Source organism: Rattus norvegicus, chromosome 4, assembly GCF_036323735.1.
Source record: "Rattus norvegicus strain BN/NHsdMcwi chromosome 4, GRCr8, whole genome shotgun sequence".
Classification (NCBI taxonomy): domain Eukaryota; kingdom Metazoa; phylum Chordata; class Mammalia; order Rodentia; family Muridae; genus Rattus; species Rattus norvegicus.
Genome location: NC_086022.1, coordinates 62,225,587 through 62,663,201, shown reverse-complemented (window position 1 = coordinate 62,663,201; position 437,615 = coordinate 62,225,587). Strand labels below are relative to the sequence as shown.

The 437,615-nt window shown below is 42.7% G+C and overlaps 1 protein-coding gene and 1 pseudogene across 4 annotated transcripts; one reads left to right on the top strand and one right to left on the bottom strand.

The window, feature by feature from the left end:
• Positions 1-79,116: 79,116 nt before the first annotated feature.
• Positions 79,117-335,628, top strand: Chchd3 (coiled-coil-helix-coiled-coil-helix domain containing 3). 4 transcript variants are annotated; one of them, XM_017592525.3, is made up of 9 exons: positions 79,117-79,408; positions 89,647-89,734; positions 130,432-130,513; positions 174,385-174,502; positions 235,433-235,447; positions 236,440-236,523; positions 283,193-283,263; positions 325,496-325,631; positions 334,942-335,628. In XM_017592525.3, exons 1-9 carry the CDS (start codon positions 79,328-79,330, stop codon positions 334,963-334,965), a joined length of 699 nt encoding a protein of 232 aa, XP_017448014.1. In that variant the 5' UTR covers positions 79,117-79,327; the 3' UTR covers positions 334,966-335,628. The 4 variants fall into 4 exon arrangements, with proteins under 4 accessions (XP_017448014.1, XP_017448015.1, NP_001100058.1 ...); NM_001106588.1 differs by lacking the exon at positions 235,433-235,447 and having other exon boundaries at positions 79,169-79,408; positions 334,942-335,626; XM_017592526.3 differs by lacking the exons at positions 235,433-235,447; positions 236,440-236,523.
• A 25,822-nt stretch (positions 335,629-361,450) lies between these two features.
• Positions 361,451-361,790, bottom strand: Elob-ps10 (elongin B, pseduogene 10; annotated as a pseudogene).
• Positions 361,791-437,615: the final 75,825 nt, after the last annotated feature.

Sequence of the window (437,615 nt, the reverse complement as noted above, 5' to 3'; positions counted from 1 at the left end):
CCCACGTTCAGATCCTGGGAGTCTTTGCTTCCCCGGGAGCTGTTTTTAAGCCCAGTGCTGAAATTTTGTTACTCTCAGTCAGAAGTTTTCAAAGTAATTTAACAAGCCAATGGCTGGAGGGGAAAAAAAACTATGGGGCTGGAGGGCTCTCTTAGATGTTATAGCTTCTCTGCAGTACTAAAATGTTGGAAAGAATTAGACCAAATATCCATGTAATCTCCTCCCATTTTAGAATGTAAAGCAAAGGCATTTGCATTTAAAATCTTCATTCTGTATGGAGGTCTGTTTCTTCTTTGTACTCAGAGATAGGAGTGGTTATCTTCTGTTCTTGAACAAAGCCTGAAAACCCCTCACAATTTCGAAAGTCTTTATGAATGTAACACACAGGCTTTAGCCCACACCAAATCGACCTCTCTCTTTGGTGCTATTTTTTTTTTCAACTCAAATCACCCTTCCTTGCTAGTTTCCAGAACATTGCTAATTTATCCATGCCCATCTGAGAGGAGTTATGGTGGACAAAGCAAGGTCCTAAGCAGTTTTACAGAGTTCCATGCAACTAAAATGGTATCACGGCCATCTCATTCCAACTGGCCTGCTGGTTTCCTTCTAACCTGAGGCCCAACACCTGCTTCCTTCTTGCCTTCACCAGTAATCATACCCCTCTATTAAGTCTCCCTTGGCATTCAGCTGCTACAAATAATCATCTATAGGAATTGTTATTGCAAATATTTGTTTCAATTAATTAGCAACAGCCTTCCGATGAAGCCCGGCTGCATCTCTCTATTGTAACCATGTGGTAGCACCAGCCCTGGGGTGATGCACAGCCCAGCAACATTCCTTAATGATCCTCTTAATTACACAGTTGGGGTAACCATTCTGTCTAAAAAATCTGCTTCGTAATTACAAAATCACCAGCCCAGCCAGCCGTGTTGACCCATCAATCGCTTCCATTCCACTGTGTCCTGAAAATGTGTTCTGTCTTCTCTCCAAATGACAGGCAAGCTTTGGAAGCTGGTGAGTGTAGGAGGCAGCTGCTCTGGTTATGACAAGGTCTCGGCCTCTCTCTGCCTAGGGCTGCTCAACTTCTGGCCTTCTTCCTCTGCCTCTCACCATCTTTTCCTCCACAGTAGCCTCAGAAGCGCAAGGGACTTCACTCTCTCAAATCCATCAACATAAAACTTGTTTGTAGTAATTTAGCAAAGCCTGAAAAAGTAATGATGGTCCCTCAGGTTGACTGGCCTGGTTCCTTGGATGCAGTGTCTACTATTGGAATTGTCACTCATATATTTCCCCCCTTTTGCTAGCCAGATTGGGCCCTCAGCTCCAAAGACAATATGTGTATTTTTGTTAATGCATGTATAACTTCGGGAGTGGTGATTTATGGGTAAAAAGGCCTCCATTATCATACATGGAGCCTTAGGGTGCTAGCGTCCACTCCAGTGTTAGCAAATGATGAGGCTGCTAAGTCCCCCATTTCTCTGCTACGTCACCCGCACATACCTGGAGACTGGTTAACTGTTGTGACTGTGTGTCCCCACAAAGATCTTGGGGTTCATGTTACGTATGTTCGGTTTAAGTGTTGATTAATGAAGATCCTCTTCTATTCCACATAACTCTTGTTTCTGAATGAGAATTCCAAGTATCTTGGGTGTTCTTTTTTGTACACATTCTTCCTATACTGTGAAAAAAATTGCAGTCCCTGGTGTTTATTGCGAACTGGTGTCCCTTAAGCCTTGGATATAGTGGATCCTGAGAGCCTGTGCCATGGCTACTACCTTTTATTATGGAAAAAAATTTGCCTTAGTCACAAAAGAAATAAGTTGGGAGTCTTTCTTTGCGTGTGTTGCTAAGGGGTAAGAATTAAAAAGGAAGCCTCGGAGTAATAAGAACCTCATTCATTGCTTGTGGGAATGCAAACTGTTTAATCACTTTGGAATACAGTTCGTCAGTCTCTTACAAAGTCTAAACAGATTTTTATGCAACCTAGGAATCATGCTGGCATTCATCCTGTTGCTTTGAAACTTATGTTCACACAGAAACCTGCATATAGTGTCAGTGGCAGCTTTATGCACAGTTGTCAAAACCTGAGTCAGCCAAGATGTCCTTCAATAGGTGGATGGGTAAGCGAGCTAGGGTACATGCATAGTCTGGAGTATAGTTCAGTGATAAAAATATTAGTTATCAAACCACAAAATATATGAAGGAGATTTAAAGTTCCAGTGTGGAAAAAGCCAGTTGCAGTGATTAATCATGATTATTAATTTGATGGCATCTAGGATCACTATGCAATCAGATTTCTGGGTATGTCTGTGAGTGAGTTTCTAGAATAGGTACTTTGAAGCAGGAAGACCCTCTGTACATGTGGGTAGCACCGTTCCAGGGGCTGAGATCTGGGGTTGAATCAAAAGGAGAAAGCGAGCTGAACACCAGCATGGATCTCACTCTGCTCCCTGACTGCAGATCCAGTGTGACCACTGCTTCACATTCCCAACCTACCAGGTTGGACTGGACCTTGGAACTGTAAGCCAAAATAAATCTTTCCTTTCTCTTGCTGTTTTTGGCAAGGAGAATAGAAACTAACACGCAGCTTTAAAGTTCAATATTTTGTGATTCCAATTATTCAACCTTCTAGAAAAAGCAAAACAATACAGCCAGTAAGAAATTGGCCAGTGGAGATAAATGGACTGGCTGTGCTGGAACAGCTTCAGGAGCCCCAGGCTGAGCTGCAGGCTCAGTGCAGCTGGTTTTTAAGGGGCAATGAAAACCTTCTGTGCTGTCCTTTGGGTGTTTGGGAGTGTCTCTTGAAGCCAAGGCTGACAATTTGGAGCCAGTAGAGCATGATGATAATGAGTTCCCTGAGTCTGAGGATGGCGGGGAAGGTTCTGTTACAGACTCAGTGCTGATGAGTAAGCTCGCAGTAAGTTCCCATCATTGAGGCTGAGAACATTGTGGAGTTGGAAAGGCCAGGTAAAGGCCAAGGAGGAGATTTTGAAGCCGGAGATACTCAGGAGGGAGAGACTGAGAGGGAGCCATGTGATGATGATAAAGAATTTGAAGGTTATGAAACAAACTTGATACTTCATATTCTACCAAAAATAAAGACCCAATAGCGATTGTTGGTATTCCTACACACCTGTAGAACAGTCAAAGGAGTTATTATCTAGAAATCTTGATGGTTAATTAGGGTTGATGCATAACAATAAAGCACGTTCCAATCTTAAGTCTAGGAGGCTTAGCTGCAGTCTCTAACCTGCCTGTCTGAGTTCCTCTGAAGCCAGAAACTGTTTAGCACCTCATCATAAAACAGCAGGAGATAAGTGAGAAGATTTATTGCTGGTACTCCTTTCTCTAGTGACTCAGTCAGAAGTCTCTCTGGCTAAGTGGGTTAACTCTTTGTGAACCAGAGAGGAAGAAAAGGAAAAAAAATTAAGGCACTGTGTACAGGCAAATATGCACAGACACATATACTTTTAAACATTTATACATTCACACTCTGGCCAGGCCCAACCTTCTGTCACAATCAACTCCACAAGTATTCATGTATGTGTACACATATGTGCATATACCCTACACACAAACATGTAGACAAACAGACATACACATTCAGTTAGATGGATGGATAGATGGATGAATGCATAGATGGATGGATGGGTGGATTGATGGATGGATAGATGGATGAGGCAAAGCTCCCCAAGCCAAATCATTCAACCAACAGCCAACAATTTTATTTCCTTTTTCTAGTCTTTTATATCTTCTTAGATAAAAATTCTTTAAAAAATTACCTCAGAGATGAAATGCTACATAAAATGCGAGTTGCAGAAGGATATTGATATTAAGTTCAAAGCAGTGTTTCATTATAATATACTCATTAAAAGTTGAAAGAGACATTTCTTACATGGCCTTGCTTTATCACAGTGCACACCTGTGACTTTATCCTTGGTCTAAATGTTTTTCCTTCAACACAAATTTGTCCCAAGTCTATTTCTCTTTTTAGTGTAATTATGACAGCTCATTGTACTTTTTATTATGTAGCCTTTACTTGCTATTCTGAGGAGTGGGCACATTCTATTTTTGATTCTAACTTTATCACATCTTTCTAGTAACTAAGACCATATCTAAAAACTTTCTTCCTAAAATTATTTGAATCAAATCAGGAATCCTATAGAATTATTATCTATTTGTCTATATAGCATCACTACAAGTACATCTTCATTGGTCTGCAGAGATCTGCTCAAAAGGGTGAGCTAATGCCTAGTGATTGTTATATATGTTTAATAATAACAGGAAATGCATATTAATAGCAGGGATTGCCCCTAAAATGGATTTCTCTTGGGCCTTGCCTATCATAGCCAGACTCATCTCAGGAAGATCACCTGCTAGTTCTTAGCTTCTCCTCTGATGATTCTGGACACATAAATATCCATTGGAATTGCACAATAAAAAATTCTTGATAGTTGCTTTTTCATTTGTGTCCACACACACACACAAACACACAAACTTGTGCAAAGGGTGTAATCTAGAACACTGTGCATAATGACCTGCAGAGACTTAGAACATGGGATGGGGTAGATTTTGTACATGGGAGGTGCTGGTGACAGTGTTATAGGAGGAAATTTGTAGTTGTTGGGATGCTCCGTGTTCATGGGAGATTCTAAAATCAGTACTGAACCCTCTAAATTAAGAATAAAAACTATTATAGTGGAGAATGTTGGCAAATAACTTGATCCTTCTTTATAGCAGTAGTAGAAAACCAGAGGGTAGGAAGGAGAAACAGTTTGGGGATCTGTTCTCCAATGCCTGTATTGCTTGGCTATGACCCCGTGATGATTGTTGCTATCTAAGCCCAGCATATTCCCTCTTGGAGGCTTTCTTGTGCTCTCTCTCTCTCTCTCTCTCTCTCTCTCTCTCTCTCTCACACACACACACACACACACACACACACACACACACAAACACACACACACACATTTTCTCTCTCACACACACATACACATACACACTCTCTCTCTCACATACTCTCTCTCTCTCTCTCTCTCTCACACACACACACACACACACACACACACACACACACACACACATTCTCTGGCTCTTATTCCCTCTCCCTCCCTCCTTCCTTCTCTCTCATTCCCTTGCTTGCTCTCTCTCTCCCCCTCTCTCTCATCCTCTCTCCCTCACTTATCTCTCCCTCCCTCTCCTTCCCTTGTTCTCTCTCTCCCTCAGGCTTTCTATAACTGTTCTCTGCTCTTGCTACTCAGGGCCAAGGCTGGTAACTGTTGCCATCATAGGTATTTGGCCATCCCACCGTCCCTTGCTGGTTTATTTTAACACTCCCCATACTTTTGTGAGCAGAACTTTCATTAAAGTTATCCCATGTTCCCCACTTGCTCATGCCTTCTGTGTCAGCTCTGGTCCACTTCAGGACCACAGAGCCTTTGGGATGGTTAATAATCTTTGTTACTGGATTTGAAATCACCATTGAAACAACTTCTGGCTGTGTCTGGGAGAGTGACTCCGGAAGATTTAATTGAAGAAAGAAGGCTTATCCCGAATATGAGTGGTAACATCAATGGACTGGGGTCCCAAACAAGATAAAAAGGGAAAAATGAAGCTAAACACCAGTGTTTAGCTCTCTGTCTCCTGACTACAGATGCAACCCGACAGCTTTCTCACAATCCTGCCACCACACCTTGCCCGAAGTGATGGGCTGTACTTCCAAACCGTTCAAGGGTTTTGTCCCAGTAAGAAAAGTAACCAAAACAACCCTTAATAAGTGGCAGCCAGCACTCACTTCCACCTTTGATTTGCCCCACAGCTCTGCGTGCTCCCTAACCTACAGGCTACCGTGCTTGTGTAAGAGAGTTAGGAGAAACTCGCCTCTCAGGGACATGCTTGGAGCCCACACTAACTGCCCTAGTGTCTGTTGACTTGGCAGAAGCAGATGGAGGGAGGGTTACCGATCTTTCTGTCTAGGCTAATGACGGCTAACATTTTCACTATTCACCAGGAGTCCTGACACAGACCTACCCCACTTCTCTCTGAAAGAATTTTTGCTGGTAATAGCAAAAATAAAGTAAAGCTAAATATGCAATAACACCATTTTTATAATCTCTTCTCCTCGTTATAGCAGTAATTCAATATCCACAGTGTTCCATGCTTCAGAGTAAGTCCTTATTCCGTGTGTTGCTTTTGTAATTAAAAGGCTATAAAAGACAACATTTTAGTGTTATATATGCTTATTATAGAAAAATCTGAAAAGAATATTTTAAAAATTAAAGGAGAAAACCAAAAGGACCCCCAATCCCAGAACGGCAAGATGGCTGTGGTAGGGACCTGAGCGTCCTCACTTTAAATAGCAGCTCTGTCACTCTGAGCTCTAACCTTGCTCCAGTCACTTAGCTCCTCCCAGCCTCATTTGTCACAGCTAGAAAAAAAAGGGGGGGCACCAATGACTCTTGCTGTACGTGGCAAGACTTAGAGATAAAATAAGCAAACCCTTTAGCGTGATGCCTTGTACAGGGAAAGTATGACTGAGACAGGTCTGGATTTGAATCTCTGCTTTGTCAGTTTCAAACTGCTTGCATGTTGGAAAAGACAGAAAAGTCTCTCCCTAATAAAACCGGGGCAGAAAGACAGTCAACTCTTTTCTAGGATGAGGCTGCCTCGTTGCTGACAAATTAGCTCTTTAGAAAAATGAGCAGCACACAACAGGCACACACTGCTTCGAGGCTGTGGCCTCCATCTTTCTTATTGTTTTATATCTGGGTCATCAACAGTGGTCATTTGAGGAAGGGAGTCAACACCAGTGTGACCCGATCTTCTGTGGGAGGTGTTTATGTGTTCAGTGAGACTGGAGGAGCCAACTTGTTCTCATTTAGAGTCCCCTGGTGATGCCTTTAGAGAGGTGTTTGTATAGCTGAAATCTGTTAAAATGTAGCAGCAGTGGTTCAGGGACTCCCAAAGGGCACAGGGCTGCGGCCCTTCTCAACCCTAGCATTCCAGGACTGAGAAGTCTTGCTGCCAATAAACAGTAGTTGTGACATTAAACTGAAAAAAAAAAGCAATTTGAAGGAATTGAGAGAGTAGAGGGAAAACGGACGTGGCAAAGAAGGGATGCTCTCCCCGTTCTTCTTGCCACGTGCCAAGGCTCGCCAGCTTTCCATTTGTTTTATTTGTGTCTGCTTGATTAAGAAAATGACAAAAAAAAAAAACCCATATCTTGTTCTTGAATACGCTCCTACGTACTTTACAAATACCGTATTTGTTAAAACAAGTATGCTTGCAAGTACAGTCATCGGGGTATGCTTGTGCCAACGTGCATCAGACCCTCTGCATGCAAAACATTTATCTGAGCTTCTTAGTCCCTCCCTGGGTGTTCTACGGCAGTGTTTCTGTAACTAAAAGTGTGGCCCTTACTCATTGGCTATTTTAAGAAAACTGAATCATGACATGTATACATCCTGGCCTGCCGGGGCTGGCATTCTGACAGGAAGTGTCCAACAGTGAGTACTAACATCGAGATTATTGTAGGCTGCAGCATTCTGCATGAGTATTTCATCTGTTGTTTTTTTTCTGGAAAACGTTTCAATGGTGGGAGGGTGGCAAAGGTCCAGTGTCTTGGTTCTGGGGCACCAGCTTTCCCATGGACGTGACAGAAGAAGACTTAGACAGAGAGCAGGTGCCTAGAAGGCTCCTTTCTGTTCATAGTCCCTCCCTGAAGTGGCCACTGATGTGTGTGGGTCACATTTCCCAAGTCATCATGTTTCCGTGGGTGCGTCCATGGGGGGACACACATGAGCCCACACAGTCACAAAGCTCAATCCATGGATCAGAGCACCGCTGAGCCCAAAGGCCATGCTGCTACGGGGCTTTCTTATCCCCTCATCTCCTGCAGAGGCTGTTTCAGCTTGCCAAGGGGTATCCAGGGATGATAAATTTTCTTAGGAAAATCATATTAAAGTTCAATTTGTTAAATCAGTCTCTTGATCTTATCAGTGGTGGGCAGTTGTTCTAGCACCAGAACCAGGAAGTGATAAATCCTTTAGGCTGAGTCTGCAGATGGTTATCCTTTCAGTGTGGATGAAATCAATGGGGAAGTCATCCAAGGGACTGTCCTCGGAGCTTATAGAACAGCAGCTAGTGATATTGCTTGATCAGATTATAATCATGCATTATTTTCCCCTGGCGGGAGAGACAGAGAGAGAGAGAGAGAGAGAGAGAGAGAGAGAGAGAGAGAGGTTTCAATAACAAAGTTTTCAAGTTTCACCCAGTTGGAACATTCCTCTTTTGGCAGAATCAGCAGAAACACCTGTTACCCATAATCCTGTTCTCCACGTACAAATTCAGATGGCTAAGCATGGCCAAATATTTCTGAACGATTCTAGAAACAAGGCTGGAAGAAGGCAGTTTTATGCTACTGGCCATGAACTCAGACCCATAAAGCAAGTGCTTATCAGGGAGCCTGGGGCCCAGGGAGATACTCCAGCAGACAGAAGGACACTACGACCCAGGAAGCACCTGCCTTCATGACACTTTGTGGAGAGATGATCGTGAGGCCCAGCAGGAAGCATGTAAGGGAGTGCCCTTTGCTCCTGTTGGTTAGCCACCTAGTCAGTGCTAAGAATGTACCATGTGCTGGGCACCATGCCCAGCAATGAGAATAAGGTGCTAGGAAAAAGCATTCTTCGTTTTGCAGAGCTCAGGATTTAGGTCAGTGCACAGCAATCTGCCCCTGATTATTTCTTTACGTCCCAAACAATTATTTAATCATTGAATTGGTGCAAAAGAGTATTTCGTAGCCCATGAAAATGGTACAAATTTCGGAGTCCAGTACATTGTTCCTTTTTTTTTTTCTTTTTGGAGCTGGGGACCGAACCCAGGACCTTGCGCTTGCTAGGCAAGCGCTCTACCACTGAGCTAAATCCCCAGCCCCCAGTACATTGTTAAAGCTTTGGTGGAACTCAACCTTGATCGAACATTTCTATACCACCCATGGTTACTGGTTTACTACGATATACCAAAGATGAGTCATGGCCGCAAAGCCTGGCTAGCCACTGTGTAGCCCTTAAAAGAGCAAGTTGGCCAATGATGGTCTAGGGATACGGGCAGGGGGTTCTATTTAAAAATGCTGGACAATAATAAGTACAGTTCGTAGTATCCTCAATGTAGAGACGCAGACAGCAGAGACATTAGACAGACATTAGCAAATACTTCTCCTGTTACAAGGAGAGTTGAATGAGCCATAGGGTAGGGGTGGGGATCCCTTGAAAGGAAGAGAAGATGGGGCTCATAGCGGCTAGTATTATTTGTGACCCAGGAGACCCATTAGATGAGTGAGAGATGAGAAGTGAAAGAGAGGAGACTGAGTAAGGTTCCTATTTCATTGAAAACAAAGCTGGAGATAAACTTGAGTCTAGGGAGATTTTTTTGGGGGGCAGGTATCTGAGAAATCAGGAGTGGAAGATAAAGGAGGAAAACCAATAAAGAGCTAAGGTATGTGTTAGCAGTGACTGGTGACTGCTATGGGTGGCTGGTGCTCACTCCCTCCTTGAGCTTCTCTGAAAAGGAGTGAAGCAAGCCTTGGGAGTGGCTGAGGCCTTGACTTGTTTAAGAATGGATGAGCTCTTATTACGGCCTCTGTACTTCCAGGTCTTGCCTGCAGGCGGCTTCCGAGTCCCTTCTGAGGGATGGTGAATAGAAGCAGGAGGGAGCATGTAGGGAACTGTCCAGCGCTGCTGTGCTGAAACCCAGGGCCTAGAGGGTAGCACAGTTCCTCCTATCATCAGCTAAAGAACTGTCCAAGCAGCTGGGGTAGCACAGAGTTAAGCTTTGGCCCCAGGCTGTGGTTCATTCTGCTGTTCTGACACCTCCTGCTGCTGGCTACTCAGATTCCTGCCGGCTGAACTTCCCCTGGGAGATCTCTATGCTTCGTGCACTGGATGGAGCTCAAACCTGTATTCGGAAGGCCTTGATACAAACTGGACTTAGCCTGCCTTGTCCTGGTTGACCTAGTAAGTCATGGATATATTTTCAGACTAGAAAATGCTGCCCCTTTTTAGCTCATACATTTGCGATTAAAATTACCTTGCTTCAAGCTTTTAAGAAAACATTGTATAGATATGATGGAGTTACTATTCTTCCTGTCATATCTTCTCTCTAATGCAAAGGGTTTCTGAATGTAAATCAATGCATGACATTGCTTGCTACGCACTCCCCCCTCTCTGCCCCCCCGAGGCTTTGACTTGCTTACAAATGGCCAGCCTACACAGTGCTTCTTGGCAGTGAGAAATTGTCTCTCTGGGCTTCCTTGGCTCCAGATTCTATGGTACCATCCCACATCTTTGCTGGTCAGTCCATGACCAGGAATTATTACTTGAAAATTAAATTAAATGAGGAAATGGGCATGAAGAGAAGAAGATGTGGTGGGCAGGAAAAGAGGAGAGGGATGGATACAGAAGAGATGGAGAGAGGAAGAGAGGAGGACAAGAGGAGGGGTAAGGAGGGAGGAGAGGAAGAGGACAAGAACAGAAAGATATGAGAAACAAAGAAAAGGTGGAGAGGGACGAGAAGACAGGAGGAGGATAATGGCAGTGTGGGACATGTCTGAGCCAGCCACATTGTGCCATGAAAGACAAAGAAACTAATATGCGTGTGTAGCAGATGGTAAGCATCTTCGTGTTATAAACACGTCTCTTTCCTGGGACCCTTAGAAAGGCCCTTATCATAGTTCCAAGTAGACAACCTTGATTGTATTTGGTACTTATGCAACATCTGGAGAGAAAATAAGATTCTTCTGCTTTTAAATATATGCCAGACATCCCACCCTGAGAGAAAGCAGTTTTCATTGCAGGGAGAAATAAACAGGGAAAGGAGGAAGAGAGAGGGGAGGAGAGAGCGGAGCAGCGAGCCACCTCAGGATGCTGTCCATACCCTGGGCTGTCAAGGATAAAGCAAGTGCGGAGAGAAGCAAGAGCATCAGGGGACCGACATCTGGAATTCACTACCCATCGCTCTCTTTGCTTAGGCTAGGTGAAAATGTCATGGAAAGATTATTTTGCTCAAATCCATCCTCACAACAGCAGGGCAAGGAGTCGGATATCAGCAATTCCGCTTCTGAGGGATCAGGAGTGAGGCCTTTGTGCACGCTGATCTGAGTAGTGTGGTTTCTTCCCTCCTTTGCCACTTCATCCCTCTACCGCCATCACTTCTTTTTTATGGAAATTGTGGGTATTTGTGTCAATTTTCTGCCTTTCGGAGAAAAGGTTTTTTTTTTTTTTTTTTTTTTTTTTGAACTACTGAAACCCTCCAATTTTGTAACAAGTCCCTTCACTTTCCCGTTTGTACTAGACATTGAAGAGCAGACAAATTTCCTTTTCTTAGAGAAAAGCATAGATCCAAGGCAGCGGTTAAACCTGCAGTTGCATTTCTGACACTTGAAAGACTTCCCTGCCCTTGTTGTGTTTGGAATCTGCAGTGAGCAGCGTGTCCCATGCCAAGTGCTACTTGGCACGTCTTTCTTAGATGATCTCCAGTTCTGAAAATCTAACAATCAAAAAAAACGTGCTCTCCCTCCCCATCACACAAGCCAGTTTGATATCCCTATTTCTCCCCAACAGATAAAAAGGCTGTAAAACAGACAGATGCCAAGGGGCTTTCCTTGCATTCTTGTCAAAGTCAATAGAAGAATCAGTATTTGGGTGGGGGGTGACTGTGGGCTTCTTCCTTACTTGTGAATTAACTAAACTACACTTTCCTACGCACATGGAATTTAAAAATATTTTTAAAACACCATTAATTTCAACTTCTCTTTCCCTTTAGAGAGGAAGCCTGACTGTGATTTGGACTATAATTTGGGGGAGGGGCAGTTAATACAAAGTACCACTCAACCCCATCCTGCCTGAGAAATTTTGAATATATCAGGAAACTGGAGGGTCCCAAGCTGTAACATCTGACAGACCTGGCGGTGTCCTCCGCCTTCACCCTTCCTCCAGGTGCTTGAGGTCTGTGCTGCATCAGCTACAGGGAGAGGACTGACTGCCAAAATGACCTGACTTAGACACAAAACGAACCTACATTTTCAAATCTCAGTGAAGACTCATGCTGTATGTAAATAAACTCGAAGGCAACAGAAAGGGTGGAAGGAGCTTGAATTCACTGGAGCACTCTTACCAGAAAGAATCATGGCCTTCATTTCCCTTGCTCAGGTTGTCCAGCCCCTTCCAGAAGACTCTTAGATGACTATGAAATTGGGACAGAGCTCAATTTAACTGGATCAAGAAGAACAGAAAATGAACACTTGGATTGGGAAGTGTTCAATTCAATCCAAGTTCAAGATGTATTTGATGGTGGAGTTTGATTGGATTAGAAAGTGTCTAAGGTATTAATGAAACACGCCTTTGGGTGAATCTAATTATTTCTAGTTAGACGGGATAAACTGAGGAGGGAGGGCCCACCCTGAATGTTGGCGGCCTCAGTTCTTTGGACTGAATAAAAAAGGAGGAAGGTGAAAGTTAGATCCTTTTCTTTCTTAGTAGGCCATGGATCAAGCTGTAAGCTGCTCCCACTGCTGTATCTTCTCCATCATAGTGGACTGTATTGCTCTGGACTGTGAGACAATCAACCCTTACTTTTTCTGGTTGCCTTTTGTCAACCATTTGGCCACAGTGATGATCAGGCACCAATACAGAATGTGGGGTTATATCTTCTGCCCAACGCACTTTGGCATCTACCCTGATGGTGGACAATCAGCCGCTTAGCCATGAAAGTCAGTTCTGTCTTCTCTGCCTCCCAATACCGCACTTGCCAGCCTAAACCCTGGAGTTGGAGACTGTAGCAGGTTAGACTCCTGAGGAAGTCAGAGCTTTTACTGAGGTTCTCTTAGGATAGATAAGAGCAGTGGAAGGAGTTTATGAAGGTAGAATTTGGCAACATTTGGTCTGTGATTCAGATCAATGGCATCTTAGCTAATCCTATAGGGAGCTGTGAAGAACTGTCCCAATTGGGGTAAGAGTTGTAGCATCTAAACTTCCCATTAATCAATTGTTGGAGGCAGACCAATTTTGGAAGGGAGTATGACCTTGGGCAGTATGGCAGTCTTTAGCAATTTCCCAAAGGGAGCTGGCAAGCTGCCCACAGCTCCCAGCATCAGGGCAGAAATTCCTTCACTCTAGGTGACACATCACAGCATCCATCATCAGGACACAAAGATAGATAGAGATAATTCCAACAAAGAGGAACAAACAGAAGTCAGACAAAGCCTGCCTAGTGCCTCCAGCCCCTCAAAACCATCTTTTGCCAGTACACCTGCTATAAATAGCCAATAAGCTGTGGTAGATGCAAAAACATAAGCTAAGGTGTTGATATGCCAATATTGTTTCTGATGGCTGCACACTCCTGACTCTTCTACAGAGGGCCTGCTCACTCTCAACAGGGAGCCAGACAGATCGTCAAGGGCTGATTTGACAAGGAAGGGACCTGACCCACAGTAACTGTCCTTGTTGTTGCTAAGAAACCCGTGTTTGCAGAGCTCAGACTGGTTTAACTCAAACTGCTCTGGAATGCAGTAAGCAACTGAGGGCAGATGTCCCAAGATTCCAACCATGTAACGAGAGCTGAGCCATGCTGGGGTATTGGTCCCCATGTCATTCTTATAAAGATGAGGGTTACTGAAGGGGTTTGAATAAGCATCTCTGAAAGCCTTCTCCTCACAGTGATTGGAACCCTAGTACCATGGTTACCCATGAACAAGGACTGATCCTAGAAATGGAAAACAGACCACAGAAAGAAATCCCTACTACACTTGGATTTACTTGAGGATTTGAAATGTCTGGTCTACATGAAGAGACTTCTCATAAAGTGTTGGTTATAGGTCCAAATGTGGAGGACCAACTGGTCATTTTCAGCAATGATCTTCTGAGTCATGAAGAACTGGAACTAGGTCTACCATAGCAGCCAACCCTGACAACATCCTTTATAGATTGGGATTATCTTTATCTTAGAATGTCATTTCCTAAACCAGGTCCACAATTATTCCCTCCCAACTAATTCTCTCAATGGACACGTTTGTGGATCTAAGCATTGCATTAGAAGATGCATCTAAATGCGGGAACCTTTCCCTTGAGAAGTCTCAGCAGACTTTATGGTGGTGAGTCCTAGAATCACCATGTCAAACTGCATGATACAGAAGACAATTGCTGAAGATGGCCAGCCAGCTCTCCATCTTTGGACTTCATCGTCAGCTGAAAGTTTGGAATGCCTTGAGGACATGCCCTAGTTGTGATGACATTGTCTGGATTAAGCCTTTGTCTCAGAAAACATCACCTTTAATACCACAGACACCGTTTCCCCTTCACTACCATAGATACCTATGTGTGCAACAAGTGAAGACATGGGATGGAACAATGATTTCAAATTCAAGTATAAAATCAATTTGTCCCTGTGATGATCAGCCCAAACAGCCTCTTTTGAGCATGTCCAGATAGCCATTAAGATCAGCTTCAATAAAAGAATTGTTAACGGCAGTAGGATGCCAAACCTGAGTTCTAATATCACCTTTGGCTTTTTTCTATGACTTTGGGGTGTTGTTTAGCTTGGAGTGCCTCAGGTTTTTGTTTGTTTGTTTTTTTCCTATAAAATAGTAAGCCCATGCTCCCTCCCCCAACTCAATGGATTGAAAAAGTTTTTAAATGAAATGCTATATTAAAAACATAGGGGGCTGGGGATTTAGCTCAGTGGTAGAGTGCTTACCTAGGAAGCGCAAGGCCCTGGGTTCAGTCCCCAGCTCCGAAAAAAAGAACCAAAAAAAAAAAAAAAAAACCAAAAACAAAAAACAAAAAAACAAAAAAAAAAACCATAGGCTTAGGGTTCATATAGCTCATGATAAGTATAATAAATTACAATAATTTAAAGCACATATTATGAGATCTTAAAAGAGACCTAATCCTGGATATTCAGTGTTGGAACTGGGACAGGATTTAGGAAGCCTGGAGAAAAAGCACAGGAAGCGAGGGGTACCATAGAAGAGCAGCTTGGGGGATGGGATGTTGAGATAGTTCAGAACCTAATATGAGCAAAATACTTTTCCCTGTTTTCTTTCATGGTATTCTTTTCTAGGGTTTCCTTCCACTTTATTTCCATTGTGAATACTTCAGAGAAGTGCTGAGGGAACACATTTACTAATCAGCCTCTCATATCCTAGTCTCCCAGGGTCTGCAATGGTCCTTATTTTGCTAGCCATGTGTGACTAGCTTTGGTGCCTGAAATGGTTAATATTGCCAGCCTGACAGTATCTGGCATCACCTAGGAGACAAGCCTCTGCCTACATCTGGGAGGGAGTTTCTAGATTGGGATAATTGAGGTGGGAGGATCCATCCTGCATAGGGGTGGGGTTATTCCACGGGCTGGGGTCCCAGACTGAGTGAAAAGAGGTGAGATGGGCATCAGCCTCTGTCCCGCTCTGCTTCCTGAACGTGGATGTAATGAGGCAGCTGCCAGCGCTTCCCCCAGCCACGATGGCTGTCTTCTCGCTGTGAGGCAGAATAGGCCCTCCTTCCTTAGGCTACTTTTCTTCAGCTATTTTGTCACAGCGGGAGGAAAGTAACTAACACAGTGTCTTAACTTTCCACTGCCTGGGAAGGAGTCACTGGAGCTTACTCTTTTGGCTGTGGGAGTGAGTGTAATATTAGTGCCGACCCCGTAGAGCTATTACACCAGACACCTTTGTGAACCTTGAAGAACACCCATTATCTCATTGTTTCAAGTTTAAGAGATCTTTGACAATATTAAAATACGCCAATCTGGCAGCCTTCCTCCCGACGCTGGCCCACAAACCCGACATAACCGTTTCTTCTTCCTCTAACTGTACTTCTTCCTCTAACTCCTGTCACATTATGCCATTCGAGACAGCTCAAAATTAAAATGGCAAATTAACTGTTAACCACTAAATATTTAATGTAAAAAAAAAAAGCTGTTTAAAACCCATGAAAATCCAGGCAATAAATCTAAATACTAGATTGGGAAGTGTTATATTACTTATGATTGGGGGGGGGGGCGGATCTTAGTCTTATTTTTATAGCAAGTTTCCCAATTGGAAAACATACAGCAAATTTCGTGCAGTAATTTATGAGCATGTTCCTATATCCCCATCCATGTTCCTATATCCCCATCCATTCTGCCTCCATTTGTTTTCTCTTGGTGTTTGTAACAACTTCAGTTTGTCATTGTGCATAGATAAGTGATTTTTAATTTTTTTTCTTCTAGTGTTGGCCCTTGTTTAGTGGAGTATACTTGTGTCCAAATCACATTTCTTCCATTATCCTTAATAAAAAGCCCTCTGATTCGGTTTTTAAAACTTAAGTGATTGACTCCTAGACCAGGCTGGAGACTAGTTTGAACTGGGGATAGAGAACCTTCATTTCCCTCCTATACCAATAATCCACTCTCCAAATCTAAGCTTCTTTTATTTCTACTGAGACGGCTGAAAGAGTCATAACACAAAATTTTCCATAAGCCAGTCCTCTAGAGATATAGAAAGAACTGATGGAATAATGAGGCAAAAATATCCATGAGTTACAAGCGTGGGCCAGGTGAGCACGGCTGCAGGATCGTAGCTCACGTTAGCGTCATTTCCTGTACTGTTCAACCCATTTCCTCCTTGCCTGTGGCCACACAGTTTCAACCTAACAGGTATTATGGTCTGGATGAGAAATATCCCCTATAGACTCAGGCATTCAGATACTTGCTCCATAACCAGTGACACAGTTTGAGTAGAATCTTTGGGAGGTGAAGCCTCAGGAACATGGATCAGATCTTAAGGATTATAACCTGGGCCCACTTCCTGTATGGTCTCTGCTTCCTGTTCCTTGAGGTACGAACAGAAAAGGCATTTCATCCAGCCACATGATGTGGGGCACCAAAGAGTTGCCTTTTCTTCCCTACCGTGATGCATTGTAAGCCCTCAAATTGTCTGCCAACATACACCCTTCCTTCGTATTAGATCACAGGGACACGACAAAGCAACAAAAATAACTATACAACACATTCTGTACTGCACAACATAGAGCGCTCATGGACCACAACGTGATTGGCTATCAAACCTTAGCACGCCCACGGACCACAACGTGATTGGCTATCAGACCCTAGCACTCCACTTCTGAAGGCCTTTCCTGGGCCTCTCAGTCCTCAGAGCTTTTGACCCTTCTTCTAAAAGGACCATATTTTTGCCCTCAAAGGGATTCTCATTAGAGAACCTTGAATGAGCTGCCAAGAGAAAACCAAGAGGCAGGCCTTAAGCACATGGGCAAACCTGAGTCTTCTCAGTGATGCCAAGTTACTCTCAGGAAAACTCCACTACTCTGGTCCAAAAAACCCTCAACAGTGCCACAGCGAAACAAAAATGGATGCTCAAGATCGACTAGCCCCATTGTAGAAGAGATCATCTAGGGGTTTAGCTTGAGGCTCTCCAGGGGCAGATACTAGAATCCACTACCCAAAATATGGAGCCAGGGTCAACAAGATTGCTCTGCTGAAAAGAGTGTTTGCCATTAAGCCTCATGACCTAATGTAATCTCTGTTACCCACATGGTAGGAAATGAGAGCAGATCAGAGGAGTCCTACAAGCTATGCTCTCACCTCTGCATGGTCACGTGAATACACAGAAAGAGAGAAGGAGGGAGGGAGGAAGGGGGAGAGGAGGGGAAGAGGGAGAGGGCGAGATCCTAAAATAAGATAAATGTTGGAGCCAAAGCCACAGATATTTATTTCCAACTTCAGACATTTCTGAGATCTATAAGGATCTAGATTTAGTTAAGCTGAACCTAAACTTCGCCTGGCTTCAGACAAGAGCCTGGAACTGCACACAGTTAATGAGATCCATGCCCAGCTTTAGCCTCGGTGGAGCATGACCCGCCTCTTTGGCCGTCCTCCAGGATATCCTTACTGGTCCACCTCCCTATTACAGCTTCAGCCCCACATCCAGATCCATTAGGCAAAGCAGGGCAAAGTAACTGTCCTATGTCACCTGTGATATATCCTACATACAGTACCCGCCTGCTGACATTTCAGTCTGAAGGACAAGGAATGGGGTGTGTTGATTTTTCTATCCTCCAAAGTCATCACAATGATAAATGCAGTGGAATTCAAAAGGCATGTGTTAATCGCATCATTCATATAAAATGAATGGTTTGAAATTTACCCAGTTCATGAAAGAAGCATGGCTTTCCCCTTACTGTGTGTCTGCATGTCTCTGCCTAGTAACCCAAACCTATTTCCACGACAAACGTGACAGAACTGTGGATTATGAGTCCCTAATTTTTTCTTCCCTTTGGAAAAGCTATGTGCTCAACAGGGCTGCAAGTTTGTATCTGTAAATTACTTCTAAACATTATCTCAAGGCTACCTTAGCACCGTTTGATACAATGGGCTTCTTCCACGGTACAATAGCCTGCTGTGTGGAAAAAAAATTATGGAAAATGAGGGCAGAGCATTGTAAAGGTCCTTTATGTAGGATTATCTCAGGTCAGGATGTCTGTGGTTTCATTTGAACCCCTCAACCCCATTCTAGAGATAAGAAGTTAAGGCTCTGAGGGGCAATGGACGGTCTAAGACAGGGCAGGACCTTAGGAATAGAATTTGATTCCAGCCCAGCCACATATTGACTTCAGAGTTCACATCTTTTTCAATTCATATCCCTAAGAAGAAGTCTGCCTTATGAGATAACTCGGGGGAGCTGACTGGCAAGGAGGTAGAGAGGCAAAGATACCCTACACTGTAGGAGACACACACACCATGGCTTGGTGATGAGGAGACGTAACAGAGAGCTTTGTGTCTGGCTTTGATTTTCTCCAGTGGACGGCAGATCCATATCTGTCCCATTTATGGCTGTCTTCCCCTTGCTTGGCACATGATGTCTAGCTCCATGTTTGAGCCTCTCTTTGCAAAAATGTTACTCCTAGCCTATGTTGTGGAACTTGGTTATTTCTTGTTTGCTTTTCGTTTTTGTTTTTTTGTTTTTTTGTTTTTTTGTTTTTTTTTTTTACAGTTGGGTATCAGTAATAAAGACCAAATGTACTTTCATCGATTCTTTTGTTTTTTAGCTATCCTGTCTGCTGAAAACTTTATAAATATGTAATCAGCATATCTTGTCCAGGAGGCAATTGATCGGTGGCTTGGAACTACACTGTCCAATAGGATGGCCACTGGCCATGTGTGACTATGTAAATGTTGATTAAATAAAATGAAAATTTCAGTTCCTTCGCTATACTCCTCCCACATTTGCAGGTTTCAACAGTCACATATGGCCGGCAGCCTCCTTGCTAGACAAGAGTCTCTACACAGAGACTCTGTCCACCATCACAGGACATTTTATGAGGCAGCATTAACTTAGAGCATGCGCTTTGGTATTAGACAGACTGGAGCAATGAGGAATGTAGCCATGGGGAAGTAGCTAATTACCATCTGTAGAGTAGAAATAACAGTTCTTCCTGTCTTGGCTTCAGTTTCCCAGGAAGCAGAACTGGAGTCAGAGGCTGTTTATTGAGGCGAACCATTGAGAAGAACAGCAGTTAGGATGGGGCGTGTGAAGTAGGAGGAGGGAGAGCCCACGTGTGAGTACACTTTAGAGCTGCCTGATCCTGCAAAACTGTCAGAAAAGCTGTATTGATGCATCCCAGAATCTGTGGTCTGGGAGTAGAGGGGAAGAGAAACATTCATTCCTTAGTGTCTACTTCGCTTCCCTTGCTTTTCTGGTGGGGAGTGACTCAGAGACCTCCTTTCTAAAGGTCTCAGCTTTAAGTGTCTTGCCTGGCTGGGGCCACTCCACAAGCAATGCTCCCAATGGATCTCATAGGGTGCACGTGCATTTGCCTCCCTACTCACCGTGTGTGCATGCTCCTTCCTACCTCACTGTAGTCAGAGCTCTTTGTGGCATGCAGGGTCAATTCCTCTCGGTAGTATGACTCACCTGAGTCCCTTGTCCTTTAGCAGGAGGATTCTAAAGTGATCAAATGGTAGAGAGGGCCTCACGCCTTCAATGGCTGAAGTTTTTGCTGTTCATCTAACTACCCACAACCACCGTGAGTGCTAGTGGTGGGGAAGGAGCCTGCACACCTTGTTGGATTCTATGGATAGGCTACATTTTTGGGCTAAATGTTACAACCCATTCTACGCCTGAGATGGACATTTACTGAGGATAGTACTTCCCCAAAGACAAGCTAATCTGAGCAATGGCACGCATGGTTAAACTGAAGTAAATTGTGGTCATGTGTTCATTGTTAAATCTCTCAGTCATTACAGTGGACCTGTCTTTGATGGTGGTGTTGTACTGTGTACCATGCTAAGCAACCAGCATCCGGCAGCCCGAAGATGATGGCTGTCAGAGGCACTGTGTGATAGGAAGACAAACTAATATCTGGGGTAAATACAAATTTTGTTAAGGGCAAAGTTCTGCTTCCTCGAGGGCAGTGGTTCTCAACCTGTGAGTTGGGGCCCCTTTGGAGGGGTGGTCCCATATCAGATATCCTGTATACCAGATACTTATATTGTGATTTGCGACAGTAGCAAAATGAAATCATTCTATGGCTGGGGATCACAACAATGGAGGAACTTACTATATTAAAGGGCCACAGCATTAGGACGGTTGAGAACCATTGCACTAAAAGGATTTGACATAACTAGCCTGCCTTTGAGTGTCTGTGTTGGGTACATATCAAGGATTCAAGGTCAGTCCTAGACACTGGTAAGTTAGGTGTTGACCAATGCCATTCACCTTTGATGAGAAGACCCACAACTAGTCTCTTCTTCTCTACTGTGTCAACTGTTTACAAATTTATTGTGCCACTCCTGAAGAAGCTTAGGAAAGAAGCAGCCTGACATCTATCCTGAGTCACCCGGTCCATCTATCTCAGATGGGCATAGATCTGAGAGCCAAGGATAGGCAAGCTTATTCTCACTCTAGGCTTCAGTCCCCACCCCCTTTCACCAGAAGCCATTTTCCCATACCTTACAGTCAAGCTGCTCATGGACACACAAGGCATTTCGTATAGCTCAGGACTCTGCTAACTAGTAGCTTACAACACCTTTCCTTCCACGAGAAACAGGATGATTAAGTGGATTGTGGGGATTTTCTTTCTTTTCAATATTGCCCTCTATAAAAATCTAGTTTTTGACAAACACCAACATTAAATGCACTTTGTCTATGAAGATGCTGTTTCTTCTAGCTGGGGGTAAGACCCTCACCCCATAAAGACACTGCTGTGATTAGAGGCGAGATGATGACACAGCTGGTGTAGGTGACTCCCAGGCGGGGTCAACAGATCACACATGTTGTTTGTGCACAGTACACCTGCTCTCACATGACCCCATGCTCTATGCAACACTTAGGGACTGATGCTGTGTGAAATGACATCACGGTCTAAAGGTTCTGTTGCAGTGAGTTCAGAATGGTCATTTGGGGTCTCATAGTCACTTTGTGCCCAGGTGTTATAACTGTGCTAGGCGTGTTTATAGAAAAGACAGTAATCCTGTGCTTTAGAGGTCATGCTCTTGCTCCAGAAATCAACAATAATCCTCATGTCAGGGCTTGTCAGAAACTGCATTCTTATCTACCAGGAATCCCCTTAGGAAGATTGGGCCTGACAGGTCATGTGGCCCAAGTACAAAGTGGTTTGTCCTACAACCTAGGCTCGTTACTGACTTCCTTTTCTGTTTAGATCTGAATCAGTCAGCTTTCTGTCCCTATTAAAAAAAAAAAAAAATCAGGAGGGCCCAGGAGCGGCAGGACCCCTGCCACAGACACCGCCGGACCCTGAAGGAAACAGACCGGATAAACAGTTCTCTGCACCCAAATCCCGTGGGAGGGAGAGCTAAACCTTCAGAGAGGCAGACAGGCCTGGGAAACCAGAAGAGACTGCTCCCTGCACACACATCTCGGACGCCAGAGGAAAAAGCCAAAGACCATCTGGAACCCTGGTGCACTGAAGCTCCCGGAAGGGGCGGCACAGGTCTTCCTGGTTGCTGCCGCTGCAGAGAGCCCCTGGGCAGCACCCCACGAGCGAACTTGAGCCTCGGGACCACAGGTAAGACCAAATTTTCTGCTGCAAGAAAGCTGCCTGGTGAGCTTGGGACACACGGAAGCAGAATTTCTCTAGGACCGGGCACGTTCTGTGTTTACCGGAAGTCCCACACCCGCGGATCCCGGCCCGCAGCAGCTCTCTGCTCCCAGACCCGGTGAGAGAGAGACCCAACCGCCTGGTCAGGTGGGCACTCCTGAGGCTGCAGAGCGGAAGAGACCACCAACACTGCTCACCCCTGCCCACATCCCTGGCCCAAGAGGAAACTGTATAAGGCCTCTGGGCTCCCGTGGGGGAGGGCCCAGGAGCGGCAGGACCCCTGCCGGAGACACCGCCGGACCCTGAAGGAAACAGACCGGATAAACAGTTCTCTGCACCCAAATCCCGTGGGAGGGAGAGCTAAACCTTCAGAGAGGCAGACAGGCCTGGGAAACCAGAAGAGACTGCTCCCTGCACACACATCTCGGACGCCAGAGGAAAAAGCCAAAGACCATCTGGAACCCTGGTGCACTGAAGCTCCCGGAAGGGGCGGCACAGGTCTTCCTGGTTGCTGCCGCTGCAGAGAGCCCCTGGACAGCACCCCACGAGCAAACCTGAGCCTCGGGACCACAGGTAAGACCAAATTTTCTGCTGCAAGAAAGCTGCCTGGTGAACTCAAGACACAGGCCCACAGGAACAGCTGAAGACCTGTAGAGAGGAAAAACTACACGCCCGAAAGCAGAACACTCTGTCCCCATAACTGACTGAAAGAGAGGAAAACAGGTCTACAGCACTCCTGACACACAGGCTTATAGGACAGTCTAGCCACTGTCAGAAATAGCAGAACAAAGTAACACTAGAGATAATCTGATGGCGAGAGGCAAGCGCAGGAACCCAAGCAACAGAAACCAAGACTACATGCCATCATCGGAGCCCAATTCTCCCACCAAAACAAACATGGAATATCCAAACACACCAGAAAAGCAAGATCTAGTTTCAAAATCATATTTGATCATGATGCTGGAGGACTTCAGGAAAGACCTGAACACACTTAGGGAAGCACAGGAAAACATTAATAAACAAGTAAAAGCCTACAGAGAGGAATCGCAAAAATCCCTGAAAGAATTCCAGGAAAACACAATCAAACAGTTGAAGGAATTAAAAATGGAAATAGAAGCAATCAAGAAAGAACACATGGAAACAACCCTGGATATAGAAAACCAAAAGAAGAGACAAGGAGCTGTAGATACAAGCTTCACCAACAGAATACAAGAGATGGAAGAGAGAATCTCAGGAGCAGAAGATTCCATAGAAATCATTGACTCAACTGTCAAAGATAATGTAAAGCGGAAAAAGCTACTGGTCCAAAACATACAGGAAATCCAGGACTCAATGAGAAGATCAAACCTAAGGATAATAGGTATAGAAGAGAGTGAAGACTCCCAGCTCAAAGGACCAGTAAATATCTTCAACAAAATCATAGAAGAAAACTTCCCTAACCTAAAAAAAGAGATACCCATAGACATACAGGAAGCCTACAGAACTCCAAATAGATTGGACCAGAAAAGAAACACCTCCCGTCACATAATTGTCAAAACACCAAACGCACAAAATAAAGAAAGAATATTAAAAGCAGTAAGGGAAAAAGGTCAAGTAACATATAAAGGGAGACCTATCAGAATCACACCAGACTTCTCGCCAGAAACTATGAAGGCCAGAAGATCCTGGACTGATGTTATACAGACCCTAAGAGAACACAAATGCCAGCCCAGATTACTGTATCCAGCAAAACTCTCAATTAACATTGATGGAGAAACCAAGATATTCCATGACAAAACCAAATTTACACAATATCTTTCTACAAATCCAGCACTACAAAGGATAATAAATGGTAAAGCCCAACATAAGGAGGCAAGCTATACCCTAGAAGAAGCAAGAAACTAATCGTCTTGGCAACAAAACAAAGAGAATGAAAGCACACAAACATAACCTCACATCAAATATGAATATAACGGGAAGCAATAATCACTATTCCTTAATATCTCTCAATATCAATGGCCTCAACTCCCCAATAAAAAGACATAGATTAACAAACTGGATACGCAACGAGGACCCTGCATTCTGCTGCCTACAGGAAACACACCTCAGAGACAAAGACAGACACTACCTCAGAGTGAAAGGCTGGAAAACAACTTTCCAAGCAAATGGTCAGAAGAAGCAAGCTGGAGTAGCCATTCTAATATCAAATAAAATCAATTTCCAACTAAAAGTCATCAAAAAAGATAAGGAAGGACACTTCATATTCATCAAAGGAAAAATCAACCAAGATGAACTCTCAATCCTAAATATCTATGCCCCAAATACAAGGGCACCTACATATGTAAAAGAAACCTTACTAAAGCTCAAAACACACATTGCACCTCACACAATAATAGTGGGAGATTTCAACACCCCACTCTCATCAATGGACAGATCATGGAAACAGAAATTAAACAGTGATGTCGACAGACTAAGAGAAGTCATGAGCCAAATGGACTTAACGGATATTTATAGAACATTCTATCCTAAAGCAAAAGGATATACCTTCTTCTCAGCTCCTCATGGTACTTTCTCCAAAATTGACCATATAATTGGTCAAAAAACGGGCCTCAACAGGTACAGAAAGATAGAAATAATCCCATGCGTGCTATCGGACCACCACGGCCTAAAACTGGTCTTCAATAACAATAAGGGAAGAATGCCCACATATACGTGGAAATTGAACAATGCTCTACTCAATGATAACCTGGTCAAGGAAGAAATAAAGAAAGAAATTAAAAACTTTTTAGAATTTAATGAAAATGAAGATACAACATACTCAAACTTATGGGACACAATGAAAGCTGTGCTAAGAGGAAAACTCATAGCGCTGAGTGCCTGCAGAAAGAAACAGGAAAGAGCATATGTCAGCAGCTTGACAGCACACCTAAAAGCTCTAGAACAAAAAGAAGCAAATACACCCAGGAGGAGTAGAAGGCAGGAAATAATCAAACTCAGAGCTGAAATCAACCAAGTAGAAACAAAAAGGACCATAGAAAGAATCAACAGAACCAAAAGTTGGTTCTTTGAGAAAATCAACAAGATAGATAAACCCTTAGCCAGACTAACGAGAGGACACAGAGAGTGTGTCCAAATTAACAAAATCAGAAATGAAAAGGGAGACATAACTACAGATTCGGAGGAAATTCAAAAAATCATCAGATCTTACTATAAAAACCTATATTCAACAAAATTTGAAAATCTTCAGGAAATGGACAATTTCCTAGACAGATACCAGGTATCGAAGTTAAATCAGGAACAGATAAACCAGTTAAACAACCCCATAACTCCTAAGGAAATAGAAGCAGTCATTAAAGGTCTCCCAACCAAAAAGAGCCCAGGTCCAGACGGGTTTAGTGCAGAATTCTATCAAACCTTCATAGAAGACCTCATACCAATATTATCCAAACTATTCCACAAAATTGAAACAGATGGAGCCCTACCGAATTCCTTCTATGAAGCCACAATTACTCTTATACCTAAACCACACAAAGACACAACAAAGAAAGAGAACTTCAGACCAATTTCCCTTATGAATATCGACGCAAAAATACTCAATAAAATTCTGGCAAACCGAATTCAAGAGCACATCAAAACAATCATCCACCATGATCAAGTAGGCTTCATCCCAGGCATGCAGGGATGGTTTAATATACGGAAAACCATCAACGTGATCCATTATATAAACAAACTGAAAGAACAGAACCACATGATCATTTCATTAGATGCTGAGAAAGCATTTGACAAAATTCAACACCCCTTCATGATAAAAGTCCTGGAAAGAATAGGAATTCAAGGCCCATACCTGAACATAGTAAAAGCCATATACAGCAAACCAGTTGCTAACATTAAACTAAATGGAGAGAAACTTGAAGCAATCCCACTAAAATCAGGGACTAGACAAGGCTGCCCACTCTCTCCCTACTTATTCAATATAGTTCTTGAAGTTCTAGCCAGAGCAATCAGACAACAAAAGGAGATCAAAGGGATACAGATCGGAAAAGAAGAGGTCAAAATATCACTATTTGCAGATGACACGATAGTATATTTAAGTGATCCCAAAAGTTCCACCAGAGAACTACTAAAGCTGATAAACAACTTCAGCAAAGTGGCTGGGTATAAAATTAACTCAAATAAATCAGTTGCCTTCCTCTATACAAAAGAGAAACAAGCCGAGAAAGAAATTAGGGAAACGACACCCTTCATAATAGACCCAAATAATATAAAGTACCTCGGTGTGACTTTAACCAAGCAAGTAAAAGATCTGTACAATAAGAACTTCAAGACACTGAGGAAAGAAATTGAAGAAGACCTCAGAAGATGGAAAGATCTCCCATGCTCATGGATTGGCAGGATTAATATGGTAAAAATGGCCATTTTACCAAAAGCAATCTACAGATTCAATGCAATCCCCATCAAAATACCAATCCAATTCTTCAAAGAGTTAGACAGAACAATTTGCAAATTCATCTGGAATAACAAAAAACCCAGGATAGCTAAAGCTATCCTCAACAATAAAAGGACTTCAGGGGGAATCACTATCCCTGAACTCAAGCAGTATTACAGAGCAATAGTGATAAAAACTGCATGGTATTGGTACAGAGACAGACAGATAGACCAATGGAATAGAATTGAAGACCCAGAAATGAACCCACACACCTATGGTCACTTGATTTTTGACAAAGGAGCCAAAACCATCCAATGGAAAAAAGATAGTATTTTCAGCAAATGGTGCTGGTTCAACTGGAGGGCAACATGTAGAAGAATGCAGATCGATCCATCCTTATCACCCTGTACAAAGCTTAAGTCCAAGTGGATCAAGGACCTCCACATCAAACCAGACACACTCAAACTAATAGAAGAAAAACTAGGGAAGCATCTGGAACACATGGGCACTGGAAAAAATTTCCTGAACAAAACACCAATGGCTTATGCTCTAAGATCAAGAATCGACAAATGGGATCTCATAAAACTGCAAAGCTTCTGTAAGGCAAAGGACACTGTGGTTAGGACAAAACGGCAACCAACAGATTGGGAAAAGATCTTTACCAATCCTACAACAGATAGAGGCCTTATTTCCAAAATATACAAAGAACTCAAGAAGTTAGACCGCAGGGAAACAAATAACCCTATTAAAAAATGGGGTTCAGAGCTAAACAAAGAATTCACAGCTGAGGAATGCCGAATGGCTGAGAAACACCTAAAGAAATGTTCAACATCTTTAGTCATAAGGGAAATGCAAATCAAAACAACCCTGAGATTTCACCTCACACCAGTGCGATTGGCTAAGATCAAAAACTCAGGTGACAGCAGATGCTGGCGAGGATGTGGAGAAAGAGGAACACTCCTCCATTGTTGGTGGGATTGCAGACTGGTAAAACCATTCTGGAAATCAGTCTGGAGGTTCCTCAGAAAATTGGACATTGAACTGCCTGATGATCCAGCTATACCTCTCTTGGGCATATACCCAAAAGATGCCTCAACATATAAAAGAGACACGTGCTCCACTATGTTCATCGCAGCCTTATTTATAATAGCCAGAAGCTGGAAAGAACCCAGATGCCCTTCAACAGAGGAATGGATACAGAAAATGTGGTACATCTACACAATGGAATATTACTCAGCTATCAAAAACAACGAGTTTATGAAATTCGTAGGCAAATGGTTGGAACTGGAAAATATCATCCTGAGTGAGCTAACCCAATCACAGAAAGACATACATGGTATGCACTCATTGATAAGTGGCTATTAGCCCAAATGCTTGAATTACCCTAGATCCCTAGAACAAACGAAACTCAAGACGGATGATCAAAATGTGAATGCTTCACTCCTTCTTTAAATGAGGAAAAAGAATACCCTTGGCAGGGAAGGGAGAGGCAAAGATTAAAACAGAGACTGAAGGAACACCCATTCAGAGCCTGCCCCACATGTGGCCCATACATATACAGCCACCCAATTAGACAAGATGGATGAAGCAAAGAAGTGCAGACCGACAGGAGCCGGATGTAGATCGCTCCTGAGAGACACAGCCAGAATACAGCAAATATAGAGGCGAATGCCAGCAGCAAACCACTGAACTGAGAATAGGTCCCCTATTGAAGGAATCAGAGAAAGAACTGGAAGAGCTTGAAGGGGCTCGAGACCCCAAAAGTACAACAATGCCAAGCAACCAGAGCTTCCAGGGACTAAGCCACTACCTAAAGACTATACATGGACTGACCCTGGACTCTGACCCCATAGGTAGCAATGAATATCCTAGTAAGAGCACCAGTGGAAGGGGAAGCCCTGGGTCCTGCTAAGACTGAACCCACAGTGAACTAGTCTATGGGGGGAGTGCGGCAATGGGGGGAGGGTTGGGAGGGGAACACCCATAAGGAAGGGGAGGGGGGAGCGGGATGTTTGCCCGGAAACCGGGAAAGGGAATAACACTCGAAATGTATATAAGAAATACTCAAGTTAATAAAAAAAAAAATCAAAGTAATTAAGTTATAAAGAGAAGAGTTGTATTCTACCTCAAAGTTTGGAGTCTTTGGCCTGATTAGCCCTGTCGTTCTGGGTATGTAGCAAGGCAGAAAGTATATTAAAGGGGAAAGTATATTAAAGTCTGCTGAAGCAAATTCCTCACCTCATGTCCAAGAAGTGAAAGAGAAATAGAAAAAATCTTGGGTCCCATACTCCTCTCCAAGATGGTCTCCTGGTGGCCCAGGGACTTCCTGTAAGATTCTACTTCCTCAGCTCCAACACCTCCCAAGAGTGCCGTACTTAATACTAAGCTTTGAATACATGGGACCTTAGAAAACATTCAAGGTCCAAAATGTGTATCAGGATTCCACCTGAAACTGGAGACCTTTCTGGGCACACACTACACTGAGTCAAGTGCGTAATGTGTTCCTTTCAACCAAAGATTCAGCAAACACTGTGCCTTCTTTATTACAGATGCTCCGAGAGGTTAAAAATTATATAGGTATGCTCCAAGACAGTCCAGACATTACATCTTCTAAAAATTTTTATCACCAACTGCATACCTACAGGAAACAAAGAGGAGCACAGAGATCTGTATGGGAAATGACCCAGTTCCTGTCACAAATTTCAAGAATAAAGGAAAATTTCAAAGAGACGGAAGAATTTGTGGTTGAGAGGAGAAAATTGTATTGTGTATGTATATATACATGAATGCATGTGTGCATATGTGCGTGTGTGTGCATGTGTGTATATGTGGACATATGTGAGAGAGAGAGAGAGAGAGAGAGAGAGAGAGAGAGAGAGAGAGAAGGAGGCAGGCAGGGAGAGAGAGAGAGAGAGAGAGAGAGAGAGAGAGAGAGAGAGAGAATATGTTTGAATGAGACGCATCACACATGTGGAAACTAGAGAACCACTTATAGGAACTTATAGGAATCGACTCTCTCCTTCCACTATGTGAGTTCCAGGGATCAAACTCAGCTCACCAGGCTCGTTATCCAGCATCTTTACCAGCTGAGCTATCTTGATGTCACAAGGGCTTTAAAAACAGATTACAATGCATAATTTTAAGTCATATGTTCCAATGGCCTCCTTTAAACTATAAATTTGAAAGACTGACTATGCGGTATATTAAGGAATTTTATATTTCGTATTTTTAGATGTGATAATAGTGATAAGACATGCCTCAACAGGTTTTATCTTTTAGAGATTGGAGTGGTCTGAGTGAGAGTGGCCCCACAGGCTCTTATATTTGAATGTTTGGTTCCCAGTTGGTGGAACCATTGGGAAGGATTAGGAGGTGTGGCCTTGCTGGAGGAGGTGTGTCACTGGGGGCAGGCTTTGGGGTAACAAATGATCATGCCACTTGCAGTATATGTGTGTTATCTGCCACCAACCTGAGGGTCGAGTTGTAAGCTCTCAGTCGTTCCTGCTGCCATGCATTTACTCTGCAGCCATGGACACATGACTCCCTGAGGCCATAAGTCCTAAATTAAACATTCCCTTTTATCAACTGCGTTGATCATGGTGTTTTATCACAGCAATAGACAAGTGAGGAAGAAAATGATACATATATAATTTTTATTAATAAAAACACACAGTGTCTTGGAATTGTTTCAAAATGATATGGAAGGGGGGAAAAAGTGAAATTCTGCCTGAAAACCATTGGCTGTGAGGTGGTCATTGTTGAGACTAGGTAAAAGACACATGGCCCAATTATTTTTATTACTTTGCCTGCTCTGTGTGTGTGTGTGTGTGTGTGTGTGTGTGTGTGTGTGTAAGCTTTTTTTTTACAATAAACAATTTTAGTTTATTAATTAAAAACTTTGTTAGTGCTTGCACCCTGAGCCACTGTTAGGGTATCTCTCTGGAGACCGCCTCACTTGCAAGAACCATGTACAATAACACCGAGTACCCTGCTTTAGTTTCTGCTGCTGTGATGAAGACCATAATCAAAAGCAACTTGAGGAGGAAAGGAGTTGCTTCAGCTTACAACTGATGTCTACCATGGAAGGAAGCCAGGGCAGGAACTCAGTGCGGGAACCTGGAGACAGTAAATGAATAAAGCAGAAGCTGTGGAGGAATGCTGCTTACTGCCTTGTTCCTCGTGGCTTGTTCAGTCTGCTGTCTTACATAGCTCAGGACTGCCTGCCCAGGTTGGCACTATTACAGTAGTCCAGGCCCTTACCTCAGTCTTTAATCAAGAAAATGCCCCCAAAGACTTGCCTGTATGTCAGTCCTTCCAGACGATACCAGCTTGTTGAATTGAAACAACAACAACAACAATAACAACAACATCCAAAAAAATGAAAGCCAGCCAGGACATTGGAAGTCCCATTGTCACCCAATCCCATAGAATGGCATCTTTAACATTATGCTGGAACACCCCCACGACCATGCTTTGAGTCAGAGGATGGGGAGGTTATTACACCCCTAGGGCAAGATAATGAAGACATGTCTGTCTGTCTCATGTCAAATCAGTCTGATTCTGATCAACCCCACACTGATCTGGAAGGAGAAGAAGACATTTGCCAGATCAATAGCCACGTACCAAGAGCTAGCGACTGTTATGATCGACTTCCATCAAGACAGGACAGCTGGCAAGGCAGCTGCTCTCGGGGCCGCCACCTGAGTGGATTTATGACAGCCACGCACTGTGCTCTCTCTTGTTACAGTTGTTATTGTTTAGAGCAGCCAGACTGATGAACGGAATGGAGTCATTATGGAGACCACAAACCCAGCATCATTTAAGCCTGTAATGGTAGCATCCATCTCCGCAGTTCCTTCTAATGCACAATTACACTACGATCTCGATCAGAAATATGAGGCAAGGGTGATGAAAAGAGCTTGTACCTCATCCTTCCATCACCGAATCTCTCTGCAGGTCAGAGAACCTGTGTGTGATGATTCTCCCAAGCCTTCAATATACCCACCCAAATGAAGTATGTTGGAGATTTCTAGAACCGTCCTCTTTCTATGGCTTCAACACAGATCAAAAGCGCCAAATAAGAAGCAGGGACTAAAGGCAGGCCTTGCTGGCGAGCATCTGTATGAATCTGGATGGGGTCAACAGGCCTGGACACTTCAGTACCTGCTAGATTAGCAAAGAGCTGAAACTGGGTGGATAGGAAGTAGTGTTCAGCGGCATACGCCATGTCCAAATACTGTTTGGGGGTAAAATGTGAAAACCTTGTAAAAGCACACTGGACATTATTATGTATTAAAAAAAGTTAACTACTGTGTTGCTATTATTATTACCCCAAGGACTATATATATATATATATATATATATATATATATATATATACATATATATATATATATATACACATATATTTTATATAGGGGAAGATCAAGGTTCAGATAGCTTTAATTATTACACACCACCTCCCATCATCCCTGGAATCTTATTGCTTACTGGCCCCATAAGGCATGTAGGAATAATTAAAACAACAGAAGTAATTGCAACTTCACCTCTCTACCAGAATCTTGGATGATCATGAGAAGTCTAATTTTTTTAAGCTCACCCCCACCCCCATCGCTAATTAAAATTTCCCTGGTTGTCATGTTGGATCCCTCTTATTTCTGAATTTCTCTTTTTAGCAGCCCATTGTGATCACATATGGCACCTAATTCTAAACTATTCCTAATTCTGAATCTTAATGTATTACCAGAAATGGTGTCTAATCAAGTTCATGAGAAGTAAGAAAAAAAATAAAAAGTGGTCAACTGAAAAGAAGCAAATATGGAAAGAGAAAAAAATAGACACAGGAGGCTAGGAATTTAGTTCAGAGGGAGAGCGCTTGCTTAGAACGTACAGGGCCCTGGGTTCAAGATCAGTTCTGCAAAATAAATAAAATAAAGTTGGCACATTAGATAAAATCTAAATAATTGCCTAGTAAAAATGGACTGATTCTTTACACTAAAACATAAGGACTTTGAAACTAGATCTAAACGATTATTCACAAATGATGGTGTGGACTTACTGCTCTAGAGGCAGTGGGGCCTGCAAGTACGGAGCCTAAAGATGAGGCAGATTAAAGTCTCATGCAGTAGCCAACGTTATTTAGAGCATCAGAGATTCGATCCCTAGAACCCATGTTAAAATGGCAGGCATGGTGGCTTGCCCTTGTAAAGTTTAGAACAGAAGCAGAAGGTACACCCATTCAGAGCCTGCCCCAAATGTGGCCCATATATATACAGCCACCAAACTAGATAAGATGGATGAAGCAAAGAAGTGCAGGCTGACAGGAGACGGATGTAGGTCTCTCCTGAGAGACACAGCCAGAATACAGCAAATACATAGGCAAATGCCAGCAGCGAACCACTGAACTGAGAACAGGACCCCTGTTGAAGGAATTAGAGAAAGGAGTGGAAGAGCTCAAAGGGGCTTGAGACCCCATATGAACAAGAATGCCAACCAACCAGAGCTTCCAGGACTAAGCCACTACCCAAAGACTATACATGGACTGACCCTGGGCTCCAACCTCATAGGTAGCAATGAATAGCCTAGTAAGGGCACCAGTGGAAGGGGAAGCCCTTGGTTCTGCCAAGTCTGAACCCCCAGTGAACGTGATTGTTGGGGGGAGGGCGGTAATGAGGGGAGGATGGGAAGGGGAACACCCATAAAGAAGGGGAGGGGGAGGAGTTAGGGGGATGTTGGCCCAGAAACCAGGAAAGGGAATAACAATCGAAATGTAAATAAGAAATACCCAAGTTAATAAAGATGAAAAAAAAAAAAAAGGCTAGCACTGGGAAGAAAGGAGGGAAAAAGCAGGAGAATCTTTGGGGTCAGTGGCCAGCTAGCTATCTAGCCCAGCCTAAAGGCTAAATTTCAGGCCAATGATGGACCCTGCCTCAGGGGAGATAGATGCTGCTCCTGAGGACAGCACCTGCAGTTGTCTCCCGGCCTCCACACATATTCAAACATATGCACGTGTGCATGCACATGCATGCATGTGCACCCACACACATCTGTACCCCCACAGAAACACACACGAGCCATTTGCATGCTTTTAAAATTTTTATTGATTCTTTGTGAATTTAACATCCCAGCCATCTCCCCATTCCTTCATATCTGCCCTCTGACCTTGCAACCTCCCCTCCCAGATAAAATAAAATAAACAAAATCTTGTTGTGGAAGTTGTAGTTGTAGTGTGTCACAGAGTCTCACACGGTATACTCTTTGTTCACACCTCTTTACTTGCAAATGTTTATTGCAATGAATCATTGGCTTGTTTCCAGGCTTCCGCCCTATCTATACTGGAGTCTCACGAGATCTCCTCTTAGATCGTTTATTGTTGTTCTGTGTCACAGAGATCCTGCACCTTTGGATCTGCAGGCAATGAGGGATGTAGGTAGGGGGTGGATTTGGAGAGCTCTCTTTTACCCAAGTCACCCCACAGCAGGCAAGGAGTGAGGTCAGTTCTCCCTCAAGGGCTGGCTAACTCTTTTCCCTGCTGTCAGGGTCAGCTCTACTGTGCTGCCCAGGTGAGGGGTGAGGCCAGCTTTCCTGGCCCTCAGATATCCACTTGGCAGTCCTGGATTCTATAAAAGAAAAGCAGTAGGATGAGCAAGCCATGAGGGATGAGCCAGTAAGGCGTGTTCTTCCGTGGCCTCTGCAGCAGCTCCTGCTTCCAGACTCCTGCCGTGTTTGAGTTCTTGCCCTGATTTCCTTCAGTGATGAGCTGTGCCATGGAAGTGAAATCCAAGTAATTCCTTTTCCAGCTTGCTCTGGTCATGGGGTTTCATCACAGCAATAGGAACCCTGACTGAGACAACGTTCTGCCTTCCCAAGTCATAGTGGGTCTTTCAAAGATCCTCTGGAAAGGGCCCATTCTTCTAAGTGCACACATGTGAGACAATGCTCTGGAGCCTTAGTTCTTGGTACAGCAAGAATGCTCCATTTGCAATTTTGAGATGTTTAAATATACTGAGGTTTTCAGGAGACAGACCTCCCATAACACAGCTGAGGTTCTCTTGGTGACCTCTTCTCTAATACCTTCTCCGGACTGCTCAGGATCCCCATGACGGACCTCACAGCTCTTGGTTGATTAAGGCAGTCTGCCATCCCAGGGTTATAAGATACTTTGTTTTTCTTTTACATTTTAACTGCAGCTCAATCATGAAAGCTGGAGCCAGGGCTTTACAATAGTTTGCCAGGCTAGGCAAAGGGCAACAGAGCTCTTTGGTTGTCCTTCAGGACCCCTTTCTCCCAGCTCTACTGTTCATGTCTATCCTTTTCTTAACGTGTTCATACAGTACGGCCCAAAACTAGAGCCAACCCATCAGAAGGTAAATAATAGATGGGCTATTCAGACACAATGAAGAAAGAAATGGTGGCATGTGCCAAACGGGTGAACTTTGAAAACATTATGCTAAGTCAGGCACAAAAGGCCACATATCACATGAATCGATCTATATGAAATGTCTACAGCAGGCAACTTCATAGAGGTAGCAACCAAATTAATGACTGCCATAGTCTGCGGGCAGGAGGAGAATGGGAATGACTGCTAATGGGTGGATGCTTCCCTTTAGAGACTGATGAAAATGTCCTGAAATTATCTAGTGATGATGGATGAACAACCTTATGAATATACTGAAAACAGCTAAATTGTACACTTCAAAAGGGTGAATTTTTTGCTATGTAAATTAGACTTCAATTTTTAAAAGTGGGGGAAAAAGATGGCAATTAATAAGATAGTATTTCGGAAAAATCTAACTGGAAAAAAAAAGGCTTTTAAAAAATCGAGATGGTCCTAGAAGCTTTAAAGAAATGGAATCAGTGATCAAAAGCTCTCTTATGAAATATGGAGAGGGAGGTCATAGGGTGCAAAGTTGCAGTGATGTTGGTTAGGTTAGGCAAGAGGTCTAATGAGCAGCTGACCTAGCTCTATGTTAGTTAACCAATATCATTAACATTGTATTGCATATTGGGGGTGTGCTCAGGGTGGACTTCATATGTGGTGATTGGCTTGTCATTAATTAGTTTACTGTGACTATCAAACTATCGTACTGTGTACTGTATTTTTATTTATATTTTATTCTGAGACAGTATCTTTCTATATCTCCTAGGCTGACTTCAAACATGTGATCCTCCTGCCTCAGCCTCCTGGGATTACAGGTGTGTACTACCATGCCCAAACTTTATTGTATACTTTGAATATACAACAACCTCTGTGGAAATGTCCCTCTTTGAAAATTCCAGGTAGAAGAAATGTCTCTGACAGACTTTCAGAGGTTAGAAAAAGACACGCCAACCTCTTAACTAGAGAGACTAGCTTAGCCCAACCTGGGAACTATAATGGAGGAAAGGAAATTTACGGGATAAGATCAGTCATGTACATTAGCACAAAAATTGTAGACAAGACCTAGGTCAAGCCAACTCAATTATACAAAGAATAGACAATACACCATAACCAAGTTGGATGGTGCCCTGATCTTTACCACCAGGAAGATCTCTCCAATGAAGTTACCTTTAGATGATTTTTTTATAGGCACTATTTCCTGCACACCTTGAATTCCGTGAGCTAGAGAAAGTTCTTGCCTTATGGCTCCATTTGCTTTCCACAGACAATGACCTAAACACAAGCAGTTAGTCTGGTCAGGGATCACAGGTACGTTGATAGGGGAGAGAGACCACGAAACAAGAGCAGGAAGGGATGCCTTAGGCGTAAAGTGCATTATTATGAAGGTAGCCAAGTATCGCAGTGCATGTGGGAAGCTGAAGCAGGACCACTGCTGTAGATCAAGGCTAATTTGGGTGATAGCAAGACCCTATTGCAGACAAACAAACGAACAAATAACAAACAAAATGTTATTTAAAAACATATTAGGAAGCCTAGATTGCTATCCTGTCAGGAAACCCTTTGGGATAAAAACACATGACTCAAATTGTTGAACACAAAGGGCAGGTACCAACTCCTACGCAATACTGATTGGGGACTGTTCCTCTGGTTTCAGGATGAGGAGGTATTTATTTCTTGTACTTTCTATCTGGAGCCTGGGAACCAGAGAGTGCTTGAAGACAATGGAAGGCAGAGAGGAAGTTGGAAGATGGATGTGTGGGTACTGATCGGGGAGAGCTCAACAGTGAGGAGAGAGCCATAGTATGGGGACCATAGGTGAGGAAGTGTGACAACGAAAAATACTACGGTCCTTTTAAAAGGAATCCCTGCTCTTCCTTCTATGCCCCCTTTGTCTATCAGCAGGAGATGGATCAATAGTGGTCACAATATTCCCTCTGCTTGACCTGTATGTATACACGGCCTAGCAGTGCAATTAGAATCTACAAGTATTTCGCACTCAGGAGTTGGGAAACCTGAGACAGGCAGAGTAACAGTCTTACATTCTATTAGAAATGTCACCTTTTTTTCATCTTTCCCTGTTTTCATCTTAGAAAACAAGTGTGCACTGTGATACCAGGCAAATCTCTAGGCTTCGAAAGCAGAATCTAGTAAATATGTATATATGTGTGTGTTTATTACCTAGATATACTGGTAAATGAGGTGTTAATTATAGACTTGAGAGCAATAGAGGTTTAAATATCTTTGGAAACTACCAGAGAATTAGTGATATTTGAGGCATATGGCACAAGCTCTTGGTTATTTCTCAAAGGGTGGAACAGTTTTAGTGAGAAAGGAAATCTTCTGGATGCTGAAGTTGATTACGATCGTGCTCTGCCCACTTCCCATCTGTGCAGGAGTCTCTGCCCCCGGCAGCCGTGGTCCTACTCGCAGTCCTCCCACCTACCCGAATAAGAACTTTGGAAAAACTCTCCGAGTCCAAACCCAGAAAGAGGGAGAGATCGTGTTCACAATCTGTTCAACAGACGAGAACAGCTCAATCCTCCAGGAGTACGGGACAAAACCAAGGCTGCCATCTCCAACCAGGGGCTCACGCAGTCCGTACACACATCTTAGTTCTTAGGGCTCAGCCGTGGATTTTTTTTTCCATTGCAGTGTTTCTCGGATACAACCTTTCATTCTTCGTTCTTCCCTTTAGACAATATCCTGCGTCGACCTTGGAAATTCTGAGATGATAGGCCTGTTCCAACATGACCAGGTTTGTGTAGTATTTGGGATGGAAATAGAGCATCTGTGAATGGGAAACAGATACTCACCCACTGAACTACATCCCTAGCCTCCCTTCCTGCTTTCTTAGATAAAAGTTTCCCAGAGCCTGTGTAAGTTGGAGATGTTCTGGAGAACTTCTCAGGTAGTTCCATTGTTAGGTGGACAACGTCAAACGTCGCTGTGCAGTCCTAGATGGCAGAGGCCATTCACTCGGTCTGCTCTCAATGCAATGAAGGGATGCAGAAAATGGAAGGTGAATAAGTCGGAGTATGGGAATGTCACAAACCAGTGATGTGGTCATTTAGTAGCATGTCACGCATTATGAATAGAACTATCTATACTATTCTTCGGTGTGAATGGCCGTGTAGTAGGGTCACTTGGATCAGCCTCACCATACACACATGAGCAATGAGTGCACTGTGCTACAATGTTGCAGGGCCCTTAGTTTATAGGGATTTTTTTTCAGCCCTGCTAGGGTCTTACGGGAATGCTGTGGGACACACATCTTTTTGTTGCTTGCAATATTATATAGCACATGTCGGTTTGGCCTTCTGGAAGTTTCTTCTGTCTTGTGAATGTCTATCTATCCTGTGTTCTGTATACAATCAGAAGACAAAATATCACTCTATTATTTTCTTCTCTTTTTATCATTGCTGTGATTCTTAATTTTGATACAAAGCCCCATGCTGGTGTTTAAAAGTCTAGCCCTTCTGTTTCTGTCTAGAACACTCTGTCCCTAAATTCAACATGCATCTTGTGCCTTCCCCTAGCTGGCTTACTTTGTGATGCCCAAAATCACATTGCTTGTTTTGTTGTTGAAAGTGTTATCACACCGCACATGCTCTGACTGCTCCCTTTGCACCCACCACAACCTATTCAAGTATTAATGAGATTAAATGTATAGAAAAGTATAGTCTCTTTCTGATACAGTCAGTCATCCTCACATATTAATACACCCCAAACCTCACTGGTTGTAACCTAGGGTTCCCTATTCCTGAGTCCTCATTGTTAGAGAGGCAGAAAGGAAACCTGATCTCAAATTTTAATCCACAAGTTTCTTAAACCAGTCACTCAGACCCCTCTTATCTGATATTCTGAAATTCCATTTTAATTTTTCTTAAAATGTTCATCATATATAACACTATCTTATTTGCACACTACAACTGTCCATCCATCCCCACTTCACTGCTAAGTTGTACTGGGTCTTACCTAATACCGTACCCCTCAGCATCTTGCTGGTCTATGGCATTAATCAGAAAAGTGTAGTTGAAGAATGAACAAATCTGGTTCACAGAGCCTCCTTGCACAGGGTTAACCCATGTGGATATTTCACTCTCCTGGCCAACAGCTCTCTAACACAAATGTGACTTCAAGTGATAATTATTTACTATACCAATGCTATCAAACTGTCCCCACTCACACAAGCATCTTATTTCTGCACCTACACACAGGTCTAGTGGTGAAAGTCAAATTTTAAATATGGAGATCTCTGGTTTTAGACTATGACAGAACTAGATTCAGCCTCCACTTGGAAGCCAGGTGAATTTTAGCAAGTTGTTCTTTCTGAACTCCAAGAGAAAAGGAAAAGAAACATCTTTTCCTTTGAGACTTGCTGGGAAGATTTAATGAGATATTTGTGTTAAATGTCTTGGACGTAATAAATCATTAAGCTAAGATACTTTTAATTTCAAAAATGCCCTTAGTAAGCATGGAGCATATTATATATAATATACACATTTTAAAGATGTATTTTATTTTAAATTATGCTTATGTGCATATTATATATTGTGCATGGAGAGAGGTATATGGACATGAACACAAGTACCCACAGAGGCCAGAAAAGGATATCAGATCCTCGAGAGGAGGTTGTGAGCCATCCAGTGTAGACTAGAACTAAGAGTAGAACTCAAGTCCTCTTCAAAAGCAGTATATAGGCTTAACCTCTGAGCAACCTTTCTGACCTATGTATATATTACTTAAATATATTGTAATGTATATTGCAAATTATGTTATTAAACTATAATGCACTTAACATGTTTATTACATTTATTGTGTGGGTGTGTGCATGCATATGCGCACACATGTCATATCATGTGTGTGGGCTCAGAGAACAACCTGCTGGAATTGATCTCTCCTTCCACCCTGGGATGGGGGGCAGTCCAGAGGATCAAACTGAAGTCATCAGATTTGGCAGCCAGTGTCTTACTCACTGAGCCGTTTCACTGACCTTATTACTATAGCTTAAAAAGCAATATGGCAGCCATATGTCCCCCATTTAGAATTAACACCTCTTAACATCTTATCATTTCCTCATCTCTTTTCCACTCAAGGACATAAAGCAATGCCACATGGACACGGTCTGGGTGCTCAACATGTGACTGTCTATATCCACACAGAAATCCTGCTGGAGAATTACAGCGTGTGTAATTTTACCCATCTCACTCACTTCCACTCTAGTCCTACTTGGAGGGATAGGTGTTTTAGGAATATTTGCTGCATTTAGCTGAAATGATAGGTTATTCTCACTGCAGACATCCGACCGAAAGCTCATAAGATCCTGCCTGAGGACCAAAGCTGGGGGAAGACCAGTGTTCCCAGATCACCCAGAAAAGATGTTTATCAAGTTTTTCAATGCAGTGACAAGACTAGAGATAAATTCTTTTCCCAGAAGATCCTGGAGAGATGGCATTAACTCTGAAAAACATCAAACGCGACCAACTGTTGACTCTAGTCCATGTAGGTGGTGTCCAGCCAGCCAAGGTTTCCAGGCTGACAAGGCATGGTGCGAAGGGCACTGATATCCGTACATTGTAAACCAAGTCAGACCAGAGGAGCCTGACACGCAGGCATCGGAATCTGGGAAACTGGCTTTGGTAGCTCTGAACATATCCAGCACAAAACAGGAGTCAGAAAGCCAGGGCCCACACATGGTGGCTATCAAGCAGCTGTATAATATGTCACAAGGCCTCCTTTGGACTCAGATTTCTCACTGTCAAATGGCCGGACTGGAACATTGATCTCCCAAAGTCCAGTGTTTCTTCACTGAGGTCCTGTACCTGCACGGTTTAAAATTCTTCCTACCTTCATGCATAAACACAGTGTCTAGTAGCTTAGAGAATGTTTCTCTTGCCTCACAGTTTCTAAAGATGAACCCAGGTCAGCCTGGGCTGAGTGCCCTGGCTTGGATCTCACGTGCTCTGGTCAAGGTGAGGTGATTGTCATCTCAAGGTTAACTGAGGCATAACCGCATCCAAGCTTAGTCCAGTAGCTACGGCAGCCTCAGGTCCTTGCTGGTCATTGTCTGAGGGTAGCAGGTTCTCTTGTTTCTATTTTTAAGTTAGCATGGGAAACAATAGGTCTCACTACATTTCACACATATATGTCATTATTTTCCTTATGCTCACACCCCACAAGGTCTCTTTTATTCACTCTTCCCCACTACACACACACACACACACACACACACACATTCAGACTCTAGATATGAAAAAAACATAATATTTGTCTCTCCCAGTTCCCCCATTATTCTTGGGTCCCTGTTCCTTTGAACCTCTTCTTTCCTCATACATCCCCCTCTACTTTTCTAGAGACATCAGTTCCTTGCCACGTGGACTTCTCCATAGAGATGATCCCAATAGGAAAACTGGCTGACTTCAGACAAGAGAAGACCAAGAGCAGATGGGAAAATCAGGGGGGCAGACAAAGAGAATAGTAGGGAGGGAAAGAGAGGGGAAGGGAAGGGAGGAGAGGGCAGGGAGGGGAGAAGGGAGGAAGGGAGGCAAGGGGAAGAGAGGAGAGGGCAGAGAGGGGAGGAAATAGGAGGGAAGGGAAGGGAAGAAGAACCCAGGGTAGAAGTCACAGCCTTTTCTCTAAGATAATTTTAGAGACATTCCTTCACATCAGCTTTATTTTTAGAAATGAGTGGATTGAGCTCTCACTCTGGTAGAAGATATTACACTAGATTTCAAATTTCAAAATCCCTACCATGAAAGCAGAAATGGAGGCAAAGCCAGATAGAGAAATAAGACAGGAAGGGATTGCATGGCCTACCCAGGATGGAGACACAACTATGGTGGTCAACTCTTTCTAGTTTGCCAGAGACTCTTGTTTTTCGACCGAAAATCCTACTTGCCAAGAAGCGCCCATCTCTGGCACACTGGGATGATTGATTACCATCTGGGTGTTCTGGCTGCAGCCAGGTCTCTCCAGTGAGAGCTCCGTCCATGCTGTGGGGGGCCCTGTTGAGGAAGGATTGTTTCCATCAGCAGAGACCCAAACGAGCAACTCATGCCACCCAAGGATGAGGTCTGTGCTGAGCTGGGTCACACATGACTTGCTGACGAGCAGTGTTCTTCACTTGGCAGCCTCTGCCCTCCCTGGGAAGACCATTGTACAGCATGAGTACACAGTTTATTATGTCACGCAGGGCATTGTTGCTAATGTCATCTTGGCTGGGACGGTAGATATTGGCATGTTGTCCTGCAGAGAGGGCACCATGCCATGGTGACAGATGGATTCGTGTGTTGGCATGTTGTGGAATCAACAGGTCTAGCAAATATGAGAGCAACAGCCTAGAGGGGGATTTCGAAACCCAGTCTGAATCCTAGGACATTTGGGAATCTTGTGCAGACAGTGCTGAGTGCTTAAAGTTGTGAGGTGAATTTTTTGAAGGTGAGACCAAGTATCAACTTCTTTCTGAAAGGCCACGCAAAAGAGTTTGGCATCAAAGAAAGTTCTACCCGCCATTATTTATTTTTGTTTTTCTCTCTTTATCTTAGTGGCAGCAAATGCCCAGACATAAGTCCATCGCCCTGCAGTGAGCGCAATGTATCCCTGTCGTTATGAAAGAGGCAAGAACAACTCCTCCAGATCCAGTTCTCCCTGTTTTGTCTTCTTATGCATGTCTGTGACTAAATCTGGTACCAAGCTAATAGAAAACTCTTTGGGTAAAATCTCCTTTAAAAAAACATTTTTTTATTTTAGAAAAAAGATACATTACTACTTTTTTTCTTTCACCTACGAGTCAGCCTAGTTCCGCTGGAATGTAATTCAATTTGCTATTGTGACTCTGATTCCCTATGCCTTCTGAGAAAACTTGAGGGGGAAAAATACTCTCAGTGAAGAAAATTTATACCGGGAATAGTAAAGGGATGCTTTCTTAGAAAGAAGACAGGCATGGGGGGAGGGGAAACTGGGCAAGCAGCTGGTGGGCTGAGATGATGTGCTTGTAGTCCCGGATGTGTTCCTACTCCCAGAGACTTCCTGTTTGGAGGTTGATTTAGCTTGAGTTACTATGCAGGGTGGGGTGGAGACAGACAGTGATTCCAAATAGAAACCACTGTAGGACTGGGAAGAGTATCCCACCTCAAAACGAAACAATGTGATTTCTTTGGGAGCAACAAGTTTCTTCTCTAAGGAAACAATGTGATTCCTTGGGAGTTACAATTATCCTCTACTGCTTTCTCACCAATAATTCCACCCTGCAGAGGAGGGACATTACTCTACATAGATCAGGGAGGGATCTATGGTAGTTGGAATAGGAATGGCGCCATAGACTCAGTTGTTTGAATGCTTGACCCATAGGCAGTGTCACTATTAGGAGGTCTTACTGGAGGAAGTGTGTCACTGCGAGAATAGACTTGGAGTCACAGAATCTCAACCAAGTTCTCTCCCTGCTGCCTGTGGATCAAGATAGAACTCTCAGCTCCTTCTCCATCACCATGCCTGACTGTGTGCTGCTATGCTTCCTGCTATATGACAATAACGTACTAAAGCCCTGAGCTGTAAGCCAGCTCCAAGTGACCAATTAAATGTTTTTCTTTCTAAGAGTTGCTGTGGTCCTGGTGTCTCTGCACAGCAGTAGGAACTCTAGCTAAGACAGATGTTGAACACATAGTCAGAGGTTCTTTTTCTTTTTTCTCTTTGTTTCTTTCTTTGTTTCTTTCTTTGTTTCTTTCTTTGTTTCTTTCTTTGTTTCTTTCTTTGTTTCTTTCTTTGTTTCTTTCTTTCTTTCTTTCTTTCTTTCTTTCTTTCTTTCTTGTTTAGGGTTTTTTTGGTGAAGCAAAGGGGCCTGTTTTCAAGATAGGGTTTTTCTGTGTAGCCCTGGCTGTTCTGGAACTCTCTCTACAGATCAGACTGGTCTTGAATTCACAGAGATGTGCCTGATTTGCCTCTTGAGTACAGGGATTAAAGGCGTACACCACCACTGCCTAGAAATTATTTGTTTTGTTTTAAGATGAAGTCTCACTGCATAGACGAGGCTGGTATAGATCTCACAACAGCCTCAGGTGTCCTTAAACATAGATGGTTCCTGCTTTATTCACCTCTAAAGCACTGAAATTACAGTTATGTACCCCCATGTCCAATGTTAGCCAGTATCTTAGCCCTTGACCCAGGAGGCAGGAATAAAGCCTCAGTGGTACTCAGTGCTTTAGCACCTCCACCCACACACTTAACAGTCACTTACACAATACCTTTCATTTCATGTGACAGTGGGGGATTTGCCATATTTTTAGTATTTTTCTCTCCTAAGGAAGATGGATGTCCAGGGAAGTTCTTTGTGATGATATAAATTGAAGAAGCTTGGAAAAGGACAAGGTGAACAGCCCTAAAGTGCATTCAGCATGTCAGACAGGTCACTGGTTACTAAGAAATTCCAGGGGCTGTTTACAAAATTTTGGTGACTTAACTGTTAGGTTAGTGTTCTTCTCTGTCTCTCTGTCGAAACTGGTAACATAGAAGCAACCAAAGGGTTATTTAAAAAGATTGTTTTTAAAGGGTTACTTTATTTCTGGTATTTAAATTGCATGTGTGTGTGTGTGTGCGCGCGCGCGTGCGCGCGTGCATGCACACGAGTGTGTGCTATATGTGAATGGGTATGCACTTCACAGTACATATAAGAGTGTCAAAGAACAACTCTGAGGAGTTGGTTCTCTCTGCACCTTTATGGGGATCCTGAGGATCAAAATGAGGCTGCAAAGCTTACACAACAAATGTCTTTACCCTTGGTGCTAAGCCACATCACCAGTCCACTGGAGTTTGGGTCATTTTTGATAGCTTGTTGTGTTATTTGTGATGAGGGATGTAATAAATCACTAATGTGATCTCAAAACTGCCACCAGGAGCAAGCACAGGGGCTCCCATACAGAGGCAACTAACCTCTTCGCCAGGTAGGAAAGTCAAGTGCACCATGGCTGAAACATGAGACATAGACATTGAAATATGAAACACAGAATGGACATGACAGCCACAGGGCACTCCAGAAATGGGGACTGTCTTAGTTAGGGTTTCCATCGCTGCGAAGAGACACCATGACCAGGGCAACCCTTACAAAAGGCAAACATTTCATTGGGGCTAGCTTACAGGTTCAGAGGTTTAGTCCATTATTGTTATGAAGGGAAGCATGGCAGTGTGTAGGCAGACACAGTGCTTGCGTAGTACAGGAATTCTATGACTTGATCAAATGGCAGGCAGGGAGAGATTAGATCCACACTGGGCAGAGCTTGAGTATAGGAGACCTCAAAGCTCACTTCCTCCAACAAGGCCACACCTATTCCAACAAGGCCACACTTCCTAACAGTGCCACTCTCATGAGCCAAGCATTCAAACACATGAGTCTAAGGGGCCACACTTAATTAAACCGCCACAGGGACATTCCTTTATTTATGGTGGGGAACCATTTAGAATGGAGACAACCCTTGGATGCTCCAACTCAAGAGTACATCTGTATTAGTTACTTTTTCTTTCTGTAATAAGATACCTGAAAACATCAACTTAAAGGGGAAAGTGCCTAGCTTACAGTTTGAGGGGATACAGTTCATCATGGAAAAACAGTCTTGACACTGTACAGGATCAGGAGGTGGCTGCTTACATTGCATTTGTAGTCAGGAAGCAGAGAGAGGTGATGCTGGTACTCAGCTCACTTTCTTCTCTTTATGCATCCCAAGACTCTATACATACACACCTGGGGTGGATGTTTCTACTTTAATTAACATCTTATAAATAATCCTTCAACGGTATGCCCAGGAATGTATGTCTTAGGAGATTTTAAGCAGTAGTTCTCAACCTTCCTATTGGTGCAACCCTTTAGTACAGTCCCTCGAGTTATTTAATACAGTTCCTCGACTATAAAATTACCTCATTGCTACTTTGCAACTGTAATTTTGATACGGTTATGAATCATAATGGAAATATCTGATATGCAGAAAATCTGATGCGTGACCCCTGTGAAAGGGTTGTTCAAACCCCAAAGCGGTCGAGACCCACATGTTGAGACCTGCTGTTCTAGATCCTGTCAGATTGGCAATTAGCACCTAGATAGAACAGCATTGTGAAAGTTTGTCTTTGTATAGCATCCCTTGGGGGAAGCTATACAAAAAAAAAAAAAAAAGAGTAGGAAGCCTAGCAGAGGCCTTTCCAGCATGAACAGTGGCATCAGTGTCCCCAGATGGCGACTTAGGTGGCCTCTCCACCCTTTCCCCCATGTTCTCTGTTCCTTTTCCTAGAGGCATGCTGATCGTAGATCAGAAATATTGATACTCTCCTTCACCTTATCCAGCGAGTTGCTAGGTCTTTATTGGCCCTGACATATTACTTCTTGACCAGTATATGGTATGAAAACTTCAAGCTCAGTAGTATTAACCCGTACTTCCAAATCAGTCAACTTTGACACACTCGAGGCAGAAACCTGATAGGGGCCTTCACAAACCATGTGTGGTGGTACATACTTGTTATCTCAGCCTCTGGGATCCAGACATAGAAGGATCAGGAGTTCAAGGTCATCCTTAGCCACATAGTAATTTCAGTACCAGGCAGGACTGAGTGAGATTCTGTGTTCCACAAAGTCTTTGTAACAGTGTCTTATGGAGAAATAACCTACTTCATTGCTGGCAACTGACCAGTGTGCTATTCTGTGGGAGGATGCAGAGAGAGCTGGCAGCAAGGGATACACATTCAGAGTCAACGATCCGTTCTGTACCAGTTCCCCACTGCTGATAGCTTGGCCCTGAAGGGATGATGCCCAGAAAAGAGAAGGCAGGCTCAGCATTGGCTTGCTGCTGCTGTCTGTCCCCCATGGCCCGAGGCCAGCTCTGAGTACCAGGGAGAAATCGGACTCCCAAATGCCAGCGCAGCATCTGTGCCGACTGCAGCCAAGCCCTGCACTTTTTTCCCCCTTCTTTTTTGACTCATTGCAGGAATCTCATTAGGAACTCATTTCATCTCTCCAGGGAGTGAGCTGATGAAAGACACTGTTAAAATTGTGTTTCAGTGTCTTGAACCTATTTAAAGCACACTGCTGGGAGGTTATTATCATTTCTGTCATTAAAAGTGGAAACAATGCTAACAACAATCTTTTTTTTTTATTGAGCACTCAAACCACAGACATCTCTTGAATAAGTGTGATGGATACCACGCATTGGCTGGGCAGTATGGGACCTTCAGAGCTGCTCATTGCTTTGTCCTTGTCTCAAGGAATGTACAGCACACTTGGAAACCAGGGCGGGTTTTTTTTTTTTAACTAACTAGCAGGGCTGCAAAGTTCCAAGGAGAGATACTAGGGACACAAAAGATCTAGAGTCTATGAGCTTCCCACCTACTTGTTCTGTGTACTTGCCCCAGGATGTGTAACCTTAGTGTCTTCTCACTGGCAGAATGGAAGCTTGGTCTTCTGTTATCTATTCCACAAACATTGAGCAGATGTGTGTCAGGTTGGGATCGGGGTTATAGGAATAAAGCCATATACATTGTAGCAGAGCAGCAGTAAGTTAATAAATAGTAGCAGTCACATGCAGGTTAATAAATATGGAAGAAATTTATTTGTCCAGTGTTTTCATGCATTCTCTACACACCAACTATGGGCCACATAGTCTTAGTGAACAAAATAGATGAAAACTGTCTACTTTAATGAAAGAAAATGACAGAAATAAATGTTAAAAACAAATGGGGAGGGGACCAGGGAGAGGGCTTGGTGGGTGGAGTACTTGCCACTTAAGTAAGCGTGGGGACCTGTGTGGGTCTCTAGGACTCACTTAAAGCTCGATGTGACAGCATAAGTCTGCTATCCCAGCACTTCTACAGTGGGGCAGAAGGTGGAAACAGAATTCCAGCAAGACAGTGGGCCAAGCAGCCTGGTCCATTTACCAGAGATCAACAAGAAATACTGTCTCAAGCCAGGGAGAAGGTGGTGATTGAAGCCAAGATTGTGCTTTGACTTCCATATGTGTGCAGTGGCATGGGTAGTCTTGCCCACAGAGTGTGTGAACATATGCCCCTCATGTACACATCATATACACAGAAAACGATTTGGTGTTATTGTTGTTGTTGTTGTTTTGGTATTGCTACGGGGTCTTTATGTAGCTCTGGCTGTCCTGGAACTCATTATGTAGACTAAGCTGGCCTTGAACTCACAGAGATCTGCCTGCATGTACCACCATACCTGGCTACAAAGTGATGTTTTAATTAATTAATTAATTAATTAGTAAATTAATAAGGAACTAGAGAACTGACTCAGTTTGTGAAGTGCTTGCCATGCAACCATGAACACCCGAGCCTGATGCCCAGCACCCACTTAAGAAGCCATCATGGTGGCACATGCGTATAATCCCTGATGCTAGAGGTGAAGGCAGGCAAATTCCTTAGCTTGCTGGACAGCCAGCCTATACTATTTCCAGGTTCAGGCCAGTGAGAGACCCTGTATGAAAGAATAGAGCTTGTCGGCCATGTACAAGGTCTGGGGTGAATCCCTGGCATAATACATGAACAAATAAATACTATGTGCATTTGAGAAGGGCTCTGCGCACAAGGCAACATGACATCGGGGTGGAGCGAATAAGGAAGCAAGGAGAGAAGTGAGGTGAAGACTGGAAGGAAACTGAGGAGCTGGTTGCTGTAAGAATTTGGGTTTCTTAAAAAAAAACCCAGTAATGTTACAGGAATGTTTTCATTTTGTTTTTTAATTTTTTAAGATTGATTATATATGTATGTATTTATATATATATATATGTATGTATGTATGTATCACTGTATACATACAGACACACCAGAAGAGGGCATCAGATCCCATTACAGATGGGTGTGAGACACCATGTGGTTGCTGGGAATTGAACTCAGGCCCTCTGGAAGAGCAGTCAGTGCTCTTAACCGCTGAGCCATCTCTCCAGCCCCCTATATGTTTTGTTTTAATCCCAGGTGTGGGATCTGTGGCTGCTGACTATGACTTGTCTCGTGCTCTGGCAGGGGCATGGTTCTGCAGCGTTCCCCAATGGTTCGGTTCCAGCCTCCAGGTTTCAGCTCTGACTTCAGTAAAGATAAGTAACTGCTAAATTAAAATAACCCTTTCCCTCCCCAGATTGCTTTTGTCCATGGTGTTCATCACAGCAAGAGAAAAACCTAACTAAGCCAGGTGGGCAGAGCATTCCCCAGCAGAGTCCAGCAAGGCTCTGTGATGGTGGGACTTGAAGGGCTAGAGGAATGTGGAGAAGGCCAGCATGGCTGGAGCCGAGTGGACAAAGACAGAGAGTGAGTGGGGGCAGTGGAGGATATGTGTGGGGAATGCTTGGCAGATTGTGTTCTACTCTGTACGATGCCGAAAGGATACTGTCTCTTCACTCTGTGTGACTTGGGAGCCATGAAGAGTGCAAAGCGAGAGGGTGTGCTGGTTTGAATAGCTTTGTCCCCCATTGATTCGTGTGTTTGAATGCTTGGCCTTAGAGAATGGCACAATTAGGACATATGGCATTATTGGAGAAGGTGCAGCCATGTTGGAGGAAGTGTGTCATTGTGTGGGTGGGCTTTGCAGTCTTCTATGCTCAGGCTCCACCCAGAGTAGAATTTCAGTCTCTTTGCTGCCTGCAGAAGACAGCCTCCTTCTGCAGACGTTGGCTCAAGATGTGGAACTCTTGGCTCCTCCAGCACCATGCCTGCCTGCACACTGCCATGCTTCTGGCATGATGATAATAGACTGAAACTCTGAAACCGTAAGCCAGCCCCGATTAAATGTTTTCCTTTATAAGAGTTGTCTTAGTCATGGTGTCCCTTCATAGCACAACAATGAAACCCTAACCGAGACAGAAGGTATTCTATAAGTCTACAGCCCCAGGAGACCATGAACTGAAGGCGGTGGAGTGTTTCAAACACTATGGTCATGTTGCTGCTTTTCAAATTTAAGAATGTTCCCTCTTGCAGTAGGGTAGAGAATGGACAGGTGTTTGAAGACTAGGAAGATGAGAATTCTCTCTGATGGCCTCGTGAAAAGTGAAACAGGAAAAAAATGATAATAGTATTAAAGGAAGGAAAGAAAGACAAATTGAAGTCAATTACAGTCACAAAATCAAAACGATTGTAATAGGGAGAAGCAGAAGGGCTGCTGGTTTGGATTTAAGCACCTAGAAGAGGACGCTGATCTCTGGGAGAAATGCTGGCATTGATCACAGTCCAAGAGTCTACAGCTCAGTATGGGGCAGGGGCTGTGGGATAAGAGGTAACCCACTGGGTTGCAGGCAGAGGACAGTGGGCTGCTGGAACTGAGTGTTTCTTTGCATTTGTGACAGACATTAGAAATGTTTGTCGATATCTACAGAGGTCACTCTCCTTCTGGGCTTAGGCATGACACTTCACAGCAGCCCCATTCTTGGGCCATATGAATGACTTGTAGAGATGACTAGTGTTGGAAATGCAAAGGACACATGGCACTTCTGGGTAAAGCATTTTGGCACATTGAACATTTCCTGGTGTATTATTCTTTGCCTCGGCTCACATCAGCTAAGAAAGGAGACAGGTTCCAAATGATGACCAGAGGCGATGTTGGAGATTCTGCCCATCTAGGACCCTATTCTGGGATCAATGGTGCCCTTCCTACACCCACATTCATATTTTAAAGTTCTGACTCCAGTAACACAGGGTTCACTGTGGAACAAGAGCCTTTGAAGAGGTGACTGATATCCTTATAAGAAGGAAATGTGCACATGGACACACTAAGAACACTGTGAGGACACAGGGAGAACACCCCATCAGCAAGCCAAGAAAGAGGCCTTTGTGCAGCTACCCATGCTGAATGGTCTTGGGTTTCTATGCCTCAAGAACTGTGAGAAAGTAAATTGCTGTTTAAACTTCCAAGCCTGTGGTCCTTTATTGTACCAAGCTGAGAGACAGGATAAAATAGGAGAAGCCCACCAGTCTTAGGGTTTTACTGCTATGAACAGACGCCATGACCAAGGCAACTCTTATAAGGACAGCATTTAATTGGGGCTGGCTTACAGGTTCAGAGGTTCAGTCCATTATCATGAAGGCAGGAGCATGGCAGCCTCTAGGCAGGAGTGGAGCTGGAGGAGCTGAGAGTTCTAAATCTTTATTAGAAGGCTGCTGGGAGAAGACTGGCTTCTAGGCAGCTAGGATGAGGGTCTTTAAGCTCACAGCCACAGTGACAAACTTCCTTCAACAAGGCCACAGCCACTCCAACAAGGCCACATCTGATAGTACCACTCCCTGGGCCAAGCATATTCAAACCACCCCATCACCCCTATCACTTTCTGATGTTTCTTATCGTATTTTAATATGGGAGAAGGTTAATTAATTAAAAATAATAATCATTGCACTTCTTTGTTAGGTGTATAAATTATCCTACTGTTGATATAGAACCTATGGGTGTGCTCTGGTTGCCATGGTTAGGGAAGCATTGTGAGGTCTGCATCATTTTATTACAGCTCCACTCTGAACATGTTGTTACAAATAATTCCCTCTGAGTAGATGAATCTTAATCTTTTAAAATGTTTTTTGAAGGGCAATCTGAAAAAAAAAACTATCTAAATAGACTACTTGAAAAAATTTCTAGACAGAGATAAGTGCAAATATTAAGCTGTTAGGTTATTTGCTATAGTTCTTTTTATAACAAGGAAAATTTAAAAATAATCTCTATGTCAAAAAAATGAAGGAATCATTTCTAAAAATTACAGTCCGGCCACATAGAAGAGCAGTGTGTGGCCACTAAGGATACTGTTTAGGGTGTTTTTCTCCCCACTACTGGAGGAGAAATTCATATAATACAAATTAACAAGTGCGTCACCTGATAGCATTAAAGCATAAAGTTTATAATTTGTGCAGGCAATGCCTCAATCTCTTCTAGACACAGTTTCATCACTTTAAAAGGAAACCCAATCCATTAGACAGGTACTACCTGTTTGTCCCTTTCTTCAGGTCCTATTTGTCACCTGTTTGCTCTCTAGCTCAGCAAGATTACTGCTCTAGATGGTTCATAGAAACTGTGCAGCAAGCCAGCTCCTTCACTCACCTTAGTGATTTTTGGGTATTTCATAGTGTGGCTTGTATCAGTCCATCTTTCCTTTGTATTGATAAGTAATATTCTAGTGTCTGAACACTACAATGTGTTTCTCCATTCACATTTTGATAGACATTTGTGTTATCGGCCTCATTTGATTAAACATTTTGGATATAAACGTGCATAAACTTATACCTGGGGGCCTGTTTTCAACCTGTGTATATGTATGTATGTATGTATGTATGTATGTATGTATGTATGCATGCATGTATGTATGTATGCATGCATGCATGTATGTATGTATGTATGTGGTATATCCGTACACAAGTACATTTGGTTCCATCGTGCTGAGATTGCAGGTGTTGGCCACCAAGCCACCATGTACAGTTTACGGGTACTGGAGTGTGAACCCAGGACCTTTGCGTGCTGGAAGAGTAGTCTACCAACTGAGTTAAATCCCCAGCCCACTACTTGCATTTCAGACAAAGCTAATATGTTTGACCTCCTCGTGCTTTTCCTTGGCTCTTCCTCCTGTCCCAAGCACATCTGTCTCCCTTTTTACAGATTATTGTGTAGAATTGTCTCCTCTCCCTCAGCATCCAGCAGCAGTTTCCAATTCCTCTTTCTCAATGAACTTCTCAACAGAGCACCTGCTGTCACCGCTCCCCAAACCCTTACCCACGTTCTAGAAATGAAGCTTGCGGCACGTAACAATAGCAACACTCGTGTGTGTGTGTGTGTGTGTGTGTGTGTGTGTGTGTGCGCGCGCCCGCATCAGCGTAGGTATGTGTGTGTGCATGTAACATTCGGAAAAAGAATTTTGGAAAAATATGGCCCCTATTAGTAGTAATTGTCTCTCAGCAGTGCTATTAGAGGTCATTTTAATTTTCCTACTTTTGCTTATTTGTGCTTTATTCAATAAACACGTATTGATTTTGAAATGAGGAAATGTTATTTAAAAATAGATCACCATGTTGAAATATTGACTGGAAATGATCTCTTTCTTAAAAACCTACTAAAGTGCTCATTTCAGCAGTACACAGTCCCAAATCAGAGTGATACAAAGATTCGCCTGGCCCTTGTGCGAAGAAGAAATGCAAATTTGCGGATTATTCCATATTTTCAAATATACTAAAATTATACAGAGTAAATTAATTTAAAGATAAAAATTTTGAAGATTCAGGGCTGAAGAGACGGCTCAATGATTAAGAGCAGGTACTGTTCTCTTCCAGGTTCAGTCCCCAGCATCTGCATTGGAATAGCTCAGCGCCCTCTCTGACCACTATGAGCACTGTATTCATGTGTATACACTGTACCCCCTCACACACACTCGTACACACAATTAAAAGTAAATGTTATAAAGGGGAACTTAGAAGACCAAAATAATAGAAAACTAAGCAAGAGTAAATGGGTTTTAAGACGTGTTTAGTAAATGGCAGGAAGACAGAGGACATGTGATAATACAGTTAGCAGAGAAGACTGCCCCAGTTTCCCCCAGGAGTGGAAGAGCTGTTCTACCCCATGGAGCCTGGAAAGCCCTGAATGAAAAATGATATTAACACTAGGAGTCTTTATCTCACTTAAATTATGAATCACAATAGGGGAAAGCTATTTTCAGACGTGCAGCCACTCTGGGAGCAGACAGAGCTAGTGCAGAAAGACAGTAGAGGACATGTACCCCAAGAATAGGGCACTAACTGAAAGGAAGAAGAGAGGGGTCATGGGAAAAGTCAGCCTCACTCAAGGGAGCAATGAAGGGAATTCCCGGTGGAGGGAATGATGGGAGAGTTTGTGCAGGACAGGGATCTGGGGCGCAAAGCTCTAAGAGAAACTGGGGCTGAACTGTTAGAGATATGAGGGCGTAATGAACGCTCTTCAACATTTGAAAGCTAGAGAGGAGTCCACTCACAGGACGTCATGTGTGGAGCTGGGCTAGTGAACTAGCCCCCAAGGGAGTAACCTAAAATGTAAAATCAAGTCATCCTTGCTAAAATCCCATGTCATCAAAAGGAAACTCAGCTGTTCCTCGAAGTTTCAAGAAATGAGCAGAAATATAACAGTTCCATTTCCCATGCAACAGGACAGTTTGAGTTGGCATGGTGCCAACTTGAAATATGTGCTTAATCCTTACCTCTTAATCCTTACCTAGACCTGGAGCAGCTCACCGTTAACCAATCAGTCGTGTTTCTATTTTTTCTCCCCCATTGAGGAAATTAAGTTTGAGGTGATGGGCCACCTTTCAGCTCTGCATTTTGGCTTTCTTCAGTCAACCATCTTCTAGAACACTTAGTCTACTCTACGGAGTGAATAGCTAATTGGAGATGAAAAGAAGGTCACTTAAGATCGCTAAGCTAAATTGTTGTTTGTATGTCCTTTAACACTACTAATGAGAAGTTTCTAGAAAATGAGAGAAATTGGCTTCACAGGCAGCAAGTACATCATAGTGACCTGTGAATTGTTTAGTTCAATGAGAATTTGAATTTGAATATTCATTCCCTACCTCTCCATTAAGCGCTTGCATGTGCTTGCTATTGTACTTGCAGTGGTGGGAAGGGCAGATTAGACCCTTTCTTCGATGGGTTTGACATTCCAGTTGTGTACAGGAGGTGGAATGATCAGATTGGAGGGTTTTTTTAAAATGTTTTTATTTTATAAGCTGAAACCATCCAACTTTATGGATATCATGCTTTTTTTGTAGTACTATATAAAATATCATTTATTCTTACTATTTTGATATTTTGTGTGTATGAGTACTTGGCATACATGTGCACATGTTCATCCAGTGCTGTGGGAGCCAGAAGAGGATATCTGATCCCCTGGAACTGGAGTCACATATGTGAGCTGCCACATGGATCCTGGGAACCAAAACTGGGTTTTCTGGAAGAGAGACCAGTGCTTTTAACCACTAAGCTATATCCCTGTCCCCATAATTCTTATGCTTGGTGTCTTGCTCTAGGTGGCAATCTGCAACTTGATGAACTATAGGTATTTGTAAATCGTAATAGTCACAGTAATATAAAACTATCACGTGTTGAACCTGAAGTCCTGGTACAGTGTAATGGTGGGAGTCAGGGTGAATAACAGCAAAGAATGAATAGACAGGTCCTCTGCTATGGTTAGGTGCTAAAAGATAGTACAAAAAAATCTGAACACCAGTATTTGCTCCTCAAGTCAATAAGATACATACATACAAGGGGATTACAAGAGGGTATGGAGAAGGCTTTGGCAGGGACGTGGTGCTCATTAGTTAAAAACCTTCCCTACCTTCTTGGTTCTTTAGTACAAAAGAAAAGACGGCTTACCTTGAGTTGTGTTTCCCAAAATCAAAGGCCAAGGCAGAGCTATGGGTGATGGGCTTTCTCAAAGGAAGACTCATCAGGAAAAAATCTCAATAGGAGCAAGAAGAATAGGATGAGGAGAGAGAGTTGAGCAGAACTGTGGCCTCAGGCAAAGGCTGACGTGTCCTATTCACAGGGCACTTCCAGGCCATGACTTACTCTGCAGTTGTTCCATTTTAGACTGAACTGTGCGCGTCTACCTGACTCCTGGCAGGATCTGACTTCCCAGGTGTTGGAGGGTGAAAGTGCTTTCTCAGCCAAAGGCTAGTCTCCATAAAAATCATTCACCACTTGCAGCACTGGGGAAATAACTGGGGACCTGACATCAAGAGGCGCTAATCACCATTCTGTAACTCTTTATGGCCCACGTGGTATTGGTCAGGGCTCTGCAGGTTGCAAGCCAACAGCCACCCTGATTCACTGAAGGGCAAAAACAAGGCTAGGGAAGGGTTCCAGTGTCTCACATCATTAAAGATCACACTTGGTTGCATTCTGGGGTCAGTACATGTTACATGGAATTCATCTATCTTTTGTTCTTTGATAAACTGATTTATTGTGTCAGTAATGATGACATCTCATTACCAACCTGTTGTAATGGCTGAAGTCATGGCATTGATTTAGAAACTCCCATAGAAAGAGTAGGCTTCCTATGGCACAGACAGAAAGTCTCAGAGAAGTTGTAGGAACATCTACATAGCCTGCCTTTCCTTGATCCAACCCTTCCAGGCCTGGGAGACAACAGGAAGTTCACCAGAGCTTCTGTCTGTGGTGTTAGGCATGGATAACTACCCCAACTTAGCATAAAGGGCTTCTTGTAGCAAAGAGGGATTCAACTAACCCAGAGAAAAGGGAAATTACATGAGCAAAATTCCCAGTGAACATCCCCCAGCATCCGTTTTCCTAATTCTCCTTATTCTCCCTGTGGCCAGACCTTTAATTATTAGAGGGGAGGGAACCTGACATCTTTATCCACTCCAGAAGGAATGATATCAACTATCTTAACCTTGGCTGCCATTTTTATGAAGCCTAAGGAACTGATAGGAAGAGAGATTTGTGGTTCACTTAGTCGGCTCCATTCTGTTTTATGAAGAAGGAGTCTAAGGAGAGGAAAGGGCTAGTTGAAGGGCAACATGGAAGTAAAATTCCTTTTGACCCAATGATAAGACAATAAATTCCTTAGCTGTGAAGTCCTAAATGGAGACGTGATGGGACTTTCCTGTATTCTACTGCTCCGATTATTAATATTCTCTGAGGGAGGCTGGGTGCTGTGGGGGCTGTGCTGGGAGCTAGCTGAGGGGGACTGGGGGCTGGCTGAGGGGGACTGGGGGACTGGCTGATGGGGACTGGGGGGCTGGCTGAGGGGGACTGGGGGGCTGGCTGAGGGGGACTGGGGGGCTGGCTGAGGGGGACTGGGGGACTGGCTGAGGGGGACTGGGGGACTGGCTGAGGGGAACTGGGGACAGGCTGATGGGGACTGGGGGGCTGGCTGAGGGGGACTGGGGGACTGGCTGAGGGGGACTGGGGGGCTGGCTGAGGGAGACTGGGGGGCTGGCTGAGGGGGACTGGGGGACTGGCTGAGGGGGACTGGGGGACTGGCTGAGGGGAACTGGGGACAGGCTGATGGGGACTGGGGGGCTGGCTGAGGGGGACTGGGGGACTGGCTGAGGGGGACTGGGGGGCTGGCTGAGGGGGACTGGGGGGCTGGCTGAGGGGGACTGGGGGCTGGCTGAGGGGGACTGGAGGCTGGCTGATGGGGACTGGGGGCTGGCTGAGGGAGACTGGGGGCTGGCTGAGGGGGACTGGGGACAGGCTGATGGGGACTGGAGGCTGGCTGAGAGGTACTGGGGGACTGGCTGAGGGGGACTAGGGACTAGCTGAGGGGGACTGGGGGGCTGGCTGAGGGGGACTGGGGGACTGGCTGAGGGGGACTGGGGGGCTGGCTGAGGGGGACTGGGGGCTGGCTGAGGGGGACTGGAGGCTGGCTGATGGGGACTGGGGGCTGGCTGAGGGAGACTGGGGGCTGGCTGAGGGGGACTGGGGACAGGCTGATGGGGACTGGAGGCTGGCTGAGAGGTACTGGGGGACTGGCTGAGGGGGACTAGGGACTAGCTGAGGGGGACTGGGGGGCTGGCTGAGGGAGACTAGGGGCTGACTGAGGGAGACTAGGGGCTGACTGAGGGAGACTAGGGGCTGACTGAGGGAGACTAGGGGCTGGCTGAGGGGGACTGGGGGCTGGCTAGATGAAATGCAGCACATGCTGCTCTCAAGAGCTGCATGTTAGTGAAACAGTCTTGTGCCTTTAAAAAAATTTAGCTTTAAACTATGCTCTCATCAGTTAGAGGATGGCATTTCAGAAGTGAACACGTAAGTCACTTCTTTTACAATGGACTTAATTTTTTCAATTCGGGTTAATATTTCTTTGTTCAGAATCCTCAAGCTGCCTTTAGGGAATGACCATTGTATCTTTGCCATAGAGTTAGACCATGACTTAGAATTTGCACACCATCTTGTTCTGACCTAGCTTCCTCATCTCAGGCCTGGGTGTGAGCTGCTCATACGGAAGGAAACAAAAGTCTTTACAAAGTGCCCTGGGGAAACAGTTAACTCAGGGACAAACGACAGGTGCGTTTCAAATGCTGGGGGCTAGGGAGTGCAGCTTCTAACCTAAGAAGGCAGCCATGGAGGACCTAGGAACCATCCACCAGAGCCTCAGTGTGGAATCTCTTGGGATTTTACTTTGAGAGGTAGATGATGCCAGGCTGTGGGCAGGGCCTTATTAATTACAGCTCTGAGGGTGGAGCCAAGAATACCTGACAGAGAAGTATCCCTGGTGAGTGTGATGGCCACACCTATTACAGAAAACCACTAGACCAAGAGCTATCTTCAGTCTGTACCCACATTTGTGACTTAAGTTTCAGGCTGCTTTAGTAAAGCTCCTCTTCTCAAAGGACAGATGAAGAAATTAGTAGCCAGCTGTAATTTTAATTCTTCATTACATGAGGACATCATACAGAGAGGACCAGGAACCCTCAGTCTGAGACTGGAGGTGTTTTTAACAAGAGAATGTATTATTTGATCAGAAAAAAAAGAAAAAAAAACAAGACCCACGAGGTTGAATTTTGATAAAAGAAGTGATATAATTGAGGAGAGCTTTTTTTTTTTAAGTATGTTTCTACAAACACTGAGTATATTTAAAGTATATTTAAATTCTCTGCTGGCCCACACCCCAAGAATGTCTGCGTAATTGTGTTACAGATTTAGCTCCTTCCCCCCTTTCCCAAGCTGAGCCACATCAAAGAAACATTCAAAGAACTGGCTGCTGTGATGTTAATCTTTGTCACCTTGACTGGCTTTAGAATCCCTTAGTAGACACACCTTTGATTGTGTCTGTGAGACCAACCCCCGAGTATGATGACATCATCCCATGGTAGGGGGCTGGGCTGAATAAAACAGGAAGTGAGCTGAGCCCCAGCAGCCTTCTCTCTGCGATGCTGCTCTTGGCTGATGGTAGCCTGGAGCCTCATGGTCTTCTCAAACTGTGAATCCCAAACTCTCTCTCCCTCGCTTCGATGTTTCTAAAGGCCCTCTGATCACAGCAATGAGAAAAGTAACCAATACATCCGTGCACAGGCGTTGCACAGGAAGACTCCCAACTATCTCACGAGTGGGCACTGCGTTTTTGGAAAGTGTGTTTTATTCGCATTTATGATGTTATATCATTTTAAGCTTTGGGTCGGTATCTTTTTAAGGCTTGAACTCTTTTTAGGGAAATCTCACTTGGGGGGATTATGAATTTTACCACTTCTGCCCCAGTAACTCTTGTAAATGTGAGACCCACCCCCTCCGTCACCATGATTAGAGTTACCTAAGAGAAGGCAATACACATTCAAAGCAAAAGGCAACATTCTTGGATTTATAAGCCAGTCAGATCCATCTTGTCTTCTGTTTATTTTACATTCTGCAATAGGACACAGCTTGAACGAGTGTTACTAACGTGAGTAAGGGTGGATTCTGCAGTCTAGCTGTATTTCAGCTGAACACTCAGTCAGGTTTAATGATGCAGCTCATTCGAGCACTACGCTTTATCTGTGTGTCTAGCAGGACCCCTTACACATGCCCAACAGCTGTGACTAGAGTACAAGTTCATCCTTCGTTCTCTTCTCAGATCCCAAGCTGCTCATCACCTTAGCTAGTGGCCTGCGGAAAAAGAGCCCGTGGCTGTCGACAAGCCTGGGGAATGTGTGTCATGCATTCTGTGCAAATGTATTCATACTTTCTCAACAAGCTATTCAGGATTCATTAGCTACTGGTGATATAGTTCTTATTTTTATTAAGATTTCTTTCTTTTCTTTTCTTTTTCTTTTTCTTTTTCCTTTTTTGTTTTCCAGGCAGTGGTGGCTCACACCTTTAATCCAGCACTCGGGAGGCAGAGGCAGGTGGATCTCTGTGAGTTTGAGGCTAGCCTGGTTTACAGAGCCAATTCCAGGACAGCCAAGGCTAAACAGAAAGACCTTGTCTCAAAAACAAAAAAACAACAAAAAAAAACAAACAAAAAAAAAAACAGAATGAACAAAGAGATTTATTTGTAATTTAGTTTACTGTGTGAGTGTTTTGCCTAAATGTGTCATATCTACTATGTCATGCCTACAGTGTTCTTGAGATTCCCTGAAACTGAGATTATGAAGGATTGTGAGTAGCCGTGTGGGTACTGGAAGCTGAACCCCGGTCCCTTGCAAGAGCCGTGAGTACTCTTAACTGCTGGGCCATTGCTGCAGCCCCTGGATGATATAGTTAAAAAAAAAAAAAGCAAAAAGTTTGTCCTACTCAAATGAAAACTTATCACTTGGGTATTTTATTTTCTTAGAAATTACAGAGGGTGCTGTCTGATGCCGCTTAGATTTGATATGTTGTCCATAATTCTAAGACCTTGTGGGCCACAAATTACCTGGTACTGGGCATAAAAAAAAGAAAGAAAAAGTCTAAGTGGAGTTTCCCCACACTGTCCCTTCCTCTAGCACCCAGGTAAGGACCACGAAAGGAACTCGGGAGCATGGTAGAGCATGGCCTCTGTGTCTTTCATGGTCTACTAATTTACTGAGTGCTTTGTTAAATTTAGACCTTTAAACTGGGTAGAGTGGCTCACCTCTGTAATCCCAGCACATGAGAGATTGAAGCCGGAGGACTTAGTACATTTTGAGTGAAACCCAGTGGAGAGAGAAAGAGTGAGGGAGGAAGAGTGTGAGAGCAGCAGAGCGAGTAAGCAAGTGGAGGGGCTATTCCTGGTTCTCAGCTTGACTGTATCCGGAATGAACTACAATCTAGAATTGGAAGGCTCATCTTTGATCCTGATCTTGAGGCTGGGAGATACAAGTTTCTGACATGGATCTTGGCATGGAGATCTTGAGGCACAGTGGCTATGAATCCCAAGAGACTAAGACAAAGAGATCTCTGAGTCCATGGTCATCTGGGACAAAGCAAGTCCCAGATCCAGGCATGGTGGTACACACCTTTAATCTGGGACACACCTTCTGCTGGAGACCTACATAAGGACATTGGAAGAAGGAAGATGTTCGTTCTCTCCCTCCCTCTCTCTCTGTCTCTCTCTCTGTCTCTCTCTCTGTCTCTCTCTGTCTCTGTCTCTGTCTCTCTGTCTCTCTGTCTCTCTGTCTCTCTGTCTCTCTCTCTCTCTCTCTCTCTCTCTCTCTCTCTCTCTCTCTCTCTCTTTGCCTGTCTGCCTTGTGGGACTGAGCCACTGCTTAATCCTTGGACTTCTATTCACAGCTGCTGCTAACCATTGTTGGGGGGTTGGACTACAGTCTGTAAGTCATTAACATATTCCCTTACTATACAGAGACTACCCTTAAGTTCTGTGACTCTAGAGAACACTGGCTAATACAGCAAGCAAGACAGAAAGAGAGTGAGACAGAGACAGAAAAGAGAAGAGGGAAGAAAGAGAGAAAGGAAGAAAGGAAAGAAGTGAGGGAGGAAGGAAGGAAAGAAGGAAGGAAGGAAGGAAGGAGGGAGGGAGGGAGGAGGGAGGGAGGAAGGGGGAGGGAGGAAGAGAAGAAAGAAAGGAAGGAAGGAAGGAAGGAAGGAAGGAGGGAAAGAGTAGCTGGGAATTTCATTCAGTAATAGAATGCTTGAATAACAGACTTTAGGTCCTGGGTTTGAGCCTAAGTGTGTGAGCTAGCTTTAACACACACACACACACACACACACACACACACACACACTTGTAAGAGGTAACACAGCTCTGACTGACTGTCTTTCTCAAGATGTCAACTTTTGGAATGAGGCCACCATGATGTGAGAAAGCCCAGGCACAGGTCCAGCTTTACTATCTCCCAGTAGACAGGAAAGGAAGAGAGAGACTTCAGCTGCCTCTCTGTCCTTGAGAGAATCCTTGGTGTGCTGAGTGGATCCAAGAAGAGCCATCATGGATATGCTCACCCAAATGGCTGATTAGGAGCTGAGTGGGTGCTACATTGTTTGAAGCTATGGAATTATAATTGTGCTGTGTATATATTCAGTAAGAAAGTATGCCCAGCCCCAAACCAAAATCCCCACTGTATTACTTCATAGGTCACTGTCTCTTCAAAATTAACCAACTCAAGAAATTTATTGTTCCAGACATGTTTTGGTATCTACACTATATGGGTCAAGCCAGGGCTTCTTATGAAACTATTGACTTGAGCAATGCACTGGTATTTCCTGTTTCCAATTCCGAGTGAGGAGTGCGATGTTTTTTCCAGGCCACTGGGTGCCCTGTCTGGGAGAATGGTCATCCCAGGCACTAAGAAACCTCTGCAACGGGGTTGGGGATTTAGCTCAGTGGTAGAGCGCTTGCTTAGCAAGCGCAAGGCCCTGGGTTCAGTCCCCAGCTCCGAAAAAAAAAAAGAAAAGAAAAGAAAAAAAAAGAAAAAAGAAAAGAAAGAAACCTCTGCAACAAAGTTGCTCTGTGACTTCCTGGCTTTAATACAGTATTCATTCTACTCTGATACTGTAGGGTGCAGCCATGGTGGCTCTCTTGGCTCCACTAGAGATAAGCTCCTTTCCCTAAAGGCAGAGTCATCCGAGGTCTCACTCATTTCCTGGGGGAGAGGCAATACTAGCTGGGCATTTTACTGGCGGCAGATCCGTCTTTGTGAGCACACTAAGTGATATCAAGGAGACAGCACCAGTGGTGAGAGTGGTAAGGGTCATCACCACCTGAGATTAACTGTAAATTTCTAACATGTGCAGCTAAGGCATGCCTCCCAGGCCAGAAGCAGGTAGCGGGGTGATCCATGGTGGAGGAAACAGGAGCTGCCATGGAGTGAAATGAGCTTGTGCCTGTCCCTTTCTGAGCCTTGTGTTTTTGTGGCTCCCCGTCCTTGCTTCCAGCTCGCTGCCTAAAGTTTACTATGGTTTCCTTCAGGGATCATTAAAAGTGATTTGTGAGCCGGTAAGGCTTCTATTTGCCATGCTCTGGTTTTGTTTCAGCATGGAACTTGGGAAGGGGTGTGTGTGGCGTACGGCTTCTCAACCAGGAAACCTTCTATCGTCTGGGAAGCAGGAGAGGCTGCCACGGTCAGTCGGTGATGGATGGTGCAGGGCTTGAGTGGGAAGATACAGCTCCCTAGGAATCTCATAAGGTGGAAGTCGTGGTCCCCCCGGCAGATTCTTCCCTCCTCCTGTCAGGCTGCTCCAATACAGAGGGCAGCGAGAGCATAAATCTTTGAGCAGCCTGCATTGGGAGCCAATGTTGTTTGTCAGCAGGGTTACCTTGGATGACCGAGTAGTGCGTGAAACCTTTAGCCCAGTTTCTTTCTCGTTTTTATCCCCCTCCATTGCTGAAATAAGCTTGCCTTGGTGTCCTTGCAACTTTCCCTCTCCCCCTTGGGAGGTGTTTCATTTAAAAATAGAGAATCTGGACCTTGTATACGTATGGGCTAAGTTTCTATGCATGAAAACATACGCCAGGCTCCAAACCTCTGTCTTTCTATTCACCAGCCTCTCTTTGGACCAGCTCTCCATTTCTGGATGTACACATCGAGCTTACCAAGAAAAGCTGTGTTCCTCTGATCCTCAACAGGAGGAATCCGAGTGTCCACCGCCCAATTGCTTTCCCTCCCCCACCCCCACAGCTGTCACAGTAAAATAATGGTTGTTCAGCACCTCCTTAATCCTTGGAGCGGTCCTGGTCCTCATGTGTGTTGGGGGAGGACCTTATGTTATTCAACATGAACAAGCTCTGATGCTCTGTGTCGTGTAGTCGGGTCACCAAACTGCTGTCTCACTCATAAGAATATTCCAGTCCCAGTCATGTGAAGCAGGTGCCAGCTAGTCAAGCCTGGTGACCAACTTCACTGGGTGACACTATCTCTAGTTACTCAAACGTTCACCAAGGTATTATGCTGGAGGCATCATATAGGTGTGACTCATGTTTATAGGGAGTCCCCTTTAAGGAAAATAAATGAAATCCCACGATGTGGAAGGCACGCCACTGACAGGCCTTAAAGGAATAGCCAAGGACTTCTTATGAAACAAAGACTTTTGCTTTAAGAAGTCAACATCTGTGTGTCTTGTTGGTGCGGGTCTATAATCCCAGTCATGGTCAAGATAAGGCTAGTCTGCAGAGTGAGCTCAAGGTCAGCTTGGGTAACTTAGTGAGATCCTGTCTCAAATACTGAAAGCAGGAAAAAGGCCTGGAATTTGGTTTGGCGGTAGAGCATTTACCTAGCTTGAGGCCCTGTGTTTGATCCTTAGTCCGGAACCGAAACTCACCAGCAGCTCCCGTGGCAGAGGTCAATGCTTTGGTTTCTGATTTGCCATCTCCCACAGTTACACAAGCCAATTCCTGGAGATAAACATTTGTATCTATCCATGGGAGCAGACACATAACGATGCACGTGAGTCTTATGTATGTGCAGATCTGTGCCTCATCTCTATCTCTATCTATACATTTATTTCTACATCTATCACCCGTGTCTCTCTGTCTGCCACCCTGTGTTCCAGAAGAACCCCAGTGATGCCACCAGTGCCTACTAAAAGAGAGTGAATTGAAGTCACTGTAACCCATGGCCTCTGCTTCCACTGAGCAGTGTCATCAGCCTGGGTATGGTAATGGAGAGATGGGCAGAGCTTGCTGTGGAGTGCCCAGGCCTGTGGGTGAGCTGAGAAGTGAAGGGACTCACCATTTCATGTCCTATTGAACTTCCACACTTCTTTTAACAGCCCCAAAATACTCTTCTGACAACTTTGTAATGTCAACAGGCTATCCTAGTTTATAGTTTCAAAGTAGACTGACTAGGTCTTATCTAAAGATGAGGAGATCTACGATTAAAACCAATGACCAAGGTCTCAGTTTAGGCTCCACTTTACTGATCACAAAACTGAGATTATAAATTGATGTCCGGCTCCATCATTCTGCTGGTTCTTCATAACAAAGAGCATACTTCAGTCACATTAGCCTTTCTTTTGCTGTTATTTTTTTAGACAGGTTCCCATGTAGCCCAGATTAGCCTTGAACTTACTCTACAGTTCATGAACTTCTGATCCTCCTGAAGATACCTCCTACACTCTGCCATTAAAGATGTGTGTCACCATGCCTGAGATAAAGGGTACTTCATTGACCAAGGGTAGGGACCCAGTACGGGCTGAGTATAAAGTTGAATGAGACACAGTCCCTGACTCCAAGAAGCTCATAGTGTATGGGGTTGAGGGAGAGAAGCGGGGAGGTAGTCACTGAATATGACCCTCTACTTTCTTGTCACTCCAGGGAGGTGGGCATTTTACTCAGGGCATTCTATAGATGTTACTTCTGCCTACCTTGGCCTTCTTTCTCACAGGTCATTGTTGAGTAGAATCAGCTTGCTCCAAATGCATAGCTCTGTGTGTCAGGGAATCCTTGTCATCTCAGGGCTGTCAGTGAACAGGGTGAGTGTAATGGGCAAGTTACAGCTTTCTTTGTATACATAGGCAGTCCATTACCCCCAAGGAAGGGCTGGCTCCCTTGCCTTGAGGGGAAAGACATCTGGTAGAAATTTAACCTCAGGAGAAAAAAGGTACTTCAAATTCCTTCAGGGTCAAAGTCTCACCCATCCTTGCCATATTTCCCTCCCTACTTTGTCTTTCTCTGATTTCGTATTCATTAAAGGAGGGATTTTTCAACAAATACAAGGAGGGGAAAAGATGGATTATATAAGGTAATAAAATGATTGAAGCAAGTATTTAGAAAGACTTAAATTAGATAACAGCTACAACAATTAAGAACAAATTTGAAGAATTGCCAAAGTTGATATAAAAGTTTGAAAGAAAAAGCCATTAAAATAAACCAAATTACAATCGATTATAAAATCAATTACATTAAGTATACATTTTGAAGATTAATCAGTTAAAAAGTAGAGGTTAAATAATACTGAGTTTAAAAGAGATAATTAGGGCTGGAGAGATGGCTCAGTGGTTAAGAGCACTGACTGCTCTTCCGAAGGTCCTGAGTTCAAATCCCAGCAACCACATGGTGGCTTATAACCATCTGTAATAAGATCTGATGCCCTCTTCTGGTGTGTCTGAACAGCTACAATGTAAAATAAATATAATAAATAAATCTTTAAAAAAAAGTGATAATTAAAGTGTATTTTTGCAACAAGGAAGAGCATGAATTTACATATGAAGAAGTTCAAGTAAAAATGTATGTGGAAAAAATGTTCAGTCTGATTAACAATGAGATGAATGCAAATTGATGAACTATTGATTTTTACTTATCAATCTGTAACACTTAGAAAATGATAGTATCAAGCGGCAATCACCTCATGTCCCACATGTGGAATGTAGATTGTTTCAGGAAATAGGCAACACCCAAGAGTCTTCACTGAATATAATCTTTTCCCCTAAAATTTCATTGCTGGAGACTAAGAGATAGCTACGGATATGCACAGTGAGGTGTATGCAGAATTTTCATCAAGCCAGTGAGGTGACTCAGTAGGTAAGGGCTCCTGCTGCCAAGCCTGAAGACCTGCATTCTATCCCCAGAACTTAGTGGGTGGAAGGAAGGAACAGACTCCCACAAGTTGTGCCCTAACCTCACAAGAACACTGTGACATATGTGCCACACCTCTCAAGTAAGTGAATACATGTATTAAATAAAAAGTTTAATCGGACCATTATTAATAACCTGTTTTTACAAATTAGGGTTTACATTTCTAAAATCCAGTAAGTAGGACATTTGATAGACGAATGAAAATATTATACAAAAGGATATCATGTAATTACATAGTTGAAAACTATTGTAAAACAATATATTTGATGACACAGAAATGTGGTTTACAGAGAGCAAGATATTTGAAGATAAAAAAGAATGTATTTTTATATTTCAAGTATATTAGCAATAGATAAATAAGGATAGTCAGTATTATATATAGTTCTTATTGTTCATGTTTTATTTATCTACATTTACTGTGACAAACATGTTATTTTAATAAACAGAAGCTACTTACGAAAGACTAAGGAAAATAGGGTAACAGTTTACAAATAACTCCAAATTAAGGAGTTAAAAATAGAATTGATGTAGGTAATATAAATATCTGAAACATATACAAACAAAATAAAATATGATATTGGAAATACAGTGGTGTATTTGAAATCAAGAAGGAAAAAACCTGGCCAGGGAAACATAAGGTCAGTGCCTCACTTTTTAGTAAATGTTAGATGTTATCTATTCAGTTAAGTGCTTTAACTAAAATACTTAACATCCCTGAAGTAAAGTATTCCCTCACTTGAAAGTTTCAATGAATAATAGTAGGGAAAGGGAGGGAGCTGAACCAAGGTTATCTTTTTTTTTTTTTTTTAGCAGCCTACACATTTAGAATCCATTCCTCTTTGAGAAGCCTCTTTCTCACAGCCATGTCTTGAGAAAAAATGATATGTTCTGCCATTTACCAGATGTCAGGATGTAACACTGACAAATAGTTTCTCTGATTCCAACTCATTCTATATAGTTCCTGTCTATTTTCAGGGTCCTAAAGTACCCCCTCCCTTATCCTCTGACATTCAGTTTCCACCTCCTACCCTGGCCAGGGCAGGGCCAGGTAAATAGAGGGACCCTGGCCTTGTGTGATGAATGACTACCCTATGGTAAATATCAGTAACTTGGCAAGCAGAAGGTAAAGTGGTTTATCATACTTTGTTTTGTGTGGCAACTTGCAGCAGAGAAGATACAGGCCTAGAGCCAAGCTGTCTGTCTCCAGTTCACTGCTGTATTCTTTCTTTTTAGCTCTTTTTTCATGCAGGGTTCTTAGGTGATCAAAAAAGAATGTCTGAGGATATATATTCCTACCTGTGCAATGGGTATCGATTCCAGAAGCTTCCCCAGAAAGGCACACTGCACTCCTAGGAGAACCAGGAGAGGCATGCTGATAGGTTTATGTCTTGAGCCTTACTCCCACCCTTGGTTTGAGTTGAGGACGGGACAATCTCATTAAAATATGTATGTATAAAATTTTAAAAGTATATTGCCAAGGACCAGTCTTGGTTTGAAGAGGGGTTCTGAGGAAGGTGTGTTTGGGAGCAGTAGAAACAACTACTTGAAATGAATCATGGGTAGAAGCTGACAGCTCTGTGTCTACTTTGAACTGGCTCTCCAGACAGCTGTGTAGAGCTCGGCTCTTACATATCAAAGCCCAATCTTTAATTTACATATCAATTCAATTATTTACCCAAGTTCCCTTTTGATTATTCTATAAATCAGCATTTTATGACTATAGCTTCTTGATTTCTTGAAAGAGACTACAAGTACATTTTTTTAACATAGCAAATTAATTCAGAGATCTGTCTGCCATTGTAAGCACAAACAATAAGCTAGATGGGTGGGATCCCATTCCAAGTTCATCGTTCCCATTATTGGTGGTCCTAAATTCTCTCTATACCTGGCTGAACTTGAACTCAGGAATCTACCTGCCTATGTATCTTTCTGAGAAGCTGGCTTGTTAATTCATCTGTCTTTGTTTTTTAGGTCTATGAAGCCCCTTATACAATTCATATTTCATTCTCATATTTTGCATATTTTAAAAATGATATATTTTGAATGCTTGTTTTCAGAGTTTTTTCCCACAGCCTTAAAGGCTATCTTTAAGGTCATAGCATTTTCCATTTTGTTGAGGACATTAGACACACCCTTGTCTCCTACACACATTCTGTTTCTAATTGTCATGGAGTCATTAACCTTGGCAGGGAGAATATTTTCCAAAGGAGAAACAAAAGTAAATTACATACATTACTATACAAACAAGCCTTACACCTAGCAACCATCAGAGGAGACCCATGCCTTGCTGGCTATGCTCCAGGGATGGGAACTAAGTCATTCTGTCCCTTCTGCAGCAGCCATGCAACTCAGCAGTGTGTATGTGTGTGTGTGTGTGTGTGTGTGTGTGTGTGTGTGTGTGTGTGTATAGTGGGTGGGGTGGTGAGGTGCATACCCATGTATGTGAGTGCAGGTGCTCAGAGAAGCCAGCAGAGGACTATGGATCCCTTGAGGTGGAGTTACAGACTGTTGTGACCTGCTCATTCTGGTACTAAAAACTAAGCTTGGGTCCCTTAGAAGAGCCATAAACGCTATTAAACATTTGGTCTTCTCTTACCCTTTCCAACATATGTTCGATAACTGCTTCTTTGGATCCACAAACGTGAAACTTGAAAACATAAAGGTCAACTCTATTTATGCTTGGATACCTATGTGATCCTGGCACCACCACATGGTGGTAGATTACCAACTGTTAATTAACTAGGCCCGAGAGAAAATGCAAGTTCAATTTTATAATGTTTGCCTTTCATGTGACTGAGCTGTTCACATGCTCTTTGATTTCAAATCGTCAGGATGCTGTATCCGAATCATCTAAATCAGCAAGTATCACTGGGTGTGGGAGCTGACTGACTCCAGCATGCCTCTTTTTCAAGTTTCTCTGTGACATTTCCTCCAATTTCAGATGATTTAGGACATGTCTATCCCATGGATCATCTTCTGATTCTCTCTTTTCACAGGTGAATGACTATAATAGACCTAGAATGTTCTTGTTAATTATAAAGAACCACAAATCTCAATTTTGTAGTAAAGGATTCAATCAACCCCTAAGACATGTTCACTCAAACAGATCTCTCTGTCTTGCTTTCCCTCTACCTCCAAATTAAAAAAAAAACCAAAAACAGGGGTTGGGGATTTAGCTCAGTGGTAGAGCGCTTGCCTAGCAAGCGCAAGGCCCTGGGTTCGGTCCCCAGCTCTGAAAAAAAGAAAAAAAAAACCAAAAACAAACAAAGAAACAAAACATTAATTGGAGTCTTGCTTAATTTCTCATGAACAAGTGAATGAATCTTAAATATAGAGCTTAATAAAATTTTACAGATAGGTACATGACACAGGAGACACATAGATATTGACTAGAATCTCTGTGACATAGCAGACGTTTTTCTGGTGCTCCTCTTAGGTTAGGTGAGTTCCACTTACAAAGGTAAATATTTTCTTTTACTGTCAGTTGTGTGTGTGTGTGTGTGTGTGTGTGTGTGTGTGTGTGTGCATGCACTTGTACTTGTACAATACATATATAGAGGTCAGAGGACAACTTGAGTGAATCAGTTTCTCTTATCACCATGTATGTGGGTTGGTGAATCAAACTCAGGCTGTCAGTTCTGATACAAGTACTTTTATGAGCTGAGGCAGCTCACTGCTCTAATAAGATATGTTTTCAATGTTCTTTTCCTCTCCCCATGTGGTTGTGATTGATCCCACAGCTTTGGGCCCATGGGCTCGACCTGTAGGCTTTGCTCTGTTCTTAACAGGATGTGAATGGCCTTATGCAGCATATATTCATTTGTATTTTCCTTCATTAGCTCAGCAGCATTCCTATGATATTCAGCTATGTTAAATTTAATAGTAGTTATCAGTTTTGTTTTCACCGTGGTAAAGCCTTTCCTTATACAAATATACCACCATTGTGACACTCTTAAATCAGTGAGCCCTTGCATTGTTTCCTGCCTTGCAGTTTGAGTGAATGAAGATCTATGATGGATTGTCCTCTATGTCAGTATTTCTCAACCTGTGGTTATTGAACCCCTTTTGGGGGAGTCAAATGACTCTTTTACAGGGGTTACCTAAGACCATCCTGCATACCAGATATTTATATTATAATTCATAACAGTAGCAAAATTACAGTTATGAATTAGTCATGAAAATAATTTTGTGGCTGGGGGTCACTACAACAGAGGAACTGTATTAAAGAGCATTATGAAGGTTTGGAACCATCCCTCTACATGTTTTTGGCAGACTTGAGTTCTTGTATCTGTTATATATATTCCCTGAAATGGGACTGCATGATCAGTTGATGAATCGTGTGTAGCCTGTGGAATCCCCACAGGGAAGGAACCTGCCTTTATTTTGGACCTGTTACCCCTGTAGCTAAGGTCTATATCAGCACCTCAAAACTATATACCATTGCCATCTCTGATATGCTTAGATTTTTAAAAACCTACTTTTAATAAGGATTCTCAAATGCTTTACCTCCCCCTTCTAGCCCACCATCCTAGGGTAGGGGAGAAAAGACGGTAAAGAGGGCAAGGGAATGTGGACCTGTTTAAAGGTAGTACTTTGGGGCAATTTCAATTTCCATTTGTCAGGATACTAGCAGACCAGTTCAGTAGTGTCAGAATACCAAACACAAATCAGCAGCAGTGGCATGATCCAGCAGAAACAGCTAGGCCTCTGCCAAATCAGCACAAGTCAGCAGGAGTGACCAGAGCCAGCCATGATGCCAGCAGAAGTTCTCTTCTGTGCCTGTCTCAACAATGTGGAGATAAGGGAAGACACAGAACAAAGAAGTATTGCAAGGCTAGCCTATGCAAGTGCCCGATCACTGTCCACTGAGTTCTGTTTATGTACACACTCTCCAAACATCTCGTGTCTTCCCATGGGTCTTGCTTCATCAAAACATCACATGAGTCTGCATCACGTGACATATCCAGAAAGTTCCACTTCAATCTACATTTAATAATCCCATCTGCATTGGTTCCAATGACTGCTGCAATGCCCTTTATCAGGTCTCAGAATCCTGGCAGGAGAGGCTCCTGAGGGCAGTTTCCATCACAGAGGAATTGTAGGTGGTGGCAAAGTAGTAGACTGAATGGTTCTGATGTCACTGGGCATCACAGACTCACTGAGCAACTCAGTGATTTTTCTCTGGGTGTGAGCTCTATCATTTGCAAAATAAAATGAAGGCTAGGGACTGGGGAGATATCATTCAGCAGTTATGAGTGTGTATATACTGTTCTCAAAGAACCAAGTTCAGTTCCCAGCTGTCCATGCTAGGCTGCTTACAACTGCCTGAAATTCCAGCATTAGGGGGGATCCAACTCCTTCTTCTGGCCTCTGTGGGCACTTGAATTCATGTGCACCCCTTATGTATATATGATTAAAAGTAAAATTTTTAAAAAATGAAAAAATTGGAAAAGGTGATCAGATGGTCATAAAGGTTATTTCCACTTCAAATCCCATGAGAATACACTGTCCAATCTCCTATTCTGGGCTAAGGGTTAAGATTCTTTTCTTCACTCCATTTGCTTGTCAAATTATAGCAACTAGAGTGTTGAGGGTTGGGGTAAAGAGTTTGCTTTGGAATATAGAAGCAAACCTGAGTTTTACTGGCATTGGGAGATCAGTAACATGCTTACCATGGATGGTCCTGAGGTGGGACAGAATTGAAACAAACATCCTGGGCTGGGTACCAGCGTCTTAGTGTGCACAGCTGCTCTTTCTACAGGATTAGCATCAGTAAACATGCATTTCTCTGCCTGTCCAACCTCTCAGCGGAAGCGCTCCTATAACCTTGATGCATTTCAAGCATTTGTTATTTGGAAGCAAAGAGGCTAACAGGCTGCATTTCAGAAATCTCTCAAGTTCCATGACAGGTAGATATTGTTAAAGGGTTAGGAGAAGGTCCCTGTGCTCTCAAGTAAAAATGGCTTGAAAATTCATCAAGGCCAGAGGAGCCATTCAGGAGAGATGACAGATGGAATGTTTGTGCTTGTTTAAGGGATCGGGATGAGAGATGAGTCTCTTCTGACTTATGCTCCGCTCGTCAGAGATGATCACTCTAATCCTGTGCAAAGAAAATCAGAGGGCCTTGGGACCTTGGCAGGGCTCGAATTTGAAAGAGATGGGAGCTAGGCAGGGTTTGTTTCTTCTTGTCTGTGCTCACTTCTCCCCATCAACCCCTCCCTCCACATCCTTACCCCAACATTCAATATTCCGGCCACTATAATTTGATGAGCACACAGAGAAGAGAAAAGAAATGAGATGTCAGAGAAAAACTATAAAAATGAAGAAGGCCAGGTAGAGTTTCCAGGCAGTGACAGAGAGTGTCCACTTAGAAACCGGCTATAAATGGTGTGAGGCTTTGCTCTAGAATAAACTTTATGCCAGGCATACCAGGAAATTGTGGAGCATTGTCAAGAGTATGGCCCATGTGCAGAATTTATTTTAGCTATGTAGTGTTAATTGGTATCTATCTGTTAAGTAGAATGGTCATCAGGGCTCACCCTATCGGAAGGTAAATAAATATATATATTTACTATGAGCCAGACATTAACAGTGAGGGTTCTGTCTGCTGGAAGCTGGAGATGGACAGAGAAGTTCTTGAGAAGTGAGGGGCCGCGCTCTCATGATTTTACCCATTACATGGGTAGCTCAGTGAAGATGGTGGTTCGTGCTGTTACTGGTACGTTTTATGCCAAAAGCCGCATCTTTATCCCACGCTCGTTAATGCTGCTTACTTACTGCGACTTGTTTTATGCTATTTTGAGTTTGTAATCTCCTTAAATGTACTACTTAAAATTCTTATATTCCAAATATGTCACGGGAGCACATGTGCATTCACATACACACACACACACACACACACACACACACACACACACAGACACACACACACACACACACACACACACACACACAAATGCCCACATGCAGGGAGAACGACTGTTTAGCATTTCTCTGTTTTCATATGGCTTCCTGTATAATAGATGGGAGGAGTTTGAAAGCTGGGACTCTGTGACAGCCTGTCAAACCATGTCCTAGTCCATACTTTCAGAATGTGCTCATCTCGTTTGAGTCCGCCCGCAGTAGCTCTTTCCAGTGATTTTAATTGGCTAGCTATAACTATGGCAACTATATGGCCTAGATTTTCCAGCATTATCCTGGTTTCAAGGACTGTGTTTAATTGTCTCTCTAAGTACACGACTAATGTCAGGGCAACCGCTTCAATTTGTAGCTCAGGAAGAAAGACTGGTATATCTACATTCGATTTCGGGCCGGGCCATCAATTCCAAGTGCTCTGCTGTGTAGCGGCAGTGCTCCTGAAGAGCTGTGAGAGGGCCCTCGTCATGTGATGAAGAACACACTCATTAGCTCTGCTGGCCAGGGACCAGGACCTGGGCCGTCTGCCTCCTCAGGCATTGTCGTTTCACCTCTGCCTCCGCATGGCCCAGTGATTAGGGACAGCCAAGGGACTTGTAAGGGAGCAGCTGAAGAGAAGATTTTGCTTTTAGCAATTTATGCTTGAAAGTTGGGGATGGAAAATCAGAGTGTATACTACATGCCTTCTTCCCACCAGAAAGGTCTTGCATCCCAGATGAATAGTTTAAAAGTCTAGGTGGCTATTTTCCACCCCCACCTCCCAACCCCCCAATGGGAAGGATGACTGGAAACCATTTCTTTCCCGCTCTCTCTCCATCCTTCCTCATTTCTCTCCCCTGCTTCCCTTTCCCCTACCATTTTTTCCTTCTCCTTACTTTTCTCCCTCCCACCATTCTCTCTTCCCTACCTCCTCTGTTCTCTTCCTTTCTGTACCTCCTTCCCTCCTTCCCTCCCTCCTCCTTCTTTCCCTTCCTCTCTCCTCCTTCCTATCTACCTTGCCTTCTCTCTTCTTCCCCCTCCTCTCTGAGCCTCCCTTCCTCCTCTCTCTTTCTCCCCAGGGTTTGATGTGGCACAAAAGTAAGAAATGACACAGAACGAGGAGTTGGAGGGCAATACTTTTTTAGTGGCTGTATTAGTTAGGATTCTTTAGAACAGTGGTTCTCAATCACCCTAATGCTGCGACCCTTTAATACAGTTCATGTGGTGATGGCCCACAACTATAAAATTATTGTTATTGCTACTTTATAACTGTAATTTTGCTGCTGTTATGAATTGCAACGTAAATATATGATATGCAGGATATCCGATATGGAACACCAAGGGGGTCGTGACCCACGGGTTGATAAATGCTTCTCTAGAGGAACATAACCTTTGACAAACCTACAAAAAAGGCCGTTTAATATATTGGCTTGCACAGTGTGGTCTGGGTAGTCCAACTACAACTGTCTGTATACAGGCGAAACAAAGAACTATGTAGCTGCTCAGTCACGAGGCTGACAGTCTCAGCCATCCTGGCCTGACACTGTTACTGGTCTTCAGTCCACACTGGAGGGAAGACACTAGGCTCAAGTGTCAGCAAATATGGCCACAGCAGTGCCAGCAACAGAATGGAAGCCCGCAACAGCAAGGAGGAAAGATGATCAGGGAGAAATCACTAGCTGTTCCCTCTGACCTCCTTATATCTGGGCATCTGCTGGAAGATGCCCCTCCCCCCACACACGAGAGGAGTGCTCTCACCCTTATTTCCCCCAGAAATATTCTCACTGACCCACCCAGAATGTGTCTCTTACTTGATTACAGATCCAATCAAGTTGACTGTCAAGCTTAGCTATCACAGTAGCTAAGGTTTGTGAAGAACTAGGCCCTGAGTCCCTGAGTCCCATCTATGCTACAGAGGACAGTGTTGTTCTCTGCCACTCTTCCTTAGGACTCCAGTTTCTGGGGTGGAGACTGAGGGGGGGGGGTTCTGGGATGCTCTGCTGATGTTTGGTAGGTTCATGCCACGAGGAAGAGTCTTTGGTAAGGCTATTGTTATGCCAGGAGCAGGTAGAGGGGAGCTGGAGGGCAAGCAGGAGCCTCGTTAAGACCAGCCATTTTAAAGACTTCAGCTGAAAACTTTCTCAGAGTTCAGAAATTTATGGAGGCGTGAGTTTCTTGAGTTGTGGGACTAAGCTGTAAGTTACTTCATGCTGGTCTCCCTGTAGACTGTTATTTCACTAACCAAAGATCCTCATTTATTAAAAACTATTTTATAATTTTTTTTACATCTATGCAATGTATTCTGATCATGTTTATTTCCCACTCTCCACCATTAGCCACACCCTTCAGATCCTCCCACAGGATTTCTTCACATTTCGTGTCCTCTTTTTAAAAATAATTACTTTTTTAAAAAAAAAATGTATAACCCACTGTCATTATGCACACAGCTGTGAGGCTATCTAGTGGATGGTAGGCGGCATACCTGGGGCCATTCAACTGAGGAGAAAGGACTCTCCCTTCCCTAGAAGCAATCACTTGCCTATGACTCCTTATCTAGGTCTTCATGAGCCCTTCAGCACCAATGCTGGAATTTTGATTGATTTGATATTGTACAGATAACCACAGCTGTAGCAGCAGCAGCAGCAGCAGGGGAGGAAGAGAGAGGGGGTGAGGGGGGAACCTGTATGTGTACATATGGAGGCCGGCATTTGATATCACGTTGTCTTCCTTAGTACCTTCTCTATCTCAGATTTTGAGACAAGGTCTCATCACTGAATCTGCAACTTAGCCTTTCACTGAACTGGCCAACTAAGAAGCCCTAGGAACCCAATCACTGTGCTTTACCTCTCTCCTAGCTTCTTACGTGGGTGCTGGGGATTTGAACTTGGGTCCTTATGGTTACAGCCATCTCCTTACCCAGCACGCACTTTTTGATGTTGAGACAAGAGCTTTGCCCATGCTAGCCAAAGGCTCTGCCACTGATTTCTGCCTCAAACCCCACCTTTTTATTAAAAACCTTTCACATTTGACTTTATTGAATGCTAAATAAATTTTCTGTCCTTCTTTATTAACTTCCATGTCAAAAAAGATTATTTTAAGTGCACAAAACAGTCAGTTTGGTAGAGCTGTAGAGCCGTTGCCATGAACTAATTTTAACCTATTTCTATCAACAGCTCTGCCCTGAAACATTGTACCAATGAAAACTCCATCTTCCTCTCACCCTCCCAGGCCCCAAACACAACCTACTTTTGCTTTCCAAAGACTGGCTTATTCTGCACACTTCACTTAAATGGGATCACATAACATATAGTCTTTCTGTGTCTAGGTTTTTTTTTCTTGGGAAGAGTTAAAAATACATTTATTTATATCATGTATCTCTTATGTCTATCTATCTGTCTGGGTTCCAAGTACATGCCTGGTGCTTGCGGAGCTCAGAGGAGGGGTCTTGTCCTTCAGAACTGGAGTTACTAGCAGCTATGATCTGCCACAGGGATTCTGGGAACTGCACCTGAGCCTCAAGGGCTCAAGCATTGAGCCTTCTCCCTAGCCCCTGGCGTAGTGTTTCACGGTATGACATAACATTGCGGTTCTTCCGTATTGTAGCGTATCCCAGCACTTTGCGCCTTTTTATTATTCAACGCTCTTCCGTTATCTGGAGGTGCTGAGTCATGTGTATCCATTTATCAATAAGCGGGCATCTGAGCTGTTTTCGATGCTGTTCTTGATGGACTTGATACCTTTATCTCATTTCTGGTTTGCTAGTTGCAGTGCACGGAGATGCACAGGAACGTTTCTGAACTTACATTCTGCAACCCTGCTGAACTTTAAGAAATTACTTTTCTCGGTGGATTCTTGGAGATATATATATTTTTTTTTTCTATTTATAAGATCGTGCCGTGTGTGACAGAGGCAGTTTGACTTCTGCCTTTCCATCTGGATGTTTTCATTTTGCTCACGGTTCCTGTGTCACCTCTCTCTAGTCTGCCGTGATGTTTCCCAGCTCAGACTCATTACCCAAGCTGCTCTGCTTCTCCTCTTGTACGCTGTGAACTTCACACTGAAACTCGAGAAAGCCGTGAGGAAAGGGAGGGAGTTGTCATTGTGGGCATCCCCTAACACCCTCATAAGATGTATAAAAGTTTTTAAACGAAGATTTCTTTATTGTTGCTTGAAATGAACTAGAGGTTTGAAAGCATTCTGGATCCTTTGCCGAAGAGACCACCTGATGCTTTTTGTGCTCTAACGGAAGGCATCCACTGCTGTCTCAGGCTTGGCCTTCACCCTTGTTAACAAGTGGTACTTTTATCTTCCCACTCTCTGTATGGAAGCCTCTAATTTCGTAAGTTTATTGAGTAACTGCTGTATGTAGCATCCTCCAATACGTGACATATATGGGGTAGGAAGGGAGGTGGCTGTGCTTGTGGATGGGGAGGACCCAATGTAAGGAACGGCAATCCCTGTGTATTTGGGTTCTCCACAGAAGCGAGCTCAACTGTGATGTGAGGTGAGGACAAGGAAAGGAGCAGACAGTCTTGAGACTGCAGGGGAGTGTCACGTGACTTAGAGTGGGTATGATGAAAAGAACAACCTGATGAGACGAAGGGACGCTGCTCCTGAGCAGGGATACAGCAATGGGAGAGACATAGTGTCTGCTGTACGGAGTCTGACATACTGACAAATGACCGAAGCTCAAAACTGTTTCTTTAATGCTGTGGATCCCTTTGGCCTAGGAGGATGCCGTGGTGTACTGTGCTCTGTGTCTTTTAATGTTGAAGAGGACAAGTTGAAAAAAACGTATTTTTGTTCAGCTAGTTTTGTTCCCTCCCCGTCTCCTCCACTCTTCTTCACTCTCATTTTTTTTTCTCTACCCCGACACGGCTAGAGCCTGGGGCATTGCACATGCCACTGGGCTACATCTGCAGCCCCGTCCATCTAATTTCTAAACTAGAGGGTATTTCTCTGGTTCCATAAGTCTAAGATCATATTGTACTTTTAGCAACAGTGTTTAGCATCAAACAAACAAACAACCCCAAAACAAAACAAAAAACAAAACCAAACAACAAAACCAAAACTGTCTTTAGCTCTACCTCTGTATCTCCTAACGTTTTTAGACTTCTTGAAGGTACCAAACTACAAACTTTCCAAAGCACATCATCTCGACTTTGTCTAACGCTGCTTTAAGTCCTCCATAAATCGAATACTTTCCTTTACCTAATCTTCCTGTGATCTAACTTATGTAAGCGAATAGGAGACACAGACGTGGGAAGCAGTGTTCTGTATCTTCGTGTAAATAATTTTTTCCTGTGTATTTTCGCACGTAGAAAAGTTCTACCTTAAAAGTTTCACGTCGGGGCTGGGGATTTAGCTCAGTGGTAGAGCGCTTACCTAGGAAGCGCAAGGCCCTGGGTTCGGTCCCCAGCTCCGAAAAAAAAGAACCAAAAAAAAAAAAAGTTTCACGTCACACAGACTGACAAATACCTAAGTCATAAGATAGGAACGTAAGCAAATGTAGTCCCAGCCCCTTTAAGTTTAGTCTAAATGGCACAGTAAGTTTAGTGAATTTGAGTATATTAGGGGAGTGCATCTTCCATATCTTGCTTTGAGTTATTTGGAGAGTCTGTGTCTACTTAACTTATCTAAGATTCTTTAGTAAACTGCAAAGCAAAGTGGTTGGGTGAACAAACTTCCTTGAGAGACCAGTAAGAGGCCTACAGGGCCGTCAAGACTACAACTCCCAGAATGCTCCGCTCACTTTACCGTTTAGGGCCTGAGACCTGTCACAGCAACTATTGAGACCGATCGAGACTACAATTCCCATAATTCTCAGGGGCCCCGGAAGTCCTGTTAAGTACCACCTGTTGCCATAGCATCCGGGTCCGGTCCAGCCAATCCTAGTGCACCTTCTGATAAGAGGCGGGCAGTTTACTACTTTGGCTAACCCGAGGTGCCTTGCTTCTCGCACGTGACCGGAGGAGGCGGGCTTTTGGGACCGGCGCCTTCTCCTTGCTCTTTGGGGTCGTGGCCTTGCTCCTACCCGGCAAGGGAAGCGTCCTGGGCTTTCACGCGCAAGTGTGCGCGTGGGTCCTGACGTGCTCGTAGGTCCACGCTCAGGTCCACGCTCAGACTCTGCGGGGACAGAAGCTGGAGCCATGGGCGGGACCGCTAGCACCCGCCGGGTCACCTTCGAGGCGGACGAGAACGAGAACATCACGGTGGTGAAGGGCATCCGGGTGAGTGCCGTGGGCGGGCGGAGGGCAGTCCTTGAACTCGGATCCCAACGTGGAGATGTGTCTGGGACAGCTGCACCTGCTTTCTCCGCTCTCGGCCTGCCCTGCTGTCCCGCTAGAAATCTGGGTCTCTGGGAAGAAGCTCGTAGTTTCAAGACTCGGAACCTCCATTCAGAGAAAGTTCTTGGTTGTGTGCTAGGAGCCATGCACTGTGCTGGGCTGGTGGTGCCAGGTCACCACAGTCGTCCTTGCTCACTAGTTGCAGGACTTTATTGAAACTCTTGCCTTACTATGGCGGCCTGTGTGTCTTCTGTACACGACCCGAGCCCCTCTTTTCCACGCACGTTTCAATCTCAGAATGCATCGCTGTTTTAAGGATTATTCTTATTTGCCTCTGCTAATCTATGCCCCTCTTCTGGTATCACCCCTTCCCCCAACACATACGTACACCCATGCATTCAAGTCATTCCTGACCCAGCTGGCTAATCTGGCCCTGGCGCTTTCCCTTCCACCTGATAATGTCGTTTTCCCAGGCACTTCTCCTGTGGTTTGTTAGCCCAAGTTTTGAACCTGGCCCAGTTACTGCAGGCCTACAACTGCCAGCCTGGTCCTTCAAGGTTGTAGAGCTAAGACAGTAAGTTCGGAAGGATTCCTTGTAGAGACTTCTTAAATGCCCTCTGCGTGTACTTGATACATGAACTGAAAACTTGAATTTCCTCTAGAGTGTTAGTATACACACTAACAACTTTAATATTCTCCTTTGCCCCTGACTTTGGAGCTTCGTGGTTTGGGAAGTACACTTACTGGTACCTAGTAAATAAAGCATTATGGCTCCAGAAGGTTTTAGAAATACTTCATATTTTTTGTCTACTGTTTTTACACAACTACTCCTAATTAACTATGTAAGGAAATAAAGCTTTAAAAACGTTTCAACTGTTTGAAAAGTTTTTCCTTTGAAATTTGTTAACCTTGGAAAGAACTTTATTAAAGTTTTCTTGATTAGAAACTCCCGACTGTTGAACTGAGTTTTTGGGTCTGTGACCAGCAATTCTCACTATTCTGGTGATAGAACTCTTTGCCTGCTGTGGTTTAGTTGTTACTTTTTGTAGTAAGATAAGAATTACTGGAGAGTTGAGTTTTATTCAGAGATGGAGAAAAAACAAAAGAAAGTTGATTAAAGACTTTGATGTTCCACACTAGAGAGTGAAAACTTAGGAAAAAAAAAAGCAGAAGAAGAAAGTAAATTTCAGGTGAGAAGATTTTGTTTAGAAAAATGCATTAAGTCCATGTCCTCATGTTTCAATACAGACAGGCCAGTAACAAATTGAAAGAGTTTGGGCACAGCATAGAGATTTAGGTAGGAGATGACGACGTAGGGTATCGTGAAGGGCATGGCAGTAGGAATATGCATTTCACTCAAGTGGTGAGATTGTTTTAAAGAACTTTTGTAAACTTAAAAAAAAAAAACTATGGCCTTCAGCCACACAACTTGACATAAGCTTCCTTTTTCAGATACATTTTATTTCTATTGTAACAGTCCAGGCACAGGCAGGCTCATTTTGGTTTGTATATTGCTCTTCTGCAAATGCCCTTGGCAAGGTTCTCCTTTGCTTCTGGTCTTTTCAAGGATTGCCTGTAACCTCCTTGAGCATCATTTAGTTTTCTTGTTCTTCAGGCTGGTGGAGCTGGGTACATCTCTCAGATCTTTTTTTTTTTTTTTTTTTTTCTAGCTCTTTTTTTCCTAGAAGTCGCATGGGCTTCTTGACACTGTCAGTTTTTTTTTTTTTTGAGAACAAAATATAACCTGTAGCAGCTTTTCTTAAAACTGGTGTGCTGTTGAATTGGGAGGACTTGGGACCATTTTGGGTTCCTTGAGATCATGGACAGGAGAAAGCCAACTTGGAATTAGGCTGACATTTTTAATGGCCTGTGACTCTGGCCAGGTCACTTCTCTGAATACACATTCTTATTCATAAAGTGGAATGTTATCACTTCCTTTGGTTAGGGTAAGATGATAAGGTTTGTAAAACACCTGTTGAATCGCAGGCTTTTAGTTGATTATTATTATTAATTATTATTTGAGGTGCTGGGACTTGAACTTAGGTCCTAGACAAGCACTGTACCATTGATCTGTATATTTCCAAGCTGCTTTGTAGATTTATAAGTAAGCAGTCATTATGATAGGGTTCCTTTCACATTTAAAATTACAAAGTTCTTTGGAAGTGCATTGGAATCCAACAATCCTGGGTTCAGATCTTTGTAGGATTTAGTGTAGCTTATGATGGACAAGTCACCTTTGATTCCATTTCCCTCTCTGGTGTCTGACTGTAACTGCATGTTAATGAGAATGTGGTTATGCGTGTGTACCTAGTCCTGTGCTTGGAATTCCTCAGAGCTGAAGCTCAAACCCAAAATAACTAAAGAGGAGAGCACGTTATGTTTCAATGAGAGACCCTTACGGGGTAGACTGAGGCTCCTGAGATCATCCGTTCCCTATGTGAGTCTTGTCAGTTTCTTTTGACTGCTCTGGGTGCTTTCCAGGCACAAGAGCAGTATTCTTAGTGTGAAAGCAAGGCTTTGTCTTTTGTCAGTTGCTAAAACATGGGCAGATGAGGCCCAAACTTCAGTTTTGCATTTTTATGGGTTAATGCAACTTGACTGAATAGGCTTTTTTACCCCCAATTTTGATCAATTTTATAATGTTTAGGATCTACGAGTCTACCAATAATTCAGTACCCACTACTGGAAAACCAGTTTGTATTCTGTTCCATTGATGAGGATAGCAATTTCGTCTTCAGTTATCCTAATATGAAAGAATAGCATTTAGTGAGCAACAGAAAACTTACTAAGTAGGCTGAGTTTATTGATAGATCCTGAGTATCCATGTTTTTCTTGCTGAGGTGCTTATGGCCTGTAACTACAACTTGAAACAGTGTCAAGTTTCAAGTTTCTTGTTGGCAGGCACTACTTTTTATGGTATTATATATGCTCTCCCTCTTTCCCATATTTTGAGTGGTTGCTAGTATTGTTTGTCCTCTGTAAAACAGCCTGTATTCTTTCCTGGTTTCAGTTTTGCATATGGAACTACTACTCATGTAGACTGAGTGAACTCTCTCTGAGTCTCAGATACATTTTCTAGTGATAGAAAAACATGCACTTTTATTACTCACATTACATGTGCTTAATAGGATTTTTGTGTCCACCTGCTGTGCCTGCTTAGAAAGTATACTCAGAACCCAGTCTTTCACAACTTTTTCTAAAACATCAGAGCTGTGAGTGAACTCTTCAGAGCAAATGTCAACTTCAAAGAGTATCATTTTCAAAGTTATACTTATCACTGTTTCTGGCATAACGAGTCTCTAGCTGGCCTTGAAGGTACAAGTTGACATTCACAGGAGTCTCTCAGAGTACTATGCACACCTCTGTGAAATACACCCTGTGCTCTGGCAGATGTTGGTAAACAACAGCCCCCAACTGAAGAGGTTTCTTAATGTGGGGTGCTGTCTAGGGTTCTTCAGAGCTAGTGAGGGTTATACATTTATTTCGTTAGCCATGGGGACTGTGAGTGATTTAGTTAGCTGATAGAGAATTGGTCCCTTTCAACTTTAGGCTCTGTGAATATATTGGGACATCTTAAGCTTTCTCGGATTCAGAACACAGTAGCAAGCTATATGTGAACTGAAAAGAAAATGTTTTACAGAAGTGAATCTGTGTGTTTTCCCTGCCATCCCATTTCGTCTCTCATGTTTATGGGAGTCATGCCTTAAAAAGGTAGCAGAAACTAGTGTTTACAGAAAATGACCTATTCCTTTGTGGAGGGAAAAATCGAGAGAAAATTGCATTGGTGTTCTTTAAATCAATTTGATAAGAAACATCTAAAGACATCTAAAAACTGTTAGGGGCTGAAGTTGTGAACTGTTCTGTGTCATGTGATTCCCACATTTACCACCTCAAAGATAACTTGAGCTTTCCTCTCTGAGGGCAGAAGGCTTTATCTTTGTTCCTCTTACTCAGCCTCCTGTGTCTGAAAAAATGTTGAGTTCTGGATTGGTGAGTGGTATGTTTATGTAAATTTCAGATAAGACCAAGCATAATGGGTGGGAAGAGTTAAGTGGATTGACTAGTTTTGTGTGTGTGTGTGTGTGTGTGTGTGTGTGTGTGTGTGTGTGTGTGTGTATTATATATTTGTGGAGGCCACCATGTGAGTCAACCGGTGGCCAAGTTCTGCCTGCTTAAGTGTCTTTGAATAGGGTACGTAGACAAAGCCAGCTAATTCTGTCAATAGGTCTGCTGTCTGATCACCCCTTATTGTAGTTGTGGTTCTTTGGATACATAGATCACTGAATTTATAAGGTGTGGACTCTGCCTTCAACAATACAGTGAGCACACAGTATTGTGTACGTCAAATTAATCCATGGACTCCAGAGTCCAGAGGCCTCTGAGAATAGCTTGTAGCATCAGTAAGTGTAGAGGGTGTTACTTCTCATTTAGTATTTGGATAGAGATTCCAGAGGCACCTGGAAGGTCAGTGTAGTAGATGGGTCAGCAAATGGGAAAAGGCTCTTCTAATGGTAGTGCCCTCTTTAAGGACAGATATGTTTCCTGGAGAGTTTCCTCTTACTGAGGCTGCTTGTCCTGCTCTTACTGAAGCTTAGGTTGTACTTTTGATTCCCACCTCTACCAGCTTTGGGTTGGTTTTCATCACAGAAGAGCTCAGCTGTTCTACAGCTGTAGGTGTGTGTGTCACCTTGGTCAGCACCTTTCTATCTTTGCTGCTTCACAAGTGAGTTCCTCTTTTCCCAGTGGTGATCAGGTGAGATCTGGCATTACAGTTGAGACTGTAGAGCATGGCTGCTGTGCTTTTATAGCCTGGGACAGCTAATAGTGCTTGAGTTCAGGAGAATTGTAGCCTCAGGCTACCAGTGCACCTCCAAGGCCCGAGAATTCAGCTGTAGTTGAATAAATGAATGGTGACCCTGAGTCAGTCAACCCTGCAATATGCAGGGTTATCAGCTCTACTACGCTTATCATGGATTATTTGGATGACATGTACACATGCTTGACTATATGTGACCATAACGTACACTGAGAAATGTGTGGTTCGTGTTAGAACAGCATTTTTTTTTTTTTTTTTTTTTGGTTCTTTTTTTCGGAGCTGGGGACCGAACCCAGGGCCTTGCGCTTCCTAGGTAAGCGCTCTACCACTGAGCTAAATCCCCAGCCCCTAGAACAGCATTTTAAGGAGCAAATATGGAGGCATCACAGAAACCACAAAACCCGCAAAAGGGTAACAAATACTGCTGGGTTGAGAGACATATTCTACTTCTGTGTCTCAAAAAGCATAGGGAGAGAAAACCTAATACTTCACACTAGTGTCTCTCAACCTATGGGTTGAGTGACCCTTTCACAGAGGTCATCTAAGACCATCAGAAAACATAGCTCTTTACATTATGATTCATAATAATATCAAAGTACAATTATGAAGTTGCAACGAAAGTAAATTTATGGTTGGGGGTCACCAACATGAGGAACTGTATTAAAGGGTAGCAGTATCAGGAAGGTTGAGAGCTATTGTCTTACACACACTTAACCAGGCCCCATACAGATGCTGGTCAGAACTTCAGACCTCATCCTCAGCCCCATGTGGAGAAGGAGCTCCATGTTAAGTTTAGGCCCAGGTGGTAAGAGTGAAGGAGAAGAAACAAAAGTCTGTTGCTGGAGTTACATGAATAACTGCCAGGTAGTTTGTGTTGTGTGTACTGTAGTCCCTATGTACCCCGATGGCCAAAACTTTGACTTCCCAGGGAGGGAATTGAGGTGGCTGTAATCTTTTCTGAGCCAGCTGGTTCTATTTGAAGGGCAATGCTTTGAGGCTGCTTTAGGGATTGAAAGGACTTTTTGTTGCTATAGAAAATAGTATACAGGTTGGGGATTTAGCTCAGTGGTAGAGCGCTTGCCTAGGAAGCGCAAGGCCCTGGGTTCAGTCCCCAGCTCTGGGAAAAAAAAATAGTATACAGTTTGAAGGGAAAGTAGATGGTGCATTTAAATATACAGAGCAGTTTATGGCTAACACTTGAGTTTTGACTAATGTTGTTGAACAGCTAGTAGTTATGTGCAATTTTAATTTTGCAGTTCTTTGATTTGTGGTTGAAATTTAGAAGTGTCAATTAAATGTAAAAGTTACTGCATGTATAGAGTATATAAACTGATGAACTTTATAATAATGGCTTATGGTAATGATAGTACATAATATTACCATTTTCTTAGTTGGTGAGAATCAAACCCAGGGCCTTATGTCTGCTAGGCAACTGTTCTACCATTGAGCTCTGATCCCAACAGTACAGAGTTATGTAGAATATATATTGTAACATTAATACATTGTTATGAAATATATGGTATATATGAATTAAATGTATTGTGTGTCACTTTATGTAACTCCAACTCCATCATTTAAAATAGCCCTAAGCTTCAGAAATGAAGGCCCATTTCCTCCTATGAGAGGGATGGTGGGCTTTTATTGTATATGGGAAGATTGAAGGTTATGCTTCAAGAGCATGTGACTAGAGGCTGGGGCAGCCAGTGCTGGGCTCAGTGCTCCCTGTAGCTGGATGTTACTCAGAGTCACCTGGGGGTGGGGAGGATTGGAGTCAACGTTAACAAAGCGTTTTCCAGCTTTGTAAATGAATTTCAAAAGTATATCTACCAGCTGCTGTCAGAAAACATGAAACTAGACTTGGGGCACATGCCTCTCTTCCCAGTACATGAAGGCTGAAGGGTCAGGAGTTCAGGAACATTCTCAACTACATAGTGAGTTGAGGCTTACCTGCACTATGTTAAACAGTTCACACAAGTATCCCAGGGTCTTGAGTTAGTACTTGGTGTATGGAATATTCGTTGAATGAATTACTCAGTGATCCACGGAGCTCAGTGTCATGGGAAGGCAGACACATGGGGGTGGGGTGGGGTGGGGTACTCTATCAGTGGGGTATTTGTGTTAGGTATAGTGAGTGATTGCTTTTGGATGTTCAAACCAGATCTTGAAATCCCATTGTAAGGGGTCGGGAGGGAAGGCAGTGGTAGCAGAAGTAATAACATAGCTACCTGTGAGTGTGCTGAGTAAAGGCAGAAACTAGAAGTTAAGCTTGGGGAATTAGCAAATGAGACATGAGACAAGGGAAGAAGTGTTAACAATTCATTTGATAGTTTGGGCTTGAGGAAGTTATGGCTAAGAGAATAAGAAGTTTAAAGACAGGCTCTTTCTGATTTGAAATCCCAGATGGAGGTGGTGGCATTAACTAGGTAAAAGGAAAGTGGAGGAAGACAGTTTGACAAGCACAAGTTCTGTCTTGTACATACTGGGTATGAAGTGTTTCTCTCTGCCCCAGGGAAGGTGTCTAGTGAGTAGTTAAACATGCTTATTTCTGGCTTTCAGGATGCTGGCTTTTAGAATTTAGGGGCTTGCCTGGATGTGGTAGCAAATGCCTGTTATCCTGCACTAGGGAAACCGAGGCAGGAAATGAACTGCAGAATGAATTTGGTGAGTGATTGGTTTTGGATGTTTAAATCGGAAGACATTTGCTAGGAATACCAAGAGAAAATGGATGATAAGAGAGTAAGGGCAAAGAACTGAGTCCGAGTCCTGAAGCCCCAAGGCCAGGCAGCAGAGACAAAAGGAAGCCCTGGAAATAAGGCTTGGCAAGAGATCTCTGAAATGTGTGCAGTGAGCAGGCAGAAAGGCACTGGATTCCTGAGGAGGGCAGTAATGAGGGGGTGGGGTTAAGTGCGAGAGGGAAGCCTTATAGATAAGGTGCTTTGTAAGTATATATTAGTTTTTATTAATACGAGTGTAAAGGATTGCCACTAGTGCCTTCTAACACAGTGCTTCTGTAGTTATACTGAGAGTAAAGGCCAGGTGGTGATAGCTGGGAAGTTAGAAGAACCTCAGTATGGTGGAGCATTACCCTGTTACTTTAGCCCAAAGCCCCAGGGTCCTCGGTAACCTGCGCTTTGCTTCCTTGTCTTATCAGATATTGAGTGTAAGGCTGAAGGGGGATATTTGATATAGACCTTGAAACTTGTACTTGTAGCTTCGCTGCTGTGAGCCTGTCATCTGGGGCCTGGTGTTTGTCTGGCAGTACTTTTCTCCCCCTTATGTAATAGAGATAATGTAGATATTTACTACACAGGCTTGCTGAGGTCTGGGTGAGTGAAGCACTGGCCTACTGATGGCATGTAATAAGCACAAAGCACATATTAGCAGTTGTGAATCCTAAATACCTCATAGACATCTATTATTTTCTCGACAAAACTCTTTCTATACAGCCCAGACTGGCCTTGAACTCTTGTTCCTCTGTTATCTTCCTCCATGGTGCTGGATTTCAGGCATGTGCTGTTGAGCAAGGCCATGAAGTTTCTTTTAATGTGTTACCTATTTATTGTATTACCAAAATAATACCCCCCCAGCTTCATTATAGAATAATTTACATGTCTGGAAAGTAGACTGTTCAATAGTTCTTAAAATAACGACCATGTTATATTGTAACCTTTTTCAGGCATTTTCCTAATCTGAGTGAGATCTTGAGTTCTTTTACAGTTTATCCTTACTTCCACCCCTGCTCTATGTAACTTTGTTTACCAATGCTTTATTTATAGAATTGCCTTTTCTGAGGGTTTCATGCAAATAGACTAAACACAGTCAAATGTGGTAATCTATAGCTGTAATCCCAGCACTTGGGAGGTGGGTGAGGAGGCTTGAGTCTAACCTGGGGTACATAGTGAGAACACATTTCAAAAAGAAGTAATTTTGTGATATGTGGTCTTGGCGTTTGGTCATTTCTATTTTGTTTTATAATTTTTGTGTTCATACATATATTGTAGCTCTTACTAGAACTTCATTCCTCTTTATTACTGAATTGTATTCTATTCTGTGAATACATAATGCTTTGTTTATCCATTCACCAGTAAATAGTCATTTGTTTGTTTCCACTCCTGCTATTGTGAATAATGTCTCTATGCGCATTTTGTGCAAGGCTTTGTGTGGACATATGTTTAATAGCTTCTTAATTGGTCCTTTAGTCTCCTCCAGGGGTCCTTCTTCTGTTCTTATCCTGCTTCAATCTGTTGTCTACACTGTAGCCAGAGTGATCTCTGGAATAGAAATCTGATTATGTTATTACCTTGCTGAAAATCCTCAGTTCCCCTAAAACTTAGTTTTTACTAAGCTCAAACTTAGTTTCCTAAGAGTTTTAAAATCGAAAATATCCACCTTTTCTATATTTTCTCTCTCACTATGCTTGATCACTCATTCACTCATTCATTCTTGTATAGTGGTCATTAGTTGTGTAACCATTGTATTTTTCATGCTTATTTAGTCTGGGGATATAGTGATAGGACATCAAAACCTTTGCTCTTTTCTCAAGAACATACAAAAGGATGATGAGTAGTAATAATGGGATAGTTACTCATATCTGCAGGCTGGAGTGTTTCTCAGAGCCTCTGGCCTGTTGCCAGCTGTCTACTTGACTTTTCCACTTGATGACAACCCCTTTTCTATACCGAATGTAGTTCTTTGCCCCATTGCTTTCTTTTCCTGAGTTCTGTTCCCCCTTCCCCTGTGACTGAGCCTGGCTGGATGCCCCACCCTTTTTGTGTCTACAGACTTCCATTATAGGCTGGCATACTTAAATGCCTTGGCTCTTTATTCCTCAAGTCTAGCCTAATCTTGGCACAGAGTTAGTGCCTAATAAAATCTATTGAAAGCAATTTTGTGTTCTTATCCTTGAACAGGAGGGAGGGAGGTAGGCAGGAAAGGAAGAAGCAAAGGAGGTGAGGTGGGGGGGAGAAGGAAGGGCTGAGGTCTGTTAACACATACATACATAATACATACATACATACATACATACATACATACATACATACATACATATGTACATGCATATGTATTTACTAAATATTTACTGAGTGAATACTGAAGGAGTTCTGGCGCTTGATTTTTCTCTGAGATTATAATTTAGTGCATAGCACAAACCAAGAAACATTTGCAATAAGCACTTAGTGGTACAGTAGATGAAATGAAGGAGTAGTGCTGTGGGCATGGCCTGGAATGTGCTATTTTTTGCTTGTGTGAGTCTAGTTGAGTAGGCCATTCGTTCTGCAGATTGGTGCAGATGGGGATTGCTTGGATGGCAGTGCACTGTCTTCTGTTTCTGTCTTATCACTTTCATTTTCATGTCCCTTTTCAGCTGTCAGAGAATGTGATCGACCGGATGAAGGAGTCCTCTCCATCTGGCTCTAAGTCTCAGCGATATTCCAGTGTTTATGGTGCTTCAGGTATGGTGGCGTTCTTATTTTAGGGGTTTTCGTTAAAAAAAAAACAAAAAAACCAAAAACCTAAGCAGGCAAGTTGACTCAGTAGTCAAGCTCAGCTGCCCTTTGTCTTTGGTATTTAGATGGTCAGCTTTTAGGATGAACGTTAGAAATCAGCATTAGGGTTTCCTTTAAAGTGCTTAGCTCTGCTTTCAAGCTTGGGAACTTTTGTTTTTCTTATCCAGCTCCTAACCCCTTTGCTGACCTGTGTGCTTATCCAACAAGTATTTACTGGGCACCTGGCTGTGTGTCCAGCACCTCTCTTTTCTCATCTGTAGATAGACCCAGCCTGTGTTTGCTAAGCAAGTGCCCTGCTGCTGGGCTACATCCCTAGTGCTCTCCACTGTTCTTGATCCTGCCCAGGTAAGGAGTGGGCATGCTGCCGGCTTTGAGATGACAAGAACACTGTGGGAGGGATTACTTTTGGATGAAGAGTTCTTGGAGTTTATTTGAAAGGTGCTCATTTGGCTGCAGGTTTTAAAAGTGAGAAAGATGAGCTGTTGTGCACATGCCCCTGGGGGGTGTGTGGGGGAGGAGGGAGTTGTGACCCTCAAAGTGACCGTTAAGTTGGCAACATAATTGAGCTTCTGATAGCAAGCATAGTCAGGAACAGCTTAGTAGGGGAGCTGAGCCATCTTCATGCTTAGTTAACAAGATGAAAGGCAAGCACATATCCAACTTAAGCACACACCCATAGGCCCATTTAGTCTTCTGCAGACCTGCTGCTTCACCCCATCCTGTCCAGGAAAGAGCAGATAATCAACCCCCTAAATGGGGCTACATTTTTCTTTCTCTTTTTTCCTTATTCTTTGCATTCAGTATCTGATCTTGTCAGTGGTGTGTCTAAAATGCATTTGAATGTCTCTTTTCCGGCCCACCTCTACTGCTGCAGTCCAGAGAACCTTAGTCTTTCCGTCTCTGCACATGTCCCATGCTGTGCTGTTTACATAGCGGCTTTCATGGTCTCAGGAAAAATGTGAATCAGTTCCTGCCGTGACTCAGGTGCTTCTCTGTGGGATGTGATGTGGTGTGACCTGAGGAGCACCAGACCGGTTCGGTCTTCCTTTTCAGTATTATGGCCTCACTCACCTCTCACCTCGCTTGCTCTGCTTACTCACACTGGAGACTCAGGGCCTCTGCCCTTATCTGTTCATGGGCAAGTTCCAAGCTCCTCGGGTAATACCTGCTTCTCAGTGCATGCTGTTGAGGTCAATTAGGGAAACGTCTATCACATATTTTGAAAGTAACTACTTTTGATCATTTTAGGTTCTGTTTTATAAATCCAGGTAGCATTTATCAAATGCCTGCATTATAAATAATGAAGTGTTTTGAGTCGTTTCATAGAGCTTAGCCTTTGTGCAGAGATAACTAAATGCCTAGTAAAACTGTGAGGAAGGTAAAGCCTCAAGGAAACAACAGACTCTAGAAGATGTTGACATCAATGTTAAATACTTTGGTTTAGGAATATATTTTGTTTTATGCTCATTTCTGAATTTGGAACTTGTTTAAGATTGGATTGGTTCTGCTTTGTTAAGGCAGATACTGATGAAATGAGTAAGTAATGATACTTAAAGTAGTGGTGCCAAATCCTTTATCTCTCACCTGATCTCATTCCTAAAAGCCTCCAAGAAAGCAACTGTTTCTAATGCACTTATGCAGAGGGAAGCCGAGGCACAATGTGATTAATCATTTTGCCCATAGTCACACAGCCCTCAGGTGAGCCGCAGAGCCGAGAGTTGAACTCATCGTGTGACTCCAGAGTACATGCCACTCTATTTTATGACAGTTTGCATGACCTCTGGCTTCCTTTGTAGAAGAGGGAAACTTGTAGGAAGTCAGGAACTGCCTTAGATGTTCTGCTGGGCTTAGGAGAGAACCTTCTGTTTCTGAGTGTTTCTTCAAGCTCTTGTACCGAGTCTCATTCTGTAATGAGCTGAAGCAATAAAATGTTTTTATTAGGAATTGGCTTTAAAAAAAATAGAAATTGATTAATGTGTGTGTGTGTGTGTGTGTGTGTGTGTGTGTGTGTGTACACTGTGTGTCATAGTGTAGATATGAAGGTCAGTGGATAACATTGGGTTTGATTCTTTCCTTCTTCCTTTACTTGATTCTGGGGATTGAACTCAGGTTGCCCGGGTTGCAGGGCAAGTACTTTTACCTGCTAAGCTATCTGTTCCCTGAGGGTGGTTCCTTAAACTGATACATTGAGACAGTTAAAGCTGGCCTGCTAACTTCTGTGTGCCCATGGCATCTATGAGTCAGGAGCCAGGCATGATGGTGTGATAAGCTTGGCTTTCTTGAGGAATTTGTCTGTTCCCATTCCAGGTTTGACCTTACAGCAGACTGTGGCCCATGCTCAGCTGTCATCCTGGACACTAAGGTTATTAGAATATTACCTCATTGTGATTAGACTAGACTGGTTTTCACCACAGAGTAACCACTAGTTACCTTTGACCATTAAAAATTACCTAAAAACTAATGAGAAGGAAATAGAATGAGAATACGTTTCTCAGGCACACTCATCGACAGCTTCTGGCCTGCAGGCAGCTCTGTCGTGTGGTTCAAGTGCTGTAATGACATGACTGAGGCTGTGTGGCCAGATGGTTCTGTATGTTGGCAGCTTGTAACTCTGTTCCTTCTACATCACTCAACCTAGGACTATCAGTAATAGAAATTCTAAGGACATTCTGTGGAGGTGCAGTATCTTTTCACCAGTCTTGGACACAGCTTCCTAACAGGTGTGCTAAAAGGAAGCTGGAGCTGGTGGCTTCTCATGCTTGGTGCAGCTGGATCACTTATCTGGGAGCATGATAACGAAAAAGATCTAGAAAGGCTATGGTGTGGTTTTCCTCACCATAACCTAAGCCAAGAGCAGACATTGGCATGGTATTTCAAAGTGATCTTGCCTTTAGGTCAAGAAAACAATTATACTGTGATTGTGTAAATTAACAAACATTCATTCTTACAATTAAAAAAAAATAGGTTGATTATTTATGTTCTTTTCTAAGTTTCTCTCATCGGGGTTTTAGTCAGTGCTCAGTAATAGAGTCCTTACGATTCATAATTCAGATGTGTTATGAAATAATTTTTCAAGTCTACAAAAGTATATTGATGAAAATGTCACTAGCTTTTTCTACATTTTTCAGTGTCAAGTAAATTATATATTAAATGTGACCTGAAAATTTTTAATATTTATTAAAATGCTTTCTTCTAGGATATTTTCATACTAGCCCTAGGCTATTCATATGTGTGAATATAGGGCAGTGTATTTGATGGACTGAGAGCTGTAGGATGTGTGAGTATAAAAGCTAAGATTTGTCAAATACACATATGTAAATATAAATATATGTATATATATATCTATGTTGTTGGAGAATATAATTTATGCTCTATAAAAGTAAATTTTTTTAAAGGCTGAAACTCCCTCCCCCTCCTTAAAAACCTTGAACCAGATCAATGACTCATTGCAATAAGTATTTGCATGTAAAGCTCTTTGGGCAAAATAATATACTGTGTGACACACGGCAGATTGCAACGCCACTGTAATAAATGAATGTGTTCTAAAGAACTTAACTGTGTCCTTGCTGCCTGGAGTTCTGTGCTGCAAATCACAACCATGTTGACTTGCTTTTGTACCGGCTAATTCTTTTCTTAGCCCAATGCCATCGTGTGTAGTTACATATTTACCTTTTTAGTAACATCTTCCGTCTTTTGATTTTAAAAATCATTGTTCATTATTGGCTTTTCTTCCCTTCATCTTGATTTAGTTTTGGTGGCTTGTGGTGAGGTCAGACCTCTCACGTTTGATCCTATCCACCCCTAAGAAACTGTTTCCAGATCAATATGAGAAAACTCAGACAGGAAATGGTATTAGGAGGCTGTTTATTGGTTTCCTAAGTCACTGGCAACCTGATGAAAATGATAAATCCAGGAAAAAAAAAAGACAAATGAGCTCATTCCTATTATTATCTTCACTGTGCAAGTTTCTCTGTAAATTTCTTGTCATTGTGAAAAATAGGAAAGATTTCCCGATTTGCGTTAGGCGTGTTGCTGAGACCGTAAGTATTTGGCAGCCTTAACAAACTGCAGGAAATAGCACAGCCCGGACTAAGCAGCCAGTTTAGGGAAACAGATTCATCTGTGTGTCGTGTGCGCTCTTCTCCCAGAATATGGCCCTTCTAGTTATTTTAAACAGCTCTTAAGGCTCATTTAGACACAACACTGTAGGGAAAGTTCAAAGTCAACCAGCTCTGCTTACAGCTTTGACTGGAGTTTTCACATCTGAATGAAGGTACAGTGTCTTAGGTCTCCATCATTCATGTGTGAAACTTTGTGCATGCCAGTACCCTAGTCTGTAGTTTTTGCATTACTGTAATGGATAATTTGCCTGGAGGCTCCGAAGCATTAAGTCTAATCTCCTGCTCGTAAAAGATCTGTAGGCAGTCTGTATTTAATGAGTGATGAGGAAAACTTAGAACTCGTTCCTTCTGTGAACAGGTATTGGTCTGGCAGGGATCTTGGGCTTCAAAGACCAGTTTGCTCAAATCATAGTTAACATGATGGTGCTGTGCAGCGTTTCTGAAGAAGTAAGCCAATATGCAAATGAGATGAGAGTGCGCACCCAAGTGTGTAAAGCACGTAGGAAAGAGGAGCGGGGCAGAAGTGTGACTTGCCATGAAGGCATGTGGACTTGAGGCAGACCTCCAGGAAGAAGGGATCGAGTGGCAAGGATATGTATATTCTACATTGTTTAAAATAAAAGCATTTTCCTGTTAAGTGAAAAGAAATAATAGGCAGTTTTTTTCTTTATGCGGCATTGTAAGGAACAACAAATAGAATAAAAATGTTGTCCTCAGCTGTGGAAAGCCATGAAGGCTTTAACCGGGTGGCACGGTAGTTGTTAATAGGTGAGTTTTGAGCAGGTGAAGTGAGATGAGTTGATGATGGAGTGATTGGAATGAAAGTGATTGGAAAGATAGGCTCATGTGTTTGAATACTTAGTCCTTAGCTGTGGAACGGTCTAGAAAGATTAGGAGGTGTGTCTGTGTAGGAGGAGGTATGCCACTGGGGATGGGCATTGAGGTTTGGAAAGACCAAGCCAGGCCAAGTCTCACTTGTTATCACTGCCTGCAGTAGGTCAGAAGTGAGCTCTCAGCTACTGCTCCAGCTCCATGCTTGTTTGCTTGCTGCCGTGCTCCTGGCAATAAATGGTTGTGTACTAACCCTGTGAAACTGTAAACAGTCCCCCACTTAAATGTTACCTCAGTTGTACTGTTTCTTCACAGCAGTAGAACAGTAACTGAGACAAGTGGTTTCTTGGCAGGATAAGGAAGGGGTGAGTTGAAAACCAGATGGGGAAGGAAAGCTATTTTATGGTTTTTGTAGAAGTACGAAGCCTGGGGACTTGGGCAACCTGGTGACTTGATAATAAAGCTGTATGGCTGGGTAGTGATGATCCTTGCTTCAGTCCTTATCTCCTCATCTGGCCCATGTGCCTTGGTATCCTCTGATTCATTTCTCTTGGCTTCTTATTTTCTTTTAAGAAACTAGCAAAAGCTTAAAATCAATTTATCTGAACATTACAAGCAAGACTTAATACACAGCAGCCAGTCCCTGGCTAGGCTGTTTATCTGTTCAGGGCAGTCTGCAGACAGTCCAAGAGGGTTCCCATAGCACAGCCACAATGCCATAGAGAAGGAATTATAGAGCAAAGCTTAGTACTTTCTAGAATGTTCCTGAGTCACACCTTGGAGTAGTCCCCTGCCTACTGATTTCATGTCAGGGGACGAACTCCTGGCTCTGCTGCTGCTTAGTAAATTTTCAGTGGTCTCGACCTAGAGACCACGTCTGTAATTTACCACACATAAATGCCGTAGGTGGTATGGAGACCAGGGGCTCAGAAGTCCCTGTTTGTGGCTGACTTGCTGAGAAGCAGTAGCAGCATGGGGCGCCTGCATGTGAGTACTGAGCTGGAGTCCTGGCAGGAGTCACAGTTCCCCTGATCTACACATTCAAGGACTGTAGGAAAGAGAAGCTATTTTAAGAGAGTACCCTATTTTTGCCACAGTAGATTTTGAATACTAAGTCTACAGTGATTTTAAGAATGGATTGTGTTTTCTCAGAACTGTTTGTGGGTAAATCATGGAAATTATTAGAGGCAAAAACTGTAAAGTAGGAATTTGTAATACTGTGTAAAGATTTATAAAATGTAAGACACTGTCTATACAAAAACTACTCTTTTGAAGTACGGAGAACAAAGACATATCAATATATAGAAATACTATTTTTGGCAAATTTTATATGCCAGTTATAAAATAAATGCCTAATTAACAATCTTATGGCATTTCTTGGAATTTGACTGATTTTATAGGGCATCATTGGGATGGCCCAGGTCTCTTAAAGTAAATGCCCAAGGGAGTTTCAAATGTACATTTTTCTCTTGCATGTGGAAATATTCAGAATCAATCCATTGACTTTCCAGCTGTCAGCCAAATAATAGGTTATTGTTGTTGATGATGTTTTTCTTTTAAAAAACATTTTAAAAATAAGATGATGTCAGACACAGTGTCTTATTTCTTCCTGTTCTCTTTCCTGTCTCCCTGTCCATTTGGCTACTCCTGAAATGCTCTTTCTTAGGTCATGTCTCCACTACTTGGGAGCAGTAACTGTTTTTAACTTTTCTTTTAAACCTGTTCTAGCCCTAGGGCTACTTGGCACTTTGTTGACAGCTGTCATAGAACTGGAGGATCTTGCAAGGCCTTGGGAGCATACTTGAGACAATTTCCTGGTTCTCTTGAATGAGTGGATAGTTGGAATATGTGCTCTAATTAGTTGGCAGCCAATGATTGATAACACTTTGGTTACTATAAAAATGGAAGGTGAAGGAGCATCTTTGTGTGTGTGTGTGTGTGTGTGTGTGTCTGTCTGTCTGTCTGTCTGTCTGTCTGTGAAGTACATGGTCTCTTGAAGCCAGACTGCACTCAGGATAGTGGTGGCGCTTTCCAGCTTTGTCACACTGGGAGTAGTCCTGCTCTTGCTCAAGGCTTACTTGACTGTCATTGCTATCTTGGGGATACCTTGACTTTCTCTTGAGTTTCGTTAGAAGCTCCATAGCTTTCTTCTAGATTGTCTGCTTTCTAATGTAGCTTCTGTAGTTTATTGCATCATGGCCTTGCTGTCTTAGTCTGGCTAGTCATTTCCCCCAGCTTTGCTCAAACCATCTTGTGCTATGGTCCCTGCCTTCAGCCTTGCATTTTTCAGTTTGTTCTCACTGCAGCCCTAGTAATCTTTCATTATGATGAAACCAATTATACCACATCTTGTAGATGTGGGAGGCTCCGCCTTCCTTTTAGGAGGAAGTCTAAATTTCCTACAACCATCATGATCCTGTGACACTCCATGGCCTGGGTTAGTTTTCTCTGTCATCTCCCAGACCCTCCTCAGTCATGTCTGACTTCTTTTCGTGTAGCCAGAATTGACTTGTTTGTCCCTTTGAGGGCATGGACTCGGTTCTGTTCTGTTTCAGTACTCCCCCAACTGTGTAGCCCACCCAACCCTGCTTTACTTTTTATTCAAGTTTATCAGGAGGACTCCTACAGAAACCACCCTGTGAGTGATCCCAGGCTGGTAGCTTGGGTCCTGTGTGGACCTACAGCTCCTATTGTACTTCTGTGTGTAGCATCTCACATGCAGTCTCCTAATTGTACTTTAATTAGTCTCTTCCAGAGAGTAATTGTTTTCTCCTCTGTTCTCTCAGGACCTCCTTGAGAGCACTTGCTCCTGGGCTTCCCTGGCTTCATTGTTGACAGTCTGTTTGCTGAGTGGGTAGCAGTTGCAGAACTGTGTTTGCTGTAGGTAAACACTGACCTATTGATCCTGCATTTAGGCTAAAAGGATTAGAAGAAAGTCTCTGAGGGTCCACAGGTTCCTCAGAAGCTACCGATTCATCTTTCTAGACTAGGCTGCCCAAAGTGATGAGTTTTAAAATACCTCCTTTTGGTTCACAACTTTTACTTATCCTTGTCAGATGTACTTTGCTGTATTACAGGTACACACATGCTTGTCTCTTTTACCTACCATGTGGTTAAAAGCCTTTGAGAGCAGGGACTGTTTGCTGCTCATCTTCTGTTCTCTCAGCTACAGGACTGCAGTGCTGGCTGTTCAGTAGCAGTTTGTAGAGTGAATGGGCTGAAATAAACCAGAAAGTGAAGCCTGATGTGTAAGTATATGTGTTAGCTAGAGTCAAGGAGGAGAAGGGGGCCTTTCCTTTGGATTGGTTCTGGTGGGAATGGATGTGAGGATCTTGCCCATGCTTGGGGTGACACCCACATTCTTCCAGTTTTAGGTCTCAGCTGTGCAGATCCAAGGACTCCCTGTTGAAAGAGGTGCTTGGAATACTATCTTAAGAAAGTATGGCTCGAGGCAGTGGCAACAGTGGCACCTGATGTGGAGAGTCGGGTCTCCTAGGTACTGATTTGGCTTAGAAAGGAAATGAGAACAAGCCCGACTTGCCAGAGTGCTGGTTTTGGCCTGTGCTCTCAGCTCCTCCCGTACTCTACTTTTCTTCTTCATAGCTCTATGCTGCTGGGATTTTGGCTTTGGCTAGTGTCTTAGTCAGGGTTTGCATTGCTGTGAAGAGACACCATGTCCATGGCAACTCTTATAGTTTACATTTAATTGGGGCTGGCTTACAGCGGCAGTCCATTATGATGATGGTGAAAATGTGGAGCTGTGCAGGCAGGCACACATGGTGACGGAGAAGGAGCTAAAAGTTCTACATCTTGATCCTAAGGTTGCAGGAGACCATGAGCCTTACTGGATTCAGGCTGATCATAGGAGCCCTCAAAGCTCGCCCCCACAGTGACACACTTCCTCCAACAAGGCTGAACCTCCTAATAGTGCCACTCCCTATGGGCCAAGCATTCAACTACATGTGTCTATGGAACTGTAAGTGTTCAAACCATCATAGTTAGCTTAGTGTGTCTGGGCCTAGAGTTCAGTAGCCTTGGCTGTTTTCTCTCTTAGGATTAGGTCCTCATGTTTTCTTGGGACTTTGGAACCCTTAGAAATTAAGTTTCCATATACTAGACCTTCTTGTAGGACTTTACCTCAGGTTCTGGAGAAGTGTTTATAATTCTTTTCCTGGAAAGATAGATTATCTGCCCCCTCTCTCGAAACCCCTAGGCTAGCTCTCTGAGGCCTTGGGCTTCTGAATGTCCTGACATATAGTTGGAAGGAAGGTCTACCGCTTTTTGCCAGCTTAGGCCAATGTGTAGGAGCTAGGGAGACTGACCTCACTGTGTATTCGAACAGGTAAATATCTAAATAACCCAAGGGCTGGAGAGATGACTCAGCAGTTAGGAACACTGACTGCTCTTCCTGAGGTCCTGTGTTCAATTCCCAGCAACCACAGGGTGCTCATAACCATCTGTAATGAGATCTGATGCCCTCTTCTGGAGTGTCAGCGACAGCATACTTATATGCATTGAACAAACGAACAAACAAACAAAAGTGTTTAAAGAAAATAAAAACAAAAAAGAATTGAGAAAAAAACATTGAAAATATTAAAAGAAAGAAAAAAAGCAAAACCCAAAACTCTAAGGGTTGCTTTCTTTCCATCTTGTCTCCTTGCCACATGCTGTACTGCTCCAGATTGGTTTTGCTCAGCATTTTCTTTTAGTAGGTACATTTAATTTATCAGATGTAATTAGTCTTGCTGTTGACATAATGGCTAGTAATGACTTTAAAAAAATAAGATAAAATATTGATTGCTGTAGGCTGTTGTTTTTCAGGATAGACCCGAGGAATGATACAGAAATCAATTACTGTGTTCAGGATCATTTTGATTTAAATCAAAAGTATTAAAGCAGCATTTGATTTCAGCAACTCCTAAACCATTTTCATTGTTTTGTCATATCAGCTAGATTATAGATGCTGAATCTTGTCTGATTTACATATCTTTACTTTTTTTTTCTGAGATAGGTTACTATGTAGCCCTTGCTAGCTTCAAACTTGTTATATATAGCTGGTTCTGAACTCATAATCCTTCTGCCTCAATCTCCCAAGTATTGGGATTATAGACATACATAGCCATAGCTTTAAGCAAATTATTTAACAAAATAGCACTGTTTTAGTGGACTGATCTCACCAGCACTCAGCATTTTCCCTGTGGGGCCTGAGTAGGCTCTGTGCATACACTTGTAGCCATTGTGATGTAGTCCCTCCATGGAAGCAAAGCGAAGCTGGCCCAGGCTTCATGTAATTATGTGGGACCAGATAGACATACCAAGTACACTTTGTTTTATGGAGCATGCTGACTTCTCTGGAAATCCCATGGGATTGAAGCCATGAGCTGCATTTGTGATATCTTTTAAAGACCTTGCTGGAAATGTTACTTTAATATTCCATTTCGGAGACTTTTTAGCATGATTATTATAAGAGTATGGGAAGTCCTCTTTCCATGATTATTCTTTGACCTTTGGCATACTTTATTAGTTTTTTAATAAAAAAAGAAAAACAGTATATAATTAAAAATACTTTTATGAAGCCTGATAAGCATATACATAATAAATTACTTTCTCTAATTATTTTTTCCTGTGCTATTAAACTTGATATCTCTACTGACACAGCCTTTGTTTAATAACTATATTTATCTTTTTGCAAAAATGGCAAAGAAAAACTTTTAAAAATGAATTTTTAAAAACCGTTCAGTTTAATTGCTCATTAATGTTTACAGGACTTTGAGCTGAAATTCTTTTGAGGACATATTATGTTTTGGTTGAAAACGATCCTGTTCTTTGCAGTCAGGTGACATGAGCTGTCAGGGACCTCCCGAGCACTCAGACCTGGAGCATCTTTTCTGATGTACTTCCCAGGTGACCAGTCCCAGGTGCAAGGCCATGGAGGGAATCGTCATCTTGGTTGCTGCTTGTCATGAAATGTTTTTGCGTCTCAAAAATAGGACCATTGAGGAAAGGAGCGCGGACCTTCCGGTGGGAAACAAAAGGCAGTAGTTGAGTCACCTCTGAGGAGAGGATGTGGTGTGTGCTGAGTGTTCACCGAGCCTCTGCCACTGACTAGTCTTAATAGTTGTGTGATCTTGGGCAGGTTGTCTCATTCTCCTCTAGTGTAAAATGGAGAGGCTAATGCCATTTTCACATGGTTGTCATAGAGACTAAATGGGATAATGTGCAGTTGTTGAGATGTAGCAGGAGATCAATAGAAGGCTCTTTCCCCCTTTGTTACATAGCAGCCAAGGCTGCAACTTCACTGCCACCCCTTAGCAGCTCTAGGTTGACCTTTGTCAAAGTGAATGGCTTCTCCTGCCTACCCCGGTACCTTTCACTGGGTTTTCTTACTGTGTTCCAGCACACAATTTTAGTACTGGCAGTGTCAGATACTGTGGTAAATGCTGGCCTTTAGAGATGAGCAGAGCAGAGCACTGCAGTTTGAGTCTGACAGGAAAACAGGGAGTTAGTTCAGTCAAGAACATTTCCTGGAGAAGGCAGAATATAAACTTTTTCAGAGGTGGTGATGTTGACTTTGAATAGCTAAGGATGACTAGGAGTTTGCAGTCAAACATGTTGATTTTAGTCATAGAGGATGGAGGTGAGCCAAAGGGATATTTCCTGGGTGCAGAAATAGTAGGAACTGTGTGGTTGGAATTATTAAGGGGTTGGTGATTTCTCAGATTTGTAACTAGTTATGTTGTTTTGTTTTGAAATGCAGATCTTAACGGGAGAAGAAGGTACAAGTAGTGCCTTTAGTATGCAGTAAAGCTAAGGAGTATGGATTTACTCCTGTAGGAAATGCTACCATCCTCACATCTTTAGATCTGGGAAGAGGGGTGGGGGGAGACATACACACACACACACACACAGAGAGAGAGAGAGAGAGAGAGAGAGAGAGACAGAGAGAGAGAGAGAGAGAGAGAGAGACAGAGACAGAGACAGAGACAGAGACAGAGACAAAGAGAACGGAGAACATGACCACACTTTGGAGGTTGCTTTATTGGCAGTCTCTTGATTCTATTTACTTTTTAGATTTATGGTGTCTTAGGTCATTGCTGGGAATTCTATGGCTATGATAGAGCAGCATGACCAAAAGCAACTTGGGGAGGGAAGGATTTATTCCATTTCACAGTGTGTTGTCCGTCACCCAGGAAGGTCTGGGTGGGAACTCAAGGCAGGAGCTGATGCAGAGAACTTTGAGGATGCAGCTTACTGACTTTTGCTCCTTGGCTGGCTCAGCCTGCTTTCTAATACCCCCAATGACACCCATTTAGGGGTAACACATTAGTAACAGAATGTGTCCTCCCATATCAACCAATAATCAAAATATCCTACAGGCCAGTCTGGTGGGGACTTTTTCTTAGTTGAGGTTTGTTTCTTTCTCACAAGTGATTTTTGCTTGTTTTAAGCTGATATAAAAACTAGCAACACATAACAAGGACACATGCTCCACTATGTTCATAGCAGCCTTATTTATAATAGCCAGAAGCTGGAAAGAACCCAGATGCCCTTCAACAGAGGAATGGATACAGAAAATGTGGTACATCTACACAATGGCGTACTACTCAGCTATCAAAAACAATGGCTTCATGAAATTCATAGGCAAATGGAATGAACTAGAAAATATCATCCTGAGTGAGGTAACCCAATCACAGAAAAACACACATGGTATGTACTCACTGATAAGTGGATATTAGCCAAAAAGCTCAAATTATCCAAGATACAATCCAGAGACTACATGAAGCTCAAGAATGGTGACCACAGTGCAGATGCTTCAGTCCTTCTTAAAAGGGGGAATAAAAATACTCATAGGAAGAGATACGGAGACAAAGTTTGGAGGAATGACCATTCAGAGCCTGCCCGACCTGCGTATACAGCCCATATATATATAGCCACCAAACTTAGGCAATATTGATGAAGCCAAGAAGTGCATGCTAACAGGAGCTTGATAAAGCTTTTTCCTGAGAGGCTCAGCCAGAACATGACAAATACAGAGGCGAATGCTAGCAGCAAACCATTGAACTGAGAACAGGGTCCCCACTGAAGGAATTAGAGAAAGGATTGAAGGAACTGGAAGGACTTTCAACCCCATAAGAACAACAATATCAACCAACCAGAGCTCCTAGGGACTAAACCACTACCCAAAGAGTGCACATGGACTGACCCATGGCTCCAGCTTCATATATAGTAGAGGATGGCCTTGTTGGGCACCAGTGGGAGGAGAAGTCCTTGATCCTGCCAAGGCTGGACCCGCCAGTGTAGGGGAATGTCGGGGCAGGTAGGTGGGAAGAGGTGGATGGTTGGGGAGGGGGAACACCCTCATAGAAGCAGGGGGACGGGGGATGGGATAGGGAGCTTATAGATGGGAAACCAGGAAAGTGAATAACATTTGAAATGTAAATAAAAATTATCCAATTAAAAAAAAAACTAGCAACACAAGTATTTTGCATGATCTTTTGTTTGGGAAGTCAATCTTTTCTATTAATATATGGCTATGCTAGTCTTTTCACTGGAGAAGGTACATACTTGACCTCTTGGTTTGCTGTGATGACTTGTATATCATCTGCCTCACTTGTAGATGGTGTTCAAAACCATGTCAGTGGGAAGAGTGACTCCAGTTCTTCAGACTGGACATGGATTGTTATTATTGGGATGCTATTTTACAGGGTTGGAGGCTGAAAAACGAGCAAAGATCATAGCCTAAAGATACTCGTCTTGCAGTCTGTCCACAAGATCTTATGCATGCTAGACAAGAAATCTAAGTCATATTTATTACTATTAAAAAGAACTAGACTAGGTCTCACAGAGTGAACTTTGGTGTATTGCCAGTACTCCTGAGATCCTGAATGTCTGTTGGGTCCTTGCAGTGACTTATTCTGTCATGGTGACCACTCTGTCACAGGTGGGCTGTAGTATTTTTTAGTACTAGTAGTGTGGCATTGTTGGCTATATTTGGTCAGTGTATTTTTGTTTTTCGAGTGGATAATGCATGTGTTTCTTACAGAGAGACACTGCTGGCAGTATAAGTCTCGTTTTTGTCACCTTCAGAGTAAGGCAGCAGGTGTCCTTTTTTTAGGTAGTCGATTGAGTCTTCTCATTAACAGGTGCTTTACTTTTAAAGTATTTCATTCTGCAGCATTTATGAAGCCATGATTAATAAAACATGTGTCCTCAGGTAAACTATTTAATGTAGTTTTCCTTTTTCTTCTCCATTGTAGGGACTAGTAGTTTCTGTTTTGATGGAACAGCAGGAGCACCTGTGTTGGTTTGCTCACTCTTGCAAAATTTAGCCTTCTTGAAAAATGAACAAAGATCATAGCCTAAAGAGCTTCATCTTGCAATCTATCCACAAGAAACTCTGACTGAATTCACCATCAAATACCTTAAGTAAAGCAGTTATTTCCTGTTACTCATCAGAAGAGCGATCCTTCAGGACATTTGCCATTATTATGTGTACATTTTTCTTTCTCATATGATTGCCAACTCTTGAAAAATAGGAGGCTTTAGATTAATGTCTTGGGCGGCTAATGTCTGTTTGACCCTGATTTAGCAGTAGTGAAGTGGGTGTTTCTCACTGTAGATCTGATTGTCTGTTTCTGCAGAGACTGTAATGGCCAGTCTATTATTTTTGGATTCTCCTAGCTTACCCTGCAAGTAGATGAGTTCTGCTGAGTGTTGATGAGCCTGGCTTGAATCAGTGACTCCATGACATGTGAGAGAATTACTGGGTAAATAGAAGCATAGGCTATGGTATTTGGTGGAACATTCTCTCAGTTATCTCAGGCCCCTGACCCTCCTGTGTGTGACCCTCATTCCTAAGGTTTCTCAGAGGTACCTTTTCTCAGAGGTACCTGTTAAGGCGTTAATCACCTAACACTTTGCTTGGGAGGAAGGAGCATGAAGAGGTATAGATAATGAGGACCTGAGGTGTCTGAGCCTGGATCTTTAGTTCTGCTTCTCATTATTGTGTCATGTCTGAAAGAGACAGGTCACTGCTCTTTCTAGCCTATTCATCATTGGATAGAGGGACTCAGGATGCATTTTCCCAAAGAACCAAAGTTGAAATAATGTTAGAATAATTCCCTAGTGCATTTGCAGGGTAACTTGACAACTCAAATACCATTTCCTTTTTAAATAATGAATGTAACAAATGGCATCCTAAGGTGCAGTGCTTAAGTCTTAAGCTTCAGTTAGGTACCTCACATTTTCCTTATGCCTTGGGAAAATACTTGAAATGCCTATCTTGGATTCCAGCATTTGGGTCCAGACGTGTGTACATGCACACAAATGTACATGTGTATTTGTTACCAAAGAAATGAACTGCTGATCACAGAGGACTTGAAATCAGTATCTTAACAATTGATCACTTACTGAGGCACAAAGACACTTTGTTCTGGGCTGGTATATATGAACTGGGAAGTGAGCAGTTGAACTGACTCAATCTTATTAACGTAGACATTTTCTTTTTCTTTTGTTATTTATGTTTTCCTTTTTTCTATTTACTTCTAGAGTATTATCACAGTACCTTTCACCTCATTGAACAGGTAGGAGGGTGTACTTTGTACATATGCAAGGACTGTTTTTATAGCATCAGGCCACTTTCCAAGGAGAGGCCAGAGCCTGTGCATTGAGTAGCTAGCAGATGTTAGGCCGTGTGTGGCTGTGGGGAGCTTGGACATTGTGTTCAGTCTTGAGTCACTGTGGGTTTTGTTTCTGTAAAGTAGAGCAGTGGCACCTAAGCCCTCTAATGCCTGGAGTGCTATTTTCTTGCTGAAGGGCATGTTGCTCCCCCACCTTCTGACTGGTGAGCTGTTTTCCCTTGAGTGAGTTTGCTTCTCCAGATCAAGTGACAGGGTGACAGCGATTTCTTGCATCTTGAGCTGTCTAGGTAAGAATGTTTCTTCACTGAGTCCTGATAGCACAGCTGTGTTTTTAAATGAATGATTGAGTTTTCAACTATGTATATTTATTATTAATCATCTAGAATTATAATAAATCTTTTAAATATATGTCTATGTATTTTATTAAATGAGGACTTTTAAAAATTTTCCCTCAGTCTGAAATACATTTTTATCTCTGAGTATTCATTTATGTTTTATATATTTATAGATTCTATATATAAATGTACTATGTATGCCTGATTTTATAAATAAAAACTTAAATAGTTAAAGTGATCAAAGTACACACATACCTTTTATAAGATCAGTTATTTGAAAACCTGTTTTTCCTCCAAGTTTGAATGTTGTACTTTGAATAACCTGGTCTGTAGAAAAATGGTTCCGGCAGCTTATAGGCATAAAAAAGTCACTCCAGTCATGCCAGTGCAGGATGTGGTAGTACACGTCTTTAGGATCTATGAGTTCAAGGCCAGCTGGTCTAAAGTGAGTTCCAGCCAAGCCAAGGCTACATAGAATAATGGTCTTAAAAAACTTAAAAAAAAGTCACTCCAGAATAAAGACACATTTATTTTAACCTTGATTCCTGGGTCAAGAAATAACATGTTAGACCATGGCATCTCATGTGTGTATATGTTCATGCCACCTACTAGACCTGGCACATGTTATATACTTTATAAAAACCAGATCAAGTGAAATCGAAAACTAAGTGCTAAGCATGTCGTGTCTCATTAGAAAAAGAATAGTTAAGGCATACCTATGCTGTTTGATTCTTGAGGGTAAACATTAAAATTCACTTTGATTTAAAATTGCTAACCCTACACTTTTCAATTATTTGTGTTTCTTAAGACTCTAGTCAGTTCCCAGCCTTGCTCTCCCCTAAAGGTAAAATGGTGATATTGGGGCTTGGTGCTTTTTTCATTAGAAAGCCTCTATCTTCAGTACTCCAGCTCCTCTCAGGCAGCTTTTTAATAAGGGTGGCTGGCTGTCATGGGAATTTCCCTTCTCTATCCCTGATGACTGGTAGATAAGGCTGAGACGGACCCTGAAGTGGAATGCCAAGGAGGGCTACCATGGCCTGCTTGCTGTATAACACGTAAACGGAGAAGGTTTGTTTATTGGTGTCACGTCATTGTGTTGTGTGCCTCACCTGCACCTTGTCAGTTGTCGGGTCCAACAGCATAAGTAAATTGTGCTTGCTTCTGCTTGTACCTAAAATCCACCTCAGGAAACACTGGAAAGCATTTTCTTCCCTTAGTTTGGGAATAGTTGAGTTATTTCTTATATTCTGTTCAGTCTGCCTGTCCGCCCCACCTGTAGCTCCAGATACTAAGTAGCTCAGGCAGGGCTGACAGGAGGCCTGCTCATTCACCCTCGCACTACTTCACAGGGCTGCTACACTCCCCATGCCCTGTAGCTCCCAGGAAGTGTGTGGCCTTGCATTGTTCAGGTGCTTATGGGTTTACAGCTGAAGACTTGGAGGAATTGTGTTGCTGTGACTTTTCCTATTCAGGGAGGAGGGCGAAGGCTGTGTGTGTTTCCTTTAATTCATCTTCCTGGATTCCCCCGACAGTGCCCTGTAAAACCTTCTGGTGGGCGTCTTTCCCTCTACTCTAACGTCATCCTTGTTCTCTTTATCATTACCAACATGCAACCATCTTGTGCCTACTGCAGACAGCTTGCAGACTCAGTTTTTCTTGTACTGTTTTGCTTCCTATACAGTGGACAAAGATGAGCTTCTAGCGTCTGAGACCAGTGTAGTCTGTAAGTTAGATAGTATTTGCCATTTGTAAGTTGCCATGATTTAGATGGGATTGTGAGTGTGTCACCAGGGGATTAATGTGTTGGATGGAAAATTTGTCTCTATTTTGGTGATGTGGGAGGGAGACTAGAATCTTTAAGGGTTAGAGCCTGATGGGAAGTAGTTATGTCATTGAGGATGTGGCCATGGAAGGAATTGAAGGAATTCTCAGGGGTCTCTGCCTGTTCTGTTCTTGGATCAGTGATGGTGAGCATGTTTCCATACAGTAACTCTGAAGTGGCAGCTCTTTCTCCTGACACACATTCTGACAGACAACTAACTACATTTCTCAACACTTCTAGAACTGTTTGCTTTCTCATAATAATACAATCTTCACAAACTTTTAAGTAATTTTTATACCATCTGCAATTTATGTCACATTATTATTGATTTTAAGCTTAAAACAAATCTGATTTTGGCTGGGCATTATGCACATACCCCCCCCCCAATATTTCTCAGTTTATTTTATTATTTATTTTTTCCGTTTTTATTAAATTGGGTATTTCTTATCTACATTTCAAATGCTATTCCCTTTCCTGGTTTCCCATCAATCAGCCCCCTAACCCCTCCCCCTTTCCTTCTATATGGCTGTTCCCTTCTCCATCCACCTCCTATTACCTCCCCCCTCCCCCAAACAATCCCCTATACTGGAGGTCCAACCTTGGCAGGACCAAGGGCTTCCCCCTTCCACTGGTACCTCAACAAGGCTATTCACTGCTACTTATACAGTTGGAGCCCAGGGTCAGTCCATGTATAGTCTTTTGGTAGTGGTTTAGTCCCTGGAAGCTCTGGTTGGCATTGTTGTTCTTATGGGGTTGCAAGCCCCTTCAGCTCTTTCAGTCCTTTCTCTAATTCCTCTAACGGAGGTCCTGTTCTCAGTTCAGTGGTTTGCTCCTAGCATTTGCCTCTGTTTTTGACATGTTCTGGTTGTGTCTCTCAGGAGAGATCTACATCCGGTTCCTGTCAGCATGCACTTCTTAGCTTCATCAATCTTACCTAGTTTTGATGGCTGTATATATATGGGCCACATGTGGGGCAGGTTCTGAATGGCCATTCCTTTGGTCTCTGCTCTAAACTTTGCCTCACTATCCCCTCCTATGGATATTTTTGTTCCCCTTTTAAAGAAGAGGTGAAGCATCCGCATTTTGGTCATCCTTCTTGAGTTTCATATGGTCTATGTGTTGCGTCTTGGGTAATTCAAGCATTTGGGTTAATATCCACTTATCAATGAGTGCACACCATGTGTGTTTTTCTGTGATTAGGTTACCTCACTCAGGATGATATTTTCTAGTTCATTCCATTTGCCTATGAATTTCATGAAGTCATTGCTTTTGATAGCTGAGTAGTACGCCATTGTGTAGATGTACCACATTTTCTGTATCCATTCCTCTGTTGAAGGGCATCTGGGTTCTTTCCAGCTTCTGGCTATTATAAATAAGGCTGCTATGAACATAGTGGAGCACGTGTCTTTGTTGTATGTTGAAGCATCTTTTGGGTATATGCCCAGGAGAGGTATAGCTGGGTCCTCAGGTAGTGGAATATCCAATATTCTGAGGAACCTCCAGACTGATTTCCAGAGAGATTGTACCAGTTTGCAATCCCACCAGCATCTGCTGTCACCTGAGTTTTTGATCTTAGCCATTCCGACTGGTGTGAGGTGGAATCTCGGGGTTGTTTTGATTTGCATTTCCCTGATAACTAAGGATGTTGAACATTTCTTTAGGTGCTTCTCAGGCATTCGATATTCCTCAGCTGTGAATTCTTTGTTTAGCTCTGTACCCTATTTTTTAATAGGGTTATTTGTCTCCCTACAGTCTAACTTCATGAGTTCTTTGTATATTTTGGATGTTAGCCCTCTATCAGATGTAGAATTGGTAAAGATCTTTTCCCAGATCTTTACCCAAAATGGTCTGTTGGTTACCATTTTGTCCTAATGACAGTGTCCTTGTGCACAAACCTTTAATCCCAGCACTCAGGAGATAGAGACAGGTTTATCTCTGAGGTCAAGACCCAACTAGTCTACATAGCAAGTTCTAGGGCAGATAAGGCTATAGTGAGATGATACCCTGTCTTTAAGAAAATAAAATAAGAACTGATTTTAAATTAATGATACTAAGAGTGTGATCTATTTACCATGTGCCAGTGTGTATTTATTATGAGGAACAATGAAAAGTGACTATGTTTGCCTAGAGTCTTTTCTTTGGACTTTAGAGGTTCGGCTCCAGGATCCCATGGTTGTGTAAGTTCATTTGCATACCACACACCTGTCCTCCTATATACACACCTGTCCTCCTATATACACACCTGTCCTCCTATATACACACCTGTCCTCCTGTATACACACCTGTCCTCCTATATACACACCTGTCCTCCTGTATACACACCTGTCCTGTATACACACCTGTCCTCCTGTATACACACCTGTCCTCCTGTATACACACCTGTCCTCCTGTATACACACCTGTCCTCCTGTATACACATAAGTCATCTCTCTGTCATTCTGCCAATTTAGGTGTCACAATGTGATTGGAGGGCACAGTATAAATAGTGTCATACTGTACTACTGACAGAAAGGACAAGCTCATGTGTAGTCAGCACATGTACAGATTTTTTTCCCCAATATTTTCAATATAGAGGGCTAACTGTATTATTTTAAAACATGGATGAACTTGACTTAACTGCTTTGTCATTAAAAAGTTGACAAAATTCTCATGATCAAATTTTTAGAATTCTTGGATTTTGCACTTAAGGAAATTGACCAGTTTAATTTTAGTCCTTGCTATCAGGGAAGTGTTGGATACTGCAAATATTCTTCAGTGTAGAGAACTCTTACTCCCAGTCAGCACCCCGAATGCAAAGCCGAACATCACATTCACCGCCCCGGTTACACTTATCATTGGGCATTAGGACAGGAAGTGTACCCCAGGTGCTGAGAAGTTTTAGCAGATGATCCTGTCCAGTTGAGTGAGCAGCATCCTGATGATAGTTTCAGAGCCATCACCCTTTATAATGCTCATTAGTCTGCTTTGCGGCACCAGTGCCCCATATGCGTCCAGACTGTAATCAGTAATCTATTATGAGCATAAATTAAACTATATGACTACAAATAAAAAAATGTTTCATATAACTGCCCATCACCATGGCAGGAAACAGCATGTGCAACAAGCAATAGAGGGGCTGAAGCCACTATCTGATCTCCACCAGCAATCATAGAGCTCAACAGACACACAAAGAAAATGCTTCAATAACTGCTCTGCTAGGTGTTTTGCTAGTAGAGATTAAAATGCCGTCCATTAGTGATTTTAACAGCATGTGTTCTCTAAATCAGTGTCATTTAACCTGTTGGGAATAACAGCCCCAAATAGACCAGTATTCTTTCAAACATTCCCTACAGCATACATGTTCAGTTTTCAGATTTCATAAGTTCCCTGATAAGAGTACAGGGCAAAAAGGTGAACAGATGGAAAAAGTAATCATCAAAAATGAAGTCAACATAAAAGAAGTACTAGAAGAAAAAAGAGTACTATATATATATTTTTGTGACTACAGTAGAATACGTGTAAGTACTTCACAAGAAAGAACTGTTTAGCACACAGGTCTGGAGGTTGAAGGGCACAGTACTGTCCATCAACTCAGCTCAGGCTAGGACCTCATGGTAGAAACACATATAAGACAAACAGATCCTATGACATCAGGAAGCCACTGCCAGCTTGGGAAGGGTCAGGCTTGCTCCTCTGTAACAATGGATGATTGCTCCCATGCTATTTCAGAGTTATTTGTAATGATGAGTACTACCTGACAGGGATGCTATGCTGCCGACCTTGCTGAGGTGAGGATGATTTGAGTGGTTGACTAGAAGCAGCTGTGCTAGGAGTCACCTGGAAAGGATGCTGTCCTGGCTTTAAGCCTATTGAAGTCTGTTCGATGTAGCAGAGATGCACAGCAGTGGTGTTTGTGGTTCATATAGAGGAACCCAGGACAGGATTATAGATACAATTTGATTCACCCTCAAAGGATTTTTTTATTGGGATTTTGGTCTCTATAGTATGCTGGTATTCAGGGGTGGTGGGACCTTTAATAGGTGGAGTCAGAGGTCCTTAGGCTATTGAGAAACTGCCCTGGGAAGAGATTAAATACGTGTTATGGGATCTCAGAGTTTCTCTGTTTCCAGTTGTGAGGTGTGACCTCTTCCCAGTTATTAGCCTGCCATTGTGATACCTTCTACTTCTTAGGCCCCTTTAAGGGCCCCTTTGGGCCACGCAGTTTTGGATTTTTCAGCTTCCAAAACTGAACTAACCAAACCTCTTTTCTTTGCAAAGTTTGACTGTCTGAGGTGTTTCATTATAGCAATGAAAAATGGACTAATATAGATAGTTTGAGAGAACCTTGAAAATAATATGACGGTGATTAAGAGAAACATTTTTAAGATTATAAAAATATAACTATTGCTCATTTAAAATATGTATTCCAACTAAGCTTGCTATTAAGAGAAATGTTTAAGTGGGTTATAGCTCTCCATTTACATCTTTTATAAAATTGGACATGCTATATTGGAAAAAAAGGGCCCCTGGATATAATTTGCATTTCTTAAGAATGTGGTAAATCTGTCATTGCATGCATGCTTTGAATAATTATTTTCTTACAGAACTTTATGTTAAACTCTGAAAACATTACCACCCTGTCCCCTCTAGTGCACTCATATTTTACCTGACGTTATTCCGAGCAGACTGCCGTAGACCCAAGCCGATGTTTATTTTTCAGTTGATAGTTGGGATTCCCTTGGGGACTGTTACCATATCAGTGGAAGCATTGAGTTAGTGCAGGGGTTTCTTTTGCGCTTTGGTGATCCTCAGAGTTTAGCAGCAGAACCTAGACATCAGAAGTGAGGTATTGATGGGCACAGCCAGCATAAGATGGTCCCAAGTTACACTCAGATTTTGTGTGTGTGGTTGTTGTGTTGGGTGGAGAAGTGCGTTGCAGATCTAAGACTTCAAATTCTGCTGAATGAAATTACAATAAAGGAAAACTTGTGATAAAGAACATTTTCACTGGCTTCTTGCTGCTGTATGAGAAGAGAGGAGAAAAGAAATCAGAGTACTGATTCAGCTACTCAAGTTGGCAGCAACGTTTCTGGTAACTGAGACACTTTCTTAGAGGCAAGCTATCGCCTCCAAACCATGGCGAGTTAATGAATTAATAGTCTGCGAGAACACTTAACAGAAAATACATGATGGTGTGACCTTGAAGAATCACTGGAGTAGGAAAGGTCATGGAGTCAGAGTGATATGTAATATGTAAATTCCTGAATGAACTTTTAGAGTTATTTGTATAGGATCTTGGATAGTTGGTGGTTAGTATTGATTGTCACCTCTGACAGAGATTGACCTCTGGGCATGCCTGTGAGGGATGATCTTGATTAGGTTAATTGATATAGGTAGACCCATCCTAAGTGTGGGTGAGCCCCTTCCCTGAGCAGGAGTCCTGGACAGTGTAAAAGGACAAAGTGCTGACTCCCACTAGCACTGATTCCTGACTGGCTGTGATGAGGGCAGCTCCCTCAAGCTCCTGCTGCTGTGACATCACCGCTGTGAAAGTTGTAACCTCAGACTCTGAGCCAGAGTGAGCCCTCTCTCCCTTCAGTTGGTTTTGTCGGGGTATTTTATACAGGATCAGGAAAAGAAACAAAGATCGATAATGTATATTTATGGGAGTTAAAATGTAATGTGATCAGTGTTGGTATCAATCAGGGGATACATTTCTCAGCAATCCTACTGCATGGTGGCTATACTTGTTTCCATGGCAGGAAACAGTCACAGACAGGCTGGTATGGCCTATGTTGGGGGTCTGATCCTAGAGCCTATGCTCTGTGGGAGTGACATGGGCAAAGCTCTGTGGTTTCAGAATTAAATTAGTTGGATGGGGCAGACTGACTCCTGACCTTCATTTTAGAAATAATAAAATGGTTTTCACATGTATTGAATAACAGTGTGCCTTACTGATTTTCCAGTTTTCTCTTATACATTTTGGGTAGAGCTAGTAATAAAGGAGAGGAATTGCTAAGCCAGAATAGGCTTCTGCTCTTGAGTCTCTTCTAGCTGAAGTGCACTGGGTATGCCTAAAAATTCATTTAGCTGTTTCTCTTCCCTAGTCACATATTTGTGAGACTCTTTCCAGTCTAGAACAAAAAAGGGAGTAGAACTTGGAATTTTTCCTATTGTAGCAGGATGTATGAGGAGTGACAGTGGCAGCACCAGATTAGGTACTTTGTTTCACACCCACACTTTGTGTACTTGATTCCATACTGCAGCTTAGTTTCCATGTGTCTTACTGCTCTGCATGTCTCAGGTATGTGTCCCTCACAGCACGGCCCAGAGTCGAGGCTAGCCAGTGCCAGGCCTGGGTTTTCTTGGAGCTGTGGGATTGTATCCATTTTCATTCTGTCACCAAGTGCAGGCTGTCACCAAGTGCAGGTGAAGCTGAGAGAACGCAGTCTGTTTTGAGTAGCATGTGCCCAACCAAAAGTAAGGCCTAGAGGACAAGAGTTCCTCACACTGTATTTGACATTCATAATTATCTTTGGGGTTTCAGGTCAATAGTTTATGTGTTGGAAATGTTGACAACACTGAGAAACCCTCATTTCAATGTAGAGTCAGGTGGAGTATTTTGCTTATAGAGACGTCATTTTTCCTGTTTAAATTTCTGTTTGGATTTTCTTTTCTCCTGCTGTATCACCATGGCATTTACAGTTTATATCCAAAGTCGTATAAACAGTATCTGGTGGAGGAGCCTCTGCTGCTGTAAGCAATGGATAGTTTAGTTTGATTTTCCTTTAAACTCAAGTAAATCATATGAAGATTAAAACCAAGATAAAGCTATTATCTCTTATTGTGTCTTGTCATTTGTCATTGCTGTCCTGTCTCAAAAATGTTGTGGAAAGCGATGATTTGTTTTTGAGATCTCATTCCTACAAATAGGTATTCAGAATCTTTTCATTTTAGCCCGCTGATTGCAGTGTGTGCGTGGACCACATGAAGTTTGGTAAATAGTAGCTTTCACTAGAGACACTGTGGCTGTGAACCCGCGAGCAGTTGTCAGGTTCCATTTTCAGGAAGTAAAGCGGAATTTTGATGCTACCAAGTGTAAATTTAATCAGCACGTAAATGTTTTATTTTGCTAGTGGCCACAAAAACTGTAAGGATGAATATAATGTAGTTTAAATTTGTAGTAAAGTTTTATTAATATATTCGTTTTAAGCATAGAATAAAGAACAAATCTGTAGTCTGTTATGTTTGTTTCACAGCCAAAGTGGAATTTTTTTTTTTTTTTTTTTTTTGGGCGATCAGAACTCAGTATATATCTCTGACTTGCAGTATAGGTCAGGCTGGCCTGGAAATCACAGAGCTCTGCCTGCCTCTGCCTCCTAAATACTCCAGTTAAAGAAAGGTGTGTGCCATCACACCTGGTCAAATAGACCCCCATGTGAGGACTTCTGTGTTAGCACTCTTTTGTGTACAAAAAGATCTCCATAGAACTGTTAAATTCTGGGATATTTGTTGTAAGATTCTGGAGATACTGTCTGGTTTTCTCTTTTCCCTTTATCTGACTGGCTTAATCTCAGCTGATTGCTTAAGTCAGTGGCTGAGAATTTTCACCAGCTCTCCTTGGTAACATGCATCATTCATCATACAGTGAAGATTGGCATTATCAATCGAAATATCTAAATAGAAGACAAAAATAAAATGCTACTTGAAAATCTAGACTGAAAAGAGACCATCTTTTGCTTTTCGAGAGCCCTCCATTTTCTGCCTATATTTAATATAGCCATTGAATGTCCCTTTTCAGTGCTTGACTGTCATCATTTCAATTATAGAGGAACTCTTCAGCAAACAGCCATTCATGTGTGCTTCTAGATAGTAGTTGCAAGAGACTGTATGTTTTGTGCTGTTGACTTGTGCTCCCCAGAAATCATATGAAGAAAAACCAAACCAACAAAGCCAAATCATACCAAACTAAGCCAAATGAAGCTAAACCAAACCAGACCAAGCCAAGCGTTTGTTTTCTCGGATTCTACGATAGTCACTTTTAGGGACTTCAGCCTATACCAGCTATCTTTGTGGGTACAAATATGGTTTGAATTATCTCTCAGTTAAACTAACGGAATTTGTGTATTTGATGTTCATGATTGAATTAAGATTTCTTAAAGTTCATCTTCACTTTAAATTTTTCAATGTTTTAAATTTTATAAATGTAATCTAAAATTTGTGGATAAATAAGAATGTTACACATGTAAACTTTTTTAAGACATAAGATCTTATTGATAAATTGTTTCGGCTGCGCTCCAGTTTTAGCTCAAGTGATCTTCCTGTTTCAGCCTTTGGCATAAACCTGATAAGGTGTTTTTATAATTATGCCTATTTATTTTAAGAATATTTGTTATTTATGGGTATGTGAGTGAACCTGTAAGTCTATGTGTACTATGTTCATGTTGGAGCTCTTGGATAGAGGCCAAAAACAGGTGTCAGCTCCCTCGGAGCTAGAGTTGCAGGTGTTTATGACTGCCGCCTGAGTGCTAGGAGCCACGCCCGACTCCTGCAGGAACAGTGAATACCCTTCACTGCCAGCCATCTCTCCCTCATCTGCCAGTTTATTAATGCCGCTGTTTGAATACAACTTGAACTGTCATGAAAGTACAAATGTGTGTTTGGATCAAGTGTACAGGGAGGAAGGAAGATGATTCTTTTTTCCTCAATACATGGATAATCCCTAGCATATGTATGTTTTCGCGATGGTTTCTTTGTACATTTATAAATGGTAGACACATGCAAAAAACTAACGAAGACTAAACAGTGTGCTCAACCTACTGTCTTGACCACCTCAATGAACTGCGAATACTGTTTTCTGTATGTACAACATCTTTATTAATATTCGTGTAGTGTTTTTTATGTAGTTGTGCTGTTTTAGCTGACCGTGTCTCTGTGTGGTGGTGCTCAATTTGCTCAGAGATTTTTATTTTCATTGCTTTGTGTCTAAAGTATACATAGCTTTACTGTGTTGTGTAGATCCCGGTCTTTGCCATCAGCCTTCATGTTCCCTAGAGAGATACCTAATAGGCACTTAGGTTAGCTATGAAAATGAAATTTTAGAATATGGTTGATCAACATCAATTTTACTTTACCCTTTCTTCTCCTTATCTTTCATCATTGTCTATGACTTTAGCATTGTTCAAAGGAATTAAAGAGATTGACATTAATTCTTATTACTGTCAAGTCAAACTCATTTACAGTAAATAAGTGACCATTGCCCATTAGAAGCTAAAATACTAATATAATTGGACCTAGTGCCTGAATCCGCAAGACACATCACAGATTCTTTTTAAATAATCTTTTCTATGGGTTTAAAAAAATTGCCGTTCATAGCATGTTGGCATTCTGAAAAATGTTTAAAACAACCTCCTGTGAAAAATATAGTACTGGCTTAATGTAATAGCATACAAGGCCAGTCAGGACTTTTAAAGTCAAATGCCAGAGGTTCTCTGGTCGAAGAGTTTCATTGTTAGTGTGATGATATTTATTGTTGATCTTTGAATACATCCAGGATTCCTCTTCCAGAGAAATCTTATTGGTAATTTATAGATAAATTAAGTCCCAAAGGATAACACGAGGAGAAACTATTGTTCTGTAAGACTGTTTCTTCCATTAGAATTAATCTAGTGTACTTCTTATAAAGTTTATGTTTTTCTACCCATTTAAGTCAAAGCTGATGTGAATCTGTATTTCAGTTCATACAGCCCCAGCATCCTCAACACTGGCATGACTGGAGAGTATTTTACTTGTAGCAGTTTACACTCTTATAATTTCACAGCCACATTTCAGCTGCACCTGAGTGTAAGTCTGAGTATTATATCTATCTTTTACAAACTTTTATGTTTTATAGATAGTGAATTATTAGATTAACTTTCTCCTGTGAATTTCTTCTATTAGTTATGAAATCATATAACATGTTAAAACCACGGAGAAGTGTTAAAACCTGTAGTTTACAATTTGTCACAAAATGGGAGAAAATTTGTTTGCTTATTCTAAAAGGATGGGGGATGGGATATGGAATGAGAGCTGGGGAAAACTTTGTAAGAAACCCCCTTCAGTGGAAATCTCAAATGATTTAGTAAATTATTTTATGAAATTATCATGTATGTTGGAAATTATTATTTGTAGAGAATCAGTTAATATTCTAATTATTAGTGCAGTTCCCATAGGGACTTGACCTGATAACACTCTCAAAGACTGGATCTGATTGCTGAAGTTATTTGAAAAGAACTCTAAATGCTTTCTTTTCAGATTTCCTATATGTTTGAATGATACTGATTCTTGTTGTCTTTATCTGCTATCGGTAGTTTTATATTGTGTGCTACCAGGAAAACTGTAGGCATTTAGAGAAGATTTTAGGCATTTAGAGAAACAAGTTCAAAAGGGAATCTCTGAATTATTAGTGGTTATTTTAGGTGAGTAATGATAATTTCCTCTCTCCTTTTCCTAGAATATCAAATACTGTGGCTCCATTGAAGGGTTTGGCGTGAATTCTGATACTATCGTCCATGATGCATTTAGTTTTAGTTGGCCAACATTTATTTGATATGGATAATTTTGATGGAAGGTATGTCGATGGAAAGACATAAATCTGTGAATGTTCCAGAAGGCAGTATCTGAGAGTGCCAGTGGCTGGGACTGAAACTACTGCAGCAGTCCTGCTGTCTCTGGCTTCTTGTACTCTTGATACCTCTGCGGCCCCCAGGGCTGCAGTTTGTCTCTGTCTTTTCCACTGGGTTACTAATGGCACCATTGTCATTTTAGGGTACAGCTTGTGGTATCAGGAAAGAAACAGATGACAAGTGACTAGTTAGAAGTAGTTAAACTGTAAGAGAATTCACTGTAATCAGTGAGTGGAATTGGGCAAACTTGGTTTTGTTTTGTAAGTATGGAGATTGAGGAAGCTGAAGAGGAGATAAAGAAAAAGCTTATTTGGGGTGGACATCTCACTGTCCCATTTTATTATTTCCGTATTTTGAAATTTTATTTTATGTGTATGTTTTTTACCTTTATATATTTGTCCGTATACCATGTACATACTTGATGCCCTTGGAGGCCAACAAGGTATGGAAGCTGCAGAAATTGGAGTTAAAGGTGGTTGTGAACTATTCTGGGTACTGGGCTCAAACTTGTTTTCTCTGCAAGAGCAAAAATGCTCCTCTTATCCACTGAGCTGGCTTTCCACCCTCACCTCTGTTTTTTATCAGAATATTTGTTGGCTGCTAGTGGGTCACGCCAACCATAAGAATCAAGGGTTCCTGTGTTTTATTTTTGATCAGGGTGGGTGTTTTAGTTGAGAGCAGTGGTTCTTGGAGGCAGGGCACTGCGGTACTTAAGGTGTGAGTTGTGATACTGGGGGTGGTGCTCGGTGGCTGTACTTGAAGAAGTGTGTTGTGTCCTCAGCCTCTGACTGTCCCATCAGAAGTTCATGCCATTCAAAACCCCTTTACCCAGGCTAGAGCCCAGTTGTTTAATATGTAAACAACGTATTTTGATACAGTTTTAAAGTATCTTGCATTTTCTAGAAATACAACTTTCATGTACCTCCAGTTATTGCTTTTGTCATTGTGCTGATTTAACATCAGCTCAAAATTCAGATCATTTCCTTACATCTGCTGGAGTATCTGTAGCTCAGTGTTTACATAGTGAGATCTCATTGTTTTCTTATAAGTTTGTTCTTTTTTTTTTTAATTACACTTTGGGCATTATATTGCTTAAAATTTTGTGTTGGATTCTTACCTATTTTTCTTCAGGATCATAGTCATAATACAAACTGTTTTGGCCTAGGAAGCGGAATAGGAGGTTGAGTTGAGGGTAGTGGCAGAGCACTTTGAATTCGTAAAGCTCTGGTTCAATCCCAGCTAAAACAGAAGACAAGAGTGGTCTGAGCAGAGATGACATTTTTCATTATTTTATAGCATTCCCTTTTACTTTTCTACTTTTCTTTTTTGAGGCAGTGTTTCATGGAGCTTAGACTGACTTCAAACTTGCTCTATAACTAAGGATGATCTTGAATTTAGGATCTCCCAAATCCCACTGAGTGCTAGGATTTAATGTGTCATCTTAAATTTGATTTTATGTGGTGCTAGGGTTTGGAACCCAAGACTTCGTGTGTGCTAGGAAACTGTCGCACCACATCCTTCGTCTTTCCTTGTGTGTTTCATATTGTCCTTGCAGTTCTATAGGACTGACACTCCTAAACCTTAGGCAGCACATGAAGTCGCACAAATTAGATGTCTGTTAACAGTGAGACGAAATCTCACATCTTTCTCCATCTAACATCCATATTAAGGAGACTCGTGGGACTTTATGACTCTCATAAATAAATGATTTTTCTTATATTGTAATCATCTTTTCAGCCCACTTTTACTGTGAATGGTTTATTTTACTTTTAGGAAAAGGCCAACCATGCTTTGGTCTTGAAATCCCTCTGTAGTCTCGTGTTTTAAAGACAGATCAGCCACAATTTGCTGAGCCACTGAGCTTCCACAATGCTTCACAGAGAGATATTTTTGTTTTATTAAAGATTATAACTGCTTATGAATTCATTGCAAGAGTGTTTTCTGAATGTTAAGTGGAGATTTGTTACTTTAGAGGAAGGAAAAAACAACAGAGCTGTAGTTATAATCTGACCTTGAGAGGCTGATCTAATGGTCAGAATCTGAATTAAATAGGAAATAGAGATGGAGATATTGTACGATGGCTTAATGAAACATACACTAATATGGTGCCTTGACATTTTAATATAGGTGAACTATCACAAATAAAGCAAGAACTAAGTGGGAATGTAAAATGTAAATTTCTTTGAAAAACGAAAACTTTTCAGGAGACACTGTTATGCTGTTTTTGCTGTCTTGTAGTGGTTCAGCACCTAGGACCAGGACTCTTGTCTTCTTTCTTAACAGGGGTATGCTGGTTAAGTCATGGATTAAGATGAGATTAGTTGACTTTCTTCATGGTATCAAATGTTGGAAGACAAATTTCATTTATAGACTTTTGGGTCTTTTGCTTCCCTTGAATTTTGATTGCCTATAAACATGTAAATGGTCCCTTAGAAAATAGTGTTGGACAGAACTTAGAGAGTTAAGTAGAGTTTAGTGGAATTGTGGAATCTAACAACTGTGTAGTAGAGAATGAGGATTAAGTACACACATTACTGGCAGACATAGTAGGTAATGATGGTAGGATGAGGGTTCATTTACGATGGTAAATACTGGATGGGGCTTGACGTTCTATTTACCAAAGCAATTTATTCAAGTAAGGGCATTGTCTTGGTTAAATTTTTGTTTTAGCATGTGATGATGGGCTTGTCCATTCTGTTTCACTGCTATCAAATAGTCTGTAGGAAATGGTGCTATGAAGCCTGCATAAGTATATATTACTCCTCTAAATTTATTTTGAGAAATAATACCTAGCATTCAACAGTATCTTATAGCTGAGTAATATATTATTAATTATGTCTGCCTTTCAAAGATGCATGGATTTCCACCACTTGAAAAATGATCTGTTATTTATATTTTCCCATCCTTTCTTGCTTCCTTTCTAAAGTTGTTGCCCAGAGGCCTATAATAGCTGCCTCTATTACTCTCCCCACACTGGTTCCTAATGCACACATGACCCGATTTGCACACGTTCCTCTGAATGAGAGGTGATTTGCAAGCCACATTGCTAGTTCTTCCTCGAATGCCCAAGGTAGACATTAATTCACTGAACCTGGACTTGGCCTCACAGTCTTCCTTTGCATGTCACTCCAGGTAGCTGCTGCCAGTCGATGGGCATTGCATGGGGTGCAGTCTGTTTATTGTTTCAACATCTGCTGTCTTGGTTTTTATCCTTTTGTCCAATTCTTTGTCTGTAACGATGCCTTTCAGTCCGCCTTCAGTGAATTTTTAAGTCTGCTCTGTAGTCTTTTACCCTTCTCTTCTGACAGGTTTGCCCCATCCTGGGAGAATTCTCTGAGCTCAGATCTGTGATAACATTCTCAGACCTGCATTTTCACCCAAGTCTCACATAAGATCTGAGTTTCAGGCCCAGATACCTAATTGCCGACAGCCCTGTGTAGTGCTTGCTCCATTACTTGCGGTTGAATGTGTCTGAAACAGAGCTCATTATCTTTTTTTCTCCATGGATCTCTCCTCTTTACGTAATTGACCATCATGGGTATTAATTCCTGGTCTGTCTGTGCCTCTGCCATCTTTCTCTTTCATCTCACCGTCTCAGGCGATGTTTTTCATGGAGAAAGTCTTGAATCTTAGGCCCACCCCACCCTCACTGCTGGTCTCCACTGCCAGTGGCTGTCCACCTTCATTCGCACCCCAGGACTCGTGGGCTCTTGGTAGTGCATAGTTGGGTCCCATCCCATGAGGCTTTGCTTCTGTGGGTTTCTAATAGTCCCCTGTGGTGCTGCTGTGTGGGGCCTCACAGTGAGAACCACACAGTGTCTTACCTTCCTCTTCCTTGTCAGATAAAAATTCCTGCTAGACATTTGTTCCTTCTGTCATTCCGAGGTTGTATAGTCTGAAACCTGGCCTCTGAGCACTTCTTTCACAGGTTTCTGGCCTGGTGTCTGAAGCTTCCACAGTTCAGCATACCCTTCCATTTTCACTTATTCCAAACAGGTTTTGTTTTCCTTCTCCATTTTATATTAATTTAGGGCTTGCTCAGGTCCCACCTCCTCAGTGATAGTGTTTCTTGGGATGTTTCCTTTCCAGTAAAGCCCAGCAACACAGCCTTGCCCTGTTAATCATCATCTCCTTTATGGTAAGGGGCTAGTTTATGTCTCAGCTCTTATACCTGAGCGCCATAGTAAGCTGAAATAGTTGTACTGTGTAGGGAATTTATTTCCCTAGTTTAGATATACCTAGTGGCCCTTGATTTGAGGGAGGGGCATGAGGTCAGCTAATGTTAATTCCATCATTGAACAGAAAACAGGGTACAAACATTGAAGCAAAGATTTTAGCAGGTACAGTAAAACTTACTGAATACCTGTCCTTCTTTGTGAATAGCAAAGTGTTGATGGTTTTGGACAGTTCTCCATTTTCCATAAGGGAGAGTCCAGGAGCAGAAACTTGGTATGGATAGTTTATTTGGAAGTATTTTGAGAGAGAGCCATAGTTCTCTCCATACAACACCTGCGTGCCTTGCTTCTCATTGAGATGGATGTCCAATTCCGCAAACCAGTGTGGAGTTGTGTGCCTGCAATTTTGTTTCTTGTTCTCTTTTTCCCCCCATCTTAAATCCTATATATATTTTGCTGGTTTGGGACCTGGGAGATAATTTCTGTGACTGAATGACATGTCACTTTAAGTAGAACAACTGGCAGCATGTTGTTGCCTGTGATAGACCACTTTGTTTCTTTATGTTCATTTCAGCAAGCTTTCTAGAGCACAAACTGGAATTCAGTCCATCTGTCTTCTGCTTAACATGGTTACAGAGGAAGGAAAGATATTGGAAACTTGATGGTTTGGGTCCTTATTTTACAGATGCCACAGCTGTGGCCTGAAGCAATGTAAGGCTCCGAGCAAAGTCAAAGCTAGGGGAAGCTGTGGCCAGACTTTGATTTCTAGCTTGCTCTTGTTTTGAAGAACTAAACTGGAGACTATTTGGATTAAATGCGAACAGGGTTTGTGTGGTTTTTACACTTCATTTGGGATTGGGGAGTTAATGCTGTTTAATTTATATTTGTATCCCCAGTGAACAAAATATATCCATTTTTGAAACAAGCAAAAATTAAGCTATGCATCAAAAAACAATATCCAGGGGTAATTATTATTTTTTAGTTTAAATTATAGATCTTATTTTCCTAGAGGCTTTGTGACTTGCAAATATTACTCAGGATATTAAGACATGAAATACTAGATGTATCTGCTTCTCAATACTGGTTTTACACATTGTCTGCTTACGAATGTGAAAACTGTAGGCTATGAATTACAGACTTATCTATTGCTATTCAGTTTCTGCAGCCCAGTACTGATGTGTGTTTTCACAAAGAAGGGGATGTGGGTCTGGCTTGTGAGTGCTTATCATGAAGCAAACAATGAAATGGGGTTATTTGCATATTATGCCATTCAAGCTAGAAGTTTACAAAGGTGTATAAATCCTGTTGAAGGAAAGACACTACAAAATAGACTATTAGCTTGGTGCCAAATGTTTAGGTTGCCAAACTCTTTGTAACACTGTGTCTTCTGATACAATATTTTTGATTATGAATGTGCAGTTAGGAACTTTCATTCTCTTGTCACTAACTTTAATGTGTTAGTAGGCACAGTTGCCCTGTAGGGCATGTAGACAGGTTGTAGATTTTTGAGGCAATTTTAAGATATGTTTCCTATAACATTACATTGTGATGTTAATTGTTGCCAGAACTTACTATTTTTGGATATGTATTTTTGTGTGTTTAAATAAGTTTGTCTTCCAGGTAGAATGTGTGACAAATGACAAACTGTTACATATTTATTTACCCCTGAGATCTATCCTAGTTATCAAAGCCTGCACCTATTAGGAGATGTGGCAAAGGACAAGATTTATGCTGCAGCACATGCCAGGGCTGTTTAGCTGTAATATTCTGTGTTGTATTTCATTGATTGCATGGATGCTTCCATTAGTGCTTTTAAAAATAAGTTCTCTTCATATTAATGAATCTATTGCCATATTACGATTAATAAGTGTTTCTGTGGAGTTGGAAGTGTTATTTGAGTGTATCTTTTGCTGCAGGCTGTAGCTCAAGTGTCTAAATCTGGAGAAGGTAGAATCCTCTAAAATCTGCTTGTGTTAAACAGTGACACACTTTCTCCACATGGTGCGACTAAACAGTTTCTCTCAGTGTTTAGCACAGAAAATAGCAGATTTTTCATGACCGTACATGATGTCTATCTTTAACTAAAGCCCCAAAGGGAGATTAAGTGAAGGGGTGATCTTAAAGGAACCAGTGTTTTCTAAGTAGCAAGTTTTAGTTTTTATTAAGTAATTTATTAGCCATTAAGAATTATTGTTTCTCTCTTATTCAGCACCTCCACCCCCCACCTCTAGTCAAGCCAGGCAATGGTGTCACATTCCTTTAATCCCAGTACCCTGGAGAGACAGGCAGATCTCTATGAGTTTGAGGCCAATCTGGTCTACAAAGCAAGTTTCAGGACAGCCAGAGGTACACAGAGAAACCTTGTCTCATCCTCCAAAAGAAATACTATAACCGATGTGCAAGGATTAGGCAAAGAAACCATAAAAGTGGGAAAAGTTGCATAGGAAGGTGGTTTGTCCCATGAGATCTGAGACGTTTCTGTCAATCTGGAATTGTGTTTTCCCGTAGATGATTGTATAAGGCCTTCCATGTTTCTGTTCACAGCTCAGGGATTTGTCACTGCTCCCTGGTGTCATCGGTGCCTCTGTAATAGATTCAGCTACAAGCCAATGAGAGGTCCTAAAACCTTGGGAATAAAAATTTCAGTTCTCCAGGCTGCATACCGGGCTCCTCAGAAGGAGCCAGTGACAATGGTCCTTTAGTCAGTGATGGCCCTGACTTGGGGGGATAAGTCTGCAGCTGAGTCAGTTCCTGGGACACCTGGCTGGAGGACTGAACAAGGCCAGTACTGAGCTGGTTTCCAAAACTCTTCAAGGTCTCACCAAATATAATGAAACCAACATAGCAACCAATCAAAATTGTACTAATGTTACTGCTTTGCCCCTATCAATCATGTTGAGGTTACCTAAGCCTTCTAGAAAATTTCCCTAGTTCGGCATAAAAGAGTGTCTCTGAGCCCCTCGAGATGTTGCCATTTTGATGAATGGTTTAGCTCTCATGCTGGTAATTGCAGCAGAATAAATAAACGCTCTTTGCCTTTGCATCTTGTTTGAGTCTGGGGTCCTCCTTCAGCCATTCTTGGACCCTAACATCAGATGGTATAGAAGAGCTGAAGGGAGTGGTGCTCTACTTCTCTGCGGAGCGTGATCATGGTTCTCACAGTTCCAAAGACTATTCAGAATAAGGTTAGCCGTCTTGGAGGTTCTTACCTGGTCTTAAACACACATTTATAGTTTAGAAATTAGTTGAGAAGAGAATTACAGGATTTCCAGAAAACTATTTGAACTATCCAAAACTTCTTTTTAGTTAAAACAAGTGAGCAAATAAAAATTTGCTAGGAATCATGAGCTGGTTTTAATCAAGAATTGTTTTCAGGTAAGAGGTTTAAGGTCACACTTGATATAATCAAGCAGCAGCAGCAGCAGTTCTTAGGGTTTTTTTTTTTTTTGTTACATTTGCATGCTAGTGTTCATTAAAATGTATTCAGTATCGAGAACTTCTAGTGAGTTTTGAGACTTTTACAAGGTATGGGGTACATGCATTTGAAGAAAACATCTTTAAGCCATAACATTGCAGAGGGAACATGTGTATGCAGGCGGAAGCCACAGGGCCAGCGATACTCACTGGCCTTGAAACAGCATGTGCAGATTTCTGTAGCCAGTCACCGTTAGCTGGCCCGAGCAGTTCTCACACTTGTCACCTCTCAAACCTTCCCAGTTCCTAAAGGTCTGCTTGGGGACTCAGCACTAATGGGCGAAGTCGCCTTTCCTCAGCTTTTCAGAACAGTGAGCCCTGAAATCCTGACCTTTTAGTCTAGTAACAGCTGTAGTTGAGAAAATGTTCAGATCTGGAGAGTTGGAGAAGTTTCCAGAAAAGGCGTTTTAAATAGCAGGCTCTGAGTGCTGTATCCTTTTCTCCTGGGCACTTGGATCTGACCTATCAGAAGAAATACATTCTGTATTTCTGTATTCTATTGATTCTGTATTCTATTGATTTAAAAACAAATAACATGAAGCTTAGGTTTGCTCAGGAGCCATTAGCACACTGCTCATTTTCTGCCTGTGCTTTGATCTGCTACTGTAGATTCCAAATTCTTTATGCTAGGTCGTGAGTTATCTTTTGTCATTTTAAAATCCGGATACATGCTAGGTAATTACTTTTCCTGTTGTGACCTTGAGACCAAAAGTTATAATTTTTCTCTCTCATTGCTTAGAAATAGCTAGGGCATTATATATCCATGTTTTGTTCTCTCTACCTCCCAGAAGGGCTGTTCCCCAGCCATCACTCGGGCATGTCTTCTAGAGCTTTCTTGCCTTCTTCTCTTCTTTTCTCTTCTTTCCTGCAGGTACTTCCGTGTTTGCGTCTTCCCTTCCCCTTGTGGCCTTCCTATTTTACGCTATTCCATTGCTCTTGCTTCTAGCCTCACCACAGGCCTTGGGGGTGATTGGACAGGCAGAGAGTATTGGGAAAGAAATCGCAACCCCAGTCTGTATCCCTTCCCCTCTGCACAGCACTGTGCCTGCAGTCTCACCTGCATGGCCTTGTAATCCACCTACCTGGTCACCGTTTGGCAGTGCCATTTTCTCTTTGTCCCAGGTGATCACATCACTGCTCACTTGGGCCTTCCCCTGGTAGGAAGCTCCAGTGCCACGGACAGGAAATGAGCTACCAGGATCTGTCATTGCACTAAGTGAAAGGAATCAGATGCAGAGAGATGTGCTGTGTGCTCGGAGACTCCCGGTGGAGCCTGAAAACTTGGGCCCACCGATGTGGCATGGAGACTAGGGAGATAGATGTTGGATGTAGGTTGCTGACTTTCAGCTCTGGGAGAGGAAGCTCTGGACAGAAAGAATATGCAGCATGGTGACTTTATTTTATATATTTTATTTTGCATTTGAAATTTGATAAGACCTAACAATACATCCATGATAAACTGTGGTGGCTAATACATTAATTTGATTGTAGTCGTCGCATATTTTGTATGATCTTAAAAAATCACAATGAGCATATACTTTTTATTTTTTTTGCCTATTAGACCCCAATAATTTGGAGAAATGACCTAATAAACCAAAAAGACATGAGATTTTTCTCAGTTTACATGGAAGATTGATCTCAGTGACTCATTTAGGTTTAATCTACTGAGGTCTTCCAGAGGCCTAGTTTTATTTGAGTGTTGATAGAGAATCCTAGTGAATCTTACCCAAGAAAAAGTGTTCTGTGATTTGAACTCAAGTGCGGCTGCGTCTCTAGATTGACAGTGTGCTACTCACCCTGGTCTGCCAGACTCCAGGCTATGTTTTGACCAGGTAGTACTAATTATGTGTGTTTCTGGTGGAGCTGTGTCCAACCTGAGAGGATTGTCTCACATTGAGAGCTTTTCTGAGAAGTTGGCCATGTTGATATCCCTGTATGGTGCATAGTTTAGAGCTGTAGGTCTGGCAGGTTCATTCACAAGACTTGTAATCGGCTGAGGAAGTCAAAAGTGAGAGATTAATTATTTGCTTACCCAAAGTCTAGGTTTTAGGAAAACAGAGGCTCCCTTTTGAGCTATTGCTGCTTGCAGTTTCTCTGTTGTTTCTTTTATTATTTAAAAACCTTAGGAAAACCACAACCTTAACATTTACCTGAATGCAAGAGTAATTCTCTGTTGTAACACAGTTTTCTGGTTTGTGTGTGACCTTTGACCTTTTCAAAATGAAGGCTGTCTTTTTCACAGCATCACTCCAAACGAGGGAGAAACAGAACAGAAACAGCCTCCAGTTAGGAAAGACCCTTAGAGAGCAACCTCACAAGAAAACTGCTGCCTGGGCACCTTGCTTTTCCAGCTTGTAGGGTTAGCCAGGACGATGCTGTTCCCTGTTTTATATTACTCCTTACTGGGCTGTATTTATCATATAAAGTGAGCAGTTCAGTTGCTTTTAGCTTAAGTAGTGTAATTTAGAACAGTTTCAATCAAAGTAAGGCAGCAGAATTGTGAGTTTGAGGCCAGCTTGGCCAACATAGTAATGATCTGTTTTTAAAAAACTTCAAAGGAACTAGTATACACCACCCCACCACAAACACATCAACCAACCAAACCAATCAACCAACCAACCAGATGGACAAAAGACAGGAAAAGTGCATATGCACACATTCGTCCACACGGATCACCATCCCCAAGAGTGGAAGGGACCCTGTGTCTTTCTTGTTCCCCACCTTCTCCATCCAGGCAGCCACCCCTCACCTCAGCGTACTAGCTTGCCTGGGCATACTAAGTGCGAAGCACACATTCTAACAATTTATAACCTTTTGTGTCTGAGTCCTTTCCCTTACGTCTTTGTTGTAGCATGTACCAGGACTTCATTCCTTTTTATATAATTATATATGAATGGATGTGCCATAGTTTGGTTACCTGTTTATTAGCTGAATGTATTTAGATCGTCTCCCCCTTGGGCTATTATAAATAATTATGTTACACATTTTTATAAACAAGTTTTTGTATGAGTAAATACTTTCAGTTCTCTTGAGCATATGCAGTACCTGAAAGCTCAACTCTTGGATCACATTTAGGATTTTGGGAAACTGCCAACTTGTTTATCCTGACAGTGGTGTCATTTACTCTCCCTAGTGATGCCATTTATGTCCCCACCAGTAATGTATGAGGGTTGGGTTTCTCTCTTCACCACTTCTCACTCTGCCTTTCTGATTGCAGCGTCTGTGTATCATTATGTATCAAGTGGCGTTTCATTGTGGCGTTGGCTTGCATATTCCCAAAGACTAATGTAGAACCGTTTTCTGTATCCTTTTGCCTTTTGCTTATCTTCTTTTAAACAATGCCTATTTATATTCTTTATTGGGTTTTATTGGTGTTATATTTTCTCATTTGGCTATGAGCTGTTTATTACAGTCTCTAGCTACAAGTCTCCTGTAAGCTCTGGTTGGCTGACCTCCCCCCACCCCACATTCTGTGACTCCTCTTTTCATTCCTTGATGATGTTCTTTGATGCTGTCACTGCTTCCATACAGTCTATAGCCGAGGGGAAACAGCCTTCCAACCTTTTATGTATCATTGCGGATTAGAGTCAGTGCTGAGTTAGTACCATATTTTAAAAAAGGGTTTGTATCATACTGTAAGTAAGTTTTTGTATATGTCTGAGACAAGATGCATATCTCTTATGTCTGAGTCACCAAATAATGTATACAGATTGTCTGGTCTTCCGTCTAAGAAGTGGAACTATTAGGAATAACATTAGGTCCTCTGTTTTCTTAAATCCTCCCAATGGTTCTGATGTTTTCTGCTAAAACTAAATAATTTTAGTTTCTTTCTAATGAGGAAGAGATAGTTTTTGCTTATTTCTTATGGAAAGCTCTTAAGTAGTCTGTAAAACGTGTCCATTATTTACTGTTATAGCTGTAAGAATCTTTACAAGACATATCGTATACAATCTTTTAATTGGAAAGGCCAGATGTTGCCAATGAAGTCTCCAGGTATTTAGGAAGCTCCAGCTGTGTGCTCAGTACTGTTTATTCTGTGTTTTTCTCTAGTTCTTGGCTCTAGACTCTTTTGCTTTGAATTTGAATGACACATATCTCAGAAAATATGGTTTCCAAATACCCATTAATCATAAATACTATTTTCATAAATTATGGAAAAATAAATATAAATACAAATATTTCATAGTCTGTAATAAATATTTATGTTAATTATTTAATTATTGAATTGAAAAGCTCCTAGTGTCACTTTTGTCCCTAAAGTACTTAACAGTCTGACCTCCTTTTATAGATATTGTCGGACTTTAATGTTAGGACATCATTTTAAAGACCTTCACTTAATGGCTTAGTCCCCACTTGGACAGCAAGCAGTTCCTTGAGTTTATTATACATTTTGGCAGGTGTGGAAATTTCTAAGTTACCAGGGGACTCTTGATTCAATTACTCTTGAAGTGCACTAATTGGCCTTTTCTACAGTGCAGGGAATTCCAAGGAGACACTGACCACCTGGCACACTTTTGCCCATTCAGATGCAGCTTAACCGTCTCTTCTTGTTTTTGTTTTAGTGAGCCACTTGCTTTATCTCCTGCTTTCTGTTAATTGTAGTTTCTGATGAAGAATTGAAAAGAAGAGTAGCCGAGGAGCTGGCATTGGAACAAGCCAAAATGGAGTCGGAAAACCAGAGACGGTGAGTCCCATGGAACCTCAGATGGTTCCACTGGACTTGTAATATGTAGCAATGCTTAAGGAAGATCTATTTATCTGATTTTATGTGTACGAGTGCCTTGCTAGCATGTAGGTCTGTGTACTCCCTATGTTCCTGGTGCCTGTAGAGGTCATGACAGAGCATTGGATCCTTTGGAACTGAAAGTAGAGACAGTTGTGAGTCACCATGTGGGTCCTCTGCAAGTATAGCAAGTGCTCTTAACTGTCGATTTAAAACAAAACAAAACAACAAAAACAATAATGACAAAACTTGTTTTTTTGGTGTGCAGAACTCTAAAATATGCTGAATACAGATACTTGACTCTTTTGCTTTGGGATTGTGGTTGGTAGAGCCCCAAATTGTTCATGTTTTTAAAGAATTGTGTACAGGTTTTAGTTTTTCAACATATGGAAATTAATTTCTGAGGATTAAATCTCTAAATTAATATGTTTAAGATTGAAAATTCAATTGCCTATTACTCTATATTAAAATGGATACTATCGTAGGTAATGATGAATATCATATGTCACACATAGGGCTCAAATTAACAAATAGCACTAATTAGTAATATACCAACTTAAAATATTGAGATGTCATAGAAATTTGCATAGTTAAAAATGAAAGTCCTCTATAATTCTGTCTTGCAGAAATAACCACCTTTTCATATTTTGTTCTAGACTTTTTCATATGTAGATGCTCCCATCTTCTTGTTGCCATTATTAACACTATAAAAAATAATAAAGGAATGCCCAATGAAGTAACAGTTAAAACCTGGGAGCAGTCATTGTCATCCTGGGGGAAGCAAAGCATGAATCGTGTACAAGGCTTCAGTGGAACGGTAGACTCTCATGTAGATCCATGTGTGCTTTTTCAAATAATTTGCAAGAGTCAGACTGGTGAGAGCTGGGGAGAGAAAGCAATATGTAGAAAACCACAGATAATGCATATACATTTAGTTTGAGAAGGCATTACATTTTAAATCTAAAGTGTGCATATAGAAATGTGCAAGTGCATTTTAACCCAAGATAAGAGTCAAGCAATTCGCTTCCTACTTTTGCAGGCTCTGAAAGCTGCAGAGAGCGTAGAGCACTGTTGTCATGTGCTCATGTGTTGTCTCCCGCTGTGAGCAGTAGGTGCATGCCTAGATGGAGCAGGAGCTTAGAATCTATTCCTGAGTCATTTGACAAGGTCGTGGAGGGAAGCTTTGGATTGAATTGGAGTCCTCATTGGCCATAGACCTTCAACGATTTAAATTGTTTTGTCCTTTATCCCCTAGCTGATGAGTTTGAATTCACAGTGTATCCATAAAATATACAGAAAAAGAGTATAAGCTGTTAATTACGTCCATCATTTTTAAGGGAAGTAGATAAAGCCTTATCACTTAAAAAAATGAGATATAATTAACACTTCCGGAAGACTGTATGTTTTTATAGTGATTTCCTATGAAGCACTTTATAATTATTTAATTACTTTAGGTTGATGGAGTATATATAATTAGTGAAGTTTAAATATTAAAAAAAATCCACATCATTTTCATTAAGAAGTAAAAGCAGCATGTTGTGATAGCATTCTTTTATATCTTGAAATTATATTTTCTTTAATTAAATTTTATTTTCATAAGGATTTAGGAGGGCTCAAATTCATGTTTATTTTGCTAACTATATTTCAGGAGTTCTTTTGTCTTCCTTTATTACCACATGGTGCAGGCTTCTTCAAGTAGTTTACTGTGGTAGTATGCGTGTCTTTTCCCTTCATGATTTGACTGCTCTGCTCTGGCCATATAAAGGAAAGGGCCGATAAGATGAATGAACGGGAGCCTGAGGGCCTCTCCATGCCTCATGTGGAATGGGGTTGGTACCTAGCTGTATCCTGGAAAAGTGACTGCTGATAAAGGGTTTATTTTCTGTCACCTTTTCAGAGAGCTGAGGGTAGAACAGCTGTTATATTAGTATTATTTTCTTTAAAAATGTGTTTTGTTTGAAGCTTTCTCCATAATAACCCCACAGCCATCAAATCTTGGCAAAAAGTGTGTGTTCTATATGACACTTGGACAAATCAATAGCTTTCCCCACCTTCTTCCTTTTTTTTCTTTACCAGAGAAGAAACTTTAGTACAAGCATTAGGAAAGTTTTCAGTTCCGTCTTGTAAAAGCGTCTTGGAGTGACGGTGCATTTATGCATTGGCGTGCCTGTTGTCTTAAGTCTGAATAAAGGCTTGTCGGAAGCATTTCTTCAGAATGGTTCTTCACGTTCTTACATGGTCACTTGCACAAGTCCTGCTGGCCAAGTTTTTTCTCTTCCCTCAAATGCACCCAGAACTGTCTACCAGTTCTCCAGCATATGACATCTAAACAAAGATACACAGAAAAGTGAATTTCAAATACATATGTTTGAGGACATTGAAGTTATTTTCCACAGTGAAATTTTTCTTTATGGTATTATTATAACTCCACATACTAGGGCTTAATTTGATGCAGAGTATTGAATATTCTAATGACATGTGCACTGTGTAATGTTCAACCATAGTGTGCCCTGCTCTCTTCTCAAGCATTCCCTATTTCTGTGAGGTGAAAATAGTCAACTGTTTTGTAAGTGCAGCCTTTTCCTTGAGCACATTTTAAAACTCTTTCAAAACCAGAGGAATTCCACAAACACAGGAATATCCACTGGTGTCTGTGCTCTGTCAGGTGCTGGGTGTCGAGGAGAAGCAGGGAAGATTTAACAGGCTGCTGAACTTGCAGCAGAGCGGTCTTCTGTCAGGATAGCTTAGCTCAGGACCTTATTGCAGGGAGATTTCTTTGGACCCAAAGATCAAATCTGAACTGTGGATAACTTAGGAAGCCTGATAGTTCAAAAAGGAAGGCAGAACCACTAGCTAGGGGAAAATTGGAACGGCCTAAGACTGTAGGAGAAAGGAAGCCATTTCTCAGCAGGAAATACAGACGAGGGCTCCCTAAAGGGAGGTGGGGAGGGGATGGTAGAAAATCCATGAATTGAAGATGCCATTAATTTCAAGATGTGAAACTGAGGAAAGAAAATGGCTGGAAATTATGACACAGTGTTTCATCACTTAGAGTTTCTTATTAAAATAATTCATTAAGACTAATTTTGAAAAAAAAATTGCTGCCTCTATATTCATAAGCAAAATAAACTGGTTAAGGTGGTGGTTCTCAACTGGGGGAATTTTGGTCTCCAGAGGACATTTGACAATGTTTAGAGACAGTTATGGCTGTCAAACTTGTCAAATCTTATCTAGTAGATGGTACCCAAGATGCTGCCAAAGACCATGTAATTCATAAGACAGACTCTTTGCTACCTTCTGTGCCCAGCGGTGAGGTCCCAGGGTCCAAGCCTCTTTAGGTCTTTACACACTGGGCTTCACTCATTTGATTCATTTTTGGGAGCTCAATCGTGATGTCTCAGTTTTCCCACATAGTATCATATTTGGCATCCTCAAAACCTTGGCGATATTGCATTCCTTAAAGGATTGCTCCCCTGCCACTTCTGGAAGTTTTCCAAGTTGCTGACACCACTTCTGTAAATTTTGATGCTCCGTGCAAGCGATGACACCCGAGGCAGGACTGCCTCTCTGCAGTCAGGAGGTACTTAAGGCACGTGAAAGTGTGGAAAATATGTGTTGGTAAAATCAGACCATCTGTGCATCAGACCATGAGATCTATCAGATTGTATGGCACCTTGGCAGTCTTGCCCTGCCTTCCTCCCAGAGCAGATGCCCTTTCTCTGCTGTTCTGACTAGTCATGGCACACACATTTAGATAAAGTCATGTAAGCCGAAGAGATGTTTTTCTAGCTACTTCTTTTAGGTTCTGTTCCTTTCTGTTGGCTTTAAACTGGCTTTCCCCATGAGATATTTCTTGTTAGTGCCATTGTGACAGCGGAGCTGAGTACAAGTTTTGCAGCAAGCTATGTTATATTTTAATTAAAAACCAAACAACCACATCTGTACATGGGCTTCCCACTCACTGTTCTGTGGGTCTGTGGGGCATTGGGATAGTTTTCTGATCATGCTCCCAAATTAGGGTTATGAGCCTCCATGCTTAAATTCTTTTGTCTGATTTGGAATCATGCATTTGCTCATTAAAACATCTAATAGCTGGAACAGTCAGCTGTTGAGGGTCCAGAGGAGCCAGCCTGTATTTGCTGTGACAGTCTGTGGTGCATATAGGCCGAAGTTAACCATACAGCTTGGGCACCTACAGCAGGCCGATGCTACAAGGATACAATACATTATGCTATAGTTTGGACACATCTTTTAAAAATGTGATTTACTTCTTCCCTTGTCCTGCCTCCAAAAGCCAATCTCTGACAGCAAGAAAAATGTGACTACTTTTCACCTTTGACCCTTGGCATTCGAATTTCACCTCTTCACCTATAAAGGCAAGTGAGAATGTTTTAGTTTTAATAACCTTTCTTCAAGAAATCAAGAAAGAAAAAGGAGTAGTTACCTAGTTGTGTAGCTAGCTGTCTTGTCAGCTGAGAAAGTTCCTGCTTGCTATTTTTAAATGGATATCATTTGAGATTTTCCCTCAGTTTTAGTAGTTTGGAAAATATATTAGATCCATTGAGTCTTAACTTAGTTAATTAGTCATAAATTTTATCAGCTGTCTTTTTTAAAGCGTAGCATGGTTCACTTATTTTTCCCATTGATAGTGGTATGGATGCCAGAAATAGGATGTAAAACATTCTTATATCTTTTAGTTCATTGTGATAGTGAAACTCATGATAATGCTACCTTCTGCTTAAATCCATTCTGTTTTTTACTTTATTATTAGAGACAGCTTTTGGAGAAAAACAAATCTAAAATATGGGGAGGGAAGAGTTGACTAGACAAACAGTTTTGTGAGTTATGGCCAATTTTAAGCTAGGTAAGTAGTCATGTACAGAAGTACTGTATCTCTAACCTAGAAAATGCTCACAGATAGTTCCCAATTGAATGAATCCCCAGGCCTGGAAAATACTGACTACAACTGTCTTTCTGGAAGAGACAGTGCCAGGACTTGAGTATGGTTTGTCCCCCAAGTGTTCCTGTGTTGGATACTTGGCTTCTGATGTTGTAAGGTGGGAGTGATAGAAGCTTTGGGAGAGACCTAGAAAAATATTTGTGCATAGCTGGGGACAGCAGGGAGGTACTGCCCCTCACACCCTTCGAATGACTAAGGTCACTCCATGGGACCCAGGTTGCTTGCAGGAGTGAGCTGCTGTGACAGCAAGCCAGGCCAGGCTGCTCTCTGCTTCATTTATGTTCTTTCTGAGATGCCGGCAGCAGTAGCTTTAGCAGAGTGAGGTTAAGTTGGGTGCTGTGGCTTTGCATCTCCAAAACTATGAGCTAACATAGCATCTTTGCTTCATATATTTTTTATAATAGTGAAAAGTTACTAATATTAGTGGTTGAGTATTGCATGTTTATGTCTTATATTAAAATAAACCAAAAAATTAAATTTTATCCTTTTAATTTGAAATTACCCAATGACTACAAATTTTTATTTTAATTTAGTGTAATATTCATACTCTTTCTGTCATACCTAAGATTATAAAAACTACAACTTTCAAAGCCGTTTATAGATATGTAGTAAGTTAAAGACACTGAGAAGCTCTGAGTGCTCTGAGTGCTGCTGAGAACTGACCAAGGCCGTCATAAAGAGTTTGGCTGTGACCTTCAACAGTCGCTTTGGAGCAGTTAGTTTTCATGTCATTCCCAACTGGCATGGACGGATGAATTTCCAGTTTATAGGTATTGAAGAAACAGTTGTTTCTCTTCAGTAGATGGTCCTGTCCTAGTGTCAGGGAGTCTGCTAGGACTCCCACAGACTGGTCATGTTCTAGCTGTCAGGATCTGGGCCAGTCGCCTGCCATCTTTTCTCTTCAGCGACACTCTTGTTCTTAACAGACAGCTGCTTTCCCTCAGTTAGTGATGGCTAGGTAGTCCACTCTTGAGCCTTTTGCATATCTCTGCATTCTGTCCAGACTCAGTTTCTCTTCTGTTGCTGCTCTGTTGCCATGGGATCCTGCTCTGAGTCCCATTTCAGAAGCTGTTTTCACATGGCAAGAATCTTGTAGCTGGAAAACTGAAGCCAGCCAAGCATGCCATTGTAATCTGTAACTTTTTTACTTGTAATTGCAGCTGTGATGTTCAACCACGCATCATTCAGATGTTTTCTTGACAGTAATGACAGCATTTTCTCTCATGTAGCGTACTGCTTGAAGTAATTTTGCTGAAACTGGTTCTCTGTGGAAGTGTCTGGGAAATCATTTCTCTGTGTTCTGTTGTCATTCATGTTGAAGCTTCTCCATTACCTGGAACAGTGCAGGTTTGCCTTTTTTGGGTGGGAGAAGGGGTAGTAAGGTATTGCATTTCTTTACTCGTTTCTTACTCTGTTAATGCTTATCCAAAGCATTGTTGATTTTATCAAAGTAGGTGGCTGAGGTGGTGTAGCAGAGCCAGTGAGAGCTAGAGTCATACAGCTTACTCAGTCCATTGCGGAAGTGATGGTAGTCCATTCTTTCTTGTCATTAAAAAACATATTCAGAGGAAATCCAGTGTTCAGGCTGATGTAGGCTGATGCAGGCTGATGCAGGCTGATGCAGGCTGATGCAGGCTGATGCAGGCTGATGCAGGCTGATGCAGGCTGATGCAGGCTGATGCAGGCTGGCTGTAGCTAGTGAAGAGAGCTCTGTCTACTCTTTTCCCTCAGTTCTTCTTTCTACAGAATGGGGCTTTTTCATCTTTGCAGGCCTTATGCTGCTCTGGTGCTTTGTTCAGGAAACACATTTGCAGTATGAGGAATATGAATATATATATATATATATATATATATATATATATATTCCTATCCAAAGAACATTTGCTGGTAAACTCGTTCCTGTTTCTTTAAGTCTAGAAGTTGGTCTTTGCAGGCAGTAGTTTACATAAGCTGGGCCTAGCCCTGCTGACTGATCTCAACTCTGGGCTGTCTTCTGGGCCTGCTGGTGATACCTGGTCAGAAGTGTCAGAAAGTCTGGCTCTTTACTCTGGGGAGAGAGAGACGTTCAGTTCAGAGCAGGGCAACACTTCCACCTTTCCTCTCCCTTTTTTTTTTTTTTTTTTTTTTGGTGAACTGAGTCCTGTATGGAAAAGGAGTTCAGGTGACATAGATGTAAATCGCATGCCAACTTCATTTTACCTTAGGCTTACATTTCTAAACACCGGCTTTTTTTTTTTTTTTTTTTCCTGTTTAAGTATAGTGACTGCTTTCCTCATCTCATCCCTGTCTAGACTGTAAGTCACTATTCAATGCTGTTTTGTGTCGATTCCTTTAGTAAGGGTGGCAATTTGAATTTCTCCTTAGTTCTTTAACTTTACATTGTGATTGTTTTCTCAGTAGCACGGTGGGGAATATGCTGAAGGAGCCAGGCCCCTGCTTTATGAGCTTGGGGGATGAGGATGTACTTCTGGTCAGTGAGGTGCTCACTTACACCCAGCAGTGTGCTGAATGTGGAGCAGCCCTTCCCCATAAAGACCCAGAAACATAGAGAATTAAGGAAAAGGCCAGTGGCTTGCTGTTTCGTGTTGGGCGAAGCTTGCTGTGTTGGACTGGGCTTATGGTGCTCATCTGTACTGTGTGCTTGTCCTTCATGTCAAAGCTGTCACAGCGGGCCCACAAACTTAGTTTTAATCACTTAGAAAGTTAGCTGCTGGGGCAATTTGCTTTTGAAATGAGAATATTGAATTCCTTCATCGAAGTAAGTGTAGCTTCCACGAGAGCGATTTATTAGTTCTACACTATTTACAGTGGCTTCCTTCTACATAAACTATCTAGAGCCTCCAGGCGTCAGCTATTTCATTTGGAGAGTTTTTCAATTTGCCTCATTAAAATGGTTTTAGTGTGATTTTAGTGTCAAGTATAAAGTAGAAAAATGAAAGTTAGCCATGTAAATATTTCAACTAACAAGTTAAAATCAGGTTCCAACATGAATTCTCAAACATATTGTTTAGAGCTCCCGTTTCCTAGCTCCCATTTTGTGAACTCTGATTCTATCAAAACAAAAGTCTCTTAAAAACCAAGAATTTACATTTCATTTTGTCTCCTTGGTGTGGTTGATGGATTAAAACCAAACCACATCAAAACAGTACCAAAAAAAAAAAAAAAGTCACTGAAACTACCAATTTAATGTGAGAAATGTCTATTAATTAAAAAACCATTATCTAACCGAGTTTCTGTGACTCTTCTATTATTTCTACAGAACCAAATTGCTTTGACTAAGAAAGGTCATTTCTCAAAGTACTGAAAACATAGATAATATTGGTTTGTAGAAAAATGTACCAAAGAAATATGCCTCATCTTCACTGCCTTGTTCTTTTCCCATAAAACCACTCAAGTCTTATCCCAGGGGTGATGTAGTCTTGTGTTTAAGGGAAACATGCGTGACATTATATAACTGGATAGTCTTCCTACTCAGTCTGTAGAGCTCTCAAGTAGACTTTAATTTGGATAATAAACACTGTTTATAGATTTGCAGATAGGCAGGACAGTTTATACCTGCCTATAATCTTAGTACTGGAGGCACAAGGACTACCATTCAAGGCTAGGTAGTACACAGTGAAACTGCATTTCTGAACAAACAGGCAAGCAAGACACTCACTAGCCATGTGGATTAGTACTCACAGTGGAGACACTGCTTATCCAAACACTTTGTATACCTGTTGACTGATTTGTCCCTGTATTCCTGGAGGCCCATTCTGACTTGCTGGTCTCCTCACTTTGTGGATGAAATGACTAAAGCATAGAGTTCCCTTGCTCAATAGTCACGCCACCAGAAAGGGTAAGAGTTGGGCTGTAACCCATCCTTACTCCACTGGGCTGTATTGTAGATGCTGGGTTGCTTTCTGGCCCCACAAGACTTCTGCTGTTTCTGTTTGCATGTTCCTCCTTCGGGCATCCTTTGAGATGGTTTTATACTGTGCAGGGTTTAGCATGGTCAGCCCTGCTGATTATGGAACTCAAGAGTTTTAGTTCTAAAAGATTTGTAAAGAGGAGGACTTTTTCTGTGTTTTTGTTTTTTTAATTCACATGACTTTATTTTGAAATGACACTGTCAAAATACTGTCATAGTGGGTAAAGATTAATATTTCTGTAGATATTGTTGGAAATTGTTCATTTCTTTATAAATATATCTGTCAATTATAATTCTGTTTTTATAGAATTAAGGAAGCTCTTATCCAAGTGAGTCTTTGTAACTTTAGGTTTGTCTTAGAAAGCTTTCTTCCAGCTGATGAAAATATTAATAATGTTAGTTTAACAAAAAGCATTTTGATTACTAATTATTCTTGATTCTTCTTTTCTGCTTTATGTCCTGTGTCTTCTTTCTGATTAACTGAGCCTGGAACTGTGTGTCTTCCAGTACACTACAGTCTACCTCTCACCATTTTCACCCTGCCTGGTTCTCACTGGGCAGGGATTTTATTCTCTTTCCTCATGGGACTTTGAAGTTGCCACAGCAGATAGGGTCCTGGCATTGGGCGGAAGAGGCTAGCCATGTTGCTTTTATACACACAGCTACTTTCCATAAAGAACTGTCCTCATGAGGGCAGCGTTAGTGCTCAGCGGAGAAGTGCTGCTCTGAGGCATCATCATGGCCACTTTAGGGAGCCAGTTTGCCCTGCCTCTCCTCTTCCCTCCCTTCCTCATCCCTCTCCTTCCACCCCTTCCCTTTCTTCTTCCTCTTTCTCTGCAAAGTAGTTTTTAAAATACAGTTTTAATCTTGTTCGTGTCTTTGATTAAAACATTTCTAATGGCTTTTTAATTAGCATCAACCTCAAGTCCATGCCCTTTCCTTTGGTGTTTTGGCTCAGCCTGCTTTTATCCAGTGGCTTCTTGAGCACTCCAGCCAGGTCTGATGCTGGTCTTCTGTGTGCCCACAGCTCATTGCTCAGTATCCTTGGATTCCATGTTTTGCATGGTGGGTTCCCTCTTATTATTCTCAAGTGCACAGAGAGGCTTGAGCCATCACTGTCTGAAGTAATTTGTCTCAGCAGCTTGTCTTGCTGCCCTCCTTAGGTGCCCCCATTTTTTGCTTTATGTTTCTTTGCAGCACTGTGTCTGTTTATTGTGTATGTGGGCAAAACTCATTAGCTGTCATTTAGTATATGTCAAAAAATATTTTCTAAATTGCAATGATACTTTGCTATGGCTAAATTTGCTGGTTCTTCTAAGCTGGCTGGCCAGCAAGCTGAGCTCTGGGCTTACAGACCTGTGTCACTGTGCATGGCTCTTCTATGGGTACTAGGGATCTGAATTCTGGCCTTCATACTTTACAATAGCAAACACTTCATGCACAAGCCATTTTCCAGCCTATTTTGTTTTGTTCTTTCAGTAAACACTTTTTAAAAGTGAAAACCTAACAGAATGAGACTATCTTCTCCCTTGCCCCTTTTTGACTTAAATTTTGGCTCCAAGCCTTTCCAAACTCTGTAACTCTGTGTAAAACATACAGCAGATTATGTGCAAGACTGTATCAAAGCATGTATTCTGCAAGATTTTGAACCATCACAAGTTGGGACAGTGTCAGAACTGTCTTTTAGGTGGGCACATAGTTCTGATTTCTCCCTGTGGGCCAGTTCTCCTTTCCGCATTGTGGTTTTTCAGGTCGAGAGGAACTTGGGTTTGTATTGCAGATCTCGACGATTTTCACTGCTTTGCTGAAAGTTTTTGCTGCAACTTGGAAGATGGTGTCTTTCTTCATCATCCTGCTCTCCTTAGCCTCTCTCTCTGGCTTCTGGAGTGTGTCTCTCCAAGGCTCCAGGGAGGCACTGTGTCACTTGATGGCTGTGCTATATATGCTCCATACCCTCTTGTATCTGTCCCCAGATCTCTCCCATTAAAGTCCCTTGGTTATGTCTGTGGGAGGGAGTTGATTTTGTTTTCTTTTTCTTTTCCTTTCCCAGCAGCTTGTCACAGGAGTGACTCACACCCAGCAAGCTCAGCCTTAGCTAGCTTTCTGCAGACAGGAACAACAAATTCACCAGTCAGGGAACAAAGTGAAAGAAAAATGAAGAACAATATTAGAAAAGAACCCTTTGGGAAGCTGAACAAAAAATGTTATATTAAAATCAATACTGGGGCCTGACCTTTTCTGGTACTGTATATTTTAAAGCCTCCTATTGATTCTCTTTTAATAACATGTTTATTCTACTTTACTGACACAAGCCTAGGGAGACTGTAAACAGGGAAGATCATATTCTTTATTATGGTGGTCATTTAAATTTCTCTCTGGCATTTTTTGATGGTTCCATGGAGTTATCTGCATATATTTAACGTATTCTGATTTTTGAAAGACTCAGAGACTGTGAAGCATTTTTCCTTTTGTTAAGTACCCTCAGTATTGCAGTGACAGATGTGTATATAACCTTCACTACCAACTAGGAATCTTTTTTTTAGCTTTTGTGTGTGTTTACAAGTCTGGAATAGCTCATTTTGCTTGAATTGAACCCCTACCTCCCAAATCCATTGATAGTCTAATTTTCTCAGGCCTGGTACATTTGGTGACAGTTGTATGCATAGAGACAGCTGTCATTTTGCTTTGTTTTGTTTGTTTGTGTGTTTTTTTCTCTATGTAGCCCTGGGTTGTGCCACTACTACCTGGCAAGACAGTTGCCATTTACTGTATGGCTAGTGGCAAAATGTCAAAGGATGTGAACTCTTAGTTGGCCTTTTGATCATTGAAACATTGTTTTCATGGTGTGGAGTGATGCATGATCTGCCCAGGAGGGTGGCCTCTCAGGAGGTCATCCAGTCTTCCTTAGGTGGCAGTACGTGCTCTTCCTCCTATTTTTTTTTTTTCTATTAGGAAAACAAACAACCTGAACATTGGGAATTAGTTTTCTTCCCTCATTGGAATGATTGCTCCCACATACAGATACTGAGTGCGTGCCACCCAGCACAGGAGCAAGGACTCACACCTGGAGAGATTCTCTAGAAAATGGCAAATTAAAGGGGACTGACTTAGCCTGTGGAACATCATGTTAATAGGCTTAGAGAGAAAGAGGATGCTTGGATCTGACTCCTAGATTTAATGCGACAGCCCTGTTTATGGCATGTCTGATACAGGCCAAGAAACCAGATAGCAGTTCCAGGAAGGCAGTAATGGAGCAGAGGCCATTTGGAAAGTACAAGTAAATGAATCAAGAAGCTAAAGCTAACTCAGAAGGGTAGAACTCATGAATTATGACATGGGGTCCTGAAGAGGGTAGAACTCATGAATTATAACATGGGGTCCTGAAGAGGTTCAGCCCTGAGCCCCCCAGGAGATCCAGAGAGCAGCAGATCTCTCTGTGCCCTCCAGCTGCTTTCATAGAAGACCCTAGCATCAATAGCAGCCATTGTGTTCCTGTAGCCTTTCTTCCCTCTGCCTTAGGCATTGCTTCCTTAGTCCAGCTCTGCTTGCTAGGGTAACAAGAAGTAAGTATCCTAAAGGCTAAAACCCAAATAAAACCAAGAGTGATAACTGTTGACCGTCCAGCCTAGAGGTCAGATTATCTGACCCCTGGGTTGTGATGTGAGTTTAGGTGGACACCAAGAACAAGAAGACAGTATCTAAAGATTCTGGAGGAGTTGATGGGCTCTTCTGTCATCTGCTTTTACATTGCTCCCTTGTCTAGACCTGTCATGAAGTCTTGATTGTGGCTCTGTCTGCTTAGTTGTTCTATCACCCTAGTACCCAAACATGTCTATACATCATACTAAAAGTTATAGGGCACGTTATGGGGATGATTTCTTTTATCTAATTGCAAAAATAGTGCACACCGTATAAAATATTTGAGAAGCCCAGCTAAAGAAAATAGAAATTTCTTATCACTGTTAACACAAAACTTCTATAAACATTTGGCATATAGGCCTCTGAACAGTATGAAGTTGTCAGTACACAATTTGGTGACTGTTCACTTTTAGATGTTTTAGACTATTTGTGCTCTCAGAAAACACTTCCCAGAAGATTTCACCTCAATAATTCTGGTCTCTTCTTAACCACTAATTTTTTAGCTCCAGCTGACTAGCATCAATAGTCCCAGTAACACAAAGGCTGTGCTTTAGTAGATCCTGGTATCTTGTTGATCACAGCTGATTCTTCAGCCCCAGCTAACTAAAACCACAGAATCTTCACAATCAAAACAGCAAGAGCTCTGAAAAGAGTCTTTAATCTTCCCTCTGAAATTTCACAAGCCAGGCCTTCGTCTTCTGCACTGTTCTCAACATTATCTTCCAAACTCCCACAGATCATCCCACAGAGCTCTTAACATCCCAGTGGCTCTTTTAGCTCAAAGTTCCAAAGTCCTTCCATAGTCCTCCCCAAACATGGTCAGGTTGTCACAGGAATACCCCACTCTTGGTACCAATTTGTCTTAGTTAGAGTTTCTATTCCTGCACAAACATCATGACCAAGAACCAAGTTGGGGAGGAAAGGGTTTATTTAGCTTACACATTCACGTTGCTGTTCATCGCCAAATGAAGTCAGGACTGGAACTCACACAGGGTAGGAAGCGGAGCTGATGCAGAGTCCATGGAGGGTTGTTACTTACTGGCTTGCTTCCCCTGACTTGCTCAGTTTGCTCTCTTATAGAACCCAAGATTACCAGCCTAGGGATGGCACCATCCACAATGGGCTGGGTCCTCCCACCATAATCACTAATAATCAGAAGAGTCTTGGGTTCTAGGCCTGTCTTTTCTGCTTAATAACTGAGCATTGATGGACCAGTGATTTAACTTAATAGTCTCATATTTAAAAATGGAATCAGGTATTCAGATACTACTTTCTTATATAGAATTGTATTCTGTATTTCATCAGACATATAGATTTAAGTAAACCATTTTTAGTAGCAGGATGATGATTACTTCACCATAACTAGTTATACCAAAACTGTTACATACTCTCATTATTACATGCGACAGGGAAAGTTTGATATGCATGCTAATATTCCATTATGAAGAACAGAGTTCATGTTATACTTAGCCAAGATAAACAGCTTTTATTTCAAAGTTTTCTTCCTTGCAGTGTTAGGTCCATCCTTCCTCCCTCTCACCAGCAAGTCCTGCTCAGTGCACAGGAAACCACAGCTAACTTGTTTTATTATCTGAACTCAACTCCTGTCTTCATACTTGTGCAGCAAGGGCACTTCCACTGGGGCATCTCTTCAGCCCCAGGTCACATTGTCTTGAGTTTTCTTTGTCCCTCCCCCTCTTGGCCCAGGTTTAGAATCACATTATTCTTTCTGGACACCTGTCCTTTTCAAATGCCACTGTTTTATGTCATGGTCCTCACTTACTTAAAAGTACTTATTTTTTTAAATTATAATTAAATCATTTACCCCTTCTCTTTTCTCCCTCTAAACATTCTCATTTAGCCTGCCTTGCTCTCCATTCATAGCTTCTGTTTTCATTAATTGTAGTTATATGCATACATGTGCATGCTTAAGGTATCTTTCAGAATTCTTAGAATGGACCTTCTAATAGTGCCCATGATGACTTTTATAAAAGGTTCAGGTTAAATCGACTTATAAAATTCATGCCATATGTTCCTAGTCAGTCTAGGGTAACCCTGTTCAGCCTGTGTTTATCTCAGCGGGTATGTTTGTAGTAGTAAAATAGGTGAGCCAGAGAGCTGTCAGTCAAAGGCGTCCGATGACTTCAAGAGCATGAGCCAAAGCATTAGACCTCAGCAGGGTGAGGACACAAGACTATGTAAATTTGAACCTGGCAACTATAAATTAGGGTTCAGGAAACAATAAAACCTATCTTTAGAGACTTACAGTGCCTTTTCACTGTCAAACACAAGGGGCAGTGGCAGGATTATCCTCACTTTTTACATTTTGAATTTTACATGTCTCATAGGGAAAGCCTCAGTTGCTGTACTTGCTATTCCTAACTGCTTTTAAAATCCAGGCATTTGTCTTATGTTCTCATGGGGATGACCCAAACTCATAGAGGTTAATTTGCTATGGGAAGACCATTTTTAAAGCAAACAGGTCTCAAGCTATGTTTGCCAAATGTGTATGAGTATGTTTGCCAACTGTGCACTTTGTTAGCCCAGTGAGCATGCGTCGTAAGGAATATTTTAAGGATAGTGGGAACCCATTTGGTACTGGATAGCCAGTTGGCGTGCTTTTCCCTGGAAGAGCACTCTCACTCTCAGCATTCCTGAGTTGCTTGTGGTTCTTTGAGAGGGTTGAGGTCTCAGCATGTGTATTGCTGTCCTTACTTGTCTTATGTTTGGACAGTCATGCTGGGGAGACTTTATGAGCATAGCTTTTGACATTCATAGATTAATGAAAAAACAAAGAGAGGCCTTGGGTTTGAAAGAGTAGAAGGAGGTGTATGTATGGGAGCATTTGGAGGAAAGAAAAGGAAGAATGAAATGATGTAATTACATTATAATCCCAAAAAGCAAAATAAATAATTCAAAAAGATTAGTGAGAGTATTTTTTAAAATTAACTTATTCCTTTATTTACATCCTGATTGCAGTTTCCCTTCCCTCCTTTCCTCCCAGTCCTTCCCCTAATGGGAAGTCTTTTGCAAATGGGCTGCACAGTGTCAGAAGCATTTAGCTTACTCTAGGTAAATCATCATGATGAATTTAGCTTATATATGTACCTGTATATCTGCCTAAGTTTGATTTTGCATTTTGTTTTGTGTGAGCTTTTCAGGTTCACCTCATTGGTCTTGCACATCTTTTTCTCCCCCATTTCCTTGCCAAAATCCTGCACATCCTGGCAGCTCAAGCGCATGCTTCCTTCTCAGTAGCATGGGCGCTGCATATCCTCCTGGAGACTGGTGACTGAGCAACCTTACCCATGCTCACCTTTACTCTTTCGTTGCTGCTAGTTACAGAGTGAAGAGTTAATGTCACTGCAGCACGGACTGCTGATGGGAGTGTACACCAGGCTCCAGGAGGCGACCATTGCTATGTGACTGTAAGGGTTCTGTGGCTTGAAAAGAAAAAGAATTGGTAAATGTATCTATTTAAATTATTCACCCATTCTGAGTTAATTCTATTAAGTCAAGTAGAAATGAATTAGAAATTGAGCAAAGTTGAAGCCTGTCATGATGTTTTTAAGTGAGTGGGTTTTGGTGGTGCCTAGCTTTCTTTCTTCCATTTGTCTGTGGAGAACACTCTTTGCTCATTGTATGCTCTACAAATGAAATTAGTTTTAGCACTAGGAAAGCCAAATTATCATGGATTTCTACAATTACAGTCTTATCAGACTCACCAAACACGAGGGAAGGAAACACGGAGCCAAAGTCAGTGTCTTAGTGTTGGAGAGATCTGCTTTGTGTGCTAGCTCTGAGTGTTAGTCGAACGAATCCTGAGTGGGCGACTCATTGCTGGCTTGGTTTCCTCAGGGGAAGAGCTTGTTTTCAAATGTAGGTTAACTGAGATGAGGTGATGTGCATAGTGTCCGCCTCACTCTGGGCCATGCAGAGTGCTGATCATTATGAGTCTTTCCTCTCTGATCTGAAGAACAGTTAGATGTGATGGGCGAGAGTTACTGGGGATGGGGTTCCAGCTTTTTATGGCTTACTAATTCTGAGATCACCTTGCCATGTGAGGGAGGAAGCAGGATAGTAACACCTGTCTTGAGGTTCTGTTCAAGGTCTGTTCTGGTCCGCTGTCCCAGCTTTCCCTGATCCAGTCATTTGGAGAATGGTCTCACACTTGTACAGCTTATGTATTTACTCTCTGCTTCTGCCCTTTCTGTTCCTAGGGCTGTGGAGGTCTCTGTGGATGGAATGCCTATTCTGCAAGCTCAGTGAGGCTAGTTGATGTTCTTTGTCCTTAGCTGGACCTAGTTCTAAAAGTACCAAGTAGGAGAAATAAGATGTGACTATTTTTTTCCTTAAGCATCATTTATAACTCACTAAAACCCAACTTAGCCTTTCGTTGGACAGTTATTCCTCTTTATCCATAAAAACTTAAGATTAGGTATTGGTGTAAATGTCTGAGTGATGTGCATTTCCATTCTTGGCTTTGCTTGCTCAGGAAATGACTTTCATCAGGATGTATAGCCTCTGAGACTCTCAGGGTCTTTGCTGCATGGAGAGGCGCTGCCCTTGTGTTTGGCTGTTTATAACAGGGCACACTGAGGGAGATCCAGGTGGGTAGCAGAACTTGCCTGCTCTGCTGGTGTAGGTAGTGCTGAGATGAGGACAGTGCTGCATAGCACACAGATAATGAAGCTGGAGGATGAAATCCCAGCACATAAGAGGTAGAGGCAGGAGGATTAGTAGTAGTTCAAGGTTTTCCTCAACTGCGTAGTGAGTTGGTGGCTAGTTTGAGCTTCACGAGTACCTGTCTGCATCATCACTACCATACTTAGTAAGTAGAATGCAGGGTTGAGGCCATCAAAGAGCAAGTCAAACAGGGCGCTCCATAGAGGTTTCTGGTGAACAAAATGCTGTCTGAAGCTATATGTTTTCTATATTTTTGTTTTTATTGTTTTGAGAATTTCATATTTGAGTACTGTATTTACATTATTTCTCCCCTTTAATATTTCCTGTGTCTTCTTGTTTCTTCTCAAATTTCATGGCCTATTTCCTTTAATTCTCTCTCTCTCTCTCTCTCTCTCTCTCTCTCTCTCTCCCTGACACACTCATTCTCTCTCACTTTCTCTCTCCCCCCTCCCTGACACACACTCTCTCACTCTCTCTCTTTCCCTGACACACACACTTTCTCTCACTTTCTCCCCTCCGACTCTCTCTCTCTCCCCCTCCCTGACTCTCTCTCTCCCTTTCCCTGACACACTCACACTCCCCCCTCTCGCTTTCTCTCTTGCTTTCGCTTTATCTCTCTTGATTTCTCTCACTTTCACTTTCTCTCTCTTGCTGCTGCTTCTTCTTAATTCTTCTAATTCTTCTTCTTCTAATTCTCCTTCTTCTAATTCTTCTTCTTCTAATTCTTCTTCTTCTAATTCTTCTTCTAATTCTTCTTCTAATTCTTCTTCTAATTCTTCTTCTAATTCTTCTTCTAATTCTTCTTCTAATTCTTCTTCTTCTTCTTCTTCTTCTTCTTCTTCTTCTTCTTCTTCTTCTTCTTCTTCTTCTTCTTCTTCTCCTCCTCCTCCTCCTCCTCCTCCTCCTCCTCCTCCTCCTCCTCCTCCTCCTCCTCCTCTTCCTACTCCTTCTCCTCCTCCTCTTCTTCCTCCTTCTCCTCCTCCTCTTCCTCCTCCTTCTCCTCCTCCTCCTTCTCCTTCTTCTCCTTCTTCTTCTCTCCCCCCCCCCGTGTGTGTGTGTGTGTGTGTGTGTGTGTGTGTGTGTGTGTACTTGTGTAACTACAACCCTCCAAGTCCATTTACTGTTGCTCCTATGTGTATGTTTGTAGTGCTGACACTTGGTATTGGATAAGTAAGTAGGGGCTCATCCCTGGGAAGATGACTTTCCTTCTCTCAGCAGTCACTGACTGTAGGTGACTCTGGGGATGGAGTCTTGTGAGGTTTTCTGCCTCATATTGTCCTGTCAACTGGGGGGCTCATTGTTCAGGTTTTGTTTAGTCAGCCATATTGTTGGGGTTTCATAGTGGCAGTTTCCTTTTCTTATGTAGAAGGTACAGTCTTGCCGCAGATGCCCTGGTCTTATGGTTTTAAAAATCTTTCCTTCTCCCTTTTCTCCTGAGCCTTAGCTGCAGGTGTTGTTTTGTGGATGTACCAGTTGGGACTGAACTTCCCATGATCTGTTTTCTCTACATTTTGACCAATGGTGGCTTTCTTTAATGGTCTGTGTCTGCTGCAAAAAGAAGCTTCTCGTATAAGGAGTGGAGCTACACTGGCCTGTGGGTATGCATATTTAGAGTACTGCAGTTGGACTCTAGGCTGGCTTGGTAATGTGGCAGTGGTCCATTCTCCTCAGGTTCTATGACTTTACTAACTGTGGGTGGTTGGGAGCTTTTCCCTTGGTAGCTTCCAGTATTATAAAAGTTAGTCCTCAGGGAGAAGGCCTCCAGGTCATGTCCATCTCTATTCCTCCATGTCCTGTGCTTGGACTGTATGGTGTCTTCAGTAGTTGGGATTCACCTTTAAATTCTGGGCAACCACCAAGGGCAGCAGCAATAGCCTGTCTTGTTTTGGGAGTCTCTTGACTATTCTGATCAACACCTTGAACAGAGATTCTCATGCCTGTTACTGGGGTTTATTGCATAGTCTATTGCATTTCAGAGTCATTGCCATCTCAAGTGGCATAACTCTTCTAAATTTCTCTCTTTCTCGCTCTACCTCCTTCCTTCCCTCCCTCCTTCCCTCCTTCCTCCTCACAACGCCCCTTCCTCCCATGTAATTTTTGTTAGACACAGAACACCCTGACTCCTTGTGGCTTTCTCAAACACCGCAGTGTCGTCTGTCTTTCCTCCTTTTCTTTCCCTCAGTATTGTCTTCTCTCCCCTCCTCAGTTAAAGCCCTCTGCAATTTTCCATTCTCCCTTGTTTGCAATTGTGTCTGGCCATTTTCCTCCTAAGAGACACTTTAACCCCTTTTGGGGGTCCCATTTTCCTTTCTTAGTTTCCGTGGTGATTCCTAGGTATAGACTCACTTCTGAAGAGTCCAAGCTAGGAACGTGGCATTTGTCTTTCTGGGTCTGTGTTACCTCACTCAGTACAGTATTTTCTAGTTCCATCCATGTACCTATAGTTACATGATTTCATTTTTCTGAACTTTTAATAAAGATCTTATAATGAGCAGCTGTAATGAATAAAGTAAGAGCTGGTGAGTATTTCTTGAAGTTTAGGAAGAAAAATTTCTAACATATACCTAGGTATATGATTGGCTTTCAGTCTCAAGCCATGTGCTGTCGGGGCTTCAAGATTTTACTAAGAGTTGCTTGAAGAGCAGTATTCTGATTAAGGTGTCTGTAAGTATAACTCAATGGATTTCAGGGTTATGGCATAAAAATATTTTAAAATGTGTATTAGTTTATTATATTGATCATAGCTAAATTAGGTTAAATAATACATTAGAAGTTGATTCGAAAAGATTCTTTTTATTTTTCTAATCTACTTTTAGAAAATGGAAAATTGCATATGTAGTTTGCATTTTATTCCTATTAGTACTACTCTAATATGTTGAACTTAAAATGCAAGTTAATTTCATAAAAATATCGCAGAAACAAAGTAGCTTTGTGCAGTGCCTCTTTCTATTTCCTAGAGATAGCTATAGTTAATTTTCTGTGTCTTCTAGCCATTTTCCAAGCATTTTGTTCTTCTGTAGTATATGGTAGAGAATCATCATGAAGGGTGCTGAGAGAGATTTCAGGGGCTGGGGATTGCTTAGTGGATAAAGCATTAATTATGTAGGTGTGGGGACTAGAGCTTGAGACCCAGCCTGGGGCCTGTTGGCCCTTCTGTAACCCTAGCCCTCAGGAGGATATGATGGGGTAGGGAGTGGGGATTGGGGGCTTAAAGGGGGAAGTACCGGCCATATAGACTAGCCACAAAGGTGAGACCTGTTTGCAGGAAATAAAGTGGGGAGGGATCAAGGAAGCCACTCTACATGAACCTTGGAGCGCCACATGCTTGCATCTCTCTGTGCACCAGACACACGTGCACACACATACACAGAGAAAAGAAGATTTTGGCTTGAGGGGGATAAAGTGTATATACATAGTGATGCCTGCTTTGTCTGCTGTTCGTACTAGAACAGTCCATTTACTAAATCTGTGTATTTACAGAGGCACCACCCACCCATCGTGAACATCTAGCCTGGTGCTTGGGAGGCATCGATTAGTACTACTGGGCTTGTACACCAATTCCTTCAGTCTTTTAGCAGTGACTTACACTGAATGTGGTGCTAATTAACATTTCATCCATGATCAAGACTTTTGTCAAAACATTTTTTTAAGTGTTTACAACATAAAATTTGAAGTATTTTTTGTATGTATTTTGATCAATTATTGATATAATTGCAGACCTGGTTAAAGTGAAATAGACTGTATTTAACTAATAGTGCTGTTACTGTCATGATATAAAGGTAGGAATGATGGTGTAATTGTGGGAGAGTCAGCTTGTTTTAGTAGAACGGTCTGCGCTCTATCCTAGATGTGGTAAACTAAGTAGCAGAGCAGCATCTCCCACAGATTGTCCTTTTCTGATTCCACAGTTATTTTGTAAGCTATAGAGAGAGTATGTAACGTGTACATTTGTCCTCATTTTCTCCATTATCATAAGATGAAGTGACACAATGTAGGTGTTGTCTTTGCCCACACTCTGGGTGGTGCCTCATGGCTGTCGATGTTCTGGTGAGGTGAAGGCTTTCTGCAGCACCCTCCTGGAAGCTTGTATGCCCAGTGAGTGGTATATTGGCTCTTCTTCTTTTCTGTTATGTTGGGGCTGGTATAAACTGTCACTGTTTTCACCTTCAAGTGTGAAAGCTACTGGCTTTGCTAAATCCATATTGGTTATGTTGTGATTATTGACATGGCCATTGTGAAGCAGAAATAGAGGTGAGTATTGGACTTATCTTCCAGGTCCCATTAACTCACACTAACCTCTGTAGTCCATTCAGGAATATTTAAAAAGTCCCCTCACAGCTCTGTGGTTTTAGGTATTACTGCGCTGACTGCAGTAAACCCCGTTCTTCTTACTTTTAAATATACTGTTCGCAGATGAGCCAAGGTCACTAGTGAGTGGAGACCACCCGTTCCTTGGTTTAGATTGACATATTGAACCAGTTTTGTAGAGTGGTACTTTAGATTAAGTGCTTTTCTTCATAGAAGATGTGGAGACAACTCATTTGATCTGAACTTGGTACTTTACTACACTTTCACACATTTTTTTTTTTAAAAAAAAGAGGAATAATCAAATTGACATGTTGCACAACAGAAAGATTTTTTTCCAGAGTGTTTTACTGTAGCCTATCCAGTACTGTTTCTGCACTAATCCCCTGGCCCCCACCTCTTAGCACAGATATGTGAGTCCCTCGTAATTTAAAAATTCTGATAAATGACACTTGATAAATGGCATGATCCTGTGAATATTGATAAGTACTAGAAATTCAGTTGGTAAATCTTCAATTCCACTCCTGAGACCCCATTTCTGAGTTTAGGTTAAAGGTTTGCCTGACTTCTATGGTCTTTTTCTCATGTCTCCTGATAACTACGGTGATTTCAAACCACATTTTTCTTCTGCATCAAATCCAGGCAGCACTCTACATCATTAAATATTAAACCTTATATTCAAGAACATTATTCACTCATTAATATTGCATTGCAGCCTAAACTGCATTGTTCAAAACATTTTAGGATGTTGTGCAAGTCTGTCAAAATATATTAACAAACTTAGTCATGTTGAGCTGAACAAAATATGACAAAGTGTTTGCATCACAGGCATGTCGTGGGTTTTATACAACCCAAGCGTTTTGTGTTGAGTTTCTTGGAAATTGCTGTAAAGATAAAGTGTATTGCACTGGAAGCCAGATGGAATGAATATTCATCTTTCCTGTAACATCTGCTATACATCTTAATGAAATGTATACTCATTCCTAATTTTTCTTCCTTGATAATTATTTATTTAGCAGATTATTTTAATTGGGACATACATATGTGTTGGTACCATTTTAGCTGGGTGTAAGGTGAGAGTGTCACGCTCAGGGACCACTTTTGAAATCTGCAGGGTGGTCATCGTCTGCTTGGAATCGGAGCAGGGTAGGCCTCCTTTGAACTGTGGAATAGCCAGGGACCTTCTGATATTTGGCAGAGCAAGGAAGTGGCTAAGTTTAAACCTTAGCCTTTGTGACACAATTTGTTCTGGATTACTGTGATCACATCTGGTTTCTTGCTTTTCTTTATACTGTTAGTCATGGTGAGAAGCCATAATATCCTTCTGAAGGAAGTGATGGGAACATTTTTGTATCTAAAATAACTCCCTCTCTCATTGTTAGTAAAGGGAAGGAGGGCTTTTCCCATCTCTTTAAAGAAAATTCCAGTGCTGAAAAGTGAGAACATTGACGAGGGGAATGTGCTGTTTTCATGGGTGTGCTCTGGCGGTACTAAGTTTATGAGTTTTATCTGAAATGTGATTATATTGATTACTTTATTTTTTTTAGCAATTATTAATATTTAATGGGGGAGGTCATTATGAGAATAGGGGTTGCTTGTGAAGTATACAAAATTTTTTGATGGAATGTCGGTTATGTGATGTGGATCAAAATCAAAGCAGGCAGCCAGTGGGCTCATCTTGAACACCTACAGCTGTTATTTCAAAAAGGGTAGAAATGGATATTGTGAAGTAAATAATGAAGGTGGCATAGTGGATTCCTGCTGGGCCAGCACTAAATTATTCATTTTGTTAGTTTAGCTAACATGGTTCGTGCTGCGTGGGATTTGAGTACTATGTCAATGACTAATATTGCATAATTAAAAAGGCTCGGTTCCTCAGGCCTGGAATGTAGTGGAAATTTAGAAATGATTGTTAACATCATGGAAACACACTTTTATTTGTGTAAGTAGATGGTGTTTACTTAGTCATTCTGAAGGTTTTCAGATGTTGAGTGTGTGTGACACATAGGCAGTGTGCCCCAAGATATTGTTAGTGCAGCTGATCTCCAGCCCCGTCCTGTGGTTGGCTGCACTCCACTGTGTTTTCTTCCTGAAAGGCTGTGGCATAGCAAATGGTCCATTTTAGAGGCCTGGTGAGCACAGTCTTTCTCATGACAACATTACTGTTCTTTTCTTCCTTAGGAGTTGTGTCGCGGGGTTGGGGATTTAGCTCAGCGGTAGAGCGCTTGCCTAGGAAGCGCAAGGCCCTGGGTTCGGTCCCCAGCTCCGGAAAAAAAAGAAAAAAAAAAAAAGAGTTGTGTCGCTGATTAGTGAGGGCATTTGAAAGAGTCTTTAATTACTCAGTTTGGGGGACCACATAGGCACTCATCTTTTCAAAGACAACCTCAGCATTAATTTATTACATTCTCAATTTTAGTCGTCGTTGGGCGGTAATACGGATGTAACTGCTTTTAGTTTTGGTGTAATGGTGCGCACTGTATCTTACAGACACCGTAATTGCCTATACTTTTTGTTTTATGGTGTTTTTTCTTAGCGGGATTTTTGCATATAGGGTTGTATTGTGGATGGTTCTTTTTAGCAGCAATCTTGGCCTTAGGCATCTGTGAACGAAAAACGGGGGGAGATACATTATTGTCACCTGTCACCGTGTGATGTCAATCACTGTGCTTGCCTCTGCAGGTGCATGAGGGCAGAGTGAAAGTCCAGACTGTAGACCTGGGAAAATGCGTGCAGATAGAAGGCTTTAGTTAGGGCCAAGACCAGCTAACTGAAGCCGGTCTTGGAATCAGAACTGAACACCCTTGGAGTGTCCTTCTTGAAGCATTGGGTTTCATACAGACAAGATCTGACACAGTGACCTTCTTGTCTTTTCTTTTGAGTCATAAATCTTCAGTATGAGTTCTCCCACATATTTACCTATGTAATTTTGAGCCATTTGTTTAACTTTCCAGCTTTGTTTTCTTTGGGTCTGAAGTGGGAGTGCAGCTCCCCTGGGGGATTTTTATGAGAAATGAATGAAATTGTGTATGTAAACCTGTGAAAATGTCTGGCATCAGGAGGTTCTTCATAGTTAGCAGCTATGTTAGTAGACAGTGTTATACATGTAAAGTATGTATGACTTATAACTTAAAAATTGTGCATGCTACAGAGCACACAGTGAACAGAGTAGGAGTGAAAAGACCACACAGGTCTGGCATATTTTATTAGAACACATTTAAATCATGTTTTGTGAGAAGCTCAGAGCAAACCCTGGGTGTTAAGCCCTATCTCCTGCAGGTTGACTCATGTCTGCATGCTATAATCTATACTTAAAACAAAAACAAAAAACAAAACTTGGTGTGTACTATAATTCAGGCAACTTTTTTTTTAAAATAAAGTCTTTGATGTTGAATTGTATACAATAATTTTTAATTCTTGAAATACATTTGTAATTGAACTTTTGAGTCAGAGATAGAAATGCCAAGTGAGGATATAGTGTAATTCCTGTGTCTGACAATACTGTGTTGTAAACTAAGATTCGTTAAGAGGTTAAACTGTATGTTAATTGCACACGCAACCACATTGGTATTAATCATAATGGAGTAGTCAGAGAGATGCCTCGGTGGTCGTGAAGGCGTACTGCTCTTGCAGGAGACCCACATATGGTTTCCCAGCACTCAGGTCAGGATCACAGATGCCTGTAACTGAAGGGAACTGACACGTCTGCAGGCGCCTGCCCTCAGATGCACATACCCTCAGAGAGACGCAAGCACACGTTAAAACCAAATCTAAGATAATCAGGAGTGGAATGCTTTGGAAGATGACAGTTATGCTAACGGCCATGATGGTAGTGTGGCTTCATGGGTGTTTACTTATTTCCAAACGCATAGAAATGTGCAGCTTTTTATGTCAGTCGTACATTAAGTGGCATGGAGAAAGAGAAACCCTGGTGAGGGAATGAACTGGAGTGATCCTAAAGAGGTAGTAGGAACAGTTGTAAGGAATTCCACTTCTTTCTTTTTATCTGCATACCTCTACCATCTCATTTCATGTTTAAGGTGAAATCAAAATGAAATCCAGAACATGGTTTGGTGCTGCATTCAGATCAATGCATTTTTATTAGATTTTTTTTTTTTTTTTTTGATGTGGATTCAGAGGGACTACTAGAAATACAGCATCTGCCAAGGAATGACTGGTTAGCTGATGGGCAGTGTCAGGGAAGCCTGAAAATTGACTGCTATGGCGCAGTACTAGGTACCTGCGTTGTCACTGTGCTTCCTCTGTGTGCCAAAGTGACTTCTACTAGACAGGGCAGTTGGCTTAGGGCTGGATAGACCTGGTCAGCACTTCTCATTTTTCCAGAGGGTACAAAGTTAAACATTTGAGGCCATCTTTCTTCAGAAGAGACTGATGTGGATTAGAGGTTCGTGTTTAACTAGTGAATCCTAGTGATTGCATTGTGCCTGATGATTTAAAATTTGATTCGTAAGAGGCTGCTTATCCTTTGTTGAAGGGGATTCAGAATTAGTTTTGCAGTGTATGTTTCTTGGGAGAAGGTTTGTCTTGTTTTCTTACACAGCTTCATTAGGTATTTGACTTTTAGCTGATACCTTCCTTTCTTCACTTGGTTGTCCTGTGCCCTTATAATGTACCACGCTGCTGCCCCGTCCCGTGGAACATTGCCTTTGTATACACAATGACTCCACAGTGCACTGGGGCCTGTGCTAGACCACAAGTTTCTTTTTAGAAAAGTATAGGTAATAAAAAAAAAGATGATATACAAAAATTATTTTCATAAGCATTAGTTTTCAGTGTAGGCCACTCCCATAGCCAGATCAACTCATCCAATCTTTATTCTTGTTTTATTTTGTTTGATTGAGGGGCTCATTCTGTCATGCAGGCTACACTCAAGTAGTTCTTCTGCCTCTGCCTCTGCCTCTGTCTCTGCCTCTGCCTCCCACTTTTGGAATTATGGGCTTGGGCCACCACATCTGCCATGCACACTCTAGCGTTTAATTTATTAACTTTATTCTAAAGTTTTTATTTTTTAAGGCACTCTTAAAATGTAACACTATGAGTCAAACCTTTAAAAGAGGAAAGGCCATCGTGTGTTGGGGGCTTGTCACCTCTTGTTGTTGCTTATTGTTGATCTGTTTTCTTTTTCCCCCTTTCAGTTCCTATCTAATTTCCAATTACTTCTTCTCCAAAGAGCCTGAGAGTGGGTGTGAGCCGTGGATTGGTTTTGGTGTAGCATAAGAATACACAGAGGTGGACCCAGTTTTAAGGATGCTCATAAGAGTGTGTTTGGGGTCCATCTCTGTCAACTAGTTTAGGTGGGTGTGGCATGGGGAGATGGAATGTGGAGACGTTCTCAGCTGCAGGCCTGTTGGCTGGTCACACACACGGACTGCTGGCTACCCAAGCACATGCTTCGTGGCTCTTCAGGTATCTCCAGAGAAGGTGGTACAGAGCTGGGTCTCAGCCCAGAAGTAGTAGCAGGTGGACAGGAGAAACCTACTCATCACAGTCGCCAGACAGAAGGGGGCAGTGGAAGAAGGCACTACTCAGGAAAGGCAGCTTCTTGTGGGAGGGCTTCACAGCAGCTCTCAGGCCACTGTTTGTACATTAGACTTGTTGCTGCTTGATTGTGAGGTGCCACCAGCTTTACGATGTATCCTGATTTCGTACATGCATATCATGTGTGATAGGATAGCCTGAATTCTAGAATAAGACAGGAAGAGTTGGAGTAGAGGCGATAACTAAATGACCACCTTCCCTGAAGCCGAAGGCAGACCAGAGCCTATAAATTGAAAGGCCACTTGTTATTCTAGGCTGGGTTGATGAGAAAAGATGCACACCTAGTCACAGATTGTAACAATGTTTAAAATAGAGAAGAAGTTCTGAGGATAAGAAGAGAATTGTAGAAGTTTCAAGATGGAAGGAACAGATACTTTATAAAGGAAATAGGATCTGGGCACTGGGCTTTACCTCTGCAGACCAGAAGCTGGATGATGCCCCAGCAAAAGGACTGAAATCCTGGAGTTCTGAGCGCTTCCCACCCTGTGAGGAATTAGGAAATGTCTTAATATAAGCAGCGGGTAGGTAGAATCTGTGAAGGAGACAAAGCATACTGATTATTTTTACAGAGAAACTTGATGTAATGATTGTTCAAGGGGCATTTACTAGTCAAAACAAAAGAAACAAAATTTACCAATCCTAAAGCAGTCTGTTTACCAGAGATACAAAGTGAGCCACCTATGTAGTTAACTTCCTAGTAACTGTCTAAATTGTAAAGAAATCTAAATGATTCTAGCTTTTTAAAAAAAGAATTCTTTATTTTATGTATATGAGTACATTGTAGCCGTCTTCAGACACACTAGAAGAGGGCATCAGATTCAGTTACAGATGGTTGTGAGCCACCACATGGTTGCTGGGAATTGAACTCAGGACCTCTTAAAGAGCAGTCAGTTGGTGCTCTTAACCACTGAGCCATCTCTCCAGCCTGATCCTAGCTTTTTTAAATGCTCAAATATATAATCAATGTAACATTCACGAAAGAGGCATGTTATATCCTATTGTTTCATGTCAAGTCTTTGGAGTCTGGAGTATGATGTATATTCACTACATCCTAATTTGAACTATTCTAGACTCACTGGCCTTGCCAGAGGACTGTATGCAAGGCACCTGAGAGTAGACCTGGCATGAAGAAGTCCCCACATCAGCCTTGGGAGCAATGGAAGGAGGTGGAGCCTCTGAAGTGGGGGCACCTTTTGGTTGGTGGTAGTGTCTGAGGTGGTAAAAGGTCTGTGATTTGAGGAGGGTGCCAGTGGGTGAGACTAATGACTCTAGAGTGGCACTCAAGGAGCTTGGTTCTGCAAGGTTGAATAAACTATCCTCTGCATCCAGCTGTGTGGGTGGATAGGAGCAAAGCCACCAGGTAGGCCTTCCTTTAGCCTTCCAGCTACCCTCTGACGCTCCCTAATGGAAAGTCTACCAGCACCCACCAGCGATGTAGTAATGGTTCAGAAAGTCCCAGCATGAAGCAGAGTGTAGAAGAGGGCTGTTGAGCTGAGAGTCACAGCTAAGCACCCAACACAGTAGTTCATCTTGGAAGAATAGTAAGAAAAGGAGGAAAGCAGAGACCCTCTACTGAGAGGAAGAGAAGCACCTGTGAACTTCAGGCAGTGGCTTGTGTATTTCAGTGTTCAAGATTCTTTTTTTTTTTTTCCTCTTAATTTTTTTTTTTACATTCTTTTTTTTTTTTTTTTATTAACTTGAGTATTTCTTATATACATTTCGAGTGTTATTCCCTTTCCCGGTTTCCTGGCAAACATCCCCCTCCCCCCTCCCCTTCCTTATGGGTGTTCCCCTCCCAACCCTCCCCCCATTGCTGCCCTCCCCCCATAGACTAGTTCACTGGGGGTTCAGTCTTAGCAGGACCCAGGGCTTCCCCTTCCACTGGTGCTCTTACTAGGATATTCATTGCTACCTATGGGGTCAGAGTCCAGGGTCAGTCCATGTATAGTCTTTAGGTAGTGGCTTAGTCCCTGGAAGCTCTGGTTGCTTGGTATTGTTGTACTTTTGGGGTCTCGAGCCCCTTCAAGCTCTTCCAGTTCTTTCTCTGATTCCTTCAAGAGGGGACCTATTCTCAGTTCAGTGGTTTGCTGCTGGCATTCGCCTCTATATTTGCTGTATTCTGGCTGTGTCTCTCAGGAGCGATCTACATCCGGCTCCTGTCGGTCTGCACTTCTTTGCTTCATCCATCTTGTCTAATTGGGTGGCTGTATATGTATGGGCCACATGTGGGGCAGGCTCTGAATGGGTGTTCCTTCAGTCTCTGTTTTAATCTTTGCCTCTCCCTTCCCTGCCAAGGGTATTCTTTTTCCTCATTTAAAGAAGGAGTGAAGCATTCACATTTTGATCATCCGTCTTGAGTTTCGTTTGTTCTAGGGATCTAGGGTAATTCAAGCATTTGGGCTAATAGCCACTTATCAATGAGTGCATACCATGTATGTCTTTCTGTGATTGGGTTAGCTCACTCAGGATGATATTTTCCAGTTCCAACCATTTGCCTACGAATTTCATAAACTCGTTGTTTTTGATAGCTGAGTAATATTCCATTGTGTAGATGTACCACATTTTCTGTATCCATTCCTCTGTTGAAGGGCATCTGGGTTCTTTCCAGCTTCTGGCTATTATAAATAAGGCTGCGATGAACATAGTGGAGCACGTGTCTCTTTTATATGTTGAGGCATCTTTTGGGTATATGCCCAAGAGAGGTATAGCTGGATCCTCAGGCAGTTCAATGTCCAATTTTCTGAGGAACCTCCAGACTGATTTCCAGAATGGTTTTACCAGTCTGCAATCCCACCAACAATGGAGGAGTGTTCCTCTTTCTCCACATCCTCGCCAGCATCTGCTGTCACCTGAGTTTTTGATCTTAGCCAATCGCACTGGTGTGAGGTGAAATCTCAGGGTTGTTTTGATTTGCATTTCCCTTATGACTAAAGATGTTGAACATTTCTTTAGGTGTTTCTCAGCCATTTGGCATTCCTCAGCTGTGAATTCTTTGTTTAGCTCTGAACCCCATTTTTTAATAGGGTTATTTGTTTCCCTGCGGTCTAACTTCTTGAGTTCTTTGTATATTTTGGATATAAGGCCTCTATCTGTTGTAGGATTGGTAAAGATCTTTTCCCAATCTGTTGGTTGCCGTTTTGTCCTAACCACAGTGTCCTTTGCCTTACAGAAGCTTTGCAGTTTTATGAGATCCCATTTGTCGATTCTTGATCTTAGAGCATAAGCCATTGGTGTTTTGTTCAGGAAATTTTTTCCAGTGCCTATGTGTTCCAGATGCTTCCCTAGTTTTTCTTCTATTAGTTTGAGTGTGTCTGGTTTGATGTGGAGGTCCTTGATCCACTTGGACTTAAGCTTTGTACAGGGTGATAGGCATGGATCGATCTGCATTCTTCTACATGTTGCCCTCCAGTTGAACCAGCACCATTTGCTGAAAATGCTATCTTTTTTCCATTGGATGGTTTTGGCTCCTTTGTCAAAAATCAAGTGACCATAGGTGTGTGGGTTCATTTCTGGGTCTTCAATTCTATTCCATTGGTCTATCTGTCTGTCTCTGTACCAATACCATGCAGTTTTTATCACTATTGCTCTGTAATACTGCTTGAGTTCAGGGATAGTGATTCCCCCTGAAGTCCTTTTATTGTTGAGGATAGCTTTAGCTATCCTGGGTTTTTTGTTATTCCAGATGAATTTGCAAATTGTTCTGTCTAACTCTTTGAAGAATTGGATTGGTATTTTGATGGGGATTGCATTGAATCTGTAGATTGCTTTTGGTAAAATGGCCATTTTTACTATATTAATCCTGCCAATCCATGAGCATGGGAGATCTTTCCATCTTCTGAGGTCTTCTTCAATTTCTTTCTTCAGTGTCTTGAAGGGGTCCTGCCGCTCCTGGGCCCTCCCCCATGGGAGCCCAGAGGCCTTATACAGTTTCCTCTTGGGCCAGGGATGTGGGCAGGGGTGAGCAGTGTTGGTGGTCTCTTCCGCTCTGCAGCCTCAGGAGTGCCCACCTGACCAGGCGGTTGGGTCTCTCTCTCACCGGGTCTGGGAGCAGAGAGCTGCTGCGGGCCGGGATCCGCGGGTGTGGGACTTCGGGTAAACACAGAACGTGCCTGGTCCTAGAGAAATTCTGCTTCCGTGTGTCCCAAGCTCACCAGGCAGCTTTCTTGCAGCAGAAAATTTGGTCTTACCTGTGGTCCCGAGGCTCAGGTTCGCTCGTGGGGTGCTGCCCAGGGGCTCTCTGCAGCGGCAGCAACCAGGAAGACCTGTGCCGCCCCTTCCGGGAGCTTCAGTGCACCAGGGTTCCAGATGGTCTTTGGCTTTTTCCTCTGGCGTCCGAGATGTGTGTGCAGGGAGCAGTCTCTTCTGGTTTCCCAGGCTTGTCTGCCTCTCTGAAGGTTTAGCTCTCCCTCCCACGGGATTTGGGTGCAGAGAACTGTTTATCCGGTCTGTTTCCTTCAGGGTCTGGTGGTGTCTCTGGCAGGGGTCCTGCCGCTCCTGGGCCCTCCCCCACGGGAGCCCAGAGGCCTTATACAGTTTCCTCTTGGGCCAGGGATGTGGGCACGGGTGAGCAGTGTTGGTGGTCTCTTCCGCTCTGCAGCCTCAGGAGTGCCCACCTGACCAGGCGGTTGGGTCTCTCTCTCACTGGGTCTGGGAGCAGAGAGCTGCTGCGGGCCGGGATCCGCGGGTCAGTGTTCAAGATTCTTGACATTCCTGAAGACAAACCCAGGAGGACCTGTAGTGGCAGAACACTTAGAGACTGCATTTGAAAGTAGTCTTAACAGAAGGACAGGTAGGAAAGGAAATTATCCAGTTTGCTGTCACCTGCTTTGCCAGGCCCGGCTAAGCTAGCATAGTGCCTGCATTGGTAAACTATAGTGAAAATGCTTCTAGTGTTGAGAGGGGAGGTGGGTGAGGGCCAGAGCAGAACAGCAGAGGGGCTTGTTGTTGTCCAGTAGATGGCGGCCTGACAGAACTAGGAATCCAGGGAGAAAAGGAGATAGCAAACAATATAAAGTACAAGAAAACAGGCTAGTTCAGTTATCCTGATGGTGGCTGAGCATTTCTCACGGAGAGACCCCTGTGTGTGCGCCATGCACACACAGACAGAAGCACGTGTGCTCACAAACACACACCAGCTATGTATTATTTATACCGAATGCAGTTAAGACACAGTGAATTTGTTCTAATCTTTTTTTTCTCCATCTTTATTAAATTGGGTATTTCTTATTTACATTTCAAATGTTATTCCTTTCCCGGTTTCCAGGCCAACATCCCCCTAACCCTTCCCTCTCCCCTTCTATGTGGGTGTTCCCCTCCCCAACCTCCCCTCATTACTGCCCTCCCCCCAACAATCCCATTCACTGGGGGTCCAGCCTTGGCAGGGCCAAGGGCTTCCCCTTCCACTGGTGCTCCTACTAGGCTATTCATTGCTACCTATGAATTTGGAGCTCAGGGTTAGTCCATGGGTAATGGCTTAGTCCCTGGAAGCTCTGTTGCTTGGCATTGTTGTTCATATGGGGTCTCAAGCCCCTTCAGCTCTTTCAGTCCTTTCTCTGATTCCTTCAACCAGGGTCCCGTTCTCAGTTCAGTGGTTTGCTGCTGGCATTCTCCTATGTATTTGCCGTATTCTGGTTATGTTTCTCAGGAGAGATCTACATCTGGTTCCTGTCAGCCTGCACTTCTTAGCTTCATCCATCTTATCTAGTTTGGTGGGTATATGTATGGGTCACATGTGGGGCAGGCTCTGAATGGGTGTTCCTTCAGCCTCTGTTCTAAACTTTACCTCCTTATCCCCTCCCAAGGGTATTTTTGTTCCCCTTTTAAAGAAGGAGTGAAGCATTCGCATTTTGGTCATCCTTCTTGAGTTTCATGTGTTCTGTGCATCTAGGGTAATTCGAGCATTTGGACTAATATCCACTTATCAATGAGTGCATACCATGTGTGTTTTTCTGTGATTGGGTTACCTCACTCAGGATGATATTTTCAAGTTTCATCCATTTTCCTATGAATTTCATAAAGTCATTGTTTTTGATAGCTGAGTAATATTCCATTGTGTAGATGTACCACCTTTTCTGTATCCATTCCTCTGTTGAAGGGCATCTGGGTTCTTTCCAGCTTCTGGCTATTATAAATAAGGCTGCTATGAACATAGTGGAGCATGTGTCTTTGTTGTATGTTGGGGCATCTTTTGAGTATATGCCCAAGAGAGATATAACTGGGTCCTCAGTTCAATGTCCAATTTTCCGAGGAACCTCCAGACTGATTTCCAGAATGGTTGTACCAGTCTGAAATCCCACCAACAATGGAGGAGTGTTCCTCTTTCTCCACATCCTCGCCAGCATTTGCTGTCCCCTGAGTTTTTGATCTTAGCCCTTCTGACTGGTGTGAGGTGAAATCTCAGGGTTGTTTTGATTTGCATTTCTCTTATGACTAAAGATGTTGAACATTTGTTTAGGTGCTTCTCAGCCATTCGGCATTCCTCAGCTGTGAATTCTTTGTTTAGCTCTGAACCCCATTTTTTAATAGGGTTATTTGTCTCCCTGCGGTCTAACTTCTTGAGTTCTTTGTATATTTTGGATATTAGCCCTTATCTGTTGTAGGATTGGTAAAGATCTTTTCCCAATCTGTTGGTTACCGTTTTGTCCTAACCACAGTGTCCTTGCCTTACAGAAGCTTTGTAGTTTTATGAGATCCCATTTGTTGATTCTTGATCTTAGAGCATAAGCCATTGGTGTTTTGTTCAGGAAATTTTCTCCAGTGCCCATGTGTTCCAGATGCTTCCCCACTTTTTCTTCTATTAGTTTGTGTGTATATGGTTTGATGTGGAGGGATTTGTTCCAATCTTAATAAAGGTTAAAAATTACTGGGTTAGCAAAGCTATCAAACAAGGAAATAGGAGAAAAGGTAAAAATCAAAGGTTCTTAGAGCAAAACAAAAGAAGCAGTGCAGTGACCTCAGCAGCATGGTTTTTTATAAACAACAGTCATTAGCCTTTTTGTGTTCGTCATGTTAACTCAGTCTGCGAATCACAAGGTTAGGAATCCAAAGAGTGATTGACTGCAAAGGGAGGGAAAGAGGTTTGTGCAGCTGTTCTTTCCCTACAGATGCTTGCTCTGAGCTGGCTGGAGGAGTGTGCGATGCTTTGATCTTGAGCATTTCCCACAGAGAAGGATGGCCTCAGACTATTTGAGTTTGAGGTCCACCCATTCCACCTGCCAGCTCTGTATCAGAGAGGCTACTGGTGCTGGAGGGTGAGAGGTTGCGCTTTAGTTCAAGCTGGAGGTCTTTCAAATAGAAATGAAGGGAGTATAGATTGTGGTCCCAGACTTAGTCGTGGCATGCTTTCACATCGTACTTGCCCTGGCAAATGTGTTTTGTATAAAATGAAAGGGAAGTATGAACGATGAAAAAGGCAGAATGTGTGTTTCATACACATAATGTAGTTAGCGTCTCGGAAAGCTTAGTATGCTCTTCATCAGAAAGCCACCAGTGCTGTTCAGGATGCTGCCATTTCATTCTTGTCTCCCACTGTTCACACTGCCTTCTGTGTTGCTGCCATACTGGAAGGCTTGATATCTAGTTTGTCTAGTGAGGACAGTGGTAGGAAAGTGATACCCCAGAGATGATTGCATTTGCCTTGGCTCCCTTTCTCCAGCATCAGCACCCACCCAGTAAGGAAGCTGCAGTAGGCAAGATGCAAGGGGAGGGGCATCCATGCAGCAGGCAAGCTGCTTAATAGGAGCAAGTTGTATGCTCTTCTCGCGTCTTCCACAGCACAGGACTTTGGAAGTCTTGATTCTGGGCAGTTTGATGCCGTCTTTATCTGCTCTTCAATTATCCACCTGCATTTTGGCTATTATGACAATCACTGTACACTTTAAGATAAAATCATGATCATGGCTTAAGATGCCTGTAAATATTCACTTCAAGCTAGAAAAAGAACTGACTCTGGGTCACCTAGGACAGCAGTTCCCAGCCTTCCTAATGCTGTGACCCTTTAATACATTTCTTCATGTTGTGATGACTCCCCAACTATAAAATTATTTTGTTCCTACTTCTTACTTATAATTTTCTACTCTTTTGAATTGTAATGTGAATATCTGATATGCAGGATATCTGATATGTGAACCCCAAAGGCGTCACGACCCACATGTTGAGAACCACTGCTCTAGTAGAAGTCAAAAGGGTTTTGGGTTGCAATGGACCTTTGTCTTGTATAGGAGCTTGGTTGTGAATGGTGAGGGAGATGAATACAGGAGCTGGGTGCTGTGTTTGGTGACAATACCTTGTGTCCTAAGAGCTGAATATTTTGTAAATATAAATGCAAATATTGTGCTTCTCAGCACAGTAGGTATTTGAGTTTAAAAAGCTCCCAGGAGCTGCTGAGCAGGTGGCTCTTTCTTCCCAAATGAAAACAGACAGAAACCTCAGGTAGCATTGCATCCTGTGTTATGAGGTAGTTTTCTGGAAGGGAGGCATGGAGAGTCCTTAGAGGGTGGCCACAGAGGACTGCAGTTACAGGTGTCAGCAGCTAGTTTGGGGCAGAGTTTCCTGTTCTTGTTTTTGTTTTGTTTTGTTTGTTGTTGTTGTTGTTGTTTCATCATTTCAGAGCTATGTCCAACTTTGACAATACAAGTTGAAGTGCAACTTAAAAAAAAGTGCACTTAAAAAAAAAAAGAGCATTCTTGTGAAAAGTAAGGTATTCTAGTCAGCCTTCTAGGTGTCTGAAGTCCTGGCTAGTAAGACTCATAGCTTTGGAGGTGCTAACTCATGGTTGCTTAGCTTTGTTGCTTTGGGGAGACAGCGCAGCAGGGTGGGATTGTGGCTGATAAGAGCTATTCACTAGTCATGAACCCGGAAGGCAAAGAGAGGGAAGAAGCAGCATGTCCTACTCCCCATCTGAAGACATGTTCCACAGCGATCTAAAGGACTGTTCCTAGGGTCTGCCTCTTGGAGCTTCTGCCAGCTAGGAACAGACTGTGGAGACTTAAGCTTTTACTCCAAGGGCCTTTGGAAGACATGTAAGATCCAACTTCAACAGAAAGAAACTTGGATTGTTCACGTCAAAGTGCTGTTTGAAGTAATACATCAAGACAGAGGGACAGATAGATGTCTTCTTGGTTCCTCTAGAACCAGGTCTCAGTGGTGCTAGATTTATCAGTTAGTTTTTAAGACTGTCTCTGACTCTTTCTCGGTCTCTCTCTCTCTGTCTCTCTCTCACTGTAACTTTTGTTTCGATACAGTTTTTTCTTTTATTGAAAGCATAACAGTCTGCTCCGGGTTGTTATGGAAACTGAAAGGCTCACACCTACAAGTGCTAAGATCTGTACCTGACACAGCTAAGCAGGGTAAAAATGCCACTTCTGTCTGTCATACATACAGATATTGTGTATGAATTTAGAGCTATATTAATGTGCATTCATCTACATGTATGTGTTTTGGGATACTAATTCATATACATTTCTTTCCAGGATTTGAAATGATTTGATTTCAATGCTAAGCTTGCTGTATAATTTTTTATTTGTAAAGTCTTTTAAATGGAAAATTGTATGCTTGTTCTGTCATTATTTTTAATAGTCTAATAATTAGTTCACTGATCTACCTAGCTCAGCTTTTCTAAAAGTGGATGGTAAACAAAATTTTCACTGCTAGTTCAGCATGTTTTAACAAAATATGATACATTAAAATGAAATTTATCATTACTATTAAAAGTGACCTGTGGGGTTGCCATCCTGCATTTCTCTCTGTGTTTCAGTCTTTTGGGGGTGAGCCACATTGCAGTGTTTTGTAGATCTTGTCTGTGTGTAATGGTCGGAGTTCAATTTTAGATAAGTCATTCAGTCATTTTATCTCTAACAATTGCATTTTTCCACTTATTCTCACCCATTATCTGAGATTCTTATCTACTTTCTCCAGCAGTAGAGTGGCTTTATATATTAAATTATAAAGTAATTTGCTAAGCCAGAGTTGTATAGAATTACTTAGTGTCTACCTGTATAAAACAAGTTTGACTATTTGGGAATGACCAAATGAGCAGGATTGAGCAGTATTAAGAGTCAGACCACATTGGGCAACCAGTGACACATATATGATATTGGGAAAACACATAAAAGAGTGTGTCTTCAAGTAACTGAACAGTAAAGGACTTACTGCTTTTTCTTAGTTAACCATGGGGGAGGTGCTACAATACAAACTAATTTCTGTTGGCAGCTTGTATGCACCTCCTCTCCCCCTAACCTAGGATCTGAGCTTGATAGGCAAACATCCTTCATTCAGCTGAGGTCTGTTCCAATCCTGTCTACTTCTCATTTTGAGCAAGGTCTGTCTAAATTCAAAGCCTGGCTTTGAACTTTTATTCTGTGATCCAGGCAAGGCCTTGAGCTTTACTCCTGAGCTTCTACAGCTCAGTGGCTAAGGTTACAGGTACACACCCAGGCTCCGGGAGGGAGATAGCTTTTCTAGGGGTTTAAGAAACATGGCTTTGTGAATTGGGCCATTGTGTTTCTTTCCTCTGATGTATTCCTTGAGTTTTTCTTTTGTTCAGAGTAGAGGGAGTAATGCCTCTCTCATGGAACCTAATGGAATTTGATATATAAAAAATGCCTAACTAAAGTTATTTTTAAAATTTCCTTTCCACTTCCTTAAACCCTTTAACTTCTTCAGAAGGCAATAAAGCTGGGTGTTTTTACCCTAGGACCATGTTATAGGAAGCTAGATTTTATACCAGATGTGCTAGTTGAATGTAATGAGTAATTTTGTTGGTCTTACTTAAAACGGACATTCAATAATATTCATTATAAGAGATTTGGCTGGTGTTTAGAAACTCATTTTGCAGGTATATCTTAAGTCTCTCACCTGATTGAGAATATGCAAAGAAAAGAGCTAGGTTCTGGGGCTTGAGGTGTAGGGCAGCACCAACTGGTATTTGTTTCATTAAGCTCAGGCAAGCTATCCAATTACTTAATGCAAATAAGAAAAGTTTACACTAAACTCCTACTTCTTTGCTGAAAACTCTAGAGAATTCAAATGAGGAGAGATATGTATTTAAAAGAAGGAAATTTAAATGAAACTTAAATCAGGGGCTTAATGTAGAATAATATTAGACTAGGAGATCTGAAGTAATAAGTGAGAAATGCCAGTAAATAAAAGGGGGCTGTGTTTGCTCAGATGCTTGTTCTGTTTAGTTTTGTTTTGAGATAATTCTTAAATCATCAGAGACCTAAGTTATAAAGAAAAGCCCCATTTTATCCCACAAACAGGGGCAGTAATGCGCTGCTTTGCCTTGCCAACGTGGACTTGACTCTTCTGAGAGTTTGTGGTACAATATTGCTTCTGACCTTACAGTTCCACCTGTGGCCTTGGTTTCCCAGATGTCCAGTTGGGTTGTCTCCCTGGGGAGGGGGTGGGCAGAGAAAAGGCTATGGGACAACCATCTTTCTAGTCATGTGTGTGTGTGTGTGTGTGTGTGTGTGTGTGTGTGTGTGTGTTGGGGGGTAGTGTGGAGCGATAGAAGACAGGGAGACTAGAGAAGATGTCCCACAAAGAAGTGGGCCCTTCTGAACATGTTAGTAGCTTTTCTTTGTAAAGTGGTTGTACTTTGTGACATGATTTAAATGAGTGAGTGAAAGAGGACATTTATCTGAGGAAAGAAAGGATGTCAATGAAAGTTTTTGGTGGAAGGTTTGAGAAAGGGCTCAGGGAAATTAAAATCTCCCAATATGGTGCCATTCCTTCTAAAGGTATACCATTTATCTGAAATTTTGCCTTTTAAAATAATTTGAAATAAAATAGTCTTTGCAGAGGTGATCTTAAACTTGTGGCATTCCAAAGGCTGTCACAGGACTGCAACTGAAGGAAATGCTTTCTTTTCTCAGCCCTCGATGTTTTCTGTGCCCCAGCCACTTGCTTTCCTTTCCTCCATCCATGTGGTACTATAGCAACCTCTTTAAAAATTATCATTCATAATTATGCTTCACAGAGGCAGACTGTGGTTCCTGTTTCATTCTCAGGGTTTGGAGCACTGCCCCTCACCCAGTGATTATTGAATGAATTGGTGAATATAACATTTAGTTTTTACCTCATGTTACATAGTAGAATTCTCAGAATCCTAGAAGTTATTTACTGAATGAACTGTAATTTCATGACATTTATTCCCTTTAAGATAAATGGAGAATAATATATTAAGACACGCAATGGAGTATAATGTATTAAGACATGATGTTTGCAAGCATTTACCTGTGTGGGATCCCCTTGACTTTAAAGCCGAGAAAGTTGATCTTTGTTAGATGACACCACCCAAATTCCTGTAGACCATGAGACGCCACTGGGTCCCACTGCCAGCTGCCCCAGGTGCACAAAGTTGGCTTTCCTAAGCACTTGTTACTCAGAACAGGCATTCCCTATGCTGTTCTCGTTGTGAAGGGAAGCAGGCATAAGAAATCGACTAGGAAAGAAAAGTGATTTTTCTTGTAGTTACTTTGTACTAGTCTGTCTTCAGTCTCTAAGAGTCAAAGAATTAGATGTTGATGTTCCCAGATGTTGGCCCCCTCCTCTCATAGGCCATTTAGTGTAGTCTGGATGTGCCATGTATGTGCTGAGTGCAATGTGTTGGGGGGACCTCTTAGGGTGCAGCTTGCTTTCTCAGCTGTTTCTTTTTTTTTTTTTTTTTTTGGAGCTGGGGACTGAACCCAAGGCCTTGCGCTTCCTAGGCAAGCACTCTACCACTGAGCTAAATCCCCAACCCCTCAGCTGTTTCTTTTATCCCCAAGTCTTTTGCTTTCTGTAGCTTTTGATTGATTTTTGTCTGTGGTGGGATGTGCCAGCCATTCATTCCTTACACATACATTTAACAAATGTTTGAGCATCTACTGTGGGTCAGGCAGCTGTAAGTACTGAGGTTATAGCAGTCACAGAAGTAGATAGACCACGCCCTTCCCAGTTTTGAGCTCACAGGAAAGTCAGAATGAAGCCTGTGAAAAAGCTGGACTCCCCAGCCACAACCCTTTGATCTATAATCTATCCTGCCTGAAAGATGGGCTGGGGCAATGGAGGTACAGACGTCGTGGGAGTGGCCAACCAGTGAATGGCTGGTCTAAGTTGAAATACGTTCCATGAAAGGGAAGCCAGTGCCCAATACTCTCTTTACGACCAGGAAAAGAAGTCTGGCTGCATAGCTCAGAGACCTAAGTTAGAAAAAAGAAATCAAGGCTGGAGAGATGGCTCAGTGGTTAAGAGCACTGACTGCTCTCCCAGAGGTCCTGAGTTCAATTCCCAGCAACCATGTGGTGGTTCACAACCATCTGTAAAGAGATCCGATGCCCTCTTCTGGTGTGTCTGAAGACAGCTACAGTGTACTTATATAATAAATGAATAAATCTTAAAGAGAAAAAAAGAAAAAAAGAAATCAATTCAATGATTCCTAGTCATATTCTGCTATACTCATATACTCAAATTTGGTGAGAGACCAAATTGGAGATCTCTATTGGGTCCCTCCTCTTGGAGCTTGGGGAACCCCGAGGAAGACAGGGAGAAGAATTGTAGAGGTCAGAAGGGTCAAGGACCCCAGGAGAACACAGCCCACAGAATCAACTAAGCAGGGCTCATAGGGGCTCACAGAGACTGAAGTGGCAATCACAGAGCCTGCATGGGTCTGTGATAACTTAGCAAGTTATCTGCAAATATGCTATGATTGTGCGACTCCTAATAATGGGGTCCGAGGTGTCCCTGACTCTTTTGCCTTCTCTTGGGAACCTTTTCCATTGCTGGGTTTCCTTGCCTGGACCTGATATGAGGGTTTGTGCATAGTCTTACTTGTGCTGTGTTTGGTTGATATCCCTAGGAAGCCTACTCTTTTCTTAAGGAAAACAGAAGTGAACCTGGGGGTTTGGGGGAAGAGGCAGTAACTAGGAGAAGTATAGGGAGGGGAACTGTGGTTAGAATTATTGTATGAGAGAATAAAAACAACAAGAACAGCAAACAAAGAAAAAAGAAAAAGCAGGAGACCATAGTCAGAATGTGGGTAAGTTTTTGATTCTAGAAGTTGTTGAAGAAAATTTAAAGAATCAAGCAACAGGAAAGCAAGTAAGAAGGAAAAAAAGGGTTGGGTAACAACACCAGAGGCCAAATCTGCCGTGTGCACGTAGGGTTTCTTCATATCAGAACATTCTACTTCCATGCCCTCCCGTCCCCATAGTGAGGGCTATTACTTTTATTACTTTGAGTTACTGAAATTTGTCGTGCTGTGCCAAATGCTTTATTTATGTTCAAGGTAGGTGTTAACATAACCTAGCAGAGCTCAGGGCAGTGAGCTGCTGTTGCACTGGACAGTAAGTGTAGTGCCTTGGCTTGGACCCCAAAACCTCACCCAGTGCTGTCTTCATACGCAGCAAGGTGGTAGGCCTTGTTTTCTTAAATGTTGAAGACCTTCATATGCTAATAGATTTGCTTCTTTCCTTTCATTTCCAGTACTTTTTGATCCTCTGGGTTAAGCAGTTATATCATCATTAGTAATTAAACTTGTTCTGTATATTAGTGAATCCAACTAGAAAAAATTCTTTATTAAAACTAGCTATACCAAACAGAATGATAAAATGTAGTTCTGTAGATTCGTAGTCCATGTTCACAAATAAATGTCATTTTTGAACATAAAGCACATGGATGTATGTGTGCACATGTGAAATGCCTAGCCCACTTCTTGGCATGTAGCGGGTGATCCCTAAGTGCTGTTATTTTATTTTAGTTGTTACCTAACATGTTAAACAGGCAACTTTTAAAACCGTGGTGTAGCAGTATTCTCATTAAAGTGCTTCAAATGCATAGTTTTATAATCTGGCTTGACAACCTTAGCAGTTATCAGTGGACTCGTGTGGACCACTCCATTTTGGTGATTTAGCTCCGGGATGTATTTGTGTGTCGACCTGTGTCTTTCCAGCTGCAGAATGCCAATGCGTCAGAGTCACTGGGCAGGGCTGCACTAAAAGACATTTTGTTAGACACCTACCCCATGGTTCCCGATGCCTCGATGGGAGGCGCTGCCTGCGATTTACAGTCCAGGAACTCCTTAGCTGCTTCTGCTGCTGTGTGTCCTCACTCTGAGCACCTGATCTGGGAAGGCAGTAGGATCTGAAATTATAATCCTCTGTGCGAGAGTCAGCAGCTGATGCCATGCTGTTGGGTTTATTAAATATTTTAGAGAATTTTGAGTAAGCTTATATTTATTTCTATTGGGTTTTGTTGTTGTTGTTTATTTGATTCAAGAAACAACTTAAAATGTTTACCATCTAGGGAAAGGGCATAATTCTGGAATATATTTTACAAGATAATTTTATCTGTTACAACAGTTCTAAGAATGCCAGGGTGTTAAAATGATGTGATGGTTTAAAATAGTAACAAGAGTTCTCTACTTCCTTTCAAGGGTCACTTTGATAGACTAGCACCAAGTAAAATTTAGCACTCATCATTCACACTCAGAAAATTTCACTCAGAATGACACCAACATAACAATTTCACCCCCTTTTAAAGCATAGCTTACATCTTTGGAGTATAGAAGTATTATTCTTTCAAAAGAGAAAAGGCAATCAGAAAATCTTTGTCCACGAGATTAGACTGAAATGATCTTTCATTCAGTGCTTCTGAGTGCCTTTCTGTGCAAGACATTATGGCAAAGTCTAGTGCCAAAGTCATTTGTCATTACCATATCCAGTGAGGGTATTTCAGTAGATTGTCACTTAATGTGGGTCTAATTGTGTGATGAGACTATGGATCACCTTAATGCAACTGTAGGCTTCAGTAATGGAATTAGCAGTGTGCAGGTCCTGACCCTGCCACTGCTGCATTCTTGTTTCCCTAGACCATGTCTTGAGTGTAAGGTGCCCATTGGAGGTACGGTAGGTGGGAGCAGTCATTTCAGCAGCCTGGAGCCTGCTATTCAAGGCCTATTCCGCATATGGCGATTATTGGAAGATGGAGTGATGTACTGGTTGGAGAGACCATCTGAGTGTTACTGGCTAACCCCTGCTTTTAATGTAGGATTATGAAACCTGAGATCTCAACACCTTGTTCACTACTATGTCATCTATACCTGACTTACTTTTGAGAGGAAGATGTGATAAGCCTTCATGTTTCTCACTCAAAAGGGTGGCTTGATGAGCTCTGTGCATGTGTGCATGTGTGTGGAGAGGCCAGGAATTTAGCTCAGCAGTAGCTCTCAGGAGGGCTTTCTACCTTGGGTTTTGAGATGGTGCCTGGGACCTCCGACTTGCTAGTGAGCTAGGCCAACCAGCCAGCCAGCAGGCCAGGGATCTTCCTGTGTGTTTACAAACACATGCTGCCACTCCATCTTTATGTGGGTGCTGGACACATACTCAGGTCCTCATGCTCGTGGGGCAAGCTCGCTACTTACTGAGATCTCCCAGTGATGGGATGTGTAGGTGAGACGTTTTCAGTTTTACCTGAGAACTTTGTTAAAGGCACTTTGTCAGCTGGATCAATACCTTCTCCTCTTAGAATTCTGATGTTGTAAATGTGTGGGTGGAGGCTGCAGGGATTTCTGTAATATAAAGATTTGATAGATTATGGGCCAATGTGATTTCAAATTTTGAATTTATGGCTGTATGTTTCTGCCTTTTTATTCAGTTTTTTTTTTTTAAATTTTTAACACAAAGTGATGTCAACCAGCAAAGTAATTTTTTCTATCTAGGTTATTAAATCATCTAAAAATAATTTCAGTCATTAAAATAATTAAAAAGAAAGTATTATTACCTTTTTTTGTCTTTTCAGCCTTAAGCACGCCAGGGACCTAGAAAGAGAGAAAGCTGTGGCCAATGAGCAGCTGACCAGAGCTATCCTTCAGGAAAGAATATCCAGTGAGGAGAACCGCACAAAGGTGAAGCATCTGGTGAGTCTCATCCTGGTAACAAAAGATGCCTTGTCATCCTGGGCACCCATCCCTGAGGTTGGGAAGCTAAGCTCTCCACTCTAGCTTTTAGTGTGGAGAACAGTAATGTTCCCATGACCAGGTTTTCTTGAGTTTTATATATTACAAGTAGCTGATAAAGGATGACCATCCAGGTCATTAAGGCAGGTTACTTTAGAAGTATTGAAGGCACAGGTGGTGCTTGGGGAGATTTGTTTGTTTTTCCTTCCTTGACGTTTTTGTCTCTTCTGTACTGGGCATGGGCCTGGCCTTCTTTCTCTTCCTGCTGACCATTTCCAGACGCTTCCGTGGCAAAACTCCAGGAAGGTGAGCTGAGCTTTTGTCAGCCACTCTCTAGGCCTTACAAAGAGAAACTGTCTGGCTTGGAAAAGCCTTTTAAAAGACAACCAGAATTTTTTTCAGTAAAATAGTTTTTAATTTTAAGTCTATATAAATACTTTAAAATAACCAAAAATTTAACCAATTTAAGAGTCACTCACCCATACATCTTTTCCTGACATGGTCATAGTTTACACTGGAGTGCATTTCTCTGTAATTTTTTAAAGGTTTCTTTTATATAACTTTGAATTTGAATAAATGCTGTATGTGTGCAAATATATTGGTAGATTACAGAACAGTTTTCTGAAATGTAGTTTCTATGATGATTAGTATCATCACCACTTATTAAACACGGTTTCCATTGGCAGCTAAAACTCCATCTCTTCTGGTTTAAGCCTCTAGCCTGGACTTCTCAGTCCCTACTTTTCTTCCTAGAAATATAGGCGAAGCTGTTCGGGACCTTTATTCCTTGTTAGAACACACAAGGGAACCAGTGAAATGGAACACAAGGCCTCACGTGGAGGGCTTTGAATCCAAAAATTCTTGCTCAGTAAGTAACTGAGAACTGCTGAAACTAGGTGAGAAAGAGGCTCATTTCTCTCTCCTCTGTCTGTCTCTGTCTGTCTCAGCTTAGCAGTTTCCCCACACATTACTATTAGGATAATTGAGTTTGTTCCTTTACTCTCTTTTTTAATGACTGACTTTACTACTTATTCATTATGATGGAGTACAGTGTGGTAAGTATCCCCATGTATACAGTGTGTCTGATCAAATTAGCAAAGTGGTATTTCCTCCTGACTCATTTTGGATGTGTGTGTGTGTGTGTGTGTGTGTGTGTGTGTGTGTGTGTGTATGTACTGAGAAAGCTTAGAATTCTTTTTGTGAACTATATAATAAATTGCTAACAATATTTCCTTTTTTTTCTTTTTTGTTTTTAAAACCTTTTATTCCTTTATTTGAAAAGTGAGCCGTGTGCAGAAAGAGGAATGAAAAGCAAAGTCAGTTTGTAAAGCTCGTTCTCAGTGACTGTTCTGAGGCCCCAGGCTTTATGGGGATGGACGTGTTGCCAGAGAAGGGGAGATAGACCAGGAGGGAAATGCCAGTGGGCTGACCTTGGTCAGTACCTCAAGCATGTATTGAGTGACACTAAGGAGGGAGGGTCAGAAGGGACACCAGCAAGTTTAAAGGAGAAACAAAGTACTGAGCAACTGAGATCTGATTCTGTCTGCTGTCTCTTTGACCTGAAGCATGTTTTGAGGAGAAAGTGGAGAAAGTATCAGGCTAGTTGTCTGAGAGCTCATTTCATTTACAGTAAACCCTCACAATCTGAAGGCTAAAGACTAGACGAGAGCAGGGTAATGGTGCTCATGTACCTTTCAGGAAGGTCCTGGGGGTATTTCTGGTGAGCTTTTTTTTCTGTGCCCCTTCTTGGTCCTCTGTACATCATACCTGGAATACTCTTCTCTCAATGGCTCTTTCTCTGAATGTGGCTGTATGGTCTTGTTTACTTCTCTTTACGCACATGGTGAAGCATTAGAAGAGGAACGGTTTCACGGAAAATGTGAAAGCTTGATCCTGTAGAAGCCAGAGGCAGCTCCCATTGTGACGCGGTTTGGATGGGATGGTATGTTCAGCCTTGTTTGTCTTCACAGCCTGTGTATTGCCTGTTTTCACTTTACTTAACGACTCATGTAGAAGACACTGAAGTGTACTGTTTGTAGCTCTTCCTTACCAGTCATGGAATTGTGTGGTATAGATGGCCAGTTTCAGCACTCACGGTTGCTCTGTCTCACCACTCATCACAATGCTGGCTAAATCGAGTCCTCAGAACCCTTAGGGGAGTGGGTAGGATTGATATAGTGGTGACTCAGGCGGTCTCCACCTGTTCACATACTTGAGTGTTGTGGCTACAGAGGCATAACCACTACTGGCTAATTCTTGATGTGTTTACTGTTTTATTGCTGTTATTGTAGAAGACATATATTCACTGGGTAAAGATCAGAAAATAAGTCCAGTAATACATTAACATTAACATAAAGTCATTATCCACAGATAACTATTAATGTTTTATTGTGTATATCTGCACGTGAATATATGTATGCTCATATATTTTTCCACATTTATGTATAAGTGCAGATGCTTATGTTGTGCATATCCTTATATGTTTTGGGGTGAGGTTGTGTGTGAAGTTGGAGCTCAGCAGGGTCTCTCACTGGCCTGGGACTGTCCAATTAAGCTGGGCTAACTGGCCAGCAGCCCCAGGGATCTACCTGTCAGTACCCCTCCAGAGCTGGGGTTATTAGTGTGAACTACCAGCCTGGCTTTTTTCTTGTGGATTCTAGGAATTGAACTCAGCTCTTCTGTGCTTGTGCAGCAAGCACTTAACTGACAAGGTAGTTCCCAACCTAAAATCTGTTTTTGTAAACAATCATTTTTGTTCAGATCCTTATGGTTCATGGCAAGCACCTTACCAACCAGACGCTCTCCTGACCCCAGTGTTCTGCCTTAGGTTTGAAAACGTTCTTTTTGCTTTCTATTGAGTTTGTCTATAACATTAATAGATTGTGTTTGTCCAATACATTTATGTATGAATATTTTTCCCAATAAATGACTTTTTGTAGTCTTATATTAATTTATACATTAAAAAATACTTAGACTGCATGGCAAAGTTTTAATAACAATACATACGTTTTTGTATGTTCACTACTTAATGGCTGAGTATATTTCAACGAGTTCCCCCTAATTATCAGAATAAGGTGTGAAAAAAATATAAAAAATTAGAAGAGTATAGTATTAGCTAAGAGGGCTAGCTGAAAGCAGGAAGACTGAGTTCAGAGCCAACCTGGGTCACATGAGAAAGTTCTGTGCCAACCTGGGCTACATAGTAACATTGACATCAGGAATAAAAGAATACCCTAAACTGCTGTTGGAAAGCTGTCACCTTGTGTTCGTCAAGGTGTGGCATTCTCCTTCCTCTCCCATACCTGTGTTCTACATAGACCTTCAGGTTTCAGACTTGCATCTGCCACCTTTAGAAACAGAGTCCTGGTGTGGATCCTGTGCCTTCTGTTATATGTAGTCCCTTGACCCCTTCTCTTGAGTATGGCATCTTTAGACCCTGTGGTGTTGAGTCAGCTTAAGAACTGCAGCATTATTCTACTGTGAGTGCTGGGTGCCTGTCACTGCGTGCCTTTAGTCTGTGAGCCCTTGGAGGATGGCCAGTATTGGCTTGTTTTGCGGTCTCTGGAACTCAAGTGTTACAGCCTATGGGAAAGTAAACTTTTGAGTTTTATGTATTTGGATTAATTAGAAAGTTCTTATTCGGGGTTGGGGATTTGGCTCAGTGGTAGAGCGCTTGCTAGCCAAGCCCTGGGTTTGGTTCCCAGCTCCAAAAAAAAAGAAGGTTTTTATTCAATCAAACTGATATGAAAATGTGTATCTTTTCTTAAATATTTGAGGACACAGCTGTTTTATATATTGGGTTTTAAAGGGTATATATCTATATAGAGACAGATATATGCATAAAGTGAAAAGTCTTTCTGATGAGATTTTATGCTAAACATGACATTCATGTTTCAGATATGATGTATTCATGAGGACTAGAGTTAGTTTTCTCATGCTTTTAGTGTATCTGTTTTGATTGCCATCTGTCACATAGGTCAGAGGTGGAATTTATCACTAGTGGGCTTACTTATCATACTGTACCCCATTATCATGTCAGCGTATATCAAGAAGTCTTGGGATCTAGACTTACATTTTTATGTCTGTCTACCTGCATGTATATATATTTTGTTGCTGGGAACTGAACCCATGGTGCTGCTGAGCCACACCCCAAGCCTAGCCTTACATTTGGAGCACTTTAAATCCAGATCTCACATTTATTTTCAGATATGCTCACCCTGTATGTGAAGTAAACCTACTCATGTCTCTCTACTTTTCCCCACTGATCGGTGTTTAGCATGACTTCTTGTAAGTTCCAGGCTTCCCGCTCAGTTGTTTCAACAGAGTCATGATGGTCTTGTTGCTAAAATCTAGAAACAGGTTCCAGTCAGAAATTTCCTGTTTGGAAGTCTTGTTTTTGCTGGAGAAACTTAAACCTGCTCTAGAAATGCTATACCATTTCCTCTCTGTCCTGTGTAACTGCTTCCAGATTTTAATCAGATTTTATCCAGGGGCTTGGGAGAGGCCACTCACTGGTGACTGTGCCTGTCTGATATGTTCACACTGGTGGCAAACCCTTCCTGGGCGCAGTGAAGAAAGGATTAGTGACAGGGGAGCACGGAGCCACATCCGAGGGCAGTGCAGCTGGACATTCTGTTTTCTTTACGGTCTGTGTTCCTAGTCTCATATTTGCTGTATCGTTAGAATTCCTTTTGAAATTAAAGAATACTAGGCTGACTTTTTACTTTACAATTATATTTGTTTTCTTTCTAAAAATGCCAGTTAAAATTAGTGATTCAATCTTTTTTCTTGCTTATTAAATTATGTTGGTATAATGTTAGTCATTTTTTATTCACTATTGAGATGTTTAGTATTTTCTCTCTTAAAAAAAGATCTGAACTTTAAAGCAAGCCTTAATTTACTTGTATAATAGCATTTATTAAGTGTCTTGCATCCTCTGCCCCTAAGTGTGACACAGCTTCCTTCACCCTCAGAACAGTTGTCTTTATTTCCTGTCTCCTGTATGGATGTTAGCAGTGCTGAAGGTGTGGAGAGAACAGCCTGTCTTTCAGGAAGCCATCAAGGCAGAGGGAGGCAAGTGTTCTGCCTCCGTTCACCACATTCTCCTTGAGGGAAGGTTCTGTGTGTTTCTGCAGGGTTTGCAGTCCTGGCGTAAGACCCTGGGTCTGACTGACATCTTCTTACATACTTCTCACTGTACTTAGCTCATCTTTTTCTCCCCATGACCCCTGTCTTTTTCTCTCCTGCTTGCTGGTTGGCTTCTTCACATCAGACAGTACCCTGTCTGCTGTTTTCACTGTGTGTGTGTGTGTGTGTGTGTGTGTGTGTGTGTGTGTGTGTGTGTGTGTCTAGTAGTTTCCACATATGAGAAAGAACATATGAACATATATTTTGAGGAGACAGATATCATTCTTAAAATCAATCTTTTAAAGTTTATATATCTTACCAATTTATACTACTTACAGTGCTGTGAGAATTCCTACTTTTGAGGCTGTAGGGGTCTTGCCTTCTTTTTACGTCATTGCTGTATCTGCATCCATTTAATAGCTGCTTAGGTGCCCGTATACGCCAGGGTCCAACAGACAGTAAGAAGCTGATATTGTTGACTGAATAACTGAATATGCTAAAATCCAAGAAATAAAAGAGAAAGAAGTGATTTTCTAGGGAATGGGATCTTGTTCTGAAATTGCCCTGAAGGTTGAGGAGCAGGGACTGTGTAGTGTCTTATGTTGTAGACATAAGCATGCATACATGGACATGGGGGATACACAGGTGTTGCTGAGGGGAAGCAGAGCAAGAAGTGTGATGGGGTGTGGCAGCAATAGTCACCAGAGCTTAGGTTGTGGAAGGCACAGCCCCTAAGGAACCCTGGACTAAACACATAGGTGGGCATAAAAGATTTGAAGCAGGACAATGGAGTGATTTGAAACTTGTCTTCAGAGTTTAGTGATGTGTGAGGGCAGGAGAGGACAAGAACACGGGGGATGCTTAGAGTCCGAGAGGAGGCCTCACATTTACTTAGCAGAGAGCAGGTGAGACCTGAATTAGAGCATTGCCTACACGGAAGCAGAGTAAGGAGATAGAAGTAATACTTGAGAAATGTTTTAGTGACTTCAGGTTTGAAGTGAAAGAAGAATCAAGACTGACTTGAGGGCTGTGAGTCTGTGACAGTGAATAAGAATGCTTGCAGCATGCCGGACGGACAGCCCAAGTTTGATCCCTGAAACCTACATGATGGAAGAAAAAAGTGTCTCCCACAAGTCATCTTCTGACCGCTACATGTGGGCTATGGGGTACACAAATGCTTATTCATTTCCTCTCCCCCCTCTTCCCCCTCCTCTCCCTTCCCCCTCCTCCCTCTCCTTCCTCCTCCCTCTTCCTTCCCACCCTCTCTCCCCCACAATAAATAAGCACAGTTCAATAAAAGACTGTCGAGCCTTTGTGTCAGCAACTCTGTATCACTAGAAATTAAAAGGAAAAAAGAATAGCACTTAACCTTAAGAACTGTCCAGGGCCACTTGTGTGCTGTGCAGGACTTCACTCAAGAACTGGGGCGGGTACCAGCATTGGCTATTGTGTTGTCTGTTTTCTGAGAGTACTTTGCTCTTTCTTGACATTTATCTCCATTGCCCATTTATTCAACTTGTCCTGTGTATAAGGTTCTATTAATTGCAGATGTGAAGGCAAATTAGGTCTAGTTATCCTTCTTCAGAAGCTTCATTGTAGGGAGGTCAAAGGTCATTCTTATCTTCTTTTCTTTTCTTTTAACCTTATAATTTTTGAATGTTTAAAAACCTCACACTGTTTAGAAAAATAACACAAAAAGTGTAGTGTATGAATGTACAAATTTTATTTTTGCAAATTTATGTGACTTCCACTAAAATGTCGGTTTTTACCCCCAGTTTCCTTTTTGTCTGAAACACCCCAGTGAAGCAATCAAGAAGAATTGATTAATTTTGTGCTGCATGCTTTTCAACTCTGCATTTTCTTTGTGCTTCAAACTGTGACAGTTGAAATTTTATGGTAAAAGAGGAAAAGGTTTTGAATTTGGGGTATGGAGGAAAATGACTAAATTAAAGGAAGCGGTTAGGAGCGCTGGACTCTTGCTGGAAAGTTCTATGTCTTAGTAGCAGTCACTTGATTAGCCAGCTACATGAAGTTTCAGCGTGACATGCTGGTTGTTATCCTGAGTTCTCTTATTGAGCACTTAAAGATAATTAAGAAATTCTTCCCTTTTGTGTGTGTGTGTGTGTGTGTGTGTGTGTGTGTGTGTGTGTGTGTAATCTAGGTGTTTGATTATCTCCCTAGTTGTTCTCCCCATGGCTGTCCTCTCAGCCTAGTTATTTAGATATACAGTGTGCTAGTTTGCCAGAAGAAAGATAATGGTTTTGAGCTATTGAGGCCTGTTTAAATATACAGCTCCCATCTTGTGTTTGATGGTTTTGAGGCTGAAGTTACAGATATTTCCCCCAGGGTTACTGTAAGTATAGGATCTGGAATCCACCTACAAGCCCCCATCTTCATAGGCCTTGCTCAGTTAATAGCTGACTGTGAACTTCAAAGGGCAGCCTCCTTGAAGAAGGTGAGTGCAGAAGCATGCTGTGTCCTTTTGCCTCCTGTGCATTTGGATTCACAGGCTAGCACAGTCTCCAAGACAAAGCACTCACACTCTGTTGTCTCCTTTTATGTTCTTTGTTAGCACATGTGGCCCAGCTTCCAGCGTGTTATGGTAGCATTATAATTGTCAGCCTGCATGCACACAGCCCTATGAAGAGATGGTGGATCAAATGTTCTCTGGAGTGGCAGGCAGCTCCAGATCTCTTGCTATTACTATGAGAGACGAGAAGATGTGTTTCAGCCTGCCAGCATACCCTTTATGTGAATGAAGAGCCCTGAAGTGGGTAAGACTACAGTTACAGGTGCCTGACATGCTTAAACCTTATGCAGATGAATATATCTCTTAAATGCACATTGTTGAATCCCCTGCTTCTCCAGGTTGGCAAAAACAAAACAAAACAAAACAAATCAAAATAAAAAACTCCGAAACAACAACAACAAAAACAAACAAACAAACAAAGAAAAAAAACCCAAAAACATAAAACCCATGATCTTATTACCAAATATCCTTGTGGAAGTGTTATTGTGTTGCTTGCATATTGAGGTTCTAAAGGTGGAGCATGGCAAATGTCCTTTTGGCAGAGGAGGTTTGTCCCTGTCAGGAATGAGGAACTTTCCAGTGAACTCTATGTTCATTCAGACTACCATGATCTTGTCGACAAAGTAAGTAGAGACAGCAGCAAGGGTGCACATAATGGGGCTAAAGTTGCTAGGGCTACTTCTTAGAATACTGTCATATTTTCATTTTAAATGCCCTTTTGAAAATTCATCAGGTAGCTTGAAAAACATTGGCTGAGGGCATCTCAGAGCGAGTGATATCTTAAATGTTAGCCCTGCCACAAATAGCTTATTGACATTCTATCACTTGGGTCGTTATGGGTGTCCAGGTGAGATATGGAGAGCACTGAGTAAAAATCCATAGGTAACTGTGGGGCAAAGGGCTGCTTATACTGCCATCTCTCCAGAATGACTTGGCATTTATTGTTAATATATTTGCTTCATAGCCCGGTTGGAAATGAACTGTCATTAGTGCCTTAGAATTTTATTGAACTGACACTATAATCTTATTTCCTCTTCAAGAGGCCAAGAAATATTGCCCTCAGTGTTTGCCTTAGCCAGTAACAAATCAGAAGTTTAACATAAGCATAATCAAGTCTGTCAAATCCCTGCAGATCCCAAGTAAGGGTTTTGCACAGTGGGTTGAGCACCTCTGTGGTCAGCAGCAGCCTTTGCAGTTTTCTTTCCCAGCAAGTCTCACAACTTTCTGTGGATTGCATTCACCCTCATGTGGGAGGATCTATATCGTTGGCTGTGATAGTCCATGTGCAGGAAAAGAGAGCCACTTGTGGAAGGGATGCTTGCAGACATTCCTGCTCTGTCTTTTCTGCATCGTAAGTGGAACTGAGTTAGGCTTCCTTTGTTCTCAATGATCTGAGCTGTGCTCTGCTGATGTGTGTAAGAATGGTTATTTTGTGGTTATGGAGAGAACAAAGTTGCAGTATTTCCTTGTAATCGTAAAGACAAGCTTTGTTTTCCTCCATCATCATTCTTTTTCTTTTGCTAACTAGAAGGATGACTTTTGAAAATACTGAGGGGCAGAATTACCAAATGAAGTAAGGCCTTCGTTCTCTGGAGAGCAGGAATCTGTTTATAGTCCTGCAGTATTTATTACATACCTCATTTAGCCCATTTATCATTTTAATAGAAAAATGAGTCATTTTAGATGATTCTGAAATAATTCGAGGTAAGCTACATAGCCCTAGGCAGAATATGATTTACGGAGACAGACCATGCTATTTTCAAAAACAATAATGGAATGGCCAGCACCGATAACTTATGATTACTTATGCTAGACTTATGAGATGTCTTCATTGTCAGAGAGATTTGTTGATTAAACATTTAGAGTTTTTAGGTAGTTTACCCATTCTTTTATGACAGTGGTTCTACCAGGTCCCCTACCCTGCGCAAACAGAGATCCTCTGTTCCACATACCAACTTTGCAATTACTGTTTGGTATTGTCCTGATGACAAAGATCATAGACCATGTCATGGGCTCTTTTATTAGAGGAGGTTAAAAGACTTAGACACTTTGCGCTTAGAAATTAAACATCTCTGTTTAGAATTTCTTTGTTCCACCATGTGCACCTAGTTTAGGTGCCATTGGATTTAAGCTTAAAATACCTTTCCTTTGAATGCATACTTGATTCACTGGGGCATAGCTAGCTGATCTGCCATCCTATCTGTAAATCTAGTTAGTACTGTAACATAAGTTTTATTCATGGCCAAAATCATAGCCCAAACAATCTGAGTTTGTTTGAGTTACTTATCATTTAACAGAAACTTTGAAATCCCTTGTCTCACTTGGTGTATTCTGTGGGAGATTATGTATCGTACCTGTTGATGATGAAGTAAATATTACAAGCAACAGTGAACCAAAACGTTGCACAAAAGCAGACTCTGGCTTACAATGCAGATCTCCTGAGCTTCCAGGCTTTTATTTTGGGCTCAGTTTCAATAATCGGTTAATTTTAGTTAATTATTATTTTAACTTCTAGTGGAATTGATTCTTTATATTAGAAAGGAGTAGAATAATTCAGGAACAGGTAAATGGTCAAAGCAGGAATTACTTCAGGCATAAATAAAATTTGTAAGTAAAAGCAGTGTGTTGTTATACATGCAGAGGAAGTACTAAGGTATAGCACTGTGGCCACTTGGACTAGAGGGCAGATGCTTTAATCACTGGGCCAGCCTGAGTCTTGTCTAGTTTTGGAGGACTATATTCAGAACCCCTGTACTAACTGGGTTTTAGGATAATCTTTGTAACATAGAGGCATTGAGCTGTATACTATAAAACTATAAAGTCTGAACAAGCCATTTTAGTATTAAAATAGTTACCTTACGTGAATCTTTACAGGAAGTCTTTAAATGCTCTGTTTATTCTTATAGCCATTTAAGAATTTTCTTAACTATAAATCTCTTGGTGTGATGTGCTGTGCTTCAGGAGAGATTGATACGTATGCAAGGGACCTGGTTTTTCCAGTTCCCATTTTCCAACTTCAGAATAAATATATAAAAAGACAAACGGTTGCTATTGTTGTTCTCTGTGGTGTAAAATCCTTGAAGGAGAAGAGATGAGACTTTTGTGTGTGTGACAGTATGTCAATTTAGGAGAATAAAGTACTGTTACTGTAGTAGGTTATTTTTAAAAGTAATATGTTAGCATTCATTACTCATAGAATGGATTTTATTAATTTTCTGTTTTTTTTTAAAAATTAAAATTTTTGAAAAATTTTAGAAAAAAATATAAGAGCTTTATCTTATAAGCTGAAGCTCTGAATAGTTTGAAAAATGTTCCCGTTGACTATTTTGGCAGTGAGTTTACTTGAAAGAAGATGAAAGAAACAAAGTAGGAATGTCATTACAGAACCATCATTGTGTTTTCCAATTGCCCTTTCTCTTCCCACGAAGTCTTAGTTCAGAAATTAAAAGCTAAGGATGTAAATTGCTAGATAAGGTGTGCATGGCTGTAAGTAATGTGTAATGACTATTTCTTAATGTGGTAAAACTAAATGCATTGTAAGAAATACGTAGGAGGCCGGGAGATAGCTGTGCACACCCAAGGATTTGAGTTCAATCCTCACCATCCATGTAAAAAGACAGACCTAATTGTTGACCCCTAGATTCCCAGGAAAGATAGCGTCTCAGTCAACAAGATGGATGACGCTTGAAGATTAACATCTGAGGTTGACCTGGTCTCAATCAATATCAGTGCACGTGTGGGTGTGCGTGCGTGCATGCATGCATGTGTGTGTACATTGTGCATCTCACTGTAGGATGATGTCATACAGGTGAAGGCAGGTACAAGATAGAACAAGGCCTGTCATTGGACGAGAAGGAAGGATGGGTGGGAGAAAAGTTTTAGAGGAGGAGACTGGAGCAAGGGAAGGAAGCAGAGAGAACATGGAAGCCGATGTTAAGATTCCTCTCTGCACATTTACAGGTTGTTATGAATATACTTAGGGGATGGATGTATACAGGGCTTTGTATGTCTAGGTGGGCATATCTTAACAATTGGATCAGAGGTTATTGTGTTGTGTGTTCTTTCATGTGGCAATTTAAGTTTAAGAGAGTATGTGGTGGCTAGATACAGTAGCCTGCCATGGAATTGGGAGGTATATTTCTGGCATGATGGCTGTCTGCCTTGGGATCTGGATGGGTAGAGAGATTGTTGCCAGGCTCAGAGAGAAGCCTTCCACAGTGTGATATGGGATAGAGCAGAGCGGGCAAGAGGCTTTGCTGACTGAGAGAAGAAGTCTACCAAATATCTTGGGGCACTGTGGTGCTGGACCTAGTGTGAGGTAAAAGAAAGTCTTTTTAAAAATAACTTTACAGCAACCTCTGACTAAACCATTTAGAGTTTTAAAATAATTGGTACTTCTAGTATATACATAAATGCATGTGGAATGACACACTTAAAATTAATTTTTAACCTTTTCCGTGAGATAATTTCTTACACTAAAACTGTGACAATACTATAGCAAACTCAGCTTAGATTCAGCTGTGTTTAGTCCTTTCTGATTCTTTCTTTGTACCTAAGTATGCATATTAGACTCACACAAATCTGTACTTACATACTGTGTAATAGCTGTGACATCTTATGTTGTGCATAAACATGTACATAGAATCACTTTGCATGAGTTTCAGAGTCATATTTTAATTGTTCTGTTTTTACAAATTTGATGACCAAGTATTATTGTGGAAACTAAAGAAATTGATCAGTTTTAACCCTCAGTCTGGATTCTGGTTTTCTCAGTTCTTTCACCCTCATGGAGGCTGGTGTGTATATATATATATCCAGTTCCCAGACCGCATGTGCCCAGTGTATCCCCAGATCCCACTTTAAACGTAGTTTGCCAAGAGGAGGACTACTAGGAAGGTCCTCAGTTTCAGCTCATGAGCTGCTGCTGCTGCTGCCATTGGGAGATTCTTTATACTGAGTGCAAGTTGTGGCAAAATAAACGCTTTGGGAATTTTGTTTTTATAAACCAAAAATGCTATTGCAGGCATCCAAGTTATATCATTAAACGCCATTAGAAAGCGAGCTCCATTCTTACGTTTCTGCAGAGGTTTTGAGTAGTAATTTCATCCGAAATAGCCTCCTCTCTGGCCCTCCCTTCCAGGTTCTGCTCCATGTAATTTTAGGCAAATTGCTTCCTTTCCTTTATGCCCTTTGTTTCCATCTGCTTAAAATGAAGACAGAGTCTTTAATGTCCTTCTTTCAAGTCTGTTACCTTGATGAATAAATACATAAATACAGAGGTTCTTTGAGAATGTGGAGTTCTACGTATTTATAAATTGGCTTTTCCTAAAGTAATTTCATTTCATGAATAGGCTACCAGTTCCAGGAGTCACGTCTGTTTTAATTTTCTTTAGTTATTAAAAAAGCCCATTTCAAAATAAGAAAAATAGTTAAAGTTGAAAGCTTTTATTTTCTTGGGTAATTGGATTTTTTGTCATTGAAGACTTACTCTGATTGGTCGAAAGGCTCTGGTCCTAGGCACAAGTATGGGCGCTCTTAGCCACTGTGCAGGTGGGGTCAGACTCAGGGTTTCCTTGTAGAAAAGAAGAGGAAAAGGTCTTTGGCTAATGCTTGTTTGCTTTGAATGAGGTCTCAATACTTTGTTAGCAAAATAATGGGAATTTTAAGGAAAAAAATAGCTATTTTAAGGTGTGAACAGAAATTGGTCTACTTATACCTCAAAATGACTGCCACATGCCCTGAGTTTGTAGCAGTACGGGGACCTGAAATGAAAGTGTTGCCAGCCACAATATGGGGAGCCTGAAAGGCATTATTCCAAATGATGTAAGCCTGGCACAGAAAGATGGTGACTGGTTTTATAGGTTAGTTCCCAGCATTGACTGCAGAAGTAGCAGTAGCCATTTCCAGAGTCTTTCTGGGGAAGATGAGGTGATAGTGCTCACTGCAGCTATTCCGTGAATTGGTTCTGTATCTACTGTATAGCATAGGCCATACTTACTGCAATAACACACCGCACACTGGATCTATCAGGAGGCAACTGTAATGTGACAGACCTACAAATGAGTGTGATTATAGTGATCAGCTTACAATCCATACATATGTCAAACCATTGCTTGTTCACCTGAAGTCTATGTAAATTTTATTTGTCAATTATACCCTGAGAAAGGCAGTTGGAAAATAAAGACCATGGAGGAGAAAAAGAAATTGTGACTTGAGTTTCTGTTATATGGTAGATTAACTCTTTCGCTACTTATAAGCACTACAGTTCATCTTTTCAAAATTTTATTTTCTTTTTCATATATTCAGCTCATAAAAATTATTTGTTAAGCTTTAATTGACCATTGTATTGTCTGTCTTTCCCATTTCTGACATTTCTTTTCTTTTCTAGGTCTCCCTTGCCCATTTTAAATTTGCAACATATGGACAGTGGCATCTTTAGAATGTTTCTTGTCATTTCCTGTCATGCATGGGTGACAGAATATATGGGTTTTTCAAACTTATAATTTTTTTTAACCTCCTTATGGAACTCAGTTTATTATAAAGAGACTGGCTCAGTTCCAACCTTAAAGGCATCAAAAAGAACAAGTTCTAAATACCATCATTTAGAATGCTGTATATTTAGCTAGTCTCCATCTTGTATGTCTCCATTTCCAAGACACAGCCATAGTAGTACATATGCTTGGCGTGTATGCTATACTATTGCTTCCCCCACCTCTCTCGTCTCTTGGTGAGGGTGGGGGGTGGGGGTGGGGCATATATAGTGAGCCTTGGGAACAATAGCCCAGAGAACAGCATAACTTGTGAAGTAGTCAGGTTCTGTCCTTGTAAATGATATGATACAAATGCATGTGATGGATTAAAATATATTCACTCTGACAGAAATCTTTTATTTGAATGGAAAAAACTCCCAATTCCAATCTCAACAAAGGTGGTTGCTGTAAGGGCGGGTGATTGCCAGGATGGCACATTTCTCAGGCTTGGTTCTTGATTCTGAGCTCTGTGTTGCTTATAATCTTGTCTTGGCATGCTGTGTTTCCAGAATATATCAGTTTTCATGTTTCTTTGGCTTTTTCTCAAGATTTATGAACAAGGGGGTTAGCTTTTTTTTTCTGGCAAGTAGCAAAGCCTATTTGAGACTCTGATCAATAATTGTAAAATAACTAGAAATTGATCCACGGCAGTTGTAAATCCATTCATGCATTTCTATTAAAATCTGTCACCAGAAGCTGTACAAAAGACCTCATTGTTGAAGCTAGGACAGAAGCAAGTACTGGCCATGGCGTATTAATGGAATGCTCTTACAGGGTTCACAGCAGACTGAGATCGCTTAGAGCATGCTGGTATAGCCTTATTGGGGACCTAGAGCTTATTTTGCTTACAGGTGGAGACGTGATGTGATTTGACACCCTTTACATCTCCTCCAAAGATTTTCACTGAGCATGACTTTGCCCTCTCCCCCATTTAGGTCTGTTTCTTCTGGGTAGAATAAATTCAGGGAATGCACAGGTATTATGTTTTTTGTTTTTGTTTTTTTATGAATTTATGTTCATGACTGTGAGTGAGTGCCGTGTGTGTGGGTGCTGGCTGGCAGAGGCTCAAAGAGAGCATCAGTTCTTCTAAAGGTTGAGTTGCAGGTGATTGATATTCCTTTGTGTGTCTTTTAGAGCGGGGAATATCCCCACTTCCTTTGGTTGAAGTCTGTACTTTTTTCGTTTTGTTAGAATTGTAGGTTAGTCGAGTTTTTCCCTGTGGGGGAGACAAGTCCCTACCATCACGGCTCACCTTGAGTAAACTCTGCCCAACTCTTTTTATTATGTCTTGTGGTGTATTGTTTACTTTTCTCATTGGTATGAATACCTTGACAAGAGCAATTTAAGGGGAGGTTGTTTGAGGTTTCAGCCTGTTATAGCTGGAAAGTCACAGAAGCAGGAATGTGAGGTGGCTGGTCACCTCATATTCATTGGCAGGAAGCAGAGAGCAACACCTGTACAGCTAGCTGCTACTCCTCCCCGTGCTCCTCCTCTTCCTTCTCCTCCTCCTCCTCCTCTTCTTCCTTCTCCTCTTCTTCCTCCTCTTCTTTCTTTTTTTACACAGCCCAGGATTCCAGCTTAGCGACTAGCCCTTCTTTAGGGCTATTAATATATTATTATAATACAACATAGTATACATTAATATATTAATATACAATATGTAATGTTAACCTAATCCTAGTAATCCCTTACAGATGTGCTTGGAGGCTTGTCTCCTAGGTTATTCAGATACTATCAAATTGACAACCAGTATTAACCCTCCCACTTGGAATAGTATAGTCACATGCTCAATATGGAAGAGGTGTTTTATTCAAAGTGTACTGAGTTTAATGTTTCATCTTAGAAAACAAAAACAAAATATCCCAACTTGACAGCTTTAGCTATGATTGGTATTTGAACAAACATCTGGACGATATAGTCTTAACTGAATCAACACATTTAATGGATTTTAACAGTCTGTACTTTGTATATGAAAAACTAGGACATACTTTTGCCCTGCATTGTGAATGATGTAGAAAGCTGGACTGTGACAGCAGAGACAGGAAAGCATAACAGTGACAGCCAACTGTGGGGTGAGGTCTTGGTCCACAGCTGTGTAATTGTCTGTTTGGGAAAGTGAGGAGAATAAATTGAAGAACGGGCACCCCTTTTCCTATAGCCCTGGCTGATCTGGAACTCACTATGCTGTCCCTGAACTTACAGAGTTCCTCCTTCCTCTGCTGCAATTATAGATGTACACTGCCACTGCCACTGCCCTCTCAGGGAAAGTTTCTTTCACAATTTAAACTTGTGATGTACCCGGGCAGTGATAACATTTGGGAACGTTTGACTCTGTTCGGCTCTGCCCATTGGCCCTTGTAGAACGGGGCTTTTGCTGGCTCTTGGGTTGTTGTATTTGCACTTTGTATGATTTCTCCATGCCTTCCAGTCTAGAGACAAAGGCACGCTTGTGGTGCACTTTACACCTCCATCCCAGAGGAAATTGTGGACACCCTAGGGCAAGCAGCAGTGTTTGTCCTATACATGATCTATGATAATAGTCAGGCCAAAGTGGGCTTCACTCTGCTGGAAAGCACAGGTCAATGGAGAGGGAAGCCTGATACTGCTCACAATGGAAGTTTCTGCTTTACTCCTGCCCTCAGTGGCGAGACTGCTGCTACCCTGTTGGCTTCCGTGGGTGGGATATTGTAGACTGTTGTGGGGACGGTGCCTTGAACAGTTAGGCTTATTCTAGAGGGCAGCACAGGAGGGGACTATGGCGACATTGTATTGACATTGCCACTTCCTTTACTGTATCACCCCTTCTCACTGTGCTTGGATGACCCCTAGCCTGTCTCTGAAGGGTTTGGATCTACCACTGACAGTTTCATAAAATTGTAGGGCCAACAAAATAGAGCTTAGTCCTCTTCAAACAACAGAATTGTGCCATAGGACATGGGTGACACAGTGTTGCTTTGTCCAGTTCATTTCAATCAGGTTGCACTCTGTGCTTGTTAACCCATTGGCTTTATGCTTCTTCTGCCAGATGCTGTGTCACAGACAGAAGAAGAGCATAGTTCTTCTGAGGTTTTCAGTGTTTATGCTGCATATTGTCATATACCAAATATGACTGTCATTAATCTTTCCTGAACATGATGTGGGTGTCATTTTAACTTCATCTTCTAGGTTGAAGCATAGAATTGACACTTCCCTAAAGCTTCCTGTCTTCCTAATTCAGGTCATAGACTTCATTGTATTCCCAGAAACCACTGATCGTAATTTTCTCATGGCTAAGTTGATAATAATCCAGAGTGGGAGGGTAACAGGAGGCTCTTAATCATTATGAGGATACACATAGAAACAGGGATATCCCAGGCAAGCCAGAAAATACAGTTGCCTTACCTATGTCCTCTCCTTCTGTTTGTTTGATTAAGTATATGTTGTTTCTCATTTTGACAAGTGAGTTTGTTGCTGGGGTGGGATAAACAGAAAAGGCAAATGTTGTTTATACTTGTATTTCAGTACTCAATTTACACTCTGTAGGTACTCTTTATTGTTTACTGGATAGAAATTTTGTTGTTCCCATAAGGGCCAGAACTTGAGGATAGGTCTTTCCTGTAACCCCTGAAATAGCTAGCAGAATAGAAATGGTTAGTAAGAGCCGGGGAAATTCAACTGAGAAGTTCTTTGGTTGGTCCCTAGACCAAATCTTTGGCTAATGGTGATTTGTACCCATTCTGCACAGCTCTGGGTAAGCAGATGTCAAGTCTGTTCTGTGCAATAGAACATGAGATCTGGAGCCCTTATGGACGGTGTGGAAAGTGGTAGAACTGTGTTTCTAGGTGCAGGAACCTCGCTGGGCAAGTGACACAGCTCCTTAGAAGTAGACAAGTGACAGGCCCAGAATCTGTATGCTGTGGTTAGTATCTTCAGAGTCTTCATTAAATCTGCCTCTTGGCAATCTATTAAATGTGTAACATTTGAGAAGGTTATAATCACTTAGGAAGGCTGTTAGAAATTATGTAGTATGTACTCCCTACAGCTCGTTTTATGAAGTGTCACCAAGGGATTCCTGTGATGAAGAGCCCAGATGACATTAGTTCTTGGGCTTCTATATGTAAACGAAGGACCTGCCATTTAAATAGTCTGTTCACTGGCCAGAGTAGGCAGCGAATGGGAAAATGAAGTGCATATAATACTGAGTTTATTTCCACATGCTTGTAACGGCTACTTTCTAGACAGCTGTAAGAGACCTCTTTGGAGTACCTCAAAGGTCTTTTTAAAGATGCAGTATTTCATTGTTATCTCCTAGTCCCATTTTTTTCTTTATTGCCAAGGGGCCAACAGCTATTGAGAAGGTGGACATTTGAAATTGTGAGTAATAAGCACTTGGTTTACTGTAGTTTGTTTGTAACTTGACTCCTTTGGCAAATTGTTAGTGCAGATTTTGAGCCTTGGGTATTGTAATACTTTTTATCAGGCACCCATGATCAGCAAGCCTCATACTGCCTGAAGTAGAAGTGAACGAGTCACTTATCCACCCATTCATGGCCAACATGAATACTTTCACCCTTACACGTAAGTGCTCCATTCCTGGGTGGCTTGTTGATTGTTAAATTCTTCACTGTGCTTCCCTTCCTTCTGGATTCTACTAAGATCTGTGGCCAACTTCTAAAGCTATGAGCTTGTCCTTGCCTTTTGCTCTTCTTTCAGCTGTGGATGCAGACACCAAAGAGAGAGCTGTATGATTGGGGGTGACGTGTTCAAGTTTTATCTAGTCATTTGAGTCCCTTGGCAGCAATCGGGATTGTAGCTCGATTCTAGAATATTTGCCCTGCATAAAAGAGGCCCCTGGGTTTAATACATACTGACAGAAAGAACAAGACTAGACTAGACAAAAACAAGACAGAATATTATCTGTTGCAGGCTAAAGTTGTAGGTCAGGGGTAGAGTGTGTACCCAGTATGCCCAGGGCTCAGTATGCAGCAGTGGGGTGAGGGAGAGTGCGAAGTCAAAAACAAAATCCCTTTATGAGCTGTTAGAAAGTACATATGCACTAGTATAGACTGTAGGGTGAAGCAGGACATGTAGGGCTTTCATGTTCCTCCTTAAACAGCTGATTGAGGAGGACATGAGAGAAAAGGCTACCCATCCACCTTTCCTGTGGTACACCTTGATGCAGCCTGGTATTTAGGGCAGTCTCAGTGTTAGGATAGCAAGAACTTTTGTTTGGACTAAGGCCTGGGTGCTTATAAATGGTTTTGAGTATCCTCCATGTAAAATGTGTGGTAAGCATGTTATATAGCAGTCATTACTCATCATATCCTCACTCCCTTTCCTTGTTGCTTTCTTGTAGGGACACATAATTCTTATTTGATCTTTACGTTAAAGACTGGACATAGGCGTCATACCTGACTATGGCTTCTTCAGTTCAGGAGCCTCTAATATTTAGATTGGCATTGTACTTACCTTTAAAACACACACACACACACACACACACACACACACACACACACACACACACAGAGAGAGAGAGAGAGAGAGAGAGAGAGAGAGAGAGAGAGAGAGAGAGTGCATCAAGCATTTTGGGGCTTTCGCTTTAGTCTTTAGAGTGGTTTGATTCTCATCACGTTAAAATAATATTTCACTACTTCTGATTTTCCTAATTATCATGCAGATAAACAGTGGGGATCATGACATTAGAATAAGTGAGCAGCTTATGATTTTTGCCTGAGAAAAAGAAACTCTTGCTGTTTTCCTGCCCCCTTGAGCACCACAGCAGTAAGGAAATGAGCAAGTCCAGAGTACTTTATGATAGATAGTTAATGGTGCTGCGCCTCCGCCATCAGGCTCGTTCCCACAGCATCTGTCACAATTCAGAGTCATTAGCATACCTTTAATGGTTTCTTTTCAAAATAATTTCTACTAGGGCATTTAGAATGCATGAAGGAAAATATTGAGTTGTAGAGATGAGGAATTTTAAATGTAGACAAATGGATTTCATTCCCCCAATGTAATTTTGATAAAACCCAAATGGCATAGCAACACACCACAAAGTATAATGCATTTCACAACATTTAATGTGCTACCTGGGAATTACTTTTTCAAGCATTCTGAATAGTTAATTAAAAAACTTTTTAAAATAAAAAGTTTAATTTAAAAATTAAAAAACAAATTGCCGTGCTTTTTATTAAGGGATTAATCCCATGATAAGCCTTATTCTGGCCAGTGTTTTTAGACTGCCTCTCACACTCTGTGTTGTGGCCAGCCAGGAAAAGATGGCATTCTCGTAAGGTAAAATGTGGTTTACACACACACACACACACACACACACACACACACACACACACACACACATATACTTCCCACGACTAAGTGGATGTATATCAGTAGTATGCAAAAAAAGTATATCACTTTTGCATACTATTGGTAAATATCCAGTTAGTTGTGTTCTATATAGATAAAAATATCTATAGTGAGCAAATTAAGCTATATCTTTTTTTAAATGTCCAGAGACATTTAAAGGGAGTGTTTGTTTTCTTTTTAAAAATTGAAAATAATATTTACAGTGATTTTTCTTAATTAGTTATTTTAAAGAACATTTAAATACAGAAACTGCCATGTACTTCTAGAATGCATTCATGGCTGTTTTAATATAGTATTGTGTGTTTGTATGTGTGTGTGTGTGTGTCTGTGTCTGTGTGTGTGTCTGTGTGCATGCGTGCACACTTGTATATGTTTGTGTTCATACTTAAAGTTTACATCAGGATTTTGAGTTGAGCAGAACACATAGTAGTCCTTTTCCAAGACAAATTATGTCTCCAAGAAAAGAATATTTTTCCTTTTACTTAGCTGGCAATGGGAGGGCTAGGGCTGTTGTTTGGTATTTGTTTTTTAATTCTTTCCCTGTAATGTCTCTTCAGCTGTTCAATGCTACCCTTGTATGATTTTTATAGCGGCCCTGATAGGATATTTTTCATCCAATGCTCCTTTGACCCCTATAGAGAAGTTTTATTCTTCAATATTTTTATTCATGGTTGGGAAGCGCATAATATGATTTTTTTAACTTCTCATTTAATTAGAGCTAAGGCATGAATATTGGTTTTCTTGAAATGTTGACATTGCATGAAGTCATTTGTTTATCTTGTATATGTTATTTTTTAAAAGACTGCTAAAAATTGATAGGAGTTCGAAATCCTTTCCAGATTTTATGCATTTTTGCCTTCTGGAATTGTCATTGTTCTGTTAGTTTGGCAAAGGAGGGTAGGATCATAGGAAGAACTGTGACTAAAACATGTATAGTGTCCAATCTGTTTAGAGTCCAGGGAAAACATAGTGTCTTGTTCTCATTTCAGGTGACAGGAGGGACCAGGACAAGGGTAGAGCTTGGCATGGCCCTGCTTCAGAGGTCGATCATCACTCTGTGTCCCATTCTATGCACACCCAGCATCAAGGGAACTCAGAATGGCCCTTTCTCTGGGAATATAATGAGCACCGCTAGAAACCAGAGACCTGGTTATTGATAAAAGTGGGATCAGTGTTATAGAGTTCCCATACACCTACATTCCAAATAGTCTTCAAACCATTACTGGAGCATTCTGATGAGAAGCCAGTTATAAGAAGTATTCAGATATTTAATATTTCTTGACAACTCCTTTGCGGTTATAAATCATATTGTCTTTGATTACGTATATTTATGTGGAAACATCAAGAACTATTATTTTCCTTGATGTTGGTGCTAAAAAGTTGTCAGTACAATCTAGAATTCTTAAATAAATTTAGAAAAGGGTGACAGACCAAACGAAATTCCAATTACAGTACTTGCTATCAGTATTTCCCTTCCATTTGAGTCTTTAAGGGAGACGTGAAAGGCAACATTATCCTTGAGAAATTCTCAGCCTCTAAGCAGCCTTCTTTAATTACAGAAAATGCCTTCAAAATATGATTTGCCATTCTAAAGTTTCAGCTGTGAGAAAGTTGATTGTCAGTGGCATAATGAGAGAAGAACTTTTTTTTTTTTTTTTTTTTTTTTTTGGTTCTTTTTTTTTTTTCGGAGCTGGGGACCGAACCCAGGGCCTTGCGCTTCCTAGGCAAGGGCTCTACCACTGAGCTAAATCCCCAACCCCGAGAAGAACTTTTAAAACTAAAAAAGAAACAAAACAAAACAAACTTACTATTTCTATATTATGTTGAAAGACTTGACCATTACTGACCATTACTTGACTGACACTGGCCAATTTTCCATATTAATACTGGCCTCTGGATTTGGGTGTTAGTGGTCACATAAACACAGGACACCTGGATCATGCTTGAAAGACTATGACCGCAGTTGAGTGAGAGCTCCTTTAGAATGCACCCAGGTTTCACAGTGTGCTTCTTTCTGTAAAGTCACCTCTTTAGGAAGTGACTATTTTTTTATTTCTAAGACCTGCTTTTTCCTCAAAGCTTAAGCTCCTCCGTTGTCTTTTCTGCCCCTCCCTCCTTTTTAAAGGATTGCCTTAAGAAAGACTTGCTTAGAATGTCTTCCAAGGTCATAAATTTTCATCAGCTGAGTCTAGATTTGATTTTTTTGGAACAGCCAGAAATCATCTGGAGTTGAGACTGTGGGTGATAAAACTGTAATAACATTTTCTGTAAGACAGAAGGCAAGAGTAGAGAGCAATGAGATCAGTTTTCGGGAGACTTTTGGATGGATGACTGAGAGGAAAGTTCCTGAATAGGAAACCTCAGTTTGATATATGTGTTTACTTCAAAACATTCCTACCATTTGATAATGGCATCTGGGCTTTGTATATCGTTTTATGTTTGTGCTGTTTCTTTGTCTTAGCTGTGCCTTGTGATTGTCTGTGAGATTGTTACATTTCCTTTAGTTCGTGATGATAGTCTTTTTGGAGGTTCTAGTGATATCTGTGTATCACATTTTAATTGTAGCAATTAAAGTGACACAACACAGGAGAAAATGAAGTCTCACTTAATGTTCAATTATATAAATTGGTTACCCCATGAGTTTTTCTCTTTTGTAGTTTAGCAGATTCTAATACTTATTTTAAATATACTTATACAGTTCTGTATTATCAAATAGCATCTTCAATATTTCATGCAATTATCAACCTGGATATTACTTCAAAAGTATAACCTTTCAAAAGTAAACTCTGATAGTTTGCAGTTAGTTAAAACACTGAAATCTTCCAATATTGTTCATATGAGACTTGCTGTTTAATTAGAGACCATTTTAAACTTAAAGATATCCTGAGATACTACCATATGTATTTCTCTTAGCTGTGTGCACCTTAATGGGTTTGTTTTGTTTTCTTTCATTTGTTTGTTTTCTCTTTTTTATTTTTTTTTTTTAGGGTAAAATTTAGAAACTTCTATTTTACATGCCTTTTGGTTATCACAATTTATTTTATTCTGTGACTTCGTGTGTAACATATTAACAGAAAGTGATGATGTCATAGAGTTTATTCTGGAGGAAGGGAAGAAGGAGAATAGAATGGAGGGAACAAACAAAAAGTAGCACAGAAGCCAGGGCACGTGGATCTGGCTACTCAGAGATGTACCACTGTTTCTGGTGTTTGTGCTTCCCGGTTCGTTTCATTGTTTTAAAAATTAACAAATTAATAAAATCATACTTTCAATATCACATCTAATAAATTCAAAGCATAGCTAGTAATAATTAGCCATGTCTTTGGTGGGCTGTTTTATTAGAATATTCAGTTGTCTGCTTGTTTCTTGAAAAGCATATCTACACTAAAAACAACAGCCATCGGAAGTAGTGCTTCAGCAGATGAACTTGTGCTGTGGGACATGAAGCACATGTCTTGGGCATGAGGAATGTTCATCCCTACATAGGAATAAAAGAATTCCCATTCACATACATCTTTCTGGTAGAAGAGACAACTGATAAAGCTCTTTATCTCATTGTTTCTGGATAGAATAAAAGTCAACAAAAAAGAAAAATCTAAAGAAAAAACATTGAGTAGTTATTAAATCTACATATATTTTCTATAAAATCTAAATGTTTCTTCTCATTAGAACTCCTACCTAAGCACATCATATGTTATTCATTTCTTCACCTATCCAGTTGTCTTAGTGAAGGTGAAGAGGCACCATGACCAAGTCAACTCTTGTAAAGACAACATTTAATTGTGGCTGACTTACAGGTTCAGAGGTTCTCCATTATTATCAAGGCTGCATCCAGGCAGGCATGGTGCAGGAGAAGCTGAGAGTTCTACATCTTCATCTGAAGGCTGCTAGTAAAATACTGACTTCCAGGCAGCTAGGGTGAGGGTCGTAAGCCCACTTCCACAGTGACACACCTACTCCACCAAGGCTGCACCTAATAGAACCACTCCCTGGGCCAGTCATTGGGATAAAATACTGTGTCTAGAGTGTTTATTCAAGAATAGAGTCAGGTTTGCATATCAAGAGTCCTGTCATCATCAAACTCAGTTTGATACTTTGCCTTTGCATTTAATAAAATAGACATATAAGAGTAATCATTTGGATAGAAATTTTCTCACATTAACATTCAGTGTTTGCTATTTCTAGTTAAATGCAGTCCCATATGAGAAGAAGCCACTTCCAACCTTATTAACATTTTATTCAGAGGTCACAAGACCAGCCTGAGGGGGGTTCTAGCCTGACTAATCAAAAACCAGTCCATCTTATTTAATTAGCACTTGTTGAGAGCCTCTTATGTGTCAGCGTGTTGGTACATATTTTCCTCAATTCGGGAGTGTTACAACGGTGTTGAAATAACCATAAATTTCTCTATTGCTTTTGAGAAATATAATGGCTAGCTAAAGATTTTTGATATATTGAATTATTCCCTAATGGTTAACTGAGTGTATCTTATCAAGGCTAAGTATAGTAATCATCACATACTTTTGTCGTATTTGATGTAATAATAATGTGTCTACTCTTTATCCAGCTTGTAATTATTAAATGGATGTTTGGACAGTATGTGCATACAGATGGTTCTGTTTATCATTTTTAGTAAAAATGTTTGTTTGACCTATGTAAATCTGCCCTCTGAAGATTGTCCTTTGTAGAATATTTAGTGTTCATAGCATAATTGCTAACTGGTATTTATGTAGATCATTTGAATAATCTCATGGGAAGTGGAGAAAAAGCACATTATACCAGTTTTGTGGGTTTTCTCCCCTCTCCAAAGTTGATTTAGAAAGTATTATGTGCACTTTGTATGTCTGGCTCTAAGAGCCTGTCTTGTAGCTGAGTTTGAATATTTATCTGAGTAATGTTTCTTTCTTTTCTAAGATAAATTCGGTTTTGCTTGCTGCCCCCCTCTCAGGCCCTAAGTGAGTGCTTACAGTGACCCCCAGTCCTCAGAGCGCTGCTGGCTTGCTCTTGAGTTTTCCTTGGGTTCTCCCTTTTGTTCTCTCCCATTGTTCTATTTCCTGTTGATCCTACTTAAAAAAGTTGGAGTCATTTGATTTTAATGAAATTATTTAAATTTTTAGCAGGTAGCAAGAGTTCATTTTGGGTAGTTGGGGTGTGTGTGTGTGTGTGTGTGTGTGTGTGTGTGTGTGTGTGTGTGTGTATGGGGGGGTGGGGAGAGTGAGAGAGAGAGGGAGAGGCAGAGGAGAGAGAAAATTTAGTCAGTTGGGTTGAACCACTTATCACACCTCCAATTTTCATAATATACCTTTTGAAGAGTATTATTAAAGAGTATTTTGCATTTACATAGTCGTTTTAGTGTTAGGCAGGGTGAGCTTAAATGAGCTTTTTGAGACAGTTGGAAAAGTTGACAAGTCAAGAGGCTGTGATGATCTGTACCTCAGAGCCGTGCACTTCAGTGTTTGCTGTAGAGATGCTAACAGGTCTGAAGACAGGAGCTGGGAGGAATCCTCACAGGGGAAGCTTGGCAAGGACAGGGTGGCAAAGCAGGAGCAAGGGGAGCAGCTGGCAGAACTCCAAAGCAAGAGAATTCTGCTGCAGTTCCTGCCTTTAAAATCAGTGTGGGTCTTAAAATGTGGTTACAAGGAGTGGGAGCAAAGGAACTTTATAGTAAAAAATTCTAGAACAACATTCTGCAAGAAAAATCATGAAAATAATTGACATTTACATTTAATACAATTAAAATGAATGTTTACTATAGAATATTTAACAATGGATTTGAAAAAAATCACATGTATAAATCCTATAACTTGTAAGTGGTTTATATTTTCTATGTGTGATTTGTTTTCAATGTGTATATGCTCATGTAATGTATGTATATGTATATGCACATGTGTTTTATATATGTGTACTTTTAGGAATTAGATGGATAGGATGGAAGAGGTAGAAATAATTTGGGCTCATATTCTAATCCCAACGTATTTAAGGTCTTATTGTAGTAGTACATTGTGAATATATTTCCATATTATTTTTCTTTTATGACATGTTTAATGTGTGTATGTTGGATGCTTGACTACTTCTTTCTCTTTTGGGATGTTTTGATAGTTTTTATTTTTTAAATTTAATAAAAGGCCAAAGAAAATCATGCCTTTGAACTAGGAAAATTATTAGGTTAGCAGTGTGGGAGTAGGCCCAATTCCTTACCCTCCTTTCAGGATTGGGTAGTATAACTCTGTTTCTTTATGGTTGTTAGGAGAGACAAGCACCACATATTGATAATTTGAATTGCTTATTCTTAATTTTTCTCTTTATTCAGCCGTCTCCCCCTCTGTCACTTCTCACATATTTATTGGTAGGTTATCGGTTGCTTTTTATGAGACATGGTTTCTCCGTGTAACATTTCTGACTGTCCTGCAACTTGCTTTGTAGCTAGGCTGGCCTTGAACTTATAGAGATCTGCCTGCCTCTGCCTCCCAAGTGCTGGCATTAAAGGTGTGCATGACCACACCACGCCCCACTTTACTTTTTTGAAAATTTTTTTATTAGCTGTCTACTCTTCACATTTGTGAATTTGACTTGATAGATGTCAAATGGGCTACATTTTTGCCTTTAATGTTTTTATATGTTTGGAAGGGTCTGTTTATAGTTAAGGTTTATTCTCAGATTAAAATTTAGTTATTATTTTACTTCATGTGTATGGATAGTTTGTCTGCATGTGTATTGCACACATTTGTAGAGTGGCCATGGAAGTGAGAAGAAGGTTTTGGATCTCCCGGACTGGAGCTGTAGATGATTGTGAACCCCGTGTGAGTGCTGGAAATGGAACCTGGGTCCTTGAAGAGTGGCCAGAGCTATTCACTACCTCAGAGCCCTCTCTATTTCCTTATCTTCAGATTTTTAACAGTTTAATTTTTACTCTTTCCTGTGTTTATTTTAGCATATGATGTCTTACCAAGTATTGTACATTGTTTTGCCAGGATCAGTTTTTTTAACTAAATAATTTATCCATTTTTCTTATATTTGTCTTGATCATTTTACTTAATATTGACTTAATGTAGAATTAAAGTAGTTTCTGATTTTAAGGTTTTGACTTGTCACAGTTTCCAGCTCTTTGACCACTATTCCTCTGTATTTATTGTAGACTCACAGGTTTAAAAAATATTTGTCAAGGCAATTCTCCAGATAGAATTGCTTTGGGAGTATGATTTATCTATTAAAAATGAACACTGTTCCCTCTTCGTTGATCATGTTAATATTCGAGCCACTTGGGTTTCTTAGATTTAGAGAACCTTTTGACAGTGTCTGGAGTATATACACAAGTTGAAGTTTTTGATCTCCTAGTATTTAGATATATTGGTAGGTATTCTTCATAGAATCTGTTCATACTTACCCCTCTTCCTTTTTTCTGTGGTTGGGCATTGTTTGATGGAGTCCCTTTCTCTTGGCCTGTAGTTCACTCCTTTATTATTGTGAGTGGTTGGGTGTCTTGTAACCAGCGGAGTACTTCGGCTGATTAGATGTCTCTGTGTGGACCATACATAGCATGGAGCTGTGGTTTGTGTACCTGCAAAGTTAATTTAGCCAGCTCTTCCTGCTCCTGTGGTTTACTGTCGAGAGGACAAGTGAGGTAGCAGTGTCTCTCCCTGAATGACACTCGTTACTCTGCAGCTCCTCCTTGCCTCTACTGGTCTAGGTCTCACTGTACCATTTGCAGTTCTTTAGTGCTTTGCGTGGTGATACCTCATTTTAATATAGAAAGAGGTGAAACTGTCTGAAAATTCTTCCACTGAGGAAAGCCACAGGATTCAATAATGTAAAATTGCAGTGGTTTCTTTAAAGTCTCCAGAGAATTGCAATTATTAACACCGTGAGTAATTTTCTTTCTTCCCTAACTTACAGTTGTTAGAGAACAATTTAGAAAATTGATGCTTCTGTCAAAAGTCAGGATGGGTAGGATACATGCTCCATCTGGATATGACAACATTAAGAATCCCACAACTTTTACTAACTGTGAAAAAAGGAATCTATTTTATACTCCATTAGACTGTTACACATCATAAATAATTTATAGCAGCCCTGGTTCCTGTCTGTATCAGTGTATCAAGGATGATGAACTAGTTGTTGTAGACTTAAAAAAAAAAAAATATGTGCAGTAGCATCCCTCTTTCTGTTCCCTGCATTTCTTTCTTCTCCTTCTACATTAGAGAACTATATTAGGCCTGGAGATTTCTAGTCAGTGACTAGGAGTGGCGTCCTCCTAGGAACCTACAGAAGGCCATCCAAGAACCACAGGACCAGAATGTCTTGTTCCTTAATCTGACTACTAACTAGATTCCTGGGAGGACAGTTTCACCTTTGTGTGCTTACTTTCCTTTTCTTTCAAATAATCTTAGATGATTCAAGGAGTTGCTCTGAGAATTCACAAGAGATCTGTCGATATCCTGTTCCCTCCTCCCCTGGTGGTGGTGGTGGTGGTGGTGGTGTAGGTCAAACTGCATTAAATTATTACTGCTGTGAGGTCCCTCACCTCCACCGCAGTAGTGCAAAGACTGAGTAGACTTCAGAGGTCTTGTTCACAATCACTTGCCCTGTACATGGTGTACCCTGACTAGGCTCCTACCCTTGTAGATCATCTACCCACCTTAGTCTTCCTTAGAGAACAGTTGGAAAAGCAGCGGGGCAGGTAGAATGTGAGCAGTTCTGTGCCTCTAGTTCTTGGTGTCTCTAGCAGTGTAAGGAACCCGCTATTACCAAGAAGTGGGTGGGCTCATTGCTGTGGTTGGTTCGGAGGCAGTTTGCCAAGGAGAGAGTAAAGCTGTTAAGGTTTGTGGTGAGAGAGCCGGTCGGCTCTCAGGTTACGGGTGTGCAGCACTGCAGGTGCTTGCAGGCCTGAGCCTGGTGCAGGCCTGAGCCTGGTGCAGGCCTGAGCCTGGTGCAGGCCTGAGCCTGGTGCAGGCCTGAGCCTGGTGCAGGCCTGAGCCTGGTGCAGGCCTGAGCCTGGTGCAGGCCTGAGCCTGGTGCAGGCCTGAGCCTGGTGCAGGCCTGAGCCTGGTGCAGGCCTGAGCCTGGTGCAGGCCTGAGCCTGGTGCAGGCCTGAGCCTGGTGCAGGCCTGAGCCTGGAGTGACTGTTTCTCAGTGGTTGATAGTGTTAGTGGGGATATTTTGAAGAGGTCAGGAAAGCCTGGTTGTGAACTGAAGTGTGGTTTGGCTGATCAGCTGGGAGCCTCCATCAGCTTGAAAATGGCTTGGAAATCCAGCACAGCTGAGAAACAAGGTCTTTGTTCTACATGTAGTCTTCAAGGATGACATAGTTCTAAGAAATTTTTGTAGCTAAGATAAAGTAGCATGTTAAAGGACAGCACTCAAGGAGCTCTGACCACTATAGCCTCTTTGTTACATTGAACACACAGAACCTAACACTTAAGAGGTAGAACTGTAGCAATGTATAAAAACATATATGTGCATGCCCAGAGCAGGGCCCAGCAGCGCCTGCTGTGAAGTGTTTTGGCAGGGCACGGGCTATAGTAGAATTGGAATCTTGAATGCAGGGTCCTGTCTGGGTCTAAGACTTCCCTTGCTTTCAATTCTTTTGAAAATATAAACTGACAGGGTGATTGGTACAATATTTCTTCTGGTCTGCTTCTAAATAAAAACGAAATGTGTTCAAAAGTACTTACTTTTCACCTTATGCCCTCATGCTAAGTCTTGTTGATACCTGTAGATTATATATATGTAAATATTTATATATGCAGTGTTTATGTATATGCATGCATACATACATGTACATAACAAGGTTCCTTATTTTCCCATGCACCAAACTTCTATCCTGGAGTGAATAGTGCAGTCTGAGGAGTCACACGGAGAAAATGGCAGCTAACGTCTGACCTAGAAGGGAGAGGCAAATGAAAAACACAGAAAGTGCTACAGGCTTCACTGACAGCTCTTGTGTGATGGCCTTGGTTCCTCTGAAAAACAAAGCCCAAGCATTCAGCACTCCAGCACTCAGCTTGTTCTCTGAGGAAGGACTTCCCTTACAGATGGCTACAGATTTAATCAGGGATTTGGGGTGTATGAAGAGAGGGCCTCAGTTCCATAGAAAATGTGCTTAAATGGAGCACTCCCTTTCCAAGGAATGCCAGATAATTGAGTTATACCTAAATCTTGAACTGTTTAACACACGTGCACACACGTCTCATTTCTGTGTGCTGAGAGGTGTTAAATGGCTTGAAAACTGTAATTAAATAGCTGGGATCGTGCTGAAGAACCCCTGAACATTAAAATTTAACCTGAGTAGCTGTGACTAATCTAGTCTTGTAGCACATGTGCGTTAAGAGGTGTGTGCTCCTGTTCATGTACTTTTCTCATTAGCACTAATATTGCTAACGGGAGGGGCAGGTGTGTTTTGGTTTTGCTTTCTACCACTCAGCCTTTTCGAGTACTAGCTCCTTAGAGGAGGTAATTTTCTCTCTGGTACTTTTATAGACCTTATTGTTTAATAGTTTTACTCAAAAGAGAGTATGTCTGTGGGGACTGTCTAGTTGGTGGGTTCTTGGAAACAGAAGTTTGGATTAATCATTTGAATCATAAAGAAATGACGGTGGTGATCCATGTGAGTAGGAGACCCGTATATTTATGTGCTCCTCTGCGTCTCAGGTACTCTCCCTGTTTGTCATGAGTTGGGAAGAGCCAGTTCCAAGTTCCTGACTTTGCTTTCTTGTGCTCTGGCTTTCCCTTCAGGTTTGTTCTGCAGTGATAGTGTTATGGAGAATAGTTCCTGTACTTAGGACCGCTGAGGGAGGTTCAGCTTTGTAGTCAGGCAAATTAGAACATGCCACATTGGCTTGGGACTGCACCATTATTTCTGAATAATTTCAAAAATGGCCAAGCTGTGAACTGTCTCTTCGCTTTTTAAGAAATGGTCTCATGTGACCTTGAATCTCTACTCCTTTACTTCTGGTTTGCTGGGACACTGGCTTGTACCACAATAGCCAGTTTATGCAATGTTGATGATTGAATCCAGGGCTTCATGTATGCTGTGCAAGTATTCTACCAGCTGAGCTGTACCCGCAGCCTAGCTTCTGTCTGCCTTGCATTACTCTAACCTTCTCCAACTGTGAACGTAGGCATGTTAGGTCTTATATATAATACAGGAGAAAAAGGATTTGGAAATCTAGAAACTGGGGTGTGGGTCTTGGTCTTAGTAGTTTGAAGTCCTAGAGCAACTCAGGAGTCTTCCTGGAGCCTGAGGCTGTCCAGCTGACAAGTGGAGAGGGATTAGCATCTAGCACATGTAGCATACAGGAGACATGATGTAGATGATGTTATATACATGGGAAAGGTTATGATGCAGGTGCACATGTATGCGCCACATACAGGAAGAGGAAGGGACTCATGTTAAAGATACAATTATTTGATAATAACAACTGGCAAGATAAAACAATAGTTGTGCTTGACCATTCTCTGAAATACACATTTTTCTTAACTTGTTAGAGTTTTCTGGAATTTTTTTTATTCCTTATAATTTATAGAACCATTAATATGTTTTTATATAATCCAGACGTTAGTGAATTAATTTTTTGAATGGCAGTATTCTTCTGCATGAAATACCACAATAATAAGGTTCTTCGAGAAGGCTGTGCACTTAGGCAAATAAATGATCCAGTTGGTCCTTTTATGTACCATAGTGCAGCAATACCAGCCGCCATATTAAATCTCTATCAGTAATAATGTTGTCACTAATTACTACAGCTGGTTTGTATAGTGAGTAAATTGCCATTTGTAATGTTAGATTATATTAACTAACACAACTAATTGCCAACCACGAATAAGCGTAAAGTTTTTTAAAACTTCTGTCAGCTTGAAGCAGGCACTGCTGAATGGTATTTCTGTCGGTGTGGAAAGACAGGTCATGACATTCAGGGACACATTGGTAATGTAGGCCAATTAAAAGATACATGTAAGTATTAATACTTTACCAGAAACCTTTGAAATATGGTTTATTTAAGGCATTTTACCCCACCCCATATTATTAAGATATAATTGAGATCTGAAGCTAAAAAAATGCATGTAGTCAGTGTGGTATAGGCATCATAGGTTTAAATTCCTTGTAATTTTAAAGGCACTTAGGGGAATTGTGAAATTCTCATAATGCATTCTTATGTTTGGAAAAGGTTAGAGGAACAATAGTCTAGTTATTTTAGGATTTCTGTCCTAAAAATAACAACTAATAGGAGTTGTTAGACCTAAGGTAGCCATATGTGAGCAAATCCATGTGTAGTTCTTGTTAACTGCTTCTTATGTTTTCCCTTTTAACCTCTTGTGTTTAGTGAGGTAGTTAAGTGGTATATAATTTCTGTACAGGCCACAATCTTGTTCTTGTAAACTATACAGCTGGAATAATGACAGCAGCATGAATGTTGCCAATGCCTTTAGAAGGGAATCAGTTAAATGGCACTTGGAATTTTGATGATTATTGCTTTGAAAAGCCTGAAAATCACAGGTCTTGGCTTTATAGTTTAATTACTTGCTTAACAATTGCAAGTGACTCACTAAATCAAAGGCTTGCAAACAAATAACATCAGTAGCTCTGTCATGGCTGAACAGCTCCAGTTCTCTTGACAGTGGCTACCAGACTGTGTTTAGCTAATATAAACTGTTAGCTTAGCAGCAAGCAGTTGGAGCTCTGAGCAGCCACTGATGAGGTTCCAGTAAATTGAGCACTTCTACAGTGGTGACACTGGTGTCAAGATAACTTCAGTATGCGTTATCAGAACCAGTTGGGGAAGCAAATATAGTAATTATCCACATCCTCTTTTGATACTGGATTTAATAATAATGAGAGCCGTCCAGCTTTCTGGGGCTTCTAATTAATAATTGGTTCTTAAGAACACAGCATGTGGCTTCTCACAGTTTGAATGAGATTAGGAAAATAGGGCAAGCTTAAGGTCCCACATACTTTCATGAACAAATTGAAAAGGCAGTGTAGAAGAAGAGCAAACTGTAGGCTGAGACTCAGCTGTGCTGGTGTGAAAATGTAATTTGTGCCTTTATTGACCCGTGAGCTCCTTCCTTACTGTGTCTTAACTCTGTGACGTTTCTGTGCGTATACCTCTCTTCCATCCTACCCTTTCTCACTGGCCAACCGTTTATTTCAGATTCACTCTCCAGAGTCAGATGGCTCCCTAGGCTGTTACTCACGTGTCAGCCACACCCTCGCTCAGAGTGCGATGGTAAAATATGTCTGCTCCTGAGCTTACACTGCTTTGTTACGGTGGGGAAATTGTATGCATGCATTCAGTAGAAAATGCACTTTTAATAGTGAGTTTTGAACTTTTCCAGGCCAAAGATCTGGTGCTTAGCATATGGGCTAAGGACAATGAGCCTCAGCCTGGACTCAGCCGCAGTGATAAGGAGGGAGGCGACCCATGGACTGTTAAGTGTATTGGTGTGTTGTGTGCTCAATTTCAACTCATGAAGGATTTATTGGCATGTAACCTCACTAGCCAAGTAGCAGCATTAATGGAAAATGAGCGGTCCAGACCTTCATCTAAGGGAATAATAACAGTGAGTGCTTATGAGGGTTAACTCCTGCCACACAGTGTACAAGGGAATACGTAAGCCACTGTTCCTCATGAGCCTGCTGTTTTATGGTACTGCAGTAGGGAGGACGAAGAGTCAGAGTGACCAAGCAGTTCACTCAGTAACTGTCAGTTGGGCTCCAGACTGTTGCTCTGGGTTGTTGTGCCATGCTGTTTCCTTACTAAATATGACTTAGTATAAATGTGAATGTTGCCTATTAATTGTCAGTACTGTAGTACTTCTGCTGCAGACACATTTTTATTGAGATGTTTATGTTTTAATTACTGGTTATTTTAGCATAATAATATATGAAAAATTTCAAGCTTCTATATTTTCTTTTGAATAGTTTTTTTTCATATATGAATGAAGTCTGGAATTTAATAGTCAACAAAGTTTTGCTTATGTTCTGATTCACAATAATACATTTATACCATCACCCAGTATATGAAACTCCTTAGTTCTTCTGTAGAAAATTCTTCTACTTGCAATTCGTCATTTTCTGTCCTCCTGTGTTTTCTCTTGTATTTATTCTACTTCATTATACCAGTATCATTTGTAAACTGCAAAATAGTCCACTAGTAGTTAACCAGCAGTTTGAAAAATCACTGCAGACGGTGCTGTCTGGAGGAACTCACCCTGGCCAGTGGAGTCTGTGTCCCCCTGTACCCATGCGGGCCTCAGGCACTTGCTCTCTAATTTTGTTACTTCTGCCAGCAGGCATTGTGAGCAATTGGATACTGAGCTTGGATTAATGTTTTCCCCAAGGCTGTGAGACTTTCTTCTTTGCCATCTCATCATGGTCCTTTGGGGGGGGTCTGTGGCAGTCAATGACATGGCTGTCCTCAGAACTTGCCTTCCCAGAAGTTCCCTCTCTGAAGCTCTTCTGTGGCAGGAAGGTTTATAATAACAGCTGTAGAGAGCTGTCTCTTTCCACTTATCTCTTTTTTATCTTGTCTCTTAGGTTGCTAGACATGGTACATAATACACCTTAGCTAGCAGTGAAGAAGATGCAGAATTGTCTCATCTTGTCCTCATGTCCTGTTTCCCAAGCAGACTTTACCACAAGCCACGGGGATATTTCTCTACCTGTCTTTACCTAGTAATAAGCTGATAGCAAAGACCAGGTACCCTAACACTATCTCAGTTTGAGCGTCCCTGTCACCTGGTTTGTTCCCGAGTGAATAGAGGCATGTTGAGTGCCTCTGTGCTGGGTCTTTCAGGCTCCAGGATTACCAAGGCAGATGAGACACGTAGGTTGCTATTCTACTTTGGCACGTAGTCTACTGGAAAAGACAGACAGGAAGTGGATAGGTTTATCCATAGGCACTAAGCATTAGGATGTGGAGATATATAAAGTGTTCGTTGGATCTGGTGAACAAGTTGTGGGCTGTTTTTTTCTCTACTTATTCACACCCCATCCCATAGATTGTTAACTCTCTACCACACAGGGTCCTTCAAAGAAATTCCAGAACTGTGAAGGATTTTTATGTGTAAAAGCCATGTACTGAAGACCAAGATGTTTCACAGAGCGCAGCTATAGCAGAGCATGCATCATCACCTGCTTGCTTGAGTCTCTTCCGCTCGGGTCGGATCTGTTAAAGCAGAATGTGCATCTGAACACAGTTCGTGTGAGAGCTTATCTGAAATTAAGAGTGTGAAGTTTAGATGGGATATTTCTTACTTGAAAAGCTGGGGACCAGAACTACTTCAGATGTTAGGAATTTGGGATTTTGGAATATTTCTATAGTTTTTGTTTTAAACTGGTTGAGCATTCCTTATCAGAAAATCTCAGGTGCTCCCCCAAAATCTCTTTTCAGGTTTTCATACTAGTGTTTTATAACACACAGGTCTGGAGAAGCGATTCTCAAGCTGGACTACCAAAAACAAAGCAACAACAACCAAAAAGATGCATACTGTTTGGATTTGGGTGTGGACAGTGTCCACAAAGGTCCATGTGTGAAAAGCACAGTCTTATGTCAGAAGATGGTCCTATAGAGGAGTTCAGGTCACTCGGACTGTGCTTATAGTGAGACTGGGAGCCCCGTTCTCTTCCTCTTTCAATTCCTGTATTTTCTATCCTGCTTTTGCTCCACTGCACTCACCACAGTTCCCCTCAGTGGGGTCCAAACCTCCAAGGACTAGAAGCTCTAAATCCAAAGCCAAAGTGAAAGCCTTTTCTCTTCAGGTAATTGGCTATGGTGTTTCACTGTGGTGCTAGAAAGCTAGTAGACCCACTCACCTCATCCCAGACAAAGAACATTTGGGCAGATCTTTGATCTGCCTGTAGAGATTGTCAGGTGCCAGTGTTACTCTCTATACCTGAGGAGTCCACGCAGGGGCAGCTGTCCTGTCCTGCCCATGAGGCAGCTCCCTTCTCTACTAAAGAATAGCCATAACCGCCTAGAATTAGCTGTTCCCCAGTATCATTGTGGAATGCTGCTTGTGCAGGCCATTCCTGTGTGCCTGTCTCCAGGGTCTGGTACAATTTCTTTTGGTTGGTTGGTTGGTTGGTTGGTTGGTTGGTTGGTTGGTTGGTTTGTTTGTTTGTTTTTGCAAAGACCTATGGGGCCTGTTTTCCTGGCCCCCTCCGTCACTTTTGCTATGGCCCTGTGAGTAATGACCTTCTCTGATATAACTGGCACAGGCATGGTATTTTTAATGCATCCTTTGGACCCAGGTGTGGATGAGGGCTCTTAAAAGAAATCTTTGTACTCAGGCATCACTCACAGCCAGCAAGCTCGGTCCTAAGCTGTAGCATTTTCTGCAGCTTCACTGGCTGTTCCTATGGGCAGCTGAGATTGGGATCCTCTGTTCTAGTCAAATCTGAGCATAGACATCGTAGGAGGTTCTCATGCTCAAGTCTGTGTGACACTAAGATTGCATTTGGAAATCCACACTTGTTCCTGTGTGTGTGGCATAGCGGGTGCACCATTAGAAACTTCTGATAACACTTGGGCAGAACTGACTGTCTGAGAACAGTCAGCAGAGTCCTACTTCCTGACTTAGGATCAGGTACCAGAAAATTTGTTGCCCTAGAGGTAGCTTAGTTGATAATGTATAGTGACATTCTTTTCATATTTGAAAATTAACAGTTTAAAGGTTTTTTAGATATATTTGCCTGTTACTATTATATAACTTAGACCAGAGTCTTTTGTAGGACTGATCAGACCTAGGTTTTTAATCTGCATCAGAAATTGACCCTTATAGCCCAGCACTTCTTTGTCAGCCTTGCTTTGGCCTTTAGCCCTTCAGCTAGCACACTGTTGAAGGGGATCAGCCAGAGCCCTCACAGGTGGATGAGCTAAATGGAATTAAGGGGAGGTATTCAGAAGACAGCAACAGTGGTTATAGATGAAGGAACTGCGGTGCAAAGAAAGATATTAAGGCCTTGGAGTTTATGAAGTCTGATAAGCCAGGACTGTGAATCATGGTTTGGAAGAAGAGAACTCAGGTGGGAAGAACTGAAAGGTACCAAAAAATTTTGTAGGATGTAGAAATGAGAAAACTTAGCAGAAGGCTTACGTGCAAATAATGAGGCCGATTTGAAATACAGGGCTCGCAGCACTTTGATATGTGTCTGCCTTTGACGTTAAGGCCCTGTGTGAGCTGGCTTAGCTTGTGAATCCAGACCAAAAGGAACAGTCAGAGTCTGCAGCCTCGGAGCTGTCTGTAATAGTGATAGGCTCCTGGAGTTGCTCAGGCTAGTGAGCAGAGCCTTCCAGGGCAGAGATGGCTGCCTCTCTTTGCCTTTGTCTTAGTGTCTGCATGTTTTTGACTGGGAACAATAAGATGGGCAGTTTGATTGCAGACTGACTCTCTTCTTTCCTGGGTCCCTCCCACAATCCTCCGTTTTCATGTTGCATTATCCTAGGTGCTCTTCTCCTCTCTTTCCTGACCCTGAGTTCCGATGTTCACAGCCCCTCTCACCCAGGCTCTGCTCTAATTGGCAGAGCTGTAACCTGGTAGCAGCACTTCTCTATTGCCTGTTCCTAATTGGTGTCAGGGGCTGCTAGCAGAACAGCCATGTTGGATTGATTGATAGATTTGCTGCTGTTATTGCCAGGCTTTTGCTTGACCAACAGTTTCTGTGTGTAGCTTTTGGAACTAAAAATTAATATGTTAAATCTATCCTTAGTGCATCTGAAATAAAATCAGCTATTGACCATTACGGAGTACTTTGGATGTTACCTCAGTTCCCTTGGGCTTGCAACTTGCAACTCTAAATTTTGTTCTATTTCTAACTCACAGTTGGTTGTTTCCTTGCTTTCCTAATACAGAATAAAGCTGCATTATGTTTCACACTGCCTGCTGCACAGTGGGTTTCTTCTTTTCAGAAATAACACAAGCATAGTGTTTCAGTGTGTGTGTGTGTAGGGCGGGGGAATATAGAAGCATTGAAAATACTCCTTCAGAACTTGAAATTTCCATCCAACATTGGCCAGTGAGAGTGTACATCCTTAGGGTAACGGTGACTCATAAGAAGAAGTGATAAAACTTCACTATCAGAGGCTCTTTCATGTAATTGACATTTATATTAAAGGTGTAACAGCATTTAGGCATGTGAGTGTAATTTATGGTTAGTCTACACAAATTACTGCATGGAAGCTACAGAAAGCTACAAAATCTCATTTTAATACTTTGAGTATCACTGTGGATAGTCAGTAAAATGAAGCAATACAGTGACCTTACAGTAACCAGATGTTACCAAGGACTAAACCTCTTTGGTGCTTTTTGTCTTCCTGAGTTTGTTATTTATAAAGCCACATTTCTATTACAGCAAGATAACCTGGTCAATCTTTACCAATAGCCATTGTGCAAAGTATTCTGATGTAAGTACTGTCTTGTGTGTTTGTATTGTGGGGATTTTTCAAAGAATTTCACTTGGTCTTTTGAAAAGTCCAAAGCCAATTATTATTTTTACATTTTATTGATGAGGGGGCCAAGAATCTAAAAGTTTTAACCTTTGAAAATCATGGCTGCCACATATGTGACTTAAGTTATAACCCGAGTAAGTCCTTGGGACTCTGTCTAGATTATGGCAGTGACTCACCAAGATGATTTCACCATGATGCTTTAAGTCTCGTGTGGCCTTCCATGGGCTCATATTTGGTCCAGTTTTGAAGGTCATGGAGCTTTTAGGCTGCTGGGCCTGCCTGATGGAAGTAGGGTATGTATTCCCTTCCCTCCTCCCCACTCTCTGCTTTCTGCCCCACTGCTAAGTTAATACCCACTAAATTCCTGCTGCCACAGACAGAACTGCTCTACCCTACCTGCCGTTCCACAGGAGACCAAACTCTGACACTGTGGGCTAAAATATCAATGCTTACTTGGTCACAGCAGTAGGGAAGTGACCGTTACACCTGAACCCTGTGTAGTAGGCAGTATGCTTTTGCTTTTGACCAGAGAGGGGTGATGCAGCCTCGTCGGTTTTATCTTTTGTTCAGAAGATTGATATAGGCACAGGTCAAAACATTTGAAGTGCTAAGGGCTGAATGAGTAATTCATGCTATAGATGTAGGCTTGGCAGGCTTGAACGAGGAGAGAATCTGGCCTTGTATCTTAAAGAAGGTCTGCTCTGGCATTTTAAAAAGGGGAGGATGCCAGGGTTTGAAACATGTTTGACATTTTGACTGAGAGAAAGATGAAATTAAAGGTGTGGAGAGGGGAGAATATGGGCTCTCTTTCAGGTCGCTGAGTAACAAGATTTAGTTGGATGTAGGGTGTAGGTTATAAAGGAAGGTTTCTCTCATCTGGTAGGTTAAGAAGGTAGAGAGTGGGCAAGCTCACTCTCTACCAGTGAGCCAGCCCAGTGTGAAGCCCAGTGACCAGCAGGGTGCTCAGCTCGAGAATGGATACATCTGTTAGAAACATTGGAAACATTAGTTTGGAGCTGAGGAGAAGGGCCAGGCCTGGAGAGTTCTGGAACTCCCTATTATAGACAGCAGACTGGGAATGAGAGAGAATGACAAGGATGGTGAAGACATAATCTTCTAGTAGCAGACTAAGGAGGAGTTGCATAGGAGAGCATTCAGGAGCCCCAGCATGGCTGAGGGAAGAGAGTTACGAAAGTATTTGTGAAGCAAGGCTTCTAGAGGCTCCATGGCTTGAGCACCAATGAGAGGATGCTGAGTTAGGCACAGTGGTTAATAGCTGCCTTTATGTAGTATACCTAGGCAAAAGTAGAGTGTTGCAATCATAGGCTAGGTTTGAATGGTTAAAGAAGAGAAAGAGACAAAACATTGAGATGGTTAAAGTCCAGATGTCAAGTTTCTAAGGTGATAAAGAATGTGAACCATAAAGAAACAGTAGTTTGGGAAGGTTTTCGTTGAAACCTTTGTTTGAATATTGAGGAAAGAAGTTAATGATGAATGAAGGACCAGCTGTGTCAGACAGTCAGCAGGGCAAAGTCTCAGCCTCTTGGAGGGAATTCAGTGGAAAAGGTGTTGAGGGCATCAGGGTTAGACTTGAACACGAGAGGGACTGATCAGCTGTCTGTGCTGTAGGAGAGGATGGCAAGGAAGACAGCTCTCTGCAGTAAACGGTGGATGCAGCATGGTGGAAGAGAGCTAGTTTCTGAAGAGACTGGTAAATGAGAAGATACTGAATTAGTGTCACATGATGACAAGAGCAGCCTGAGAATACAGTCTGGGGCTTTTGTTCATTGGTGAAGGCCTACATCGTGGATGAGGGTAAGACTACACACAGGGAATGCCCATGAACATCCGTTTTAGAGGAATTGGGAGCAGCAAGGGACATTTGTCAGTCACAGTTTTGCAGCATAGGAACTTTTGCTTTTTAAAAATGCAGGGTTTTTTTAAGCCTTTATCCAGTCTGCTTGTCTGGAGGTTCTACCCAGCGTCTTAAATGAGTTGCTCTTTATGCTGTAGGGTAGATTAGATACCAATGATTAGAAAGCAACGTCAGAGAACTTTGAGGAGCACAGCTTATTAAAACAACTCACCACAGACCATACACATAAACCCACTCAAATTAACAGCCACAGCAGCAGCCTCAATGGAGTAGACATGTATCCATCTCCCAAATGCACCATTGAAAGTAATGTTATGGAAAACTATAAATTTCCTACGCACAGCAAATATGGCCATGTCAGACAGCTCTCGGCCACTTGCAACTTCGTCTCCAGGGCATTTGGAGTTCTCTTCTAGCCCTGAGAATTCCTGCACACATGTGTCCACATATGCACATCATTTAAAGTAAAATAGATCTTTTTAAAAGGTCTGTAAGGCTGTTAAGACAGCTTCGTGGAGCAGCCAGTTCTGACAGGTTGCTTCCTGTGTGAAAGTATCAGGCACAGATCTATTTTAAAAGTTCTGTAAGTTACACTAACTATATTAAAACTCACATCAGTATCTTGAAGGTATAATCAAGAAAGCATTGTTACTTGTAAAGGAAGCCGTTTAATTAAGTTCAGTTTTAGCACTGAAAGCACCAACTGAAAGGACTCCTCAGTTCCCAGAGGTGGAACATAGTCATGTGAAGTGGATGTCAGAGCCATGGGCAAAGCTTGATGCGTGATGATCAATCAGTAGCTTGTGTGTGCTCTGCATCTGGTCCTTTTGAAACCAGCCTTGCTTAAATGCAGAATACACCCTCTCCACCTGGTCCAGAAGTGAGAATCCCCTGTCCTCTGTATTCTTTCTCCCATCAGACACACACCCCTTCTTATTCCCTTTTGGTATTATCATCTCATAGTGTTTTGTTGTGTTTTGACAACTTGTTTTTCTTGTTAATCCCCTTCATCCTCTTCTTCCAAACAGAAAGAATTCAAAGAAAGAATCACCCTTTCATCCATTATCAGTGGTTTCTCATCTGAATGTGTCGTTTTACTTTTGTTCCAATGGAGATCAAAGGCACACCAGTTTACCCTGGTGTTCAGCTTCTTCTCAATGCTGGACCATAAAGAAATGGGATCTGTTGAATTTGTTGCAGCCTTAGATCTCTCTCCAGATATGTGATACCCACATGACTGGGCATGGATGTCTGTCACGTCTATTCTTTTCCTTTCTTCGCCCTGCATCCCCCAAACGAGAGTAGAAGTGTGAGGTGTGGGGAGAGGAAGGGAGACAGAGTGGTACTCATGGTAGTGAAAGCGGGAAGTTGGGAATTGGGTGTCTCCTGCATAAAGGAATACCTGTTTCAGAAGCACCACATCCTGTGTCTATATAATACTTAGTTCTGCTTAAGTCAGCTTTGGTCTTCTGCACATGAACCCCATGTTAAAATATCTGTCAGAGAACCTTGAAAAAGTATCACATAGATGTTTATGTTTTATTCTTAAAGAGGCTTAAAGAAAAAGATACTGTAAATTCTTGCTCTGACCACAAACAGTCATAGTTGTAATGTTTTGTAGAATGAGGTCAGAAAAGACCAATATTTATATTTATCTGTATTTAAATTTAAGAATATTTATCTGGCCTTTAATGATAAAACATGGAATCATTCATATCTATTTCTAGTCTTAACCATTCCATCCACACAAAAAAGTGGGCTTGGACATAGAAATCTGTCTGTAAACACAGCCGTTATTTACTTAACTGCGTTGGCATATTATGACATATAAACCAGCTAAAACACCAATATAACTTTGAAAACAGCTATTCTTATAAATACTATTTGTTTTGTAACAAAACAAAACAAACACCCAAAGATTTAAGATTCTACGGATGCTCTTAGACCATTAATCAGATTCTTGCTATGCATCTTTTGACTGTCTGTTGAATGTCTGAGAGGTATGTGCTTTCCTCTTGCTTGAGCACATTATTTTGATCATTGCAAAGTCCCACTCTGAATGATCTTTTAGTTTGGTTTTATTTGCTGACCATTTTCAGGCTCTGGGTAGGAATGACTTGAGTGTTAACATGTCACTTTCTCAGCATAATCAACAATGGGACAGCAAGACAAAGCAACATTATTTAGACAGATGTTTCCTCATTGGGGGCAGGATTTTTAAAAGTTAAAAGTAATCACTTTGTTGGTAGGCGGCCTGTTCTTAACTAGAGGGTAGTTGTTCATAAGCAAAGTTAAAATAAGCTTGGGAATGTAAATTGTGGCTGAACCACAGGAGTGAATAAAAGTCCCTAAAAATTGATCAATTCAATTGGATTGTGAACTTGGTAAGAATCATGCTCAAGTGGGAATAGGACTTGTGTATTCCAAAGTTAGAATTTGCATTTGTTTATAGTTTATTATTATTATCATTATCATTATCATTATTAGTAGTAGTAGTAGTAGCAGTAGTAGTTGTAGTAGTAGTCATAGTTGTAGTAGTTTTTTTAGAGTAAGAAAAATAGAGATGTGGTACTGAAACCCCTTAGTTAAAGCAAGCAGTATGGGATTTGGACTGGATGTTGACTCACCTTAGTTAAGTTGTGTCCCAGTGGGATATTAGCCGTTTTTAAGATTGATGTTTCTTCTGTTGTTTGAGATTTAAATGTGGACTGTCCATTGATATGTACAAAAGGCATTCAACAGTGATGTCAGTAACGTTACTTGGGAGAGGCCTTATTGGGTGTTCCAAACTTATTGTTATCATGGTCAGAAGAACCTTGGTTCTTCTTCCCTAGTTAGTACTTCAGGGGTGAACCGAGGGCCATGTACCTGTCAGACAACTGCTGCAGCCCTGAGTTTCTTCATCCTCACTTTGTTACCTTGGCTGACCTTGAACTCACTTTGTAACTTAGGTCTTCCTTGAGTTTGTGGTCCTTTTGCTTCAACCTCAAAGGTAGCTGGGATTACAGCTTGTATAGTACCTACCATTTGTTTTGGTGTCTGTCCCAGGCCCATTTATTAACTGCTCACATTGCATTAGCTTCACATTGCACCTTGACACCTACCTGGAGCCATTAAATTAACTTCTTCAGCTATCCAAATTCCTAATGTTTAAGTTATTCTTCTGTTGCTGTGATAAATACCCTAATAAAAGCAGCTTAATAAGGAAGGGTTTGTGTACCTTTAGTCTTAGCATTCAGGAGGCAGAAGCAGGCAGATCTTTATGAGTTCAAAGCCAGCTCATTCTGTAGATCATGGTGCAGGACAGCCAGAGCTACACACAGAAACCTGTCTCAGGTACATTTTAACCAACAAGTCAAAGTCCATCACTGAGGGATAAGTTGCAAGAGCTTTGCTCCCAGTTCAGTTAACCTAATCAAGGTAATTCCCTCTAGGGATTCCCAGAGGCCAGTCTCCCAGATAACTCTACATCTCCTCAATGTGCTGTAAACTAACCCTCCCTCTCTACCCTTTGTCATCTTGGTGGCCAACAAATCACTTGACATCATACCTTGCCCTCAAGGTCTTTAAGAGTTTCAGCATGGGTAAATAGTTCAAAGTCCACATCTCATCTGAGATTTAAGTTATGTTCTTAACTGAGCACATATAAAATAAAATGTGCCATAAACATTCAACACACAGAGCACATTCCCATTCCAAAATGGTAGAACTGCAGCATAGCAAGGGATAATCAGACCAAACCAACACCAGTATTCAATGGGGCAAATACCAAGATCTGTATCTCCATGTCTGCCATTTGTAGCTCAGGATGAAATTGCCTAGGCTTGAAGGACTTAGGTAGCCCCACCCTTCCAACTGTGCCGTCTGTAAAACACACTCTCTGTTGAGGCCCCTCTACTCCATGCCCATAGCTTTCCTTGGCAGACCTTCCAGAGTCCTGGCGTCTTGATTATTTTGGAGTCTCCTTTGCAATTTAGACTTCATCCTTCATGGTTGCATGCAGTGGCCTCCTAAGGCCTCCAAGCATTCATTGCTCTACATTGCTTGGTTTCGGCTGCTCTTTGGAACAGTGGAACGAGTCTTTATGGACCTATCAATTTTGGATCTTCTATGCTTTTGCTGCTACATAGTCTGGAGCATGGTCCTCGTGGACCCAGCTGTGTATGGATTGTGGGGGCACATGCTTCCCGAGACACTTGTTATCTTCCGAGATTCTTAGGCCACCACAGGGACTGAACCACATTCAGCTCTTTTTTTTTTTTTTTAAAGATTTATTTTATGTATATGAGTACACTATATCTGTCTTCAGACACACCAGAAGAGGGCATCAGATCCCATTACAGATGGTTGTGAGCGACCATGTGGTTGCTGGGAATCCTTAGGTTTTCTTTCTTCAAATAAACTGGGATCTTCACAGATGGAGCCTCTGCAGTGCAGAGGGTTTTTCCTCAGTGATAATGACCTATTTACTTTTATATCATTAGCCACCATGTTCTCCCGAGATTCCTCTGCCAAGCAGATTACCTCATTACCTTTAAATTCAGCTTTACCTAAGTTGTCAAGAAATAGGCAAAGTGCATCTGGATCCTTAGGTAAAAGAACTCATTAGAGCACTTGTTTCCCTCTGAAAGCTCATAAACCAGGCCTCCACTGTCCACAGTTCTCTTAGCATGTTTTGTCTTCCAGGTTTTCATCAGAAAACCCAGTAAACTCTGTTTACGTCTTCCAAGAGCTTTTCTGTTTCAGAACCCTACAGTCTTTCCTATTCATACTCTAAACCAACTCCAAATTCCATGTGGTTATTACAGCTCCAGTTCCAGTCGCGGTGAAATTTTTCTGTCTCAGCTACTTTTCTTTTGCTGTGATAAATACTCTGATAGAAGCAGCTTAGGGGAAGGGGGTGGTGTGTGTTTCTCACAGTTCAGAATTGCAGTCATACAGAGAAGCCACATTCTATCCACAATAAGAAAGCAGATAGCAACGAATACTTATTTTTAATTAGTTTTCTTTTCTTTTTTTTTTTTTATTTTATTTTATATGTTAGTACCCTGTCACTCTCTTCAGACACACCAGAAGAGGGAATCAGATTGTGTTGCAGATGGTTGTGAGCCACCATGTGGTTGCTGGGAATTGAACTCACAACCTCTGGAAGAGCAGTCAGTGCTCTTAACCACTGAGCCATCTCTCCAGCCCCCAGTTTTCTTCTTTAAAAAGAAAAAAAAAGTCCAAATCTTCATCTAGGAAATGGTGCAGCTCAGAGTGGACAGGTTTTTCTGGATCAAGTATCCTTATCAAGAAAATTCTCCACAGGCATGCTGAGAGGGGAGGTAAGTGTGGATCTCAAGGTATCAGTTGACATTAACTACACATTTGCCTACCTAGTTAAGTGCAAGGCTTTCCTTTCTTTCATATGTTCTTCATTAGCTTAAGAAAACTAATCAAGTCTGGTACAGATACACAGCATGCCAGAAGATGCAGAATAAGCTACCTTTCCTGTGCTTCCACATGCATTCTGGGAGTCCTTAGGCAGGCATTCATTTCTTGCTAGACCTTTGTTACTTCTCCTGAACAAAGATGTGGCATCTAAGGAAGGCTATCTCAGGGCCTCTGAAACTCTAAATTCTGTATGTTTGAAAGTCTGTGTTCTGTGGGAACATTAGGCTTCTCACTAGCCCTATGTCATCACTCCTGAGTGTTGGTGATAAGAAGCTCTCTCTCTTCAGGCCTGGAAGGCTACACTGGGACCAGCTTCTAATGTAAAAACACATTTTGAATTCCAAAAACATTGTCTTGGAATTTAGTTTGGAAAGAGATTTGAGTAGTGTAGCGTCTTTTTTATTTGTTTCTGTGGGTGTGATGTACTCTGTTTTGTAGGTGTGGTATATTTCTGCTGTGTGTTTAGTGAAGTTTCAAGCTTCTTTATTTGTTTAGCTATAATTTTTTTATAACACCTCCTCCAAGCGAGTGTTAGATTTATTTACTGTTTACTCTTTGGGTGAGCCTTAATATACAGGGACTTGTACATTATTAGTCTCATTACTTTGGAAGAAAACTGTTTCAAGGAGTGAGTACAGAAACTGGCCTTAGTACTTGGAGCTCACTTGCTTTATTACATTTCTGAAATGAAATTTCAGAGCCTGGAGGAATGTAGCAGTATATTTCAGGAATATATAATTGGCTTGAATTCTTTAGGATGAAGAAATTTATAAAATTAGAGTATCATTTTGAGGATAGTTTAACTTTGTGCCTGTGTGTTTAGAGAGACCCTCAAATCGTTTTAAAACTAGAGCCACAATTTACTCAAATGTAATAATAACAGCACTAACACATTGCTCTGCTGGTGTGGATCAGTGTTTCTTCCCCTGGTTCTGAGTTTAATGCCATCCCGTGGATTTGCTTCTCTGATAGTGATTTATCATGGAGAGACTGGGAATCATAGCTGGGAAAGAGCCTCTCTGCAGTTGATTTTCTCCGTGAGTAATGCCTCCCCAGCCCATACGGGCAGTGTGTGGGCAGAGAAGAAATGGTGTTGGAATTACCCACAGCCAAAGGACGGAAATGGTGCGCTGATCACCCATGACCAGACCAAGCTCAGGTGTCTTGGAAAGTAGGATTTGAAATGCTGTTTTCAGGGTTTTTTTTTTGCCTGTAATCCAGCACTCCACAGACTGAGGCAGGAGAATCACAAGTTGGAGGACTGATCCATTGGTCGAGTTTAGTCTGAGGCTGGCATCAAAGAGTTTTTCACTGAATACTTGTTGAATAAATTAATAGGTCTATCAAGTTTGTATTGTTTCTCAGATGAGTCAATTATTTTAGCATTTACCTTTTTAACATGTATGTATACAGCATATAATTTATTTAACATGTATGTATACAGCATATAATTTATTATTTCTTTGGTGATAAAAATGCCCTAGAGTCTTATAGATTGTCCCAAACTGTGCCATCTGCTTATAGTGTGTCAGTGTGCTTAGAGCTGAATAGAGGTAGCCAGGCCATTCTGCCAACCACACTGGGAAAATTCTGCATCCAAGGGATTCCGGGAATTATATTGACAATAGATCAGTGAGTGGTTTTATGTTATATTTCATCTCTTGAAGATGTGGGTGATCTCAGGTGACAGAGAGCTCCACCAGGACAAAGGACAGCTTGTGGCTAAGACCAGCTCGGCAGTGTCTGGCAGATTTCCCAGCCAGTCGTCAGCTCTTCTTGATCATCATTACTGCTGGATTCATCTCACACCAGAGGAAAGAAAAAAGGGAAGGGGGAGGGGGCTTGGGAAGGAATTCCTCTAGCGCCCAAACCAGGCTTGTCACTCTGCAGGGGCACAGTGTCTGGTTTTAATAATTTCACATGTCATTACTAGTAAAATATAAACCTATTTTTTAGAGTTTTATGGAAAAACTTCTGTTGAAATTATAAAAGGTCATCTATGACCTTAGTGCAGAGTGGCAGAGGAGGTGTTAGCTTGTAACGTCATTACACTGCTTGCTTCTGTTTTAGATTAATGGTAAGGAGTAGCCATTTTTCAAAGCAAACAGGCTGTCTCTTTAGTTCAGATGGAAAAAGCAGCAATTCTTTACTGTGGCCTGGACTATTGTGTGCAAGGTAACAAATGGCAGAGATCACAAAATAGTCAACATCTTTCTAAAAAATGAGTAGTTGGCTAATATCCTAAATTTTCTAAAGTACCAGGAAACTTTTAGCAAACTATTTCTCTCATCATACTACTAGTTGAGTCACAGTCTTGGTTTACACTGAACACGCAAGGCTATTACTTTCAGGGACTATTTTCAGGCATTTGTGTTGGTTTATATATTTGTCCATTGCAAATTAGTAGTTAGCATTCCCCACACCCACCCTGTGTCTGTGTGCCTGTGTATCTGTGTCTGTTTTTCTGTGTGTGCACCCGCATGTGCACGTTAGGGACCTGTACTGGTTGCTGTGTTTGAAGTAATATATTAGATTTTTTCATTTGGGCTTTTTCTTATTCGGGAATACTTTAAAGGAATGTCTGGAGGCGTTTCGTATTTTAGCTTTAGAATAGGGACCAGTATAATGCATATGCTGTATCAGGTACCATTAGCTACATGATCTTCCATACCCCAGGACCTTGATTTTCTTGTTCCTAATACATATATCATGCTTTATACATATACATGTATGAATATTCTTGCCCAAGCCATACCAGTGCTCCTTTATCCCTGAGCATGTACCCTTAATGAATGTGTTTAATAACAGGGCAGTATGCATAAAGTGTAACTTCCATTTATTACTTTATCATTTTTACATAGTCTTTACTTGCTCTTGCTTTAGAAGCTTAAGGGTGGGGGTCATTTTCTTCTGTGCTTCCGTCTGACTGCTTAGCACCTGGCTGTGCAGATGTTATGTGCTTTCCTATGTCTGATCAAATGATGGGTTAATGAAAATCACTCTCACAAGTGGCAATCTATAATTAAGATGATAGCTGGAACCATATAGCAGACAGGATATTCCTGTCAGACAGGTAATAATATTTATTCCTACTTCCCAGCAGGCAAAACCTAATCAAAGTCCTGAGGTTGCTCCTTATTACTGGATCCAAACCTAGAGAAGGCTCTGCCTGGGGAGAGTCATAGGATCTGTGTTCACTAAATAGTTCCTTTAGCCGTGAATTTCCTACATAGCTCTTGTCTGCAATTGTTTCCTTAACTGATTGAATGAATGCATGTGTAAAATAAATAAGTCAAAAATAAAAAATAGGCATTTAAAGTTGTGATGTTCACTTCACATTGTTTTATATTCAATCTTTCTTGTGTGGTTATGTTACTTATGCTTTTTATGAATGGTTAAAGTATACTGAAAATATAAGTTGATAAATACATTATATGTGTATAGATTTTTCTATTTTTAAATTTTATTTTAATTGCACACATGCTTGTATGGGAATACAGGTACGTGTGTGTGAATGCAGGTGCTTGCAAAGGCCAATTGTGAGTTGTCTGATAAGGGTTCTGAGAACCGAAGTTGGGTCCTACAAGAGCAACATGTACTCTTAACCACTGAACCGTCTTTCCAGCCCCAGTAGGTCTTTTCAGGTGGTACAAGTTGTTAAAAATACAAAGTTTCATTCCCGAATCTCAGGGCAGCACACCTGTAGTTAAAAGTACATACAATATGTTAGTGGACTCTACATTTTCAAATGCTGCTCCTACCTCAGAGTACAGCTGGGATGACTAAGGGCTCCATGAAGATGCCCAGAGATCTGAACAGCTACTTTGGAATTGCTTCATATGTCACATACCCCATAGTTACTGTCTGGGAGTAACAAGGAACGTAAATGGTCTAAGGCAACACATTCAAAGTAACTAGTTTTGTGTGTGTGTGTGTGTGTGTGTGTGTGTGTGTGTGTAGCAAAACCTGAGCACAGCTTTAACTGATGCCCTCTACACAGGCACTAATGATTCTTGTAATAATTTGATTTCACTTTTTCACTGTAGCATACAAAGTCTTTAAAACTAAAAGTTAAATTCTAATGGAGGGGCGGGGTGGGGGGAGGGAGCAAAGCTAAGCCTCAAGTAGTTATTCTGAAGCAGTGAGTTCAAGCAGAAGGCTGGTACTTCCTTTCTGTGGTCTCTGCACTGCAGCTGACCCCTCCAATGGGCAGTAAAGCTGTCTTGTCCTCTTCACCCATCTTCATCCAGGGGAATCGGGTGAGCTGACATGGCTTCTCTCCATCTTCTCTGTGTGTTGGTTGTACTTTCCATGCATCCTATCTTTCTACCCCTCCTTTCTAAGACCTCTCCCACCCCCTTTCTCTTTCTTTCTTTCTACTCTGTTTAAGCCTGAGGTTATCATTGGGGTTTTTTTCATACTTATTTCTTCCCTATTTCTGATAAACTGATGGCTTTGTATAAAAGGTAAGGATTTTTAGGAATGTCTCTCCTGTTATTGAACTGAGAAAAACTACAAATCTGTGAAGGCCTACCTACTCTGATACTCTAATTAAAAGTGTTTGCTTTATTGAGGGACATTTTAAAAATAATTTTATTCCCTAGAGTTTTCCAAATTCTATTCTTAAATTTTTTAGTACTTATTTGCTGCATGTGTGTGAGTAGTTTGCCTTCATGAGTGCATGTGCATGCCTAGTGCCTATGGAGGTCAGAAGAAGGTGTCAGGTCCCCTGAAACAGAATTGTAGATGATTGTCAGCTTTCATGTGTGTGCTGGGAACCAAACCCACTGTAAGGACACACGTATTCTTAACCACTGAGCTGTCTCTCTAGCTCTATCTAAATTCTATTTTCTGTAGCAGAGTTACGTCTTAGTTTTAAAATCAGCATGTAAGGGAAAAATTTACTTTGGTTTATGGGTGTTCTTCAGAGTCCCTCATTGCTAGCTCTCCTATGTTATCGGGTCAGTAGGTTTTAGGTTTGTTTTTGTTTTGCATTAGTTGCAAATGCTGCTGTCACATAACTTCAGCTGCTATAGTGCCATTCACTGAGAAGAGGCACTCTTTCTATGAGGTTGTGATGGGAATGATTCAGACCCAGGAACGAGCTGAGGACTGGCTCCCACCCAGGCTTCCTCGGGGAACTTTCCTGAGAGTCACATCAATTCAACCTGGGTGACGGAGTTTACAATGTAATTATTTTTTGCCCACCTCCAAAAAGAGCTAGAACTGAAGAAAAGGAGTCCAGTTACTCTCTGGCCTTACTCAGTTGTATATAAAAATGAAAACCAGAATGACTTGGTTAGCAGATGTGATTGAACTCGCCATAGAAAAGTGCTTCCTTCCTTCCCAACCTTACCTATTTTGCTTTGCCGGGTTGTGCAAGCCAGGAAGCAGTCCAGTTAATTTTGCTAAGTCTCTGTTCTAGTGGCTACAAACCTACTCTCAGTGCTAAGTTAGGTAGACTGGGAGGGAGCATCCTGCATCCACACCATGTCTGCCCCTGGCAACCAGGTGCTACAGCTATATGGCTATTTCCAAATGTTGTTCAATGTGTTCTTGTCATGTCCTAACAGTTTGGCATCAGAACAGGCTCATCTGTTGAGTTTCCTCTGGCCTAGACATATTATAGAGTCAACATCCGCAGCAGCAGACATGCTGTGGTGAATGTGAATGGTAGAGAAGGAGCTCTGAGATGCATCTAGCCGTAGTCCATGACCTTCACAAAGAGGAAAACAGACTCAAAGTAAGTCTCCAAGATGACCAGTTAGGGGTGTGTTGGATTTGCTCTGCCTATCCTACACACAAGGAAAGCCATTCTGAAGGACCAGTTAGGTCCACACATGGTACTCACCCTTAGTTTGCTGGTATCCTTTCTGTCTGAACTTAAGTTGACTCTGATTTTGTTACTTAGCAGCAGTTCAGAGCATGTGACAGACATAAGCACCTGCCCTTCAGCCTTGCCATGAAGGGCAGTAGCAGAATCTTTGCAGAATCTTCTTCTTTCCCTCTCCGCCTGATGGTCTGAGACACTCAGTCTGCACCTGCTCATTCTCTCCAGATCTTCCCTATCACTAAGCTCGGTACTTTAATTCTCCCAGGAACTGTGCCCCTGACACTTGAACTGGCATGAAGTAGATGCTGTTTTGAAAATACTTCTACAATAGCCTGTATCAGCTGCTGCAGAAAATTGTACTAACTCTGTTTGTGCTGCGAAGTCCCAGAATAACCTGATGCACGTGGCGAGTCATTTTCACATGTTCTTCCCTTAACTTTAAACCAGCACAGAAGGAAATCACTCGAGAATGTTGGAAATTAAACTGGTGGCAAGAGATAGGAGTCTCAGAACCAACTTAGTTCCTGATCTTCTATCATCCCCCTAGTCAACAAGGAGCCTCCCTGCCCACTCAGTAACCTAGATGATGCTGGTGCATGCACGCACGCACGCTCGCACGCACGTGTGTGTGTGTGTGTGTGTGTGTGTGTGTTTGTGTGTGTGTGTGTGTGTGTGTGTGTGTGTCCCCATGTGAGTGTATGTACTTGGGTGTGCATGTGTCTCCCCAGCTTCATCTGTGAAACAGATTGCAAGAGCAATTGACTAGCCAATTGTTCTTCATAGCGTGAACATTAAATCTAAATTTAAATGGAACAAATGCAAGTTCATCCAGAGAAAAAGAATTCAGTAGTCTTATAGTAATTGTTTCTGTGCTGTTGTCCAATTTATTTGTCAGATCAGTTGCACAGAAGGCCTTGGCCCAGGTAGTGCAGTTTAGCTTGCTTCCCTTTCAGAGACTCTGAGCTTTGTAATGTTCAGGGTAAAACAAGATTATATACAAATGCCTGGGAATAGACGTCTATTCTTCACCGTGGAATAAGAAAATAGATGCATCTCAGTATAACTGCACCTAACTCACACAACTCCAAATGCTTCAGGCTTCTTCACACTCTGTGCCACCTCAGCTGTAGTTTAGTTAAGAGCCACCTGCTTTCTGTGTGAAGGAACGGTTAAGGGTTGGTCGTGCTGATGTCTGCCGTGGCTGTAGTGGTAATGAGTGTCCCTTGCTGTTGCAAGCCTGTGCATTTATGCGTTCGCTTTGGTGTCCTTTACTATGTTGTCCTCTTGCAATTAATTTTCATCTTTGAAGGTTTTCAGTGTTGCAATGATTATCTGCCCAACACCTTGGGGGTGGGGGGTAAGCCTTTAGCTTCTGAATTCCATTGACTGTGGTCTTTTAGATATGATATGTGCTCATTTTCTACCCATGTCTTTCATAACCATGTAGTGACAAGAGCTAGAGAACACTTGAGAGTCCTGAAGCCCTAGCAGTCAATTTCACTTTTTGTTTTTTGGGGTGTTTTGTTTTTTGTGTTTTTAGTGTTTATTGTTTTGGTTTATTTTGGTTTGGTTTAGTTTTTGAAGACAGGGTTTCTTTGTGGCCCTGGCTGTCCTAGAACTCACTCTAAGGTAGACCAGGCTAACCTTAAACTCAGAGATCCTCCTGCTTCTGCCTTACAAGTGCTGAGATTAAAGGCATGTGGCACTACCACTCAGCTGAGTCCATTTTGATTCAGCACTTATCTGGTCTGTGGTCGCTGTTGAGAGCAAATCTCTAACTGTACATCGAGGCTGTTGTCTGAGCTCCATGTTGAAATTCCTTACTACTCTATAAGATGAAATTTGCAAGTTATGGTCGAAGCACACTGTGCTTCGTTCTCAGGTGTGACCTGTGAACTTTAACAGGGAGCCTGGCATAGACAACACTGCCCAAACAGAATAAACTTAAACCAGTCCCAACTCACGTCAGCTGAATATAGTCCTATCTGAACCAAACATGAGTTCAGAGGCTTTAGAATCTTGTATGTGATGGGGGCTTTGAGTCAGATTTAACAAGTCACAGGAGTGTGCTTATATATCTTTTTAATTCTTCTAGCTCAGACATAATGGATCAAATTTTCTAGCTTGCTCTCTGATTGGGATAGGATTCGTTGCATCCCACATATGTGGCCATTCTCAACAGTATATGGGCAGTCTTTGCAGGTTAGCCCTGCTGTGAGGTTATGGTGCAGCCAGTTCTCTATCCAATTTTCCAATACATATGGATACTGGCAGGCAGGTACAATGTTATTCATAGAACCCATTTTGTGAAATCAGTGATGTCCCAATTTGCTGTTCTTTGCTGAAATGGTTCCCCAGGGGGAGAGAGCTGCTGATCATTGAGCTCAAATAACTACCAATCCTTGGAACAGCCGTTCTCAACAGGGGACCTCAGTCGTGGCTGGAGAGAAATTTGGCCATGATCCTTTTGGGCTATGTAGGTCAGAGTCAGAGGTGCTGCTGCACATAGTGTGGTACACAGGACAGCTTCCACAACAGCGAGTCACTTGGTCCATATGTCCCAAGTGTCCCAAGTAAGGGCCTCTGTCTTTAGCCACCTTACTTGATACAAGACTGGCTTAAACAGGTTCTTATATACCATTCCTGCCATCCCTGAGCTGTGGGCATTGTTGAAGACACATAACCTATTAACACAGAAAGAGGTCTTTATATAATATTGTCTACTGCTTTCAAATATTTGGCGACTTTCATTTACTAAGAACCCAACTGTGGGCTGGAGAGATGGCTCAAGAGGTAATAGTGCTCTGGCAGAGGACTGGAGTTCGGTTCCAAGCATTCCAAGTCAGAGGACTCACAACACCTGCTGCTCCTGCTCCAGAGCACCCCACACTCTCCCGACCCTTGCACACACATGCACATGCGCACATACACATAAACTAGAAATAAGTTTTTAAAAATAAAGAACCTATATCTACATTTAGTATGGTAATTAATCAGTGTATTCACAATAAAGATTCCACTCCCACTAGCCATTCTGCTGTGTTACTGTGATCAAGACACGGCTGAATGACATTCTTTGCTGAAGCGCCCATTTACCTTTGGGCTCCTACTAGGAAGATTTGTTTTCATTCCTGATTGCAAGATGTTGGTACTGCCTTGTTTTGTCCTTGGCCTGAGTAACAGATCCACATGATATGCAGTGTCATGCTGTGGCTTTGCATATGCCTTTCAGTGTAGTGGCCACTGGATCCTGGATGCTTCTTTTGTGAGAAGTACTGACTTAGGTTGAGCCAAGGATATAGACAGAGGAGGACAAAAGTCTTGTCTCATTCTTGCCCTCGAGAGTTGAGAGTTAAGGACAGGCAGGGTGGGTGAGAAAACACATGCAAAAGAAGACAAAGATTAAAAGAACCACTGTAAATGCATTATGAAAGATTTGTACCAAGTGGTAATAACAATAAGATTTGAATATAAAATTAAACTGAAAAAGGAAAGATGAATAGGTTAATCCCTCTCCCAATTAAAAAAAAAACACTAAGGAAATGCCCATAAATTTTAGATTTCAACTATTGTTTAATTTATATTTTGGTAAGAACCAGAATCTGGCAACTTAGCGGAGGAGAGAGTGGAAATGTGTGAAGTGAGCATTGGTGTTTAAAAGGCATGCCTTGGTCCATCTCCTCTGTTTATTGTTTACCTTATTTTTTATTTACAGAACCTTTGCACTTGCTTTTCTTGCCAGAGAACAAACAGCACAAAGGACAGGAAATGTTTCCAGTTGGCTGTTGATAATCTGTGATTTCCACAGAAAGTGAAAATAGGCTTCTTGAAACTCCACAAGGACAAAATAATTAAACTGACTTGACGCAATGCTGGGGGCTTGTTGGGGTCCTGGGATTCAGTTAAAGAATCTGTTAGAAGTGCCCATTCCACACCCACAACCAAGGCTGTTTCAAATTGAGAACTGCTAGAATAAGAAAGTTTTCTTTTAATGGAGTGAAGTGGGGTCTATCAATCGCTCTCCAGGGAAGGCCCCATGCTCAGTAATTAGGTAAAACAAATCATACTCCATAGTTGTTTGAGCTTTTTGTGTTGTGTTTGTTTATTTGTTTTATGAAACAGGAAGAATATAAACTTGGGTGGGTAGGGAATATGAACAAAGTTACTGTATGAAAATTTTAAAAAAGAATTGTTAGAAGCGTGAGCTTCTATCTCATCTGTATTCCATAGTAGACATCAGTCTTGATGAACATCCTAAGCTAGGACTTACACATAGCTTATGAGTATTGCCTCTTAACAGTCCCTGGAGTGTGGCAGTATTGACAGTGGGCTAGCCCATGTATGTCACTGGCCAGACACTCCATCACACCGCCATACACCTGACATAAATGAATTAGGGAGGGTAAACATATTTTGGCTCACACTTCGCGGTTTTAATCCACCGCAGTAGGGATGTGTGCTTCCGTTGGCTCCCTTTTTCCTCGTCTTATTTCCCCTGGGCCCTGAGCTGTACTGTCTCTGTTCAGGCCAGGTAATTCCTCAGTCATCTCTGGAAATGAATGTACAGAAACACAGAGATGTGCTTTGCTAGTCTCTTGTACCCTTCTCTTTAGTTGGGTTAACAGTGGACACTGGCCATCAATCCGCTTACTAAAGGCCCAATGAATGCTGTCTAATTTCCCACTTATAACAGGATTCTAGTGTGCACCTAGTCAAGTACAGGTTACGCTGGCACATTACTGTTATTCAGTGACGATCTTCTATAGATTCTGGTGCATTCCTGAAGTGTGTGCTAAGCTGTTACCTTTTGATGTTTTTCTCATATAAGTTTATTGAGATTATACCTTTCTGCTTTGTATACAGTTTTGACAAGGAATAAAATCCCATTGCTGCTCTCAATTGCTTATCTTTTTACTGAACTGTAAGGACAGATAGACCCGCCTGGCACAGATGATCCCTGTCACTCACTGCAACTCCCAGCTCAGTATGTCTGTATTGCAGAAGGGTCGAAGGCTTAGAATAAAAGCAAAGGTGACGATAGGGCTTCCTAGTGAGATCTCTAAGGATGTTGCCTTTTCTTAGCGCTGGTGATGTCTGGTTTATGGGATCATCTTAAGAACACTGAGCAGGCACCTGCTTTGCTTTCTGCTTCGAGCTTTCAATACCAGCCCTGGCATTTCAAAGGCTTTCACACCCGCACACTGTGACTCAGTCATTGTGACATCACCGAGTTCCTAGTGCCATCATTTTGTGCCATCCCTGAACCATACCACAGCTAAGAGGGCATAGCAATGCCAAAAGGTTTGAGCTATGAAGATTTTCCAAAGAATATTCGTGGGAAGGTAAAGTTCCTATCAGCACAGTATGTCTTGCCCATGTCCCTGCATTCTCTTGTATTGACTTTAGTGTATCTTTTGTTGTGAAGCACCTTCAAACTTTATCTGAAAAGAGACAAATCTAAAAAGAGGTGTGTGTATGCTAATGTTTAATTTAGTGACCAACACTGAGTTAAAACATCAAAGTATTTGCTTGGGGTTCATAAAACTTGATTTCCTTATTTTCTTTCATTCTCTTGATTATGGGAGACTAGATTTCCATGATGATCCACTTCAGCATATTCTGTCATGTTTTCAAGCCCAGTCATGTTGTACCAAACCATGCACCATCTGGAAACTAATAGTATAGATTTCTTCTAGGAATAGCAAACACTCATAGGGAAAGGCTCCATATTCATCTTTCCCTCAAGAAATGATCCTACCTTAACAGCAAATAACATCATCTTGTTTTTATTTGTTCATTTACCATGACTCTGTCTGAACTGTATTTCTTTGCAGTCAGTTTGCTGCTTCCTCTTAAGCTGAGTGTGATTCTCCATCCCCAACAGCCATTAGCTTACCAGTATATTCTCAGCTTACTTAAGTTCCAGGATTCCTACCGTGTGACTTTTCCCCGCAGCATCCCATTAGCTGTTTCAAAGCGGTGTGCCACTGAAGTGCTGTGGCCATGTTCCTTGCTTAGCTATTCTCCCCAGTGATCTCACGATATCGATTGTGTGTGCAGTTGAGGGAGATTTGTGACGGTCGCTTATAGTTTGGTACTGTCAGGTCTTTGGAATGACGTCCTCTTAGGTCTTTAGGGTAAGCTTCTGACATTGGTGTGTAGCTTTAAGTTCTTCAATGTCAGACTTCTGCTCATCCTCCTTTTAGGTGGAGAGCATCTCTTCAAAATCACCAAGCTGATTCATTGCCCTGTGTGCACAGTCAGACCCAACAGTACCAGTGCACTATTGAGCTTTCTTAGTGAATTTAAACCATCCTTCTGGCATAAACTCATTGCACCTTTTTAGATAGGCAGGACAATCTAAAACATTTTTCCATGCTATTATTTTAATAACCATTTTGGGAAATATACTTTGATGGAAGGAAAAGTAGTTGTTAGTACATCAAGGGTTTAGGAAGTACTTTCTCTGTTACCTATAGACTTTCAAGTTGTTAAAATAATTATTTAATACTTAATACTTACTCTTTAAAATCCTGTATTGGGCTGGACGTTGTGGGGCGTACCTTTAATCCCAGCACACCTGCCCCTTAAAGGACTGGCATGTTGTTTGAGCTTTGATTCAAATTATACTGGAAGCTACTAGAGGCTAATATTCTAAGTAAGGAATAGTCTGATAAGAACCGCATCCCTCATTGTACATCATAGCTACACTCGCATTTCAGCATGCTTTCTGCTGCGTACATCTTCATAGCATGCACCCAATTTAGTGTCCTCCTCTGCTGCTCTCCGCCCTTCCTTCCTTAAAGGAGGAGCCATCTCCATTTACTATTGGCTTACTCCCCACCATACGTATTACGCACACAGTTGATATTTTGATTATTTAAGTTATTTTCTAAAATGTAAGCTTTTTATGATTCCTAATGCCTGATCATGTAACTGGGTCAAAATCTCTGATTTTACTTTTTGTCAAAATGTTTGTAATTACTTTTCTATTGTTGGGGCTTATCTTATTTTCTTAAACTCTGTTGTTCTTCCTTTACTGTTGATTTATATAATTCCTTTATGAATATCATATATAACTTTTACTTTTAATGTTTGCTACAGTTGAATGCTTAAAAATAAAATTATCTGTCAGTAGGAGTAACGGCAATATTTATGAACATATCTGTTCTGGTTCCCTTCTGTTGCTGTGATTAAAACACTGAATGAAAGCCACTTAGAGGAGGAAAGGGTTCATTTCCTCTTACACTTCCAGGTCATAGCCCATCACACAATTCTGTCATTGAGAGGTCAATGTTAGACCCTGAAGGCAGGCTGCTTGCTATTCTGACCTGAGAACTGACTCACAGCCAGAGAGGCACAGCAGAAACTGTGGACAGAGGTTGCTTGCTCACTCAGTAGCAGGCTTGTGCTAGCCCAACTTTCTTACGTAGCCTAGGGACCACCTGTATAGGGTGCTAAAGATGGTGCTGCCGACATCAGGCTCGACTCTCCCTGTCAGTTAATAGTCACACAGGCCAGTGTGATCTAAGCGGTTTCTCCATTAAGGTTTGCCTCTCAGGTGACTGTAGGCTGTGTCCAGTTGACATCCAAATAAGTGTTGTATGCATTTAAATGTACTTGGTTTACATTTGCTACTGCAATTTTTATAGTGAGTTGCAGTTTTGATTCTCAGCTTCCAATTTTGATAAATATGTATAATATATACCACTCCCACACATAAAAAGCCATTGATATCTCAAAAACGCCTTCATTTTGGCTCTGCTACAAAATATGTTTATTACTAATTATGAAAAATAAAATAAAATAAATCATTCCTAAAACTACTTCCATGTTTCAATTTGTTTGGACATCTTCTAGCATATCCATTTTTCTTTCTATTTCAAAATTGGTTAAAATATACCTGTTATTAATAGTCCTTTCCTCTCTCTCTTTAGTGTCTGTATTATTTTCTAGTGTCTATACTACTTAGGTATTGGATTGATTTGGTTTTTCCTTCATGGCCCCTAGCAGCCTTGTGGTGAGTGTGTTCTCTTGCTGCTGGAATTGCTAAGGAAGTCCTGCAAATAGAGGAGTTTTGCGTTTTTCTGGCTCTGCGCAACTTTAAGACTTTGTGTTGTCAAATTAATGCTAAAAATTGTTAGACCATTTATATATTCTGACAAATGATATAGATGAAAACACTCCTGTATTCTTACCAATCTTCATTATTATAATTTTGCATTTCGTCAGCTTGGCAGATGAATATTACAATAATTTTTAGTCAGAGTTCTTTGATTATGTAGCTGTGTTGTTTTTCTACCGCTTATTATCTGCAAATAGATATGAGTCACCTTCCAGGTTCTATCACTGCGGCTTTTGTTAGGAGGACTTGGTATTTAAGCTGTGTTGGTAATGTTACTTGTACAGTTCTATCTTAGGATTTTTGTTATTGACCTATTTGGAATAGGCTAATTTGAATGAATCCAGTCATTTTCCATTTTTACTTATTTATATTTTAAGCATTCATATTGAAGTTAATTTGTTCTCTTTAAACAATAATATATTTTTTTCACATAGGATCATTTGTCAAAAATTCTTTCTACATTCATTTTTTTCCTTTTTAATCCGAAAAGCCTAGTTAACTTTTTCCTGTGTTCTACCAAGAGAATATAAATTATTTACGTGCATATGAATGCCTTCTAGATTTATGGGAAAATTACATACATATCTAAATATCTATATTTCTATCTATTGTTAAATATCTGTTTATTTTCAACATGCTGCAGGATATTGAAGACAAAGTAAGTAACAACAGCAAACCCACAATGAGTAAATGGATTGGTACAAACTAAACAGAAACTTGATTGAACAGTTACTCTGGTGTAGAGTGAGCCAGGCTACACATGATCACTTTGCAAAGGAATATGAAACGTACAAAGATGGAAATGCCAAGATACATTGATTTCTTCTAAGTAGCAGTCAAACTCCTATTTAACCTTCACTGAACACAAAAAAATGTTACTATAATAACTTTGTTAGTGTGAGGTAATATTATAAAGAGATTGTTTCTGTTTCAGAAACAAAGATCAGTTTAGCATAATTCAGGATAACAACCATAGTTTTAAAAATGTGTGTTTACATTTTAACTAACCTTTAGACAACCACAAGTAGATATTTTCTTTTGTTTTATGAAAAATTGAATATTATTGCTTTTTTAAAGTTTATAAAGTGATCTTGTAAAATTAATATTATGACTTAATGTCCTAGGTTACTTTATTATTCTTATTATCTTTAAAATTTCAAATAACAAGCAAGGCTGTTTAATGAAGTAGGCTGCAACTTCATGTATAGGGAAATGGAATAAATACATGTAACTTCATACAGGTTGCAGTGATCATTCAAGGGTTCTTGAATATAAGGTTTAGGCGTTTTCAGTTATTTGTTGAGGGTTAGCAAACATGTATCTAAGAATCAGAAGTTTCATTATGCGTATTATTCATAAAATTACTCTTTGAAAGAGAAGTTAAATAAAAGTCTGCTGTATACCGCATTCTGACATTTCTAAAGGGACACAGTAGGACACAGCTGTCACAGTAAGAAAAACACAATACAGTTTCATCTTTACACACAAATGCAGCAATCATCCTCATATTAATGTCTTTCTATGGCAGAGACCTAGTAGACTGCAGTGACTGCCTTTTGGGTGTTTCTGGTACAGTTGCTGCCTGAGTTTTGCCCTGTGGCTGCTGCTTTCGCTTTCTCTCAATATAGCATTCTCCTGTGTCCTTTTTAGGCTCGGCAGCTGGAAGAGAAAGATCGAATGATACGGAAGCAGGATGCGTTCTACAAAGAGCAGCTGTCCAGACTGGAGGAGAGGGTACGGCTCTTTCTTGGCGCTGCTTCTCTTCTCTCACTCTATCTGTTGCTGCCCATATATTTGTTTAAAAACCAACAAATTAGCACTAATGTTCCTTTTCCTAGTTAAGTGAAGTCATAACTAGGCAATTATGTAGTTATAAAGGCAGGGCATTGTCTTTGAGAACTTCATTTTGTGTGGTTGTATTGTTGGTTTGTTGGGTTTTCTGTACCAGAGAAATAATTCCCTCACATAATTCATCTTATATACTGTGTTTTAATCTGCATTGCCCTACATTTTTATACTATAGTATGTTATATTTTAATGCATTCCTGGATAGGGTACTATCATTTGTCTTATTTGGGGTTTTAAATATAGTTTAATCATCGGCTTTCTTTGTTTTTAGAGACAAGTGTCCCTGTCTTGAATTCACTACACATCTAAGGGTGACTTTGAACTTCAGATACTCTTTTGTCCTCTTCCCTACACCTTTGAGTGCTAGGATTCCATGTGTATGCCAACATGCCTACCTGGCTTGAGGATAGGCCGTCAATGAAAACTCCATTTTATTGAATTACAGCTTACAATTTAATGTCACCTCCAGGAGTAGGAACATAGCTTTCTATATGTCATACTTAGAGGAGAGGTTTAGGAAGAGAGGAGGCATGCCTAGTCAGCGTGGATGTCAACGTGGACCAAGACACACTGGAGGGATCACGACTGGAGGAATAAAAAACAGTGGGTTTAAGAATGGTGTTTGAACATCTTGTCAGAACACCCACCCCCCAGTGAAATCATTTTTTTTTTAGATTAACTTTATGTAGAAACTATGGGATTTCCCTTTGTTTAAGACCCAATGTTTCATTTGTTTAGAATATGACATTTGATCAGAAGTAGGAAAAAGGAAAAATGCACCATTAAATTCACTAGTGTCCACTTATATTGCATACGTCACAGGGCTCAACACAGCTTGAATAGAATGATCATGTGTTCTGAAGATAACCGTTTATATACCTAATGTAGGTTCTGGATATATATATGTATATAAACTAAACATCTAGTTTCATGGAACTTAAAGTTAGTAAAAAGTCAGTTATACATAGTGTGTTGTGGTTTGCCCTGAAGTTACTGTATTTTGATGCTAATTCCACTGCCCCAAGGACAGCTGCCTGGTCTTGTACTCAGGACTCAGGTGAGGGTGATTTGTAAAGTACAGGTGAGGGGCAGGTACAGGATAGAAGGAGGCCTGTCATTGGAGGAGAAGGAAGGATGGGTGGGAGAGAAGTTTGAAGGAAGAGGAGGAGACTAAGGGAGAGAGGAAGAGAGGAGGGAGCGAGAGGCAGAGAAGCCGTGGCAGGACAAGATGGCAGGTTATGTTAAGATTCTGCTCTGTGTATTTACAGGTTGTTATTAATGTTCTCAAGGGATGGCTAGTACCGGGCTTTGTATGTTTAAGTGGGCAATTATATCTTACCAATTGGATCTAAGATTATTGTGTTGTGTGTTCTTTTATGTGAGGGTTTGAGTGTAGGAAAGTGTACAGCTGGGCTGTGTTTCCGCCAAGATATCTAGCAGATATCTTGGGGCACCGAGGTGCGGACCTAGCGGGGTAAAAGACCATTAATACTTCTTTTATTATTATATTTTTACAACAACAATAGTGTATGGCAGCATAGATAATATCTGAAACAGTAGGGAATAGGGGCTCCCATGGCCAAGGTGTAAACCTAGCATTGGATGGAGAAGAAAGATCTGAATATTGAGATAGCAAGGAATAGGTCTTTAGTCATAGGGAAGCAATTCAATATCACTCCTAAGATAGGGGTGTACTGGGCACGTATGGGTAGCAGAGTAGCCTGGTGGTACAGTCAGCAAACAGGTGACTATCTTGGGCAAGAGTTCAAGCAAGGGAGGCTCGGCAAAAGATTAATGTAGCAGTGGCATGACAAACAGGGAATAGTGACACGAATCAGGAAGCCCAGTCTTGGGAGATGGATCCAGGAGGATCAAGAGTTCAGCATTATCCTCAGCTACTGAGCAATCTTGATTACAATGGGATGCGTGGTTGTTGGAGATAAAGGAAGGGAGTTGGATGGCCATGACTATAGTAGGGTGCTAGCAGTGGAGCTGCAAACTTTCTGGTTATGCATGTCAAAGGGAGAGACCAGATTTGATGATGGTTTTGAAAGCGAATAAAACAAAGGCTCAGACATAATCTACGTCTGGTCTTAAAACTAGGAGGACAGATTATTCAGGTATTAAGAAAGATATGGGTGGTAGAGTATAGAAAGGGTTTGGTTTGTGGATTATTTGTCAAATAGACCTGATATGGAATGGTTTAGAGAAGAAATCAGTGATGATGTTCCCACAGTAGTTCTCGCATGGGCCTATTCTGTCTTAGCTCTCCCTCTGTAATGTGGAAATAAAAGGGACTGTATACAGAAGAAAGGATAAATTTTACATAATTTTCACATCTTAAAAATAGAAAAAAATAGACATTTGCATGTAGAAAGGCCATTCTTAGGATTTTCTCAGTCAACAGGTGAGCCTGGAGTGGTGACGTGAAGGTCAGGCTACAGAAGTGCCACTTAGAGACCCTGGTGTCATTCATCATCCTTCACAGGCTCTGCAATGAAACTCTTTACCATCTCACTTCCTTCTAGTTAGGAGGAAGTAACCTTTGTATTACTGGCTTGTTAGAATAACCCAGATCAAGAATCTAAATAGTGCTCGAGTAGCATGCATAACACCCCTTGTTCAACCCCTAAATACCTCTGCCAAAATAAAAGATGACAAGAAAATTCATAAGAATTTGTCAAATTGAGGTGTTTTCATCACAGGACATATTTTTTTCATTGTGCATGCGATTCTAATTACTGTAAACTCTAATGTCAGTCAACCTCCTCGTGGCTTCTCCCAGTTCTATAAACCCCAGTTTTGTTGATATTTCTAGAGAACCTGTGTCATTCTGTCTAGATGCATTTCATCTATGATTTTCTGTCATTTTGTCAGTCAGGCATTCTGTAAAGCCTGTGAAGGCATTTTTTTTGCATATTGTTGGTGGTTGTAAAGGCACTCTGTATAGGCATTTCTATTAGGGCTTCTGAACATACTTGGCATTAAAGCATATAAAAGTGCAGAACTGGATGGTGGTTAGTATAGGAGAACATGATAGAATGTTTTCAGTGCAGTCCAGGTTGCTGTGGATTAAGAGTGGATTTGAACCCACTGTTCTTTAATCACATGAAATGGTACCTCCAAGTCAGTACTCGGTTACCAGTAAAGAACGTGACCTCAGCAAGTCCTGTGAGGATCTGGGCATGGGTGTTGTGTGTAAGGCCCTGGGTTTTCGTCGACCACCACAAGTTTTCGGATGCCCCAAAGTGTCCTTGTGGCAGACTCGGCACAGTCAGCATGTATGTTCCACCTTTGTATGATTCCTTATTCACTCCTTTAACTATCCATTTTGAGGCAAAGGTAGCAGTTAAGAGCTAGCCAATTTGAGTATGTGCAGCACATTCTCTTCTGCAGCACTGCCCATTTGCTACTTGGTTTTATCTGTAACTCTTTATCCCTTAGTGAGTCAAGGCCTCTCCTCCCAGGTGCTCACATTAGCGTGTCCACCAGGGGTCTGAGATACTCGCTACTGTGGGAGGCTTAGTAAGTGCAGTTTTCCCAGACCAAAGTTTCATTGTTTGGGGAAGCAGTTTTCCAAATAATAGCTATTGAAGCTTTCACAGGTCCTCATTGCCAGTAGTCAGAGGTCAGACTGTCCAGTTAGTGTTGGGATAGAAGAGACCATAAACTCTTAACTCTTGAGAGTGTTAAAAACCTCAAGTGTAAGTTTGTGGCCCAAAGGGAGCTGGATGAGTGTGACTCTTGCTTAAGAAACCAGAGGAATATTAACTCCTGGCTGATAGTTTGCCCAGAGGAAGCCCAGAGCAGTCTCTAGGGAAGACTGCCCAGTATTCTCACAGAACTGGCTCAAGTCCCTTGGGCAGTTTTTTCTGCTTTCACAATTTTATTGTATAATTAGTTGACAGATCTATACTGCTTCACACCTCTCCATGATAACTATACCTTGTATAATAATTGTGATCGAATATGTGTGTTGATAGACACATACTGTACTTTGTCTCATTTTACCCTCACAGGTAGCCGTATGAGGCTGCCCACTCTGAACTTCCTGCAGCTGAAAGCAGCTTGCCCCAAGAGCACAGAGCCAGGTTATTATCAGTAGACCTGGCTGCGAGTCAGCTGCCCCAACAGTGCCTGGGGCCAGCACACTGCTGAGTTTAAAGTGTATGAGCTCACGCTTAAGTTGTTAAGTCTGTCTGAGTACAGTATTCATTCTTTGGGTGCTAAAGTTACAACCTTTGACTTCTAGTACAAGTCTTGGCAATCAGATCTTATCATTTAATGATTGCCTCATAGACTGAAGTATTGAATTAAACACTCAAGAATGTGTCATTTCCTTCTCAGGATTTGGCACTTTCAAAAAACTTTGACAGTCAGACAGACAGAGACAGACAGACAGACCGACAGAAAGAAAGAAAGGAAGAAAGAAAGAAAGAAAAAAGAAAGAAAGAAGTATTTCTGTTTCTAGAACCTGCAGTATGATGCAGTCCCCAGGGTTTCTTCGCAGTCTGCATTTGGGGCTTTCCCATTCGGGTAAGGGCTCTGTAGCCATTTGAGCGGTTTGACACCCTTGAGGTGCCTGTGCACCTTTACTCTTGTAAGACTGTCAGATCCACCTCCTGGAATGAAACAGACTTTTTTTTTACTAAACAGTTCTTCTAGTTGATAATTTGAATGGATTGTTGACACATTCTTAAGGAAAGTCTATCTTTTGCTGGGAGTTTATTAGTTCTGAGGTTAAGTTGTCACCGATTGGAGAACACAAAGGTTCTCGTATCTAGAGTCCTTCCAGAATGAAGGTTCCTGTGTCCGTAGGACATCTTGAAAACTTAATCCCGTTGAGGGTTCCAGTGTCATGCATGTATAACTTTAATTCTTTTTTTTTTTAATTAACTTGAGTATTTATTATTTACATTTCCAGTGTTATTCCCTTTCCTGGTTTCCGGGCCAACATCCCCCTAACCCCTCCCCCTCCCCTTCTTTATGGGTGTTCCCCTCCCCATCCTCCCCCCATTGCCGTCCTCCCCCCAACAATCACGTTCACTGGGGGTTCAATCTTAGCAGGACCCAGGGCTTCCCCTTCCACTGGTGCTCTTACTAGGATATTCATTGCTACCTATGAGGTCAGAGTCCAGGGTCAGTCCATGTATAGTCTTTAGGTAGTGGCTTAGTCCCTGGAAGCTCTGGTTGCTTGGCATTGTTGTTATACCTTTAATTCTTAAAGTGAAGTTTAATTAAGTCCTTTTGCTGAATCAACCACTTTGTTCTTGGCTCTTTTAAGGATGATGGGGTTTGGCACAGCATGCATGGGAGTTGTAAAAGCCCTGGTGGCCTTAGGAGCTGAGTATGATCAGAGAGCTTAATGAGGTGTAGGCCAAGGACACAGATCAGGCTGGTTGGTGGCACTTATACTTGTAGTTTATAGACTCCGAGGTCTCAGCAGTGATATGCATACACTTTGCAGTGAGCCACCTAGAATTAACACAAAAAGGGAATTGTACGGAATAGGGGGAGAGCAGGGGAAGAGAACAGTGAAAGTAAGTTACCACGAGGAAGTAAAGCATATTACTGGCCTATCAACTGGGGAGAGTTACTAATTAAATGTTGAGGTCATGGTTCCATCAAATTAGAAATGGCCTTTGAAGCCCCTCACTTTCAGTGGATAACCTATCTTCTACAACATTAGAAAGTGTTGGACCCATCTCTGATTAATTGGTGATGGGGTTTAGTCACTGCACTGGCTAGTTTTGTGTGTCAACTTGACACAAGCTGGAGTTATCACAGAAATGGAGCCTCAGTTGTGGAAATGCCCTCATGAGACCCAGCTGTAAGGCATTTTCTCAACTAGTGATCAAGGTGGGAGGACCCAGCCCTTTGTGAGTGGTGCTGTCCCTGGACTGGTGGTCTTGAGTTCTATAAGAGAGCAAGCCGAGCAAACCAGGGGAAGCAAGCCAGTAAGAAATACCCCTCCGTGGCCTCTGCATCAGCTCCTGCTTCCTGACCTGCTTGAGTTCCTGTCCTGACTTCCTTTAGTGATGAACAGCAGCATGGAAGTGTGAGCTGAATAAACCCTTTCCTCCCCAGCTTGCTCCTTGGTCATGATGTGTGTGCAGGGATAGGAACTCTGACTAAGACAGCCACTTTATGACAATTGATATTTTTACCAATGTTACTTTGTGGAAACCTTGGAAGAAGGGGGAAACATAATTGTTAATCTGAGAAATGACAACAGAGTAGGTTATTGTGAGCCTGATATACTGCATATGGGGAGAAACTATTATGTAATTTACTAACAGATGAAGCCTTCCATTGTAAAATATCTCACTAAGTGAAACCAGGGTAGCATGGGCTAAAATCACTAAAATCTGAGATACAAAAATATAAAAATCTTTTTGAAAGGGTGAGATATTAAATTGGCTTGCTGGTCTCAAAACAAACAAACAAACAAACAAACAAACACAGCCCCTCCCTTTGCTGCTTTCCCCACTGAAGCACTTGAGAAGCAGTTGTGAGTGCTTTAGATCGGTGGCTAACTCCCTGTGGCCATGCAGTGAGAGATGTGAGTGCTTTAGATCGGTGGCTAACTCCCTGTGGCCATGCAGTGAGAGATGTGAGTGCTTTAGATCGGTGGCTAACTCCCTGTGGCCATGCAGTGAGAGAGGTGAGTGCTTTAGATTTAGATCGGTGGCTAACTCCCTGTGGCCATGCAGTGAGATGGCAAACTCAGCAGGAGAGTTAGAAGCAGAGTTCTCTTCCAACCAGACCTGCACAGTCAAGCTGGTTTGTACCTGACACCCTGCACAGATACTTTGTTCTTTTGGCACTTGGAAATTTTGCATTCGCTTCATAGTTCTTGTGGTAATCTGGGCTGGTTCCCATGGTTTCTGCAGTTACAGAACGTTGCAGAAACAGATGAAGTTCTCTGCTTCACTCATTTGCACATTGAAGGTGCACCAAGCCACTATCATGATTGTAATGTCATTACGAGTGACAGATCCCAGCCGAGCCACTTGCAGTGTGTTTTATACATTGAGAATTACACTCTCTTAAGTAAAAGCTTTTCTCAAGTAAAGTTTCAAATAAATGCATTTAAATATTAAGTAGGAAATTAACGCAGCCCAATCGCACTATGTCTTTTGTTACTACAGGGGACACAGCTGATTATAACTTAGGTGTGAACGCTGAGCCATTTTGCACTCTGACCTGTTTTCTTAAAGGAAGTTTATTATTACAGTTATTTTGAAAAGTAGCAAACAGTATGAGTTGATGTCACCACTCCCCACTTCTCTTTCTATTTCATTCTCTCAGGGGAAAGTCAATACAGTTTAGTAGATGTGGGGGTCTTATCCTTAATTCATTATTCAACAAATCCTCCAAGTACATTGGCTTTTCTGTTAACCTCTAAAATTTCTAACGGGAAATATGGTTTGAGTAACCTTGAATTGCTTTTTTAATCTGGCTTTAGGGATATAAGACTTAGGTTTTTTTTCCTGGGGTGAGCTTTTAAAGTGTATTCTGTTAAAATGATCTCCTTAACTGGAGCCAGTTCTTCTATGTCTAACTTTAGAGGAAAGATTTGCAAATCATGGGATCAGCACTTAATTTGGGCTCTATTTACCATGTCGGCTGTCAAGAAGCATTAACCTTAAGGTAAGATGAGAACACGGAGTACAAAGCTGTAAGCTGAAGGCACGCAGTACACCAGGTATTAAATAGCATTATCCAGCCTGCTTGCTACAGGAAATAGGATTCCACTATTATGATGTGTCAGGGCTTTCAGTAAAATCAAATTTACAAGACACTAAACTGCCTTCCTCTCTGCTGAGCAGCTTTATTCTGGAATCTTGCTTTCATATTAATCCTGTTGGTAGGAAATCCTTGTAGCAATTGTGCATAGAAATTATAATTTAATGATCTCTTCCTCTTCTCTATTCAGAGATTAGAATGGACCACTGTGCTCTGCAGTGATAGCTGCAGGGCTGTGCGGAAAAGACGATGGAGAGTTCAGCTTTAAAGACCAGTGGCCTCTTTGTGAGCGCATATAATGATCATAGGTGTGAAGGCGCCTACAATATGGGCTACCTACTTTCTCAGGGCTCTGTATTGCCTTTGCCTTTGAAAGACTGTACAGTGAAATAATCTGATTCTGTTTATCACGGTGGTTGTGAGAAATGACATGCCACTTGGATGTGTAAAGATAAGGTTAAAAAAATGCCTTGTGAAATTTGATGGGAAATTCCAGTTGGAAGATTCTATACAATTTGTGGAGGCGCAGCAAGCATTTATAGTTGAAAAGAATACCACTTTTCTTCTCACTGGAATTATATTTGGGGGAGGAAGTGGAGGGTTATTGTCTGTATTGCAGCAAGGATGCCATCCTGTTTCTTTTAAATGAAGTTGCAAAATGGGCTAAATATCTGAATTTTAAATATTTTTTAAAATATCAAAATTTAAAATTAGTGATTGTTTTGCTTCTTGATATCTTATTTATAAATTTCACATGTACTCCATTTAAGCAGTCCACCTAATTCTTATTTCCTCACTTTGCTGACTGAAAATTAAAATACAGAAAATTGCAGGGCTTGTGGTAGAAAATGCTCTGCAGTCCCAGTTTTATGTTCAGACCATGAGCCAGCTGTGTCTCTAGAAGGGATTACATTTCAGCACATTAATTTCATTTAGAAAGATACATATGGTCATTAAAATATTTGCAAATAGTATTAGTTCCTGGCATCACCAAAGACGAAATATCCATATCTGAACCTTGCATATAAAGTAAGTTTACACTATACTCTGCATTCAAAGAAGGGAACCCAAATCTAATTTGGCCATCAAGACTGGGGCAGTCTTGTTATAACCTTGCTTATTTTCAATCAGAATTTGGGATGGTAGAGAGAAATCAGTGACATTCGACATTTGTTTAGACCAAATATAGTCAGCTCTAACAGTGAGCCAGGTACCGTACATAGATATGGTGACATACAACCAGTTCAACACGGCCATGGGCATCAGGTATGGGGTTTTTATTGATAGTTGATTTAAGGGGACTGTGCCAGCCCATTGTTTTCTAGAACCAAAATAAAGGCTATTTGGGAGCTTTGTCCTTTAAAGGTCAAAAACTCATGGAATTTTGAGAATTTAATGGATAAAAAAAATCTCCCTAGTTAACTTCGTAGGTAAAGATCTCTTGTCAGATGTACTGGGTTGCCTCCGATGACACTGAAGTCAGAAATTAGGCATTAGATAAATTTTGAAGATTAATGTTATTGTCAGAGAATGGGGTTGGTTCCACAGTGAAATGATTCCAAGAAATGTTGGGTTTAAATGTGACAGATAGATGTATTTGTTTCCCACAAGCACTCAGACACCTTCCAGGATGAAGATGTTGCATGTGATGGTTCATTATCACACTAGAGCCATAGGATCTTTTCTAGAAACATCCATTAATCGACTCTTGTAGGTTAATGGGATCTATGTGCACTGCATAATGCCAATATGGCATTTTGAGACCTTGATTGCATCCTAATTTGTAAAGGCAGAAAAGGATTCCAGTCTTTTGTAGAATCTCTGATCTGAGGACTCCCAAAATTCTAGGATTGCTTCTCTTTGGTCTGTTGCAGAGGGTGCACAGGTGAGAGCAAGGGCCTGGCTGAGCCTGGCTCAAGTGCCTATGGGATCCTTAGCAAAACTCAGGATGTAACTAAGGATATACATCTTGGCAAAACTAAGGTGTATAACATGCTGCTGCTGCTGCTGCTGCTTCCTCCTCCTCTTTTTTCCCTATACAAATGGCTGATTCAAACTTGCATTCTCCCATACTCTCCTAAATGAGAAGTGATGAGTAGTGGGATTTAACCCATGTCAGAATTCAGAATCATGCTGTGAACCCAAGACATGGCCATCTTTCTCTGAACACTTGGATCTGTTCTTTTCTTCTCCTTTCATTGAAAAGGAGGAGGGTAATTATTAATTATTTATTTACGTTTCAAATGTTGTCCCACTTCCTGGTCCTTCCTCCATGAACCCCCCACTCCATTCCCCCTCTCCTTTGCCTTTAAGAGGTTTTAGCACCTATTCTTTATGGATCTCAAGTCACTGGGAGACTTCAGAATTCTGGTTTGTAGGGCTTGCTAGGTTTGGAAGGACGCTGTGATATTTGCTGGCCTAGTAAAGAAAGAATAGATTGCATGTTCAAGCCCAGTAATCACATGCCCTGTACTTTAATTTGCCTCTATTAGAGTTCATAAGTACAGCCCAGGGATCATGGCACAGCACTGTCACTTTATGACCTGTAATGTTTTTGTGAGGTCTCTGAAAGTGGGCACTGTCTGTCTTTAAGACCTATGCTTGGCATTTGTTGAGTAGATAAGCAAAGTTGTACTCAGAAAGTTTTCTTTTTGAAGCGTTCTGGATTTTTGAGTTAGTGTTAGTCTGTACCATCCACTGGGTATCACCACAAAGCATTAGGGCCTGAAATGATTTAACATGATACTATGCTTTGTCCTGGGGGTGGAGAAGAGAAAGGTGCCTCCTTACTACCTTACCAGTCACCTGTTGTCTTTACTGTTGAAACTCAGAGACATTTAAGTTGCCCCAGATTTCCCAGCTGTACAGCAGACCCTTTGTGTCAGACAGCCTCTCTCTCTGGATGAGCGCTGAGGGGACCCACAGTTCTGTGATGCAGACACCCTGCACCCCAAGCTGTTCAGGAAGGTGAACAGAATATCTGTTAGTTTTTCCTTTAGAGCCACTAATGTAAAGTAACAAATTCTCGCTTGGCTAACTGTCCATTTCTACAATCTAAGCACCATGACTTACCTCTTAGTCATACCATCTCTGTACTAAGTCATGATTAGCAGAGTAACCAGTTACAGTGCTACCATACACAAGGCGTAATGATGGGGGATGTCAAAGAGCTGTGGATTGGGTTTATTCTTCTGATAAGGGTGAGACAAAAGAAGGTAGTTCTAAACATACTATGGAGAAAGTAGCCAGAAATAACTTTTAAGCCAAGCTAGTCCAGCTCTGGTCATGGTGATGAGAATCAGTGTGATAGTATCTACTGGGTCCTATCAGAGAGTCATGAAGATGGTGTCAACTGCTGCTGCCTTAGATTGTATGTGCCAGATGCCTGCATTAGGAACTTCCTACAGATTTAAAGAGAGAGATTATAGACAAACGATTAGAATTTCAGGAATGAATATGTCTCAGTAAATATACCCTCCTTCCTCCTTTCTTTCTGTTGGCGCCTTCCTGCCTCTCATATTGTTCAGACTGGCCTTAAACCTGAGATACCCTCCACCCACTGTCTCTGCGTCGTGAGTGTGGGATTGCAGGCATATGCTCTACTTTCTCTTCACATTTGCTTGCCTCACCTTGAGCACCACCTACTACATGCTGAGATGCCTTAAGTGTGGGGTACGTGAAATGACAAGAGGAAACACAGTTTGCCTCCTTCCTTGCTACTTAACAGTAGTAGTTCTAGAGTTTCCTATCGTTTCTACCTTTCCAGAATAGATCATATGACTTGGTTGAGATAGGGAGGGCAAGACTGAGAGGGAACGGTCCTGTGCTTCCTGGGGTGGGAGATCCATATCTTGACATCTGGATGACTGTTCGCTCTGTCATCAAGATGAGTATATAATTAGAACTGCAGTGAGTGTTTCTGTAGTTCAGAAAAAATAACGCTTAGAGGATTGTGGATTATCTGGTCTCTCATAGGATTTGCTTGAAATTGTAGAAATTTGGCAGGCATATCTTGAATTACTTGTTAAAATTCAATAGTGTATAATTAAAGACAGAGACTGACACTTTGCTGTTGGATAGACCAGAAAATTATATTATGCCCCATTTAGACTTGACCCTAAACCCATTTTCCAAAAGATAATGCCATAGAGACAAAAGGACAAGTATTGTAGTTTGGAGGCTAAGCTACATCAAGAACCAATTTATATAGAACTGCCCATTGTTCTGCAGGCATTGAGAGTAATTGTGCAGAAGAGGATTGTGAATGAATATTATGTTAGGAGTGGCCAAATGCAAGCAGTGGTAATGATGACATTCTGGGTTTCAAGCATTGCCAGACAACGAAAAAGACTTCTGTTATTTTAAGCCTCTCCCAACAGGGTTAAAAACCAATATGACCTGGATAAAATGCCAGGGAATTGACACGAAGTTTGCTGCTCTTAGGAACTTCCTCATCTAACACAGAAATTAGCCTGTTTTCAGACTGAGAAATGAACACGTAGAAGCTGGAAAATTGGGTTTGTGCTGCTGGCAAAGGGAATGATGATGGTGTTTGCCCAATCATTGTTACTGCCCCATCAGCTCTGCGCCAGGCAAGTGAATGGTGTGCTTTGTCCATTTAGGCTTTTAGGACTGGCTTGCATGGCAGCCCTCCCAGATACTGCAGAGATGACTTAAAATGATGAATATGCTAGGTATCGTTGTTTAGGCTTCATGCAAACCAAGCAGAGTGTGAATCCCATCAGCTCTGGTTCATCGAGGAGCAGGTGTGCGTCTTTGGGTTGACTGCTGCACAGGGTGAGTGACATTTGCAGTTGAACTCGGCTGATTGGTCTTCTCAGAACAAAAGGCACTCTTGCTTTTTGGTCTACTCTCTGTTTTTTGGATGTCACAATTCCATAAAGCCTTTATTTTCAAGTACTTGTCCCCTGGTATTTCATAATTACATGAGATAGTTAAGAATAATCCTATGTCTTAGAATCTTAGGGACATAAGCTTAGTTTGACGGCAGAGTTCATTGATACTTTGATAACTCTTCCCACAAAGGACCTCAGGGTTAACAAAGTGCACCAAAGATCAGTGGATACAGGGTCCTTCAGGTATTTGTTATTGGAAACATCAGTTTGACCCTTAGATTTCTTCTTGGTACAGCGGCCTTAGTGATGTACTGCCTTGTGCATATGGAAATGAAGCAAAATATTTTATGCATGATATGTACTAAGTGAGGATAAATATCAGCTATCATCATCGGCAGCAGCACCTAAGCCATCGAGAATTATATAGCTATTTGAGGTAGCTTTTGAGTGAAGGGTTTAAAAACAGGATAGGGGATGAGGAGTTGACTGTAAATGGGGGTTGAGCTCTGTTAACATAGTTTCATGAATTTTTCAAAGGTATAAGTTGTTGAGCCTACTATGAAACTAACTATAATAAAATTATAATGTATTGAAGCATATATACATTCTTTGAGGGTTTTTAAAACCCTTTCATGTGCATTTTTTATGTTAAAATGAGATGTCATTCATATCTATTTCCCTTCAAACTTGATAGATTGCCAGTATGCAAGACAGTAACCTGAGAATGTATGGCAGCCTGGGTTTTTTGGTCATCCTCCATCTCTTGAGCAGAGGCTAAGTTGTTTAATGTCAGTCAGTAAACACTTTTCTGGCTAAGAGGTAGGAAATTAACAAGGGAAAAAAATACCCACCCCTTTACTCACACCTTTAAAAACAAAAACAAAAGGGTCAATGTCTCTTTGATGTAGTTAAATTTGAGGTTTACTTGTAAGTTCTGTGATGTTCAGTGTAGTCCTCATCCTGTATTGTTAGTAACAAAGCCCCACAGAGGAAGAAGCTGGGTTCTGCCCGCTGGCTGTGGAGCCTGGGAATGCCAGTGGGGAGGAGGCTGTTCACTGGAGGAAATGCTGCATGCATGGCCTTCCAGTGATGCTCGAGCTCAGCCACTGGTGATGCCGTTTTCTAATATCCCCGCAGCGGCTTCTGATTTAAGGAATTGGCACAGAGCAAGGACTTTGTTAATGATGTTTGAGTTAGCCTTGCAGGTGTTTTATTTTGTTTTGTTTTTTTTAACACGAGGACATTGTTGTGTCTGAAAAATAAACAGGTAGGAAGGAGTTTATATTTTCCTTTCTATCTGACGTCCTCAAGTGCAGTTTTAGGACAAGAAAGCACGGGTGTGGCTGAGTCCTCCCTGACATGCCAGGATAGGCCCAGAGTGCTTCTCCTGATAGTAGCTGCTTCCTCAGGTTACTTTGCTTCAGTGAGAATGTTCCTGATTAAAAGATCCTTCTTTGGAAAAATAAGACATGTATTTTGGGCTTATCCCTAGGAGGCAGTGAACATTCTAAGCCTAAAGTTCAGGAGAATGACAATGGGATGTTGATGCTGTAAATTGAATCCATGCAGAAAAATGTTGTAGACCAGATGCAGTGCTGACGTGTCTCGTCGTTTTACATTATTTGTGCAAGAGTCTATTAAAATGCTCACCAAAGAGCAAAATCACCAATTTTCTTTTTATTATTTGAACTAAGGACCTCAAATTCTGATGACAAGCTCAGGAAAACAAAACAAAGGGAAAAAAATGCACAAAAGACATTGTCGCCTTTCTTAAGAATATTCCTTTAACAAAATAAAATTCTGCAAAAGGCATTGTGAGCTTAGAGAATTACTATTAAACTCAAATGAGGAGGGGCTGAAGAGATGACTCAGCTGAGCAGTTAGGAGCATTAGCTGCTGTTACGGAGCACACAGGTTCAGTTCCCAGCATGCACGGCATGGTCCACAACCACCTGTAACTCCAGTTCTGGGAACCAGTGCCCTCTACTGTCCTTCTCAGATACAGTGCATGCATGGTGCACATGTGCACATGCAGACAAATTGAGAGAAAGAAAAAGAATTTAATGATGGAGTATTCCAGTCTGGAAAACAAACACTTTGTACTATGGTCATGTAAATATTAAATATTTCTGCACAAACCTTTTGCAGCTTTTACATGAACTCTGAGTTCATTTTTATAATTTCCTCACAGTGTCCTGTTGATAACTATTCTCGAATGGGGAAAACATATCAGATCTGGATTAGAGCTCTGCGCTCCCCTTCATTTCTGTAGACTTTGTGCGTTTAATCGCATGACACAAGTGTGCTGCAGGATACACTTGTTACATTGGAGTAAGAGATTAAAGCTAGTTTCTCAGTGTGAGTGAAGGTCTTTTTTATTATATGGTGGAGTCAGGACAGAGATGTACGTAACCATTTGAAATTGTTTTCATACTTTCCTGTAGTACAAAATGTGGTAAAATCCTCCCTAAACCCAGCTCCTGGAAGAATCACAGCACAGTTAAAACTTACTATAGCACATTTTATATGGCATATCTTCTGGATTCCCCATTATCCGAAGAACATGATTTGTCTTTTTGAGACAATTACTTTTAAAAAGTTTATCCACACAGCAAAGCAGCAGGGTTTTGTCAGTAGTCTTTCTGCCTTATACTTATCATTAATTCACCTCAAAATTGGAAACTGTGTGTTCATGGTATTTTGAAAATTAATGAGATGGTGGCTTCATTAAATATTTGGTATTAGTAGCTGTTTTTAAGTAAGTGGGAGAGAGCTGCTCTCTCGTGTCTCCTTTCAAGTAACAAAATAAATATCACAGACTGTCCCTTCTTAAACCAATGTTCTGTTTTGCTCCATAAACTTCTTTGATTCCAGGATCACATATTCTCTAACTTCTTGATCTCATTCAAGATTACTTTCAGATAATTTGCTTGGCATTTTTCTAGTCTTTAGAAGAAATCGTTGCTTTAACAGTATTTGAATTGATTTTTTTTAATTAATCTATAATACTGTTGTTGCTAACAATTTAGGACATTTGTCAATGTGGGGTGTTTTTGTTTTATTTAGTTTTGTTGTTTTTCACTTTGCTTTTTCTCCAGGAGCTAGCTGTTCAGTAGGCCCATTCTATTCATTTTATAGATTTTTTTTTTTTTTTTATAACTACCAAAGCAGCAGGGTCTGTTTTAGACTCTGGGAATAGAACAAAGAGACACAAAGTTCTCTTTCCGTAGAGTTGGCAAAAGGTTAATCCAAAGATAGTGAGTGCACAACGTACAAATTTTATGTTATTAAAAATAAGTTATTAGTGAAATGTGTGTTGGGCTATGCTGGTTAGTCAGGGACCGAATAAGTGGGCTAACACCTGTTAAGAGGCTTCCTGGGTCTGCATCTCCGGCTGCCTCGTTCCTTTACACTCCTTTACGTTGTTCTGTGGCATTTGTTGTGTATGTCTTCCCACTCTGCAGAGAGTGCCAGGTATGCTTTTCAAGTGCACTAGCTGGCTGCCAAGCCCGGCAGACGGTGCTTATTCTGGCCTGCATTTTGTTAGCAGATCACTTCTATGTGGAGTTCAACCGCTGCTCGCATTTCAAGACTGATTCTAACCCCTTCTCTTCTAGAGGAATAGTAAATAAGCCCAGTGAGTCTGGTTAAATGATATTGAAGGGTTTTTTTCCTTTCCTTTTTTTTTTTTTTTAAACTCCTTATCAAGTAAAAATGCACCATGCTTTTCCCTATGTCTTTCCTCAAACCCAAATCAACATTGATAATCCTTCCTCACTATTTGAAATAAGGAATAACATTTGTTGTGAGCTTACCATTTGCCAGTACTGCAGTACTGTGGTATTTCACATAACCTTTCCAACTGCCCAGGGCTGCTATTCTCATTTCATAGATAAATGGAATGAGGCAGGGGAATGCTGTGTACTGAGTAGGTCCTGAAGATAGTAAGTTGCAGAGCCAGGATCTGAAACCTTAGACCAGGCCCATATTCTGATCCTTTAAAATGTTCAGGCTTAAGGAAAACTTGTTAAAGGGGGTTGTATTAGACACAAAAGGAGATGTGGAAAATCTTTGATTTCATGTTCCCATGAAAGCTCAATAGCCTGTGAATTAGGAAAGACATAATGTGATATACTGCCCTTGAGAAGCCAGCCTGGCACTTTCCGCAGGGAGTATGAGAGTAGCGAATAACTGGAGGTGAGTCGGGGCCGGGGAAGTCTCTTCGCAGGTGGACTTTTTACTGATGACTCTTACTAGTTTTCTTCTAAGTAGGTGTGCCTCTAAGAGGGTCCACAGATAAGAAGGGCCAGTGTGTGGCTCTAGATGGAGCAGGTCTGTTTGAGACTTAGGCAAATGGTTGAAGGTTGAAGTTGGTAACTGAGTCTGGGAGAGTACGAATAACAGACCTGCTTTTTGGATTGGTAATGATTATTTGCCCATAAATTAGAAGTTGTATTATTCTCACTTTAAATTTGGAGTTTCTAGAATAGCTAGCTGATGGTGCCCATGAAATTGTTGGGTTCTTGTCTAGTCAGGTCTATAAAACCACAGAAGAGTTTACAGCCGTCCACTGCAACAATTCTCTTAGAGACAAATACACCTCCCCTGTCCCCCCCCTTCTCCTCCGCCCACCCAAAAAAGGCGAACCTTAAGCCGAGAGCTGAAGCTGGTGAGTCTTTTGGGGTGGAACACTAGTCCAGCAGAGGTTCCATTGTGGTGAAGGGTATGTGAATGGGGGAGGTGGGAGCAGAAGGTGTTAGCAGTGTCTTCTACGAGCAAAGTCACTACATAACTGAATTAAATCATTGGCCTTGTTCACCCTATGAATTCATTTAAGTTTAATTTGTAGACAATAAAAATACATCTTCACCTTTAGGATTACTGTGCTTAAAAAAAATCATTTATTGACTTGCCAACCAAGTGTTCGGGGGTTAACCTCTTCTCTATTCCCCACTCCCACACCTTTTATAAAAATTGAAAAATGTGTGTAAAAGGACATCTCATAGTATTCTAATTAATAAAATTATTTTATTCTAAACATCATAGACAAAAATTTTGAAAGGAAGGAAGGAAGAAAGAAAGGAAGGAAGGAAGGAAGGAAGGAAGGAAGGAAGGAAGGAAGAAAAGTGAAAAGTTGTCTGCCTTGATTTCCTCATTGTGAGACTCGGGACCATGGTGCCAGCACAGCAGCATAGGAAATGGGTGTAGTCGCTGGATGTGTAGGCCTCGTACTCAGGAGAGTGAGACCTACCTGCCTGGGCTGCTTAGAGAATTTCAGCTGTGGCATGTATACAATGGCCTCAGATAGATTAGATGAACGGGTGTGTGGATAGATGGGTGGGTGGATAGATTGATAGATTAAATGGATAGGTAGTTCTCACTGTAGTGCCTGATCCCTGATCTGTCATCAGTGGATCTGAAATATTATTAGTGAAACAGCGAGCACTCTGGGTAATTTTACATTAGTGGAGAGCAGGTCATAAAGAATGGATCTTTTTGCTTTCCTTTTCCTGCAGTGCTTTACAGAAGGTAAAGTGAATTATCAAATAAGGGTGTTTTCAGAAACATTTCTACTTGGATAAAATAAGTGTGGGAAGTAAATTGAACAGTCTTAGCCTCCTGTGTTACAGAATGGAATCTGTAGGAACTGTGAACCTGTGAACTACCCCCAAAGAACACATGTTGCTTTTTATCCTGGCTAGTTCTGTGAAAGATAATATAAGTCAGTGGTACCTTAGCATCTGAATCATTTTGATTCACAGGGTGGGCGGGGCTATCCTCTAGCTTTCTTTTGGCAGGTATTGAGAACAGAGCATGGATTAATCTTGGGGATGTTTTCCTGCAGTTTCCCAGCCTGCTGAGCTACTGCTGCCTGTGTGCAGGCATCATGTACGCTGTGGCATCACTCTGTGCAGTCTGCTGATGAGAATGAAGGCCTCTGTGATGATGGAGGGCTCTGGGCTAGGGAACCATGGACTCCAGGTGTACTTGAGCTTTTTGGCATTGGTGACTGGCTATCAGTACACAAGACAGACAGCTTGATACCCAACACACCACACGTTCTCTCAGGTCAGATGTAAGGCTGTTTGGGAAAATGAATAAATGAAGGTTGGGTGAACTGAATGAACACATGTGGAAAGATGCTACTAAAGAGGCCGATTTATTATTAGCACTTAAACTCTTACTCTCACAATGATTTGCTGAGAGAAGGAGAGTTTATTAAGCACAATTGTATCAGGAAGAATGGACTTTGTTGTTTGTTTCTTTAGAAAGAATCTCTGAGTAGGCTAGGTTGCCCTTGAATATTGGAACTTCCGGAAAGCTGGGATTGCAAGTTTGCACCACCACTGCCAGCTCAGGTTTAAGGCTGGACTTTTCTTGAGAGTAAAAAGTTAGAAGTTGAGTTTGCCTGGCACAGAGGGGTTACTCGTGCTTTGTTGACCTGAGGACTAACCCCAGAAAGTTAGGGTGATAGTAAAGGATTGGGTGACCAGGCCAGGGCTGGAATAGGCCAGCTGCAGCAGGCTTGCAGTCATGTTAACAGCCTCGGCAGAGTACACCACTGAATCATTGTATCTGAGTTTTGTCAAAAATGAAGGATGGAAAATTAAATTCAAGGGAAAGGAAGCCATAGGGAAGGAGGGAAAGGCAATGGAGGGGAAAATGACAGGTAAAGAAAGCCGGTCAGAACAGTGTGTGCTGCCCACTGGAGACCACACACACACACACACACACACACACACACACACACACACACACACATCCCTGTCCTGCCCATGGGAAAGCACGGCATCAAAAGGCAGTGACATATTTTGGTGACTGTGGGGCCACTTAGACTATGTTGGGCTTCTACATTTATTTCCTTTCCTTGGACTCCAAGTCCTTCAACAGTGTGCATACTTGAGACCCAAAGGAGTTAGATAGCTTGCCTTGGTCAACCAGTTACTCCATGTTTACGAAGTGAACCCCCATCAAGCCTCTCTTGGAAATATGCTTGCCTTCTCATGACTATTAAAGCAAATGTGATTTCTATAGAAGGACTCAGTGACATACAGGTTTCTTATGACTTAAAATTCAGTCTAGATTCAGTTTCATAGGTTTGCTGAGACAGCTCTCTCTCTCTCTCTCTCTCTCTCTCTCTCTCTCTCTCTCTCTCTCTGTGTGTGTGTGTGTGTGTGTGTGTGTGTGTACCTGTCTGCAAGCATGCCTGTCTCTCCTGCTTCCTTTTCTTTTTCTCTCACCATGGATATGTTCGAGCATCATGAGGTATTTTTCATCTAAAGCAGCCATTAGCATTGCTTCTGAGAGTTTACAGTATGGTGTGTAAGCTTCATGTTTGAGTGCTTGTCTGTCGTCTGATAGCCACAGTGTAGTTACATGTGAAGTGGTAGTTTGTCAGCTGATAGCCACAGTGTAGTTACATGTGAAGTGGTAGTTTGTCAGCTGATAGCCACAGTGTAGTTACGTGTGAGGTGGTAGTTTGTCAACTGATAGCCACAGTGTAGTTACATGTGAGGTGGTAGTTTGGTGAAATTACATTGCACCTCCTCACTGAACCAAAGCTTAAGCAAGCATCTTGTTGCAGGGACCCTCATTTTCCTGCTGTCAAACTGACTGATACTTTAATTTTTCTGCCCTGTAGAAAACTTCAGTCTCTTATCCAATAGATAAATGAGTGAACCCCCAGGAAATGCAGCAGAATGTTTCTGTTTGCCAATGCAATAAATGCAGAAGCTAATAAATGTCTCCTTCCATCAGGAGGAGGCGTGTAATGAGTAAATGATGAGAAAAAGAATTCGGGGAAACAAATGACCAATTCACTCTAAGATGACAAACAATTTCTTAATAAGTTGGCCTCTAGTTGGAAGGGGCTTTCACCAGGCAAGAATGCCTGTTGAAACTCGGCCTAGCAGGGAGCCATTTCCGTCTCCCTGCTGGGCACATGTGGGTCACACTGAGCGACAAACTGAGATTCATGTGCAGCCTCATTATTGTACACTTTTTTTTTTTTTTTTTTTGCTCTGTGGCTTCTGCAAATGTGTGCTAGCAAAAGAAATCATTTTAGGACCTAATTCACACCGTTTACCCCAGGTTCCATTCATATCCTTTTTAATAAAGGCTGTATTTCAAAAGTACAGATCAAGTCTCTTTCCGGAGAGATATGTTCATGCCACCGGTTTTCACAAGGACCCCTTCCCTGCGGGGCCTGTGAGCTCTTCTTTGTAAACCTCAGCTCCTCCCTAAGTCCCTGGTGTCTGCTTTTGTGGGGACTGACAATGAAGCAGGCTTTGTCCCTTGTGGATGGATGCATTCTTGCTTACAAGCCTTGCTTGAAAGGTCTTGGATCTGCCGTCAGCAGAATGCATAGTGTAATTAAGATATAGTAAATGAGACAGGCCTTGGAAGGAGCCTTGCAGCCCACATGGATGATGTGAGAGAATAACTTCATGCCAGAATGAAAGATCATTTGACAAGATGCATTTCGTTCTCACCCTTTTGTGGGCTTCTTCTAAGAGCATTTCTCAGAAGTCATATGGAAAAGATTGGCTACCACATCCCCGCCATTTTCAAAGACAGATTTTCATGAATATTTCTAGACTATCTGTCTTGCTTATTGTGTCCTCCATAATTATCTTTCCTTCTCCATCCTTCCCTGTATCCTTTGCAATTATTTTCCCCTCCCTATCCTGCCCATCCTCTTTTTTTTTTTTTTTTTTTTTTTAAAGAGGTATGACACATTCTGGTGTATTCAGAGCCATACAAGTGAATGCATGTCTATAGTGAAGAGTGAGACTGTTAGGTAGTGGTCAAGGTTGGGATCATCATTCAGGAATATGCTAATGAGCCATCAGATAGAGGCTGGACCAAGGTGGTACCACAAGGCCCTTAGTGTACATGGCAGCATATGAAATGCACTGGGAAGCTTCCAGATCCTGCACAGTGCTTTCTGAGAGAGCTATTATATCTGAAAGCCAAGACTTTTCAATGTGCCTCTATTCACATGCATATTTCTATGCCATGTCTTTCAAAAGGCCTTTCCTTTGAAATACAAAAAGATAAACACATCTTTGAAATGGATAGGTGATCTCTTTGCTACTTTTGAAATCTTTCTTCATTTCATATCTGTGATTTTTAACCCTTAAATTAAGACTGACTTTTCTATTCACCTGTGTAATTTAATACACAATGATAAGCACTAGGAAAAAAATATGTCATAGTTATTATTAACATCTAGATTTGAGCTCACATTCATGAAGGGAAATTAAAACTTGATAGACCATCTTCCTTGAGTCACTTGCTTGGATGTTAAAAAATAAATATACAACCTTCATAGTTAAAAGTATGAATTTGCCAGGAACTCAGTAGGGTATCATCTATTGCCTGAATTGAAACAACTATAAAATCATGAGTGATACAGCCGTCTAGCCTTACGCCTGGAGTATGAACAGCTAAACTGATTTTGTTCATTTCTGTGAGCTATCAAGTATGTAACCTTGGCTAAGCTTAAAGCATGCTAATCCTGACAGGAAAATGAAGAAGGCGCTCCTTGACAGTGCTTCCTTAGTATAGTTTTGATCATGAAGTCAAATGAAGGAAAAGGAAAAGGTGGATGTTGAGGAGCCCAGAGCTTCTCTAGGTTCCTCGTAGATTTGACTCTGTATTCATTTGTAAAGGAGAAATTATCATTGTTCCACTCTTGGATTTCTTCATTTGAATGTTACATTCCAGGAGATTGGAAGTGTTGGCATTGTGTGACTACTGTTTTTTTTTTTAAAAAAAACAAAACAAAACAAAACAATTCTTTCAGCACTACTTTACACAGCAGAAGATGAGTGTCTGTAAATATTTGAACAAATGAAGAGTGAACTTTGGCCCACATAACAGGTGGCAGATACACCAAGAATAGCTAGAGACATTTATAACTTTAATGTTATTCATAACTTTAAAATCAGTTTAACCTGAGCCTACCTTTTAACACTTAATTCTGATTACATTTGTGAACACTGTAGAGTTTTATTTGTGAGGAGAGCTGGCACCATTTGGAACGTTGTAACCACTGTGTAAAAATGCTTACTTACAGATTTGTTCACCAAGGACTCAAACTGGAAGAATTTAAACAGTTCCTCTCCCTTTGTCCCCCTTCAGGGAAACGAAATACCCTAAACAGCGCTACCATCGCCTGGATGGAGATGATCTTGTCTTAGCTGTCTTCTGTCATTGTACTTTCTTATCATTAGCTCCATGATGAGCTGATAATGGTACCTTAATTTTGTGTGTGTCAGTATTGATCCAGATATCTTTAGGGATGTAAAGACAGTGCCACAAATTGTATGTATTTATGCTTTTCCGAGCACATAACCATGGAGTCCACCATTTGCACATATGCTCAGTGGCAATATATCTAGGCTAAGAATGAGAGAATTTGAATATAGGTGAAATCGAAGGTGTACATGTTTTCGGGGGTGGTTTGAGCATGTGCTTCTGTTTTGTTAGACATACCATAGACTACTGAGCCATAGCCCAGCCAATCAAGAAGTTTTTTGTTTTAATTTATGTGAATTGTTTTGCCTATGTGGATGTCTGTGTACCAGATATATGCAGTGTCCTCCAAAGCCAAAAGAGGAGATCACATCCCTGAGAGTGGAGTTACAGCTGGTTTTGTGACAACATGTGAGCGCTGGGAAATCAACTAGTTAGGGACCTCTAGAAGAATAGTCAGTATTGAGCCATTTTCTTTAAATGCTTTCGTTTAGGTAAAATTTGTGTTTAGAAAACAAAACAAATCCTTCCTTGGATTTTATAGCTTTTCTCCAACTTTGACCTCTTAACATGCAGTGACAATACCAGTGACAGAAGTTGGTTTGCAAAGGATAACTGTACTCGTGCCAGCACCAGTTTCAAGACTGTTAAGTAACAGTGTTAATTAAAGGTCCTAAGTCTTTTTTGAATATAGCCATTAAATGTGCACCTTGGAAGGGTGAGCAGTGTGGCTCCTAATAAGTAAATGTGCCTTACCAAGTGATGCTTTTTGTGTCCCCTTTGAAGGGGACATGTAGACATGTGATGACATCATCTTTTGAAGCTCCACATTTGCTGGTCTTCATCATGGAGCAGTTCCTCATTAAACCTACAGCATGTAAGTCCACTGAGGTCAGTTTGCATTTCCCTCATCTTATTCCCTTATCAGGAAGTGCACAATTTAGTTATGAGGAGACCTACCTGTTTGCTGGTAGGTTAGAAACGTGTTTATTGTAAGCAAAGGAGATTTTAGTCAATTGTAACAAGTGCCCAGCTGCTGTGAAGGAGCAGAACAACCAGCTCTGTTATCTGTGAAAGAACTTTAACGTTTATGCAATTTTTAGATAAATTCTCCATTAGTTGAATTTCTGGATCAGAATGAGCTATTGATATAGGCATTCTGGAGAATGCCTCTGTCTGTTAAAAGCGTCGGATAGAGTCAGACAATGGGAAGTCATGTCTGGGTGAAAGTGGACAGTGGTGAGCTTTGCCCCTCCACTTTCCTCACCAGTCTTCCATCCCTCTCAGAGGTCCTCCTCACCTCCCCTGCTTCTCTTTGTCTTTGAGAGCATTCTTCTTTCACCACCCATTTGCTGTGTCTTCTAGAAGGCTACCTGGCAGTAAGGAGTGCCCAGTGGATTTCCTCAGAGTTTCTCAGCCTAGATTCCAGGCAGATGAGCTTGGAGTTCTTCCCCTCTTGAAGACTAGCTGGCTATAAAGACTGAAGCCAGTTATGCTTGCCACTAGAATCAGCTACTTGTTTGCACCTACTGGCCTTTGTGGATGTCATCAACCTTCCCAGTACCTCTCTTGTCCTGGTCGATATTATCCCTTCTGCAGTAGTGCTCATAATGTCTGAATTAAGTTCATGTTTTTGTGTTAGGCCACATTTATAGCTATTCTTAGCTGCAGGTTAGACAGGTCTTACTGTTTGGGTGGGGGGTGCTGGAGAGATGGCTCAGAGGTTGAGTACTGGCTGTTCTTCCAGAGGACCCTGGTTCAACTCCTAGCACCCACATGGCAATTTACAACTGTCTGTTACTCCATTTCCAGGGGAACTGATACCCACAAACAGATATGCACAAAAACATCAATACACATAAAAAAGGCAAAAAGGTATCATCAAAGATTATTATCTGAGGCTTTCTATGCCCTGTTTCACTTTGGCTCCATCTGCAAAGGCTTACATAGCACCTGTGCTGAGCAAACACGAGAATCCAACCCTTAGATTTTCAGAGTTCCTATTCATGGGAGGTGAGGTAAGGGGAGACCAGCTAGGGTACTATGGTGTTCAGACCAAGATGTGCAGGCAGCCTGGATACAACAGCTTCTGTATGAAGCATGTGCAGTTAAGTGTGCACACAGTGTTGCCTTATTGAACACTTCCCAAGGAAGACCTGTGACTTCAAGAGTGACTGCTGGATCACAGAGAGAATAAGAGGCGCCCATGCTGACAACAGGCAGTAATTTAAGTTACTCTCCAGGTCTTGCAGTACATGGTAAATTCTCTTGATAACCCTTCTGATAACTGTGAAATTGCTTTGTCTCACCCTTGTAGAGAACAGTGAGACACAGACCCACAGCAAGAGCAGGAAGGTCTCAGGTGTGTGATTTCCAGGTCTGAAAGGTGAGTGGAAACGAGCGGTGCTGTTTCTCACAAGGAAGCAACAAGCAGAAAATAGGGAATCCTTCTATTAGCATCATGGGAAAGGAACCGGCTTCTCAGTGCTGTGTTTTATTTTTGTGCATCATGTCAGGGTGCACACATCATGGCGGAGATCATAGGATAGCTCCCAGGAATTGGTTTTCTCCTTTCCCAGTATGGATGGGCCCTAGGAATTGAACTCAGGTTGTCAAACTTGGCGGCAAGTGTCTATCCAGAGCCATCTTTCTCTGGCCCACCTTATACTATCTAGACAATTTTGTTGCATGGTTAACACTTCCAGAGTAGTTCTTTCTGACAATACATACATTATGATTTGTCTTTTAGAAACTGGTAGGCTCATACTGAGACTTCGTTATAGGTCTAGGTAGCTAGAAAGAGGAAGACCTGATGCTCAAAGGGTCATAGCTGTAGCTTTCAGAATCTCAGTCTACTCATTTGCCTGTGTGCCTGTGTGAGTGTGGTTTTTCTCTCACACTATTCTAGCATTATTCAAACCACTCTGTAGCTTCTTTTTTCTTTCCTCTTAGTCCTCACTTCACAAGACTTGTAGATCTCTTGCTGCTGAAGAGGTCAGAACAACTTTTCTAAGAGGAAAGAACTTGGAGGAACTCCTTGAATTGTTGCACTAGAAATTAAACAAAATAAAATTGTAGCTGAGCCAGGCACTGAATATGAAGGGTTACATACCAGAGAAATATAGGGCTTTGGAGGCTCATTAGACAAACCACTTCCAAGTAGTGGAAGCCTCCCTTTAGTGACCCAGTAGAGCGACAGTGCTTAACTAATTATACATTTATTTATTGGATTTTTAAGTTTATGTCTCTTCCACATTTGCCATAAAATGGGGCCACATCACCGTAGTCTGCCAAATTCCTGGCATTATGCCTGGCACAGACTTTCAGTGCTTATAGAACCATAGGTTCTACGCAAGAAAACGTAGGTGACTGACTTAGTTAGGGTTTCTAGTGCTGCTATGAAACACTGTGACTAAAGAGCAAGTTGGGAAGGAAAGGGTGTGTGTGGCTTCCACTTCCACAGCACTGTTTACCATCAAGGAAGTCAGGACAGGAACTCTCACAGGGCAGGAACCTGGAGACAGGAGCTGCTGCAGAGGCCATGGAGGGGTGCTGCTTACTGGCTTGCTTCCCTTGGCTCACTCAGTCTGCTTTCTTATAGACCCAGGACCACCAGCCCAGCAATGGCTTTAACCCACACTGGGCTGGACCTTTCCCCATCAGTTATTAAGAAAATATCTTACAGCTGGATCTTATGGAAGCTTTTCTCCATTGAGGTTCCCTCCTATCCGGCAACTCTAGCTTGTATCTGGGAGGCCTTAGGCCAGCCAGCACAGTGGCACTTCACTGTTTTGTGTTGCAGATGTCTGTTGCCCAGATGAAGAACCTGAGGTCTGGGGTGACTTAGCTGAGGTCATCCTTATGTGGTGCCAAGGCTGTCAGTGAACCTAGGATTACTGTTTTAATTAGAAAATGTAATTCAAGGAAAACAAAACATGAGGCTCTAATTAGCAAAGTTTCTAAAGCTCTTGGAATAAAGTTAGAAGTTCTAGAAAAAGCCTGAATATTTCCATTTCTTCTGTGAATAACAGTAAAGATGGACTCGGGGTAATTACAAAAGCAGTTTATTAATTTTGCCAAGGTACCCCAGAGACAGGGAGACTTTCATGAAATGTGGCTTTTTAAAGCTTGTAAGATTGAAAGCTAGATTTAAACATAGCTGTAATTTTCTTTTTTAATTCTCCCTGCTCTTTGCTGGGACAGGAGACAGGCAGAAGGAAGTGGAAGTGGGATGAGGAGTAGAAACTGAGTTGCTGCCAGGAGAGAGGTACTTCATGAGCGTCTCCCTGTGTTTTATTGAAGCTGCCCATGGGGTGGATGAAAAGCAAACATCATGGAGCATAAGGAAAGTCTGTCCTTGATTAGTTTGACTTCACATTTCATAAAAGCAGAATGGTTTAAATTGGGAAAAAAGGTATATTTTTAATTTGCTTAATAAAATTCTAAATTTGAGGCATCAACATGCTGACTTGTAGCCTGTGTCCAGAGAGCTCTTTGACCTGCATGTCTGCTCCTGCTCTCCAACACACTTTCCTGGCAAGGTTGGTTTGTAGGCCAAGATGGCTGTTGAGTCACCAACCCTCAAGTCTTCATTGCAAACTGAAGACGGGGGTTTGGGAGAGAGAGAAGATATGAGTAGGTTTCCTGCCAGTTGAGACCAATTCCTTTTAAAAGCAGCTAGGCTGCAAGCTCCACCTGACAGTTTTACCTGGTGCAGGGAAGCTTGGAAGCTAGCTTGGGTGATATCATTGCCAGCTTGAAAGCAGGATTATTGAAAGAGATGTAGTGGAACACTGGTAAGCTTCCCCCACAGAGGGAACCTTCATTTGTTTTCACTGTAGGATATAATAAGATTCTAAAACCAATAGAAAGTGCTAAATTAGTTATTAGTTACTGATTACCAGTGGTACGGATTTGTACTGAATAGGACTGGAAACAATGAAGATATACTTCGGGTATTCACTAATGCCTATTAACAGAGACTTACCAGTACTGAGAACAAATGCCTCACCCGTGAGCTTCATGCATATACAGGACAGAAGGCAGTTGAGGCTTTCTCAGTTCTCAGGTGGGCACACAGTTAGTGATAACCTAGTGGAAATTCTGACTCTTTGTAGGCCCAGGCCTTAGTGGGGGAACGGTGGTGTGTATGGTTGAGGTCCTCTATCTGCCACAAGAAAAACCAGGCTCTCTACCAATGCCTGGACTGCACAGTACTTTGATAGGATCACACCTCATTTTAATATGAAAGTAAGATTCTGTTTATGCAGCCCAGCCCATTCCAGGGCACCTTTTAGAAACAGAATACCGCATCTGATGCACCACGAATTTTAAGCCATGCTGGCGGTTGGCACATTGTTGAAGTGTCTATTTCCTGTGTCCCAAGGGAGCTGTGTCCTGAGCATTGGTGTGAGGGGAGGCAGAGGGCCATGGGGAACAAAGCTGATGCTTTCAAGGAAGTTCTTTACAATTCTGGGCCCATTACCTTGTGTAGAACTTCAAATTTCTTCTACCATTCTTCTGCTAGCCTACAGAGTATGAGTCACACTCCAAGAGGCTTTATACTAATGGCTGTCTTGGGGGAAAGGGGAAAACCTTTAAATAAATTGGACTATTCATGATTCCTTAAAATATATAGCTCTCAAAATTCCTGTGGTAAAGGTGTTGTGGTTCTGCAAAGTTGGCCCCTTGGTTCTGTGAAATTCAATGAAGATAATAAATCATAAATCACCAGCTTGGTTCCCCAGCTGGTGGCATTCTTCTGATAGGTTGTGGAACATTTTGGACATGGGACATAGCTGACAGATAAAGTATTGTAAGGTTAAAGCAAGATGTAGCCATCCCCTTTCCTGCCTGAGATCTGTTTCCTTTATCTCCTCAAGTTGTTCCATCAGATATTGTCCCAGTTTGAAAACCATGCCTAGAATTGTGTCTGGGATGTGGTTAACACAGCTTTAAATTGGGTTCTTAAGTGCTGATTTCGTCTTGGGGATTCGTACCTACCATCTGACTGATGATGTCTTACAGTGTGGTTCCTGGGAATGTTGTAGCAAAGCTATAAATAAGACTTGTGAACCCAGTTTCTCAACAGCAGGCATGTTTTAACTGCCCCTGCTGTTTGGGCACTCAGACCTTTGTTTTAATTGGCTAGCCATTCAAGTGATAACTTATATCTAAGGACTTATAGGCCAGAAAAGACTTGTGGTTAAGGGTAGTTGAAGATTAGTTCAAAAAGAGGAGAGATACACCAGTCAGTGCCACCTGTCACCCCTTAATTTGAACTGACAGTCCATGAGCAGACAGGAAGGAGCAGAGCTGTTCCCTTGGAAAGTAGTCTCAGGCCACTACAATCAGTTACACCTTGGCCGTGGTGTGCTACATAATGTGAAACACTTTGTAAGTGCAGTATCCAGAGTTAACTAAGCAGTATTTGCTCTGAGCTTTTGAGTGTGCATTCCGTGTGTGCCATAGGGGGATCAGAGTGCTTACAGAGAGTACAGGCATTGGTGAGAAAGCACTGCAAGGATGCTGCGTGTGCCCTGGGTCCCTTCCCATCTCACTTCAAATTGATAAGTATTAGCAAGACTTAGAGTAGCGTGTCTCTGTGTGTATGTTGACATGCACGTTAAAGTGCAGCCTCTGAAATTGCAACGTGGAGTGTATCACACTCAGACACTGACCTGTCAGCCAGCCCAGAGGAACTTGGTGCATGACTTCTGTACTTGGTTCTCTTTTCCTTCCTGGGTATCAGGTGGGTAAACACCCCCATGCCTCTGCCACCACCACCACTTAGTATTTTAAGAGAGATTGGAAAGGAACATTGAAATGGCCACATGTGAAATCAGCCAGCAGGCTTTGTAGAGTCATCTGAGCCCAGGCAGGTTTGATAGATTAGATTGGCTCAGTGAAACCCATTATAGGTTCCTCTTCTCTTTACTCTAAAAGCAAGCAAACAAAAATCCTCATTTCCTGAGCCTCTTTCCAGCTAAGGTTGTGTATGGCATATAATCCTGGCCAAAACTGTATACGTGGGAATTTCTGAAAAAGGCCACCACTTCCTCCCTCCCTTCTTTCTTCCTGACAACATGGGCAAAAAACAAATAAAATAAAAAATTGAGCACAGTAGCCGTCTTCTGCCCTGAAAAAACTAAATGCCAAAGGAGGCCAGCAAGGCTAGGAATAGAGAGTGGCCAAGACCTAGTTAACTGATTATATACTTAGACGGGTGCAGTAGTCCTGGGTTTCCAGTATCCAGACTTCATATTACATGGGAACTCATGCTATCTAGTAGACAGCTTTAAGCTGTTGTTTGCCTCTTCAACTCTTGACTCTGCTGTTACTGGAATTGAACCCCTTGAGGCATTGTAGGGACCTGGTAGGTGCAGTCTTTGTATCACATTTTATTTTCCTTAGACCTGTTAGTGTCTTACTGTGTTTTGAATAAGAATTAAAATTGAAGTACATTCTGACATTGTTTTAGTATAATGTGTCATGTGCTTTGTTCAGTGCTCTTAATAAAAAAGGAATAGGACAAGGTATGTATTTGTTTCTTTTGTATTCCTGTGGCCAATACCTAACAGATCACATCCAGGTAAGAAAGCCAGGTTTATCTTGACTCACAGTTTGGGCTTTCAGTCCGTCATAGTAAGGAAAGCGTGGTGGGTCCTCTCATTCCATAGTGGTGAGAGCATGATGTCAAAGCTGTAAACATCATGACAAGCCAAAAGGCAGAGTGAAGATAGAGCTGGGGATAACCTTCAGAACCTGGCTGTAAGCATAGATTTTTCACAACTTTAATAAGGGTTCATCCTCCCCTCTCACCCACCACCCACCAGAGGTAGTGGAAAGGAAAGGTTAACAGGAAACAGGGGCTGTGGAGCTGTTTAGAAATCGTTCTTCAAGGCAATTCCAATCTCTGTTCTCAGCACTCCAGTCCACTAGCAAGCACCAACACCAGTCAGCTTCAGCAGTCCAGCCCACTTGGCAGTCACCACTCACGACTCAGCAACAGCAGTTCAATCAAGAAACTGCGAGACTCTGCTAATCAGCCAAGTCCACAGAAGCAGCAAGAAGCCATAGGAATCTCAGGAAAAGTTCTTTGGAGAGTTTCTCTCTATGAAGTCATCACAAGCTAAACTCAGCAACACAATTTAAGGCGAACCAATACATGTGTGTCTTCAGTGAAGAATAGTGAGGTGGAGGAAAGCAAACCAGTGCTGGAGCTCCCACTGTCTGGGACCCTATTCTATCACTTCTAAATAGCAACATATGTTCACGTGTCTGTATAGCAAAACATCCTTTCACCTGTGTCTGCTTCAGGAAAACATTCTTTCATGTGTCTGTTTTAGTAAAAAATCCTTTCACCTGTATGTTCCAGCAAAACATCATTTGACATAATTGACTTTACAAAGAAACCAGAAGTTTCCATTTCACCAAGCCCTTAGTGAGCTACTTCTGTCAACTAGGCCCTCTCCTATTAGCTCCCAGCTTCCCTAAATAGCAACACTAGCTAAGGAATGAATATCAAAAGCAGGAGCGTGTGGGGAATGTTCCATACTCAGACCCTGACAGGGTGCCCTTAGGGTTTGTGGAGCCATGCTGTTGGTTCGTGCCGTTGTTCTTCATGAGAGCACCGAGAAAGGACATGAGGGTATGCCATCTAACCCACACACTGGCCTAAAATAACCACCATGTATTCACCTTTGACTCTCCAACCCCCTTGGGCTGGTCTAAGCTGGGCTCTCTCCTGCTGAGTACACTGAGGTTTCATGTGACTAGGATGTTGTCTACTAGGTGGCTTTTATTCTACTCTGGTTTGAACTAGCATCTTGGCATGGCCACATGAGTCACTAGCCCAACCCAGACAGTAGCTGTAGGGAATCCCAGAAACAGGGGAATCAGAAAAGAAGAAAGAATGATGGCCATTTATACACCTTAGCAGAGAGCTCTAAAAGAACAAATCCCTTAATGGGATTTGATCTCCACTAAATAAATGACTCAGAAGTAACGAGCTTGTTCTTCAAGCATGAGAACCAGAGTTTGGATCAGACCCCAGCCCCCACGTGTAGCATCACAAACACTGAAGTTCCAAGGGATTTGATACCCTGATACCCTGAGATGAACACACACACACACACACACACACACACACACACACACACACACACACATTTTTTAAATGTTTTAGGTGCTGGACAGAAGGTTTGGCAGTTAAGAACCTCTAATATTCTTGCAGAAGACTTGAGTTGGGTTCCTAGTACCCACATCAAGAACCTCACAAAATGCCTGTAACTCCAGTTCCAGGTTGTCCAATGCTCTTCGGTCTCTGCTGACCCCTGTATTTATGTGCACATGCCTACACACACATGCACACACATATGCACATACATAAAGTTAAAAAATACTTTTAAGCTTAAAAAATGCTACTTGATTTTATATTTAAAATTGAAGCTAGGGTTTGGAGTGATGGTTCAGTGGTTAAGAGCACTAGATGCTCTTCATAGGATCTGGGTTCAATTCCCAGTACCCTTCCTGGTGGCTCAGAAGTGCTATAACTTCTGTTCCAGGGTTTCCAACTTCCATTCTTTGCCTCCGTGGGTACTAGGCATGAATGTAGTATATAGACATACAGGCAGGCAAAAGATCCGTACACATGAGATAAAAATATTTAAAATTCAGTGTAATGCCTTGGTTTTTATTACACTTAGTAAAAACAGAACTCTTCAGGCATCGACTTTGTCATTATTTTTTAGCACTGCCAACTTGTCACTCCTGAACATTTGGGTATTAGTTCTAAGCCTGTAAGAAACTATTGCTTTAAGAAGAAAGAAGTTGCATTTTTTTAAAGTACTGTTGAACTTTCTTTAAACTAGCTTTTTTAATAGACCATTTCATGAGATTTTGTTTATGAAGAGGGTTCAAAATAATAGGTCCACAAGCCAGCTGTGGAACCATGGTGGACAGCATCTCTTAGAGATTCATAATGGACAGTAGATAAGAGGCTAAAGCACTCGGCTGTTTAATTGCATTTTGTTTGGTGATAAACTGAAAAGTTAATAGGATGGAGTCAGAGTATGTATGTATTTTGAGGCAAGGTCTCAATCACCTTGTAGCCCAGGAAGGCTTTGAACTAAGGGACTCTTATCTACAGCCTCGTGTGGCCTATCATTACAGCCTGGGTAACCACAGTAAGCTTGCTTTTTTTTCCTGGGCTGTTCAGTAACATACCCATCCACATTCCCAGCACTGCCCATGCCTTGTCATCAGACTTCTCTGTCACCTTATGGTGTGGCCAAGGAGTGTAACCCTCTTTGACTTGGTGCCTGCTTTACTAGAAAAGACTTTTGTCCTTTACAGTATTCTGATTGGGGGCTAACTTTGTCTGGAGTAACTTAGAATGTTTTTCATGGACCCTTATTTCCTCTCCAAACCATCTTTCTAATTGTCATATGGCCCCTGTGTTACAGGCATGATGAACTTGCTTTGTTCAGTGATTGGTTCTGTTTCTCTAGGGACTGGGGTTTGGGATCTGACCTTAAGGTCCTTCCTAACCACCATGCTACACTGCCAAGACTTGTTGGTGGGAAACGTTTATGATTAAAATGAAGCATGTTTTTAAAATTGTGTACGGTAGAGCGTTTTCCCCACTCAGTTTGCTGCTTGGTTTCCAGTAATTGGTCCCTAGTGCCTTGATTGGGAAAATGTTTTAATGTTGAAAATAAAAATGCCTACTGTTCCAGTGATGTCTTGTCCCCTGGGACATGTGACAGAAGCATAGCCCTAATATAAAGGCTTACATTGTTCTTTTGGAGATAGTTCATTCACCTTGGAGAAACACATTTTTCCTGATAAAGACAGACAGGGCTATAACTGGATGATATCCTTCTAATCTGAATTTATGGAACCTACTTTCTAAAAAAAAAAAAAAAAAAAAAATTCTTGGTGGGAAACATGCTTGTATCAGTAAATATTTTTGTATCAAATAATTTTATCTAGAAAGAAATTAGTGAATCAAACATTTAATATGTGGTTTACATCATATTTACTTGACACGAATCCATGCCATCAACAGGCAAATCATGTCAAGACCTTTTCTCGTGGCTGATAGGGCAGGAGACTCCAGGGAGGGTGTCTATATCCGAGTGTCCTTAGCTGCAGCCTCATGGCGCTCACAGGCCTGGACCTCCTTTCAACAGAGCAGTGGTTTCCATCGAAAGACCACCTTGCAGGATCATGAGTACCTTTTATTTTTGGTTCTTTTTATAAAATCTCTTCGTTTTTATTTTTATTAACATATAAGAAGTAATGAGTTTCATTGTGATGTTTTTATGAGTGCATATAAACATATTTTGCTCATGTTAAATAAAGGATGCTTCGAGCATCTCTGCCAAAGGGCACGCTAAGCTTCTCTGTGTCTTCCAGCTTCACCATAAGAAAGCTCGTAGTTCTTTTTGAATCTCCCTGGATTCTCCACTGCAAAATGAACACTTGGTGTTTCAGCCACATTTGAGAGAATATATACATATACACATACCTTCTTTAGAAACAAGGTTATAGATATTTGAGTCAGGTAAAAAATAGTTTGATTTATATGACTGGGTAAATATAGTCCATGTAGGTCTCTTCTGCTTCAGATTTTCAGGTTAATCAAAGGACTTTGACATTAGAGGGCAACAATGACATTAAAATCTGAACAACCCGTATAGTAAGATGGTATCAAGTATAATGTAGTACTCTCAGGACACAAACACCAAGGGTAGATGTTCTCAGAACTACTGTATTTGGGTGAGAACAGTGTGAAGCTACAATTCTTTAGAGTAGTCTGGGGTTCATCTGCAGACATTATTAGTAAAAACGCTGACTTGGAATCCCTTTGTAAAGATGCCTGCTGTAATAAAGATGGTTTGCCACCATTCAAGAGTGCAGATGATTTTCACTTGTTTTAGCAACCCAGGAATTTACAGTTTTAGGGAATGTTCAGGCTAACGTGTTAAAAAGTAGCTTCCTCACTGTGGTGGTCTGAGTAAGAATGCCCTCTATAGGCTCATATATTTGAGTGTTTGGGTCCCAGTTGTGTCTGGGGAAGAGGTGTGTCATCGAGGGCTGGCACAATGCAACAGCCCGTGGCATGGCATTCCCAGTTCATGTTCATATGAACACGCCCTCGACCTCGTGTTTGAGGATTAAATGTAGTGTGATCTGACTCCTACTCCAGCACTGTGTCTGCCTCTGTGCTCATGCTTAGTGCCATTGTGGTCATAAACTCTTCTACCTTCTGGAACCACAAGTCCCCAGTTAAATCCCTTTCTTTTATAAGTTTTCTTGCGCATGGTGTTTTGTCATGGGAATAGAAAAGTAATTTAAGACACTTACCCCAAACCCTGTGATTTAGGAGTTACAGCTCCCTGTGCTCCACAGTGACTCTGAAGCAGCAAGTCCACAGGCTGTTTGTCCTAGGAACTCATGGGATACAAGGAAAAGGAGTCGGAGTTCCTTCCTAAAAATCTTCTACCTAGATTTGAGGTAGCCCCTAGGGGAACATCGGAAACTCTCCACCCAATTCCCATTTTCAACTCCTTACAGGATCCTGTCTGCACATGCCCCTAGCCATGGTCAGGTCTTTCCAGCTTGGCCTATAGCTTCTGACAGCAGGAGGGAGGTTCCACAGTGCACTGCAGTCTAGCATATACTCGTAGCTGAAGGATCAGGGGCCATTGGGTTTCCTGACGTAGGTCTATCCCTCTCTCGCCCTTAGCTACCCTGCTTTCCATCCTCCTCTTCCTTCATTTTATATTCCATAACCACCTGTGGGGAAGCTGTTCTTTCTTGAGAACAGCTACCAGTTCTTTGGAGATTATTCTTTTAAAAGTCTTTTCCTAATCTGCTGCATGTTTTCTACTATTGAATTAAAAAAATGAATTGAAGCTTATCATACCACTAGGACATAGAGATGCAGTAATGTCGTCATTTAAAAACTCCGTGCATCAGCAGAATACACTAGTCTTGGTTGCAGACTAGACCTGCCAATGCATGCAGAAAGTGATGTACTCAAGTCTCCAGGCTTCTCGAGCAAGTGATGAATTACAAAAGGCACACAGTAACTTTGCAGTGGAAAAGTCCTGGAGACACTCCTTAATTCAAGGTCAACACCAGTAGAAAGGTCTTGTGCCTTTAACAAACAGGAAAGAGCAGCTTGGTCTGTGGGAGTCCATCCCATCATGGGTCCAGCCCAATTAGAAGGGAACATTAGTCCCTACCATAAGGTCTATACAGAATATCTAACCACTGCCCTTCAATAATGCCAAACTTACAGTAGACAAGCAAAACCAAAGTTACTGTCACCAGTTAGAGGAAACTCAGCAGTGACAATGACTATGGGGTCCAAGGTTAGCTCCAAAACCGAGAAGGAGCATACCCGGGAAAATGCTAGTTCTGTCTAGAGTTCAGGGACTGGGGATATAGCCCGATCAGTAAAGTGTTGTCCTGCAAGCATAGCATGGACCCTCAGCATTCACATAAAAGGCCAAGCCCTGTGCTCTATAATAAGATAGTGTGTTGGAGAAAATCCTCACCATCATCTCTGAGCCTCTTCAGGTGTGTACCTACACACACACACATACACACACACACACACACACACACACACACACACAGCCCCTATGGTTCTATGGTTTAGTTAATATCTGCTACTACAACCACTAGTTACAAGTGCTGTTTCGGCGGCACAGGTCTTCCTGGTTGCTGCCGCTGCAGAGAGCCCGTGGGCAGCACCCCACGAGCGAACCTGAGCCTTGGGACCACAGGTAAGACCAAATTTTCTGCTGCAAGAAAGCTGCCTGGTGAGCTTGGGACACACGGAAGCAGAATTTCTCTAGGACCGGGCACGTTCTGTGTTTACCGGAAGTCCCACACCCACGGATCCCGGCCCGCAGCAGCTCTCTGCTCCCAGACCCGGTGAGAGAGAGACCCAACCGCCTGGTCAGGTGGGCACTCCTGAGGCTGCAGAGCGGAAGACACCACCAACTCTGCTCACCCCTGCCCACATCCCTGGCCCAAGAAGAAACTGTATAAGGCCTCTGGGCTCCCGTGGGGGAGGGCCCAGGAGTGGCAGGACCCCTGCCTGAGATACCACCGGAACCTGAAAGAAACAGACCAGATAAACAGTTCTCTGCACCCAAATCCCGTGGGAGGGAGAGCTAAACCTTCAGAGAGGCAGACAAGCCTGGGAAACCAGAAGAGACTGCTCCCTGCACACACATCTCGGACACCAGAGGAAAAAGCCAAAGACCATCTGGAACCCTGGTGCACTGAAGCTCCCGGAAGGGGCGGCACAGGTCTTCCTGGTTGCTGCTGCTGCAGAGAGCCTGTGGGCAGCACCCCACGAGCGAACTTGAGCCTCAGGACCACAGGTAAGACCAAATTTTCTGCTGCAAGAAAGCTGCCTGGTGAACTCAAGACACAGGCCCACAGGAACAGCTGAAGACCTGTAGAGAGGAAAAACTACACGCCCGAAAGCAGAACACTCTGTCCCCATAACTGACTGAAAGAGAGGAAAACAGGTCTACAGCACTCCTGACACACAGGCTTATAGGACAGTCTAGCCACTGTCAGAAATAGCAGAACAAAGTAACACTAGAGATAATCTGATGGCGAGAGGCAAGCGCAGGAACACAAGCAACAGAAACCAAGACTACATGGCATCATCGGAGCCCAATTCTCCCACCAAAGCAAACACAGAATATCCAAACACACCAGAAAAGCAAGATCTAGTTTCAAAATCATATTTGATCATGATGCTGGAGGACTTCAAGAAAGACATGAAGAACTCCCTTAGAGAACAAGTAGAAGCCTACAGAGAGGAATCGCAAAAATGCCTGAAAGAATCGCAAAAATCCCTGAAAGAATTCCAGGAAAACATAAATAAACAAGTAGAAGCCCATAGAGAGGAGACACAAAAATCCCTGAAAGAATTCCAGGAAAACACAATCAAACAGTTGAAGGAATTAAAAATGGAAATAGAAGCAATCAAGAAAGAACACATGGAAACAACCCTGGATATAGAAAACCAAAAGAAGAGACAAGGAGCTGTAGATACAAGCTTCACCAACAGAATACAAGAGATGGAAGAGGGAATCTCAGGAGCAGAAGATTCCATAGAAATCATTGACTCAACTGTCAAAGATAATGTAAAGCGGAAAAAGCTACTGGTCCAAAACATACAGGAAATCCAGGACTCAATGAGAAGATCAAACCTAAGGATAATAGGTATAGAAGAGAGTGAAGACTCCCAGCTCAAAGGACCAGTAAATATCTTCAACAAAATCATAGAAGAAAACTTCCCTAACCTAAAAAAAGAGATACCCATAGACATACAAGAAGCCTACAGAACTCCAAATAGATTGGACCAGAAAAGAAACACCTCCCGTCACATAATTGTCAAAACACCAAACGCACAAAATAAAGAAAGAATATTAAAAGCAGTAAGGGAAAAAGGTCAAGTAACATATAAAGGGAGACCTATCAGAATCACACCAGACTTCTCGCCAGAAACTATGAAGGCCAGAAGATCCTGGACTGATGTCATACAGACCCTAAGAGAACACAAATGCCAGCCCAGGTTACTGTATCCAGCAAAACTCTCAATTAACATTGATGGAGAAACCAAGATATTCCATGACAAAACCAAATTTACACAATATCTTTCTACAAATCCAGCACTACAAAGGATAATAAATGGTAAAGCCCAACATAAGGAGGCAAGCTATACCCTAGAAGAAGCAAGAAACTAATCGTCTTGGCAACAAAACAAAGAGAATGAAAGCACACAAACATAACCTCACATGCAAATATGAATATAAAGGGAAGCAATAATCACTATTCCTTAATATCTCTCAATATCAATGGCCTCAACTCCCCAGTAAAAAGACATAGATTAACAAACTGGATACGCAACGAGGACCCTGCATTCTGCTGCCTACAGGAAACACACCTCAGAGACAAAGACAGACACTACCTCAGAGTGAAAGGCTGGAAAACAACTTTCCAAGCAAATGGTCAGAAGAAGCAAGCTGGAGTAGCCATTCTAATATCAAATAAAATCAATTTCCAACTAAAAGTCATCAAAAAAGATAAGGAAGGACACTTCATATTCATCAAAGGAAAAATCCACCAAGATGAACTCTCAATCCTAAATATCTATGCCCCAAATACGAGGGCACCTACATACGTAAAAGAAACCTTACTAAAGCTCAAAACACACATTGCACCTCACACAATAATAGTGGGAGATTTCAACACACCACTCTCATCAATGGACAGATCATGGAAACAGAAATTAAACAGTGATGTCGACAGACTAAGAGAAGTCATAAGCCAAATGGACTTAACGGATATTTATAGAACATTCTATCCTAAAGCAAAAGGATATACCTTCTTCTCAGCTCCTCATGGTACTTTCTCCAAAATTGACCATATAATTGGTCAAAAAACGGGCCTCAACAGGTACAGAAAGATAGCAATAATCCCATGCGTGCTATCGGACCACCACGGCCTAAAACTGGTCTTCAATAACAATAAGGGAAGAATGCCCACATATACGTGGAAATTGAACAATGCTCTACTCAATGATAACCTGGTCAAGGAAGAAATAAAGAAAGAAATTAAAAACTTTTTAGAATTTAATGAAAATGAAGATACAACATACCCAAACTTATGGGACACAATGAAAGCTGTGCTAAGAGGAAAACTCATAGCGCTGAGTGCCTGCAGAAAGAAACAGGAAAGAGCATATGTCAGCAGCTTGACAGCACACCTAAAAGCTCTAGAACAAAAAGAAGCAAATACACCCAGGAGGAGTAGAAGGCAGGAAATAATCAAACTCAGAGCTGAAATCAACCAAGTAGAAACAAAAAGGACCATAGAAAGAATCAACAGAACCAAAAGTTGGTTCTTTGAGAAAATCAACAAGATAGATAAACCCTTAGCCAGACTAACGAGAGGACACAGAGAGTCTGTCCAAATTAACAAAATCAGAAATGAATAGGGAGACATAACAACAGATTCAGAGGAAATTCAAAAAATCATCAGATCTTACTATAAAAACCTATATTCAACAAAATTTGAAAATCTTCAGGAAATGGACAATTTCCTAGACAGATACCAGGTATCGAAGTTAAATCAGGAACAGATAAACCAGTTAAATAACCCCATAACCCCTAAGGAAATAGAAGCAGTCATTAAAGGTCTCCCAACCAAAAAGAGCCCAGGTCCAGACGGGTTTAGTGCAGAATTCTATCAAACCTTCATAGAAGACCTCATACCAATATTATCCAAACTATTCCACAAAATTGAAACGGATGGAGTACTACCGAATTCCTTCTACGAAGCCACAATTACTCTTATACCTAAACCACACAAAGACACAACAAAGAAAGAGAACTTCAGACCAATTTCCCTTATGAATATCGACGCAAAAATACTCAATAAAATTCTGGCAAACCGAATTCAAGATCACATCAAAACAATCATCCACCATGATCAAGTAGGCTTCATCCCAGGCATGCAGGGATGCTTTAATATACGGAAAACCATCAACGTGATCCATTATATAAAGAAACTGAAAGAACAAAACCACATGATCATTTCATTAGATGCTGAGAAAGCATTTGACAAAATTCAACACCCCTTCATGATAAAAGTCCTGGAAAGAATAGGAATTCAAGGCCCATACCTAAACATAGTAAAAGCCATATACAGCAAACCAGTTGCTAACATTAAACTAAATGGAGAGAAACTTGAAGCAATCCCACTAAAATCAGGGACTAGACAAGGCTGCCCACTCTCTCCCTACTTATTCAATATAGTTCTTGAAGTTCTAGCCAGAGCAATCAGACAACAAAAGGAGATCAAGGGGATACAGATCGGAAAAGAAGAGGTCAAAATATCACTATTTGCAGATGACATGATAGTATATTTAGGTGATCCCAAAAGTTCCACCAGAGAACTACTAAAGCTGATAAACAACTTCAGCAAAGTGGCTGGGTATAAAATTAACTCAAATAAATCAGTTGCCTTCCTCTATACAAAAGAGAAACAAGCCGAGAAAGAAATTAGGGAAACGACACCCTTCATAATAGACCCAAATAATATAAAGTACCTCGGTGTGACTTTAACCAAGCAAGTAAAAGATCTGTACAATAAGAACTTCAAGACACTGAGGAAAGAAATTGAAGAAGACCTCAGAAGATGGAAAGATCTCCCATGCTCATGGATTGGCAGGATTAATATAGTAAAAATGGCCATTTTACCAAAAGCAATCTACAGATTCAATGCAATCCCCATCAAAATACCAATCCAATTCTTCAAAGAGTTAGACAGAACAATTTGCAAATTCATCTGGAATAACAAAAAACCCAGGATAGCTAAAGCTATCCTCAACAATAAAAGGACTTCAGGGGGAATCACTATCCCTGAACTCAAGCAGTATTACAGAGCAATAGTGATAAAAACTGCATGGTACTGGTACAGAGACAGACAGATAGACCAATGGAATAGAATTGAGGACCCAGAAATGAAGCCACACACCTATGGTCACTTGATTTTTGACAAAGGAGCCAAAACCATCCAATGGAAAAAAGATAGCATTTTCAGCAAATGGTGCTGGTTCAACTGGAGGGCAACATGTAGAAGAATGCAGATCGATCCATGCTTATCACCCTGTACAAAGCTTAAGTCCAAGTGGATCAAGGACCTCCACATCAAACCAGACACACTCAAACTAATAGAAGAAAAACTAGGGAAGCATCTGGAACACATAGGCACTGGAAAAAATTTCCTGAACAAAACACCAATGGCTTATGCTCTAAGATCAAGAATCGACAAATGGGATCTCATAAAACTGCAAAGCTTCTGTAAGGCAAAGGACACTGTGGTTAGGACAAAACGGCAACCTACAGATTGGGAAAAGATCTTTACCAATCCTACAACAGATAGAGGCCTTATATCCAAAATATACAAAGAACTCAAGAAGTTAGACCGCAAGGAAACAAATAACCCTATTAAAAAATGGGGTTCAGAGCTAAACAAAGAATTCACAGCTGAGGAATGCCGAATGGCTGAGAAACATCTAAAGAAATGTTCAACATCTTTAGTCATAAGGGAAATGCAAATCAAAACAACCCTGAGATTTCACCTCACACCAGTGAGAATGGCTAAGATCAAAAACTCAGGTGACAGCAGATGCTGGCGAGGATGTGGAGAAAGAGGAACACTCCTCCATTGTTGGTGGGATTGCAGACTGGTAAAACCATTCTGGAAATCAGTCTGGAGGTTCCTCAGAAAATTGGACATTGAACTGCCTGAGGATCCAGCTATACCTCTCTTGGGCATATACCCAAAAGATGCCTCAACATATAAAAGAGACACGTGCTCCACTATGTTCATCGCAGCCTTATTTATAATAGCCAGAAGCTGGAAAGAACCCAGATGCCCTTCAACAGAGGAATGGATACAGAAAATGTGGTACATCTACACAATGGAATATTACTCAGCTATCAAAAACAACGAGTTTATGAAATTCGTAGGCAAATGGTTGGAACTGGAAAATATCATCCTGAGTGAGCTAACCCAATCACAGAAAGACATACATGGTATGCACTCATTGATAAGTGGCTATTAGCCCAAATGCTTGAATTACCCTAGATGCCTAGAACAAACGAAACTCAAGACGGATGATCAAAATGTGAATGCTTCACTCCTTCTTTAAATGAGGAAAAAGAATACCCTTGGCAGGGAAGGGAGAGGCAAAGATTAAAACAGAGACTGAAGGAACACCCATTCAGAGCCTGCCCCACATGTGGCACATACATATACAGCCACCCAATTAGATAAGATGGATGAAGCAAAGAAGTGCAGACCGACAGGAGCCGGATGTAGATCGCTCCTGAGAGACACAGCCAGAATACAGCAAATACAGAGGCGAATGCCAGCAGCAAACCACTGAACTGAGAATAGGTCCCCTGTTGAAGGAATCAGAGAAAGAACTGGAAGAGCTTGAAGGGGCTCGAGACCCCATATGTACAACAATGCCAAGCAACCAGAGCTTCCAGGGACTAAGCCACTACCTAAAGACTATACATGGACTGACCCTGGACTCTGACCCCATAGGTAGCAATGAATATCCTATTAAGAGCACCAGTGGAAGGGGAAGCCCTGGGTCCTGCTAAGACTGAACCCCCAGTGAACTAGATTGTTGGGGGGAGGGCGGCAATGGGGGGAGGGTTGGGAGGGGGACACCCATAAGGAAGGGGAGGGGGGAGGGGGATGTTTGCCAGGAAACCGGGAAAGGGAATAACACTCGAAATGTATATAAGAAATACTCAAGTTAATTAAAAAAAAAAAAAAAAAAAAGTGCTGTTTCACTGTAAAAGTTGTACTTGTGCTCTGAGTGAGATGTGAGGTCCTACTATTTTCTGCCCTTTATCTGACTCTAATATTTCAGTAAAATAAGTAAATAAACAAACAAATAAATGGGAAAAACATGCTTGTTTAGTAAGTGTATGTAGTGGCTTAATTTGTAAGAATATACTAAAATTCCACTCAGCCTGTACCCCTTCTTCAAACATGTGTTTATGTTCTAGCAAATTATACCATTTATTCTTAATTAGCCCCTTTGTGGGTAGAGAAAAGGCAGTGCCGTTTTTGCATATGTGTCAAATACAACCAAGTCCAGCTACATACTCTCTTCTCATCTTAAGGATTGAGAAGAGAGCTGTGAGCTGCACACCTTTGTATCCCTTTTTTGTGGCATCCTGCTTTTCTGTCCCCTTCTTACCACCAGCACAATATTGCTTCCAACTGAAGATAATCAACAATTTTTCATTCTTTTCAAACCACATACATTATATTCTACAGCATAGCTTCAACGTTTCTCCATATGTGCTTAGTTCTTTTTCTCTGCTATCTACATTTCTAGCAGAACACCCAGTATTTATCCTTTCTCCCATGGCAAATAGATTGAGAATTTGGGTTTGGGTTTTGAATGGATGGTTGATATTCTTGATGTCTTTTCTGAGGCCAAAGTAGGTCCTCTGAACTCTAGAAACAGTATCCACACTTGTAATGTTGTCTTCCTTTATAATTGGTTTTCTTTGATATTAGATTGAAAATTTCTCAAGGGTCTAATTTCCCAGAGTGAATTAATGTGATAATGTGGATCTGGTGTTAATTGAATAAGTAAATATTTTAATTAATTAAATACTGCCTATATATTTCAAATATTCTGAAGTGTTTATGTAGTGTTGCCTTCTTGTCACTTTTTATCATTAGAGAGATTTGTGCAGTACGGCAACTGGTCGCTGAGGTGGAAGTGTACAAGCAAACTGCGACCTACAGCTTTACAGTGAGAATTCTCTAGGAAGCTTAGAGGCAGCCACGGCACAGCTGCTCTGTGCTTATCTCATAGAATTTGTAACCAGCATCGTTTTCCCTGCCTTCCACATCACAGAGGGGCGGGCAGTCCACTGATTTGTACCGCAGCAAAATCCTCACTTCTGTGCATCATTCTCATTAGAACACTTTACTGTTTTTGATTATTTGGGATTTGTGTCCAAAGTGGAATTATACCTCAGTCCTCCCTCTCCCTATCTGCCCCATTATTTTATACAGATTTTCTCTTACTCTACAAAATATTCACCAGGTTTCACAGCTCTCTTGCTATTGATTTCAATAGCCAATCTAGACTAAGTAGTGCTAACTATTGTTCATATTTTACAGGCTACAAGGACTGAAGAAGTTGGGGAAGGTTAAAAGACTGACTCAAGTTCACAAACTAGACACAAAACTAGAGTTCTCAGCTCAGTCCTGTCCAGATGTTTAAGTTTTTTTATTCACCGTGAAGGGAGCACAAGTGTTATTGTGTGACCAGTATCAGTGACATAATGACCATTTGACAGCTAGGAACAGTGTTCTGATGCTATTAGTGGGAATCTGGTAGCTGCTTTTGTTGTTCCTTCTTTGTTAAAAATCTCCCAGGTAAAGCTTAAGGCAGTGAGACGAGCACAGGGAAGTCTTAGAAGTGAAGCACAGGGAGAGGCGCAGCTCACCTAAAGCTGCACTGTCCGAGAAGACAGAGGGCTTTTGATAGCCTTAGACCTACTGATGAGTTAACACCTCTCCACACAGAGTGTGGCTGATCCTCAGATTGCACTTTTTAAGCTGCAGAGGCAGTGCACTTAGGATACTGTCTTCATGTCAGAAATGCACTTTTGTGCTTGAAAATGATAAAAAATTACAATCGATCCTTACAACTGTTCTGTTCATCTTTATTGATCAGGTGCAAGAAAGATAAATCGTAGCCCAAATAAGATTATAGTAAATGTTAGCATCATAGGGGACTGGCGGTTGATAGAGAGCCATTCATCATCTCAAATGGTGACCTGTCCATGGCTCCAGCCACCCCAGTCTGCTGTCTAATCACATACCTATTGATTTTATCTGCATCTTAGAAACCTGGATGTGACTGTCATTGGACAACCCGGATTGTTAAATGCAAAGAGGTCACCGGTGTGAGGAGCTTTCATTTCCATTTTCTTACCAACCAACAATGATTTATTATAAAATAAACTACCCAAGCTGTGGCTGTGACGCCCTAGTGATTGGAGGGTGAGGGCACACAATAGAGCCTTGCATTGTTGCATCCTCTGTACTGCCCAGGGCTTTGCAGGGTATTTCATTCAGTCTGAGAGCTCATGGGTCATTTGGGTCGACCCCTCTAGTAACACTGCTTTCAGAGCAGCCTGCAGCTAGTCAAAAGGGGAAATTATCAGTCCTGCTGTCCCGGGGAAAGCATTGGCTGGCCGCTGCAGCTTAGCTTATGTTTTTCATGGGTTTATATCTTACAAGGTGCAACCTTTCTGCTAAGGTTACTAAGTCTGCCTTTTTGTTCATGTCGATTGTTAAAAATGTTGAGCTTCCCTAAGTCGTGTGAAAGTGATAGAACACTTCTTTTTGTTGTTGTTGTTGTTGTTGTTGTTGTTGTTGTTGTTGTTGTTGTTGTTGTTGTTCTATCAAAGATTCCCAGACCAGGTCTGGAAATTGCCCTGTAGATCAGGCTTGCCTGCAACTAACCCCTCTCTGCCTGCCTCTTGAGTGTTGAGATTAAAGGCAGGTACCATCATGCTTGCCTAAGATCCATACCGAAACACAATATTTTTTGGTAAATACTGCATTTGCATCACTGTAAATGTGTGTGAATTTTGTTCTTTGGGTTTAAGAACCTTTTGATTTTACTGCCCTAGTTAACCAAGTAAGGTAGTGCTAAGATATCCTTCAAAAATATGTTAGGAATTTTCACAGGCGGTGATCCTAAACATCTGGACATTTGTATCAATCAACATGAACAAAAAGGAAGACTTAGTAATTAGTAATCCTTTATGATGAATTAATATTGTGAACATCTGTCCTATATATATATGTATGTATGTATGTATGTATGTATGTATGTATGTATGTATGAATGTCAATTCTGCTATTTAAATGAGTGGCCTTCCATGTATTTAAGTACCGTGCCACTTCAGCACAAACCCCTCTACTTGTGGTGTGCCTACAACAAGGTTGCTTCAACTTTTTAAAACTGTAGGTCTTCAGAACATTTGTCTTCTAGCATAGTGAAAATGTGTCAACTTTATCCACAGAGCTCAGAATTCTACAAAGTTACTACCGAGGAATATCAGAAAGCTGCTGAAGAGGTGGAGTCCAAGTTCAGGTGAGCTTTACCCTGCCCTGGCCTGTGATCCCAGAGAAAGCTTGGCTCTGTTGCTTGGGATACTTGGAGGTGTTTTCAGGAGGTCAGACTACAGCCATGTTATCTGCTTCACTGGAACACTTGATGGGAGATTGTTGCTGCTCCATCCATTTATGAGTTAAGTAGAAAATAAAAGAAAGGGTAAGAGAGTTTTCAACTGAAGTAGTAGACGGCATAGAATGTTGTTGTAAATTACTACCTCTATTAATTGAAACATAGGAAACAGTCACTTTTAAAACGATGGGCAGGTCCCAATTTGGATATCTCGAATTTAAACTATTCTTTGTTTCTTCACAAGTACCTTGAACACATTTAAATGATAGACTTTACCTTGCCCTTGATTATGAAGGTGATGTTAAATCACTACATCTATTCATCCTCGTGATATCGAAATGAATATTCTGTAATTGATGGATCAAAGTGCCTGTGACCCATACCCTTATCTGTTCTCTTTACTGCCAGTTCTCTCTCATATTAGGTAAGAAGATATTTTACTGAGTTTAGAAAGGACTCCATTATATAACCTCTTTTAGTAGCATGTGTACAAATTAGTGAAGAAAAAAAGGTGTTGTGACAGATTTAGTTAAGAGATTACATTGAGCTCTGACCTCCTTTCTTGCACATGTTTATAAGCATTTAATAAAATGATTAAACCTTAAGGTAGAATTATTAGTTTCTGCTTCAGTGCCATTCGTGTGGTAATGGATATTTGTGTTACTTAATGTTGATTAAAATAAGTTTTTTTTAATGATGATTTGAGGTTTAAATAAATGTAAACTTTCTATCTTCCTTAGCGGAAAAAAAAAAAGAAAAAAAAAAAAAAGAATAGGGGACAGAGGAGATCTCCAACAGTGAGTCACAGTTCCACCCATCAGTCAATGCCATTTATCTTTGAAGTCAGAGTCTGTGTGGCCCAGGCGGGGCTCAGAGCTGGTATCATAGCAGACCTTCAATTCCTTGTTCTTTTGTCTTCACCTCACAATTGCCGTGGTTATAGCTATGTGCCACAGGTCTCATTCTAGGAGACCAGGAAGCTTTAAATGGCTAGAACATACGAGTGAACAAGGCCCTTGGTTTTATCCCTGGCACCACATTAAACCATGTCAACCTGGGATACATAAGATGCTGTTTCCAAATTCAGATAAAAGGTTGGATGTTGAACTAATATTGAAAAGTAGTACTGTACCTACCGAATTTTTTGATATCGTAGTAGTTTATCTTTTCTCCCGATAGAATAAGATTTCCAAATCCATTCATTTTCCTACTTGGAAACCCTTTGACTTGGCATCCTGGATATTTCTTCATTCTAAGATATCACTATAAAAATAACTGTAGTTTAAGTTAGAAAGCAACGAAGACTAGAGTGTTCTGCGAGTCTTCGTAAAGAGCACGGCGTTTGTCTTTGACTGGAGAAAGATATTGAGTAGGTGGAAGAGGAAGATGTCCAGAAGGAAAATGTTCCTGTTTTGTTAGTGGGTGACAACTTTAGTGAAGATCAATGGCTCAAGAGATTAGCACAGGATAGAGCTGCAGAGGTCACAGGTCACCAGCTGCCAGGCTGAAGGTGGATCTTCATTTAGGAAGAAGTAAATGGGGTGGGTTGAGCCCAATAGTGCCCTGGTTCAGTGCTTTGTAGGAATAGACAGGCTTGGCTGGACATGTAAGAAACAAGAGTCCAAAGTACCAGGCGGGCGTCCTCAGCTGGTAAGAGCAGATTTATGCGAACTGTTTGTTAGATTGGATATGAGTGAATAGCTGGGTAATGGAGTACGCTCCAGGTCTGCAGAAGGCTAGAGAAGGAAGTCCCCACCCAACACTCAGAGTTTTCTAAGGCCTTCATGGCCTGCAGATGGCCACTTTCTCCTCCTGCCTTCACTTTGTGTGTATCTTCTAGTCTTTTAAAAATATATAAGGACAGTAGTCAGACTAGACTACAGCCCATTCTTATTTATTCTACATTAATTACCTTAAAAAAACTGATCAAGCTTTGTAGATCTGCCTGCCTCTCTCCAAGTGCATGCTAGGATTAAGATGTGCCACCACAGCCACCCCTCAGTGGCTTTAATAACCTAAATGCAGTCCTACTTTGATGTAGTAGGCACTAGAGTTTAGCATATAAGTTAGAAGGTAAGGATGACACAGGTGAGTCCTTCCATTCCTTGGATAGAACAGGTAAAAGAACCATGCTTGTGAGTTTAGCAGTTAGAAAACTGATCATCTTGAAGAATGTCTGATTCCGGATAAGAAAAATGACTCTTTAAAGTGCTCCACTGATCCATCCTTCCACGAAATCTGCACTTAACTACTGAAAAGGAAGCATGAGAGAACCCATGAACCACATGAGTGTTTTGATGACTCTACAAGAAAATGTGGACCTAGAGGGTAAACTGAGTTATGAGAAGAATCCCAATAGCATCATTTTCTTGCACTCTGATGTATTGTTTGTACAGTCTAGTTAGGATCTGGACTGACTGGTGAGTTAGGCTTTGCCTTTGCCACAGACAGGTCCAGATTGCATCAGGCTCCTTGAGAGATAATGCCAAAAACTTTGGAACCTGTCTTGTGGTGGAAATTGTTATTTATGGTGGGCTCCTCAGCTCATGTGATATCAGGGTGATAGGTCAAAGACTGACCCACGAGACCTCAGGAAGTCTGTGCACTAAAGCAAGGTATGCTCCCCTGCTTGGCAGTCCGAGTAGACGGTCTCTCGAGTCCTCGGCCAGGTAACTGGCCCTGGGGGCAGTATCAGCTCTGCAGTCAGAGCTCTCCACACTGCCCGTGCGTCTCCTCTTCTGGCTAATTTTTTGTTACCCTTTCCCAGCAATGAAGCATAATTGACTTTGGCTTAGTTCTCTTGAGACTTTCTGAGTGAATTCTCAGTCCCTAGAGCAGTTTGAGAGCCTTGCCACTTAGTTTTGTCAGCAGTAGGGAAGTCTGTGGAATGTTCCCTCAGACTACCATTTTCCCAACTGCAGTGCCAACAAATAATTCCGGCTTACTTCATACTTTGAAGAGGGTTTAGGATTCATATTTTAGAGAGAAGTTCTTACTATCCCTGTGTTGCTGCTTTCTGGCTACTGCCTGTTAGGTGGAACATCTCAGAGTGCCCTGTGCTGATTTGCACTATGACTAGAAGAGGGACTTCCCAGCTTCAAAGAATAAAAACTGCTTAGAAGAGTCAGTTCCATGTCTCCTTAGAAGATTGACCATCACAAACTGTCATGACCCTCCGTCTGTTCGAAGCAGTGACTCTATCTTAGTCTGTCTTGGCTGGCCAGGTGACTCTGACTGCTTCCACCCTGTACACCTGTGTAGCACCTAGGAGCTTCTCTTTGAGGCTGTCTGACCATCCTGAACCTGAACTCAGCAGTCTCACTTAAGCAGCAAACACAGAAGGCTCTTCAGTCCTTTAGTTAATTTTGTTTGCTGCTAGAAGATTGATTAGGATGTACCTTGCTTGGCTGCACGAGATGAATACTTTTTAAATTGCCATTTTAAGGGCAATCTTATATTCCTAAAATGGGGCTTGCATGACGTCACCCAAAGAGGAAAGAAAGTGAGAATTATCTAAGATAGCAGATGGCTAATATCTTGATGTCAGCTCCTCCTGCCAAGACAGTCCAGGGCCAGTTAAAATACTAGCTCATGTTCTTAGCCTGCAAGCTCAGAAAACCATTTAGGCACGTTAGAATTAGTGGGGCTTCTCTTTTCCTACTTCATCTACATGGCATGCATTCCTAGAAATGCTGGTGTGACCCACCCCTGTTGTGTTCTACATGTGTGTGAGGAGGACAGGTGGTCTCACTGGGGCAAAGCCTATGATGCAGCATAAAAGAGGAAAGACCAGCTTCTCAAGTGAAGACCCTTCCACAGACCCAGAGTTCTGTTGTAAAGAGAGCTACCTCCCCAATATACTCTAACATGATCACCACTGTTCTGGTGTGAATTATAGAACTTAAAGACAATACATACTATTTAATTTTTTCTTCAAGAACTTTTTTCCATAATAGCTTTGTTTCTAGCTATGAGACATAAATCCAGCGGTCAGTGAGGTGGCTCAGCAAGTAAAGGCATTTGCTGCCAAGCTCACAACCGGAATTCAATACCTGGAAGTCTCGTCGTATTAAGAGAACTTATTCCTGCACATGTATTGTAGCGCTTACTGCCTGCAGTAGAAAGCAGCTTAAGATCATAGCTTGTGACCACTTGGTGTTAGCATCCTGTTCCTCAATATGACAGGAAGGTTTTTCTTTATCTAGCCTTCCCTGTTGTATAGCTAATTAGAATGTTACATTTACCGGTGTTACATCAGGTTGGGAGTGTAGCTCAGAAGGTAGAGTACTTGGCCAGTGTGCCTGAGGCTGTGGGTTCAATCCTCAATACTACAAAGAACAAAAGAGATTGTATGTGGTGCTTAGGGCAAGTCTAACTCAAAATACACGTTCAATAAATGTTAGATTTTATCATTGTATTAGAGTTATAAAACTATGTGCCAAAGGAATACACAAAATCTAGATGGTATTAGGGCACTCTAACAGAACAGAAAGAGAGATAACAAGAGGAGAAATAAGGACTGAAGGCCGTCCATAGCCTAACCAGGATTCCTAGCACACATGGACAAACAGTATAGCTCTCAGAGATGTGTCTCAGTGGAGCAGTGAATCCTGCAGGGCCTGTTTTCAGTCAACATCAGAACGGCCTCTCCCTGGTAGATCGGTGCTCACGTATCAGCCCGTACAAAGCAGAATGCTCCTGGGTCTGTGCGTGCAGACTGTTTTTAAAGCCAAGACTAAGCAAGTGTAAAGCACATGCCAAAGAAACATGAACTACGGTACAGTAAAGACAGTGCAGTGCTGTAGGAAGCACTTTAGGATTGGTTGACATTTCCTTCCCAGGCTGTTCTTAAAATAATAAAGAGAACAATTTCTACCTTCCATCAAAGAAGGGATGAGGTGGAAAATGGTTTGGGTCTTGAGCAGTGCTTTTGGAAGGGCTTCATTGGAGACTGAGCTTCCCAACTTGGCCTTAGCCTCATTGAATGGTGATGCAATGTAAAGAAAGCAGTGCGATTGTGAGATTGCACATGTATGCAGGTAATAGAGCCAGCTGTGTGCCGGAGTACAGGAGAAACTTCACTTTGACCCTTGAATGACGTCATCCACCTGGCTTAGATATCTAGGCTCTTAGAAAGAAGCTTGGGCTAGCCTCATAAAGTCTTAAAGGTTAGCTAGCCTGAAGGAATGATGCTGAGGTGGTTTTAGAGTGTCTGGAATGCTATGCAAAGCTTGTGCAGATACAGTGGGCTTTGTGAGTGTCACCGGCTACTCAAAGTGTTTCTTCCATGTAAAAACCCTTTGCCTTTAAAATGTCCTTGACTTTGGGGATCCGTTTCACAGTACTATTTCTTGTAGGTGTTGGTGAGGCCTGCAGGTCTGGTGACATCAGCAAGTGCTTCTCCTGTTTGCTATCATCACAGTGTAGGTCACAGACAGTTGTAAGCAACAGCGCTTAAAAGATCCTGCTTAATTGGCTGTACAGTAATTAAATAAGGTTTTGGCTGGTAAATTTATAATTCTAGTAGAAGCCTAGACCAGTGTGTCCAAATGTCTGTGTGACTTCAATTTGGAAATATTAGATTAATAGGACTAATTGTACTGCAGGTACAGAATTTACCCTGATTAATGTCTTAAGTCTCTTCTAGAAGTTTAGTCAGGTAAATTTATGTTACTTTTCCACCTAAACTTTTAATTAAAAGTGATTTCAGAACTTTGAGCCGCTCAGTGGCAACTTGCTGCTTGTCTGAGGTGCTCTGAGCTTGTGCTCTGGCAGCTTTCCAGGACTCCAGCTGCCATCCTGAGTCACCCCTCTTATCAGAGGACTGCCGCTATAGCCATTGCTGAGTATTGGCGTCTGCTGCTGACAAGTTCCCTACACTCTGTCCTTCGTGCTCACCAAAGTCTACTTAAAACCTGCGTTAGTGCTGTGTGAATGGACCTAGCCTGCCAAATGTACATGAAAAATCTTTTATCTATGATTCTCATTGATCATTTTGAAATGATCAAATGGTTTATCTCAGTCAGACACTAATTCACATTGATCAAATTCAAAATGACCCAGTTGACTTAGTTTCTACTGAACACAAATTGTATTAAAACAACATTATTTGGGCATGCTGCCTGTTCTAATGCAGGAGTGATGATGTTACAGCCGTTACATCATAGCAAGACTTATTGTGTTATAAAGCTGTCTCCTTCATAATGAAAAGTTTACACAAGAAGAAAGTGCATATTCCAGGAAAAATGGGGCTCCAGGCAAGAATTTGGACTTCTACTAATTAAATTCTACATTTGTATTGGCCCTCCACCACCTCCCACCCCCCACCCCCCACTCTTTTCTTTTTTAATTTGGGAGTCTGTGAGCAGGAAATAGAGCAGCTGCAGTGGTGACATTTAATTCCCTAAGGCCCTTGGAGCCAAGTAACATCTTGATTATTCAGTAAGAGAGAAGTTGAAGAAGCAAAATTCTAGATAAAATAAATATACCTGTGCCCTCTGCACATGCCCTTCTCGGTTACAGTTGCCAGTTTAGAAGTTCAGGGTTATCTGTGGGTTTTGTTTTTTAAACATAAGCTCACCTGTATTGACCTCTGCAGTATTTTTGTACCCTATGGAATGTGAGGAGAATTTCAATTCTTTTAAAGAAAATGTTTATGCTTAAGACTGTACTTGGAGCTGGAGAGGTTGCCGGGCCAGTAAGTATGCAATGCTTTTGCAGAGGCGACTCACAACTGTCTGCAGCTCCGAGAAACCCCATGCCTTCCTATGGCCTGCAAGAGCACCAGTACTCATACAGTGCATATGAACTCATAGGAGCAGACACACACGTGCACACAAGAAATAATATTTTCCAAAAAAAAACGTATTTTTATGTATGGCTCAGAGCAAAGGCTGAACATGGACTTGGCTGTTTAACATACTCAGTCCCAGCAAATGACTTACTGTGTCTTTGATGTTTCCTAGTTCCCAACAGTGAAATGTAAACTGTTACTGCCTCCCTGTTATTTTAGGCCCCGAAGCTGAAAGGTTTAAGATGAAGAGAAGAAAGTTCCTCTTTCTCTGTGGGAAAAGATTGTCTTAATTTGTTTCTTTAAGTCTAATATGGAAAGGGTTACCTTCAAGTGTGTTTGGATGATGCCATCAGGAATGTGAAGAGTAGACCCAGCCCCAAGCTGTCCTCTGGGTTGCTCATTTTCCTCTGAGTATCAAATTAGTTCCAAGGAAAGAGAGGCAGCTTTGAAGAGAGACACCAATATTTGAGAATATTTCTTTCTGTAATGAGCATTTGGAAATTATTATGTTTGGATGTTGGGGGCAGGAGACACTTTAGTATTTTATACTCCTTGGCCCCAGGAGTGGAGCCCTGCTAATCAGGTCTTTTAGTTCCTTGAGTTGAATCTTCACGGCTTAATCCACACATTTTTTTATGAGAATAGAAGTAAATGGCAAGATAGGTCCAACTCTTGGGACTTAAATTTCCAACTGTATTTTTTTTAAAGATTTATTTATTTATTTTTATATGATTACACTATAGCCATCCGCAGGCACACCAGAAGAAGACATTGGATCCCATTACAGACAGTTGTGAGCCACCATGTGGTTGCTGGGAACTGAACTCAGGACCTCTGGAAGAGCAGTCAGTGCTCTTAGCCACTGAGCCATCTCTCCAGCCCACAACTGTATTTTTAACCTACAGCTTTCCACTGAACTCATGGTGTCTTGTAGAAAGAGGCAGGAAGTGGTGTTACTCATTTCCATGAAAGGCAGTACAAACTGCAGCCACCTCTGGACAGCTGCATCTGTCTGGAGCACTGTGGAAACGCTCCTGTCCCTTCAGCAGAGGCAGAAGTCACAGTGTAACCAACATCAGTGATGCTGCAGCTAAGGTAGCTGTGGCCCTGTCACTTGGCAGTCACTTGCTGGTATTCCTTGGGGGTCTTCTCACCTTTACTGAATGGAATGTGCGAAGCCACTCAGGCTGCTACCCTAAGTCTGTGAACTCATATCTCTTTCCCGTGGAAAGGAACAGATTGTTCTATTTTCCCCTACAGAAACATTAGCATTGAACTTTCTTCTTCTGTAATCAATACAATCCATTAAGAATCTAGCATTCCTTACATGTTATATGAAATATTAATTGTACCCTGTTAGTTAGATAAATAGATTGAGCCACAGTGATACCTTGTTTCTGTCAGTGTGTTAAGTGAGAACTTGGTGAATTAGAGGGTATTTGTTTATTGGTCCTTGCTTATTTCGATAATTAACTATATCACTCACAGTTTTAAATAGTATAATATAGTTTAAAAGTAATTTCTAGCTACTAACTACAGTTTATTTAGTTTGTAAAGGTACCACGTTTTTTAAAAAAATCTTTAGTTTTTCTTTTGATGCTTTCAAAGATAAGGAAACAAAATTTTGCTCTCTGAGTGCCACTCAGAGAGTATTGAGGCTTGTAGGAGGGCCAATTATAGTTAATTATTGTCTGACTGACCTGCCACATTATAACATGTCCAGGACATTTCTGTAAGACAGATGTTAAATTCTGCCACCATATCAAGTTTGCAAAGTTAACCAGCGTAAGTTTTTGTGACAAAAAAAAAAAAAAAAAAGTATCAAAGAAGTTGTCTGCCCATAGAAGTGGGAAGTCTTGAGATGTCTAGGATGCTGTCCAGGTAGCTGTATTATGAAGTTTGTCTGTGTCTTATCACTGCGGAGTCTAATAAACGTCTGTTAGTTCTAACCTGCTTTTAAACAAGTAAGCTGCAGATGTAACAGCTGCCTCTTTGCTATGTGTGAGTGAAAATCATGCACAATTGAGTTGCAGATTCTTTTTTTTTTTTTTTTTTGGTTCTTTTTTTCGGAGCTGGGGACCGAACCCAGAGCCTTGCGCTTCCTAGGTAAGCACTCTACCACTGAGCTAAATCCCCAGCCCCATGCACAACAATTGAAACCTAGACTTTCAGGATGATTAGACCTAAGCAGACCCTCTTACCCATTGACTGTATAACAACCAAACCTGCCCACTGGGATGGCATCTTCCTATCGTGGCTCCTTGGCTTTTTCATAGCAAGTAAGAACAATATAACAATTGGTAAATAACTACTTTAGAGAGCAATTCAATGCTGTCTTAGTTAGGGCTTTACTGCTGTGAACAGACACGGTGACCAAGGCAGGTTTTATAAAGGATAACATACACATATTTGGGGCTGCTTGAGAGGGTCAGTCCATTGTCATCAAGATGGGAGCATGGCAGCATCTAGGCAGGCAGAGCTGAGAGTTCTACATCTTCATCTGAAGGCTACCTGTGGAAAACTCTTTCAGGCTGCTAGGGTGAAGGTCTGAAGCCCACACCCACAGTGACACACCTCCCAACCAGGCCACGCCTCCCAACAGTGCCACTCCTTGGGCTAAGCATATACAAACCATAACAGATAGATACTTTGTCCATTTAGCAAAATAATAGTAGTAGATTCACCCCCTGGGACCTGTAAATCCCCATTTCCCCAAAACCATGGGTCTTAGCCAAATTTACAGCACCAAGCATTTATTTCCTCCTGTGGATGGAACATTCCTTAAATCCCATTGAAGGGGTTAGTTATGGCCCTAGCAGTCATGCCACTATTGCAGCTGTGGGTATATCTTGTCACAGTGATCATTAGTATACTTCATCGGGCACATGGGTGGATAGGAAAGAGAGGAAGTTGATGACTTTATTCCCCACAGCAGCCTACATAGTCCCTTCCGGTACTATGAAAACTAGACATCAGTGAGGAAGGGTCTGATGTGTACCAACTTGATTTCTCCATTATGATCTCTTTAGCAATACAATATTACCATCAAGTCTGATGGGCAAATAAGAGCTCAGTGATTGGCTTAGGGGTCTCTGGAACACTCTGACCAGCTTAAAAGGAGATAACCCATACCTGGCATTGGGTTTTTGTCTGACAAACTATTGTTTCTGGAAAGAGCATTATCCTTTGTATAGGGTATTTGTATGTGTTTATGGACCTTATAGAATAGTAGATATGGCTTTTTCAGACATCCTTAGTGTTAGTTAACCTTCCTGATCACTTCTACACTACAATTCCATCCCTCTCTCTACCTAAGCCTTCCTCCCTATTACTCCCTTTCCCTACATCATAGCACGTGTGTTCCACCATTTCCACCCCCAACCAACAGTCCCTGTCTTAGAGTTTCTATTGCTGTGACAAAGCACTGTGACCAAAAGCAAGCTGGGGGGGTGGGTGTTATTCTGCTTACACTTCCACAGCAGTGTTCATTAAAGGAAGTCAGGGCAGGAACTCAAACAAGGCAGGAACCTGGAGTCCAGGAACCGATACAGAGGCCATGAAAGGGTGCTGCTTACTGGCTTGCTTCACATGCTTGATCATCCTGCTTTCTTATAGAGCCCAAGACTACTATGCCATGCACTACCCGCCATGAACTGATCCCTCCTCTACTGATCATTAATTGAGAAACTGAAGCTTCTTCCTCTCTGATGATGCTAACTTCTCTCAGTTGACACACAGATCCAGCGAGTACATTCCCTTTCTAGTTTTCTGAATTCAAGAGGTACTCCAAATTAAACACATAAATTAAATATTAAACACAAGATCTATGTATGAATAAGAACATGGCCATGCTCGTCTCTCTGGGTCTGAGTTACCTCTCAATATGATATTTTCAGTTCTACCTATTTAACTACAATTTTCAACTTTCTTTATAGCTGTTTAAAATTCCATTGTTTAAATGGTTACCATTATTAATATTTATCCCTCAGATGATGGCTATCTAGGCTCGTTCCATATACTAGCTATTGTAAACAGCGAAGTTGTAAACGTGGGGCGAGCTTGTGTCTACATAGTAGGAAATAGCCCTTGGGGTATGTATGCCCAGGACAGGGATAGTTGGGTTGTATGGCATATCTATTTCTAGTTTTCTAAGGATTTTTCACAGTGGTTGTATTGTACACGTTCCTATAAACAGTGCACAAGGCTTCGTGTTGCTATATTTTCACCAGCATCTGTTGTCTTTTGCTTTTGTTATTAATGATTTGTTCTTATTTAATGTGTTTTGTCTTCATGTATGTATGTCTATGAGGGTGTCAGATCCCCTGGAACTGGAAGAATAGCCGGTGCTCTTAACCACTGAGCCTCCTTTTGTTTTCTTAATCTTAGCCATCTGATTAGGGTAAGATGAAATCTAAAAGTCATTTTAGTTTGCATTTTTTTGGTAGATAAGGCTGGTGAGCACCTTTTTGTTTTAAAATATTTCTTCATTAATTATATTTCTTCTAAGAACTAGCTTGATTTTATAGCCTACTTCTGATATCTGTTCTTTTTTTTAGGCCATTGTAAGTGGGATCAGCTCTCTTATTTCTGTCCTTGTCTTTGGTTCCTAGAATGGCTACTGATTTGCGTGAGCTGATTATCACCTGCTACTTTCTTCGAAGTTTTTGTCAGATCTAGGTCATTTTCCTCATGGCTTGGTTTCTTTTTCTCCCCCCCCCCCCCCCCCCCAACTGGGGACCAAGCCCAGGGCCTTGCGCTTCCTAGGCAAGCGCTCTACCACTGAGCTAAATCCCCAACCCCCATGGCTTGGTTTCTAATTCTTTCAAGACACTAGTCCTCTATGAGAAGTAAACCTGGTAAGAACTTTTCCTTGTTCTGCAGGCTCCCTTCTCAGTCATAGCTCTCTTCACAATGCAGGCGGAAGCTTTAGAATTCTTGAGGTGTTGATTGTTGGTTTATACCCTGGGCAGCCAGAGCTCTGTTTAAAAGACCTTACCAGAGCTTATATCCTAAGTGTGTGCCCTACTTCTTTTTCTAGAAGTTTGAGAATTGCAGACTGACATTAGGTGTTTGATCCACTTGGAATTGATTTGGGGTTGGGTGGGAGTCTTTTTCATTTCTCTACTTGCATATATCCAGTTTTCCTTTTGTTAAAGTTCTGTCTTTCCTCTGATGTGTATTTTTGGCATCTGTCAAAATCCATATAGCTATTGTATGCACAGATATCTAGGTCTGCAGTTCCACCTGATTGATGTGTCTGTTTTTTACCAGTACAATGACAGTCCTGTAGGACAACTTGAAATCAGGAATGGTGCTACCTCCAACAGTCTTTTTGTTGTTGTTCAGAATTATTTGGGCCATCTGTTGTCTTTTGTACTTCTGTATGGATTTTTAAGGGTTTTGGTTTTGTTTTTTTCCAATTTCTGTGATGAATTACATTGTAATTTTGATGGGGATGACTTTGAATCTTTAGACTACTGTGGAAGGTAAGGTGGCCATCTTCATATTTATCCTACCAGTCCACGCGCTTGGATGTTCTTCCATTTGCTGGTGTCTTGGGTTATTTTCTACAGAGGTTTAGTTTCTGTCCTATAGGCCTTTCAGCTCCTTAGTGGGGTGTATTCAAAGGCATGTGTGTGCTGGCTTGTTTCTTCAGGCATTGCGCGTAGGCTCGCTCTCTTATCTCTGCCCTGTCTCTGGGACTAGGAGGGCTACTGACTTGGACGTGTTGGTTTTGTCACCTGCCAGTGTCTGTCAGCTCTAGGAGTTTCCTGATAGAGTCTTTGGGTGTCTTGTCACCTTCAAATAGGGACAATGACTTCTTCCTCTTAAGGGGGATTTGAAACTAGTACTGGTAAATGAAACATTCATACTGTGAGCAGCACCGATGCATTTTCATATAATAATTCCAGCAGCAGCAGTTGGTTCGTTTTCCTTACTGAGTCCTGGCAGAATGCTGGAAGCTTGTAAGAGCTCGAATCTTGGCCCTTCCCTACTTGTTGACAGAAAAGCACACATGCTCCCATGCTACAGGACCGCCAAGCATCCCCAGCCATCCTCCTCTTGCTCACATGGCTGCCTCAAGTTACTTACTTCATATGTGTTCTTTTTCCTTGGCCTGAGGTTAGACTCATTCCGTGTGAGTGTCCCTGTACTGGTAATCAGCGGCGTCCCCTGGAAACTGATAGATGTGCTCATTAAGGCGAGATTTCGCTCTTGGCTCTGATTCACAAGTCACCTCAGCTAGTGTTTGTGGATGAAGCTGGCAAAGAATTCTATGTGGTGATGTATCTGGCTTTCTCCTCTGTCAAGCACTGAAACCCCAGTTTTCTATGCTCCTTGTGTGTGGTGGGAATCTTACCAGCACAAGGACGTCAGCTATTTGCTAATTACAGTGTTTATACAAGAAAGACCAGGGGCTGCTGCTGTGTGTTGGAATGTTTCCCCTCATTTTCTTCTCTTGTGCTTCTATAACTATACAAATGCTTACTTGTGAGGCAGATCTCCGCATTCAGACTCTGAAGACCACCAGCCTGCTACTAGCATGGATCTCAGCAAAGCTGCTGGGTGAAACATGCATTCAGCGAGGTTTGTGACTGGGAGTTTGAAGTTAGCCTACACCTGTTCTTTCTCTGCTTTCAGGATGAAAAATGAATTGCCAGTTACTGTCGACATGTTCAGACATGTTCATATGGCAGAAGCCTGCTCAGCCTACTCTCTGCTGAGCCCCCAGCTAGGGACCCATCAGGTCTGGGGAAGGGGTGTGCTGGCAAGGAGGAAAGAGGAAAAGGGATCGCTCTCTGAGCCCATCCCCTTTCCCTTGCTTGTGCAAGCTGTGGGCAGGAGGTCAGTACCTCTCACCTTTGCTTCCCCAGCAGAGGTCTTGAGCCAGATGAAGCAGTCAAAGCTGGGTACCAGCACATGGGTGCAGTCTCATTACTCTGCAAGCTGCAGGCCCAGATGCTGCTGTTTTCTGCAGTGGGCCTTGCTGATTCACATTCCTAACACCTCCCTTACAGCTCATTTGGTGCTGCCTGTCCGTCATTCACAGCTCTTCTCTTTGGGGAGTGGGTGTTTCCCCAACACAAAAGATGCTAAATAAAGGAGAATTTGAGAGGTGGCGCTTCAGTATGTCCCTCAACCATCCTGGTTAGCTGATAAAAAGCACAGACCAAGGGCTCTGTTGCTACTTTGGAAGTCTGAATTTGATGGTGGGGATTGCTGGTTTGGGTTATTTTTGAAGCTATAAGTTTGAGATACTGGGTTTTTGCCAGAAGACCAATTTCATCTGTGCTGTATCTTGGGAGTTCTTGTCTATTAGTGAATTCTGACACCTGTCCCCATTGGCTGATCTTCCCTAGTAAAGAGCTCTATAATGTAGATCTCTTGTTTAAAGGTATTCATAAGGCAGCTTTGCTTGGGGGAAAGAATCCTCACCAAGAGTCTCTTTGAGGTGCTAATTTATTTGCATGAAAGTCTGAGAGTTAAGTTCCAGTCTCCAACCCCCAGAGGTCTTAGATATTTGCTCAAGAACAATTTCGATTACAGTACCTTATGCATGCCAAATGGTTTTATATATTAGAATATAAGAAGTGATTTTAAAAGCTTTACTATTAGCATGAAGGTGCAAGCCAAACACTAAAGGAGAAGAGCTATCTGGAAGTTACTAAACACTAAAGGAGAAGAGCTGTCTGGAAGTTACTAAACACTAAAGGAGAAGAGCTATCTGGAAGTTACTAAACACTAAAGGAAAAGGGCTATCTGGAAGTTACTAAACACTAAAGGAGAAGAGCTGTCTGGAAGTTACTAAACACTAAAGGAGAAGAGCTATCTGGAAGTTACTAAACACTAAAGGAGAAGGGCTATCTGGAAGTTACTAAACACTAAAGGAGAAGAGCTGTCTGGAAGTTACTAAACACTAAAGGAGAAGAGCTATCTGGAAGTTACTAAACACTAAAGGAGAAGAGCTATCTGGAAGTTACTAAACACTAAAGGAGAAGAGCTATCTGGAAGTTACTAAACACTAAAGGAGAAGAGCTATCTGGAAGTTACTAAACACTAAAGGAGAAGGGCTATCTGGAAGTTACTAAACACTAAAGGAGAAGGGCTATCTGGAAGTTACTAAACACTAAAGGAGAAGGGCTATCTGGAAGTTACTAAACACTAAAGGAGAAGGGCTATCTGGAAGTTACTAAACACTAAAGGAGAAGGGCTATCTGGAAGTTACTAAACACTAAAGGAGAAGGGCTATCTGGAAGTTACTAAACACTAAAGGAGAAGGGCTATCTGGAAGTTACTAAACACTAAAGGAGAAGGGCTATCTGGAAGTTACTAAACACTAAAGGAGAAGGGCTATCTGGAAGTTACTAAACACTAAAGGAGAAGGGCTATCTGGAAGTACTGCCATAGGCTGTTCCATCTCACTTTGAGATGTTCTGAAGCAAACCGGGAGAAGAACTGCTTTACATGAAGAAATCAAATGCTAAAAACAGCGGAGATCCGATGACACAAGGGACTGTAAAGGAACACTGGGTTTAGACTTTGAAGAAGTTTAAGTTTGTATTTTTCAAAGACAGAGTTGATAGGATATGTAAGTACAACCAAAATTTCTACCTACTGGGGAGTGTCTTTATCTACTACCTATTCCTGGCACCACGTGATTCACTGCATAAGAATCATGCAGTTTTGATTGCTTATTGTTGCTAGAATTTACTGTCTCATATGTAGAGCATTTATGTATTGTATGTATTTGTTATAATAATTCCGGTCGCCATCCCACTTAATCCAAACCTTTACCCCTACATGCCACACATCCACAGCCACAACTACAATCACAAAAATTGACAGAACCAGTATTTCTTTATGTCTTGTGCTGGGCCATATGAGTAGGATGCCCCTCTTAGTGCTGGAGCTTTGGTCTAGTTAGTGTATGTAAAAGGAAACTTCCCTCAACTGAAGATACAGATAGAATTCTATTAATATAAAGTCATTGTAATTTATTACATAATAGCTATTGTATTCCTATATTCTAATTATATAAGTGCATATGACACAATTGTCATATTTTCTAAGTTCAAGGCCTTATGTGACTGGAACAGGATATAGTTTGAATCAAAGTCTGGAAAAAGGAGTTCAGGAAAGATTTGGTTCGTAAGATGCTGTTTGAGACATTGGACCTGTGGAGAAGGGGCCGGCTCCTTGCCTATTAAAAATGGAGTATATTAACCTGTTTACATGCTCGGCTACCATCATTCTGAATGACACCCAAAGAATTCATGAACCAAATTCTATGTGACATAAGGAGAATATGATGGGAGCAAATTCATAGTGCGTCTTCAGATCTGATGTATCTGGATAACCACTTATTTATGTGTATAGCTTTGAATATAACCAAATGTATTAAATGACTTAACATTGTAGATTAGTTTCTGTTCCTGTATGAAAATACTAGATTTTTTCTTTTTAGAAAAAAATGGAAACTTTAAGTTGAGTGCACTAAGAGGGCACACAGGTAGGCGGGGAGAATGCCTTCTGCAGGTTTAGTCAGAGTTCCATAGAGAGCAAGGTGGTGAGAGGCTTCCTGTGTTCAGATGATGAAGTTTCTTTGTTTAGCTCTCTGGTATACAGTTTGTACTGGGGAAGGAGCAGCCAGCCCTGGTCTGCAGCAGGATCATGGGGTAGGTGTTAGGCTATTTGCAGCTTGTTACCATTCCAGGCTGTTCTTGTCTCCGTCATGACTTTCAGGGCATTCTGGGGCAAACCAAACCAACATATGTCTCAGTAGCCCTCAAGATGATGGGTAAACACAGTTGCTGCCAAGACCCAGAATCTGAGTTAGATCCCCAGTCCCACATAGTGGGTGAAGAGCAAGGACTCATGCCTTGCATGTTGTCCTCTGACTACCACACCAGCACCATGGCACTGTAGATGAGTACACACAAGCCATGAGAGGCAACTCAGATGCTAGCATCTGTTGCTCTTGCAGAAGACTCAGGCTCAGGACCATTAATAACTTTAGTACCAAGGGATCTGATACCCTCTTCTGACCTCTGTAGGCACCGGGCACACACTTAGTGCACATACATGCAGGCAGGCAGAACACATAGCCCAAACTGGAAAGACAGACAGTTCCACCTCATTCCTTGCACAGAGTGAGCAGAGACCAGGCTCATCCTGGAAAACTGGTTGACCTTATTTGAGAGGGAAGGGGAGAGAGGAAAATAAGTTAAGGGTAATGCTTGTATTTATAAGGTATTTTCTCCTCTTATTAAATTTTTGGTTTTCTTCCTTTTGATTTTCTTCCTGGAAACCTAGTTCAGAAGTGAAAAAGGTTAAGTTAGTCATCACTCTCTTTGGTTATATAAAGTGACGTTTGAGGGTCTTTTTGTTTTTTATTTTGTTTTGTTTTGTTCTTTTCTCGACAAAGAAAATGTAACTTCCCTCCTTTTTTTCTGTGTCACCCCTTAAAAGTCTGTAAAGTTGTATTTTGATAGTAATGCATCAGATACACTTATCTCTGTGAGTGGAAGTGTTAATTGGCATAGCTACTACTTTAATTTTATTCAAAAATGCGAGGTCGTTTAAACTTACATTTGTTATATATAAAACCCTGCATGTCAACACAAATCCAACTAGTCCCTTAAATATCGCCATATAGTATTCAGTAGCATTAGTCTGCTATCATTTATGAGGCCCTTTTCCTACTTACGGGCACTCGGGCTCTTGGATCTCTCCATCTCCTAAGAAAAAGGCTGCTTTGAAACAAACCCTCAAAAACTGCTACGTACTGCTTTTCTGTTACATGGATGGGTTCTTTCAACTGTATGGGTCAGGCTGCTTACCTCTTTGTCCTCTTTTACTGATGTCAGAAGTGTCTGTCATACCTCATGGTGATGATAAGAAGTTCAGGGGTGGTAGAAGTGGCCCTCCCTCCAGTCACTCTCTAGGGATCTGGTAGAGTGAATTGATGGGGCCAAAGTCTGCCTTTCAGATTTGATCACAGTGTTAGGGTAAATCTGGTCCTTCACAACAACAAAACAAACAAACACAAAGGCGCCCCCCCCCCCCCCCCCCCGTTTGTGAGACGTTGTGGCCTTTTGCCCTGCCTGTGGTGATGCACTGCATATTGGCACACCCTTTGCAGGTTTTGCTGTGAGTTTGTAATTCCCTAGAGGCGAATTGAAAAGATTCGTTGTAGAACTTTTTCCATTAACTCTGGGGAAAACTACAGAGCAAAAAATTGTCCTTTGGGCAGAAATGTCAATCCATGCCTCTTTCTGAGCATTGGAAGCTGAAGCACCCAGAAGCCGATTTAATAGGAGAATTGAAAAGCAAAATGTATACACGTCTTCACCTTTTCTAACAGAGGAGGAGAAAAATGAAAAGTATATTCTCAGAACTTGATGATGCAGAGAAAATCAGATGCTTGCTGTGGAGGGTGCATGAGGCCTGGGGTCTTTAAAAGATGTGAGTGCTAAGCTCTGGAGACAGCCTGATCTGTTCTTAGTAATGATACACCTTTTTGTATGTTGTGCCATGAAATTCCCCCTTTCTATGACAGTTTGTGGGAAAGGAGCTTAAGATTGGGGACTAGTTAATGGGCTTTGCCATAGCAGCTGCATAGAAAGGAGATCCGTTTGCTCTAACTCCCAGGTCTGGGTCTCCATGACTTTTTTTTTTTTTTTTTTTCTCACACACATATCAAGCCTTCTCTAGTTTTCCATTCTGTAAGGTCGTTATAGTCTAATGGAGTAGTAAGTGACCACTACAGACCTGTGCTGGATGTTTGTAGCTGTTCTTTACATGACCCCCCCCTCCCCCCAAGGAGGCACTTGTCCGTGCCATGCCACAGTAGGATGTAGTTGTCCTGTGTGCCGTGATGTCCATAGAGGTTGTGATGCAGGAGCAAATGAAGTCCTTTCATGTCCTTGGTGCATCCTAGGTAGCCGGTTGTTAGTTTATCATTATCATCAGCAATACCATGTTTCTATCAAGTGAGTTTGGTGGGTTTTTTGCTTTTTACTCGATGCATATATAATCCAGTATCTGTTTCCCTCTGGCATAATCCCTGAACAAAGTAAAAACCACAATTGAGAATATGCCGTGATTCTAGCAGGGTATGTTTCAAGACATCTTTCCTGTCAAATCATTTGCCAACATTTAAAACACTACTCAAAATAATGATTACATTTTAGCATGCTAAGTGAGGACAGTCTAATTTAGTTAGATACGCATCTGGAATGTTCAACTCACATAAACACTGCTGTTCCTAGCTCATGATATAGTTTTTATCCGATAACTTGTCACACCTTCAGAATACATGTTTTTTTGGAGATTATGGGAAAGTTTAGGTTGGTGGCCTTTGGAATTTATTCCAGACTCATTTGCCTGGCACATGGTAATTTTTCCCAGAAATAAAACTCACCTTTGTGGCTAAAGGTCTGAGTTAGCCCTTTAAAACCTGCTTGCCCCATGTTCGGTCACAGGAAAAATAAAAAGTGGACAGTTGGAAAGGATCTCTGTCCGAGTGTTAGTGCGTGTGCCTGTGCGCTTCAAGCAGTCTCGATAGAAGGCTTCGCTGGCCTGATCAGAGGTACCACCCTGTTTCCATGAAGAAAGCCTTGCGAAAAACAGCCTGGCTCCCAGTTCTTGCAGCAGCTTTTAAGCATTTTTACATAGCAGCTCAAGAATTCCTGTTTTCAAATGAAATCTTTATAGGCACTTTTAATGCCTACAGCTGATAATGTGGTATTTTACTACTATAACTATAGTTTATACCCTTATTTACAACCTCTGTTTATTATAAAATAACAATGAAGCTCATTTTCATGAATATAACATGTAATAAGTGGGGCTAAGGATGGCGGCTCTGATATTGCTTCAGCCTCAGTCCCCATATTTATGCATTTGGTAATGGTGTTGTGATAATCCTGATTTTGCTAGTCAGTAATGGCAGATGATCCCAGGTTGTCTTTTAACAGCTTGTCTCGCAATCACAAGATACTCATCCATCAGTCTGATCTATTTGATTAAGACCAAAATAAGTTTCTGCTTCAAAGCTGAATAATTGACAGATTCTAATAAATCATCATACAGAGGTTGAGACAAACACCTCAAACTTAGCATATTAAGGGACAATATAAAATAATCTCTGTAGCCTTCAGCTTCATCCCTCCATCCTTCTTCCTGTACCTCAGCTCATCCTTTACAGGGGACAGCTTGCCCCTTGCCGTCCTGCAGCTCTGCCCTCACTGCCTGCACACACAGTACACACACTACAGCCTTCCCATTCTCCTGCCCATGAGCTGTCTCCTTTATCTCTCAAGACCTCTTGTGGGAGTTAATTTCTTTGTTTTCCCTGTGAAGTCCTCTACCCCTTCCCCACTGAAATGCCACCACTGATTGCTGTCTGTGGGTCTATGTAATCCACGCACTGATTACAATCTGATCTGTGCCACAGTTGCCCACACCCCTGTTTTCTTTCTTGTCTGTGAGCCCCAGAAAGCATGTGCAGTGCATGAGCGGTTCAAGCCCATCAGTGCAGCAGGTGCCCAATAGAGGGGCCTGAGTAGTTGCTCAGTTAATGCCAGTATCCTAATTAGTGACCTGAAGTATGCTCGGACAACTATGCTCTCAACCTTCACAGTCAGTGTTTTCACCCTGGAAGAATCCCTAGCATCGTCTGAAGTTTACAGAAGAGAGAACTTACCTAAAAAGCTAAGTAAGAATTATTTCCCTAGGAGCTTCCAGGGTCCATTTGGAGGTTATGCATCCAGGTACAGCATACAAACCTTGATCCCAGGTGACTGAGACCATCTAGAGGGCAGGAAGTTAGTCATTGTACTCTCTACCAGCAATACAGTGTATTTGGGCAACACAGTGACATGAACTCATTCAGCAGGTAAGGAGACTGTGGCTGTGTTGACCTATGCCAGCCTGTTGGTTTATCATCTCTCTCTTGGTCTTCTTTGCAGGGCATTCATGCAGGGTTGATTTTTGTTAGACATTAGTTAATTGCCAGCCTTCATTGCCAAAACATACCTGAGAAGCTGGGCTCCCTTGCGACAGTATGGAGAAGATGGTTAGATCAGTAGGATAGGTAGAATTTGAACTGGAGGAGTTCCTAGTTTATGATAGGCCTTTAACTAATAAACAACTCTGAATTAGAAATTCCTTCAGTTCAAATCTCTGTAAAGTGTGAGTTTTTGTCAAGGTAAGATTAATGGCACTTGAAATTTCTTGACTATTGCTGTTTTGAAGCCTGTTTTTGCTTCTGTTGATGTAGACAGATTTATATTTGAAAACCAAAGTGTCTCATTGACATTTTCTAGTTGAGCCTGGAAATGTAAAGTTTCCAAGCCAGGTTGTTCTCTGCCAAGGATGCCGATTAAGTGCTATATAACAATTAAGTGCTGTATAACAATTAAGTGCTGTATAACAATTAAGTGCTGTATAACAAGTTTTCCTCCTGCCTACCTCTCTACTTCCCTCAAGGTCTCTACGTCTGCTCTATGAGACTGTCTTCAATTTCATATTAAGGTTTCCTGAGCAAAGCACTAATGGCACCGAGGGGAAACTCCTGTGTATGTAAGGATAAGAGAGCCCTTCCTCTTTCAGACTTAGTTAAAACTACTGATTGGCAAGTCCCTTACACCGCCCAGGTCCTTACGCTGCCCAGGTCACTCCCTTGCATATATTAGTAGTGTCCTCACTGTAGAGTGAAGTGGTTTCACTGCATCAGGGACACATTTATCAGGGTGGACATGGCAAAGACTCCATGTTAACTCTTATTTCCAGGAAAGCCACAGCAGCTGGCACACTCTGGTGTCAGCTTTTGCTTAGATTCATGAAGTTTCCTACAGGAAGATATCACACCACAGTGGTGCGACAGTGTATTACTACACATGAGAGCAAACGCTGGTGAGGTTTGTCATCCTTCACGCTCCGTTCCCTGCTGTGGGCGGATCAAGCCCTCTGAGCAGTACACGATCCTCCCAAAGGCGACTCGTTCACTTCTGCTTGGGGATGGCAGGGATCTCCTAGCCACAGCCGATGGGGCTGAGGATGGGGGGCGCTGGTTGTTATTTAAGGGATGATCACAATTGGTTCAGCTATTGAGTAATTACACATGGTTCCGTCTCTAAATACAGGCCTGCTCAGTCCACTGAAACCCTAGCTTTTGAGTGTGTATAGCAAGTGGTAGCAGGTGGCTTATCTAGAAAATGGCCTGGGTATCTCCTTGCTCAATACTTTTATCCCTGAGGAGCATAGTTACTTTGCAACTGTTTTTATCTTCAGTGTACTTGGTTTTAGTAGAGTGCTTTTTATATGATTAAAACTTTCCTTCTCTTTGAAGTCCATGGTCTCACACATTCTAGTCATATCTTGATGCACATAACAGCCACTGTTGTTTTCCTGTAAGTGAAGGTAATCCCAGGGGAAGGCTCTCTACTGATCACATGAGCAAAAACATTATAGGTAATGCTGGAAAGCAGAAAACAGCTTAGGACAGCATCTTCACACAGCCACATTTCGTCATAGTTGAATCTACCTCCATTTTGACAATGTTCAGGTTTTATTGTTGAAGGCGGCGGCGGCAACAGTGGTGGTGGTGGTGGTGGTGGTGGTGGTGGTGGTGGTGGTGGTGGTGGTGGTGGTGGTGGTTGCTTACTTCTTTTGAGGCTTTCTATGTCCTTTACTGAATTAAGTTTCTCTAGCAAGGTTCTGCTCTCTCACACTTTCTGTTAACTTCTTTACCTGTGGAGACAGTCTGTGTGAATGGGAGACTGTTCTCTGCAGTAGCAGAATAAAAGGGTGTGGACAGAAGCATGCATCCGTCACTACTGAGAGACAGCATGGCCCCAGCCCAGGCAGCTCATCTGTGAGTTCTGGTGCTGGAGTAGCTGGGAATGCTGAGACAAGCCCCTGCCATTGCAGAAGAGCACGGCAGCAGCTGGAGAGAGTCACATGACGGCAGCAAGATGGTGCCCAGGAAGCCCTACTCTCGGGTTTGGATAGAGCCAAATGATGAAGGTTGGATGTGTGATGGTGTCATTAAGAGTTTTCTGGAGCAACAGAGCCATTCGATCCAAAGCCAAATGAGCTCGTATGTTATGTGTGGGGGAAATCCTCTCCCCCTGCTTATGACAGTAGTCTACTAACTGTTAGGAAACTGTCTCTTTTACATACTTTAAAGGGGTAAATGCTGAATCTCAGCTTAATGTCAGCTTTCAGACAGGCACAGTTAAGACCAGGACTTAAACAGTAATGGAAACCCACTCTTTCCTCCAGGAAGTGGAGAAATCCACTGCTAAGCCCAGACTTTTCTGTGGCTTTGCTTCCCTTTAGAGCCCATAGAGTGAGTCAGAGGGGGCGTTATCTGTTCTTTCATACTCTCAGAAACCTTGTGGTTTTTTGTATGACAACATGCTTTCTGGAAAAGAGCCAAGCCTCTCAAGAATTTTGGCATTACAAAAGGTGCAGCCTTAACTGTAGTACCAGAGGAAAGTGCAAAGCTAAGAGTCCAGCCCAAGACAAACAGCATTGAAAGAAAGGCTGTTGCAAAGGAAAGCTAGCAAATTGTGTCTGGCACTGTCTCCGGTTGGGCCTGGTGACTCCTTACAGCACTGTGGTTAAAAAAGAGTCTGGGAATTTGAGGGGCTCTACCTAAAACTGTCAGGGATTGACTAGTGATGTCTGTCACTGACCTATGCATCGAGACAGCTGATGTTCTTACTGTGCTTGCTATGACACAATACAAGTACACATGCATATCTGTTTACCATGTAATTATTCGCTCCTAAACAAGAAATAAAAAGAATAGATAAAGGAAAGAGGAAGTCCAAAAGCACTGATGCTTGTTCCTGGAGCTGTTTTCAGCTCTTCTCCCAGGAATAAGGGTGGGAAAATGAAAAACCTTAAACAAGGACTCTTTATTTTGTTACGTCTTGTGCTGATATGGCATGTTGTCAGAGAACACATTATTTCCCAGTCATTTCCTGTGACCTGAGACCAGCGAAACGGTAGCTAGTATTGCAAGGCTGTAAAAAGTAATCAGAAAAAACAGCTGTTGCTAGAGCATCGTCCTATGTGGACAGTCAGACCTGCCATTTTGTTTTCAGTATGAGAACATATTACCATTCTGTGGTGCTCAGACTTTGTAAAACTGGGAAAGCTATCAATGCCCTGCTTTTATGATGGTCTCATGGGCAGAAGCCACAGTTTATAAGAAGTGAAATGGTTTCAGTCAAATGACCTATTTTCTAAATACTGCAACAGTATAGGCTCTATTTCTTAAATATTTTTTCTTCAATCAAAATACTGGTACTCATAGCAGATACAAAAAGTGAAGCATTATGGTATTTGACAGACCTTAGTGTTATAATTGATTTACCTCCATGTTAAAAAGCTTTGATGAGAGCCCTTGTGCTTTATTTCATTATGTGTGGTAGTGATGATAATTAACTCAGTAATTATTCAATTTAAATAGCCATACTACTTTTTTTACACCTTAAACTAGAATTTCAGTCCAGAGCAGCACATGGCATGTTCCCCTTTTGGGGCTTTTCCATATAAATTCACACTAGGGTTATTAGCCATCTCTGACAGTTTATATTGATCCTTTCAGTCAGATAAGCCTCTCATGACTGTTTTATAGCCTGAGCCACAGCCACAACCAGTATACATCTCTTACCAAGTTGTATAGGCTTTCCACCAGTTACCTTCTGAGCAGTAAGGAATCCACAGATATCTTGGCTTATTGTGTTGGCTCCAAGGTCTAATTCATCCTTCACAGAAGCCACTCCTGCAGCCTCCGGAAGCCCTTTAATTTTTATCTAGGTTTTCTTAGCAGCCAACTCACAGCACATGCAGAATCCTGGCCCCTTTTCCCTGTTCCTGTCTATGAACAGGCTATAGCGCCTGGGACATCAATTTTGTCATTATCAAACCATCTAAATCTTACTTTCTTCCTTGTTGCTATGATAAAAATCCCTTGACCAAAGCAGCTTATGGGATAAAGTATTTATTTTAGCTTACAGTTTCAGAGAGAGACAGTCCTTTGTGGTAGGGAGATGTGGTAGCAGGCAGAGAAGGCACAGTGTCAGGAGCAGGATCTGATTAGGTAGCATTGCATCCACGAGGAAATAAAAACAGGAAGTGTCACAAGGCTATAAGCCCTCAAAGCTTGTCCTAGTGATGCACTTCCTCCAATGAAACTCTACCTCATACCAGCTGGGAACCAAGTGTTTGAACACATGAACCTGTGGGACACATGTCACCTCAAACCAGAGCACTGTCTAAAGGGATCTCAACAGGAAGCCATCATTCGTGTTCTCCTATGTCTTTGTTGTTTCTCGGTGCCCTTTGGTGGTTATAGCTCCTGGTCAGGGCTGAGGAAGAGTCAACCTTACCACATAAACACAGAGAAATGGTAACCAGCCTTTTTAATTAAAACTGCCACTTTTGGGCCTCCTGCTGAAGACTGCCAGCCTGACTTTACAAAATGACATTTATGACCCTGAAGATAGAGCAGCTCAATGAGAGAGGCTGAAAACAGTTTCTAGCTTGTTTGAATACTGGCTTAATGGCAATAGAACTTTAGCTGTGTGGTGTTTATTATTCTCAAAATACCCAACTTATTTTAGACAGACTTCTGCTAGTATGAAAGCAAATTAAAGCAGTTTACCATCAATTCTGCTGAGTTCTCCTCACTGCCTAGTCTCAAGTAGCAGCCCTGCCACCAGCAGTGGGCAGATCTGTGCCAAGTGTAATTACTTCAAATAAAATTCCATTTATTCATAAGGAGGACTGTTGCTCCCCATGAGAACTTAGTTGAGGAAAGAAAAAGCATATAGGTTTATGTTAATTATATACCTCATGCTGGAGATTTGATTTTTACAGGAGCACAGCCTTTTACTCCTTCTATCCAAACATGTGCAGTAGCCCTCTTCTGACAGCACTCAGACACTGTAGGCACCTTCAGGTTCTGTAAGGACTCACCAGTTCTAGGACTAAATTGTAATGCTTGATTTGGGCTTGGCTGTTTGAAAGTTGGTATCTGCTTCTCTTTGGATTTAAGGTAAACTAACAGAAACCCAGAATACAGAAATGTATTCATTGAAATATTCTTTGTGTCAATCATCAATGGTGGAAACTGATAAAGAAGCTTCACTGTTGAAAGATTAAGCAACTGGTCCAAGCTGCTTTAATAAGGAAGATTTGGACTTTTTGTTTTGAGATGTTGGGCCTGTGTTTTTGCCTTCACTGTAAATGACTAAAGGATGAACAATAGTTATTCTAAAACCAAGGCAGATTGGATCATGTTGCTCTGTTGGGAAACTGTTCTCACTTCCGTTTCAGCTTGTCCTCCTAGTACTCCTTGGCCACTCATCCTTCCAGGCACACACCCCACACATACACACTGGCTGGTGCAAGGCACTGCAATCCAGAGAAAGTGGCTTTAAAGAGAGGTAAAATTGAGCCGCCTATGGTATCTCACAGATGTGGCATGTACTGGAGCTTATAATTAGACATGACTGGTCACCCAGGTAACGACATTCTGATGATTGTAAAAAGCGTTGTCTGGTTTTGACGAAACCCACACCACAGACACTATGTTGAGTCAAAGACAAGTTCTTGTGAGGATGAGATCTGTGGTCTAAATAAAGGACATGGGAAGGAAAGGCTGCTGGACCCGTGTATGTTGAGAGCCTATGGATAGCCTGGCTCCTTTAGGCTCTGGAGGGAAGGAAGCAGAGTATGAGAAAGCACAATGGAGAGAACTCAGGGAAAGGTGATGTCTCCTCAGACCCTGTCTGTAATCAGCTGCTTGGCCTGAATTCCAAAGTAGTAGCAAGTCTCAAGGGTTAGTGTGAGAACTGGCAGTCAGGTTTGTCACTTAGAAGGATCATTCTGACTTTGGTTTGTAAAAGTGAAGGGTGAAGGATGGAAACCTGGAGACAGTTTAAGGAGACTAGAGAGACTCCCCAGGCAGCTGAGCATAGTGGCTAATGTGAGGGTAATGACTACAGAGATGGGGACAAAAGGGCCCATTCCAGATCTAATGGAGACTTTAATTTACAGTAGTGGGTGACAGATTGGATGCTGATAACATAGGAGGAGGATGTTTCAAATAGAACTCTGATTTTGTGGGCCCAAGTGCTACAGTGGGCAAGAAAGCTCAAGAAGAAACAGGAAGAAATTGAACATTTTGTTGTAAATGTGCAGTGTCTTGTGGATAAAGCCCTTGTTGTGGGCAGCAGTAGGAGTCCTGTCTGAGCACTGACTGTAGATCCAGACTGACAGTAGCATTCAGCCATGCTAGGAGTGGAGCTACCTGCTGATAGAATAAGACAGGCAGGCACATACTTCTGAAACCAGGAAATTCTTCTCAAGAAAGAGTAAATTTGTCAGGCCATCAGTTCTATAACATCTACTAAAAGTCATGTGATTTTTGGTCTCTGGCTTTAACTGGAGCCATTTTGTTGAATGGTTGTATGGCAACAATCCACTATGGTGTGGGCCAAAGAGAATGGGAGGAAGCAGAAGCAGCTTCAGGAAGGTAGAATTTTTTTTCTTAGAGCTTTGCCACTAGCCACATATGATTGTCTGGCTCCAAGTTATTAAAATTAAATACTATTTTAAATTGCCTTTTTTAAGGCAAATTTTAGATTTGTGTCAGCCACATATGACTGTGAGTGTGTTGGACAGCATAGATTCAGAACATTCCCATCATTACAGAATCTTTTCTTTGGTAACACTGCTCCAGAAAATGGAGTCATGCTGGTAAAAATGACCCAGTAGAGGAAGAGGTTGAAGGTGCCACAAGAAGAGCAGTCTCCTAGAATCCCACCAGGATTGGGAGGACGCCGGGTGAGAGTTGGAGCCAGCTGCAGGGATGGCCTTTCCTTATGAGAGATTCTCTCAAGAGAAGAAGTGCTCAGATGCAGACTATGTGGTGGCAAGGGAAGGGTGTCGTCCTTTGACTTCTGTCAATTCTTATGAAATTGGCTAGCAGCAAAATGGGAAAGCCAGTAGTAAGCTCTCAGAGGCTGGCCTGAACATGAACAGTTAGTTGTCCTAATGGGGGTTGGGGGGCGTATAGCCCAGAAATGCAGCAGCACAGTGGGCAAATGTTAGTGTCAATTCAAGACTACGTGGTGATTCTAGTTCCATTTGCTTTGTGATTTTTCTCCAGAAACACTCAGCTGGAAAGCTGTATGAAGGGACATTCATAGACTGGGGCTATGTGTGAGGGCATAGATTAATACTGCTGAACTGGAACCCCTGGGGAGGTGTAAAACTAATGGAGCTGAGCATGGTGAATCTAATGCAGACATGGATTGAGGAATGCATTGCTTGGTCCTGCGGTAATACATCATTACACACTTATGATGGAGCCACTGAGATTTACCTGTGAAGTAGCCCCAGTGCCAAGCTGATCATAACCCTCAGAGAGCCGACATAATGTATTGTTCTACACTTCACAGTTAGCCTTCTTCATTTTGAGATTCAGCTGCAGCATAAAATGTTAAGCCAATTTGTTTAATCTTGCCTGCCCTCTAAAAATGCTTAAATCCATTTATGCAGCACAAGGGAATGAGATTATATGATGCACTAGAATGAAATGCCTTCTTACAACATCAGTCCTAAATCTGTAGTTATTCAGAACAAAAAATAAAAAAGGAAGCATATTAGGTTTTTTATTATTATTATTATTATTATTATTATTATTATTATTATTATTAGGGAATTATTTTGTGGCTGTTCCTCGAGGCACATGTGGCTCATTCTGCTTCTACACCCATATCCAAGTTTTATTTTAGTCGGCCACAAAATTCTCTGAGGTGTATATTCCTCTAATTTTTATATTTGATTTGTGGAACAGTTTGGGAAGTAGTAGCAACTACTTGACTTCAGAATGTACTGCCAAAAATTAGTAGTGTTACCATGTGTGATTAGTGCAGTTAATGCTGGAGATGAATATTGTTAATTGCTATTTTGCGTTCTCAGTCCCCTCTGGCTTCCCTAAACATCCATTTCTCAAGTATACAGAGATGGTCTCCTCACTTCCAGGAACTCTGGGGGAGTAAAAGGTTAATATTGCAAATGCTCAGTTTCATAGATGCAAGGCACTCTGCACAGAATTGTTCTGTTACTCAAGCACTTTTTTAAAGCCTCAGTGTCCAACCTTTTGAAATGAATTTAGTTCCTATGGAAACTTGTCACTGCTGCAGATAGTGGTGCCCTTATCCATGAGTGAAAACTAAATCAATTCATAGAATGATTCTATAATTTTATAACATGGCTTCGGAAGTGGACATTAGAAATATAGGTAGGTTGTGCTCCTTGGCTACTACACTGCTTCATGCTGGATTGTATCTGAAAACGGCCTTGCAAATGTCACCATCTGTGCTTTCATGGTGAGGCCAGAATGGGTAAATAGGGGTTTAGGGGAAGCCTGTGAGTGGTTTGTCCCCCCCCCCAGCCCCCCCGTACCATGAGTAATAGTGTGTGAGGAGGCAAGGGATATGAAAGCTGCATTGGAAGTAAAATAAGCTGCAGGGGATGGAGGAAGGGGAGAAGGCTGGGTGACTCCTAGGCAAGGCTGGTGATTGTGGGCTGTGCAGTGAGGAGAATTCCAGTTAGTGAGCACGGAATGAAGGCAGTTGAGGCAGAGAAATTGGAGATCACTGCACTAATGTAGTACACAATAGCCTAGTAGAATGATAAGGTAAACTGAGGAAGAGAGAGAAGTAAAAAGCATTTCAGAGGAAGAACTAATAATGATAATATCAAAAGTACCCGAGTTTATGGGGTTGGGGATTTAGCTCAGTGGTAGAGCGCTTGCCTGGGAAGCGCAAGGCCCTGGGTTCAGTCCCCAGCTCCGAAAAAAAAGAACCAAAAAAAAAAAAAAAAAAAAAAGTACCCGAGTTTAATGCTGCATAGTGTGTGGTAGAATTGTTACTGATGATAGCAGGCAGGGAGGAAAGGTGAAAGGAGGGCGGGCACGGCTCAGGATGAGCACCTGCTTTCTTTCTCCTAGCTTTAGTCTTGAGCTCTGGTAAAAGCTCTTGGATAAGCAAATCCATTCACGTAAGCACATGGAGTCGATGCTTGGTGTGGAAATCTCACCAGCAGAGGGAATCAGATGGCACTGTCAGCACTTGCGTCTTAATAACCTTAGATCCACCAAAACCTGAGCTCTGGGAGCTGGTGGCTGTGATGAGGGTAGAAATTCAGCTCCACACACAGAGCAGTAGAAGCCCCCAGGAACGAAGTCTTCACCAGAATTGGTGGACAGAGGGAGTCGGGACCTGAGCTTTGGGAATTGCTTAGAATTAGGAGTGGGAAAGGGATGCTAAAGCAGAGAAGAAAGACCAAGTAGGAAGAACTTTAACAGGCGGAGGAAATCTCCAGGCTTTCCTCAGTTGTTAAACTACCAGGGCCTTACCCACGACTTGGCTAATGGGTTGTTTCCATTGTTTTTTCTTAAAAGTTGCTGAAATATTAAATAGGAAGGGTTTGTACCCAGTCTGTGCTGATACGTGGTGTGTGTGAAGGCAGGAAGAGTTACTTTTGTTTATGGTTTTGTCTTGGTGTAATGTGTGAAGTGTCACACCTTGTGTCTCAGGGTTACCTTCAGTTTTCCATTCAGTACTGTGAAACCCATGCAGGAAAGCCTTGTGATTAGGAATTGCTGTGCCTAGGCAACCAAGGCAGGGAAAAAGCTTTCTTAGTACAGCATCTTCCTGGGGCTCTGCAGAATGTCTCTCAGTAACAGATCATTATGTTTTAGGTGAATTATTTCCTGATAAGCAATCCATGCTCAGGATGGAAATCTTAACTCCCATATGCAAAAGTAAATCTCCTGCCTGACTCTGGACACCTATCCATTTGCCTTCGTGGGAAACAGCTATTTCCAATTGCTTTTCTTTTTTTAAAAGATGTATTTCCTGCATATATCAGCATGTAGATGTTATATGATTTTAAATTGAATTCGTGCACATCATGAGCATATGCAGAATAAATAATCATGGTTGACCAACATCATTTTTAAAAGTATTTTGCCAGATTTTCTCCCATTTCCCATTAACTGTCATCCAACTATTAATTCTTCCAGCAGCTGAGAGTGGGACAGGATCTGGACGTTCTATACCAAGGGGAAAAGCAACAACTGTGTCAATCTTAGGTGTCTGTGTTCTGAATGTGTTTGCTTTGTATAGAAAGGTAGCTAATGGGAAACAGGAAGAAGTCTGATTCACCCCTTCTGATGTTGAGTATGTGTGATGGTATCCTCTACGCCCCCATGGCCCCCAGATGCCACCAAGTCCAGCCTTGTCTTTAAAAGACCTGGTAACTCAACAGTCTACTCTGGCTAACTTTTGAAGCACGCATTTTACTTCTCCTTCTGCGGGAGAATACCTGCCCCTGCTTATAGAATGGGTCCTTCTTCTGTTTTGGCCTTTTAATCTCTATGCAAATTTTCATAAGTTTTTAAGAGAGAAATCCATTACTTTTGTCCAACTGCTCATGAAAGTAGCTTCCCAGACTACTTTCTTGCCTTCACTCTCTGACTGAATGCCCCCTACCTCACATGACTCCACAAGGCCTTCTTGTTTAAAAGGATGCCCACCATCTTATCTGAGACTCTGCAGTTATCTCCAGCCAGGCTTAATCCCCGTGCCCACCTTCCTTTCAGATTTCCCCATTGCCAGATGGACCACATGAAAGGTGCTCTACTTTGGGGAGGAGAGGTTGGTGAACCCCTCCCTCATCTCCCAGGTACCTGGTATATGTGACGATTTTGAGCCCACCTAAGCCTCACCACCTGGTTTTTTGCATACCATTTCCCTCCCATGTGGCTCCTGCCCTGTGTACTGCTGTTGCGGGGGCCCACGCTTCATGGCTCTCTCCTTTTCAACTGTCTTTTCCATCATGGGGCTCCATCCTGACCTTATGATGCTGCACTTGCCATGGTCTCTTCATGCTCAGTTCTCCAACCGTTCTGTCTTCCTTCCCTGTCCCTTCCCACACAGCTGTTGCCCAAAGCTCAGCAGTCCTTCCTGTCTCCTGTCACTCCGCTCCAGTTTTACTGGGATTGCTGATCTGTGGTTGGAGTGCTCTCTAGCTTTCATTTAGATCATGATGATTGGAAGTCATTCCCACAGTGCTTAAATACTGTCATTCTCTAGATTCCCAAAACCTTGGCTGAATGTGAATCTACCAGTCTGTCCTCTTCTCTGCCTCCATATCCTGTCCAGTATCCTGTCCTTACCAGTGCCTCTCTCTACTCTTGCTTAGCCATTCCTCTTAGTAGCCTGTTTCATCTTTACACCCATGGGCCAGCTGGTAGACTTCCATGGACATCCACATATGTCCCAGTCATGTTGGAACAGCTTTCCCATTGTTTAGAAAATCCAGTAGCTTCCTTTGTCCTGTAGAATAAAACTTGAGCTCTTATGTTAAGACTGCATATTCTAGCCTCTTCCAACTCAACACTACCTCCTTTATCCCCACCCAGTGACCCCCTGAATACCTAGACTTTGGCTCACAGGGGCCTTGGCAAAGTAGCCTCTACCTCTTACCCTCCACCCTTCAGTTAGGGGCATTCTGAAGTCCTCTCTTCCAAAAGGCTAGAGGTGAGCACCCCTTCTTAGAACAGTTGTGGCACTCAGCACTTGCACTGTCTCCTTAACACTTAGTTACCCTGTAGTACGTGTGGCCTCAACAATATATGTTAGAGGGATGAACCAGTATCCTCCCTGCCCACTACATAGTGTCCACAGCTGTCATGTCCATGTGGCATTCTCTCTGTCTGACAGCCCTGTACTCATGGGTGGTCTCCCTATTCTAGTGACAGTACCCAAGCATCCTCTTCTGAAAAGTGCAAACAGATGGAACGCACACAGAAGGCTTGACTCTGCCCTCTTCCCAACCACCGCTTCCTCCGCTCTACATTGTCAACACTCTGACACTTAAAGGGCAAATCAGTCTGGGTAATTTTTTTTTATCCCTCACTTGTCACTAAAATAAATACATTTGCAGTTCTTTCAGCTAAGGGAGCCCCACACATCCCTTTCAGTATTTCAGTATCTGGTATTTAGATCTTGCTTCTAAGATGTAATGAAAGGAGGTACCATCTGAGTGATGTCGCACCCTCAGCACAGACTTAGTTGGTCTTACCAAATTTTTTAGGCTGTGTTGCAATCCTCATTGAGATATGTGACAGTTTTTTTGTTTTTTGGGTTTTTTTTTAATTTTTAACTTAAGCTGCTCATGATTTGATAGTAAAAGTACTCTCTTAAATTTGATTATAGCAGAGAAAAGGCAGGGACACCAGGACCTATTTTTATACATAGGTAACTGAATTTTCACCAGTTATCCTCATCCCATCTTCCCTCAGCAGAGGAATGTAAAAATTTCATCCCAAAGGGTAATTTTTTTTAATTAGAAGCTTATCATAGAGGTGTGTGCTTAACTATATAAGCCCAGGGTTCTGATTTTATACTGTTCAACAAGGAGATTCATGACTACTAGGCAGATTCCATTAGGCAGAAGAATTTAATAAGACTTGTGAAGTAGTTATGGAAAGATTATCTCTGGGATATTGTGTTTGCTAATTTTCTTAGAAGAGCTTCAGTCCATTGCAAGGATCCTGTGTTAGAAAAGCTCAGTAGCGGTCTGGGAGGGATGGCTTAGTCAGTAAAATGTTCATCACTGAAGCAGGAGGATCCGAGTTCAGTTCTCCACTTGAAAACAACCTGAGTGCCACTGGCAACTTCTACAGGTAAACTTTGTGCTTTGGTGGGAGAGACAAGAATGCTTGGAGCTCTCTGGCCAGCTAGTCTAGCCAAAATGGCAAGCTCCAAATTCAGTGAAAGACGGTGTCTCAATTGAAGTAGGCATCTAACATCAACGACACACTCACACAGGCACTCACTAATAAACAGGCATGCGCCGTACAAACATAGCCAGTGGAAAATTCAAAAGGTATCAGAACACCGAACTACAGCCTGCGGCTTCTGTTGTTGTTTTCCAGTTCTCCCTCTTCTGAACTGGGGACCTTCTGCAGGAAGCATGGAGGGAAGAAGGGAGTCATGCCCCTGGAGGCCCTTTGGATTGAAATTGTCTCTGGAAACAACTAGCACCCAGTGTGCACTAGTGCCCAGATCTGGAACTTGTGATCTCCTCCCCATGGCTTTCCTGCTGGGTTGAGTGGTGTACTCAGCCAGTCCTTTTGTGTTTTCCTCTAAATGGCCAGTATGGTGGGCAACTTATCTTTTTTTCTCCAGGATTCTCTTCTAATTTTAGTAAATTGTTCTGTGCCCAAGATCCTTCTACCATCCCTAGTTTATCCAAGTTCCTCCTGTCTTTTTTCTGTCTCCAAATCTGGGCAGTGATTAAAGATTGGGTTTTGTGAGAAAATATTCTTTCGTGGTAACTTAGTACAACTTAATAGGAAGGTTCCAAAAGGCTCTTCTGCTAGGGGAAGTGATAAATGCTGAAGAGCCCTACCAATTCTAAATTACCATTCATCTCTCCAAGACTCAGCCACTGCAGTGCGTTGACATCATTCTTGGTGGGTATGACACTTGGCTTTGGCTTATTTTTGTGTGACGTCTCTGGTTGACTCAGATACTGCATACAGCTGCTCCCACCTCTGCACACTGAGCCTGTGTTAACACATACTCAGAGCTTTCTTCTGAGGGAAAGCAGATGCGTTTAGAAGGCTCACTGCCATAAGGTTATGGATGTATTTACAACTGAAGTTCAAAATCACTATAGTCTGAGTACACTGAACAGACTCCGTGCAGCTTTGAATGGAAGCATAAGCCATTCTTAAAGCCAGTATCTGTTTCCTGTTTGCCAGTGGTGGATTTCTCATCTGGAATACTGTTTGGCCATATTCCAAACCAGACCTCTATCAGTGCCTGGCACTGTGTTTGTAACCTTGGCATTAGCTCACATTTTAAAGCCACATGGACACCTTTGCTTTACCCTTCTAGGCTGTCGGCAAGCTCGTATCTCATTTATCAGCTGTCACCATGGATAGCATGTAATGAATTCTTAATAATCATTGCTGGATTAATCATATTTGTTGGCATGACTGAGTGGAGAAAAAAATTCATGAACCAACCAAATCCTCATATTTTCCATCCTTGCACCAATATTGTAAGCAAGCTAAAGTAGCAGCATGAGGAAATGTAAATCACTTACAAAGCCATGGGCTAAGATGACTTTGAACTTGTAGCAGCTTCAATTCTGTATATTATACACATACACATATTTAAGAAAAAGCTAGGGCTGATATATTCTGTATGCTTAGGTGGTCATGTTCCCAGTTGTCTAATTAAAGAATTGCTTTACATGGTGTTAGCTAAGAGGTGATGCTGTAGTTGTCTTTAATATAATTGTGCAGTTGAAAGTGCTGCCCTCTTCCTGAGCTTTTCAGATGGGAACCCTTCAGTGTATAAGGTTATTTGTCTCCTTCAGTATCCTCTGGAGATTCAACTTGTGTCCTGGAAAATCTCTTCATTGAAGATATCTAAAAGGATCACATCCCCAGATATACTGCATCTCTTCTAAAATAAGGGTCATTCCTATGAACTACACTTACATCCCCCCCCCCCCCCGGGCGTGCGCCCGAAGTACAAGGCAAGAAGTCCCACTTCCACCAGAAAGCACAGTATAAAAACCTGCTGTGAATCAAGCACTGTGCTTAAGTCATTCTCCACTTTCTATTTACCTCACTATTGCCTGATGCTAATATTAAACAGTAGAAATGTTCCTGTCGTTGTTAGGGGAAAGAGGGGGGGGGGGGAGAGAGAGAGAGAGAGAGAGAGAGAGAGAGAGAGAGAGATCGCTGTGAAGAAATTTTCCCTACCCAGACAGTAGTAGTCTGTAGCTGTAAAACAATGAGAACTTCAGAAACCATTGTTTTCTGGGCAGGATGTGGTCTGAAAATTGCTTTCTTCCAGGTTGAGTTAAAATATTGACATCAATCATGTTCTGCATCCCCCAAATCTACCTAATATTGCCCCTTACTCCACATATCCTAATGCATTTATTTTTCTCCCATTTAAAGATAACAAACTATGTATGTGGCACAGAAATGGCTATGTATGTAGTTAAAAAAAAAAACTATATAAAGGAGTAGAAATTAACCTAGTTGTTTCTTTACCCCACACCAGATGCCCTACCTCACAGATCTTTTCATCTGAAGAGTAACATAACTTTCGTCCAAAGAATTATTTACAAAACCAAGCAGTAGGGGTCCTCATTCTTCAGAGGTGAATATGATCCCATTTTTCTGAGTGCAGATGTCAGGGGAGGGGGTGGCACTTCAGTTTTTCACTGGTACAGATGAATCCAGGCCATAGGACCCCGTGTAGGTTCAGTGGTGCTAGCAAAATGTTAAGAATGGTGACTAGAGTTGACTTTCCTCTTAAAAGGAAGCTGGGCTGCCTGTCCCAGTAGCTGGTATGTGGGCACTGCTATTGAACTTGACTCTTCCTTTGTCCTTCCTGCCCCTGTCAACTCAAGTACCCCTGACATCTTTGAATGAGAAAGGAGAAATCCACTACAGAATTGGACAGGTTTGCACGAAGCCAGAGTTCTCATTGCTTAGTACTGAGACCCTTAGGGATACAAAGCCGGCTGGATTGGGGGGTGGACCACGTTGCCCCTTACAGTATCTTTGGGGCTTTTATTCCAGACTGTAAATATAAAAGTCACCTTTCTCTTGGGGATCCAGATTACTGAGTTTGGTTCTCCTGTCTTTTTTCAAAGTCAGCAGATTAATTGTTACATATTAAAGTACTTCAAACTAGATGCTGGGCTTTCAAGCCCCGGGTTTACAGATCAGAATTCCATGTAAGTCAGCTTTCATTCCTCTGGGTGAGGACTGGTTCCAGATCCCAACACATATCAGTATCCTCAGATAGCCAAGTGTCTTACATAAAATGACTTGGTATTTGCATGTGATAGACATATTCTTCCTGGAACTTTGACCTTTGGGCTGGTTGCAATATCCAGTGCAGGGTCAGTGGTCCTTATGCGTACTTTATCTTTTGTTTGTGAGACAGTCTCCATAACCCTGGCTGACCTCAAACTTAAGGAATTCCTACCACCACCACCACCACCACCACCACCACCACCACCACCACCACCACCACTCCCAAGTGCTGGAATTGCAAGTAAGTGCCAACACTGTGTGTAGCCAGATACATTTGTCCCCAAAATAGTCTCTCCCTGGTATTGGTTAAGGCCCCAGATGTGAACATCTTGTCTGGGTTGTTCCTCTTATGACACTTAGGCTGACTCTATTTATTGGACAAGTGGATACACTCCTTATGAGTGGTGGTCTGTGCACCAGGGTGGCTACTCCTAGCTAAGTCAGTGTTCTCAAATGTGGGTCACGACCCCCTAAGCAAACCTCTATCTCCAAAAAAATTTACATTATGATTCGTAACAGTAACAAAATTACATCTGTGACATAGCAACAAAAATTGGAGGTCATCATAAAGAGGAATTATTATGTATTAAAAGGTCACAGCATTAGGAAGGTTGAGAACCACTGAAATTAAGTGCCAAGCCATGTGTATGAGACCCATGAGACCCATGTCCCATGCTGGCAGAGGCTCTTGGCTCCTTTTGTGCTGTGATGATAGACAGCAGCCTCATAGTTAACCTTGTGCTGGTAATAGGTGATAGAAAAGGTGTCTTCATTGTTAGTTTTCAGGACTTTACATCACAGGTGTATTCAAAAACAAATGGAAAACAAAACAAGGCATCTGTCAGCAGAATTTGGCCTTTAATATGTAATGGTGGAAATTTGAGTAAAGCTCAGATAGAGGCATCATTAATGAGCTGGTTAGCAGAATGCCAGAAATGTTTGACATTAAGCTTGTTTTTCAGATATTGCATTATTTGGAAAAGGTAGCTTACGTTTTATTGTGAAAATTAATATCAGGATACTAAAATGTAAGGTAAATTACAATGAAAATTTAGCAAACAATGACTGCATTTTAAATCCTTTCTTTGTATTGCATTTTATAGTTACTTTATTATGAGTGGTAAGCAATAGTAACTTACAATCATTTAAGTATTGGCAGCGGACATGGACTTAGGGTTGCATTTTGAAAAAATCAGCACTGCTGGCCACTGAGCTAACATCTAAAGAACAGTTTGGTATGGTTTAATGATAGCTTTTGGGCTGTGCCTTAAGAAGAGAGGTTCCGCTCCACAGCCATGTTACATGAAACTCTGACCTCATGAAAGATGCGTTGTTGGATCCTACTAAGAAAACAGTTTTCTCTTTAGCATCAGGTATCTCATTAATTCATATTTTCCCCCTGCATACCCCGGCAGTATTTCATCAGTGTCTGTAGAGCTCTCACAGGGTGCTGCTGGTTAACACACAAGGAAAGGAGCTTCTTTGTGTCTGCACTCACAATGAATGACTTTTGTGTTCCCCAGAGCTGGGAGAATTCTGACTGCTGGTTGTCACCACATGACTTCTTCTGAACTATCTCCATATATTTCTTTCTCTGAAGTTAATATATTATATGTGCCATTTATATTAGCAGAACTAAAAAGATGGATAAGTAGTAGCGTGGAAATTTAAAGCCCTGACTCACATCAAAGAAGACTGTAAAACATGAAAGTGGGAGAGAGGCATGAGTGAGGCCACAGACGGCCATCAGGCTGATATCCGAGGGTCACTGTGTGAGAGGGCTGAGGGGGCTTCTCGGTCCTGCCTAAGTAAGCCTCAGCTTCACCAAGCACACCCCCCCCCAATTATTCATCCTTCATGAGTCTCCTAAGGAAATAATCTGCCTGATAGTGATATTCATGACCGTCACCAGGCGGTGGGAGCCTTAGGAACATTAGAAACAGCCTGTATCTTTTTCTCGTCTTTTTTTTTCCAAGGGATCAATTATGGGCTTGTTGTGAGTGTAATAAGAAAAACTTGTGAGTAATGTTGCCATTAAGCATTTGCTAAAAGGGGGACAGTCTTGCTGGCTCCTGAAGTCCCAGAAAAAAGAGTGTTCTCTTGTGGTTTTGTTCTTGGGCCTCACATTTGGGACTCTGGTCCTGCCCTTGTGTCCAGCCCCCAGCCCCTCAGCATGCACTGACCTTCAGGAACAGCTCCTGCCCGGGAAAGGAATGACTTAAAGAGAAACAGAATGGCCAGGTGTAGTGGTTCGTGTCTTTAAGTCCTGCCCTCAGGAGACAGGCAGTTGGATCTGTGAGTTCAAGTCCAGACTGGTCTACATAAGTGAGATCCAGCACAGCCAGAGAAACCCTGTCTCAAACAAACAAGCAACCAAAAAAAAAAAAAAAAAAAAAAAAAAGTAAAGGAAGTAGAAAAAGGGTGAATTCAATGAAAAGTTTCCAATAATTTCCATAAGCCAAAATATTGTTATTGTTTTTTGTAAATGCCTATTTTCAGGGGTTGACTCTGCTCTAACAGTTCCTTTTGGCTCAACTTGGTTTTAGATAACAGCCTCCATTATCACTGTCCTGTGTTTTCCAGCTCTGTACTCAACCTTGCTGTTTATCTTGTCACTCATTCTTTCATTCAGTCTTAAACCCAATGAAATTAAATTGTTTAAATGTCCTTTTCAACTAAGATTTAATTTTCTAACCTAAATATCTCAGAATTCTGCCTTTTCTTATTTTTGCCCAATACTGGCATTTTCCTTCTACAGGCATGAAACCAGTCAATAAAAGTCAATTGCTGATTCTATGATTATATGAAGGGCTGCTCACAATGCATATTGGAGATGTCTTTGAAGCCCTTTTCCTGAATGGAAGGTGCCAGGGCTTATGCTTTATGGCCTTCTAATGTTGGATGGTAATCTCATTTAGCATCTTCCAGAGTGAAAACAGTGCATTAGGACAGCGTAACGTGCCCTGCAGATCAATACAGAGGCAGATCTGCACCGTTCAGATGAATCCAAGAAAAATGGACCTGATTCTACAGAGGAACTGGGGCCCAATTATGCAGTGTTCTTTCCCCCTCTCTGCATCTAGTCATCAATATGGGTTAAAATGTATACAAAAAGGATTTCAGATGATGGCCACACAGAGAGAGCAGATTGCCAGACAGGAAATCAAGGGCTTGGAAGCGAGTACTAGTATTGATTTGTGGTGATAAAAGTATATTTTGATACACTTCAAACCATAAATAACTTGAGGACTTGAACCTTCATGACTTGAGGGCTCAGCTCAGGGTCAGTGCTTGTGTATGACTTGCACTGCTGCTTTCTAAAGAGGGCGTGACATAAATGAGCTACCTATTGCAATAATCTTAAGAGAAAAGTATGTGCGTGCATTCATGCTTGTATGTTGTGTGTGCCCCCTGTGTGTGTGTGTGTGTGTGTGTGTGTGTGTGTGTGCGCGCGCACGCGCGTGCGCGCGCATGCACGTACACCCATGTGTGCACATGCATGCATGCTGCCACTGTGTTACTAGTGAGGGAAGACCATGGGTTTGTTTTTGTCTCCCCTCCACCTAGATATGTTGGAGGCTTGGTCAGCTGTCAGCACTGAGACTGAAGCTCAATAGCTCAGCCCTCCCGCGTGAATCATTAGCATTGTCAGCCATGGATTTGCTGCATTCAGCTGAACTCATGCTTAATCATATTTTATTCAACATTTACGCAGACACAAGTCTTGGTGTCGTCGGTTGGTCAGTGGTTTTCTGGGGCTGTGCTTCTGGAAGCATAGCTGACTCCTTTTTGAAGCTGATGTTCATTTACTGAGGATTAGGGAAGCTCAGGTCCAGAAAAATCCACAGACATCCAGAGAATCGAAGGCTTAAAAAGAATTGAAACCCCTGGCATTGGATTTAAATTCTGTTCTGAGGTATTAGCAAAGTAGTAAAATAATAGCAAAAAAGTAAAAACAGTAGTGTGTAAAATCTTTTTCTCTGTGTCTGCTTTCTTTCTGGGAGAGTGGGAAGAAGATTCCCCCGGGGACAGTCGTGTGGATTGCAGTTCCACTCCAGCAAAGTATATATTAGTTTATAGTGCTGGGGAAAGTAATGAGGAGACAAACCAAGGGTCACCCAAGGGTCTGCTTATTGATGGGAAATATTCCCCCTAAGTTCTCCAGGGCTTTTGTTTTTAGAACCCAGTAAACTTAAAATAATGCTACTTCAGGATTATATGGAAATACCAAATTTAAATTTCCGAAACAGAACTGATAAGACTGGAAGCATTTTTTTATTAAACAAGCTAAATTTTTTTTAAAAAGTACAAATTCATAGATTAATGATTGTTTTGCATATTTTCTCTTCCATGGTTAGTCTTTGTACCTCCAGTTCCGCTGCTGTACAAACAAGAATATTTTCTGTGTGTAATTCATTTGGCTTATTATTTTTCAAGTGTGTATTATAAGCTATGTGGAAACATTTATGTTTGACATGCCATTTTCACTGAGAGAAATTCTACTAAAGTCTGAGACCTGTAAATATAACTGTAGAAGTCTAACCTGGGGGATTTTTAGATGTTTGCCCCTCCCCACCCCATTCAAGAAGCTTATTGTATGACTTCTATAAAAATTATCCACAGTGATTAGTGAATGTCAGAAAGAAAACAAGACATGGTTTATTGGAATTAACATTCTAGTGAGTGTAGGCTGGTGGATTGCAGTAGATTATTGCATAGGCCATAATGTGAGCATATGAAGTGTTCACACAGGGTCACCCTAAAGGGTGGAGAAAAGCAGAGTTGTTCAAGGTTACATGAGGTATGCTTTGACAAATGTGTAGGTGGTTTTCAGTTAAATGGCAAGGGTGGAAATTTGGGTGGCAAGTATTTTCTAGCTTGTGACCACAGCTGTGAGACCCATAACTGGCCCCGATGTATGATTTACTCAGGCTGCAGCAATGTACAGGGTCCAACAAGGGCTAAAGGCAAGTGGGAACCTGGTCATGTCTCTGCTGACCTTGTACCTCATATGAGAAGCAGTAGAGAGAGATTGACTTGACTTGATGGATTTACAAAGAACCCTCTGGATGACCTGTGGAGGCAGGGAAAGGGCTGGGACTGTAGATACAGACTAGAGAGGTCATTGCTTGGATCTAGGAAGTGCTTTGAATTTGTGTAATAATGGTGAGTATGGAAGATCAGACTGAAGGGACCAGATCTACAGTGACCTGCTGTGTGGGTGTGCCAGAGAGAAGTTAGGACTGGCAGATTTCTGACTTGCCAGATCAGACTGTAGAAGAAGAGCACTGGTGTCATTTGTAGTACCTGGGCTTATATGTTTTATATAATCTTTAACCTTGGCCTTGATGAAGATGCCTTGTCTCAGTTGTCCTCATTCTGGTTTCCAGGCGGTATGAATATCATCCAGTCTGTGCAGATCTGCAGACCAAAATCCTTCAGTGTTACCGTCAGAACACCCAGCAGACCCTCAGCTGCTCTGCTCTGGCCAACCAATACATGCACTGTGTCAACCATGCCAAACAGGTGGGTGTGTGAGCTGACTGGGGAATCTGAAAAGTAGAAAGACCAGAAAACTTGAATTCCACAAGTAGTAGGAGGTCTTGCAGTCATACTTAGGGAAAATGGGCCTCCTTCTGCATACTTCACTTGACCCTTCATAACTGCATAATATGACACTCACAGGATGCATATTTCCTCTAATTTTTATGCTTTAGAAATCTAATGATATCCCTACAGCAAATTAACAATCACAACAGGTCACACAAGTACTGTACAGTTGGGTACATTTGGGTTGAAGAGGCACAAATTATTGGAAACTTGGTTCTTTCTACTGATAAAGTCCCTAGAGTTGACCTTCTTGGCCATCTCAATCTAGCATTTTAGTTACACAGCGTGCCTTTCGACAGCCCAGTTTGCTCCTGTTCTAATAATACCACTTAGTATAAATTTCTAACACTCCATAAATATCTAAAAGGAGGGTAGCTATAGTCTGGGTATCTTGGAAATAGCAGTAACATTAAGTAGAAAAAAATGTAATCAAGATTAAAAGCCTGTGTTTTCTTGAAAAGCCACATGGCTTGCTTTTGTCTGGTCTTTGCTTGTAGCAGTGCTTGCATGGCTGAATATCTGCCAGGCTTCTTTAAAGAACTTGCTAGAGGTAAGGCTGCTCATGCTAAGGTGGTGCATGTTGTTTGTCACAAAAGCCTCTGATGAGCTCTTAGCAAGCCTGCAGCCTTCAACAGCAACTCCCTGAACCCTTGGAACTTCTAGACTGACTCGTGGGTTTTTATGGAGTTAGACTGAGTCATTGATAGATGATTATGTCTCAATACATGTTTCTGACATGGGTGGTGTCTGACATGGGTGTCTATTTCCAGTGTGATTTCTGGTATCACTGAAGTGGCAACATGAAAGGCCTTGGAGCATTGGCTCCATCCACCCTGCCTGATGAGGTCATGTTGAACCACATTTAGTCCAATGATGTCCTGTCTATGGGATAAACATTGCAACAAGGTCACATATGGCACATAGTGCTATAGAGGAGAGAATCTGCCGGGTCGGGGTTTAGATCCAAACTCTATCTCTTAACAGGTCTCTGACTTTGAGCCTTGACTTCTCTCACTGGTGAATTGAGTGATGTTGTGTTGTTTCATTCATGCACAGTATTGAGTACACCTTTGTTTTCCCAAATTCAGGATCATCATTAGGAAAACTATGAAATTAGACTAGTGATTCCAAAGATACTTCTTTCCCACTTGCTTCTCAGCCTGCTGTGGCTAGCTAGTCTGTTAAGAGTGTCTGACGTTTCACAGATCTATGTTAAGTTACTTGGAAGTGGATGGTAACCAAGTTATCAAAAAGAATTAGTCTTGTCATAGATTAGACAACACTAAGATATCGAGAACCAGCCATAAAGCATTAACCCTTTCATCTCCTTAAGCCTTAGGACTTCAAGGTAACCTACCCCAACTCATACTTGTGTTTATGATAGCCTGAGATGTAAATAGAAATGGTTTCTTCCATCATTCTTCAACAGAGAGCCTTGAAACATAGGGAAGTCATGACGCAAATTAACAAGTAGTGCAAGATGCACCCTGCCGTGAAAACAAAACAACAAACATTTTAAGAGTAAATTAAGTGACCTTTGTTATTTGAGCAGGTGAGAAGAGTCATCCATCATCCACAAATACAGAATGAGACAGTGAGGAGAAAATGAGGACAGAAATGGCAAGATATGAGAGAGGCACATTAAAGGCTACTGCAATGGTAATAGTCTGTAGGTCACACGTAGGGCATGAGATGACAGTGTCCATGAGCAAAGGGGCTGCTTGGCCTGCTCCCTGAACGCCTATGTTGGCTTCAGGGACATGCTGTCTCTGCATCAACAGTAGCTGTCATGCTCCGATCTGGGCTGTCCCTTCATTCCCTGTGCAGATAGTCTAACCTCAGGACCCCAATTCTGCTCTCTTGTTAGAAGGAAGCTTTTTAGTATACAGTGTCTTCCCTGCCTAGTGTACAACTCCAGGTGGACCAGTTCCCTTCACTTAGCCTTCAGTTAGGTCCAGACATATTAGACATGTAACAGGACAGCAACCCATTAGGTCTCATTCCATTTCCGACACTGCAAGGGTTTCCCCTGTGGGATAATCACAGGAGTCCACTCCACTTTCGCATGACTCATAAGGTTGGGCTCTCACAGGTCCCTGGGGCACTTTTCTGAAGACTAATAGATTTTACTGGTAGACAAACTTCCGGATGTTCCTTACCCTTGCTGTTCTCTCTTAGTCATCCACTGGCTGACATTAATCTTCAGCTGTTCTTAAACAAGTCCTTGTGGGTTAACATGAGACATTTAGACTTACTGTCGGCGTATTAAGCTATATGTTCTTCATGGAGGTAAAAAAGATACTAAATTGCTCTAATATTATTTCTCAGTTGTAAAAGCTATTGCCTAGGTTTATGTACAGCATTTAAAAATGAACGTCACTTGACATACACTTGTGCCTCTCACATATCTGCTTAACCTGCTAACTTTCTGAACTCAATATTGAATTACCTCTTCATGCCATTAAACCATGGTTCCCATTGCTATACCTGACTTATATGGGTCTTTGTTACGGGGAACAGAATGGGAATCCAGGAGTAAATGAGATCAAAATGTCCCCCCAGTATTTTTACTATCATTATTATTATTCTCCCTCTTCCTCCTCTTCCTCCTCCTCCTCTGAGGCAGAGTGGTGTGTGTGTGTGTGTGTGTGTGTGTGTGTGTGTGTGTGTGTGTGTGTATGTGTGTGTGTGTGTGTGTCTTTGTCTGTGTGTGTCCATCCCTGTCCCTTTCTGGCCTCAAATTCACCATGTGAACAAATTTGGTCTCAGATCCTAGAGATCTGCCTGCCTCTGCATCCCATGGACTGGGACTGAAGGGACACAGTGCCATACCTGGCACTCCAATTCCTAGTTTTAAAGGAGGGCTGACTTGCAGGTTAGTATTGTCTCTCTTCCTGTGACATTCCACTGCTTTAACATTTACTTTGTAGCTAAGAATTTAAGCATTTTAGCTTTTTTTTTTTTTTAGCCCTGTTGCTACACACAAAAAAGATAAAGAAATTAGTAGGATTCTCATGGACAATTCTGTTCACCTGGGGGGTGGGTTGTCTCCACCATCCCAGGCCATTAGTGGTGAGCACAACTTTAGTTTTTTCTTGGTGAACTGAGAGTTTGAAGCTCTACCTGCAAGTGACTCTGCTTTTGTTGTAGAGAACAAGAGGTAGGTATAGCCTCAAGAGGCACGGTCTGTTTAGTGATAGTGCCCCTCTCAGATTTCTGGGGTCTAGTGTCTTTACCTCATGAAGTTTGCTGTCAGTTGCCCTTGAGACTGGCTAGTCTGCTGCTTTGGAGCACCTCAGCTGCATACCCTGTTCTCAAGTTCACATTCCTGACAGACATAGTGCTCTGATGACCAGGAGGGGCTGGAAACAGTTCACAGTTTCTCCAAAGTCAGTAAAGTAAAAAGCAGCTATCCCCAAGCTGCCTGCCAGCTAATAAACTGCATTACAAAATGCAGGTGCCTTAGCCAGCTCTGGGCTCCTAGTGTTCTGTGAGGTCCGGGCCATGAGCAACCTTGGAGATGAAATAACAGTACAGGATGACAAAACCAAGACCAGGAGTTCCCCCAAGGGCCTGGAGTCCACATAAGGCTTGAAGTCAGATGATGGGGGAGTCAAAGGTCCATAAACTATACAAAGACTTAAATTAGAGCATGGGCAGTAGACTGGTAGCCAAGCAGGTTTTCCATTGAGACTTGATTTTCCTGCTAAACTGTTGAGATCAGAGTGCCCTGGCTATAGAGAAAATACCAACTCAAGACCTTAACCAGTAAAGCTAGGTAGATCTCAAAATTGCACTTCCCAGAACTAATGTCCATAGTCCTCTCATTTATAAAGTATAAATGAAATCTCCAGTAGTAGTTATTTCCAAAATAGAAGACTACAAGATCATCATGTATAGAGGAATTTCTCCAAGGAAAGTTTGTCAGGGACACTGTATTTTACCTCCCCTGTAATTTGGATTTGTGTTCAGCTAGACTTCAAAATGTCCCCCTATTATTTTGAGCACGAAAAGGTTCTGGAAACCTAGAAATATCTGTTACTTGGAAATCCGGGCTCTTGAGGGGAAAACCTTGCCAGCGCAGGCTGCTCCATGCCTGTGTGAGGGTGAGTGGACCAGGCTCTTGGAGCTGGAGGACTTGGAGATCATCAACCCCAACCTCATCCTTTCCTTTATATGGTTCCAGAGTGGGAATGGGCCATATCCTAGCAGAGCTCATCATCTGCTCTGCATTTCAAACCCAGGAGGACACAGACATGAATCTCACAATCTATGAAAGTTATTTAAATCGTGCATGAGCAACCTGCCCCTTAAGGATTCTGAGTTGGAAGTGGGCTCAAGCACCCCAAACTTGCACCAAATTCTGTGGGTTCTGCCTGTTTTTCTTCATGACAAAGCATGTCATTGTTACTAGCTACCAATCCAGGCTACCTAGGAGAAGTCTAAACTCACCATCCCTAGGATTGCATCTAAACGTAACTCGCTCTGATGGAAAGTTGGCTTGGGAGAAGGCAGAAACCAGTAGAAGTGCTGTCCATCTTGTGACCTCTGAAGGACCATCCTGGGGGACAGTCACCCTAGTAGTCACAGTAGGTGCCGAAAGAGCGCTGAGCCTGTCTTGTGGCTAACACACTCCACAGCGACAGTTCATTCAGATCCCCAGAATCGCTTAGCTTGAGAAGCCAGCCCCTCTCATATAACAGAAAGTACAAAGGCAAATCAAAGGCAGCCTGTTGCAAGGCCTTTGGCCACGGGTTTTTATTATGTTCCATGAATTCTCTGTCGTTGCTTAGTGGCTGGATGGCTGCACACAGAATGGTCTTGCTCCTTCTGTGGGGTGGTGACTCATCAGATCTGAAGCTGTCCGAGCAAGTTGTTTCAAACTTTTGGTGTCCCGCAAGCCCTGCTCATCCCAGGGATGTATTTCTCTCTCTCTTTCTGAGAGTAGTACTTTACTTTATGACATTTTCTCTTTTTAAAGAAGTTGAATTTAATATAAGAAATATTACCATGGATTTTCATTTTTCTTAATAGGTATTTCATTCCCAGGGCTCATTTTCTAAGAAGTTAGAGATGCAGTCTGACACTGTTTGTCTACTTTTGTGGCAAGTTGTATAAACAGTTAATTACTTGTAAGCTAATTTGAATGTCACACAGAGACATGGCTGATATGAAATGAGATCCAGGCAAAGTTGACTGGTGTCTCCTACAAAACCAGGAAGAAGAAAGTGTAATCCTGCTGCAGGGAGCACACCAAAAGCAAAACTAGTTAGTGCATCAATCAGACTTCCAGATCTTCAAAACCCAGCTGGCAGGTAGCACTGAGGCTGAGGTAGAAAGTTCTCCCTCTCTCAACCCACAGTCCTCCCGCTGACTTTCCCCATCACAGATCTGCCCTCTCCTAAGTGAAACCTCAGCACTGAGGCTGGCCAGACTCAGGACCTGCTGCTATGTTAGTTCTCCTGCCCCTAAATTAGGAAGAACTTCCTCTGCCCACACCTAATTCTACTGAGTCCAAAACTTTGGGGAGATGCTAGGTAGCTCCCCTCCAGGAGCACATACTCTGGGTGGTCTCTTTTAAAACTCCATTCTCTCTGTAATGATTGCTTAGCAGTACAGGGTGGTTGCTTTTAAATTTACTGAGACAGCCAGCGGCTGTAACTGCTAGTCAGCCTCTCTAAGAAAGCTGAGATCCAGAAACTGGAGATGGCTGTGGAACAGAAATATTTGAGAAAGGTGCTTGAGATCATTTTAATAAGTGGAGATGGCACACTATCTTGGGTCTCCAGGGGCACTGTTTCTGTCTGACAGAGTGAGTTCATCAGTGGCTGGAACAGAAAGAGGTGGCGGAAAAGAGCAGCGTTGATTCCTGGAGCATTCACTCCTTTTGGTAATTTACGCAGCTGTTTACAGAAGGCGTTTCTGCAGACCCAAATATGTGAATGAGGAGCAGCAGCCAGGAACTTCTTTCCCCACATTAAGATTAAGTGTTAGCATTTTCTTACGTGAAAGCAGTGCTGGTTTTTAATATAGCTTGCAAAGCTTCTCCTTCATTCTTTGGGGAATTTCCTATGTTAATTTATGCAGTGTTAATTTATGCAGTGTTGAAATTCAACCCAGCAGCATCCAGATTCAGAAGATGCAGAGCTTATGGGACAGCCTGTGAGGTGCAGTGTAGCCCTGTCAGTCCTGGGGCTCCCTCTAACCAAAGGCCCCAGCTCTAGCTTTCAACAGAGTGGTATCACACATCTGTGATAGAGTAATAGCACAGAATGTTTGTCAGTTTATTCATCCTTTTAAAATCCCAACTTGATGCTGTATTTGTTAATGTCTCTGACAGCAGTGAGGCTGTTTTGTACCACCTCTGCCACCCTTTGGTAGCAGCTGATGCAGTGTGACAGCCTCACAGCTTTCCTCTGCTCCCTTATATCTCCAGAGAGGGACACACAAACCCACTGAGCCATTGCATATGTCTTAGGGATTAGGGGTTTAATACATGTAGCAAGGCGCGGTGAATGTGAGTACAGAGAGCGATGCGTCTGTTGCCCTGTATTCTGATAGTCTGATCCCCATTTGAGCCAGTGTCCAGTTTGTCATTCTGCAGGAAAGTAGAGCATTGCTGGCATTCCACTGAAAATTACTCAGCTATAATTGCTTGGGGTTGAAGAGAAATGAATGGCTAAAAGAATCCATCAGCTCCGAGAGAACCTCTTAACTCTGGCTTTCATTGTGTTCCACTAGCTGCAGATTATGTCACAACACAGAAAGGAGGCATGTTGTCACCTGGCTATGTAGTGATCCATAGTCAACCATGGATCCAGACCAAGCAGAGCCACAGTGCTTAAGGCTCCCATTAGTGAATTCAAAAGTACATGGGACCTATGGCCCCAGCCCCCAGTGCAGAGCAACCATAGAGTATCCAGAAGCTCTAAGTGGCCTCAGTGTAGATCTGCTTTAGACTGGCTTCCATTGTGCTTATAGTCAAGAACGGCAGAGTGAGGCTGTCTGTATAGTAGGCAGTTACAGAGCACCTACCTTTGTAATTGAAGACTTGCACAAATCAAGTCACAAAACAGTGAGCCTAGAGAATGCTATGACACTGACAGTGGTGGGTAGTGTCTGACTTGCAGTTCTATTGCTCCCACAAACCCTGGGCCAGCAGTGCACTTGAGAGGAGCCTCATGCAGGATGTTTTCCTGGCCTCTCCACCAAGTGGAGTTTATGCTTCCTCAGCTTTACCCTGCATTTTGTCCAGACTTGTGTTTTTCTAACTTCCTGTTAACTGAAGCGCCATCTTCCCTTCCTGCTCCTGTTTTTCTCACTAGCCTGCCTCCTTTGAGTCTATTCTTCAGTGCCCCTGTCTGCAGACCACTTAGAGGCCTATAATCACAGACCCCAGAATAATCAGATCACTGTACACCCTTTGTTTAGAGTGCCTAAAACCCTCTTGTTTGTCCTTCCACTCTGTTCTTCATGTTCCCCATTGTCTTCGTCCTTAAGTCATTTGACTTTTGACCTTTCTTTCCAAACTGTAACTCCTAATGGATATTATAGGAATGCCTCATCCAAAATCAGCTCACAAACTCCAAACCGAATTTATCTTCTTTGTTCACAGAGTGTCCCCTCCCACACTTTGTCACTACGGTCACAACTCTTCTCACCTCCCTCTTTTCTTCTCTAGGCTTCTTGTGCCTATGTTTTCCTGGTTCACCCTTACTTGGCTTCTCATCCAATCTGCTGGGTCTTCCTACCCCCACATTGCCTGCTGTTTAGTTCACTGTGCCAAGGACATAGGTTCAGTTTCATGAGTGCCATTCTCCTGTTTAAAAAGCATTTGTTTGGACATCCATGTGTTTTCAGTGGCCAGCGGCAAGCCTGTCCACTTCATATCCATTCTGGCCCTACCTCCTCATTAACCAAGCTGATCTCTTCTCGACTCTTAACTACCACTACCTCACCATCTGCCCTACCCACCGCCCCAGTTTCCTGTCTGTCCTGGCAGGCAGTGCCTTTGAACTCTTAGCTTCCCTGAATGCAAGGTTAACAAAAAACTTCCCATGCATGCTTGTTTCCGTGAGAGGATTTTTTTTTTACCGCGTACATGTCTTACTTTATAAACCTTAGCAAATATTTAGCAAATAAGTAAAAAGTAATAAATTATTACCATGCCATCTTAGTTGGGGTTTTACTATGTGAACAGACACCATGGCTTACAGGTTCAACATTTCAGTCCATTGTCATCAAGGTGGGAGCATGACATTGTCCAGGCAGGCATGGCGCAGGAGTTACTGAGAGTTCTACATCTTCATCTGGAGGCTGCTAGGAGAAGACTGGCTTCCAGGCAGCTAGGACAAGGGTGTTAAAGCCCTCACCTACAGTGACACACCTACTCCAGGGTCACACCTCCTAGTAGTGCCACTTGCTTAGCCGAGCATATGCAAACCATCACAGGTGCTTAGTCTCTCCTTAGTTCCCTTTCCCGAGGGTACCTGGGATAGCTTTCCCATAGCTCTTTACTCATGTAGTGAGGACTCAGAACCTTAGCCTGAGAGGGCACAGGGGCTGTGAGCACAGGAGGAAGATTTAGCCACCGGCCTCACCTGCTTCAAAAATAAAAGAGAGATGACTGCTTTTTCATTCTTAAAGGTATTTAAGAATGGGGAGCTGTGCCTCCTCCTGCCTCAGCTGGCTATGCTTTCCCTGTGATGGTTTTAGCCCCAGCCCCAGCCCCATTCCAACACTTGTACAGTTTGGGGAGAGATCTGCCTGTAGTGCTGCTGGGGCTTCGTAGACTTGATATCTGCACTCTGCCCAGAGCCAGCTGCACTATGTGGGTGTGGGCTTGGTTCATAGATGAGATTCTTCCTCCAGAGCCCTTGGGCTTAACTGCTACACTGTCTTTCTCCTACTCCACACTGTCTCGGCAAAATCTCCGTTTCCAGATGCCCCACATAGTGCTACTAGCCCACAGCACACTCCCACCATTGTACAGGCCTGGGTCTTCCCCAGTTCACCTTCTAAGGTGCTGGTGGGTGGGTCATTAGGAGATTCAGACAGACCAGACACGCTGTTCCCTTAGAGTATTGTGAGATGGGGAAGGATATGCTTTGTTCCATGGCTTGGAAGTTGGTATTTGAAAAGCACTGTAATCGCCCTAAATGGCCCCTGCTGTTTGTTTGCCCTCACCTTCTGGTAGTGAAACTCATATTTTCTGTTTCTCTTGCAGAACATGCTGGAGAAGGGAGGCTAAAGTTACCCTGAGAACATGCGAAGCTCCTTCAACGTTAATTCCAGAGGTGGAACATTTTTTTTTTCGTAGTCTGAAAATGACCCAATTAAAGAGAAGACCACTAAAAACAGACAGGCACTGGAATGTGGACTCAACTGAATCATAACGTGTTTTGATCAACAGTTTAAAAAGCCACGGTTTAGATCAGTCATCAGAGAACACTGTTAAGTGTTAATGAAACTACAAAATGAATAAAAGAGAAAGAGGTCCACCCCACCTTTTTGTTCTCTGTTTCCAACTTCTACTGACATAAAGTGTTCTCTTCACTCCAGGCTCCAGCATTTAGTGACTTCACCCTGAGAAAGCTGGGAGGAGGGACATTAAATTATTTCAAAATAGAGACAGCAAGAAAGCACTGGGCTAGGGCAGCAGTATCGGGTGGCCTGGGCTGTGAGGCTGGGTGTGAGCCTCTTGCTATGTAGGAGCTAATTCCTTGTAACTTATGATGATCTTCCAAGACAGACAGACAGGAGAGAAAATGTACCTCTTTACTGGAATAATGTTTATGATTGCAGGTAAAATAAGGTATTTTTGTCAATATAAAGGCAACCTTGGCTTATTCAACCAAGTAGTGAATACTGACAACTTCACTCACTATCAATAATAAATCTATTTTCTGACAAAGACTGGCATTTTAACTGGGGACCTCATGTTTTCCTTTGGCTGGAGTAAGTCTGGGTGGGTGAATCACGCTGGCTCCATTGCTGTTAGTTTGCATTTGCACCACAGTGATGCCTGCAGCTTGCCTCTCACACTGGTGGATTCAGTAAGGTTTTACACAGTGCGTGAACCTTCCTTTCTTTGGCATGACTTAAAGTCTTCTGCATGGGGCCAGAAGCAGTAGACAACCTTTATAAGGCCCTCCCGACCCTGCCATACTAGTGCTTAAAAACACAACCAAGGGCTAGAGCTTTTTCCTTTCCCAGTTCATTGCCACTTCCTGATTATAACTATTTTCTTTAGGATTGGGCCTTCAGCCTCAATCTGAGGGACCTAGAAGCTACTGTGGCCCCTCTTAGGAAATAGGAGGAAATGTGATGTCAGCCATCTTTTGTCTTGTAGAAACCTACATACACACTGATGCACATTAAGAACATAAGTATACTCTATAGTAAAGTAACTTGTGTTTGACTTCCAGTTCCAATACTTGCCAACTGGAGAGGGCCCTCCTGTACCTCCCTCTCTTGAGATGTAAAAAGGCCAAGGGACCCAGTGTGCAAGCAATGGGATAAAGAGTTGGAAGGCTTACCACATATATTTTGTGAAACCCAGCAAATGCGGGTTTCCGTGACGTCAGTAAAATGGTATTGTGGAGTCAGGACCGTTGAAAGACTGCCCACATGCCCAACTAACTTTTCCTCTAGAGAAAGTCAAAGTGATATTGGATTGATACTTCTCAGAATACCCCTAAATGTATGTAGCTTCTTGTTCATCCAGGTCCCTGTGCTGGCATCTTCTGAGTGGCATTGCCTTGTCAGATGGGAACACACCTGGAGACCTGATATTCATTCTGAGTGGCAGTGGAGACCCTCCTTCCATAATTACTGAGCAACCCTGTGATTGCCATTTAATGAAGGGTTTTTGTTTTGGGTTCTTCTATTGGCTGGGTTGGCTTGTTCTGGCTCTTAATGATGTACAATCAGTGGGTTCATTTAAGTGTGACTGATGGAGGCATGTGTAATTCAAGGAGCAGTGCACCTCCACACTGTCAGGGTGGCATCCAGGTAACTGCCTGAGAGAAATAATAGGTACATAGAAACAAATGTTTACACAGTAGCTTGCTATAGTGTTTACAAATCGGCTAACTCACAAATTCCCTCCTATACTGTTTTGTTTTACTCTTTGGAGCCAAGAACTTGGCACATCCCAGGTTGCCAGTCTTGTTGCTGGCAGGGGAAGGCAACACTGAGGAATCAGGCAGTTAAAGCTGGGTGAGCGAGCCCATGGGTGGTGTATTTTGTCAGGCTGTCTCTGGAAGGACCAACTGTTAACTTATTTAGATATTCAGGTTGGGTGGAAGGTAACCCTGAGGACATCAGAGGGTGCGAGGATGTCTTTTTCTAAGTCTTTATAGACCTCTCTGTGGGTGGTTTCATACCTCTGGTCGGGCTGCTGAGCTTCTTGGTTGACTGCTTGGAGAGTGTTGAGACTTACCTGAGGCTCGAGAAGTGCCGGTTAAGTAGAACTGATCTCCGACTGGAGTAGTTTAACTCATCAAGTCAGGGCTAGAACGCTGTCTAGCGGATACCACCCTCAAATCCTTGGTGAATTTTCAGAAGACAACTGCATGAACTTCTCTGAGAGGCCATGTTTATAGAAAACTTAGCATGGAATGATTTTAAAATGATTGACTGATCTTTAATAACCTCACTTGTGACGTGTGGCCTCAAGTCAGCTGGTGAGAACCTTCTAGAGCAGTTTTAAGCAGCACTGGCCTAGCTGTAGAAGCGGTCGCATGGTTTAGAGTGGGGGCAGAGGCACCGTTCTCTGAGCAGGACTGTTCAGCCTAAGGTATAATTACCTTTGCCAGACACCTACATACCATGGGCCATAAGAGCGGATCGTGGAGGAGTAAGCTCAGGAGACCCATTACATAACAGGGACTGCGGCTAATAACAATGTAGTCATGGAAAACAAAAAGATTAAAGCAGCTAACAGTTCAAAAGGACAGCAGCAATTAACTGAGTTGAAAATTGGGAGTTTTGACTTTCTATCCTGACCTGAAATTTGGAGTGAATGGGTTAGAATTCATCCTAAGACCCTAGATATACCTACCCTCCTACCAGAGTGCCTTCACCTCCCTCCTGAGAGGCTCTACCTCAGGAGTGCAGAGGGCCGTGTGGGTACCGGGCCCCTTCAGGGCTCTCACTGTGGTCCTTTCCTTTGACTTAGGGTATTCTTCGCCTCCTGTTCTAGCCCCTAAGTCTTCAGCTCTATATGACTTCTTATCCTTTGTCAATTCTGTACATTTGCATTTATCTTTAAACCCTGCGAATGGAATGTTTTCTCCAAAGGAAGAGTAAGCACAAAAGGCCATCCCTGGCCGAACCTAAGATGTGCGGTTGACTTTCGAGTCTAAAACCCATGGTTCACCGGAGGAGCTTGAGGCCGTACAGCAGTGGCAGCTGCACATGGGTTGAGGCTGCAGTTCTGTTTGAGAAGCCCTTCCACCACAGGCAGACGCTCCGCCAGGTCTTCAGGGGGGTGCAATGTGGGGGGTTCCGTCTCTTCTCCCTCGTTTTCTCTTAACCATTTTTCAGGAGCCAACAGTAAAACAGCAGAAAGGGAAATACATGCAGCAGAGGGATAAGGGCTGAGGACCCCACCACACCCTTAAAATGCAATCCTAGTCAATGTATTATTTAGCCAATTTCTCGTGCATTCATTCAGTCATTTATTTATTGACAGGGCCTTGTTGCAGACTCACTGGAACCAGAGATGGCCTTGAATGTCAGATTTCCTAACTCTACCTGAAGCTACAAGTAGGCCCCACCACAGCCACTTTGAGTGGTGCTGGGATGTAATCAACCCAGATTCTCACACATGCTCGAATGCCCTCTACCAACTAAGCTCTAACCTAGGAACAGATATGTCTGAACAACTCCGACTTAGATGCTTCTTGTATGCGGCCCTGTAACTGTTGTGACTCCGGAACAACAGATCTGTTTAGGCTCGGTGCAGAGGGAAGCTCCTGCACTCCCTCTGATGGGGGCCTTGTTGGAGAGTCTTATGTCTCCGTGGGCTGGCTGAATCGATAAACTTAGGTCACGGCCGGTTTTACTGTCCGTGACCCAGGTGTGAGTCCCTCACCACAGGAGTTGTGTGGCCAGAGCATAGACTTCCCGTACCTTCCAGGGTCCCTGGGCCCTACCTGTGTTTGGAAGAAAGAAAACCTGCAAATTCATTCTCCCCTGTCCGGCTGAAGTTTGAGTGACAAAGATGACAATTTATCTTCCACATTGCGCTCTCCCTTTCTCTGGCCTCCAGCTTCAATATTGCTGGAGAAACAGGAAATTGCTTCAGTGTAAGAAGAGAACCAAAAAAAAAATCACCCATGTCAAAGGTACCTCCCGCCTTTGCAGATCCACGGCCCTCTCTAGACCATGATAAAGGGCATTTGTATTTTAGAGGGTAACACGATGTCAAATCCATGTTAGATTCCAGGAAATCTGACCAGCGTTTGCTTTCAGTCTAGAAAGTTGGAAATTAAAACTGTTCCCTGAAACTCCCTCAAAGCAAGTCAACCCTAAATGGAAAACAGCTACACTGGGATTTAATGAAGTGCTTGGAGCGGCTCACAGTTTGATTAGGCAAGGCCTCCGCACACTTCAAAGATTTTTTCCCTATGCAGGAAAATTTGACTTTCCTCACCTCTCTGCCCACCCTTCATGCAGCCTTCTCTACCTCTCCTGGGAGGACCCATCCAGCTGGGGTCCTTGTCACTTTGTGGAGAAGTCTGTGTGCTTTGAATATAACCCTGCCTTCCAAGAAAATTACATTTCCATCATGGCTTTTAAATGCAAATGTGCAAGCTAGAGGTCAGAGGTCCGTGCTGAGGACCACTCTACTCTAGCTGTGCCTTAATGGATAGGGGCGCTGAGTGGCTCACATTTGAGGAACCTCCTGCAATGTCCCTTCAACTGTCAGGCCTGCTGGGGACCTGGCTACTGGTGGCCTTTGTCAGCACCCACAGCACAGGTTGGAAGCCTGCTTCCACCCTCTCCCTGCTGATATATAAAATCAAGGTCAAAGGGCAGGTGACAGTCGACACCTGCTTATTACCACAGCCTGTGCCACCCAGGAGTCAAGATGCCATTTTGTGCATCTCCCAGCCCAGACCCCAGTCGCAGTGTTGAGCCAGGGTGTTAAGCACATTTTGCTATGGTTTTGCCCCTCACTCCCAGAAGCACGAGCACCAGCCAAGTCTTGAGAAGGAGCCTCTCATACCACATGGACTCAGAGCAGCGACAGTGATTTGCATCACGCACAAAGGGGGAGCAACTGGGCAGAAGGTGAGCAAGATGGTGGCTAGCTGGATGCAAGGATCCACTTTGAGTTGTCTCTGTGTTCTCAAAATGTGTTCTCAGCACCCACGTGGTTACTGGGGACCTAAAATAAAGGAGCACCCACTCTTCCCACAGAAAGAGCCTAATGTAGAGCTTGAGGAGATCAGTGATGGGCCCGGGAAGGCTTCCTTCCCACTGGACAGGAATGGACATCAGTGTAGAGCTGCCCATGATGCTTTGGAGAACCCACAAGTTCCTGTCTTCTGGAGTTCCTTTTTTTTTTGGATCTTTTTTTTTTTTTTTCGGAGCTGGGGACCGAACCCAGGGCCTTGCGCCTGCTAGGCAAGCGCTCTACCGCTGAGCTAAATCCCCAACCCTTCTGTCTGGAGTTCCTGGCCAGCCTCTCCAGTATGGATAACTTAAGTGCTGCCCTAGGATGGGCTCCTACCACTTGACTCCACTCTAGACATCTGGGAGAAGTGCCATCCAACCCCTGCCATTGCCTTAAAAGTGCCTATGTTAATTCAAGTCTGCAGAGCCTCTGCAGGGGACACTGTCCTAGGAGGTAGGGATACATATTATCCCTGTCCCCCACACTGGGGAGACAGTGCAGTGTGTCCAGTGTTGTGTCATTCCCTTGCTGGGAAGGTGAGACACTCAGATCTGAGACTTGCTAGTGAGTCAGTCTTGTCTACCTGAGAGTGCCAAGCACTGAGTGGCACTGACCTAACATCCCAAGTTACCCACAACAAACAAATTAATCCAGTGAAACCAGGCCAGGGGACTGCCCCTCTGGGAGGTAGAATCATTTCTAGGAATGTTGGCTAACCTCGGGGCATGCTAAGGAAATAGGCATAATTATACCTTTAATGAGGCACTGTATTTGTCATCCCCAGGATTCCTACCTCCTACAGAGGTACAGAGCACAGCCATGCTACTGTGTAAGTCCACCCGCTTTTCTAGTCACACTTTGGCTAACACCTTGGGCTTCATTCACTTTTTGTCTACAGTCTCTCTCCCTGCCATGTGGCTGCCAGCCGTGCTGGTTTAATTCAAAGATTATGGCTTCCCCGACCCACGTCTCTTGTTTCCCTCCTTTGGGCAGCAATTGAGATTTACAGCCTGTAAATCTTTTTTTTTTTTTAAACCTTAATGAAATTGTTCTCTTTGAATAAAAGTAGATTTGCTTGACTTTCAAAAAAAAAAAAAAAAAAAAAGGTGACAACCTCCTGGAAAATACCACCTGAGGCTGGCACACGCACACGGGGCACGAACATGCGCACACACATTCTCGCATGCACACGCACATGTGCATACGGAAACACACTCTCAAGCATGCAGCATACTCCATCCCCCTCAACAAGGTCTTGGCCTTGTGGATACATTCCCAGGGAGACAAACCATACGATAATGTCAAATAATGATGAGTGCTGCATAAAATATTAAGGGATAGAGGAACAGAGAGCTGGAGACCGAAAGAACAGGCAATGGTGGGGGATGCTAGTTTAGACAGGTGCTGAAGACAACTCTGAGAGGAGACTGGGAGAAGATTCTTGAGTGTGGAAAGAGAAGCATCCCATGAAGACCTGGTGGTGGTGCACTCCAAGTTGGGAGAAGTAAGCAAAATGGTCCTGAGTCAGGAACAAGTATGGTGTATTAGGGGGACAGCAAGGAGGTCTTCATGACTAGTGATAAAGAGTGGAAATGTAGAGAGGTGAGCCTAGAGAGGGTAGGCAGGGTCACATCAAGAAGGACCCTCTGTCCATGGTAAGGACTGACTTTATTCCGAGTGTGGCAAGTTCATTGTTGGGTTTGTATCCAGCCATCTGTTGATCTGACTCAAGTATATGAAAGGTCCCTGTGGCTCTGTGAAGAGTCGGCAGAGTACTGGTTATGTAGGAGTAGGGCAGGTATTGGAGATCCTTGCATTAGCCATTCAGACAAGAAGTGCTGGCCTGGACTAGGGTAAGAGCAGTGGAGAAAACCAGAGGTCAGATTTAGGATAAATAAGATCCAGCAACAGTTGACTACCGCATTAGACGTAAGGTGAAGGGGTTAGAGAGAAAAGTGTAAGGGCTCCCACCCCCCAATTAACCGAGCAGTCAGCACAGTGGTCCTGTCATCTAGGGAATGGAGATGAGTAGCACCAGCAAGATGGGGATTCCGGGCAGGAGACAGCGATCCTGTTTGGAGTATCTGAAGTTTAACTTACTGCCTGCATCCCAGTGGAGACTGGTAGATAGTCCAGAGAGAAGAGACTAGGTCCCCACTGCCCAGAGGAGACAGCCTTGGCACAGGGTGTGAGGGCATCCTGACAACACACCAACACAGATAGGAGAGGAGGGAGAGGACGATAAGGAAAAGGGTCCAGACCAAGGGAAGAGGACGACTTGTCAGGGAAGAAGCAGCCATGTTGAAAGCATCTGGAGACCTGAAGAAGGTGAGTCAGCCAGACATCAAGCAAGCCACTAGAAGAGCTTTCTGGCTGATGAGAATGAAAATCTAGTCAGAACAGAGAAGAGGGGAGAGGTGTGGGCTTTCAGGAAGTTCCTTTTAAAGGCTGAGGCTCTAGCCAAGGACAGCATGTATGTGGGGAAAGTCTTTGAACCATGAGCCAGAGCAGGGGGTAGCTCAGCCATCCATTCTCATGCAGGCGAGGGGAAGCCAGTGAGAAGGGATGCAGGGACCAGTGGGCACGGTCGTGAGCATTAAAGGCCATACTCTTCTGATAAAGAATATCCCAGGCAAAAGCAGATTAATGGTACCTGTGTGCCTCCCCCTTCTTAAATAATTCATCCCAGAAATCAGTGGTAGGGACAGCCACTGTGGGCCTGCACATAGTGAGGCTGGGGGTGTAGTAAGTTGTAACCGTGCCCAAGAGTGAGATGCCTCCACAGGATGAGGAAGGCACCTTGGTGAAGCCTGGGAATTAGGGCTGTATTGGGTTTGGGGAAAAACAGTGACAGTAACAGTGGAATGTGGTTATATATTGAGGGCACGGGTCCAATAAATAAATGTATCACAAAATAGTGGAAGTCAGCTTTCTGAGTGTCAGAATTACAAATATGGAAAGAGAAAATTGAATTCTGGTTTGGAAGAGGAATTGCACATATTAATGTAAAATTATAGTTTTAAAGCATATATAGACACTGAAATAAACAGGGAGCTATATGTGTGTATTTTATATATACATAGACATGCTCAGATATGTATATTTATTCATGTATGTATGCCTTGGCTCTGTCACTGAGGTCTGCTGGGAACACCAGTACCCTAAAAGCACACAGCCAGATCTTGATGTCTACATGGTACTCTTCCCTAGAAAGAACCGCAGCTTCTTGAAGAAATGGCAAATCAGTGTCTGGGCAAGGCCAACACAATGTGAGAACAAATCTGAGTATTGAAATAAATTACAGCAACTCATTGATTAACATAGGCGGGACCCATAGGAATACCATGAGCCTGTACAAACACACAGTTAAGTTTCTCCTAGAATTTACAGGATACGATAATAAAATGAAAATTAATGATGTTAAAAGGAATGATAATATTGTGAGATCATTATTTGGCAACTATCGTTATAATTGAAACCAGAAACATCAATGATATTAAAACTAGGGAGCCATGTACTTTAATACACAGGGTGGTTCTTAAATTGCCTTCTATATATAGTCTGTTTTCTGTTGCTATAACAAAATTCCTGAGGGTAGGCAATTTATAAAGAAAAGAGGTATACTTAGCTCACAGATTTGGAAGCCGCAAATCCAAACAGCATAGTACCAGCTGTGGCAAAGGTAGCACTTTGTAGCAGATGGAATCATGGGTAAAGTATAAGCAAGAGAAGGAAGACAGAGAGAGCACAGAGGGGGCAGCCTTCCTCTTCTATTGACAACCCTATAAGAACTAACATGGGTCCCATGAAAATACCACAATTCTCTAAGGACAGTGACCCCGTGACAGCTCTTTCTCATATCTTCATGCTGGGGACACAGGAATCCTGGAGAGCACACTCAAAGTCACAGCCAAACCTTCCAGCTTAGCAGTGCAGCCCAACTGACAAGCCACAAAAGAAACAGGAAGCTTGCAATGAGCTGAGAGAAGCCGATAAATTGTAAACCAAGGGCTGGAGAGATGGCTCAGCGGTTAAGAGCACCCGACTACTCTTCCAGAGGTCCTGAGTTCAATTCCCAGCAACCACATGGTGGCTCACAGCCATCTGTAAAGAGATCCGATGCCCCCTTCTGGTGTATCTGAAGACAGCTACAGTGTACTTATATATAATAAATGAATAAATCTTTAAAAAAAAATTGTAAACCAAGTGATCAGCACTGCGTGCCGGTCAGGGATCCATCGGGATCTGCTCGGATGTGTTCCTGTGACCCTGCAAGAAAGCGTGAAGTCTGAGGAAACATCAGACCCAGGCAAGCAAGACACAGCTGCAAAATTAACAACCCTGCGACCTCCAGGGCATCACTATCTTGAAAACTGAGAGGAAAACGAAACAAAACAAACCCAAATACTGGTTTAAAATCAGGAGAATTAGAATAGAGAGCAGGTGGGTTAGGGGTTATTAATGACAGTTATCTGTCATTTTGATGACAAGTGTCAGTTAAATAAGTAAAGCACCACAGCTCTGAAATTCACCATAGAAGAGCGCTATGGTCTCGGGGAAGAGAAGTATTTCTTCTGTGTTTCCTTAAACCACAAAGGAAACAGCCAGGAAGTGGAACCTCACAAACCTGAGGTTGCTCATCCAGACACTGTGAAGAGGATAAACAGGCAAGCTTAACAGAGACATACTTGAGAAACACAGCCAACGAAAGACTCATGTTCTGAATATATAAAGAGCATGTATAAATCGGGGAAAAACCTAGCTAAGCAGAAAAATGGGCAAGCGACTAACATGGGCATGTTATGAGATGTTAAAATGTTAGGAGTTTTGCTTATTTGGTCAGCTGGTGTTGTAAAACTATTTTAAAAGAGCTGTCTTTTACTCCCTCTGGATCCGGCACCACAGTGCCCCAAGATATCTAATAGATATCTTGCCAGAAGCACACATCCCAATTCCGTGGCGGCCCAGTGTCTCTACCTGCCCCACACTCTCTTACACCTAAATTGCTACAAGACCACACAACACAATAACCTCTGATCCAATTGATAAGATATAATTGCCCACCTAAACATAAAAAGCCCGGTACACATCCATCCCTTAAGAACATTCATAACAACCTGTAAAGGTACAGCGTGGACTCTTAACATCAGCTTCCATGTTCTCTCCGTGACTATTCTCCCTGTCTCCCCCGTCTCTTCCTCCTTTCCGTTCCAGTCTCCTCCCCTTCCCTCAAACTTTTCTCCCGCCCATCCTTCCAATGACAGACCTCATTCTATCCTGTACCAGCCCTTACCCGTATGACATCCTATAAGCTGGTCTTTGGAGATAAGGTCTCATGTAGTCATGCCTGGTCTTGAACTCCTGATCCTCCTGCCTTAGCATCCAAGTGCTAGGATTACAGAGATGAGACACCAAGCCCAGCTACAGGATGTAAATAAGTGACAAGCATATGAAAAGCATTGGCAACATTACCCATTAGAAAAACGCAAATGACGTTCCCAGGAGACTTCTGCTTATCCTTCAGAATGGTAGAAAGAAGATGGGAAACGTTGACTGTTGACTGGGATGTGTAAAATTGGGCAACGAGTAGGAACCTCTTTATTAAAACAGTACGTATGTGAGGCATGATCTAGCGGTACCCTACCTGGTGCATAACTTGACGACATTCAAGTAGCACAAGTCACAACAGCTAGCTACCAAATAGAAACTACTGGAAGGCTGAGAAGACTGAGACATATAGAATATTATACAATAGCGCACATTAACACAAACTAATGGACTACATTGGACTACACACGTACGCACAGATGATAATGCTGAACGCAGTCCAGTGCTGGACTAGAGTACTTACTAATGTGCTTGAGGCTCTAGGTTCGAGCCTTAGCACCATATAAAACCTAGTGATGCACTCTTGTAATTCAGTACTTTGGACCAGCGGATCCAAAATGTATTACTCTTGGCTACCCGGTTAAAGCCTGGGCTATGTGAGATGCCCTGCCCCAAGGAAAAGGCAAAGTCTGAAGACTTCTGGGTATTGCATAGGGTGGATGCCTTTGTAGCATGTCTATTTCAAAACAGGAATCATCACTAATGAACAACAATGACCTTACTGCATGTATGCAGTTTCCATACCTGGGAGGGAAGACATGGGGCTCCAGGTCCTGCGGATGGTTCATGTCTTTGAGTAGTTGGTCTGTTTGCTCACTGCTCTCCAGGGCTGACTCAGAACTTCTGGATTTTATGAGAATAAGCAAACCCCACCCCCAGCCTCCCAAATAGTCAAGGCCACAGACATGCATCTCCATGCCTGGCTGGTATATTTCATTTCTAATAACTTGTTGAGCTTCATATTTACAGTTTACATTTTATGATAACAAGGGTGGGAAATAGATAGACACAAGTTTGGGTTGTTCCGACATCCAGGATTGTCACACTCGATGACAGTTTCAGTAAGTCCTGCTCCGAGCCATCTCTGCACAGAACATTTCATGACCACTACCTCCCCGTCCCAGTAATCCAATTACTCCCATTTGCAGATAAGAAAACTGGATCTTGGAGTTTACATAATTTGTCCAGGATCTCACAGCTAGTAAACTGCACCTTAATCCTTCCCTCTGCAGAAGATTTTTCCCACCTAACTTTTAAGTTTCCTTTTGCCCAGCCCAGCCTTGTTCTATTCCATATCCTTTGAGAGTCCCAATTGCTTAAACCCTGCCCCCTGTCCCCGGTCCTTGTCTAGTAGTCTGTAGACTGGAATAAGCCTTCTGTGGGCTGACCAATCCAAGCCCCTGCTCTTCCTCACCTTACCCTCTGTCATGAGTGCCTGAGCAAACTTCTGAGGTTTCAGGCAGAGGGAAAATGACTGCAGAGCCTCCCGCCTGTGGCTGATGCTAATTTTGCTCGCTGGGGTCTGTCAGACAAATTTCCTACTTCCTTTTTTTACTTCCCTTGAGTTCCAAGACATCTGTGAGACTTCGTGGAGCTCCCTCCCGCCTCCTGCCACCCAGGAAGCCAGAGATGGTGAGGCAGCTGAGCTGTGCACCCACTGTGTCTGCCACCGGAGGGTGTCCCAGGTGCAGCACTCATCGGGCCCCAGGTGGGCCCCCGGGGTACCGGGCCCAGAGCCCAACCGTTCTAAATAAAGCTCGTAGGACTATGTACCCGCTAGGTTCGCAAGGTCTTCTGAGGTGAAAGATGGGAAGGAATGTAGCAGTTGGTCTGGAATTTTCCGGTTCTTCTCTAGCAATTTGTGACTGGTGTATTGGTTGGTTTTCGAAGCTAGACTGCTCACTAACACAGATACCTGCGTGACACATCACCAGCACAGCCTCGGCCACTTGCCTCACCACGTTCCCTTTGCTTGTTGCTCAAAGATTAAAAATAAGCAGCAATCACACACACACACACACACACACACACACACACACACACACACACACACACACACGGGGGGGGGGGAATATAAGTCCCAGAAATTTTTCCTGCACACATTTTTCCTGCATAATTGTGACCACAAGTTGTCCCGAACTGCTAATTATTTGCACCTAGCCTTCAAACTTTCCCAACCCACTCCTTACTCTTCAAACGTTCTGTTGCCTTCCATGCCACCATATTCCTGTTGCCTGAGTCTGGCAGTCCAGGGATTTCTCCTTCACCCTCTCTCTAATCCCTCCAGACTTCTAGAACCATCTATTTGGCCCTGACAGCCTTTTAGAGTCACGAGAACATAAGCCAATCCTTTGTTTTATGGACAGCTTGAAGACACATAAATAATGTCCTATGTGAGGATTACAGGGCACTAAAAAGGTTACAGGCAGTCTATAATATCCTTCAGGGAAATCTCTATAAATCTGTAGGGGGTGGGGTCAAGGGCCAAACTCTTCCAGTTCTTTCCATAATCTCTCGCTGCGGGGGTGTAATAAATACTGTTCGTTGTTGCTTCCCTAAAAGTTAACACCTTCCTTCCTGACAGACCTTGAGTTTGTGAGAGTGACTAAATCTCTCAGGAAGCAATCACCTTCCCCCAACTCACTAAAGACTCTTCATTAGCCTTAGCCAAAATGGTAATCCTATTTCCCTTGCCAGTGATTGGCTTGGGACGATGCACGTGACATTATGCTAGCCAATGAGGAAGGAGGGAAGTTCACCTCATGTTTCTGGAAAAATTAAAAGGAGGTGTGAATGTGGTTGGGTTCTATTTCGTCTGTGGCCACAGAAGTGGCAGTCTGTGTGTATAAGACTTTGAGTTTCGGTGTCCACTTTATGTTCAGGAAGCAACAGACCTGAAGACAGAAGCTAGATGTGGAAGGCAACAGGGATAAACGATGGAAACTGTGGTCTCACGATGTTATGGTCTCAGAGTTAACAAGGCTTGCTTGGGGAAGGCTTGCCTGGGAGTTCCCGTTAGAAGAGTGTCGCTTGTTTCCTTCTCTTTCATGTGGTTGGATTGGGTTTCCTGTACCTTTAGTTGGAAATTTTCAGGCTGATACAGCCGCCTGTGTTAAAGATGCAGTCTCTTCTGTCAGGGCATCCGCACCTGCCTAGATTCTTCCTTCCAAGGGTCTGGGGCTTACTGGCCGTGGTGGTGACTCTTCATGGTCAACTTGACAAGATTTAGACCCATCATCCAAACACACCTCCAAGCATGTCAATGAGGCCATTTCTTGAAAGGTTTGACGGAAGAGGGGAGACTCACCTTGAATGTGGATGACACTATCCAGTGTGGTTGGGGGCCCAGACTCAATCAAAAGAGAAAGGGTTGAACCTCAGCGTTTATGTCTCTGATTCCTGACTGGGCAATGTGTGCAACACTGACCAGCTGACTCATGCACTTGCAGCCGTATGTTCTATGCCATGACTAGTACACCCTCAAACCGTGAGACAAAAAAAAAAAAAAAAAAAAAACCCAAAAAACAAAAAACAAAAAAAACCCTCTAAGTTGCTGTTGGAGGAGAATTTATCACAGCAACATGAAAAATAATTAAAACACCAAATGTTTTAAAAATCTCCCTGTTGGGGTTGGGGATTTAGCTCAGTGGTAGAGCACTTGCCTAGCAAGCTCAAGACTCTGGGTTCGGTCCCCAGCTCCGGAAAAAAAAAAAAGAAAGAAAGAAAGAAAGAAAGAAAGAAAGAAAGAAAGAAAGAAAGAAAGAAAGAAAGAAAGAGAAAGAAAGAAAGAAAGAGGGAAAAAAAAACCCTCTGTTGAGTTTATCATGTCAAGGTTAGGTCTTTAATCTCATCACAGTTTGTTAAATGAAGTTTCCAGTCAGACACATGAGAATCATGTAGGAGATGGGTGAATAGACTTTTTTTTTCATGGAAGATGTACCTATGAACATGAGAAAAGCTGCTCTGCATCTGTAATCTTCAGGAGAATGCAAGCAAAAGCCTCGTGTGGGCTGGGTCTCAGTAGGTAAAGTTCCTGCTCTGAATTCATGGGGACCTAAGTTTGAATCTCCAGTGTCCATGTACAGAGCTGGGTATGGTGGTGTGTACCTGCGATTCCTGAGGCTGGCTGGCCAGCTAGTCTTTTCCAGTCAGTAGCTCCCGGCTCAGTTTCAATAAGAGAGAGAAAATGGTAGAGGAAAACAATTGATGTTGGCCCCTGGGTTAAAACAAACAAACAACAAACACAATCTCACATGAGATGCTATTTCACACCCACTAAGGTAGGTATGATAAAGGAGAACTGGGGAATGATAGGTGTCAGTGAGGCCACAGGGAAATTAGAGCTCTCACATGCTGTCAGCCAGCAGAATGAATGGCGAGTTTCTAAGACTCAGCATTTCTACCCTCAGGAATATGCCCAAGGGAATTGAGTCTGTGTGAAACTTGAAGGCAGGTATTCAGAGAGCTTCTATCCCTAACAGCCTTAGAGTAGGGTTGTGACTGGATGCTCAAGCACTTCCCAGCGTATGCGAGGCAGCGCGGGCTTCATCCCTTTCCACTGAAGGGGAAAAATATTTTAAGAAACATGATCGCCAAAAAGTGTAAACAATTCAAATCCTATCTGCTAATATGTGAATAAACAAAATGTGTGGTATTTATACAGAGGAATATTCGTGAAAAGGAATGAAGTTCTGTTGCATCCCATTTGTTTTCTGTGTGATATGTCAGAATAAGCAAATCCAAAGTGGAGTGGTGCTTGGTAGGCAGAATAAAAAATAAGTGCTGGAAGGCACAGGATTTCCTAGCCATCACATCAGGAGTAATGATGTGACCACAGAGGCAATCTATTAATCCACACACCTGATATGCCTCTTCCAGCTTTGGCTCCAGAAATGTCTGTGCCCAGCCAACCCCAGCCAACCCCGGCCAACCCCGGCCAACCCGGGTCAACCCCGGCCAACCAGGGTCAACCCCGGCCAACCCGGCCAACCCCGGCCAACCCCGGCCAATCTCGGGCAATCCTAGGCAAGCCCAGCCAAGCCCAGCCAATCCTAGGCAAGCCCAGCCAAGCCCAGCCAAGCCCAGCCAAGCCCAGCCAAGCCAAGCCCAGCCAAGCCCAGCCAAGCCCAGACAGCCCCAGACAGCCCTAGCCAGCCAGAGTATCTTTCCTCCACAGTGCCTCCAAGGAGATTGCCAGTGGACATTCAAATTGTTTTGAAATTGAAGGTCATATGCATGTGCTCTTAATAGGCTAAACAATGACTCTAATGCGCATGGCTTTTCCACTTTGCTAAAAGGTTTTTTTTTTCTTAAAAAAATTAATTTTAAACTGTGTATTGGGGGGATATGTGCACACGAGCATGAGTGCCCTCCGTGTCCAGAAGAATGGGGGTGTCAGACCCTCTGAAGCTGGAGTTACAGGTAGGCAGATGTTAGCCTCCAGCTAAGTAGGCACTAAGAACCAAACTCATGTCCTCTGCAAAAGCGACGTGTGCTTTTAACCTCTGAAGCCACATCTCCAGCCCCTACCCTGGATTCCTGTCAGCATTCCAAGTCCATCTGCGTGCCCCCTTGGACAGCAGTGTTCATGCGCACATGCGGTATCTCAGCTGCCTCCCTCGCCTTGCTCTGGTCTGGGTTACTAACCTCAGCCGCCACAGCTGCAGGCTTTCTCTCCTAGTACTGGTGTTGCCCACACCTTCCAAATTACTGTCATCTGTGAGTTTCGTTGCTGGCTGTTTAGCTCTGCGCCTCCCTGCTCATTAACGGGTGGAAGTGCAAGACGCTTGCTCGCCATAGCAGGCAAAACAGAGCCTGGTTGCCATAGCTCTGAGGGGGGCTGCATCCCGTGCCAAGAGCAGCAGGCCTCTGGCGAGATGGGGTGCTCCAATATACAGGAAGAGAGTCTCAGCGTGCTTTTGAAGCCGGCTGGGAGGCCACGGGGTCAACAGCAGGGCACCCTGACCCTTTGGATGGTCTAGCTCTTCCCCTTGGGCCGAAGGCTCCGTCCCAGCCTATACTTGGGGCTCTCTGTGCTTCGCACTTGTCTCATTGCTTTCCTGGTCTACAGCGTCTTCCCTAGCTTTGAGCTTTCCCAGCCTTAGTAGCTTCACGATGCCCCGGAGTTTCTGACGTTGTCTAGCAACCACTTGCATCTTAATGTAGTCCTTTATCAGTTTATTTCACTGTTGTGAACACAGGCTTAGCAGGATGTTAAGGGGAAAAAAAATCCGGTGTCTGAGAGGAGAATATGCTGAAAAACTGTGGCCTATGTGAAACCATCAATATTAAAAGCTAGGAGCTCCCTGATAAAGCAAGCTTGCTGGGCTGCTCTGTTTTTTCAAATTATGTCCTACCAATTTCATTAATATTTCTGCTTTAAACTGTCCTATTGATGGACAGTCCATATTCCACACCACTGGAATCCCACATCTGGTGCAGTGTGCAGGGGCCATTCAAGTGTACATTTCAGCCTTTCCCCCTGTTTGCATACGATTACCCACCACCACCACAGCAGCGCCTAATCTCATTTTTAACCGGTGTGCAGTGTTACAGGTTTCCTTATGACCCCACCTCATTGGGTCATCCCTGAAAGAAATGTGGTCATCAGCCATCCGGTTCCATTTTCCACAAGTCCTCTACGGCTGGCAACCACGAATATTATTTTGGCTCTCGCCCCTTCTGAGAAGTTCATGTTAACAGATGCCGAAGATCTTTCTGTGGTATCTTTCACCTATGTGATGTTCCCAAGGTCCATTCCTGTTGGAATGCCATCAGTCCTCCGCTCCTTTTCCTTGCCAGATATGCCACTAGATGGGCTTGCCATCTTTTGTTGGTGGGTATTTGGGTGATTTTCATCTTTTGGCTATTATGTATGATGTAATATGAGTGAGTGTCTTAAAATATATTTCCTTTTTAAACTTTTTTAATTTTATGTGTGTGTTTTGTTTGCGCGTATATGCAGCACATGTGTGCCCAGTGTCTACAGAAGCCAGAAGAGGATGATCTTGGATGCCCTGGAGTTGCAGATGGTTGTGAGTGGTTGGAACCAAGCTCAAATCCTCTGCAGGAGCTCTTAACTGCTGAGCCATTTCTCCAGCCCATGAGGACAAATTGATTGTGTGATTTTAGTTTTCCCTTTTTTCATGTGAGTAAATTCTTAGGTGCTTATAAATTTGAGGGCCACCAAGTAGTTTCTCAGAGCAACTGGGCCATTTTGCATTTTGCAGGACAGGACGGTTGGAGCTTCTCTACAGGCTTCTCAGGACCCCCAGCCATCATTTTACTCACGGCCACCTTGCTCGGTATGGGATAGTATTTTTGTCTACATGCCCCTGACTGCTAGTTATACTGAGCGTCTGTGTATTTAGTGCCCATTTGTATGCCTTCTTCGGAGGAATCCATTCAGCTCTTTTGACCACTTTAAAAACGGAGTGGCTTACATTATAGTTCTTTATATACACACTAGAAACTAATCCCTTATCAGACACGGTCTGCACATTTTTCTCCCATCCTGTGTGCCAACTTTTCAATTTCTTGTGGTCACTTGCTGGTCAAACCTTTTTAACGATTATAAATCCCAACTGTTCTTTTCTTTTTGGTTGTATTGCCTCACTCAAGACTACAAAGACTTACACTGTAATTCTTTCTAAGCGTTGGAGAATTTTAGCCTTCCTATTTACCTTAGTGACTGTTTCAAGGTGACTTGTGTATATGAAACCAAGAAGGATCCACATTTTGATTTTGTGTATGGTGCCTTTTGAGAATTAACTCAGACCCTCTTTAGTATCGTACTGTCAGGTTACAACCAGCGGTCGGGCCACACATCCACCTCCTTGTTCACCTTAGAGTGAATAAGCACTACTTGAGATATTGTTCCAGGAAGATCTGAGAGGGGCAGGAAACCCAGAACGGACAGACCACAAGGCCAGCTTTGCGCTGATCTGGCAGCATCTGTTTCTTAGGTGTCCTTTTCCCTCCTGGATGGCAAATTGGGGCACCACTACACTGGGGAACACATTAGCTTTCTAACTGATACTAAACGTAGAGTTCTGCCTCTGTGTTCTTGTTCTGATGAGTGCCACCTTGGAACAAACAACTAAGTCATGGTGCTCCCCAAGTCATGAACACTGTCCTAGGGTTGGTTCGTTTTAACTTGGGTCCCTCACTCTCCAGTGTGTTTTCTAGCATTGCCTACAATCACATGCAAAGGTCGTTAGCAGCATCCTCCAACTCTGCTCGCTCTGGCGAGGGTTGTAGCAGCCATAGGAAAATGAATGGGGTTGATTGTAGGAGAGGAAGGAAGATAGTGTGGATGTACAGAAGGGAAGCTGGTGTGGGTTTCAACTTTACAGAGAGCTATGAGGGTATCTCAAGGAACAAACCTTACTGTGTTAGGCTGGGGGCTAGGGGAGAGACAAGGCAAAAGAGAGAGTCTATTTTTCATTACTCAAACTCATGCTGGCCTTTCTATTCCACAAACCCCAGCCAGGCTCCCAACTCTAGAAGGGAATCCCACTAAAGGGCCTGGACTTGAGCCTCTGCCCAGGCATGGCGTTGTCCCATGCAGCCCAATCTAAACGAGAACAAGAAGTCATAATGAATGCCAGCCCCCGTCAGCTGAGTAAAGGAGGAATTAGAACTAGATCCTGGCCAATCCGCATCCCTGACCTTCTATGACATCACCCTCCTATTGCTGCATGGACCGTCTGCACTGCTTCCCCCCTGACTTTCCCAGGCACTGATGTCTGCCTTCCTACTCTGTAAAGCTGGTCTTGGGATATACTTGTGGGCCAGCCATTTCCTGTATCTGAAATTGGATGAGCTGCTTATTCTCTCCTGCCTTAGTTTCCCCATGCATAAAATGAGGCTGTCGTGCAGGTTACCCTGATGAGTTTCTCCTACTACCTGTTTCTGACTGGCCTTGTCTACCCTGGAAGCGTCATGGATGGTACCAGTCAGGCTCCCTCCTGCTCTCCATCCCTATGTGAGCCCCAGCTTCTAAAGCCAGAAGCTGCTCTTGGACTCGCCTTCTGCTTCTGGTCCCTGTCCTTTCTCTGCTCGCCATCCATGCAGAGAAACGGAGGTCAGATCTTGGCCTTGGCGCTTCGCCACTGAGAAGTCCATTTATCTAAAAAACTGAACTCCCATCCTTATAGAATCATCGCAGCAGCGCACGGTTTGAAAACCTTATCTTACACTGCACTGTGTGTAGTCATCATCGTAGACGGTGTAGTGAGCACGGTGTGAGTAAACACAGAAAGTAAGAGATAAATGTAATCGATGTTTTGTTTGTTTAGTGTATTATAAGGAAAATATGTATTTGCACATGAACAATAAGCAATTTAATCAACTTATGTAATAGAGCATTTTAGTGGCAGGTTTTAGAATCAAATGGGGTTATGACAATGAGTGTGGCTTTAGTGTATTCCTTTATTTTTTAATTATTTATTATTTATTTAATGTTTATGGGTACACTATAGCTATCTTCAGACACACCGTAAGAGGGCATCAGATCCCATTACAGATGGTTGTGAGCCACCATGTGGTTGCTGGGAATTGAACTCAGGACCTCTGGAAGAGCAGTCAGTGCTCTTAACCGCTGAGCCATCCCTCCAGCCCGATTGTGGCTTTATTTCTCCTTGTTTCAATGCTCCCTTACTTCTGGCATCATGAGTAAGTATCTACTCTTAGGTACTGACGTGTCTCCGTCCCTGTATCACCTGCTCTCGGGACCGGGATAGTGCCTGGCAGGCTAATAGGACTAAATTTATATCGATTTCTTTGTTGCAAGATTTCTCAGAGTTTTTAATTGCTGGTGTAATTGTCTAAAGTTGACTGCAGGATAGCTCTACCCTTCCCACACACAGAAGTAAATTTAAATATCTTGCTAGGAGTTGGGAAGCCCTGCTTTGCATTAAGCCATTCGGCTAGTCACTTGACGCTCCAGTGTCCACAGTATGGTATGGGGCAGGGGTATAAGTTGAGGGACGGTCTGTAGCTGCAGCTCATTTCTGTCTGAGGCAAACACAGGATGAAATTGGGTGCTGGGTGTGAGGTGGAATGTGGGTCACTGCTGCGTGAATTTGGTCGTTCCAGGCCCAGACGGTTTCCGTGCTTACAAACTGGAATGAGCTGCTGTCTCTCCGGGTAGCAGTAAAGAACCAGCGGTACACAGAAAAGTGCTTAAACAGAAGTGCTTTAGTCAAGCAAGTGCAAGTGTTTATTACTATAATAGCAATCTCAGAACCTGCAGGCTTATTAACACTGTGCTTTACCAACTGCTTCTGTAAGGATTTCATTTCTGTGACCAAAAACTTGAGGAAATCAACCTAAAGAAGGGCAGGCTTATTGTTGGCTTACGGTTGTAAAGGGTTCAGTCCATAGCTGGCCAGGGCCATGGCAGTTGGGTGAGGCAGAGCGACATGGTGGGAAGGCACTGTAGGGCAAGGTTGTTCTCCTCATGGTGGCTGGGGGACAGAGAGACAGAGGGTGAGGTTGGGAACAAGCAGGCCTCACCTTCCAAGGGTCCCGCCATCTTCCCAATAGTCTAGTCAGTTAGGACTGTCTGTCTCAATGGACTAACTCATTGATCCTGTGGGAACCTCATGATCCAATAATCTCCTGAAAACCTAACCACTGCACTAGGGGCCAAAACCTTCAGCTCACAGATTTTGGGGATGCTTCATGTCCCTCTTTAGTCTCTGCTTCCCCATCTTCTATGAGTATCAACCCTATTAGCTCAGAAAGTCCAGCCTTACAGCCCCATTTAACTCTTGTAGCACCCAGAAATTCTTGTCTCCATAAACAGCCCCACTGGGTTAAGACATCAACCTGTGGATGGAAGGAATTGGATTCAGTCCTTACCTCAGTGTCCCATTCTGGCTCCAGTCCCTGGTTGTGCTCCAGGCAGGTCTGCCTCCAGAGTGTGAAGGAGGGGTACAGTGCAGACAACTGGGATGGGGAAACCTCAGACCTATGAACAGAGTCTAGATTACCTATCACCTCCAAGGACACAGACTCACAGGCCCAACCCCATAATGTCTTGGAAATTAACATAAATTAAATATGATTTCTGCACTCACTACGTCGCCTTAAACTGGATCTGAAGCTGCTTGTATCTTTTATCGCAGACATCCATCCTCAAAGGATCCAGCTCAGTGGGATGCTTAGCCCCTGATTTCTAGAAGGCAGGTTTCATACTTCCCAGGCTGGCCTTGAACTCCTTCTCCCCCTGTTTGCTTCTACTCACTCAGTGCTAGAATCGCACCCAGCAAGATCTCTGTTATTGACTTTACCTTAGAGCCAACACTACATCCTAGAGCTCCGGGCTACGTCTGATCCCATAGCTACACCAGGTAGATTCTTCCAGAATGTTCCCCCACGCATTCATACAGGTGGAACATAAACAACAGGTGCAGTCAGGCGATTCCACTAATTATCACCATCTGCATGAATAGACGGAAGGTGGGGAAAGAAGCCCACGTGATGGAATTTCCCCCCTCTTTGTTTTCTTATTTCTGGTGGCTTAAATATTGTGTTTCATTTAAATACAGACACGATCCGACCACAAACATTATGGGCGGAGAAGCCGACACAGCCCACTTGTGGAGAGACTGTTGCTTGCAGGTACAAAATAAAAATAGCACCCACGGCTTCTCCAGGTGTTCCTGGCTCTTCCTGCCATGTGTCACCTCCCTCCCACACGGGACTTCTCTAGAGATTGTTCACTCTCACTTCGGAGAGAGAGACAGTCACTGCAAGAGGAGAGTTCAGATAACTCCAAGGTGGCGGGAAGCGAAGGGGATTAGATGAAACCAGATCTAGCCTCTGCTTCCTGGGCCCCGGGGCCAGCTGCCTTGAGAGGGACTAAGTTAATGGTTCCTGAATAAAGAAACCAGGAGCCAAACTCCAGGACACAAGGGACATCTTTGTTCAGGTGATAAAGAAGGAGCAGCTGGAAAGAGATCATCTAGATGGAGGGCATTCACATCTGGGCCCCTAGGTTTTGACTGTCACACCTTCAGCGATAGCAGGTGGGAACCACCCGGGGAAAGTGTCCCCGATCAGCATTAGGGAAGTTGACATTTTAATCCGGACAACCTGGCCTTGGCAGGTTTGCATGGGTTTCTAGTTTGTTTACAGTTCTTTGCACCTGTTGTTTTCTCAGGTTGCCCAGGACAGTCTCCCCTACTCTACAAGGGCACAGAGGGGTTGGGTGTGAGGAACAGCTGTCTTCCACCTCTTCCCCTGAAACCAGGAAGCCAAGAGCAGGTGTGGTGCCCCTTGGGGTGGGCATGCTGCAATTCCAGTTTAATGCACTGTCAAACTTGAGGGTGAGAAAGACAGACCTTTCCCTATCTCTTCACCTCTTCACCAGGTCAAGGGGCAGTGCCAGGCACAGGGATACATGGGCTAGGCCTGTTCATACAGGCTTTTGAGAGAACAGGGAGAGGAGAGAGCCCTTTGCTGTAGGAGGTGTGCAGCAGGGTAGGGGCAAACCCATCTCTCCAGAATTGGTGACTCCTGGAAGGTGGGGGACCCATGTTACATGGAACCTGGGTCCTCAGGATGGAGACGGTGCATGGAAACACTGAGCTGACCAATCCCTCTGAGTATCTTTAGACTCTTTAGAGCCTGAAGGGCAGAGTTGTGCACCTATGAAGGCACAAACAGCTTTCCTGCCTCGCTAAGGATCTGGAGCCTCTGGTGATGGTACCACTCTAATGGTACAGATTCCCCATCACCACACAGGGCAGCGGGAGGGCCGACGTTGCTGTTTTCTTTGGGTGTGAGCTGAGGAAGGAGGGGGACCGTCAAGGCAGCCTCACCAATGACTTGGTCCTTGCATAGGAAGACTGTAAATTTGAGGACATGGGCAGTTGCTTCTCTGGGTCTGGAAGAATCCACTCACCTTATCAGGCGTGCCCAAAACAGTTTCCTTTGGAGGAACTAGGCTATAGTGGCCATCCCTGCCTCTTCTCCTTCTACCTGGGCCTGCTGGATACAACTCCAAACACTTGTCACTTTGTCCTACTATGCACCTTCTCTTGCCACATCTCAGTCCTGAGTCCTGCCTTTTCTCATGTGACTAGAATCCTCATAGCTGCATTGTAATCTGGATTCTCCACTTTAATCTTTGGTGAAGGGCGGTGCATGACTGTAGTGCCCAAGGTTTTCATTTGTAAAATGCAGATGTCCACCCCTGTTATTATCTCTTTAGCCTATGGTGTGGCCACAAATTCTGACAGATTCCCTCTGCCTCTTCCCGAAAGAAAGCAGACAGCTGGGCACAGTGGTACATGGTTTGGAGTTCCAACTACTTGAGAGGCTAAGGTGAAAGACTCAGTAGAGACTAGAGGTTGAGAGTGGCCTGGATAGCAAGTGAAACTCATCTCTAAAAGAAACACACAAATACACACACACACACACACACACACACACACACACACACCCAGACATATCCAGACATATCCAGACCCCCACACACACACACATCCAGACACACACACATACATCCACACACACATACATACATACATACATACATACATACACTTATACACATACATGTACACACATACACACATATGCAGAAACACACACAGGTACATATATATATATATATGCACACACATACACACATACATACACACATATATACACATACACATACACACATATATACACATACACATACACACATATATACACATACACATAAACATACCCACATACACACATTCATGTACACATATACATACACACATACACACATACATACACACATATATACACATACACATACACACATATATACACATACACATACACACATATATACACATACACATAAACATACCCACATACACACATTCATGTACACATATACATACACACACATACATACATACATACATACATACACACATACACACATATATACACATACACACAAACATACATACACACACACCCACATACATGTACACACACACACACACACACACACCACAGAATTAAAGCAGAACTAATTTCACATCTACGTGGGGAGCAGAAAACATGGCCATCTTTGAGGTTACTATTCCCAACCACTGAGCTTTCCTATGGCATGTGCCCTTCGCCCCTGCTGGGGTGTGGGAGCCAAGGAGGAACTTGAATGTTAGTGACCTGTAGGTTTTGCTGCCTCAGCAAGGTGGAAAATGAGAACCAGCTCCTGAAAGTTGTCCTCTGACTTTACTCGTTAAAAAACAAAGGTCAGTGATGGAGTTCAAGCAAAAACTTGAAGATCAAGACTCCGGAGACTCTCCTGGTTTGCAGTGCCTGGCATATAATTCACATGTTCTTTTAAAGTTATATTTTGATTAATTCTCTTGATATTTCATGCATTTAAAAAATTATATCTACCCCCAACTTTCTATATCTACTACTACTGCTCTAACCACTCAATTTCATGTTCTTTATCTTTTTGCCATTAAACTCATCAGATTGGATGTGGTTATGGAACCTTCCTTGGGGCTACAAGGAGTCATACCCTTGGAGAAGACTGTCAGAGCACCCTATCCCAGGAGCTGTTAATCACAGTAGCTCCTCAGCTAGGCCACCCATCTCCACCACCACCATGCTGGGATTTTGTCTGGCTTGAGGTTTTGCAGATCTTTCTTGTGTTGCCACACTGCTGTGAGTTTATGTGGAAAACTGCCCTGTTGTGTCTGGAAAACACTGTTTTCGTGTAGTCCTCCAGAGCCCCTACTCTTAAAATCTTTCTGCTTTTTTGACGAAGTGATCTTTGAGCCTTGGGGCTAGGGATGTGTTATAGGTGTCCCATTAATGATGAATATCCTACATCTCCAATTCTTTATAGATTGAATAGTTACGAGCTGATGTGTTGACTGCTCTCTTCTGCAAAATGAAGTGTCTCTCTGGTGAGGGTTGATAGATGCCTGATCTACGGGTATAGCGCTAAGTCATTAGGACTCAGTTTAATACTATGTTCACCTAGCAGAACAATAATAGCAGGTTCTCCATGGGTCCATGACCCTCTAGACAGAGGTTCTTGACCTTGATAACAGTGTCAGGAATGAGTTTCAGTCTTGCCGAATGGGCCTTAAACCCAATCAGAAAAGTTTTGCTTACTCTGGTAACATTGTTGCTACTGTTGTACTGTTGTACTGGTGGTGCCAAGCCAGTTGTAATTGTAGCTCACAGGGCTCAGAGGTAAGTAAAACTGATGGCTGCTTTCCTCCGGTAGCGTGCATAGCACCTTCTAGCCCTGTGAAAGCTAGCCAGTCGGAATGAAGAGTCAAGGTCAGTACCACCTTAATTTTTCCATGTTCTCTAGCTCAAATATATAGTATCTTCAGCAATAGAGACTTACTGTCAAGTTCTAGAGTAGTGATTCTCAACCATCCTAATGCTGTGACCGTTTAACACAGTTCCTCAAGTTGTGCTGACCTCCAACCATAAAATTATTTTTGTTGCTACTTCATAGCTGTAATTTTGCTATGGTTATGAATCATAAATTTCTTTGTTTTCCAGTGGTCTTTGGAGATCCCTGTGAAAGGGTCATTTGACCTCCAAAGACATCATGGTTCAAAGGTTGAGAACCACCATTCTAGCAGTTAACCAAAAACAGTGGCAGTATCCTGAAATGTCCCCAAACATTGCATGGGGTCCATGGGACCCTACTAATCAACAATTCAAAAGGAGGTAACCCATTCCTGGTATTGGGATTTTTTATTTCCTAGCATGTAATGTCTAATATGGGCGTGGACTTCACCTTGTTACAAGGCAACTCTATTTAATCTCTTCCTGTGTACGTGTTTGTGTATATTTTAGGAAGCTTGTACAGTAATATGTTTCTTTTTTTCTCCTCCTCTTCCTCCTTGACAGCCAAATCTTTTTTTATTGGGGGAATAGGTCTTTAGGGAATAGGCCTGGGTCCCTCACTGCACAACTTGTTCATTGGCACTACCTCCAAAATCCTGTGGCTTCACCACATCTGGAAGCTCCGGAGGACTGGAGCTCATGAAAGCCTCAGTGTGCAGAGCTTTGAAGGCGTCATCTGCTCGGAAAGCCAGGCCCACTGCAGCTGTGGCCTGTGGCCTTGCTGTCTGACTAGTGAAGCCACATTTATCCAGTGTTTTTCTATCATCTAGGAGCTGGTTGTTCTTTGTACAGCCACTGGAGGATGCCTCGATGATGTTCGAACATGGTGCTAGACTCCTTAGCATCCATAAAGATGGCGTCTTGTGGCGCTGGATCATGAGAAACATGTCCATCCCAGCGGCTGCTTCTCCAGTAGTGTGTTTCTATATCCCTTTCCCAAAGGCCTTCAGTGTTCACTGCGGCTCCCCATATTATTCTCCACTCTACCCTATCCTTCCATCACTTATTCTATTTAACCCTTCCCGTTCCATTATTCCCCTTACAGCACAGCATTCTGTCTCCTCTCCTAGAAAGCCCTTCCTTACCGCCCATCACTAGTATCCTACAAAGAAGGTGGGACACTGGTTGCCCTGGTGACCTGGGACTGCCAAGTCACGTATTCTTTCTAGGGGTATTAGCACTGTCTGTAACTATCAGGAAAGACATTTGGAAGCTGCCCAAGTAGAATCCTTGGCTTTTACCTTACGGTCTCTTCCCTTGTCTAAGGTAAGTTGTAGCCTGTAGCTGTATTACCATAATGGTCAGGAGTTCGGTGGGTCCATTCACTTAAAGTTTTGCCTTGAGTGTATCTGGGAACCCCTCGGATCTTACCATTTTCAGGAATAAACGTGCTTTTGGTGGAGCACTGTTAAATAGCATAATCAGAGAATGGTGAAGGTGGTCAGGTAGAATTATTACCTGAACCCACTTTAGTTTCTCTCTCTCTCTCTCTCTCTCTCTCTCTCTCTCTTTCTCTGTCACTCTCTCTCTTTCTTTGACAGGGCTTCATATCTATTTAGCTATGTCTGACTTTGTACCCTAATCCTCCTATCTCCACTTCCCAAGGGCTGGGTTTATAGGTGTGTGCCAATGTGCTTGACTTCAGCGCTTTTTAAAACATTAACATGTGACTTCAGTGAATTGACCTAAGGCTGACTACACTGATCATGCAAATCAGGTGGCCTATGCCACAGGATCAGTGGCAGATATTGTAGCAATTCCCTATAGAATGTGTCACATATGCTCTGAGCAGAGGGACAAGCCAGCTGGGCGCCCAGTGAAGTGTTCCAGGTGGGGCAAGGAGAATCCTAAGTGAAGAGTGCACGTTAATAAACTGTGGTTCCAGTGGGTCTCCTTTGGAGTTGTTGGTCAGTGGAGTCCCACAGATCCCCAAACATTATAGCAGTGGGTCATAAGCCCTTTGGGGGTTGAATGAACCTCTCACAGGGGTTGCCTAAGACCATCGGAACACACGGATATTTACATTATGATTCCTGACAGTAGTAAAATTACAGTTGCAATGTAGCAGCAAAAATACTGCGGTGGTGATGGTGGAGTCATCACAACATGAGGGACTATTTTAAAGGGTCACAGAATTAGGAAGGTTGAGAACCACTGTAAAACTACTGCTTTTAGGTTACCTTTGAGAACTTGACTGTAAGAGTCTATTGCTGAAGACATCATACGTAGAGCCATAGAATAGGAAAAGAATTAAGCTGGTACTGTCTTGAGGCTTCATTGCTCCTGGCTAACTTTAATGGTGTTAGAAGGTGCTGTGCAAGCTACCAAGGAACATTAAGGTCTTCCTTTAGGGCAACTCTCCAGCTTTAGCCAGCACAGAAGCAGAGTGAATTGGAGGAGGGGCCAGGTGGTAATAGCAACAGGAAGCAGAAGAAACAGATGATAAGGGTTTGAGTCACAACTGTGTCACAAATTGACTGTGACCTTGGGCTGGTTGTTGATGCTGATGGGTCTGTCCCACATTTGGTACTTATAAGCAGGCAGGCAGATATCTGATAGAGTGGTGGGTCTATGTTAAGGAAGGGAAAATGTCCTAATTACACATGGGAAAAATGTGTAATTAGGTACCATCTCTGTCTAAGGCTATGCTAGGGACTTAACTTAGTGCAGTATTAGAGTTCTCCATAGAAACAGTCTAGTTTTATTACACTTTGTTCTGTAGAAACAAAGAACCACAAGAAGTCTCAGTTTTTACTCTTTTTTTTTTACTTTTTTAAATTGCATTTTTTAATTTACATTTTAAATATTATCCTATTTCCTGGTTTCCCCTCCAGAAACCTCCTATCTACCCACTCCCTGCTTCTAAGAGGGTGCTCCCTCACCAACCAACCCACTCCCTCCCATCTTCCCATCCTGAAATTCCCCTATACTGGGACATCGAACCTTGACAGAACCAGAAGCTGGAACCAAGGGTCTCTCCTCCCATTGATGCCTGACAAGGCCATCCTCTGCTACATATGCAGATGGAGCCATAGGTCCATGCTGACCTCCAGCTGAACCAGCACCATTTGTTGAAAATGCTCTCTTTTTTCCACTGGATGGTTTTAGCTCTTTTGTCAAAGATCAAGTGACTATAGGTGTGTGGATTCATTTCTGGGTCTTCGATTCTATTCCATTGATCTACCTGCCTGTCTTTGTACCAATACCATACAGTTTTTATCACTATTGCTCTGTTGAGAATAGTTTTAGCTATCCTGGGTTTTTTGCTATTCCAAATCTTGATCTTTACTCTTAAGATCTTCAATTGCCTTGATGAGGCCCACCCATACTGTAGAGGGCAATCTTTTTTTATTCAAGGTCTACTAGATTAAAGTTAATCATATCTAAAAGTAATAACACTCACAGTATTGTCTAGATTTGTTTCTGACCAAACTGGGCCCCATAGTCCAGGCAGCATGCCATCCATGTATAATAGTCATCCTACCCACCTTCTTGTGTAATGCTCACAGTGACTCAGGGCAGACAGCATTGACAAAGGACAGCACTGACTGAAGCTGAAGGTGAAGCTTTCTGGTGCTACCTTCCCATCATGCCATGCCATGCCTTACATATGATCCTAGAGATCTTCTGGGTATTTAAACATTTTGGCAACTAAGCCACCCAGGGCTCAATTTTTCTTATGGTCTTCACACCCCAAAAGTTTTTTATTATTATATTCCAATCCAGTTTAATATGAGGTAATGATTTGTCCCAAACCTGGAAAGCCTAGTAGTGGCCAGACTCGGCATTGAGTTTGACCCTGACATTAACCATCTCCAAGATGGAATCTTCACTGAATGGTCCAGGGTAAGGGACCATTCTATTAGTCAAGTCTGTGAGGCACAATATAATAGGATGTGAACTGGGGATAGAGTATAACTAAGAGATGGGCTTTTCTGTGTTGTTCAGTGTAGTTAGTCGAGATTATGACAAAATCAGAATATATTTGTGAAATGTTTTATAGTATGGAAGGCCAGTTCTAAGTTTCTGCTCAATGTGCTAGCTTCCCATGATCCCGCAGACATGAAGACTTCGCTGTCGGCATGTTAGGCACTAGACACTGTGTATCTTCAGGGTTTGTTTTCTTGAAGCTTTATAAAATATGTTAATTACTCAATTGCTTACAAGAGCTAAGGCATCTCAGAAGACATTCTAAGGAAACTCTGAACTGAAATTCAACAATGAACTTACCCAAAGAAATGAAAGAGTGATTAGGATTGGTGGTATCATTGAACAACAGAGTTTCTACAAGGTCAAATGATGGTCATCAGACTTTGACCTCTAGGACATAGCACAGAGAACGTTATACCAGCAAACTCAAAGGCTTTTGTTATGCCTTGGTGACTTTCATGTCTAAGGAACATGCTTTTATTCTGAGCAAGATGAATTAGCCAGTTAAATGGCCCCATGATTGGAGACATACACCATGTTATCCATGTACTTAAGATGTCATGGAGGTTTGTGCCCAAGAGGACTAGATAATAGCTCAAAGAATGGAAAGAGAACAGAGTTTTAATGTGGAAATATGTAAGTGCAGAAAATATGTATGCATATATATACATATATACATATATAAGTCAATATAAAGCACCATTATAACTTGTTCACTGGTTTAAATATCCACTTATTAGAGCTTGGGGGTATAGTTTACTCAGTCATGGAGCACATGCCTAAGGCTTTGGGTCTCCTCCCCAACAGTGAAGAAAAACAAAATGAAACATTGATGGAAACAAAACCCATCCATGTAAGCACAGAAGACAAAGCCAATAGAAACAGAACGAGAATGGGAACCTGGAAATCTGAGGCTAACACATGAAATTCAAAACAGAGCCTTTTAGAGCTTGCATACCTGGTACTGGCCAGATACCTAGGTTAGTCAACTTTCTAGTTAACAAATGACCAAACCAAACTCCTTTTAAAAAAGTATTTGATAGTAAAGAACCCAAGTAAGTTTGGACAATAGTTATTCCATTTAAACTCTGCCCCCGCCACCATCTCAGGTTTCTGTTTGTGTATTTTAGTTTTATGTGTATGGGTGTTTCCCCTGCTTTTGTATATGGATGCACTTCCTATTTTCCCTTGGGACTGGAGTTATAAAAGGTTGTGAGCTGCCATGAAAGGGCTGGGGATTGAATCTGGGACCTCTGGGAAAACAGAAACTGCTCTTAACTGCTGAGCCATCTCTCCAGCCGCAAGTTTGTTGCTGTTTCCTAAATATGTAAAAGGCGCATATTTAAAAATAAGCATTTTAAAAGTTCTTCCTGTCTTTCTAGCCTCTCCAGATCAGACCAATCACAGCTAACACTATCCCTGACACCATGTGGATTGGTTAGTGCAGGTGCAGGAAACAAGGACATCATGGTTAGTTTTGCTTCCTCTCATCTCTGTGGCCCTTGAATATGTCTGGGCTTGTGAACAGAGAAGGAACTGGGCTCTGAGGCAAAGCCAGATTAAAAGCTTACTTCCATCCCTTAGAGGTGTCTCTGAGTCATCGAAGATATAGGAGTATATGCTGGAAAGGGGTTACTATAGCAACCCTTGGCATCTGTATGTGCATCTGACCCCCCTGACTACCTTTTTTTTTTTTTTTACCTCCTATTGCTCCTAGAAGCCTTTTCAAATAGGATGAAAACAAATATTGGTGGTAACAAGGGTATATGGGCATGCTCTCACAAATTATACTGCCATTCCCAGCCAGGCTCTGGCTTATGGGTGAGGGCCCATTGCCTAGGCAACAGGTAGCATATGTACACGTGCCACTCATCATCCATGATTTCCTTGTGCCTCTTAGTCATTCTGTGAGACTCTGCTCAAACCCATCTGTTCCCTACCTGTGTATCTCAGTGCTGGTGTGTGCTACAGGTTACAGAACTTCTCATTGGTGGAAGCCCACACACCCACAGAACAGCCTGAAACAGAAGTTGCGCATTTGAGAAAACACATGTGGTGTTCTACATCTGTAGCATGGGACAGCATTGCTGACGCTGGCCAAGATCTGGGCTCAGGTGCATGCTGTGGATAGACCCAAGGGGAAGAGAGGTTAGAGTGGGATTATCCCAGGGAAACCCAGGAACTAAAAGGGAAGAGGAGGGAAGAATGGAGGCTTGGAAGGAAAGACGAGGAGAAAGCAGAGATGAAGAGAGAGAGAGACAAAGTCTGGGGATAAGGAGTAGGTACTTACTGTTCTAGGAAGGAGGAAGAGAATTTGCGGCAAAGCCAGATACAACTTAGTTGGGAGTGGGCCAACAAAATGCAAACAGCTCTTACTAGTTTGCATGAGAAAGTGATTTTGGTTTTGGTTCCTGAGCAATGGAATCTCACAGGTGGGTGGCTGCAGAGACCCTGCCCTGTGGTAGGACAGCCTTTCTGCTTTACTGTCCCTTTGGAACCATAGAGCCTGTTGGTCCTGTCTACTGCCACTGAAGGCTGGAGGAACTGGTGACAACCTGCTGGAGGGCCTATTTCTAGATGAAAGTTTCCACTTTGAGAAATTCATGAGCAGATCCTCGGAATGGCCCCAGCTTCTTCCTTTCTCCCTCAGGTTAGACCTGCACACCCTGAAAGGATTCCCATGGGCTTGGCTGACCTCTGTCACTGTACTGTCAGCACAGGATCCTGTGGGGATGGCTCGCAGACACATGTGAGCTCATGGGTACTGGGTGTGTTTGGCAGAGATGGTGGCAGATTGAGATACATTCTCTTCCATACTGTTCCCTCAGCTTTTAAACTCAGACTCAGGCTTGGAAGAAGGTTCTGGCAAGAACCTATACGCCTGATATGAAAACAAGATTCTGTGTGCTATATATAGGCACACAGGTGTTACATAAGAAATACATGTGTTATGAGTGTAAAATGTTCTCAGAGGGTCCAGATGCATAAATCTATTTATCCACGGCCACGTGCATCTGTTTGCAAATGACCCAGCCCTGGTACAGAGATTTGCTTAAGATCCTGAAAAATGAAACACACTTGTCAACATGTTCTAAAAGCCAGTTAATAAAAAAAGAAAATGTCAAATTGCTTCCAAGTCAATCTAAGAAGAGTTTTAAAAAATGTACCCAGTGGAAGTTATTTGGGGAATTTCTATCATTTTACACTCCAAAACCCTTAATGACACCCTGTTGCCTCCAGTAAAAAGAAATCTGGAACCATCATTCAAGGTGGTTCAGAGTCTTGACCTAAGATCATTTTTTTTTTACAATGGTGTCTTCCATTGCTCATACTACGGAGTTTATTTTTGGTTGCATCTTTTTGACCACGTTAAAAAAAAATCAGTTTCTTTGACAGATATGATTGTCATGTACAGTTGACTTTTGTATATGGTCCAAAGTTGGGAGAGATAATGAACTTATGTATTTAACTGTTATTGGATGGTTAGTGTGGACTGGCTTTGTAGAATCGAAGGCAAAGCCTATTTCACGTGGAGAGTATATATTCTAGAGGAGAGGACACAGAATGATTCATGCTAAAAGAGATGTCAAGTGATGACCTTGGTTCTCCTAGGAAAGGTGGCTTCTCTACAAAGGCCTTGTTGGGGTCCAGACCTACATGTAATGAAGGGACTGCTGCTGAGACTGGGAGAAGATATATAAGGAAAGGCCTGGGGTTAAGAACTCTGGATACCAGACAAGCCATTCTGTGATAGGGTGGTCAAAGAGATCATGCTATGACCTTGCCCATATGAAAGTCATGGGTCTTCCAGATGAGCCTTTTGTCTGAAAGAGACCTGTCAGACATAGAGGGAGTGTTACTCTTCTGCTTCCATATATGAGGAAGGGAGGGATAAGCCTGGGCACCTTCAGACATTTTCAATCGTCAAAATTTGTTGAAAACTAAAGAAGACCTAGGAGGGTGAGATCTAGCTACATGAAGGGTTGCCTTGTGCAAAAAGGATCACACTTGTTTCACAGACTGAAGAAGGGTGTTACAGACACCCTTGATCATGTTTATCCATGATCTCTTTTGTGACGACTACCCTCCCTTCAGACAGTGGCTCATTTCTCATCAATTGGCAAATTGTCTGGGGTGACTTTTTGTTCATTTGCCTGCACGGCTATGACTGTACCACAGGGTGGATTGGCAGAGCTCTGAGCTCAGCTGAGTCGCCCTCAGACCACATGACCTTTCATACTCAAGGGGACAAAATTGGTTTCTTCTTCATGTGATGGCAGTGGGGTGAGCTAAGGATAAAACAGACATTAAGTATGTCCCATTGGCCAATGCACATGAATCACATGGCCAGGGCCAGAGTTAAAGTGAGAGAAACCAATATGAGAATATGGACAGCAGGTTGAATAAGCACATGAATGTTGATAATTGATAGCTTGTGTTACCCATGCTAGAGGAGGCCTTTCCCCAGCTTCACTTTCTTGCTCTGAGGACTGACAAACCCTCTCTGAGTGACCACTGAGATGTTCAGCTAGCAACAGTTCCATTCTGCTTAGACTATGGGTTGATTGGTTCATTTCTCTAGTCTCTTCTATGTGTGGCTCTGGGTGATTCTTAAGGGAAACACCTTGGTAGCTTACACAGACTTGTTGAACTCCACTCTCTCTATTTCTCCCCCCCCCTTATTCTCCTGACAGTTCAACCATGATTGAAATGGTATGTGGTATTTTCTCCTACTTCCAGATGCTCTGCACTGGGAGGATACTCCACTCTCGCCTCCTAGTTTGATGGACATTTGTGAGAGATTTAGCAAAAAGTCATTTCTGTTTTGAGCAATGTTACCCAGGTTGTGGTGTTAACCATTGTCCTTATTCTCACAGCTTTGGAAAGTAAAATCACTGCACATGAGGGAGACAAGCCAGTGTGAGCAAGGATTGGAAGAAACAACAAAGTACAGAGTCAGAACCAGAGGGCCAACAGAGATTGAATTACCAGAGAAAAAATTCAAATAAGTAGGTTTAGATTCTTGCTATACAATACAGGGTCACATGTCTGAAACACAATGAAAAAGGAGAAGAACATGTATGTACCAGTCAAGGTTCTCTAGAGGAACATAACCAATAGAAATGTGCATACACACACACACACACACACACACACACACACACACACACATATATACACACACATATATATACACACACATATATATACATACACACACACACACACACACACATATATATATATATATATATATATATATATATATGCATATCTGTGCATTGCAGTGGCTGAGAACCCAGTATAGCTGCCCAGTCCACAGTTCTGGATATTGGATGCCTGAGCAGGGAATGAAAATCCACAGCTGCAGGTCTTTAGTCCCCCCTAGAAAGCTAAAGTAGCTGGATTCTACTATCAATAAAGAAAGGGAATAACTGTGGCAGCAACAGAATAGATGGGCTTGCCAGCTAGGAGATAAAGAAGACAGGCAAAAACAATAGCTTTTCCCTGGAAGCTGTTTGTATCTGGGAAGCTGCTGGAAGGTGTCACCCCAGGGGGGAGGGTCTTTTTCCCTCAGTAGACCATTCCAACATAGACCGTTATAGACGCGTGCAGAGGCATGTCTTTTGATTCCCCATTTAGTCAGGAGAACAGGCAAAATTAGTCACCATAGAATGATAGGAGAGTTACATATAATGATTGAAATCAGCTCATAAGCGGGTTATGGGGAGCTGAGTTTTATCCTACATCCGCTGGGAAGTCAAATGCAGACATCAAACAGAGGAGAGATGAAGCCATTAAATGGGAAGGTTGGAAACTGGTTTCATTAAAAGAAAGCAAGACTTGGGGGGAGAGAAGAATGGTGGATTGTCAGAGATCAGAGCAGAAGTGGACAGGGGAGACTTACTGGGAGAGTAGTGAGGTCTAGATGAAGTAGAAGTGGCTTGAGTGTGGGACGATACAGCTGACAAAAACCTAAGTAGGTAGACATGATCTTGGACCACCAATGTACCCCACATGTATCTTCTTAAAATGCTTAGCAACCTAGCACAAAGTTTCTGGTGGTTGGAAATCTACAGCAGTTAAGCAGGTATGTGTGTGACCTCTTGTGAGGTCATCAGCCCTCTAGCTGAGGCTGGAGTTGTGTCAGAGCTAAAACAGGAGGGAGACTGTCCTTGCAAATGCATCCAGGTGGTTCTCAGGAGGCTTAGTTCCATGTAGCTGTTTGTCTGATGCCTCTGTTCTCTCCAGGGCGTGATCACAACATGATGATGACTGGCAGCTTGTTTCTCTCGGAGAGGAAAATGGCTGTTTATTTGCCAGCAAGGAGGCATATAAAATCACACAGAGCAGAAGTTGATTAACTGCCCCTGTGTGTTGAAAAGCAAACTCTGGGCCTTATACAGACTGGACAAGTGCCCTACCCCTGAGCTGAAGCACAGTTCATATGTTACAGAACCCCTGGGGTTCAGATATATTGATACGTCAATTCTCCCATGTGCTATTTATCACATAGACCAACTCTACATGTCAAAAGAGATGACTCACTGGTATGAGTCCCCAGAAGTGGGGACAATGGAGGCCATCTTGAAAGCTAAGATCTTTGGTTATATAATCCACATTGACTTTGCTGATTAATCTGATATACAGGAAGAAACATGTTTTTAGGCTTTTAGTTTGAGCTACGATAGGAACTACTGAGGAAGAATCATATTAAAGGTGAGAAGAAAAACCCTAATTTCAAGGTCCTAATTCCGTGATAAGAGTCCTTGACTAGCACACACAGATTCTTGAGTTCCATTTCAGCTATTGCCAATAAAATAAAAATCTGACTTCAACTTCTCAAAGTACTCTAAATAATCAAGAAATGTGAGAGCCACAGCCATGAGTGAAAGGCAGCTTGGGAACCGGTAAGGTCATCCAGCTGTGGTCCCTTGGCCTTAATTGTTCATGTTTTTCAGAAGTCCATTTCCCAAACCAAATCGGCATGTTGGAGTCAGTGCTTAGCCACTAGGATTTTCAAAGCTCCCCAATCCTGATATGTATCTAAGTTAACCACCAAGGAGGGAGAAGAGAAGAGGGCTTCTGGGATGAGGGCATGAGGATGGAGGACAGCTCATGGCCCCAGAGGAGGAATAACATGAGATGTGGTTTCTTTTGCAGGCTTGTGGACAGGCTGACCTTGCAGCTTGGTTTGTGTGTGTGACTTTGCAGTAAGCCCGCTCAAGAGAAGAGTTTGCACGTGACACACACAAGCTATCGTCTGTGGCCAAGGAGAGCATAGAATTGCTTTGGAATTTCAAACTGTAAAAAAAAAAAAAAAAAAAAAAAAAAAGTCTGATTCTATTTCATAATGTAATCAGACTTAATTAGACCCAAAGTATTTACTGAGTATTCCTCTGGCCTTTTTAATTAGGGATACAAGTTAAGCACATTTGAATCTGACAATCTTTAAGGCTGGCTGATTCTGTGCAGAGATGTGGCTGGCTTCCAGCTGGAAGAGAAGAGAGTAGCCAGTCCCATTTAGCTTCACAGTAACTCCAAAAGGTCAGCTTTTGCATGCAAAACGACCTCGGGCCACCTGATATTAAATAGATACTTGTACATGTTTTCTTCTACTGTGGACGTTCGGGCACTAACAGATTCATTTTCTCATCTGGAAGTTTCCACTGGTAATCCTCTGTCCTCCAAACTTCCAGGATAATGGACCTGTTAAGCTAAGAGATCAAAGGCTTTCCATTGAGGCTTCAGCTCTGCCAGCTGAGGCACTGAAAGTGTGATACACTGTTTGTGAGCCTGGATCCACAAATCTATCAAGTCAAAATCAAAATTGCTGAAAGATCTAGCCTGATCTCTCACACATACCTGCACCCTCCTGGGCACCTTCGAATGCTGTAACCTGGTCCAGATTTCTATTGAAAGAACCCAAGATGCTCTCTGCATTTGAAGTCCAAAGGTCTGGGTTCATGATTCAGCTCTGCCGGCTGTCAGCCGTGAGCCCAAAGGTAGGCTGAGTGGTCTGTACACTGTGAAGTGCAGGTGACATAGGCCAGTCTTCCCTCTTTGGGAAGTCATTGTCTACCATGAATACTGTCACTTTGGGGGCTGTACACACTTGCTACCTCACTCAGGCCTCAACCTTGTGGTAGATACACAAAGCAACACCTGCCTTGGACATCTGCTGCTTTGGAGTTTCACCATCAGAGCTTTCCTTCCTTCTAAACACCATAGCGCAGGCCTTCTCTTTCTTTAGTACATTAAAAATTTTTTTTCTTTGTTTTTGAGAATTTTTATAAATGTATACAATGAGATACAGTTCTATCTACCCTCTATTTCAACCCTCTTTAAGCCCCGCCCCACACAGCAAGCCCCCTCACAATATTGTTTTCTTGTTTGATGACCCATTAAGTCCAATTAGTGCTGTACATATGGGCATGGACGTGGTGCCATCCATAAAAAGAAATGATTCTATAGTGGCCAGGAGCTCTGCACTGCAGAGAGCTCCTCAGTAAGGAGTGGGGCCTGGAGGTCTTCCATACCGTCTGTGCTGGGATTTGGACTCGCTTGGTCTTGCACAGACAACCTCAGCTGCCGTGAGTTCCCGAATATGCTAGCCATGCTGTGTCTAGAGGACAGCATCTCAACACCACTCTTCCCATCCCTTGACTCTGACATGATTTCCAAGTCTGCCACGATATCCCCTGAGCATGATGTCCTGTTTAGGGGTGAGCACCCAGACTCACATTCCCAGCACCTTGACCAGTTATGATTCCCTCTGCTGAGTTCTGTCCAGTGCAAAAGGAGCTTCTCACCGAAGCTGAGAGCAGCCTAGGTCTGTTAGCACTGAGAGCTTGGGGCATTCCGCTCTTGAAAGTCTTAACTGATTATCTCCATCTCACTTGGAACATCTGTTTTGCTTGGAATGTGGTTCTTTTTTAAGTTCAGTATCATTTTCTTGTATGTTTACCCACGTGTCTGGGTTTGTCCTGAGTGGTCACTCTGATCTGTATTGCATCCACGAGTTTCTGGAGTGTAGACAGCTGGCAAGTTCTTTCAGCCTTGCTGAACAGATCAGAAAGAAACTGTCTGCATCGACAGGGACTGCTAGCTTCTTTTCACATCGCGTGGGGCTGAACAAGTCAGCCTCCCTTAGAAAGCCATCTAGCTTTGGAGGTTTGTAGATGCTCTCCCTAGCCAAAGTGAGTACCAGCTACTGGGGTAGCGTGCGTGCGATCATGTGTGTGTGTGTGTGTGTAATTGAAATATCCCAGAAACGTTCCTTTTTACCTTTTAATAGCAGGAATATGTCTCCTTCAGCACATATGCTGAGAGTTCAACAGCTCCCTCCTGTTCTAAGCCCAGGGACATTTGAGAGGATGAGTCATGGTCTAAATGCAGGAGCCGCCATTCTGCACTGTGCATACTTGGGTATCATCCCAGTTGATGATAGTAGGCATGACTCCGGCCCCACAGGGGAGGGATCTGAGCTTGAACACGACATCAATCACGATCTGGTATTTTTGGAACACTAGAAACTAGAGGACTCAAGTTGATGCTTCGGGGATCTGCATAATGAACATGCATCAAGGACTTCTGCGGCACAGTAGATACGATGCTATTCTAGGAGACAGGAGTCCTGGGTAGTGTTCTTATCGTTCACTAAATAGAGGCATGGTTTAGGGCAAGCCCTGTTGCTCTTCTAGACCTCAGAGAGAAGCAGGTAAAACTAGATCATCTTACTGTCCATTTCCTTAAAGGTCCCTGGGTTAACTGGAAAGACGTTATTGGCCCAGTCAACAGGACTTAACATTTGTTTTCGCTTATCTGGAAAGGCGAAATGGAGAAGAAAATATCCTGGGATAATTTTCCGGGTGTCTAATAGACACAGGCATAATGGTGAGTCAGAGGCTATCAGAAACCAGGTATGGGAATGGGAAGGAGAGGAGAGGCAAGCAGGAAGGAAGGCATCCCTGTGGTTCCTTCACTAATCCCAGCTGGTGGATATTTGGAAAGTGCCTAGAGCCACACTAGGCACATACTAAGTGCTATATAAACATTTGCTAAATAAAATATAAAACAGCGAAGTTATATTGGCCAATAAGACAGCACAAAGCTGCTTCTGGAAGATCAGTGTGGAAGAGGAGGTTGGACTGTCCTTTAGAACCTGGGATGCCAAGATGATTAGGGCTGGGAGAGCCCAGGATGCTAGGATTAGGGGTGGGAGGGCCTGGAAGGCTAGGATTAGGACTGGGAGAGCCTGGGATGCCAAGATTAGGGCTGGGAGAGCCCAGGATGCTAGGATTAGGGGAGGGAGAGCCCGGGATGCTAGGATTAGGGCTGGGAGGGCCTGGGATGCCTGGATTAGGGGTGGGAGAGCCTGGGATGTCGGGATCAGGGCTGGGAGAGCCTAGGGTGCCAGGATTAGGGCCAGGAAAGCCTGAGATGCCAGGATTGGGGTTGCTGGGACTAAGGAGAAGGCACGGACATTTCAACTGTAAGAGAATAGATACTGTAATTTTGTTCTAGGGGTGCTGCATGGGTGAGTTGATAGAGAAGATCAAAATAGATGTTATAGCCACCCAGGGAGAGGATACTAGGCGACATTAGGCATGGCAGAGGAGACATAGAGGGTCGTGGACTCTCAGTGTGCTGTGTGGTACTTACCTATGAGGACCTTCTGCTCCCTGGTAGCTGAACCATTTTAATCTGGTTTCTCTATCAATGACCAATGGTCTCTGGTAGGGAAAGCACATGAGGAAACAGCAGCCGTGGTTGGGGTGGTGATGCTGGTGCTGGTAATAAAGAACAATTCCAGGAACAGAAAGGGACAATGTAGGCTCTGGGACAAAGGCTCCCCAATGCTGGTCTGTAGATAGGCACCACAGCACAGGTGGCCACAATTTTATCCTCCTCAGCAAAGCCACTGCGTGGGATTAAAACATCACCTTCTCAGGGGCCATCCTTAGCTCTAATGCTAAGCTCTCACTTTCCTTGTAGATATGTGAAATATGCCTTCTCCACTTCGTATGCACTTAATTTTTATTTATTTTGTGTTTATGCACATTTTTATTTCAGGTGCATATGGATGTGTGTCTGGTATCCCTGGAGGTCAGAAGAGGAGTCAGATCCCCTGGAACTGGAATTATGGATGGTTGTGAGCCATCGTGTGGGTCCTGGGAATTGAACCAGGGTCCTCTGAATGAGCAGCCAGTGCTCTTAACCACTGACCCATTTCTCCAGCCACATCTCCATCTTTTTATAGTAAAGTAACAGAGTATATGTTGGCAGATTCTGTTTGTCTCAATGTCCTAACAAAATAAGGGGTTGGTAACAGTGACTTATAATCTAAATCTATGTCTATGAATTCCAAAATGCCTAAGAACACTGAAGTTAAACTAGCCACAAAGGCATGTCTCTTCTTCTTCCCAAGTTCATATAAATAACAAAAAGTATTTTTAAAAAAAGTCATCCCGGCTGGGAAAATACTGTCAGTTCAGAAGATTGAGGTTTTGAAGCACACTAAATTCCTCAGGGTATGGGTGAGTAACATTCAGGCAAACCATCAGAGCATGGAAAAGTACTCAGCTTTCCGGTTAATAAGGTGTGAATTAAATAATAAAAGAGTTGAGCCGGTAGTGTAGAACTGTTATTGAAGCTACTCAGGACGCTGAAGCAGGAGAATCACCAGCTAAAGCCTGTCTAGGCTGCCCAGTCAGCTCCAGGCGAGCCTGTGCAACATAGTGAGACCCTGCCTAACATCAAAAAGCAAAGGAGGGCTAAGGCTGCAGCTCAGTGGTGGAGAACTTGCCTCACACGAGCAAGGGCCCAGGTTCAGTCCGAGGATCTGAAAGAATAGCAGTAAAGAGTGGGATTCCATCCCATTCATGGTTCAGAGTCACAAACCTTTTGTATGACTGATAAAAGTACAATTGCTCTGTGTGGTGAGGGTACAGATGGTGAGGGTACAGAGATTGCTACTTTTAAACTTCTGAAGAGAGACTGGACAGTATCTATAAAATAAACATATGGTTTAATCATCATCACCATCATCACCATCACCACCACCACCACCACCACCACCACCACTACCATCATCATCATCATCATCATCATCATCATCATCTAGCAGTTCTAGTTTCTCTTCTGTTGCAGTGGTAAAATGATCGAAGCAACATGAGGGAAAAGGGTTTTCTTTTGGCTTGTGGTTCCAAAGAGATAGAGTCCACCATAGAGGGGAAGACATGGCAACAGAAACATAAAGCTCACTCATCACAATGCACAGGGGAGAGGGAACAGGAAACCAGCTCAGATTCTGAAGCCTTAAGCCCCCCCCCCCCCGCACCCTCTCCCCCCCACACCCCAGTGACTCACTTCCTCCAGCAAGGGTCTAGCTTCCAAATGGTTTCACAACCTTCCCCAACAGCACCACCATCTGGGGAAGTATTCAGACAGGAGTCTATGGGAACACTTCACACTCAAACTTCAGCAGCTCCAATTCATCAGCTTCTCAAAGATGGGCCTTGAGGCAAAACAATAGCATAAGCATGAGCAAAGGCTGTAGGGAACTTCTCTACCAGCTGAGCTGTGAGATATTCAACCAGTCTACACTGTTTATTCCTGATCTTCTATTTGTGCTTGGTGATCTTGATATTTAACCACAGTGATAAGTGAAAAATGTTTTTATACTGTTAAATGCATTTTTGTAAGGAACAGAATAAACTCTTGATGTTCAATGATAAAGTGATTTCTGAAGACTGCTGAGTCATCCACGAGATGAAGTAACATGCTGCTAATGAAATTACACTGCCAAAGAAAACCTACCAAATAAAAGCCATAAAGACAAGAACGATGTTGCAGTAAATTCTAATGTAAATATACACACTGGTCAACAATGCTTCTGGGTGTTAGCAGTGTGGGTAATTTCCCTCTAGATATTCATATTCTCTGAAGTAAGTATATTATTCAAGCCATCCCAAAAATTCGTTTTCTAAACACACAGAGAAAACAGTTAAGTGCAGCTGTACAGGAGGTAAAATTGAAAGCCCACACAGATGCAACGAAAACTTCCTGGAACTTGTCTAAGTCTTGGTGGACTCCTCAATCTAGGAAGCTGCCACTGCATGATGTCAGTGGGGGATGGGAACCCTTGTGTCCAGGTCGGATCCGAGACTAAGGTTATGGGCAGATGGGCCATAGCACCGCTGTAGCTTAGACATGTGGGTAGAGCTGGTTTTTTTTTAATGTTTAAAACTATACTGTGTGTGTGTGTGTGTGTGTGTGTGTGTGTGTGTGTACGTGTATGTAGGGAGGTGTGTATGTACCATGATGTGAGTGTGGAAGTCAGAGGACAACTTCAGAAGTTGGTTCTTTCCTTCCACTAAATGGTTCCCAAGGATTAAACTCAGGTTGTCAGACATGGTAGCAAGTGCCTTTACCTATTGGGCTATCTCTCCATCTAGATAGATAGAGTATTTTGCTTCCGGGCTTTTATTTTGTTCTGAGACAGGAGCTCACTATGTGTCCTTGACTGACTGGCCTCAACTCACAAAGAGCTGAGTGCTCTTTCCTGGGTGCTGTGGCTAAAGCGGCGTGCTGCCACAAGCAGCTTGCACAGACATTACGTGCTGTCTCCATTACGGTTTTTTTATTTTAAATTATTGAATATTTTAGATGCAAATGCAACACCTAATACTTATTTAATGAACACCATGTAGATAAGAAACAACTTAACTAGATTTATTTAAACTAACCCTAGTTACCTGCTTCTGATATTCTGATTTAATGTTTTCATTTCCGTGCATATCCTTATACTCTGAATATGCGTGTTTTGTGTGCTTCCGGCTCTCAGGATACAGGCGACTTGCTTCCCCCACCTCCATTATTATGCACTGTCCCTTTGCAAAGATGAATTCGAACCATTCTCTGGGAATTTCTCTGTTGAGGAACATGGATGTTGCTTCCAGTCTCTTTCATAGTCAAGGCAAAGTCACAATATACATCTTTGATTATTCTGGGGTTTGACTGAAAGAATAGACTGTTTTAGGTGCCCCACACAGTAAATAAATGTTTGGAGTGGATATGTTAATTTACTTGACTACAGTAACTAAACACACAGACACACACACACACACACACACAAAACTATCATGGTGTACCGTAAATAAATATAACAAAACTTAAAAAAAACAACAAAAGGCACATAAATAGATGTGTGTCAAGGGGTATGCGTATGCCATGGTGTGTGTGTGTATAGGTCGGACAGAGGAATACTCTATTTAAGCATAAAAATTAAAGACTTACAAGCGAAAAGGATTTAGAAATTAAAAGGTAAACATAACTTCAAATTGAACTTTTTAGCCAGTGAAAAGAAAAAGTGAAAACTTTAAAGAATTTCTTATGTTTAAAGTACGTGTTCACGTGCTTGTCCGAATGTGGGTTTGTGCACCCGAGTGCAGTACCCGTGGAGGCCAGAAGAGGAAGTCAGATTCTCTATAAAGTCCACTGCTTGTTAGCGTCCATAGTACATGCTGGGGACTGAATTCAGCTCCTCTGCAAGAGTAGGCTGTTCTCTTAGCTGTGGAGACATTGCTCTAGTTCCTCGCAGAAGGGACTTTATACCCCTCAAAGTCTTTGCTTCTGCATGTTTGTAAGTGACAACCTAACATTCTAATTAATCTTGATGATGACATCGGAGCTGGGCATCTAGTCTGATGGAAATCTGTGAGATGAAGCAATGATTTCCATTAAGCTTGAGTTCTAAAAGTTCTCCAGTGTCGCCCTCCTGTAGGCCATCTTAGGTCATCTCCCACAGACAGGATGGAGGGGGGTAAGGTGGCCACATTCTGCAGAGGCGAAAGGGTGTGCACTGGATTGCTTTTCTAACTGGAGGCTGTTGCACGGGGCGGGGGGGGGGGGCAGCATGCTTCACACGGGCTTGTTTCAACAGTATGTGGTTATTAAGGTCTAGTGCCTGGGGCTTGTATATATTTTTGTTAAGGTGAAATTTCCTTTGTAATGGAATTGGTTCTAACAGACTTTGATCTATATGCATCTCACTTACCCATTCTCCCTCTGGCAATGTTGATAGCCCTTGCTCCCTTCCCAGCAATCAGCCCAGCCATGTCTAAGGACCTTAATGTGCCTCTAATTTGTGACCACAAGCTCCCCAACAGGAATGTCCCCATAAGCTCCGTATCATGTTGATTTACCGCACTCCCGCCTATCACGGATGGCCTTCCCCAATCCGAGTTTCCCAAGGTGTTCATTCTGTTGCTTTGGCTATCTCCTTGGAACTCTCCAGGCCTGTTGAGACTCGATTTTGACACACATTATAGATGATGAACCATTATGTTCTAGAAGGTTCTGAGTATTTGTGTCTGTCTGACATGAGTGCTGCATCTGGCTGGGCCGGGTAGTAGTTAGTCAGGGTAAGATAGAAAACTCAGTGTTTAAATGGGAACAGCTGCCAGCCGCAGTGTTTAGTGTTTAACGAATGTAGCCTAAAAGGAGTGTGAGCATGATGCAACCCACTAAATCACTGCTGTAGCCGGCACAATGGCTTTTCCTAGACAGAGTCTCCGTAAATGGATGCTTTCTTTTCTAGAGTGCTTTACACATAATAAACACTGGCTGGATTTGTCTAATTGTTTTCCTCCCTTTCTTGTTCTGTACTCATTCTGCAGGGAGGCACGCCATAGACTCCTGCTTGTAGTGATTCTCAAAATAGAAACTCTCTTTACCAGACCCTTGTGCCTGCCTTGGTGCCTGGGATCCTGTCCTTCATAACTCCTATGAAAATATGACTATAACAGCTGGGGATATAAATTATTATCATTAATTAGCTTAGCCAGTGCTTCAAGGCCCACAGGAAGAACAACACAACGGCCATTCATTCAAGCAACATTTAATATATAATGAGTTTAGTTTGAGTGAAGTTTGGACTTGTGTATATACCTTGCTTGGCCTAAACCTTTCTCTGTACTGGTAGCCGATGCCTTAAGCCCACTCTTATGACAAACTGCTGAGCCTCAGCCAATCCCAGCAGCTGAGCTGTAGTCAACTAAGTGCCCCCAACTATTCAAATGGATTCAAGCAAGGTAAAGACCAAGCCTTAACATGCACTTCTAAATCTCACACCAATCTCCTTTCTCTGGCCAGTGACACAATCTGCCCACATCGGTGCAGAAACATTTGGAGCTGTTTTAGTCCATCTTGCTCCCGAATTCCAAAATCACAAATCACATGTCAAGTGAGTTAACCGGGCTGGGGAGTCGACTTGCAGTTAAAGAGTGCTTGCTGCTGTTGCGGAGGACTGAGCTCAGTTCCAGGTACTCGGGTGACTCACAACCACCTGTAACTCCAGTTCTAGCTCTGACTCTTTCTTCTGGCCTTAGCGGGCATTCACCAGCACACATTCACATAAATAAAAATAAATCTTAAAAAAGAAAAGAAAAAATACACTGTTCTGGCTTTGTAATGATTTTCTGGTGGTGTGGGAGCTCAACACGCTCTCTCACAGATTGCTGACTCAAGGCCATTGTCTGAACCCCACCTCAGAGAGGTGCCTTTTCTGGGGGTAGCTCCACAACTGAGCTGGAGGGCAATAGCCTTGGCTTCTGACAGCTATTCTGTCCTAGCAGTGAGGTGGCTGCCCAGGTCACTTCCTGACCATCTCCATGCCTTTGACTTCAATGTGAGAAGAGGGTAGAGGGCATCTCCAAAGGTCACTCCTGGAGAACGGTCGAGAGAATGCAGGATTTTCATTTTTTTCTTGGATAGTACAGTACTGTGCCAGGCAGGGGGTATGTGGAGGGCACAGGATCTCTGTCCCTTGTGCCATTGTCCCATTTCCCTCAGCTTTCCATTTGACTGTTTCTGAGTTATGTCCTCAATAAAACACAGGGCAGAGTTCTGTGAGTCTTTCTAGAAAGGAATCTTCCAGCTGGAGACTGGGAGCTTGTTATAAATAACAAGACACTCCAATTAGGAAACACAAAGAATTTTAGGAGTTCAGCTAAGAACAGAGAACAAGACTGTGTGTGTGTGTGTGTGTGTGTGTGTGTGTGTGTGTGTGTGTGTGCTTAAAGATACAGTGCAAGGTTTTTCTTTCAAGATAGGATCTTAATATATAGCCCTGGCTTCCCTGGAACTCACTCTGTACACACAGCTAGCTTCGAACTTACAGAGATCTACCTGACTCTGCCACTGCTGGGCTTAGAGGTATGCACCACCACTGCCCAGCACAGTGCAAATATCTTAAATCATTAATTCACTCCTCATTCACCAGTCGGCCACAGTGCTGCTACACTGGGGTTTTCAAACTTTGACTTTCGCTAACTTGATGGTGATAAGTAGATTCTCAGAGAAGTCCTCGTTTGTGTTTCTCTGATTCTGAATAAGTCTGTGTACCTTCTTCATGTTCCAGAAAGCTGTCTCAAGTTGGAAGAGGTAGATTTTGAAGAGAGGAGACTGGAAAGGTCAAGAAACTTCGACCCGTTGGGGAAGGTTGGAAGGATGACATGTAGGTTGACCGTGTACAATGGCCACTGATTATTATTTTTTAAATGTAATTTTAGCAGCATCAGTCCCATTTCTTCATCTCTTTTTTACCCTTAGGATCCACACTTATCCCTCTGGGCAGGTCAATCGTAGTCTCACTCTTTTTTTTTTGGTTCTTTTTTTTCGGAGCTGGGGACCAAACCCAGGGCCTTGCGCTTCCTAGGCAAGCGCTCTACCACTGAGCTAAATCCCCAACCCCGTAGTCTCACTCTTAAGGGCATCTCTGGCTTCATCCAAGGGAGATTCTCTAGGGCCATTGTTACGGTTTACATCTGAAATGTACCCCCCAGACACAAGTTTGAAGGTAGGCCTTTAGGAGAAGGCCTTTGCCTATTCCTAGCCCTGGCTCCAGGCTTGCTTCTCATCTCTTTTTTAAAATAATATTTATTGTTATTATTATTATTTTATTATTATGATTTAATATTTTTTTACAGTCCAGTTGTTATCCCCCTCCCGGTCTGCCATCCGACTTTTCCTCATCCCATCTCCCCCTCCCCCATCCCCCATCACTCGGGAATGTCTCCACCTCACCCAGATCCTACCAGACCCCCCCACTCCCTGAGGCCTCAAGTCTCTCAAGGGTTCGGTACATCTTCTCTCATTGTTAGAACAGGCAGTTCTCTGCTGTATATGTGTCAAGGGCCTCATATCAGATAGTCTATGCATGCTGTCTGGATGGTGGCTCAGTGTCTAAGGGATCTTAGGGGTCCAGGTCAGTTGAGACTCCTGGTCTTCCTATGGGGTTACCCTTCTCTGCAGCTTCTTCCAGCCTTTCTCTAGTTCAACCACAGGGGTCCCCAAATTCAGTCCATTGTGTGTAAGTGCCTGCATCTGACTCTTTCAGCTGCTTGTTGGGCCCCTTGGAAGGCAGGCATGCTAGGCTCTTGTCTGTAAGTCCATCATAGCATCAGTAAGAGTGTCAGACCTTGGGACCTTCCCTTGAGCTGGATCCCAATTTGGGCACATCATTGAACTTCTGATCTGTTTCAATGTGAACAGACTGCTCATGCTCGAGCTGCATGAACTGGACTCACCACGCCTTCCCCATCATGATATAAGAAACCCTCTGATGACAGACACAACATGTCCCTTGTCCCTTCTATTGTTTCTGCCAGATATTGTCACAATGACTTGGAGTAAACCAGTGGTAACTGAAATGATCCTGTAGGCTCTGGCAGGTGCTGTTCTGGTCACTGTGTTTTGCTAGCATTTCATTTTGATGCTGTATCAATTACTTTGGTTTTATTGCAGCGACAAAATACCTGGCAAAAGCATCTTAAGGGAAGAGAGGTTTCTTCTGTTTCACAGTTTGGGGGTGCAGTCATTCACGGGTGGCAGGATTGTGAAGTAGCTGGTCACATTGAGCCTCCATTCAGGAAGGAGAGAGAGAGAGAGAGAGAGAGAGAGAGAGAGAGAGAGAGAGAGAGAGAGAGAGAGAGAATTATGTTAGGGAAGATCTGCTAAATTTTCCGCGTTTCAATCTGTATGCTATCCCAGGCTAAGGGATGGCAGTGCTCACATTTAGGGTGAATTTTCTCTCTTTAGTTAATCCTTTCTGGAAACATTCCTAGAGACACACCCAGAGGTGTGTTTCCATAGCGATTCGAAATCCAGTCAAGTTGACAATGGTAACTTACCATCACGACACAGTGTACAGAATTAAAAATTTCCCAGTGAAAGGGTCCTTTTGTAACCTCTGCCTCTGGTGGTAACAGCTGGGACAGGAAGGAGGATCTGTCCCGTGGAGTTGTGGTGGGAGTAAGACCTTCTGCATATGCGAGACAGAAGAAAAAGTTCTCAGAACTGTAGGAAGGTGTAAGGGTGGTTGGTGATTCCCCTGGTAGTGTGACTTTCTATCAGCCCCTTGCCAGCATGGGGACACGTGGGCAGGATGGTGCTGCTGATAGACATCAGGAATAACATGGCGGCCGTGGGTATCTTGTCTTCTTCTGGCAGAGTATAACAAGTGGTTCTGGCAGGCCCAGAGGGTGACGTGTGCCTGGGAGGAGACTCTCGTCACTCACAGAAGGTGCCACATCTGCTTCGGGAGAACAAGAAGTTGGCCTCATCTGAGCATGGAGGAAGGGTGGAAGCAGGTTCCTTGGAGCAACATGCTACCAAATGGATGACTCATGGATTTTTACCAGTATTGGAGAGTAGCCATCATCCCACCACTAATAGCACTAGACATATGCTGGTGCCTGGTCAGCATTCTGTTGGGTTCGTGCTGCGTATGGAGGCTTCTCCTGCATCCCAGGCCACAGTGATATGGGTATCAGTTATGTAAAAGGAACAGGGGAAGGGGATGCTTGTTCCTAGTGAGGGAGCAGCAGTGCATTTTCTAAAGCTGTTGAGTGTGTGAGACTTCTGTAGTGACAGACATCAGACCTGGAAGGGGTGTGGTATTGTTCACATAGAGAAACTGAGGCCCAGAGAGGTACAGAAAGAGTCTGAGTTCGCCAACTCCAGGGCATCTGCATTCGAACCACAAGTCAGGAGGATGCTTCTCCCATCTCGTTGCATCAATTACCTGGTGCATCTTGCTTATATCCTATGCAGCATAAAGTTAGGGAGTTAGAAATCACAAGGGGTCATGTCTGCCCCTTCAGAACATGAGGATCCTGACTTGTCAAAGACAGTTTCTCTGGTGTGCGTGGCAGAGAGAGACAATAACATCTCTGTAGAGTGATCTCACTCTGATTTTCCTTGGTAGCCTGTCCTGAGGTTCTATTTCCTCTTTCTCCTCCATAGTCAGCTTCAATCTCTACAGAAGCCCCACCCTTAGAGAAGCTGCAGAGATTTACCTTAGAGATAAGGGGATGAGCAGAGCATTCAGTTTTTTGAAAGAGCTGCATTCATCAATGTCCTCTCTTCTTTTATTTTTTCCATTAATTTATTTCTTTATTTATAATACAACCCAATCGAAGCCCCCTCCCTGCTCTTCTCCCAGCTGCTCCCACACAAACACCTCCTACCATTAGCTTCCCCCCCCCCCCCCCCCCCCCCCCCCCCCCGAGTACCAGACTGCCCTTGCATATCAAAGCACAGCAGGATTAAGTACATCCTCTCCCGCTGAGGTCAGGCAAGGCTGCCCAGCTAGGAGAAGGGGATCCAAAGGCAGGTAGCAGAGTCAGAGACAACTTCTGCTCCAATTGTTAAGGGACCCACATGTAGACCGAGCTGCACATCTGCTACAAATGTGTAGGGAGCCTAGGTCCACACCATGCATGCTATTTGGTTGGTGGTTCAGATTCTGTGAGCCCCTGTGGGCCAAAGTTAGTTGACTCTGTAGGTCTTCTTGTGATGTCCTTGACCCCTATGGCTCGTTCAATATTCCCAGCTCTTCCACAAGACTCCCTGAACTCTGTCTAATAATGTTTGGCTGTGGGTCTCTGCATCTGTTTTGTTCAGTTGCTGAATGAAGCCTCTCAGAGGACAGTTATGCTAGACTCCTGTCTGCAAGCATAGCAGAGTTTCATTAACAGTGTCAGGGGTTAGCTCTCTCCCATGGGATGGGTCTCAAGTTGGCCCAGTCATTAGTTGGTGTCAAGTTTCTTGAGCTCTTTATCTGTCAGGTACAGGGCTGATGAAGATCTTTTCCCATTCTGTAGGCTGCTGTTTTGTCCTATTGATGGTGTCCTTAGTTGCAGAAGATTTTTAGTTTCATGAGATCTTGTTCAACAATCGTTGATCTTAGTGCCTAAGCTATTGGTGTTCTATTCAGGAAGTTGTCTCCTGTGCCAATGTGTTCAAGGCCATTCCCATCTTTCTCTTCAATTAGATTTAGTTTGTCTGGTTTTATGTTGAGGCCTTTGATCCGCTTGGACCTGAGTTTTGTGCAGGGTGAAAACTATGGATCTAATGCATTCTTCTGCGTGCAGACATCCAGTTAGATGCAGCATCGTTTATTGAAGATGTTCTCTTTTTTCCGTTGTATAGTTTTGGCTTCTTTGTCAATAGTCAAGTGTCCTTAGGTGCGTGGGTTTATTTCTGGGTCTTCGATTTGATTCCATTGATCGGCCTGTCTGTTTTTATGCCAATACCAATTGGTTTTTATTACTATTGCTCTATAGTACAGCTTGAAGTCAGGGATGGTACTACCTCCGTGAGGTATTTCATTGTACAGGATTGTTTTTGCTCTTCTTCCTTTTTTGTTTGAGTTTAACTCTGAAGTGAACATTCTAGCTGCCAGGATACCACCTCCTGGCAATAGCCAGGGAGATCTCCCTGCTGGCTGTGTCAAGAAAGGTCTCTTATTAGAATATTTGTTCTGTGTGTAGCAGGACTTGGTGTTCTTACTCAGCTCTGCCTGTACTTTCTGACTTTATTTCTCAGTCTTGGCCAGGGATTGAGAGGGTGAAGAAACATGTGCCTTCTCACCAAGGCTGCTTTCCCACACCTGAGTTAGTGATTTGTCTTAGAAGAGCCATGTTGGGGAGCATCAGATAGCCAAGAGTCCAACCTCATCTCTAACTTCCTTTATGATCTGCCGGCCCACCTCACTTCTCAGGTCTGTGGTTCCCTTAACTGGAAAGATGAAAACCTGTGCTCAGGATACCTGTCTAATGTCCTACAGCATGCTCCTGTCCCTGGAGTAAAAGTACTGCTGGGATGCTTATGTTCCCTGATACGTGAAAGTTTTATATAGTACAAAACAAAGTGTGCACAGCACACATGGGTACTATGGGAGAACAACACTTTCTGCACATGGTAGTAAAGAGAAAGGAAAGAGTAAAGGTTCTTTCTGCACCCTACTTTCTCCTTTTGGTTGTTGGCATCAGGAGACTAAAATCCTGGGGCCACCAAGGCCAGTAATGCAGCCATTCTGTGATGCTGTAACAGCTCCATCCGCACTCTCCAATATGTCAGCCACTAACAACTGCGGCTACTGAGCACTGAAAGCCAAACTGGTACAAATGAGAACTGGTCTTACATTTTACTTATTTTCATTTATTAACACACAAATCTAAAGAGCACCGTGAAGCTATGACATCATATTGGACTGTATTTCCCTGGGGATGGATGATTAAGCCACTGATGAGAAGGAAGCTGAGTCACCTTGAGGAAAACCGTCCATTTTTCCTCCCTGTAAGTTTCCCAGTAAGCTTTTATGTGTACCATATAACACTAGTAGTATATGTAACTGGGCTGTTCTACATGATACCCGAGTCTGCATGGTGCCATCAATGGGAGGAAGCTATTGACTGTACCTGAATGTGTACTCTGGACTGTTGCAAGGGTTGAGAGCCATTCTCTTGTTAAGCTGTAACAATGTAGCACTCATTCTTATGCACCCAGGATCTTAGCTAACACCTAAGGATGAATAGAGACAATTGATGGCAGTAATGGGAGACCTCAAAAATACTGTGTAAATATGTCAGGTGTACTGGACAGAGGTAGCTATCCCTATTGCCTGTGAGGGTTTCCCCACAATGATATTTCCAGGTAGCAGGAAAGCAGCAATGTAATATGAGAGCAAGGAAACACATATGGAAGGCTTTGGAGGGAGACAGGGGAAGGAGAAGATGCTGTAATTCTATTTTAACCCACATATTTAACTCACGCTCCTTTCTTCTGATGTAAACTCAGTTTTTGCAGCACCTGTTAGGGCTGCCTCACTAACTTTGGCCTTAGTGACTGCTCTGTAGTTCTCTTAGCTCACACTAGACAGTGGCCCTGGCCTTCCTTCATCAGTTCAGCACCAGCCACTTCAATGTGGGCACAACAGGAACATTCTAGTGCAAGTGCCAGAGAGGTAGTGGCACGGAGGGGCAGTTTTGTTTTATGTTTTTTGTTTTTTGATTTTTGTTTTTTGTTTTTTTCAGAGAAGCCTTATTCTTTGTAACTGCCATTACTCACTATATCAAAATGTCAGATGCTGGGTAACGTTTAAAGAAGAGATTTATTTAGCTCACAGTTTTTGGACAGTGCCAATTCTTTCAAGAGATCCCCTGGTTGCATAATGATATGAACATGTGTGAGAGGGAAAGATTATGCAGCAAGATAGGAAGGCTGAGAGAGGCAGAAAGTGAGGCTTGCTCCTTTATAACAGCCCAGGAGTATTATGTTAATCCCTACTAGGGAAAGTACCACCACTGACCTTGTATCAAAGTGTCCATCATCTCTTAATATTGCCACACGGGGGACCAAGTCTCCACATGTGAACTTTGGGGAAGACGCCATCTCTCGAGCATATCCGTGACTTGGGGGGCTGCTGCTTTTGTGGGCGCTTTGCAATTTTATTTTCTCTGTATGGGTGCAGTGTCCTTCCTCTTAATTTCTCCCAGAAGGACAAGGAGACAATGAAGTGGTGGGTGGTGGAAGGGTTGCCTGTTGGAACCTCTCACTGTCCCTTGCCTTATCTTCTAGACTACACTCACAGCTCTGGTATAGACACTTTAGCATTTAACGAAGACAGTGTCTTGCTCTATGCAGATATTTCCATCTGTACATTTCTTATCTAGGAGCATACAACCAGCCTTATGCCTGCTCTATTTTACCATGCTTGACTCAGTTTCCAGATCTCTGGACTAGCTGGGTGATAACCCTCTCATCCCTGGAAATGTTAAGTATCCTAAACATCCATGGCCCAGACTTTCTCCAAGGAGCTGAAAGTGGAGCATGGCTTCCTCCCCATGAGTTTTACGAGACCCGAGGCAGAGTGTTCCCCACACTGTGACTGATGTTGGTCCCCTGCAGCAGATCTCTTGGCAGCGGCCTGCCCAGAGTCTGATGAGCAGCCAACCCTGAATGAAGATAAAGCACCTGTGAACTTTGATGGACGATAGGCGAAGCTTCTCTCCGTGAACTTTGATGGACGATAGGCAAAGCTTCTCTTGAAATTGGTCTCTCAAAACAATATACAAACTAATACACAAATCAATGCAAAGTGTTTAAACTGCCAGGAAAACTCAGCCCATCTATCACACTTAAGAGGAACTAGAGGCCATGGAGTTGGGTGATTGCTTGAGTCCCCAAGGCCCCAGAGAAGGAATGCTTGGTCCCTCTGCACAGATGCCTGATTCAGCAACTTCCTCTTGAGTGTGGACCCCAGTAGGATATAAAATGGGAAATGAGGAAGAATTCCCATCTTCATCCATCATCCTCCATTGCTGTTTATAAAGATCTACATCTACTTCACCTGTGTGTTCTTTATTGGTTATTCAAGGGTAGGCTTAGACCTTGAGTATTTCCATGGAAACAGGGTCCTAAGGTCCTTGAACTGGTGCTGATGAATGGTTTGGGTTCTGATCGTCAGCTGGTATTGTTTGCTTCTCAGTAGCTTCTTCAACAAGAATTCAGAAATGTAATGAACCACAATCACCCTCTGTATTCACAGATTCCACTAACCATGAACTAAAGATAGCCAGAGAAAAATCTAGTCACCTTAGTCTCTCTTAGTCCTTCCTCTAGGAAATCAGGAGAAGGGAGGCCACCATATCCAAGCCTTTTTTCTTATTAACATTTGTCAAATAAGATATATTTTCTTGCAAGATGGATGCTCCACCTTCTCCTATTTGAAAGATTGATTTTTTCTCTCATTCTTAAAATGATTGTCTTCCCACCTTGGATCATGTTTTCTTCCCTTGAAATCAAATTCTTCGTTTTATTTCAACCCTGTATACCCTAGACATTTCTCAGAACTTAAATTCATACCACACCCCACAGCTCGCAAGGCCTTTTGTCTGAGTGGTGAGCAGTAGCTTCTCTGTTTAACAGAGATGTGAGAGAGGCTCAGAGAGGCCAAGTTGCCAGAAGGAAATGCTTGGTGACAATGAGGACTTGTGCAGTTGTCCCTCTTGGTCACAAATCAGGGACTATATGATATTACATACCAAAATCTCTGGTGTCTGAGGTCCTGTGTATGATGGTTTGCTTACACAGAACCTATGTAATCCTCCTGTGCATCTGTGTGTTTATGTATGTGTGTATGTATGTATGCTTATGTATATTTGTATGTATGTGTGTGTATGCGTGTATATGTACATAGTATATACACATGAGTGTGTGAGTGTGAGTCCCTCTTCATATTCATGTAGTGGCCAGAGGAGAAAGTCAAATGTCTTTCTTAATTTTCCTTCACCTTCTTGTCTTGAGGCCAGTCTCTCACTAAATGGAAGGCTAGCCATTTTGGGTAGGCTGGCCAGTGAGTGCCTGGGATTTATATCTTTGTCATTTCTGAAATTATAGGCATGTGTAAATGTGCTTGACATATATTTTTTAAGTATGAAGATTCAAACGCAGGCTTCATTCTTGCAAAGGAAGCCCTCTTTACCCAATGAGTCATCTCCTCAGCCTACCTCCCGTCTGGTTTAATCATTCCTAGATCCTCATACTACCTACGTCAATAGAGATGGTGCACGTACTTGTTAAACCATACCACCTGGGGAATACTGACAATACAAAAGTCTGTACTCATTCCCCACAGACTCTAATTTTTTTCAATATCTTGAATAGGTATGGGAATTTTTGGATAGGGAGAGCTTGTATTCCTGAATTCCTGTTGACAGAAGGTCATCTCTGAAAAGGTCTTCACTCATGCCAGCTTCCAAGGGAAGATTTAGAATGTCAAAATTTTCTTCTTTTTTGAGGTCACATATGCTCCATTATATGAATATATCTTCTTGTCAGAGGAGGCTTCAATTACATCAATACCCCAACAGTGTGAATACTACACATCACCCCAACAGTGTGAGTACTTCACATCACCCCAACAGTGTGAGTACTTCACATCACCCCAACAGTGTGAGTACTACACATCACCCCGACAGTGTGAGTACTTCACATCACCCCAACAGTGTGAATACTACACATCACCCCGACAGTGTGAGTACTTCACATCACCCCAACAGTGTGAATACTACACATCACCCCGACAGTGTGAGTACTTCACATCACCCCAACAGTGTGAGTACTACACATCACCCCGACAGTGTGAGTACTTCACATCACCCCAACAGTGTGAATACTACACATCACCCCGACAGTGTGAGTACTTCACATCACCCCAACAGTGTGAATACTACACATCACCCCGACAGTGTGAGTACTTCACATCACCCCAACAGTGTGAGTACTAAACATCACCCCGACGGTGTGAGTACTACACATCACCCCGACGGTGTGAGTACTACACATCACCCCGACGGTGTGAGTACTACACATCACCCCGACGGTGTGAGTACTACACATCACCCCGACGGTGTGAGTACTACACATCACCCCGACGGTGTGAGTACTACACATCACCCCGACGGTGTGAGTACTACACATCACCCCGACGGTGTGAGTACTACACATCACCCCGACGGTGTGAGTACTACACATCACCCCGACGGTGTGAGTACTACACATCACCCCGACGGTGTGAGTACTACACATCACCCCGACGGTGTGAGTACTACACATCACCCCGACGGTGTGAGTACTACACATCACCCTGACAGTGTGATTACTGACTTCTCTTCCATTTGGGTATATATCCAGAAATGGAATCTCACCATGATATGACAGTTCCAATTTCAACTTAATTTTTCTTATTATATTTTACTTATTTATTTTTGTTTATTTACTTATCTGTCTATCTATCTATCTATCTATCTATCTATCTATCTATCTATCTATCTACCTATCCAGTGTGCATACCGGTGTGGGTATACACCTTCCATGAATATGTATGAGAAGGTCAGAGGACAACTTACTGGTTGTTTGGTTTCATTCTCAATTGCTATAGGGTGGGTTCCTGGGGATCAAACTCTGATTAGGTTTGGTGGCAGGCACCTTTTCCCACTGAGCTATCTCTCCAGTCCTCCAGTTTTTAACTTACTGTAGAGCCACACGCAACATGCTCTTCCATAGTGTCTATGCCATCTTGCAAGTCTAAACACTGCTACCATGGATTTATAATGACCACCCATAAGGTACAGAGATACCAAGTGATGCAAAGATGTAGTCTGAATTATGGCCATGATGGGCTTATTGTCCAACCCTTAACTATTCTACTTAACATCTTCTAGCCTGCACAATTGCTTGAGTTCAATTTCAGAACTGTGAATTTAGATGTAAAAACCAAAAATTACCACCACCAACAAAGAAGCAAACAAAAAACCCCAAACAAACCCTCGCTTAAATGCTCACATGAGAAACAATACACATTTTGAAGTAGCTTCCGAAGTCACAGCCATTCACAGGGCTGATTGTCACACACTCTTGATTTGTTTCCTTTTATTTTAATTATAGGAAAACTCAGAATGTCTCATTCTGAAAGAATTTCGTTACTAAGGATCACAGGATGCTTTTAAGGATATTTAAGGTCCCCTGTTCTATGAGATTAACTCCAAGTGAGAACTAAGACTCCTAGTTCATGGCTTTTGTATCAAGGTGTTGATCTAGTGATTCTTACTGATGCTTACTCTCTGTGCTGGTTATGTTTTATTAATTTGATAGAAACTGGAGTCACCCAAGAAGAAGAAATTTCAGTTGAAAAAAATTCCTTAGTCATATTGGCCTATAGCCATGTCTGATTAACATTTTCTTGATTGCTAACTGATGGTAGACAGCTTAGCCCACTGTGGGTATAGTCATTTCTGGGAAGGTGGTCCTGGGTTATATGAGAAAGGCATCTCTATAAGCCAGGGCAAACAATCCAGTAAGCAACACTCACTGTCAAGATGGGTTCTGCTTCAGTTCCTGCTTCCACATTCTTGCTTTGGCTTCCCCTGCTGATGAACCATAAGCTTTAATGTATACAAACTGTTTCTTCTCCCATATTGCTTTTAGCCAGTGTCAAAAGGACCTGACCATGTTGTTCCATGGGAGAATTGTGGAAGTGTTTGGAACTTTGGCTGGAAATGACGTTGAGCACTCAGAGCTTACTGGGCTGTTCTGTGGGAATTTAGAAGAGAAGAGTGCTGAGAGAAATGCAAGTGATGGAGGCCTGGGTTGTGAAGTCACAAAAGCCTTGTGGAGACTCTATTGGGGCTTCTTATGTGATACATTTAGGTTTAAAATCTTCAGAAGTGAAGCCTGTGTTTTATTGGACAATCAGTGGTAATCAACTGGGGTTCAAGAGTCTGCCAGTATCATTGAGGTGGAATCTGGAAAGTATTTTCTCTTGGTCATCACAGAGAAGCTGGGGTCCATTAGTGGTGCAATGCTGCACATCAAGCTCACAGCATGTCTTGGCAAATAATGTATAAGAGTCTCCCCCTATCATGCTCATTTTGAAGGCATGAAGGCATTGTGGACAGCAGCTGAGGCTTCGCACTCCGAGACGAAAGTAGTGACCATTTGGTGAAGATGAAGCTTCAATGGCAGACCCTAAGGTTGAAGGCATCATGGAGAAGAGCTAGGGAATGACACTGTGTGGCAGGGCTGGAGACCCTGTAGAGAGGCCATTGGTAAAGGAGCAATGAGAGTTTCAGTGGAGACCCTATCATATTTAGAAGACTAGGGCAGAAGGGAAGTGGAGCTGGCCTGAGCTTGCCAGGAAAGCTATGTGTGTGCTGAAGATGGCAGAACTAGAAAGGCAAGGCTTCTCGATCCCTCTGGAGCCCAGTAGATGCTGAGTGAGTTCCAGATGCCACAGGATTGTATTTATACGACTGGATTCTTGTTTTTCTTTGGTCTGATTGCGACTGGCTCCCGATCCTCCCATCTTAGCAGAGCAGATTCTACAGCTTGTTTGTGATTCTGCAGGACCTCACAGTTAAGAGAATTTGATTTTTAATAAGGGCTTAGACTTCTAAAATGTTGGAGCTTTAAAAAAAGCATGGACCTTTTAAAGTCAGACTGTGTTATATTGAAAGATTGATGTGAGTTCTTAGGAACAAGGGAAAGTTATGGTTTAATGGCGGTTTGCTTGTGCATCAAATTGACAAGGTGTGGAGCTATGACGGCTAATTTTGTTTGTTAATTTGACACACCTGCGAAGAGGCACCGTCAGTTGAAGAACTGCTTCCATCGGATTGGCCAGTGAATATGTTTGTGGGAAATTATTCTGCTTCTTGCTTTAGCTTCCCTTGTGATGGACCACATAATCTGTAAGTCAAATGAACCCTTTCTTCCCCACAGTTTTTGGTCAGTGTCTTACCACAACATTAGAGAAACAAACTAGGATGCGCTCTGTTCTCTGGTAACTGCATGCTCTACCTCAGGATTTACCAAAGAGTAGCCATGTTTCTCTGTCTCTCATTTACTAAAGGACTGATAACTGATACATACGGAGACATTCAGTGTTGGCATTTTGGCTAAGCTCCACCCCCACAGCTATCTGACAACAGCCAAGTGTGCCTGAGTCACCATAAAAGGGGCTGCTTGCCCCCTCCTCATTCTCTTGTTCTCTTCTCCTCTCTTGCTCTTTTTCTTCCCTTCTTCCCCTCTTCCCCTCTTCCCTGCTTCTCCTCTTCCTCTCTTCCTCTTTGTCCCTTCTCTCCCCATTTCCCTCCTTCCTTCCCTCCACGTGCTCATGGCCAGCCTTTACTCCTCTCCTCCTCTACTCTTCTTCTCTCATTAAACCTTTCTCCGTGGAACATGTTGGCTTGATATGGTTTGTCGGGACATGAGCTGAGATTTCTATCCCAACACTCAGGTTCTTCTGAAGTTTTGGAGTTGTTTTCAAGTACCAAATACTGCCCGCTGTCTATCTACTTTTGTGAATAAAGTTTTATTGGGACTCGACTCCATTACCACTTCATTTACCTACTGGCTTTGGCCACTTTGTAATGCAGTGGTAGAGCAGAGCAGTTGCATGGGCTACACAATTCCCGATGCAGGTCTGCTAGGTTTCTAGCCCCTTGTCTAAAGGAAAGTAGGGCTCTGTAAAAGGCTGGACCTGTACACGCAAACCCCAGCCTGAAGGGAATTCACATTATACCAGGGAAGACTGTGTTGTTAGGGTTAATTGTCAAGAGACTGTAGGATCTCTTGGGAGATGGCTGACTGAGCAGGCCTGTAGAGGATTATCTTTATGAATGGAATTGATGTAGGAAAACCCATCTTAATGGGGGGTGTGTATGTGTGTGGTGGAACCATTCCTGAGGCAAAGATCTTGGACTGAATAAGATGGAGTGCATGTATGAACTTACTGCTCTTTGTTGATTGTACCTGTGATGTGGCAGCTGCCTCAGGCTCCTGCCTCACTTCCCTGCCTTGATGAACTGGACCTTGGACTGTGAGTGAGAACAAACTCTTTCTCCCTTATGTTGCTTTTATCATCTCGAGCCACTCTAGACGAAGACTAAATGAAAAGAAGATATTTAGGATGAGAGAGGCATGGGACAAAGGACTAGGAGAAGGGAATTTGGGACAATTCCCAGAGCCCCCAGCCCTCAGCTCTGCATTCTTGCTGAGGCTACCAGGCTTCTTTGACTTTTTTTTTTATCAGCTCTTTCTGACAAAATTGCCTCTTAGCACAAATCACTTTCTATTTTTGTCCTCTGGAGTCCCAGATAATAATACTTTGGGAAGGTTCTTTACCTCCTGTGTCTCGCAGAGTGATAGTGGATCAGCACAGTAAACCTAGACCAGAATCTAGTTTACCCTCCTTTCTGCACTCGAAGCTACTGGGTGTCCTGGCACCACCAGGAGAAGCAGGTGTGTGCGAAGGGGCAGCTGAGCTGATTCAGAGAAAAAGCTGGTGAGAAGCCCAGGATCAAAGCCCCAGGGCACGGACTCTGGCTCCTGACTGACAGCCACTGGCACCCTCCCAGCAGGAGCTCGAGTGGCCTCCAACCCTTGCCTGCTCTAGCAGCTGCAGTCAGGGGAGCCGCCAACCTTGGCCTTTCAGCCCTTACACCTTTGAAACAATTTTCTTAAGTCCACCTTGAATTTCCGTCGTAAATTTTTAATAAAAATAGACTCAGCATAATCTTTAGTCTAACACTTTTACCAGTAACCTATTAAAGGCAAACAGAATGTTTGGCACATTGTGGAATAGCATTTGTAGATGGAATTCGTAGTCGAATTCAAACACATTTTCGATGAGAACTTCTGGCTCAAGATGATCGGCGGAACACGTACTTTCACCTATGCCACTGACGAGATGTCTGTTGTGGCAAAGAAGTTAGGAACGGTGCTCTAATGCAAGAAAGGTCAACACCTTTCTGAAAGATGAAATGAAGCAGGTAATTTAATGTATGTCATAACTGGGGGGAAATCAGAATATCAAGCCATCTCCAAAAAGCAAAACCTGCAGCATGTAACCAGACATCAGTTCACACTTCATGCAGGAGGATCAGAATCCTAGAGAAGAGACACAACGATAAGCAAACCCGCTTCTTGAATTCTGTGTAATGCAGAAGAGCATACATCAGCGGTTTAGTCCTTTTCTAACCATGAAAGGATAATCAAGGACCTCAGGAGTTAAAGAAATGAAAGGGGAATAGAGCAAGATAAACAGATTGACCCCCTCACCCCTGAAACCAAATCGTATGTAATTTGCATCCAAAACTGTTCAAGACTATGCATGCTGTAACTCCAGCACTGGGGAGCAGAGCCAGGCAGATCCCAAGAGCTTGCTGGCTAGTTAGCAGCCTAGCAGAAGCAGTGGCTTAGTGAGAGAGCTCATCTCAGTGCAATAAGGCAGAAGAGAGCAATAGAGAAAGACTGAATATTCTTCTCTCACTTTGACCTTTACATGTGTAGGCAAGGGTACCTGGAGACTCAGACACACACAGCACCCCCCCCACTATATACTACATCCATGTAACAAGAATAAAATCTAAAGGATAAAAACGGAAAGAAACAAGTCTCAGAGATTTTAAAAATCTTGATCACTGAAATAAATTCAGAACAAACTTGGTTTATAAGCAAGAGCATATTTTAGAATATAGGACAAAATCTATAGAGATATTGGTAAAAAGGCAAGAGACACAAGAATTCATCCTCAAGGACAAAAATACAGAAAAGGAAATCCTAGACATTAAAAACAGAGAAAATAAAAGTTAGGAAAGAAACAGCATGAGAAAGTTTTTCAAACTTGAAAAAAACCTTAGTTTTAAGGGTCCAGAGGACCTCCCATAGTAAACAAAAGAACCAAAGGAGACAACTGGACACTTTCTTGGCATATTCTAGAGCACCAAGGATAGCATGAAGATCTGAAGCTCTCCCGGAAAGATGGACTAAGTCACAGCAAGGGTGTTACACCCGTGGGGCTGCTGCGGAGGATGGCTCAGAGGTTTAGAGCATGTGCTTCAGTTGTTGAGTGGAGAGTGGCTCCCAGAGTCACATCTGGCAGCCCACAACTGCCTGTAACTCTAGCTCCAGAGGATCCATGCCCTCGTCTGGTCTTTACAGATCCTTGTTCCCAGGTACACATACTCCCCTGCCCCATAAATGGAGAAAAATAAATCTTACAACAATAACAAATAAACTGGTATTGATTACCTGCAGTCCTCAGTGCTTTAAGATGATCCAATAATGCTTGCAAAATTCTGAAAAAAATAGGACCTGTCTTAGTCACTGTTCTATCCCTGTGAAGAGACACCATGACCTAGACAACTCTTATGAAGGAGAACATTTAATGGGAGGCTTCTACGGGGTTAGTCCATTTCCATCATGGTGAGAAGCAAGAAAGCAGACAAGTAGACACAGGGCTGAGAGCTTATATCCTGACTTACAGACAGGCAGACAGAGAGATACTCAGTCTGGCCTAAGTTTTTGTTCCCAGTGACTTGCCTCCTCCAACAAGGCCACAGCTCTTCAAACTAGGCTGTGTCTCCTAATCATTCCCAAATAGTTTACCAACTGGGAACCAAGCATTCAAACACCCGAGCCTATTGGGGGTGGGGGCAGTCTCATTCAAATGACCACAAGACCTAATTTTGTTTTTCTATTTGGTTCAATTGTCAATCAACTATCTGGACAAAATAATAGGGACATTTAATTTCCCTATAGGCTTTTTCCCCTCCCGTGTAGTACCAGAGGTCAAGCCCAAGGCTGTACACATGGTAGGCCAGTGTTTAACTGTTGATCTATATATATCCTTGGCCTCGCCATCTACCTTTCTCAGTAAGTATTTCATGATGCATTCCAGAAGAATAGGGAGGCAAAGAAAGAGAAAGAAAATCCAGGAAAACACACTTAAGAGGCGGTAAAGTTGAAAGACAGTCAGACCAGACTGGGGTTTGTTAAGAAAAGTGGTCTGCAGTGGAGAGCATCTAAAGACACAGACACTCACACACACACACACACACACAGAGAGAGAGAGAGAGAGAGAGAGAGAGAGAGAGAGAGAGAGAGAGAGAGAGAGGGCATCTGAAGACACACACACACAGAGAAGAGAGAGGGAGAGAGAGAGAGAGCATCTGAAGACACACACACACACACACACACACACACACACAAAACACACACACACACAGAGACAGACAGATAGACAGAGACAGAGATGTGTGGAGGGCAGAGGACAATCTTGGCTGTCAGTCCTCAGTCCCTACCTGATTCAGGATCTCTCAGTTGCTGCCATCTACCCCAGGCTAACTGCAAGCTTTGGGGGATTCTCCTATCTCCTCCTCCCACCTCGCTGTAGGAATACTGGGCTTACAAATGTGCTACTCTGCCTAGCACTACATGGGTTCTGAGGATTTGAACTTGGGGCCTGGTGATAAGCTGAGCCTGTCTTTGCAGTCCCCAAAGGGGGGTCTCTTAGGGAAGCTAATATTCTTTTTTTTTCATCTTTATTAACTGAGCTGTCTTTGCAGTCCCCAAAGGGGGGTCTCTTAGGGAAGCTAATATTCTTTTTTTTTTTCATCTTTATTAACTTGAGTATTATTTACATTTCGAGTGTTATTCCCTTTCCCGGTTTCCGGGCAAACATCCCCCTAATCCCTCCCCCTCCCCTTCTCTATGGGTGTTCCCCTCCCAACCCTCCCCCCATTGCCGCCCTCACCCCATAGTCTAGTTCACTGGGGGTTCAGTCTTAGCAGGACCCAGGGCTTCCCCTTTGCTCTTACTAGGCTATTCATTGCTACCTATGAGGTCAGAGTCCAGGGTCAGTCCATGTATAGTCTTTAGGTAGTGGCTTAGTCCCTGGAAGCTAATATTCTTGAGAGGATAGAATATCTCAGGAATATAAAAAACTACCCACTAGCCAAGCAAAGGATATTTGAAAATGCCTAAAAAAAAACCAAAAAAAAAAAAAAAAAAACAAAAAAACAAAACAAAACAACAACAACAAAAAACAAAACAAAACCCAAAACCTGTCCAAGAAGTCATTCAATCAGGAAGTAAATGTTTTATGATACAAACCACTGCTGGGCTGTCTGAAAGGGAATTCATTGAACTTTTAATGTTGAGACCATTCTACTTTGAATGGTCTGGAGATTAAATTCTCAGATATGTAGAAGGATATTGATGTTAGTTTTATGTGTGTGGGTGGAGGGCAGTAGTATGTGTGATTAAGTGAATGCTAAGAAACCACCCAAAACAGGGAGAGCGCGCCCATTAAATCCTAGAGGATGGAGAAGGACTCACAAAATATAAATGTTAACCTTGTCAATTTAATAGGAAGATTTGCCTGTAAGAAGAGGGAAGGAGCATAAAGATTCCCATCCTACAGTAAGAACACTGACCAAAGGTGGTGGGACAGTGAATGAAGATATAGAATGTTTAATGTTCCAAAATATTGCCTATATGTAATGTTTTAAAGCAGTACATAGACCTATCTATAAAAGGAAACATGAGACCACAGACATCGATCTAGGTTTTAAAGCAGGGAACTTTGAGTTTAAATCCTTATATTTCATACAGAGGAGTCAATGGATATTGTTTAAAGTTGATAGAGCAAGAAATAGGGTTGTGACTGTTGCTTACGTTTGGCTGATAACTGCCTGCAGAGTGGGTGTAGGGCCAGGGGTGGCCTGAGAGCCAAGTTGCTCTCTGGTTTCGTGAGCCCCTGTGCTCTGAGCAGAAAAATCAGGCCTGGCCTTCCTACCTCCCATATCTGAACTGCTGGTCCAGCTGTCCTTGTTCTATGACCCTTATTTGTACTGGAGACAGAATATTCCATAGGGTTCTATGGGGTCAGTAGTAGCCTAAACGATACATTTAACCAGTGTCAAAGTAGGGGAGCTCTTAGAGTCAAGGAGGGCCTACTGCCTGGCATCAGAATATCTTACAGTAGCTGTGGAGTGATAACTCTTAGCTCTCCTTGACTTTCCCAGGATGCTGTCCTCTGTAAACTCTGATGGTAACTTTCAATAAAGAACCGTGTGCTTTACGGCGGGAAGAAGATGAACCAAAGGATTCTGCTGGTTTGCACAGATCGAAAAGACAATGAGAAGACTGTATTGGTGTTCCAAGCCTATGCCACCCCTCAAGTCACCAAGGTGGAGGCATCTGACAGAGTCTGTACTTTGAGTCACATTGGGAACCCTAGAACAGGTTTTCACTTGGGGACACGGTGGGCTTTCTTGGATGAGAACAGGAAAACCATCTCCTTAGGCTTAAAATTTGTGGCTTGAAAGAGATTCACCTTCGAAGGCAGACCTGGGCCCTCAAAGATACAATGCAACCCCCACGAAAACCATCTTACAATGATCCTCAAAACAATGGGAGACAGTGTCAGAGAAAACAGCAAATTGCTGGAATGAAAACACTTGGCTTCAGGGCAATCTAGAGCTGTCGTTCAGAAAACGACGCAGTGCAGCACGGGGTGTGAAAACTGGAGGACGGAAGGAAAGCAGACTTGAAATTGGGAAGATGTCCACGAAACAGGCTCTGGGGGAGGGGTGAGAGCCAGGTGACACGCCCATGGGAACTGAGTGGACGGTGGCTTGTGTTCCCAAGCTCTGTAGAGCTTGGCTGGCTGATGGCCAGTTAGAGCAGAAGGAAAGGAAACAACAGGGAGAAATGCAGGTCACCCAGTGCTGCAGTCAGAGCTGCCTTGGAGGAGCTCCCGAGCCCTTACTGTAAGCTCAAGTGTCCTTCAGAAGGCTTGAGGAAGGAAATCAAAAGTAACTCCCAGTATTACATGGAAAAAAAATGGAAGGAGTTGATTCTTGGGAAAAATACATCTCCAAGCTAAGTGAGTATCTTTGCCTTCTGAAATTCACACCCCAAGAGTGGGATGGGGAAATTTGGGGCGAAACTTTTGGCTCATCAAGGGCAAGTAATATGACATCAGGAAAAAAATATACTGAGGAAATCCTCTGTTCCAGGACATCAAGGTGAACCTAACAGCAGGCCTTCATGAGCAGCGCCTGTCAGAAGGGCAACAGGAAGATGGTACAGCATGACCAAAGATTGGAGAAGGGTACCTCCTTCTATTAAAATGAGTTGTTTCTTGCTCATGAGATCTGGGTCATAACTCTGTCAGTGGGAGGCTCAACAAGTCAAGAAAAGAAAATTCTAGCAAGAGATACTGGCTGGGGTGTGATTTAGTCTCTATCTCTCTCAGGTGGCCCTTTGGCTCTAACTTAGCCCTGAGACTCAGGGTCTTCTATCTCTTCTCTTGTCCCTTCAGTAATCCCATTTCATAGCTTCCTCAACTGGGCCAGCACCATCCTTTGCATAAAATAGACTTCGGTAAAATTTTTCTTGGTGATGGTCCTTTGGAGAAAACTGCAATTCTGGAAAAAAATTACTAAATTTGTACTGTGGCACCGGCAGCAAACTAGACACTGAGTACTGGTGACACGAGGCTAACAAGAGCCACAGGACTTTCTGTGTGGCTAAAGATGCAGATATGCGTTTCATAGATTTCCTGAGCTCCCAGGGAGGCTGTGAATTCCACTCCAGAATTTGCTTTTTTGTCTATCCAGTGCCCTCTGTCTCCCTGAGGTAGAAACTCTTTCCTCAGTGTCTCAGGATGTTGGGGCTTCTAGACAGACCAGATTTTCCCTGTGTATACAACTCTGACTAGCCCTGATTGAAAGACTTCAGGCCATGGTCAGAGATTTTCTTTTACTAATATGCCCCAAGGTTCCAGCCTATGATAAGGCACTAGGTCTGGATTGAAGAAGGGCTCTCTAAAGTAATCTGAAGATAAGCTTTGGGTTCCTTTCACACTGATGGGCCTCCTGTCCTTCTAAGTTTTTAATTTCTTTTATTTAAAAAGATTTATTTATTTATTTTATGTAGATGAGTACACTGTTACTGTCTTCAGACACAAGAAGGGGGCATCAGATCTCATTACAGATGGTTGTGAGCCACCATGTGGTTTGCTGGGATTTGAACTCAGGACCTCTGGAGGAGCAGTTGGTGCTCTTAACTGCTGACCTATCTCCCCAGCCCTTTAATTTCTTTTCAAAGTCAAAAATAAGTGAAAATGAACCATTAACAACCTTCCCAAGTAATGAATTAAACTCTGTTCTGTGTCTTGCGATCTCAACCAGGCCCTTGGAGGGCAAGGGCTGGGTCTTATTCACCCGTAAGCTCCTCATGGTCAAGGAGATGCTAGACACGTGATAAGTGCTCAAAAATAGTTGTTAGATGAAAAGGTAATCGTGGAAAGACATCTCAGATGTCAAGTGCAAGATGGAGACCCTGGGTTTAATTCCCGGAACCCATGTAAACCAGCTTGCTGTGGCAACATGTAATTGTGATGTCAGTTCTGAGGAGACTGATCCCTGGGGCTACCGGTCAGCTAGCCTAGCCAAACTGGCAAATTCCGGGTAGGAGTGAGAGATACTGTCTGAAAAGAGCACCCAAACAAACACAGAAAGCACCAAGATGGATAGCTCTGAGACTGACCCCTGGTTTCCACACACATGCCCATGTGTATTGCCCACGACTCCACACACATGCATACATGCACACACTGAAATCACAAACGCAACAAATAATTCCCTAATAGGTTTGGTTCTCCGTTGTCAGTTTTGGTCATGAGTAGATGAATGGAAGCTGCTGTTTTCAAATGAAAATTTGCCAGGAGGGTGCAGAAGTGTTCGCCCAACTCACTCTCCCCTGTGGGTAAATCCATCCAAGGCCTTTCAGTGCAGAGGGAAACAGCAACACCATATTTATACATAAAAGGGCAACATCTATTTTATTGTCAATACCACTTCAACAGAATTAATTCCCTTTGGGATTTTTGTATTTTAATGTTCTAATATACTACCTGGCACACGCTAAGTAATGGCTTTCTTCCCTCTCTCTCTTTTTTCTTTATTTTATTTTTCAGAATGACACTAATTGATCATTGCATGCTGGCCCTCAATTTTTTTAAACCCTTATCTAAGCCATAATTTTCTACACTTCCCCTCGCATCGCGTTTTTATCCTGTCTCCAACCAAAGACAAACTCACATGAACTGGTACCAAGGAAGATAGCAATACAGACGGAGCTGTGGCCTCTAGAGAATCGGCTCTCATGGCACCAGGTTCTGAAGAAGAAGGCAGGGAGGCTATAGGTCTGGATGAGGCAGTGGGCTAAGTAAGGCATTTTAGGAAGGGAAAAAGAGCCTAACTGGTTCTCTTCCTGAACACAGTGGCTACCATGGTGCGACACAGTTCCCACGTTCTTCTCTAGCTCTGATCCTGCCCACAAAGCTATAGAGAGACACAGCAGAATTTTCTGTACCCGAACACAAAGACTTGTTTAGATTCTGTCTCTATGGGCTGACAGAAAAGATCTACTGCATTGGTCTTCTGTTTCCCTTATTTTGCAAAGTGATACTTGCTGAGGCTGGCATAAGGGGGTCCCCTAAAACCCTAGTGTAAGGAAGGTCAGTATTGCCAGCCTCCTAGGATCTAGAATCCTGTAGAAGACAAGCCTCTGGGCTGTCTGTGAAGGATTATGTGCTTTAGATTAATTGAGGTGGGAGGATCCTCCTTAACGGTGGCACCATTTCATGGGTTAATGTCCCGGGTTGAATAAAATGAGAGGGTTTGCAATAGCCTTTGTCACTGTCATTTTCCTACCTGCAGGTGCAATGTTACCAGATGCCTCATGCTCCTGCTGCTGGGGGAGGGGGGACAGCCCATCTGACAGATGTTTTATGGGTCCTGCTGAATCTATAGCAGGTACATTAAAACACAGACACAAGTGCTTTGGGAGAGAGAGTCCATCCATTCTGTTTAACAGACATAAATTACTGACCAGAAGCAGGCACTTCTCCTCTTGGTCATCATCTGATGAAGGGGGGGGGTTTATTTTCTAAATGATATATTGAGCCAAAATGAAATGATTATTACATCATTTCTATTGCCTGTCACCACTCACAATGAGATGGCATTATAAGAGAAATGAATGCTCCCTCTGGAAGGGAATAAAGGGCTGTGTGCGCTCATATGTGTGTGTGTGTGTGTGTGTGTGTGTGTGTGTGTGTGTGTGTGTGTGTGTGTGTTTTGAGGGTGCATGTATATAAAGGTTTCTGTCAGAGAAAGATAAGGAGTTTCATTAATATTAGTTGACTGAGCCCCAGTATCATACAGAGCACCAGGCAGCCTTCCTTGGACTCTTCCCCAGGAGTGGCAATTGAAATTCGATGCTCTCAGAAATGCAGTGGAAAGGAAGGAACTTAAAGGGTCCATCTCAAACTTAATATTATCTTCTTTAAAGACTAGTGGAGGGATAGCATGGAGTATAGAATAAGAGACATCTGGCCCTTGCCACAACAGGAGAAGGGAACCAGAATGATATGGTTCGACGGTTTTTTTTTTTTTTTTTTTTTTTTTTTTTGGTGGTGGTGGTGGTGGGGTGCCTTCTTGATATTTTAAAGCTTGATTACCAAATTATGGGAAACCATCTTCTTCTGGGGCAAAGCATTGGTGGGTTAATGACCTTGAGTCAAATTTAGAATGTAGATCTATGCCTCTTTCTGATGGCTAAGTGGATAGATGGTGGAGTTATGTGCAGGACTCCAATGCTCCTCTCCTCAACCATGTTGCCTCTGAAGATGGCATTGTCCTAATCCTCCATTCCTGCACCGGGACCTGAAGAGCAGAGGATCACTTGGGAACTTCTGTGATTTAAGGAGGGAGCAGCTGTCCCAGGGAATCCTAGTCTCTTGGGGAAATGGATCCCCCTGCCCGGTAAAGCATGGTGGCAGCAATCTGCAGAGGAACCTTCACATGCCCAGGACCTCTCAGGCAGGAGGACACACACACATAACCAGTTTTGAGCAGGCTTCAGACCTGGTCACACAAAAGACAGACAGACAGACACCCTGTACACACACACACACACACACACACACACACACACACACACACACACACACAAGCATGAGATTTGAGTATTTGAAAGTCAAATAAAAAAAGAAAGGAAATTCTAAATGATCTTGGCTTTCTCGTTGTGAGAACTTGATTGGATGATGTCTTAGTGAACTTGGGGCCTAGTGGAGTTGGGCGATGCCTAGTCAGGCATAGACTTCTTCTGCTGACTTCTCTCCAGTCGGTCTTCTGTTTAAGTTTATTGATTGAGAACTGGACTATGACTCTTAGAGGAATGGCTCAACCTATACCAACCTCATGAGCTTCTTTTAAAATTCTGTTTGTGGTTATGAGGAAACAGGAGAGTTCAGTGGGATGGGAAACACCTGGTCTAAGTAGTTCTTACCTATCTTAACACACAAATGCATTCAAACTCACACTCGCACACTCACACACTCACACACACTCACACATAACACTCACAATACACAAACACACACTCAGACACACACAAACACGTACACAAACACACACACTCATACACACATAAGCACAAACATACAAATGTACACATTTATACATACACAAACACACACTCACTCACACAGATAGGCATAAACACACAAACTCAAACACTCATACATATTCACACACACACACACACACACACACACAAACAGACATAGTCTCAATGCTCATAGATGGGTGCATTTCAAATGCTTTGCTATTTCATAACCCTCAGGAGGGGTTCTATCAATTGACACCAACAAATAGAAAATAACTGTTGACAGGGTGTGAAAAACATAGGCACCTTCTACACTGGTGGTAGGATGCAAAAGCAGCTTTGTAACTATGGAAAATAGCAAAGTAGCAAGTCTTTGAAAAACTAAACATAGCGATATGATTGATCAGTTCTACATCTGAATGCATACCCCAAGTAAATAAGCTCAGAATGCACTTTACGGTCATAGCGGCCATTTTCACAATAGCTAAACCGTGGAAACAACTGCAGTTTCCACCCACAGATGAATGGATAAAACGTGGCATATCTGTAAAATGGAATATTATTCAGCCTTAAGAAGGAAGGACATTTTAACATATGCTGCAGCATGATTATATATTGAGGACATTATGTTCTTCAAAACGAGCCAGCCAAACCATATGATTCTACCAACTAGAATAGTCATCTCAGACGCAGAAACAGGAGGGACAGGGATTGTTGTTTAATGGATATAGAGTTTCAGATAGAAGAAAGAGAAAGAAAGACCAGAAACGATGATGGCTATACAGCAATAGAGTAGTTAAGGCCACTGGATTGTGAACCTCGAGCAATTATTAAGCTGCTAAAATTTACACATATACTAACATATTTTGAGAAAAATGGAGTTCATCAATGTGTCCTGGCCCTGGGACTTGATCTATGTGCATTTTCCCTTCCCACAGTGGTTTCTTGATTTCCATATGGGAACAAATTGTCTCCTGCCCCTCATGGTGAATGCTGGGATAAGGATCTAAGAGCAGGAATTGTGCATAGTATATTGGAGGGACGAGGTGGCAGGGACTTGGTGTGGACTGGGACAGAACATGTCTAAGGGGGCAGTGAAGCAAACTCTCAAGGCTGCATAGCATATGCTAAGCAGAAACCTGTGCTGAAAAATGCAGGCAGCTTTGTTTCGAGCATGGAGAAACTAAATATGGGGCATTCTTCACAGCCGGAGCCTTTGAAGAATGGAGACTAATACTTTTGTCCTGGTTAGTTGTCAGGCTGTGTCTCTAAGGGAAAGGGATTTCCCTCATATGACCAGGTCTTTAGAAACCACAGGGAGATGGAAACCATTGCACACAAGCAGGCCACCATCCTCCACACTTTTGCTGGAATGAACAAGCAGGAAGTCAAAACTGACTGGATTTCAGGATAGGTACACCCTGCTCTTTGGTATTGATGCCAAGAGGACACGAGGCCTTCTTGAGAATTACTTTTCAAACCTTCCTCCTACATTCCTTCCTGGACCTGTTTCACAGAGCTCCTAAGCAGAGCTAGGGTCCAGGCCCAAGGATCTAGGATGCAGTCAGGAGCTGAGTGGTGAGGTTGCAGAGGAGAGAGCTGAAGTTTAAGAAGTGTTCTTTGTGGCTAGTGCACTTCCTCAACCTCAAGCCTGTCTGCCCAGAGGAAGCGATAGATTTCGTGGTTTGCCCCTTTGATTCCTTTGCTTCTGCTTTTCTCCACTCCATTCATAACTCTGCTACCAAAAAGTTATTAGCAGGAAGCCTCCAAGCCTGAAACCACTGCTTTCCTAAAAGGTGGTCAGTGTCTGGTGAAGTTACATCTGTCTCCTAGAGGAAGCCTGCCTGTCATGGAGGCGAAGACTCCCTGGAGGAGTTTCAGGTCAGCTAACTGACACTTCCTGCTATGGTCTGGCTGGGGTTTGTCCTCCAGTGGTTCATGTATCAGAAGTTTATTTAGTCCCATGTAGCACCATTAGCGGGGACAGGAAGAGAAAATGATTACGGATTTCCATCCTTGGAAGCTGTTCAGGAGGAACAGGGCCCAAGCATTCCTGAAGCTCCCTCGCCAGAAGAGGACGATAATAAAGATGAACTCCATCTTCAGGAAAACTCACAGACATCTGGAAAAGATACATCACATCCTTCCTTAGGGCAGATGAGCAGCCTGACCCTGACATAAGGACAGCCTGGAAGAATCTGGCCCTTCTTTCTGTAGACCATGCTGCTCCCAGGGATTGAACTCAGGTCTTCAGGCTTGGTGGCAAACCCTTTATCTACTGAGTCATCTGGCTGGCCCAGTTGCTCTTTCTTTCTGTCCCTATTTTTCACTTGTAGGTTTTTCTTACAAACGACTGTGATTACACATCATCTTTTATGCCGTGGCTCTCCTGTGGAAAGAATTTGGCAAGTATTTAAATGGTGGGAGGTCTGATCTACTGATTTAGGTTTTGTGTCTGGGGTTAAAGCCTGATATAGAGAGTGTTCTTAATGAGCTTTCAAGTGAAAGTTTAAGTTCAGGTGAAGACTAGAAGCTAGGGAAGAAGACGGATGGGTCATCAGGTTGTGAATATTGTCAACATGAGAACAGTAAGAGAAGGGTCTTCATGAAATAACATTAGGCCCTGAGGGTTCATCTTTGTGAAGGGATTATGTGTCCTTATAAAGTCCTCTGATGGAGTTTGGATATTGAATGTGTACACAGACTGTGTACTAGAACACTTGGCTATCAGCTCATGGTATTGCGTTTGGGAGTGGGAGAGAGTGTTGCTGGTTGGGCCTTTGATGGTTCTGACCTAACTTCTCATCTTCCTAATCCATCAGTATGTAAACAGGTCATGCTGAAAACTCCCACTACCCTTGCTGCCCCACCTTTCCCTCTATGTTATATCCCTTGAATATGATCCCAAATAAATCTTCCTCTGAAGTTGTGCCTGTGATAAGAAAAATAACAAGTAACAAGGTCTTGATGGTGGGAGTGGGTTCCCCTTATAATTTGATTTTGGCCACAGGTGAGTATAGCACTCCTCCCCTCTAGTGAAGGCAGCATCAAGACACCATCTTGGAAGCAGAAAGAAGCCCTCCCCAGACAGCAATGTCCTCCAGTGCCTGGATTTTTTGCTTCCTAGTCTCCAGTCCACTGAGAAAAGAATTCCTGGTCTTTGTAAGTCACAGAGCAATTTGACTCTAGTTCTGTGTCTCTGAAACGGCTAGTGAGCTGCTGGTAGCTTTCTGAGGAGAGGTTTGAAGCAGACGACTGACCAGCTTCTGGAAGCACAACATTTATATATTTGGTTTTTTTTGGGGTGTGTGTGTGTGACAGTGAAGCCTCTCAGGGCTTTGGTTGAGTGAAAGGGTGCCTCCCACTTCTGCCCACCTTAGGTAGGGCCAGGTGACAATCAAGGCATCTTGGCAACTGAATGAGTTCTGTCTCCAGGTGCAGCCATCACTCCTGGCCAGCTAGCAGAGACCCTGAGTTAGAGGTACAACATAACCTCCAGAGTCTATGCCCACCTCCAGAGTCTGTGCTGTCACCTCCATGTTCCTTGAGTTTGTCTTTGTGGTAATTTTAACATTACTTTGACCCTCTATTTTCCCTCCTGTTGTGGTCATCAGTTGAACAGGCTATAGCACTCTCTAAGGAGCATATATCTGCAGTCACCCTGGCTGTGCATCTTGGCTCATGACTTGCCAGCTGTGTGAGTTTGCAAATGTCTCTTAACCTCTTAGAGCATCAGAACCTTTGGGTATAAAGTTGGAGGAGTTCCTATTTTGCTGGGTGTGGTAGTGTACATTTGTAATCATTGAGCTTGGGAGGCAGAGGCAGGAGGATATCTCTAAGTGCAGAGCCAGCCTGGTTTCCACCACAAGTTCTAGGCCAGCCAGAGCTACAGAGTACCCTGTCTCTGTAAATAAACAAATAAGCAAGTCTATGGCCTACTTGTTTTCATGACCTGTCTTCGTACTCAAAAGGAGTCTCTGTTGGTCTGTTATTCCACCATTTTTCAGGTTCAGGCAATGTGCACCTGAGGGTCTGGCACTTGTGGTATACAGGGCTCATCTGAGTGCCTCAATTTAAAGATTTCCCACAGGCACTGCAAGGGACAGAATGAACACAATGTAGTGTTTGGGTCACCTCAGGACTTCATCTCTAACTTTGCTTACAAGTGCTAATGAATGCCAGAAATAAATTTTCACTAAAAGTAGGAGGCAGAAAGCAGGAGACAGGGCCAAGGAGATAAAGGGTGTCAAGCAGCTGTGAGTGAGGGAGGAGATGGAGACCTTTCCAAAACACCCAGGGCAGTGGGAGGGAGAAGCCGTGTCCTCCATCTGTCTCCACAGAAAGGCACATGTCGCTGCTCCCTGCCAAGCACCAGCCTAGGCAGACACAGTGGGGCCAGGATAATGAGTAAGTTTACTCCTTTTAAGGCTAAAAACTTCAGGGAAGAGGTTCTGAGACCCTTGGGCTGGCCAAAGTCTTTGTCTCTAAATTTCTTCTTCTCCTAGTGGCTTTTATTAGGAAGCTAGAAAAAGTGTGTGTAAACTGGGAGCAAGAACAGGAGGAGCCTGGCCTTGTGAAGTGACTGTAATCCCAGTGTATCAATTGCTTTTCTTCTTGTTGTAACAAAATACCGGAACAAAGCAACTGATGGGTGGGTTAATTTGGACTCTCAGTTCAAGGGTATAGTCTGCCACTACAGGAAAGTCGTGGTGACAAGAGCTAGTTACATTGTAATCAGGAGCCAGCGAGCAACAGGCACCTGTGCTCAGCCAGCCTTATCCTTTTGATGAAGTCTGATACCTCCCACACTGGGTCTTCCCACCCCAGTCAATCTGATGTCTAAATTCCCTCCCAGACACGCCCTATGTGTTTTCACAGTGATTCTAGATTCTGCAACTTGGCAAGTCAGTATTAACTGTCACACCCCTGAGAGGCTGAGGCAGGAGAATTGCAAATTTAAGACCTGGTTGAGCTACAGAAAAATAGGAAGAGGCTCTAAAATGACCACTGTTTGGTCCTCTGCCAGTCAGCATCCTGATCTTACCACAGAGCACAGCTTCCCCTACATTTTCTTACCTTCTGACACTGCCCTCTCTCCTTCCCTTAAGGATTAAAGGAAAACATTCCTGAAATAAATGTCCCAGTGAAAGCTTCAGCAGACTCTGAGTTCTTCAATATTTGGAGAAGTTGCTTCACTAAGTTCAGAGACATTAAAAAGGCTCCAGAGGCAAAGATTAAAACAGACACAGAAGGAACACCCATTCAGAGCCTGCCCCACATGTGGCCCATGCATATACAGTCATCCAATTAGACAAGATGGATGAAGCAAAGAAGTGCAGGCCGTCAGGAGCCGGATGTAGATTGCTCCTGAGAGACACAGCCAGAATACAGTAAATACAGAGGCGAATGCCAGCAGCAAACCACTGAACTGAGAATAGGACCCCCGTTGAAGGAATCAGAGAAAGGACTGGAAGAGCTTGAAGGGCCTCGAGACCCCTTATGAACAACAATGCCAAGCAACCAGAGCTTCCAGGGACTAAGCCACTACCTAAAGACTATACATGGACTGACCCTGGACTCTGACCCCATAGGTAGCAATGAATATCCTAGTAAGAGCACCAGTGGAAGGGGAAGCCCTGGGTCCTGCTAAGATTGAACCCCCAGTGAACGTGATTGTTGGGGGGAGGACGGCAATGGGGGGAGGATGGGGAGGGGAACACCGATAACGAAGGGGAGGGGGAGGGATTAGGGGGATGTTTGCCCGGAAACCGGGAAAGGGAATAACACTCGAAATGTATATAAGAAATACTCAAGTTAATAAAATAAAATAAAATAAAATAAAATAAAATAAAATAAAAAGGCTCCTTCCCCTTCACTGTGTGGCCAGGCCCGGCTTGTGCCTTCCTGAGTATTTGAGGGAGGTAAGTCAGACAGTTTTCTCCCTCCCCTTCACTCCCCAATTCTCTGGGTCACCTGAAGCCAGACTTCATTCAGGCTGAAGCCTCCACTGGACCCCAGAGACGGGCAGCTCTAGCCTGCAGCTGAGCTCCTGGGAAAGGAGTCTGGCCAAGGAGAGCTCATTCCACTCCTGCAGTGAAGAAGGGTCCTTCTCGCATGGAGGAGCTCTATGCCAAGAACAATGAGGTGTGACGGATGCTTCCACTCATCACCACCCTGAGCACCATGCATGCAGATGTCTTGAGGACAACATCTAAAAGCGCTTTTCAGAGAGGGGCCTATAATGAGGAAGGAGACACTGAAGAGAGAGAGAGGCCTGCTCTTCTCAGCTTTCAGGAACCCGGCTCTGCTGGCTGGGGGCAGAACCAACCTGGTCTACTGCTACCAGCAGATTTTTATTTAGTTTCTGCCAAAGCCATTCCACTTCTGGGTAGCAAGCAAGCCTCAAATACGTCACGTTATCTCCTTCAGTTCTCACGTCAATGATTATTTACCTTTTTAATACAGTCATAATCACTGCACACATAGTATTTTGCACTATTTCCCCGCTTAACACGATTTAGAAATGTGTTTCCTGTTTAATGACACTGTTTTGAGTCTTGTCATTTAGGTATAAATGTATGTTGCTCACTAAATGTATCCCCCTTAATTGGTTTTGCTGAGCGATTCCCTCATTGCTGGACATTTGGGCTGTCTCCAGCTCTTACCATTATAAATAGAACGAGGACAGCACCTTAACATAGAGCGACTGTGATGATGAAGGGCCGAAATGCAGCTGACTTGATTCTCACTGGCAACCAAATTTAGAGTGCTTCAGTGTTGTTTCTCCCTGAAGCTGGAGTAAACAGCTGCCCTGAAGGACGGCTGGATGATTTATAGGGAACAAGATGTGTTCAGCGGGTTTGTCAGTATCCCACGGCATTAAGGATGCGCTTGTTAATTATCTGTGGTTAATATGATAATTTAGGGAAAACAACACTATTAGGAGTTCTCCATTAGGCAAAAGGCTTCTCATTTTTTGAGCAAACAAAGGCTCCAAAATGAATGACAATTCACCTCTGATCTGTGACTGGGCAGGGAGAACAGAGTGAGTCTCAAGCATTTTGGCTTTCTTGTAACACTTCCGCTGTTGTGGGTAACAAAAGCTTCCCTTCTGGAAAACCCTCAACAAAAGCTTCCCTTCTGGAAAAACCCTCCCAGGCCCTGCCCCTTGTCTCTCCTGTTGCCTCTTTACCCAATCAGATTTGCAGGTGTCTCCACAGACCTTAGTTCTATCAGTTCATCTTAGGACTCTGTGGGGCAAGTGGTAGCATTCTTAGTTTTCTGGGTAAGGAACAGAAGTCCAGCAATGGCGAGGGACTTGTCTGGGTTCCTACTGCCAGGTTGAGAGGATGGAAAAAGGGACCAGGGTCTTTTAATCCCTTCCCCTAGTCCCACTTCTGTTCCCTATTACCTAAGGTGAAGCCACCAGACAAGGACCAAGAAATAAAGGGAGATTCACATCCACGTGGAAACATAAAATTCATTTTAGTCCCTCTGAGGGAGGATGTGTGGGCACAGCGAGAGGGAGTCACTGGGTGTCATGCTGGAGCCGATATCTGGAAGAGCCAAGGAGGAACAGCCCATCTGCATCCAACCTTATCGCCATATTTCAATAAGTATCGAATGTAACTCATGGGCTGCGTTCAATCACTGCTGAGTGTCACCGAGTCATCCCCCTTTCATTTTTCATTTTGGCCTGGACAGTGCAAACTCTGTCGAAGCCATAAAGAATAATTTTTATGTAGAGGTCATCTGCTGAGCCAGCATCTGCTGCACGGACTCCCAATCATCCTGTTTGGTGGGAGGCGAGAGTCATAGGGTAAGTGCGGGATGGAGAAAGGCCCTCGAGGGGGCGAGGATCCCACTCAAAGTCACATAGGGTTAAGTCGCACGGTGAAAAGATTTAGGGTTAGATGTTGCTTTCATATTTCTTCCTCCCTCCCCCATCCTCCCCTTTACCCTCACAATGACTTGGTCCCCTGTGTGCACCGGGAAGGAGCAGGACAGTGCACATCACAGCAGAAGCAGCCGAGGTTGCCTGGAGGCACGGCCACAGCCCACTCAAACTAGAGCTCAAATGTGTGGGATGTCGAGTTGATGGTGGCTCCCCCCCCCCGAGGACAAACAAAATAATCCTTTTCATAAATCAACCTCCATCCGTGTCTGAGGGCTAACCTGTTTGTGGAGGCCTTGGTGACGTTCGAAGAGAGATGGATTGGTCCTTGCTTCAAGTCCCTACTGCTGCACAGCTAAATAGATGCTCATATAAATAGATACTGCTATAGAGCTAAATACATAACTTTGTACAGAGTCCCTTGTACAGGGGGAGGGGCGGGGGTGACTGTCATGTGCTCGGGCTATGTCCTTGCAGACTGGCAAGATCAGATTAGATGAACAGGGAGGTGTTTCCATTTGTTTTGTGTTTGAAACAGTCTTTCACTCTGCAGCCCAAGATAGTCTTGAACTTGGGATGCTTTTGCCCCCCCTCCCCCAAAGCTGAGTGTTGGGGTCATAGGCTCACACCATCATGTCTAGTCAAATGGCTCAATTTTAACCTTGTGGATCCCTCTTTCTCCCTGATAATTTGCTTTCTGCTAGTTCATGTACTCTTCTCTGCAGGGGTTTTCAGATAGGCCCAGGGATTGACTGCGTCACGGGAGTCAGGCATGGCTAAGCCTGTAGACCTCTAGGCTCTACCAGAGACCAATGGAAATAGAAGCTGGGAGATCCTGGGGCTCAGTGGTCTGCCTGTTAAAACCCATCTATGGATGACTCTTGTGTAGATCTTGGAGTTCTTTCAGTGAACTTGCTGAGAGAGAGGGGGAGAGAGAGAGAGAGAGAGAGAGAGAGAGAGAGAGAGAGAGAGTATTTGTGTGTATGTGTGTGTGTTCTGTGTGTGTGTGTGTGTGTGTGTGTGTGTGGTGGGACTGCAGTAGGTAAGCTAAATGAAAACTTTTGGGTCAAGCCTGGTATCTTCTCAAGGGGCTTTAAGCTCTATGTCTTGGGGCTCCCCATACAAGTGCACCATGGCTCTTTACCAGAGATGCTTACTGGTGACCCTAGTACCCCACCTCCAGTTTTGTCTGTTAGCTCTTTGGCACTTAGTTTGTAAGTGTGTGCCTTTTTGGTGTGACTGTGTGGTTTGAGAAGCCCTTTCATAGAATTAGAGGCCCCTTTCCATAATCCAGGGGTAAGTGAATGTTTCCCCTTTTGAACTGGGGAGCTCTCCCAGACACTTCGTTGGAACTCAATTTTGTAAGAAGGGCATCTGTTTTCAGGCCTGAGCAGGAGGAGGGGGCCAGGCAGCTGGGGGGTACTCAAAGGTCATCAGGAGTGCCGGTAGGACAGTCTAAACTCGGGCTCAGGTCTGCTATGAGCACTTCTGTGTGGAACAAGCACAGACACCGGGTTCTTGGCTGACAAGACCTCATCAAAGAGGAGAACAGGTGAGACTGGAAGACATTGAGAGGCAGTGAAGAAGGGGGTACTGTGCCCTTCTACTGTGATGAGAACTGGCTTGTTCACCAGATGGGTTAACCTCTTAGTCTTGAGTACCCGCATCATTCCTGAAAGTTCAGGGCCACTCAGGCTTTTAGCTGACCCCAGCCACACACAGGAAACAATCCTTACTATACCCCTAACTCACCAGCGGCACTGTTTCCCCTCCACCCCTAGAGACAGGCAGTGAGCCGAGCTTATTTCAAGGCTGCCCTATGCCATGCAGCCAGAGGAGGCTGATTTCACACTTCGATTAGCTCGTCGCTCTCCATGGTCCTGCACCCCATTCGTCTTTCATTCTCAGAGCTTTGTTCACCCTTGGCTGGTCTGGCCCTTACCTAATTCTGAAATCTATTTTTCCTCTCCCCACCCCCGATTTACCATCGAATTGTGTCAGTGTTACTGTCGACTTTTATATTTCTTTTACAATACAGCTTTTTCTCCCCCTGTCATGGCCTTTCGTGTTTGTGAATGGCAGTGATTGTGAGGTTCTTGCCTTCCCTCTCTCGGATACTGCAAGACTAAGGTCCACAATTGAGAGGCAGTATGACCTGAACTAGGCACTTGCATTTCTTGACTTTTTGTTTTTGTTGGTTTGTTTTGTTTTAAAATTGGGGAGTCTTAGCCGATGGCATCTCTGCTCCTTTTTGGCATTTTGTTTCAGAGGTAAGGTCTCACGTAGCCCAGGCTGGTCCTGAATGCATTACATGACTTAGGATGACCTTTGAATTTCTGATTCTCCTGCCTCCACTTTCCAAGGGCCGGAGTTGTAGGTGTACATCAGGATTCATGTGGGATCAAATCCAGGGTGTTCCATGCATACTGTGAAAGCATTCTACCAACTGAGCTATCCTCCCAATTCTCTTTCCGTTTTAACTTTAGTCAGTTCTGTGATTCATAGGACTGGTGACAAATATTCAGTTTATTTTAGCACATGTGAGAGCAGTGCCATTAATCTGATTGTAGGAATAACAGAAAAACCCTGGGTAGTTAACTGACAAGAGACAAGAGAGGGTGCTTAATTGCCAGTTCTGGAGATCACAGTGCAAGACTTGGAAGGCCCTTTGCTTTGGGCATCTGGTGGATGCCCAATGATGGAGCGCACAGCAGAACATACTGCTCGGTGTATAGCTAGGAAGTGAGCAAGGGAAGGAGTAGGTGCTGAGTCCAGACCATCTCATTCAAGGACACACCCCAGTGATCTAAGGACCCCACGCTAGGTCCTACTGAACACATGGATGCTTTAAGGAGTAGTCAACATACAGACAATAAGAATAGTCAACTCATAAACTCACTGCACAGGAAGCCTCTAATCTAATTTTGCATTACATTATGATATGCACAAGGGTATCAACTATGCCAGGCCAGTGCATGCTTGGGAGATTTAAAATACTGGCCTAAATTCAAGCTAAGCTTGAGACTAATGGTGGCCTAAATTCAAGCTAAGCTTGAGACTAATGGTGGCTGAAACCCAGAATATTCTTCATTATTCTCTTTGTTCCCAAAGTGTATAGGTAAAGTAACATCTTCTACTCCTTCTACCAAGCTCCCTCAGAACAGAGTGGGTGCTGGAACCCAAGTGTGCTTGGCCCTGTGCTCTTGGCAGGACAGACTTGTTCTGAGACCCTTGTTGTCCACTTGGGTGCTTTTGAGCAAACTGGACAAAGACACACTTCTGAATTGTGTGCACCTTTTATTTACAGCTAGTAAACAAGTCTAGTTGGTGGTGCTGATAAAAAGGGAGGAGGTTGTTTAGATGAAGGTCCTTTACCCCTTTGTCACTGCCTGAGATAGCTAAATTCTTATACTGCCTTACTCATGAGACCATCCAAATGGCTTTGTATCTCACAGTCACTTTACCATGGAGACTCCCAGCTTGAGCCTCAACTGGCCTTTGTGCTTCTCTGGATCCCAGTTATGTTTATATACTGTATTAGAAATGGATGGAGTATTAAAAATATGTCTATGAAATATACTCTGAATGCTGCCAGCTTTCACAGCTAGAACTGTACAAAGGAAGGGCTATGCTATTTTCCGTGTGATTTTAATCACCAAACCTTGCTTCTTTCATTAACCTCGACTCTCTCTCTATTAGCACAGTCTTTTCCCTTTAAAATCCCACGTTCTCAGAATGGCTATCATGGGGCAGAATTTGTAAATGTTCATGAACACATGCCATTGGAAGAAAGAGTGTCTAGACTTGGTCTTAGGTAAAACACCCAAGAGCCCATTGCTGCGGCAGCATCTGTCTTCTGTCTTCCTGTGGGCTCCCCCTTCACTCTCTCAGCCCCTGGGAGCCTTCTTGGTGGGTGTTGATCTTACTGCCAGAGAAAGTGGATAATGTGCTAAACAGTGACCTCCTGGGTATCTGGCCGACTGCTTTCAGCATCGAAGAGGTTTTCCGGATGGATAAGAAAGGAGATGAACAACTAAGAGGTTGTTTCCCGGAAGGAGTCTTGACAGCTCCTGGCAGCCACTTGCCTTTTCTTTCCTTCATTGCTCTCTGCTCTCTGCCAACCACTGCAAGTATCTTTGGCAGGAGAACAGGAGGGGATGATGACCTCTGTGGTTGGGGGAAGAAGAGGGGTGCAGGGAAGTGTCTGTGTGATTCATGACCACACCCTTCTCTTTCTTAGTCCTGCTCTGGGGACTTGAAGCATCCTGGTCCCAGGTAAATGTATCTTTTAAAGTAGTCTACAGGTGTGACCTCCTCTACCCTAGGTAATGAACTTATGGGAGAAAATGCTTAAGGGAGAATACTAGCACTCAGTGGATGCTGGTCATCAGACAAGCATTACTTGAAATGTGCCTTGGCAGGTTTACACCATGAAAACTCTGTGTGTGTGTGTGTGTGTGTGTGTGTGTGTGTGTGTGTGTGTGTGTTTATAGAATGAGACTAGCTAGTATGGCTAGCAATGCCAAATGATCCGATCTGCCAATCCCCATTCTCCATCCACAGTTCTGGAGTTACACGACCAGCTCTTTATGTGATGGGGATCTGAACTCGGGTCCTCACGCTTGTGCAGCAAGTACTTTACCAGTACACTGAGCAGTCTTCCAGACATGGGATCCTTTAATTCTCAGAACTTGTTTACTGTGAAAACCACTCATGTCCAGGCTGCACAGCCAGAACAATGAAATTAGAATCTGTGTGTACATGACTGGGCTGTGGTGGTCTCTAGAGCTTCTCAGGTAGTTTTAAGATTCAGCCAAACTTGGACCTGAGGGTACTTTCTAAGCTAACTCCTCATTGTACACGGCAGGAGGTGGGATCAAAGGTGTAGATCAAAGGTGCTTCTCTCCCAAAGACCCAAAAACCCAAAAAACTCTGGTAGCTTCCAGAGTGATTTTCAGACCTTAGGACAATTCAAGTTTCCTCTGCAAAGGGAAAGGGTGTGCAGATGGCAGCCTTATCTCTTTACCATTTGGCATCTTGACTTTCCTCTCTGGCCCACATCCCTGTATTTGACCCTTGTTAGCTCTCAAGCAGCACTTGCTAGGAACTGAGGCTCCACATAAGGCCCCTGTAGGAAACAAGAGTCCCCACCCTTACCATGCAGAGGAACAACACATCCTTTACAATGATATGGTTCAGGATTCCTCAAAGTTGGAACTTGGGCCTTCACTCCCCAAAACGTCCTAGTCATTCTGTCTCAGGGAAGCCCCTCATCTCTACACCAAAGGAAGGCCAGAGAAGGCATCGGGCCCTTCTCCTAAGAGGGGATGAGTAATGAAAATACTTTACAAGGTACTTTCACAAGGATGATCTCATTTGGGTTGATGACCCAGGGGCTTCTGAATGGAGAAAGGAGTGGGGGGCTTGGGAATTCAAATTGCATCTCCATTGTCTTGGGAAACCCTTTCCGGCAAGTAGGAGTCAGCAAATCCCCACCTTCCCATCCCTCCTTCTCAGGCCAGGAGCATTTAGAACTAATTGAATCACCAGCTCAGCTAATGCAGCCTCCATTAAGACCACAAGGTCCCTAGGGAGAAGCCATTGAAGATAAGTAGAAAGAGCCACACCCAGCCCCAGCATCACCCCAGCCCCCACTGCCTTAGGCATTTTAGAACCCCATGGACCTGCCTGCCTGACCCTTAGATGTGTGGTGGGAGGGGCTGAGAACAGGAATAATTTAGTACTCCATTTGTGCCAGTTCCTTATCCCAAGGAAAAAAATGTAATCTTGGTAGAATTGATAGATGTTCGTTCATAATAGGTGGTGTGCTTCTCTTCTTGATTTTTCTTTTGGAATAAAGTCTTCCTCTTTGGGAGAAATTGAATCACAAAGTTAATAGCTGACTGACCAAAAGTCAGGGGTTAGGGTGGGAGGAGCTGGAAAGGTAACGACAAAAACTCAGGTGCTCTGACTTGTTTATATCCAGGCAGCAGTAACTTCTGTCTGAGGTAGGATGCTGGTTGGATTTACTTACTGAATTATGCCAGCAGTTGGGTGGCGAGGGGTTAGGAGAGGGAAGGAATCACAATAAGACAAGCAGTCAAGGTTCTGGGAGTCATGAATTTGATGGCCAGGGTTAGTGTGGGAATGCTAAACTCCTATGTATAGAGTAAACAGAGGGAACTGGTTAACTTGGGGCAAATGTGCTTTCCCCTCCAACCCCCTGCAGTAGGATGGGTGGCGAATGTGCTTATGTGTTGATGTATATGCTGTAGTTCTGTGATGATTGAACGCTTACCCAATCCTCCCAGAGCTCTCTTTCCATGCTAAAGTCACCATGACTACGTCGGCCTATACATACGGCACATGGCAGGGCCCCAAGATCTCTTCTCCCATCCCCCACAAAGCTGTGTGCCCCGGGAGGAAAGCGTGTCTGATTTGTAAGTTGTTCTCTCAGTTTTACCTGGTCTGTGTGCTCTCTGCCCTCCACTCCACTGTCTGGATTTCCTGAGCGACAGTAGAGCAGGCAGCCATCAGCCAAGTCGGTCCAGCCCTGCTGAGGAGCCTGGTGATTAATGGTCAGTGTTTAGGTCAGCGATGAGTTCTCTCGGAGAGGTTCGAGCTTCCCTTATTAAAAAGAAAAGAACACATTTGCACGTTGCATCACAATATCTTCTCCTGAGAAAGATCAGACAGGACAAAAACAGCACATAAAAATAAAAATAGGGGCTGGGGATTTAGCTCAGTGGTAGAGCGCTTACCTAGGAAGCGCAAGGCCCTGGGTTCGGTCCCCAGCTCCAAAAAAAAAAAAAAAAAAAAAGCGTTAAAAAATAAAAATATAACTTGCCACTGTCCAGGAACAAGCACTGAGAGTGTTTTGGTGAATTCCTTGCCAACTTTTTACACTAACACTTGAAATGCGCACCCATATTCACACACAGTTGCTTAACCCATGTACTTATATGCACACATACATTGACATAAGAGTACAGTCTCTCTTATCCAAAGTGCACCCCCTATCTCCATTGGCTTTGGCTTTGGGACATAGCCCTACGCCATGTGTTTTTTGGTCCACCGATAGAAGGGCCGTCCCAGAGCTTAGAGTGGAGCTGAAAAATCATCTAGTGATGTCTTGTCTGTCTGTGGTTGTGTGAGGACACTCTGCAACATCTACACAACACTGAAATGATCGAAGACACACTCCTTAGAACATGTGCCTGATTTTATTAAATGACACACAATGGTGTCTGTGGACCTCTTGATACTGGAACAAATCTAATCCTAAACTCCAAATTCTAAATGCTCCCAAGGCCTGGACTTTCTGAGTATCATATCAGTATTCAGAAAGGTTCAGATCTGGGGGTTTTAGATTGTGGAAACCCAACTGACATATTATATATGCAGTGTGTGTGTGTGTGTGTGTGTGTGTGTGTGTGTGTGTGTGTGTGTGTAGGATGCATGTTAACAAAAACAAAAATGAGGTGAAACCTTGGGTGTAACCATTTTCAAAGAGAACAATACAAGGGGGAAGGAAGAGCGAAAGGCACTCTATTCAGTTCTCTTGGCCACAGCGCGAGGTCTTTCTTGAGTCAGATGACATTCTAGCTCTCAGACATGTTTTGGGAGGTGTGGGGGTTTGTGGGGGTGGGATGCCAGCAACCTCAGTGAACACGGGCAGATTTTGCATTCTCAAGAGCCACTGTGTTTAAAGGCATCCCTGCTGGACCTATTACCCCAAGTCATTCAGACATATGACCTCGGTGTCCACATCTGTAAAATGGGACTAATAATGGCATACCTAGAATGTTTAAATTTATACCAGCAGACAGAATCTGAGTCAAGGAGCAGGGGCAAATATTTATTAGGAAGGTGGCCCAGGAGGTAAGGGGATAGGTCTGAAAAGCAGGTCATGGAGTCTCTGTCTTGCTTGGGACTCCTTGAGCACACTGGAGAGATTTACCTGGATCTGGTGGAAACCTTCACACATCATCCCCTGTGCTCTAGGATGCTACTCATCTGCAGCTGAGACCCACAATGACTGGGAGGTGCTGGGGGCAGAAGGAGGTGAGCTAGCCTGTGTTCTCAAAGCAGAACACTGTCAGTGTAGGTGGGTCCAAGCTTTCTCTTTCAGCTGGCATTGGAACCAGATGTAGTGCAGGGATGTGATCAGAGACCTAAGATGCCTCTGTCCTCCAGACTGAGGAGGAGGGTGACAGATGGAGAGAACAGAGGCTGTGACACATACCTCAGGAGGGGAAGTTTTAGGGGTAGGGGTTATCTGAGGTCTCTGACTAGACACACAGAGAAAGAAGCCAGGTGTTGGTGGAGAGAGAGAAAGGAAGAGAGAAAGGAAAAGGGAGAGGGAGAGGGAGAAACAACATAGCATTCAGCCTCCTGAACTAAAAGCAGGTTGCACTGAAGTAAATGCTGGCCCCACTGGCCCCCTGCTCACTTCCTAGGAACAGGAGGCCCTGGTCTTACCTTACCACTCAACATCTCTCTTGCTTCCTTGGGGAAACCTTGCATTCTAACATGGAGTAAGGAGTGATAGGGGCAGGGGCAGAGCTTCCTATCTGCACATTCCCTCTCCAGCCCAGCCTGGACTCTTCTAGGCTGAAGGCAGCAGGTCCATCCTCAAGGACGAGGCATAATATCCCTGGCATCTGCAGCCCATGGTTGGGCCAAAGGCTTGAGCCATTGATTTGTGGCTAGATTGGGACTTCTCTTAGGCTTAATTTGAAAGAAGTATGTAAAATGGACTCAGATTCAGAATCAGTTCCTACAGAACCAGTAAGCTGAAGCTAGCGGCTAGCCCACTAAAATCATCAAGACCATCTCCCCTCATTGCAATCACTAACATCTCATTGGTGGCTTAGAATGGACAGTGGGAATATTTACCCCAGGTGCATAGGTGAATACCCCAAGTTGGATACTTGGAGCTTCGGGGGTTAAGCATTTATCAGCATATCATCACCCTCTAGAAACCATGCTGGAAAAGTGTTTGGTGAATGACGATCTGCCTTTTATATGTGCTCTGATTTGGGGGTTGGTCAGTGCTGGGCCCACCAGAAGGAGACACATCATGGTCTAGCTGGACCAAACCTTCTAAGCCCCTCTGTGGGGTTGATCTGCTCTCTCTCTCTCTCTCTCTCTCTCTCTCTCTCTCTCTCTCTCTCCTTTAATTTATGACCCCCTCCCCCACCCCAGTCACTTAACTGTCTTTTACAGATACAGGCTGAAGTGTCCCCTTGGTCTCTTGCTCCTTCCCCATTTCTCCATGCCCACCCACCAGGAGCTGACTGCCATTAAGTTGCCATGCCAGCAATTTTCTCAGCCGCTTAAAAGGCCATCAAGACAGCATCAAACTGCCTGTACATGCTAAACCCAAATGGCTATGGAGCAGAGCCCAGAGAAGGATGCTAAATTGGATTCTATCAAATCAACATCAGCTGCGTGCAAGCCGCCGATAATGAAAGGCTCCTAACGATGGCGTTCATCTCTCTAAAGAGATGACGAGGAGCTGAGAATGGATGGCTGTTGGCTCTTGCTGAAGAGAGGTGGAAGCACCCAGGGTGGGCCCTGTGATCGATGGCCTTTGGTGATTACCAGCAGGAGGGAAGGAGGTAACACAGGCTGAGGAGGATTGCTCTCCATTCTCGGAATGGGGCTAGATGTAGGAAAGGTGTTGGAAATCCTTTGCCCATATCACACACACAAAGCACCCCTCTCCCACCATGCCCTGCTCCCACTGGTTCTCTACAAGTCCTTGGGCCTTCAATGGTAACAGCAGACAGGGGTAGGAGGATAAAATGGCTGGTTTGGATCTAGTCTGGGGGGGTCTCTCATTTTCCATTTCTATCTCCAGCTTTGTTTTGGATTATATCTTCCTGACATGCGTGTTAGTTTCCTATGGATGCTGTAGAAAATGGCCACATACTCCTTGATCAAAACAACATAGATTTATCATCAGATGGTCCTTAAGTGTGAAGTCTCATGAGTCCCACAACATACTGAATAGCATGTGGATAAGGCTGCATTCATCTCTGAGGCGTCCATGGTGGCTTTTTTTTTTTTTTTTTTTTTTGCTTTTTTAGCTCTCAAAGATCATCATCATTGACTCGTGGCCCCTCCTCCATTTTCAATGTAAACATGGCTTCATTTTCCCACCCTCTATGGCCACTCCTCCTCCAAAATATAGCTAGGAAAGGTTTTTCACTTTTAAGGCCTCTGATGGTGAGGATGGATCTACATAGACAAAGCATTTCAATGTCTTGTCTTTGACAGTACTAGCCACTCCCTTTTGTGATATAGGGTGACTCCTGCACGTGGGCACGTTTTGGAGAAGCTATTGATTTTCGCCTGCGTAGTGTGCTGAAGCCTTTTTGTTCACATGTTCACATTCCCTTCATTTGGCTGAAGCGCCTGGTGATCAGGCTGCAGCCAGATGGGATCAGCATTCCCAGCCATAGCCACAGGCAGACAGCACCGAGGAAGTGGCGTTTGTGGTTATCACTGCCAAGGTCTGTGCCAGCTGGAACGGGTAGTGAGAGGCCTGCTGGATGGGGCTGTCTTGAGTCTCCTTCCTGACGGTAGGAAAGCCAGTGATGGTGCTATTCACCGGACAACGCTTCCTTCACGCTTTCAAAGTCGATAAGGGGGCGTGTGTAGCTTTGTGGACGCCTGCTGCAGACACTGGGGTTCAAGATAAGTCAAAGACTTCCTTGTTACTGGTGACTTCACAGACAGATCTGGAATTCTGAATATCTAGAGTGCTTTGCTCATCTGGAGAAAGCATCTCGAGGCGGCGTACATGGCTTAGCTTGGTAGAGGCCTCAGCAAGATAGCACAACGACTGCGCAGACAGCAGACAGCAGGAAGCAGCATGCGCCTGGGTCTCTTGGTGAAGGTTTCTATTGATACAACAAAACACCATGACTAAAAAGCAAGTCGGGGAGGAAAGGGTTTGTTTCAGCTTCCACTTTCACATTGCTGTTCATCTCCAAAGGAAGTTAGGGCAGGAACTCACCCGGGGCGGGAACCTGGATGCAGGAACTGTTGCAGAGGCCACGGAGGAGTACTGCTTACTGGCTTGCTTTTCCTGGCTTGCTCAGTCTGCTTTCTTATAGAAGCCAGGACACTAGCCCAGGGATGGCACCACCCACCATGGACTGGGCCCTCTTTCACTAATCATTAATTGAAGAAATGCCTTACAGCTGGATCTCATGGAGGCATTTTCTTAATTGAGGCTCCTTCCTCTCTGGTGACTCTAGCTTGTGTTGAGTTAGCATAAAACCAGCCAGTACATTGGGCTTCTTGCCTCAGGTAGTACTCTGCTCTCCAGGCTTCTCACTCGAGTGTATAAGGTGCGCTTTCTGTTACACGGGATTGCTGTATATCACCAATCATGCAGTACCATTTCTGGCAAGGTCTTGCAATGTGATGACTCATGAGTTCGTAGGACATTGAGAAGCCTACCTCCCACGAGCGAATGAGGTCTCAAGCTCACCTTTGCTATCTTCTGACAAGTCAGATCTTTACCAGTGTTGGAAGGGTGCTCTCCCTCCTGCAATTGGCAGGGCGAACCTTTGTGAGCAAGTCTGGGCTTGCTATTGAGAATCTTCAGGACCACCTCACAGTAACAGGCTAATGCTTTTGAATATGGGGCCACATATTCAACACAGGAGTGAAAGCCATTTTCTCAGGCGCTCCTCCGGTGAGTGAATGAGACTCCCTCTGCTTCTCCTTTTGCAGGCGTTATTTCATAGGCATCTGTATTCTCATTGGTAAGTATTTCTGAGCACATGTGATGTACTCACAGGGAACACTCAGAGCCTGCCATCGGACTAGCTTGTATCCAAACTTTTCCCTCTCCTACATTTGCCCATGGGCAGCAATTCCTAATCACTAATTGGCCCCTGAGCTGTGGGGAGTTGCAGAGAGAAATTGGCACTGGAGTCTCTAGCAGAGGGGGTTTTGGGCAATTTACTCTATTTGTTTGAGTCCTAAGCTCTTCGTTTATAAAGACAGATGATGGTCATTGTGAGTTCTTATCCAGAGTCTGTTTCTGTATCAGGTCTAGAAAGCAGGGTCACATAGTTCTCAGGCATAGTTTGCACCATGGCATCACGGAGGTTAATTCTGCATGTTGGCTTTGCCAACTCTCACATGGGTTTGGTCACACATTCTAGGCTATGTTGTGCTGATCTTTTTAAAAGGACTTGATGGACAAATCAAAAGGCATGCTATAAAGAATCTTACCATTCACCAGGATTGACAGTGAGGGGTGGCTGAACCCCATCAGTGGAAGGACCCTGATAAAAGATGATTCTCTAAACTGCCCCTGAACTCAAATCTGCAACAGGAACTCCTGGAGTTTTTAGCCTGACATGCAAATGTATAGCTTGCAGCCCTTACAAACATGTAAGCCAGTTCCTTAAAGCAACCCTCCTCTCTGTCCTTATCTCTAATATGGACATTATGTGGCAGGAATATGATCATGTCATTGACATAGATGTGAAAGTGAGACAAACTGTCACCACAGTCAGAAGTATGTCCATTCATTGATGTGGCCTACACTTCCCAGCCCTCTGTGCTTTGAGGGACTGCGGGCACAGTGACACCTCAGAAGTGTGTCTGCCTTGGGACTCCCCACTCTCTTGTGCTTCGGCTGAGTGGGCAAGCAGACCCAGAGGAGGTCTCTGAGAAGAAGCCACTAAGCATCAGGAGCCTTGGTTCCCAAACTGTCCTGTGGAAGGCCAGCTCCATGGAATTGGGCTGTGCAGGAAATACATCCTCACAGCAGTAAGTCAATTAGACTTTGATGTGATTTGTAGCAAATGGTCTATGTTGACAAACCATGGTCTAAAGTTTCCCAGCCAGCCCAGGGCAATTGGGAGTTCAACTCCAGCAATCTGGCTTGTTCCTCATAAATTTCTCTACCAGGCAGCTTACTATGCTGGTGTACTGGGCCTCAGTGAGACAGTGTATCATAGAGTTGGCCCTTGGAAGCCTCCCCGTGGATGATAGTTACTTGTCTAGCAAAGGTTTCATTTCAGACAATGATTCAACAGTGACTCATAATGCTGTTGTGGGCAAAATGGAATATCACAGATCAGATGATGGCTTCCTTACTGGTTTGCAAATCATCCCCAAGATATGTTGATTAATGAGTGGATGTCAACTAGAAGGTCCCTAGTGCTGGGTCATAAAAAGCTTGCCTGTTCCCCCAAAGAACCATCTGACATGTCTGTCTTCTTTGACATTTTTATCCTGATACATGAAGGCATGAGAGGGGTGCTTAGCCAATTGATAGATGGAGAAAAGCTAGACAGAGAGCTAATATGCTAGATGACAGAATGAACATTCTAAAAAGGTCTGGGCAGGCCAGAACAATGGGCCGAAACTAACAAGATAAAATGTAAGAGGTATAAATCTAAGTCCTGCCTTCAGTTTAAAAATTGAGTGAAGACCAGGTATGGGCTACTCTGCACAATAGCAGCCCGGGTGTGAAAGAGTCCTGGGACTCTTGTCATCTATTAGATGATGTGAGCCAAGAGAATGGCAACCTTTTTAAAAATGACGAACACTGTAGGCTGCATTCAGAGTCATCATGCCCAGACCCCAGTCTCACATTGAGCTGGAGTAGATACTGATTGCTCTCTGTGTGCTGGGCATTGTGCTGGCTTCTGGGATAGACCACTGAATGGCACACATCAACCCTGCTCTCATAAAACTGATTTTATTTTATTTTATTTTTTAGTGACAGTTATCCTTTGATCTGCAAGTAGGTCATAAGAGCTCAAAATCATTTGATGTAAGGAGTGGTCTGGAGAACCAGGAATGAGAGAGATTCAGGTGCATTTTCTTACAAGAATTACATACGTTGGTTAAGAGCAGTGGTTAATAAAATGGGGTAGAGTTTGGGGGTTGGGACTATCTTTTCATTCTTTCCATTTGTCTCCCCCAACAATTCCAAAGGTAGATATCATTTCTCTAATTCAGAGATGAGCAAACAAAGGCTAAGGCTAACCCAACTTGGATATGCTTTCAGAGCAGACAAGTGGCTAATACAGGATCTAAATGACATCTGCACTAACCTAGAGCTTGCTGTTCTTTCCTGTTTGTCACCAGACTCAGCTCCCACATGTGGTGGAGGAAGACATTTCTAGCATCTGCAGTGCTATGCTTCCTTCCTTGAAGGTGCTGTCTGCAAACGCTGTGAGTTTCCTAGGAGCTCCCACAAAGGGTTCCTCCACTGATGCTTGGAGGAGGAGTAGCAATGGAGAAGGAGGCAGACTTGTGGGTAATGACCTAGATGCTCCTTTAACAGAGAAGCCACCTCTAACAGCTACACATCACTTACTTCAGATAGCCAATGCCCACTCATTCTTCTGGCCTTAACCCAACATGACTTTCTGTAAGAAGCCTTTCCTTTTGCTCAGCTTGCTTTAGGTGCCTCCATGATGGACTCTCCCCAGGCTACTGGCCACCTGATGTCAATCTGCGGTTCTCTTAGGATGGAACTTGGATCTATCTCATAATCTTCTTTAGCCTTATTACTCAACACACCGTACTCAGTAAAAGGCTGTAATAATAATTTACGCAGTCTCCTAAGATCCAGGGACTGTTTTGATGCTGCAAAAACAACCAGTGGGCTTTATACTTTGACTCCATGCCTAACTTGGGTGGAGTTCACAGTAGGGCATGGTATGAGGATGGGACAGAGAGCCAAAGGGGCTGCTGGGTCTCTCCCTAGAATCTTCTCTATTAGAAAACATGCTTGGTGACCATAGAACAAGGACAGGCCAAGGTGAGTAGTGAGCCACCCTAGTGACCTTAGGGGTCACTTGGGCCTCTTTGTAGAGTCTAGGCTACCCTATGCTTCATTCCAGTATTCTCAGGGATTGCCTGTCTGGAGCTAGGGACTGTGAGTCATCACTCTGTTGTTCCCTGTGTCTTTGGCTTGACTCCATGACTGTAGAGAGGTCTGGGTTAATGATGGGCATAGAGGATGACCTCAGCTATAAAGTAGAAACAAAAGCCCCCAACTGCTCTTTTTCTTCTTGTCAGAAAGCACAGTGGTGGACTTCATAATTACTGTCATAAAGGACCATGTGCAGGGAAAGTCATTAGTCTCATGTCTAGTGAGACTAACATGTGAGGGAGTCATTGTTCAGTGACAAGGGAAGTGACAGATGAGGCAGGCCCAGGTCCCAAACAAGTTCCCCAGAAGAAAGAGGGGAGGGGCCCCTGGGTCACCTGGCCTGGCCCTAGGGGAAAGACTCAGCAGGGTGGTGGTCAGGTTGCACTTTAAATTCCTTCACTGTGGGAGTTGCCCGTTAGGTCCCCTCTGCTGGGCATGAGTTCCAATACTCCACTGTGAGAATGATCTGTGCAGAAGCAACTGCACTGGGTGGCCAGACACCGTTAACCAGCAGGATGATATACTTCAGGGGACAAACTCTGGGAGCCACTCTGGATGCAAAGTCACCCTTTCATCTATCTCTTTTAAATGTATTATAGCATCTTTCAAATGAAGAATCCTCTAGAGCCTTCCTTGGACTCAGAAGGGAGGTCTGTTGATCCATCTGGTGTCATTTTCTATTTGTCTGTTTCATTTCTCAGTAGGACAAAGGGATGCAGATCTCAGCAACTAGTAAATCCCTGTCAGCTTATCTCCATGTGCCTGACATGGAGCCTGCATGGAGCTTTCTCACCCCCAACCTTGACTCTCACACATGCATTGTTACCTCACTCCTCTCCTCTCAAAATCTTGCCTTCCATTTTCTACAAGAAAGCTAGCCGAATAAACCAGTGTGGTATATCCATACAGTGGAATATTATAGAGCCCGGAAAAGAAGGGGATTCAGACTACTATAGATGTACCAAAGAACAGTTTGAGTGAAGTAAGCAAAACCCAAAGGGATAAATAGTGTATCATTTCACTTATCTGAGCAACCCAGAGTACTTAAATTCATAGAGACAAGAAATAGACTAGTGGTTTTCAGAGGTTGGAGAGATGGGAATGGGATGTTAGGTCTGGGTACAGAGTTAGCTATTCAAGAGGCATAGAGTCTAAGAGTAGCAATGCTAGTTATGCTGTGAACCTATTTAATACCAGCAAGTTGATACATTTTACACTATGTACATTTGCTATAGTAGAAAAATAAGGCTTTCATTTTCAGTATGCATGGCCTAAACTTTCTTTAATCAAACTAGTTGCACTGTTTAACTTACTATCTCTGTGTACTAGGCTCCCACTTCTCATCCAAAGAGAAAAGTTTTAGTGGCTTGTGAAGATTCAGACTAGAATTTCACCTGATGTATAGCAAGCACACTAAGTACTCAGCACTGGGGTAACTGAGTACCAAGCACTTGGGTGAGTAAGTATTCATCTTTGGAGTGAATAGACAAAGACAAGCAGAGTTTCTGAGTTGATCCAGTGTGTTGGATTTCTACTCCTTAGAACACTGTTTCCTTCCAGAAGTGGGTGGCCACATGAGGAGGACAGGGTGTGACATACAGCTGTATTTGCAAACATAGGTGGAAGACACAGACTTGTGTGTTTCAGGCCATGGGAGACTGCACATGGTACCTTCGCCTAACCTCTGGGCTACTCTATGGATATCATAGCCTCATTTGACTAGGGCTTCGGCTATGAGCTGCTCACTCCCAGCTCAGCCTTGTCTTCCTGTCTCCATCCTCCAGCCCTTCCCATATTAAAGACTCATTTGTCTCCTGCACTTCCCTGTTCCCTTCTGCACCCACTCTGCCCGAGTGCTATAATTTATTCACGGTGCACATCTCGAGCCCGCTGCTCTCCGTCACTGATGCCATCCATATTCTGTCTTGCATTATTTAACTCTGGAAAATGTTCTGGCCCCAAAATAAAGAGGGAGAGACTCATTAGTCTAGGCCACATATATTTCTAAGTCTTTGAAACTTCAGAGAGCTTCACGGCCATCGTTCCAAAATCTCTTTCTTTATTTAGAACAGTAGCCCAGATGAGATAGACGGGCCTTGGTTCCCAATCCATACCAACTTTGCTAAGTGGGCTCGGTCAGTCAAGGTTCTGGCCCTGGTGCTATTTGCTGACCACGGTCCTCTATAGTGTATCTTTCACTCTCTGGTCATGGTGGCCTCATGTACCCTGCAAGATGCTCATATACTGTATGACATGTGTCAAGCAAATAGGACCTTTCAATATGAATTTCTTTCAAATGCACCTTATAACTTGCGATGCGACAAACAGATGTTTCTCCAGGTAAGCTCGCCATTTTAGATAGTTTGCAGCAATAGAAACCCGAGAACAGCCATTGTTGAGGCTCTGCATTCATTGAATTTATATAGTGGCTTTATCTCCAAATACACAAATGTATTTGGTCTTTGCCACCTCATTGCAGAAGTGAATTGAGGAGTGAGGATGCAGGTCAAACAGGGAAATTAAAGCCCAGAGAGCCTAGTTGTCTTCCTTAAGCCCTCCAACTGCACAGCAGCAAGTATCTGAGATTTAACATCTGGAAATGTCTCCAGTGGGACACCCCAAAGCCTCTTGGTTGCAGCTGTCTGATGTAGCAGGCCCCTTTTCCCTTCAACCAGTGCCATCTGAGCCAGCAATCTGGTAACCCTTTGCTTTTGCACCGCATCATGACCCACATCTGACAAAAAGCAACTCATTGGATGAAGTCCCTGTTTTCTGCTATGGTGTCTGTGGCTGTTGCCTTCCTCTCAGCTGCCTATCTGCCCACACGTTTAGCCTTGTGCAATCCTAGGCTGACAGTGATTCTACAAATGAGCCAGGTATGTTTCCAGCTCCACACTTTCCCCTACTGTTGTGTGTGTGTGTGTGTGTGTCTTTTTTCTTTTTCATTTTTTGTTTTGTTTTGAGACAGGATCTTATAGAGTTGATCTCAAACTGACTATATAGTTGATGGTGACCTTGAACTTCATGGCTATGTAGTTGAGGAAGCCTTTGAGCTTCATGCCTCTACCCCTCAAAGTGCTGGGACTGTAGGCACACACTGAGAACTCCACTTGTGTAGTGCTGGGGAGCAAAGCTTTGTCCCTGTCAGGCCTGGAAATTCACATTCATGTACCATGAGCAACGCCCCTACGTTCTGCTCTCTATGGTTCTTCCCTGTTCCTTGTCTTGCAGGATGTAGCTCACATCATGCCTTGGGGCAGGATTGGGTACCATTCTTCTTTGCTCCCATAACACCCTGCATCCCCTTTCAACACAATCTTTTCTGTGGTACAGAAGGAAATGTGTTTGCTGATCTATCTCCATCATAAGACTTTTTGTTTCTTAAGAGCAGGGAACCATCCCTCAGTCATTTTTATAGCAGCAGTGCAGCATCTACAAAGCAGAACAAAGTATGTGTGTGGTGGGAGTTTGAGAGAAAACACTATCTTTGATTTTTATTCTCAGAACAGTGGAGGGGAGCAAAATGCCTAAGGATATAGGGTGTCCTAATAAAGATTGTGTTTCTTCTATCTGTATTGATCCCAGGGGCCTCTTTCAAAAATGTTTCACTGAGGTTCAGATGCTCAGTCAAGGTCACCTATATCTGCCCAACATCTCCTTTAGTTCCAAGTTCAAGACTAGGGACCCACCTCTCAAAGCAAGATGTTTACCTGCCCTAGGGAGAAAAATTCATCCAGGTATGTCCAACCTTTGCTATTGTGATATGATGTCAACTGTAGAATTCACACATGAGAACTACATAATCAATTGACAGAAAAACAGAAGAAAAAAAAAGATCCAACTCATAATGCTAGGCAAGCTTGTGGTTTTTTTTTTTTTTTTTTTTTTGGTTCTTTTTTTCGGAGCTGGGGACCGAACCCAGGGCCTTGCGCTTCCTAGGTAAGCGCTCTACCACTGAGCTAAATCCCCAGCCCCAAGCTTGTGGTTTTATGCTGGGCTGCACTCATTGCTATCCTTGGTGATCACAGGTGGCCATGGGTTGAATACACTGAGCTTGTTTCAAAATCAGAGAGATTATCAGGACTCTGGATGGCCATTTTTTCAATTAGTGTCTTTGTCCACAGGGGAGAGCCGGTGACAGATTAGGGAAGGATCAATGCAAACTCACCCTTCCTTGTCATCTTGGGGAGGAGAGAATGTGAATCTCTGAGATGCTCAGTGTTATCACCCGTTTCCCAGGGGTAGAAGCAAAGGAACTGTGGACAAGTGCCCAAGACCATGCCGGGAAACGCACATATGTGCCACAACTGTTTTCTCTACTGCTCAAGGAGAAGGAGCAAGTGTTGGCACAAGACCTGCAGCAGCCAAGGTCAACCAGAAGTAACAATCGTCTTTCCCTCCTGCAAGGACACTTCATCCCTGTCTCTCCGGAGACCTAACAAAGCAATCACAGCCACCCACTGGTTCTATCTTTTACTCAATCACTAAATGATTTCTCAGGTCCGGGTGGCGAAGCCACCGCCCCAGTATTAACACAGACTGTAATTACCCATTCTATTCCTCACCACCGCAACTCCAGTTTAAAGTTCTTAACTGGGCCAGATTTTACTGTCTTCTTGCTGTGGGCATAAAAAGGACTGAGGTCCTCTAATCACTGCCTGGGGCCTCAGAGCAGCCAGCCATAAACTGCAATATCTACTCATTTATTCCTGTTCATTCAATTGGCTTCAAATTGCTCTGAACGAATTCTTGGGGCTGCAGAAGAAGCTGTGCAGGCTTATTTTCATTAGCAGGGGGACAATGAGCTGGTAGATGAGGAAAGAAAGGGAAGGATAGTTTTCTGTGCCTCCAACCTTTCCCATCTGCCCCAAGACTCAGACCTCCCCTTCCATGTAGGAAACAGCTTACCCTAGGTCTTATTGGTACAGAATGCTCACTTCCAATAAACTCCTGATTTAACAGGACCAGCTTTGGAAGGAGAGCTACACCTATACTTCCCTCCAGCGGGGATGTGTCTGACCATTGTTTTTATCTTTTCCAGGGAGGAATTGAAGGAGTCTGCTTAGAAGGAGACAGAGTCTCAGTTGGGCATGGTCTTTGAGGTTAACTGTGAAGTGACTCTAAAACACAGGTGGATTTTTCTCTCTTGCTTTCAATAATCTTCTCATTAGGATCACCTCATCCTAGCATCCTGGGCTAAAATGATGCTTCTGAGGTCAAGCCATTTTGTCTCTTGCCTTGTGTTCTCTCTTGATTTTCTACTTTGTTTTTACTGTTTAGGGAATCTCAGACACATCTGATGTGGATTTTTATAATATAGCAGAAACTCTTTACTTCCTCCTCCTCCTCCTCCTCCTCCTCTTCTTCCTCCTCCTCCTCCTCCCCCTCTTCTTCCTCCTCCTCTTCTTCTTCCTCTACCTCCCTCTTCATCTGGTCTTCTCTGCCTATAACTTAGATTATTAGGAAGTTTGTTCTTTGGGTCTGATTACCCTCATTGCATGTGCTCCATGAATCCCAAAAACATATTACTTAAGAGCGAGAAGAATTTCTATTCACCAACTTTCCCCTTCTATTTAGGCAGGCAAGTGACTTCTTTTAGATACTCTCCAATTTCTTCAAAAGGCCTCCAAGAGGGTTTGTTGTTCTTTCAAGTTTTCTTCCAGAGAAGTGTATTGGACAAAGATTCATCATGCACCACTTTTCTCTTTCTCTGGCAACAGCGTGAGATTTCGGATTCCATACTTCAAATCCATTCTGCTTCATGAAGAAACACTTACAATGGAGATGGAGCTGTGCTAGGAAGAATACTGGGTTTGTACCCAGGACACTTGCATTTGGGGTGTGGGCATGGGTAGGTAATGAATGGTTGGGGTGCAGGATGCTGGTGACCGGGGCTGGGGTACAGGAGAAGCATAGTCCTGATGGAAACAAATGAAACAACCAAGAAAAAGTGATGGAGGAGGATGCTGGGTGTGGGGTTGGTTTTAAAAGTGTGAGGTGTAGAGTGAGGAGGGCATGGTCAGGATCAATAGTGTAGGAATGGCATAAATCTCACTTTTGCTCTTCTAGAAGGTACAGCTGATTTTTAAGATGGAACTTTTTATCCATGATTTTTATCATGGAACTGATTTCTGATGCTTTTCTCTTGAACCAACAGTTCATGTTTTTAATCAGTGCCTCCAGACCTTACTGAGAACCCTGGATTCTACAGTTTCCTCGGTTTTGTCACCCATCAGACAGAGAAACTTATCTAAAGAGTGAACTCAAAGTTGAGGAGACAGTTCATTGTATAAGGCACTTGTAGTACAGGTATGAGGACCAGAGTTAGAATTCTAAGTACCTTGGGAAAGTAAAGATAGGGGGATCCTGGGGAAAAGCTTGCTAGCAAGACTAGCTAAATCAGGGAGCTGTGGGTTCTAGTGGGAGAATCCGCTTCAGTATATAAGATGAAGCTCAGTCTAGGAAGACACTTGCTGTCAACCTCTGGCCGCTACACCAACATCTGTGCTTGTACACATATACACATATGTAACCACATGCACATGGAAAGTTGCATACACACATACCTTTTCACACAAAGACATCCAGATTGAACTTATCATGTGGATAGACAACATGTTTCTGCCAACTTCGAGCCGGAAAACGAAAGGATACAGGTGTTGTATTTTCGACTAATACCATGGCAATAGTGCCTTAGATAAAATGGCTGACGTGGTTTAGAATCATCTCCTCTAGGCTTCCTTGGCATGGTTGAATGTCTTAATCTCCCAAGCACAGAGAAGCAGGATCTAACAGAAGATTCATCTTTTTGTCAAATGTCTCTCTTGGGTTCAGCCTAGTGCCTCAACTAACAACTAACAGCAAACACAGCTTTTGAGTGGTAATGGAGGCTGGAGCAGGCTTGGAACCCTGTAGCTTGACAGACAGAGCTGGGCACCACAGCAATCTAAATACATCCCAGAGCGGAAGGCAGTGGGCAGACTATGTTGACTCATCTTGTTTCCCAAGGCTTCAAGACTTCCTGGCAGCCAAGCCTGCTTGGGCTGGTAAGTTGGGAGCAGTAGCTTCCCAGAAGATCCATTCCTGATCTCAACAGTGTGTTCTGGGTATTAGGGCTTATGTCTCTTGGGTCAGTTACTTTTCTTCTCTTTCCCCCAGAACATCCTGCCTACTACCAACTCCCCTTCTCATGGTTAATAATAATAACTTCTACTTAATGAATGATCTACATGCATGCCTGCTTTTTTATAGTATCGAGAAAAGATAGTTACTATCACCATCCCATTTCACAGAAGAGAACAGTGAGGATAGAGAGATGATAAGCCATTAATCCTTGATTTCATAGAGAAGAAACACAGAGTTGGCACCCAAATTCTAATTGGTTGATGCCAAAGACTGTGGCCTGGCCATCATAGTAAAGCAGAATGGGAACCTAGGTTTCGAGGGATCAGAAACAGGTGGATCCTTTTGTTTGTCCTGGTGAACAGAGTGTGGTATCTGAATATCCAGCTAAGTTACATATCCATCCTCTCACTGCCAACTCTTCTTTTTTTTTTTTTTTTTTTGGTTCTTTTTTTCGGAGATGGGGACCGAACCCAGGGCCTTGCGCTTCCTAGGCAAGCGCTCTACCGCTGAGCTAAATCCCCAACCCCACTGCCAACTCTTCTAAACACCAATTGCCATCCATTCAAGCAAGGCAAAGTTGTTGAGAAGCAGCTGAGACCACTGTTTCTAGAGACATTTTATCTGGCTCTTATCCCATTATAGCCTGTGTAATATATGACTTTGGACAAGCTGCTTTGTTAATGGCTACCATCTGGAGGGTTCACTTGTGAGGGTATACTTTCCTGTAAGACATACCTCCTGCAAGCATATCTTTCTATGGCCATATCTTTCTATGAGGAGTGCTTTCCTGTGGGGCATATCTTTTTTATGGTTCATGGCTTTCTATTGGGCATATTATTTCTTTGGAGCATGCATTTCTATAGGCCATGTCTTCCTGTGGTGGCACACCTGTGCTAATTTGCTTATGGTGATGATGATGATGGTGGTGGTGGTGGTGGTGGTGGTGATGATGATGGTTGTGGTGGTGGTGGTGGTGGTGATGATGATGGTTGTGGTGGTGGCACAAACTGGAGTCATTTGGGAAGAAGGAACCTCAACTGAGAAAATAACTCCCTTCTATTGCAACTGGAATCAGATATTGGGATTCTATTTTCAAGAATGATACATTATAGGAAATTTTGTGAAACATTTTCTTGATTAATAGTCGATGTAGGAGGGCCCAGATCACTGTGGGTTGTGCTAATCCCTGGGCAGCTGTTTCTGGGCTGTGCAAGAAAGGTACCTGAGCAAGCCATAGATAGTAATCCAGTAAGCAGTACTCCTGCATGGTGTCTGCTTCGGTTCCTGCCTCCAGCTTCCTGCCTTGAGTTCTGTCTTGGTTTCCCTTCGTGATGGATTATAGCCTGTAAGTAGACATAAGCCATCTCTTTCTCCAAGTTGCCTTTGGTCATGGTGTTTACCAAAGCAGTAGAAAGGAAGCAGGGACACATTTCTATGGGATATACATTCCCTTAGGGTACACCTTCCTGTGAGGTATAACTTCCTGTAGCATATACCGCCTCCAGCAGAAAGCATCTGCAACTGGAAGCAGACACTGGGATTCTATTTTCAAGAATGACATGACAGCAGGCTTGCTCAAGCATTATCACTAACCCATCTAAGCTTTAATGTCTTTACCTGTACGATAAGTCTACTAATTCTCCCAAGTATTGGGGTTTCATGAGAATCAAGGGAGACGGCTGTGCATTA

Coding starts and splice junctions, on each gene's coding strand:
- Chchd3 (XM_017592525.3), top strand. CDS start 79,328: ATGGGCGGGACCGCTAGCACCCGCCGGGTCACCTTCGAGGCGGACGAG. Junction 79,409..89,646: donor CGGTGGTGAAGGGCATCCGG/GTGAGTGCCGTG, acceptor GTCCCTTTTCAG/CTGTCAGAGAATGTGATCGA. Junction 325,632..334,941: donor GTGTCAACCATGCCAAACAG/GTGGGTGTGTGA, acceptor TTTCTCTTGCAG/AACATGCTGGAGAAGGGAGG.